This window comes from Myxine glutinosa, chromosome 5 (assembly GCF_964187855.1).
Source record: "Myxine glutinosa chromosome 5, kmMyxGlut1.1, whole genome shotgun sequence".
Taxonomy (NCBI): domain Eukaryota; kingdom Metazoa; phylum Chordata; class Myxini; order Myxiniformes; family Myxinidae; genus Myxine; species Myxine glutinosa.
The window spans coordinates 187226203-187759549 of NC_136265.1; the positions used below are offsets into that span (position 1 = coordinate 187226203).

General features: G+C 44.0%; 4 protein-coding genes across 9 annotated transcripts in view; 1 reads left to right on the forward strand and 3 right to left on the reverse strand.

Annotated features, from left to right (window-relative positions):
• Positions 1-88627: 88627 nt before the first annotated feature.
• Positions 88628-365238, reverse strand: LOC137426593 (uncharacterized). 6 transcript variants are annotated; one of them, XM_068115254.2, is made up of 27 exons: positions 365033-365238; positions 312722-312855; positions 300738-300824; positions 290548-290797; positions 283714-289395; positions 283306-283409; positions 275687-275809; positions 275540-275561; positions 270317-270405; positions 269907-269984; positions 267899-268009; positions 253253-253324; positions 252869-252973; positions 252616-252738; positions 251482-251542; positions 251233-251288; positions 250998-251088; positions 250689-250827; positions 249632-249733; positions 249294-249354; positions 249164-249199; positions 248715-248782; positions 247143-247231; positions 176118-176240; positions 165468-165511; positions 161086-161419; positions 88628-89267 (listed from the first exon to the last, which is right to left on the reverse strand). In XM_068115254.2, the coding sequence occupies exons 1-26, from the start codon at positions 365145-365147 to the stop codon at positions 161090-161092; spliced, it is 8295 nt and encodes a 2764-aa protein (XP_067971355.2). In that variant the 5' UTR covers positions 365148-365238; the 3' UTR covers positions 88628-89267; positions 161086-161089. The 6 variants fall into 6 exon arrangements, with proteins under 6 accessions (XP_067971355.2, XP_078635394.1, XP_078635392.1 ...); XM_078779268.1 differs by lacking the exons at positions 290548-290797; positions 300738-300824; positions 312722-312855; positions 365033-365238 and having other exon boundaries at positions 176118-176237; positions 275687-275806; positions 283714-290524; XM_078779266.1 differs by lacking the exons at positions 290548-290797; positions 300738-300824; positions 312722-312855; positions 365033-365238 and having other exon boundaries at positions 275687-275806; positions 283714-290524.
• Positions 156655-159033, forward strand: LOC137428312 (uncharacterized). The gene is made up of 3 exons (XM_078777432.1): positions 156655-156837; positions 157117-157459; positions 158930-159033. Exons 1-3 carry the CDS (start codon positions 156655-156657, stop codon positions 159031-159033), a joined length of 630 nt encoding a protein of 209 aa, XP_078633558.1.
• Positions 365239-365488: 250 nt separating the features above from the next.
• Positions 365489-423560, reverse strand: LOC137428189 (protein YIF1B-A). The gene is made up of 9 exons (XM_078779269.1): positions 423534-423560; positions 417523-417704; positions 414029-414133; positions 413768-413846; positions 397253-397310; positions 388424-388579; positions 378567-378660; positions 367369-367555; positions 365489-367183 (listed from the first exon to the last, which is right to left on the reverse strand). The coding sequence occupies exons 2-8, from the start codon at positions 417667-417669 to the stop codon at positions 367403-367405; spliced, it is 792 nt and encodes a 263-aa protein (XP_078635395.1). The 5' UTR covers positions 417670-417704; positions 423534-423560; the 3' UTR covers positions 365489-367183; positions 367369-367402.
• A 103542-nt stretch (positions 423561-527102) lies between these two features.
• The window catches only part of LOC137426594 (synaptosomal-associated protein 25), a 121460-nt gene continuing 115215 nt past the window's right edge, over positions 527103-533347 (reverse strand). The window contains exons 7-8 of the mRNA XM_068115260.2: positions 531835-531979; positions 527103-529533 (exon numbers count right to left, since the gene is read on the reverse strand). Of these exons, the coding sequence (XP_067971361.1) occupies positions 529474-529533; positions 531835-531979 (205 nt within the window). The 3' untranslated portion in view covers positions 527103-529473. The remainder of the gene's footprint in view (positions 529534-531834; positions 531980-533347) is intronic.

Below are 533347 nucleotides of genomic sequence, written 5' to 3' on the forward strand. Positions count from 1 at the left end.
TAACTGAATTCAACCACGACGTATTTTTGAGATCAGCTTAGGCCAAAAGGTCAGCATAGGCCAAAGGTCGACCACTTTTTTCAAATTTCTAAAATCCTCAATTTTCATCCGATTGAATAGGATATACATATCGGCTAACTGAATTCAACCACCAACTATTTTTGAGATCAGCGTAGGGCAAAAGGTCATCATCGGTCAAAGGTCAACAACAATTTCAAATTTCTAAAATCCTAAATTTTCATCCGATTCACTTTGAAATTTGAATGAGATTTACATATCGGGTAGCTGAATTCAACCAACAACTATTTTTGAGATCAGCTTCGGCCAAAAGGTCAACAATAATTTCAAATTTCTTAAATCCTCAATTTCATCCGATTGACTTGAAATTTGAAAAGGATTTACATATCGGCTAACTGAATTCAACCAACAACTATTTTTGAGATCAGCATAGGCCAAAAGGTCAAAATAGGCTAAAGGTCAACAACAATTTCAAATTTCGAAAATCCTCAATTTTCATCCGATTGACTGGAAATTTGAAGAGCATTTGCACATCTGGTCACTGAATTCAACCACAAATTATATTTTAGGTGAACATAGGCCAAAAGGTCAACATAGGCCAAATTTCTAAAATCATCAATTTTCATCTGATTGACTTGAACTTCTAAGAGGATTTGCAGATATGGTCACTGAATTCAACCACCAACTATTTTGAGGTCAAGATAGGCCAAAAGGTCAACATAGGCAAAGTTTCAAAAAGTCAATTTTCATCCAATTGACTTGAAAATTGAACAGCATTTGCACATTGAGTCACTAAATAGGGAAACTAACTATTTCAGGTCAAAAGGTCAATGGTCAACTCAAGGTCAACCTTCCAAAATCATCCTTTTTCATCTGAAAAATCGTCACTTTTCTTTCCATTGACCTGAGCTTTGATCAAGATTATCAATTTTAATTTTGATGAAATGGACAATTTTCTGTATCAATGGAATTTTTTTCCTTGGGTGGGGGGGGGGGGGGGGGGGGGTGGGGGGGAGGGGGCGGATTTTCCAAGTATCGTGCTCCGCATGACGCCTTCTTGTTTGTCTGTTTGCTTGTTTGTCACCGGGCTACAGGTCACAATTCTAAACCGATCGTCACGAAACTTCACCAAGTTGTATAGGTCTTCCCAATTGAGAAGCCTATTGATTTTGAGATCAAAGGGCAAAGGTCATCTGGAGATCAAATTTCTAAAATCGCCATTTTAAATCCGATTGAATTGAAAATTGAATAGCATTTGTACATTGAGTCACTAAATTGGGAAATGAACTATTTTTGAGGTGAAAAGTTCAAAGGTCAACTCAAGGTCAAATTTTCAAAATTATCAATTTTCATCTGAAAAGCTGTCAATTTTCAACCGATTGACTTGAAAATTTAACAGCATTTGCATATCGAGTCACTAAATTGGGAAACATTATCTGAAATCGAAATAGTCACTAAATCATTATCCTGCTGAAAGGTGAACGTCCATCCCAATTACAACTTTCTTGCAGAGGGCAGCAGGTTTTCCTCTGGGATTTTTATCTTGCCAAAACGAAGTTTTTGCAAGATGTATTAGTCAGCTTGTATGTTTGTTTGTTTTTTTGTTTGTGGTTAATCATTTTTTTTTCACGTTTAGATCACTCTGTAGACCACAGTTATTATTGGAAACTCCTGTAACTTCGCATATCAGAGTCCTATAGAGATACCCTTCAGCACACAAAATTTTGAAGGTCAAGGTCAAAGGTCAAGGTCACTTTGTGGTCAATCATGGAGGTCGACGAAACACTAATTTTTTGAGTAACTTTGATCGGATCGTCTCCAAACTTCATGGGAATCTAGTATATGGTCCGGCGCTCAGCTGATTAGTTTTTGGTGGCGATCGGCCTTGACCTTCATGGTTAGCGCTGGAGGTCGAAAATTATTGACCCCAAGGTCAAATTTTGAAATCGTAGGTACCATATCGAGTAATACCTCATATGAATGCCCTTGATGAGTGCTTCCCAGATCTGTAAACAGTTTGACGCTATGACGTCATTTGATGACGTCATGACGAAAAAACGGAATTTTCACATTTTGGCAAGATACGGTTCACCCTGTGGGTGACATATGTTCATTCTTTATTTTGCTCCATCCAGTTCCCCAGTTTCTGCTGATGAGAAACATCTCCATAACATGATGCTACAACCACCATGCTTCACAGTAGGGATGGTGTTCTTTGGGTGATGTAATGTGCTGGGTTTGTGTCAAACTTAACGTTTTGCATTTAGGCCAAAAGGTTCCATCTTGGTTTCATCAGACCACAAAACATTTTGACACATGGCTTCATAATTTCCTGAATGTTTTTTTTATATACCTCAAACGGGACTCAATGTGGGCTTTTTTGAGTAATGGCTTCCTTCTCGCCATCCTACCGACTTGTGGAGTTATTGGGATATTGTTGTCACATGCACATCGTGACTAGTCTTTCCCATAAAGGCCTGTAGCTCTTTCAAAGTTGCCATTGGCCTCTTGGTGGTACCATACGCCTTCCACTTCTTGATGATTGTCTTGACTGTACTCCAAGGGATATTCAAGCCTTTTAAATATTTTTAAACCATCCCCTTTGCAATGTGCAAATAAAGGTGGAAAAAGTCCCATTTAATGCAATTTAATTCCAGGCTATAAGGAAACAAAAGGTGAAAATTCCGAAAGGGGGTGTAGACTTTCTATAGACATTGTAACTCATCGTCCTAACATGGAAAACTAGAACGCCACTCAGTAGAGCGCATCCTCCCACCGTGGGTTTAGTTGGTATAATACGTTTTGTTTAACATCCCCTCTCCCCAAAACAATAAATGAAAAAGAAAGTAAGCCCTAACTGTCAGAGAATTTATTTTGATATATCTCGGAATTAGAGGAGAAAAACATCATTTAAGAATAAGAATAAAAGCTTTAATGGTAAAACAGAAAAAATCTTTCCCCAAAAAAATTTCCAAAAAAAATTCCTGCATCCGGAATAATATCCTGAGCTTCACCAAAAACTAATAAATTCTTCCTTATCCCAAGGGCAATCATCCCACCAACTTTCACCCAAATCCGTTCAGAACTTTTCCAGATATCTTGTTCACAAACACACGAACATACACACACACGGGCGGACCTCTCGGGTCGGGCGGGCGGACACGATCGAATGCGTTACTCCCTGGCGGGAGTAATAAACCTGAAAATCGCAGAGCCAGAACCAGAATTATTTATTTGGTCTGGGAAGCCCATGCGAGGTTTCTTCTTCTTCAGCCTCTCACAACCCTGGGTGAATATGCGATCTTTTTTTTAAAAGTTGGAATTTTGCCAAATCTGTTTTATTCGTTTGTTAATATACCTCAGCCATTCACAAATCTGGAACTAAGTCTTTATAAGTTCATCAAATACTGACACCGCGAATGACATTCGCTGAGCTAAATGTTGATATCTCTTCTAAGGTAAAAAAAACAAAAAAAAAAAAAAAAAACAGTTTTAAAGCATTATACGTATCAAACGAGTATTTTATGAAACGGGGAAACCTAATACACACTTTGGTGGTTTTAAACTGACAGAATATGTCTTTATTCGAAGAAAAAAAATGAACATTGAAGACGACGCTGCTAAAAAAAATACACTGCTCTAACGCATAACCATGAGTTTAAACGACATTTACAACAAATATGAAAACTATTTTCATATCACAATGTTAAATATAGAGTATATAGAAGATAATGTTAAAAAAAAAATGAGCCCCATCTTCCAATGGTAAAAAAATCCTTCAAAAAATTCCTGGATCGGGAATAATATTCTGAGCTTCACCAAAAACTAATCAATTATTCCTTATCCCAAGGGTAATCATCCCACCAACTTTCATCCAAATCCGTTCAGAACTTTTCCAGATATCTTGTTCACAAACACACGAACACACACACACACGGACACGAGTGAATGCATTACTCCCTGGCGGGAGTACAAATGCTGAGACCAACTGTACAGACATTAACACCTAGTCCCAAACCTCTTGATTTTTCCCAAATGCAACCAAATACTGTAGGTTATACTGGATTTGAATACATAATAATACCGTAATAATAATAATTTGTCAATTATAAACAATTATCATAATAAAGTGACAATGTTATGGTACAGTTAGTTGAAGGGATCTTCACATGGATGTGTGGTCAGGGAATATAGATTTCTGACATGTACAGATTATCCACACAATGATAAATCATACAGACCCGGTGTGTACCCCGGTTTAGAATAGGTACACCGTATCCCTGTGTGTTGCAAGAGGCGACTAAAAGGGTTGGCGTCAGGAAGGGCATCCGGCCATAAAAACATTGCCTCAAAAAGAGAAACATGACAATTACAACTGCATATGGGCAGGGTACAGCCCGAAGTACCCCGTGGGGGACCCCACTCCCTCTCGTCAAAACTCAAGGTGGGGAACCCGATCGAAGCAATGGTGGAAATCACTCCATTTATGACGACAAAACGTCTGATGCCCGACGTGGAGATCGGTTTCTGAGGTTTGGGACATGGAATGTAGGGACAATGACAGGGAGATCAGGAGAAGTGGTGGAAGTATTGGCCAGAAGAAGAGTGGTCATATGTTGTGTGCAGGAGATGAGATGGAAGGGAAGTGGTGTGAGAGTGGTGAAGGGTAGGCAGGGACAGAAATACAAGTTTGTGTGGCAAGGGTGCCCGGAGGGCGTGAATGGTGTTGGTGTCCTGTTTTCTGAGGAGTTTGTAGACAGTGTGGTGAGTGTGACTAGAGTGAGTGATAGGTTGATGATGGTGAAAATGATGATTGGAAAGCTCTTGGTGAACGTCATCTCGGGATATGCTCCACAGGTTGGTCGGAGTGATGAAGAGGACAAGTTCTGGTGTGCGATAGAGAAGCTGATGGAAAACGTGAAAGATGAGGAAGTTGTTGTGGTAGGAGGAGACATAAATGGACATGTGGGTAGGAGTATGGACGGTTTTGAGGGAGTTCATGGGGGTTACGGATATGGTGTGAGAAATGGAGAAGGTGAAAAGATTTTGGAGTTTGCTGATGGAGCTGATTTGTAATACTCAGTTCGAGAAAGAGGATAATAAGCTTGTTACATACACGTCAGGTGGGTCGACGACAACCGTTGACTACCTGCTGGTGCGTAGGCGAGAAAGGGGGCACCTCCGGGACACAAAGGTGATCCCGGGGGAGGAGGCTGTTTCACAGCATGACTTGGTTGTCTGTGCCATAAGGGTGAAAGGTGCGAGGAGAGCTCGGCGGGTGAAGTACCAACTGAGAATGAAGGTGTGGAGGTTGAAAGAGGTAACAGTGAGGGAGGCATCAAAAGAGAGGCTGAGTATGGTGGAGGATGATGTGGTTGATCTTGAAAGTGGTTGGATGTCAATGAAAAATAATCTGTTGGGAGCCGTTGGTGAGGTATGTGGATGGACAAAAGGACCACCGAGGCACTCGGAAATATGGTGGTGGGATGATGAAGTTGGAAAGAGGATTGACGAGCAGAGTAAGAAGTTCAAGGAGTGGCAGAAGGCGAAGGGTACGGGAGCAGAAAAAGCAGAGCATGAAAGTTATAAGGCAGCCAAGAATGCTGCAAAGAAAGAGGTAGCAACGGTGCAGGAGGCATGTAGGAAAATGTTCGGAGAACGCTTGGATTCGGAAGAGGGTCAGAGAGCGGTATTCAGGATTGCAAAGCAGATAGCGAAAGAGAGGTGTGATGTGATGGGGGTGAGTTGCTTGAAGGATGAAGTGGGACAAATCGTTGTGGACCCAGATGGAATTAAAGGAAGATGGAAGAGATATATGGAAATGCTGTTGAATGCAGAGAATGAATGGGATGGCAACATGGAGAGTAACCCAGTTTTAGGACCGGCAGAGAAGATAACTGAGAAGGAAGTTGAGGAAGTGATAAAAGCAATCAAGAGTAAAAAAGCGGGAGGGCCGACGGGAGTTGTGGGAGATATGTTGAAGGCAGCAGTAAGTTGGGGTGTGAAGAGAATGACAGAGATCTGTAATCTGGTGGTGAAAGAAGGCCGCATTCCAGTGGATTGGGAACTGAGTACCCTCGTCCCTCTATACAAGGGGAAAGGTGACCCTCTGGAGTGTGGCTCGTACCGAGCGATAAACTATTGGAGCATGGATAGAAGGTATTGGAAAGGGTGTTGGAGAGGAGGATAAGGAAGAAAGTGAAGATCGACGAAATGCAGTTTGGATTGATGCCAGGAAGAGGAACGACAGACGCGCTTTTTATTGCGAGGCAGTTGCAGGAGAAGTACATGGAGAAGAGGAAGAAGTTGTTTCTTGGGTTTGTTGATCTGGAGAAAGCATTTGATAGGGTTCCATGCGAAGTAGTGACATGGGCATTGAGGAAGTTAGGAGTGGAGGAATGGTTGATCAGAGTAGTGATAGCAATGTACGAGAGAGCACGCACAGCTGTAAGGACGAAGGACGGGAACAGTGGTGAGGTTGAGGTGAAGGTGGGAGTGCATCAGGGGTCGGTACTAAGTCCACACCTACTTGTAGCTGTGATGGAGGTGCTGGCTCGGAATGTAAAGGAGGGTTTACCGTGGGAGTTGTTGTATGCAGATGATCTGGTGTTGATTGCAGAAAGTATGGATGGACTGAAGGAGAAGATGAACAAGTGGAAGGAATGTATGGAGACAAAAGGTCTGAAGGTGAATATCGGAAAGACGAAGGTGATGGCAAGTGGTAAAGCATGTGGTGAGGTGGAAAGAACTGGGAAGTGGCCATGTGCTGTGTGCATGAAGGGTGTCGGAGTGAACTCCATTCAATGTACAATGTGCGCTGAGTGGGTTCATCAAAAATGTAGTGGTTTGAGAGGGTCATTAACCAGTGTGGCAGCTACATTCAAGTGTAAGGTGTGCAAAGAGGGAGCTGCAGATGGAGGAAATGCTGAGTTGGATCTTGGAGACAGAGTGAAGCTGGAAGGTGTGAAAACATTTTGCTACCTCGAAGACATGCTGAATGGAGAAGGTGGATCAGACTCGGCAACGGTTGCTAGAGTGAGATGTGCATGGAAGAAGTTTCGGGAACTGAGTGGCATGCTGACGAGGAGGGGAGTGTCGTTGAAGCTGAAGGGAAAGGTGTGTGCTGCATGTGTGAGAAGTGTTATGATTTATGGGAGCGAGACATGGGTAATGAACATAGAGCAGCAACGTAGGCTGGAAAGGGTGGAAATGCGAATGGTTCGGTGGATGTGTGGAGTATCGTTGAGAGAGAGCAAGACAAATGATGAATTGCGAAAGATGATGGGAATAGAGCCTTTGATTGATGCTGTGAAGAGGAACAGGTTGAGATGGTTTGGTCATGTGTTGAGGAAGGATGAACGTGACTGGTTGAGAAGAGTGATGGAAATGAATGTAGAGGAAGTAGAGGACGGGGAAGACCGAGAAAGACTTGGCTAAAGATGGTGGAAGAAGAAATGCAGGCAAGGGGGTTAACAAGGAGAGATGCAGAAAATAGTGCAAAATGGAGAAGATTGTCATGAGGACTGCAAGGCTAACCCCCGGTCTAGCAGGGAAAATGGCCTTAAAATGCATGTTGTTGTTTGTGTTGTTAATAAATCATTCAGATTATCCACACAATGCTGGACTAACACCGATTATGAGGCCTCGTTTATGTCGATGCGACAGGGAAGCTGATAGACAAAAGGAAACAGACAGACGTGTTACGATCCACTTTTATGTTATCTCCTTTGTAAAGTTTGTACTTGTCCGAAAAGTTTGTGCTTGTCTGATCTAAAGTGTGTACAATGTACATGTGCCATGGAAAGTTTGTACATGTCCGTAAAGTTTGTGCTTCTCCGATGTAAAGTTTGCGCTTGTCCGATGTAAGGTTTGCGCTTGTCCGATGTAAGGTTTGTGCTTGTCCGATGTAAGGTTTGCGCTTGTCCGATGTAAGGTTTGCGCTTGTCCGATGTAAGGTTTGCGCTTGTCCGATGTAAGGTTTGCGCTTGTCCAATGTAAGGTTTGCGCTTGTCCGATGTAAGGTTTGCGCTTGTCCGATGTAAGGTTTGCGCTTGTCCGATGTAAGGTTTGCGCTTGTCCGATGTAAGGTTTGCGCTTGTCCGATGTAAGGTTTGTGCTTGTCCGATGTAAGGTTTGCGCTTGTCCGATGTAAGGTTTGTGCTTGTCCGATGTAAGGTTTGCGCTTGTCCGATGTAAGGTTTGCGCTTGTCCGATGTAAGGTTTGCGCTTGTCCGATGTAAGGTTTGCGCTTGTCCGATGTAAGGTTTGCGCTTGTCCGATGTAAGGTTTGCGCTTGTCCGATGTAAAGTTTGCACTTGTCTGATGTAAAGTTTGCACTTGTCCGATGTAAAGTTTGTACTTGTCCCGTGTAAAGTTTGTACTTGTCCCGTGTAAAGTTTGTGTTTTCCCGATGTAAATTTTGTGCTTGTCCAATGTAAAGTTTGTACTTGTCTAATGTAAAGTATTGTCGTGTGATTCCCCAGGTGAACACCACAGGGATCACGAATAGCCAAAGCAAGCTTTTAACTCTGAGGCGACTGATCAAATGCGGATTTTACTATATATATGCGCCTGAGGAAGAAAGGGGAGGGGAAGATGAAGGGTCTTACCTGTTGTTTGTACATGTCCACCGATGAAGGGTCCCAAAGATGAAGGGTCCCAAAGCCTGCAAAGAAAATAACTCAAACGAAAAACAGGTTTAAAATGTACAAGGAAAAGAACAGATTTATTAAAACGGAATGCCAGTAACAAAACAACGCGACGAAAAAAGTTTCTATATGGAGCACTCCCAGAACAGACATCGTACACAGACAGAGGGGAATTCAAGAACTGGAAAATAATCGTGTAATTATGTCACTTAGCTCAACTCGCTCGGTGCGTCATCAGCAATCGTCAGGCCCCGATCGCACAGTCCGGACGCGGCTTCTGCCTTGGCGAGAACAAGGCCTCGCGGTCCGTCTCGAATGGCAGGCGCGCAACCTGCTTTCCAACTGCGTCGGCAAAACACCAGCTCTTCCGCCTCGTCCAGACCACCACTGGAAAGATCTCTGAACACGACCATCGCGATGAAGCCTAATGAGAGGAATGTCCGCGCACAGCCGTCTTCAACCAAAGTCCGTAACCAAGAGGACAGAGACGAGGCAAGAGAGAGAAAATGTCGGTCCGAGAGTTATTTTATTGACCGTCTCGTGACGTCATCTGTGCCTCTCCTCCAATGCCCGCAGGCCACCACTGCATGTCAGCTCTCCATCAATCAGCACGCCGCTTCCTCCTCGGCCTTCTTCACCAATCAGTGAGTGCCTTCTTACTCTTACTCCGCCCTGGCCAATCACAGCTCCTCGGGGCGTGTCTTCGGCCTGCTCGACCATGATGTGTGCTGTAGCTGGTTGCCGTGCCATCAGCAGTGCTCAGAACTGGCTTCCGGTTGGTTTTATTATTATTATTATTTAATGCAGTTAATGGGCATTTCCTCACTAGTGTCTATTGCGGTGCCATAAGGTACAAGGGATGTAAATTACTGAGGTTTGACAAACAAGGTAGTAGTTAACATAATTCCTATAACTAGTTAAAATGCCACATTCCTCATAATGGAGATGAAGATACACCAGATTCCGATATCCGGGCTAAACAAGTGCTTATTACATGGTGGTTCCTACACGGAGCATCTACCTATACAAATCTACCTGCCTCTACATATCACTACCCCACCGACATAGCAGTATGTTTCTGTCCTTTAAATAATATTTTTCACTTGCCTGTCTTCCCATAAGATTTCATACTTGATTGTCCACTAAACTTGTACTTGTTTCGTATGCTTGTCCGTACAGTATAGTATGCACGTCTGCCTGTCATTTTGTTACTTTCGTCTGGAGTACGTGTCTGTCTATAAACCGTACAGTTTGTACTTACCGGACAACCTCGACGACTTGTACGTTTTTATTCGTACATTCTTATTGACAATACGATATTCACAATGTCGCAAAACCTGTCTAACTGTGAGTTTTGGACAAACAGCTCAAGCTTGAGAAAGTCAAGGGAGACATGCATGTCACAGCAAAGCATGAAGGACACACACAGGCAGACACACACAGGTGGGCACGACGGATACACACGGGCGCACACACAAACACACACACACAAACACACACATACAAACACACACACACAGGTGGGCACGACGGATACACGCGGACGCACACACACATACACACGCACAAACACCCAAACTCCCTCCCACACATCTCCCGACGTCCCTGCTCTCAAATGTTATGTTTGTGTGCTTCCCCTTCTCTCCCCATCTTGTCTACCGCTCCCTCTTTTTACATATTTTGTTTGTCTGTTTGATTTGTTTGTGTGATAAATGTTAGCTCTTTCACGAGCCTCGATTCTGTATACAGAAAAAAACAAAAAAACACCTACAAACACCCACACACAAACACCCAAACAAACACAAACACCCACACATACACGCACACACAAACACACATACAAATACACACATACAAATACACACACACACACACACACACACACACACACATCTCGTTTTTTCATTTCTGTTCCTCACAATTCTATCTCTCTTTTATTCACAGACACACACAAACACACAAACACACACACATACAAACACACACACAAACACATATTCAAACACACATACAAACACACACACACAAACACACACATACAAACACACATACAAACACACATACAAACACACATACAAACACACACACACGAACACACACACACACACAAACATACACACAAACACACATACACGAACACACACATACACGAACACACACACACAAACACACATGCAAACACACACACACACAAACACAAACGCACACACACACAAACAGAAACACACATGGACCGACGACGACGTTCACTCCAAGTCCAACCCCAATATTAAAGAATCAACATTTTCCCGTTTTGGTTACAATGCAGATCGGTATATGTTCCGGTTGTTATTACCTACCTGTAGGTTCCTCCATTAAATACTTCAGGTTTACTTCATTACACATATTACTAGTCCGGCAGCTAAGCTAAATATAGCATAACAATTGTGCATTTTGTGAGGAAAGCACCAAATTTGGCACACTAGTAGACTATCATATTATGAAAAGATCTGGGTATTGGGCCATCTCAGATTCAGAGATTTGATTTTTGCAAGATTTGCAGATTTTGCAGATTTGCAAGCTGAGATTGCAACGCCAGGGACGGCCGACTCCTTCCTGCGAGCTGCCCACGTCACCCGCACAAGAAGAGCTCATCAAATCACTGCAGCGGCACTGCACATCCTGCAACACCATGCGTATGAACGCCACTGTATGACATATGCTGATGATGCAGAAGACCTGCCTGAGTTCGAAGACCGGTGTCACCAGAGAGGAGAAGACATTCCCAACTTTCAGTACTGGGCAACTGTGCTGGAACTAGAGATGTTGGTACTGGTCTACGTGCGTTCTCTGCGGCAGGCTTCATTCACGATGTACCTTGATGCCCTGACGGAACTGGTCCCATGGTTCCATGCCTTAGACCACACACACTATGCCAGGTGGGTCCCTGTTCACCTGAGGGACATGGTTGCACTCCCAATGAAGCACCCAGATGTAGCCAGAGAATTCAGGGCTGGCAACCTCACTGTACACAAGACGAAGAAGGTGTTCTCTTCGATCCCAATCGACCAGGCGCATGAACAGAATAACGCCTGCATCAAAGGAGATGGTGGAGCAGTCGGCCTCACTGACAACCCAAGTGCCCTGCGGCGTTGGATGATTGCCGGGCCAGAAGTTGCCAGGGCCATAGAAGAGTTCCAAGATGGCCATCAACACTGGGGGAGTGGGGGAGGCGAGAGGACACACGTCATCACGACCAGACACCAAGTGTGCAGACCTCTTTCGCCAAGGATGTCCGCGCCCTTGTCAGCGTCATAGAAGAGCTTGGCACCCCCTTTGAGGAAGAGAGCATGGATCTGGTTGTCCTTGACACAAAGGAAATTGCAGGTCCTGCTGCAGTTGAGACTGTCAGGAATGTGAAGAAGATTGGCCAAGAGCAGTTCCAGGCTTTCACCAGAGAATGCCTGGTGGAAAGGACCAAGCCAATTGATGATGCAATTCGTCGGAACAAGCTGAAGGTGTCATTTTGGAACATGGCTGCCACAGCCATCAGGGGCTGAATTTGAGATGGCCCAATATCCAAATCTGTTCATAATAGGATAGTCTACTAGTGTGCCAAATTTGGTGCTTTCCTCACAAAATGCACAATTGTTATGCTAAGTTGCCCCACTATACGCGCCTAAATAGTAAATGTTCTTCTCTGACAATTACCTCAGGGTTACCTCACGTCGCGAACCCAAATGTTCCTCAGATCACACAAGTTCAGCACAAGATAATGTCAAGAACCTGCGCCACATTTGCAGGTTTATAAGTAATGAAAGTTTAAGTTTAAATCGACGATGTTATTATGCCACGAACCCTCACCGAGCTTGTGCGGAGGCCACGGATGTTTGCGTCACTTCCACCCAACAGTGACTGTTCCTGCAATGCGCTCCTCCTCTTCCTCCTCCCTCAGCGCGCTTCGGCCAGCACCTCCTCCTCTCAACACACATTTTGTCAGCACCTCGTGTTCCTCCTCATGTCGGTCCTCCTCCTCCTCCCCCGTCCTCCTTTTTTTTTAGAACAAAATAATTAAAAATGAAAAGCTGAAATGTCTTGAGTCAATAAGTATTCAACCCCTTTGCTATGACACTCCAAATTTAGCTCAGGTGCATCCAATTTCCTTTGATCATCCTTGAGATGTCTCTACAACTAGACTGGAGTCCACCTGTGGCCAATTCAATTGATTGGCCATGATTTAGAAAGAGACATCTTTCTATATAAGGTCCCACAGTTGACAGTGCACGTCAGAGCAGAAACTCTACCATGAAGTTCACGGAACTGTCCGTAGAACTCCGAGATAGAATTGTGAGGAGGCATAGATCTGAGAAATGGTATAAAACTATTTCTAGTGTTGAAAGTTCCCAAGAGCACAGTGAGCTCCATCATTAGGAAATGGAAAGGATATGGAACTACCCAGAGCTGTCCTTGAGCTGGCTGTCCAACCAAACTGAGCAAGCGGGCAAGAAAGACCTTGGGCATGGAGGTGACCAAGAACCCAATGACCATTCTGACAGAACTACAGATCCTTGGATGAGATGGGAGAACCTGCTGGAAGGATAACAGTCTCTGCAGCCCTTCACAAATCTAGGCTTTATGGGAGAGTGGCCAGACGGAAGCCACAAAAAAAGGCAAATGACAGCATGTGTGGAGTTTGCAAAAAAAGCATGTGAACTCTGAGATCATGAGGCAAAATATTCTGTTGTCTGATGTGACGAAAATTTTACTCTTTGGCCTGAATGCAAAGCACTGTGTCTGGCGGAAACTGAGCACAGCTCATCACCCATCTAACACCATACGTACCATGAAGCATGGTGATGGCAGCATTATGCTATGGGGATGCTTTTCAACGGCAGTGACTGGGAGACTTGTAACGTTAGAGGGAACAATGAATGAAGCCAAATACAGACATAGTCTTGAGGAGAACCTGCTTCAGAGTGCAAAACACCTTAGATTGTGGCGCAGTTTTACATTCCAACAGGACAATGACACCAAGCATACAGTGAAAGCAAAACTGGATTGGCTTCAGAAAAAGAACATGAAAGACCTTGAGTGGCCCAGCCAAAGTCCAGACTTGAATCCCATTGATAATCTGTGGAAAGACTTCATGATTGCTGTTCACCGACACTCCCCATCCAACTTGACAGAGCTTGAGCAAATATGCGAGGAAGAATGGGAGAAACTCCCCAAATCCAGATGTGTAAAGTTGATACAGACATACCCAAGAAGACTCTAAGCTGTAATTGCTGCCAAAGGAGCTTCTATGAAGTATTGACTCAGAGGGCTGAATACTTGCGTAAATTAGATATTTCTGTGTTTCATTTTTAATTATTTTGTAAAAAAAATTCTGAAAATAAAATTCCACTTTGACATTATCGGATATTTTGTGTAGATCAATGACAAAAAAATTCTCAATTTAATCCATTTTAACTTCAGGCTGTAACACAACAAAATGTGAAAAAAGTCAAGGGGTGTGAATACTTTCTGAAGGCACTATATAAACTGTCATCCCAGTGTTTCACAGGCAGGGCGAGGCATCAATGTGTCTTACATTAAGGTATAAATAAGGGTCCATCGGAATTACATTAAGCCATGGTTTGTGGTGGGCGTTAAAGACCCCTAGGTGTTCTTTCGGCAGGTGCAGGTGTGTTATCACCGGAACCCCAAAAATATTCCAAAATCCTGCCCCGACTGACTGCTGGAATGCTAACACCAAACCAGCCTTCAAAACCATGATGACATAGTCCTGTGGTACCACAGATGCTCTATCAAGAGTAAGCTGGTGTTTATTGATGATGATGATGATGATGATGATGATAGCTAACGGAGAAGCTTAGCTAAAATCACTTGCAAGAGAATGACGTCAATAGATAATGGCCAAATACATTATGGAATTTGAATCTGGGTTCTCTGCATCATGAGCCAAAGCTTTATTTGGGAACACGAACACACCAACCTAATGATTGTTTTATTGATGGATTATGTACGTTAAACGTTATTGGTGTTATAGAAATTATATCACTGGGGTGTGGATGGAGGTGCTGACAGAGTACTGTGTCTTTTGGCTCATGCACGATATTGCTGGTTCATGGAACTAACCAACAGAGATATAAGTGCACGTGCCTCATCCCACCTTACATTGATTCCAGGTGTATAAAAGTAAACGCTAGCAGGTACCTGCAGAAATTCTACGTAATGTAAAATGTGACTTCAAATTCTCAAACACCCCTCCACCCCCCATCGACAAGTTCTCAACTCCCCTCCCACCCCCCACCTTTCCCCAAAGCCTCAACCTCCCTCTCCCAACTCTGTCCCCTCTCTGCCCCCTCACCACCAACTCTGTGCTCCCATCTTTCTTTCTTCCCGTTCTTCAAAGCAATTTAGGGCATTCTTACATCACACATTATTTCTTCATTACCTCATTGAAATAGTGTAATATTTGACTATTTCCCTTTCTCTATCCACCTTATTATTGTGTAAATTCAAATTCCGTGGAATTGTTGCTTTCAAATGATTTAGTTGCCTAATTGTATTAAAATATGATCCTAAATTAATTATCTTATTCGTGTTGCATATACAGCATATATACAACGTTAAAATTCAATAACAACGAAACAACGTTTAATTCACCATCTCACGAGATTTCTTCATCCCGCGATTATTCAGTAGAAATCGCAGTTAATTAAGATAGATGATATTAAAAAAAAATAAAGCCATTCGTAATAGAAAAAGATAACATGCAACTGGAACTCCTCAGACAAGACCTCTATAATGATATGGATTTTATGGTCTCTGGTCAAGTAGGGCAAATCTTTAAGAGAAAATCGTCCGATTGACAGAGACAAACAAACAGAATGAAAAATCACTCATAGAGCGACACTTGGCAAAAGAGAACAAAGTAGAATGGCACTCAGTAGAGCATCCTTTTAACCACAAAATAATTAGTGGTTGAATTCAGTGGCCTGATATGCAAATCGTCTTCAAATTTTAAGTGAATCGGATGAAAATTGACAATTTTAGAAATTTGGCTTGGTTGACCTTTTGACCTTTTAACCTCAAAAATAATGTCGCGCGAATGTCCTCGGTTAATACCGTGGGATTGCGGATGGCCAAACGGGCGTTAACAGAGGTGACGATCAATGACGGATTTGACTATGCTAGCACAGGAGGAAGAAGGCAGAGGAAGAAGCAGCGAGCCCTTAGCTGACACCCCGACGGCAGCACTAGATTCTGTAGGAAATGAAATGAAGCGAACGAAAAGGGAATTTATGGTACAAAAAGCAACACGTTTATTGAACGGAACCCGATAACAATGGACGCGCCGGTAAATAAATGTCCTAAATCGGGATCCCACACACCTCACTCCAACAACAGCACAAGGGAAAGAATTAAATGAAATAAAATGTCGTGTTTGTGGATGTGAGCTTATCTGTCTGGCAGTGTAGTGTTACGCAACCGTGATTAACACCACAGTTACGGATGGCCGATTTGCAAGACTTTAACTCCCGAGGCGAACACTCAATGGCGGACTCAAGTTCAACACAAACGCGCGGAATGGCGGGACACAGCGAAGGCTCCGCAACCTTATCTATTAAAATGAAACACCCAGGAAAACTGCGTTCAGATATATATACAGAAAATAATATAAGGATTTATTATCGAATAGTAATACAGTGAAAAAGCCGCGCCGGTAAATCTAATAACTCTAAATCGGGACGTCCCCACACGACTGACAGCAAACACGATACGAGGGAGATTATGAATACAAAAATAACACGTCACGTCGTTCAAATGTACGCGGATGCGGCTTATCTGTCTTTCGTCGTCTTGGTGGCGGCCGTCCAACACCGCTCCTTTTGGCCCGATCGCACACCACCAGGTCCTTCGCTCCAAGCTCCACGAGGCCCCGCTCCAAGCACCACGCGTCCGACGCGTGGCCAGCAGCTTCACACGAGGACGATCTCCACAAGGCCCATGCACCAATGGTTCAACGGAGGGCTCGACTTGCAACGAACTGCTGCGAACTGCCGCGTGCTCTGTGGGCTTGGTGTGTGAACGAACTCTCCACCAACTGCCTTCGGGGAGCTTTTCCACCAACTGTGTCTCTGCGTCGACTGTGTGCTCCAACCAACTCCTACGAACTCTCTGGTGTCTGCCTGCGTCTGCCTGCGTCTGCCTCGAAATGGCGTCCGACCGTCGCATATATTGGTGGCCGATGACGTCACATTGGCGCACTCCTCAGCCAATCACAGCCTCCAAACTCGCCCAGGTCACGCCCTCTGCGGCATGCGACTCCTGACATCTCCCGTCCGCGACCCCCCCGCGGTCGTTTTGTAACACGTAACACGCGAGGTTGGTGGGCCTTTGAGGTGCGAACGGCGGCAGCCAACCGTGGCGGTGTTTTTGGCCTGGTTTCCTGTCTATTTATTACGAAGTCAATGTCAGGGAAAGGGAATTATTTAATGTTGCGCTAAGGACCTAACTAATGTTTATGTGGTTTGCAGTGCCATAATGGACAAAGGTTTGACTACCAGGTGAGACTCACAGGGGCGTTACCTTTAATCCCTCACTATTTAACACTCGGACCTCCAGGTAGATCCACAATCATACATCTTACCCCGACAAACGCCTAAACATCAAGAACTTATTACATGTAGAGTCCCTGTCACGACAGCCGAATACCTACCTATTCAGATCTACCTAGCTCTAGATATTGCTCTACCAAATTCATAACACAGCCCCCCCCCTGGAACCGTAGCTCCTGCAAGGTTCACCGCAGGCGCTACCATTCCAGCCTTAACACTTACTGTCACACACTTAATTAACCTATTAAATAAATCAGGAAGGGCTGTGGGAAGTGAGTCGGACTACCTACCTACACTTCCTTAACATGCTGAACCCCTTAACCATCATGCAAGTATGTACATTTTCTTCGTTGTTCCTGTGGAGGGAGGAAACAACAACACACAACACTAACTTAACCACAAAACTTAACCATCTTTCCAAACTCAAAACTCTAACCTTTGTACATACCCCGGTCTACAGACCGCGTCCCCCGGTGGATGCCACAAGACACAACCTTACCTGCGGGGCCATCCCCAATGCATCCCCCTAAATTTTCCACGGCCCTGTCCAGATGTTACAGGTGAGTGACACGGCTCGGTGGATTTCGCCCACATTCATGCAACACAGACCCCTTAACCACTCATTCTCATTCCATAGGTCATCAAGGCATTTCAAAAATCAACAAAGCACTTATTTCAATACACCCCCCTGCAGGACCATGGCATTGATGTCATTCACGTGTGTGTGCATTCCTCAACTAGGCAGCGGGGAGGTACCGCACAAAAAGATGGTGGGGGCGCATCAGGCTGTGGTGCCCGCAGTCCCAAAAACAAGTCAACCGACTTACAAGTTCATTGCCCCCCCCCCCTTTACCTCTTGGCCCCGTGACAGCCCAACAGCCCCTTTCCGCCGTTACCTCGCCGGTGAGGGTGTCCACACACACCAGGCTCCTTTGCCTCCTGCTTTCGCGCAGCAACACGGGTCACCGGGGGACTTCCTCACCCCGCGGCGCCCAACCAGACCCTCCACCGACGAGCTCCAATTTCCCAGTTACCACCGGCTGCCAGGGGTAATTGCCGCAGAGGGGGGCCCGCAGGCATCGCTCCTCAGAGCTTGCTCTGTACCTGCGGACACACACACCTTCCCCACCCACAAGACCCCAAAACACACTTCCTCCCCCGCTGCCATTCAATTCTCCACACAACTCAGCACAATTCAGTACAATTCATAGATGGTGTAAAAGGTGTTACAAGGCTTGCCATGGCCTGCCACATGTGAAATCCCCCAGTTCACATTTAAACCATCACACATTTCCAAAAGCACATTTCCAAAAGCACAAGTATCACCCCTCATTATCTCCAATAATCATCACTCACTCTCCAGGTTCCACTCTCACGACCACATCAAAACACCTAACCACAATACAAAAACATACGCCACCCACAAGACACTGTGGCTCCCATTCCATCCCCTCACCGGCCATGTCATCACTCGCTCTCACCTCCCAACTCCAAATTACATGTCCCCAATTTCCCAAAGCAAATCCTGAAGCCTGGGACAGTACTCCTCAAAACACTCACCTCAAGTGCAGGTAGTTGCAGGTTGGTCAGGTTCAAGAGTGTCATCCACCCTTCACAATCCCAAAATTTCACATTGGGCCTACCAAATACTTCCAAATTTCTCTTTTGTCCCCACTACACTGGCAGGTATGTGGATCCGCATCCAACGGTGATCATCGCTACACAACTACCTACAGCCACGTCAGCTCTGCACCTCTACCGTGCAAGGGTCACCGGGACAAGGTGAGCAGTCAAAACGCCAACATGGCCCATGAGTGTCCATAAGGGTGCGACCCACCATCCATCCTTCGGCCCCCCTGCGAGGAACACAGCTGCAGCAGCCCCAGCTGGCCAATGTGGTGAGCACTTGCTGCCACAACACACACTACCGCACACACAACCTCGGCCCTGGGGGGCACGGTCGCAGTGCGTGGCATCCCTACAGCCACGTCCCCTGCACCTCCCCATCATCCCCCAGCCCGACTACAGAACTGCAGCCCCCCCAGTGCTCACCCACACTTGACCACACCAAGGTCCAGTCAACAGCCATGCTCCACCAGGAGACTCACCCAGAAGACATGGTCCACACACCTCGGACATGCACAGCACCACGTTGACCCTCAGGCTACACAACTGCATCCCCAGGATCCCGCATCCCAAATATCAGCACAGTTGCCCCCGCAACCAGTTGAAAGCTGTGTCTTGCTACCCTATTAATTTCATCACAGCCTCCAACACTTTGGTCTACACACCTGGATCAATAATGGCGTCACTGTACAGTGTCCACCATGGCATTTCAAAATCCACCCTTAAATTTCCATCTAACCCACAGATTACCCATGCTAAACATTTATCACATTTCACTAACCTCACCAAAGAAGGATGCTTTGCCATACACATGCCAGCCGAGCATGGCCCATATGCTCGGCTCGTTACACATCTCCCGATTCACATCCCCATGGCTCTCTTCCCAACCCGAGAGTCCATAAATCATAACGGAGCATCTGTGGAAGGTCACTCACACCATCACGTTCCACAGATGCCCCAATGGTTGTCCGGCAGGCTATCTCCATCCCTGTCCATTCGGTTTGACCCGCGTCCATAGACCAACCACCATGCCAGGTCACCACATGCTGGTTGTCCCAGAGTCTCAGGGAGAGGGTGTCAGGTCGCATGCCCGGGTGATCACTACATCAGGCCCAAGCTGGCCATCTGCGGTGCCACCACCAAAGCGCGACCCACAACACCTCCCCCTAGTGGTCCTCAATATTTGCCATCCCAGGCTTGAGAAACCACCTCGGACCTCCCTGGAGGTCTTAACCCCCACCAGGGTCCGGTGACCCTGCCGGCCCGAGCCACCAGCTCGGACGGCGCCCCGATGGACAAGGGACGCCACACTCCACCAGACCCCCCGTGGGACCCAGGTCGTACCTCGACACCCAAGGCTGGACCCCACGTCCAAATCTCGCCATCACAGCCCCCCAGCTGGCTGGCATACCCAAATTTTGAAAGGGGCAACTTTTGCCCGAGGCCATGACCCATGACCCCCCCCATGTCCAAATCCCGCAGCCCGGGGACCAATCCCCACCATGGCTGCTCCAAATCAATTTCCCATTGTAATTTTATTTTAAATTTTCTTTTCCAAATTTTCATTCCCACTGCCAAACCGCAGCTGCAGGGAACAACCTCTACCACCGGTTGTTCTGCCCCTCCCTGCAGTTGATCCAAATTCCCTACAGGGACCAAATCTCCAGAAGCTCTATCTCCCGATCCTCCAAGATCCAAATCCAGCCCGGAGCCAACACACTCCCCCAACTGGTTGTCCAATTTTGGAGCCTCTGTTTCCAAATAGCAGTGTACAGTGAGCGTCCCCTCGGTCATTCCAACCACCTCCTCGGACCAACTCACCTCATCACCCAGGCTCCTTTGGGCCTGAACAAGCTCTACCTCCATGGGACTGTCACAGGTCTCCAGCCGCTGGATCAAATCATCCTCAATAAATACCCGGTCCGGCTCTATCGCATGGACCCCCAAAAACTCTACCCCCTCTTGCTCCGCACCACCGCCCTGGTGCTGCACAATTCCAAATTCATCCCCCGGTTGGGGTGTTGTGACATCCACACGGTCCCGATAAACAACCAGGCCAGAATGTGGGAAACATTCCCCATTACAACTCTCACATTCCAAATTTCCTTCCCCGCTCACCTGTGGACACTCCACGTTTACCTGCAGGCATTCCCCATCTACCTGTACACATTCCCCATCCACCTGTGGACATTCCCCATCCACCTGTGCAATTCCAAATTTTGCCATTTTGTTTGCCAGCCCATCAATTTTAATACTCAATCGATCACTCATTTCCTTCATTCCTTCCCTACATTCCTTCTCCTGTGACTTCATTTGTTCATTCAATTCCCGACTGGCTCGCTCACTCTGTGCGTTCATGTCTCCCCGAATTTCTGCAAGGTTTCGCTCACCCTCGGCCCTCTGAGCATTTATTAAATTTACTATGGTCTGGAGATCTATCGGGGCCGTCCCACTTGTTCCCGACTCCCCGGTAGGGGAGGGGGATAAGTTGGTGCTCGGGACGAGGGAGGTTCCAAGGCTCACCTCTGCATCAAATTCCCCTATTTCCGGCTCACTCCCAACGCTGACGGAGGCCTCGCTGCGTACTTCCATTTCGTCGACCTCCGACATCCGCTTTTCGGAAGGTCGTTCCCCGCGCGCGTATTTATTTTAATAATTCCTGAAACACAATTTAAATTTGACGAAGACGCGATATCGCGCTCCGTTTGCCCAATTGATTATCAAATTTCTCCGCCTCAACTATAAAAATTTTGCGTTCGAACGTCGAGCGCAATGTACGCCCGACCGTGTCGATGTCGCCCCGCGGACAAAAAAATTTGTCCGACCGTGTCGATGTCTCGCCGCGGACAAAAAAATTTGTCCGACGGGTTCAAATCCTACACTCCTGACACCACTTGTTACGCAACCGTGATTAACACCACAGTTACGGATGGCCGATTTGCGAGACTTTAACTCCCGAGGCGAACACTCAATGGCGGACTCAAGTTCAACACAAACGCGCGGAATGGCGGGACACAGCGAAGGCTCCGCAACCTTATCTATTAAAATGAAACACCCAGGAAAACTGCGTTCAGATATATATACAGAAAATAATATAAGGATTTATTATCGAATAGTAATACAGTGAAAAAGCCGCGCCGGTAAATCTAATAACTCTAAATCGGGACGTCCCCACACGACTGACAGCAAACACGATACGAGGGAGATTATGAATACAAAAATAACACGTCACGTCGTTCAAATGTACGCGGATGCGGCTTATCTGTCTTTCGTCGTCTTGGTGGCGGCCGTCCAACACCGCTCCTTTTGGCCCGATCGCACACCACCAGGTCCTTCGCTCCAAGCTCCACGAGGCCCCGCTCCAAGCACCACGCGTCCGACGCGTGGCCAGCAGCTTCACACGAGGACGATCTCCACAAGGCCCGTGCACCAATGGTTCAACGGAGGGCTCGACTTGCAACGAACTGCTGCGAACTGCCGCGTGCTCTGTGGGCTTGGTGTGTGAACGAACTCTCCACCAACTGCCTTCGGGGAGCTTTTCCACCAACTGTGTCTCTGCGTCGACTGTGTGCTCCAACCAACTCCTACGAACTCTCTGGTGTCTGCCTGCGTCTGCCTCGAAATGGCGTCCGACCGTCGCATATATTGGTGGCCGATTACGTCACATTGGCGCACTCCTCAGCCAATCACAGCCTCCCAACTCGCCCAGGTCACGCCCTCTGCGGCATGCGACTCCTGACATCTCCCGTCCGCGACCCCCCCGCGGTCGTTTTGTAACACGTAACACGCGAGGTTGGTGGGCCTTTGAGGTGCGAACGGCGGCGGCCAACCGTGGCGGTGTTTTTGGCCTGGTTTCCTGTCTATTTATTACGAAGTCAATGTCAGGGAAAGGGAATTATTTAATGTTGCGCTAAGGACCTAACTAATGTTTATGTGGTTTGCAGTGCCATAATGGACAAAGGTTTGACTACCAGGTGAGACTCACAGGGGCGTTACCTTTAATCCCTCACTATTTAACACTCGGACCTCCAGGTAGATCCACAATCATACATCTTACCCCGACAAACGCCTAAACATCAAGAACTTATTACATGTAGAGTCCCTGTCACGACAGCCGAATACCTACCTATTCAGATCTACCTAGCTCTAGATATTGCTCTACCAAATTCATAACACCACACACCTCACTCCAACAACAGCACAAGGGAAAGAATTAAATGAAATAAAATGTCGTGTTTATGGATGTGAGCTTATCTGTCTGGCAGTGTAGTGTCATCAGGAATCGTACAGGCTCCGATATTGGCGCGAAGCAGGCCTCCGTCCGCCTTGTGCACGCTCCACTAGGCCCCGAGCCCCCCGCTCAGCAGCACGCCTCGCTCGTCCGCTCGCCCGCGAAGTCCCGCTCGATTGCAGCACCAAGCCTTGCTCCAAGCACCAAGCCTTGCTCCAAGCACAAGCCTCCCTCCAAGCACAAGCCACGCTCCAAGCACCAAGAACACCAAGACCAAGAGTACCAAGACCAAGAGCACCAAGAGCACCAAGAAGAACCCAGGGAAGATGCCGACGACCAAGCCCAAGCACCATGAGCACCAAGAGCACCAAGACCAACCCAGGGAAGCCGACGACAACGACGACGAACGAACCAAGAAAGCCTGCGAGCGAGTCGTTTTGTCACCCGCGGTGTGACGTCAGCTCTCTCGCTTACCAATCAGTCGCTCGCTTCTTTGTGGTCTTTCTTGCCTTCTGACGTCACCGGCCCTTCCCCTCCAATCAGCGACCTGCTTCGAAGTAGTGGCTTCGCGCCTTCCGCACTGATTGGCCGAGGTGTTCGCGCCTTCCGCACTGATTGGCCGAGGTGTCCACGGTCGGTGGTCAATCAGTGTGCCCCTTCCTTCCACCTACCTTTCACCAAACAGTGGCCAGCTGGTGATGTGGCTGGCTGCGGACCCATCGGCGGTGCCCCGATCTGGCTTCCTGCCTGTTCTTCCTGTAAGTCTTATTGTGGTGGAGGGGAATTATTTAATGGGTGCACTAATGGACCTATCTAAGTGTCTATAGGATGTACTGCCATAAGGGACACTGGGTTGCTCACAGAGGGAACGACACACGAGGGAATTTTACCCATAATCCCTGCATTAATTAGCATGCCCCGCCCCCTCGTGGCGGGGACACAGATACAACTTATTCCGACATACAGCTAAACATAGAACTTATTACAGGTGAGGTTCCCTATCACGACAATCGAGCACCTACCTAGGCAGATCCACCTGGCTCTAGATATTCCACTACCCCTAATTCATAACAATAAATAGGATTTTGTCGGTCCACTAACTCTACAGTTTGGTGAAGTTTTGTGAAGATCAGTTTAAAATTGTGACCTGTAGGCAAGTATAAGTGAGCGGACAGACAGTGACAAAAACACACACAAAAACACAAACCGGAGTGATCAACATACTTGTCCAAATTTTTTTTTTGCCAAGTAACAAGAGTGAGAATTGCTTTGCAATACATGTCTCAGTTCAATATTAGTGAACACATCCCTCTATTTGGGTGGTGTATAATGCCAAATTCTGTGCGAAAAACAATAATAAAACAAGAAAGAGCAATCAGAGATTGCAGACCCTGCCCAGGATGTGTTTTGGTGGTTTTTTAAGGCTTTTGTGAAAAACAAATATGGCGACCGAACCACATGACAGATGACGTCTTTTTTTTTTTTTTTTTCTCCACCAATTTATCCATAGATGACGCTCAAGTAATTTCATCTTGATCGGATGAAGTTTTGTACTTGTCGAATTATGACTTCATATACACAAAATAGAGGAACCGATGACATCATCATTAACATATGTTATACTACATGGAGAGTTATTTACAATGAGCCATGTCTCAATTTTTTCTATCCAGCGCTTTCGGAGATATAGAGTGAAAAGTTTTTCGGTTTTTCCAAGATGGCGCCCTACCACGTGACCTATAACGTCATAATTATCATTAAAATATTATACAAGTGGAGGTGTACCCATGGTGAAAATTTCTGCTCAATCGGACCAACGGTTGCAGAGAAAATCATATTTATTCTGTGCGGACAGACAGACAAACAGACAAACGGACCCAAATTAAATACCCTCTCCTCTGGTGAGGGTAAAAATAACCTGATGTACATACAGGGGTTGCCTTTTTTGACCAGAAGCAATGTTTTATGGCCGGATGCCCTTCCTGCCACCAACCTTGTTGGTCACCTTTTGCGACACACAGGGAATTATCAGTGAGCTGGTACTCAATTTGCCGACCTCGGAAGGATGACAGGCTGAGTCAACCCTCCTGGTGTTAATTCAGCGATTGACCGGGATTCGAACCCAGGATCCTAGGATCCCAAGCCGGCACCCTAACCGCTCAGCCAACACCAGGCCAGGCCAACACCATACATACATGAAGCAAAAATATGCATACGGCTTATGGGCATATGTAATACATTGTGGTTATATACCTGGGATCACTGCGATTGCACTGGGCAATGGACTAACACCCAAGCCTAAGGTCTGCCGATCTGTGCTGCTTCATTTGGGGTGGAGTCAGGCCAGCTGTCCAGCCAATGGGTGTAAAGCAGTGAGGTGGAGTCAGAGCAGCTGAAAACTGACCTTTGTACATGATATTTTCTAAGTTCAAAAACGGCATAACTCAGTGAAAAATTTGCGAAACGCCCCAAAACTCAAACTTGTTCAGTAACTTATTATAATAAAGACATTTACCAAGTTTCAGTTGAATATGTTATAGGGCAAGAAGGAAAACTGCAGAAAACCACAGGTGGGATGGACGGATGGACAGACTGAGAGCAAGCAAAACTTATAGTCCCCTCCGGGTAGGGGACTCATAGGTGTGTTTTGATATCGGATTACATTATGAGGTATCATAATCATATGAAATAGGGTGTGATAAAACATAAAATCTAAATTACATGTAAATACAATCGAATGTCCAATATGACAACGTGTTATAAATATCACATGATAAAATCAGGCAAAACAAAAAGTATCAGCTTGTTAAACATAAAATATGGTTGGTGATGAATGGAGGTCATGTATGAGATGTCAGATTGGCATTTCTCTTGGCAATTAGACCTGGAACAATATGGCGGTAAACATTGTCTCACCAGGGCATGTTTTTTGAGCACCCACGGGAATCAAACCAACAACACCATGCAGTTAGAGGGAGGTAATGCAACCAAGGTTTTAACTACTCCACCACCAAACCACTTAGAAACAGAGCCAGGGTGCAAAAATAGGTGATGATGAGATCCCAACTTAAAAAGATTGCAAAAGGCACATTACGCAAGTGACAATGGAACGTGATGCCATAGTAACGAGTTAAATGGAAAATTTACTGGTGAGACTTGAGCAAGAGAAACGAGAATAGAGTTAGAAGATGGATGTGTCTTGCACAAAGCAGCCGATGGTGGATGGGCGGCATTGAGAGGAGACATAGAGAAGAACATAAAACATTTTATAATACACAAACCTGGAAAGAATCCACGGAAAGAACAAACTTCTTTTGTTCAATCCTCTCCGGCATAATGACAGATGATGCATGTCCAATGCCATGAATGAACGGACTGTGAAGGTAACAGAAGAGCAGCAGAAGGTCCAATTCAAAGAGGAGAACCAATTTCTTGAATACGTTCACTCGGTTTTAACACAATGTAAAGTAACAAGAAGATCTGTAAAAAATAAACGTCCACAAACATCAGTGAATTTGATTGACAGAGATTTAAAAAAAAATTTTTTGTATACAAGATCGAGGCTCGAGTAAGAGCTAACATCAATCACAAAAAAAAACGGACCCCCAAAACATACGATAAAGGGAGCGGGAGACAAGATGGGGAGAGAGAGGGAAGCGCACAAGTACAACAGCAGAGAACAGGGACAAAGGAAGATCTGTGGGAGGGAGAGGGCTTGGGGGGAGGAGTTCCAGGAGGGTTCCAGGAAAGAAAGAAGTCGGTATTTCAAAAAAAAAGTGGATCTGGGGTGAATTAACGGGGGTAGAAGAGATCAAGGTTTTGGATGGCGGAAGACAGCAGATGGTGGTGAACAGCTGTTTTAAAGACATGGAGGGAGGAGTGGGATTGAAGAGAGTGAGGGAGTTTGTTCCAGAGGTGGGAGTAAAGTGGCATGAAGGAGTGAAGGTGAGCAGAGAGTCTTGATTTTGGCAGTTTAACCATAAGAGGGTTGTAGGCAGATCTTGTGCGACCTGTAGGAATATTTGGGGGACAGAGCCCAGAGAGAGCTGGGGGAACAAGGCAGGATAGGAGTCGGTAGAAGACAGAAAGACCACCAACCTGCCTGCGGTGAGTAAGTGAAAGGCCCTCAGAGATAGCTTCATCGCGGGAGATTCCAATGATTCTGAAAGCGTTGGTTTCAACAGCGTGAAGCCGAGCTAGGTGTGAGGCAGGAGCACTGGCCCAGAGGGGAGAACAGTATTCCATTGAGCTGCGGATGAAAGCCTTGTATGTGGTGAGGAGCTCAGGTGTGCCGAGGAAGGACTTCGCACGACGGAGGATGCCCAGTCGGCGACTGGCTTTGGGGGCCAGATTGGAAATGTGGTTTTCCCAGGAAAGATCATGGCAGATAGTGAGACCCAAAACCTTGAGTGACAGAACTTCTTGGAGAGGATTATTCAGAAAGTGGATGGGAGGGTTGTCCAGTCGGTCTTTTTGGAGAGACATAGTGAGAGTGTGAGATTTGTCAGGATTGAAAGACATGTTCCACTTGTTTGACCAGTCTGTGATTTTGTCCAGGTCTGCAGAGATTGAGGAGGCTGCAGACTGCCGATCTGAGGGAAGAGGATTGGAGCGGCAAATAGTGGAGTCATCAGCAAAGAGATGGAGAGGATTTTCCAGAGAGTCGGAGAAATCATTTATGAAGACCAGAAATAGCACAGGGCCCAGAACACTACTTTGGGGAACTCCAGCCTGAACGGGAAGGGGAGATGAGAGAAACCCATTCAGGGCCACACGTTGACTACGACTAGAGAGGAAGTCCACAAGCCATGCGTGGAGATTTCCATGGATAGCATAGGAGGAGAGTTTGGTGAGCAGAGCGGGGTGCCAGACCGTATCGAAGAAGATACGACTACAAAAGGTCTTGGTCTGGTCGAGTACCATAAAGGGGGTGCATATGATTACACTAGTGGGGCATGCTTTCACACTGCAAGCAACTACTCAGGTGCATCCCACGCGCATACATAATAAATATAAGCTTTATATATTTGATGAAGTGTATTGTGGTTGCATTCTGTAAGTAGCTAAATAACTCAAGTAAATAAAGAATTAATAATTAGAATGAGCTCTTTATTTAAAAGTGTACAGCTGTCGTCATTTTTAATGTATATACGCATTGCCTAGCAACCAGTTCAACTGAGGATGCACTGGCTGACTTTTGCTCTCAGACATTTTTGCTTATGGAAATTTTCCGACTGTTTTGCGATTTTTCCTGGGATATTGGCTTCGAGTTGCATCAGTATGCAAAATTTCAGCTTTCTACGCCACCAGTCAGTGAGTAAGTGAGCCCGTGCTTATACAGACCTTTATATATTTAGATATGTGCTGCACAACCTTCCACGGCCGCTGCTTACAGCGAAATGAAAAGCTTGGCATGCACAGCTGAATATATAAATTGTTACAATGAAAATATTCTGCAAAGCATTCCATTTCTTTGTCCATTATCTTGGGTCACGTGACCTGCAGTGAGCAGACCAAGGCTGCACAGGCGAACTTTTATTTTCCGATATTTTCGTTTACGGATATTCTTCCACCGTTTTGTGATTTTCCTGGGATGTTGACTTCGAGTTGTAGCAGTGTGCAAAATTTTAGCTTTCTACCCCACCATTTAAACACTAAATACTAAACATTTATGGCAAAGAGTGAGTGAGTGGATAGAAAGAGCTTTATATATTAGATTAACAATGAAACTGTTGGAACCCATCTGTGGATCGGTCCCATCGGCCGATGGGTCTGACCCGTTTGCGGATCCGCAGATGGGCGACCCATCTGTGGATCCGCAAACGGGTCAGACCCATCGCTGAGGGCCTCATAGAATCACACTGAGGGCCTCATAGAATCACATAATGCGTTATTGTGTTTATATAATTGACAATGCCCCGATTACGAAGCCACACCTTCATCTTTAGCTTTGGGGTGATTAAGGCATGCCAGGAATTGCTATATAAACAATGGAGAGCTGAGTCTGCCAGTGCCACCAGCGAAGTAGACCAGCGTTTTTAAATGGAGCGACATTATCTTATTTTTATCTTATCGACAAACGGTTATCGACAAACCACATGTCACGGACTGCTTTATAAACATTTATGACATCAATTGCTTATTTTTAGGTTCAAATAAACATACTCATCCACCATTGATGCATACACATTCCTTCAAGGTGAACAACACATCCGCAGATGGCGCAGACCCATCGGCCGATGGGTCTGCATTGTCATTTCTCGTGCATCCACAGATGGGTCGCCCATCTGCGGATCCGCAAACGGGTCAGACCCATCGGCCGATGGGACCGATCCACAGATGGGTTCCAACAAAACAACTGCACATCAGGGTATCATGCAACAAGATATTTTGTTCAATAAATTTCATATAAATTATTAAAACTTTCCCATCCAAATTAATATTTTCTGCACCGAGTCACCTCCTGCATCACCCAAGCATCACTGTATTAATTATTTATTGTCTTATTCTTTTGTTCGCAGCACAAGGCTGTGGTGTTGCATCATTGACTGAGGATGCAGCTGTGTCGCTCATGTAATGTCAGCTGTAAGTTAGGGCAGGAATTTGGAATCTGTTCTTTCTGTTCTGGGTGGAATCTGTTCTGGGAATTTGGAATTTCTGGGAATTGTTTGGTTCTGGGAATTGTTCGGTTCTGGGAATTTGGAATCTGTTCTGGGTGGAATCTGTTCTGGGAATTTGGAAATTCTGGGAATTGTTCGGTTCTGGGAATTGGAAGTTCTGGGAATTTGGAATCTGTTCTGGGTGGAATCTGTTCTGGGTGGAATCTGTTCTGGGAATTTGGAATTTCTGGGAATTGTTCGGTTCTGGGAATTGGAAAGTTCTGGGAATTTGGAATCTGTTCTGGGTGGAATCTGTTCTGGGAATTTGGAATTTCTGGGAATTGTTTGGTTCTGGGAATTGTTCGGTTCTGGGAATTTGGAATCTGTTCTGGGTGGAATCTGTTCTGGGAATTTGGAAATTCTGGGAATTGTTCGGTTCTGGGAATTGGAAGTTCTGGGAATTTGGAATCTGTTCTGGGTGGAATCTGTTCTGGGTGGAATCTGTTCTGGGAATTTGGAATTTCTGGGAATTGTTCGGTTCTGGGAATTGGAAAGTTCTGGGAATTTGGAATCTGTTCTGGGTGGAATCTGTTCTGGGAATTTGGAATTTCTGGGAATTGTTCGGTTCTGGGACTTGGAAGTTCTGGGAATTTGGAATCTGTTCTGGGTGGAATCTGTTCTGGGAATTTGGAATTTCTGGGAATTGTTCGGTTCTGGGAATTGTTCGGTTCTGGGAATTTGGAATCTGTTCTGGGTAGAATCTGTTCTGGGAATTTGGAATTTCTGGGAATTGTTCGGTTCTGGGACTTGGAAGTTCTGGGAATTTGGAATCTGTTCTGGTGGAATCTGTTCTGGGAATTCGGAATTTCTGGGAATTGTTTGGTTCTGGGAATTGGAAGTTCTGGGAATTTGGAATCTGTTCTGGTGGAATCTGTTCTGGGAATTTGGAATTTCTGGGAATTGTTCGGTTCTGGGAATTGGAAGTTCTGGGAATTTGGAATCTGTTCTGGGTGGAATCTGTTCTGGGAATTTGGAATTTCTGGGAATTGTTCGGTTCTGGGACTTGGAAGTTCTGGGAATTTGGAATCTGTTCTGGTGGAATCTGTTCTGGGAATTCGGAATTTCTGGGAATTGTTTGGTTCTGGGAATTGGAAGTTCTGGGAATTTGGAATCTGTTCTGGTGGAATATGTTCTGGGAATTTGGAATTTCTGGGAATTGTTCGGTTCTGGGAATTGGAAGTTCTGGGAATTTGGAATCTGTTCTGCGTGGAATCTGTTCTGGGAATTTGGAATTTCTGGGAATTGTTCGGTTCTGGGAATTTGGAATCTGTTCTGGTGGAATCTGTTCTGGGAATCTGGAATTTCTGGGAATTGTTCGGTTCTGGGAATTGGAAGCTCTGGGAATTTGGAATCTGTTCTGGGTGCCTGCAGTAGCTCGTCAAGGACACGGTAGGATCTATAACATTTCCCAACTAACGCCAACAGCCTGAGCATCCAGTTTAACGTGGATGACAGAGAAACACGGGGATGACAGTTTATAACTGGTTCAGGATTCAAACTCAGGTTAGACAGCTTAGAGGAGAGTGTGAGTACCTCTAGGCTATCCTGCCAGCCCATTTATTGTTAAATAACGAGTTGAGTTAAAGCACAAAAGGTGTGAGTCACACTTGTGAGATGCTACCAGAGGGAGCAATGAATGCAAGTGCAAACGCTAACTAGAATGGAGAAGCAAACTGTATGAGAACTCAGCACTGACATGTACGAGTTTAGGAGCATGCATGTGTACCACTCGTCCGTGCACACGTGGCACCACGTGAAGTTGAAGGTCTGTCACGTGGCGCTGCACGTTGCGGTACGGGTGTCCATGTTGTTTCAAACGCCTTGTTATCCGTGATAATCCGTGCTACCACCTTTCCACGACCCCAACACTTCCACCTCCACCCCACAACCGTACAAGACGTTAAAGGTGAAGAGTGTAATTTAATCTGACCCGTGCAATTGTCAAACCATTAGGCTCCTTGCCCATGATGTACGTATGCTTGATCCCCAAGCTCTCCCCCTTGCATACGTAATAAATAGGTAGAGGATGTGTTTGTGCTTTGAGACTTTAGAAGCATATGATGAAGCTGCTATTTTATTTATTTACTGCCTGCTGAGTTCAAAAGCATTGCAGTATTAAAATTTGAATGTATCCCCTCCATCTCAAATTGATTGTCCCCTCTTCCACCCCCCCCCCTCCCCTTTTGAACGAGAATGTATAAACTATCTTGATTCCTTGGATGTTATTGGCTAGGGGGTTGGAATTTTGAAATTATCTGTGATAGCATCAAATTGGCCTCAATAACATTGGCCTACTGCCTGCTGGGAACGTGTGGGTTATAATGAGGACTCTCATAAAGGTTAATTCCTCAAAATAAGAATTATCCTTTAAAAAAAGGTACAAGTGGGTTTAAATATTTTAGTGTTACCTGCCAAGGCGCTCACATTGTTAGTGCTCCCATCTAAAAAGCTGGTTCCTGACATAGGTAAGCCAGGTTCACATCCCCATACATCATTTGTGCTTCTTCGTTGTCCACTGATGTCCCTGTAATTCAAAGAAGTACATGTATTACAGGCACATTAGACGTTGAGTTAGGTGTTTGTCTTGCATGTGATTTGAGCAACTCCATGATCAGGCTTTAGTTCACTGTAAAAAAATAATTAATTTTAAAAAGCAGTCTACAAGGCCTTTGTTCATAGCTGGATGGGGTACTGCTGTCCCGTATGGGCTGGCACTCCAGCATCTGTCTCTCCTGCTTTGTGGAACCTAAAGTTCCCAATATTATTGGAATCTCTCCTGATGAGGCCGAAACATTAGGTCTGTTGCTTTCACACCACAGCCACGTCTGTGGTCTCTCTGTTTTCTATAGTCTATTTTCAACATTTCTTTTTTTTTTTTTCTCTCTCTCTTCTCTTCTCTTCTCTTCTCTTCTCTTCTCTTCTCTCTCTCTCTCTCTCACCCCCTGCCTGCTGTTGCGAATTGTGTGTGGCGGCTGTGAGCAACTGCTCTGTATTGTGGTGAGTCCTTTGTGTGATTTTTCTCCTCTCCTGCCCTCCCCTCCCCTCCCTCTCCTTTTTCTTTTCCATCCTGTGTGCTTTAGCGTTTTGTTGTCATCCATTTTACACCTTTGTCTTCGAGAGAGAGAGGATTGAGAGCGGACCCATTTTGGGTGCGGCCTACAGGCTTTGACGGCGCTTTGTAAGCCTTGTTTGTGCTTATAATGCACGTTTGTTATTTATTTTAGTTCGATTTCTTTCGGATTGGTACCTTCTTGTCCGGTTCGGACAAGTGGGGGGTGTTAATTCGCTGGTATGGCGAATACACGCTCTCGGTTAGAGGAGTTCGACAATTTAACGAGGAAGCATGCATTTGTGTGTGTTTCGCCAGAAGGAGTCATCACTGAGGATGTGGTACTCGCAGTGGGGAAAATAATCGGGTGCGAACATGTCCGAGCTGCCTCACGAATGAATCAAAAAGTTGTTATTTTCGTGTCCGAAGAAAATTTTGTTCACGACGTCATGAGTGCAGGTTTAACCACAGAAGGTGGGTGGTGTTTTTATGTTAGCGTCTCCCATGGGCATGGATACTCCAGCGATGAAAATCATCATATCAAATGTCCCACCATTTATATCAAACGACAAACTGATGTCAGTCCTTTCTCGTTATGGAACAGTTGTGTCGAGAATGTCCATGATCCCCCTGAAGAGCCGAGACGAGAGGATAAAACACGTTATGAGTTTCCGTCGCCAAGTTTGCATGGTACTTCCCGATCGTGGTGATGACACAGGGTTAAATATTTCATTTAAAGTAAAATCCGACGACCGGGAGTATCAAATGTACGCCTCGTCAGCCTCACTAACGTGCTTTCACTGTGGAGCCTTTGGTCACGTTAAACGTTTCTGTCCCAAGGTTTCGTGTTCAAAGTGTGGGGGAAATGGTCATGTAGACACCAATTGCAAAAAGGATAAGAATACTCGTGTTCCTATTAAACCGACTGAAGTTAATCCTGAGAGTTTACCTGTTCCTGCTGTTCCCTCCTGCAGTGAGTGAGAGTGAGTGCAGCGAGTCTTGAAAACCTTCGTACTTCACAGTTCACTTCCTGTTCCTGTTACAGAAACCGAAGCGACCCCAACTCGCACAACCTTTGCTGCGATTCCCTCATGTAGTGAAGGAATGGAAGAGGATCCTATTATTGGTTCTAAAAAACGAAGGGCGTCGGTTGCTAATTTTAATACTAGTAATCCAAAAAAGGTGGTATCGGAGAAGGCCAGTGTAGCTGAACATGCACCTCAATGTGTTCCTCATGCTTCCCTTGGGTTTGGAAAAAAGGATAGTGAATCGGGTGCTGCAATTGAGGATAATATGTCTGAAAGTTTGTGTACCAACTCTGTGGATACAGATTGCTATATGGGTGAAATAGGTGGCAATGCTGAAGGCGTTGCTAAACCCTCGAACGAACCGTTACGATCATTACATTAGTCACTGTGAACGAGCAGACAGTGACTGACTCATCCCTCCACAGTGCTGCTCTACCGATGCAGATTCAAAACTGTGTTGCTGAGTCGCTCATTGATTCGGTAGATTGTGCTCCACAAGAGTGTGAAACCGAGGTTTCAACTTCTGTTGAGTACAAATATCACCATGGCAACGTGGATCGCACAGTGCAGCTCTCCAGCGAATCCCCAGGGATAGTGACAATTCCCATAGTGAGAAAATACCAAGAAACGACGCACTGATTGGGAGAGATAGAGAGTGACGTCAGAAGAGGATCAGAAAAACCACTCGCTGACGGATATTTTCGCTCTTCGCCTCTGCCCGTCTTCGCCTCCGCTTCTCTCTTCCCTTTGCCTCTTGCCCTGGACTGTCCCTTCGTGCAGGACCTGTTCTTGCCTTTGGACTTTGGTGGGGAGACCAGCGCCGACGATTTTCTTCCCCTGCGTTCGCATACAAATGACGAGCGAGGCTTGCGGTTGGAGCACTGACGAGCGATCGTGCGGGCGCACCGAAGGCCGCTCCTCGCCAACAACCAGGCAGTTCACACCAACCAGAGCCGCATTGGACGATGGAGCTGCACAACCAGACGAGACCGGGGCGAGCGGGTGGCTCGGGGCCGAGCAAAGCGCGAACGAGGCGGACGGAGGCCTGCTTCGCGCCAACATCGGAGCAGGACGGAGCCTGACTGACATCACACATCCAAACAGATAAGACGCACCACAGAACACAACACGACGATTCTTTTATTTGAATATTCCTTCGTCCGTGTATTTGAAGTGAGGTATGGGGACGTCCCGATTTAGAACATTTATATTTCGTCGCGTTTCATTGTTCTCGGTTCCGTTTAATAAATATTTATTTTTGTACCATAAATTCCATGTTCGTTCGTGAGTTAATTTCCACAGTGAGAAGACATCGGCCCGCGAAGGTAAGTGGCATTCTTCATTCCGTCCCGTGTATGATCTGCCATTGAATTGGGAAACGCCTCAAAGTAAGCTCGATTCCATCCATGGACGCTCTGTCTTAACTGAGAGCGTCCGCACGACAATACCTCCGCCAGGTGAACAGTTTACGTTTTGTATCCCAGAGTAGACCAGAAAATCAGAATACAGAATGACATTTAATAAAAATCATCCGTCCACAACTTTTTGAGATATCCTGCTATGTCTCGTTTTTGGCGCTATCTCCCAATTGTGAAGAATCACTTAAAAAATTAAATAATTATCATATCCGAATCCATATTCAGATCTTCACCAAAATCGAATCGAATCGTCCTTGTGAAACACCCAACCTGTCCACCAAGTTTCGTCCAAATCCGTCCACAACGTTTTGAGCTATCCTGCTATTTATCGTTTTTGGCCCAATCTCCCAATGGTGAAGAATCACTTAAAAAATTAAATAATTATCATATCCGAATCCATATTCAGATCTTCACCAAAATCGAATCGAATCGTCCTTGTGAAACACCCAACCTGTCCACCAAGTTTCGTCCAAATCCGTCCACAACGTTTTGAGCTATCCTGCTATTTATCGTTTTTGGCCCAATCTCCCAATGGTGAAGAATCACTTAAAAAATTAAAGAATTGTCATATCCGAATCCATATTCAGATCTTCACCAAAATCGAATCAAATTGTCCTTGTCAGACATCCAACCGGTCCACTAAGTTTCGTCCAAATCTGTCCACAACTTTTTGAGATATCCTGCTAGGTATCATTTTTGGCCCTATCTCCCAATGGTGAAGAATCACTTTAAAAATTCTAGTAGCCGGATCCGAATCCGGATCTTCACCAAAATCTAATCATTTCGTCGTTGTCACATACGCTACCTCTCTGACAAATTTCGCCCGAATCCATCCACAACTTTCTGAGACATCTTGATCACAAACAGACAGACAGGGGTGAAAACATAACCGCCATCCACCTTTGGTGGCGGAGGTAAACATCCTGTATAAATAAATAAATAATTGGAGAGCTCACAAAACACCTGAACCCATGCAGTCTTGAGAAGAAGGACAGGGGAAGGGTCTTTTCAACTCTCGTTTTGCCGAACACTATATATTGTTACGCTCCGCGGATTAGATGTTATTTACCGAGCGGAGGCACCGCGGCCGAACAGTTTTTCCCCGACTCACCCGATTCACCCAGACGTTGGCCGTATCGCGCCACAGCTATTCAATATGGAAAAGACTAAGACGACGAATGCAAAGAGGAAGAAGAAGACGTACAGAAGAGTAACGGGGTTTATTATTTACACACACACAAGCAAAAAGAGCAGTCACGGTTATTTACAGGGGACATGAAAAAGCAGGTGACACAGTGCAAATTACTAGCTTATACAGACTTAATTACCTACCCAGGACAGAACAAACAAAGACGACTCACACGGGGAATGATGATAGGAATTGGCTGGAAGGAGAGGAAAGTCCAATGGGTCCGGCAGCACGAATCGGCGCGTTGGGCAGCCGCCGTTCCTTCGCGGCCCTGCTCAAAACCGCCGTCCAGGCCCCAAACGGCTGTCGAATGTTGTTGCTGCTGTGGACGCTGCCGCTGGCGAGCAAGGTGACGAATAGCAGGCTTTTGCGCTTCCCTGGATGATCTCTGCTTTTGGACCTCACAACTCAGCTCTTGTCATAGCTCATCTCTCTTCTCAGCTCGTCTCTCTTCTCAGCTCGTCTCCAGCGCATCTCCTGGACCCATCTCTGTAAAAGCTCATCTCTCTTCTCAGCTCGTCTCCTTGGGGAACGTCCCGCGCTCGGGTTATATAGGCCCCGCCCCTCAACCTTCGCGAACCTCCTTGATGTTTCTCTCCACACCCTCTCCAAGTCCAACCCCTTGTTCGTGGTTGGTTGAGTGGGGCTGACTCACTCCTCCCCTCTATGACGAGGTGGGGACCCGCCTTTCTTCCCCAACCCTGCCTCGTGGTCAATGGCGGCTTTGGAGGGGATGTAATTGCCAAATTGAGGCTTGGCCATTACGAAAGGGGAAATGGAGGTTTTTGGGAATGGGAATGAAGGGAATCTATCTCTTTCACTTGGTGCAATGGAGTGTCATTCTAATGGAAGACAAGGCCTTACTCTAAAACACATAATAAGGATATAAACTACTGAACAAGGGTTTTATCGTGTCCTTCAATGTGGTGTTTCATGGAATTAACTACCGGGACGCCCTTTTTACCTTTACACAACTCTGGAGGCAGGAGGGGCCATAATCAACAATGTTACACAGCAATTTCCAATACAATACACACAATCAAAAACATACAATCCTCATATCCGCAACAATATATTTCCGAGCACGAGCATGTTTCCGACCAGGTTTCCGATAACACTCCATAATTTTGTCTGAATCCTGATATTGCATTGTCCTGAGAGCGCAAGGGGAAAATTCGATTGGTCGAGATGGTGTAAAATGGCCACATATTTTACCCAAATACTACTAAACTGCGGGTTAGTGTGCCGATTCATGTTCCGATTCGTGTTCTGGAGTGTTCGAAATATAAAATTCCACTGAAATCAACTACTTCATTCATCACAGACTGACATCTGTACTCTGTAGACAGGACAGACAGACAGAACCAATTTCTTAACTCCGGTTGCGCTACACTCGTGGAGTAAAAAGACACGAGTGAAGAGGTTGTGGACGACGCGGTTTATATTGAACGAGTTATACCAAACAGATGAATTGCGTGCAACAGTTGCTTCCATAAATTACCTTTGTATCATTTTCAAACAGGTGACACTCAGCCCCATTGAACAAAGCAAATTTGTTTCACGCTCATTATTTTCTGTACTCGTAGATGCGATGTAGATCTATCATAACGGACGATTCACCCAAGAGCAAGAGTGTGGGTGTTAAAGCTTAAAAGACGGGTGGTATTCTTTGTTTTAACCAGCGATGATAACTTCATGAGTTGAGGGTAAAGAAGATGAGAGTCGGATAGTTTCAGGGCAGGCCTGCTTCAGTCGGAGAGTGGTGGTTAATGCATGGAACGGTCTCCCCGGAAAGGTAGTGCCAGTGGGAGGAGTGCAGAGGTTTGAATTGAAACTGGAACGAAGTTGATGGCACGCCATCGCAAATGCCCACGCTTCCCACCTCAAGAAAAGTTGAAAGATGGCAAAAAGTTCCATCAAGAATGACCAAATATCCGATTTTTGAGTTGAAAGTTTTCGCGCTTTGACCCCTGTGACCCCAAATCCACACTCCCTGGCACATGAATTTTTTTTTGTTGTTTACAAGATCGAGGCTCGTGTAAGAGCTAACATTAATGACGTACACATAAAAAAAACGTACACCTCAAACATATCATAAAGGGAGCGGGAGAAAAGATGGGGGGGAGAGAGAGGGAAGCAGACAAGTACAACATTTGGGAGCAGGGACATTGGGAGATCTGTGGTAGAGGGCTTGGGGCGAGGAGGCATGGGGAAGGGTGGGTGTGGGTTTGGATTATTAAACTTTTGAAAAGTGAGCTTGTCTGGAGTGAATTACCAATTCGCTGTTGAACTCGCCGTAAATATCCAGGTGGCTCATTGATGACACCCACAGAGGATGACATCTGCTGCTTCGTCAGCACTGATTTACATGCAACTACCAGTCGAAACTTCATGGTCGACTTCGCATGATCTCAGGGCAAATTTAGCACGCTAAAGCAACTTGATGGTGCAGTGGGGCAAGCCTCGTGCGATTCCCCCCTTTCTGGTGTGGGGAGAAAAGACGTCTGTGTGGAGGGAAAGATTTGGATGTGAGAGAGGTGGACAGATTTGTGGAGGGTAAACAGGTGGACGTTAAAGATCCCACCGCGGTGTCCTTCTAGAAGAGGAGGCAAGGTATCGCTGGTATCCTGAACAAATCAAAATTCCTGCTTTAATCTACAGAGGGCACTGCATTAGCGGCACAGCCAAACCAACCAGCCAATGATTCAGCCGGATGCTACATTCGAAAATTGAGGAAGAAGAGGAGGCAGAAGAGGAGGAATTCAAGGAAAATAATACCTGGGACTAAATGTTCGTACGAAGGTTCATCAAGTTGGTGGACTCGCGTAGAAGTGGGAAGATAAAATTATGCCGATAGTTCATCTGAAAAGTTACGTAGTTGTTGTTACCTCCGCCACCGAAGGTTATGCTTTCACCCCGTCTATCTGTTTGTCTGCTTGTTACTGGCAAAATCGAAGATTTTTCAAGTATATTGGTCGGTTGCGTTGTTAAAAAAACAGACAGACAGACTGTCTGACTGTCTGTCTGTTTGTTACTTGGCAAAAAAAAAAAAAAAATTCATTAAAAAAAAATAAAATTTTTTGCAAGTTTATCACTCCTTTGTTGATCACTTTGCAAGTTTGTGTGTGTGTTTGTTTGCGTGTGTGTGTGTGTGTTTGTGTGTTTGTCCGCTCACTTATACTTGCCTACAGGTCACAATTTTAAACCGAGCTTCACAAAACTTCACCAAACGGTAGAGTTCGTGGTCCGACAAAATCCTATATATTTTTGAGGTCAAAAGGTCAATTTAGCATAATGTCAAAAGGTCAACATAGGCCAAAGGTCAACCACTTTTTTCAAATTTCTAAAATCCTCAATTTTAATCCGATTGACTTGAAATCTGAATAGGATTTGCATATCGGCGAACTGAAACCAACATCTAACTATATTTGAGATCAACATAGGCCAAAATGTCAACCACGTTTCATCAAATTTCTAAAATCCTCAATTTTAATCCGATTGACTTGAAATCTGAATAGGATTTGCATATCGGCGAACTGAAACCAACATCTAACTATATTTGAGATCAACATAGGCCAAAATGTCAACCACGTTTTATCAAATTTCGAAAATCCTCAATTTTCATCCGATTGACTTGAAATTTGAATAGGATTTTCATATCAGGCAACTCAATTCAACCACCAACTATTTTTGAGATCAGCATTGGAGAAAAGTTCAACAAAAGCCAAAAGGTCAACATAAGCCAAATTTCTAAAATTGTCAATTTTCATCCGATTAACTTAAACTTTGAAGACGTTTGCATATCAGGTCACTGAATTCAACCACTAATTATTTGTGAGGTCAAAAGGATTCTCTTTTGAGTGCCATTCTACTTTGTTCTGTTTTGCCAAGTGTCGCTCTATGAGTGATTTTTCATTTGTTTGTTTGTTACCGGCCTACAGGTCACACATCTTCTTCAAACCGATCGTCATGAAACTTCACCAAGTTGTGGAGGTCGTCACAATTGAGAATGATTTTAGGTCAAAGGTCACCTGGAGGTCGCATTTCTAAAATCACCATTTTAAATCCGATTGATTTGAGAATTGAACAGCATTTGCATATCGAGTCACTAAATAGGGAAACCAACTATTTTTGCGAGGTCACAAGGTCAAAGGTCAACTCAAGGTCAAAATTCCAAAATCATCAATTTTCATTTGAAAAATCATTAATTTTCATCCGATTGACTTGACGATGGAACAGCATTTGTACATTGAGTCACGAAATAGGGAAACCAACTATTTTTGTGAAGTCAAAAGGTCAAATGTCAACTCAAGGTGAAATTTCTAAAATCATCAATTTTCATCTCAAAAATCGTCACTTTTCATCCTATAACCCGAGCTTTCATCAAGATTGTCAATTTTAATGTTGATGAAATGAACAATTTTATGGATTAATGGCATCCTTTTTTATGGAGGGGGGGGGGGGGTGTGGATTTTGCAAGTATCGCGCTCTGCATGACATCTTGTTTATTTGTTTGTTTGTCTGTCTGTGAACAAGATATCTCAAAAAGTTGTGGACGGATTCGGACGAAACTTGGTGGACAGGTTGGGTGTGTGACAAAGACGAATCGATTCGATTTTGGTGAAGATCTAAATATGGATTCGGATACGAGAATTATTTAATATTTAAGTGATTCTTCACCATTGAGAGATCGGGCGAAAAGCGATACATAACATGATATTTTTAATAGTTTTGGACGAGTTATGACTAAACTTGGGAGATGAGTTGTGATAGGTGACAACAATAACAAGCCGATTCGATTTTGATTCAGATCCAGATGTAGATCCGGCCTATCAGTGGGATGCACATCGTAAACTGTTCAGCCTGGCGGAGGCTTCCTCTCTACCGAGTGCCCTTCTAGTTGTTGTTGTTGTGTAGCCCCGAACAGTTCTATCAAACAAGCCCGAGGCATGGAGACAGCCGATCCATCTCGCAGGAGCGACCCAGAGAGCCCCCACATCCAGGATTGTTTCCCCCCGCCTTCACAAAGTCAGGGCCACGACAGAGAAAAGAGACAGACCCAAGAGGGAAAGGACCTGTCCATGGAGACAGATCTGCACTGCCCCGACGAATCAGGTCAGCAGGGAAGAATGGGGAACATTTGGCCCCCGACTAGCACTGGGGGGATACAATCAGTGCGAAGAGGCGACCCCAATAGTTGTAGTTAAATAGGTGTATAAGGACCAATACAAACAAAAAACAACTTCAGGTTTAAATTGTTTAAAAAAGCATAAGAAATAAATAACATGTTCATTAACTAAAGACATAACTGATCTTTATGTCAGACCAAGGACCTGCACTGAGCAAGTCTCCTAATTAAATGTCGAGGCTTGCACACACAGCACATGTTATTTGTCCCTGTCCTTGGTCGCTTGATACCTCTCTAATTTAATTAGCATCTTTTTTATCCATGAGGATCCATGTTAAACGTATACCGGAAGATGAATTAATTTCATTCGAACAGCTCCTCTTTTATTCCTGCAGTGTCTGAGACTCACAGAAGGACTTGCACAGGGTTATATATACACAGCATTGAAGGACAACGACATAAAGAACACATTGTTGTAATTTGATAGGAACGACAACGAAATTAGAGACAGTACTCGACAATGTAGGCCTACATGAAATTTGATGCTGGAATCACCATCACGAGCCAAGGGTCAAATGGAGGAATCCGTGCACAACGCACATCAGTGTTTAAACGGCATCGGTTAAAATATGCTTGGCTCACGATGAAGCTGCGAATATCTCCGTGTTGTCTCGTGTCTTCCAACTCTGGAGTAATCTGCATCATCATACTGAAATACCGTACGCAATTTGGCGTACCGGTATTTCTGTCTGTCTGTCTGATGATTTTTTGACCGCGATACATTCCGTCGTTACTTATCCAATCTCAACCAAACTTGACAGGAGAACTGAGGGTAACATAATGAAGGTTGTAGCGCATTCATTTGCCCGCCTTCCCCAGGGGTTTCCCCCCCCCCCTTCCCGAGCGGGGTTTCCCCACCATTGTCGTCAATGCGGTTGCATGTTGAGGTGTATATCCATGTTAAATTAGCTTTATCGTGGCATTTTTCCAAGCCCCCTTCCTAATAACAAAACTAACGATAAATATTAACAGCATAATAGCCGGCGAAGCCGGTGTTGTCAATGAACGCGTACGTATTATGTTGAAAACCTGATTATGCCTTGGCTCGAGAATCCGAAGCGCAGTGGAGGCCGCCATCTTGCGGATGCGGAAGTATGCATAACAAATTTAAAACGTTCATTAGGAGTTTCTTTCACCCGTCATTGTTTGATTCACAATCTTATGCACCTCCAATGTATTATTAAAATACTTTAAGACCAACATCGGCCCGCACGGGCCTGGTTATCTTCAACGAAACGCGTCACCAAACACCGGACCCAATGAGAGTCGAGCATTTGCAAAAATATTTCTAAAATGAAATCACTCAATGGTGGCCGCCATCGACCGGATGCGGAGGTTTGCATAAAACAATTGCGAAAGAGTTCAATAGGAGTTTGTTTCACCCGTCGTTCTTTGATTCACAATCTAATGAACCTCTAATTAGTAATTAAAATACGTTAAGACCAACCTCGTTATCTTCAAGGAAAATCGTCATCAAACACCAGAACCAATGAGATTCGAGCATTTGAAAAAATATATTTTTAAAGGTTATTACGCGTTTCGGAGGGTGAAAACGGCGTCAAATATTCTAACATTGACGAAGAATTATTTTTTAGAAATCTCGTGGCCGTCGGGGATAGTTTTTCACGGCCAGAAATACGGTATAAGCGGTTTACATATTTAGTTTAGAAATACGGATCGTTTTTCACGGCCGGAAATATCCGAAGTTGAGACGGAATTCACCGAATTAATCACTGCAAGCTAACTTCTCCTGGTGGAGGAAGCCGCAGTGCCCGGAGAGAACCAGCCCTGACAGCGACTGAAGTTAGAAGACTACACACATACTGTGAAAACGTATGTTAAGCCCAGTTAAAATTTCTTAAAATAGGCCTTAAGCTAGCACATCGTATAGTTACTTCCTTAAGCTTCTTGTGACATTTATTGTATGCAGGTATTGGGGAGGACTGTCTGCTCTTCTCTTTTACCAAGTCTTACCAGGTACGGTACCTACTACACCTACCTACTACCAACTACCTAACCTACTGATGCCATCGTGATGGGTAAAATAGTGGCAAGAGGCTTTGGCTTCGCCGGCTCATTGCGGCTTTGCAGTCGGTACTAGTAGCCGGCGAAGCCGGTGTTGTCAATAAACACGTACGTATTATGTCGAAAACCTGATTATGACTTGGCTTGAGAATTCCGAAGTGCAATGGAGGCCGCCATCTTGCGGATGCGGAAGTATGCATAACAAATTGAAACGTTCAAGAGGAGTTTCTTTCACCCGTCATTGCTTGATTCACTATCTTATGCACCTCCAATTTATTATTAAAATAATTTAAGACCAACCTCGGCCCGCACGGGCCTGGTTATCTTCAACGAAACACGTCACCAAACACCGGACCCAATGAGAGTCGAGCATTTGAAAAAATATTTCTAAAACCAAATCACGCAATGGAGGCCGCCATCGACCGGATGCGGAAGTTTGCATTAAACAATTGCGAAAAAGTTCAATAGGAGTTTGTTTCACCCGTCGTTCTTTGATTCACAATCTAATGCACCTCTAATTTGAAATTAAAATACATTAAGACCAACCTCGTTATCTTCAACGAAAATCGTCACCAAACACCAGATCCAATGAGATTCGAGCATTTGAAAAAATATTTTTTAAAAGCTTATTACGCGTTTCGGAGGGTGAAAACGGCGTCAAATATTCTAAAATTGACGAAGAATTATTTTTTAGAAATCTCATGGCCGTCGGGGATAGTTTTTCATGGCCAGAAATACGGTATAAGCGGTTTACATATTTAGGTTAGAAATACGGATAGTTTTTCACGGCCGGAAATATCCGAAGTTGAGACGGAATTCACCGAATTAATCAAGAAGTAAATTTTATCAATTTTAATCTCATCCAGAATGCAAATTGTGTCATTTTAGGTCTGAATTTTCGAAATTTTGTGAGCTGACCAATCAGCCATCAGCTTAGGTCAGCCAATCAGCACCCTCGGCACAGGACATCTTATCAGGGCGTCGTCTGCGACGCCGGGAACGAGGTTGGTGCAAAACAACCGAATCACGCGAAAGCATATGCTGCTCGAAATAGTTCTCATCATATGCTCAAATTTCCTAAGCTAAATCGTCATTGCTTTGGGCACTGTTGTCTGTTACAACAACAACAACAACAACAACATACATTTTAAGGCCATTTTGCCTGCTAGAGCGGGGGTTAGCCTTGCAGTCCTCATGACAATCTTCTCCATTTTGCCCTATTTTCTGCATCTCTCCTTGTTAACCCCCTTGCCCGCATTTCTTCTTCCACCATCTTTAGCCAAGTCTTTCTCGGTCTTCCCCGTCCTCTACTTTCTTCTACATTAACTTCCATCACTCTTCTCAACCAGTCACTTTCATCCTTCCTCAACACATCACCAAACCATCTCAACCTGTTCCTCTTCACAGCATCAACCACAGGCAATATTCCCATCATCTTTCGCAATTCATCATTTGTCTTCCTCTCTCTCAACGACATTCCGCACATCCATCGAACCATTCGCATTTCCACCCTTTCCAGCCTTCGTTGCTGCTCTACGTTCATTACCCATGTCTCGCTCCCATAAATCATAACACTGCTCACACATGCAGCATGCACCTTTCCCTTCAGCTTCAGCGACACTCTCCTCCTCATCAGCACGCCACTCAGTTCCCGAAACTTCTTCCATGCACATCTCACTCGAGCAACCGTTGCCGAGTCTGATCCACCTTCTCCATTCAGCATGTCTCTGAGGTAGCAAAATGTTTTCACACCTTCCAGCTTCACGCCGTCTCCAAGATCCAACTCAACATTTCCTCCATCTGCAGCTCCCTCTGTGCACACCTTACATTTGAATGTAGCTGCCACACTGGTAAATGACCCTCTCAGACCACTACATTTTTGATGACCCCACTCAGCGCACATTGTACATTGAATGGAGTTCACTCCGACACCCTTCCTGCACACAGCACACGGCTACTTCCCAGTTCTTTCCACCTCACCACATGCTTTACCACTTGCCATCACCTTCATCTTTCCGATATTCACCTTCAGACCTTTTGTCTCCATACATTCCTTCCACTTGTTCATCTTTTCCTTCAGTCCATCCATACTTTCCGCAATCAACACCAGATCATCTGCATACAACAACTCCCACGGTAAACCCTCCTTTACATTCTGAGCCAGCACCTCCATCACAGCTACAAATAGTAGTGGACTTAGTACCGACCCCTGATGCACTCCCACCTTCACCTCAAACTCACCACTGTTCCCGTCCTTCGTCCTTACAGCTGTGCGCGCTCTTTTGTACATTGCCATCACTACTCTGATCAACCATTCCTCCACTCCTAACTTCCTCAATGCCCATGTCAATACTTTGCATGGAACCCTATCGAATGCTTTCTCCAGATCAACAAACCCAAAAAACAACCTCTTCCTCTTATCCATGTACTTCTCCTGCAACTGCCTCACAATGAAAAGTGCATCTGTCATTCCTCTTCCTGGCATAAATCCAAACTGCATTTCCTCGATCTTCACTTTCTTCCTTATTCTCCTCTCCAACAACCTTTCCAATACCTTCATTCCATGCTCCAATAACTTTATTGCTCGGTACGAGCCACACTCCAGAGGGTCACCTTTCCCCTTGTATAGAGGGACGAGGGTACTCAGTTCCCAATGCACTGGAATGCGGCCTTCTTTCACCACCAGATTACAGATCTCTGTCATTCTCTTCACACCCCAACTTCCTGCTGCCTTCAACATATCTCCCACAACTCCTGTCGGCCCTCCCGCTTTTCCACTCTTCATTGCTTTTATCGCTTCCTCAACTTCCTTCTCAGTTATCTTCTCTGCCGGTCCTAAAACTGGGTTACTCTCTATGTTGCCATCCCATTCATTCTCTGTATTCAACAGCATTTCCATATATCTTTTCCAGCTTCCTTTAATTCCATCTGAGTCGACAACGATTTGTCCCACTTCATCCTTCAAGCAACTCACCCCCATCACATCACAGCTCTCTTTCGCTATGTGCTTTGCAATCCTGAATACTGCTTTCTGACCCTCTTCCGAATCCAAGCGTTCTCCGAACATTTTCCTACATGCCTCCTGCGCCTTTGCTACCTCTTTCTTTGCAGCCTTCCTGGCTGCCTTATAACTTTCATGCTCTGCTGTTTCTGCTCCCGTACCCTTTGCCTTCTGCCACTCCTTGAACTTCTTCCTCTTCTCGTCAATCCTCTTTCCAACTTCAACATCCCACCACCATGTTTCCGAGTGCCTCGGTGGTCCTTTTGTCCATCCACATACCTCACCAACGGCTCCCAACAGACTAGCTTTCATTGACATCCAACCACTTTCAAGCTCAACCACAACATCCTCGACCCTACTCAGCCTCTCTTTTAATGCCTCCCTTACTGTCACCTCTTTCAACCTCCACACCTTCATTCTCGGTTGGTACTTCACCCGCCGAGCTCTCCTCGCACCTTTCACCCTTATGTCGCAGACAACCAAGTGGTGCTGTGAAACAGCCTCCTCCCCTGGGATCACCTTTGTGTCCCGGAGGTGCCCCCTATCTCGCCTACGCGCCATCAGGTAGTCAACGGTTGTCGTCGACCCACCTGACATGTATGTAACAAGCTTATTATCCTCTTTCTGGAACTGAGTATTACAAATCAACAAATCAGCCTCATCAGCAAACTCCAAAATCCTTTCACCTTCTCCATTTCTCACACCATATCCGTAACCCCCATGAACTCCCTCAAAACCATCCATACTCCTTCCCAGATGTCCATTCAGGTCTCCTCCCACCACAACAACTTCCTCATCTTTCACGTTTTCCATCAGCTTCTCTATCGCACACCAGAACTTGTCCTTCTCTTCATCGCTTCGACCAACCTGCGGAGCATATCCCGAGATGATGTTCACCAAGAGCTTTCCAATCATCATTTTCACCATCATCATCCTATCACTCACTCTAGTCACACTCACCACACTGTCTACAAACTCCTCAGAAAACAGGACACCAACACCATTCACGCCCTCTGGGCACCCTTGCCACACAAACTTGTATTTCTGTCCCTGCCTACCCTTCACCATTCTCACACCACTTCCCTTCCATCTCGTCTCTTGCACACAACATATGTCCACTCTTCTTCTGACCAATACTTCCACCACTTCTCCTGATCTCCCTGTCATTGTCCCTACATTCCATGTCCCAAACCTCAGAAACCGATCTCCACTTCGGGCTGCACCCTGCCCATATGTACTTGTAATTGTCATGGTTCTCTTTTTGAGGCAATGTTTTTTATGTGCAGAGAAAGAATGTCTGTCTGTTACGGAGAAAGAAAAAGAACCGAAATGAAAGGACTGCATCAACGTGGGCTGGAGCTGATGAACTGAAACGTATCAAGTCACTCGCTTACTGCACAGCGAAAAAGTATGAGCACTTCAACAACGTGTTTTTCGACTCGATTCTGCAAAACGCCATGTCACTCGGTCAAAGCCAAAACGAGGAACAATGTTTCTCCTCCATTCTTCATCGCCACACCGACCTATCAGATGTGGCATGAAGGACAACGTTTATGCTTAACCACGACATCAATGTACCCAAGTCTTGGGTACCCAAGCTAATTCGTGAGAAAGTGTCATGTGACTCCTGCTCATTCACCAGGTTACAATCTACACTGTTTCAATTACCAGTTTAAGTCTACACTTTAACTGTACACTGCTAAATTTCTCTACTCTGGGCATTTTCGAAATTTTTCTCTTCTTTAGTGGTAGACCTGAAAAGCCGAATTAGGCTTCAATCCCATGCTCCCATGCTCAGTAGGTTTGTCTGATTTATGATGTTGTCCTGCACCTACCGGTATAAGCGGTTTACATAAAGAAAGAAAGCTCGGTTTGATTAACGACAGTCACACATTGCCGTTGAAACGGCGCTATCGTCTGATCTGTCGGCACTGATCTTACTGCAAGCTAACTTCTTCTGGTGGAGGAAGCCGCAGTGCCCGGAGAGAACCAGTCCTGACAGCGACTGAAGTTAGAAGACTACACACATACTGTGAAAACGTATATTAAACCCAGTTAAAATTTCTTAAAATAGGCCCGAAGCTAGCACATCGTATAGTTACTTCCTTAAGCTTCTTGTGACATTTATTGTATGCAGGTATTGGGGAGGACTGTCTGCTCTTCTCTTTGCCCAAGTCTCTCTGCCCAAGTCTTACCAGGTACGGTACCTACTACACCTACCTACTACCAACTACCGAACTTACTGATGCCATAGTGATGGGTAAAATAGTGGCAAGAGGCTTTGGCTTCGCCGGCTCATTGCGGCTTTGCAGTCGGTACTAGTAGCCGGTGAAGCCGGTGTTGTCAATAAACGCGTACGTATTATGTCGAAAACCAGATTATGCCTTGGCTTGAGAATTCCGAAGCTCAATGGAGGCCGCCATCTTGCGGATGCGGAAGTATGCATAACAAATTGAAAAACGTTCAATAGGAGTTTCTTTCACCCGTCTTTGTTTGAGTCACAATCTTATGCACCTCCAATTTATTATTAAAAATTTTTTTTTTTTTTTTTTGGATACTGAATCGAGGCTCGTGAAAGAGCTAACATTTATTTCACAAACAAATCAACCAGACAAACAAAATATATAAAAAGAGGGAGCGGAAGACAAGATGGGGAGAGAAGGGGAAGCACACAAACACAACATTTGAGAGCAGGGAGAAGTGTGGGAGGGAGAGGGCTTGGGGGGAGGAGGCGTGGGAAGGGGGGGGGGGGGGAGGTATAAAACACAAGGGGACCGAAATTAGCGGGGGTAGAAAAGATCAAGGTTTTGGATGTGGGAGGATAAGAGATGGTGGTGAACAGCTGTTTTAAAGACCTGGAGGGTGGAGTGGGATTGAAGAGAGTGAGGGAGTTTGTTCCAGAGGCGGGAGAAAAGAGGAATGAAGGAGTGAAGGTGAGCAGAAAGTCTTGATTTTGGCAGTTTAACCATAAGAGGGTTGCAGGCAGATCTTGTGCGACCTGTAGGAATATTTGGGGGACAGAGCCCAGAGAGAGCTGGGGGGGGGGGGGGGCAAGGCCAGAGAGGAGTCAGTAGTCGGTATTTAAGATCAACCTCGGCCCGCACGGGCCTGGTAATCTTCAACGAAAAGCATCACCAAACACCGGAACCAATGAGATTCGAACATTTGAAAAAATATTTCTAAAACCAAATCACGCAATGGAGGCCGCCATCGACCGGATGCGGAAGTTTGCATAAAACAATTGCGAAAAAGTTCAATAGGAGTTTGGTTCACCCGTCTTTCTTTGATTCACAATCTAATGCACCTCTAATTTGTAATTAAAATACGTTAAGACCATCCTCGTTATCTTCAATGAAAATCGTCACCAAACACCGGAACCAATGAGATTCGAGCATTTGAAAAGTATTTTTTAAAAGCTTATTTCGCGTTTCGGACGCTGAAAACGGCGTCAAATATTCTAAAATTGAGGAAGAATTATTTTTTAGAAATCTCGCGGCCATAGGGGATAGTTTTTCACGGCCAGAAATACGGTATAAGCGGTTTACATAAAGAAAGAAAGCTCGGTTTGATTAACGAGAGTCACACATTGCCGTTGAAACGGCGCTATCGTCTGATCTGTCGGCACTGATCTTACTGCAAGCTAACTTCTTCTGGTGGAGGAAGCCGCAGTGCCCGGAGAGAACCAGCCCTGACAGCGACTGAAGTTAGAAGACTACACACATACTGTGAAAACGTATGTTAAGCCCAGTTAAAATTTCTTAAAATAGGCCCTAAGCTAGCACATCGTATAGTTACTTCCTTAAGCTTCTTGTGACATTTATTGTATGTAGGTATTGGGGAGGACTGTCTGCTCTTCTCTTTTACCAATTCTTACCAGGTACGGTACCTACACCGACCTACTATCAACTACCTAACCTACTGATGCCATCGTGATGGGTAAAATAGTGGCAAGAGGCTTTGGCTTCGCCGGCTCATTGCGGCTTTGCAGTCGGGTACTAGTAGCCGGCGAAGCCGGTGTTGTCAATAAACGCGTACGTATTATGTCGAAAACCAGAATATGCCTTGGCTTGAGAATTCCGAAGCTCAATGGAGGCCGCCATCTTGCGGATGCGGAAGTATGCATAACAAAATGAAAAACGTTCAATAGGAGTTTCTTTCACCCGTCTTTGTTTGATTCACAATCTTATGCACCTCCAATTTATTATTAAAATACTTTAAGACCAACCTCGGCCCGCACGGGCCTGGCTATCTTCAACGAAAAGCGTCACCAAACACCGCAACCAATGAGATTCGAGCATTTGAAAAAATATTTCTACAACCAAATCACGCAATGGAGGCCGCCATCGACCGGATGCGGAAGTTTGCATAAAACAATTGCGAAAAAGTTCAATAGGAGTTTGTTTCACCCGTCTTTCTTTGATTCACAATCTAATGCACCTCTAACTTGTAATTAAAATACGTTAAGACCAACCTCGTTATCTTCAACGAAAATCGTCACCAAACACCGGAACCAATGAGATTCGAGCATTTGAAAAATATTTTTAAAAAGCTTATTACGCGTTGCGGACGCTGAAAACGGCGTCAAATATTCTAAAATTGACGAAGAATTATTTTTTAGAAATCTCGCGGCCGTAGGGGATAGTTTTTCACGGCCAGAAATACGGTATAAGCGGTTTACATAAAGAAAGAAAGCTCGGTTTGATTAACGACAGTCACACATTGCCGTTGAAACGGCGCTATCGTCTGATCTGTCGGCACTGATCTTACTGCAAGCTAACTTCTTCTGGTGGAGGAAGCCACAGTGCCCGGAGAGAACCAGCCCTGACAGCGACTGAAGTTAGAAGACTACACACATACTGTGAAAACGTATGTTAAGCCCAGTTAAAAGTTCTTAAAATTGGCCCTAAGCTAGCACATCGTATAGTTACTTCCTTAAGCTGCTTGTGACATTTATTGTATGTAGGTATTGGGGAGGACTGTCTGCTCTTCTCTTTTACCAAGTCTTACCAGGTACGGTACCTACACCGACCTACTATCAACTACCTAACCTACTGATGCCATCGTGATGGGTAAAATAGTGGCAAGAGGCTTTGGCTTCGCCGGCTCATTGCGGCTTTGCAGTCGGGTACTAGTAGCTGGCGAAGCCGGTGTTGTCAATAAACGCGTACGTATTATGTCGAAAACCAGATTATGCCTTGGCTTGAGAATTCCGAAGCTCAATGGAGGCCGCCATCTTGCGGATGCGGAAGTATGCATAACAAAATGAAAAACGTTCAATAGGAGTTTCTTTCACCCGTCTTTGTTTGATTCACATTCTTATGCACCTCCAATTTATTATTAAAATACTTTAAGACCAACCTCGGCCCGCACGGGCCTGGCTATCTTCAACGAAAAGCGTCACCAAACACCGGAACCAATGAGATTCGAGCATTTGAAAAAATATTTCTAAAACCAAATCACGCAATGGAGGCCGCCATCGACCGGATGCGGAAGTTTGCATAAAACAATTGCGAAAAAGTTCAATAGGAGTTTGTTTCACCCGTCTTTCTTTGATTCACAATCTAATGCACCTCTAACTTGTAATTAAAATACGTTAAGATCAACCTCGTTATCTTCAACGAAAATCGTCACCAAACACTGGAACCAATGAGATTCGAGCATTTGAAAAATATTTTTAAAAAGCTTATTACGCATTTCGGACGCTGAAAACGGCGTCAAATATTCTAAAATTGACGAAGAATTATTTTTTAGAAATCTCGCGGCCAGAGGGGATAGTTTTTCACGGCCGGAAATATCCGAAGTTGAGACGGAATTCACCGAATTAATCAAGAAGTAAATTTTATCAATTTTAATCTCATCCAGAATGCAAATGATGTCATTTTGAACTAGGTGCGGTACCTACTACACCTACCTACTACCAACTACCTAACCTACTGATGCCATAGTGATGGGTAAAATCGTGGCAAGAAGCTTTGGCTTTGCCGGCTCATTGCGGCTTTGCAGTTGGGTACTAGTATTAATGTTATTACATCATACCAACAATATCCCACCTCCCCAAGGTGTTTTTCCTCCTTGAACAAACATCAAGTCAACATTTATAAATAGCTTATCATGGCGGTTTCGTGAAAGAAACGTCCCAAAGGCCTCTACCAGAAGCAAAAAAATATTATAAACCACAAACCCGCATGCTTAGCTTTTTAAACAATCGCTAATGCTGTTTATAACACAAAATAAATAAATTTGGAGGAATCCCGACATCCGTGAGGTAAATTTTACTTACAGAACTGAGTGAAGATCTACGGTACTCTATATACCCCACAAGGGTTGGGTTAATAAGATGGCCCTTCCTGCCGCTACCGTGGCGTTTTTCGTAGCAAACTTTTGAAATTCACTCCTGCTGTTCAACATGAAACTGAAAGGGATGAAGCCTGGGGTGTGCTCATTTGCCAAGCAGGCAGCTAGCGCTTGCCAAGCCAGTCATTCCTTAACGGTTTTGAATGGAGTGCTTGCTCAAATGCTTAAACCACTTGGCGATCTCTCCACAAGAAAATTGTTAAATGAACACACACCCAATGTTCTTGAGACCCGAGCATAGATCGTCTGTAATCTATATACCCAAAAGAGGAATGACCCTTCCTGCTGCTCCTGTAGTGATCGAGTGGACTCATATTACAAATCCAAAATGGCGGAATTGGTGATTGCTCCCATCCATCCTGCCCCAGATGTCTGATACATGTGTCTTCCCTCCACTTTGTCATTACTCTTATGCACCCTGGCCCTGCCACACGTCCCTACTTTCCCCCTGCTTTCTTATCCTCCTTCCTCTGCCATTTACAATATCTAAACAGCTCTTCTATTTTATTTTATGGTTCTGCTGAAATCTGCTTCCTATCTCTGTGCCGTCTTGTCCCTCACTGATGGTATTTTGAAGAATGTGCATCGGTGATTGTCAAGAGCTTAACTGGAGAACTTAACGAGGTAATGAGAGCGACACTCAGTAGAGCGCATACCTCCGCCAGGCTGAACAGTTTACGTTTTGTATCCCACTGATGGGCCGGACCTGGATTCGGACCTGAACCAAAATCGAATCGGCTTGTTCTTGTCACCTATCCAACTCGTCCACCAAGTTATGTCTGGATCCATCCACAACTATTTTGAGATATCGTGCTTCATATAGTTTTTGGCCCGATCTCTCTCTCTCAGTGGTGAAAAATCATTTTGAAAATTCTCTAATTTTGATTCGGATCTTCACCAAAGTCTTATCATTTTGTTCGTGTCGCATATCCAAGTAAACCTCCCAGCTGGTCTTAAGCCCGCTTGGAGACGAATAACCGTTTCCACTTCCGGTTTCTAGTCAATGGATGTAATTGGCTCTGCATTCCAATCAATCTTCCTCAAAAGATAAGAACAGCTTCTGGAATGGTCCTGTATTTTTGTTTTGTTCTTGCTTGTAGGCTACCTGTTGGGAGGCATATTTTCAGTGCTTCGTGTTCACATTTATTGTTAAGTACATGTAAGTTCCTCTTTATTCTCGTCCGACAAAGCCACACTCCGCCAGATGTTCTGCTCTACCTCCTTCTTCACTTCACTTCACTTTCTCCTTTAGCTGTTCTATTACTTCCCTCCATCTCAAGTGCATCCACAGGTCCCTATCTAATTACCATTTGAATCTATCCACACCCTGCACTGCCACGACATTTCTGGGAAGACCATTCCATGTATTAACCACACTCCGACTGAAAGGCCCCTGCTTTAAAACTGTCCTAACTCTCATCTTTTTTTTAACCTTCAAGCTATGGCACCTGGTTCTAGCATTGTCCGCTCTGCTGAAAAACTGCATTGCATCCATCTTGTCCACACTCTTCATTATCTTAAACATCTCTCTCAGATGGGCTTGAACTCCATCAAGTCTATCGGTAATCAGTGTCTGCAACGCCTTCTAATGTATAAAGTCCTGTCTACTTCAGCCACTTATCATAGTTTTAGTGTAGCTCGCCCTGAAATTGATGTAGTTCTAGTCGCTCGAAGCTGCACCTGTGCTACGACAGGCATGTCCTTCCCCAGACGTGGTAACCAAAACCATAGACTATTGTAACTGAGGCCTCACTAAATTCCTATACTGTGTTAACACTACCTCTTGATTTATAATTTATTCCCAGATGAATACAACCTAAAACCCTGTAATCTTTAGGCTTACTGCTTGGCACTGCTGTCCTGTCTGGTTACCCTGAATTATTAGGATCCCCACACCCTTCTCCCATGTGACATGCTCCAAGATTGCTCCTTGTATCATGTAATCCCTATTTTCATTATTCCTACCCATCCCTAGCACCTTACATTTCTTTATGTTCAAGTGCATCTGCCAATCTTTTGTCGAATCCATTAAAGTATCTAGTCTTTCCTGAATCTGATCATTTCCCTCTCTGATATCTACCTTTTTTCCAGGATTTGTGTCATCTGCAAATTATGAAAGCTGACTCTCAACACCATACTCCAAATCATTGAGATTAAAAAAATAAACAAATAAATGTTTGCTGTGAATTAACCCCAAACATACATAAAGAATATTAACGTTTCTGTTTCACCTTTTATCATATTTTTAATGCCACATTGTCACTATAACCAATCCTAACAACTAACCCTAACCCAAACCCTAACAACCCCAATTCTAACCCGAACCCGAACCCTAACAACCCTAACCCTAACCCGAACAACCCCAATCCTAACACTAAACCTAACCCTAACAACCCTAATCCTAACCCTAACAACCCTAACCCTAACCCTAACAAGTACAGATACATTCAAAGTACACCGCCCCCACGCCAAATAATTAAATATCCTACAGCGCGGCATTGCCGGGGCGCCTCCGGCGCACGGCAATACCGCAGTGCAGCTCATAGAGGCATGCTTTGGGAGGGAGAGGTGTACGCTAATTGATTGATTAATTGTATAATTAAAATCAATAAAAGATTATCACAAAATATTTTCCTAATCAATTGGCTAATAGCATAATTAAACCACTCGTGCTTCATAGGAAGATGTATCTTTTAGAAATTTAATTAAATAAGTCCTTAATAAAAAATTAAATAATTAATTGATTCATCAATAAATAATTAATCGATTAATCAATAAATAAATTAATCGATTAAATGATTCATCAATAAATCAAAAATATCCTTGATAGCCACATCACTTGGTCACTCATGTCCAAATATTAGCTTCCCAGGTCAAAAGGTGCCTGAGATATTGGCCAAATGAGAAAGAAAATAGATAAATGATTAATAATGAAAAAATAATAATAATAATCATTAAAAAATTAAATTATTAATCAATTCGGTCAGAGAACACATAAACCACCACCATTTCATCAGAATCTGTGACTGAAAATTTTTTTTTAAAGTTATTAATCGAATAATTAAATAATTAATCGATTAATTGATTAATTAATAAATCAACAAGTACACATACATTCAAAGTACACCGCCCCCACGCCAAATAATTAAATATCCTACAGCGCGGCATTGCCGGGGCGCCTCCGGCGCACGGCAATACCGTAGTGCAGCTCATTGAGGCTGCATTGGGAGGGAGAGGTGTACACTAATTGATTGATTAATTGTATAATTAAAATCAATAAAAGATGATCACAAAATATTTTCTTAATCAATTGGCTAATAGCATAACTAAACCACTAGTGCTTCATCCGAAGATGTATCTTTTAGAAATTTAATTAAATCAGTCATTAATAAAAAATTTAATAATTAATTGAATAATCAATAATTAATCAATTAATCAATAAATAATTAATCGATTAAATGATTAATCAATAAATCAAAAATATCCTTGATAGCCACATCACTTGGTCACTGTCATGTCCAAATATTAGCTTCCCAGCTCAAAAGATGCCTGAGATATTGGCCAAATGAGAAAGAAAAAAAAAAATTATTAATAATGAAAATAAATAAATAATAATCATTAAAAAATTAAACTATTAATAAATTCAGTCACAGAACACATAAACCACCATCAGAATCTGTAACTGAATTTTTTTTTTTAAAGTAATTATTCGAATAATTAAATAATTAATCGATTAATTGATTAATTGACAAATCAATAACTCAAAAATATCTTTGATAGCCACATCACTTTGTCACTCATGTCCAAATATTAGCTTCCGAGCTCAAAAGGTGCCTGAGATATTGGCCAAAGGAGAAAGAAAACAAATAAATGATTAATAATGAAAATAAATAAATAATAATCATTAAAAAATTAAATTATTAATCAATTCGGTCATAGAACACATAAACCACGACCATTTCATCAGAATCTGCAACTTTAAAAAAAACATTTTTTTAGTCATTAATCGAATAATTAAATAATTAATTGATTAATTGATTAATTAATAAATCAAAAATAGCCTTTGCAGCCAAATCACCTGGTCATTGACATGTCCAAATATCAGCTTCCTAACTCAAAAGGTGCCTGAGTTAATGGTCAGAAGAGAAAGGAAATTTGATTAATTAAACATGTACTTAATTAATCGCTAATAATTAAATAACTCCTCAATTTATTGATTAATAAAAAAACAAAAAATAACCGTTTTTGACAAAGGACTTGCTCACTATTGTGCCGAAATTTCAGCTTCCCAGCTCAAAGGATGGCTGAGATATCGCCCGGAAAAACAAACAAACAAGAAAACAAGAAAGCAAGAAAACAACCAGAGTGAAAACTGAGTACTCCCTTTCAGCGTGCGTCACTGCCGAGCCCCCTTCGGTGCCCAGCAATGACGATTTGCAATGCCTGGAGATGGCATAGGAAAGGTGCTGTGTACAACAATCCTAACCCTAACCATAACAACCCTAACCCTAACCCTCAGCCTAACCATAATACACCCTCCCTCACATCGCCTCGGGATGACGCGGTTTGGCACCACCACTTTAGAACACCAAACATGCATTTAATATGGTTTTGAAGGATAACATTTTGGCTCTTACACGAGCCTCGATCTTGTATTAATAAATAATAAATAAAAAAACCTTTATAATGCAGCCACCTGTATTGTGCAACCACTGGACATTGGTGGTCTTTCCGTCTTCTACCGACTCCTCTCCGGCCTTGCCCCCCCAGCTCTCTCTGGGCTCTGTCCCGCAAATATTCCTACAGGTCGCACAAGATCTGCCTGCAACCCTCTTATGGTTAAACTGCCAAAATCAAGACTCTCTGCTCACCTTCACTCCTCTTTTCTCCCGCCTCTGGAACAAACTCCCTCACTCTCTGCAATCCCACTCCACCCTCCAGGTCTTTAAAACAGCTGTTCACCACCATCTCCTATCTTCCCCCATCCAAAACCTTGATCTTTTCTACCCCCGCTAATTTCACCCCAATTCCACTTTTTTGAAATACCAACTTCTGTCCTGGAAGTCCTTGGTGTCCTTGTGTTTTATACTTCTCCCACCCCCCCCCCCCTTCCCACGCCTCCCCCCCCCCCCAAGCCCTCTCCCTCCCACACATCTCCCTGCTCTTAAATGTTGTGTGCTCTCAAGTGTTTGTGTGCTTTCCCTTCTCTTGTGTTCCGCTCCCTCTTTTTATATATTTTGTTTGTCTGGTTGATTTGTTTGTGAAGTAAATGTCAGCTCTTTCACGAGCCTCGATTCAGTATACAAAAAAAAAATAAAAAAAATAGCCTGTTGAGACTTTCTGCTTGTTTGAACGTGATTGCTCGTTTGCATCTCGAACCTGAACGGTCGCTTCCTCCATTTTGTTCACCCGATGGTGTCGGCATTACGACGGCTCTGCACACTAATGAACCATCGTTAGCCCACGCTGAGCTCGCAGGCCATAAACAAGTGATTTTCGCTCTTGCGCAGAACGGAGCCACCCGAACACCTCCCTCTCGGCAGCATTCCTTGTGCTCGTTTACAAAGCTTCGGAACAAACACCAATTAAAGTGTTATGTGGTCATGGCTACGAATATATGCCCTCCCATTTGATGGTACTTGGTCAGTGACCAACAGGTCATTGCCAATCAATTTGCAAACATCTTGGATGTGTATGTGTGACATTCATACAAACAGACGTACATAATAATGTCTATGTAATTGTGATATATAAGCATATGTATATATATGATTTCAAAACACACCTGGTCACAAGTGTGTCTCGCTGACCGGGTCCTCAGTCGAGGTCCTCAGTATCATCCCGTTTCGGCCCTTCAACCTCGATACGGTCAGTTAAGTTGGGCCAGCTAGGCTCGTATACAGAGCTAACACGCTAAACACAAAAACGTAATCGGACACATAAAACATATAATAAAGGGAGTGGGAGACACGAGGGGGAGAGAGAGGGAAGCACATCAACAGTAGAGAACAGGGACATCGATAGATCTTTGGAAGGGAGAGGGTTGGGGCAGGGGGGGGGGGGGGGGAGGGGGTTTCCGTTTCACGGTATACAACTATAAAACAAATTGACACTACTAGGAATTTCAGGAATGGAGTCGGAGATTGAAAGAGGTGGAGCTGGGGTGAATTAACGGGGGTAGAAAAGATCAAGGTTTTGGATGGGGGAAGATAAGAGATGGTGGTGAACAGCTGTTTTAAAGACCTGGAGGGAGGAGTGGGATTGAAGAGAGTGAGGGAGTTTGTTCCAGAGGCGGGAGAAAAGAGGAATGAAGGAGTGAAGGTGAGCAGAGAGCCTTGATTTTGGCAGTTTAACCATAAGAGGGTTGCTGGCAGATCTTGTGCGACCTGTAGGAATAATTGGGGGACAGAGCCCAGAGAGAGCTGGGGGAACAAGGCCGGAGAGGAGTCGGTAGAAGACGGAAAGACCACCAACCTGCCTGCGGTGAGTGAGTGAAAGGCCCTCGGAGTTAGCTTCATCTATAGTAGTCCAGCGGATAGGTGCAATATAGAGACGAATCGTGCACTTTTTGATAAAAGCATCAAACTTGGTACACATATTCAGTAGGCCATGAGAAACAAAATTAGATATCGTGCCATCCCGCCATTGCTATGGCGGCCATCTTTCAAAATGGCCACCACATGACTAAAATACCACATAACTCAGCAACCATGAGGCCTAGGATCTTAATTCTGGTGTCTATATATAGGTTTTGGGGGTCATAGAAATCAAAGAAGGCAATATCGAGTATGTGTGGTCACTTACGGTACCACCTTTTAAACGTAAGTACCATTTTACAGTTTATGAAGACACATTCATGGTCTTTTAGCACGAATGTATTGATTAATTACCAAGAAATATATGGAATCATAATACACAAAAAACCACTGTACTGACAGACTACATATTTCATAACATGCTTACTCGTATAATACTAGTATTATCTTTGCTTTTCTAATAAGTGGGGTCACTTCAGCAATTTTCATCTCAACAGGAAATTTAACAGATTGCATTTAAACTTGCAGTTCGTGTTTGGTTTGACTAAGGTGGCCATCTTTTTCCATGAAACACCTGTTTGACTCATTTGTAAAAATGAACGAACTCAAGTGTAACTTATTTGCAGATAATAATATGGCAATGGAGTCAATGGCATTCATGTTAATTGTTAAGTTAAAGTTAATTAGTTAACTTCATTAACAATGGAGTTAATGAAGCTGATGGAACAACCACAAATGTCAGATGTTGATGCTGCTATGGATGTTCTGGAGAGATTCGTCGTACTTCTTTATGACCGAACAAGTTCTAAACACCATGTTGATGAGCTCAGGATCGACCTATGCACACGGAAAGGCAGAGACGTGAGCAACATTCCACCGACCAAGGGTGCTCTACTTCAGCACACTAGACGAGCAGTATACCAGGCCGGTCACATCTGGAGTCAGGTGCTTGAAGCAAGGGCTACGCCTCCACAACCGGACGGATGGGGATGGACTCGTAGTAGTGATGGAAACTGGGATGTTCTTTGGAGCTGTCTTCCTGAAGCCAACAGAGTTTGCAGAGAACTTATTCGATGCGGTTGTGCCAAAGGCTGTCGAACAAACTGCAAATGTACAAAAGCAGCGCTGCCGTGTACAGCTTTGTGCGAATGTGGGGGTTCTTGCCATGATTGGTTCATGTGATATCTGGCATTTCACATTTGATGGTAAACCTAACTGACTCATGGCACATTGGTATCTACAACAATAAGTAACTCGGGTTAGTATTCGTTGTGACTGTTATTTTTTATAGCACTATAAGTTTAATTTACGGTACAGGTATCTTATATTTCATCAATACAAAATAAAGCAACACAAAGACCATCAAATGTTGTGTCTGTAAACTGGAAAAGGGTCCTAGTCCAAACATTACAAAAGGGAAAGCCTTGTATGTGGTGAAGAGCTCAGGTGTACCAAGGAAGGACTTCACACTCAGTCGGCGACTGGCTTTGGAGGCCAGCTTGGAAATGTGGTTTTCCCAGGAAAAATCATGGCAGATAGTGAGACCCAAAAGCTTGAGTGACAGAACTTCTTGGAGAGGATTGTTGAGAAAGTGGATGGGAGGGTTGTCCAGACGGACTTTTCGGAGGGACACACTTGAAGGGCATAACGTCCTTCTTCTTATGCGTTGATGATTTCTGTAAGGAAGCTCCTCAGTTGGCTCACTCCAAACTCCTCAGTTGGGAAACTCCTCAGTCTTCCAGCAGTCATAGTCTTCTTCTTTGTGTGTATGCTGCACAAGGCTAAGGGGCTGACTGAGGGTGCAGCTTTGCTACTGATGCAGTGACCTCTGCTGGTCGGGCGGGAATTTGTAATTTATTCAGGGTGCTGGGGATAGCTCGCCTACTCTTCACGAAGGACACCGTGAGATCTTTCAACATTCACCAATTATTGCTGGCAGACGGAACGCCTGTTTGGCTGTTTGGGTTGCATCCGAGGTGCAGCACCCACATTGACGAACCACCCTGACTTTGAATCACCGGGATGACCGTTGAAAGTCGCGTCTGGTTTCAAACCCAGGCTAAACGGCTTGGAGTCTTGTTCCGTCATAGCATTGCCCCTTAACGACCGTGAAGCACAATACGTTGTGTTTAACCTACGTTATCAACTTTCCACAATGTCAGCCATCTCCTTTGGGTGTGCCTGCAAGCCTGCAACAATTGCAATGCTCAGTAGCATGTCGCGTTTTTTTAGGGACAAAGCTGTGTTTTGCAAACACATTATCGCATTCTTGGAGGCAAAGGTCTTGCACTGCGGAGACATATTCCGGGACACATTGCCATGTAATGGAATTCATTTTGAAAACGAAGTGCTGCACATGTCTTCCAGAAAGAACAGACGCCATCATTTGATGCCATGATTGTTACTGTTCCCCACAGCAGACAATATAACACTCCGATCGCATCAAAGTGTTATTCCCCCCGCCCCCCTCAATGTTTCTTGTCGTCCTTGTGTTGTTTTGGGGGTTTTTTTTCTCCAGAGTAATGTTGACTGAAGAGCTTGAAACTGGGTCATCGCTTTGGCTGATACCGGAAGTACGATAAATACCAGAATGAAGCGATTTTTTAAAACGTTGCCATAATTTCATCCCACCGATAAATCGTGAGTAACGGTGTAGTGTGTACATTGTCCTGTGACAGAAAGGGTGGACATATAATGGGAGTGAATAGCAGAAAAAACGAGCTATGGTAAGTGCACACAATTTGTGGATAACAGTCGGTAATCATTGTATTCCATAGTCCCAAGAGGCTGCGATACTTAGCCAGGTGAATGGAACGAGAGGCCCTTTAGCCACGGCCATTAAGGTTCCCGAGGACCCGACTTCACCTAGCGCTTGTTAGGCCAGCTTTAGGACCATGCAGTGTGCCCGCGGGACCCCCAGCCGGTCGGCCCCGCGTCCCCGATCTCCGGGCGATGCCCTGGGCCTGGTCCACACCATTCTGAAGCCACATATTAATGAGAGGAAATTGTAGTTTTAAAGGCGCAGTATGCTTGCCATGCGATATTATAAAATGGCACATGGCAGGAAGAGCTCGCTGCGTCTTGGTCTCTTTCGCAGTTATTTTAGTTCCTCCAAATTACTGACATTTTGGTGAGACGCGGAACTTTAAAATCACCTCCGGGTGGTACAAAGAAAGGCCTTCTGTTGGTGCCGTTTATAAAGAGAGGCCAGCGACCTAAGTGTCAGGCAGCTGACACATGAGTCAAGCTCTGTGTGAACAACATTCATTTCACCTGCATATATATACATATATATTATACATATAATATACACACAAATATATATATATATATAGGATTAATGATGAGGATTAAATAATTAAGTTGATATATATGGGAAAATTCCATGCCCAGACCAGGAATCGAACCCAGCTCCTCTGGAAAACCGTACCAGTGCTCTGCCATCTGAGCTATCTGGGCGACCCTGACCAAACATGAGACGGTAGACGGAAGTCTCTCCTCAGTGAAAGACACATGAAAGCCCGCTTGGAGTTTCCAAAAAAGCACCTCAAGGACTCTCAGACTGTGAGAAACAAGATTCTGTGGTCTGATGAAACCAAGATTGAACTGTTTGGCTTCCGTCTGGCCACTCTGCCATAAAGCCCAGATCGGTGGAGTGTTGCAGTGATGGTTGTCCTTCTGAAAGTTTCTCCCATCTCCACACAGGATCTCTGAGGCTCAGCCAGAGTGACCATCGGGTTCTTGGTCACCTCTATCACCAAGGCCCTTCTCCCCCGATTGCTCAGTTTGGCCGGGCGGCCAGCTCTAGGAAGAGTCCTGGTTGTTCCAAACTTCTTCCATTTAAGAATTATGGAGGCCACTGTGCTCTTGGGAACCTTCAATGCAGCAGAATGTTTTTTGTAGGCTTCACCAGATCTGTGCCTCAACACAATCCTGTCTCTGAGCTCTGCATGCAGTTCCTTCGACCGCATGGCTTGGTTTTTGCTCTGATATGCATTGTCAGCTGTGAGACCTTATATAGGCAGGTGTGTGTGCCTTTCCAAATCACGTCCAATCAATTGAATTTACCACAGGTGGACTCCAATCAAGGTGTAGAAACATCTCAAATAGATCAAGAGAAATGGGAGGCACTTAAGCTAAATTTCAAGTGTCATAGCAAAGGGTATGAATACTTTTGTCGATGTGATATTTCAGTTTTTTCTTTTTAATAAATTTTCAAAACTTTCTAAAATCCTGTTTTCTCTTTGTCATTTTGGGGTATTGAGTGTAGATTGATGAGGGAAAAAATGAATTTAAACGATTTCAGCATAAGGCTGCAACATAACAAAATGTGAAAAAGTGAAGGCGTCTGAATACTTTCTGAATGCACTGTAGTTAAAGGCCGCCAGTCAGCCATCTTTGGTTGGATTAAAAAACAAAATCTTCTGCTTTTGTATACCGTCGTGTATAACCATCATAACATCCAATATAACCAATATACCATCATAACAATATAACAATATATACATAACAGTCTAACCAATATACCATCATAAGAGAGGAAATAGCAACTTTCAGTCTCTCAAAATCCATACTGAGTCCCAATTTATCGTATGTTAACATATAATTTCTCAAACAGTACATTTCAAAGTTTCAAAAAAATATAGTTTCGTTGATTGGGGGGGGGGGGGGGGGGGGGTGCTAGGTGGGCCCATCTAGGTCATGGACTAGTGAGATACCCATGCTACACACGAGTGGGAGGCCACAGGCCAGAAGCAAACAGGCAATGCAGATACGGCGGATGCTAAAGCATGAAATGAATAAATTCCACATTCCTGTAGCACCCTCAGTCGCACGTCAGACATGGACAGCAAGTTCGCGAAGGACTTCCATGAAAAACGTACCCGTTCGCAAACAAACGGGTACATTCACGTATAGAAACATCGATCGTGGGACCGTGGCGAATCTGCATATGGCGATCCGCGAAGTTCACATTCAGAAAGTAGAAACCATCACGGCATGTTGTCATTCAGTTGAACTCGATATCTCTTTTTTCATTCCAAACAACATAACTCCAATCACAAATTAATCACAAAATAAACTTTTAACAACATTGTTAATGTTTCCTTCATTGTAAAAACTACCAAGTCAACAGTTAAAAGGATTTTGAGCCAATAGGTGTTACAACCTTGACAAGATCGATGGAGACAGTGATCTGTTAGCTTATACACCGCCCAAATAGCTATGTGGAATTCTCTCATGTAGAGATTAAACTAACGTCGTTTGAACGTTGGCCAAGGTCATTATTGACTTTTAATGATGTTTATATACGAATCAAAAAGAAGATAATTGGTTTTGGGTCGTCCTTTCCGCATATCTCGTGGGATTGTGAGTTGGAGAGATGACCGTGATGGCGGGGAGGGGGTTGGCATTCTCTCAAGCAGGGATTCAACCCATGTCCTTATAAAACGTCTTTGTCCGAGGTCACCGAGTCCGATAGGTGCAGCCGTGCAGTGCAGCCATGCAGCGATCGGTGCAGCAGTGCTGCGCAGCCGTGCAGCGATCGGTGCAGCTATTTGTGCAACACCCGGGAAAATAACGTTATGCGGGAGTCCAAACCTGAGAATGCTGGAGGCCAAAGCTGAAATTGGAAAAACAATATACCCTATTTTACTCCAGGAGATCCCAGGATTACCCACCCAAAATATCGTTGCGATCGGTTCAGCCGTTTTTGCGGTACCTTCGAACATACAGACAGACGGACACAACATTTGGTGAATTATAGTAAGATGTACATTGTACATGTACACACACATGCTTAGACACTCGAATAGGATAACAGTTCTTTCACCGTCTTAAAGGCCTGAATTTGGCTTTGATCCCTAATCCACGAAGCATCGTCTCCAAGGTGATGATTGAGTGGTTTGATCAAAGACGACAGGTTTCTGACATAATGGCCCAGATGATTAATCGTACCCAGGACTCTGCGTAGCTCTGTTTTGCTTTCAGGTTTAAAGTCTTTATATATTTTGCTATATACAGCATGTCTATGATCACCTCCACTTTAGCTCGTGAAGCTCTGAAACCGTGGTGGTCGATCACGGGAACCAGAAATTCGGTCCTTCTGAAAACCAGAAATTCGGTCCTTCTGAAATCTACACTTTTTCTGGTTCAGTTTGAGACCAGATTTTTTGAGAATTTCAAGCACTCGATTAAGACTTTATCATGGTCTTTGTGAGTCATTCCAAAGACAAGTGTGTCATCAACATTGGACACGAATCCATTGTGACCCTCCAGCAATTGCATCATCTTTTTTTGAAAAAATTTCCGGTGCCGTTGTGATGTGAAAAAGTAAACTATCAAAGGCATACCTGCCAAAGGGAGTGATGAACGTCGTGAAGTTGCACGAATTAGGATGGAGCTGGATCAACCGAAACTCACTTGAAGCGTCTAATTTTGAAGAAACAGTAACGCCAGCCAGTTTGGGAAGTACCTCATGCATTGTAGGCATTTGAAAAGGCATTGTAGGCATTGTAGGATTTGTAGCAACTAATTTGCCAATAGTTGGAGAGTGATAAACAGTCCCTGGAAATCAGCCTCCAGTTTTGGGATTCCAATGGTGCAAAAGTCTTCGTTTTTTCACCTCCTCAAGAAGAACAATATGAACATCAGGACCACCAGCCCAGAGTGGTGAGATATACTCAATTGAGTTCTATGTGAAAGCGTCAATCACGGCTAGGAACTCATTGGGGCTCAGGAATGCCTGACCTCTAGGAGAGTCCCCAGACGACGATGAGCCATTGTTGCCAGTTTGGTGATATGACCCTCACATGAAAATATGACAGATAGTGAGGCCAAAGAGTTCCAGAAACTGCACCTCTTCCAATGACTGCCCAGGGAGGTGAAAATGTATTGGATATTTGTCGATCCTTGTGCAGAATGTGTGAGAGTGCGTGACTTGCTGTTGGTAAATGTTATGTTCCGAGTATCTGACCAGCGGCTTTCACAAAATGTGGGTTGCTGGTAAAATGTGTGTGCCACCAATCGTATTTTTTGATTTTGATGTGCCATACTCTTTATAGAGCGTTAATGCTACCGAATCAGTTTCTCGGCATGGGTTATACTGGATGGTTTGTCAATGCCTTCCCAGCGTTGTTTGTCCCTGCTCTATCCTTTCAGATGCTGCAGAGATTCAAGCAAGGAAGCGGCTCGCTCCATATTTTTTTCAAGTCTTTGGAATAACTCGATCATGGTTTCAACCACCGACACCCAGACTCAGAGTGGACGCTCTATCCATCCATCAGATATAATCGATATACAGGGTGAATCAGAATAATGTAGAAACACATTAAAGTGCTGTATTTCGTAGATGCCATAATTAATTTGTACTAGGGCATGCCCGTACTATATCTATATCTAAAATTATATCCCCCCCCCTCTATTTACATGAAATGGTTTGGTCCAAAGCGAACGGCTTGCGAGTGGTGACAATCCCCCCCCTCTATTTACATGCAATGGTTTGGTCCAAAGCGAACGGCTTCCGGAGTTTGGTAAAGAAATCGCCATCGCGTGCACAAACGCGCAGGAAAGCGAATGAATCGCAAATTCGTTTTTATTAGTTGTAAAACATAGTTTAACGCCAACATAGTTTGCAAACGTGAAATAAATGAATACGCTCTCAAATGTGCCATCCGAGGCAGAGTGTGCCCGCCACGTTCGGCACACGCGATCGTTCGCTGCTCTCTGATTGGTTGAATCGTTTTTTGGACATAGCTCGGTAAGTAATTGTCCGATTAATATGAAACCTTGAAAAGGCACATCCTCGGGTCCCCAGCAATATACCTGGCAAGTTAAAAGTATATCGGACCCGTGGTTGTCGAGAAACAGCGGTCACAGACAAACGTACAGACAGAGATTAGTGGAATTATAGATAGATGGAGATTTCTGCTTAATATAATTGAAGCAAGCACTTAACATTCCTATTTTTTCTCCTGACTAATTATGGAAAATAATCTACGAACATTTAAACAGAGAAAAAACTTTTTTGTACACTAAGTCGAGGCTCATATAAGAGCTAACACATAGAATACAGACTTGGCATTTAATATGGAATATTTTTTTTGTGGGGGTGAACTTACTTTTCAAGATGTCTTAGAACCAAAAGTTCATTGGAATTATGTTGAAATTATTCTAGATTTTGTTAATGTGACCTTTAAAAGAAACAAAAACCACATTTGACATTTCGAAACAAATAAATTGATCCTTGAAAGTGATGTAAACTGATATCGAACTCAATTCATGGACAGTACTGTGTTAAACTTCGGTACGTTTTCCAGAAGTATCTCTTTATTTTGCACATTAGCAAAAAATTTTTTTAACAATAACAAAAGTTAAATTACGACTGGGATTACGGACAGTAAAATTACAGTTCAGTACTTCGTGTAACCCCCAAGAGCATTCGGGAGAGCACGTACACGTTGAGGCATGCTGTTCACGAGATTTGCCAAGGTTTGGACAGGAATCGCTTGCCATGCAGTGACAATAGCCTGCTGCAATTCATGCACAGAGGTCGGCTGCTGGTCCAAGTGGTCGATTTGACGTGTTAATTCTGCCCACAAGTTCTCTATCGGATTCATATCCGGGGACATGGCAGGCCACTCCATATGCTCTACACCACGGTCAGCAAGAAAGTGTTGGATCATGCGAGCACGATAAGGCCATGCATTGTCATCTTGGAAGACAAAGTTTCCTCGAAAGGCTGCACGAGCAAATGGAAGCAATGTTTCTTCCAGAATGGCCCTGTACTTGAACTGATTCAGGTTTCCATTCAGAACAACCAGGTCAGTTTTGCCCCCTGCATGAAAAGCAGCCCAAACGGTCACCCCACCACCTCCAGCTTGGACTCTTGGCACTATACAATCTTTGTTGTAGGCTTCATGCACTTGTCTGCGCACTCGGACGCGGCCATCTTGACGATAGACCAGAAATCTAGACGCGTCACTGAAGATCATGTGATTCCAGTGTCCTGGCTGCCATTGACGGTGCTCTCTGGACCACTGCAATCGGCGCTGGCGGTGTTGTCTGGTCAGGCGTGGCTTTCTCAGGGGACGCCTGGCACGATAGCCTGCTTGAACCAGTCGTTGGTTGAATAGCCTTCTGGATACAGGAACATTTGTCAGTTGCTGCCACTCAGCCCCAAGCCGATTAGCTGACTTGGTACGGCCATTGCGGACTAACCGGTGCAGCTGGTGATCATCCCTCCTTGTGGTTCTGCGGGGACGTCCTGGCCTCGGTATTGGAGTAGGGACACCCCTCTGAGCATTTCGGTTCAGGATCTTTGACACCTGACCTTGAGTGATGCCATACTGCCGAGCAATAGCGCGCTGTTTCATGCCGTAATTTCGTAAAGCCACCACTCCATGACAAACAGCATTGTCGAGTTGACGGACCATCTCCAGAGGAAGCGGCAATAACTTTTGGAGACGTGCAGCAGTTGTTTTCCACTAATACAGAACGCAACAACCCTTGTGTACCCGACTGTGAAGCCAATCATCAAATGCACCTGTCCGTACATTTTGCCACGCCACCTGTGATATTATCCTGTTGTTGACTTCTTGCTGCGACAGACAATCAGTGACATGGTTCTTTTAACAAATAAATCACCAAAGTGTAAAAGAAACTCACCAGATTGCTATACTGAGTTAAGAAAGTAAACCCAATTCAAGAAAAAAAAAAATTCCATATTAAATGCCAAGTCTGTATATAACAAGAAGAAAAAGACATAAAATGCCATATTTCCCACTGTGGTTTTAGTAATTTTGCTAAATGGAGTTAAAGGCATCCAGTCAGCCATCTTTGGTCAGATGACAAAACAAAATCTACTGCATATGTATATTCATGCATTGTCTTTGAGCCAAATTTGAAGAAAATTGGTCCATGCATGTCCGAGAAATGGATGGGGACACGTTTAGGTAACAAAATGGCCGCCAGTCGGCCATATTGGATCTGTTCTCAAAAATAAATGAGGTGCATATTATGTACGTCATCATTCATTATCTGTGTGCAAAGCTTTAACAAGATCCGTAAATGCACGTCCAAGAAATGATTGAGGACGTGTTTAATATGTTTTTTTTTTTACAACTAAAATGGCTGCCAGTCTACCATCTTTGATCAGATCGCAAAATAAAGTGAGGTGCCACGTGTATGCCATCAGGTGCTGTGCATGTGCCAAGTTTGAACAAAATCGGACCATGCATGTCCAATAAATTGTTGTAGGCACGTTTAAGTAACAAAATGACCACCAGTCAGCCATCTTGGATCTGATCTGGAAAAAACATAACGTGCATATGTAACCCATCATTCATTTTCTGTGTGCCAAGTTTGAACAAGATCGGCAAATGCATGTCCGAGAAATGGTTGCGGACGCACGGACACACATAAGCACGGATCTACGAGACCAAATCCATAAGCCCCTGTTCCGGAGTAAGTACAATGAGGCTAATAAAAGCAGTGGGAGACAAGAGAGAGGGGGAGAGAGAGGGGGAGAGAGAGGGGGAGAAAGAGGGGAAGAGGGAGGGGAAGAGGGAGGGGGAGAGAGAGGGGGAGAGAAAGGGGGAGAGGGAGGGGGAGAGAGATGGGGAGGGGGAGAGGGGGAGGGAAAGGGGGAGAGAGAGGGGGAGAGAGAGGGGGAGGGAGAGGGGGAGGGAGAGGGGGAGAGAGAAGGGGAGAGAGAGGGGGAGAGAGAGGGGGAGAGAGAGAGGGGGAGGGAGAGGGAGAGGGAGAGGAGAGAGAGAGAGAGAGAGAGAGAGAGAGAGAGAGAGAGAGAGAGAGAGAGAGAGAGAGAGAGAGAGAGAGAGAGAGAGACAGAAGCACAACAACAGTAGGGAACAGGGACATCAGGATATCTGTGGAAGAGAGATGGCTGGGGCAGGGTACATGGGATAAACAACATGGACACTGCAGGGACTTTCAGGAAAGAAAAAAAATGGAATTTAAAGGAGGTAGGTTTTGGGTGGCTGAACGGGGGTAGAAAAGATCATGGTATTGGATGGGGGAAGATATGAGATGGTGGTGAACAGCTATTTTAAAGACAAGGAGGAAAGAGTGGGATTGAGGAGAGTGTGGGAGTTTGTTCCAGAGGTGGAGAAAAAGACGAAGGAAGGAGTGAAGGAGAGCACTGAATCTTAATTTTTTGAGTCGGTAGAAGACAGAAAGACCACTGACCTGCCTGCGGTGAGAGAGTGAAAGACCCATTGACTCAGCTTCATTGTGTGAGATACCAGTGATCTTAAAAGCTTTGGTTTCCACAGTGTGACGCCGAGCTAGGTGCAACGTGGGAGTACCATCCCAGAGGGAGAGCAGTACTCCATCATGCTGTGGATGAAAGCTAATGTGGTTAAGAGCTCAGGTGTGCCCAGAAAGGACTTCACATGACGGAGGATGCCCAGTCGGTGACTGGCTTTGGAGGCCAGCTTGGAAATGTGGCTTTACCAGGAAAGATCATGGCTGATAGTGAGTCCCAAAAGCTTGAGTGACAGAAATTCTTCGAGAGGATTGTTCAGAAAGTAGATGGGAGGGTTGTCCAGATGGTCCTTTCAGAAAGATGGTCAGTGTGAGATTTGTGAGGATTGAAATACATATTCCACGTGTTTGACCAGCTTGTGATTTTTTTTTTTTTTGCTGGTCTTCAGAGAGTGAAGAGGCTGCTGTCTGCCGATCTGAGGGATGAGAGAAGGAGTGGCAGAGGGGGGAGTCATCAGCAAAAAGATAGAGGATTTCCAGAGAGTCGGATAAATCACTGATAAAGATTATAAAAAGCACAGGGCCCAGAACACTGCCTTGAGGAACTCCTGCCTGGACACTGGACAGGAAGAGGAGATGAGAGAATTCCATTTCTAGCCACAGGTTGACTACGACAGGAGAGGAAGTCCACAAGCCATGAGTCAAGGTTTCCATGGATACCATAAGAGGAGAGTTTGGTGAGCAGAGCTGGGTGCCAGACCGTATCGAAGGCACGTGATATGTCAAGGGAGACACCTCTGATTTTCTGTTTGGCATTGAGGACCTCCATCCATTGTTGAGACAGCAGAAGCAGCATGTCCAGAGTCGAATGACCTGGTCTGATTCCAAATTGATGATCCGAGATCAAGCCATTGGAGAAGAGGAAAGATTAAATATCATAAGCAATGATCGATTCCATGACCTAGCTGATTATTGGGAGCAGGCTGATTGGTCTGTTGGTTCAAGGATCTGTTTTTATACCTTTTTGTGGAAAGCGGTAATGTTGGCTGATTTCCAAGCTGATGGCAGATGACCTTGAGCAAAATAAAGGGTGAAGAGATGAGAACAGAGAGAGGGTGTGAAAGAGCGGCAGAGCAGGATATCAGGACCCGTGTTCTGATGCCGTCTGGGCCAGTTGCAGAATTGGAGTCGAGGTTTGAGAAGAAACTCACCACCTTGTCGCTGTCGGAAGAGAAGGACACAGAGTCCATTGTTAAGTTGTTCATTTTAAAGTGTTTATATATTCTGTTTCACCATCATACTGACATGCAATTTGGTGCCTGTCTGACTGTTTTTTACCGTAATACATTCGGTCGTTATTTATCCAATTGCAACCAAACTTAACAGGAGGACTAAGGGTCACACAATGGAGGTTGTAGCGACGTAATTCCCCCCCCCCCCTTCCCCAAAGGGTTTTCTGTCTTGAGAGAAATCCGTGCTGAGGTGTATATCCGTGTTAATATAGTTTATCGTGGCGTTTTTCCAAGGCTGCTTTTAATAGCAAAAGTATGAACAACACTAATGATAACAGCATAATATTACCAATATACCAATAATATCCCCTCTCCCCAAGGGGTTTTTCTTCCTTGGACAAATGCCGTTTTAACCCATAGAAATAGCTTGTTGCGGCATTTCGTGGGGCACCCCTACCATAATAATAGGCCATATTGAAAATCGCAGCGCGCCCATTTTCGAAAGAAACCTTCCTCTACTCAACCCCAACACACACTGCAAAAATGGATTTAATCGGACAAGCCGTTCTGCTCAAAATTGACGGAAACCAATTTCAAGATGGCTGCCGTGGCGGCCATATTGAAAATCGCAGCGCGCCCATTTTCGAAAAGCACCTTCCTCCACTCAACCCCAACACACACTGCAAAAATGGATTTAATCGGACAAGGCGTTCTGCTCGAAATTGAAGGAAACCAATTTCAAGATGGCTGCCGTGGCGGCCATATTGAAAATCGCAGCGCGCCCATTTTCGAAAGGAACCTTCCTCTACCCAACCCCAACACACACTGCAAAAATGGATTTAATCGGACAAGCCGTTCTCCTTGAAATTGACGGAAACCAAAAGTTGACGAACGGCCCGCCCGCCCGGACGACATCCGTGACGACAATACCCCTTTGCCCATTGGGCTGAGGGGTGAAAAGTAAAGATGCTTTGTGTTTCTTCTTCTTCACAAGGGTGCAGGGTAGCATCATTGACTGAGCACACAGCTATTAGTCAGGTTCACTATGTTAACAAATATAATTTCGTTCAAAATTTTGGTAGATTAGCAAAACTATACATTTTTGGAATATTCAGAGCATGAGGAATCCGAAAATTAATGTTTACATTTGCACAGACACATGCATGGCCGCCATTTTGGATTTTGAAAATGGCCGCCATAAAATACATATTTTGCGCGATCTCGGCTTCTAGTCAACCTAGAGACTTAATTAAATATGCTAATCCTATGTTTTCTGGGTCAAGGAATCCAGATAAAGGCCTCAAAATAGTGCTCAGGATTATAGAAAAGCAACAAACAAAGGTAATTGAAAACCATTGTCTTTATATTTGTGATATAACTGTATTACATAATACATGATATTGCAAGTCCTTTGAAGTTATAGGTTGTTATAAGAAGTTATAGGTAGTATCAGATTGAACTATAAGTCCTATACACAGGATCTACGAGGTCTATACCGTTCAGGAATATGCTTTTACAGATCTTCATCACTATCCTGAGTGTCATTTTCGCAAAGGTGTCTACGCAAATGTAAACATTAATGCTCTGAATATTCCAAAAATGTATAGTTTTGCTAATCTACCAAAATTTTGAACGAAAAAACATAGTGAACCTGACTTTCTGCCGCTGATGCAATGCCCTCTGTTGGACTAGACGGATTTCTGAGAAATGTGAATGTACGATGCATTTTTGGGTAAAAGTTGGGAACCTCACTTTTTAACATAATTATGGTATGCTGAATTCGATTAACCCGGTTCCCAAACCGAACTTTGAGTTTTTGACCTTTTAATTAACATAAACAAAACGGCCGCCAAATTGCCATTTTTGGACAATTTATTTGAACAAGCATTTATATATCATGTATATACATGCAGCTCTTTTACTTTAACTTTACAACTTTTACCCCAAAATGCACCTAGAAGCTTATACATGGCCTTTTTCCATAAATCCGTCTAGTCTATGTGCGTTGGAGCAGGAATTTTCTAATTTTTCCAGGTCTCTCACCTTTTCCAGGTGAGCAATAACTCATCTACTCTTCGCGAATGACACAGTGGGGTCTTTAACGTCCACCAACTAATTCTGGCAGATGAGACACCCATTTAAGGTCCATCCGAGGGACGGCACCCACAATGATGAATCACCTTGCCTGTGAAACACCGGGATGACAGTTAGAATTGAGTTAGAATTGAATAGCTGGGTTAGAATGGAAACCCAGGCTAGACAGCTCAGAGGTGTGTGTACCTCTAGGTCATTCTGTCATCCCGACATTTGAACTGCCCGTATTGATCCACCGCACAGATCACAAATGAAAGCTCTCCGGGCTTATGAAGTCTGCCCGTCAGTCAAATCAGGATTCGGTTTGTAAGTGGGGGATGAGGACCTCGGGCCTGCTACGCAACTGAGGATTACATGGCTTGTCCTGCAGGATGATGCCAACCCGGATCCACCCAGAAACGGGCCTCGTCACCCTCAAACGTACGTCGCCACCTGCAGGACCCAAACAATACCCGAGAGATCTAAAAAAACATCTCTCCACGAGCTTTTTCATGTAGCTTTAACACATGGCACCAGGGGAAGAGGGGTTGGGGAGAAGTCTCCCACTGACTTAACCACAAAACTCCTGGATCAAGTGCACGCAGGATCTTAAAGCACCTGCACAGCAACAAGTTATAATAAACAGGTGGACATTTTTAATATGGCCGTGTCCGGGACCATTTCATTCTATTGTCGCTTTCAATACAAAATGAAGAAGCAAAGAAATCCTGATGTTGTGCTTCGGCTCGATTTCTCTTTCTCTCCATCGTATCCGTCCAGACCGAAGCTTTGAAAGGAGAAAAGTCTGGTTGTTGAAGGTCCATGTCAGCACTGAGTGCTCTTTGGCCTCAACAACCAATATGATCGATCGATCACGTGCGCTCCACACCGCTATTCTTACACACACACCTGGTTTCGGTTGCGGTGCACCTGTCTCGACTACTGGAGCTTCTCTTGCACGAATCGGTTCCTGCCGACAACAGTGCCAAATATCAGCACCGAAAAGCAAAACAGAAAGGTCTAATGGAGGGGACGGTTAGCAATTGGGTGAGCAATTTCAGACAGACCAGGCAGCATCTTGGGCCCTGTGCAGATTGGACGTTTACCCATAAGGAATGGGACAGAACAAAATGTTTCGTTGTTCACTTTAATCAAACGAGCCGCACCGATCATTATTACCAAAATGATAATGATGGTCAAAGAAACACATTTTGTGCTTTTATTTATGTTATTTATTATTTGGCTGGAGCATTATTATTTGTTTCTCAATGAGCAGGACATTTTATAGACAGTATGTTGTAGCAAAGGAATGAAAATCCAATTTGGCGGTAAAATGGAGGAATTCATTCACTGTAATGTTTTCATTTGATCGAAAATAACATTATAGTCCAGACAAATCATAACAGTCATCGAACAAGCCCATGGCGAGAGATATACAATCAAGTCTAACGTTGTCTCCATCACCCAACTCGAGCCTGCCTTGGACGTAAGCAATTTCTATCATAAAGGGAAAGGTTTGGCCCTTTCATTACTATCTGCTGTTGGAAATTCTTTAGCATTCCTGCTCCATAAAGCAGCAACCGTTCGCTTTCATCAGCACACCACGACTTGGAAAATTGCAGGAGTACAGAGAAAGAAATGGGAGTCAGAGGCCTTGCGTTAATGCGGCCGAGTTTAAAAGGCCCAGTTCAACGGAAAACGAACCACTGTCTGTGAAATGCCCAGGGAACATTTGTCGACGCGCAGGAGCGTGTAAGCAGACACAGGGTGCAACAAATAAAAACGACCATTTTCGATCATCAACCACGTACAGGCAAGAAAGAAAAGCTTAAATTAATCTTGAGCCGGGGACGCGGACCTTGCTGAATGTTATTCCTCAGACATCTCCAGACACTTTGTAACACAAAATCACAATAAACGCATAACAGTGAGGGTGGAATGAAAGAAAAAAAAGTTTCCGAGTGCCTGGAAATCCCAAGAGGCATACGAGAAACGCAGTATTGATAAATAGGTCATTTTCATGCATTGGGTGTCCAAATGGGTCGAGATGCTCGATTCGTACATACAAGGACCGACATGTAGAGATCAAAACATTATTTCTGGTTTGGATCTGGGATAAAGCTCTATCTATTAAAATGGTGGAGAAGCACTTGGCATCTGAACAAAAATGGAGCTTGCAGTTTTTTTTGCACCTGAGTATAGCATCCATCGGAGGAATTCCCACTAATGCACACAACAGGAATTTAGGTCGCATTCATGGCCAGAAATTCTGGAGCTAAAATTGGCGCGATTATAATTGTAGAGAGAAAACTGGCACCAATGTCGTGTGAGAGACGAACGTCCACGCCGGGTGGTACTACTCCTGTGAATGGCGAGGTTAATGCCAATTTCGGAGTTACACATTTGGAGAAAACGCGGCCTCGAGTGTATGGTCCAATTCTGTAATTTTGTAACATCTAGTACACCATTGCTCATCCAAACAAGGTATATTCTTAATTTACTCATAACACATTTAAAGATTTCCTCCAGGGATAACCAATTTATCTCAATCAAGCAATGCAGGGGTAGGTAGAGGATGGAGCAGGCAAACGCAACTTACGAAATGTGAATTTATTAATTTAATAGGGTATGAGCACGAAACATAAATGGAGAGATCCAGTGGGCTGAAGACAGACAATGAACGATAATAATAATAATAATAATCTTACTATAATTCACCAAATGTCCGTCTGTCCGTTCGATGGCACCGCAAAAACGGCTCAACCGATCGCAACGATATTTTGGGTGGGTATTCCTGGGACCCCTGGGAGTAAAATAGGCTATATTGTTTTTCCAATTTTTCCAAACACGATGGAATAATATTTACCACTATGAACAGTGATGTGGCTTTTATTGAAATTCTACAAATACTGTTTAGATTTTGATTGTTTGACTGTTTAGAGAATCATGAACCTGCAGCGAATCCGGAAGTGGACAGATGACGGCAATGAGCGGGTTTGATAATATCCAAATACAACCGTCATTCAATCGTAATGTTAAATCGTTCAACATTAATCGTGTTAATCGTTTTGTTAAAGTATCAATTCATGATTGGAATTGAGTGAATACAATTACGATTTTGAATTCGTAATTGTGTTCACCCAACTGTATGGAACTTCACATCAGGATTTAAATATTTGTTTATGTCACGAATGTTGTTAAAAGTTTATTTTTTATATTAATGTTATTTCATTTGTGATTGGAGTTATACTGTTTGGAATGAAAAAAGAGATATCGAGTTCAAGTGAATGATGGAATGTCGCGACGGTTTCTACTTTCTAAACGTGAATTCGCGGATCGCCATATGCAGATTCGCCATTGACTGGGTATGGAACAAGCGTACCCGTTTGTTTGCCAACGGGTACGTTTTTCATGGAAGTCCTTCACAAACTTGCTGTCCATGTCTGACATGTGACTGAAGGTGCTACAGGAATGTGGAATTTATTGGTTTCATGCTTTAGCATTCGCCATATCTGCCTGCATTGTCTGTTTGCTCTGGCCTCCCACCCGTGCGTAGCACGGGTACCTCACTAGTAATAATAATGCGACGTGGTGCGGAAACTGAGATGGTCTCTTCCCGCTGTCAGCCCAATTGCAGGACACCAGTGGGTCCAGCCAATAGCAAGCCGCGTTGCTGCTGCACAAGTTATTTTTGCTACATATGCTCATATACACTTCTCCTTTTAACAATAGATGCAAAAATCGAGTACAATTTCTCATGTGGCGCCAGAAACAAGCAAACAATACATTTGTAACAGCTCACACAGATCCACCCTCCCATCCCCCTTCCCTCCCCCCTCTCATCCTCTCTCACATTCTCACATGATTAATAGGAAAGATCCTCATCTTAAAAGTGTTACGGATTCGGCCCTAATTATTGTTGGTATTATTATTATTGTTGGTTTTCAGTAAGGGTTATTGTGGTTAAAAGGTTTAAAAGCGCTCATGACAAAAATGATGCCGGAAATCGGATAGGGCACCGGAAGAGGTGGAGTGAAGCGGAGGAGCGCGTGAGGCAGAGGTGACACGAGGCGTTTGGTAACAGCTCCGCACCCAGCGTGGTCGAGCGTCTATGGAGACTGGAGAGGGAACTTTGAGTCTTGGAAAGGAATCTCGTGTGATCGTTGATATCGCTGGTGTCGGGGAAAAGCCTGCGAAGCCAGGTACAGGTGGGAGATTCCGGAGAATCTTCGCCTAGCGGCTGCGGCCCGAGGAAGAACCGACCGCCATTCCGGGGACCTCGCGCGTCGTTCGCGGACCCTTGGTTAGTCGCGTCCGCTAGTCCCGCCCTCCGGTGGTTTGCCGAGGATGTGTGTGCGCGACAGCGGCCTTTGAAGAATACGGTGCGGTTCGCGACTGCACGGTGTATGTGCCCGTTTGGATAGCGTCTTTGGGATTCCTCTTTCCACCGCCAATTGGGGTTGGCTGGGACCACGTGACGGTCCCCGCCTGACCTACATCTCCTTACCTGCCTCATCGCCATCGCCTCTTCGCCAGGAGCACCCTTGTGTTCTAGTGACATTGAGAAGGGCTCTGCTTCAGTCCCTGGGGGTGCCGTGAGTCAGAGCTAGGGTATCATCTTAAGATTGGATTGCAGGGTTGATTGCCCCCATTGTTGTATGGCTTTTTGTGTGCTTTTAATATATTGTTTGTTCATAACCCTTGGTGTGGTTTCATTATTGGTTAATTTCAACCAAGGATAACATATCTTTCTGCCGGGGACCCTCTCGGGGTTCGGAGGTTTACCGAGACCAGGGGATAGGGGAGGACCCCATAACAGAAATTGGGGGCTCGTCCAATTGACTCGTGGGCTCGAAATTGAATCTGCGTCCGGGATATAAAATTCCCTAGATTTAGTCCGGGAAAGATTTCCCTAACATTCCCAAATTTGGAACTTGTTCCAACATTCCTAAATTTTTCCAAAAAACAACAAAAAAGTTTTTAAATTTTTTTTACATTTCTTGTGTGAAGGTTAACAGGTGTTAACAATAGTCACCATGGAGTTTGACACAGAGAAGTTTGCAGTGACTCCTAGTGAAGCACAGTTCAGAGCGTTAGTAAAATCGGACCTCTGGAAATTGGCCAAACATTTTAGCTTGGAGGTCCGAACTAATATGAAGAAGGCAGAGATGCAGACAGTGGTGATACAATCTATGGTGGGATTAGGAACATGGGGAGAGGTAGCCTGGGATTGGTTACCAGAAGAACAAGAAAATGTGGAGCTCCGGAAACTGGAGATGCAATTACAGAGCCAGGAAAGGGAAAAAGCAGAGGAAAGGAAAGCAGAAGAGAGAAGGGAAGAGAAACAAGCAGAGGAAAGGAGAGTGGAACGAGAACTCCAGGAAAGGTTAGAAGACAAAACAGCAGAGGAAAGGAGAGTGGAACGAGAACTCCAGGAAAGATTAAAATCAGAGGAACGAGAACTCCAGGAAAGATTAAAAGCAGAGGAACGAGAACTCCAGGAAAGGTTAGAAGACCAAAAAGCAGAGGAAAGGAGAGTTGAAAGAGAACTCCAGGAAAGGTTAGAGGAAAAAAAAAAACAGAGGAGAGAAAAGCCGAAACGGAGTTAAGGGATCGTGAAATGGCCCTTCAGCAGGAAATTAAACTCAAGGAGCTGGATGTAATGAAAGAACGGGGAGAGGTACCATCCCTGCTGGCTGGTTCGACACTTTGTCAGAACACCTGGGATGTTGGCAGACATGTGAGGCTGGTTCCACCCTTCAATGAAAAGGAGGTAGCCAAGATTTTTCCACACTTTGAGAAAGTGGCTCGACTGTTAAACTGGCCTGAGGAGTACTGGTCCATACTAGTGCAAAGTGTTCTGGTGGGTAAAGCTCAAGAGATTTATTCGGCTTTACCGATTGACCAATGTGCAGATTACGAGGTATTGAAGAAACACATTCTCAAAGCCTATGAATTGGTCCCGGAAGCTTACCGGCAAAAATTCCGGAATGCCAGGAGGAGGGAGAGTGAGACCCATGTGGAGTTTGCCAGATTGAAAGAAACCATGTTTGATAGGTGGTGTGATTCAAAAGGAGTTGGAAAAGACTTCGAACTATTGCGACAATTGATCCTGGTGGAGGAGTTCCAACAGTGTGTCCATGAGGACATTAAATTTCATCTGGAGGAAAGGAAAGTACCAAAGCTGTATGAGGCAGCAACCATGGCAGATGACTATGCCTTAACACACAGGATGGGGTTCCACAAACCGAACTTCTCGCCCAGACCTAGCCAGGGGCGCTATGGTACATCAGGGGCGGAGAATGAAAATCCATGGGGGCGGCCTCGAGATGAAAATGAGGACCACTCTGACACCACGACTTCTAGAAATCAGAAGACTGCGGTTCCAAGACAGACCTATCGTCCGGGGGGCTCGAGGCAGACAGCCGCCCCCATGCCTTCGCAGACCACGAGGTTCTCCTCCGGGCCTACTTGCACTTTTTGCCATAAACCTGGACACTTGAGGTCCAACTGTTATGCTCTGGGAAAGGAAAATCAGGAGCGGAGTTCGACTAGTACGACTCCAAATGCAATGGCCATTGTGAGAAATCATCCTCAAAAGGGTTACCAACCATTTATTTCAGAGGGGTCTGTGTCACTGGACGGAGCCTCGACTAACCGGAGACCTGTTAGGATATTGAGGGACACAGGAGCACATCAATCTTTAATGCTTGAAGGCATCTGGCCATTGTCCGAGGAGACGGCAACTGGGGATAGTGTTCGTTTACAGGGGATTGGTGGCTGTGTTAGTGCTCCACTTCATGTCATCCATTTAGAGTCCGATTTGGTGTCAGGACCGGTCACCGTCGGTTTACAAGCCACTCTTCCTGGAGAAGGAGTATCTTTTGTTATCGGGAATGATTTGGCCGGTGGCCAAGTTTCTGGTAACCCGATGTTTGCTGAGAAGCCTAGTAGGAAGCGCCCTGAAGAGAAGAGGAAATACCCTGAAACTAAGTGTCGGCACACGCACGTCAGGGATGGAGGCAATATTGGTAAGCTCTTTGTAGGGGGACTGAACTTCAAAACAAAGGAAGAGGTTCTGGAGTCTGCCTTCAGCAAATATGGACGGCTTTTGGAAGTGCTGCTGATAAAAGACAGGGAGACACGAAAGTCAAGAGGGTTTGGCTTTGTCACGTTTGAAAACTCAAAGGATGCCAGAGTTGCAGAAAAGGATCTGAATAGCAAGGAGTTGGATGGTCAGACCATCACAGTAGGGAAGGCATTTCCTAGGGGTCGAGGGGGCTACAGAGGGGGACCACGGAGTAGTAGTGGTGGTGGCCGCAATCGATATTATTATGGAGGCTTCCAGAGTTATGGCAGCTCCCGAAGGAAGGATTATCAGAGCAGTGGCCGAGAAGGAGACCGCCATTCATGGGACTACAGTGACAAGTGGTGCAACCGTGATAGTTAGGAAAGTTAGAAAGAGTGGAAGCACTGAATGCTGCGGAGCAGCCGAGCCAAGATTCCGACATGGATTAACCGTGAACACCACGTTCCGAAAGGCGTCCATGCAGTGAACTTTCCGACATGGATTAACCGTGAACTCCACGTTCCTAAAGGCGTCCATGTAGTGAACTTTCCTACACGGACTAACCGTGAACTCCACGTTCCTAAAGGCATCCAGGTAGTGAATATGTCCAGGCCTCACCACCCAACCACCATGGAACCTGGCCCTCAGCTCGGCCTCCCAGAAAAAGTGCTATCGATTTGCTTGACTTGGGATTTTTGATCAACCCCTTAACCTTCATTCAAAAGAAACTAAAAGTAAAAATCAGAGGTTGATGAGATGGAGTTTGGCTTTGCAGGGGTAACTTGGAAATTGAACATGTAAAGGGCAGGACAAGATCGTTGCTGATGCTTTGTCCAGATTGAATTAACTTTGGAAATCTCTGTAAGTTGTTCGAAGTTGTGTTGCTTTATTTTTGGGGAAACATTGATTACTTGTGTTGGTTTCAAGAATTTGCCTACAAAGAAAGTTTTCACTGTGTTCAAACTTTCTTTCTTGAGGGGGGGAAGTGTTATGGATTCGGCCCTAATTATTGTTGGTATTATTATTATTGTTGGTTCTCAGCAAGGGTTATTGTGGTTAAAAGGTTTAAAAGCGGTCATGACAAAAATGATGCTGGAAATTGGATAGGGCACCGGAAGAGGTGGAGCGAAGAGGAAGAGCGCGTGAGGCAGAGGTGACACGAGGCGTTTGGTAACAGCTCCGCACCCATTGTGGTCGAGCGTCCATGGAGAGGGAATTTTGAGTCTTGGAAAGGAATCTCGTGCGATCGTTGATATCGCTGGTGTCGGGGAAAAGCCTGCGAAGCCAGGTACAGGTGGGAGATTCCGGAGAATCTTCGCCTAGCGGCTGTGGCCCGAGGAAGAACCGACCGCCATTTCGGGGACCTCGCGCGTCTTTCGCGGATCCTTGGTTAGTCGCATCCGCTGGTCCCGCCCTCCAGTGGTTTGCCGAGGATGTGAGTGCGTGACAGCGGCCTTTGAAGAATACGGTGCGGTTCGCGACTGCACGGTGTATGTGTCCGTTTGGATAGCGACTTTGGGATACCTCTTTCCACCGCCAATTGGGGTTGGCTGGGACCACGTGACGATCCCCGCCTGACCTACATCTCCTTACCCGCCTCATCACCATCGCCTCTTCACCGGGAGCACCGTTGTGTTCTAGAGACATTGAGAAGGGCTCTGCTTCAGTCCCTGGGGGTGCCGTGAGTCAGAGCTAGGGTACCATCTTAAGATTGGATTGCAGGGTTGATTGCCCCCATTGTTGTATGGCTTTTTGTGTGCTTTTAATATATTGTTTGTTCATAACCCTTGGTGTGGTTTCATTATTGGTTAATTTCAACCAAAGATAACATAACTTTCTGCCAGGGACCCTCTCAGGGTTCGGAGGTTTACCGAGACCAGGGGATAGGGGAGGACCCCGGAACAAAAGTTTATTTTAAACTCCCCCTGTACATTCACAAGCCCTAGATATGGCCCATCCCTTCCGTGTTCAGATGCACCCAAACCAGATGCGGTGTATCCCTCCAACTCTTTTGTTGTGCAGAGGTACACCCCAGCTTCTTCTCAGGTATTTTCTCAAATATTTTGGCTTCCTTTAGAAGCTTTGTTCGGCATTTTAGGAAACAATCCTTATCGCCCACACATGATAGCAGGCCAGCCGTCCGAAGATTGCTACTTCTAGTGGTTTCTGCACATGTCCGCTGAGCTTTCTGGGGCAGATTACGTCATTTTGGATTACATCATCCCGTATTGAAGGTATCCTCTTTAATTCATATGATAATCATATTCGATTACCATTATTATGATGATGATTGCCATTATTAGGGTACCATTTCTTACAGGCTGTGGAACCCTATTGTTTTTGTGAAGCTTATTCTTATTGTTAGCTTATTTGGCATTTAAATTCCAGATAAGGTATTGTCATCATGCACCGTCCATCCGTCTGGCACCTTTTTCAACTTTTCCTGCCAAACTGCTGGGCCGATCCGGCTGAAATTTGGCAGCAAGGTTCAGCTCCTGACTGGTAACGGGATTGCAAAGCTCGTTCGAATCACGTGACCGGAAGTATGTCAAAATGGCCAACTTAGTAAATTCCTTCAAAAATCTTTTTTCCCAGATCCCCCAGTCGGAATGCTACCAAATTTGGGTTTCAACAATAGGCCAGGGTAGGGATGTTAAATTTGGGAAGTCATGTCGATCACGTGAGCGATCGTGTGGCTAATATGGCTGAATTAGTCAAATTATGGGGAAATTGCATACATTCCTTCAAAATTCTTGCTCTCCAGACCCACCAGTCAGAATGTTAACAAATTTGGGTTACAATAGGCCAGGGCCCAGATAAGCTACAGGTCCAATGGTCCTATTCTTATTAGTCCCCTACCGGTGTACACCGGAGGGGACTATAGGTTTGCACGCCGCCCCTCCGTCTGTCAGTCCGTCAGTCCGTCAGTCCGTCAGTCCGTCAAGCAAAGAACAGTTTTCCGGACTTTTTTTTTCTAAACTCTTAATGCTAATGATTTCAAACTTGGTACATGGTTTCCTCATGATAAGTTACAGATCAAGTTCGAACTTCACGACGTTTTGATCATTTTTGACAAAGTGATGGCACTTTGAACTTTGGGAATTCTGATAATCATTAACTCAGTGCCATTTTAAGTTTTAATTTCCTTTAAAAAAGATTTTCTCTGCAATAATAGGACCGATTGAGATAAAATTTTCACCGTAGGGGGGACTCGGTCTGTAGAATATTCTAATGGTAATTATTACGTCACAGGTCACGTGGTTCGGCCGCCATATTGTTTTTCGTGAAAACACGAAAACCCCTTTTTCTCTGCAACGGCTCAACAGATCGAGGCCAAACTTTGCAGGCAGAATCGCATACCCATGACGAACAAAAAAGTCAGCGAGCATGACGTCATGTGTCACATGGTTTCAGAGTTATGACGTTTTAAAGCATGAACCTTTAAAACCGAGCTCCTCCCTCATTTTTGATCCAATCGAGGGGAAACTTCACAGATCTGTTCAGCATGTCAGTCTACTAAAATGTCCTTTTGGAATTTGCGATAGGGCACGTGGTTTGGCAGATATCGTTAATTAAACGAAAATATATATTTTTTTAATGGATATAGTCAGGTTCACTATGTTTTTTCGTTCAAAATTTTGGTAGATTAGCAAAACTATACATTTCTGGAATATTCAGAGCATGAGGAATCCAAAAATTAATGTTTACATTTGCGTAGACACCTTTGTGAAAATGACACTCAGGATAGTGATGAAGATCTGTAAAAGCATATTCCTGAACGGTATAGACCTCGTAGATCCTGTGTATCGGACTTATAGTTCAATCTGATACTACCTATAACTTCCTATAACAACCTATAACTTCAAAGGACTTGCAATATCATGTATTATGTAATACAGTTATATCACAAATATAAAGACAATGGTTTTCAATTACCTTTGTTTGTTGCTTTTCTATAATCCTGAGCACTATTTTGAGGCCTTTATTGGATTCCTTGACCCAGAAAACATAGGATTAGCATATTTAATTAAGTCTCTAGGTTGACTAGAAGCCGAGATCACCCAAAATATGTATTTTATGGCGGCCATTTTCAAAATCCAAAATGGCGGCCATGCAGGTGTCTGTGCAAATGCCAACATAGATTTTCAGATTCTCCATGCTCTGAAGATTCCAAAAATGTACAGGTTTGCTAATCCCAAAATTTTGAAAGAAATTAGATTTGTTAACAGTGAACCTGACTATCTTCATCACTGTCCTGAGTGTCATTTTCGCAAAGGTGTCTACGCAAATGTAAACATTAATTTTTGGATTCCTCATGCTCTGAATATTCCAAAAATGTATAGTTTTGCTAATCTACCAAAATTTTGAACGAAATTATATTTGTTAACATAGTGAACCTGACTAATATCTCTTGAATCGCTAGTGCCACAGACAGTGAGTTGGTAATTATATAATTCACACAGTGCAATACGTGCAGGCTGCTCCACGGAGCGACCTTGTGGGCTTATCAATGAGGCGAGGCGTGACATACATGTGTCTCAGCATACCTCAGATCAAGTTTGAAAACCAGCATCAACCATGCATAAATTTGCACATTCGATCATTTCTGACAAAGTTATGACACTTTGAACTTTGGTAGCGGACATGTATTGCAGCGCATTACTCAGAATGCTTGTTATTATGGAGGTGTTATCACGAGTGTTTATTTTTGTACTTGTTTTTAACAAATTTGTAGGTTTTCTTTCCCTGTACAGTTTTTTTTTTTTTTTTTTTTTTGTATACAAGATCGAGGCTCGTGAAAGAGCTAACATTTATCACACAAAAAAATCGAACAGACACACAAAGTATATAATAAGGGGAGCAGTAGACAAGATGGGGAGAGAAGGGGAAGCACACAAACACAACATTTGAGAGCAGAGACATCGGGAGATCTGTGGGAGAGAGGGGGCTTTGGGGAGGAGGCATGGGAAAGGTAGAAGTATAAAACATATGGACACTGCAAGGACTTCCAGGAAAGAAGTTGGTATTTCAAAAAAGTGGATTCGGGGTGAAATTAGTGGGGGTAGAAAAGATCAAGGTTTTGGATGGGGGAACATAAGAGATGGTGGTGAACAGCTGTTTTAAAGACCTGGAGGGAGGAGTGGGATTGAAGAGAGTGAGGGAGATTGTTCCAGAGGTGGGAGAAAAGGGGAATGAAAGAGTGAAGGTGAGCAGAGAGCCTAGATTTTGGCAGCTTAACCATAAGAGGGTTGCTGGCAGATCTTGTGCGACCTGTAGGAATATTTGGGGGACAGAGCCCAGAGAGATCTGGGGGAACAAGGCCGGAGAGGAGTCGGTAGAAGACAGAAAGACCACCAACCTGCCTGCGGTGAGTAAGTGAAAGGCCCTCGGGGTTAGCCTCATCACGGGAGATTCCAATGGTTCTGAAAGCTTTGGTTTCAACAGCGTGAAGCCGAGCTCGGTGTGAGGCAGGAGCACCGGCCCAGAGGGGAGAACAGTATTCCATTGAGCTGCGGATGAAAGCCTTGTATGTGGTGAGGAGCTCAGGTGTGCCAAGGAAGGACTTTGCACGACGGAGGATGCCCAGTCGGTGACTGGCTTTGAAGTCCAGCTTGGGAATGTGGTTTTCCCAGGAAAGATCATGGCAGATAGTGAGACCCAAAAGCTTGAGTGACAGAACTTCTTGGAGAGGATTATTGAGAAAGTAGATGGGAGGGTTCTCCAGTCGGTCTTTTCGGAGAGACATCGTAAGAGTGTGAGATTTGTCAGGATTGAAAGACATGTTCCACTTGTTTGACCAGTTTGTGATTTTGTCCAGGTCTACAGAGAGTGAGGAGGCTACAGACTGCCGATCTGAGATATGAGGAATGTAGCGGCAGAGAGTAGAGTCATCAGCAAAGAGATAGAGAGGATTTTCAAGAGAGTCAGAGAGATCATTGATGAAAAGCAGAAAAAGCACAGGGCCCAGAACACTGCCTTGGGGAACTCCAGCCTGAACAGGAAGGGGAGATGAGAGAAACCCATTCAGGGCCACACGTTGACTACGACGAGAGAGGAAGCCTGCAAGCCATCCGTGGAGATTTCATGGATACCATAGGAGGAGAGTTTGTTGAGCAGAGCGGGGTGCCAGACCGTGTCGAAGGCACGTGATATGTCAAGGGAGACAGCTCTAATTTCCTGTTTGGCATTGAGGACCTCCATCCCTTGTTGAGAGAGCAGAAGCAGCATGTCCAGAGTAGAGTGACCTTGTCTGAAATCAAATTGATGATCAGAGGTTAAGCAAGTTGTGTGTGCCAACATGGTCATCCTCAATGAATAAACTCCCAAAACATCTCCATATTTCAACATGAGGTCAGAGCATTGTGAAAAGAAAATTTGTCAACACCAGAAAAATCAAACGTGTTTTATCATCTTATGAAGAAATTCTGTCATCAATATCATATTCCATTTCAAAGGCAGCTGTCTGGAAATGTGCATAATGGCACATTTTCAACTTGTGTTTTTATCACAAAATGGGGCCGTAACTCACCTGGGTATTTGAGCAGCTGTGGGTAAATGTTATCAGAAGGCAAGGCAAGGCAAAGCATAGTCTCCAACAGAGAGCACACAGACCATTCGAGCAAAGAGATGAAGAACAAAGCTCTGAAATATCAGAATATTTCACACGGAATAGAATAGCTTGGCCAAACTTGTTTCGATTCAAAAAATAAGTTTTAATAACCATTTGAATAAAAATTAATGATGAAAAAATGTTTTTTTTAAACCTTCATCCAAAAAGTAAAAGACTTCATATGTATATTATAATGACGGTATTGCTCTCGTTTCATGCATCCCTTATTGGGGTTTGCATAAGTCAGACTCTGAAAGTTCTGTAAAAGAAAAAACATTCCAAATCAGTTTAAATTCTCATTTTTTGAAGCACGGGCATGCACCAGCAGTTACTTCCAATATGTTTCAGAGAGATCTGAGATATCCGTTTCTTTTTCAAGCCTTACTGACACCCCTCCTTCGAGAACAAGAACTCAAACTTCTTGCTTTCCGGGGGTTTGTAAGGTAAACGTCTCATCGGATAACATACAATTAGACAATTGAAACACGAGGAGCTGCTGCATTGTATACGGCGCAGTCAAATTCTTTGAGTTGCTTCTTTCTCTTTTTCTTTTGCCAAGTCTCTATCGCTCTTCTATCCCCAAGGTCTTGACCTCCAACTTGCAATGAAACTTTATCTGTGATTTTCGTTTTGGCGAGCAGGAGGGGTGTGGGTAGGAAGACCTTCATGCCGAGGATGGAACCTGCTGTTGTAATCCAGGAGGCGGACCGAAGGTGATGCTCTTTTCGGCGATAGCTTTCCGTGGCTGGAATTTCAAGACGACCACCGTTATATATGTAGACGCTAAACTAGGCGGACATAATTACAAGACAGGGTGTTTTCTAAGTAGACAGCCAACATATAGCACCGATTGATGTCTATAAAGCTTTATTTCCACTTAAGAATACTTGTTTCTTTGCAGATCGTACAACGCACAGTGGCGCAAACGGCATGGGAGATGCACGGCCGGTCCAATGTATGACATTTTCCACCTCAAACTTGAAATTAAAACAAAACTGTATCATAGTTATTATTATTACTTTTATTATTATTATAAAACAGCATGGTTTGAAGACTATTGGGCCAAGGAGAGCTTATTTAGAAACTACTGCATTATAAATAATGTTTGTGTAACCGTTGGCGTTAAAGAAAAACAAATATCAAGAGGAGCTGTGTGCACAAAACAATGAGTGCACACTACTTGTGTGCCTAACCCTAACCCTAACAACCCTAACCCTAACCCTAACAACCCTAACCCTAACCCTAACCCTAACCCTAACAACCCTAACCCTAACCCTAACCCTAACCCTAACCCTAACAACCCTAACCCTAACCCTAACCCTAACCCTAACCCTAACAGTGCACACATTGTGACGCGCTCGTAGTGTTTGTAACAGAAGGAACAGCACCAGTTATTTTTGGGGTCTTTTCCAGGCTGAGATTGCAGCTGTAAAACGATATGCCGGATGGCGCAGGCTCCACGGGTCCGTTTCCTTGTGGAATGGAATCTTCTGCAAAATGAGATAAGAATGCAAGTTGATGATGTGAACGCACTATTGTAACACAACGATGCACAATGGCGTTCAAAAATATTGCCGTTTAAAGTGTTTCCTTAGCAAATCGTGTACTTATCTCCAGGGAGCACAGTGCAACGAAGTAAATAAACCGATTCATTAATTAATGGATAAAGCACAAGAATGATGGCCACCTGGCCTCCACCTGGTTCCTTGTAATCTCGCAGTAGAATATGTGCAAGTGTGTCGGTTTATGAGACTTTGCAAGGAGTGAGTGCACAACAATTGATCGAATGGAGCAATTAGATAAGGAAACTAGAAAGAGCAATTATAGATTGCAGGTCCTCACCAAGTCTTGTTTTTTGTGGTCTTTCTTGGATGGAAAATAATGGGAAGGATTCACTAAATTAAAGGTTGTTGATTGAAAAAGAAAGCTCAAAATGGTCTAAACCTAAAGGGCTAAAGTCTGAAAAGGTGTAAAGGGGTCTAATGAGTGGAAAGGGTCTAAAGTGTATAAAGGGTCTAAAAAGGTCTAACGGGTCTAAAGGGTGGTGTAATTATAGATGGTCTAAAAACGGCTAAAAAGGGTCGAAACATCAAACGAGTCTAAAGCGTCTGAAGGGTAATTATTAAAAGGTCTGAAAAGTGTGAAGGTCTGAACAGACAAACAGATGAACAAACAGACAAACGGATAAACATACGGACAAATGGACAAACAGACAGATGGACAAACAGATAGATGGATAAACAGACAGACAGACAAAGCGACAGAGAGTGAGACAGACAGACAGACAAAGCGACAGAGAGTGAGACAGACAGACAGACAAAGACAGTCAAACAAACGGACAAATGGACAAACAAATGGACAAGCAGACGGACAAGCATACAGACAAACAGACAAAAAACAGACAAACAGACAGACATATGGAAACACTGATGGACAAACAGACGGACAAAGAGACAGCCAAGCAGATGGACAAACAGACAAATAGAAGAACAAAGACACAGCCAAACAGATCACAGACGGACAAACAGACCGACAAACAGAAGGACAGATGGACAGACGGCCAAATGGATAAACAGACAGACTAACAGATGGACAAACACAGATGGATGGACAAGCAGATAGACAAACGTACAAACAGATGGACAAACAGACAGACCAATGGATAAACAGATGGACAAATGGATAAACAGATGGACAAACAGACAGATAAACATACAGACAAACAAACAAAGAGTCAAAGAGACAGACAGACAAACAGACGGCCAAATGGATAAACAGACAGACAAACAGATGGGCAAAGGGACGGACAAAGAGACGGACAGATGGACAAAGAGACGGAGAAATGGATAAACAGACAGACAGACAAACAAACGGACAAACAGCCAACAGACAGACAAAGCGACAAAGAGTGAGACAGACAGACAGACAAACGGATAAAGAGATGGACAAACGGATAAACAGACAGACAGATGGGGAAATTGATAAACAGATGGACAAACAGACAGACCCAAATGTGACCCACTCTCCTATGGCGAGGGGAAAAAAAAGAAATGTTTTGTTGAGACTGTACCAGAAGCCCAGGATGGAAATGAAATTGCACTCGATAATACGACGCACAGCTTTGCACACCTGAATATTATGTGGACGGACAGGCAGGTGGAGAAGTAAACAAATCATAAAATGTCAGACAAAATAGAACTCGTATCCGTTGCTGATGCCATTTGTTTTGAGAAAAGCAGCTGCTTTGAGCACCTTGAAGGAATACATAGCGAGAAACTGGACAACTTAATTTGAAGCAGGTGGCATGGACAGAGTAATGGTGGAATAAATGAATGGATATGTTGTATAAAGCTGGGGATTAAGGAAGCAGTTGAGAAACAGATTGATTTAATATGTGACCCTGTTCAATTGGAGAAGGACAGGGGTTAAAATCCATCAGGACTGGTACAGAGAGCAACAGCAAAAAAAAAAAAAAAAAATTCAGAAGCACCCAAAACCTGTGTGTTTGTGCGTGAGAGAAACGTCCACGGTCTAGGCCCTCAAGAGAAGTGTGACAATAATGGACACGGATTGGGACTTGATAGCCTTCAGGTGGACTATTGCGGGACCACTTCGACAAAATAGACTCAAATACGTTAAACTGCAAAAATGTTCAGTGGCTGGGCTATTATCATTAGAATTTCATTTAACTACTATCCTCTCATTTTCCCTTTATAATGGGTCAGGTCCGATGGTACCAAGCTCCTGCCCGGCCTTGACCACAATACTCCTCCACTCCCCTCCGTCCTCAGCCCTCTCCACTCTCCAACCACCCAGACCTTACTGATATCCCTCTTCACACAATTCTCCCATCTCAACCGTGGTCTTCCTCTTTTCCTCCTACGATGTTCCCTCAATGTCTTTTCATCCGACCTTGTTTTCCTCCTTTCCTCCTACCAACCACCCACACCTTGTTGACTGGAACCAGTTTATATAATAAAATGGCAACAACTTTAAGCTCATTCGACACATTCAAAGATAAATTGAAGATTTCCAACTGTTGAACTCGTCAAGTGCCTTTTATAAAGTTGGCAGAGTACAGAGAGACGACGTATGCGGACTCAATAAACCAAGTCGGTGGAGTCGGCAAGATCGATAAAACTTTAGGGATGCGATGTCAATCCCAAAACATGAGCGCAGGATTATACAGTTTCATGTCTTCGCAGTGAGATCTGCAGCTGCCATTAACAATTGATGGCCACCTATAAGAATGAGTGATAGTGATTGGGATTTGGAGACAAACTGCTACAGGGGACGAGGACTAATCCACAAGGGACCATCCACATTGCTTTGCAATGTTTAAGGCTTCCATATTTGTGATTGCAAATTCATCGTAGGGGGATAAAAATGCCTCTTTGCAATTAGTGAATGAGATATCTCGGATTATATTTGCCGAAGGGAAAGCAGGAAAGCACAGTGGAAGCAAGCGTCATAACACCTCGTAAGCTATACAGTGCTTAGAGGAAAGAGACGGTAGAGAAGACACCCTCTATTTCTAATTCTATCAGATATGTTGAAAGCTCTGTAGAAAAATTATAATTGCCATTGGTGAGATATCCCCTCCAGGTTGCTAAAGCAAGCTGCTCTCAACCGATTGCTTCATTATGAGCCTCGGCGTATCAGGGAGTGAAGAAACGTGATGGAACGATGTCCTGCAGACTCGACGAGTTAAAAACTCAGTCGGACATTAGGCAGCCAACCACATCGGCAAAATGGCCGATTACGTTGCAAATTAACGAGGGGCCCAAAGAGCGCATGAGCATCCCAGTGGGAATGCGGAATTTCATCACCCAATTTGTCTCCATAGCCATGAGGCTGCTGCAGGAAGAAAACGGGCATGCGCATCGGGACAGCGCATCAGTAGGGTGCATCAGTGCAGCGCATCAGTAGGGCGCATCGGTGCAGCGCATCAGTAGGGCGCATCGGTGCAGCGCATCAGTAGGGCGCATCGGTGCAGCGCATCAGTAGGGCGCATCGGTGCAGCGCATCAGTACGGTGCATCGGTAGGGCGCATCGGTGCAGCGCATCAGTAGGGCGCATCGGTAGGGCACATCGGTGCAGCGCATCAGTAGGGCGCATCGGTAGGGCGCATCGGTGCAGCGCATCAGTAGGGCACATCGGTAGGGCACATCGGTAGGGCGCATCGGTGCAGCGCATCAGTAGGGCACATCGGTAGGACACATCGGTAGGGCACATCGGTAGGGCGCATCGGTAGGGCACATCGGGACAGCGCATCAGTAGGGCGCATCGGTGCAGCGCATCAGTAGGGCGCATCGGTGCAGCGCATCAGTAGGGCGCATCGGTGCAGCGCATCAGTAGGGCGCATCGGTGCAGCGCATCAGTACGGTGCATCGGTAGGGCGCATTGGTGCAGCGCATCGGTAGGGCGCATCGGTGCAGCGCATCAGTAGGGCGCATCGGTGCAGCGCATCAGTAGGGCGCATCGGTAGGGCGCATCGGTGCAGCGCATCAGTAGGGCACATCGGTAGGGCGCATCGGTGCAGCGCATCAGTAGGGCACATCGGTAGGGCACATCGGTAGGGCACATCGGTAGGGTGCATCGGTACGGCGCATCGGTATGGCTGATTGTGAACACTCCAAAAAAAAAGGAAAAGGAAAAGCAGAGTAAACAGACTTCGGATCTTCTTGTCGTGCAAAATGGAGTTATCATGCTGGTGATAACGAGTGCTTTTTAAAAAAATCGTGAACATAATTCTCAACGATTTCACAATTATTTCCATTTTGTGCTTTGGAGTGTCGCATGTGATGCATTCTCGGGGAAACATTAAGCATGTAAGTATTGAATGTGTGAAAGCATTTGATAAAAGGTTATTTGGAGCTACACTCTGCCGTGACTATTAATCTGAAAATTAATGTCGTTGGATGTATCGGAATTTGAACAAAAAAACAAAAACGTTTTTCATGCCATTCAGTCACGTCTTCCGGAAAAAAAATTACAATCAGTAAAGCACCTGAAAAGTTCATACTGTAACCAATTCATACTAATATACAATCGGTGAACTTTCACACAAGGTATATAAGACTGATTACCAACTAAATAGTTATTGCAAAATGCACAACATACCACGTTCATCATTTTTAAGGGAACCTATATATTTTAAGGGTCTTTGGGGTATTTTGAGTCTTCAGGATCTTTAAGTGTCTTTGAAATATTTTCGGTATTTAGGATCTTTAAGGGTCTTCTGGGTCTTCCATGTCTTTTCAGTCTTCAGGGTCTTTTGGGTCTTCAGGGTATTTAATAGTCTTTGGTGTATTTTGGGTCTTCAAGGGTCTTTTGGGGGTATTTTGGGTCTTCATGGTGTTTTGGGTCTTTAAGGGTATTGGGGTCTTTCCAGTCTTTTGGGTATCAGGGGTATTTATGGGTCTTTGGTAAATTTTGAGTCTTCAGGGTCTTTTGGGTTTTTGTTATTATTTTTGGTCTTTGGGGTATTTTGGGTCTTTGGGATCTTTAACGGTATTCAGTGTCTTTTTGGGTCTTCAAGGTCTTTTGGGTCTTTAGAGTCCTTGGGATCATCAGTCTTTTGGGTCGTCTGGGTCCTTGGGGTCTTTTAGGTCCTCTGGGTCTTTTGGATCCTTGGGGTCTTTTGGGTGTTTGAGGTCTTTCAGAGTATTTTGGGTCTTCAGAGTCCTTGGTCTCTTCTTGGTCCTTGGGGTCTTTTGGATCCTTGGGTTAATTTGGGTCTTTGGGGTTCTTGGGGTCTTCTGGGTGCTTGGGGTATATTGGGTCCTTGGGGTCTTTTAGGTCTTTTAACCGGTGGACACATAGTCGTGTTCAAAGATTGCCCCTCTCAAATCCCTCCTAAAGCGCTACTCAAAGCCTTTAAAACCGACACTTATAAAGGGGGACAGACATCACACAAATACACAAACACACATTGTGATTTATATATACTAGGGCATGCCCGTACTATATATAAGCTAGGACGTGCCCGTACGTGGGTGCCCGTTCCTTGCCAAAAAAAAAAAAAAAAAAAATTTGTGTAGGGGTGTGTGTGTGTAAACATCCTAGGGCGTGCCCGTACGTGGGTGCAAAAAAACATGCGTGCAAACAACAACAACAAAAAAAAACTTTGAAACCACGTGGCAGTAACGACCACAGAACCCCCCCCCCTCTATTTACATGAATGGTTTGGTCCATTCGCAACGACCACAGAACCCCCCCCTCTATTTACATGAAATGGTTTGGTCCAAAGCGAACGGCTTGCGGTGTTTGGTAAAGAAATCGCCATAGCTCGGTAACTACTTGTCCGATTAATTTCAAACCTTGAAAAGGCACATCCTCGGGTCCCCAGCAATATACCTGGCAAGTTTCAAGTATATCGGACCGGTAGTTGTCGAGAAACAGCGGTCACAGACAAACATACACACATACAAACACACATACAAACACACATACACACATACACACAGAGATTAATGGAATTATAGATAGATAATATACAATATACAGTGCATTCAGAAAGTATTCAGACCCCTTCACTTTTTTCACATTTTGTTATGTTGCAGCCTTGTGCTGAAATCGTTTAAATTCATTTTTTCCCTCATCAATCTACACTCAATACCCCATAATGACAAAGAGAAAACAGGATTTTAGAAAGGTTTGCAAATTTATTAAAAAGAAAAAACTGAAATATCACATCGAAAAAAGTATTCATACCCTTTGCTATGAAACTTGAAATTTAGCTCAGGTGCCTCCCATTTCTCTTGATCATCTTTGAGATGTTTCTACACCTTGATTTGAGTCCACCTGTGGTAAATTCAATTAATTGGACATGATTTGGAAAGGCACACACCTGTCTATATAAGGTCTCACAACTGACAATGCATATCAGAGCAAAAACCAAGCCATGAGGTCGAAAGAACTGCCTGCAGAGCTCAGAGACAGGATTGTGTCGAGGCACAGATATGGTGAAGCCTACAAAAAAATTTCTGCTGCATTGAAGGTTCCCAAGAGCACAGTGGCCTCCATTAATTCTTAAATGGAAGAAGTTTGGAACAACCAGGACTCTTCCTAGAGCTGGCCGCCCGGCCAAACTTAGCAATCGGGGGACAAGGGCCTTGGTAAGAGTGGTGACCAAGAACCCGATGGTCACTCTGGCTGAGCTCCAGAGATCCTGTGTGGAGATGGGAGAAACTTCCAGAAGGACAACCATCACTGCAACACTCCACCGATCTGGGCTTTATGGCAGAGTGGCCAGACGGAAGCCAAACAGTTCAATATTGGTTTCATCAGACCACAGAATCTTATTTCTCACAGTCTGAGAATCCTTTAGGTGTTTTTTTTGCAAACTCCAAGTGGGCTTTCATGAGTCTTTCACTGAGGAGGCTTCCGTCTGGCCACTCTGCCATAAAGCCCAGATCGGTGGAGTGTTGCAGTGATGTTGCGTAAAAATCATCTGGCCACGGTTGCAACACTCACTACGGAGTTCCAAACTGCCTCTGGAAGCAACATCAGCACAACAACTGTTCGTCGGGAGCTTCATGAAATGGGTTTCCATGGCTGAGCAGCCGCACACAAGCTTAAGACCACCATGCGCAATGCCAAGCGTCGGCTGGAGTGGTGTAAAGCTCGCCGCCATTAGACTCTCTGCAGCAATGTTCTAACATCTAGCGGAAAGCTTTACCAGAAGAGTGGAGGTTGTTATAGCAGGAAAGGAGGGGGGGGGGGGGGGGGACCAACTCAATATTTATGCCCATGAATTTGGAATATGTGTGATGTTTGGGTGTCCACATACTTTTGGTCATGTAGTGTATGTATATGTAGTGTATGTATATATATATGTGTATATATATATATATATATATGTGTATATATATATATATATATATATATATATATATATATATATATGTATATATATAGTTTATCGAATGCATATGATCCACCACGCGGTAACCCGGGTTGCCCCGTGATTTTTAATCATTTTACATAATTAATTAATCTATTTTAGGGGGAGTGTAACCGGGTTCATGTGATTGGAAAATCCTTTGTGTCACAATGGACTAAAAAATGTAAATGTTTCATGATATTTGTTATATTATATCACCTTTATCTATCAATATTGTTGAAATGAAGATCAAATAGCTGTATGTTGAAATATGTTGAAAAAGTCAAAACTTTACATGGGGTGTACTTACTTTTTCACGTGACTGTATATATATTTATATATATATTTATATATATATATATATATATATATATATATATATATACATATATATACATATATATATATATATATATATATATATATATATATATATATATACATATATATATATATATATATATATATATATATATATATATATATATATATATATATATATATATATATAAAAGAGAAAATATACATATATAAAAAATAAATATATATATATATATATATACAGTGGGTTTCATGTACAGCTTAATGCTTATGCTATTTTATTTCAACATTTACGTAGAAATGCAAGTTAACTTAGCAGGTTATTCGGTAAATTTTGCTTGTGCCATATCCACATCCAATCGAATGTCATTTATAATCTATCAAATTTAACCTATCTTATGGAAACCTGCAGCTTGTAATAATTTGGGGTGGTTTTGGGGAGGGCAGAGAAAGGAGAAGGTAGGAAGAATAAGGCCAGATGTAAGCTTGTATAAAATAGAGAGCCGACCAAATTGGTGCCGGTGGAAAAGTGATAGTCCCTGGGTATCCAACTCCTGCCTCGAGACTCCAGAGGTGCAGAATGGCTTGTTTTCGATTATCTCAAAAAGAGCACATGTCCACAAACAGACAGTCTTACTCCATTGGAGATGGTACAAAAGCTTTGTACACCGTGATGAGCTCGATGCGGCTTAGGGATGCCTTAGGGCTTAGCGGCTGGAGCCACCAAGTATACCCAGTCGGCGTCTAGCCTTTGATGCTAGTTTGGAGACATGATCCTTCCACAAAATGTTATGACACATAGGGAGGCTATGGAGTTATAGGATGGAATGAACTGCACTTCTTCCAGTGGGTGTCCAGAGAAATGGATTGGATAGTTTGATGGCTGATCCCTCTGGAGAAACAGTGTGAGAGCATGTGACTTACCAGCATTCCAAAGCATGACCCAAGTAGTTGAGCATTGGCTTATCATGTCCAGGTCGAATGAAAGGGACTCAGCACCAGCCAGTCAGTCACAAGAGTAATGGACCATTCTGCACAGGGTGGAGTCATTGACAAAATAGTGGAGGTGGTTTTGAATATAAACATAGACCATTAATAAGGATCACGAATAACGTAGTTGCTATGATGCTGTTGTGGAACCGCAACCTGATGGAAAAGATCATGGGAATGGACACCATCAAGGGCCACCCACTGTTTCCAATCATGGAGGAAATAAGACCACCAGCTGAGCAGGTGGCCCTGAATACAAAAGGATGAAAATTTAGAAATCAAGGCTGGATGCCAGAGATGTCAAAGGCTCGAGAGACATCCAAAGAGATCTTGCTCGTGCTTCAGGGTATTTGTCTCTTGGTAGGAAATGAAACATGGTACTCAAATAAGCATGCTTCTTTCTCTGGCGGTAGTGAGATAAAAAAAAAAAAAGAAGAAGCACAAAACCAGGAAGAGTTTATCGACACAAGTAGACTATATACCACATGAGTTTCATCAACCTAGCTCAGTCTTTATAGGAGATGAGGACTGGAAATGAAAAACCTAGCGCACAGACAGAACGGACGGAGAGAAACAGCGACAACCCAAATGGGCTGAGGGGCAAAAGAAAAAGTGCAAAACCTAAATGCAATCCTACATCATCCCAAAGGTGGGGTGAAACAACTTATTGCAGAAGAGAGAGCTGGCTTTACGTTGCTCCTGCATAACGATGTCCTTCATCCATGTTGAAACGCCGACAAAACGGAATTTCAAATTTTACTACATGGAATAATCAATCAATCGATTACTTCTATGGCGCTTTATATTTATAAGTAAAATCGCAAAGTGCTTTACAAAGAGAGAAAGTCAAGAAAAATTAAAATTAAGGAAAAGCAGATGTTAAAAGACGAGGTTTTAAGAATGAATGAATGAATGAATGATCGTTTTAAGGCCATTTTCCCCGCTAGAGCGGGGGTTAGCCTTGCGGGCCCCATGACAATCATGGTTCCCTGTTTGAGGCAATGTTTTTATGGCCGGATGCCCTTCCTGACGCCAACCCTTGGTCACGCTCTTGCGATGCGCAGGGATACGCTGTACCTATTCTAAACCGGGATACACACCGGGATCATTCATCCCAGCAAGCTGGTACTCAATTTGCCGACCTCGGAAGGATGACAGGCTGTCAACCCCCTTGGCGTTAAATCAGCGATCGACCGGGATTCGAACACAGGATCCTAGGATCCCAAGCCGGCACCCTAACCGCTAAGCCAACACCAGGCTAAATTTATTTTTAAGAGAGATATTTTAAAACTGTCATTGATAAAAATTTAAAAAACCACCTTTAGAGGCCATTTTTCCCCGCAAGCGGGGGTTGGCCTTTTTCGGGAACCGTGGTTGTTGTTGTTTTTTCGGTCCCCTTTTTGAAGCAATGTTTTACGGCCGGATGCCCTTCCTGACGCCGACCCTTTTTGCCGCCTTTAACGACAAACAGGGAATTACCAGTGAACTGGTCCTCAATTAGCCAACCTCGGAAGGATGACAGGCTGAGTCAACCCCCCTGGCGTTAATTCAGCGATCGACCGGGATTCGAACCCAGGATCCTAGGACCCTAAGCTGACACCCTAGCCACCAGCCCAACACCAGGGTTGTCATTGACTTGACTTTCTTTTTCTTGACTTTCTCTCTTTGTAAAAACTGTCATTGATAGGTGGATGGAAATCTCAATAGGCCTGAATGTGGAGGTCACCGCGTGAAATTCCGTAACACAAATAAAGACAAAACAAATGTGAACTAGGAACATATCCTTGGGGAACATCGATAGACAGATGAAGTAGTTCTAATGAAGATCAAGCCAGCAATGTTTGCAGTAGAATAAATCCGTGAGCAGACACCTCAGGTGTGAGGATGCTACCAACTGAGATATCCTGCTGTCTTTCAGCCTAATGAGAGTGCTATGTCAGCCTCTTTTGATGGTCATGTTCCTACATGACTGAGGTTCAGTGTGGGGCCATTACATAGTAATGAGTAGGGGCTCGGATCTCATCAATGAACCTGGCTTAGCTCTTTTTGACTGCTGAATCGGGTTTATGGAGTATTGATAAAGTGTTGCGTTTCAAAATGTATACTCGACAGCATTACTTTTTCAAGGTGTATCGGAAAGGCAGGTTAAAAATTGGAGTTGGTGAGTGAAGTGGCTGAACAAAAAATTTCATGAAGGCAACAAGTTCCTGTGTTTTACGTTTACAGTGAGAAATGACCTTTGTATGATGATAACTAGTGTCTGATAGTCTGCATCATAGGCTTCAAAATACGGAGATCAGGTTATGGTGCAAAGGCAACTCAATGGAGATTCTGCAGATGTGTATGTATGTATGTATGTATGTATGTATGTATATATATGTATATATATGTGTATATATATATATATATATATATATATATATATATATATATATATATATATATACACTGCATATATATACACTGCATATATATACACTGCATATATATACAGGGTGAATCAAAAGTAGCGCCCGCGCCCGATTTCTGTTTTTTCGGCTGTCAGATTCTTTCTGGGATGTCATGTTGTTAATAATTGTGTTGCAGATTATTAATTTTCTTAATTTATTTATTTTTGTTTTTGTTTTGCAGGTTATTGCTGAGAGTTTGGAAAGTTACTGAATTTGCACCAAATTGAACCATGAATTACCTTTCAATGAATCAACGCATTGCGGCCGTGAAACATTACTACAAATGTAATGAACAACCAATAATTGAAGGCTCAAATCACTGCAAAGTTTGAGGAAATTGATATCGAACTCTGCAAGCGTCTGTGCCACTCTGTGCCTGCTCGGCTGCAATTGTGCATCGATCATGAGGGAGGGCACTTTGAAAATTGCAAGTAAAACAGCTTGGTACACTTCCGTAATAATTTTCCCCCCAATAAATGGTTAGATAAACATGTCATTCATTTATTTATACCTTCTTGTACACTGTAATACAAATGTCAAACAAACAATCAACTGACAGAAATATATATATAAACAGAAATCGGGCGCTACTTTTGACTCACCCTGTATATATATTGTTGCGGATTCGGGGGTCGGCGCTCCCCTTACCAAGGGGAGGTTAATCCCCTTGTCTTTTAAGCTGGCCGTCTCCCCGATCCTGGAAACTATAACGCTCCTTTGCGGTCGAGATTGGCCAGGGTGATTGGTCAACAGAGGTCCCAAATACCTGAGTGCCAATCGCTCTGCAAAGCAGGGAGATCATTTCCGCTTGGGCCACGGATATGATGGAAATTGCCGAGCGGTTTAGCAATCCGAAGCCCGAGCCATTAGCAAAAAGACTAACCCGATTCTGAGCGGTTCTGATATCGTGCCACGGGTACTCAATTAGGGGAATCATTAAAGTGATCGGATGGAGAGGAAACCAAAAGGTAGGAAGAACAAAGATTTATTAAGTACGTACCAAAACCCGAAGAGGAAACGAAAGGGGAGAATGTACAAGGCGAAGAAGAAGAAGACACAGAGCAAGCTTAACCATACATTCTTAGTTTATACCCCAGGCCAAACAAACAGACTTACACGGAAGGGTGATGGGTAGGGGAGGAAGGTCCAGGCAGGTTGTCCAAGCGAGGGGATCCGCTCCGGTCCAAGCTCCAGGTCCGCGGTGAAGAATGGTCGGCGCCTTTGTGGCGTTTGCGCGTGACCAGACCTTACGAATATAATGGGGGAAACTGGGACGTGTACGTACTACGTCGACCACACTCTCTCTCTCTTTCTCTTTCTCTCTCTCTCTGTCTGTCTGTCTGTCTGTCTGTCTGTCTGTCTGTCTCTCTCTCTCTCTCTCTCTCTCTCTCTCTCTCTCTCTCTCACAGGTCGTGCAGTTCATGCAAAAAGGAGTTCCCCAGCGCAGTCTTCTCACTCGTACCTTGCGCCTTCCCCCGAGTCTCTGTCTCCTCGCCTCCGTGGCTCTCTCCCTAAAAAGGCTTGCGCTCGCGCTTATATTACACGCTCGCGATCAAGCCGTGGTTCATGGAGACACGCCCATCGGCGAGCTCACCTCAGCCATGTTGGTTGGCGAGGGCTCCTTGGCTCCACCTTTGACGGCCAGTTGCCAGGGGGCCACGCCTTCTCCCGGCGCTCCGCCCTCCTTCTCCAGCTTGACCGCGTGCTTAATGGCGTTTGGAGCAAGGCAGCGAACAACCAAAAGTGAGGAACACCAATTTGAGAGAGAGTGGTAAAATGTACAGAATAGGGCCTATGTTATTTGATTAATGCAATGCAGATTCAACTAATCGGAACATGGGCTTACCTAAACACATATTAAGGAAATAACTAAAGGTTTTATGGTGAGCTACGTGTTGTAATATGGCCTAACTATGGGTGCGACCTTTGACTTTTACCAAAGATAATTATTTACAACGAATTTACAAGTGAGGGTTCTAAACACCGCAACAATATATTTATATATATCTATATATATCTATATATATCTATATATATAGATATATACACTCAACCCTCGGCTATCGCGAACTCAGCTATCGCGTTTATCTGCTATCGCGGCTACCTAAAAAACTGCACAAACACGACTATCGCGCCCCAAATACGCGCTATAGCGCACCAGAAATGGTGGGGGAAAAAAAATAAAAATCAAACAGTCCGGGTGCTACGTCATCACCGAGCGTTGGGTGATTCACGTGCTGATTGGTTGTGACGTCAGGACGTCAGGAGCACTGTGATTGTCCGCCCGGCGCCATTCAAGTGCGCGTCGCCTCAGAGTGAATACTGTATGTACTGTAATAGCAGTGTCTAAACCTTTTTTTTGTGATATAACAATGGCCGATATACCCCGACCCCGACCCCCCACCATTGCCCAGCGTAATGCAGCGGCACCTGCAAGGGAAATCAAGAAGAGGAAGAACTTAACTTACGCTCAGAAATGCGAAATTGTGCAGTTGATCGACAATGGTGAAACAAAGCGAAGTGTTGGAAAGAAATTTGGGATAAATGAGTCAACAGTGCGAGGTATTTACCAAAACCGTGACCATATCAACAGCGAAGCAAGGTGCTCCTTTATTAATAAGGCACTGGCAGGTTACGAGGAGCAGCATCACGCCCACATCAACTCCCTCCGCCAATGCCAGATCACCGAATTCTTACGGCGTCGCAACGAGGCACAGCCCTCTGTCTTTGACGAGCCCTCTGACGTTGAGGGCTTCTCTGGTGCTACAGCTGACGCAATCCTGGATGAGTTAGAGGCACGTAGGGGTGGTCAATAAGACTCCACCCAAGCCTGGGAACCTACCCAACCATCTAAGCCCCTCATCGTCCCCAAAAAGTAAATAAAATGGTTAAAGAAAGTACTTTTTTAATCATTTTATTTTTATTTACATATTGTGATTCTTGTTTTAATGTTTCTTTATATGTAAATGTTTCTTTATATGGTAGAAACACTTGGTAAAAAAAATGGCAAAAATAGGTTAAATATGTGGTCAACTTGGGGGTCCTGGCACCAATTAGAATTATTATCATACGTTCTTCAGTTCGGCTATCGCGATTTCGGCTAACGCGCACCGATGGCGGCACCAATTAGGCGCGATAGCCGAGGGTTGCGTGTATATGTATAAGTTCAAAACACACCTGGTCACAAGTGTGCCGCACTGACCGGGTCCGCAGTCGAGGTCCTCAGCACCATCCCGTTTCGGCCCTTCAACTTCGATACGGTCAGCTAAGGTGGGCCAGCAGGGGCACATACACATCCACATGCAGCAACTGCACCTGGATGCGTACATACCCCCACCCCCAGCCAGAGCGAACGCAGACTACAACAGCAACACCTCCACATCCAGAATCCACAGCACCAAACAAACATGGTGGAACACTCAAACACCCACCTTTACCCTTCACCACTCACCAACAAAACACACCAGATCATTCATCCACACACATCCACACACAACGCCAACCAACCACCTACCCTTACAACATACACCACTTAACATACAAAAACACACTCATGCAAAAATTCATTCATGCAAAAACACACACCCTCACCCACTCATACTACATATATATACATACATATTAATATATATATATATTTATATATACAGTATATATAAAATAAAATAATATATATATATATATATATATATATATATATATACATGCATAGATACACACAACATTGGGGATCATGGAAGAGCCCTATGTTTCGTCCGAATCCGTCCACAACTTTTTGAAATATGGTGCTATATATAGTTTTTGGTCCTATCTCTCAATGGTGAAGACTCACTTTAAAAAATGATAAAATTCTCATATCCGGATTTGGATCTTCACCAAAATGTAACCAATTTGTACTCGTCACGCACCGAACCTGTCCACCAAGGTTTTGTCGGAATCTGTCCATACCTTTTGGAAATATCCTGCTCAAACAAACGGACAGACAGAAGTGAAAGCATAACGTCCATCGTCCCCCACATCCCAAACACCAAATTAAAAGATGATACAACATACGATTCGGATACGGTCACCACCTTGTGGACGCAAACCTGGAAACAAGTTCAAGCCCCATGTGGAATCTGTCCAAAGGTTCTTGAACTTTGCCAGGTATCAAAACCGCGATGCTCGAGGACACTGCACATCTCGAATAAACGCTGATAATCTCGAGCCTTTGGGATGTATTTGCGTATCGCATCTGTACATTTTGTCATTCTGATAAAGGCATTACAGCAGAAATAGCATTGTCCAGGACTAGTGTTAAAATGAACTTGTGAAAATCCATGTGACCGTTTGCGCATTGCCCTCCTTTATGGGGGTGGTGATCATTGGTAACGGTGGACCCTTTGTGTGGGGGGTCCATGATTCTGCACTGTGGAGATCACTTCCCGGATTGATGACTCGTTTTGGTTGAGGTTTGTTTCCGTCAAAATGTGAAAGTGCAAAAACAGAGGATTTTGAAGAATATTCTCCTTTTATGATTCTCTGTTGACGGATGAATGTTCCTTAAACAAGTTTTTTGTTTTTTTTCAATTTCGCTAGAATAGTCGTTTTTTCCAGCTTTGTACAAGGTTCACGGAAGAGCCTGAATTACATAGGACAAGCTCATCCGATCTTTCGACGCAATCTGCTCATTAGGTTTTGCTACACTGTGTGTACTCGGAATGTTTGTTTGTGTCCTTCGGTGTTCATATTTATACATTATGTGTGTGTCTGCCTTGTTTGCAAGTTGTCTGAATGGTTGTCAAGTGTGCTATTGTTTTCATTTTTATTAGGTCATCTTGTCTTGTGTGAACACAGCGTCACACACTTTCTGAAAACTTGCACCTACAGGATAAATTGCGTAATTTAATTGTTCTCTTTATATTTTTCTTCGGCTCTTCTTTGTTATCCACAAAAGTTAAAGTGAAATCCAACAAGACAGCAGAGACCAATATTCTAAGTTATTACCTCCGCCACCGAAGGTGCATGCAGGTTATGTTTTCACCCCTGTCTGTCTGTCTGTCTGTGAACAGGCTATCTCAAAAAGTTGTCGACGGATTCGGACGAAATTTGGCAGAGAGGTAGTGTATGAGACAAGGACGAAATGATTAGATTTTGGTGAAGATTCGGATCCGGCTAGTAGAATTTTAAAGTGAATTTTCACCATTGCTATGACTAAACTTGGTGGACGAGTTGGTTAGGTGACAAGAACAAGGCCATTCGATTTTGGTTCAGGTCCGAATCCAGATCCGGCCTATCATTGCGATACAAAACGTAAACTGTTCACCAGGTGGAGGTGTGCTCTCTTCCGAGTGCTGTTCTAGTTTCTAAAGGTTTCGTGTGGTAGAGTAGACTCAGGATCAGCTAGAAATCAAAACTGAAGCAAGTCTTATGGGAAAGAGAAAGGAGCCAAGAATAGTCCGCAGTAATGACACACTGATCCCAGATCCTGGAATGGTGCCAGCAAAAGCTGGTGGCTAGACACGAGTAGTTTCGGTTATGCAGAATCATCTAAGTATAATTGTCACTCCACAACTGAGAACTACGAAAGAAAGATGACCAATGAAAAAGGAGTGTTACTCGTGGCTGTTTTATTCGATGAGAAAGGATTTTTTTTATTAGCCCCAAATTTTTGGGGAAAATAAAAACCGGGGGATATTGTAATCGCCTCCGTCCATCTGTCTTCCACGCTATCTCCTCCTCATAGACCAGGAGCCAAATTCTGCGGGAGCCATAAAAGTGGAATTTGTTCAACATCCACTACATCTGTGGTTTGACTTGACAGCGCTAGAATAATTCTCCTGGAACAACAACAGGTAGTATACAAGATCGAATTGACGTTTCAGTTTTTATCTGGAAGCCATTTTGTTGGCTAATGGGTCTGATAGCTTAACTCTGAAAATATTGGGGTATGGGACACATAATTTCATGCAGAGGAAAAGCCTGGCGGAGGTACGCTCTCGACATGAAATGCAGAGGAATACCTAATGCTTTTCCGAGAGTCTATTATTATTACGAGCAACGGTACCCGCCCTATGGGCGGGGCTTCAATTGGGAGGCCCAAATGAAAAGGCAAAATATCAGAAATTGAAGGCTTTTTTTATTTTAAACGATTCATATAAACATCCGTTGAATCATATCACACGCAAATCATCAAAATATAAACAGTACATGGCGCCCATTTTGAAAAAAGATTGAATTTCTTTGCCGCTACACCTGTTTCTCAGTCGCTTTGCACACGCTGCCGTGTTACTTCGGAGCCGCACGCTTATATAGGAAGAGTTCGTCAGGAGTCGATCTACTCTCTCCTCTTACGTAGAATAAACAGTATTTGTAGAATTTCAACAAAAGCCACATCACTGTTCATATCGGTAAATATTATTCCATCGTGTTTGGAAAAACTGGAGAATTGGAAAACTTGGAAAAATTGGTAAAACAATATAGCCTATTTTACTCCCAGGAGTCCCAGGAATACCCACCCAAAATATCGTTGCGATCGGTTGAGCCGTTTCTGCGGTACCTTCGAACGGACGGACGGACATTTGGTGAATTATAGTAAGATTATTCCACCAGTCGTTCACTTTCGAAAACTTTAAAATTAATGTTCCCCGCAACCGTTGGTCCGATTGACACTAAATTTTCACCAAGGAATTGGCTAGACATGGATACATTTTTAATGCTAATTATGACGTCATAGGTCACGTGGTATGGGCGCCATCTTGGAGAATACCTTCAACTTTGCCCGTTTACATCTCCGAAACGGTTCAATGAAAAAAATTGAGTCATGGCTCATTTTAAAGAACTGCAATGGGACCAAAAAACATGTTTATTTAGAATATTAAAAGTGCGAACGTTACGAAGTCAGAATTCGACAAATAGACCCCTTGATGCCATGAATTTGATATTTTTTTACATGACCTCAGTGAACCGTTGTGCAACCACTGATAACTTTTAATTGGTCAAAAACGGTACTGGAACCATGCATGCATGCTATGTGCTGTGAATAAAGATGTGTGCAGGAAATGTCCACCAATGTGTGTGTGTATGTGTGTGTGTGTGTGCGTGGATGTGTGTGTGTGTATGTGTGTGTGTGTATGTGCTGTGAATAAAGATGTGTGCAGGAAATGTCCACCAATGTGTGTGTGGATGTGTGTGTGTGTGTGTGTGTGTGTGTGTGTGTGTGTGTGTGTATGTGTGTGTGTATGTGTGTGTGTGTATGTGTGTGTGTATATATATGTGTGTGTGTGTGTATCTATGTGTGTGTGTGTGTGTGTGTGTGTATGTATGTGTGTGTGTGTGTGTGTGGGGGGGGTATGTGGATGTATGTATGTGTGTGTGTGTGTGTGTGTGTGTGGATGTGTGTCGGTGTGTGTGTGTGTGTGTGTCAGGATGTGTGTGTGTGTGTGTGTATGTGTGTGTTTGTGTGTGCGCACGGATGTGTGTGTGGGTGTGTGTGGATGTGTGTCGGTGTGTTTGTGTGTGTGTGGATGTGTGTCGGTGTGTGTGTGTGTATGTGTGTCGTTGTGTGTGTGTGTGGATGTGTTTCGGTGTGTGTGTGGGGGGGGGGGGATGTGTGTGTGTGTGTGTGTGTGTGTGTGTGGGGGGGGGGGGGGTTGTGTGTGTGCGTGTGTGTGGATGTGTGTGTGTGTGTGTGTATGTGTGTGTGTGTCAGGATGTGTGTGTGTGTGTGTGTGTGTGTGTGTGTGTATGCTGATGTGTGTGTGTATGTGTGAGAAAAAACAATAATACTGTGAAAGCGGGGTTGTATGAAAGTGGGAAGGCGGAGGAAACCGGTCATCACTGCCAGCAGTTATAGAGTGGCAGTTCTAGTTTCCTATATCTTTGCTGTTCTTCAACCGATTGTGGTGATTTGGGTAGTGTTGAATTTGCCTTTTAATGCACAGGGACAGTTATTGACATAGATATAACGTTGACCCTGGTATAGTGGTATAAGGTCGCTAGAGGTCAAAAGGTCACGTGACTACAATTTTACACACTTTTGTCGGTGGTTTGAAAAACTGATAATATACTACAGTAGGGGCTTGATTATGACTAATGGTAAGAATGAGGAAGCTTTATTTGGAGCCCCTCACACAAGGCAATAAGAATAATAATCAGAGAGCAGTGAAAATGACTAATAATTATGTGAGAAATCTCAGCTGTGGAATTAAAGTGTGTATTTCACTAGAAAACACGATGGTACATGTGCAGTATTGTATAAAATAATCTACCGGTCAGACGTCCAGTTATAGACAATTTAAAGTCAGCAGCATCATTACAGAATAATACGCGTGTTCAATTTGTTGGCGCAAAGTGCAGAAGAGGCTGTGTTACGTCATACCAGAGTAGATTCTGACCAACCAACACCTGCATATTTAGTGTGCAAGTCATTCACATTTGATTCTACATACTAGTTTAAACAATCCTGTATTTCAAGTGCATATACTTGCTATATCAATTCCTTAAGTATCTTCCTCATTGTCGGAATCACCAAACCCATTCGCAGAATTCCATAGACTGGTACTTGGGTTTTGGCAGTCTTTATTTCCCATGCAAGCACGTGCTCCTGTGCAGACGGGGTCACTGTTCCTGCAAGAACAATCTATTTCTTCAACAGGACGACTTATTTCAGTGAGACACTGTAATCTCTACCAGATCTCGGGATGCTGGGTCCTTAAAAACATATGCACACAGCTAGGACTTCCAGGAAAGACGTCGGTGTAGTGAAATCGTATCCGTACTGAACCCGGGTGGGGATGCTCGCTGCTCGCTGTCATTGTTGTCACCGCTAGGGGCGTGACTATAAGACCCGTTGCTGTGTCAGTGCTCCGAGACTTCTCCCTTGTGACATGTTACATCGGTAGCCTCGTTTATGGTACGCCTTTATAGAATAACTAGCTTGCTTGCATTGACTGATATGAATGGCTTTATGAGATGTCGCATCGTATGCTTATTGTGTATTTCTACTTACAGGAATGATGTGATGATCTAAATGCAATTAAACCAAACCGTTGGACTAAAGTTGTGTGGACCTGAATGGTTTTCCACAACACTTAATTGCATTTAAGATCTGCTGACATGGCTGGCAACAAGACGTTGACGGTGTCCATTTTCAGCGCCGACCCACAAGCCACGGACGGAGGCTTGCAACTCAAGCACTGGCTCCGACAACTGGAGCATCTCTTTGACGAGCCTGAGACCGCTCCGACGCCTGCCGCGAAGCTGGCGATATTACACTCAAAAATCGACTACCGGGTCTACCACGCGGTCGCTCAATGCACGACGTATGATCTTACCATCGCGGAGCTCAAGCGGCTTTACATAAAAGAAAAAAGCCCTGTGTATGCGCGTTATTTGCTGCAGACGCGACGGCAGCAGCCCAACGAGCCTATGGATCATTACGCCCAGGAGCTCCGGCAGCTCATGCTGGACAGCGTCAAGGAGCCACGGACTCCCGAGCAAGCTAAAGATGATCGACTTTTAGATGCCTTCATAGCAGGGGTCTCCTCCCAGGAACTACGTCTCAAACTCTTGGAGAAGACCGACCTGACCTTCGCTACGGCGGTTGAGCAAGCGACGGTGTATACCGAAGCGCGGATGCAATCGAACGCCTATGATCGCACGCGCCTTTTGGCGGGCACCTCACTACACGCCCGGCCGGAGAGTACCACTGACGAGGACGTGGATCCGCCTGCTGAACTCCGGGATGCTCCGGAGGATGACCCTACCCTGACAGCTGCCGTTACGACCAGCAGACCCAAGGCCTTGCGCGGGGCCGCATGTTTTTTTTGTGGAGGGCCTCGTCATGCCCGAGTCGTGTGTCCGGCACGTGACGCTATTTGCCATTTGTGCTTGCTAAAGGGACATTACGCGAAAGTGTGCAAGAAATCGGCACGCGGCTCGCGGCCCTTCGACTCGCGCAGCCGCGGCCGCGCGGGCGCAGCAACCTTGAACGGGCTCGTAGCAGAACCCACGAGCCCAGCACCTTACCCGACTTCGAAGGGGAGGGCCGCTCTCTGCGGCCCGCTGGGCGCTCAGACGACCTTGATTGGCGCCACCGGACAGCCACCACCGTCTCATTCTCCATCGGGGACAAAGGCCGCATCCTTGGCCAAACCACGGGCCACACTTCACCAAGCCCCTCGTACTCCTCGAGTCGCCCACGAGCTAACGGCGGCCCCCGCCCCGTCAAAAGAGTTAAGGCAACTTTCGAATACTACGGAAGCCTTTGTAAAATGTAAAAAGGCAATTTCGAATACTACGGAAGCCTCTTGTCAAAGCGACCAAAAATGTAAAAAGGCGATTTCGGATACTACGGAAGCCTTTATCTGCCAGGAGTGTCAAAAGGCAATGTCAAATACTACGGAGGCCTTTTCTCGTCGGATTTTGAATCGCGAAACACCGGAATGCTGGGGAAAGCCCTCTGATGACGATAATGGGATCCCCATGGCCAACACAGCCTCCGGCCACGCTCGCAAAACTGCTGCTGGTGTAGGATCCACCCGCGAGGCTGGACCGACCCATTCGGGGGGCTCAGTCCCGCTCCCAGCTGCCTCGTCTGGCCTGGCTCAAGCCCTTATTCCCCTTATGGTTGAGGGCCATTGTGTTCAGGCCTTGGTGGATACCGGATCTACGGATAGTTTTATCGACCAACGACTTGTGCTCAGGCATGGATGGCGGATCGGGCGGTCTACGAGACGGATCTTCATGGCTTCCCAGGGACTGCGGCTCAGCACGAAAGGGGAATGCCGATTGAAACTCGTGCTAAAGGGACGGGTTTTCCCTGATGTACACCTTATGGTTTTACCCGCATTATGTGCTGATATTCTGCTAGGACACGATTTTCTTAAGCTGCATGGACGTCTGGTAATGGAGTTCGGTGGGCCTGACACTCTTGTTGTGGGGCCGGACGACGCGCTAACGGTGTGCGCCCTAGCGCAAATGGACGTCCGGCCGCTTTCGCTGTTCCCCAATCTAACCTCCGACTGTACCCCCGTCGCGGTAAAATCGCGACGCTACTCTCGCGCGGACATGCAATTCATTGCGGACGAAACGGCTCAGCTCTTGAAGGACGGCATCATAGAACCTAGCAGGTCGCCGTGGCGCGCTCAGGTCTTAGTGGTGCGCAGCGAGGCCCATCGCAAACGCATGGTAATCGACTATTCCCAAACGATTAACCGCTTTACACAGCTGGATGCCTACCCCCTTCCGGGGATGGACGCGCTAGTGCAACAGGTATCCCAGTATTCGGTCTATAGTACTCTCGATCTCCGTAGTGCGTACCACCAGATCCCTATCTCTAGGGCGGATCGTATCTATACCGCTTTCGAGTCGGGGCAGCGGTTGTACCAATTTACACGATTGCCCTTTGGGGTGACGAACGGGGTCGCTTGTTTCCAGAGGGCCATGGATGACCTCGTTGCGCGGGAGCACTTAACCGATGTTTTCGTCTACCTCGATAACCTTACGGTTTGTGGATATGACCAAGGGCACCATGACGCTAATCTGAAGCGCTTCCTTGAGGTCGCGCAATGGTATCACTTAACTATGAACGAGGATAAGTGCCGATACTCCCTACGCACCATAGATCTTCTGGGGTACACCGTGACCCATGGCTCTGTCTCTCCGGATAAGGAACGTCTGCGACCTTTGCTCGACATGGCCCCTCCCTGCGATCGGGCATCCCTGAAACGCGCCCTTGGGCTGTTCGCCCATTACTCCAAATGGGTGCAAAATTTCTCCGCGAAACTTCGCCCCCTTGTGGCCTGCGACACTTTTCCCCTGAGTTCGGCCGCATTGACGGCCTTTGAAGGTCTTAAGACCGACATCGCCCGAGCCGCCGTAGCGACCATCGACGAGAGCGGCTCGTTCGTCCTCGAAAGTGACGCCTCGGATCAGGCCATCGCGGCGACCCTCTCCCAAGGGGGACGTCCCGTGGCTTTCTTTTCACGGACTCTTACCTCCGCTGAGCGGAGGCACTCGTCCGTTGAAAAGGAAGCGTATGCGATCGTCGAGTCTATTCGGCGATGGCGCCCGTACCTACTCGGGCGGAGCTTCCAAATCATCACGGACCAGCAAAGCGTTGCGTTCATGTACGACACCTTACACGCCCAGCGCATTAAGAACGAGAAAATCACTCGCTGGCGTATCGAACTCGCCGACTTCTGTTACACCATCAAATATCGCCCAGGGAAGGATAACCAGGCCGCCGATGCCTTATCACGCCCGTCTACATGTGCTGGTATCACCTCGTTGGAGGGCCTACGGGTGCTGCATGCTACTGCGGGCCATCCCGGCGTAACGCGTTTCGCTCATTTCGTGCGGAGTGGGAATCTCCCTTACTCGATTGACGATATCCGCCGTATCTGTCGCGACTGCGCTATCTGCGCGGAAATCAAACCGCGTTTCTATAACCCTCCTATGGGGACTCTGGTGAAGGCTACACGCCCGTGGGAACGCTTGGCGATGGATTTCAAGGGCCCTTTGCCGGTGTCGAGCGGCTCTCGCTATCTGCTCACTATCGTTGATGAGTACTCACGATTCCCCTTTGCTTATATGTGCGCGGACATGACTGCTGCCACGGTGATGCGATGCTTACAGAACTTGTTCTCAATGTTCGGTTACCCGGCCTATGTCCATACCGACCGGGGTGCAGTCTTCTTGTCTCAGGAGGTGCGCGGCTATCTGCTCCAAAACAACATTGCGTCTAGTTACACCACGCCGTACAGACCCCAGGCTAATGGGCAGATCGAACGCTTCAACGGGATTATCTGGAGGGCCGTCATGCTCCATCTCCGGACCCACGGCCGGGGCCTCGATAAATGGGCTTGGTCGCTACCTGCGGCGTTGAACTCAATCCGGGCACTCCTGAGTACGGCAACTAACCAAACTCCCCACGAGCGACTTTTCCACCACCCCAGGAGCTCGGGGTGTATACGGTCTTTGCCCAGTTGGCTCGCTGGGCCCGGGCCGGCCTACCTTAAACGGGCGGTTCGCGCGAGCAAGTACGACCCCCTTGTGGACAAAGTGCAGATTCTCCAGGCTAATCCTGAGCATGCTCGTGTGATGACGTCTGATGGTCGTGAGACTACTGTCTCCGTTCGTCATCTTGCCCCTTGCGGGGTCGACGACCTTAGTAGGGAATCGGACGAACCGGTCGAACCCATCTATGAGACTATGGCCTCTCCCGACGCTCCCATCGCCGACAGTCCACCGACCCTCCCCCCGTCGAGACTGCCCGGGTCCGACGACTTGGCGTTACCCCCTTCATCACCCGACCCTGTTGACGCCTCTGACACCGGGGATACAGGGTTACGAGACGCCGTACCCGGGGAGTTTCGAACGCGTGCTGGCAGAGAAATTCGCCGCCCGGCCCGCTACGGTTGGGCCGACTGATACTCCGCGCCCTATTCATGCTGACGCTCACTCGCTTTTAGCCACGCGGCCGTATAATTCTGACGGGGGGGGGGGGGGGGGTGAATGTAGTGAAATCGTATCCGTACTGAACCCGGGTGGGGATGCTCGCTGCTCGCTGTCATTGTTGTCACCGCTAGGGGCGTGACTATAAGACCCGTTGCTGTGTCAGTGCTCCGAGACTTCTCCCTTGTGACATGTTACATCGGTAGCCTCGTTTATGGTACGCCTTTATAGAATAACTAGCTTGCTTGCATTGACTGATATGAATGGCTTTATGAGATGTCGCATCGTATGCTTATTGTGTATTTCTACTTACAGGAATGATGTGATGATCTAAATGCAATTAAACCAAACCGTTGGACTAAAGTTGTGTGGACCTGAATGGTTTTCCACAACAGTCGGTATTTCAGAAAAGTGTATTTGGGGTGAAATTAGCGGGGGTAGAAAAGATCAAGGTTTTGGATGGGGGAAGATAAGAGATGGTGGTGAACAGCTGTTTTAAAGACCTGGAGGGAGGCGTGGGATTGAAGGGAGTTTGTTCCAGAGGTGGGAGAAACGGGGAATGAAAGAGTGAAGCGGAGCAGAGAGTCTTGATTTTGGCAATTTCACCAGAAGAGGGTTGCTGGCAGATCTTGTGCGACCTGTAGGAATATTTGGGGGACAGAGCACAGACAGAGCTGGGGGAGCAAGGCCGGAGAGGAGTCGGTAGAAGACAGAAAGACCACCAACCTCTGATTCCTTAGTATCTCTCCCGGGTTATTCCCTCCTCCGGTATGATAGACCTGAGCCTCGTCCTGGAGGGGGGGTTGCTATCTTTATAAAAAACTCTCTTCCTCACTCGCCCTGCACCGCCCTCTCTCCACCTCACCCCCAGGAATACCTCTGGCTATGGCTTCCCCTTCGCTCCCACCTCTTGTTCATATGTGTGTTGTACCGTCCACCAAACAGTGATGACTCCATCTACATCTCGCTGTCTGATAATATGGACCAACTTCTATCTACTCATCCCAACTCTCTCTTCCTCATATGTGGTGATTTCAATTGTCACCATGCCAGTTGGTTGGGTGTGGGTACCTCTCTCACCAGCCATGGCTCCTCAGCAAAGGACTTCTGCGACTCACTGGCACTGACACAATCTGTCAATTTCCCGACCCAGATCTCAGTCAACGGAGCATCTTCTCTTCTGGACTTGGTTATGACTAACTTCCCTGAAAATGTCTGCTGCTCTTCTTCTGCTCCAATCGGCTCTTCTGATCATGCGCTTGTTAAAGTGGACATCTCTCTGACCATTCTCAAGGAGCCTCATCTGCGTCGACGAGTCTGGCATTTCACTCAGGCCAACTGGCTTGGTCTTCAAGCAGCCATCAATCATCTGGACAGGTCTCCCATCTCTACCGCCTCTGATATCAACTCATCCTGGGAATTCTTCCAAAGTGAATTGCTCTCTCTCATGCACAGATTTATCCCATCTCGTCTTCAGTTCTCATACCCTTCCTCCCATCCATGGTACACGGAATCTTGTGGTGAGGCTGTTGCCCAGAAACAACTTGCCTTCGTCTCCTGGAAAGCAAATCAAACAGAAGGAAATCTCATTTCCTTTCACAAAGCTCATTTCCTTTCTCCCTCGACATATCACGTGCCTTCGATACGGTCTGGCACCCCGCTCTGCTCACCAAACTCTCCTCCTTTGGTATCCATGGAAATCTCCAGCCATGGCTGGTGGACTTCCTCTCTAGTCGTAGTCAACGTGTGGCCCTGAATAGGTTTCTCTCATCTCCTCTGCCTGTTCAGGCTGGAATTCCCCAAGGCAGTGTTCTGGGCCCTGTGCTTTTTCTGGTCTTCATCAATGATCTCTCCGACTCTCTTGAAAATCCTCTCTATCTCTTTGCTGATGACTCCACTCTCTGCCGCTCCATTCCTCATCCCTCAGATCGGCAGTCTGCAGCCTTCTCACTCTCTGCAGACCTGGACAAAATCACAGACTGGGCAAACAAGTGGAACATCTCTTTCAATCCTGACAAATCTCACACTCTTACGATGTCTCTCCGGAAAGACTGACTGGACAACCCTCCCATCCACTTTCTGAATAATCCTCTCCAAGAAGTTCTGTCACTCAAGCTTTTGGGTCTCACTATCTGCCATGATCTTTCCTGGGAAAACAACATTTCAAATCTGGCCTCCAAAGCCAGTCGCCGACTGGGCATCCTCCGCCGTGCGATGTTCTTCCTTGGCACACCTGAGCTCCTCACCACATACAAGGCTTTCATCCACAGCTCAATGGAATACTGCTCTCCCCTCTGGGCTGGTGCTCCTGCCTCACACCTAGCTCTTCTTCACGCTGTTGAAACCAAAGCGTTCAGAATCATTGGAATCTCCCGTGATGAAGCTACCTCCGAGGGCCTTTCAATTACTCACCGCAGGCAGGTTGGTGGTCTTTCTGTCTTCTACCGACTCCTCTCCGGCCTTGCTCCTCCAGCTCTCTCTGGGCTCTGTCCCCCAAATATTCCTAAAGGTCGCACAAGATCTGCCTGCAACCCTCTTATGGTTAAACTGCCCAAATCAAGACTCTCTCCTCACCGTCACTCCTTCATTCCTCTTTTCTCCCGCCTCTGGAACAAACTCCCTTACTCTCTTCAATCCCACTCCTCCCTCCAGGTCTTTAAAACAGCTGTTCAACACCATCTCTTATCTTCCCCCATCCAAAACCTTGATATTTTCTACCCCCGCTAATTTCACCCCAAATCCACTTTTTTGAAATACCAACTTCTTTCCTGGAAGTCCTTGGTGTCCTTGTGTTTTACACTTCTACCTTTCCTTAATCACTAAAAAATTTCTCCGATTCAGATCCGAATCCAGATCTTCACCAAAATCTAATCATTTCGTCCTTGTCACACACCCAACCTCTCCACCAAATTTTCCAAAATATCCGACCGAATCCATCCACAAATTTTTGAGATATTTTGTTCACAGACAGACAGGGGTGAAAACATAACCTCCATCCACCTTTGCTTGCAGAGGTAATGAAACTTTGTACATATGCAATTGACATTTGGGGGCACATGAAATATGTAACGACTTTTTGGATTTGACCCATGGTTCATGCCCCACGGGGTGGGGACTTAGGTTCACCTGCGTCAAATTGAAAAAAAAAAAAAAAAAATCAAAATTTGTTATCGGGTCAATACTGATTGAACCTTTTGTCATCTTTAACTTTGCTTTAGATGGGAAGCATAAGGATTTGTGATGGCATGCCATCAACTTCACTCCAGTTGTTTATTTTGGAGGTTAGTCATTTAGGTAGACTGGATGGATAGCCTAGAGTCCTAGACATATGCACATTCTCCTTGCACCTGTCTAGTCTGGGTTTGGATATCAGCCCTGCTATAAACTGTCATCCTAGTGTTTCACAGGCAGGTCGAGACATCAATGTGTGTGCTTACCTTCAGATGGATGCTAAGCTGGGCGTCCCACCTGCTGTCGTTAACTGGTCGATGCTCAAGATCCCATGCTGTCCTTCGTGAATAGTAAACTGGTTACCTCTAGCACTCTGGCCAAATTGCTAATTCCTTCCATGCCTGATTTATTCCTGGGAAGGTAACAATGAACCACCCAGCATGACCCTTACCCAGGAACCTCTCCGGCAACTGTGGCCTTCACTAGTTCTTCATTTTACAGAAGTCAAGTCGAACCGCACTGTCAAGCTACCTTGGATGGAATGTTCAAAATCAGTTGATATGGCTGATGACTTTGTAATGATGATGAAGCATTCAGAACATCTTTTGCCTTGTAAACGGCTTCAAACATGGTGCAAGTTGACAAAACATTTAAAATCCCATCGGACATCCCGGGAGCACGTGACAAGATCATCGACCAAGAGGAACAAACCCTATTTCAGAGTGAACGACACAAATGGCAGAAATTATATATTTTTCCAGCAAGTGCTCGCTGTTGTTCAGCTCTTGGCTCAGCTTTGCATGGGCATTCATGGGACACTAGAATGGCTGTATGGATATGACAATGGAAAGGTTCTGGTTCGGGGTGAGCTTCAAAGGTTTGAGGCTTTGATGAAGGAACAATTATGCCAGGCCAGAAGTAGAGGAAATGGATGAAATCAACAGAACGTTGATTAGGGTGTGCTAACCACTGAGGAAGCCAAGGTGAAGCTGACGTTAACCATTCGTCCAAGTTAGCGTACCTCAATTGATGTTCTGTGTATTTCATCCATTGCTCGACCTGTCCGCCAATGCAGGTCCACATGAGCCTTCACCATTTCTTCATTCTACGGAAGTCATGGGTCAAACTGCACTGTCGCTACCTTGGATGGAACATTCAAAAGCAGTTGATTCGGCTGATGAGCAGCAAGGTGGTTGAGAGGAAATTCCAAAACACGTTCCAGATGGTGAAGTGAGATGTGAAAATCAGAGACACACATATGACACGTTGAGGTCATGACGACCATTTTCTACCATACAGTCACGTGAAAAAGTAAGTACACCCCATGTAAAGTTTTGACTTTTTCAACATATTTCAACATACAGCTATTTGATCTTCATTTCAACAATATTGATAGATAAAGGTGATATAATATAACAAATATCATGAAACATTTACATTTTGTAGTCCATTGTATAATTTAAATAAACATAAACATAAAGCTGAGGTCTGCGCATGCGCAAGATTGGAGGTCTCGTCTCTTCAAAGCTGTCCATGCGCGCTCGCTTTCGAAGTTAAGTAACTTTTCACAATTGTGTTTTTGTCGAAACTGAATCTTTCTCTCGGTGTATGTTCCTATTGGGGTGTCTTTAATAGTATTCTTGGCGTTGGTTTTTCATACCTGTGTCCAGAATCGGTGGTCTTTCGTATCGCGTATTCTGAGGCCTAAGTGTAGTACGAGGCTACCGTGTCCAACCTTGGCTTGAGGCTTTGTTTTTGTCTCAGCGGTTCTCCGATCGCGCTGCAATTACTTTCCGGTCTCTGTTTTTCACGGTCTTTTCATCCCATAGTTCCTTGTTTTAAAATCTCAAAAAAAACAAACAAAAAAAAAAACATTTCCTTCTGTTCTTATTCGTTTATTCGTTCTTATTTGTTCGTTCGTTCTTCGACCACGTTGTTTGTGATCACGTGATCACGTTGTTAAAAAATGTCTCATCTGACCCCTGAAGACCTGTATTCTGTCATATTCTATAACACCTTTTTCTTCCTCTTCTATAAAAGGATGCTTTCGACTTGCTCACCAAATCTATTCATTCCCAAAAAAAATTCCATCTCTTATAGTGCATCTTTCATTCATTCCCTAAACTCTCCAGCACTCCATCCTCCCTCCAGCGTCCTCAAACGTATTTTTGACTCGAATGTCTCAAGAAACTCATTTTGCAATAAATGTTCGTTTCCCATTAATCGTACTCTTTTCAAAATCCCATCACCCCAAAATCCCATTTCCCATCACCCCTCCCCTCTAAATCTACCCCCTTGCCCCTCCCCTCCAAATCATCCCCATCACCCATCTCTTTCAAATCTTCCCCCTTGCCCCTCCCCTCCAAATCTTCCCAATCACCCATTCCTTTCAAATCTCCCCCCACACCCCTCCCTTCAGAGACTCTCCCTCGCTCCTCCCCTCCTAGACTCCCCTCTCACCCCTCCTCCTCAAAGCGTCCTCCCCGCTTCTTCCCCCTTCCAACTTTCACCTTCATCTCCCTCAACCTTCTGCCTCGCTCTTCCCCCTCGTCAAATAACACCTCACTGCGCCTCTCCCAATCACCATCAAACCTTTTGTCTGCCCCATTCTTCCCTTTCTCCAAGCTATTCTGTAATCTCCGACACACCTTCAACAGCTCTCCCTACCTCTTCCTCCTCTTCCACATCTTACCCTACCGCTCCCCCCCCCCCCCCTGTTCTGTATCTGATGCTCCCCTTCCTCTTCCTTAACAGTATGGACCTCAAACATCCGGGGCCTTCGCTCAAACTTGTCTGATCTCTCAATACAGGTTGCTTCTGACAAACCAGACGTGATCTGCTTAACAGAAACTTTCCTCCTTCATGATGTCTCTGATTCCTTGGTATCTCTCCCAGGTTAGTCCCTCCTCCGGTATGATAGACCTGAGCCTCATCCTAGAGGTGGGGTTGCTATCTTTATAAAAAAACTCTCTTCCTCACTCGCCCTGCACTGCCCTCTCTCCACCTCACCCCCAAGAATACCTTTGGCTACGGCTTCCCCTTCGCTCCCACCTTTTGTTCATATGTGTGCTGTACCGTCCACCAAACAGTGATGACTCCATCTACATCTCGCTGTCTGAGAATATGGACCAACTTCTATCTACCCATCCCAACTCTCTCTTCCTCATATGTGGTGATTTCAACTGTCACCATGCCAGTTGGCTGGGTGTGGGTACCTCTCTCACCAGCCATGGCTCTTCTGCAAAGGACTTCTGTGACTCAATGGGACTGACACAATCTGTCAATTTCAAGACCCGGATTTCAGTCAACGGAGCATCTTCTCTTCTGGACTTGGTTATGACTAACTTCCCTGAAAATGTCTGGTGCTCTTCTTCTGCTCCAATCGGCTGTTCTGATCATGTGCTTGTTAAAGTGGACATCTCTCTGACCATTCTCAGAGAGCCTCCTCAGCGTCGACGAGTCTGGCATTTCACTCAGGCCAACTGGCACGGTCTTCAAGCAGCCATCAATCATCTGGACTGGTCTCCCATCTCTACTGCCTCTGACATAAATTCTTCCTGCGAATTCTTCCAAAGCAAACTGCTCTCTCTCATGCACAGATTTATCCCATCTCGTCTTCTGTTGTCATACCCTTCCTCCCGTCCATGGTACACGGAATCTTGTGGTGAGGCTATTGCCCAGAAACAACTTGCTTTCGTCTCCTGGAAAGCAAATCCAACGGAAGGAAATCTCATTTCCTTTCACAAAGCCCGAAACAAGTGTGTGTCCACCCTCAGGAGAGCCAGGAAACAATATCTCTCCGTTCTCAGGACCGAACTCTCTTATCTGTGTTGGGGATTAAATATTCATATTGACAATATTGCTAGAATATATATCAATGTAATCTTGTTTAAAGTGGAATTATGTTTTACTTTACGAATGAGCAAAAGAGCATAGAGCTAGCATTAACATGTGGTCAGGAGAGTTAATTTCAGACAAGAATGTGTAACGCTCTTGGACCGCCACCTGTCGATCATTAATCGCCTCTGTTCAGGGCACTGCGCACACGCTGCAAATTCTTCTTCCAACAGGTCAGAGTATTTGACCTCTTGAACAGAAATAAGTATTTGCTGGCCAAGAAAGCCATATAAGGTTTTTTGGATAAGGAACACCCTGCATGCTCTGCAACATCAAAGGAGTTTGGGGCTTTAAAACCAGGAGAAAGTTGCGAGGAGAGAAAAGAGTGGACTGGGACAGTGAACTGAAGAGGAGTGAAAACTGAAGACCAGTTGAAACTGATCAACCAACTGGAGATTGTCAACCTACTGAACGAGCTTCAAAAGACCGACCAAACAAGCGTCAACAAACTCTGGAACAGACTCATTAAAGATCTCGGCTTAGTATACAACAAATTCTCTAAAGTGAATAAACCATTGATTTTGCTAAACCGAGTCTCTTGAAGTTTTACTAACATAACACCAGTAATTGTTAATAATTCTCCAACAAGTGGTGGCCCGTAGGGACTCAACTGCCCAGGTAAGCTTTTGTTTGTTATCTGTGTAGTCTGATGTTAATCTGTGAAAATAGTTCAGTGTTTGAGTTTTGTGTACGTTTGTTGATGTGTGGAAGGAAAAAACACGAGGCCTTTAACAGGTTTCAGAAATCATGCCAATTTTTTTTCTTCCAAAATTTATGTATACGCATTTTTGAGGGATGGTGCCATGAACTGTCACAAATATCCACTAAAGCTTGGTGTCTTTAGAAAAGGTGCTGTGCTTTCATGAAGGATTTGTTTTAAAATTTCAGAAGTCATGACGATAAAAAATTTTTTAAAAAATTAATAATCAATTATTTTTTTGTTTTTTCTGTAATTTGAATTTTTTTTTCGGTACATTTTACGAGTTTAATGAGACGATTGCAAAGAGCCACTAACGAACCCCGGGCGTTAGCCAACAGGTGCTGCATTCGTCTTGTCATGTACAACTGAAATATGGATTTTGTATATTTCTTGCTCATTTCATGAATGTCATGAATTCATGAAATAGAACGTCAATTTTGTAAATATCTTTAAAATGATTTTCAGCAATGGTCTGCATTCTAATCTCTGCTCGTTTTCGTGATCAAACGACTTATAAGTGTGTCGATTTTCCCGTTAAAATAATGGTTGAGATCCTGCTTGGTTGTGACCACAGGCACGAGCAGATTGCAGAATGGACACTATTTGATTTATAATCATATTCGCGGTTTTTGTAAAAAGCGATTTTTCAAGCGATTTTTTAAAAAGCGATTAAAGCGATGATAACAGCGTCTGTACAGTAAGCCAAATAATGGTAAAATCGACTGGCTCGATTTTAAGTCATAAAAAAAAAAAAAATTCCATTGTGGCACAAATATGGGTTTTTGTACCTTCATAAGAGTTAATTCGAAGCGGTTTGGACGCACGTCTGCATTTTATGCACATTTATGTGTGTGATTGGCCAAATGTGCTCTTACGAACACAAGAAATTGTAATCTTATGAATTATGATGTTCTGACAGGGATGACTTGATGAAGTGCACCATCAATTCATTTTTCCCATGTAGGACAGTAATATAATTTTTAATTTCTACTGTAATGTAATGTAATGTAATGTTTGCAATGCAATGTAATTTAAAAGAAAAAAAGTTTTCCGTGTCATCTCCAAGTAAGATTGGCACACACTGATGCCGGTAATTGTATCCTGCCAGTGGAATGCGTGCAGGCAGGTTGCCCATGGCAACCGTTTGGTGTTGTTGGCCCTAGCCCAAACTTCTACATATAGGATGAGAAGCGATTTTTTAAATGTAACCTTTTTCACTTTTCTTGCCCTACACCCCCCAACCTTCCCTCGCCCTTTCCCCCTCCCTCCTTCCGTCCCCCCCTATCCAAACCCCCCATTTTTTCTTCCCTTCTGCATCCCTTCCCCCTTCCTGTTTTCTCTCCAAACTTACTTTTATCTGTATATTTACATCCTGATTAGAGAAAAAAAAAAATATATTTTTAGGATTTTTTATGGCGGCGGCCATCTTGGACCACAGCTAAAAATCCTTCAATCAAGATGAAATTTAATGTGAGCCAATCCCATGCTACTGTGATCCGTAATCTCTACAAAATAGAACCATCCAATGTACCTTTGATCACTTTATATTTCATCTGTCTTTTAAGATTTTAAAAAGGGAATTTATTGATATAAGATCCTATGACATTTGCCAAGGCAATTAAATGGAGGGAAACCAATGATGAAATATATTGTGATCTGTTTATACATGAATGAATTTACATGTACATGAATTTGTTGACCCCAACCCAATCTTAACCCTAACTTCATTCTATAGGATTGTTGATCCCATATCCCATTGGATCCCATGTTGATTTTAGCATATCACCTCATTATGTGGCTTGCTGTGTTTTTGTGTGTATGGGTGTGGGTATGTATGTGTGGGTATGCATGTGTTTTTGCACCCCTCTCCCCCCCCCTCCTCCAACCATGGCCCCAATACTGCTACAATAAATGGTACGACACAGTTTAAATGGTTAAATAATACACAGATGAGTGTAATGGCTCGCACAGAAGTTCGAGAGGGAGACAGTATTTACCATATAATCTCACAGCCTTGTAAGGGAGCCATGAGTGCGGCCAATGATACACAGCTATCTTTAGGTTAAAATACAATGAGTGTCGTATTTCGCATAGTATTAATTCCTCATTCCTCCCTTGGCATTCTGCCACTTCTCCTCCTCCCTTCCCCACCCTTTTCCTCCCCCCTTTCCTTCTCCTTTCCTCCTCTTTTGCTTCTTCTTTTACCTGTTTTCACCTTTCATAGTTCTCATTGTTTTCTCATTTCTCTCATTGTTTCTCATTCTCATTGTTTTCTCTCATTATTGATGAGATTCATCATTGTCATCATGATTGTCATATGCTGATTATTATTGATGTTCATTCTCAAATTTTGTACAATTATGGTAAATTTACATTTACAATTTATAATTACAATGATTTACAATGGTCATGATTTTACAATCATGAAAATTGCTATGATTATCAGGCATGTCATCATTGGGTTTTGATGTAAATCGATTGCATGGACTTTAAGGATAGCTTTATAGCCCTGCAGGATTAATGATGTATTACAAGTTACAAAGTTTATTGGAGTGTCGAAATTTCGGTATGATTGGATTCCCTTGATAAATATTATAAATTGATTGCCATTCATTGGTACACATTTCAGGAATATTACACCATTTTAATTGTCAAGAACTTTGAGTCTCTTTCAAAGTGCGACATGGTGGGTGACACATCACATGATGTGTGACATGTGACACGTGTGACATGTGGCACGTGACATGTGCGACATTGCCCAATGGACTGGCTCATATCTGTTGGATCAATTTTCGCTGATTGTCTCACAAATGAAGGGTTGAGTTGCCTTCAGTGGTTGTTCAGCTTTAATTTGTGATATAATGACCACACAGGATTGAACAAATATGTCAGATATGATCCAGAGGCAGAACGGTGATTTGTCAACTGATGGCAGATATGGGTCAAACGGTGACGACCGATGCTCATATTCCCCGTCAGTAGATGGAACTGTTTTGGCAACATTGGGAAAAGGTTTAGGTATAGAGTAATGTTGATCCCATATCATAGTTCAGTATCAGACATTGGTTTCAATTCGGTATCAGACTGATAAATGTGAATTTGGATATTATCATTTATATTATTTTATTATATATTATTATTAGAATTTTATTGATGAATATTGATAAATTGATTAAAATTGCATAATTGAATTGATTCTGATTCTGATCCGATTGATCTGATTGATTTTGTTCTGATTAATTTAATCTGATCTGATTTTATTTAAATTTAATTTAAACAAGTCAATTGATGGATGAATAAAAAGTGCGGTCTCAAGAAAGAAGCTTTGAGACATTTGCAAAACATCAATGTGCAGACAACCTGGGATGATGAGCGAGGTGGTGAGTCTAGTGGTTATTTGTTATATTATGTGGTTATTTTGTTTGACCCCCCCCTTAACAGGACTTACTGATCCAGACTCATCTGCAACACTGATCAGTGAGATTGGGGTGTGGGAAAAGCCACAGGGCAGGGGGACTCTCTGGAAATCACCTGCAGTCATCAAGTGGACAGGTGGAGAGATACTTCCTGGAAGACCACAGAGTAGAGCTTATCGGAATAAGCTAGACAACAACGCATTCAACGCTACTTTGTATAAAGTGGAACAAACTTCTGCGATTTTTGCAGTACACACATTTGATAGTGGATACAGGTGTAGTCCGATGTGTAGTCCTTGTAGTTATTTGATATATTGAGTGAGTATAAAGAGGTACTCACACACAGGCAAAATGGGACATTGGATAAGGCGATGCCCATATCAAAGACAATTTCGGAAGAACAACCAAGAACAGGGATACTACCAGTTACCACCGCCTCCATCAACAAATAGGGTTCTATTGAGGAATGCCCCAAATTCAGGGAGGACCTCAGCAGACTAAATGGTCTGCCACACCCTGTTGACTAGACCAAAATGACCAAGTGGCAGCGCTTCCTTTAATCTCAGGGTCGGCTGCACAGGAACCAAGTGTTAATTTGACAGTAGGTGGACGCAAGGCACCCTTTCTCGTCGATACGGGAGCTACGCGTTCCACGTTACGACAAGCAGATTTTCCCGATATACCATTGTCAAAATACTATACAAAGGTGGTCGGAGTGTCAGGAGTTCCCATACACACGCCAGTCACGGAAGAATTGCGTGTCCAATTTGGTCCACTGACTGCACAACATGCCTTTCTTGTGGCATCTGGCGTTCCAGTAAATTTGATGGGAAGAGATTTATTGTGTAAATTGAATTGCACTGTCATCTGTAATGAAAACGGAGTGTATCTAGAAATGCCAGAACACTCCCACGACTTTATTTCTAAGGTACTAGATGGCCTGACAAGACCAACAACACATCGATGGGATATCGATGATACAATCATGGCGGAACTTTTGTGTGTTAGTTTTATGACACTGAAGGATGAAATGCCCGAAGTACAGGAATGGTTAGATAATTTTTTGATGGACTTTCTGACACGGCAGACTGATCTTCACTGTACAACATGTTATGATGCTACAGGAGAAGAGGGGTCCTATGCAGAGTGGGGTTTTAAATACCTGCACACCAAGTATGATATACATCTGACGTCATTGTGGGTGGGACGACAGGGAGTTGGGATGTCAGTGTCTTTGACGCCAGACCAACAACTCCTGTGGAATCAACCCGAAACAACAACCCCACACGTCACCTTAGCGGTGGCACAAGGGTACGAAGCAAAAGATGTTGGAATAATGATTGCAACTCTGAAAGAGTGTAACAACAGGGGATACATGGGAGAAATTCAAAGCGCCCCACTCTATGACTTAGATGGAGATGGATTTTGTTGGCAGCTCGGACAGCAGGTGCTTTCTACAACCTTCAACATGATTGTTGAATCGAATGATACTGACGATATTGGGGTATACCTACTCAGCTCTGACGCTGACGGTGACCAGGACCCACTCGATCAAATACCAATATGCTTGTGGACAACGCATCCAAATGATGTGGGACGAATCAAGAGTATTGCACCTGTAAGGATCACAGTAGATGATTCTAAGCCATTGCCTAGAAAGCGCCAATATCCATTGAGACCAGAGGCAAAAGCTGGTATTGCACCAGTGATTCGATCATTGGTGGAACAGGGAGTTATAGTTCGCACTGTGAGCATGTGCAACACTCCTATTTTACCTGTGAAGAAGCCAGGCAAGACTACTTGGAGATTTATTCAAGATCTTCGAGCAATTAATGATTGTGTCATCCCAGCCTATCCAGTGGTCCCTAACCCGATCACTGTACTGTCAAGTATTCCATGCAACACGAAGTTTTATTCTGTGGTGGACTTATGTTCAGCGTTCTTCAGTGTACCCATTCATGTGGATTCGCGTTAACTTTTCGCATTCACGTACGAAAATTTACAGTTTACCTGGACTGTGTTACCACAAGGGTACACGGAGAGCCCAACTTTGTTTTCACGTGCTCTACATGAAGACCTCAGCGATGTTGAATTTCCTGGGGGTTCAGTGATGGTACAATATGTTGATGACCTTCTCATATGCTCAACTTCAAAGGAAGCATGTGAGCAGGACACTGTTGTGCTACTGACAGCGTTGGCAGACAAAGGCCACAAGGCCTCGAGAGATAAGTTGCAGTTCTGTAAGGAAGAGGTGAAATATTTAGGACATATTTCGAAAGGCGACACGAGACGATTGTGCCCTGAACGTGTAAAAGTGATCAGGACACTTCCAAAACCTAAAACTGTCAAGCAGATGAAATCTTTTCTAGGGACGGGGAGACCAAAGCAAAGATGGGGGGCTTGAAGAAAGAGGTGATACAGATACAGCATAGGTTGTGTAAGGTAGCAAATCAGATGCCTCTTCAAGTCAGTAATGGAGAGCAATCCCAACCCAAATTGTATCCAGAAGCCAGATCATACGAGACAAATGAACTGGAAGATGAAACTCCTCCACCTTATCGGAGACATATTGTATATCAGCCACAGGTAGTGCCTGTACCTGTACCTGCCGAAAGACCAGAACAGAGTGCAGCGATTGGTTCTAGTCAACAGAGGACAGGTGAAAGACGTGACCCATTTGAGGTAACTACCCAAGAGGGTGCAATTGGGGCACAGGAACCGACTCAAAGTGGGCAAACGATGCAACCAGCTGTTATACCCTTATCATGCTCTCCATTTCACCATACAAGGAGTAAGGGTCGTGTGATAAATGCCAATCAATCTAACGATCAATGTGATTGGCTAATGAATGATCAAAAGTTGACTCTCTCACAAGGAGGGTTTGAGCAAGTGGTGTTATGAATTTTCCTCAGCGGCAATTTCCAGGGGCAAATCAGCAACATCCAGATCTGATGTATAGACCATGGCAGGTACATCAATTGAAGGCATTGCAGAGTAGTATGCCATCAATCAAAACAGATCCACTTCAATTTGCGGAGGAACTGCGGTTAATTGTGGAAACTCAGTTGCCCACTGCAAGAGACATGGAAATACTTTTAAAATGGTTAATTCCTAATACCACCACTTTGAGGAACTTAATGCGTGAGGCCAACTGGGTAAATACGGAAGATGGACAGGTGGACATGCCCACGGAGGCTAGAACGGCACAGATCAATAACTTGATAGAGGCCATAAAAAAAAATTGCCACCAGTGACGGATTGGAACAAAGTGGTTACATGCAAGCAGAAAACAGGCGAAGATGCTAGCGATTATTTGGACAGATTGCGAGATGTTTTCCGACTATATTCAGGCATAGACCGGGCACAAATTGACAATGCCTTAAAACCCCTTTTTATTAATGGTCTATTGCCCAAATTGATGAGTGAAGTGGAAAGACAATGTATTGCTTGGGAAGGCAAGCCAATGCAAGAAATATTGAATTACGCCTTGCATCATCAGCGGATTCAAGCCAGGAATAGTGCTGTAAATGCCGAGAAATTGATGCAACTACAGACTCAAGCCCTGATGACTACGAATCAACGCAATAGGTTTTCTGGGCAACAACGCAACAATGCAGTAGGATATAACCAGAGAGTGGAGTGGCAACCCAGAAACCAAGAGATGCAGCCCAGAAATACAAGTGAACAGGTGGACAAACCAGCCAATGACAGACATCGATGTTTTAATTGTGGAAATATTGGACACTGGAAACGATGTTGTCCATATTCAAATAGGAAGACGAGTTCATAGGACGAACCAAGATCAAGGGTACCAGTGCTTACCGGTACCTCAGATAACGATTAGGCCTTCATTGCTGCAGATCCCAAATGTCAAAAGACCAACATGAATAATTGTTCATGCTTCTTGTCTCAAACATTTTTGGAGCAAGAATGAATTTTACTTTTGCTTATTAGCAAATTAATAATTAGTTGATTAAATGCCAAAATTGGATTTTTTTTGGAACATGAATTAAAAGATCCAGAATTAGAGTTCATTCTGGAAGCCTCATATTTGCCAATTATAAATGTGGTTTTAGGGAGTATTTTGGGCGAAACAATTTTTTACAACAAAACAATTACCAAAGTGTGGAACATTGCTTTGCAAAATTTTTTGGAAACCAAGTGACGAGCATCACATGATCAGCAGGTGGGCATTTTGGACTATTTTTTGCATGCTCATAGGTCAGTGGTCGACTGACATGTAAATAGAGGTGTTGTAAAATTTGTACAATTTGTAAATTTGTAAAATTTGGATAAATTATTGTAGGACCAAAAAGGGTAATTTCAAGGTGACATTAGGGGTTTTCTAAAAAATAAACTTTTTGTCTATTTGTGTATTAGCGTTTCTAACATTAAAGGATAAATTTTACGAAATTGAAATGAAATTGACACCCATCTTGATCTGTTAATGATGGTTCAAATGCAAACAAATATACATAATGCTTGGGTTTGTGTATGTTTGTGTGTCAATGTTTTTGTTTTGTGTGTCAACCTTACAAGAATATCCAGAAAATTCGTAAAATAAAATAGGAATATAATTTGATTATGAACATTATCTCTTTTGTCAAGGGCGATGGAATATACGGATTTGATGTGCTAGGTTATGAGCAGCCATTAATTAATAGTAAAATTGTGAGTAATCTTGGGATTCCATTTTTGATAGAATTCATATGAGAATAACAGCTATTTATGATATGAGTTTCATAAAAAAAAAATGAGAGAGTACAAAATTAGTCAAATTTGGAAAAGGTCTTACACTGACTTCCCAGAGTACTCTGCTCACAGATTTTTTACATATATAAACTTGACCTTTATCAGCATATAAATTGTGCTGTATGTATGGATGTGTCTTAAGCATAGACGATATGGGCAGATATGGGCAGATAGTAAAGACAATTTTGTTGAATTGAACTATTGTGAGTTTTACAACGAAATGCATTGTGAATCTTAAAACCAAGGGGCAGACGTGAACGCGCTGTTATGTTTTTACACTCAGATGTTTTTTTGGGTTTTTATGGGTTTTTACACTCAGAACACGATGTTACGTGTACCTGCAACATATTTTGTTAATCTGCCACACCTATATTGGCATACTGGTGTCAGTAGTCTTCACTAAGTTGCATAGAAAAATGGAGGAACAACTTTTAAGGGAGTATACAACCACGTATTTGGATATTTTCTACAAAAGTAGGGGTTTCAATAAGTGGGAGCTGTACACATGGGATTTATCAAATTAAGTTATGGAGTTTAAACAAAGTTACTGGTAAACAGAAGGGAAATGGATAGTAAATAAATTCTTCAATGCTGGGTAAATTTAATGAGATATTACAAAGACTTATAAGAGCTATTGTTCTTCCTTATAGCAGTGGGAAAAGAGTGAATTAGAACCAAATGAATCTATAAATGAATGTGATAGGGATAATATCCTCAATTTGTGTTACTTATTTGATTGTGGGTAAAGAAATTATTTTATCGTAATGGATTGATAACAGCAGCCTGCAATGTCCTGAGAGTGTGCATCCATGTAATTAGAAATCCCAGATTTGTTTTTACAAACAACATTTGGTAGACGTCTTATGTCGATGAGCACTTACTTGGTAGATAAAAAAAGGTACTGCATGTTGGCAGCCACTTTTGCGGCCATTTAGGCCAAACACATTGAGAGAAAATTGTCGTTCAATACGTAATTTACACATGGCTATTTGTAAAAGGGAAGTTGTTGCGATGGGCAACATTTCTAAAGGTTTATTAAAATGTTATAATATGACATGTGTCAAGGCAAACTATTGGATGGGAATATTAGATCTGGTTATAGAATGAATTTGCTGACCCTTTGAGTTTAATTTTTTGAAATTGATTGTTTTATTAGTATTTTGAGTTCACATTGGAAATAGTTGGGTAGAGCTTTGTTAAAACCTATAGTTGTGGTATCTTGGAACGAATTCACAGATCATAGGAAGTTGATAACAATAGAAATGAATATGGACCCCGGGAAATAGGGGCATCAGAATAAGGCAAATAATCAGATTTATGTTACATATTAAGGGATTTTTCTTTAGTCACATTTTAAGAAGTTTGTTAGTTTGGTATATAATGTTGAATGTCATTGACATAAATGAGGGCATAACAACTTGTTGTGCACTATGTCTGTTTTACACGATCGATGAACTCATATCACCACAAGTAACACTGTTAAAGAAAAAAAAAGCGGGGAGGACTATGCTAATAACATATTAGGCATAGTTTGCTTGTTTGCAAGAATTGTTGGGAATTAGATATTCCTGTTTGTGATTTAAATCATATATAATCATTATTAATACATTTATTTTCTTTGAGTTGAGTTACAACACCTGCATGTGTTTAATTTTTGAATTATATGAACCTGAAAGCAATTGTGGATGCTATTCTTAGTTTTAGTAGTGTAAAACACATGTCTGATTTGAATATTATTCGTGTGAAGTTGTTATAAAATATAGTGATTTCATGTTACAATGTACCCCATCTGATTCAATCTGTGTGGAGAGCAGATATAAATGTGGCTAAGTAAAGGAAAGACAAGACCACATCCCAAATGGAGTGATAACGACATCTGGGAAGAAGTTTGAAAAAAGGAAAATTTGTGAAAATGAAGTTAATCTTGGCATACACCCTCTTTCTCAAAGAATGATGAAGAAATGCTCCTTTGGAAGATGGATGTTTACCTTCACCAAGGGAAAATTATGTGACCATTTGTCTGGGTCACACTGCAACATATGGAAAAGGGCGATCACTTACTTGTGTTCAAATACCTCGAACAGTCATCACATCAGCAATTGCAGGACGACGAGATTTTACCTGCAACGTTTACGGGATACGGTGACGTGTGTCATTACTTCACCAACTTCCGGGGAGCCAGCATGGAGCTGCAAGCGAACGACTGCCTTTTCCTTCACAACAGCTGTGCACGATTCTGCTGTGTGCTCCTGGTATGGACCATGGACAACTGAGTACCATGGTCCCAACATCATCATTGCGGATGCATCCGGCATCCCTGCTCCACATCTTGTTGACAAATCAACATCACATCAATACTTGCTCCATGCTCACAATTAGTGAGGAGGCAAGTCGACTACAACTGGATGGAGGCCTTGTTCAAATCTACTATGGCTCACAGCAAGAGTGGCAAGGATGCTGCATGGAGAGCAGGGTCAGTCTTTGACTCTGCCCAGCTATCACAACAGCAGAAAATCCTATGCAAATAGTGAAGGGGTGATGAAGACAACAGGAGAAAATGTTTTATGCTGAAATTCCAAACACAAGTGATCCGCCCCTTTTTCAAACAAAGAAAGTCAATATTTGATTAAAGGCAAATATTTTGCCAAATGTTGCAGATGCTTTATTATTTTGATGAACTGAAATTATTGCGTTTTGGTAAAGGTGAAATGTTTTGTGATCTTTATGCAAATGAGTTGAATTGAATTATCAACATAGAAAGAGTCAATGAACAAGGAAATGTATTGTGATCAAAATTCTTCCAGAATGACGGTGTATGCCTTAGGAAATTGAATTACAAGATTAGTGGTTTGAATATTTAATGTGGTAATGTTTAGATTAATGGTTAATATAAACATAAAAGAAAAACTGGGGATTGTTGGGGATTAAATATTCATATTGACAATATTGCTAGAATATATATCAATGTAATCTTGTTTAAAGTGGAATTATGTTTTACTTTACGAATGAGCAAAAGAGCATAGAGCTAGCATTAACATGTGGTCAGGAGAGTTAATTTCAGACAAGAATGTGTAACGCTCTTGGACCGCCACCTGTCGATCATTAATCGCCTCTGTTCAGGGCACTGCGCACACGCTGCAAATTCTTCTTCCAACAGGTCAGAGTATTTGACCTCTTGAACAGAAATAAGTATTTGCTGGCCAAGAAAGCCATATAAGGTTTTTTGGATAAGGAACACCCTGCATGCTCTGCAACATCAAAGGAGTTTGGGGCTTTAAAACCAGGAGAAAGTTGCGAGGAGAGAAAAGAGTGGACTGGGACAGTGAACTGAAGAGGAGTGAAAACTGAAGACCAGTTGAAACTGATCAACCAACTGGAGATTGTCAACCTACTGAACGAGCTTCAAAAGACCGACCAAACAAGCGTCAACAAACTCTGGAACAGACTCATTAAAGATCTCGGCTTAGTATACAACAAATTCTCTAAAGTGAATAAACCATTGATTTTGCTAAACCGAGTCTCTTGAAGTTTTACTAACATAACACCAGTAATTGTTAATAATTCTCCAACATCTGTCTCCCTCTTCCAAATCCTGGTGGCGTCTGGTCAAATCTGTTTCTGGTGTTTGTTCCCCCTCCATCCCCTCCCTCACCTCAAATGGCCACACGGCTGACTCCGCACGTGAAAAAGCTGAATGCCTCAACTCTGTGTTTGCCTCTAAATCTTGTGTCCCAAACCCATCCCTCTCTGTACCCACCGTACCCAGTCATACCCAGCTGCTCCTGGACTCTGTGTCCTTTCCTCCTGACAAGGTGGAAAAGTTTCTGTCAACCCTCGACTCGGATTCTGCAACTGGACCTGACGGCATCAGCCCACGGGTCCTAAAATCCTGTTCTTCCGCTCTTTCACTCCCTCTCTCTGTTCTCTTCACCCTCTCTTTTGCTCAAGGTCATCTTCCATCTGCTTGGAAATCTGCCAACATCACCGCTTTGCACAAAAAAGGTGCAAAAACAGATCCCAGCAACTACAGACCAATCAGCCTTCTCCCAATTATCAGCAAAGTCATGGAATCCATCATTGCTTCAGATATGAAATCTTTCCTCTTCTCCAATGGCTTGATCTCTGATTATCAATTTGGATTCAGACCTGGACACTCTACACTGGACATGCTGCTTCTGCTTTCTCAACAATGGATGGAGGTCCTCAATGCCAAACAGGAAATTAGAGCAGTCTCCCTTGACATATCACGTGCCTTCGATACGGTCTGGCACCCCGCTCTGCTCACCAAACTCTCCTCTTTTGGTATCCATGGAAATCTCCACGCATGGCTGGCGGACTTCCTCTCTAGTCGTAGTCAACGTGTGGCCCTGAATGGGTTTCTCTCATCTCCTCTTCCTGTTCAGGCTGGAGTTCCACAAGGCAGTGTTCTGGGCCCTGTGCTTTTTCTGGTCTTCATCAATTATCTCTCTGACTCTCTTGAAAATCCTCTATCTCTTTGCTGACGACTCTACTCTCTGTCGCTCCATTCTTCATCCCTCAGATCGGCAGTCTGCAGCCTCCTCACTCTCTGCACACCTGGCCAAAATCACAGACTGGGCAAACAAGTGGAACATGTCTTTCAATCCTGACAAATCTCACACTCTTACGATGTCTCTCCGAAAAGACTGACTGGACAACCCTCCCATCCACTTTCTGCATAATCCTCTCCAAGAGTTCTGTCACTCAAGCTTTTGGGTCTCACTATCTGCCATGATCTTTCCTGGGAAAACCACATTTCAAATCTGGCCTCCAAAGCCAGTCGCCGACTGGGCATCCTACGTCGTGCGAAGTCCTTCCTTGGCACACCTGAGCTCCTCACCACATACAAGGCTTTCATCCACAGCTCAATGGAATACTGCTCTCCCCTCTGGGCTGGTGCTCCTGCCTCACACCTAGCTCGTCTTCACGCTGTTGAAACCAAAGCATTCAGAATCATTGGAATCTCCCGTGATGAAGCTAACTCCAAGGGCCTCTCACTCACTCACCGCAGGCAGGTTGGTGGTCTTTCCGTCTTCGACCGACTGCTCTCTGGCCTTGCCCCCCCCAGCTCTCTCTGGTCTATGTCCCGCAAATATTCCTACAGGTCGCACAAGATCTGCCTGCAACCCTCTTATGGTCAAACTGCCAAAATCAAGACTCTCTGCTCACCTTCACTCCTTCATTCCTCTTTTCTCCCACCTCTGGAACAAACTCCCTCACTCTCTTCAATCCCACTCCACCCTCCAGGTCTTTAAAACAGCTGTTCACCACCATCTCTTATCTTCCCCCATCCAAAACCTTGATCTTTTCTACCCCCGCTAATTTCACCCCAATTCAACTTTTTTGAAATACCAACTTCTGTCCTGGAAGTCCTTGGTGTCCTTGTGTTTTATACTTCTCCCTCCCCCCCCCCCCTTCCCACGCCTCCGCCCCCCAAGCCATCTCCCTTCCACACATCTACCTGCTCTCAAATGTTGTGTTTGTGTGCTTCCCCTTCTCTCCCCATCTTGTTTTTCCACTCCCTCTTTTTATATATTTTGTTTGTCTGGTTGATTTGTTTGTGAAGTAAATGTTAGCTCTTTCACGAGCCTCGATTCAGTATACAAAAAAAAAAAAAAAAATGCAAATTTCGCATGTGGGAAAAGTAAGTACACCCCTACATTCATCACAACTTCAAATACCTAAAATTAGAATCAGGTGCACCAGCTCAGGTGCAAATGATTAGAACATCGTGAGAGAGGATCTTGGAGGAACCTGTCTTATTTAAACCTCAGACATTTTGTTTGGTTGGCTCTTTGTTGTTGAAGTGTGCGGCGTCACCATGCCTAGATCAAAAGAGCTCTCTGAGGCCTTCAGAAAGATCGTTATAGATGCCGACGAGTCTGGGAAGGGATTTATAAAGATCTCCAAACAATTTGAAATCAATCCTTCGCCTGTCCGGAAGATCATCTACAAGTGGAGAAGATTCTAAACAACTGCCAACTTGTTCAGGCCAGGCCGCCCCAGCAAGTACAGCCCGAGAGCAGACTGCAAGATGCAGAAAGAAGTCTCTAAGAACCCCAGAATGTCATAACGGGATTTACAGGTAGCTCTTGCCACTGTTGATGTCAAAGTGCATGAGTCTACCATTAGAAAGAGGCTGCACAAATTTAATCTACATGGGGGGATGTGCCAGGAGGAAACCTTTGCTGTCCAGAAAGAGCATGATGGCAAGACTAACATTTTCCAATGAACACCTAGGCAAAGACCAGCACTTCTGGAACAATGTGCTCTGGACAGATGAGTCAAAGGTAGAGTATTTCGCCACAGTACCAGAAGACATGTTTGGCGAAAACCAAAGACAGCATTTGACCACAAGAACCTGATACCAACTGTAAAGCATGGTGGTGGAAATATTATGGTTTGGGGCAGCTTTGCTGCATCAGGGCCTGGGCAGCTCACCATCATGGAATCCATTATGAATTCTTCATTGTACCAGATGGTGCTTGAGGATAATGTGAGGCCATCTGTCGGAAAGTTGAAGCTCAACCGAAGGTGGACCTTGCAACATGACAATGACCCTAAACATGCCAGTAAATCCACCAAGGAATGACTGAAAAGAAAGAAATGGAGGGTTCTGGAATGGCCAAGTCAAAGCCCGGATCTAAATCCCATCGAGATGTTGTGGGGGGATTTGAAACGAGCTGTGCATGCAAGAAACCCCTCAAACATCGCACAGCTGAAAGAATTCTGCATGGAGGAGTGGGCAAAAATTTCTCCCAGTCGATGTCAGAGACTGGTCGGTAGTTATAAGAAACGCCTACTTGAGGTTGTTTCTGCCAAATGGGGAAATACCACCTATTAGAGCCAAGGGTGTACTTACTTTTTCCACATGCGAAATTTGCATTTATGTTTATTTAAATTATACAATGGACGACAAAATGTAAATGTTTCATGATATTTGTTATATTATATCACCTTTATCTATAAATATTGTTGAAATGAAGATCAAATAGCTGTATGTTGAAATATGTTGAAAAAGTCAAAACTTTACATGGGGTGTACTTACTTTTTCACGTGACTGTACATATTGAGGATACAAGTGTGACAATCAGTGAGCATTGCCTCAGTTTTCCAACTGCAGAAGTCACGACTAGTGAAGGTCTGAGACCGAGTTGCTTCTCTGTTTCCTGAGGCAATAGGCCCCCCACCGTTGCTGACGTTGGGGGTCAGGGGTACAATAATGGCAGAAACATGAAAGGGAAGGACAGTGGTCTCCAAGCATACTTGCTTGAATTTAATCCCAGAGCTTCTTTTTTTAATCCCCTGCAGCTGCTAAAATCTAAACCTGGTTATATTATTGATGCTGCACATTGCTCGGTAGCAGCAAAATTATTCTTAGGCTCCAGCAACACATGGAATATTTTCAGCCTCAACTCGAAGATGAGGATTCACTATCGCATATATCCAAATCACAGTCAACCCACTTTCCGATATCAGATGGAATGCAAGAATTGACGATGTTAAAGCCGTTCAATCCCAGACTTCGCCGTGTGCGTGCTGCTTCGCGAAGAGTCGTAACGACAGCTGAAGATACAATGACCTGTTTCAGAGCTGAATCACTTGCAAAATAACTGGGACCCTTCGACCTCCTTGAGTGCTTAGTTGTGTGGCGCAACGCGTTGTCCGAGGCAAGGTGATGCAAGATCCAGGCATGCACCTTGATGCTGCTGTTGTGCCAGTAATTGCAGTGAAAACGTTGCTAATTAATTAGGTTAAGCGTGGCTTTGAATGTGAAATATCAGATGCATGCATCAGCAGAAAAAAAAAAATCAAAGGAGGTAATAAGCTTCCCCAGGCCTGAGCCAAGAGAGCTGGGTGCCACTTTGATTATTCGATCTCTAAGATGAGTCAACCTCAGATCCCATTTAAAAAAAAACATTTTAAACTCATTAGATGTGACACAATCTCGACTTGGTGAATGATTCAATTAACCGAGAGACCATAGCAATACATTTGAATTGAATTGCCATACAACAACATTGTCTAACAATGATGAACAAAGGCATCCATTATAGCAACAAGTATTTGCAGCTGGCCTTGGAAGACAATATAAATACAGTACTACTGCTCCTTGTGCTTTCTTAAAATCAAATAATCAACTGTACTAAATTGATTATGTTGTATAATGAATATGTTTGAGGTCATGTGTGCAATAGTATAAAAATAGATTCAGCACTTGATTTCAAAAGAAGAACCTTCTCACAACTATGGTACAAGTGGGGATTATATATATATACACAGTGAAACCTTGACTTACGAGTTTAATTCGTTCTGTGACCGAGCTCGTAACTCAATTTGCTCGTTTCTCAAATTAAATTTCCCCATTAAAATGAATTGAAATGCTATTAATCCGTTCCAGCCCCCCAAAAACCACACCAATTTTTTTTGAAATATATATATATAAATATCTCGCGCTTTATATTTCACCTGTATGCAGCATACAAGTTGGCAGGATGGCCTGGACTGGAGGTACGCACACTTGACTCTAAACTGTCCAGCCTGGGTTTGAATCCCGACCCAGCTATAACCTGTCATGTCGGTGTTTCACAGGCAGGGTGATTCATCAATGTGTGTACCGCTAAACTGGGCGCCCCGTTTGCGTCCCATTAGTTGTTGGATGTTAAGGATCTCACCGTGTCTTCCACAAAGAGAAGGCGAGCTATCGCCGGCACTCTGAACAAGTTGTGGCCTGGCATGCTCTTCTCCTCTGCCGTTATATACGTCCTCCTCGGCATCTTTTTCCAGAAGAGCCCTGTCTCGTCACAGTTGAAGATTTGCTGGGGGATGTATCCTTCGGCTTCTATCAGTTCGGCAAAAGTTATAATAAAATCTTCAGCTGCCTTCACATCCGAGCTTGCTGCCTCACCATGCCTGACGACGGAGTGAATGCCGGTCCTCTTCTTAAAATTATCAAACCATCCCCGACTGGCTTTGAATGACTCTTCCGATGCCTCGTCCGTTGATGTTCCCGCCGTCTGCTGCACCAAATCCCCGTAAATGTCTCGTGCCTTCTCACAGATGATGCTCTCGGTCACGGTATCTCCTGCGAGCTGCTTCTCCGTCAACCACACAAACAACAACTTCTCCATCTCTTCATGGACAGAGGTCCGGAGCTTTGAAATAATCTTAACGCCCTTGGCTGGCGTTATAGCCTTTATCGACTCCTTCTGCTTCAAAATCGTACATATCGTAGAAGTACTACGATCGTACTGCCTCGCCAAGTCGACAACACGCACACCTCGCTCATGTTTTTCGACGATTACGTGTTTTATATCCAAGCTCGCTCGCTCATAACTCAGATCTCGGCTCGCATCACAAAGCAAAAAACCGACCGAGCGACGGCTCGTATCTCGGAAAACTCGTAAGTTGGTGCACTCGTAAGTCAAGGTTTCACTGTATATATATATATATATATATTGTCGCGATCCCGTCTGTGGAATGTATCCCAGCACGGAATACGGACGTAAATGTCCGGGCTTCAAGTAATCCACGGAGTGGACAAAAGAGACGTAATCAACACAATTGTGTTTTAATCGGCCTTCTAGGGGTAAGGCACGATGCTTTATTGGCTCGATCACAAAACCCATGAAAGGTAACAAATGGAATAGGCTGCACAAGCCTGCAGGAACGGTCGGCCACAGACGCTCCAACCAGACGCAGGTAAGATCCTCGCGGCTCCAATCGACGAGCTCCGGGACTCGAAGGATACCAGGATGGAATACCACACAAGGCCGCCAGGAACGGTCGGCCAGGAGCTCCAACACGAAGCAGGCAATATAGGACTCACAGTTCCAATCTACGATCTCCGGGAATCACTCGTTCTCTTCCGGAATCACTCACTCGTACAATCCATAACTATAAACGATCAGCACAACTCGCTGTCGTGAGGCGTAACGAAAGTTCCCTCGCCTCGAGGCCTCGAACCTCCGAGCTGCGTCCGTATCATGAGATGGCGGCCGCGCTCTCTGACCCTCCACCAATCACGTCCCGACTCGCCTCCCAATCGCGTGAGGCTCCAAGGAGGTTACGTCAGTGGTGGGCGGGGCACTCATTTGGGTGAGAACAAAGGGGGTTTCACCGGGGGGTTTCTCACAATATATATATACATATATATATATATATATATACATACATACATACATACATACATATATATATATATATATATATATATATATGTATATATCTATATATATCTATATATATATATACATACATACATACATACATACATACATATATATATATATATATATATATATATACATATATATATATATATATATATATATATATATATATATATATATATATATATTGTTATGTCGGTGGGGTAGGGACATATATAGATTCAGGTAGATCTGCATAGGTAGGTGCTCCGATGATCGTGGGTAGCAAGAACCATCTCAATGTAAATAAGTAGAGGACCTGTCCAGCCCGTATGTCAGATTAAGTGTATCTTCGTCCCCATTACGAGGAATGGGGCATGTTAAGTAGTTGTGGGGATTATGTTAATTCCCCTGTATGTCAAACCTGTGATCATTCCTTTGTCCTGTATGGCAACGCACCATATCCATTAGTTAGGCCCAAGTTACACCATACAAACACGACTTAAATCCCCCTTCCGTCACAATAACAATAAGACTCACCGGAAGCCAGTTCGGGGCACTGCCGATGCAGCCACAGCCAGCCACATCACTAGCTTGCATAGTAACACTCAGTGCTCAGCCAGGCAATAGACACGCCCACAAGGACTTGTGATTGGCCAGGGGCGGGGCAAGAAGAAGGCCGCTGATTGGAAGAGTAGGGAGGACTCGTGATTGGTCGAGGGAGGGGCAAGAGGAACGCCGCCGATTGGTAGAGTAGGAAGGACTTGTGATTGGCCGGGGGAGGGGCAAGAAGCTTCCCAGGGATTGGTGGAAGGAAGGGAGCAAGAAGCGATGAACTGATTGGCCACGGACCGATGGCATGAGGGAAGGAGCATGAAGCGTTCAGACAATGAGAAGGGACGGACGCAATAAGAACAGTCGAGAGGTCGAGAAGCGAGGCAGGGATTGGAGAGAAAGAGGGCTGACGTCACGAGACGGCTGGTAAAATGACTCGCTCGCCGGCATTTTGCTCTCTCCCTCTGCCCTCTAGTTTGGACTGTCTCTTGCGCTTGGATCTCCTGCTTGCCCTGGATGCACTCTTCCTCTTCCCTTCTTTCCTTGTGTTGGACCTCTTCCCGTTTGGACCCTTGCTTGTTGGGCGACGACAGACGGTGGAGCACTGATGATCCTCCTTACCTGCATTCGCGAACGGGACCGAGCGTGCAAACAAGGCTTGCCGCGCAGCGGCGTACGTTGGCCTAGCTGCGCGCGAACAAGGGCGCAGAGGCCTACTTCCCGCCATCATCGGAGCTGCGGCGGACTTGTGTGCTTGGAGCCGACGATCCCTGACACGGCAAACAGAGATAAGTCGCACCACACAGAACACAACGGTTCCTTTAATTTATACTCCCCATTTGTCTGTTGTTGAAGTCTGTGTGTTGGAGCGCTCACTAGGGGATTAGTAACCATCGCGTTCTTGTTATTGGGGTCCGGCAATAAAGCCGGCCTCCGCTCGGCAAACCAACATCCTTAACCGCGGACCGTAACAATTGGTGTCAGAAGTGTCGGATTCGGACCTGAAGCGCTTAACGCGCTCAAAATTACAAACTACCGAAATTGCTTTTGTTTTACAAAACCCGAATTTTGAAATCGCGCCATGGCTGGTCAAGGCGACGGGATGCCGGTGGGAGAGATAGACGGGGTAGAATCGACCCAGGACCTCGGGGAAATGTATATGGAGGAGGTGGTTGAGGAGGTATCAGGCGCACAAAATGGCGCTCTCGCGCACGTGGTTGAGGGGGCCACGGCCGCGGAACCAATGGGCGTGGTCCAAATGCAAGCCTTCATGGCTCAATTCATGGTGGAAATGCAGGAAAAAAACGACAGTATGGACCGAATAATAAACGGAATGAGGGCCGATAGGGAGGAAAGGGAGCAGAGGGACAGAGACCGCAAGTTGGGCGAAAGGGTCCCAGGGGTGCACGACGAGGTAACGCGGGTCGAGAAGCGCTGGTTGAGCGAAGCGGAGGAAAGCATGGGTACAATGACGGGGGTAGAAATCGCGACACGGGGTTTGGAAAAGCCGGCGACCGATGAGGTAGAGGGAATTTTATTAAAGCCAACGGTCGTCGAGGGGAACAAAGACAAAGCAGTAGTGGGTACAATTAAAATTGAAGAGACGACGGAGGTAGCCCGGGAATTGCAGGGAAAGATGGAATATGTACAAAGTCCCTGCTCAAATCATGATTATGTGCTCACTAACCAAATAAAGAGTTTGCAGGTGCGCGTGGAGAAGGGAATCCCCCAGGTGAGTCGTGCTGTATATTGTGCATGTAGATTTTGTAGAAGGATGTTCGGTGACAAAAGAATTTTCGCGCGCTTGGGATCGAGGAAGCATCCGGGCGTTGGTGAAGGGTCCCGTGTGAGTGGAAATGGCACGCGTGCGAAAAAAAAGTGTGCGTCGGCGAGTGGGTGTGTTATAAAGTGTGGGAGTGAAACCGAGTGCGAGCGAGAATGCACGTCGGGGTGTACGGAGTGTGACACGAGGAGTGAGTTGGTGGTGGAGCGGGTGCGAGGATGCACGTATGGGATGAACGGCGAGGGTGTGCGAGAAAGCACACCTGAGTTGGTAGTAGCGCGAGTGCGAGGGAGCACATCGGAGCGCAGTAGTGGGTGGATGCAAGAGAGCACGCCCATGGTGAGTGTTACGGAGGACGTAACGGAGGAGAGGTGTGGACCGAGGTGTGCGAACGGCGAGTGTGCGTGAGAGTGTGCGCGAGAGGTGTGGTGTGTAACAGGGAGTACGTTGGTGGAATGTACAGACGGCGTTGGAGCACCGAGCTCGGTGAGGGTGAAAGGGGTAGCGTATGCGTGTGAGCATGCAGGTGAAGCATCGACGGTAACCAGGTTAGCGGTTAGAGCGACGGATAGCCGATGTGAGCACTCGGGGCGCGGTGTGCTTTGTTGGATGCGAGGCCCGGCGCGGATCGATGCGGCGTCGCTTCTCTTCGAAGCGTCGTTGCCGATTCGGGCTTGGCCCCGCCCTGCACGGTCGAGTCCGGGCCTTGTCGGGCGAGGCGACCGGTCCGGTTCAAGGGCGAGTGGGAGGAAGCGGCACGGTGCCCCCTCGTGGGGACGGGGTTCCGACCGGGGGAGATTGAGCCATCGGGCCCGGGACCGCAAGGTACCGTGCCGAGATGGTGCGTGGAATCTCGGCCCGACCAAACCACCTCCCTTGAACCGAAAGCCGAACGGATTCAACCTGCAGGCGACCAAACCACCCGCGTTCATTGCTCGGCTTTGCGAAGCCGAGTTTAATGATGTCATGACGCACCGAGGCTAGGATATAGCGGACTGTGATGATGATAATAGTGAAAGTGGTTTTGATCCGAAATTTAGAAAAGTGAATAGAATTGGCAGTAATTGGCACATTTTTGATTGGTTGGAAATTGGACGAGCAAAATTTATAGTAAGAGATGCCCCACGTGATGGGATGGCCAATCCACCATCCCTCACAACGGGGGGCAAAGGAGCACTAGTTATGGGGTTTATGGCAGTGAAAACTAGCCCGGGAGGGTTAGGATATAATGTAGGGATCTAGAGAGATGACCTTAGGTAACGGTAAGGTTAGTTAGTGACAAGGATACCGGTAGTGGGGACGCAGGTAGATTAGTGTGGATTATAATGACGTGGGAGCGCAGTAGTTTAAAGGGGCGACTGGGAAGCGCAAGTTTCAGAGGGGAGTAGTTAGATGAGATGATGCCGTGTGTTTGAGGATTGGAAGTGTATTGTGAAAAGTGTGTGAGGAACAGGTGTGATTGCACAGGTGTGCAACTGGACAGGTGTATGGAGCAGTGTATGAGTGAGAAGAATAGTGAGATGAGTATTGTGTTGACCAAATGGTCCAGGAAGGAAGGAAGGAGGGTGCAGGTGGCACCAGGTATGATTGCACAGGTGTGCAACAACAGGTGTATGGGGAATGGTTGTGTGGAATAAATGGTATGGAGTATATGGAGTATTGGAATGGATGGTCGTGGAGTGAGTATGGTGGAAACTATGGAGTGGAGTGGATGGTGCGAAGGTGTGAATGGGGGAAGAGTGGACCCCCATCATGAATACCTGGGGCTGGTAGTGTAAGTGTTAGGTAGAGGGTACAGGTAAATTGTGGTTGGATATTGGCATCTGTGGTGCGGGTGAAAGAATGGTATTTGGATGGGTGCATTAGTGTTGTGGAAATGGCTGGGCGTGTAGCCTGTTAGTGTGTGTAGTTGGTTTGGGCACTCCACCACTGTGAGGATGTCGGCCAGGTGAGGCCGCAGGTGGGCTCTGGGAGCCGGTAGTTGTGGATGGGGCCCGAGGATCCGGAGGACGGACCCGGGTAGCCCAGTGTCAGAGGGCATCGAGTGGGGTGACAGAGCCAGGAGGGGCCTTCCCCAGTTAGATAGGTTAGGTAAGGAGCAGGTAAGCTCGGGTGGCAACTACAGTGGTGGAGGTGTGCAGGTGGGTAGACCTGCTGGGAGAGCTACACGTCACAGCCCAGAAATTGTGCAAGGGCACCGGGAGATGAATCGGGGGAGTGAGACCCCAAATTGAGAAGCACCACAGTTTGGTCAATGGGAATTGGTTTTTAGAACCCATAGTGTAAGTTGGCCAATGGATTGGCAGGGAAAGACCCCGGGTAGTGTAAAGTGTGTTAATGTCATTTAGAGGATAGTTAGGATGAAGATCTCCTCGCACCATCTATATGCACTCACCTGAGGTAACGATGGTACTCCACACCATGCCAGGTTGTTTTGATTATTTTTTATGTTGTCCTTGGTGTCCTTGTGTTTTATACTTCTCCCTCCCCTCCCCCCAAGCCCTCTCCCTCCCACACTTCTCCCTGCTCTCAAATGTTGTGTTTGTGTGCTTCCCCGTCTCTCCCCATCTTGTCTTCCGCTCCCTCTTTTTATATATTCTGTTTGTCTGTTTGATTTGTTTGTGAAATAAATGTTAGCTCTTTCACGAGCCTCGATTCTGTATACAAAAAAAAAAAAAAAAAAAAAGGCCTTAGGCTTCATGCCTCACCTTCAGGCCGCTTCAGACAAATTAGTCCAGGTTTCTTAATACAGTATTATCGTTTTCGTAATAATAATAATATCGTTATTTATAACAATATACTAAATATAATCAAAACACTGCAATTCCTTTGTCGTGACTGCGAAGTTACTGGATTGAAGCGGTGTATGGTTGGTTCATTGTTAACTCAAAACATATTGAACTAGAACAGCACTCAGTGGAGAGCATACCTCTGCCTGGTTGGCCATATCACCCAATGGTGAAGAATCACTTAAAAAAATTCTACTAGCTGTATCTGGGTCCGGATCTTCACCAAGATTGAATAGATTCTTCCTTGCCACACACACAACCTGTCCAACAAGTTTCGTTTAAAAAAAAAATCTATCCGTAACTTTTTGAGATATGCTGCTATGTATAGTTTTTCGCCCTATCTCCCAATGGTGAAGAATCACTTTTAAAATTCTAGTAGCCAGATCCGAATCCGAATCTTCACCAAAATCTAACCATTTCGTCCTTGTCACATACGCTACATCTCTGTAAAATTTCGTCCGAATCCGTCCACAACTTTTTGAGATATTTTGTTCACAAACAAACAAACGGACAGACAAGCAGACAGGGTGAAAACATAACCTCCATCCATCTTTGGTGGCGGAGGTAATAAACCAGGTGTCTCAATGCAATATCTTCACTTCCATGGTGACAGACAGCAAGGGCCGGTCCATGGGGACCAATCAGCACTCTGACTGTGGCCGCGCTGCCCTGAGGAATCTGGGCAGCAGGGAAGAATGGCTTTGTATTTGACCCCCCTGCAAATATTTGGCGCCCGAATTGCATTGGGGGGAGGGGGGGTACAACCACCGCGAAGAGGCATCCCCAATAGTTGGGGTTTATGAGAGTTTAACCAAGAGGTGCTTACTCGAGAACACGTGCATCCTGGAGAAACTGGTGAGGGTTGGAGGGTTGAGAGAGCAGAAAGAGCAAGACCAGAGAAGACGAGGATAAAATACAAACAAACAGACAGCTACCGACATGCCTGTGATGCGAGAACAACAGGCCTTATGCTTTGGTCTTGTCATGGGAGATGCCTATAATGTCAGGAGCTTTAGAGTCTATGGAATCCAAGAGAGACCGTTGTGATGCTGGGGCTCCAGCCCAAAGGAGAGAGCACGACTGCATTGACTTAACGAGAAAAGCCTTGTTGGTTTTTTGTTTTCTCTTGTGACACACTGCACCTTAAAAAAGAAGAAGCACCGCTTCCCAAGGGAAACACTACACAGGCACATAGCAACAGATAAACAGCTTGTTTTTGCACGAATAATGCATGTATAAATGGATCCCCAATTTGAGCCGGCCAAATTCATACGGTGTGGCTGTAATGTATCAGGCAAAAGGTTATCTGACCCACCATTATGTGCACGCGGATGTGCGCGCGCCTGCGGTTATTCTGCAAGGGTCATAAAAAGGCCATGGCAGAAACATTGGGTTTCCGTTAAGAAAAAACGAAAACATTTACGCCTTTGCAAAAATAAATCCCATGGGAAATTTCTACATCTCAATCCTAACTTTTGTCCACACATGAGAAACACCAGCCATGGGTTTATTCTTATCTGTTTGATGAGCACTGGTGCATCGATTGATTATCAGTTAACACCTGCTGCAGGATCGATTAATTATACAGACAAAAATTGGAGACAGTGTTAAAAAGCACTGAAGTCAGAGGTGTATTTCACGGAGGGTTTCAGGAATCAGAAAGGTGATCGCTAGCATTGAATGCCACACATCCTCAGAGCCATTAAGCAACTCAGCTTTTGGGAGCAGATCAAAAAAAGAAAACTCTGGTCGTAATTACACGCGTCGGGTAAAAGCACTCAACTGATTGGAAGAGGCCACGGTTTTCGCGTCTGACAAAGGTTAAACGGCAAAAAGAGATTGCTCATGGAGTTCCACATGGTTTTGCATGAGAATGTTGGAATTTTGCAGGAATTGCTAAATGGTATAACGCCTGAAACTGCGTGTGCATTGGGCGACCAGTTGCGTCGAAAGGAAGACTCTCCTTCTTCAAGACAATGCAGCGACTTGCGTGGCAAGGCAATATCGGCAATGCGTTGGCATCCTGAAAGTGCGAGGCTTTGTATGCACCGTACGTATCAGATTGACATTCATGTGACTTCTACTTGTTCCCACAACTAAATAAAGAATCTCACAGGAAGAGGTTTATCAGATGTGCCGACACCATCGGGTACGTTATGCGGGGAATGCTGCGGAAGGCGAGCACCTTTGATCGCATCATCAAGTCGGTTGACCAATGGAACCGAAGTGCAATCTCGATGACAAGTCTGTTTTGTAAATTTTAAAAGGCTATTTTGATGTCGTATGTGGAAGTGCGAAATCTCAATATAATCGCTCTTTCTTTTTCGAAATACGTCACTCAACCTACACGACTCATTTATTATCCAAATCACTGCATTCTCACCATTACAAATATGCTGTTGTCGTCCCCAGAATCTGTCTTAGACTGGAATTTCCAAGGTCAGTGGTCTGCTGGACTTCAATCCATCCTTGCATATTTGTCATCTTGATAGACACCGAACTTTCTGCATTCAAAAGTCAAATCATTGGGGAATCAAAATGATTTTCCCTTTTCCACAAAGTTTCAGAGCCACAAAAACATAATCTGTATTCTCATGGCATCACAACTCTCTTTCATCACTGGGATCAATGTGTTGCACTGGCTGGAAAAGGACCAAAACCTGTGTGCCCTATGTTGTTGGTGCGCAATTATTATTTCAAAGCTGGGGAAAAAAAACTTTTTCACTCGCGTATTATCCTCCTCCACCATTGAAACAACTGTTCAACAGTCCAGGCTCATCATTGCCATACAAAATATTATCTCCATATTTTAAATTAATAAGGATATTTCCAACTTTAACTCTCCAATCATCACAAAGAAAGTTCTGCCTGTAAAATGAGCATTTTAAGTGTCGTATCTTGTCATGTGACCTCCTGCTGAGTACCGCCTAGTACTTATAACTTACAGTAATCTAGATTAGAATTCCAGTTTTAGAGTTATTACAAACGAAATTTTGTTGGCAATAGTGACAATTTGGGGGTGACCCTCATTTTATAGTCACCTGTACCTTGGTAATATCATTTGCCCACGACCTGCCTGTTCAGGTGGCTCACTTAGTACTTTGTTAGGTTTATTAAAATTTAAACTTAACGTTTGTTATAAACTTCACAGGCGAGGAAAGTATTCTCGTGTCATATTGCACAACTACCAGCCTTATTTCTAGGTTCAAGACTATGCAAATCCTAAGCTTCTGCATCCCTAAAAGACAGACAGTAAAACCTAATATTATTCTGCCAAATTAGTCATTCCACCAACTGAAGGTAACCACATGACATAACAGGTACCAGGATGACAAACGGTATATTAATTATGAACATACCAAAATATTCAGGAATAATTATATCTTTTTATTAATCTACTGTTTGTTTTTATCTTTATTATTTGACCAGGAATTCAGATAGAAACAGCTTTAAAAAAAAAACAATTAATATACAAAAAAAAATTAAACAAACAAAAAAAACTGGAGAGTTTATAGAAGTTTGCAGGTGTAAGTGTAGTCTTATACACCACCTTATTTAACATGTTACATTAGTTATTCGTGCATGTTGTTTGTGTCCTTCATGATGTCCTTAAAATATATATATATATATACATAATGATATATAAATATATACATATATAAATATATAAATATATACATTTATAAATATATTACTGTACATATGTAAATATATAAATATATACATATATACACATATAAATACATACATATGTAAATATATAAATATATAAATATATCAATATATACACTTGTAAATATATACTGTACACATGTAAATATATAAATATATACATGTATACACATATAAATATATACATATATAAATACATACATATATAAATATATAAATATATACATGTACACACATATAAATATATACATATATAAATATATAAATTTGCCAATATATACATCTATAAATATGTAAATATTGCATGTGTGAGATGTTGTATGTGTGAGATGTTGTATTGCTTGTATGCTGCATGTGTGAGAAGTATTATGATTTATGGGAGCGAGACATGGGCAATGAATGTAGAGCAGCAACGAAGGCTGGAAAGGGTGGCAATGCGAATGGTTCGGTGGATGTGTGGAGTATCGTTGAGAGAGAGGAAGACAAATGATGAATTGCGAAAGATGATGGGAACAGAGCCTGTGATTGATGCTGTGAAGAGAAACCGTTTGAGATGGTTTGGTCATGTGTTGAGGAAGGATGAAAGTGACTGGTTGAGAAGAGTGATGGAAATGAATGTAGAAGGAAGTAGAAGACGGGGAAGACCGAGAAAGACTTGGCCAAAGATGGTGGAAGAAGAAATGCGGGCAAAGGGGTTAACAAGGAGAGATGCAGAAAATAGGGCAAAATGGAGAAGATTGTCATGGGGACCGCAAGGCTAACCCCCGCTCTAGTAGGGAAAATGGCCTTAAAATGCATGTTGTTGTTGTTGTTGTTGTATAAATATGTAAATATATACATATGTAAATATATACATATGTAAATATATACATAAATAAATATATATTTATTACTTTTACTCCTTACTCCTTAATCCCTACACTACCTACCACTCGAACCTCCCACCCCCCGTAAATTTATTGGTGGTGCAGCCTCCTCACTCTCTGCAGACCTGGACAAAATCACAGACTGGGCAAACAAATGGAACATGTCAATCCTGATAAATCTCACACTCTTACGATGTCTCTCCGAAAAGACCGACTGGAAAACCCTCCCATCCACGTTCTGAATAATCCTCTCCAAGAAGTTCTGTCACTCAAGCTTTTGGGTCTCAATATCTGCCATGATCTTTCCTGGGAAAACCACATTTCAAATCTGGCCTCCAAAGCCAGTTGCCGACTGGGCATCCTCCGTCGTGCGAAGTCCTTCCTTGGCACACCTGAGCTCCTCACCACATACAAGGCTTCTTCCACAGCTCTATGGAATACTGCTCTCCCCTCTGGTCTGGTGCTCCTGCCTCACACCTAGCCCGTCTTCACGCTGTTGAAACCAAAGCGTTCAGAATCATTGGAATCTCCCGCGATGAAGCTAACTCCAAGGGCCTTTCACTCACTCACCGCAGGCAGGTTGGTGGTCTTTCCGTCTTCTACCGACTCCTCTTTGGCCTTGCCCCCCCAGCCCTCTCTGGGCTCTGTCCCCCAAATATTCCTACAGGTCGCACAAGATCTGCCTGCAACCCTCTTATGGTTAAACTGCCAAAATCAAGACTTTCTGCTCACCTTCACTCCTTCATTCCTCTTTTCTCCCACCTCTGGAACAAACTCCCTCACTCTCTTCAATCCCACTCCACCCTCCAGGTCTTTAAAACAGCTGTTCACACACTATCTCTTATCCTCCCCCATCCAAAACCTTGATCTTTTCTACCCCCGCTAATTTCGGTCCCTTGTGTTTTATACCTCTCCTCCCCCCCCCCCTCCCCTTCCCTCGCCTCCTGCCCCCAAGCCCTCTCCCTCCCACACTTCTCCCTGCTCTCAAATGTTGTGGTTGTGTGCTTCCCCTTCTCTCCCATCTTGTCTTCCGCTCCCTCTTTTTGTATATTTTGTTTGTCTGGTTGATTTGTTTGTGAAATAAATGTTAGCTCTTTCACGAGCCTCGATTCAGTATACAACAACAAAAAAAAAAAAAAAAATACAAATATGAATACATAAATATGTAAATATATACACATGTAAATATATAAATATACATATGTAAATATATAAATATGTAAATATAATACCTATGTAAATATATAAATATATACAAATGTAAATATATACATATTTAAATATATAAATATATGAATAAATATGTAAATATATACATATATATATATATATATATATATATATATATATATATATATATATATATATATATATATATATATATATATATATATATATGTGCAGTGTCTGTCTTGTGTTGTCACTGAACTACTTTCTCAAACTTTTGTGAAATCGTACCAAACTTCTGGTATGCACATATCTCTCCCGCCGGTATGTCCTAAGGGTATTTTCTTGGAAAAATTTTCGATTTTTTTTTTGTTTGGAATTTTTTGGGGGGAATTTTTTTTTTCAACTTCAATTGTTTATAAAATGTGATGTCACGCGTATATTACAAATACATTTGAATATTGAATATTTTGAATTATTATTGAATTATGATTGGTTTAAACCATGACAAAACGACAGCTCGGTCATTTATCTATATAGCTACACATCTGGGCAGTGTCTGTGTTGTCACTTAACGACTCCCTCAAACTTTTGTTTCCGTTGTTATGAAGTGTTTTAATAACGTTGTGGTGGTTTTGAATCACGTGGTGGTGAGGTATTTTGAATTATGTGGTGGTGCGGTGTTTTAAATGACGTGGTGGTGAGGTGTTTTAATATCACATGGTGGTGAGTGTTTTAATCACATGGTGGTGAGGTGTTTTAAATCACATGGTGGTGAGGTGTTTTAAATCACATGGTGGTGAGGTGTTTTAAATCACATGGTGGTGAGGTGTTTTAAATCACATGGTGGTGAGGTGTTTTAAATCACATGGTGGTGAGGTGTTTTAAATCACATGGTGGTGAGGTGTTTTGAATTACGTGGTGGTGAAGTATTTATAAACACGTGTTGCTGAGGTGTTTTTAATTATGTGATGATGAGGTGTTTTGAATTACTTGGTGGTGCGATGTTTTTAAATGGCTTGGTGGTGAGGTGTTTTTAATTTCGTGGCTGTGAGGTGTTTTTAATTTCGTGGCTGTGAGGTGTTTTTAATTTCGTGGTGGTGAGATGTTTTTATTACGTGTTTTATGGCTGTGAGGTGTTTTAATTTCGTGGTGGTGAGATGTTTTTATTACGTGTTTTATGGCTGTGAGGTGTTTTTAATTTCGTGGCTGTGAGGTGTTTTTAATTTCTTGGTGGTGAGATGTTTTTATTACGTGTTTTATGGCTGTGAGGTGTTTTTATTTCGTGGTGGTGAGATGTTTTTATTACGTGTTTTATGGCTGTGAGGTGTTTTTTATTCATGGTGGTGAGATGTTTTTATTACGTGTTTTATGGCTGTGAGGTGTTTTTAATTTCGTGGTGGTGAGATGTTTTTTATTACGTGTTTTATGGCTGTGAGGTGTTTTTAATTTCGTGGTGGTGAGATGTTTTTATTACGTGTTTTATGGCTGTGAGGTGTTTTTTATTACGTGTTTTATGGCTGTGAGGTGTTTTTTATTTCGTGGTGGTGAGGTGTTTTTATTACGTGTTTTATGGCTGTGAGGTGTTTTTAATTTCTTGGTGGTGAGGTGTTTTTATTACGTGTTTTATGGCTGTGAGGTGTTTTTTATTTCGTGGTGGTGAGATGTTTTTATTACGTGTTTTATGGCTGTGAGGTGTTTTTAATTTCGTGGAGGTGAGGTGTTTTTATTACGTGTTTTATGGCTGTGAGGTGTTTTTATTTCGTGGTGGTGAGATGTTTTTATTACGTGTGTTATGGCTGTGAGGTGTTTTTTATTACGTGGTGGTGAGATGTTTTTATTACGTGTTTTATGGCTGTGAGGTGTTTTTGATTTCTTGGTGGTGAGATGTTTTTATTACGTGTTTTATGGCTGTGAGGTGTTTTTAATTTCGTGGTGGTGAGGTGTTTTTATTACGTGTTTTATGGCTGTGAGGTGTTTTTAATTTCTTGGTGGTGAGATGTTTTTATTACGTGTTTTATGGCTGTGAGGTGTTTTTGATTTCTTGGTGGTGAGATGTTTTTATCACGTGTTTTATGGCTGTGAGGTGTTTTGAATTACGTGGTGGTGAGGTGTTTTTATTACGTGTTTTATGGCTGTGAGGTGTTTTTAATTTCTTGGTGGTGAGATGTTTTTATGACGTGTTTTATGGCTGTGAGGTGTTTTTATTACGTGTTTTATGGCTGTGAGGTGTTTTTAATTTCTTGGTGGTGAGGTGTTTTTATTACGTGTTTTATGGCTGTGAGGTGTTTTTAATTTCGTGGTGGTGAGATGTTTTTATTACGTGTTTTATGGCTGTGAGGTGTTTTTAATTTCGTGGTGGTGAGGTGTTTTTATTACGTGTTTTATGGCTGTGAGGTGTTTTTAATTTCTCGGTGGTGAGATGTTTTTATTACGTGTTTTATGCTGTGAGGTGTTTTTAATTTCGTGGTGGTGAGATGTTTTTATTACGTGTTTTATGGCTGTGAGGTGTTTTTAATTTCTTGGTGGTGAGGTGTTTTTATTACGTGTTTTATGGCTGTGAGGTGTTTTTTATTTCGTGGTGGTGAGATGTTTTTATTACGTGTTTTATGGCTGTGAGGTGTTTTTAATTTCGTGGTGGTGAGATGTTTTTATTACGTGTTTTATGGCTGTGAGGTGATTTTTATTACGTGTTTTATGGCTGTGAGGTGTTTTTTATTTCGTGGTGGTGAGGTGTTTTTATTACGTGTTTTATGGCTGTGAGGTGTTTTTAATTTCGTGGTGGTGAGGTGTTTTTATTACGTGTTTTATGGCTGTGAGGTGTTTTTAATTTCTTAGTGGTGAGATGTTTTTATTACGTGTTTTATGGCTGTGAGGTGTTTTTAATTTCGTGGTGGTGAGATGTTTTTATTACGTGTTTTATGGCTGTGAGGTGTTTTTGATTTCTTGGTGGTGAGATGTTTTTATTACGTGTTTTATGGCTGTGAGGTGTTTGAATTACGTGGTGGTGAGGTGTTTTTATTACGTGTTTTATGGCTGTGAGGTGTTTTTAATTTCTTGGTGGTGAGATGTTTTTATTACGTGTTTTATGGCTGTGAGGTGTTTTTAATTTCGTGGTGGTGAGATGTTTTTATTACGTGTTTTATGGCTGTGAGGTGTTTTTAATTTCTTGGTGGTGAGGTGTTTTTATTACGTGTTTTATGGCTGTGAGGTGTTTTTTATTTCGTGGTGGTGAGATGTTTTTATTACGTGTTTTATGGCTGTGAGGTGTTTTTAATTTAGTGGTGGTGAGGTGTTTTTATTACGTGTTTTATGGCTGTGAGGTGTTTTTTATTACGTGGTGGTGAGATGTTTTTATTATGTGTTTTATGGCTGTGAGGTGTTTTGATTTCTTGGTGGTGAGATGTTTTTATTACGTGTTTTATGGCTGTGAGGTGTTTTTAATTTCGCGGTGGTGAGATGTTTTTCTTACGTGTTTTATGGCTGTGAGGTGTTTTTAATTTCTTGGTGGTGAGATGTTTTTATTACGTGTTTTATGGCTGTGAGGTGTTTTTAATTTCGTGGTGGTGAGGTGTTTTTATTACGTGTTTTATGGCTGTGAGGTGTTTTTGATTTCTTGGTGGTGAGGTGTTTTTATACGTGTTTTATGGCTGTGAGGTGTTTTTAATTTCGTGGTGGTGAGATGTTTTTATTACGTGTTTTATGGCTGTGAGGTGTTTTTAATTTCTTGGTGGTGAGATGTTTTTATTACGTGTTTTATGGCTGTGAGGTGTTTTTAATTTCGTGGTGGTGAGATGTTTTTATTATGTGTTTTATGGCTGTGAGGTGTTTTTAATTTCGTGGTGGTGAGGTGTTTTTATTACGTGTTTTATGGCTGTGAGGTGTTTTTAATTTCGTGGTGGTGAGATGTTTTTATTACGTGTTTTATGGCTGTGAGGTGTTTTTAATTTCGTGGTGGTGAGGTGTTTTTATTACGTGTTTTATGGCTGTGAGGTGTTTTTAATTTCGTGGTGGTGAGGTATAATCGTCCCAAACTTCCAGTCTGCCCCTACCCCTCCCCTATGTATGTGCTGAGGGGTTCTTTCTTGAAAAAAAAAAAAACATTCAACCTGAATCTTCAACCTAAATTGCCTATAAAAATGTAATATCACAAACACAACAAATACATTTGTGCAAAGTAATTGTTTGTATTATGATTGGTGTAAATCATGACAACACAGCAACTCGGGTACAGTCATTAGCCTCAGCTAAAATAAGCCCGTTCCTCAGTAACGACGCTAGGTGAGGCGAGCGTAGCGAGCCGAGCCAGGCTAGTATATATATATATATATATATATATATATATATATATATATATATATATATATATATATATATGTATATATATATATATATATATATATATATATATATATATATATATATATATATATATATATATATATATATATATATAGCAACCTCCAAGATCACAGTATCCAAGATCACGTCGTAAGATGCTTTGGATAACTTCAAAGGTTTGGCATGCAGGTTAGTCAAGTCCCAGAGGAATATTTCATATCGAGTGATGAATCTCATTTGCAGGCAGATGAAAAGGGAAAGTGCACACACAGTCACAATGACCACAGTGCTTGCACCTTCACGGTTGTTCCTGCTGTCACCAAATTGAACTAATTGCATTTAAATGTATATATTTTGTTTGCACAATATAGATAATATACAAAGAGTCCAGTCTTTGTAGAACAACACAATCCTGTGCAATCATAAATAAAGAAATGAGGAGGCCATTTGGCCCATCAAGGCTGTGTTGTACTCCAGAGTTAATTTTTAATACGACTGTAAATAAGCTTATTGATGTTACTCTCAAGTCTAAATAACCTCGTCTTGCTTGGGTTATGCAACTTTGTTGTTATTAAAAGTAGGACAATGAAACAATCCGCATTACAGTTACCATGCCATGTGCATGCTTTCTGGTGATATTGGATGCAGGGACCATAAATATGCTAATACTCCATGTGAATGAAATGAAGAGAATTTACACCTGGCTTCTAACCATGATAAGCAGGTGGGCTGCCTGATCAAGGTGTTTTCTTGAAAAACATCCATACACAAATACTGCTTTTACTCAACTTAAAAAGCCTGACTATTGCTTATTAAAATAATCCTTGCGACGTTTCCCTCAAAGTTCTCGTCTACATCGAGATGATGAGACTCATAGCAAATGCTAAAATAACAGGCGGTGAAAGATCAATCTGAGAATGGAGTTGTAGGAAGCAGACAACCTTGGGGCACATTGACAGAGAAGATAAAGATCGTATGAAAGATCTTGGGTGGTTTCAGGATTGACATGACATAAGATCCTGATGGACTCGAGGCATGAGTGGGATTGGAGAGAGACATGGAGCATGTTTAACTGGCAAGACAAAGAAGGAAGAAAGAAGTGAATGAAAGCAAAAAGCTCAGAATTGGTGAAGTTGACAAGGGAAGTTTACTTTTTCCTTGTGAAACTATCTTCTTCAGTAACTTCTTTCTGTCTTTAATAATCATCCCTGTCGTATTTTCATGGTTTCCTTGAAAGTGCACCGAATGCAAACTTCCCTTTGCTTGTCAGCAATAATTGTGCTCATCCTCTGGCTCCAACAAGCTGGCCGTTTCATTCTTCCCTCCTCTTATTCTTCTCGTTAGAGAGATGAATTTTAAAAAATTGTCACCTTACCTGCACTTCCAATATACAATTAACTTGTTTCCTTGTTACTTTCTATCTTTTCCATTAAAAACAAGACCGAAAGTCTAACAGCGGCATAGCCGTAGTACTCTACTCACTGCAACGTACAGCTGTCCGTGTGTAAAAGCACATGACAGGTTCGACCGCTTCGACGACGGGTTCGACCGCTTCGACGACGGGTTCGACCGCTTCGACGACGGGTTCGACCGCTTCGACGACGGGTTCGACCGCTTCGACGACGGGTTCGACCGCTTCGACGACGGGTTCGACCGCTTCGACGACGGGTTCGACCGCTTCGACGACGGGTTCGACCGCTTCGACGATGGGTTCGACCGCTTCGACGACGGGTTCGACCGCTTCGACGACGGGTTCGACCGCTTCGACGACGGGTTCGACCGCTTCGACGACGGGTTCGACCCCTTCGACGACGGGTTCGACCGCTTCGACGACGGGTTCGACCGCTTCGACGACGGGTTCGACCTCTTTGACGACAGGTTCGACCTCTTCGACGACAGGTTCGACCTCTTCGACGACAGGTTCGACCTCTTCGACGACAGGTTCGACCTCTTCGACGACAGGTTCGACCTCTTCGACGACAGGTTCGACCTCTTCGACGACAGGTTCGACCTCTTCGACGACAGGTTCGACCTCTTCGACGACAGGTTCGACCTCTTCGACGACAGGCTCGACCTCTTCGACGACAGGTTCGACCTCTTCGACGACAGGTTCGACCTCTTCGACGACAGGTTCGACCTCTTCGATGACAGGTTCGACCTCTTCGACGACAGGTTCGACCTCTTCGACGACAGGTTCGACCTCTTCGTCGACAGGTTCGACCGCTTCGACGACAGGTTCGACCTCTTCGACGACAGGTTCGACCTCTTCGACGACAGATTCGACCTCTTCGACGACAGGTTCGACTGCTTCGACGACAGGTTCGATCGCTTTGACGACAGGTTTGACTGCTTCGACGACAGGTTCGATCGCTTTGACGACAGGTTCGACCGCTTCGACGACAGGTTCGACTGCTTCGACGACAGGTTCGACCACTTCGACGACAGGTTCGACCGCTTCGATGACAGGTTCGACCGCTTCGATGACAGGTTCGGCCTGTACAGCATATAAATTAAAATATCGGTCGGTGGAGTCAGCCGTAATGACATCATTGACGTAATGGCTTAGAGTGATGGATGTACTCAAACCTGCCACTACTTTAATATATGGAAGACTAGCTGAATGCACCTGGCGTTGCCCGGGATCTTTTTGAATGAATTTAATCTTCTGTACATAGGTCTTACTACTATAATTCAGCTTTTACTCGTGGCCGTAGAAGATTGACTACCATAATTCAGCTCAGCTTTTAATTGCGAAATGGGCCCAGCCCGGCCGAAGCCGGGCCTAGCCTATAACGTTCCCGGGGCCCGTCCCGACATTTTTTGTTTCAGAGGTTTCCTCCGATCTTTCACCGTTCAGGAGATTAGAGTGTGCAGACAAACAAACAAACAAACAAAAAATTTCTTTTATATATATAGATAGATAGAAGAGAGATGATAGATTTTAACCTCCAGTAACTTTCCAGTCACTATGAAGGGATTGGTGTTACGATTAGATTTACTATAATATTAACGTTACGTTAGCATTATTATGAAAATGGCTAATTGGCCATGGCTAATTCCTTACTTCCATGGTTATTAGTACCATACACCGCTTATCATTGATCCATGAACCATACACCACTTCAATCTAGAAAATTTGCCATAACGACAAAGGGATTGCAGTGTTATGATTATATTTACTATATTGTTGTGGTTTTGAGAACCCTCACTTGTGTAAATAAATTCAACATCATTAAAGGTTAAAGGTAGCACCCCTAGTTAGTCCACAAGCAAGACGTAGGCCACCATAGGATTCCAGTTATTTCATTAGTATGTGTTTTAGATAAGGCCGTGTTTCCAATAGTTGAATCTGCGTTGTGTCAATCAAATAAGAAGTAGGCCCCATTCCGTTCAGTTTGCAACCTCCCTCTCCAAGCAACGCCATTACGCGCCCTCCAGTCTGCCATATGGCTCTCCCAATTTGTTACGCGCCTTTGTTAGCAGCGTTCGCTGCCTTGAGCTGGAGCTCGCTCAAACGTCGCCATAAGCCACGCGGTGAGGCCCGGAAAAAGGGGGCGGAACGCCAAGAAGAAGGTGTGGCCACGTCATCCAGCCGTCAAAGGCGGAGCCGGTAAGCCCTCACCAGCCAACCAGGGCTGAAGTGACATCGCCGACAGGCGTTGTTTTGGGCTCGCGGAGCGTTTTGCTGGTGGAGATATATAAGCGAGCGCAAAGCCCTTTCACAGGACTTGTTGGAGGCGCGCGCGTTGTAAGAGGACTTGCGCGGAGAAGGATTGGTGCGCATTACAGAGAACTGCGCAGGGGACTTTCCAGTGAGCACATTTACCAAGAGACTCATGCGCCGGCGTTTGTTAAAGAGGACGTGTTGGAAGGGTGGCTTGGAGAAGGACTGAGACGAAGAAGGGGGCGCTTGTTAAAGAGGACATTGGGGAGAGAGAGGGCATTTGGCACAAGTGTGCACATATTACATACGCAGGACACCAGCTTCCCCCCGCTATATAACTGTCCGGCCGCGTTCAACTATACGCGGAGCTGCCTGCCGGGTTTCGCCCGCTGGACCGGAGCCTGGACCCCATCGCCGGACCCTCTACCTGTTCCATCAACCATCTACAATCCCCGTGTGAGTGTGTGTGTGTCCTGGGTATTAAGGATAAGACTGCCCTGTGTGCTGCTTCTTCCTCTTCCTATCCTGTACATTCTTGCGTTTCCTCTCCTTTCTGTATATTTGTAATAAATTGCCTTGTTCTTTCTTGGTTTCCTCTTATCCGATCGCATCCGTCCTTTCTCTCATTGGGTAAACGTGGCACGATCGCAACCGCTTAGAATCGGGTGTAGTCATTTGTTAATAGCTCGGATCGCGGATTGCTATCCGCTCGGCATTTTCCATCATATCCGTGGTTCGAGCGGGAGTTATTCCCTCGTTTCCGGCCGGCGTTAGTAATTAGGTAGTAGTGAACCCCTAGGCCTAACAAACCCTACCTAACGCCGCGCCAGGAAGGACGTTATAATCCCCAGGACTCGGGTCGGCCAGATAAAAAGACAAGGGGATTAACCCCCCCCCCCCCCCCTCCTTGATAAGGGGAGAGCCGACGTCCGAGATCCGCAACAATATTATTAGTATTAACGCGACTATCATCTATCTATCTATCTATAATTCCAGTAATCTCTGTATGTCTGTGTGTGTGTCTGTGTGTTTGTCTGTGTGTTTGTCTGTGACCGCTGTTTCTCGACAACCACGGGTCCGATATACTTGAAACTTGCCAGGTATATTGCTGGGGAGCTGAGGATGTGCCTTTTCAAGGTTTCATATTAATCGGAGAAGTAGTTACCGAGCTATTAGTAAAAGTAACGCAAGCCGTTCGCTTTGCCTTTGCGAATGGACCAAACCATTTCATGTAAATAGAGGGGGGGGGGGGGGTTCTACCGTACTCGCAAGCCGTTCGCTTTGGCTTTGCGAATGGACCAAACCATTTCATGTAAATAGAGGGGGGTGGTTCTGTGGTCGTTACTGCCACGTGGTTTAAAAGTTTTTTTTTGTTGTTGTTGTTTGCACGCATGTTTTTTTGCACCCACGTACGGGCACGCCCTTGTTATTACAAAAACAATACTACTGTATTAAGAAACCTGGGCTAAATCGTCTGAAGCGGCCTGAGGGTGAGGCATGAAGCAGCAGAAGGCATATACGTACTTTGCCGTTGGAAGATCCGTAATGTCTATCCTTTCAATATTTGATGGTCATTTTGACAATCGGTTTTTTTTGTGTTTCACACTGAATGAAAAACATAAAAGTAGAGTATGGCGATTGTGATATACGACAGGTTCGACGATATGTTCGGCCTGAACGGCATAGGAAGCAAAATGGTGGAGTTTGGAGTCAGCTGTTGTACGCCGTAATGACATCAGACGTAATCACATCACCCTGTCATGTGACCATATCCTCAGCTCTGATTGGTATACGTTTGAGGGGACATACATATTTACATACATACATATATACATACATACATATGGATGGACAAACACTGTTCTCTAGACGGCTTTGCCCTACAGGCTACGCCGTTAAAAAAAAAATGTTCCAGATGGTCAAACGATAATAAATTTGAGATTTATTTTTTTTGTTTGTTTTAAAACTTGTATGTATGTTTCAGTTCAAAAACATAAAAAAGAAATTCAAAATTATAACTTGTTATTGTTATTTTGTTGTGAATTGCCTTCAATTTGTTCATACATTTCTTGCTGTTGATTCATGCAATTTCTAAACAAACTGACCTCAGCAACCTCCAAGATCACAGTACCCTTAACAAGATGCTCTGGATAACTTCAAAGGGATGGCATAGAAGTTAGTCAAGGCAAAGAAGAATATTTCATATCGAGTGATGAATCTCATTTACAAGACAGATGAAAAGGGAAGTGTGCACATGATCACATTGAGACAACAAACCAACCTGCTCACATCCTCGGCCTCGGTTCCAGCATCTTTCTCGCTCGAGCCTCAATCTCCCCGGGTAACGCAACAGGAGGCAACAGGGGCCGAGGAGCTTGCGGTCCACTCTGGTTATTCCAGCTTGGTGATGCTCGTGGCCGGTATGGACTTTGGGGTAATCTGGATGTCTGATAGGTCACATGGAGAGGTACTGCAGATTGTGAAACATAATCCTTCCTGGCATTCCCCTGAATGGGCCGGAGAAGGTCTGCAGCTTGGAGCCTTTCTTCGGGAGCGTAGCGCGAGGTCATGACTCGTGGGTCCAGCATTCGGCCAGGAGGACTACTTGCAGAAGCCTAAAATAAATAAAAAACATCTGTTAGGCCAAAAGGGGAATGTTTTAACACCAGAACATTTGTTGAGAGATACTGTCGTATATGATCAGCGCCGGACACTGCGAACAGCGTGGCGTGTGGGACGAGACGCGAGGCAGTAAACTGAGGTGTTAATATGTTGTAGATATTTAAGCAGCCGGATGGGAGTGCTTGAAACGTGTTAATTAGGTTACTTGGAGAGTGAAAGGTTCTACATTGGCCTGGCGGTGTTGTCAGCTCAGCTTTGTAGGCGATGAAAGCATAACTTGGGAGAAGCATCCGATGTGTAGCACACACCTGTCCTCACTAATTATAATCAAACTGCACCAGAAGTTCATATCTAAACGATAGGTGACACAAAAACATCTAAAGGAGTTCAGGGACGTTATTTTATACATATCTAATGCATTTCATTACTGATGAAGTACTAAACATGCACATAAAAGAAAGAGGGAAAAATTCCATCAGAGACATCTGGCTATTGCGCTTCTCCTCAGGATGGCATCCCTTTGAAGTAACAATTCCATTCCAATTCCCATCCCTTTATGGTTACTGGGAGCTATCCACCAAAATGTATAAACAATGACGTGAGGCCTCAACATCTACTTTCCATCAAGCTGGATTGCATCAATCACCAGGTCCGCAAAATCAAAATGTCAACATGCGAGGTATAAAACTTCTGCACAGTTGCTAGGAATGGTGGCAAGATTGATCCCGTGACTATACACAAGTCAGCCTTCCCTTTGCTAGAACCAAAACTAATAGATTCCATGATTACCTCCGTCACCGAAGGTGGACAGAGGTTATGTTTTCAATTTCACACCTGTCTGTCTGTCTGTCTGTTTGTCTGTGAGCAGGATATCTCAAAAAGTTGTGGACGGATTTGCACAAAATTTGTTGAACAGTTTGGGTATGTGACAAGGACGAATTGATTCGATTTTGGTGAATATCTGGATTCGGATAAGGCTAGTATAATTTTTTAAGTGATTCTTCACCATTGGGAGATCGGGCCAAAAACGATACATAGCAGGATATCTCAAAAAGTTTTGGACGGGTTTGGACGAAACTTGGTGGACAGATTGGGTGTCTGACAAGGAAGAATTGTTTAAATTTTGGTGAAGATCTGAATATGGATTCGGATACGAGAATTATTTAATTTTAAAAGTGATTCTTCACCATTGAGAGATATGGCTAAAACCGATACATAGCAGGATATTTTATAAAGTTATGGACGAGTTATGACAAAACTTGGGGAACGAGTTGGTTAGGTGGCAAGAACAAGCCGATTAGATTTGGGTTCAGGTCCGAATCCAGATCAGGCCCATCAGTGGGATACAACACATAAACTGTTCAGCCTGGCGGAGGTATGCGCTCGACCTAGTCCTGTTCTAGTTGCAGATGAAATTACGCCATTCTTCAATTCTCTGATCAAGTGTAACATTCCGCAATGGTCTGTCAATATGAAAGCTGAACAATCACTTCATCTCAAACTCCGATATTTATCTGCCATCTTTTCCTCTTTTATTTATTTACTGAAATCTTGTTTGTTTGATGAAAAGCCACACGATTGAGCCTTTTTCTGCTCCTGCTATGCTCGGCAGAACAACTGATGGACGACTTGAACCTCACGCCACAATTCAACAATTTCAGCAGCTATTATATTATTCCACCAAAAGTCATGGGACACCATTTCAAATTTATTGCCAGAACGACCCACGTGTAGCTCTGATTTGCGGAACCACAAAAACCACCAATGCACACAACATGATATCGTCAAGGAACAGTGTTGCTCACTTACACAGTATTATATGTGCCAGATGAATGAGTTAAACAAGGTCTAACGATGCCTGATAATAGGCAGTCAGATAATGGGCACTTGCATCAGGACAACTTCATCCATCATAGTCATCCTCAGATCAACCATGGGGAAGGTAACCATGAAGTGCAGGACTACAGAGAACAACAGCTTTGTCCATCAATCTGGCAAAACATTTTAAATTGCCTCAAACGGGAAGAGACCGATTGTGAGAACAGGGGAGGGGAGGAAGACTACCCTGTGACTGATCGTTAGAGGGATCTGACATGACTATTGTGACATCAAACCTCCACGACGTGGAAATTAAAATAATTTGGGGGTTATTGAGGCGTTGGGCAAGCAAGACCAGAGTTCTGTTTAACCATGCAGACCACAGGATGTCACACTCAGCACTGCAGGCAATTTCATTACAAGCACAGAATAATGAAGGAAAGTCAGATAAATAAACAACGGAGCGAAGTTTCATGTATGGCTTTGGTTAGAGATAGCAGATTATCGAAATTGAGGTTTTGCCAAAATTACTTTCGCGAAACAATAGTGACATTTGACTGGAATGACAATACAATAGCAAATCGTACTTGAGTGACAGAACCTTTGTGAACCTCCGTCAGGAGATTATCAATGCATTTTCACAGATCGAACATGGACAATAAGAGCCAATTGACATCAGATTAACTAGAATGACAATCTGCAACGTTGAACAATATTCCCACATTATTACATCATTATACATACTTGGGATTTAAATCAATTCAGCTGTTCTCAAATATCACATTTTTATCTGACATGCTGAATGGAGAAGGTGGATCAGACTCGGCAACGGTTGCTGGAGTGAGATGTGCATGGAAGAAGTTTCGGGAACTGAGTGGCATGCTGACGAGGAGGGGAGTGTCGTTGAAGCTGAAGGGAAAGGTGTGTGCTGCATGTGTGAGAAGTGTTATGATTTATGGGAGCGAGACATGGGTAATGAACGTAGAGCAGCAACGAAGGCTGGAAAGGGTGGAAATGCGAATGGTTCGGTGGATGTGCGGAGTGTCGTTGAGAGAGAGGAAGACAAATGTTGAATTGTGAAAGATGATGGGAATAGAGCCTGTGATTGATGCTGTGAAGAGGAACAGGTTGAGATGGTTTGGTCATGTGTTGAGGAAGGATGAAAGTGACTGGTTGAGAAGAATGATGGAAATGAATGCAGAAGGAAGTAGAGGACGGGGAAGACCGAGAAAGACTTGGCTAAAGATGGTGGAAGAAGAAATGCGGGCAAGGGGGTTAACAAGGGGAGATGCAGAAAATAGGGCAAAATGGAGAAGATTGTCATGGGGACCGCAAGGCTAACCCCCGCTCTAGCAGGGAAAATGGCCTTAAAATGCATGTTGTTGTTGTTGTTGTTGTTGTTGTATCTGACATGACCTCTGACCTTTGACAATGATATCTAATCAGTTCATCTTTGCATCATAATATATACTTATGCCAAGTTTGTTCAAAATGCCATCACTGTTTCACAAGTTAGCACAAAACAACACAACAAAGGCATTTGCATTATGCCAATGCAAGTTAGCACAACAACAGGAAATTTACCTAATGGGACCTGTGACCTTTGACCCCATAATCGAATCCGTTTATCCTTGCATCATCATCACGTGCTTGTACCAAGTTTGACTTAGTTCCCTTCAGCCGTTCTTAAGTTATTGCGGTAACGAAAACCTATCACGGACAGACAGACGCACAGCTGGATTGACAACACGGAAACATAATGCCTCTGGGGACTTCTCGGGTGAGGCATAAAAAAACTTTGCAGATCAGAGCATCATGAGATAAGTGGTGAAACTTCAATGTCACCCAAGCAGTCCAAGCCTCATGCACCTTCATATAAGGCCTGCCCAATCACCCCCTAAGACTATTGGTAGAAAACACACTTTGATCATTCAGTATATGTTTGTGTGCAGAAATTCAACATAATTGTCCTTTCTACGGATGTATTTCTGTCAGTGATGACCCCATGCCTTCGGCCTGGAAACTATCTGTTCGTGCCTGCAGGCACAATGAGAGGCAAGAGGGTTCAACGCTACAAAGCTCCTTTGGTACAGTTGCTTGCAGTTCAACATGGGAGGAAAATATGGAATCAGTGGGTCCAACGGTATAACTTACAGGACCTGCTTAAACGATGCAAAGATTAAAATACTAATTACGATGGATGTTGGAAGAAATAAAACTTACAAAATGATGACCAGGAGGATGCAATTGGGATGGACCACCAGGTTCTGCAGAGAAAGTAAAGTTAAGCTTGAGTTCCCTGAAAGGGCCTTCGACATAAGAGCAGATCATTAGGCCCAACGAGCCTGTGCAATGGTTTCTTGTTCGAGCATCAAGCAATGAAGCAACAAGTACCGTTTAAAAAAACTTTAGCACGACTCGGCCAGGATCAGATTTGAACCATTGACCTCCCAGACAGACTCCGAACGGACGCACTAGCCATTACACCACCAAGAAAGTTGATCACTATCTGCCAATATAACATTCATACTTCTAACAAAAGAAAAACAAAGGGGCAATACCCCTGGTGCTCACCTGGTAGAATAAACAGTATACTGCACCGACGAAGGGAATTTTAAACCAATTTCAATGGTTGCTAGAAGACAGGGCAGCATGTAGAATCATACGAACATAATCATAAGACTTTAAACAAACAAAGAAAAACATACCTATTTTGGGGGGCAACACCCCTTCCCCTTCCCCAAATACCTCCTAAGACCCCAATTTTTCTAATACCTTGAACAAACTTTGGTACATCATGGGTGATTAAGGTTGTGGTGAAGTTTCATCGAAATTGCGTGTGCAGTTTCTGAGAAGAAAGCAAATACCTATTTTCGGGGGCAACCCTCATAGACTCCAAAGGGGCAGATTTTTTTTTAATGCCATCAACAAACTTTGGTAGATCACGGGTGGTGAAGGTTGTGGTGAAGTTTCATCGAAATTGTGTGTGTAGTTTCAGAGAAGAAAGCAAATACCTATTTGGGAGGGGCAACCCTCCCCCCCCCCCCCCCAGACCTCCAAAGGGGCAGATTTTTTTTAACAACGTTTAGTTGGGACAACGACAATTCGACAATCAGTTGGGACAACGACAATTCGATCATTCGACAACAACGAAAGGGAAAACAACGTTGTTAAGGTTGTGGTGAAGTTTTAACGTCGTTAAGGTTGTGGTGAAGTTTAACGTCAACAACCTTAACCTTAACGTCAACGTTTCATCGAAATTGACTGAAGTTCGATTGTGAAGAATTTGTCCGCAACTCCCTCTCGTTAAGACCCCCAAAGTTTTAAGACCAAAAAGTTTGGGGGTTAAGAACCCCAAAGTTTTTTTAAAACTTTGACCAAAAAAACTTTACTTTGGGTTAAGAACCAAAAAGTTTGGGGGTTAAGACCCCCAAAGTTTTTGTTTAAAGTCTTATTCACAATTGTAGTTGTCCGCAACTCCCCCTCGTTAAGGTCAACAACCTTAACGAGAGGGAGTTGAGGACAACGAGAGGGGAAAAAAACTTCTTGACTTGTTCAAGGCTCCTTTATTTCCACAGAACTAAAAACCCGACCAGAACTCATCTCTTTTTATAACCCTCATGACTTCCACCCGATCCTCTTAAATGGGGGTGGCTCCAACACCCGAGTGCACGCCACGCCCATACCGTAAATAGACACACTGTCCCGCACCAGTGAATTATGCCTCTATGGGGTATCCCCCACATGCGCCCCCCCAGAATTCACTCACATGGGCAATGTCAGTTTTCGGGGGGTCTTAACCACCCGGCCGAAATGACCCGAGCAGGGACTGTTAGCGGCTTGGCGGTAGGTGGGCCAACCGGGGGCTTACCCGACGGGGGATGGCCCCACCGTGGGGGTTGGGCCAACCGAGGGGGCTGGTCCAGGTCCAAGTGAGCCGGCTTGAGGCAGTCCACCGAAGGGTGGTCCGGTTTGCCGCCGATGTCGACCACGAAGGACTTGTCCCCGGCCTGCAGAATGCGGAAAGGCCCATCATAAGGTGGCCGAAGCGGCCCCCGGTGTGCGTCATGGCGAACAAAGACGTACTCCGCTGTACGTAGATCCGGCGAGACGTGGGCCTGAGGCAAACTATGTTGAGATGTGGGCACCGGTGCAAACATCTTGGCATTCTCCCAGAGAACCGACTGCTGACGGGTAGCGGACCAGGGGCTTGTGGCGTCAGGAATGAACTCCCCGGGAACCCGCAGCAGCTGGGCATTGACGAGCTCAGCGGATGAGGACTGGAGGTCTTCCTTAGGGGCTGTCCTGAGGCCCAACATCACCCACGGGAGTCTGTCGGCCCAACTGTCATCCCGGAGGCTGGCCCTGAGAGCAGCTTTCACAGAGCGATGGAACCTCTCACACAATCCATTAGCCTGGGGATGATATGCAGTCGTGCGATGGAGCTTTACCCCCAACCCCTGGGCAACAGCACCCCAGAGCTCTGAAGTGAACTGGGGCCCCCTGTCTGAAGAGATATCCGAGAGGGCGTCAAAAAGGGCAACCCAAGTGCCGATGATCGCCCGGGCCACATCGGCGGACGTCGTAGATGTAAGCGGGATGGCCTCTGGCCATCTGGTGGTCCTATCAACCATCGTGAGGAGGTGGGTGAATCCCCGCGAGGGGGGAAGGGGCCCCACCAGGTCCACATTAACATGGTCAAACCATTGCTCGGGAACTGTGAATGGCGCCAATGGGGCCTGGGTATGGCGATGCACCTTCGAGCGTTGGCACTCGACGCAGGTGTTGGCCCAGTCGCGCACATCCTTCCTGAGCCCATGTCAAACGTACTTCGCCGCCACCAACTTTTGCGACGCCTTCCTGCCCGGGTGAGAAAGACCGTGGACGGCATCGAACACCAGCCGTCTCCAGCTGGTGGGTATGACGGGGCGAGGCTGTCCCCAAGAAACGTCGCACAGTAGCGTGGTGCCCGTGTCCCACATCAGACAGTCGAAGCCCCGCGACCGCCACCCTGCAGGCCTGGACATCCGGGTCGGAGATCTGATCGGCCGCCATGCGGGCGTAGTCGATGCGAAGGTGAACCGCGCCAGCTATGGACCGGGAGAGACAATCGGCGACCGTGTTATCCTTCCCAGCAACATGTTGGATGTCCGTCGTGAACTCGGAAACGAAGGAGAGCTGGCGTTGTTGAGGGGCAGACCACGGCTCTGAGACCTTGGCCATGCCAAAAACCAGGGGCTTCTGGTCCACAAACGCCGTGAATGGGTGGGCTTCCAACAGGTAATGGAAGTGTCGGACAGCTAGGTGGAGGCCTAGGAGCTCACGATCGAAGGTACTGTACTTTCGTTCGTTAGGGCGGAGCTGCCGGCTAAAAAAGCAAGCGGCTGCCAGGCCCCATTGACCCACTGCTCGTGCACGATGCCAACCACATAGTCCGAAGCGTCTGTGGTAAGAGCAATCGGTGCATCGGGCGACGGATGCGCCAGCATGGTTGCGCTGGTGAGCGCCAGTTTAGCATCCGTGAAAGCCTTGGCCATCTCCTCAGTCCAGGCGATGGCGCGTTTGGTAGGCTTGCCCTTGAGGGCCTCATAACGGGGCCGCATCAGCTGGGCCGCACGGGGCACGAAACGATGGTAAAAGTTCACCATGCCCAAAAACTCCTGCAAGGCCTTGACGGTGAGGGGACGCGGAAAACCCTTCACAGCCTCTACTTTAGATGGCAGTGGGACGGCCCCCTCCCTCGTGATGCAGTGGCCAATAAAGTCAATTGAGGCCACCCCGAACAAGCACTTGGCTGGGTTAATGATAAGGCCGTGCTGACTGAGGCGTTCAAAGAGCGCTCGGAGGTGAAGCATGTGCTCCGTCCTGGAAGTGCTGGCGATGAAAATATCATCCAGGTAGACAAACAGAAACGGCAAATCCCGCAACACGCTGTCCATCAGGCGCTGGAAAGCCTGGGCTGCATTCTTGAGCCCAAAAAGCATAGGAAGGAATTTGAAAAGCCTGAACGGTGTAATCACCACGGTCTTAGGAACATCCTGAGGCCGGACGGGGACCTGGTGGTAACCACGAACGAGGTCCACCTCGGGAAAAAAAAACTTTACTGGCTAAGCGGGCAGAAAAACCCTGGATGTGTGGGATTGGGTAGCGGTCAGGGGTAGTGGCGTCGTTAAGGCGGTGGTAATCCCCACACGGGCGCCAACCGCCACCCGGCTTCGGCGCAATGTGGAGAGGCGAGGCCCATGGGCTGTCGGACCGTCGCACGATGCCAAGACGCTCCAATGTGTCGAACTCCGCCTTTGCGACAGCGAGTTTCCCTGGGTCGAGGCGTCGAGCCCGGGCGTAGACAGATGGGCCGGTGGTCGGAATGTGATGCTCCACCCCGTGTCTGACGACAACGGCCGAAAAGGTGGGCCGTGTAAGGGTCGGGAACTCGGTGAGGAGGCGGGCGAACTCATCAGAGGTCGAGAGCGTGCAAGCAAGCCTCGTCGAGGCGGACCCGCTCAGCGAGCATGGAAGAGAACTGAAGGTCTCTGCATTATTGAGCCGCCGATTTTTAACATCCACCAATAGGCCGTTGGCGAAGAGGAAATCAGCGCCCAGCAAGGGGTGGACACCCTCGCCGTGACAAAATCCCATGTGAACCGCTGCCCGCAAAAACACAGTGGCACGTTCTGTTTACCAAAAGTCTGAATGGCACTGCTGTTGGCGGCTTCCAGGGCGGGGCCATGACTCCCGGCCTCCCGGTCCAATGCCGACGCAGGCAGAACGCTCACCTGGGCACCTGTGTCGCAGAGGAAACGACGTCCGGAGTCGGTGTCCAAAATGAACAACAAACTGCCGGAACGGCCGACGCTCATGGCAGTTAACGAGCGCCGGCCACCCCGTTTCCCGAATCGCTGAAGCTGTAGGGTGGCCGGCATGCCTTGGCCTTCGGACCAAACCTTGCATGGTAAAAACACAAGCCTAGGGGCTTCCGCCGCTGCGCCGTAATGGCGGCCACAACAGTGCCCGCCATCGGCGTAGGCTCGACGGGGCCGGGGTCCCATGCCACACTGCATTGCTGTCTGGCGGAGAAAAACTTGTCTGCTTCCCTTGCCAGGGCGCGGAAATCCTTAACGGGCAAGTTGGCCAAGGCTGACCGTACCTGTCCTGGCAGCTGCTGCAGGAACAGCTCCTTGAAGAGAAAACATGGCCAATGGCTGCCCAGGAGAGACAACATGTGGTCCATCAGCTCTGACGGCTTGGTGTCACCTAGCCTGGGTCGAGAAAGGAGCTGACTGGCGCGCTCGGCCTCAGTGAGCTCGAAGGTATCAAGCAGCAGGGCCTTTAGCGTCTCGTACTTGCCGCCCTCCGGAGTATCCTGGAGAAGGCTCACCACCCTGGTCGCTGTGGAGCCGCTGAGCGCAGACACGACATAATAATACTTCGTGTCGTCGGCAGAGATGCTCCGAATGGCGAATTGGGCCTCAGCTTGTGCGAACCAAACGGTAGCCTGTCGTTCCCAAAATGCTGGCAGTTTGATCGAAACTGCGCTTGTCGCCATGTTCGTTCAAAGCTCCGAAAAAGTTCAAGAGCAAGACGGGGTCATCAATGTAGGAGTTGCGGACAACGAGAGGGTAAAACACTTCTTGACTTGTTCAAGGCTCCTTTATTTCCACAGAACTAAAAACCCGACCGGAACTCATCTCCTTTTATAACCCCCATGACTTCCGCCTGATCCTCTTGAAGGGGTGTGGCTCCAACACCCGAGCGCACGCCACGCCCATACCGTCAATAGACCCACTGTCCTGCGCCAGTGAATTATGCGCCTATCGGGTATCCCCCACAGGGACAACGTTTAGTCTGATCAGTTTGAAATTTATTGATCGTGATCTATGCAACAATTGTATTAGAAAATATAAATTTATGATGTCATTGCTAACTTGGTCTGGCAGCCATATTGGATCAAAGAAAAAAAAAACCTTCAAAACAGAAGCGTTGGCTCGCACCAAGTTGACTGCACAGGGTAAGTATTCTATGAATACAATCTAGTTTTGTTTCAGTAATCTTTAGACAATGGAGATATGTTGTATGTTTCATCTACTCTTCCAAGAGGATTTAACTGAGGAAGCTGAAACTTTCAGGGATTCATGAGGGCACCTGAAGTTGGGCCTGTACAAGTTTCGTTTAATTCCATCAAGTTTTGAAAAAAAAAAATTCACCAATCTTGACATTTTCCTTCTTTGAGAGGAGGTGGGTGGGAAGGGGGCCGGGCGAATTGTGATGCGAATAATCTGAGCTATATAACCACGATGTATTATGTGTGCACATAAGCAGTGCACAGGATTTTGCTTCATTAAAGTAACTTGAGCTTTTTTTAATTTTCGGGAGCAATTGAGGCAGTGATCTATCGTCTATACACTGCACAAATAAAGGGATGCCTCAGGAGAACATGTTTCTCGCTTGAAACAAGATCACCTTTAGGGCGGGTACCCTGCAATGGTATTACTAATCATAAATCGTAAAGATAACGACATGACCCCATTGGTAGTTCCTTTCGGGAGCAGGTGCTTCCAGTTAAAAATAAATAAATCTTGCAACAAGGCTGTGGCCGAGAGCTTATGGACAGAAGATAACTAAACCCTTGTTAAATTAATGGTGATTCAGAAGAAAAATGCACATGAAATCTACCAATAATATTTTACAATTGTTCCTTCAAAACAAAAAACTTTAAAAATAGATTATATGGGGAATACATTTTGCATCACTGATGTGGTTAACGCAACAACATCCTCTACATTAAAGAACACTTCAGAGGGAAGACTTTTGTCCTGAGATCAAAAAAATTGGTTGACCGTTGGGCAAATGAATGAATGAATGATTTTAAGGTCATTTTAACCCGCTAGAGCGGGGGTTAGCCTTGCGGGCCCCATGACAATCATGGTTCCCTTTTTGAGGCAATGTTTTTATGGCCAGATTCCTTTCCTGATGCCAACCCTTAGTCACCTCTTACGATGCGGTGTACATATTCTAAATCATTCATCCCAGCAAGCTGGTACTCAATTTGCCTACCTCGGAAGGATGACAGGCTGAGTCAACCCCCCGGCGTTAATTCAGCAATCGACCGGGATTTGAAATCAGGATCTTGGGATCCCAAGCCTGCACCCTAACCGCTAAGCCAACACCAAGCCAAATTTGAATAATAGAATGTAAATAAAGTTTGTTGATTGTACCATGTTATGTAGAGGTGGTGACAGAACATTTTGGATGATACTCAGAAGAGCCATTTGCTTTTGCATAAACATAAAGGTGCAAGCCAACTTTAGTGTGGCAGTCCGGTGACATTAAACGCTGGACCAATGGAAGTGTGTCACGTGTTCAAATTAGGCATGATTTTTACTCGTTTCACAGAAAGAAGAAAAGATATGGTGAAATTACAACGACACTTGGCAGAGCACATACCTCCGCCAGGCTGAACAGTTTACATTTTCTATCACACTGATAGGCCGGATCTGCATCCAGACTTTAACAAAAATACAATCGCTTGTTCTTGTTACCGACCCAACTCAACCATCAGGTTTGTCATAATCCGTCAATAACTTATTGAAATATTGTGCTGTATATTGTTTTTTGGCCCCATCTGTCAATTATGAAGAATCACTTAAAATTAAATAATTATAGGATCCCGATCCGGATCTTCATCAAAATCTAATCAATTCACCCTCGTCACACACCCAACCTGTCCATCAAATTTCATCTGAATCCATCCCCAAATTTTCAGAATTTCTTTCCTGCTCACAGGCAAATAGACTGACAGACAAACACACAAACAGACAAGAGTGAACACATAACTTCCATTCACCTTTGGTGGTGGAGGTAACAAATTGGTTAAAATATTTTTCTTGTACAGTAATCATCAATGAGCTTGTACACACATCAGATGTAAGACAAAGACAGATCAGGAGACGTGTCTAGTTTTACATATGGATTAGCAGGACCTGACAGGATGGTGAAGAGGTAGCACACTTGCGTTTAAGCTGTCTCATCAGAGTTCAACTCTTAGCCTGACTACAAACTGTCGATGCAGGAGTTTGAACTCATGATCCTAGCATCATGAGCTTTGTGCTCAGATCGAGATACCAGAGGCCAACCCAACTGTTGTAATTTACTAGCTGGGCCAGCTGCAAGAGTTGATATAATTGGCAAAGGAAAGCATCTTTGACATAGCCTTGGCCCTGTATCTCTCTGCTGGACCAAATTACAACCAAACTGTAATAAAACACCCCACCACAAACAACTCAAAAGTTTAGAACCATTATTATGAGGGTATAGTTCAAATTTGACCTCGACTTTTGTTTTTGCTCGTTATGAAGCTTGTACGTATATAGTAAATGGGGCAGTTGCATTAATTGTAAGGTGTTCTCCAGCTTTGGACACATACTGGTCTCATCAGAGTGGAAGCTTTCATTGCCTTTCAATGGAGGATGCTATTCTCAATAGCTTCAATTGTAAAAATATGAAATAAACTAGAATGGCACTCGGAGAGCGCATCGGCTTGCCCTGCGTGTTCATTCTGACAAAAAATACCATCGTTAACTGAACACTATTATTATGGCCCATATACCCACATCATCCATCCATCAAATTATGTTACATCGTTTTTTGGCATGGGATATGTACATCATATTTTTAATTATTCACTCACATCAGGTCATAAATCAGATATACTAGAAGCTGTTCAGCGGAAAACCCTCCATTTTTGGGCAGTGTATATGCAACAAAGCGTTGCCTCACATGGTCCTGGAAGATTATGTTTTAGCAATGTAAAGGCAGGGCGTGGCGATTGTGAATATGGCAGGTTCAAGACGTGTTTGGCCTGAACTGCATGAAAATGAAAATGCCAGTAGGTGGACTCGGCCTTCCTACTAATGATATTGTTGTGGGTGGAGTCTGACGAGGTGTTGAACCAATGGGCGGAAATAGAGAAACAAGCGGACAGAAAACTGCCGCTACTTTTATAAATAGATGAAGTTTCAGATTTTTGGATAAGGATTTGAATTCAACCAATTATGGCTGGAATAACACTTCACCGATGAAATCATCATTATCACCCTATATACCCCATGGGAAGTTGATGACATGACAAGTTTCTATTGTTTTGTTGAGTGGTTTTGGCAAAAATGATGTCCAATTTTTTTCCATTCAATCCAATATGGCTGCTATACCATGTGATATATAACATCAGAGTTAGCAATAAAATATTGTCCATGGGCATCCCTCCTATGTTTAAAGTTTCGCATTGATCGGACAGGCAGTTGCAGAGAAGAACATTTTTAAAGAGAAAATATATGGATGTGGACACACACAGACAGACAGACAGACAGACAGACATACATACAGACAGGGGCATTGCAATAGTCTCACATACACTTCAAGGTGAGACTAAAAAACTTCTTCATTGCTAAATAACTCTTCCTTTCTGTTTTTAAATAAAGATGTCCCCGACATGTAATCATCATCATACTGTGCAGGTCATCATCTGGAAATTTTGAGAGGCTAAGTTGAATAAATTACCAAAAATTTAATAATTGTTTGCCATTTCAACCTCTTTGTCATCTCACTTGCCACCATCTTGATTTTCAACTCATGCATTAAAACAAGAAACAGAGGCAATATTATAAAATAAATATCCTCCCTATTGTATAAAATACAAAATCCAGGTTAAATTTTAGCAGCTTTCAAATTTGACAAACAAGGAAATATAAAAATACATTCTGTATATAAACTTATGGAGTGAACATAAACCAAACAAGTACAGATACATTCAAAGTACACCGCCCCCATGCCAAATAAATAAATATCCTGCAGCGCAGCATTGCCGGGGCGCCTTTGGCACCCGGCGATACCGCCATGCAGCACTAGAGACAGTATAGGGAGGGAGAGGTGTACAATAATTGATTGATTAATTGCATAATTAAAATCAATAAATGGCAATCGTAAAATAATTTCTTAATAAATTGGCTAATAGCATACCTCAACCACCAGTGTTTCATCTGAAGCTGTAACGTTTTTTAAATACATGAAAATAAGTCAATAATCAAAAAAAAAAAAAGAATTGATCAATCAATAAAAAATAAATCGTTGAATAGATTAATCAACACATCAAAAATATTATTTATAGCCATGTCACTTGGTCACCGACGTGTCCAAATATCAGCTTCCTAGCTCAAAAGGTGCCTGAGATATTGTCAAGATGAGAAAGAAAATAAATAAGCGATTATTAATGAAAATAAAGAAATAATAATGGTAAAATAATTAAATTATTAATCAATTGGCTAATGGTATACCTAAACCACCACCGTTTCATCCGAATCTGAAACTTTAAAAAAATTAATTAAAAAAGTAATTTATCGAATAATTAAATAATTAATCGATTAATTGATAATCAACAAATCAAAAATGCCCTTTACAGCCAAATAACTTGGTCATTGTCATGTCCAAATATCAGCTTCCTAACTCAAAAGTGCCTGAGATAATGCCCAGATGAGAAAGGAAATAAATAAGTACTTAATTAATCGATAATAATGAAGTAATTAATCAATTAATTGATGAATCCAAAAAATTTACCGTTTTTGACAAAGTACTTACTCACTATTGTGCCCAAATTTCAGCTTCCTAGCTCAAATGATGGCTGAGATATCGCCTGGACAAACAAACAAACAAGAAAGCAAGAAAACAAACAAACAACCGGAGTGAAAACTGAGTACTCCCTTTCAGCGTGCATCATAGCCGGGCCCCCTTCAGTGCCTGGCAATGACGTTATGCAGCGCCTGGAGATGGCATAGGAAAGGAGCGGTGTACAATATGCGCAGAGCCCAAAAAATCACCAACCGTCAGGTCCTGAGAGACACTCCAGGGAAATGGCCTTCCTCGGCTCATCGGTAAGCGTTGGCGGTGAGGGTGGTCCACTTGTGGGAGATGGCGTGAAGGATGTGTTTGCACACACAGGTTCTGCTAGTAAAACACACAAGAGCAATCAGGCCCTCAAAATCATTTATATAATAATATACATGACAAGTACAGATACATTCAAAGTACACCGCCCCCATGCCAAATAAATTAATATCCTCCAGCTCAGCATTGGTTGATCAGTGACCAAATGATGTGGCAATGCCACCGTGTAGCTCATAGAGACTGTATTGGGTGGGAGATGTGTACAATAATTGATTTATTAATTGCATAATTAAAATCAATAAATAATAATCATAAAATATTTTCTTAATCAATTGGCTAATAGCATACGTAAACCACCACTGCTTCATTCGAAGCTGTAACTTTTTCAAAATTAATTAAATAAGCCATTAATCGAAAAAATAAAAATAATTAATTGATTAATTAATAAATTAATTAATCGATTAATTGATTAATCAATAAATCAAAAATATCCTTTTGAGCCACATCACTTGATCACTGTCGTGTCCAAATATCAGCTTCCTAGCTCAAAAGGTGCCTGAGATATTAACCAGATGAGAAAGAAAATAAATAAATGATTAATAATTAAAATAAATAAATAATAACCCTAAGATAATTAAATTAATCATTTCGCTAATAAAATACCTAAATCACCACCGTTTGATCCGAATATGTAACTTTAAAAAAAAAAAAAAATAAATAAAAAAAAAAACCACCTTTAGAGGCCATTTTTCCCGGCAAAGCGGGGGTTGGTCTTTTTCGGGAACCGTGGTTGTTGTTGTTTTTCGGTCCCCTTTTTGAAGCAATGTTTTATGGCCGGATGCCCTTCCTGACGCCAACCCTTTTTGCAGCCTTTAACGACAAACAGGGAATTACCAGTGAACTGGTACTCAATTAGCCGACCTCGGAAGGATGACAGGCTGAGTCAACCCCCCTGGCATTAATTCAGCAATCGACCGGGATTCGAACCCAGGATCCATTGGATCCTAAGCCGGCACCCTAGCCGCTAGCCCAACACCAGGGTCTTTATTAATGTTAATGATAATAATGTTAATAATAATTAATGATTAATGATAATTAATGATTGATTAATGAAGATAATGATGAATGAAGATAATAATTAATGATAATAAATAAAAAAAAATTAATGAAGTAATTAATCGAATAATTAAATAAATAATCGATGAGTTAATAAATCAAAATTAGCCTTTACAGCCAAATCACTTGGTAATTGTCATGTCCAAATATCAGCTTCCGAGCTCAAAAGGTGCTTGAGATAATGCCCAGAGGAGAAAGGAAATAAATAAGTACTTAATTAATCGATAATAATGTAGCGGTTACCGCTGGATGTACATAATCGCCTTGCACCGGCCAGAACACGGCCAGACGCGCCTCTCCCGGGCATGCCCGGACTCACTGTTCCCGGGCACGCCCGAACCTCCTGGGCACGCCCGGTCTCGTCTTTCCCGGGCATGCCCGCTCTCGCCTTTCCAGGGCTCGCCCAGAGCGTCCGGGCATGCCCACTATCGCCTTTCCAGGGCTCGCCCAGAGCGTCCGGGCATGCCCGCTATCGCCTTTCCAGGGCACGCCCAGAGCCTCCGGGCATGCCCGCTATCGCCTTTCCAGGGCTCGCCCAGAGCGTCCGGGCATGCCCGCTATCGCCTTTCCAGTGCTCGCCCAGAGCGCCCGGGCACGCCCAGCCTCGACTTGCCAGGCCGCAGCCAAACACGCCCGGGCAGGTCCAGACTCGCCTTTCCAAGGCTCGCCCTTGATACCCGGGCATGCCCGGTATAGCTTTTTGCCGGGCAAACTTCCCGACATAAATGTGTATATATATTGTTGCCCGAAAAACGGGCTTGTCAGAATACCTGAGCTGTTTTGTTTCAATAAAGCAACTCGGACGAATTTCCATCTTTGGTCGCGTCAATTCTTTCGACTCGCGTTGGAGCGCAGTTCCTTCATTGGTGACCTACCGACATGGATACGGCAGTGACGCTTAAACTGCCTACCTTCTGGGAGACTCACGCGGCTGTTTGGTTCGCCCAGGCGGACTCCCAGTTCGCCCTGCGAGGCATCACCGCGGACGACACCCGCTTCCACCATGTTGTGGCGGCGCTCGGTTCCACCACCGCGGCCCGCGCCTTGAGCCTCCTCCAGCACCCGCCGGCTGCTGACAAATACGACGCGCTGAAGACGCTCCTCCTCGGCGCTTTCGCCCTCTCACCGGCAGCACGCGCACGGCGCCTGCTTGACCTGCCCGAGCTCGGCGACACGCGCCCGTCCGAGCGCATGGACTATATGCTCTCGTTGCTCGGCGAGCACTCTCCGGCATTCCTGTTCCGGGAGCTGTTCCTCCGTCAGCTGCCTAACCCGGTACGCCTCGCTCTGGCTGGCACGTTGATCACGGATTCCCGCGCCCTCGCCAGGGAAGCCGATAAGATCTCCTCGACGGGCCAGCACATCGGCGCGGTTACCTGGAGCCCGCCGCCGTCGAAGGCGACGTCCACGACGCCCGAGCGCCCTGCGCGGTTGGAGGCCGAACTGCCGGTGCAACTGGCGGCCGCCACGCCGCACCGCCCGCTTCCGACACGACGGCCGGGGCCTCCACCTGACCGGGCGTGGTGTTATTACCACGCCAGGTTCGGACACAAGGCTCGGACGTGCCGGCCCCCGTGCACTTTCGGCAGGTCGGGAAACGGCCGGGCCGGCGTTCATTCCCAGCCATGAGCGCCGGCCACTCGGGCAACTTGCTGTTTATTCGGGACAAAGCGTCTGGACGGCGTTTCCTGTGCGACACCGGCGCCCAACTGAGCGTCATACCTGCCTCCGAGCAGGACAGGCTGGACGCAGTTTGCGGCCCCTCTTTGGTCGCTGCTAATGGCTCGGCCATACGCACTTTCGGCCCACGCGTCGTCACCCTCTGCTTCGGCAGCCAGCGCTTTCAATGGACTTTTGTTACCGCCAGCGTCCCCGTGGCTTTGCTGGGCGCCGACTTCCTCTGCGCGCACGGGCTGCTGGTCGACGTCAAACGACGTCGCCTTGTCCACGCCGAGACCTTCAGCTCCCTGGCGTGCACAATGAGCAGCTCCGCGCCGACCGAACTGGCGTGCGCCCTCCCGGCAACGAACGAGTTCGCTCGCCTGCTCGTGGAATTCCCGGCCCTCACGCGGCCGACGTTTTCGGCCGTCGCGGTGCGGCACGGGATCGAGCACCACATACCCACTATGGGCCCGCCGGTCTACGCCAGGGCCCGCCGCCTCGACCCAGCCAAGCTCGCTGTGGCAAAGGCCGAATTCGACGCGTTGGAGCACCTCGGCATCGTGCGGCGCTCTGATAGCGCGTGGGCCTCGCCACTGCACATCGTGCCAAAGCCGGGGGGTGGATGGCGCCCGTGTGGCGACTACCGCCGTCTCAATGACGCTACCACCCCCGACAGGTACCCGATCCCGCATATTCAGGACTTTTCCGCCCGTTTGGCGGGACGGGTCATCTTTTCGAAAATTGACCTGATACGGGGCTACCACCAGGTACCTGTACGGGCGGCCGACGTCCCGAAGACGGCCGTCATCATGCCGTTCGGCCTGTTCGAATTTTTGCGGACGCCGTTTGGCCTCAAGAACGCGGCCCAGGCGTTCCAGCGCTTGATGGACGGCGTGCTGCGCGACCTGCCGTTTCTTTTCGTCTATCTGGACGACATCCTCGTCGCCAGCACGTCCCGCGCCGAGCACCTCCTCCACCTCCGAACACTGTTCGGTCGCCTCAGCGAGCACGGCTTAATTGTCAACCCGGTCAAATACCACTTCGGCGCGACGACCGTTGACTTTTTGGGCCACCGCATCACCAAGACCGGGGCCGTGCCGCTGCCGACCAAGGTCGAGGCCATCACCACGTTCCCGCGTCCCCGTTCCATCAAGGCCCTCCAAGAGTTCCTCGGCATGGTGAATTTTTATCACCGATTCGTGCCCCGCGCTGCTCAGCTCATGCGGCCCCTTTACGAGACCCTCCGGGGCAAGCCGGCCAAGCATGACATTGTTTGGTCTGCGGCCATGGACGCGGCCTTCGCCAGTGCCAAACGGGCCCTCGCCGACGCAACGCTGCTGGCTCACCCGGTGCTCAACGCGCCCATCGCCCTCACTACGGACGCCTCCAACTACGCGGTGGGCGCCGTCCATGAGCAATGGGTGGACGGGGTTTGGCAGCCACTCGCTTTTTTCAGCCGGCAACTCCGGCCGAACGAGTTAAACTACAGCACGTTCGACCGCGAGCTGCTCGGGCTATTCCTGGCCGTTCGCCATTTCCGACACCTCCTGGAGGGCCGCCCGTTCACGGCTTTCGTCGACCACAAGCCGTTGGTCTACGCAATGGCTAAGGTCACGGAGCCGTGGTCGGCCCGCCAGCAGCGCCACCTCTCCGCCGTGTCGGAGTTCACCACGGACATCCAGCACGTCGCCGGCAAAGACAACGCCGTGGCCGACTGCCTTTCGCGGGCCAGCGCGAACGCGGTCCACCTCGGCGTGGACTTCACGCTCATGGCGGCCGACCAGACCACCGACGCCTCGGTGCAGGCACTCCGCGTGGCGGACACGGGCCTCCGCCTGGCCGACATCCCCTTCGCGGGCAACGTCCTGCTCTGCGACGTCTCCCAGGGCCAGCCTCGCCCGATCGTGCCCGTTTCCTGGCAGCGCCGCATCTTCGCCTCCATCCACGGCCTTTCTCACCCGGGCCGGAAAGCTTCTCAGAAGCTGGTGTCGGCGCGTTTCGTCTGGCACGGCCTTCGACGAAACATCCGCGACTAGGCCAACGCCTGCACGGCCTGCCAGCGAGCCAAGGTCCACCGCCACACCCAGGCCCCGCTGGCACCTTTCGCCGTGCCTGAACGGCGTTTTGACCATGTCCACGTGGACCTGGTGGGTCCCCTGCCCCCCTCGCGGGGGTTCACCCACCTGCTCACCATGGTGGACAGGACCACCAGGTGGCCGGAGGCCGTGCCCCTCACCTCCACCACCACCGCCGACGTGGCGCAGGCGTTCATCGCCACCTGGGTCGCGCGCTTCGGCGCACCAGCGGACATCTCGTCCGACCGCGGCCCACAGTTCACGTCTGAGCTTTGGGGCGCGGTCGCCCGTTCGTTGGGGGTCACGCTGCACCGCACCACGGCCTACCACCCCCAAGCCAATGGGTTGTGCGAGTGGTTTCACCGCTCCATGAAGGCCGCACTCATGGCCGGCCTTCAGGACGACGGTTGGGCCGACCGGCTGCCGTGGGTCCTTTTGGGCCTTCGCACGGCCCCCAAGGAAGACCTCCAGGCGTCCGCCGCCGAGCTCGTCTACGGCCAGCCACTCCGCGTCCCGGGCGAATTCGTGCCTGACGCTACCAGTCCCTGGTCCGCCGCTCGCCAGCGCTCGGACCTCCAGGAGGCCGCCCGACGATTTGCCCCCGTGCCGACGTCCCGCCACGGTGGCCCCCAGTCCTACGTCCCCCCGGCGCTTCGCACAGCGGAGTACGTCTTTGTGCGTCATGACGCGCACTGGGGGCCACTCCGGCCGCCGTACGACGGGTCCTTCCGGGTCCTGCGACGGGGCGACAAGTCTTTCATCGTCGACTTCGGCGGCCGGCCGGACCGGATTTCTGTGGACCGCCTCAAACCGGCGCACATGGACGTCGACCGACCACCACGGTTGGCCCTTCCTCCGCGGCGAGGCCGCCCCCCGTCCACAGTTCCCCCCGCTCGACCACCCACCACCACGTCAGACCCCTCCCCACGACCCTCCAGGGGTCGCTTCGGCCGGGTTATCCGGACCCCCCTTAAATTGACCCTGCCGGTGCAGGTCGATTCTGGAGGGGCGTGTGTAGCGGTTACCGCTGGATGTACATAATCGCCTTGCACCGGCCAGAACACGGCCAGACGCGCCTCTCCCGGGCATGCCCGGACTCACTGTTCCCGGGCACGCCCGAACCTCCCGGGCACGCCCGGTCTCGTCTTTCCCGGGCATGCCCGCTCTCGCCTTTCCAGGGCTCGCCCAGAGCGTCCGGGCATGCCCGCTATCGCCTTTCCAGGGCTCGCCCAGAGCGTCCGGGCATGCCCGCTATCGCCTTTCCAGGGCACGCCCAGAGCGTCCGGGCATGCCCGCTATCGCCTTTCCAGGGCTCGCCCAGAGCGTCCGGGCATGCCCGCTATCGCCTTTCCAGTGCTCGCCCAGAGCGCCCGGGCACGCCCAGCCTCGACTTGCCAGGCCGCAGCCAAACACGCCCGGGCAGGTCCAGACTCGCCTTTCCAAGGCTCGCCCTTGATACCCGGGCATGCCCGGTATAGCTTTTGCCGGGCAAACTTCCCGACATAAATGTGTATATATATTGTTGCCCGAAAAACGGGCTTGTCAGAATACCTGAGCTGTTTTGTTTCAATAAAGCAACTCGGACGAATTTCCATCTTTGGTCGCGTCAATTCTTTCGACTCGCGTTGGAGCGCAGTTCCTTCAATAACTAAAAAACTAATCGATTAATTAATTAATCAAAAAACAAAAAATATAGTTTGGCCAAAGCACCTGCTCACTATTGTGCCGAAATTTCAGCTTCCTAGCTCAAAGTATGGCTGAGATATCGCCTGGACAAACAAACAAGAAAACAAGAAAACAACAAAACAAACAAACAAACAACCAGAGTGAAAACTGAGTACTCCCTTTCAGCGTGCGTCATTGCCAGACCCCCTTCGGTGCCAGGCAATGACGATTTGCAATGCCTGGAGATGGCATAGGAAAGGAGCGGTGTACAATAATGCATAAAGCGTGGAATATACCATGTCTATAACAAAGGCGAGTAGGAATATAATTTAATCAATAAACTAGAACATCACTCGGTGGAGCACATACCTCCACGAAGCTGAGCAGTTTATGTTTTGTAACCCACTGATAGGCCGGATCTGGATCCAGACCTGAACCAAAATATAAATCAGGCTTGTTCTTGCTACGTAACCAACCAATCCATCTAGTTTTGCTATAATTCGTCCACAACTTTTTGAATATCATGTTATATATCATTTTTGGCTCTGTCACTCAATGGTGAATAATCACATAAAATAATTTTTTCAAAAATCTCTGATCCGGATCCGTATTCAGATCTTCACCAACATTGAATCTATTCGTCCTTATCACACACCCAACCTGTCCACCAAGTTTTGGCCGAATCTGTCCATGAGATTTTCAGATATCTTGCTATCGGCCAATATCGTTTTTGGCCCTAACTCTTAATGGTGAAGAATCACTGAAAAAAATTCTAGTATCTGGATCCGAATCTTCACAAAATCCCAATCGTTTGTCCTCGTCACATAACCAACCTCACCCCCAAATTTCGTCCAAATCCGTCCACAACTTTTTGGAATATCCTGTTCACAGACAGACAAACAGATATGGGTGAAAACAAAACCACCGTTTTGTATTCAAAACCTTTGGTGGCTGTTTATATTATATTAAAATCCAAGTTGTATTAAAATGTTAAAAGTTTCTGTTAAAAAAAAGAACATGATTGATTAATTGACAATACGAGTAGAATTCGGCTGAATTCATATTTCTTTCATGAATGTTGGGATTAGGTATTCAAAAATGAAGGAAATAGTGGAGCTGCCCAGCATGCATTGCACAGATGCGATGCTTCTACCATCGAGTGGTCTTCATTCGGGTCTGCGCATACATCCATCCTATTCAAATGTTAACTACAAAATTATAATTCTACAAAAAAAAACACTAAAAATTTTTTTTTTTTAATAACTAAAAAATTAATTCCTACAAAAAAAAAACTCGTAGGCCAGGGAGGAGGCATCACGTGACTTCAATAAGTCGGTGGTGCCTTAATTTATGAACGTGGATCCGATTGACAACCAGCTGTTTGTTTTGCAAACCTCATAATATTCATTCATTTAAAAATCATTAATAACGTACGAACGAGGACACCTTTCACCACGCTTACATGTGCAAAATTACGTGCACTGTGCTAATTCACAACAAAGAAAGATGTTTACGCGTTGAAGACACAGCAGAAAGGAATATAACCTTTGGAGTCGAGAAACATTGTTAAATGGATTAAATGCTCCAGAAAATAATAATAAACAAATTAGCACTTATTTTCCAACAACACTCGCACTACCTTTACCTGCCAACTGCAAAGGTGGTCTATCTCAGCCACAATCCAAAGGTGGAGCACTGAAGTGGCATTTAGGTCACGTCGACATAAAAAATAACTATCCCTGGATAGTCGATCTTTCACCCTCCAGAGGTCATTAAAGCGATTGAAGATTCCCAAATGTAGAGGCGAACATCTTTCATGTCCGCCGAAGTGATGCTGTCATTTATTGTACGAGTGAAATATTTTCATCACACTGAAGGCCATTGTGCCATATTTCACCGATATTTCTGATCGATCTCCATTGTCTGCTGGTAAATGGGGTGTTTTGATCCACATACTTCATGCACAGGATTTTAATGACTTCCATACTTTACCCACCATGACAAATAGCTTGAGTAAGAGGGTTCAAATCATAAGGGATGACACTTAAGAAGTAACGTCTTGGTGCTTTATCTGTGATATCTGTTCGATTGCTCTTCCTTTCTACTATGTTGAGAGCAACGAGTCACCCTCTTTCTTCCTGCCCACATGTACAGTCACGTGAAAAAGTAAGTACATCCCATGTAAAGTTTTGACTTTTTCAACATATAGCTATTTGATCTTCATTTCAACAATATTGATAGATAAAGGTGATATAATATAACAAATATCATGAAACATTTACATTTTGTAGTCCATTGTATAATTTAAATAAACATATATGCAAATTTCGCATGTGGAAAAAGTAAGTACACCCTTGGCTCTTATAGGTGGTATTGCCCCCTTTGGCAGAAACAACCTCAAGTAGGCGTTTCTTATAACTGTCTACCAGTCTCTGACATCGACTGGGAGAAATTTTTGCCCACTCCTCCATGCAGAATTCTTTCAGCTGTGCGATGTTTGAGGGGTTTCTTGCATGCACAACAACAACAACAACAACATGCATTTTAAAGGCCATTTTCCCTGCTAGAGTGGGGGTTAGCCTTGCGGTCCCCATGACAATCTTCTCCATTTGGCCCTATTTTCTGCATCTCTCCTTGTTAAGCCCCTTGCCCGCATTTATTCTTCCACCATCTTTAGCCAAGTCTTTCTCGGTCTTCCCCGTCCTCTACTTCCTTCTACATTCATTTCCATCACTCTTCTCAACCAGTCACTTTCATCCTTCCTCAACACATGACCAAACCATCTCAACCTGTTCCTCTTCACAGCATCAATCACAGGCTCCATTCCCATCATCTTTCGCAATTCATCATTTGTCTTCCTCTCTCTCAACGATACTCCGCACATCCATCGAACCATTCGCATTTCCACCCTTCGTTGCTGCTCTACGTTAATTACCCATGTCTCGCTCCCATAAATCATAACACTTCTCACACATGCAGCATACACCTTTCCCTTCAGCTTCAACGACACTCCCCTCATCATCAGCACGCCACTCAGTTCCCGAAACTTCTTCCGTGCACATCTCACTCCAGCAACCGTTGCCGAGTCTGATCCACCTTCTCCATTCAGCATGTCTCCGAGGTAGCAAAATGTTTTCACACTTTCCAGCTTCACGCCGTCTCCAAGATACAACTCAACATTTCCTCCATCTGCAGCTCCCTCTGTGCACACCTTACATTTGAATGTAGCTGCCACACTGGTTAATGACCCTCTCAGACCACTACATTTTTGATGAACCCACTCAGTGCACATTGTACATTGAATGGAGTTCACTCCGCCACCCTTCCTGCACACAGCACAGCCACTTCCCAGTTCCTTCCACCTCACCACATGCTGTACCACTTGCCATCACCTTCGTCTTTCCCCCCCTATCTCACCTACGCACCATCAGGTCGTCAACGGTTGTCGTCGACCCACCTGACGTGTATGTAACAAGCTTATTATCCTCTTTCTGGAACTGAGTATTACAAATCAACAAATCAGCTCCATCAGCAAACTCCAAAATCCTTTCACCTTCTCCATTTCTCACACCATATCCGTAACCCCCATGAACTCCCTCAAAACCATCCATACTCCTTCCCACATGTCCATTTAGGTCTCCTCCTACCACAATAACTTCCTCATCTTTCACGTTTTCCATCAGCTTCTCTATCGCACACCAGAACTTGTCCTTCTCTTCATCGCTCCGACCAACCTGCGGAGCATATCCCGAGATGACGTTCACCAAGAGCTTTCCAATCATCATTTTCACCATCATCAACCTATCACTCACTCTAGTCACACTCACCACACTGTCTAGAAACTCCTCAGAAAACAGGACACCAACACCATTCACGCCCTCCAGGCACCCTTGCCACACAAACTTGTATCTCTGTCCCTGCCTACCCTTCACCATTCTCACACCACTTCCCTTCCATCTCGTCTCTTGCACACAACATATGTCCACTCTTCTTCTGACCAATACTTCCACCACTTCTCCTGATCTCCCTGTCATTGTCCCTACATTCCATGTCCCAAACCTCAGAAACTGATCTCCACTTCGGGCTGTACCCTGCCCATATGTAGTTGTAATTGTCATGGTTCTCTTTTTGAGGCAATGTTTTTATGGCCGGATGCCCTTCCTGACGCCAACCCTCTTAGTCGCCTCTTATGACACGCATGCACGCTCGTTTCAAATCCCCCCACAACATCTCGATGGGATTTAGATCCGGGCTTTGACTTGGCCATTCCAGAACCCTCCATTTCTTGCTTTTCAGTCATTCCTTGGTGGATTTACTGGTATGTTTAGGGTCATTGTCATGTTGCCAGGTCCACCTTCGGTTGAGCTTCAGCTCTCTGACAGATGGCCTCACATTATCCTCAAGCACCCTCTGGTACAATGAAGAATTCATAGTGGATTCTATGATGGTGAGCTGTCCAGGCCCTGATGCAGCAAAGCTGCCCCAAACCATATTTCCACCACCATGCTTTACAGTTGGTATCAGGTTCTTGTGGTCAAATGCTGTCTTTGGTTTTCGCCAAACATGTCTTCTGGTACTGTGGCCAAATAGCTCTACCTTTGACTCATCTGTCCAGAGCACATTGTTCCAGAAGTGCTGGTCTTTGCCGAGGTGTTCATTGGCAAACTTTAGTCTTGCCCTGATGTTCTTTCTGGACAGCAAAGGTTTCCTCCTGGCACACCTCCCATGTAGATCAAATTTGTGCAGCCTCTTTCTAATGGTAGACTCGTGCACTTTGACATCAACAGTGGCAAGAGCAACCTGTAGGTCCCGTGATGACATTCTGGGGTTCTTAGAGACTTCTTTCAGCATATTGCGGTCTGCTCTTGGGCTGAACTTGCTGGGGCGGCCTGGCCTGAACAAGTTGGCAGTTGTTTGGAATCTTCTCCACCTGCAGATGATCTTCCGGACAGTCGAATGATTGATTTCAAATTGTTTGGAGATCTTTTTAAATCCCTTCCCAGACTCGTAGGCATCTATAACCTTCTTTCTGAAGGCCTCAGAGAGCTCTTTTGATCTAGGCATGGTGACACTACACCGCACACTTCAAGAACAAAGAGTAAACCAAACTAAATGTCTGAGGTTTAAATAAGACAGTTTCCTCCAAGATCCTCTCTGACAATGTTCTAATCATTTACACCTGAGCTGGTGCACCTGATTCTAATTTTAGGTATTTGAAGTAGTGATAAATGTAGGGGTGTACTTACTTTTTCCACATGTGAAATTTGCATTTATGTTTATTTAAATTATACAATGGACTACAAAATGTAAATGTTTCATGATATTTGTTATATTATATCACCGTTATCTATCAATATTGTTGAAATGAAGATCAAATAGCTGTATGTTGAAATATGTTGAAAAAGTGAAAACTTTACATGGGGTGTACTTACTTTTTCACGTGACTGTATGCGATTGGCCACCCATATGTGTTCCTCCCACCCTGTTCTTCGGTCCATTCATTTTTGTTGTGTTATTTCGATCCTCCCACCCTAATTGGCTTTACCAGTCAGGCTATTCTTGTCTTCCCCCAACCCCTATTTCCTGTCAAGGTGTGTGTGGTTGAGAAATCCACGTGCTCCCCTCCTACCAGGTTCTTTCGCATCCTACTTGGTTTATAAGCTCGGCTACGACTTGAGGTGTCTCACTCTTACTCCATGCACCCCCAAAGTTTTCAGGCATCCATGATGCTCCCTTCCTCTCTGAGTTAGATGTCACTGTAGTTGTTCATTCCTGCAGAATACATGCAGCCTGGCCTATGGTGAGGCTTTATTGTTAAATAATGCATCACAGTAGTTGATCTTACCCAGTTTGCACTTCTCCCTCCTATCACATCCACTTCCCATCCACTTCCCATCACTTCTCGGCCTCACAATCAGTCATGGTCTCTTCTGGCCTTTCCATATTTAGCTACCTGGCCTCAAAGTTAGCTGCAGACTGGGCATCCTCTGTTGTTCTTGTTGTTGTCATTCTTTAAAATCAGAACTAATCACAGCATACAAGGCCTTTGTCTGTGATTCAATGGACTACTCCTTTTCCAAATGGGCTGGAGTACCTGAAGCACATTTGGCTCTCCTAGATTCTGTGGCAACTAATGTTCTCGACCTTATTTGAATTTCCTCGTGAAAAGGTCAAAGCACAAGGCCTGGTGTTCTCAAACAGCAGACAGGTCGGTGGGCTCTCTGTTTTTACAGCCTCTCCTCCAGTCTAGCTCCTTCTGTCCTCCGAGCCCTCGACCTCTCCGCAGCTACTACAAGATGCATGTATTTTCCCAGTAAAAACTTCCTGTTTAAACTCCGAAAATCTATACTTCATACCTACCTACCTCCACTCTTTCCTTCCCCTCCGAAACTACCACCTCACCCATCCCTTTCAAATCTCCCCCCTTGCCCCTCCCCTCCTAAACTCCCCCCTCCCCTCTCCCCTCACCCCCCAAAATCCCCCTCACCCCTCCCCTCCTAAATTCCCTCCTCACCCCTCCATTTCAAAACTCCTCCTTCCCCCTTCCCCTCTCGCCCCTCCCCTTCAAATCTACCCATCCTCCTTTTTTCTCCAATTCTCTCCTCTCACCCCTCCTCCTCAAAGCATCCTCCGTGCTTCCTCTCCCTTACAACTCTTACCTCCATCTCCTCCAACCTTCTTCCTCGCTATGCTCCCCCTCAAACAACACCTCACTGTGCCTCATCCAATCACCATCAAACCTTTTGTCCTCCTCATTCCCTAAATCCTAGATCTTCTGAAATCTCTGACACACTATCAACAGCTCTCCCTACCTCCGCCTCCTCATCATCTTACCTTACCCCTTCCCTCCCCTGCATCCGACGCTCCCCCTTCCTCTTCCTTAATGGTATGGACCTCAAACATCCGGGGCCTTCGCTCAAACCTGATTGATCTCTCCACACATGTTGCTTCTGACAAACCAGACGTGATCTGCTTAACAGAAACTTTCCTCCTTCATGATGTCTCTGATGCCTTGGTATCTCTCCCAGGTCACTCCCTCCTCCGGTATGATAGACCTGAGCCTCGTCCTGGAGGTGGGGTTGCTATCTTTATAAAAAAAACTCTCTTCCTCACTCGCCCTCCATTGCCCTCTCTCCACCTCTCCCCCAGGAATACCTTTGGCTACGGCTTCCCCTTCGCTCCCAACTTTTGTTCATATGTGTGTTGTACCGTCCACCAAACAGTGATGACTCCATCTACATCTCGCTGTCTGATAACATGGACCAACTTCCATCTACTCATCCCAACTCCCTCTTCCTCATATGTGGTGATTTCAACTGTCATCATGCCAGTTGGCTGGGTGTGGGTACCTCTCTCACTAGCCATGGCATCTCAGCAAAGGACTTCTGTGACTCATTGGGACTGACACAATCTGTCAATTTCCTGACCCAGATCTCAGTCAACAGAGCATCTTCTCTTCTAGACTTGGTTATGACAAACTTCCCTGCAAATGTCTGCTGCTCTTCTTCTGCTCCAATCGGTTCATCTGACCATATACTTGTTAAAGTGGACATCTCTCTGGCCATTCTCAGAGAGCCTCCTCAGCATCGACGAGTCTGGCATTTCACTCAGGCCAACTGGCACGGTCTTCAAGCATTCATAAATCATCTGGATTGGTCTCCAATCTCTACCGCCTCTGACATCAACTCATCCTGGAAATTCTTCCAAAGTAAACTGCTCTCTCTCTCATGCATAGATTTATCCCATCCCGTCTTCAGTTGTCATACCCTTCCTCCCGTCCATGGTACACAGAATCTTGTGGAGAGGCAGCTTGAAATGAAACAATGAAAAACAAATGCCCTGAAACAACTTGCCTTCGCCTCCTGGAAGGCAAATCCAATGGAAGGCAATCTCATTTCCTTTCATAAAGCCCGGAACAAGTGTGTGTCTACCCTCAGGAGAGGCGGGAAGCAATATCTCTCTTCTCTCAAGAGTGAACTCTCAAACCTGTCTACCTTTTCCAAATCCTGGTGGCGTCTGGTCAAATCTGTTTCTGGTGTTTGCTCCCCTTCCATCCCCTCCCTTACCTCAAACGGCTACACAGCTGACTCCGCACGTGAAAAAGCTGAATGCCTCAACTCTGTGTATGCCTCAAAATCTTGTGTCCCAACCCATTTTTCTCTGTACCCACCGTACCCAGCTGCTCCTGGACTCTGTGTCCTTCTCTCCTGACAAGGTGGAGAAGTTTCTGTCAATCCTCGACTCCGATTCTGCAACTGGACCAGACGGCATCTGCCCACGGATCCTAAAATCCCTGCTCTTCCGCTCTATCTCACCCTCTCTCTGTTCTCTTCACCATCTCTTTTGCTCAAGGTCATCTGCCATCAGCTTGGAAATCAGCCAACATCACCGCTGCACACAAAAAGGTGCAAAAACAGATCCTTGCAACTACAGACCAATCAGCCTGCTCCCAATTATCAGCAAAGTCATGGATTCCATCATTGCTTCGGATATCAAATCCTTCCTCTTCTCCAATGGCTTGATCTCGGATCTCGGATCATCAATTTGGATTCAGACCTGGTCATTCTACTCTGGACATGCTGCTTCTGCTGTCTCAACAATGGATGGAGGGCCTCAATGTCAAACAGGAAATTAGAGCCGTCTCCCTTGACATATCACATGCCTTCGATACGGTCTGGCACCCCACTCTGCTCAGCAAACTCTCCTCCATGGCATCCATGGAAATCTCCACGCATGGCTTGCGTCTCTCTCCACCCTCCAACTCTCCAATCTCTCCACTTCCTCGCTGGTCGTAGTCAACGTGTGGCCCTGAATGGAATTCTCTCATCTCCCCTTCCTGTTCAGGCTGGATTTCCCCAAGGCAATGTTCTGGGCCCTGTGCTTTTTCTGGTCTTCATCAATGATCTCTCCGACTCTCTGGAAATCCTCTCTATATCTTTGCTGATGACTCCACTCTCTGCCCCTCCATTCTTCATCCCTCAGATCCGCAGTCTGCAGCCTTCTCACTCTCTGCAGACCTGGACAAAATCACAGACTGGTCAAAAAAGTGGAACATGTCTTTCAATCCTGACAAATCTCACACTCTCACTTTGTCTCTCCGAAAAGACCGTCTGGACAACCCTCCCATCTACTTTCTCAACAATCCTCTCCAAGAAGATCTGTCACTCAAGCTCTTGGGTCTCACAATCTGCAATGATATTTCCTGGGAAAACCACATTTCCAAGCTGGCCTCCAATGCCAGTCGTCCACTGGGCATCCTCCGTCATGCTCGTCCTTCCTTGGCACACCTGAGCTCCTCACCACACACAAGGCTTTCATCCGCAGCTCAATGGAATACCCCTCTGAGCTGGTGCTCCTGCCTCACACCTAGCTCGTCTTCATGCTGTTGAAACCTTTCTGTCTTCTACCGACTCCTCTCTGGCCAATCCCCCCCCCACCCCCCCGCAACCCCGCCCCCACCCAGCTCTGTCTGTGCTTTGTCCCCCAAATACTCCTACAGGTCACACAAGATCTGCCAGCAACCCTCTTATGGTTAAACTGCCAAGATCAAGACTCTCTGCTCACCTTCACTCTTTCATTCCTCTTTTCTCCCACCTCTGGAACAAACTCCCTCACTCTCTTCAATCCCACTCCTCCCTCCAGGTCTTTAAAACAGCTGTTCACCACCGTCTCTTATCTTCCCCCATCCAAAACCTTGATCTTTTCTAACCCCGTTAATTCACCCCAGATCCACTTTTCTGAAATACCAACTTCTTTCCTGGAAGTCCTAGCTGTGTCCATGTGTTTTATTTACCTCTCCCCCAGCCCTTCCCACGCCTCCTCCCCCCAAGCCCTCTCCCTCCCACACATCTCCGGATGTCCCTGCTCTCAAATGTTGTACTTGTGTGCTTCTCCCTCTCTCCCCATCTTGTCTCCCGCTGCCTTTATTTTGTCTTATGTGTCCTTTTGTTTTTTTGTCATTAATTTTAGCTCTTCCACGAGCCTCGATCTTGTATACAAAAAAAAAAAAAAATTCTGGAGTACAACAACAACAACAACATGCATTTTAAGGCCATTTTCCCTGTCAGAGCGGGGGTTAGCCTTGCGGTCCCCATGACAATCTTCTCCATTTTGCCTATTTTCTGCATCTCCCCTTGTTAACCCCCTTGCCCGCATTTCTTCTTCCACCATCTTTAGCCAAGTCTTTCTCGGTCTTCCCCATCCTCTACTTCCTTCTACATTCATTTCCATCACTCTTCTCAACCAGTCACTTTCATCCTTCCTCAACACATGACCAAACCATCTCAACCCGTTCCTCTTCACAGCATCCATCACAGGCTATATTCCCATCATCTTTCGCAATTCATCATTTGTCATTTCGCAATAAATTCTGGAGTCTTTGGCAATAATAACAAATTTGACTTCACTGTTCCTGTACTTATGGAGGGCTATGCACTGCATATCTGGTGAATTGGATCATTTTGAAGAGAAGAGGTATTATGGTAGAAGTGTTTTTTTGGGTAGGGGTGATGGTTGAGGGGGGTGGGGGGGGGGGGGGGAGAGGAGAAGGGTGACAGTGTGTAAGAAGAAGAGATTAAATCAGAGGGATGAGGCTCTTAGGGTTAGGGGAAGAAGGAAAACCAGGAAGAATGGTCCAAGGGTAATAATATGATTGAAATCTGGGAATGTTAGGCAGAGCACCCACAGCCTTAGGATATTCTATACCAATACAAGGAGATTGAAAAGAGATGGTGGAATTAGAAACATACGAGTTAGATTGTGATAATAGTGGTAACGACAGAAACTTGGTTCAAGGAGTTTAATTTTGAGCCTGCTGGTTTCAAGATGAACAGAACGTGTCCGGTGAGCTGTATAGTTTGCGTTATGGCTACTTGGACCAGGAAGAATATTATTTTGTGGAAAGGGAGGACAAGAAAAACAAAACATATGGGATAGTGTATTGAATGATGTGAAAGATATAAGAGGAGGAGCAGGGCGATACTGTTACTGTGCTCCGAGGCAGAAGGAATAACAAGACAAGAACTTGTACAACTGAAGGGAACAAATTAGGAATGGCAGAGTGTTAATCATGGGGGGATTTCAAACTAATAGGTATTGACTGGAAGAAAGGCCAGTGGACAGGCAGAGTAGGGGATACATTTCTGGAGTTATTTCAGGATGAACAGTGTGCATGGGAGAGCCTATGATGTCTTGGGGATTGGTTATGTGGGGGGGGGGGGGGGGGGGGGGGGGGGGGAGCTGGGTGAGACCCTTGTGCTCATAGCATCGTTAGCGCATTGCATCGGTTCAATGGGAGTGAAGAGGGAGCAATGCAAGACAACTGAATTTTATGGATTCAGATGTTGAGAAAATTCATATTTTGAGCAAGGTATTGGGGAATGTCAAGAAGCGCATTGGCGTATTATAAGTGTTACCTGCAGCCGATCCCCTGGTTTATGATGCAGGGAACTCAGGTTCAAATCCCACATGTCATGCGCCTGTCTATTGTCCACTCGTTTCCTTATAATTCAAGTAAAAGTACACTGATGTTTACTAATGTCTTTGTCAAGTGACTGCGATACAAGCTCCTCCGTAAGCCTTAATCAAGGTAAAAAAAAATACATAAATTAAGAAGAATTTGGGAGAAATACACTGTGAACACAGATTGGCTGGGTAGAGCAAAATGGCAAACATGAAAAAGACACTTGGGCAGAGTCAGGTCAGTCTCTTTCTTGACTGCCACTGGTAATATGTAACCCAGTGCTACCTGCGCATGGTCGGGTCGTCGGCGACCAAACCGACTACCCTCACTGAGCGGATGAGCTCCCTTTGGGAGCCGATGGCCATACAGTAAGGAGATGGTGTCTCCTAAAAAGCACCCATCCGGTTGGACTGCTTTTTTAGGTAGGCGGATGTAGACAGCAAGCACCCAGGGGAGTAGTACTACCGTTCCTAAGTCAGAACGTTAAAGTGGTGCCCGGAACCATCTTACACTCTCCGTGTCAGGATTGCTGGTCTTACTTTCTTTCTGTCTCACTCAAACTATATCTCCCGGCCTAGCTTTAATCGCTCTTTCTTGCAAACAAGCATCACACACTTTTCGTACTCGTTTTCACTCCTCACCTTTACATTCTCTCTCTTTTATTTCTCTTTTCTCACGTTTATCAATGCAGTTATTTTATATTAAGGCCTGGCCTCGATGAGGACTATATTGTCTGTGACTGGAGCCATAAGAAAAAGGGGAGGAAGTAAATGTATTCAAATTGAAGGCAAAAGTATCTGTTCGGTCATGGCTTTGCTTTTTGTGTCCAACTGTGGCCCCAGTGTCAGTTTGTTGCCTCTTTACCTTCTGTCACCTCGCTCTTCCATGAGCCTCGATCTTGAAAAAAAACAAAAACGAAATGCACAAAGAGCAACATGGATGAGTAATGACCACCTTTGGAGGCCATTTTTCCCCGCAGAGCAAGGGTTGGCCTTTTCCAGGCACCATGGTCCCCTTTTTGAAACAATGTTTTACGGCCGGATGCTCTTCCTGCCGCCAACCCTGTTAGTCACCTCTTGCGACACACAGGGAATTACCAGTGATCTGGTACTCAATTTGCCAACCTCGGAAGGATGACAGGCTGAGTCAACCCTCCTGGTGTTAATTCAGCGATGACCAGGATTTGAACCGAAGATCCTAGGATCCCAAGCCGGCATCCTAACCGCTAAGCCAACACCAGGCTAACGAGTAATGAGGTTAGGAATTGTATAAGAGACAAACAAATGGCAGGTGTTTGCATCTTTTAAGGGAAGCGGAATTTATGTAAATTGTGATGGGTACAAGAAGCAGCAAAAGGCAGTGAAGAGTTTGGCTAGACAGGCTAAGAACACAAGAAGTATCTGTCAATGGGCGAGTGACAAAATGAAGAGAATAAACCAACATTTATTGCTTTGCCTCTTGTCAGCATTTATTATTTATCAATTCCAAATAAAGAACATTGTAGAGAGGTTTTTTTGATTTGGTGAGCAAGAACAACAGGTGAAAGGATTTTGGAGTTTGCTGATGGAGCTGATTTGTTGATTTGTAATACTCAGTTCCAGAAAGAGGATAATAAGCTTGTTACATACACGTCAGGTGGGTCGACGACAACCGTTGACTACCTGATGGTGCGTAGGCGAAATAGGGGGCACCTCCGGGACACAAAGGTGATCCCGGGGGAGGAGGCTGTTTCACAGCACCACTTGGTTGTCTGCGACGTAAGGGTGAAAGGTGCGAGGAGAGCTCGGCGGGTGAAGTACCAACCGAGAATGAAGGTGTGGAGGTTGAAAGAGGTGACAGTAAGGGAGGCATTAAAAGAGAGGGTGAGTAGGGTCGAGGATGATGTGGTTGAGCTTGAAAGTGGTTGGATGTCAATGAAAGCTAGTCTGTTGGGAGCCATTGGTGAGGTATGTGGATGGACAAAAGGACCACCAAGGCACTCGGAAACATGGCGGTGGGATGATGAAGTTGGAAAGAGGATTGACGAGAAGAGGAAGAAGTTCAAGGAGTGGCAGAAGGCGAAGGGTACGGGAGCAGAAACAGCAGAGCATGAAAGTTATAAGGCAGCCAGGAAGGCTGCAAAGAAAGAGGTAGCAAAGGCGCAGGAGGCATGTAGGAAAATGCTCGGAGAACGCTTGGATTCGGAAGAGGGTCAGAAAGCAGTATTCAGGATTGCAAAGCAGATAGCGAAAGAGAGGTGTGATGTGATGGGGGTGAGTTGCTTGAAGGATGAAGTGGGACAAATCGTTGTCAACCCAGATGGAATTAAAGGAAGATGGAAAAGATATATGGAAATGCTGTTGAATACAGAGAATGAATGGGATGGCAACATAGAGAGTAACCCAGTTTTAGGGCCGGCAGAGAAGATAACTGAGAAGGAAGTTGAGGAAGCGATAAAAGCAATAACCACCGTTTAGAGGCCATTTTTACGATAAAAGCAATGAAGGGTAGAAAAGCGGGAGGAACGACGGGAGTTGTGGGAGATATGTTGAAGGCAGCAGGAAGTTGGGGTGTGAAGATAATGACAGAGATCTGTAATCTGGTGGTGAAAGAAGGCCGCATTCCAGTGGCTTGGGAACTGAGTACCCTCGTCCCTCTATACAAGGGGAAAGGTGACCCTCTGGAGTGTGGCTCGTACCGAGCGATAAAGTTATTGGAGCATGGAATGAAGGTATTGGAAAGGGTGTTGGAGAGGAGGATAAGGAAGAAAGTGAAGATCGACGAAATGCAGTTTGGATTCATGCCAGGAAGAGGAACGACAGATGCGCTTTTCATTGTGAGGCAGTTGCAGGAGAAGTACATGGAGAAGAGGAAGAAGTTGTTTCTTGGGTTTGTTGATCTGGAGAAAGCATTCGATCGGGTTCCACGCAAAGTATTGACATGGGCATTGAGGAAGTTAGGAGTGGAGGAATGGTTGATCAGAGTAGTGATGGCAATGTACAAAAGAGCGCGCACAGCTGTAAGGACGAAGGACGGGAACAATGGTGAGTTTGAGGTGAAGGTGGGAGTGCATCAGGGGTCGGTACTAATTCCACTACTATTTGTAGCTGTGATGGAGGTGCTGGCTCAGAGCGTAAAGGAGGGTTTCCTGTGGGAGTTGTTGTATGCAGATGATCTGGTGTTGATTGCGGAAAGTATGGATGGACTGAAGGAAAAGATGAACACGTGGAAGGAATGTATGGAGACAAAAGGTCTGAAGGTGAATATCGGAAAGACGAAGTTGATGGCAAGTGGTAAAGCATGTGGTGAGGTGGAAAGAACTGGGAAGTGGCCCTGTGCTGTGTGTAGGAAGGGTGTCGGAGTGAACTCCATTCAGTGTACAATGTGCGCTGAGTGGGTTCATCAAAAATGTAGTGGTCTGAGAGGGTCATTAACCAGTGTGGCAGCTACATTCAAATGTAAGGTGTGCACAGAGGGAGCTGCAGATGGAGGAAATGTTGAGTTGGATCTTGGAGATGGCATGAAGCTGGAAGGTGTGAAAACATTTTGCTACCTCGGAGACATGCTGAATGGAGAAGGTGGATCAGACTTGGCAACGGTTGCTCGAGTGAGATGTGCATGGAAGAAGTTTCGGGAATTGAGTGGCGTGCTGATGATGAGGGGAGTGTCGTTGAAGCTGAAGGGAAAGGTGTATGCTGCATGTGTGAGAAGTGTTATGATTTATGGGAGCGAGACATGGGTAATGAACGTAGAGCAGCAACGAAGGTTGGAAAGGGTGGAAATGCGATTGGTTCGATGGATGTGCGGAGTATCGTTGAGAGAGAGGAAGACAAATGATGAATTGCGAAAGATGATGGGAATAGAGCCTGTGATTGATGCTGTGAAGAGGAACAGGTTGAGATGGTTTGGTCATGTGTTGAGGAAGGATGAAAGTGACTGGTTGAGAAGAGTGATGGAAATGAATGTAGAAGGAAGTAGAAGACGGGGAAGACCGAGAAAGACTTGGCTAAAGATGGTGGAAGAAGAAATGCGGGCAAGGGGGTTAACAAGGAGAGATGCAGAAAATAGGGCAAAATGGAGAAGATTGTCATGGGGACCGCAAGGCTAACCCCCGCTCTAGCAGGGAAAATGGCCTTTTAAAATGCATGTTGTTGTTGTTGTTGTTGTAGAGAGGTTAGGCTGCATATCAGGAGTGGAGTGAGATAGCAATGGCCAACCGGGATAGTACCAGGATTGAAGAGGCTAATTTATGAGAAGAAGCAAACGAAGTATGAAAAGAAGGATGAGGGCAAGGTGACCTCATTCAGTTGTTTAAGGTGAGGAGAGGGGATCGGGTGGAGAGAGGCATGGAGGATGTTCACTTTGACAAGCAGCAACATGACCAGGGGTCACAGCTGGAGGAAGAGTCAGCGGGGACAGTCACGAGACATGGAGGAATTGTACACCAATAGTAGTCGCATGCGGACATATCTTCCGGGTCGGTTACAAACGCACACAGACAACTTCACTCCTACGGAACGCAGTGGAGACAATCCGTACAACCTCAGGTGTGCTCAACTGTGTCGCACTCCCTTTCATTCATCAAATGCACCATCTCAGCCACTAATCAAATTGAACTTCTACTCATAGACCGCCTGGTGTTGGCTTAGCGGTTAGGGTGCCGGCTTGGGATCCGAGGATCCGGGGTTTGAATCCCGGTCGATTCCTGAATTAACACCAGGGGGGTTGACTCAGCCTGTCATCCTTCTGAGGTCGGCAAATTGAGTACCAGTTCACTGGTAATTCCCTGTGTGTCGCAAGAGGTGACTAACAGGGTTGGGGGCAGGAAGGGCATCCGGCCATAAAACATTGCTTCAAAAAGGGGACCACGGTGCCCGAAAAAGGCCAACCCCTGCTCTGCGGGGAAAAATGGCCTCCAAAGGTGGTTCTTCTTTTTATACTCATAGACCATAATACTTAAGCATGAATCCGAAAATTCCATGTATCTCACATCATTGTGGTTTTATGAATCAAAATTGAGAGGTCACAAAGAATCACGTCCGGAAGTGAAATATTAAAATATAAAAAGAACCATTGGATGTCTGTGTGTACAAGTCCGACACACATTTGGAAGATTTTTCCTTGTACACCGTGTCACCTGCTACTGCCTGGAAGTGCGAGGCGGAAGTTCAAATCTCCGTGAGCCGCTGTCACCGCAGATAAAATAGCACACATTAACGAATGTGGCTTCGCTCACCTTGGAAGCTTGTACTTTGGCGTGAGTGAAAGGAAAGGCAGAATGCTATTTTGTCTTGTCATTTTACAGCAATTTGTGGCCGTGGGAGGGGGGAACGAGAGAATCATTTGGATAACAAGTGTATGCCAGCATACATGTCAAAGAATGCCCTTCCTTGACAGCACACCATTACCAAAAGGGCGATTAATTATATTTTATTAAAAAGCTCCTCTTGGCAGCGCAACACGTTGGACGTTTTGTTTGGTAAATTTCATTTAAAAGACACGTGGGCAGAGGGAAAAGTGAAATGATTGCAGTGGAAGTGAAACTTAAGGGTGTAGTACTGGTGAAAAATTGAGAAAACTACATAGGTACCTTGGAGAGGCCTTTACACAAAAACAAAGTCAAGTTAATATCTAATTTTCAGTTTTTCTTGAAAGATATAATCTTGGCTTTAACTCAGACCAGTTTCAACGCTTGTTTGTCATATTACATGCATATAATTTGCATAAATTAGAACGTCAATAAAAAACAAGGAAAAACAAAGAACACATTTCTACTTCTATCTTCTATGTCACCTATCATTCTTTTCACACAAAACTTGGTACATGTATTATACATGTGTTACTCTACTACCTGATGAGAGGATTTTGTGAAATTATGTCAAATGTTCACTAATTAGCTAATTATGCCAATCACCAGATAAAACTTGGTTGTCCTTCAATAAATCCACAATGGCTACTCCTATAAACAAAAGCCTTCAGCATTTTAAAGGAAGTGATATTCTGAATATCCTGTCCAAATTTCAGCCCAAAAGAATGATGCAAATTAAAGTTATAACAAATTTCATGCAAAATATTATATTGAATTGAATTGAAATTTGAATTTTTCAATATTTAGGGGTACTTCTATGACCTCTAATAGCATGATTCTTGTTTATAAGACCATAAGGAAACTGTTCAGCTTAAAAAAAAAAAAAAAAAATCACCTGTTCACCAGTACTACACCCTTAAAGACAAAAAAAAATCACCTGTTCACCAGTACTACACCCTTAAAGACAAAAAAAAATCACCTGTTCACCAGTACTACACCCTTAAAGACAAAAAAAAATCACCTGTTCACCAGTACTACACCCTTAAAGACAAAAAAAAATCACCTGTTCACCAGTACTACACCCTTAAAGACAGAAAAAAATCACCTGTTCACCAGTACTACACCCTTAAAGACAGAAAAAAATCACCTGTTCACCAGTACTACACCCTTAAAGACAAAAAAAAATCACCTGTTCACCAGTACTACACCCTTAAAGACAGGAAAAAAATCACCTGTTCACCAGTACTACACCCTTAAAGACAAAAAAAATCACCTGTTCACCAGTACTACACCCTTAAAGACAAAAAAAATCACCTGTTCACCAGTACTACACCCTTAAAGACAAAAAAAATCACCTGTTCACCAGTACTACACCCTTAAAGACAAAAAAAAATCACCTGTTCACCAGTACTACACCCTTAATTAAAGACAAAAAAAAATCACCTGTTCACCAGTACTACACCCTTAAAGACAAAAAAAATCACCTGTTCACCAGTACTACACCCTTAACTGTCCCGTCCATGCTCTTTCTTTTTTTGGATCCAGCTGTCAGTTTGTTCCCTCTTTGTCCGATGCCACCTGGCTCTTCCATGAGCCTCGATCTCGGAAAGATAAAGACGTTTAGCAATTTATTTTTTCCCTACTTTACCTTCGCGTTAAACACCCAGGAGCATATGTGAATAAGTCACATGTACGAGGGAAGTTAGGAAACCAAAAGATGACTGTTTCATTTCCGAAGTATGATTACAGTAGCACCTAGTGCTGACTTTTCTTATAACATATGATTATTACCTCCGCTACCGAAGGTGAATGGAGGCAATCTTTTTACCTGTCTGTGTGTCTGTCTGTCTGTTTGTTTGTGAACGGGATATCTCAAAAAGTTATGGACGGATTCGGACGAAACTTTGTGGACAGGTTGCGTATGTGACAAGGATGAATTGATTCGATTTTGGTGAAGATCCAAATCTGGATCCAGACACGAGATTTTATAAAAATTTTAGGTGATTCTTCACCGTTGAGTGATAGGGCCAAACACTATATGCAGTATAGTATTGATATTTCAAAAAGTTATGGATGGATTATGACAAAACTAGGTGGATGAGTTTTCCAGGAAACACGAACAAGCTGATTAGATTTTGCTTCAGGTCCGAATCCAGATCCCCCATGCACACCTCGAGTACAACCACGAGTTTTTCAATTCATTCTGTGCAGCCATTCTGGAGCGCGTAGAACTCAAACAAACAAACGAGAGAGTTCATAGAACACCTTACCCCATGCAGTCTTGAGATAAAAAAACAAAAAAATTGGAAGGTCGCTTGCTTTGCATTTCCAACCACGATCTATACACAAAGAATTAAGTTAAGCACCCCCCCCCCCCGTTTTTTTACAACCTCGCACATTACAAGTTTGTTGTCGTCAAAACAGTGTAAGATACCCATGATATTGCTATATTTTCTGGAGAAGTGATATTATGGTCACATAAAAACATAACAATCATGCCGTTTTCAATATTTTATTCTGAATAATTTAAGGTGAAATTTTTTGGGAATTTTAGGCATATTTTCACCTCAATTTAAGTATGGAGCTATAGGTCCATCACGGACAGTGTGGATGACGTTTATGTTTTCTAACGTACAGTCATTGTTCTGAGAAGACCTCTAGCGATCTTTGCGTCAATAACGTGTGTAGGACCCACGTGATCGGATCACTGACTCAACCCTACGTCTCATAGACCCTGTTAGCCGTCGTATGCGTTGCTGTGGCAGGTTGAACCCCCTCGAGCACGTTTGGGACATGTTGGGACGACAAATTGCGAAGATGGTCCCTCCAATAGCCAATCTGGATGAATTGGAACGTGCATTACATCGGGAATGGAACAACCTGCCACAGCAACGCATACGACGGCTTACAGGGTCTATGAGACGTAGGGTTGAGTCAGTGATCCGATCACGTGGGTCCTACACACGTTATTGACGCAAAGATCGCTAGAGGTCTTCTCAGAACAATGACTGTACGTTAGAAAACATAAACGTCATCCACACTGTCCGTGATGGACCTATAGCTCCATACTTAAATTGAGGTGAAAATATGCCTAAAATTCCCAAAAAATTTCACCTTAAATTATTCAGAATAAAATATTGAAAACGGCATGATTGTTATGTTTTTATGTGACCATAATATCACTTCTCCAGAAAATATAGCAATATCATGGGTATATTACACTGTTTTGACGACAACAAACTTGTAATGTGCGAGGTTGTACAAAAACGGGGGGGGTGCTTAACTTAATTCTTTGTGTATATATTTCCTATGAGCTGTGATTTTGTCTGAATGTTAATATTCCTCAATGCTGAGAGCCTCAGCATCAAATTTGATTGGTCAACATGAAGTAAAATGCTGGAATATTTTGTCCAAATTCACACTAAAATACATAATTTGGTGTCTGTCTGTCGGTCTGTCTGCTTTTTGACCGCGATACATTCGGTCGTTACTTATCCAATCTCAACCAAACGTGACAGAAGGATTAAGGGTTACATAATGAAGGTTGTAGCGACTTAATTTGCCCCTTTCCCCAAGGAGGTTTTCTGCCTTGGGCAAGATCCATGTTATGGTGTCCATGTTAAGATATGCAACATATCCTTTTGGATCATTCAAGATTTTGGGTCTCACTATCAGCCATGATCTTTCCTGGGAAAACCACATTTCCAAGCTGGCCTCCAAAGCCAGTTGCCGACTGGATATCCTCCGTCGTGTGAAGTCCTTCCTCGGCACTACGAAGCTCCTCACCACATACAAAGGTTTCATCCGCAGCTCGATGGAGTACTGCTCTCCCCTCTGGGCTGGTGCTCCTGTGACGCATCTAGCTCGACTTAGCGCTATAGAAACCAAAGCTTTCAGAATCAATGGAATCTCCCGTGATGAAGATGATTCTGAGGGCCTTTCATTCCCTCACCACAGCCAGTTTGGTGGTCTTTCTGTCTTCTACCGACTTTGCACTGCCCTATCCCCCCCCCCCCCCCCTTGGTTTGTCTGTGCTTTGTCCCCCTTACATGAGCCTTGACTTAGTATCCAAAAAAAAGGACAGAATTCAATTTAAATAAAATAAAGATTTCATAGGCTGTAGAAAAAAAAACATTTTTGGAAGTTTTTGATGCAGCGTCTTTTACACCACCTTATTTAGCATGTGAAATTAGTTATCCATGCCTGGTGTCTGTGTGCTTTATGACATCCCTAAAAAGAACAAGTTTTCTGTTTGGAATGATTTTCCATTTTGTTTGACTGCCAGACAGGCAGACAGACGAGAAAAAATATCTCACTCCTCTCTGCGTGATCGGGACGAGATTCCGTACAATTTGGCAAATTCAGAGGCCAAATACTACTAAACTGCAGGTTCGTGCAACGATTCATGTTCCAAATGGATTTCAAAATCCAACATTCAATTGGAATGAAGTTGTTCCTCGATCATAAACTGACGGTTGCTTAACCCCGCTTTTTGCTTCACATGCGCAGAATAAAAACACACAAACAAATAAATAAACAAACACACAAACAAACAAGTAGCAAACAAACAAATAAATAAACAAGAAAACAAACACACAAACAGACAATTCTAGAATTATATTATTACGACTTATACAATCATTAGTATAGTACCCAGGCATGCCAAATTGCCCACAACTTTTCAAATATCATTCACTGCCAAAAATAATCTTCCTACTAAGAAAACATTTTCTTATTATAAGAATTGTTCTTGAAAGAGGAAATCCATAATAATTTTTTTTCTTACGACTAAAAATGTTGTCATTGTTGTGTGGTTTCAAGGAAACTTCATATTTTAAGAAAAGATTTTCTCACTAAAAATATTTTTGGTAGTTATTATGCCAAATAGTAATCGCATCCTTCCTCATTAGTTGGCAGTAATGTACGGGTGTTGCTGCCTCTTACAGCTGAGCAACGGAGCTAGGCACACGGCAAACGAGGTGTTTGAGGATGGATTTCGGTGTAATTGTAAAAAATCATGTTCTTCTGTGACAACCTCCAAGGAATCAAGTCCGAAAATTATAAATGATGGCGGCTTTGTGGGCCCATTTCACTCGACATAAGACCACATGGAGGTTGGTGAGCACAATTCATGCTCGTCATGAAGACACATACGCTGCACATGAAGGTAACATGTCCACAACTGTGACTGAAGGGATGACAAGGAGCAGGCAAATCCCCTGCAATCAAGTTATCCTTACTGGCACAGAGTTTGGGAAAGAGGAAGATGTGAATAAAATGGTTTCCTCCATGTGCTTAGGGCATATTATGCACAGGTAATGCGGGGAGAAAATGCAACCAGTACTGCATTGGAAGCAACCTCATTTGTTGTGGAATGGAAAGATTTTATTCCAAGATAACAGTGCCTCATCAGCCTTGCAATGTGGAGGCAGCCTTAGCAGCAGAAGTAGAATGTCTGCCATAACCATCCTTATTCTCCTGACGTATCACCAAATGATTACTTTATGCTATCTGAAATGAGGAACTATTTAAACAAGGTTGTGCAGACAAATCTGTGGAATCTTGGGCAACATCAATGAAAGAGGAACATAAATTGGATACAAATGAGATGCAAATGCTGAGATGGATGCGTGGAGTGATAAGAAAGGACAAGGTTAGGAACCAGTATATTAGGGCGTGAAGCCTGGTGTTGGCTTAACGGTTAAGGTGGCTGGCATAAGATCTCAAAGTCCCGAGTTCAAGGCCCTGTCAGCCATTGAATTAACACCGGGTGGGTTGACTCAGCCTGTCATCCTTCTGAGGCAGGCAAAATGAGTACCAGCTTACTGGGATGAATGAGCCAATCGAGTATCCTGTGGAGTGGCGACCCATCTAGGATTGTGCCCAATAGCCAAGAAACTGTTTCGGCAGCCCGATGCATCTGAAGATGCAAAAAGGAGTGGTCATATTAGGGGGTGAGTGAAGGTTGTGGAACCATCAAATAAATATATGTATTGGGGTTCTATTGATGGTAGGGGCATGGCGTGCGCTCGGTTGTTGGAGCCACGCCCCTTTAAGAGGCTGGGGCGGAAGTGATTTGATATATAAAGATGCATGAGCGCCGGTCGGGTTTTAGTGCTGTTGAAATAAAGGAGCTTTGAACAAGCCAAGAAATGTCTCGCCCTCTCGTTGTCCGCAACTCCTACATTGGTGACCCCGTCTTGCTCTTGAACGTTTTTGGAGCTTCAAACGAACATGGCGACAAGCGCAGTTTCAATTAAACTGCCGGAGTTTTGGGAACGACAAGCTGCCATTTGGTTTGCACAAGCTGAGGCCCAATTCGCCATTCGGAGCATTTCTGCTGACGACACGAAGTATTATTATGTCGTGTCTGCGCTCAGCGGCTCCACTGCGACCAGGGTGGTGAGCCTGCTCCAGGATCCTCCGAAGGGCCACAAGTACAAGACGCGAAAGGCGCTGCTGCTCGAAACCTTAGAGCTCACTGAGGCAGAGCGCGCATGCCAGCTCCTTTCTCTACCCGGGCTGGGCGACTCCAAGCCGTCGGAGCTGATGGACCACATGATGTCTCTCCTCGGCAGCCACCGACCATGTTGCCTCTTCAAAGAACTGTTCCTGCAACAGCTGCCAGGTCAGGTACGGTCAGCCCGAGCCAAGTCGTCTGTTAAGGATTTCCACGCCCTGGCCAGGGAAGCAGACAAGTTTTTCTCCGCCAGACAGCAATGTTGTGCGGCTGCATGGGACCCCGGCCCCGTCGAGCCTACGCCGCTGGCGGACACCGTTGCGGCCGCCATTACGGCCCAGGGCGGAAGGCCCCAGGCTTGTGCTTTTACCACACAAGGTTTGGGCCCAAGGCCAAGGCATGCCGGCCACCCTGCAGCTTCAGCGAGTCGGGAAACGGGGTGGCAGGCGCTCGTTAACTGCCACGAGCGTCTGCTATTCGGGCAGTTTGTTGTTCATTTCGGACACCGACTCCGGACGTCATTTCCTCTGTGACACAGGGGCCCAGGTGAGTGTTCTAACTGTGTCGGCATTGGACCGGGAGGCCGGGAGTCATGGCCCCGCCCTGGAAGCCACCAACGACAGTGCTATTCAGACTTTTGGCAAACGGACCGTGGCACTGTGCTTTGGCGGGCAGCGGTTTACATGGGCTTTTGTGACGGCGAGGGTGTCCACCCCCTTGCTGGGCGCTGATTTCTTCTGCGCCAACGGCCTATTGGTGGATGTTAAAAATCGGCAGCTCATTAATGCGGAGACATTCAGTTCTCTTCCATGCTCGCTGAGCGGGTCCACCTCGACGAGGCTTGCTTGCATGCTCTCGACCTCTGATGAGTTCGCCCGCCTCCTCACCGAGTTCCCGGCCTTTACACGGCCCACCTTTTCGGCCGTTGTCATCAATCACGGAGTGGAGCATCACATTCCGACCACCGGCCCGCCTGTCTACACCCGGGATCGACGCCTCGGCCCAGGGAAACTCGCTGTCGCAAAGGCGGAGTTCGACACGTTGGAGCGTCTTGGCATCGTGCGATGGTCCGACAGCCCATGGGCCTCGCCTCTCCACATTGCGCCGAAGCCGAGAGGCGGTTCGCGCCCGTGCAGGGATTACCGCCGCCTTAACAACGCAACTACCCCTGACCGCTACCCAATCCCGCACATCCAGGATTTTTCTGCCAGCTTGGCCGGTAAAGTTTTTTTTTTTCTAAGGTGGACCTCGTTCATGGTTACCACCAGGTCCCCGTTCGGCCGCAGAACGTTCCTAAGACCGCGGTGATTACACCGTTTGGGATTTTCGAATTCCTCCGTATGCCTTTTGGGCTCAAGAACGCGGCCCAGGCTTTCCAGCGCCTGATGGACAGCGTGTTGCGGGATTTGCCGTTTCTGTTCGTCGACCTGGACGATATCCTCATCGCCAGCGCTTCCAGGACAGAGCACATGCTTCACCTCCGAGCGCTCTTTGAACGCCTAAGTCAGCACGGCCTGATCATTAACCCGGCCAAGTGCTTGTTTGGGGTGGCCTCAATTGACTTTCTCGGCCATCGCATCATGAGGGAGGGGGCCATCCCACTGCCGTCAAACTAAAGTGGAGGCTGTGAAGGGTTTTCCGCGCCCCCTCACCATCAGGGCCCTGCAGGAGTTTTGGGGCATGGTGAACTTTTACCATCGTTTCGTGCCCCGGTCGGCCCAGCTGATGCGGCCCCTTTGTGAGGCCCTCAAGGGCAAGCCCACCAAAAGCGCCATTGACTGGACCGAGGAGATGGCCAAGGCTTTCACGGATGCTAAACGGTCCCTCGCCAGCGCAACCATGCTGGCGCATCCGTCGCCCGACGCACCAATTGCTCTCACCACGGACGCTTCGGACTATGCTGTTGGCGCCGTGCACGAGCAGTGGGTCAACGGGGCCTGGCAGCCGATTGCTTTTTTTAGCCGGCAGCTCCACCCTAACGAACGAAAGTACAGTACCTTCGATCGTGAGCTCCCAGGCCTCTACCTAGCTGTCCGACACTTCCGTTACCTGGTGGAAGCCCGCCCGTTCAAGGCGTTTGTAGACCACAAGCCCCTGGGTTTTGCCATGGCCAAGGTCTCGGAGCCGTGGTCTGCCCATCAACAACGCCAGCTCTCCTTCGTTTCCGAGTTCACGACGGACATCCAACATGTTGCTGGGAAGGATAATACGGTCTCCGATTGTCTCTCCCGGTCCATAGCTGGCGCGGTTCACCTTGGCATCGACTACGCCCGCATGGCAGCCGATCAGATCTCTGACCCGGATGTCCAGGCCTGCAGGGCGGCGGTCACGGGGCTTCAACTGTCTGATGTGCCGTTCAAGGACACGGGCACCACGCTACTGTGCGACGTTTCTTTGGGACAGCCTCACCCCGTCGTACCCACCAGCTGGAGACGGCTGGTGTTCAATGCCATCCACGGTCTTTTTCACCCAGACAGGAAGGCGTCGCAAAAGTTGGTGGCGGCGAAGTTCGTTTGGCACGGGCTAAGGAAAGATGTGCGTGACTGGGCCAACACCTGCGTCGAATGCCAACGCTCGAAGGTGCATCGCCATACCCAGGCCCCATTGGCGCCATTCAAAGTACCCGAGCTACGGTTTGACCATGTTAACGTGGACCTGGTAGGGCTCCTCCCCCCCTCGCGGGGATTCACCCACCTCCTCACGATGGTTCGATAGGACCATCAGGTGGCCAGAGGCCGTCCCGCTCACATCTACAATGTCCGCCGATGTGGCCCAGGCGTTCATCGGCACTTGGGTTGCCCGTTTTGGCGCCCCCTCGGACATCCCTTCAGACAGGGGGCCCCAGTTCACTTCAGAGCTCTGGGGTGCTGTTGCCCAGGGGTTGGGGGTAAAGCTCCATCGCACCACTGCATATCATCCCCAGGCTCATGGATTATGTGAGAGGTTCCATCGCTCTATGAAATCTGCTCTCCGGGATGACAGTTGGGCCGACAGACTCCCGTGGGTCATGGTGGGCCTCAGGACAGCCCCTAAGGAAGACCTCCAGTCCTCATCCGCTGAGCTCGTCTATGGCCAGCCGCTGCGGGTTCCCGGGGAGTTCATGCCTGACGCCACAAGCCCCTGGTCCGCTGCCCATCAGCGGTCGGTTCTCCGGGAGAATGCCAAGATGTTTGCACCAGTGCCCACATCTCAACATGGTTTGCCTCAGGCCCACGTCCCGCCGGATCTACGTACAGCGAAGTACGTCTTTGTTCGCCATGACGCACACCGGGGGCCGCTTCGGCCGCCTTACGATGGGCCTTTCCACATTCTGGAGGCCGGGGACAAGTCCTTCGTGGTCGACATCAGTGGCAAACCGGACCACCTTTTGGTGGACCGCCTCACTTGGACCAAGACCCGTCCCCTCGGTTGGATCAACCCCCACGGCGGGGCCGTCCCCCGTCGGGTAAGTCCCTGGTTGGCCCGCCTACCGCCAAGCCACTAACAGTACCTGCTCGGGTCATCAGGGGTCATTTCGGCCGGGTGGTTAAGGCCCCCCGAAAACTGACATTGCCCGTGCGAGTGAATTATGGGGGACGCATGTGGGGGTTACCCCATTGAGGCATAATCCACAGGCACGGGACCAGGGGGTCTATTGATGGTATGGTCGTGGCGTGCGCTCGGTTGTTGGAGCCACGCCCCTTTAAGAGGCTGGGGCGGAAGTGATTTGACATATAAAGATGCATGAGTTCCGGTTGGGTTTTAGTGCTGTTGAAATAAAGGAGCTTTGAACAAGCCAAGAAGTGTCTCGCCCTCTCGTTGTCCGCAACTCTTACAATATAACATATATATATATATATATATATATCAAAATATATATACACACACAGTATATACACACATACACACACACACACAGTATATATACACACACACAGTATATATACACACACACACACAGTATATACACACACACACACAGTATATACACACACACACACACAGTATATACACACACACACACACACAGTATATATACACACACACACACACATAGTATATACACACACACACACACACACACACACACACACACACATAGTATATACACACACACACACACACACACACACACACACACACACACACACACACACACACACACACACACACACACACACACACACACACACACACACACAGTATATATATATACATTCACAGTATATACATATACACAGTATTGTTGCGGATTCGGGGTTCGGCACTCCCGTTACCAATGGGGATTAATCCCCTTGTCTTTTAAGCTGGCTGTCCTCCGATCCTGGAAACTATAACGCTCCTCTGCAGTCGAGATTGGCCAGGGTGATTGGTCAATGGAGGTCCCAAATACCTGAGTGCCAATCTCTCCACAAAGCATGGAGATAATTCCCGCTCGGACCGCGGACAAGATGGAATTTGCCGAGCGGTTAGCAATCCGAAGCCTGAGCCATTAACAAAAGGACTAACCCGATCCTGAGCGATTGGCCAAATCGTGCCGCAGGTACCCAATGGACAAAAAGGACTAAGACGATCGAATGAAAGAAGAAACAAAAAGGTAAGGAAGAACACAGGAATTTATTACAACAATAATTGAAGAGGAAACGAAAGGGTAAGAATGTACAAGGGAAGAAGAAGAAGCAGAACACAGTGCAAGCTTAATTATACAGTCTTACTTAACCCCAGGACAAATCAGACAGACTTACACGGGAGGGTAGTGGTAGGAGGAGAAGGGTCCAGGCAGATGGTAGGTGTCGAGGTCCGGCTCCAGGTTCACTCGAGTCCACCTCCGGGTGTTGACTCGTACCGCGGAAAAGAACGGCCGGCAGCTTCACGTGGCATTGGCGCACGACCGGACCTTTTAGATATAGCGGGGGACTGGGATGCTGCGTACGTAATATGTGCGCCTGCTGCCTCTCTCTCTCTCTCTCTCTCTCTCAATGTTCATACGCGCCTTTCAAACTAGATCATTAATCACCAGGTGCGCTACGCGCATTCCGTACCAGTTGAGCTCTCCCCTCGCAGTCCTCTTGGCAGTCTTTTCACAATGGCCCCCCCTCGCGCAGTCCTTCAAGCAGCAGTTCTTCAGAGGGCTTTGTGTGCACGCTTATATAGGCAAGCCCAGCGAAACCTCTGGAAGCTCCAGCCACGCCCTTACCAGACCATCCCACCTCAGCCCTGATTGGCTGGTGGCCTTTACCGTACCCCAATGCTGTGACCCTTCACCTCAATGCCTCTCCACCCCCCCCCCCCTTTTCGGGCCTACCTCGTGTTCCTTGACTAGTGGCAGCCGAAATGCTAGGCCAAGATGGATTGCGCCTGTTGGGGTAGGGTAGCTTTTGGGGGGTGGAGGCTGGAAAATTAAAGGAACCTATTCTTATTTAATTAATGCAACCCAGATTCAACTATTGGGAACACAGCCTTATCTGAAACACATACTATGGAAATAACTGAAAGTCCTATGGTGACCTACGTGTTGCATATGGTCTAACTATGGGTGCGACCTTTGACCTTTTAACCAATAGAATATTTACAAGAATTATTTACAAGTGAGGGTTCTAAAACCGCAATAGTATATACGTATACACATACATTGCCTTCAGAAAGTATTCACATCCCTTGACATTTTTCACATTTTGTTGTGTTGCAATCTGAATTTAAAAATCGGTTAAATTGAGATTTTGTTTGACCTCGATCTTCACGTAGTACCCCATAATATCAAAGTGGATTTTTTTTTTTTTTTAGAAAGTTTTACAAAATAATGAAAAATGAAAATTTCAATGTCTTGAGTCAATAAGTATTCAACCCCCTTTGCTTTGACACTCCAATTTGAGCTCAGGTGCATCCAATTTCCTTTGATCAATTTCCTCTCTACAACTTGATTGCAGTCCACCTGTGGCCAATTAAATTGATTGGACGTGATTTAGAAAGAAACACACCTTTCTATATAAGGTCCCACAGTTGATCACAGTGCATGTCAGAGCAGAAACTTTATACTCACTCACTATATATATATATATATATATATATATATTTTTTTTTTTTTTGACTTTGGCTCGATTGACGATTTTGTTTTTGTCCAAATGATTCTTCACTTATCACTCAACGAATTGTGTCACTGGGGTCTGAACCAGTCTCTTTGCTTATTATTGTGGTGGCACAGTTGAGAATAAAGTTGAATTAAGAGCGAGTCTTTCTGGAAAATGCATCACTCTGCATCGGCAGACAGATAGAACAGTGGAAGAAATCAACAGGATATTGATCGTGCTGTGCTAACTACCTTGGCCAACAAGGAAAAGCTAACGTTTCAGGCATTACGCTGTTAAAGTTACGATTTTGAGATAATGGCGGAAGTTTGTGTATTTACCCATTGGCTGCTTGTTGGCTGGCCTTCCCCTAACACTCGTCCACTCAATCATGAGAAATATGACTGTCCTGTCATATTCTTTCTCCACTACTTCACTGTCAATATAAGAAAAATCTCAATCACTCATTGATCACTCTCGGTGGTGTAATGGTTCGGGTGTCCGCTCAGTGCTGAGAGGTCGGCGGTTCAAACCTTGCCCTGGTCATACCAAAGACTTTCAAAATGATACTAACTGCTTCCTTGCTTGACGTGCTCAGCATTTTAACAATAGGATAGAATACGGACAAACAACCATATGTTGGCATCCATTGCGCAGGCTTGGTGGGACCAAAGGCCTTTTCCTGCGTTGAAGTTCCTCGTAAAGGAACTCGTATTATTACGACTTTCCATCTTCTTCCGAGACAATTCCACTGCTGTAAACCTGACAAACCCAATGACGGCTTCCAAGGTTTCACGCATTTTCCTTGCTCTCATGAGAACCAGTCAGACGAGCTGTTTCCTTCGTTTCCGAATATGGAGAAGTCGGCTTTTCATCTGCGGGGCTTCGCGTGTCATCTTTTTGTCAAGTCCATTTTTGGCAAGAAGGTGGAAGAAGGGGAATTGTGGGAATGAAGAACCATGTATCTTGTATAAATGAAGTGACTCCTTCCGTTTATCCAATTCAAAGACGTGTGCTGGCTTCACAACATTCTTCTTCTCCCTTTATATCATCTTTGGTCTTGTTTCTCCTCTTTCTAGAAAGATGATATATTCACCTCTTTTTGCCTCATTACTATTTCTGCACATTCAATTTTCTGCGGTAAATGTTGTTTTTGTGTTACGCTTCCCATTTGATTTGAAGTTTTCCCTTTCATTGTTCCTGTTCTATTGGTTTTTATTTGGTGTTATTTATTTTCCATAAAAGCATTACTTTTGAGTGATTTCTTTCCTGTAAATGAATGCCTGAAATGCTGCCTGCTTGGATGTGCATGTGACTGTCTGTAATAACCACTGTTATTTGAGAAAACACATTCGAATTCTGGTGTTTTGCCTGAAGGCTGCTGAAGCAATTTCTTGGCAAGAGTTATACTCGGTGGTTTGAGAAATACACATAAGGAGTTTTAAAAAAGGATAAGGAAATCTTTCTGGCAAGATAACTCAGTTTGTAACGTGTTTGCCATCAAGGTATCTGTAACTGGGTTCAATCCTGATGATGAAATGGAATCAACCAAAACCGCTCCTCTGGTGTGGTCCCATTGCTGTGTCCCAATGCGTAGTCCCATCTGGTTGGAGATGTAAACCCGGTTGCGTTGTCTACTTTTCAGTTATGAAGGACTAACAGAAGTACCCGGCATTGCCGGGCGGAGGAGGGGGGGGGGGGGGGAGGGGAGGAAGGGGAGGCGAGGGGAGGGGGGGAAGGGGGGAAGGGGTAAAGGGAGGGGAAGGGGGTTCATATATGCAGGTGGGTGAATGTAGCGTTCATCACGTTTCTGAGTTGTGTAATGCCAATCAGCAAGAAGAAGAAGAAGCCTTACACCCAACTTCGTACACTTCCGGAATTGTTTGATTTACTTGTATTCAAATATCTGGTGATTGTTTTTGTATTTATTTATGCGAATGTGTACTTGTATATAATTGTCATTAATTTTAAAAGGCTTAGGCACTATCGAGCGATTTAAAAAAAAAAAAACTAGAGGTTCCAGGGAACCTGAACTCAACTGGTCTATATCAATATGGTTAGAATATGCATAATAGAACCACAAACTATATAGTTTATATGTGCTAAAGAGGTACAGTAACGTTGAAGGTATCTCATGTTTAAACAGGAAACTCGAAAAAATTGAGTTTTAAGTGAGGCATGAAAAGTAAAACTACAATTACTTTTCTCAGATTTCAGACTTGAATTTATTATGTGTTGAGGTTTGTTACATACTGTCTACACACCAAGTTTCAGCCTTCGAGCTACATTAGGAAGTACCAGATCGCCAAAAATTGATTTTTCAATATGGCCGCCCTGCCGCGACCATTTTTGGGCATGCAACACACAAATGCAATCCAAAACTAGTTTATGTCTTAAAGATGCTGCATAACAAGTTTCATCAAATATAATCAATATTTGTGACTTTTAGAGCGTAGACGTCGAATTGTTTACAGACGACAGACAGACAGACAGACGACAGATGGATGACGGACACTGGGTGTCGACAAAAACTCAGCTGGACATAGCTGAGTTCCCTCAACCCTGACCAGTCCCACAGTCCCTACTGCTGAGAAACACCCCCACAGCATGATGCTGCCACCACCAGTCCACCATGCTTCACCGTTGGGATGGTATTGGGCAGGTGATGAGCGGTGCCTGGTTTCTCTCAGACATGACGCTTAGAATTGAGGCCAAACAGTTCAATCTTGGTTTCATCAGACAACAGAATCTTGTTTCTCACAGACTGAGAGTCCTTTGGGTGCTCTTTTGCAAACTCCAAGCGGGCTTTCATGTGTTTCAAGCAGTTTTTAAAAAACTCCAAAAAAAACTAACTTTAAAAAAAAAAAGTTTTTTGTTTTTTTGGGAGCCTAAAACCCTCCCAGGCACACACTGATGAACCTCTGAAAGTTTGACAAAGATCCGTTCAGCCAACTCTGAGAAAAATGGCGACACACAGACAGACACACACACAGACATCTCTCTTATATATAGTAGATACCAGGATGTCTTGAAAAAAAGAGGGTAGGCCATTGCATGTACCCTCGTCAAAATTCAACGCTCGGGATAAATTTCCCAATTAGTGTGACCATAAGCAATAGGTGGGAGTGCCGAGATGTGAATCCGGTACAGGAATGTTGGGTCGAGTGATCTTTACATGCGGCAAATTACCTGGTGGTAATTATAAACCCATATTACGAGCCTGGCATACACATATGCATGGATGAAAGGGTAGACAGGAAGTTCCTACAAAGTTCTTAAACGTTTAAAAAATAGACTACAAAGGACAAGTTAGACTGCTGGCCCATCACCATCACCTTTATCTATCTATAATTGCAGTAATCTCTGTCTGTACGTTTGTACGTTTGTCTGTTTGTCTGTGACCGCTGTTTCTCGACAACTACCGGTCCGATATACTTGAAACTTGCCAGGTATATTGCTGGGGACCCGAGGATGTGCCTTTTCAAGGTTTGAAATTAATCGGACAAGTACTTACCGAGCTATGGCGATTTAGCCGTTCGCCGTTCGCTTTGCCGTTGCGAATGGACCAAACCATTCATGTAAATAGAGGGGGGGGGGGGGGGGGGGGTTCTGTGGTCGTTCGCTTTGGCTTTGCGAATGGACCAAACCATTCATGTAAATAGAGGGGGGGGTTCTGTGGTCGTTCGCTTTGGCTTTGCGAATGGACCAAACCATTCATGTAAATAGAGGGGGGGGGGTTCTGTGGTCGTTGCGAATGGACCAAACCATTCACATCGAATCATCGAATCACATCGAATGGACCAAACCGTTCGCTTTGGACCAAACCATTGCATGTAAATAGAGGGGGGGGTTCTGTGGTCGTTGCGAATGGACCAAACCATTCATGTTTTTTTTTTTGTTTTTTTTGGCAAGGAACGGGCACCCACGTACGGGCACGTCCTAGCTTATATATAGTACGGGCATGCCCTAGTTTTGTCAATTCCAAGGACAAATTGATTAGATTTTGGAAAAGAACCCGATCCGGATACGATAATTTTTTAAGTGATTCTTTACAATTGAGAGATGGGGCTAAAAACATGGTATATGATATATAGTGACATGATATATAGCATGGTATTTCAAAAACATGATATATAGCATGGTATTTCAAAAACATGATATATAGCATGGTATTTAAAAAACATGATATATAGCATGGTATTTCAAAAACATGATATATAGCAGGGTATTTCAAAAACATGATATATCGCATGGTATTTCAAAAACATGATATATAGCAGGGTATTTCAAAAACATGATATATAGCAGGGTATTTCAAAAACATGATATATAGCATGGTATTTCAAAAACATGATATATAGCATGGTATTTCAAAAACATGATATATAGCATGGTATTTCAAAAACATGGTATATAGCATGGTATTTCACAAACATGATATATAGCATGGTATTTCAAAAACATGATATATAGCATGGTATTTCAAAAACATGATATATAGCATGGTATTTCAAAAACATGATATATAGCAGGGTATTTCAAAAACATGATATATAGCATGGTATTTCAAAAACATGATATATAGCATGGTATTTCCAAAACATGATATATAGCATGGTATTTCAAAAACATGGTATATAGCATGGTATTTCAAAAACATGATATATAGCATGGTATTTCAAAAACATGATATATAGCAGGGTATTTCAAAAACATGATATATAGCATGGTATTTCAAAAACATGATATATAGCATGGTATTTCAAAAACATGATATATAGCATGGTATTTCAAAAACATGATATATAGCAGGGTATTTCAAAAACATGGTATATAGCATGGTATTTCAAAAACATGATATATAGCATGGTATTTCAAAAACATGGTATATAGCATGGTATTTCAAAAACATGATATATAGCATGGTATTTCAAAAACATGATATATAGCATGGTATTTCAAAAACATGATATATAGCATGGTATTTCAAAAACATGATATATAGCAGGGTATTTCAAAAACATGATATATAGCATGGTATTTCAAAAACATGATATATAGCATGGTATTTCAAAAACATGATATATCGCATGGTATTTCAAAAACATGGTATATAGATAGCATGGTATTTCAAAAACATGATATATAGCATGGTATTTCAAAAACATGATATATAGCAGGGTATTTCAAAAACATGATATATAGCATGGTATTTCAAAAACATGATATATAGCATGGTATTTCAAAAACATGATATATAGCAGGGTATTTCAAAAACATGGTATATAGCATGGTATTTCAAAAACATGATATATAGCATGGTATTTCAAAAACATGATATATAGCATGGTATTTCAAAAACATGATATATCGCGTGGTATTTCAAAAACATGATATATAGCATGGTATTTCAAAAACATGATATATAGCATGGTATTTCAAAAACATGATATATAGCATGGTATTTCAAAAACATGATATATAGCAGGGTATTTCAAAAACATGATATATAGCAGGGTATTTCAAAAACATGATATATAGCAGGGTATTTCAAAAACATGATATATAGCATGGTATTTCAAAAACATGATATATAGCATGGTATTTCAAAAACATGATATATAGCATGGTATTTCAAAAACATGATATATAGCATGGTATTTCAAAAACATGATATATAGCAGGGTATTTCAAAAACATGATATATCGCATGGTATTTCAAAAACATGATATATCGCATGGTATTTCAAAAACATGATATATAGCATGGTATTTCAAAAATTTGTGGATGAGTTATGACAAAACTAGGTGGATGAGTTCGGTAGGTGATAAGAACAAGCCAATTAGACTTTGTTTCTGGACTGGCCAATCAGTGGGATACCAAACATAAACTGTTTAGCCTGGTGGAGGTATGCTCTCTACTGAGTGCCGTTCTCGTTTCACCTGTGAGGGTACTGACATTGGTCTAATGAAATCGCTGAGGTAAAGATAAAAGGATTTCATACCCACCTGGCATACTATCGAATCAAAAGTCATGGAGCACAGGTGATATTTGCAGTGTGTAACAGACCTCAAGGTGAGACCGTTTGATACAATTAAATAAAACCAACCATATGACTTACATAATTTACTTGCATTTAACCTGCCCCATGCTGTACAAGTGAGTTTGTAAATTTTTGTATTAATATTCTGTTTTATAACCTCTTCATATACTTAATGGAAAATTAAGAGACACCGCCAACTCATATATTTTCCAAGCAGACAAGGCTCATGTCCAGCATTTCATCCACCGAGTGGTCTTCATTCTGAATCAAACCAAAGGTGTGGGAGATCACGTAATTGCAACATGCAGACGGTGCGACCTAATACCACTGGATGGGTCAAGTATATGTCGAAGAATTTACTTCACATTCTTATTGTTATCCTCGCCAGAGGAGAGGGTATTGCATTTGGGTCCCTTTGTTTTTTTTTGTCTGTCTGTCTGTCTGTCTGTCTGTCTGTCTGTTTGTTTGTCCACACAGAACGTGAGCATGCTTTTCTCTGCAACCGTTGGTCCAATTGACATGAATCTTTCACTGAAGGAGCACCTACTGTAGAATTTTTAATGATAATTATGACGTCATAGGTCAAGTGGTATGGGCGCCATCTTGGAAAAACCGAAAGACTTTGCACCTCCATATCTCCAAAACCGCTCCATGGGAAAATTGAAACGTGGCTCATTGTCAAGTACTTCCCTTGGGGAACAAAATATATTGAAGATGATGTCATCGGTGCCTTCATTATGACGTCATAATTAGACAAGTAGAACGCCTGATCCGACCAGTTAGAAATTTATTGAACATGATATACACAAACATTGTATGGGTGGGATTAAATTGATGACACCATCGGTCACGTGGTTCGCCAGCCATATTGGATTGAACATAAATCTACATCGTCAATAAAACGCACACATACAGCAGCTAATAAACACCAAACAAAATACACCACACAAACACATCCTGCCGAGGGTGTGCAATCTCGGATTGCTCTTTCTTGTTATTAATTTATATTAAGAAGAGGTCACTTAGTAAAAAAGATAAACTTAGTCCCAACACATAAAAAAATGTAAACAAGTAATCAGCATAAACATATACTATGTTGTACTACAATGTGAGTTACACCATATTACACGACCCTGCCCCAGTGCCCCATGCTGTACGATGTTATATCATTTAGCATTGCACTCTAGTGTACCAAATGCTGCAGCGACTGATGTTGAGCGATGTTGTGCTACAAGAGCTGTACTATGCGCACTATGCTGCATTATATTACCCTACATTACACTGCACTGACCTGCATTGACTTGTGCTAAATTGTTTATCATAAAGATTTTATTTTTATGGAAATGAATATTTTTTTGGAAAATGTAGAAGGAATATTTTTGAAGAATAATGCACACTATATTTGAAATCTTTCGATTTTGAAGATTTTGATATTTTGATTTTGATATTTGAAGGAATATCAAAGAATGCACACTATATTTTGATGGAAATGAATGTAGAAGGAAATAGAGGATGGAGAAGACCGAGAAAGACTTGGCTAAAGGTGGTGGAAGAAGAAATGCGGGTAAGGGGGTTAACAAGGAGAGATGCAGAAAATAGGGCAAAATGGAGAAGATTGTCATGGGGCCCGCAAGGCTAATCCCCGCTCCAGCAGGGAAAATGGCCTTAAAATGCATGTTGTTGTTGTTGTTGTTGTATATACGATAGTGTGCATTATTCTATACTCTCACACACGCCTTCACATTAATGTGCACACGCATGAACCGGATGGCCAGGCCTGACATGAGACAGAAAGAATTTGTAATTTTTCAGAGTACTGTCGAAAGCTAACAGACTCTCTGCAAATGACATCATGGGATCTTTAACATTCATGAACTAATACCGGCAGGTGGGATGCCCAGACTAACATCTATCCGAGGAACGGCGCACAGATTATAGCTCAGTCTGGGATTCGAACCTAGCCCATAGAGCTCAGAAGTGAAAGTGCATACCTCTTGGATATCCTGCCAGGCCTGACTCTTGTGCACAATATAAAACCAAAATAAATCTTCACAACTCAGGAGGCGACGATGGTTCACGAGCGAGCGGTATTCAATGACAAAGGACGGACTTTAACCGAAATAGGCCCGGACTGGGGGATCGGGGGTTCACGTAGCAGGTGTCGGCCCCCGACATGCCTATTTACAAAAGGCCCCAATGCACTATGTGCGCAGGCCTTTAAGAGCCAGCTGTACGTAATTGTGTGTGGTACTGGCCTGGAAATGTAAAAACGAAGGTTACTGACCTTGAAATAAGATAGAAAATAATGTACAATCAGTTATGAGGTTAGTTAGCTACACAATACCGAAAATTCGGTTCGATTCCGACAACTTTGAAAATTTGACCTTTGTGACCTTCAAATGTCAAAACGAAGGTTACTGACCTTGAGATGAGATAGAAAATAATGTATAATCAGTTATGAGGTTAGTTATCTGCACAATACTGAAAATTCGGTTCGATTCCGACAACTTTGAAAATTTGACCTTTGTGACCTTCAAATGTCAAAACGAAGGTTACTGACCTTGAAATGAGATAGAAAATAATGTATAATCAGTTATGAGGTTAGTTAGCTACACAATACCGAAAATTCGGTTCGATTCCGACAACTTTGAAAATTTGACCTTTGTGACCTTCAAATGTCAAAACGAAGGTTACTGACCTTGAAAGGAGATAGAAAATAATGTATAATCAGTTATGAGGTTAGTTATCTGCACAATACTGAAAATTCGGTTCGATTCCGACAACTTTGAAAATTTGACCTTTGTGACCTTCAAATGTCAAAACGAAGGTTACTGACCTTGAAATGAGATAGAAAATAATGTATAATCAGTTATGAGGTTAGTTAGCTACACAATACCGAAAATTCGGTTCGATTCCGACAACTTTTGCCCTGTTCAAGTGACTCGTGGTCGTCGCACATTGGTATTTTTGTGAATATACGATTGTTCTTCACAGTTCTGTTTAAATATGTTTTAACTATCCCCTTCATTGTTTTATTCAGTGGTTTATTCCAACACGCTGTTTTTCTTCTTATTTAAAAGGCTCCTTTCAATTTCCTCTTCATCTCATTCCATTTCAAAAAAATATTCAATCTCTTATGATTCCAAATCACTCCATGCTCTAAATTCTCATTCATTCCATCCCTCCTCCATCGTTCTTAAACGAATCGCTAACTTGAAAATCACAACAAACCCAATTTGTTATATATGTGCATCTTTCATTAATCATCCACTTTCTAAACTCCCACCTTGCCCCTCCCCTTCAAATCTCCCCCCCAACCATCCCTCCCAAATTCTCCCTCCTCCCACCTCCTTCTCAAAGCTGCCTCCTCCCCACTTCCTCTCCCTCCTATGTCATACCCCCACCTCCCCCAACCTTCTACTTTCCTCTGCCCCCCCTCAAACAAACTCTCACTGTGCCTCATTCCATCACCATCAAACCTTTCGTCCTCCTCATCCTTCCCTTTCTTGTAACTCCTCTGTAATCTCTGACACACTATCAACTGCTCTTCCTACATCCCCCTCTCACCCTTCATCTGACCCTACCCCTCCCCTCCCCTGTCCTGCACCCGATGCTCCCCATCTCTCCTCACTAACGGTATGGACCTCAAACATCCGGGGCCTTCGCTCAAACCTGATTGATCTCTCCATTCAGGTTGCTTCTGAAAATCCAGACTTGATCTGCTTAACAGAAACTTTCCTCCTTCAAGATGTCTCTGATTCCTTAATATCTCTTCCTGGTTACTCCCTCCTCCGGTACGATAGACCTGATCCTCGTCCTGGTGGTGGGGTGGCTATCTTTATCAAAAACTCTCTTCCTCACTCTCCCTGCACTGCCCTCTCTCCAGCCCACCCACAGGAGTACCTCTGGCTACGGCTTCCTCTCCGCTCCCACCTTTTGTTCATATGTGTTCTGTACCGTCCTCCAAACAGTGATGACTCCATTTACATTTCTCTGTCGGACAACATGGACCAACTTCTATCAACTCATCCAAACTCTCTCTTCCTCATATGTGGTGACTTCAACTGTCATCATGCCAGCTGGCTGGGTGTGGGTTCATCTCTCACCAGCCATGGCACCTCAGCAAAGGACTTCTGCGACTCATTGGGACTGACACAATCTGTCAATTTCCCAACCCGGATCTCAGTCAATGGAGTATCTTCTCTTCTGGACTTGGTTATGACTAACTTCCCTGCAAATGTCTGCTGCTCTTCTTCTGCTCCAATCGGTTCTTCTGATCATGTGCTTGTTAAAGTGGACATCTCACTGGCCATTCTCAGAGAGCCTCCTCAGCGCCGACGAGTCTGGCATTTCACTCAGGCCGCTCTAATGCCTCTGACATCAATTCTTCCTGGGAATTCTTCCAAAGCAAACTGCTCTCTCTCATGCACAGATTTATCCCATCTCGTCTTCAGTTGTCTTACCCTTCCTCCCGTCCATGGTACACTGAATCTTGTGGTGAGGCAGTTGCCCTGAAACAACTTGCCTTTGCCTCTTGGAAGGCAAATCCAACTGAAGGCAATCTCAGTTCCTTCCACCAAGCTCGAAACAAGTGTGTTTCTACCCTCAGGAGTGCCAGGAAGCACTATCTCTCCACACTCAAGTTTGAACTCTCAAACCTGTCTCCTTCCTCCAAATCCTGGTGGCGTCTGGTCAAATCCGTTTCTGGTGTTTGTTCCCCCTCCATCCCCTCCCTTACCTCAAATGGCTACACAGTTGACACCGCACGTGACAAAGCCGAATGCCTCAACTCTGTGTTTGCCTCAAAATCTTGTGTCCCAAACCCATCTCTCTCTGTTCCCACCTTTCCCAGTCGAACCCAACTGCTCCTGGACTCTGTGTCCTTCTCTCCTGACAAGGTGGAGAAGTTTTTATCAAACCTCGACTCTGATTCTGCAACTGGCCCAGATGGCATCAGCCCTCGGGTCCTAAAATCCTGCTCTGCCGCTCTATCTCACCCTCTCTCTGTTCTTTTCACCCTCTCTTTTGCTCAAGGTCATCTGCCAGCATCTTGGAAATCAGCAAACATTACCGCTTTACACAAAAAAGGTGCAAAAACAGATCCTTGCAACTACAGACCAATCAGCCTGCTCCCAATTATCAGCAAAGTCATGGAATCCATCATTGCTTCAGATATCAAATCCTTCCTCTTCTCCAATGGCTTGATCTCTGATCATCAATTTGGATTCAGACCAGGTCATTCTACTCTGGACATGTTGCTTCTGCTGTCTCAACAATGGATGGAGGTCCTCAATGCCAAACAGGAAATCAGAGCTGTCTCACTTGACATATCACGTGCCTTCGATACAGTCTGGCACCCAGCTCTGCTCACCAAACTCACCTCCTATGGTATTCAGGGAAATCTCCACTCATGGCTTGCGGATTTCCTCTCTGGTCGTAGGCAACGTGTGGCCCTGAATGGATTTCTCTCATCTTCCCTTCCTGTTCTGGCTGGAGTTCCCCAAGGCAGTGTTCTGGGCCCTGTGCTATTTCTGGTCTTCATCAATGACCTCTCCGACTCTCTGGAAAATCCTCTCTATCTCTTTGCTGATGACTCCACTATCTGCCGCTCCATTCCTCATCCCTCAGATCGGCAGTCTGCAGCCTCCTCACTCTCTGCAGACCTGGACAAAATCACAGACTGGTCAAACAAGTGGAACATGTCTTTCAATCCTGACAAATCTCACACTCTTACAATGTCTCTCCGAAAGGACCGACTGGACAACCCTCCCATCTACTTTCTCAACAATCCTCTCCAAGAAGTTCTGTCGCTCAAGCTTTTGGGTCTCACTATCTGCCATGATCTTTCTTGGGAAAACCACATTTCCAAGCTGGCCTCCAAAGCCAGTCGCCGACTGGGCATCCTCCGTCGTGCGAAGTCCTTCCTTGGCACACCTGAGCTCCTCACCACATACAAGGCTTTCATCCGCAGCTCAATGGAATACTGTTCCCCCCTCTGGGCTGGTGCTCCTGCCTCACACCTTGCTCGGCTTCACGCTGTTGAGGCCAAAGCTTTCAGAATCATTGGAATCTCCTGCGATGTAGTCAACTCCGAGGGCCTTTCACTCACTCACCGCAGGCAGGTTGGTGGTCTTTCTGTCTTCTACCGACTCCTCTCTGGCCTTGCTCCCCCAGCTCTCTCTGTGCTCTGTCCCCCAAATATTCCTTCAGGTCGCACAAGATCTGCCTGCAACCCTCTTATGGTTAAACTGCCAAAGTCTAGGCTCTCTGCTCACCTTCACTCTTTCATTCCCCTTTTCTCCCGCCTCTGGAACAAACTCCCCCACTCCATTCAATCCCACTCCTCCCTCCAGGTCTTTAAAACAGCTGTTCACCACCATCTCTTATCTTCCCCCATCGAAAACCTTGATCTTTTCTACCCCCGGTAATTCACCCCAGAGTCCTTGCAGCGTTCATATGTTTTATTCCTCTCCCACTTCCCCCCAAGTCCTCCCGATGTCCCTGCTCTCAAATGTTGTGTTTGTGTCCTTCCCCCTCTCTCCCCATCTTGTCTGCCGCTCCCCTTGTTTTTTTGTGTTTTGTGTGTCGGTTTGTCTTTTTTGTGATTATTGTTAGCTCTTTCACGAGCCTCGATCTTGTATACAAAAAAAAAAAAAAAAAAAAAAAAAAAAACTTTGAAAATTTGACCTTTGTGACCTTCAAATGTCAAAACGAAGGTTACTGACCTTGAAAGGAGATAGAAAATAATGTATAATCAGTTATGAGGTTAGTTAGCTACACAATACCGAAAATTCGGTTCGATTCCGACAACTTTGAAAATTTGACCTTTGTGACCTTCAAATGTCAAAACAAAGGTTACTGACCTTGAAAGGAGATATAAAATAATGTATAATCAGTTATGAGGTTAGTTAACTACACAATACCGAAAATTCGGTTCGATTCCGACAACTTTGAAAATTTGACCTTTGTGACCTTCAAATGTCAAAACAAAGGTTACTGACCTTGAAAGGAGATAAAAAATAATGTATAATCAGTTATGAGGTTAGTTAGCTCCACAATACCGAAAATTCGGTTCAATTCCAACAACTTTGAAAATTTGACCTTTGTGACCGTCAAAGGTCGAAGATTCAGAAATTTGTTGGAAAACTTGTATTTCATGATGTATGTGATAATATAAGATCATGTACGACATTTCACCATACCAGGAAGCGAACAATGTAATAAAACCATAAAAAATCGACTTTTCCAAATTTCGTGACCTTGTGACCTTGACCTTGGGGCGAAAATGAAAATTCGAGCTCCGTGGGGCTAGACACATGACATTGGCCTAGCCAAATACCGAAACCGCTGTCAGATTCCACCAACTCCCTCGGAGAAGATGTACCTTGAACTCGATTACTCCCTAAAAAGACATCTTTTTTCGGGCGTGGCTCCGCCCACAATGGCCACAATACGCCCACTCTAGGCAGGACACAACTAGATCATGATATCAACCTCCCACCCAAGTTTCATCAAGATCGGATGATATCATCGGGTAGTTATGCTGCGGACAGACAGACAGACACACACCCATGACGAATATAGTGGTCACTCTGTTTGATAACTCGTGAAACAATAAGGCATATGTAAGGTTAAATAAGATGCATGGCAGTCAATCACAGTGGATTACGTCAATAAAGTTGAACTTGATCCAAGTTCAAATTTCACAGTTGTAAATTCAAGTGTGTGTGTGTGTGTGTGTGTTGTGGGGGAATGGAGTAGAGGTGGAAAGAAAGGAAACCAGGTGGGTGCACCGAGCATGCCCAATGCAAATGCATACGTGTACCTTCACTGGCTAATCACCAGGAACAATGTGACTCACTTTGCGTTATCCATTAAACCCCCTTCATTGGGAGTGGGAAAGACTTTTGGGGTGCAGGCTTGTCTGTGTTGCCCTTCCCTCATTCTCCAAATGAGCGGGATGCTCGGTGTTGGAATCTCGACTCTGTGCAGTGCAAAGTTTGCTTGCCAAAGCTCCAAAAGCAAGTCTCCTCTTGCTTCTTTGGATCAATGTCAATAAGTTCAGCTGTCTGCAAATTAAAATTCTGTTCATTACCACCACATGCCGTGTGACCGCAGAATGCCCTGCGCGTTCCAGCCTTACGGCCCCGGCGTGAGAATTTATTCTGTCAATTATGCTTACTTAATATGACCCGTAAAACCATCCGGCCGTCCGTCCGGCCATCCGGCCACCCATCCGGCCGTAAGACATTGCTTCAAAAAGGGGACCAAAAATCAACAACAACCACGGTTCCCGAAAAAGGCCAACCCCCGCCTTGCGGGGTGAAAATGGCCTCTAAAGGTGGTTAATATGACCCATATCAAGCAAGCACAGGTGGTACAGTAAAGTAAACAACCCCGGATCTGTCGCCCATTAATCAAAGGATGTTTGAGACTCATGACGTTTCAAATCAGTTTGAATGTCGTTCTAATATTAACATGGAACAAAATGCAGGCATTGCGTTCAGAAAACCCATAGTGTGGGAGAAGTCCTTGGTTTCCTTCTGTCTCCACTCTTTCTTCTGTGTGTGTCGCCTATCTCTGAAAGTCGGGAATAAACTTTGTGCATAGTCAATGTTTGCCAATATCGCCTGGCAACATGGCCAATAGTGCGTGGCGATCTCATGGCGAGCGGAGCTGTTGCAGGAGCGTATGGACCATGACAGGACAGCAATCGCTGCGGCGACCCCATGTCTAACAACATGCAATGTCACGTGCAAGGCAACGACAAAAACGATGTTAGGTCTCACCACCTGCATATTGCAGTCATATCATGACTGCTCCCACTTGGGAGAATACTTAACACTTGGCAAATGAAGCCTGCAGAGTACCGATGATGAATACTTTGGTCGAAATGTCTGACCCTTGCTTGCTTGCTGGGCAGCGATACAAATTTGTAATGCTTAATTATTAAATATGGATCTTCACAACTTCAACCAGTTTTTTTAAGTTATTTATCCTTAAGTGTTGGTATCTTGAAGTGATCATTGATACAGGGTTTTCTCTGGTTTCTATACTCTCTGCAACCATAGGTGAAGCTAATATGGCTTGGGTTTGCATACATACAGAGATAAATTAATAAATCAAAGGAGGTAGTATTAACACTCTACAGGTATTTAGTGATGCCTAATCTGGAATATTGTGTCCAGGTTTGGTCACCACATCTGAGGAAGGACATACATGCTATATCGAGACACCGGCCTTGAGTAAATATATCGAATCTCGACCTGGCTGGGATAAGCTATGAGGAGCGGCTACAATAGACAGGACATTTTATATTATAAATAAGGTGATTATGAGGGGATCTGAAAGAGAAAATAATAGTAATAGTAATAATAATAACTAGAACTGCAAGCAGTGATGATAGGCTTCCAGGCAAAATGGCTGCCATACCAAATGACTGACGACATCATTTTCAATAAATTTTACTCATGGGGATTTGATCATACATATTGTTACAGACGCGGTTGTGGATGTTGGTTTACCGAGCGGTTTGGTATGACCACGTCTGCACAGTTTACCCGATTCCACTCGAACGTTGCCGAGTCGCGCTACGCTAAATCAATGAAGGAAAAGGACACAACGGCTGGGATTAAAATCACACGACACCAGGGATACGGTTCTCAAGACCTCCGGAGGAGGTTATATTAGGGCGGAAGGTCAGATTACAACTACAAGAGGGACAGCATAGAAAGACAGGCACTTAGACACACTTATCTTATTCCCTGACAGACGACAGATAAACAGGACAAAAACTGACTCACACGGGGATTGATGGCAAGGAAAGCGGGCAGTCGATGGCTCAAGGTGCACCGTTCTCGGAGGGGGTGCACCGTTCTCGGAGGTACTGCAATACCGGGTCGATGCGTGGAGCTCGCTCAGCGCTTGGAGGTGGTGACTGGCTCTTCTTCAAGCTGGGGGCGCATCTCACGTCACGTCCGGTAAGTGGCCGCGTATATCCGGCGGGGAGTGACACGCCCTCGGCTCGTTAGCTCCGCCCCAGATGGAATCGGCCCGTTGCTTCTCATTGGGTGCGTGCGGGGTGGGTTACCTGCTCCGCCCTTGACGAGGGGCTGACAGGGAGCCCCTTCGTGGTAACCCCGTCGGAGCGCATGGTCAATGGCGGCTAACCGAGCCGGTGTGAGGACGCACACTCCCCCGCGCCGCGCCGTTGTTGTAGTTGTTGTAGTTGTTGTTGTAGTTGTTGTTGTAGTTGTTGTTTGGGGAAGAAGATGGGAGGAGGTATGGGAAGGTCCTAAACTCACTACTGGTGCCATATAATCACATTCTGGTGCAACGAAGAGTCAGAATTAATGGAAACGAGTCCTTAACTGACATAGACTAAGAATAACTAGCAAGATGTCCGAAAGTTGTCTACGTGAGATGCGGTGGACCTGGGCACGACATTTAATGGGGGAAAAAGGGGAAGGACGGTTCTACAGAGTGTTATTTACAGGCAATGGGACTAGGGAATGGGGGATTGGGGATAGTTGGGGAGTATTGGGGAAATAGGGGAGTATTTACAAGCGGATATTGAGGCCAAGTCCCATATCCGCAACATTGCACCCTTCTCTACCCTCGGGGCGTCCCGACCCGATAAATTTTTACCTACTTTAGTGTGGCACTCAGATGTAGTTCCCTCTACTATTAACTCTACCCTGAGTGCGACAGTTTTACAGATGTTCACAAATGAGTAAATATGTCCCCCTGCGACGTTGCACCCTTCTCCTCACAGAAACACACCCACAGGATAACCGAATCCGGAAAGAATTCTCAAACTAAACATACAGCCGGTAGGGAGCATTATTTACACAAGACTACGCTGATATTTACACTACGATCCAGGACCTGTTTTTGGAGGAACACATGCAGATGTTATGCATAGAGAGAGCACGCATGCCAGCATCGATACACCAACCCACGAGTGCTCTGTGGCCTTACGGCCTTTAATAATGTGCAGAGCACCCCATCCAAGCACCAAAAGCACCACCCCAGCACCAATCGGTGCAGTCACCATTGTTCAATGAATAAAAATAAATTCAACAACCCCTAACCCTGCAGGTGTCTCTTGCTCTTCGTGTGGTGCACTTGGCCTTCTGGCTTCTTCCAAAAATAAAGAAAGGCGCCAACCGCGTCCATTTCTGTATTGTGGCCTTCAGTGGTGTCAACTAAAAGTGGTTCACCTTGTATGGCATAGGTGCCACGTTGACCCATAGGTCCATCCATGGGTGGTGCTTGGCCGCATAAGAACTGCGGTCCATGGTGGGTGGCCACAAACATTGCGGTCCATATGGTGTATCGATCCAGGCAGCAAGCAGCGAAAGTGCAGGCCCACAACTGCGAAGCCAGCACCTCTCTCTCCTCTCTCTCTCTGCCCCAAAGCCAGATCCTCGGAGGTGGGAGACAAAAGAAGCAGACAAGTGAGTAAGGTGGTAAGGGCGCAAAAGTGCACGCAACACAAGGTAATGCACACTAGGGGCACATGGGAACCAGGTGAGACACGTACGTTCCTACCGTACGCTCCCCCCCCCCACCAGGTAACCTACATGGCCCCTCCCTTACCCCTTACTGTATCCACAAAACACAACACTACCCATAAACATCTATTTTACAAATCAACAAACGTCCCTACTGTCTTCCCCGTTCCTCCCATAAACCAAATTCGTCTTCTCTCCCCCCTAACCAATCAAATTTGCCATTTTCAACTCTCATCAAAATTTGCCATCTCCAACTCAACATCAAAATTTGCCATCACCAATTCATCATCAGTCCCTCCTAAGGAGGGAGAGATGGAATCACCCCAATGTCTCATCCACGTCGTGATGCGTCTCACCAATCCACACAGCAATCTCATTTCCTGCAACAAAACAAAGAAAACACAGGTGTGGAGTCATCATCATCACCACAGGTAAGTGGCTGCGTATGGTGCGACAGGTTCATCAATCCTAACTATTTCCTAAATGACTTTAACAACTTTACATTACCCGGGGTCTTTCCCTGCCAAACCATTGGCCAACTTACACTATGGGTTCTAAAAACCAATTCCCATTGGCCAAACTGTGGTGCTTTTCAATTTGGGGTCTCACTCCCCCGATTCATCTCTCGGTGCCCTCGCACAATTTCGGGGCTGCGACGTGTACCTCTCCCAGCGGGTCTACCCACCTGCACACCTCCACCACTGCAGTTGCCTCCGAGCTTACCTGCTCCTCACCCTAACCTAACTACCTGGGGAAGGCCCTCTGGCGCTCTCCCCACTCGGTGCCCTCTCTGGCACTGGGCTGCCCGATCCACACCCGGGATCCTCAGGCACCCACTCACAACTACCGGCTCCCAGAGCCCACCTGCGGCCTCACCTGGCCGACATCCTCACAGTGGTGGAGTGCCCAACCAACTACACACACTAACAGGCTACACGCCCAGCCATTTCCACGACACTAATGCACCCATCCACAACACCATTCTGCAACCGCACCACAAATGCCAATATCCAACCACAATTTACCTATACTCTCTACCTAACACTTACACTACCCGCCCCGGGTACTCGTGAAAGGGGTCCACTCTTCCCCCATCCACACCTTCGCACCATGCACACCACTCCGTACCACTTACTCCAACTCTCTCCACACACCTGTACCTGCACACCTGTGCTCTCACTCTTGGTGCCACCTGCACCCTTCTCTCCCCAAGCGCATTCGCGCTGATCCACACACTCACTACTCACACACTGCTCCACACACCTGTCCAGTTGCACACCTGTGCAATCACACCTGTTCCATTCTCACCTGTTCAATCCTCACACACACGGCATCATCTCAGCTAACTACTCCCCTCTGAAACTTGCGCTTCCCAGTCGTCCCTTTAAACTATTGCGCTCCCACGTCATTATAATCCACACTAATCTACCTGCGTCCCCACTACAGGTATCAGTCACTAACTAAACTTAACGTTACCTAATGTCAATCTCTTCGCTAGAGCCCTATCAATATAACCTAACCCACCCGGGCTAGTTTTCACTGCCATACACCCCATAAGCTATTGCTCCTTTGCCCCCACCTGTGAGGGATGGTGGATTTGCCATCCCACCACATCGGGGGTCTCTCTATCAATTTTGTTCGTCCAGATTCCAACCAATTCAATAATTTTTCATTTACTGCCAATTCTACCCACTATTATAAATTTCGTATCAGATCACTACCACTATTACCATCACCCGTCTACTTATTACATCCTCTCGGTGCGCCAATTCACGTCTACAGCCCGGCTTCGTACAGCCGAGCCATGAACGCGGGTTCTTTTGTGCTGGCGGCTGGATGCGTCCCGCATTCGGGGCAGGGGCGGGGGCTTAGCCGGGCCGAGATCCCACGCACCATCTCGGCGTGGAGCCATCCAATGTCCCGATCTCGACCTGCCGGCACCTCTTAACAAAACGTGGTCGCCATGACGACCCTTCCTATCCAGCTGCCCGCTCCGCCTAGTGGAGCACGGACGCGGCCGTTCAAAGCGAGGCCCGGCACGCACCGAGGGCCCGCTTCGGCTAAAAGTCGACCTAACCTCTAACCTGGTTACCGTCGATGCTTCACCTGGATTCTTACACCCCGCAGCCCGTTCCTTGCTCACACATCCAGCCGTGCCCATGCTCCTCGTACCTTTCCTTGCACACCTCGGTACCCTCATTCCACTCACAGCCTTGGTCACACACCTGACCACCGAACACTTTGGCACACATTCGTTGGTCGCACACCTCACCAACACACCTCTTCGCGCCCCCTCCTCTGTCACCTCCTCTGTGACAATCACAGGTGTGCTCTCATTCGCACACCCAACCACGTGCCTCACTACCAATTCCAGCGTGCATTCCCACTCACGCTCTACCATTCCAGGTGTGCTTCCTTCCTCACCTGTCGCAACCAACTCACGCTCCTTGTCACTCTCACTACTCTCACCTCCACTCTTGACAACGCACTCACCCTTACTCATGCACCCGTCCGTTACACACCTCTCTCGCGCACACTCTCCCGTCACACCCTCTGTAACACTCACCACACCGCGCTTCCATGTGCCCCCTCGCACACGCGCTACGACCAACTCACTCTCGCCAGCACCCTCACTCCTTGGCACGCACTTTTTCCTCACACACCCCAGAGTCGGACTTTCTTGCACACCTCCTTTTTCGCACACCAGACCTGTCGCACACTTCACCAACGGCCTCTCACGAACACCCGGGTCTATCTCGACCCCCAAGCTTCTTAAATCCCCTGGCGCATCATACGCACGACCATATTGGTCACCACTTACACCGGGTCCTCTTCCTCTTCGCTTCTCCTCCATCACCTGCGAATCCCTCATCCGGTTAATGAGCACATCATCACGATCCAAACACAGACTTTGGACCAATTCTTTTATCTCCTCTTTTATCTCTTTCTTATCCCCTCTCCGTCGCTTCTTAATTTCGCTCACCCCTTCTTCCACTTCTTCTAATTTCTGCTTCACCTCCTTTATTTCCCGGTACGTCTCCTCAAGCTCATCCTCTAAGGCTACCTTGACCGTTTCCATGTGCGTCCTCACCTGCCGGTCCTTCGTCTCCATTACCTCTATCACCTCGTCCAACCTCGTTGTCAGTCCCTCACGTACCATCTGACATTCCCTCTTCGTCGCTACCAAGTCATTTTTTAGGTCATTTTGTGTCGCTTTTAACCCTCCTATTACCGCAGTGTTCCTTTGTACCTGCTCCACTAACTCCGTCTGTCCCACCGTCAGCTGCTCCACCTCCTGCGTCAGGTCCTCTATGCCCCCTTGTAACTTTACAGTCCCCTTTCTCACCTCCTTCTCCATGTGCTCCTTACAGTGCCTCACCTCCTCGCGCACTCCTCCGACCTCCTCACTCACACCTCTTCTGATCTCCTCTCCCATCACTTGCATGTCCTGCCCAGATGCCACCCTCATCTGCTCCATTTCCTCCCTGTGAGCATCCAGTTTGGTCTCTACCCCCATTCTGACCCCCTCTATCCGCTGCTCCATTTGTTTAACTTCCCTTTCCGCTTGGTCCCTCATGTCCCTCAATTTGCCTTCCATACTGTTTTCTAACCCCTCTAACCCCTTTTGCATCCCTTCCATTTGATTCTCTTGAGCGGCCATTCTGTTTTCTACCCCCATTAACCCATGTTTCACCCCTTCTATCCCATTGTCTAACCCCTCTAATTTCTTGTCTAATCCCTCACCGGTACCCCTCGCTTCGTCCCTCATTACCCCCAATTGCTCACTCTGAGCCCTCATTTGCTCACTCTGAGCATCCATCCGATTCCCCATTACCCCCATCATTCTGCTTTCCATTTCTTCGCTATTCTTGTCCATAAGGGCCTTCATTTGTAGAAAAAAAAGGTTCAAATCCACCAGGGGCGCTGCCACGGTCGCGGGCGCGGTGACCAGCGAGGCGCCATTTTGCGCACCCGCAATGTCGGGCGCAACGACGCTAATTTGTGCGTCTGCTACCCTCGCTGCTTCGCTCTCCTTGCGTCCCTCAATTTGGTCCTGGACCGACCCTGCCTCACTCTCCTCTACCGGACCCCAGCTGTCTTGATCCGCCATAGCGCGACTTTCAAAATTCGGGTTTTTATTTCCGTAAAACAAAACAAATTTCGGCCGCTCCAAATTTTGACCAAATTTTTTTTTCCTCTATTCGTTTTTTTTTTTTAAAAATTTGGTCGGGCCTCGAATCCCACTCCCAGACACCAATTGTTACAGACGCGGTTGTGGATGTTGGTTTACCGAGCGGTTTGGTATGACCACGTCTGCACAGTTTACCCGATTCCACTCGAACGTTGCCGAGTCGCGCTACGCTAAATCAATGAAGGAAAAGGACACAACGGCTGGGATTAAAATCACACGACACCAGGGATACGGTTCTCAAGACCTCCGGAGGAGGTTATATTAGGGCGGAAGGTCAGATTACAACTACAAGAGGGACAGCATAGAAAGACAGGCACTTAGACACACTTATCTTATTCCCTGACAGACGACAGATAAACAGGACAAAAACTGACTCACACGGGGATTGATGGCAAGGAAAGCGGGCAGTCGATGGCTCAAGGTGCACCGTTCTCGGAGGGGGTGCACCGTTCTCGGAGGTACTGCAATACCGGGTCGATGCGTGGAGCTCGCTCAGCGCTTGGAGGTGGTGACTGGCTCTTCTTCAAGCTGGGGGCGCATCTCACGTCACGTCCGGTAAGTGGCCGCGTATATCCGGCGGGGAGTGACACGCCCTCGGCTCGTTAGCTCCGCCCCAGATGGAATCGGCCCGTTGCTTCTCATTGGGTGCGTGCGGGGGGGGTTACCTGCTCCGCCCTTGACGAGGGGCTGACAGGGAGCCCCTTCGTGGTAACCCCGTCGGAGCGCATGGTCAATGGCGGCTAACCGAGCCGGTGTGAGGACGCACACTCCCCCGCGCCGCGCCGTTGTTGTAGTTGTTGTAGTTGTTGTTGTAGTTGTTGTTGTAGTTGTTGTTTGGGGAAGAAGATGGGAGGAGGTATGGGAAGGTCCTAAACTCACTACTGGTGCCATATAATCACATTCTGGTGCAACGAAGAGTCAGAATTAATGGAAACGAGTCCTTAACTGACATAGACTAAGAATAACTAGCAAGATGTCCGAAAGTTGTCTACGTGAGATGCGGTGGACCTGGGCACGACATTTAATGGGGGAAAAAGGGGAAGGTCGGTTCTACAGAGTGTTATTTACAGGCAATGGGACTAGGGAATGGGGGATTGGGGATAGTTGGGGAGTATTGGGGAAATAGGGGAGTATTTACAAGCGGATATTGAGGCCAAGTCCCATATCCGCAACAATATGAAATTTAGTATTGATCCATTTGGCTGTACTGGAGAAATAGATGTTTAAAGTTTTTCCTTACATCCAAGATGGCGACCATATCACATGACTGATGACATCATAGTTTACAAATATTTTTCCCACATCAGCAGTTGATTGCCATACCATGATTGCCATGAGGCATTCTTGTGTGACATTTTGCATTGATCCGTTAAGAGGTACTCTCGACTAACAGGGTTGGTGGCAGGAAGGGCATCCGGCCATAAACATTGCTTCAAAAAAGGGACCACGGTGCCCGAAAAAGGCCAACCCCTGCTCTGCGGGGAAAAATGGCCTCTAAAGGTGGTTTCATTAAGAGGTACTCTGGAAAAGATTATTTCATGTTTTGCTTAAATTCAAGATGGCGGCCAAACCACATGACTGATGATGTCATCGTTTGCAAATATTTTCCCCCATCAGAATGTAAACATGTGTTTCAAGTTTCGTATCGATTGGATAAGCGTATCGTATCAAGTTCATCAAAGAAGTAGTTTTTTAAAGTTTTATTTTAAAATCCAATATGGCTGCCAAACCAAGTGGCTGATGACTTTTTCCACAAACTTTTATTCCCATGGTTAGGCGATCATATTTGTAAAATTTTGCATTGATCCGTTCAGTGGTTCTGGAGAAGAAGATGTTAAAAGTTTATGATGTCATAGGCAATGGCAGCCAATGTAATGTAATAATAATAACTAGAGTGAATCCCATGCTTCCCACCTAAAGAAAAGTTGAAAGACGGCAAAACGTTCCACCAGGAATGATCCAATATGAAATTTTTGAGTTTAAAATGTTTTCACGTTTTGACCCCTGTGGCCCTAAGACAATGTGGCCCCCTTGGACAATGAACCGGACCTTGGACAAATATCCAAAGTTTCATTACAAATGTTTAAAATGTGCCAGTAATTGCATTTTCTGGTATTTGACCCCACACCAGCGCCCTGGGGGACAGGTCCAAAAATGATGCTGCTCTCGCACCTTATTGTTATGTGGTAATAATAACTACCAGGTTTCGTGAATTTCTGCACAACCGTTTAGGAGGAGATAGTGTGATGGATGGACAGGCAGACAAATGGACAGACGGACAGATGGAGCTGATTACCCTCCCACTTTTTTTTAAGAAGCATGGGGATAATAATAAACGGTATACACAAAATAAGTGCGGAAAAGTTTTTCAGAAGAATATACAGCGATAAGACTTGGGATCATAGTTTGTGAGTGGAGAAGAGGAGAGTTATGACGACATTAACGCAAGGGTCTTCCACTCAGAGAGTTGTTAATGCATGGAATGGTCTCCCTTGGAAAGAGGCCACAGACAAAATACGTGACGCTTTGGGAAGTTGGTTCCCAGAGTGTCAGAGAGTGTCATGGGGGAGGTGGGGGAAGGAGGGGCTGGGGGAGAGGAGGGTGTCAGAGCCATAATCATGTGACACCATCTTCATGGGCGCAGCCATCTTGGATTTCCCTTCAACCACATCTGGACATGTCAATTTAGAACGACTTTGCTTTCAGTTGAATTAATCCAAAATTGCAAAGTTGATGTTTAAATCATTGATTTGAAGCTACGATAGGGCAATTCAAAAAAGAAGAAAACAGGAAGTTCAATTTGGAAGTTGTGTAAAATTTGGAGGAGGCTGAAATGCAACACAGACTCATTGACTGAGTTGTCGAATGCCACGAATTAAAAAAAACCTGCAGAGTGGAGGATGATTGACAGGCGGTATTGTTCTCATTCACAGCATCACATGGTTTTTCTCGAGCGGGGGTCAGGTAAAGTTTCACCTCAAGTCACAGGGGGCTGGGGAACCATTGGTGGAAGACCATCTCGTGTTCAGGCCGTTGGTGCTCCTATGGTGGCAATTAGTGCCTCTGAAGCATTGACGGAAAGAGAGTGTATATATATATATATATATATATATATATATATATATATATATATATATATATATATCTATATCTATATATATCTATATCTATATATATATATATATATATATATATATATATATATATATATATATATATATATATATATATACACACACACACACAGACTTGGCATTTAATTTGAAAAAATTTTTTTTTCTTGACTTGGGTTTACTTTCTTAACTCAGTATATCAATCTGGTGAGTTTCTTTTACGCTTTGGTGATTTATTTGTTAAAAGAACCATGTCACCGATTGTCTGTCGCAGCAAGAAGTCATTAACAGGATTATATCACAGGTGGCGTGGCAAACTGTACGGACAGGTACATTCGACTATTGACTTCACAATTCGGTATATAAGGGTTGTTGCGTTCCGTATTAGTGGAAAACAACTGCTGCACGTCTACAAAAGTTATTGCCGCTTCCCCTGGAGATGGTCCGTCAACTCGACAATGCTATTTGTCATGGAGTGGTGGCTTTACGAAATTCCGGCATGAAATAGCGTGCTATTGCTCGGCAGTATGGCATCACTCAAGGTCAGGTGTAAAAGATCTTGAAACGAAATGCTCAGAGGGGTGTCCCTACTCCAATACCGAGGCCAGGACGTCCCCGCAGAACCACAAGGAGGGATGATTGCCAGCTGCACCGGTTAGTCCGCAATGGCCGTTCCAAGTCAGCTAATCGGCTTAGGGCTGAGTGGCAGCAACTGACAAATGTGCCTGTATCCAGAAGGCTAGTCAACCAACGGCTGGTTCAAGCAGGCTATCGTGCCAGGCGTCCCCTGAGAAAGCCACGCCTGACAAGACAGCACCACCAGCGCCGATTGCAGTGGGCCAGAGAGCACCGTCAATGCCAGCCAAGACACTGGAATCACGTGATCTTCAGTGACGAGTCTAGATTTCTGGTCTATCGTCAAGATGGCCGCGTCCGAGTGCGCAGACAAGTGCATGGAGCCTACACCGAAGATTGAATAGTGCCAAGAGTCCAAGCTGGAGGTGGTGGGGTGACCGTTTGGGCTGCTTTTCATGCAGGGGGCAAAACTGACCTGGTTGTTCTGAATGGAAACCTGAACCAGTTCAAGTACAGGGCCATTCTGGAAGAAACATTGCTTCTATTTGCTCGTGCAGCCTTTCGAGGAAACTTTGTCTTCCAAGATGACAATGCATGGCATCATCGTGCTCGCATGATCCAACACTTTCTTGCTGACCGTGGTGTAGAGCATATGGAGTGGCCTGCCATATCCCCGGATATGAATCCGATAGAGAACCTGTGGGCAGAATTAACGTGTCAAATCGACAACTTGGACCAGCAGCCTAGCTCTGTGCGTGAATTGCAGCAGGCTATTGCCACTGCATGGCAAGCGATTCCTGTCCAAACCTTGGCAAATCTCGTGAAGAGCATGCCTCAACATGGATGTGCTCTCCTGAATGCTCGTGGGGGTTACACGAAGTACTGAACTGTAATTTTACTGTCTGTAATCCCAGTCGTAATTTAAGTTTTGTTTTTGGTAAAAAATTTTTTGGCTAATGTGCAAAATAAAGAGATACTTCTGGAAAACATACAGAAGTTTAACACAGTACTGTCCGTGAATTGAGTTCGATATCAGTTTACATCACTTTCAAGGATCAATTTATTTGTTTTGAAATGTCAAATGTGGTTTTTGTTTCTTTTAAAGGTCACATTAACAAAATCTAGAATAATTTCAACATAATTCCAATGAACTTTTGGTTCTAAGACATCTTCAAATGTAAGTTCACCCCCACAAAAAAAATATTCCATATTAAATGCCAAGTCTATATATATATATATATATATATATATATATATATATATATATATATATTAGGGTGGGCTTCAAAAAATCAAAATGCAGCCTTTCTCCGGGACATGGTCTATCTTTGTTCCTTTTGGTGTCAAAGGAAACCACACCAAATTTGAATGGAATCCAATATTATTTAGGGGTGCCACATCAGTGATGAATTTTCCCCCATGCAAAAATAGGAATTCCCATTTTTTGGGCTGTCTATAAAAAAAACCACCTTTAGAGGCCATTTTTCCCCACAAAGCGGGGGTTGGCCTTTTTCGGGAACCGTGGTTGTTGTTGTTTTTCGGTCCCCTTTTTGAAGCAATGTTTTACGGCCGGATGCCCTTCCTGACGCCAACCCTTTTTGCCGCCTTTAACGACAAACAGGGAATTACCAGTGAACTGGTACTCAATTAGCCGACCTCGGAAGGTATGACAGGCTGAGTCAACCCCCCTGGTGTTAATTCAGCGATTGACCGGGATTCGAACCCAGGATCCTAGGATCCTAAGCCGGCACCCTAGCCGCTAGCCCAACACCAGGGTTCGAGCTGTATATACACAAGTTGTACATACACAGCTGTATATACACAAAATAAATACATAATTATATATATACATTAAATATAATATTAAAAATAAATATATAGTAAATATACATTAAATAATAAATATACATAAATACACATTATACATTATATGTATACAATATATTATACATACAGTTTTGAGAATTCCTATGATCACTATCTGGGAAATTTTCATGCATGTTTTGTACAGGTTCCCGGGGTCAGGGGTACGCTTTTTTAGTGTGTCATATGTAGGCCTAACTTATTGACTGTGGCTCTTTTGTAGAGAGTGACCCTGTGGAGTAAGAATTAACAGGATTTTACCCACATTCTTGCTTATTTTGCAGATATGGCATGTGCTAGTACCAGTGTTTCATTGAAAACTCGGGCTCAGGATAATGTGTATCTCTTTGGGTCCACTTCTGGAGATGCCATCAAAGGTGCCAAGCTCCCGACTGTGCATCAATCTCTTGTCCTGTTTTTTCATCACCTGAAGAAGGAGAATCGCACTGCCCGGGAGAGTGCAACCCTCACCATTGAAGAGGTTGTGAAGTTCTGGGAAAAAGCTCACCTACCTACAACGACGAAGCAGCACTGCATCCATCGTTTGGAGAGGCTATATGAAGAATGGAGGAGCCTCCAAAAAGGTGCAAAGCGGGGTGGTGCGACCCAAGAGAAAAAGGAAGCATCCTTCAAGGCCTCCTTGGAGAAGACGTTTGATCTTAGGCATGCAGATTCGGAGGCCATAATCACCAACCCCGAGGACAGGAAGTTTCTTCACGATCAATTCTCAGAGAGGAAGGCTTCAATGGGATCTGTAGACACTGTGTTGGAAGCAAAAACGTTCTTGTGTGTTTGAAAGATCAGCAGCCACGAGATGATTATCGTGAACTCCTAGAACTGACTGTCATCTACATGGGAGGAATCCCACCTCGTGGAATCCAGATCATGGCTCCAGGAGCAATGCACAGAGCCAGATGGATGGCAAAAGCATTATATTCACTACAGGTGTTCATGTTTCGGTCAGAGTTCCACTTGACACTTCGAGAGGCGAGAGAACTCCGATCCTTCAACATTTTTGTTTGCCTTGTGTATGTACAGGCTTGGTTTCTGGCTCCACAAGCTATTGAGGCTCCCCTGAATGACATTAACCTCTTCAAGAAGTTGGAAAAGTTTGAACAAATCAATCAGAAGATGGCTCAGGCAGCCTTGAAGGCACTTGGCCGCCACACGTGGTACATGAGCCCAGTACTAGTGGCATTTGCATTCTTTGACACCAGAATTGACAAAGAAAGCAAGATCAATATGATTGAAGCATTGAAAAATGACGGTGAAAACCCCTCTCCAAAGAGACCAGCTATCAAACGAGGAACCGCCCTGTCAATCGCTGGCCTCATAACAAAACACACCAAGCATTTCTTCAGCATCCTAGGGACCCCAACTGATTGGATGGATAAGGATCCTGGTTCATGGGAGCAAGAAACCAGCTTTCAGGAAGCAAAGAAAGCCGCCAGTGGCTTAGTCGTGGTGAACGACAGGGCAGAAAGGGGTGTCGCATTGATACAAGACTACAATAAGCTCCTTACAAAGGATGAAGAGCAAAAGCAAGCTCTGCTCCAAGTTGTTGCTGCTCACAGGAAGATGTACCCCGATGCCAAGAAGGCAACAGTGGTGAAACAGGCCCAGAAATAGGAGTTACATTTCTCATTATATTTGGGTTTTTTAATATTATGTGATATGGTGTCTCTTCATTTTATGAACTGAACATTTGGATTATCATTGAATTTGAGTTTTCATAGCAATATAGTGCTATTTGTGCAGCTATTGTAACTTGTGTTTGCTAGAATACAAAGAAAGTGAGTGGAGGGTGGATTTTCATAAAACAAACTTCTGGTTTTGCTTTCGATCCATATATAGAAAAGTTTTGTAGACACCTTTAGTTTGAAGGCTGATGTGGCACCCCTAAATAAAATCAGATTGCTTTCATATTTGGTGTCTTTTCATTCTGGAACAAAAGGAACAAAATAAAGCCATGTCCCAGTAAATATTTTTTTAAAATTATTTTGAGCACCACCCTAATATATATATATATATATATATATATATATATATATATATATATATATATATATATATATATATATGGCGGAGAAAGAGGAAAGAGAGCGGAAAGAAAGTGTATATATATATATATATACATGTTAGATTGATGAACAGGGTTGAATAATAAAATTGATACTGTATATGTGGGAAAATTTCATACTCAGTCGGAGTACTGTTTTCTGGAGGACCTGGTTCGATTCCTAGTCTGGGCATGTAATTTTCCCACATATATAAATTTAATTATTTAACCCTGTTCATCAATCTAATATGTGTGTATATACAGTCACATAAAAAAGTAAGTACACCCCATGTACAGTTTTGACTTTTTCAACATATTTCAACATGCAGCTATTTGATCTTCATTTTAACAATATTGATAGATAAAGGTGATATAATACAACCAATATCATGAAACATTTACATTTTGTAGTCCATTGTATAATGTAAATAAACATAAATGCAAATTTCGCATGTGGAAAAAGTAAGTACACCCCTACATTTAACACCACATCAAATACCTAAAATTAGAATCAGGTGCACCAGCTCAGGTGCAAATGATTAGAACATCGTTCGAGAGGATCTTGGAGGAACCTGTCTTATTTAAACCTCAGACATTTCGTTTGGTTTGCTCTTTGTTGTTGAAATGTGCAGCGTCACCATGCCTAGATCAAAAGAGCTCTCTGATGCCTTCAGAAAGAACGTTATAGATGCCTACGAGTCTGGGAAGGGATTTAAAAAGATCTCCAAACAATTTGAAATCAATCATTCGACTGTCCGGAAGATCATCGACAAGTGGCGAAGATTCCAAGCAACTGCCAACTTGTTCAGGCCAGGCCGCCCCAGCATGTTCAGCCCGAGAGCAGACCGCAAGATGCTGAAAGAAGTCTCTAAGAACCCCAGAATGTCATCACGGGACCTACACGTAGCTCTTGCCACTGTTGATGTCAAAGTGCACGAGTCTGCCATTAGAAAGAGGCTGCACAAATTTGATCTACATGGGAGGTGTGCCAGGGGGAAACCTTTGCTGTCCAGAAAGAATCTCAAGGCAAGACTAAAGTTTGCCAATGAACACCTAGGCAAAGACCAGCACTTCTGGAACAATGTGCTCTGGACAGATGAGTCAAAGGTTGAGCTATTTGGCCACAGTACCAGAAGACATGTTTGGCGAAAACCAAAGACAGCATTTGACCACAAGAACCTGATACCAACTGCAAAGCATGGTGGTGGAAATATTATGGTTTGGGGCAGCTTTGCTGCATCAGGGCCTGGGCAGCTCACCATCATAGAATCTACTATGAATTCTTCATTGTACCAGAGGGTGCTTGAGGATAATGTGAGGCCATCTGTCGGAACGTTGAAGCTCAACCGAAGGTGGACCTTGCAACATGACAATGACCCGAAACATACCAGTAAATCCACCAAGCAATGGCTGAAAAGAAAGAAATGGAGGGTTCTGGAATGGCCAAGTCAAAGCCTGGATCTAAATCTCATCGAGATGTTGTGGGGGGATTTCAAACGAGCTGTGCATGCAAGAAACCCCTCAAACATCGCACAGCTGAAAGAATTCTGCATGGAGGAGTGGGCAAAAATTTCTCCCAGTCGATGTCAGAGACTGGTAGACAGTTATAAGAAACGCCTACTTGAGGTTGTTTCTGCCAAAGGGGGCAATGCCACCTATTAGAGCCAAGGGTGTACTTACTTTTTCCACATGCGAAATTTGCATTTATGTTTATTTAAATTATACAATGGACTACAAAATGTAAATGTTTCATGATATTTGTTATATTATATCACCTTTATCTATCAATATTGTTGAAATGAAGATCAAATAGCTGTATGTTGAAATATGTTGAAAAAGTCAAAACTTTACATGGGGTGTCCTTACTTTTTCACGTGACTGTATATACATACATACCTATCTCTCACTCATAATTGGAGGGAAAAACAAATCAGTTCTCCCCTGATTGATTATTGCAGGTAGCTAAGATTACATATCAATTAACTGGTATGCACTTCCAGCCAAGGAAGGCTACATGAAGAAACCAGGAAAAGCTCCACAAAGTAAGCCCTGTACTTTACGGCATTCACAAGCAGCACAATCATGAGAACTCCAACGCCACAAGCCCTTTCAGTCACTGGACCGGTTTCGTTGCATATTTCTGAATCAGTAGCGACAGCCCAGACTAAAACGTGCACCTCTGACACTCCGAAGGATTGGCTATTCCTTCCAATTACTGGTAAGAGACGTAATTGGGTCTTGAAATCAGCATAAACAAATATATATATATATATATATGTGTATATATATATATATATATATATATATATATAGATATATATATATATATATATATATATATATAGATATATATATGTATATATATAGATAGATATATATATATATATATATATAGATATATATATGTATATATATAGATATATATATATATATATATATATATATATATATATATATATATATATATATATATATATATATATACACACATCTGCATAAACATAGTATTTGCAGATTTTCACAGTCTATCAATACTGACAAATGTGAAGCAAACTGTAATTAACACAGTAAAAGCATTAAAGACAAAAAAAATCCAGATGATATGAACTTGACCAGAGAGGGCTCATGTCTGGCCTTGCACATCTGCATAGAATGAGACGCGAGGTTTGTCCCTTATTATCGAAATATCTTTTCCACAGGATGAAGGTTTTCACAAGGCAGATGTAACAAGCCTTCACTGCAAATCAGTGGAACCTTAAAGTTCCAACATCAAGGTATGTTTCCCACAGCAAAATGCTTCTTCCAACAAAGGTTTCTGTTTAGAATAACATTCATAATAGCTTGTTCCCATTGCAGCCCCTCACTCACAGGTTCAAGGTTTTGCAGGTTCATAAACATTGAGCCATTCTTGTTTGACAGTTTACATTTAACATGTGAAGCCATGTATTCACCTTGGTCCCTAATGGGATATACCGAGCTTCAAAGCATAATGGGGAAAAAGAAAAGGTTGGCTTAAACTAAGGGTATGGTTTAGCGGGTACTGGTAACATTTATCTTAACGCTAATTTACTGTTAAAGTGATTCCATTGCTTCATGCAGAGCGGCGTCACTTGCGGTAAATGGTGGCAATGAGTGGTGGTCGTTCCGCTATTTTTCCGTGGTCGTTCCGGTCGTTCCGTAAAGGCTAGGGATTTGCGTGAAGTTTAGAGGTTAGAAGTTAGACTGCTGTGCCATAGATGCTGCACAGACACATGCAAACAAAAACAAAACTAAAGTATTTGAAACTGAAAGGTGTGAATATATTGAAGGCAGCAGAATATATTCAAATGTTGCCTGTTAGGGAAATTACTGAAGACATTTGGCCTGCCTGGCATTCCTATCTTTGCACAAAGCTCATAATGCTCTGACTCCAGTTGCAAATCCCCTATGCCATGTTGATTTGCTCATGCCTTCCTGATGTCAGTGTAATTTGTGCTAAAGCATTAAATGTCTCCTAAATGTTCTCGGCCTGCAAGCGATACGTGGACAAACTCCATCATAAGCCGAAGATCACCGCAGCAAAAAAAACATTATTGCCTTTATTTTTTGCACATTGGTGTGTTTAAAAGGAATGCCTCCGATTCTTTTTCTCCAAAACAGGTAACTCCAAAACAGGATATTGGAATGTGCCGTCCGCACACGAGTTCTTCCTAACAGTGGGTGCGAAGTTTTGCGATTCTGATTAAAAAAAGATGTCTCAGTGCTACGTTAGTCAAGATGGCGGAGGGCAGCAGGATGTTCAGTGCTGTGAAGGGTGCAGCGCTGGAGCTGAGAGTTGGCATGACTGACTGGAGATGAAAGTTGGGTGCACCATTAGGATCCGGAGAGTACGAGACATTCAATGGAGTATTGTCACAGTGGATCATTCAATGGAGTATTGTCACAGTAGATCATTCAATGGAGTATTGTCACAGTGGATCATTCAATGGAGTATTGTCACAGTGGATCATTCAATGGAGTATTGTCACAGTGGATCATTCAATGGAGTATTGTCACAGTGGATCATTCAATGGAGTATTGTCACAGTGGATCATTCAATGGAGTATTGTCACAGTGGATCATTCAATGGAGTATTGTCACAGTGGATCATTCAATGGAGTATTGTCACAGTGGATCATTCAATGGAGTAATGTCACAGTGGATCATTCAATGGAATACATCACAATGGACTTTGCTCCGTCAGATTTTCATCTCATCCCCAAACCTGAGGAATATCTTCGTGGAGAACATATTTCTCCAGACGCTGATATCAAGGCCACTGTGAAGCGATGCTTAAGTCGGCAGGTGGCACAGATTTATCCTGACAGCATCACAAAACTACTTGAATGTTGGCAGGAATGTCTGCACCGCAGTGGTGATTATGTTGAGAAATAAATTTTCACCGTGGGAGAATAAAGATTGATGTTTGTACCTTTTTTTTGTTTCGTTCGAATATCTTTACCTGTTTTGGAGAAAAAGACTAGGAGGCACTACTTTTCAACAGGCCCTCGTAAGAAATATGGTAGTCACGAATTCCTGATACAACGATTCGCTCACAGTTCCCATTAAAAGCGCAGCCGTACTTTTCATCATTTGAAAATAACAGAACATTGGCAATCTTCACGTGAACCTAACAATGCAATATTATTGTTTTGGTCTCTGTCTTTATCCTCAAATTTAATATCTCAAAAAAAACCAACACCGCCACCTCCTAACCTCCCACTGGTTGCCAATTTCCTCAATTTGGAAGAATTTCTTCCAGTTTTGCAGGCAAATAAAGCCAAATAAATTGGTGGGAATGGTTCATTTCACGGCCACTGGTGCGAGATCCATTGTTTACGTGACAAAAAAGAAGAAAAAGAAGCAAATAATTTTGCTTCCCAATTTACCATTTCGAAAATCCGTATAATTATGACCCCAACATGCCAAATTGGTCTTCATTTTACACTCGACTACATCAGTTACAAATTAGGAACTAAAATTGCCTATAACAGTCCACCTATGGCACAGCAAGCATGGGTCAGGGTCAGCAGAAAGTCTAATCTTGTTCTGGCCATGTTTTGACTTGAACAGCGTTAAAGTGTACTAAAGAATGTGGAACAAGTTCAATAGGTGATCATTAATGAGAAAAATGCGAGATGGGGCGAGCATAGGTGTAGTATCCAGAATAGTCCTAAATGTAATGTTTTGAGTTGTGCTGCAATGTTACTTTTCTGTTTCTGCCAGTTATTGTGGGTTTTTATACTTCCAGGCCGCACTTGTCGTGCTATTATGCAATTATGCTGTAGAGTTACGAAGTTAGGCAGAGTTTGAAAAGAGAAGTGATTCATATTTTAGAGTCTTTTGTTATTTAGTTCTTTTTAAATGGCAAATAAGTTTGTCGGAATATCAGCTTCACCATAGCTGAGGACGAGTTTAAAGGTTTACAAAAGTATCCTTTAAAATGAGAACTAGGCCCACAACAAAACGACAACCCGATGGTGTTCTGCCAATCTTGGAAATCAGCGTTTCACACCTGACGAACGACTTCACTCACGAGGTGCCCCCTGGTACCAATCAACATTCAGATGTGGGTTTTCATCATTAACCCCTTCCTCGTCAACATTTTAACAGTTATTTGGTGTCTGTTGATTATTGTTGCCATTATCCAAATGAGAGTGAAATTGTTTAAAACATATTGGTACCATCATTTAGGTAATATAACAGAGATTAATCAACGTTCTACTTATCAGCATTGCTCCAGCATGTTGTGTTTTGGAATGGAACAAACAGGCCTGCCAGTAGATAAGGGTAAGTGAATTGTTTGAGTACCTCTGGGAGAGCCATAGGGGGCTGAAGCACTTCCTTTTGGAGTGGGAGTCTGATAACAGTGTGACAGCTTTGCCTCCATCTCCAACACTCTGGGAAAGGAAACAATAAAATCAAAGGACAATGTCATCCGGATACAACAAAAATAGTTGAAAAATACTGTGAGTGCTGTTATCATGCTGTCCTTAATTAATATTATCACTTTTTCAAAATAAGTGACTCACACTATAACAAATCACACAATGCTGTCCGATACCTAAGGAAGCATCCGCTGCGATGAAGATCAAAATATTTCTGCACATCGGTATGATACATGTATTCTGTCTAATAATGAGATTTCAGATGTACCGCGATCAGGAACTTCCACGAAGTAAGAGGGCTCATCAAGCCTATGCAAAGGCTGCCAACCTATGGTTGTTTGTCCGTGCTCCATTATTTTTTAAATGCTGCAAATCAAGCGAGGAAGCAGAACGTACCATTTTAAGTGTTTCGTGTGACTCGGGCGGGGTTGGAATCAAAGCGTTCAGAATCATTGGAATCTCCCGCGATGACGCTATCTCCGAGGACCTTTCACGTACTCACCGCAGACAGGTTGGTGGTCTTTCCGTCTTCTACCGACTCCTCTCGGGCCTTTCCCCCCCCCCAGCTCTCTCTGGGCTCTGTCCCCCAAATATTCCTACAGGTCGCACAAGATCTGCCTGCAACCCTCTTATGGTTAAACTGCCAAAATCAAAACTCTCTGCTCACCTTCACTCCTTCATTCCTCTTTTCTCCCGCCTCTGGAACAAACTCCCTCACTCTCTTCAATCCCACTCCTCCCTCCAGGTCTTTAAAACGGCTGTTCACCACCATCTCTTATCTTCCCCAATCCAAAACCTTGATCTTTTCTACCCCCGTTAATTTCACCCCAAATCCACTTTTTGAGGTGCCGACCTCTTTCCTGGAAGTCCTTGGTGTCCTTGCGTTTTATACCTATCCTGCCTCCCCCCAGGCCCTCTCCCTCCAAAAACATCTCCCGATGTCCCTGCTCTCAAATGTTGTGTTTGTGTGCTCCTCCCCTTCTCTCCCCATCTTGTCGACCGCTCCCCTTTTTATATACTTTGTTTGTTTGATTTGTTTGTTTGATAAATGTTAGCTCTTTCACGAGCCTCGACTCTGTATACAAAAAAGAAAGAAAAAAAAAAAGAGTCGACCTCCCAGACTCGGAGTGGAAACTCGAAACATCACAAGAAAAAATTCCAATGATGGTTGTTACGATTTGAGTAAGCTTCCTATAAAGAGTACACTGGCTAGGTATGACAACCTGGTGTTGGCCTAATGGCTAGGGCGGCGGGCTTGGGATCCCGTTGAATTAACGCCGGGTGGGGTCGACTCAGCCTGTCATCCTTCCGAGGTCGGCAAAATGAGTAGGATACCACACACTCACCCGTGCGTACCAGCCATAGAAAGGCAACGCCACCATTGCCCGAGGAGACTCAACATCACATCGTCACCATCAAAACAAGCCATTTTGAAAGCACCGTTGCTGGTACAATGCAAGTTTTTTTTTGTCCTATAGATGTTCCGGTCACCCACCGTTCCCTGAGCCGACGCAGCTCCCTCTTCGCCGTCACCGCCTCCCTTTCGGCTTCGCGGGCTTTCAACTGCAAAAAAACGGCGGCACTCGCAATTAAAAAGCGTGGCGAAGGGAAGGGCCGCCGCGTCGTGAGGCGAGCTGCGTGCGCCCGCGACGTGTAATTAACGCGGACATGTTGGAAGACTTGCCAAAACAGTCAGCTCGGTAAATGTGAGCTCGAGATGGGAAAGCTAAAAGGTGCAAGTGAGCTGTGTCACTCGGTCGGCGCGACGAGCGAAAGGCTGCCACCCACTTAAGGGTGAAACAAGGACGCCGGGTAAACAATACACCGCGTAATTTGTTAATTTCTTTCACATTTTTCTGGCTAATGGCAAAACGGATGGCGGTGGGCAAATGAGCCCGATGTTTGTCTGTAGCAGGCGCTGGATATGTAGGATGTTGGGCTCACCCAGTTTTCATGCACCATTTTCTCGTTCTCAGCCACCTGGGAGTTTTTCACGAACAAACCGCAGGTCACGTGAGACGCCATAATCTGTTTACGTGAATCGTTTGTCATTCACAGGTGCAGACAAACCTACCTGGTCCTTATACGATCTTTCTGTTTTCACAAATTCTTCTTTGAGAGAGTCGACTTTGCTCCTGCAAAACAAAGGAAGGATGACATGAAGCATTGAACTGAAAATGGCTCAAGGAAAACAGAAGGGATGGCAAAAGGCCAACGGCGTTCGCACAAAACTTGATTACAGGCCTCACGGGCACTGGCATGCCCTGACACCGGCCGAGTCCGTCTCCAGACAGCTGGTCGTTTTCATCAGGAAAGGGCCGTACAGGGCAGGTTGTGGTCACTGCTCAGCGGGAGCAACCTGTATACTGCGTGAACCAATGGCGAGGCCAATGTTAGTGTGTCAGCTCTTACTTGTAGTTATTCACTTCCACCAGGGCATTCAGAACTTTCTTGTCAGTTTCTGAAAGCTTCAGTTCTTTCTCCTGCCTGACATACTCCTCCTGGGTCACCTTCCTGTGACACACACCGCACAAACGTTATTCTTTCTCAAAATTGGTTTTTATAATCTGCCAAAATGTATGTCATTCCTACTAACAACGGAAGTGCAAACAGACTGAAAAACAGACTGGTGCTTTATTAAATAATGAGAGCTTCCTCACAAGGACCTTCATGGCAGGAGGAGGCCATTCGGCCCATCAAGCCTGAACATGATTGCCAACCTATGAGGATTGTCCATGCTCTCTCATTTTTTAGATGCATCAAGCAACGAAGCAGCACATACCATTTTCTAAGTCTTTTGTATGACATAACCGGTGTTCGAACAACCGACCACCCAGATTCAGAGTGGACGCTCTAACCATCAAGTCACTAAGTCTGGGGAAATATATTTGTATTGGCCCACTGGTAGCATCATCACTGAGCTAGTTCTGTGCCCCTGATGCAGCGTCCATGCGCATGAGAACGGGGATTTAGAATTCGCCAAGGTGTTAGTGGCGATCGCTATTCTTTATGAAAGATACGGTGTGGGGTCTCTAGTTCTCACCAGCATCCAATGCTGACAGACGGGTCATGAAATTAATGTCACCGATGCAACGCTCCGCCTGTGAAATGCCAGTATGGCAGTCAGGAATATAGCGCAGACTAAACAGCTCAAAGGTGAATATGCTACTCCTGAGCTCTCCCATCAACCACTGTGAAACGAGAGCGAGGAATAAAACGAGGGTGCTACCTTTGAGCTATCCTGTGAACCCAAAGGGAGCATGACAGCCAGCCAGAGCATAAGTGCTTCCATTTGTCACTTACCAACGAACCCATAAAACTTACTTTCACAGCTACAATATGAATTGTAAAATTTATGATATAAATAAATAAAGCCACCGAGCCTTATGATTGAACTGTAAATCATTATACCATCAGGGTAAAGTACATACAATGTGGACAATGGAATATTGCCATAAGTAGGCCGTACTTCTGCAAGGCCATCTCCTTTTCCTGGTACATCTCGCTCATAATGTTGAGTTTCTGCTGGCAGATGCGGACGCCGTTTGTCAGTTTGTCGTGATCACACATCAGGACCGCGCGCTTGCTTTCGTAGTTTTCAAGCACAGCTGTGGAGACATAAGCAAGGCTAGATGTTCCTTAACGAGCACAACATGCATGTAAAGTACATGCAACGAGAGTGCAGAAAAAAAATAATAAAGATTTTCTTTTGTTCTCAGTTTATTGCCATCCGATGCGAGCTGGAATTTAAATTTTCGACTCTTGAGAAGACGCCCACCTTCGAGCCTCCTGATGGCCGAAACTTCTTTGGAATAATTGGTCTTCGCATCTTCCGCTTCCTGCTCTATGATTTTCAGCACCACGTTCAACTGTAAAAATGCTGCCATCAATATCATATCACAAAAATAAAACATCAACAACTGTTTCGTTTTACATCCTATCCAAACAATGTCAACCAAAAAGGCTGTTAAACATTCCATCAAAATATTGGCTTCAAATAAATAAATAAATACCTTCGTAACATCCATCATCTCCTGAAATTTACGTCTTTGCTTCTTTTGTCCGAGCTCTGCGAAGACAAGGCATTGCATTAACTTCAGGCTCAATAAAACAGCGACCCCTAGTGGCAGTGAAAAATAGAGTCCGGTGTGCGACATGCCAGGTGCTTTGGATGATCGTTCGACGCACACGTGATGCAAATGGCCGTCACTTGAGCGGACGATTAGACCGATGGCGGAATAGCGTTTCCGCATGACACTTACCTTCATTACTTTCAAAATGCGTTCTCAGCTGCTTCAACTGGTCCAGGCAGTTCGACATGCCCTTCAAGAAAAGCACAAGTGATACTTTGTTTCAGATATTTATCCAAAGAACTACAAAGAGTTTCAATGCAGGACATTATTAGACCCATCGAACCCTGGCAATGATACTCTCTCATACGCATTAATTAATGCGCATTAATGTGCATTAATCGCATCTCATACGCATTACTTTCAGATACCTAGCCACCTAAATTCTAAAACAATCAACTGCCAAGAACTGTCACTGCCCTTGCAAGGACAAAATTCCAACATTCACCAATCTGAGTGAAGCCATACTACCATCCTAACTCTCCTCTTCTTGACTCTTAAACTGGGCCCCTTGTCATGTCAGTGTCCTTTATGAAGAAAAATTATTCAACACATATTTTACCGATACCCTTCAAATTATCGAAAACATCTCGATCAGATCCCCTTGCAATTGCATCCTTTCTAATGTACTCCTAAAAAAAGCCATATGTCTTCCAGCCACTCCTAGCTTATAGCTTAGCTAGGCCTGGGATCAATCTAGTTACTCTACAATACACCCTCTTGGTGGCACTTATGTCCTTCCTCAGATGTGGTGACAAAAACTGTGCACAATATTCCAGATGAGGCCTCAATAAATCCCTATACAATGTCAACATGACCTCTTTTGATTTATAATTTATCCCCCTGTGATGGTACAACCTAAAACCCTGTTACCTTCACCTATATGTTCCTGGCAATGTGCTGTTTGCTTACCCCACGTATCTCTAACATACATCCCAACAAGGAAAATATATTAAGTGACGCCACAAGTACTATTGCACCGCAATAATATGTCATTGTGCCTTTGGGATTTTACCCAAGGATATTTGAAAACTATGGGATTTGACCCGCTCCTGTGAAAGCACTTGGAGGTGAGCTGTTGCTGCCTTTGCGATGATGATCAAATGCTACTGGATGAAAATCATAAACAAAGTGTTTCTATAATTGATCAAAACAAATTTAAAAATGCAAAGGGATGCAAACTACCTTTAAAAATAAAATAGTATTCATCACAAGAGGAACATTTCTGCCTCGTAACAAAGAAAGAGAACCATTCGCATTTCCCACCTCGACCTCGGAATCCTTTATATTCACTGCCTCCTGAAGCTCGGCCTGCTGCTTCTGCACAAAGCGCAACTGGCTCTGCAGCTCAGTGCAGCGTCTCTGGCACTGGTCCAGTTCCTCCTGCACCTGTTTGGTTTTAATGACATTTGCGGCTTTGAGTTATAGGTCATGGGGTGTCAGGTACACATTTTTAGCCTTTCATTTCATAGAGAAACAGTTCATCAGGATGAGCATCGAAGAACATCACGATAATTACCTCGGCTTTTCTGCGCTGGAAATTTGCTTTTGCCTTCTTCATCCTTTTGCAATCTTTGGCAAAATTTGTATTCTCTTGTTCCACGTTCTGGGCAACTTCTTCTGCCTGAAAGGTAGTCAGGTGACCATAAGCCGCCCCCCATAATTAAATCTGCATTTTCATAATTCCATAACCACATCCGTCTTCAGTCTTCCTAATGATCACTCGTCTCCCAAGTCGACTGTAACTATTTCAACTTCTCAACATTTGCATGGCAGCTCTTATTGGTAGTTATTAAATCAGTTTAGAAGCATTTCCAGCTTTTGGTGGTTTCTCTCCGAGTCGTCATTCTATGGATTCAAAGTTTTATTATTATTTATTTTTGAGAGGAGAAACTTCACTCACCCCTGTAACATGTGCCATTAGAGAGTCCGTTTCCTGTTTTAGGCAGCCCGTGCACTTTTCCACCTGTTCTTTCTTCAAAAAAACAAATACATTTATATGAGATAATATTTAAGTGTAAAATGGTGTTTCTTGCAATAATTCTTGAGATTATGCAATCACTAACACATTTACATGAATGCAAACACAAACACGAATGTAAAATGGCGACCGTGCGCCGATCTCACTCAAGTGAATTTCAAGCAAGTTTTCATTGGTATTTCAAAATATCGATTGTGATTGGTTACCATTATATTGATTTCAAACCCACATGCAATTGTTTCATTCTTCATCTCTTTTCTGCTGTAGGAGCTCAGAAATTTGCAAGATGTTATGTTTTTAGGGGCCATGTTTTTTTAATTGTTATTCTTCTTCTTTTTTGTATGCAGCAGGTGGCTGGGGGTGCAGCTGTGCCACTGAAGCAGTGCACTCATAGGTTAGTGCAGGAATCTGTAATTTGAGGTCAGACTGGTGTCTACATGGTACATATGTGGAAGAGGTGGTGGTGGGTCAGGCTGGTGTCTACATGGTACGTTTAGCGTAGGTCAGACTGGTGTCTACATGGTACATATGTGGAAGAGGTGGTGGTGGGTCAGGCTGGTGTCTACATGGTACGGTTAGCGCAGGTCAGGCTGGTGTCTACATGGTACGTATGTGGAAGAGGTGGTGGTGGGATTAGAGATTTAGGAGCAGCATGTGCATCAATTATGATCATGATCAGAATGGTGTAGGTGGAGGTAATCGGTGGTGGACGTAACAACAAGAGCGAGAATTGCTTTGCAATACATGTCCCCACTGATGTGATATTTTCCAAGTCCCAAAAGGGCATAACTCCATGAAAAATTGACACAACACCCTGAAACTCAAACTTGGTCTCTAACTTATCACAATAAAGCCATGTACGTACTAAGTTTCAGTTGAATATGTTAAAGGATATGGAAGAAAAAAAGTCTGAAAAACCACAAGTGGTATGGACGGGACAGACGCAGAGCAAACCTATAGTCCCCTCCAGTGAAACTGATAGGGGACTAATAAGGTCGATATACTAGAAAGACAAGCAATCGAGGCAGGGGATGGTCACCTCTTACTAATGCCATTTACAACGGAGGATTTCATTTACGACAATGACTGGAAGCTGGGTCAGTCTGGTTTTAACGTTAATCAGCCATCGTCTGTATTACGGGAGAATGTGAATGATTTCCCATACATCATGATCAAACATTAAGAAAGTGGTGGAGAACATGAAAATCCTGATGGTATATTAACTAGTGCAGACAAGGAACAAGCAGACCGAGGGTGGACAGAAGTTATGTATTTTATCCCTGTTTATTTGTTTATCTCCAGCAAATCCATTTAAGTGTGAATGGTCTCTCTGTATACCGGGCAGAACGGCGGCCAATGGTGAGTGAAGAGGGCATGATGCATCATGGGTGATGCATGGGGGGAAGAAGAGGGAGGTTATAAAGGCGGGTGGAGCAGACGGAAGCAGGATTGGGGGACCTGTAAGAGACTGTGTGAGGACTTGTGGAATCGGTCAAAAATGAGCTGTGGACTTTGCCTGTGCTGCCACACACCAGCCATGCCTCTCCGGGCCCGAGCCACAACCTCTCCTCACAAATCAAGCCATGGGACGTGGCGGCCCCGTTCCAAGCCAGACCTGGTGTCGGCCTCCACCAACTCTGCATCGGGTTTACCCACCAATTCTTTCAGTTCTCTTCTTACCCCTCTGCCCCTATCATGTGTGCATGAGGCCTTAAGATAAATAATTAAGGAATTTCATTCATCATTGATTTAATTGGTGCGTATGATCAGGTTAAGGGTTAAGGGGTTTATTTATTACATATGTATTTGACTACATTACTTCATTCCATTTCCTCTCCCCATGTCATTTGCCATTTGCCATTTGTAATAATAAACCTGACTTGATCTCGGATAAATTCTGGTTGTGGTGGTGACTTCATTTTGTAGTTTATAAAGACCCGTTAAGGGGACCATTGATCGCGGCTTAAATATCACACCATGTGACTTAGGTTATAGGCCTAAAATTAGATGAGTCACATGATGTCTATCAGAGCAGCCCTGGGCCGCTTTATGATTTCCCATCGACACAGTGACACGGTCGGCAGACGGAGATCCGGCAGGGAGGTCTTGAAGCGGTCCACTTTTGCGGTCCCAAAGCAAGACCTAATCACATCTTTCAACTGTAATTGGAGGGAATAACCAATCAGCTCTCACCTAATCCATTACCCCAGATGGCTTAAGCTTCCATAAACTAATCCCTATGCTTCACCATTTTGGAAAATAAAAATATAGCTGTGATTGCAAGTTGTGCAAAGAAGGGTGTTGCAGAAACAGAACATTGTTGCAGAAGTTAAGGAATTGGGATTTGTGGAATGGCTGAGAACATTGGGCCTACTAACATTGTTATACTGACGTGAAGGTGGCAATATGGTGCAGTCACGTGGTTTTGATCAACTAAACATGCAGACTATACAGCTATCCAAGATTCAAAGCAGCAGGGGTCACAATTTCCAATTGAGGAAAACACATTATTGGTTAAATCTTAGAGCAAGTTGTTTTTGTGCTGGAGTAGTTAATGCTTGGAACTAATTTCCGGTATGAACTGTGAATGGCCACGCTAAATAGTTTTATGGGTGAAGTTCAAACTGCTTGGAAACTGAAATTAACAGTTTAGTACAACAACAACAACAACAACAACAACAACAGCAACAGGCATTTTAAGGCCATTTTCCCTGCTAGAGCGGGGGTTAGCCTTGCGGTCCCGATGACAATCTTCTTCATTTTGCCCTATTTTCTGCATCTCTCCTTGTTAACCCCCTTGCTCGCATTTCTTCTTCCACCACCTTCAGCCAAGTCTTTCTCAGTCTTCCGCGTCCTCTACTTCCTTCTACATTCATTTCCATCACTCTTCTCAACCAGTCACTTTCATCCTTCCTCAACACATGACCACACCATCTCAACAGTTTAGTGTAAAATAAATTATACATGCAGATTGCTCAGAATGTTTGTATCAAAAACTGGTCTTAACAAGCATTTTGCTGATGATGACCATACATTCGAGATAAAATATACTGTAATAACATTATACAGGGTGTTTCAAAAAGATGGACCCAATTTCAAAGCAGTATATTTCATGATGGCAACATGTTACAATTACACAAAAAGTTACAAACGGTTTAATGAGTTATCAAGTTTTACTAACCATTTTATAAATGCTCTATGTGCCCTCCACCTGCTGCAAGGACAACATCGAGATGATAGTTGAATTCGTCCCAAACGTCTCTCAGAGTGTCTTCTTTCACTGAAGTCACCGCTGCCGTGATTCTGCTTTTGAAGTCATCCAGATTAGTCGCCAATGGTGGCACAAAAACACGGTCTTTGACGTGTCCCCAAAAGAAAAAGTCGCAGGGTGTAATGTCTGGGGATCTTGGGGGCCAAGAGTGTAGCGCCAAGTCTTGGGGTCCCGTGCGACCTATCCAACGTTGAGGCAGTGTGTCATTTAGAAAACGTCGAACCTGCAGGTGCCAATGTGGCGTTGCTCCGTCTTGCTGAAAAACGAAGTCATCGGAATCTTCATTAAGTTGTGGAAAGAGCCAGTTCTGCAGCATTTCGAGATATGTTTGCCCCGTAACTGTTTTTCCCTCGAAAAAGAAAGGGCCATAAACCTTTATTTGAGAAACGGCACAAAACACGTTCACTTTCGGGGAATCACGCTCATGCTCTACAGTTTCGTGTGGACTCTCTAGTCCCCATATGCGCACATTGTGACGGTTAACTTTACCGCTTAGATGAAACGTTGCTTCATCACTAAAAATCAAACGCGGTAAGAAGCTGTCGTCTTCCATGTTCTGTAACATCGCATCGCTAAATTCTACACGCTTTCCTTTGTCACCTGTACGAAGAGCCTGTACCAGTTGCAACCGGTATGGCCTCAGGATTCAACGTCGCCTTAACACACGCCAGACAGTCGTATGAGGGATCGCAAGTTCTCGGCTGGCACGACGAGTGGACTTGCGCGGGCTACGCAGAAAACTCTCTTGAATTCTTCTCACGTTTTCCTCTGAGGTGCGTGGTCGCCCTGGGCTCTTCCCCTTAAATAAACAGCCTGTTTCCTCAAATTGTCAGTACCAACGACGAATGCTCTTTGGCATTGGCGGATCAATGCCAAAACACCGTTGAAACGCATGCTGCACCGCAATTACGGATTCAGTCTTGCTGAAATGCAGAACGCAAAACGCCTTTTGTTGCGGGGTCGCCATCTTGTGAACGACTGAGGCTAGAGGCTGTTGTTGCGCTGGGAGAGCCATCTAGCGGTGGTCATTTGAAACTCTATGCCCCGCCCTTTCAAGTTGTTAGGCTCATTTATGGATGGTTCGTGGTTGCAGAGATCACGTCTTTTCTTCGCGCGAGATCACGGCGAGGTCACGTCTTTTCGAAGCTGTTCCATGCGCTCACGCTTTCGAAGCTAAGTGATCTTTCACATTTGTGTTTTTGGCGTATCTTTATCTTTCTTTCGGTGTATGTACCTATTGGGGTGACTTTAATAGGTTTCTTGGTGTTGGTTTTTCATACCTGTGTACAGAATCGTCGGTTTTTTTCGTATCGTGTATTCTGAGGCCTAGTGTAGTGCTAGTAGTAGTAGGCTACCGTGTCCTCAGACCTTGGCTTGAGGCTTTTGTTTTTTGTCTCAGCGGTTCTTCGATCGCCCTGCAACTACTGTCGGTCTCTGTTTTTCACGGTCTTTTCACCCATACTCCCTTGTTTTAAAATCTCAAAAAAAATAAAATAATTTTTTTCCCTTCCCTGTTCTTATCCGCTTGCACGTTCTTATTTGTTCTTTCGTTCTTCGTTCTTTTGCTCTTTCGTTCTTCGTTATTTGTTCTTTCATTCTTCGACCACGTTGTTCGAGATCACGTGATCAAGTTGTTAATACATGTTTCATCTGTCCCCTGAAGAACTTTATTATTATGTCATATTCTATAACACTTTTTTCTACTTCTTCTATAAAAGGATGCTTTCGACTTGCTCACCAATTCTATTCATTCAAAAAAAAAATTCCATCTCTTACAGTGCATCTTTCATTCATTCCCTAAACTCTCCAGAACTCCACCCATCCTTCAGCATCCTCAAACGTATTTTTGACTCGAATGTCTCAAGAAACTCATTTTGCAAAAAATGTTCGTTTCCCATAAATCGTACACTTTTCAAAATCCAATCTCACCCCTCCCCTCCAAATCTTCCCCATCACCCATCTCTGTCAAATCTTCCCCCTTGCCCCTCCCCCCCAAATCTTCCCAAACACCCATCCCTTTCAAATCTCCCCCCCTGCCCCTTCCCTCCTAAACTCCCCCCACACCCCTCCCCTCCGAGACTCTCCCTCACTCCTCCCCTCCTAGACTCCCCTCTCACCCCTCCTCCTCAAAGCGTCCTCCCCGCTTCTTCCCCCTTCCAACTTTCACCTTCATCTTCCTCAACCTTCTGCCTCACTCTTCCCCCTCCTCAAATAACACCTCACTGCGCCTCACCCAAACACCATCAAACCTTTTGTCCACCCCATTCTTCCCTTTCTCCAAGCTATTCTGTAATCTCTGACACACCTGCAACAGCTCTCCCTACCTCTTCCTCCTCTTCCACATCCTGCCCTACCGCTCCCCCCCCCCTGTTCTGTATCCGATGCTCCCCCTTCCTCTTCCTTAACAGTATGGACCTCAAACATCCAGGACCTTCGCTCAAACTTAACTGATCTCTCCATACAGGTTGCTTCTGACAAACCAGACGTGATCTGCTTAACAGAAACCTTCCTCCTTCATGATGTCTCTGATTCCTTGGTATCTCTCCCAGGTTACTCCCTCCTCCGGTATGATAGACCTGAGCCTCGTTCTGGAGGTGGGGTTGCTATCTTTATAAAAAACTCTCTTCCTCACTCGCCCTGCACTGCCCTCTCTCCACCTCACCCCCAGGAATACCTTTGGCTACGGCTTCCCCTTCGCTCCCACCTTTTGTTCATATGCGTGTTTTACCGTCCACCAAACAGTGATGACTCCATCTACATATCGCTGTCTGATAATATGGACCAACTTCTATCTACCCATCCCAACTCTCTCTTCCTCATATGTGGTGATTTCAACTGTCACCATGCCAGTTGGCTGGGGGTGGGTACCTCTCTCACCAGCCATGGCTCTTCAGCAAAGGATTTCTGTGACTCACTGGGACTGACACAATCTGTCAATTTCCTAACCCGGATCTCATTCAACGGAGAATCTTCTCTTCTGGACGTGGTTATGACTAACTTCCCTGAAAATGTGTGCTGCTCTTCTTCTGCTCCAATCGGCTCTTCTGATCATGTGCTTGTTAAAGTGGACATCTCTCTGACCATTTTCAGAGAGCCTCCTCAGCGTCGACGAGTCTGGCATTTCACTCAGGCCAACTGGCACGGTCTTCAAGCATTCATAAATCATCTGGATTGGTCTCCAATCTCTACCGCCTCTGACATCAACTCATCCTGGAAATTCTTCCAAAGTAAACTGCTCTCTCTCATGCACAGATTTATCCCATCCCGTCTTCAGTTGTCATACCCTTCCTCCCGTCCATAGTACACGGAATCGTGTGGTGAGGCTATTGCCCAGAAACAACTTGCTTTCGTCTCCTGGAAAGCAAATCCAACGGAAGGAAATCTCATTTCCTTTCACAAAGCCCGAAACAAGTGTGTGTCCACCCTCAGGAGAGCCAGGAAACAATATCTCTCCATTCTCAGGACCGAACTCTCTTATCTGTCTCCCTCTTTCCAAATCCTGGTGGTGTCTGGTAAAATCTGTTTCTGGTGTTTGTTCCCCCTCCATCCCCTCCCTCACCTTAAATGGCCACACGGCTGACTCCCCACGTGAAAAAGCCGAATGCCTCAACTCTGTGTTTGCCTCTAAATCTTGTGTCCCAAACCCATCCCTCTCTGTACCCACCGTACCCAGTCGTACCCAGCTGCTCCTGGACTCTGTGTCCTTTCCTCCTGACAAGGTGGAAAAGTGTCTGTCAACCCTCGACTCTGATTCTGCAACTGGACCTGACGGCATCAGCCCACGGGTCCTAAAATCATGTTCTTCCGCTCTTTCACTCCCTCTCTCTGTTCTCTTCACCCTCTCTTTTGCTCAAGGTCATCTTCCATCTGCTTGGAAATCTGCCAACATCACCGCTTTGCACAAAAAAGGTGCAAAAACAGATCCCAGCAACTACAGACCAATCAGCCTTCTCCCAATTATCAGCAAGGTCATGGAATCCATCATTGCTTCAGATATGAAATCTTTCCTCTTCTCCAATGGCTTGATCTCTGATCATCAATTTGGTTTCAGACGTGGACACTCCACTCTGGACATGCTGCTTCTGCTTTCTCAACAATGGATGGAGGTCCTCAATGCCAAACAGGAAATTAGAGCAGTCTCCCTTGACATATCACGTGCCTTCGATACAGTCTGGCACCCCGCTCTGTTCACCAAACTCTCCTCTTTTGGTATCCATGGAAATCTCCACGCATGGCTGGCGGACTTCCTCTCTAGTCATAGTCAACGTGTGGCCCTGAATGGGTTTCTCTCATCTCCTCTTCCTGTTCAGGCTGGAGTTCCCCAAGGCAGTATTCTGGGCCCTGTGCTTTTTCTGGTCTTCATCAATGATCTCTCTGACTCTCTTGAAAATCCTCTCTATCTCTTTGCTGACGACTCTACTCTCTGTCGCTCCATTCTTCATCCCTCAGATCGGCAGTCTGCAGCCTCCTCACTCTCTGCAGACCTTGACAAAATCACAGACTGGGCAAACAAGTGGAACATGTCTTTCAATCCTGACAAATGTCACACTCTTACGATGCCTCTCCGAAAAGACCGACTGGACAACCCTCCCATCCACTTTGTGAATAATCCTCTCCAAGAAGTTCTGTCACTGAAGCTTTTGGGTCTCACTATCTGCCATGATCTTTCCTGGAAAAACCACATTTCAAATCTGGCCTCCAAAGCCAGTCGCCGACTGGGCATCCTCCGTCGTGCGAAGTCCTTCCTTGGCACACCTGAGCTCCTCACCACATACAAGGCTTTCATCCGCAGCTCAATGGAATACTGCTCTCCCCTCTGGGCTGGTGCTCCTGCCTCACACCTAGCTCGCCTTCGCGCTGTTGAAACCAAAGCATTCAGAATCATTGGAATCTCCCGCGATGAAGCTAACTCCAAGGGCCTCTCACTCACTCACCGCAGGCAGGTTGGTGGTCTTTCCGTCTTCTACCGACTCCTCTCTGGCCTTGCCCCCCCAGCTCTCTCTGGGCTCTGTCCCGCAAATATTCCTACAGGTCGCACAAGATCTGCCTGCAACCCTCTTTTGGTTAAACTGCCAAAATCAAGACTCTCTGCTCACCTTCACTCCTTCATTCCTCTTTTCTCCCGCCTCTGGAACAAACTCCCTCACTCTCTTCAATCCCACTCCACCCTCCAAGTCTTTAAAACAGCTGTTCACCACCATCTCTTATCTTCCCCCATCCAAAACCTTGATCTTTTCTACCAACGCTATTTTCACCCCAATTCCCCTTTTTGAAATACCAACTTCTGTCCTGGAAGTCCTTGGTGTCCTTGTGCTTTATACTTCTCCCTCCCCCCCCCCCCCCTTCCCATGCCTCCTCCCCCCGGGCCCTCTCCCTTCCACACATCTCCCTGCTCTCGGATGTTGTGTTTGTGTGCTTCCCCTTTTCTCCCCATCTTGTCTTCCGCTCCCTCTTTTTGTGTATTTTGTTTGTCTGGTCGATTTGTTTGTGAAGTAAATGTTCGCTCTTTCACGAGCCTCGATTCAGTATACAAAAAAAAAAGAAGAAAAAAAAAAGAAGAGATATAGCGATTTCAAATCGGGTCCATCTTTTTGAAACACCCTGTACAGTATTTGTAATTCCCCCCCCCCCCCCCCCCCCCCAATAATTGTTTTTTCTGCTTTCAGCTGTTTCCTTGCAATAATCGTCACATTTGTAGCTTGTCTGTACGATGGAGTCGAGATGAGCTGTTAAAGCCATAACAATGTCCGTCCGTCCATCTGTCTGTCCATCCTTCAGTCAGTCAGTCTGCTAGTGGGTCCATTAACATTTTTCGTTTTTTCCCTACTCCTCCAAGGTAACTCAATAGATCATTTGGAAACTCGGCATGAAGATTCACTACATGGATACACAAAAACTAATGGAGCCCTTTTATTTAATTTACATCCAGGTGGTGAGATAATTATCTAATTAACTCAAAATGTAATCTTATGTTTTTATGTCCATCACATATCGGGAGATTTCATTATCTCACGAGATTGTGAATTAAATAAAAAACGGTTTCGTCGTCTTAACCTCTTAATTAAGCCTCCTCCTATAGGATATGAGTTAGCTCATACCTGTTGTAGGGTATATTTCTTCAATCTGTGCCCCAAATTTTTCATGGTACCACAGAATTTCTTCAACCACAAGAAGTACTAAACCACCATTTTAGGGGGTTATTTCTTCCGTTTTTTTTTCTGCCAATTTCCAAGCTGTATCTCGGAGCCCGGTGGGACTTTCGGGTTGACATTTTGTATCAATAATGGGAATACAATGTATGTGGGATTGACATAGTTTCTTTTTTGACCTTTTCCTAATTTTTAAGGTTATGACTTAAGTATCGATATTTTAACATTTTTAACCATAACTCGACTAAGGTTTGTCTGATCAGAACGAAACTGCCATCTCTAGATAACCGAGAGCAAAGTGCATTTACGGTTAATTTACATCGTACCCATCTGAGTTGAAGTTCAAGGTCAAATGGCGATCTGAAAAAAATTAAGTTTTTGTGCCATCGCTTAATTTTGCTAATGCGGAATCTCAGAGACTGCTTGGCCTTCCAAGATGTTATTGCATCATAATAGTGTATTTAACTGGAGTTGTGCACCTGATATTTGTTTTGTGTCCTTGACCGACCTTTTCGGATTGTGACCTAATCAACAAAAAACACCTTTTTGATCATAACTTGAATAGTATTCCTCTAATATTCATAATGTTGAGTTTAATGGATACATTAGAGATGTGGACACATCTTCTTCATTTACACTCTATCCCTAAATGTTGAAGGTAAACATAATAAATAGCATCACAGCATCCTTGCATCGAGGCTTTCGTAAACAGATGTATAACATCACCTCACAATGAGCTAGTAACAACCATGTTAAAAGTACAATTACAATATACAGGTCACTTCAAACCATTATAAATATATAAAATAACCACATTTAGAGGCCATTTTTCCCCGCAAAGCGGGGGTTGGCCTTTTTCGGGGACCGTGGTTGTTGCTGTTTTTTTGGTCCCCTTTTTGAAGCAATGTTTTACGGCCGGATGCCCTTCCTGCCGCCAACCCTTTTTGTCGCCTTTTACGACGAGCAGGGAATTACCAGTGAACTGGTACTCAATTAGCTGACCTCGGAAGGATGATAGGCTGAGTCATCCCCCCTGGCGTTAATTCAGCGATCGACCGGGATTCGAACCCAGGATCCTGGGATCCTAAGCTGGCACCCTAGCCGCTAGCCCAACACCAGGGTTTCACTTCAAACCATTACCCTTCAAAAATCATATACATATCTACATGTATATCCATATGTGTATGTATATTCCTCTAATATTCATAATGTTGAGTTCAATGGATACATTAGAGATGTGGACACATCTTCTTCATTTACACTCTATCCCTAAATGTTGAAGGTAAACATAATAAATAGCATCACAGCATCCTCGCATCGAGGCTTTCGTAAACAGATGTATAACATCACCTCACAAGAGCGAGTCTGGCATTTCACTCAGGCCAACTGGCACGGTCTTCAAGCAGCCATCAATCATCTGGACTGGTCTCCCATCTCTACTGCCTCTGACATAAATTCTTCCTGGGAATCCTTCCAAAGCAAACTGCTCTCTCTCATGCACAGATTTATCCCATCTCGTCTTCTGTTGTCATACCCTTCCTCCCGTCCATGGTACACGGAATCTTGTGGTGAGGCTATTGCCCAGAAACAACTTGCTTTCGTCTCCTGGAAAGCAAATCCAACGGAAGGAAATCTCATTTCCTTTCACAAAGCCCGAAACAAGTGTGTGTCCACCCTCAGGAGAGCCAGGAAACAATATCTCTCCGTTCTCAGGACCGAACTCTCTTATCTGTCTCCCTCTTCCAAATCCTGGTGGCGTCTGGTCAAATCTGTTTCTGGTGTTTGTTCCCCCTCCATCCCCTCCCTCACCTCAAATGGCCACACGGCTGACTCCGCACGTGAAAAAGCTGAATGCCTCAACTCTGTGTTTGCCTCTAAATCTTGTGTCCCAAACCCATCCCTCTCTGTACCCACCGTACCCAGTCGTACCCAGCTGCTCCTGGACTCTGTGTCCTTTCCTCCTGACAAGGTGGAAAAGTTTCTGTCAACCCTCGACTCGGATTCTGCAACTGGACCTGACGGCATCAGCCCACGGGTCCTAAAATCCTGTTCTTCCGCTCTTTCACTCCCTCTCTCTGTTCTCTTCACCCTCTCTTTTGCTCAAGGTCATCTTCCATCTGCTTGGAAATCTGCCAACATCACCGCTTTGCACAAAAAAGGTGCAAAAACAGATCCCAGCAACTACAGACCAATCAGCCTTCTCCCAATTATCAGCAAAGTCATGGAATCCATCATTGCTTCAGATATGAAATCTTTCCTCTTCTCCAATGGCTTGATCTCTGATCATCAATTTGGTTTCAGACCTGGACACTCTACTCTGGACATGCTGCTTCTGCTTTCTCAACAATGGATGGAGGTCCTCAATGCCAAACAGGAAATTAGAGCAGTCTCCCTTGACATATCACGTGCCTTCGATACGGTCTGGCACCCCGCTCTGCTCACCAAACTCTCCTCTTTTGGTATCCATGGAAATCTCCACGCATGGCTGGCGGACTTCCTCTCTAGTCGTAGTCAACGTGTGGCCCTGAATGGGTTTCTCTCATCTCCTCTTCCTGTTCAGGCTGGAGTTCCACAAGGCAGTGTTCTAGGCCCTGTGCTTTTTCTGGTCTTCATCAATGATCTCTCTGACTCTCTTGAAAATCCTCTGTATCTCTTTGCTGATGACTCTACTCTCTGTCACTCCATTCTTCATCCCTCAGATCGGCAGTCTGCTGCCTCCTCACTCTCTGCAGACCTGGACAAAATCACAGACTGGGCAAACAAGTGGAACATGTCTTTCAATCCTGACAAATCTCACACTCTTACGATGTCTCTCCGAAAAGACCGACTGGACAACCCTCCCATCCACTTTCTGAATAATCCTCTCCAAGAAGTTCTGTCACTCAAGCTTTTGGGTCTCTCTATCTGCCATGATCTTTCCTGGGAAAACCACATTTCAAATCTGGCCTCCAAAGCCAGTCGCCGACTGGGCATCCTCCGTCGTGCGAAGTCCTTCCTTGGCACACCTGAGCTCCTCACCACATACAAGGCTTTCATCCGCAGCTCAATGGAATACTGCTCTCCCCTCTGGGCTGGTGCTCCTGCCTCACACCTAGCTCGTCTTCACGCTGTTGAAACCAAAGCATTCAGAATCATTGGAATCTCCCGCGATGAAGCTAACTCCAAGGGCCTCTCACTCACTCACCGCAGGCAGGTTGGTGGTCTTTCCATCTTCTACCGACTCCTCTCTGGCCTTGCCCCCCCAGCTCTCTCTGGGCTCTGTCCCGCAAATATTCCTACAGGTCGCACAAGATCTGCCTGCAACCCTCTTATGGTCAAACTGCCAAAATCAAGACTCTCTGCTCACCTTCACTCCTTCATTCCTCTTTTCTCCCGCCTCTGGAACAAACTCCCACACTCTCTTCAATCCCACTCCACCCTCCAGGTCTTTAAAACAGCTGTTCACCACCATCTCTTATCTTCCCCCATCCAAAACCTTGATCTTTTCTACCCCCGCTAATTTCACCCCAACTCCACTTTTTTGAAATACCAACTTCTGTCCTGGAAGTCATTGGTGTCCTTGTGTTTTATACTTCTCCCTCCACCCCCCCCCCCCCTCCCATGCCTCCTCCCCCAAGCCCTCTCCCTTCCACACATCTCCCTGCTCTCAAATGTTGGCTTTGTGTGCTTCACCATCTCTCCCCATCTTGTTTTCCGTTCCCGCTTTTTGTGTGTTTTGTTTGTGAAGTAAATGTTAGCTCTTTCACGAGCCTCGATTCAGTATACAAAAAAAAAAAAAAAAAAAAAAAAAAAATGTACATATATATGTATATATATAATATATATATATATATATAATATATATATATATATATATATATATATATATATATATATGTATATATATATATATATATATATATAATTTCAAAACACACCTGGTCACAAGTGTGCCTCACTGCCTCACTAACCGTGTCCTCAGTCGAGGTCCCCAGCATCACCCCGTTTCGGCCCTACAACCTCAATATGGTCAGCTAAGGTGGGCCAGCAGGGGCACATATGCCTCCACATACAGCAGCTACACCTGGATGCGTACATAGCCTCACCCCCAGCCAGTGAGAACACATAATACAACAACAAAACCGCCTCCACTCCCAGAATCCACAGCCCCTCCCCTCCCCTCACCCACTCACTCACACACACACAAAAAAAACCATACCTAACGAACCGACCACCTACCCTCCCTTCCAACAGACACCACTCAAACAAAAACACATTCATGCAAAACCACACCCACTCCTGCAACACACACACAACCCCCCCCCCCCCCCCCCACACACACACACACACACACACACACACACACACACACCATTCACAGATCTCCATTTCTCTTCCACACTCAGTCACTACCCCTTGAGGCTGAAATGAACCAGCACCCACAAGCTCAACCTACACCGTTCGACGTGCCTCTATAAACTTCCTCCAAATCCAAAGTGAGCCTTTCAAGGCAACCTGGGCCACTCTGTTACACATCCTCCTTCTTTCTGTCCCACACACTCCAAGCCGAGCAAGAGATGCAGAAAAGGAATTGCCAATATATCCTCTACATCACACCTCAAATGGTTGAGATGAAACTCGCCAACCCTTCTCCTGACACTCTGACTCCAACTCACTGTACTTTCCTCTCTTACTCTCATGTTATGTATTTGGTGAGCCAAGACATGCAGCCTGATAAAATATTTAATAATTAGTAGCAGGCAGGCCAGGAGTCACAAGTTGCCCATCACTAATTCATTCATTAATCTCATGTCATCACACAACTGTGTGCCATTGGTGGATGCAATTAAGTGCTCTGTCATTGGCCTCTAGCAGATCCTTTGATGGACATGCCTCATCTGATGTTCCATAGTCTGGGGTCCAAATTGCACTCACAGTTAGGGGTCATCATCTTCACTGTATCCCCATGTCAAGCACATTTGCTTTACACCTTCCAATTCCGGCACGTAGTCTATTCAGGCTACGCCAGGTTGTACATGGTTGATGCACACACAACAAATGATGCTATCCTCAACTCATATAAACACTAAGCATGTGTACGCACCATGCCTGCCTCATATCAGACAATTAAAGTTAACCTGAAAGATGGACTGGTTCATTCTGCATTACCAGCACTTCTTGCTGCTTGTGTTGCTCTTGATTTGATAAGGTGGCGCTTCTCAATTCCTCCACCTCTTGTTGTTGCTGTGCCGCTTGCATTTTCAAGTTCTGCTGCGCAGCCTGCACAAGCACACCAACCCACTTTGCTTGTCAATGGCAAGGGCAATGCATTTAGCATCACACCAACATCCTATCTGCATTTACTGTGAAATTGTACTACGATAAGTGTTCAAAATGTTCGAGGAACGAAATACTCACAAGAGTGCAAGATGGCACTCATTCATTCATTAATTAATATCCCATGTTCTCTACAGAGCATCTGTTCTGTCAGAATCGTTTCTCGACCAGGGTTACAATCCTGGATGGGTTGCCACTCCAGCATAAGAAGTCAGGGAAGGAATTTGGAATTTGGCCAGGGGCCGGCGATAGCTCACCTCCTCTTCATGAAGGGCACCGTGGGATCTTTAACGTCCACCAGCTGGCAGACGGGACACCTATTTTAACGTCCATCTGAGGGACGGCACACACAATGATGATTCGCCCTGCCTGCGAAACCCCAGTATGACAGTTTATAGCTAGGTCAGGATTCAAACCCAAGCTATACAGATTAGAGGCGAGTGTGCGTGCGTACCTTTAGGCCACCCTGACAGCACAAGACATGTCAAATATATATATATATATATATATTCAAAGAGAACATACCTTCACTTCAATGCACTTGCTCCATTTGTCCTTCAAACCTTCTATGCCAGTCAAACATATTGCTGGATTGCTTCAGTTAAGTTGTCATTTGTGAATCAGTGGCCATGCAGGTGGGACTTTAAATGTTGGGGCAGATACTAGTCCCTGGTGTCCAGGTCCAGGCTGTATATAAGGGGATGACTGGCTAGCTGTCGCGAGGTCACAGTCATGAACTGCACAACTGCACTACAAGGCCTTCTGCATCGGCACGTTGTTGTGATTGTGAAGGAGCACACCTTTGGTCAACATCTTTTGGCATTTGCACTCGACGGTTTCTTTTCTTGAGGCCGGTGTAATATTCCCTATTTATCCTATTTTTGTGAAACATATCGTCAATCAGTATGACTCTAAGGTATCCCTGAAATTTGAGGCATCGTGCTAGCTGACTGAGGGATGGGTGGGAAGTTTACCTGGTAATAGGGATCCCTTGTGCGTCCATTGCATGTATTCCAATTTAACTTCAAGGTCCTAATGGCGAAGCCACATTTTATCAACAGTTGGCTAAATGCACGGGATTGAATCAATGTCACCAGTTACCTTTATTTGGGTGAACATCTTGAGAAGCTCTCAACATAATGCTAACTGTTGTTGTAGATCATAAGTGCTGAGTTTTCAGTGCACTCATCTTTCCATGACCTTGTACAAGCCCAAGTGTTCCTGAAAACGCCAACTTCAGAATTCAAGTTGAAAGATATTTCGGCGACCTTAACACGGCGATCCTCCAGAATTAGCTCCTCAATCTGTGGGACAGTTTGCGCAATCACATTTGCTGGTCATCCTGAGCTGAGATCATCTTTAGAGGACACTTAAGGTCATTGTGGCTTCGTATCGCCCATTTGGCGAGATTGGAATAAGAGGGTCCATCTTTGATCTCCACGTCCCCCATGCTTTTGAGAAATATTTTGAAGCTGGAACCTACTCTGCTTAAATATTTAATGATACCTCAACCCTCAATTCTATTAACATCCACAATGTAGCAAAATTATGGATCGTACTCTGAAACAACAAACAGCGACAAAGTAATGAAACCAATGGCATATAATATGCATGTTCGCAAATTTATAATGAGAATAATACACAGGCTTTAGCGTACCTAAGATTACATTTTGATGACTTGATGAACATCCCTCGTGGGTTCGTACGATAACTTTTAACATTATACAGTGAAATGATTTGAAAGAGAGAACCTTTTAAAAAATTAAATTAATTCTGGAAAACTTTGCCAGTCGATATTTCCATCATAATGGAGGAAAGTCTTTGGAAAATATTATATTACCTTCAACTTTGCTCGTCCATTGCTGCTCTGTTGCCATTTCTGCAAAACTTTCCCCAAGGTCTCTTCACTTTCTATCAGCTGAGAGAAGATAATCCAGAGAAACCATCAGGCCTTTGTACCAGCATGTGGTACTCATGGCAGGAGGGAATGAGTGAAGCTCGGATAAGGATGCAGGTGGAGATATTTGCACATGAATATGAAGCCATAAAATGGTGTGGTGGAAATATGATTTTACATAAATGAACTACAGCAGACAGAGAGACCTTCGGAACATCAATAACAACACCTCTAATGATATGAAACGGCTGTAGTTTTGATGAGGGTTAAGAAAAAAGCTTAATGTCAAAGTGAAACAACCCATGAACAAATAAATGTTACAAACTGTTCTCTTATATGTCAAGCACGTTCACCTGCTTTTTCCTGTTATCCAACTCTTCAGTCAATTCGCTCTTCTTCTTCACAATACTTTTGATATACTCTGAGTTCTTCTTCTCCTTGCCTGCTCCGCAAACAATCAAGTTACAATCTATTTCATGCGGAACCCAAAGAAAATTCTGAATAAATAAAATAAAATAAATATAACGAAATAAATACATGCAATCGACTAATTCATTCATTAATTATACCAATAAATAAGTGAACTGGCTAGCGACATTGAAAAAGTTAGGCATGGGTGAAAACATTCATGGTAACGAATTATAAAGTGTGAGGCAATCCCTGCAATGTTGTAGAGATGGTAGATCATCTCAACAATCTCAACACATTTTTACAGAAACAAAGATTCAGAATGCAGGTGGTTTTCCATATATATTGTTATGTCGGGGGGTAAAGGAATATCTAGAGCCAGGTAGATCTGTGTAGGTAGGTATCCGACTGTCGTGATAGGGAATCTACCTGTAATAAGTTCTGTGTTTAGTCCGGTTTGTCGGTATAAGCTGTATTGATGTCCCCGCTACGAGGGAGCAGGGCGTGCTAAATAGTGCAGGGATTATGGATAAGATCCCTTTATTCGTCGTCCCCTCTGTTATCATTCCTTTGTCCCTTATGGCAACGCACTCATATAAACACTTAGATAGGTCCTTAGTGCGCAACAGTAATTAAATTCCCTTCCCTTACAAAGACTGTGGAAGACAAGCAGGCAAGGGCCACGTACAACACCAGTGTGGGCGTCAGACATCGAGCAAGGCTGGGAGCCACGCCCAGGAGGACTGTTGATTGGCCAGGGAGAGGGGCGAGCAACACCACAGTGCGGGAGGCACTCGGCCACTGGCAGGGCACCAGCGAAAGAGAACATTGGAGAAGATCCGAGAGGTCGAGAGGCGAGGCCCTGGTTGGTAGCGCGCGAGGACTGACATCAGAGGCATGGTTATAAAAGGGTGCGCTGCATGACATTTTGTCTCTTTGGCCCTCTCTCTTTCTCTTGGCTCTTGGCGCTGCAGAATCTCTCTGTGCTCTTTGCCTTTTTGCCTCTCTTCGCACTGGACCTCGTGTTTGAGATCGGCCCCTTTGGGTTGGAGATTGGCTTCGTGTGGGGATCGCTGGCCCAGCGTTGGTTCCTTGTGGTGCATCGGTGCTAGGAGTGAGGGACCTCGTGGCGTGCCGCGGAGCGAGTCGCAGCGGGGCCTGGCGAAGCGTGCGAGCGAGCGGACGAAGGGTTTCTTCGCGCCGGAGCTTGGAGCCGCGTGTGGACGGTGGACAAAACTACAGACAGATAAGGCCGCACCCCACATTTCACAAATACATAACGAACGTTTTATTTTCCTTAATTCATGTTCCCTTGTGTCGTATCCGAAATCTGTGTATGGAACGTCCCGATTAGGACATTTATTACCGGCGCGTATTTTCCTGTCCCGCTATCCTTGTGAATAAATCCTTGTTTTATTTTCTGTATATACCTGAACGCAGTTTTCCGTGTGGTTTATTTAATTTGCAGTGGCAATGGAGATGCCCCGAGAACAGGTAAGACTGCAGGGGTCTTGCACCGCCCCTCCATCCCGCGCAATTTTGTATAGCTTTCTGTCTTTGAGTCCGCCATTGAGTTTTCGCCTCAAGAGCTAAGGCCTTCGCGATCGGCTTCCGTGACCGTCTGATTTTCATCAAAGGCGGCCACATGACAATATATATATATATATATATATATATATATATATATATATATATATATATATATATATATATATATATATATATACATATATATATACATATACATATATATATATATATATATATATATATATATATTAGTATCTGCAATTTGGCGCTCCATCTTAATGAGCAAATGTCATGACGGCATCGCCACGCATGTCTGCATTGCCTGCTAAGCTCCGGAGGAACCATCTAGCAGTGTGTCATTATGGATGTTAAATTCAGATACTGTCAAGTCTATGCGAAATTCACAGTTACCGACCTGGTTTAGCCCTTGTTGGGGCTTCATCAGGGCAACGCAGTGAGCCTTCCATACACTTGTGACTCATATGTATATCCGTTGAGTGCCAAATGTTGGCTACGAGAGTAGAACAAGTCAGTAAGCCATGTGCGGAATTGGCCTTTGATGCCATAGTCAGAGAGTTTGGAGAGCAAGGCGGGATGCCAGACTGCATCAAAAGCATGAGATATGTCTAGCGAGACGGGCCTGATCTCTTCTGACATTGAGGACCCCCATCCATTGCTGCATGAGTAGAAGCAGCATGTCCAAGGTGGGGTGACCTGGCCTGAAACCAAGTTGGTGATCTGAGTTGAGGTTGTTGGAGAAAAGGAAGATTTCATTTCAACTGTGATAATGGATTCCATAACCTTGCTGATGATTGGAAGTAAGCTGATAGGTATGTACTTAAGGGGATCAGCTTTTGTACCTTTTCTCGAATGCAGTGATTTTGGTCAACGCAAATGAAAGGGTGAAAAGAGCAGAGACAGAATTAAAGGAGGAGCAGAGCAGGTTTTTAGGACACGTGAGCTGAGGCCGTCCGATCCAATTGCAGAGTCAGAGTCGAGGGTTGAAAGAACCTTTTCCACCTTCTCAGGAGCAAAAGACAGAGTCCATGAGCAGTTAGGTATGACAGGAAAGAATGGGTGAGAGGTTGGTTACAAAAGATTTGGAAGCAAACACAGAATTTAAGCAGGTGGCCTTCCCTTGAGCGGAGTCAGCTGTGGTGCCATTTGAATAGAGGGAAAGGATGGAAGGGGAGCATACACCAGAGACAGGCTCAACAAGGCACCACCAGGTTTTAGAAGGAGACAAATTTGAAAGTTCATTTTTGACGTTGGACAGATGTTGTTTTCTGGCTCTCTTGAGAGTGGAAATATCCATGGTGGTTTAATTTATTCAAGCACTGATTTGTATGTTATTCTTCCAGTCAATGGAATTTTTAACATTCATCTTCATCACCACATTTCACGACTGTCAATCTTCTTCCTTATTTTATTCTTCACTGTCCTCGACTCGCATCCATACATTGCAACTGGAAATACCACATCATTCCCCAGCCTCCTGTTGGTTTGTTTTGTCACATCTTTGTTTTTTTCCAGATCTTTGTAAACCCTCACATTGTTGTTCTCCCCAACTCTAGCAGTCTATTAATTTCTCCTCCACATCCTCCACTCAATTCAATCTTAGAACCCAGAAAGATGAACCTTTCCAATATTTCCACATGATCGTCTCCCAAATCTGTGCGCTTCCCATACTCATTTCTTCCTGTAGCTTGTTGTTTAATGTGCAGAATTCCTATCAGACATATCAGGTGCCCCGATATCTCCATTTATTTCAGCATAATCCACATCAATTGATATACACAACCAAAGGCTCTGGAAGTAATCTACAGTATAAAACAGAGATACACTTTCCTTCGATATTCCTTTGCTTTTTCCATGATCCACTTCAGATTTGCGATTTCATCTCGAGTACCTCTTCCTTTTCTCAAACCTGCGTGCTCAATGGGAATTTATCGCTTAATGAAGTCTTCTATTCTGCCTTGAAAGATCTTTAGTAATAATGCGAGCATGTGAAATCAAGGCAATGGCTCGGATGTTTGAATATTCTCTTGCATCCCCTGTCTCTGGCAATGGTACTGTATGTGGAGAGCAATCCTTGATCCTCAAATCCTTGATCCTCAAATCCTTGATCAAAACCTTAATTTCACCCCAGAGGACTGCTTCTACATTTTAGGCCATACTATCCTGGTCCCAATATCTGTACAGATAGCTGTTAAAATTTGGATTCCCTTCTCCACAACTAGTTATATTGGAAATTTGTCTGCACCTGGTGTATGTGTGTCTGTGTCGGTTGTTATCTAAATATGTGGGTTCCAGAAGGTGGAACGGAGTCCTCCCAGGTTTCAAAGTATCCATCTCGTGTGTGTGTGTGTGTGTGTGTGTGTGTGTGTGTGTGTGTGTGTGTGTGTGTGTCTGTAAGAGAGATTAGAGTGAGGGGAGCTAAGTGCTCACTTGAAGGTGAAGACAGATGGCAGGAATTTGGCAGAGATGGCATGAGAGGAAGTTTTGGCTGTGCGACGAGACGGGGGACCAAACCCCGACATAGAGCCGGTCCAAAGGCGACAAAGAAAGAGTGCGAGTGTGAGTGAGTGAGTGTGTGTGTGTGTGTGTGTAAGTTGCTGTTGTTGACCCCTATCTCCACACATGGGTGAATTGCAGGAGATGGGACGGAGACTCAGCAGGTTTAAAGAATGCACCTCAAAGTATAAATACACACACAAATGCATATGTATATACGTTATAAAATCACAACAGCATGTTTATTTGTGTGCAACCCCATCCTGTTTTGGCTTATCTTGTCTAAATTTGTAATGTGTACTCAGTTCCCGCTGAAGAACTTCCTAAGTTAGTCGGTGTCATAATCCAGAGATATTCATGGCGAATGTTCAAGCTGTCACAGAAATTAATGAGGGTGTAATAAGTAGCTGTAGAAACGACATTTTAATGGACGGAAGATATCAGTGGAGGGTTGAAAGATGAAAGACTCATAATTTGGGCAAGGCACGAAGTCAGAGAAAAGGCAACGCATGACAACAAATGTGCATGGCACTCAATTGAGTGGACATTTGATAATAGCTACAGCATAATAGAATGCTTTAACGTACTAGATGCATCCCCTTGTGACCTACCAACACCTAATTCATCTCCCTAGAGCTCCTATACAGTGTACAGGTATATTTGCGAGTTTAGATGGAGAAGTTCTGCGATTTTCTTTCAGCAAGCAGGCAATACCTGCTGGTCTTTAAAACAGCTGTTCACCACCATCTCTTATCTTCCCCCATCCAAAACCTTGATCCTTTCTACCCCCGCTAATTTCACCCCAATTCCACTTTTTTGAAATACCAACTTCTGTCCTGGAAGTCCTTGGTGTCCTTGTGTTTTATACTTCTCCCTCCCCCCCCCCCCCCTTCCCACGTCCCCTCCCCCCAAGCCCTCTCCCTTCTACACATATCCCTGCTCTCAAATGTTGTGTTTGTTGTGTGCTTCCCCCTCTCTCCCCATCTTGTTTTCCGCTCCCTCTTTTTATATACTTTGTTTGTCTGGTTGATTTGTTTGTGAAGTAAATGTTAGCTCTTTCATGAGCCTCGATTCAGTATACAAAAAGAAAAAGAAAAAAAAGAGAGCCAATGAATGCAGCTTACCTCTGTACATTTTACTTTTCATCTGCAAAAAAATAAGATAATAACAATTAGGTATTCTTGACGATCAAAGAACCAGAATTGGATGGAGCAAAGCGAACATGCGTGAACATGCATAGCGCAAACATGTGGAAAGCCGTGGATTCATACCAGCATGATACTGCGCCACAGGAAGACAACGCAGATCATGGATGCGGGCACGATGGCAGCCCACCTCATAATGTGATTGTTGTTAAGAACACAATCAGAGCCCCATGCTGCTGGCAATACCTGCTGACAAACAGACTCAGTTAGCAGAGCCATCGATTCCACAATGCATCCATGGAATTGCTTCCTGTCTTATTGGCACATACTGCATTAAGGGATTGCACCTTACAGGCTCATGGGTTTTGAGTGACATTAATCTGCCAGGTGTTGTCATCGGTTTTCAGCGTATTACTGTGGCAAATTCTTTGCATTGCTTCTCCACGAAACATAAAAAAACACAACCGAAGGAGAAAATAAAACCTCCTCCCCTGTCCACCCACCTCTGCCATTCTTTCCAAAAAAAGAGAACAAACCACACAATGGAGACCACTTGGAAAAAAAAGAAAAAAAGAAGAAGAAAATAATGGAAACAGGAAGAGTATATCAATTCAAGAGGAGGAAATGGATGCCCTGAGCGAAGAAATAAATTTAAATTTTCCATGCTTTGTTTGCACCCTCTGCTCTCTTGGTCTTGTACCCTCCACTCTTTCCGTGCTGTTCTGTACATATATATGTATGTATATATACATATATACATATATATATATATATATATATATACACATATATATATACATATATAGATATATACATATATATATACACATATATATATACATATATAGATATATACATATACATATACATATATATATACATATATAGATATATACATATATATATACACATATATATATACATATATAGATATATACATATATATATACACATATATATACACATACAGTCACGTGAAAAAGTAAGTACACCCCATGTAAAGTTTTGACCTTTTCAACATATTTCAACATACAGCTATTTGATCTTCATTTCAACAATATTGACAGATAAAGGTGATATAATATAACAAATATCATGAAACATTTACATTTTGTAGTCCATTGTATAATTTAAATAAACATAAATGCAAATTTCGCACGTGGAAAACGTAAGTACACCCTTGGCTCTAATAGGTGGTATTGCCCCCTTTGGTAGAAAACCTCAAGTAGGTGTTTCTTATAACTGTCTACCAGTCTCTGACATCGACTGGGAGAAATTTTTGCCCACTCCTCCAAGCAGAATTCTTTCAACTGTGCGATGTTTGAGGGGTTTCTTGCATGCACAGCTCGTTTCAAATCCCCCCACAACATCTCAATGGGATTTAGATCCGGGCTTTGACTTGGCCATTCCAGAACCCTCCATTTCTTTCTTTTCAGCCATTCCTTGGTGGATTTACTGGTATGTTTAGGGTCATTGTCATGTTGCAAGGTGCACCTTCGGTTGAGCTTCAACTTTCCGACAGATGGCCTCACATTATCCTCAAGCACCCTCTGGAACAATGAAGAATTCATAGTGGATTCTATGATGGTGAGCTGCCCAGGCCCTGATGCAGCAAAGCTGCCCCAACCATAATATTTCCACCACCATGCTTTACAGTTGGTATCAGGTTCTTGTGGTCAAATGCTGACTTTGGTTTTCACCAAACATGTCTTCTGGTACTGTGGCCAAATAGCTCTACCTTTGACCCATCTGTCCAGAGCACATTGTTCCAGAAGTGCTGGTCTTTGCCTCGGTGTTCATTGGCAAACTTTACTCTTGCCCTGATGTTCTTTCTGGACAGCAAAGGTTCCCTCCTGGCACACCTCCCATGTAGATCAAATTTGTGCAGCCTCTTTCTAATGGTAGACTCGTGCACTTTGACATCAACAGTGGCAAGAGCTACCTGTAGGTCCCATGTTGACATTCTGGGGTTCTTGGAGACTTCTTTCAGCATATTGCGGTCTGCTCTCGGGCTGAACTTGCTGGGGCAGCCTGGCCTGAACAAGTTGGCAGTTGTTTGGAATCTCCTCCACTTGTAGATGATCTTCCGGACAGTCGAATGATTGATTTCAAATTGTTTGGGGATCTTTTTAAATCCCTTCCCAGACTCGTAGGCATCTATAAACTTCTTTCTGAAGGCCTCAGAGAGCTCTTTTGATCTAGGCATGGTGACGTCGCACACTTCAACAAAAAAGAGCAAACCAAACTAAATGTCTTTTTGTTTTGTTTTTGTATACAAGATCGAGGCTCGTGAAAGAGCGAACATTAATCACACAGAAAGACAAACCGACACATAAAACAAATAACATTGGGAGCGGAGACAAGATGGGGAGAGAGGGGGAAGGACACACACAACATTTGAGAGCAGGGACCGAGAGACATGGAGACATCGAGAGATCTGTGGGAGGGAGAGGGCTTTGGAGGGGGAGGCATGGGAAGGGGGGGTGGGAGAGATATAAAACATATGGACACTGCCAGGACTTCCAGGAAAGAAGTTGGAATTTCAAACAAGGTGGATCTGGGGTGAATTGGTGGGGGTAGAAAAGTTCAAGGTTTTGGATGGGGGAAGATAAGAGATGGTGGTGAACAGCTGTTTTAAAGACCTGGAGGGAGGAGTGGGATTGAAGGGAGTGTGGGAGTTTGTTCCAGAGGCGGGAGAAAAGAGGAATGAAAGAGTGAAGGTGAGCAGAGAGCCGAGATTTCGGCAGTTTAACCATCAGAGGGTTGCTGGCAGATCTTGTGCGACCTGTAGGAATATTTGGGGGACAGAGCACAGAGAGAGCTGGGGGAGCAAGGCCGATGAGGAGTCGGTAGAAGACAGAAAGACCACCTACCTGCCTGCGGTGAGTGAGTGAAAGGCCCTCAGAGATAGCTTCATCGCGGGAGATTCCAATGATTCTGAAAGCTTTGGTTTCAACAGCGTGAAGCCAAGCTAGGTGTGAGGCAGGAGCACCAGCCCATAGGGGAGAACAGTATTCCATTGAGCTGCGGATGAAAGCCTTGTATGTGGTGAGGAGCTCAGGTGTGCCTAGGAAGGACTTCGCACGACGGAGGATGCCCAGTCGGCGACTGGCTTTGGAGGCCAGCTTGGAAGTGTGGTTTTCCCAAGAAAGATCATGGCAGATAGTGAGACCCAAAAGCTTGAGCGACAGAACTTCTTGGAGAGGATTGTTGAGAAAGTAGATGGGAGGGTTGTCCAGTCGATCTTTTCGGAGAGACAGAGTAAGAGTGTGAGATTTGTCAGGATTGAAAGACATGTTCCACTTGTTTGACCAGTCTGTGATTTTGTCCAGGTCTTCAGAGAGTGAGGAGGCTGCAGACTGCTGATCTGAGGGAAGAGAAATGGAGCGGCAGAGAGTGGAGTCATCAGCAAAGAGATAGAGAGGATTTTCCAGAGAGTCGGAGAGATCATTGATAAAGACCAGAAAAAGCACAGGGCCCAGCACACTGCCTTGGGGAACTCCAGCCTGAACAGGAAGGGGAGATGAGAGAAATCCATTCAGGGCCACACGTTGACTACGACCAGAGAGGAAGTCCGCAAGCCATGCATGGAGATTTCCATGGATACCATAGGAGGAGAGTTTGGTGAGCAGAGCTGGGTGCCAGACCGTATCGAAGGCACGTGATATGTCAAGGGAGACAGCTCTGATTTCCTGTTTGGCATTGAGGACCTCCATCCATTGTTGAGAAAGCAGAAGCAGCATGTCCAGAGTAGAGTGACCTGGTCTGAAACCAAATTGATGATCAGAGATCAAGCCATTGGAGAAGAGGAAAGATTTCATATCCGAAGCAATGATGGATTCCATGACTTTGCTGATAATTGGGAGCAGGCTGATTGGTCTGTAGTTGCAAGGATCTGTTTTTGCACCTTTTTGTGTAAAGCGGTAATGTTTGCTGATTTCCAGGATGCTGGCAGATGACCTTGAGCAAAAGACAGGGTGAAAAGAACAGAGAGAGGGTGAGATAGAGCGGCAGAGCAGGATTTTAGGACCCGTGGGCTGATGCCCACGATGTCTGATGGTTTCTGTCTGTTTGGTTTTTTTCTGTCTGATGATGATGTCTGAGGTTTAAAATAAGACAGGTTCCTCCAAGATCCTCTCTAACGATGTTCTAATCATTTGCACCTGAGCTGGTGCACCTGAGTCTAATTTTAGGTATTTGAAGTAGTGATAAATGTAGGGGTGTACTTACTTTTTCCACATGCGAAATTTGCATTTATGTTTATTTAAATTATACAATGGACTACAAAATGTAAATGTTTCATGATATTTGTTATATTAATATCACCTTTATCTATCAATATTGTTGAAATGAAGATCAAATTGCTGTATGTTGAAATATTTCGAAAAAGTCAAAACTTTACATGGGGTGTACTTACTTTTTCACGTGACTGTATATGTGGGTGTGTGTATATATATATATATATATATATATATATATATATAATATATATATATATATGTTTTGTAAAGCTCCCTGCTTTTGTAACCACTGTCACAAAGGCGATGAAGTTCAGTCTGGTACAAATTAAAATTGTCCTCCGTCTGACAGTTATACTTTGCCACATAAACAGTGCTCGAGTGGGAAGCAGGCTGATATATGGCAAAAACGTCTGGACTCCTGCTGAGAGTTTCTAATGGTAAGAAATGTAGCAATGTAATAATCTTAGCACAGGCTTTAACATTCATTAAAAATTCAACAGCATGAGAAATGTCACAAAGCAAATTAAGCACGCATGGTATGATTGCAGGAATGCAAGGTTGGGGGGAGGGGGCGGGGGGGAGAGGGGGCAGTATTTGAAGGAGGGGATATGAGAGGATAATGTGGTTATATACATCGTGTGTGCCATTTAATGGTAGTGCATAAGAAGGTTCTATACATAGCGGATAAATAAGGGAGGAGAAGGAGGTTATATTCCTGGTGACCACAGAGAATGTCACCGACCTTACCTCTAATAACTTCCTCCATACAGAATATATCCTCTTAATTTCTGCAGGTGCACAAAGTGGAGTTTGTGGATCATCAGCAGTGGGGGGTAGGGTTGTTAGGGTTAGGGTTAGAGTTGTTAGGGTTAGGGTTGTTAGGGTTAGGGTTAGGGTTAGGGTTAGGGTTAGGGTTAGGGTTAGGGTTAGTTGTTAGGGTTAGGGTTAGGGTTAGGGTTAGGGTTAGGGATGAATTAGCCAAGACAGCCCCAGTTTTTTTCAACATGCCGTGGACAACTCAAGAACGATATCTTTCAAGAAGACTCAAAGCTAGTTCATGGTTAGATGCTTAAAGGGGAACCCAAACACTCAGATGATCTCCATGCTATTCTATCCCTAGATATCCTACAAAATAGATATGATGTGTCTTTTTCCAATTTTCCATTTATAAAGTCGGTAATATTGCAAGTAAAAGTGAAAATCTTCTTCTTCACGATTATCCATGACGTCACCTAGTGAAAGCGACTGCCACTTCCATATTTTCCATGGGTAATATCAAGGTACAATTTAACTCAAACGGGGAATAATTTTCAAATTTCTCCAAATATGCCACGTCGATGCATCCTTTGTGGTTGTAGTAATACAGACGGTTTTATGCTACACCTTTGTCCAAAAGATCCGAGGGTTGCCAAAAATTGGACGAGGTTTGTCCGAAATACCCAAGTGTGGATCGGGCCTTCAAAATATTTCGTTTTGTGTTTGGAACATCTTACAGAGAACCGTTATGAAACAACAGAGATAGCAATAGAGACAACCTATCCCAAGCTACACATTCAAATTCAACGAGGATGTGATCCCTCCTCCACTGGGCATCAACATTAATGAAATCAGCATGTCAGAGGTCACAAGAGCAGTCTAGAATCTCAAGAACAACAAGGACCCTGGACTCAATGAGATTCCAGCAGAACTGCTGAAGTATAGTAAGACCGTCAGTGCACCAAATGCTCACTGACCTCTTCAACAAGATCTGGACAGCTGAGGTGTCTGGACATCTGGACAGCTGAGATGAAAAGGTCATGCAGAACCTCCTGACCACGTGGCCCATCAAAGTCTTAATAGATTGAAGGTGGAAGTTGACAGTGCCCTTCAAGAGGAGCAGGATGGCTTCAGGAGAAAAAGGTCATGCAGTGAGCAGATCTTCATGCTCAGGAATATCATCGAGCAGAACATCATCATCTGGAATGCCATAAGCCCCTTATCATCAACGTTGTCAATTTCCAGAAGGCTTTTGACAGCATCCACTGGTAGTCTCTCTGGAACATCAATCTCGAGTATGGCATCCCCAAATGGTACATTAACATCTTTAGTGCCCTCTACCACAACTCCAGCTGCTGTGTCAGGATGAGCAAAGGCACTACTGTCTCCTTCAGCATCATCACATGAGTTCACCAAGGCTGCACTCTGTCTCTCTTCCTGTTTCTCCTGGTCGTTGACTTAATCATGAAGAAGGCGATGGTTGGACCAAAGTTCAGAATACTGTGGCAACAATATCGTCTGATGAACCTGAACCTTGCAGACGACCTTGCGCTAATGACCTTAGAGACGGTTCAGCTCCAGGAGATGACAACCAACCTGGAGGCATGTGGTGCAAAGGTTGGGCTATGCATCAGCTCTAAGAAGACCAAATTGATCCCCATCAACCAACATCAAGGGCCTTTCATCATCATCGGGCAACAGACTGTTGAAGATGTCATACATTTCACCTACATGGGAAGCAACATCTCCCAGGATGGTGATGCTGAGTTTGATTATCTGCCCAATAACTGGAAAAGCAGCCTCAGTCTTCCAGCGCCTATATACAGTATGGGCATTCCCCACCATCACACACCCAGGAAGCTTCGTCTCTACGTTAGCATCATGGTACCAATGGCAATCTCTGCTAGTGAGATATGGAAAAGGCCAGTAAATGTAGTAAAGAGGCCGGACATCTTTCATCAGCGATGTCTTTGCAAGATCATTAGCATCAGCTGAAGAGACCACGTCACCAATGATGATATGCTGGCACAGAGTGAACACCAGTGCCTGAGTGATATTGTGATGGAGAGATGTCTGAAGTTGGCAGGTCATGCCCCACAACTACCCGAGAGGTGACCTTTTGTTCTCTTTGCTTTTCCCCCCCGTTTGTCTTTTCTTCTTCACATTTGTCAGTTGATCGATCTTCCTACCCTCCATTGCTTAACTCTTCCATGAGCCACGGTGTCATTTTGTTTTTTTACACACTCCTATCCTCTGAATATGCACACTTAACTCAGAGTTGGCGGACCTGGGTTTGAATCTCGACCTTGCTATAAACTGTCACCCTGGAGTCGTGCATGCAGGGTGATTGATCAATGTGTGTACCATCCCTCTGGTGAATGTAAAAATGGTGTCCCATCTGCTGGCATTAGTTGGTGGATGTTAAATATCCCATGGTGTATTTCCTGAAGAGTGGGTGGGCTATCACCCGCACTCTGGCCAAATTATATTCCTGCATTCTTAGTTGATTACCCTGTGATGGAGTGGCGACCCATCCAGGATTGTAACCCTCACCAAGAAACTGCTTCGGCAAAACAGATGCTCTGTATAGAGCACCAGCTGGGGAACCCGACATTGACCGTTGCTGTTCTAATCCTGTCAGTATTTAGATTTTTAAATTATTTTTTTATATTTAATCGACTCCGCACAAAGAGCAGTGTGAAAAAAGACCTCAATTACATTTAAAGTGTAAAACGCGTACAGACATACCGACACCAATGGCTTCATGCTTGTCGTGAGGAAGGAATCCAACCAGATGATTGCTTGAGGAATTGGCAGATTGGTAGTTGGAAGCACATTATATCCAGTGGAACCTGAGAAGTGCAGATGAAGATACACAACAAACAAAGAAAAAGGGGTAAAGGGCGTCTGGTGGAAGAGGGGTATATGCTCAGATAATAAAGCAGGTAGATGGGACAAATTATAGAGGTGATTGGAGGAAGGAAGAGTTGGTGCCTGGAAAGTATATGGTGAAGAAAAGTGAATAGCTTTGAAGAGAAAGCTACAGAACAGGTACACCAGGTAGCTGGTTTAAAAATCACCTCGTAATGAAACAATTACATGAGAAAATATCACATCATGTAAGAATGCAAACTTCAAACTAAAATAAAATATTACTTTTCAGACTTGCTCCTGGTGCAAGTGGAGTACTTTCCATCCTTAGAGAATATTTCTCTCTCAGCATTAAAACCACTTCATTGATGTCTCCAATCATGTCCATTTCTTCATCAGATGTGTCTTCGCTCTCGTGCTGCCGCTCATTCGCCAGGAGGTCCAGCAGATCCTGTAGCCACGCCAGCAGTTGGGTCACACGTTTGGACAGCACCGCATCAAGTACCTCTTCTACGTTATGACCTGAAGATACCGCTGAATCTTTGGCTTTTGCAAATTCTCGATCCATTTCGTGTAGTTTCTGATCCAGCAACAGCACGTTTGTTTTCCCTAACTGCTCCTGCAAACGAGAAACCTTGCTTTCTGTTAGATATACCCCGAGCAAAGAAATCATAAAATGTGGTTCTGATTCCGTGGCTTCGGAATTTATAGGATTTGGTTCCGATAAATTGACACGCGGTCCCTCGTCATTGTCTGCATCAATCGATTTCATTTCGGGTGCGATACCACGATCATTTGAATCTGTATAATCAAGAGCGGCCCTCTGAGATACATTTTGCAATATATTTTCCAATGAAGTTTCTTCTTCACTTGATACACTTATATTGTTTTCCCCAGAAGAATGGTCATTCTGCTTCTGGGGTGTGTCCTCATGAGTGTAATGGGAAGCAAATTCCTCTGCTACTTCGGCTTCAATGGCATTTTCATCCTCCAACAGTTCAAAAGTATTTTCTTCCATTGTAAAAAATTCTTCATCGTCGTCATTTTCATCGTTTCCATCCAACTCTTCCGTGGTAATCAGAGACTCTTTGCTTTGGGCAAAATCGTTATTTTCTTCAGGAAGATTATTAGCCAACTCAACATGTTCTCTGCCTTCAGAAGGCTCTACTTTACCGACTGTCGTTTCCTCAGCATTCCAATAATTGTTCATTTTGAAAAGATCGGCATTTCCTATGGCATCTAATTTTTTGGGCACCATTTCATCTTCTCTTTCTTTTTTCACTGTGTCTTCTGCAAATCTTTTACCTAACTGTTTATCTTCTTCCAATACTTCAAAATCGTTGAAAGACTCTTCACGCAAAGACTTCATTTTTTCTTCAACATCCTTCTGAAGATTTATTTCCACATTTTCCATCATATTCCGAAACACTTCTTTTCCTTCACCGAATTCCACGTTACCTTCCTCGGCAACATTCACTTCTTCATTTATTTGTTCATTTACAAGTATTTCCTCATTTTCTCCTACATCACTAATTTGTAGGTTTTCTTCTTCTTTTAAATTTATGTCATTTTGTTCATTTACCTGGTAAACTTCTTCCACATCACCTCTTATGCTCTGTTGTTGCCCTACGCGACGACTTTCCAATTGTTCCTGCATCGCTTCAGCTGAGCCATCTTTCCCTTGTACGTGCTGTTCACTTTTCTCTCCAAGGTGCACTTCTTCATTATAAAACTCCAATTTCTTTCCAAAGGATTCACTCGCAACGCCATGCTCATCTATATATTTGTCTTTTTCTGGCACCTCATTGTCATTGACCTCCAGGCTTTTATCAATCTTAAATTCCTCCTTTGCATATTCTTCCCCAATCAATGTGTTTTCTTGAACCTCCTCCCCAACTTGTATTTTCTTTTCTTTCAAGTCAGTTTCTTCCACAAAATCTGAATCCGTTTGCTCAAGTTCTTTGGAATGGCCAACTAGCAAATTTTCCGTGACTTTGGGTTGACGAGGCATTTCATCATTATTTTCATATTTCTCAAGGCTGACATTTAGGATACCAGCAGTTGTATTATTACTTATCGAATCAACTTCTGCTTCATCATCATCTTCATCTTCTTCATCATCTGTGAAAATGTCAAACTCCTCATAGCCCATCGAGAGTGTATCTTTAAGTGTTTTCACAGAAACTATACTTGGTATTATTGAATCATATGAAATGGCTATTTTCTTTGTAAGCTCTTCATCCATCATCCAGAGTGAAGATCCATCCTCACCATCATCCTCATCCTCATCCTCATCCTCCTGCAGCAAATCATCAATCTCCATCAAGTGTGAACCAACAGCATTTGAGTCGGCATATACGAGGGGCTTTAAATTCACAGATTCTTCCTCATACACATCCCTGACGGTGACATTTAATAAATCTTCTGCTATTCCAGGCTGTTGAACACTTCCAGTAAAAATCTCCTTTTCTTTCGTTCCAGTTGGAACATCTTCCGAAAGCTTTCTAGGTTTAGCTTCATCTGTCGTCACTTTTTCAGAATATATTTCATCCTTGCTTTCAAGTCTCGGAGGAAAATATTTGTCTGGTGATGCACTTTCCAGACTTTCAATTCTTGCCATTGTTTTTTCGCCAGTTTCTTCCAACAAATCATCTTTGGCTGTTTTGTGTGGATATTTTCTTGGTATCATTGGATCATGTGAAATGGCAATTTTCTTTGTATGCTCCTCATCCTCCTTCTGGAGTGAAGATCCATCCTCACCGTCATCGTCGACCTCTTGCAGCAAATCATCAATCTCCGTCAAGTGTAAACCAACAGCATTTGTGTTAGTAGATATGAGGGGCTTTAAATTCACAGATTCTTCCTCATACACATCACTAACAGTGACCTTTAATAAATCCTCTGCTATTTCAGGCTGTTGAACACTTGCAGTAAAAATCTCCTTTTCTTTCGTTCCAGTTGGAACATCTTCCGAAAGCTTTCTATGTTTAGCTTCATCCGTAGTTACTTTTTCAGAATATATTTCATCCCTGCTTTCAAGCTTCGGAGGAAAATCCTTGTCTGGTGATGCACTTTCCACATTATCACTTCTTTCCATTGTTTTTTGGTAAGTTTCTTCCACCAAATTATCTTTGGGGGTTTTCTCAGAAACTTTACTTGGAATCATTGAATCATGTGAAATGGCTATTTTCTTTCTATGCTCCTTATCCTTCATCTGGAGTGAAGATCCATCCTCACTGACATCCTCGACCCCCTGCAGCAAATCATCAATCTCCATTAAATGTGAATCAACAGCATTTGAGTCGGCAGATATGAGGGGCTTTAAATTCATGGATTCTTCCTCATACACATCCCTAACGTTCTGTAAGTCTTCTGCAATCCCAGGCTGCTGAGAACTTCCAGTAAAAATCTCCTTTTCTTTCGTTCCAGTTGGAACATCTTCCGAAAGCTTTCTAGGTTTAGCTTCATCCGTAGTTACTTTTTCAGAATCTCGTTGATCTTTGCTTTCAAGTTTTGAAGGAAAATCCTTGTCTGGTGATGCACTTTCCAGAGTTTCACTTCTTTCCGTTGTTTTTTGGTAAGTTTCTTCCACCAAATTATCTTTGGATGTTTTCTCAGAAACTTTACTTGGTATCACTGAATCATGTGAAATGGCTGTTTTCTTTCTATGCTCCTCATCCTCCTTCCGGAGTGAAGATCCACCGTCTCCACCATCCTCATCCTCCTGCAGCAAATCATCAATCCCCATCAAGTGTGAACCAACAGCATTTGAGTCGGCAGATATGAAGGGCTTTAAATTCACGGATTCTTCCTCGTACACATCCCTGATAGTGACATTTAATAAATCGTCTGCTATCCCATGTTCCTGCGCACTTCCAGTAACAATATCATTTTCTTCCGTTCTCGTCAGAACATCTTCTGAAAGCTTTCTAGGCTTAGCTTCATCCGTAGTTACTTTTTCAGAATATATCTCATCGTTGCTTTCAAGTGTCGAAGGAAAATCCTTGACTGCTGATGCACTCTCCAGACTTTCACTTCTTTCCATTGTTTTTTGGTAAGTTTCTTCCACCAAATTATCTTTGTATGTTTTCTCAGAAACTTTACTTGGTATCCTCGAATTATGTGAAATGGCAATTTTCTTTGTATGCTCCTCATCCTCATTCCGGAGTGAAGATCCATCGTCACCATCATCCTCATCCTCCTGCAGCAAATCATCAATCTCCATCAAGTGTGAACCAACAGCATTTGAGTCGGCAGATATGAGGGGCTTTAAATTCACGGAATGTTCCTCATGCACATCCCTGACAGTGACATTTAATAAGTCTTCTGCTATTCCAGGCTGCTGAGCACTTCCAGTAAAAATCTCCTTTTCTTCCGTTCCAGTTGGAACATCTTCCGAAAACTTGCTTGGTTTAACTTCATCTGTCATCACTTTTTCAGAATATATTTCATCCTTGCTTTCAAGTTTTGGAGGAAAATCTTTGTCTGGTGATGCACTTTCCAGACTTTCACTTCTTTCCATTGTTTTTTGGCCAGATTCTTCCATCAAATTATCTTTGGCTGTTTCGTGGGGAACTTTACTTGGTATCATTGAATCATGTGAAATGGCAATTTGCTTTGTATGTTCAATGTTATTGCCTCGTTCTTTTTCATCTACTTTAACAGTGTTTTCAAGTCTATTCTCATAAGCTACATGATCAACTCTACTCTGAATTGACACACTTTTGTTTATGTGCACTATGTCTTCAGGTTTATTTGTATCATCTTCCAAATCTCGTTTATTGATGATGGTCTTGTCCATTTTGTCATTTAGCGTAACAATTTGTCCGTCTGCTGTGTTACCACTGCCTTTGGTTTCTGCTTCAAATGATTTTTTTGAATGCAAATGTTTTGCTATATCAGATCTAACTTGTTCTTTATCATCGCTATGATAATTATTTGAGTCGGTCACCAAATCTTCTGGGGCTTCTGGCGTTTCAATTGGCAAAACTTTACTTTGTTCTGATGATTTGTCAATTTGTTCATCTTCTACCCTTATTTTCATCTCAACGCTACCAGACTGGCCTTCACTGCGCACCATTTCATCCATATCAATCTTCGGATTGATCTGCACTGTCTGCATTCTGCCTCCTTCTGAGACCTCTTGTTTGCTCCATTCTTGAGTTGTGATTCCACCTTCAGCCGCATCAGGTAATTTATGATGTTCTGGAAGTGTCTTGAGCTTACCATTCTTTCCTTTTCTTTCTTCTTCAAGAAGTGCATTTCTTTCTAACAGTCCAAGCTGATTGCTATCAATTGTTCCAGGGGTATCAATGACCTTTTCATCCTTCTCACTAGTAATTGTATGAGTAGCAAACGAAGAATGAGAACCATCTAAAATTTCTCCGGTGGAATGAATATTTTCTTGTTTGTCATACAAGGCATCACTTTCTGGGACTTTCAGCATTATATCGGAAGCATCAATGTTCTGATTGTCAGGAGTACGAATAGTTGCCTTGGCAACACGAGTCGCACTCTTATCAGCAATTACATGTTTCTCATCAGTGTTTTCCTGGCTTAATGTAGCACCAGATGTTTTATCAATGCCGTCGGTATCAATCCCTTCTGCATCATTCTGCTGAATGCTACGTGTGGATTGATGAACATCAGCATCGTCCTGTGTTCCAGTGAGCCCCTGCATAGTGGTTTCTATATTATAAGTGACATCATGAACATCTGTCACTTCCTTAGTATCTTCATAATCAGAAACAATGCCATCAAAATCATCCACCAAATACGTTGACAGCTTTCCAGGAGAAAGCAATCCGGCTTCCCCTGTTGTAGTAGGACGACTATCTGATATCTGAGGTGTTTCCAAAGGACTCGCAGTGTAATCGATTATTTTCAATTTAACCGGTGATTTAATCAACTCTGAAGATGCCTCATTCTTGGGAGACGTTCTCTCGCTCCGCTCCAATTCTGCTGAATCTGTCAGGTTAAAAAAATTAGATTTAGCATTGTCAGAATCAGATACATCAAGTTGAGATAAATTATCAATGAATTCATTCTCCAAATGCTCTCCCTCATCCAGAGAAGAAATTTCAACATTTGAAACACTTGTATCTGGTTTAAGTGCATGCGTGAGCTCCGGATGATCATTAGAGAGCATCCCTTCAATCTGAGGGATCCCCTTCCCATTAGACATCAGAAGTGCATCACCATCACTCGGATCCATAACTGCAGAGGGATCTCTGAAGTCGTGTTGCTTGAACTTCAACATATTGTTTTCATTTCCCCCTGGCTTTATTTCTGATTCAATTGGCAGACTATCAGAGTTTTGAACTGTGTTGTGAATTTCTCCAAGTTGAATGAGTGTTTGGCCTGCATTTCCATCCTCTACTGCCTTCTCATTGCTTCGAATTACAGACTCATGCACCCCATCCATGGTGGCAATGGATTCTACCTCCTGAGCAGTATCTCGTTCAAAGTCTATGAATTTATTATCAGAAATAACATGCTTTACCACATCTTTCGTCTCTAACCCATCATTCATATCTCCATTAGGAAGAAATTCAGTTTCTGCACTAGCTTCATCGAAAGTTTTAATACTGTGCGTTGCGGATTTTGAAAGTTTGGTCTCTTCATTTTCAGTTGCTCCATAATGTCCAGTATCAGTTAATTTGTTATGCTTGGTAGTTGAAGGTAGTGCAGAATCATTACTAGCAGATGGTTTCAATACTATTTCCTTATTTGGCAGCAGTTTGCCCTCACTTTTCAAATCATTGTCCTCTTTCACACCCAAGTCATTGCTTTCTTTTTCTTTTGAATTGTCACCATTATGAATTATTTCTTTGTGCTCATGTATGACCTCAAATAAATTGTTCAGAGGATTTAGTTCCTCTGAGTCCTCCTGTAACATTTTCTTCTCATTCTGGTCAACTGGAAAATAATGCGGTATCAAAACTTCCCCAGCAACATCTAATGGATCCTGATTGGCCGTATGCACCATCTTATTGTCAGTAACCAATAGAGACTCATCAGAATGTGTTTCTGGCACCAAATAATGAAATGGCTGCCCACCAACATCAGATTTTGTTTCATCATCATTTACTGTACTAATTTCACTTCCCACCAACTTACTTTGTGTATCTTGAGCAACAACTCCAAGCGTTTTGAGACTCAAATCCTCTGTTTCAACACTTTCAACCTGTACAGTAAGTTGGGTTGAAGTTGCTTGATCAAGAGAAGGTAAACTCTCCAGAACATTCTTTCCTTCGACGATTGGATGCTCATTCACCTCATCATTCTCAAGTAAGTAGTTTTCACTCAAGTTTTCAAACTCTTCTTTTGAATCTTCGTTTGACTTAGGAACGCACATAAAATCGGTGATCTGCCAAAAAAAAGCAAAAAAAATGTCAGATTTCAAATTGTTTTTATAATTTGTTTGTTGAAGCAAAGACACCCGAACAACATCAGGAAAACAAACACATGCATGTTGATTGTATTAGATGGCGGTGTGCGAAAGGGAACCGTATTCCTGCAGGGTGAGTTTACAGCGAAAGACCTCAATAAAAACTGGTGAGATAAAATTTAATTTTAGAGCAAGTCAACTACCTGCTCTAGTCCGACAGGATGGTAACACACTTACTTTTGAGCTGTCAAGTCTGTTTGATTCCCCTCCAAACTATAAACTGTCCGGTTGGTATGCTTTATCACAAAGTGCATCATCCCTTGGATGGATATTCTGTCTGCTGGTGGTTTACAGATGTTGGTGGACCATGAAGATCCCATGGTGTCTTTTGCAAAGGGTAAACAAATTATTGCTGGTGCTCTAAAAAAAATATACAAATTCCTGTTACCTTCATTCGGTCAGTTCAGGCCTGGCCACTGGTTTGGGAAAGATTTAGGCAACACTTTTTGACACCAACTCTATACAAGAAAGTCGAAATAATTGGGGTCATTAAAAAGTGGTAGTCTCAACTACCTCCTCTAATTGGGAAAGAAATGCAAAAAATGTGAAAATCAGGTTTAAGTGAACACATAAATCTAATTGACGCAATCCAATACCCAGGAGCACTGAAACGCCTTTTCTGCAATAGACTGAATTTGCAGTTAGTAAAAACACTGCAATGGCAGAAAATAATACATGCAAACATTTCAGATTTAAGCAACGGAAAACAATAATATTTGCATTATGTACAATAATTAAAAATGGAGCAGTTTGGTGGTGGAATGGGCAAAGCCTTGTTGCACCATCCTTACTGGTGTGGGTTTGAGTCTTCTGGTGTGGGTTTGCTCAATAAATAATAAAAATTAAATTTAAAAAACTTTCCGCACTACTTTGGCTGAGCTACAACGTGTCCATGATTGACTTTAGCCTTAGATTAATGGAGTACCCTCGGCTCTGCCATATCTGCCGTAGGCCTTATGGGACAACACCACCATTCGATATGTCCCGTACTTCCAGTTGATAATAGCGTATTGAATCCTCAACATACCCGACTTGTACAAAAGCAGAACAAACAAATACAAAATGTTCAAAACTACCAAAGAAGATTTCAAAATGCAATTTAATCCAACTATATTAAATAAGGCCATCCGATGTATGGATGTCTGTATATACAGTCGTGGCCAAAAATATTGGCACCCTTGCACTTTTTTCAAATAATGCACCATTTCTTCCAGAAAATTGGTGAAATTAAAAAATATTTTGGTATCCACAAATGTATTTCTTTGGTTTGTAGTAGAACAAAACAAAAAAGCTGAAAACGTTTACTAAATCTTACCTTATTCCATGCAGAAATCCTAAAATGGCCCAGACAGTTATTGGCACCTTTTAGAAGTTGTAAGAAATAATTTGATTTGAAGCAGGTGATTCTCCTTTACTTTGATATTGAACTCACCTGTGGTGAGTTGCAGGTGCCTGCAATATAAAAATCACTCATTCAACCAGTTTGAATAGAGAAAAGGAGTCATTCTGCTGTTTTGTGTCACTGTGTGTACCGCAATGAGCATGGAGAAAATAAAGAAAACCAGAGAATTGTCTGAGGAGGTCAGACACATCATTGGAGCCAAGCATGGACAATCTCAAGGCTACAAGTCAATCTCCAGAGACTTTGATGTTCCTGTGTCCACCGTACGCAATGTTATCAGGAAGTTTAAGGCCCATGGCACTGTAGCCAACATCCCTGGACGTGGCCACAAGAAAAAACTTAATCGAAGTTTGCAGCCAATAATTGTTCGAATGGTGGAAAAAGCACCTCAATCAACTGCAAACAGATTCAAGCTGACCTTCAGACACGAGGTACGACAGTTTCAACTCGCACCATCCGTGGCCAACTCAATGAAAGGGGGTTATATGGTAGGAGACTCAGAAGGACCCCACTGCTGAGAAATCCCGACTGGAGTTTACCAAAACACACCTGAACAATCCAAAATCCTTCTGCGAGAATATCCTGTGGACAGATGAGACCAAATTCGAGCTTTTTGGTAAAGCACATCATCTCTATGTTTGCATAAAACAACATGAAGCCTTCAAAGAAGAGAACACCTTCCCTACAGTCAAACATGTAAGAGGTTCAGTGATGTTTTGGGGTTGCTGTGCTGCATCTGGCATTGGGTGCCTTGAATGTGTGCATGGCATCATAAAATCAGGAGATTATCAAGGCATTTTGGAGCGCAATGTTCAACCCAGTGTCAGAAAGCTGGTTCTCGTCGAAGGTCATGGGTCTTGCAGAAGGACAATGACCCCAAACACACTTCAAAAAGAACCCAGGAATGGTTCAAGACAAACGCTGGAACATTCTGAAGTGGCCAGCAGCGAGTCCAGATCTAAATCCCATTGAACAACTGTGGGGAGATCTGAAAACAGCAGTTGGGAGAAGGCATCTTTCAAATCTGGGAGAACTGGAGCAGTTTGCACAAGAAGAGTGGGTCATATTGCCAGTAGAGAGGTGTAGGAAGCTCATTCATGGCTATAGGAAAGGCTTCACTGCAGTTATGTTGTCCAAAGTCTGTGCTTCCAAATATTAAGTCGAGGGTGTCAATAATTTTGTCAATGCCATTTCTTTTTATTTTCTGATTTAAAAGGATATATTAAGTTCTGAATCAAAGCAAAGGTTCTGTAATATTAACAGTGAAATAAGGAATTGTTGAGAACAAATACCTTTGTCAATTTCCACTTTTTTTTTTAGAGAAAATTGTGAGTTATTTGAGAAAAGTGCAAGGGTGCCAATATTTTTGGCCACGACTGTATGTACAGTCACGTGAAAAAGTAAGTACACCGCATGTAAAGTTTTGACTTTTTCAACATATTTCAACATACAGCTATTTGATCCTCATTTCAACAATATTGAGAGATAAAGGTGATATAATATAACAAATATCATGAAACATTTACATTTTGTAGTCCATTGTATAATTTAAATAAACATAAATGTAAATTTCACATGTGGGAAAAGTAAGTACACCCCTACATTTATCACTACTTCAAATACCTAAAATTTGAATCAGGTACACCAACTCAGGTGCAAAGGATTAGAACATCGTTAGAGAGGATCTTGGAGGAACCTGTCTTATTTAAACCTCAGATATTTAGTTTGGTTTGCTCTTTGTTGTTGAAGTGTGCGGCGTCACCATGCCTCGATCAAAAGAGCTCTCTGAAGCCTTCAGAAAGAAGGTTATAGATGCCTACGAGTCTGGGAAGGGATTTAAAAAGATCTCCAAACAATTTGAAATCAATCATTCGACTGTCCGGAGGATCATCTACAAGTGGAGAAGATTCCAAACGACTGCCAACTTGTTCAGGCCAGGCCGCCCCAGCAAGTTCAGCCCGAGAGCGGACCGCAAGATGCTGAAAGAAGTCTCTAAGAACCCCAGAATATCATCACGGGATTTACAGGTCGCTCTTGCCACTGTTGATGTCAAAGTGCACGAGTCTACCATTAGAAAGAAGCTGCACAAATTTGATCTACATGGGAGGTGTGCCAGGAGGAAACCTTTGCTGTCCAGAAAGAACATCAGGGCAAGACTAAAGTTTGCCAATGAACAACTAGGCAAAGACCAGCACTTCTGGAACAATGTGCTCTGGACAGATGAGTCAAAGGGAGAGCTATTTGGCCACAGTACCAGAAGACATGTTTGGCGAAAACCAAAGACAGCATTTGACCACAAGAACCTGATACCAACTGCAAAGCATGGTGGTGGAAATATGATGGTTTGGGGCAGCTTTGCTGCATCAGGGCCTGGGCAGCTCACCATCATAGAATCCACTATGAATTCTTCATTGTACTAGAGGGTGCTTGAGGATAATGTGAGGCCATCTGTCGGAAAGTTGAAGCTCAACCGAAGGTGGACCTTGCAACATGACAATGACCCTAAACATCTATCTATAATTCCAGTAATCTCTGTGTGTATGTTTGTATGTTTGTATGTTTGTATGTTTGTATGTTTGTCTGTGACCGCTGTTTCTCGACAACCACGGGTCCGATATACTTGAAACTTGCCAGGTATATTGCTGGGGACCTGAGGATGTGCCTTTTCAAGGTTTCATATTAATCGGACAAGTAGTTACCGAGCTATGGCGATTTCTTTACCAAACTCCGCAAGCCGTTCGCTTTGGACCAAACCATTTCATGTAAATAGAGGGGGGGGATTGTCACCGTACTCGCAAGCCGTTCGCTTTGGACCAAACCATTTCATGTAAATAGAGGGGGGGGATTGTCACCGTACTCGCAAGCCGTTCGCTTTGGACCAAACCATTTCATGTAAATAGAGGGGGGGGGATTGTCACCGTACTCGCAAGCCGTTCGCTTTGGACCAAACCATTTCATGTAAATAGAGGGGTGGGATATAATTTTAGATATATATATATAGTACGGGCATGCCCTAGTACCACTAAATCCACCAAGGAATGGCTGAAAAGAAAGAAATGGAGGGTTCTGGAATGGCCAAGTCAAAGCCCAGATCTAAATCCCATCGAGATGTTGTGGGGGGATTTTAAACGAGCTGTGCCTGCAAGAAACCCCTCAAACATCGCACAGCTGAAAGAATTCTGCATGGAGGAGTGGGCAAAAATTTCTCCCAGTCGATGTCAGAGACTGGTAGACAGTAGAATGTTATAAGAAACGCCTACTTGAGGTTGTTTCTGCCAAAGGGGGCAATACCACCTATTAGAGCCAAGGGTGTACTTACTTTTTCCACATGCGAAATTTGCATTTATGTTTCTTTAAATTTTACAATGGACTACAAAATGTAAATGTTTCATGATATTTGTTATATTATATCACCTTTATCTATCAATATTGTTGAAATGAGGATCAAATAGCTGTATGTTGAAATATGTTGAAAAAGTCAAAACTTTACATGGGGTGTACTTACTTTTTCACGTGACTGTATGTTTGTATGCACATCTGAAAATCATAGAAAAACAGGGCTATCATGATCTCCACCAAATTTTGCATGCCAGATAATATGCATCTCAGAGTATTGAGGGAAGTGGCAGAGCAAATTAGTGTGACGTTAATCAATATCTTTACCTGTCCATTGAAGTCAGAACAGGTGTGGATGGATTGGAGAGTAGAAATTGTAACACAATTATTTAAGAAAGAATCCAGAGAGGAATTGAGGATATCTAGACCTGTTATTGCAGTTGTGGGAAAGATGTTGGAGGCGTTAATTAAGGAATGGATGGGAAACCATTTCATTCAGTTAAAATTAATTAAAGATAGTCAGCACGGATTTACTAAAGGGAGGTCATGTTTAATTAATTTGAGTTCCATGAAGGACTTTCTGATTGGATGGATAGGGGAAGTGCAGTGAATGTAGTGTATCTAGACTTTCAGATGGTATTTGATAAGGTAACACATACGAGGTTGTTAGGCAAGGTGAGGGCCTGTGGAGTGATTGGTAGCGTAGCCAGCTATTTATTGGTGATAGTTATTTCCACCTTCTTGTGGGTTCAGCCAGGAAACGTTTTTGGCCCAATTATTTCATGAACTGACCGCACAGGCCTGACATTCGACTGGAGCTGATTAGGGCAGGAATTTGAAAATTATTCAGGATGCTGGTGATAATTTGCCTACTCTTCACGGAGGACAGTGTGGGATCGTTACCGCCCATCAACTGATGCTAGTACATGGGGCAGGCAGTTTAACATTCATGCAATCGGATGGCACAAACATCACTCTGCATGTGAAACATAAGGATGACAGTTTTTAGCTGGGTCAAGATTCAAACCCAAGCTGGACAACTCAGAGGCAAATGCATATGCTTGAAGACTGTCCTGCCAGAGAAAGAGAGTATGTGAATGAGTCCAAATGAAGAGGGTGAGTGAGTGAGTCCAAATGGTAGACCTCTGCCTTCTCTGCTTATGTCTACAGATTAATCTCTGCAGTATCAGTTATTCGGTTTGGGTTATTTCCTCCGCTGCATTGCTTGTTTCTTTTATTTTGTTTTCTCCCCCTCATCTCACCTCCTGAGACAAAGAATTATATGTTGATTCTTTCTCTCCTCCCGGACACGTGCTTGTTCGCTCTCCTCCTCGTCTCGGCTTGTGCCCCGCCCCCTGTATCTCGTTTTCTTCCGCCTCTGCTCCTTCTTTCTCAAATCCACGTTCTCGCTTGGAGACTTTTCCCGGATTGTTTTTACATGGTTTTCATGGTTCTGTTTGGATATTGTTGGAATATGTTTAAACCGCAGCCGTGATGCTGATGCCCCCCCCCCCCCCCCCCCCCCAGAATTTACATGTTTTAAACGTTTCCCAGTGTTTACCCTGGTCAGAATAGGTACACCGTATCCCTGCGTGTCGTAAGAGACGACTAAGAGGGTTGGCGTCAGGAAGGGCATCCGGCCATAAAAACATTGCTTCAAAAAGAGAACCATGACAATCACAAGTACATATGGGCAGGGTGCAGCTCGAAGTGGAGATCGGTTTCTGAGGTTTGGGACATGGAATGTGGGGACAATGACAGGGAGATCAGGAGAAGTGGTTGCAGTATTGGTCAGAAGAAGAGTGGACATATGTTGTGTGCAAGAGACGAGATGGAAGGGAAGTGGTGTGAGAATGGTGAAGGGTAGGCAGGGACAGAAATACAAGTTTGTGTGGCAAGGGTGCCCGGAGGGCGTGAATGGTGTTGGTGTCCTGTTTTCTGAGGAGTTTGTAGACAGTGTGGTGAGTGTGACTAGAGTGAGTGATAGGTTGATGATGGTGAAAATGATGATTGGAAAGCTCTTGGTGAACGTCATTTCAGGATATGCTCCGCAGGTTGGTCGAAGCGATGAAGAGAAGGACAAGTTCTGGTGTGCGATAGAGAAGCTGATGGAAAACGTGAAAGATGAGGAAGTTGTTGTGGTGGGAGGAGACCTGAATGGACATGTGGGAAGGAGTATGGATGGTTTTGAGGGAGTTCATGGGGGTTACGGATATGGTGTGAGAAATGGAGAAGGTGAAAGGATTTTGGAGTTTGCTGATGGAGCTGATTTGTTGATTTGTAATACTCAGTTCCAGAAAGAGGACAATAAGCTTGTTACATACACGTCAGGTGGGTCGACGACAACCGTTGACTACATGATGGTGCGTCGGCGAGATAGGGGGCACCTCCGGGACACAAAGGTGATCCCGGGGGAGGAAGCTGTTTCACAGCACCACTTGGTTGTCTGCGACATAAGGGTGCAAAGTGCGAGGAGAGCTCGGCGGGTGAAGTACCAACCGAGAATGAAGGTGTGGAGGTTGAAAGAGGTGACAGTAAGGGAGGCATTAAAAGAGAGGCTGTGTGGGGTAGAGGATGATGTGGTTGAGCTTGAAAGTGGTTGGATGTCAATGAAAGCTAGTCTGTTGGGAACCGTTGGTGAGGTATGTGGATGGACAAAAGGACCACCGAGGCACTCGGAAACATGGTGGTGGGATGTTGAGGTTGGAAAGAGGATTGACGAGAAGAGGAAGAAGTTCAAAGAGTGGCAGAAGGCGAAGGGTACGGGAGCAGAAACAGCAGAGCATGAAAGTTATAAGGCAGCCAGGAAGGCTGCAAAGAAAGAGGTAGCAAAGGCGCAGGATGCATGTAGGAAAATGTTCGGAGAACGCTTGGATTCGGAAGAGGGTCAGAAAGCAGTATTCAGGATTGCAAAGCACATAGCGAAAGAGAGGTGTGATGTGATGGGGGTGAGTTGCTTGAAGGATGAAGTGGGACAAATCGTTGTCGACCCAGATGGAATTAAAGGAAGATGGAAAAGATATATGGAAATGCTGTTGAATACAGAGAATGAATGGGATGGCAACATAGAGAGTAACCCAGTTTTAGGACCGGCAGAGAAGATAACTGAGAAGGAAGTTGAGGAAGCGATAAAAGCAATGAAGAGTGGAAAAGCGGGAGGGCCGACGGGAGTTGTGGGAGATATGTTGAAGGCAGCAGGAAGTTGGGGTGTGAAGAGAATGACAGAGATCTGTAATCTGGTGGTGAAAGAAGGCCGCATTCCAGTGGCTTGGGAACTGAGTACCCTCGTCCCTCTATACAAGGGGAAAGGTGACCCTCTGGAGTGTGGCTCGTACCGAGCGATAAAGTTATTGGAGCATGGAATGAAGGTATTGGAGAGGAGGATAAGGAAGAAAGTGAAGATCGACGAAATGCAGTTTGGATTTATGCCAGGAAGAGGAACGACAGATGCGCTTTTCATTGTGAGGCAGTTGCAGGAGAAGTATATGGATAAGAGGAAGAAGTTGTTTTTTGGGTTTGTTGATCTGGAGAAAGCATTCGATAGGGTTCCATGCAAAGTATTGACATGGGCATTGAGGAAGTTAGGAGTGGAGGAATGGTTGATCAGAGTAGTGATGGCAATGTACAAAAGAGCACGCACAGCTGTAAGGACGAAGGACGGGAACAGTGGTGAGTTTGAGGTGAAGGTGGGAGTGCATCAGGGGTCGGTACTAAGTCCACTACTATTTGTAGCTGTGATGGAGGTGCTGGCTCAGACCGTAAAGGAGGGTTTACCGTGGGAGTTGTTGTATGCAGATGATCTGGTGTTGATTGCGGAAAGTATGGATGGACTGAAGGAAAAGATGAACAAGTGGAAGGAATGTATGGAGACAAAAGGTCTGAAGGTGAATATCGGAAGGACAAAGGTGATGGCAAGTGGTAAAGCATGTGGTGAGGTGGAAAGAACTGGGAAGTGGCCGTGTGCTGTGTGTAGGAAGGGTGTCGGAGTGAACTCCATTCAATGTACAATGTGTGCTGAGTGGGTTCATCAAAAATGTAGTGGTCTGAGAGGGTCATTAACCAGTGTGGCAGCTACATTCAAATGTAAGGTGTGCACAGAGGGAGCTGCAGATGGAGGAAATGTTGAGTTGGATCTTGGAGACGGCGTGAAGCTGGAAGGTGTGAAAACATTTTGCTACCTCGGAGACATGCTGAATGGAGAAGGTGGATCAGACTCGGCAACGGTTGCTCGAGTGAGATGTGCATGGAAGAAGTTTCGGGAACTGAGTGGCGTGCTGATGAGGAGGAGAGTGTCGCTGAAGCTGAAGGGAAAGGTGTATGCTGCATGTGTGAGAAGTGTTATGATTTATGGGAGCGAGACATGGGTAATGAATGTAGAGCAGCAACGAAGGCTGGAAAGGGTGGAAATGCGAATGGTTCGATGGATGTGCGGAGTATTGTTGAGAGAGAGGAAGACAAATGATGAATTGCGAAAGATGATGGGAATATTGCCTGTGATTGATGCTGTGAAGAGGACCAGGTTGAGATGGTTTGGTCATGTATTGAGGAAGGATGAAAGTGACTGGTTGAGAAGAGTGATGGAAGTTAATGTAGAAGGAAGTAGAGGATGGGGAAGACCGAGAAAGACTTGGCTAAAGATGGTGGAAGAAGAAATGCGGGCAAGGGGGTTAACAAGGAGAGATGCAGAAAATAGGGCAAAATGGAGAAGATTGTCATGGGGACCGCAAGGCTAACCCCCGCTCTAGCAGGGAACATGGCCTTAAAATGCATGTTGTATCAGTGATTGGGTTTTCAATATTCCATGCCACATCAGCACCAACACCAGAGAGGAGGAACGTATTTCTACCTACTGGTCGTCATCAGTACCTTACAACCATTACAACCATTGCAACAACTCCAACAACCCTGCACAGCCTCCCATTGACCCCCTCTAACCACATTGGCCTGAAAAGGCCTCTCGTCTGAGTCAAATGCTGTGCGTTCCCTTGTTGTACAAATCCTGACACTGGCCTAAGTTTAGAATTCTTCTTTAAAGCTCCATTTGAATTACTGTCGACATAAAAAGCCACAAGATCCATGGGAGGTGGGGTGGGAGGGGAGGGGGATGGAAGAGTCAAATACCTGAGCAGGAAACTTGTATCGCTCTTTTGAATTCTCTTCAATTACCTCCAAGTGGTCTTTGGGAAAATACCCGAAGTCATTCCCCTCCTATGAAATAAAACAAAAATATAGCATTTCAAGTTTGTTCAATGTTCTCTTTAGGGTTTAGAGGACACAAATCAAGGAAATGCCTAAATTCAATCTTTACGTCAAAAGTTTGTACGGTAGTTCCCTAATTCCCAATTTATATTCCCCCACAAATTTCAATAGGAAAGACAAGAATCCATGCAACTAATTATTTTATTTACAGGATCATTTTGGACCACAATACTGTTAAAAAATAAATAATAATAAAAACCTATAGTAATAGCAAATGAGATAAAAAAATAAAAAATAAAAAATAAAAATGAGAATAAAAACAAGCATTACAAGAAAGTTTTATTATAGCAGCTTTCTTTCACACTTCCACATGATCATTAAAATCCAGATTAGGAATCAAATCCCAAATAAATACTAACAATGCCAAATATGAGCAGGATAGGAGGGGCCTGGTGTTGACTTCGCGGTTAGGGTGCCGGCTTGGGATCCTAGGATGCTGAGTTTGAATCCCGGTCGATCGCTGAATGAACACCAGGGGGGTTCACTCAGCCTGTCATCCTTCTGAGGTCGGCAAATTGAGTACCAGCTTGCTGGGATGAATGATCCGGTGTGTACCCCGATTTAGAATAGGTACACTGTATCCCTGCGCATCGTAAGAGGCGACTAAGGGTTGGCGTCAGGAAGGGCATCCGGCCATAAAAAAACAAACATTGCCTCAAACAGGGAACCATGATTGTCATGGGCCCCGCAAGGCTAACCCCTGCTCTAACGGTGAAAAATGGCCTTAAAACGATCATTCATTCATTCATTCATTCATAGGAGGGGGGAGATCCCCTAACCATCCCCGCTCTTTGCTTGCCAAGAAAGATGGCATAAACAAGGCAAACACATGATAAAATGCACCAAGTCATGCAAACGTGTTTATCAACTTTTATTATTTAATAATTACCCCGCTCACACGAAGTAAATCTTCAAATGTCAAGGATGGAGGTTATGTTTTCACCCCTGTCTGTCCGTCTGTCTGTCTGTTTGTCCGTTTGTTTGTGAACAAAATATCTCAGAACATTGTGGACGGATTTGGACGAAATTTGGCAGAGATGTAGCGTATTAATTCGGATCCGGCTAGTGGAATTTTTAAAGTGATTCTTCACCATTGCGAGATAGGGCCAAAACAATACATAGCAGGATATCTCAAAAGGTTATGGATGTATTTAGACGAAACTTGTTGGACAGGTTGTGTGTGTGACAAGAAAGAATCGATTCAATTTTGGTGACGATCCCGATCCAGCTCGTATAATTTTTTAAGTGATTCTTCACCATTGACTGATATAGCCAACCAGGCGGATGTATGCTCTCCACTGAGTGCCATTCTAGTTTGGCTCTGAATTCGTCCCAATCACACATGCGCAGAGAAGAGTGCGATAAATCATTTTACTGTCTGCCTACCTGGCAGTCAAACAAAATATAAAAAGCATTCCAAACAGGAAACTTACTGTTTTTAGGGATGTCATAAAGGACACAAACAACTGGCACGAATAACTAATGTAACGTGTTAAAGAAGGTGGTCTATAAGACAATGTGTCAATGGCAGTAAACTTCCGGAATTAATACTTTTATACGACCCTTAAAATCATTTTTTTTAAATTGAATTATATACATAAACACTGTGTGGGGTAAGGTGTTCTATGACCTCTCTAGTTATGTTCAGAAATCAGCGATGACATGCATTACAAACATAATGCATAAAACGATTTTCAAAACCAATATGCAAGTTACAAAAACGGATAAGTATGCCTCCCGAGCTGCCACCTTTCTGGCTTTCTTTCTCGATTCAATTTCATTTTCAAAATGCAATTCCAGGACTTCAGATTCAGAACTTCTGCTAATTTGCTCGAATAAGGACATCCTTCCAAATTAATATGAGTCGGTCGTTTCCCCAGCTTGCACAAACAAAGATTACCCTTTGTGTAAAACTACATCAGTTTAACTCTCTGTTGACAGTATAATTTACCTGCTTCATTATTGTGCTACACATTTACGCTATTTTATTAGCATTCATATTTTTTCAATTCACCAGGAGGTTTTTATGCCTCTGCCGACGAAGTCGCCGGAAGCATTATGTTTTCAGGTTGTCCATCCAGCTGTCCGTCCGTCCGTTCGTGATAGGTTTTCGTTCCCGCAATAACTTGAGAACAGTTAGTCAACCTTGGTGCAGGTATATATGAGGGCCAGTCAGTAAGTAACCTTAAAATATTTTCCACAACTTGTTTATGTACGTGTGTAACAACTGTGTTATTTTTAACGCAATCTCCATTGCATTCAATGCATTTTTTTCCAGCGCTTTACCAAGGCCTGGATTCCTCTAGAAAAAAATATCTTGGCTGCTTGTGTGGCCATCCGTGCATCGCCCCTTGGACCTCTTCGTCGGATCGGAAAGTGGTTCCACCAAGCGCCTCTTTAAGTGGCCCAAATATGTGGTAAGCTGAAGGGGTGAGGTCTGGCGAGTAGGGTGGATGAGGAAGACACTCAAAATGCAGGTCCTCGATTGTTGCAGCTGTAGAGCAGGCAGTTTGGGGCCGAGCGTTGTCATGCTGCAGCAAAACACCAGTAGTGATGAGTCCATGACATTTTGATCTGATTGCTGGTTTCAGGTGATTTTTTTAAGGAGGTCGCAGTATGATGCACTGGTGACTGTGGTCCCTCTGGGCATGTAATGCTCTACAAGTGGGCCCCGGCTATCCCAGAAGAGCGTCCGCATCACTTTTCCAGCGGAGGGATGTATGCGGATTTTTTTGGGCTTCGGTGAAGTTGAATGGCGCCACTCTTTGCTTGCCCTCTTCGTTTCTGGCTGAAAGTAGTGGACCCAGCTTTCATCCCCAGTCACTACGCACTGTAAGAAAACGTCGCCTTCTGTTTCGTAACATCGCAGAAGTTCTTCACATGCGTCCACTCGCCGTTTGTTCAGTTTGGGTGCGAGTTGTCTTGGCACCAGTTGTCTAGGCAGACACTTTGTGGAACCCCAGCACGTTGTGAATGATATGGTGTGCTGAACCATGGCTAATGTTCAATTCGGAGACAACTTCATCCAGTGTAATGCGACGGTTTTCCCTTAGCACGCGCTCAACTCCTGCAACCATTTCTGGTGTGTCGGCTGTGTGAGGCCGGCCCGAGCGAGCAACGTCTGCCACACTGGACACTGCACTTTTAAACTTCCTGTCCCAGTCGTACACCTGCTGCAGCGATAAACATGCGTCACCTGATTTCATCTTCATTCTGTGATGGATTTTACTGGGATTCACACCCACACTTCCCAAGAAACAGATAACAGAAAGTTGCTCCTCCCTGGTGCATGCGTCTAGGGGAGCCGCTATCTTGGAACTGCTCTTCTGACATCATACGCTCAATGTTGCCAGATCTAAAACAGGCAAAACATGGCTCTTGCCCATAGATATAACAAATGTCATCTACAACTACACACATTACATACTAAAATTTATACTGCCATTTTAAGGTTACTTATTGACTTGCCCTCGTATAATGAGGTAAAGATGAACTGCTTAGATTTTAGGATCACGAGATCAAAGGCCAAAGTTCAGAGGTCATGTGAGGTAAAAATGCTGCTGTTACCAAGATAACTTGTGAACCAGTGAAGTGATTCTGATCAAATTTGCTGCAAGTACCGTAAAACTTCGACGATAACGCGCACTTTTTTTTAACCTAAAAATCGTTTTTAAGTTAGAGGTGCGTATTATACATAGGTCTAAGTTTTTTGTAAGTTTTTTTTCAGATTGAAACGATCGTCAAGGACGTCTTCGAAAACGGAAGTGGCAATACTCAAAGAAGAACAACAAAGAATAGCTAAATGTTAAATATAGAATATATAATCTGTAAGTTCATAATCATGAAGTAAGTAAGTAAACTAGTGTTCTATTAAGTGTTGCTTTTAATGTCTGGCAAGTTCGAAAGTTTTTCTAATAATGCAAAAAATTATACCGGTAATTGAATGGACGTTGGAATGGACTTCTGCGCGATGGTCGTTCGACGACGGACGGAGAGACCCTGCCGCTTCATAAAACGATCTCCCCATCCACGTCACGCCTTGAAGGTGACCATGTTTGGCAACGTCTTCGCAAGCATGACAGCTTTCACACGCACCCCCGAAATGCTGACATCACCGCCTTGGTGCCGACGATCTGTGACCCAATCGAGCAGTTTGGCAACAAGCTCGGGATGGGCGGCCGCATGACCCTGTTCGGCCATTTTGCTTTATGGGAGCGACTGCAAAGGCTCCTTCTGTGGTCTCCATAGTCAGAGGTTCAGTGGTTCACCTCAGGTATTCCGTCGAATTCCCTCGTGTCCATAGTCTGATGTTCACCTCAGGTATTCCGTCGAATTCCCTCGTGTCCATAGTCTGATGTTCACCTCAGGTATTCCGTCGAATTTCCTTTTGTCCATAGTCTGATGTTCACCTCAGATATTCCGTCGAATTCCCTCATGTCCATAGTCTGATGTTCACCTCAGATATTCCGTCGAATTCCCTTTTGTCCATAGTCTGATGTTCACCTCAGATATTCCGTCGAATTCCCTCATGTCGATAGTCTGATGTTCACCTCAGGTATTCCGTCGAATTCCCTCATGTCCATAGTCTGATGTTCACCTCAGGTATTCCGTCGAATTCCCTCATGTCCATAGTCTGATGTCCACCTCAGGTATTCCGTCGAATTCCCTCGTGTCCATAGTCTGATGTTCACCTCAGGTATTCCGTCGAATTCCCTCGTGTCCATAGTCTGATGTTCACCTCAGGTATTCCGTCGAATTCCCTTTTGTCCATAGTCTGATGTTCACCTCAGGTATTCCGTCAAATTCCCTCATGTCCATAGTCTGATGTTCACCTCAGGTATTCCGTCGAATTCCCTCATGTCGATAGTCTGATGTTCACCTCAGGTATTCCGTCGAATTCCCTCATGTCCAGAGTCTGATGTTCACCTCAGGTATTCCGTCGAATTCCCTCCTGTCCATAGTCTGATGTTCACCTCAGGTATTCCGTCGAATTCCCTCATGTCCATAGTCTGATGTTCACCTCAGGTATTCCGTCGAATTCCCTCATGTCCATAGTCTGATGTCCACCTCAGGTATTCTGTCGAATTCCCTCGTGTCCATAGTCTGATGTTCACCTCAGGTATTCCGTCGAATTCCCTCGTGTCCATAGTCTGATGTTCACCTCAGGTATTCCGTCGAATTCCCTCATCTCCATAGTCTGATGTTCACCTCAGGTATTCCGTCGAATTCCCTCATCTCCATAGTCTGATGTTCACCTCAGGTATTCCGTCGAATTCCCTCTTGTCCATAGTCTGATGTTCACCTCAGGTATTCCGTCGAATTCCCTCTTGTCCATAGTCTGATGTTCACCTCAGGTATTCCGTCGAATTCCCGCCCAGCACCTCTGTTGCCGTGATCTTCAGCGTATCGAACAATGTTTAGTTTTTCAATGTTTAGTTTTGGAGCTGCGGTGTATGATCGTCGGCGAGAACTCATGGTTAATTAAGGTAAGAAAACTAGTAGAAATAGAAGTCGCTGGTAAATCTTATGAACAACTGAATGAAGCTGTTAAACAACACTTGGATTTCATAATAAAATATATCCAATTATCAGCAACTTGATTACCACGTGATTGTCGTTCGACAATAGGCTACACGGTTTGTTTCATTGGATTTTGCTGTCCGACTTCCGCCGTTTATTTAATACGTGGAACATCCACGGTAGGGAGGATGTGGTGTGTGGATAGAGTGTACCATTATGGATGGCATAGGGGATTTGCTTGTCCGAGTAAGAGTTAGGAAGAAAGATGAGAATGAAGAGTGCGTATATGAACAACGTATTTATTGCAATCTACTTACATGACAACGCTACGATATACTTTTGAAAAATGAATGGATTCGTGATAGGAATCGGCATAGCACCACTCTGGCCACACTGGCGCAGTGGTATGTGTCAATGGAAAGGAGCAGCAGTAGAACCATAGACTTTTAAAAAATGAACGGATTAGTAAATCGACTGGAATTAGCCCCATACTGGCGTATTGGTAAGCGTCAATGTCAAGGCAGAGCAGTAGGAAGCGTGCACCGCGATCGACGACACCGGCACAAATGCATGCTCAGGATTGTCCACTCAGTGGACGGCTTGCTGTCGCCTTCGACTGTCCAATCAGCGGACGGCTTGCTTCGCCTTCGCCCAGCAGACGCCAATAAGATGGCGTCGTATCGGCAGTTAATCGGATGCTTTTAGGCCCCAACGTCGGCTAATTCAGATTTTTTTGAGTATGGCTGTACATGATAAACAAAGAGCGCGGTTCGTAGATCGTAAATCCATTAGTGCCGTGGTCATCGGGTCACTCGGTGCGGTGTAAAAGGGATAACAAAGTCGAGTCCTTACGCTATTATTATATAGATGTGCTGCTATGTATAAACTTTGCGCAATCACAACTGAACATCGTGATTGACACGATTTACGACTGTCGTAAATTTAGTTCCTTGACTTGCCGGGATATTCATTCATTAGCGCCGCTCTGTTCAACTATTATGAAATCATGGCCAACAGTCGTTGTTGAGATGGACTTCATCATTTTTGACAGATGTAATAACATGTTTTCCGTTGATGTTTTTTTCATTTGAGTAATTGAGTGCTGAAATGGGCGTGCGTATTATATATAGGTCTATAGATTTTTACACTGCGACAAAAGTACAAGTTGGGGGTGCGTGTATGCACGGGGCGCGTTATACTCGAAGTTTTACGGTATGTAGAGTGGTGTAAGATGAACTGCTTAGATTTTGGGGTCACGAGGTCAAAGGCCAAAAGTCAGAAGTCATGTTAGGTAAAAAAAATCCTATTACCGCGATAACTTGTGAACCAGTGAAGTGATTCTGACCAAATTTGCTACAATTATGTGGAATGATGTAAAGATGAACTCATTCGATTTTGGGGTCAAGAGGTCAAAGTCTGTTATGGGTTTATAACTGGACAATGGCTTAAGTGATCTAATTCAAATTTGGTACAGGTATGTATGATGATGTAAAGATTAACTGATTAGATTTTTGGGTCAAGAGGTCAAGAGGTCAAAGTCTCTTATAGGTCTATAATGTGACAACCGCTAAAGGGATCTAATTTAAAGTTGGTACAGATATGTATAATGATGTAAAGATTAACTGATGAGATTTTAGGGTCAAGAAGTCAAAGGCCAAAGGTCAGAGGTCATGACAGGTAAAAATGTGATAACTTGTGAACAGCTGAAGGGATTAAAATTAAAACTTGGTACAGGTATATATAATGATGTAAACATGAACTGATTAAATTTTGGGGTCAATAGGTCACAGGTCAGAGGTCATGTCAGGTAAAAATGTGATAACTTGTGAACAGCTGAAGGGATTTAAATTAAAACTTGGTACAGGTATATATTATGATGTAAAGATGAAATGATTAGATTTTGGGGTCAAGAGGTCAAAGGTCAGAGGTCATGTCAGGTAACATGTGATAACTTGAGAACAGCTGAAGGGATTTAAATTAAAACTTGGTACAGGTATATATAATGATGTAAACATGAACTGATTAAATTTGTGGGTCAAGAGGTCACAGGTCAGAGGTCATGTCAGGTAAAAATGTGATAACTTGTGAACAGCTGAAGGGATTTAAATTAAAAGTTGGTACAGGTATATATTATGATGTAAAGATGAAATGATTAGATTTTGGGGGCAAGAGGTCAAAGGTCAGAGGTCATGTCAGGTAAAATGTGATAACTTGAGAACAACTGAATGGATTTAAGTCAAACTTGGTAAAAGTATTATAATGATGTTATAACGTGGGAGGAGGCATATCGGTCGACGTTGTGACGTCGAAGAGTGTTGTTCTCGTTGTGAGAAAATAAAATTAAAATTATTATGCTTTAATGTGGTTCTATGTATGAGAGTATCATCACAAACGAGTTGCATCATCCATGGATGCTGCAAGAGTGATTATTGAACTTTTGAGTACTAGAGATTATAACTTAGTGGACTTCACCTTTGTGGACTTCACCTTGTTGACCACAATCAAATCAATTCGGCCTTGTCACATACCCAACATGCCCAACAAGATTCATCTGAATCTGCCCACAACATTTTGACATATCATGCTATATATCGTTTTTCCCCCATCTCTCAATGGAGAAGAATAATTTTAAAACATTATTGGATCCAGATTCGGATCCAGTTCTGGATCTTCCCCAAAATCTAATCATTTAGTCCTCGTCACATCCCCAAACTCTCCACCAAATTTCGTCCGAATCCGTCCATAACTTTTTGAGACATCTTGTTCACAGACAAACAGACAGGTTTGAAAACATAACCTCCATCCACCTTTGGTGGCAGAGGTAAAAAGATTATAAAGCTTTATTTAACTTTATTTATAAACCAAACTGTTGCTCGATAGTGAAATTGGTTATTCCTGATGTGGAGGTGTGCATTCTTTATGATAAATAAATGTGATGTATTTTTTTATTGAAAATGGCATTTAAACACTTGCCCCTCTCACATTCCCATTACCTACCACTAAACCCCTCCCCACCGATTTCCTAATTTCATCACATTCATTTGTTCTCTCCAACTTTCCAATTCCCCATTGTTAAGAAGAACAATAACAATAAGATTTTGGATATTATAATAGAAAAACAAATGGTTGTTTTTTGGGGATTTTTTTGAATAGCGAAGTATGTGCATCACAATTTATTACTCCCGCTAGGGAGTAATGCATTCGATCGTGTCCGTGTGTGTGTGTGTGCGTGTGCGTGTGAGTGTGCGTGTGTGTTCGTGAACAAGATATCTGGAAAAGTTCTGAACGGATTTGGATGAAAGTTGGTGGGATGATTGCACTTGGGATAAGGAAGAATTGATTAGTTTTTGGTGAAGCTCAGGAAATTATTCCGGATCCAGGAAGTATTTTTGGGATTTTTTTCAAGAATTTTTTTTCTGTTTTCCTTTAAAAACCATTTTCTCTGCAATAATTGGACCGATTGAGAGCAGATTTTTACCACAGGAGGGACTCGGTTTGCAGAATATTTTAATGGTAATTATGACGTCACAGGTCACGTAGTTCGGCTGCCATATTGTTTTGAGTGAAAACACTAAAATCCAATTTTCTCCAAAACGGCTGAACAGATCGAGGCCAAACTTTGCAGGCAGAATCGCATACCCATGACGAACAAAAAAAGTCAGCGAGCATGACGTCATGCATCACATGGTTTCAGAGTTATGACGTTTTTAAGCACAAATATTTAAAACCTAGTTCCTCCCTCATTTGTGATCCAATCGAGGGGAAACTTCACAAATCTGTTCAGCATATCAGTCTACTAAAATGCCCTTTTGGAATTTGTGATAGGTCACGTGGTTTGGCAGATATCGTTAATTAAACACAAATAATAAAAACACATCTCTTGAACCACTTCAGAACCACTTCCTTGATCGACGTGAAACTTCATATTGTAGTAGAAGTCATGAAGAGTAACAAGTGTGCAAAATTTGAAGACGATTGCATGTACGGTCTGGAAGCTGGAAGTTGTTATTGCGTGAAGAAGAAGAGTCTTCGACTGTGGACGATTAATTATTTATCACATGTACAGACTTGCAGGCATCGTTTGACACAATGTCCCGGGTTAATTTGAACCTCAAATAAAATTATAATTCCAGATTTGTCAATGGCTGAGGTATATTAACAAACGAATAAAACAGATTTGGCAAAATTCGAACTTTTTTTTTAAAAGATCGCATATTCACCCAGGGTTGTGAGAGGCTGAAGAAGAAGAAACCTCGCATGGGCTTCCCAAACCAAATAAATAATTCTGGTTCTGGGTCTGCGATTTTCAGGTTTATTACTCCAGCCAGGGAGTTTTTTTTTGGTTTGGTGAAGTTAGTTTTTGGTGAAGCTCAGGATATTAATCCAGATCATGTACAGGGATCATCCAGATCATGTGCTCTGTCCCCCAAATATTCCTACAGGTCGCACAAGATCTGCCAGCAACCCTCTGATGGTTAAACTGCCGAAATCTCGGCTCTCTGCTCACCTTCACTCTTTCATTCCTCTTTTCTCCCGCCTCTGGAACAAACTCCCTCACTCCCTTCAATCCCACTCCTCCCTCCAGGTCTTTAAAACAGCTGTTCACCACCATCTCTTATCTTCCCCCATCCAAAACCTTGATCTTTTCTACCCCCGCTAATTCACCCCAGATCCACCTTGTTTGAAATTCCAACTTCTTTCCTGGAAGTCCTGGCAGTGTCCATATGTTTTATACCTCTCCCACCGCCCCCTTCCCATGCCCCCCCCCCAAAGCCCTCGCCCTCTCTCAGATCTCTCGATGTCTCCATGTCTCTCGGTCCCTGCTCTCAAATGTTGTGTTTGTGTCCTTCCCCCTCTCTCCCCATCTTGTCTACCGCTCCCGATGTTATATGTTTTATGTGTCGGTTTGTCTTTCTGTGTGATTAATGTTCGCTCTTTCACGAGCCTCGATCTTGTATACAAAAAAAAAAAAAAAAAAAAAAAATCCAGGAATTTTTGGGGGGAATTTTTTTGGGAAAGATTTTTTTCCTGTTTCACTGCATTTAAGCTTTTATTCTTATTCATAAATGATGTTTTTCTCCTCCAATTCCGAGATATATCAAAATTAATTCTCTGATGGAAAGGGCCTACTTTCTTTTTCATTTATTGTTTTGGGGAGAGGGGACGTTAAACAAAACGTATTATTCCAACTAAACCCACGGCGGGAGTATGCGCTCCACTGAGTGGCGTTCTAGTTCTTTATTTTGAGAAATAATATTTGTCGAACTGTCTACCTACATATGCTATTTTATCCCTAGCACAATGGGCCCACAACACTCATCATTATGGTTTACAAATCTGCCAACCTTTAGCAATGACAATGAGAAATTAAAAATTTAATAACCTGGAAGTTGAAACAAATCCAAAACAATCAAGATTATTTCAGGTAACTCCATGCGGTGGTGCTATTGCACTGCACTGGTGTTAACACATGCATTCCCCCAATTTACATCATCAAAGTCGGTTTCTTTTGTTTCTGGATAGGTTTTAACTGTCTGTGAAGTGGGTTCATGTTTTACAGACACAGAATTTATTTATTTATATATCTACTGTGATAGATGACTCAGGGAGGAGCTGGTACATGTATGTCACTTGTGACACAATGACGTTAGGGGACGTCAGTTTACGGCCTCTAGATGAGTCTGAAAGGTATTAGTACATAATAAACAAATCAACACAGTTTAGTAGATATAAACCTGGAATTCCAGAATCGCGAAGCAAGTGCTCAGATGGGAACGTCAAACAGGGAAACAGACAATCGACCTCTATTTAACAAATGAAAATGGACTACTTGTGCAAGCATTGGTGAGTGCTATGCTTTCGTGGAATGTTAACCCTCTACTGTGGAATTTCTGAACACAATAATAAAATAAAACTTTTCCAGGGAATCCAACATATCGTGTGGGTATTCATTCATTTAACATTCCCCACTGATTCTGAAACTTCGTGTCAAATGAGGACCGATTTTAAAAAAACAAAAAAAACTTTGAAGCAGCTGGAACTTGAGCCAAAATACACATTTTTATGAATTTGGCAACACAGTTAACTGTCTGTGAAAAGAAACTTCATTTGGCGTTCAAAATTAGCTGTTTTCTAATCTTCACAATTCCTTTGATGCGCTGTTCAATATCTATTAATGTACGGAAAAATGTGTTCCAACTTGAATATACCAACCAGACTACAATATTTAGAAGACGATTGTGCACAAAAAAGGAAGCATGTCAGAGCGAGATAACTACTCCAAAGGTTGATCCGTATCCAACAAAAGGTATCACGTATGTACACACCGTCCCTGCCCAGAGATCCTCACGGATACCACTTAGTAAGTGGAACACGTAGAGCACAGTGCCCTTCTTGAAGGACAGGTATCGGCAGTCTGGAGCAATGAAATCCTGACGAGCCTTTGCCTTGTACACCCACACTGAAGACAGGCACACCGAAACAAAGGGTTAGTGCTGTAACTACGACTAGTAGTTCAACATCGACTACAAAGCAATGCTCTTACTCACAAGACTTCAGCGTACTTATGTCCTGCTTGTGTTCCAAAGCACATTAATGGCTACCTTCGGAACTTTCCTTGGACAGTCGATGAAGGACGTTTTTGTCAAGCTCCAAAGTAAGGGGATCAGATCGAGCTCCCTTATTGAGGGATATGTTAAAGAAAAGAAGCAAAGTAACAGCCAATAACTTTGTGATGAGATTATTGAGATTCCATGTAGGTCGTCACTCCTCTATTGGAGAAAGGATGGAAATTTTGGGGCTAGGTAGGTTAGTGGGGTAGGTTTTGGGGCTAAAAAATGAATGAATAAATAGCTGACTTGCTGAAGAGACATTCCCAAAAATGTCTTGTTTTCATGACTTGAATTGTAATATATATATATATATATATATATATATATATATATATATATATATATATATATGGAGCTTGTTATACATATATGGAGTTAGATATAAAATGTCTTATTCATATATACAGACTTGGCATTTAATATGGAATTTTTTTTTTTTTCTTGACGGGTTTACTTTCTTAACTCAGTATATCAATCTGGTGAGTTTCTTTTACACTTTGGTGATTCATTTGTTAAAAGAACCATGTCACTGATTGTCTGTCGCAGCAAGAAGTCAACAACAGGATTATATCACAGGTGGCGTGGCAAAATGTACGGACAGGTGCATTTGATGATTGGCTTCACAGTCGGGTATACAAGGGTTGTTGCGTTCTGTATTAGTGGAAAACAACGGCTGCACGTCTCCAAAAGTTATTGCCGATTCCTCTGGAGATGGTCCGTCAACTCGACAATGCTGTTTGTCATGGAGTGGTGGCTTTACGAAATTACGGCATGAAACAGCATGCTATTGCTTGGCAGTATGGCATCACTCAAGGTCAGGTGTCAAAGATCCTGAAACGAAATGCTCAGAGAGGTGTCCCTACTCCAATACCGAGGCCAGGACATCACCGCAGAACCACAAGGAGGGATGATCGCCAGCTGCACCGGTTGGTCCGCAATGGCCGTACCAAGTCAGCTAATCGGCTTAGGGCTGAGTGGCAGCAACTGACAAATGTGCCTGTATCCAGAAGGCTAGTCAACCAACGACTGGTTCAAGCAGGCTATCTTGCCAGGCGTCCCCTGAGAAAGCCACGCCTGACCAGACAACACCGCCAGCGCCGATTGCAGTAGGCCAGAGAGCACCGTCAATTGCAGCCAGGACACTGGAATCACGTGATCTTCAGTGACGAGTCTAGATTTCTGGTCTATCGTCAAGATGGCCGCGTCCGAGTGCGCAGACAAGTGCATGAAGCCTACAACAAAGATTTTATAGTGCCAAGAGTCCAAGCTGGAGGTGGTGGGGTGACCGTTTGGGCTGCTTTTCATGCAGGGGGCAAAACTGACCTGGTTGTTCTGAATGGAAACCAAAACCAGTTCAAGTACAGGGCCATTCTGGAAGAAAAATTGCTTCCATTTGCTCGTGCAGCCTTTCGAGGAAACTTTGTCTTCCAAGATGACAATGCACGGCCTCATCGTCGCATGATCCAACACTTTCTTGCTGACCGTGGTGTTGAGCATATGGAGTGGCCTGCCATGTCCCCGGATATGAATCCGATAGAGAGCTTGTGGGCAGAATTAACGCGTCAAATCGACCACTTGGACCAGCAGCCGACCTCTGTGCGTGAATTGCAGCAGGCTATTGCCACTGCATGGCAAGCGATTCCTGTCCAAACCTTGGCAAATCTTGTGAACAGCATGCCTCAACATGTCCGTGCTCTCCTGAATGCTCGTGGGGGTTACACGAAGTACTGAACTGTAATTTTACTGTCCGTAATCCCAGTCGTAATTTAACTTTCGTTTTTGTTAAAAAAAATTTTGGCTAATGTGCAAAATAAAGAGATACTTCTGGAAAACGTACAGAAGTTTAACACAGTACTGTCCATGAATTGAGTTCGATATCAGTTTACATCACTTTCAAGGATCAATTTATTTGTTTCGAAATGTCAAATGTGGTTTTTGTTTCTTTTAAAGGTCACATTAACAAAATCTAGAATAATTTCAACATAATTCCAATGAACTTTAGGTTCTAAGACATCTTGAAAAGTAAGTTCACCCCCACCAAAAAAATATTCCATATTAAATGCCAAGTCTGTATATATATATTGTTGCGGATCTCACCGTCGGCCCCTTTTCCCCTTACCAAGGGGGGATTAGTCCCCTTGTCTGCGACTGACCGACGTGAGTCCTGAAGCTGCCCAGTTCCCTCCAGAAAGGCAGGTGAGCAACCTCGTTCGAGACCGCAGACAAGATGTTATTTGCCGAGCGGATTAGCAGCCGCGGCTCGAACCATAAACGAAAACTAGACCCGATTCTTATTCGTTGGCCAAATCGTGCCACAGGTATTCAATGGGGAAATCACAAGGACGAACGGATGTGAAGGAAAGAAGGCAGGGTAAGGAAGAACAGGATTTATTAATTATTTACACACAACCAAAGCAGAGAAGAAAAGAAATGTAATTTACAGGGAAATGGAAGGAGCAGGAGGACACAGAGCAATTTCTAGCTTACCTATACAGTCTTACTTAAACCCCAGGACAACACAGACAAACAGACGACAATCAGACTTACACGAGTGGGGAATGAAGGCAGGAACGAATGGCTGGAAGGGGAGGAAGGTTCAGGTGGTCCACAGAGCTGGAAGGATGCGGGTCCGGTTCGTGTGACGGCGCGGCTCGAGGTGAGCAGCCGCCCTCCTCGATCGTGTTAGCTCGGCGGCGTTGCTTCGCGGCCGTGGTCGAAACTGCCGTCAAGGCTCAAAGCTGCGGTGGTCAAAGCTGCGGTGGATTCAAAGCTGCGGTGGTCTCTCTCTTATCTGTGGTTCATCTCCCGCATCTCACTCCGCAGTCCTTCCCCACCCCCTTTTATGAGGCGCGTCGCGATCAAGCCGCCGGCCTGTTGGAAAACGCCCATCGGTGAGCTCGCCTCGGCCTTGATTGGTCGCGAGGGCTCACCGATCCCGCCCCTTGAGGAGGCGTTGGCAAAGCCACGCCTTGTTCCTGGCGCTTTTCTGACTCCTCCCACCTTCTGCTCCGAGATGACCTCGAGTGCAATGGAGTCTTGGGGTGAAGGTGATGCCAATAACCCCACCCAAAGTTACTGGCACTTTGAAGAGGCCATGGGGGTGTCGGAGGGATCCTATCTTATTTCAATTCGGTGCAATGCAGTGTCAATTAATGGGAGACAGAGCCTTAACTGATACACATAATAAGGAAATAACTATTTAGAAGGGTATATGGTGGCCTACGTGCTTGTACATGGACCAGCTACGGTGCACTCATTTCAATTAACAGCCAATTAAAGGGGAAATGTACATAGGAAATTTTAATACTAAATTTACAAAGTGAAGGTTCTAAAAACCGTAACAATATATATATAAATATATATATATATATATATATATATATATATATATATATATATATATATATATATATATATATATATATATATATATATATTGTTGCGGATATGGGATTTGCATCCATCCATATCCGCTTGTAAATATTCCCCTATTTCCTCAATACTTCCCAACTATCCCCAATCCCCCATTCCCTAGTCCCATTTTCTGTAAACAACACTCTGTAGACCCGACCTCCCCCTATTTCCCCCCATTAAATGTCGCATCCAGGTCCACCGCATCTCACGTAGACAACTATAGGACATCTTGCTAGTTATTCTTAGTCTATGTCAGTTAAGGATTCGTTTCCATTAATTCTGACCCTTCGTTGCACCAGAATGTGATTGTATGGCACCGTTAGGAAGTTTAGAACCTCCCAATACCTCCCCGCAGCTCTTCCTCACGGTTCAGAAACAGCAACAACAACAACAGCAGCGGCGGGCGCGGGGAGTGCGCGTCCTCACTCCGGCTTGGTTGGTAGGGGGTGTTGGGAGGGCACCAGGCCTTTCCAACGAGCCGCCATCGAACATGTGCTCGACAGGGTTACCAAATAGGGGCTCCCTGTCAGCTCCTCGTCAAGGGCGGAGCCCGGTAACCCCCGCACCCAATAGAAGCGGCGGACCGGTCCCATCTGGGGCGGAGCCAACCAGCCGAGGGCGTGTCACTCCCCGCTGAGCATGCGCAGGAAGAGGGAGGTGACGTCAGATGCGCGCTGAGCTTGGAGAAAGAAAGACGCCACCTCCGAGCGCTGTGAGGCCTCCCTGCATCTTTTGGACCGTGCTTGATCCTGTCCCCGAGCCAAGGTGCACCTTGTGCTATCGAACTACCTGTCCTTCCTGCCATCAATCCCTGTGTAAGTCAGCCTTGTCCCGTTTGTCTGTGGTCTGTCTGGGATAAAATAAGATTGTATTTAAGTGCCTATCTCTTCTGTGTCTTTTACCTCACTCTACCTTGTAATCTACCCCTTTTCTCCACCACTAATTATACCCTCCTCCGGAGGTCTTGAGAACTGTACCCCTTGCGTCGTTTCATTTATCCCAGTCGTTGTGTCCTTTCCAATCATTGATTTAGCGTAGCGCGATTTGGCCAACGTTCGGGTGGAATCGGGTGAGTTGGGGAAGAATCGGGGGAACTGTTAGGTCGCGGTGGACCATCCGCTCGGCCCATCATAACATCTAACCGCGTCCGTAACAATTGGTGTCGAGGAGTGAGATACGAGGCCCGAAGCGCGCTTAACGTGCTCAAAATTACAAGCAGTTGGAAATTGTTTTGTTTTACAAAAAACCCGAATTTTGAAAGTCGCGCTATGGCAGATCAAGACGGCTGGGTTCCGGTAGAGGAGAGTGAGGCAGGGTCGATCCAGGACCAAATTGAGGGACAAGAGGAGAGCGAAGCAGTGAGGGCGGCAGGTTCGCAAGATGGCGCTCTCGCGCACGAGGTTGCGGGCGCGCAAAATGGCGCCTCGCACATGGCTACGGCGGCCGCACCCGCTGCACAAGTGGGAGGGATGGCCCAAATGCAGGCCCTCATGGAGCAATTTATGGTACAAATGCAGGCGTCCCTCAACCTGCAGAAGGACGAGATGAGGGCTGATAGTGAGCGGTTGGGGGGCAGAATGGGGGGCAAAATGGGAGAAATGGGGGAACGGTTAGAACAAAGGATGGGGTCCAACAGCGAGAAATTGAGGGATGACATGGGAAACCAGATCGGGGGTTTAAGGGATGACATGGGAAACCAGATCGGGGGTTTAAGGGATGACATGGGGGCCCAGATCGGAGGGTTAGGGAGTAGAATAGAGGGATTAGACAATAGATTAGGGGAAATACAGGAGGGGTTAACGGGGGTAGAAAACAGAATGGCCGCTCAAGAGAATCAAATGGAAGGGATGAAAAGGGGGTTAGAGGGGTTAGAAAACAGTATGGAAGGCAAATTGAGGGACATGAGGGACCAAGCGGAAAGGGAAGTTAAACAAATGGGGCAGCAGATAGAGGGGGTCAGAATGGGGGTAGAAACTAAATTGGATGCTCACAGGGAGGAAATGGAGCAGATGAGGGTGGCATCTGGGCAGGAGATGCAAGTGATGGGAGAGGAGATCAGAAGAGGTGTGAGTGAGGAGGTCGGAGGAGTGCGCGAGGAGGTGAGGCACTGTAAGGAGCGCATGGAGAAGGAGGTGAGAAAGGGGACTGTAAAATTGCAAGGTGGTATAGAGGAGTTGACGCTGGGAGTAGAACAACTGACAGTGGGACAAAAGGAGTTGGGGGACCAGGTAAAGAAGAACACAGCGGTAATAGAGGGTTTAAAATCGACACAGAAGGAGATGAAAAAGGACGTAGGGGTAATTAAAAAAGAGTGTCAGACGGTACATGAGGACCTGACGAGGAAAATGAACAAGGTGGTAGAGGTGATGGAGGTTAAAGAGCGGGAGGTGCGGGAGCATATAGAAAAAAATAAGGTGGAGTTAGAGGAAGAACTTAAGGGGGCGCACGAGGAGATGAAGGAGGTGAAGCAGAAATTAGAAGAAGTGGAAGAAGGGGTGAGCGAAATTAAGAAGCGACGGAGAGAGGATAAGAAAGAGATAAAAGAGGAAGTAAAAGAATTGGTCCAAAGTCTGTGTTCGGATCGTGATGATGTGCTCATTAACCGGATGAGGGATTCGCAGGTGATGGAGGAGAAGCGAAGAGAAAGAGGACCCGGTGTAAGTGGTGACCAATATGGTCGTGCGTATGATGCGCCAGGTGATTTAATAATCTTGGGGGTCGAGATAGACCTGGATGTTCGTGAGAGGCCAAGAGTGAGGTGTATGGCTGGTCCGGAGGATATGGAACGAGGGTGCGAGCGAGAGGGTCCGGTGATGGGAGAGGTGCAAGGTGTGAGTGAGCAAGGTTGTGGCGGTATGGAATGGGTAGCGGGTTGCGGAAGTGTGACCCATGCATCGACACCAACAGGGGTAGTTTTTAGAGGGACAGGGGAGGCATGGGAGCCCCTTGGGGGTAATGTACTGTGGGGGCCCGGCCGGTTCGGCCCCGCGCTGACCCCGCAAGGGGCGACGCACGGGGTCCGGCAGGCGGGCAACGACTCACATACGAGGTGGTCCCACAAGGTCCCACTCGCGCCGTATGACGGTGGGTAAGGGTGGCATCCCTGCCACCCTTCCCATGTGGGGGCAGATGCGCTATAGATTATGGGGTTTATGGCAGTGAAAACTAGCCCGGGTGGGTTAGGATATTGTGTGTAGGGACCTAGAAGATGACATTAGGTAACGTTAAGGTTAGTTAGTGACAATGACACCTGTAGAGGGGACGCAGGTAGATTAGAGTGGATGATAATGACGAGGGAGCGCAATAGTTTAAAGGGACGACTGGGAAGCGCAAGTTTCAGAGGGGAGTAGTTAGATGAGATGATGCTGTGTGAGAACTGGACAGGTGTGTGGAGCAGTGTATGAGTAGTGAGTGTTGTGGATCAGCGCAAATGCGCTTGGGGGAGAGAAGGGTGCAGGCGGCACCAAGTATGAGAGCACAGGTGTGCAAGTACAGGTGTGTGGAATATATGGAGCAGAGAATGAGTGGTGTGGAGAGAGTTGGAGTAAGTGGTACAGAGTGGTGTGCATGGTGCGAAGGTGTGGATGGGGGAAGAGTGGACCCCTTTTCACGAGTACCCGGGGAGGGTAGTTTAAAGAATAGTTAGAAGGTATAGGTAAATTGTGGTTGGATATTGGCATTTGTGGTGCGGTTGCAGAATGGTATTGTGGATGGGTGCATTGGTGTGGTGAAATTGGCTGGTCATGTGGCCTGTTAGTATGAGTGTGAATGGTTGGGCACTCCGCCACTGTTAGATGTCGGCCAGGTGAGGCCGCAGGTGGGCTCTGGGAGCCGTTAGTGTCAGTGGGTGCCTGAGGATCCCGGGTGTGGATCGGGCAGCCCGTGCCAGAGAGGGCACTGAGGGGGTGAGAGTGCGAGAGGGCCTTCCCCAGTTAGTTAGGTTAGGGTGAGGAGCAGGTGAGCTCGGTAGGCAACAACAGTGGTGGAGGTGTGCAGGTGGGCGGACCAGCTGGGAGCGTCACACGACCCAGCCACCGAAATTGTGCGGGGGCACCGAGTGATGAATCGGGGGAGTGAGACCCCAACTTGAGAAGCACCACAGTTTGGTCAATGGGAATTGGTTTTTAGAACCCATAGTGTAAGTTGGCCAATGGATTGGCAGGGAAAGACCCCGGGTAATGTAAAGTTGTTAAAGTCATTTAGGAAATAGTTAGGATTGATGAACCTGTCGCACCATACGCAGCCACTTACCTGAGGTGATGATGATGACTCCACACCTGTGTTCCTTTGTTCTGTGTTGCAGGAAAGGAGAATTGCTGTGTGGATTTGTGAGACGCATCACGACGTGGATAAGACATTGGGGTGATTCCATCTCTCCCTCCTTAGGAGGGACTGATGATGAATTGGTGATGGCAGATGTTGATGTTGAGTTGGAGATGGCAAATTTTGATGAGAGTTGGAAATGGCAAATTTGATTGGTTAGGAGGGAGAGAAGACGAATTTGGTTTATGGGAGGAACGGGGAAGACAGTAGGGACGTTTGTTGATGTGTAAAGTAGATGTTTATGGGTAGTGTTGTGTTTTGTGGATAGAGTAAGGGGTAATGGAGGGGCAATGTAGGTTACCTGGTGGGGGGGGGGGGGCGTATGGTAGGAACGTACCTGTCTCACCTGGTTCCCATGTGCCCCCAGTGTGCATTACCTTGAATTGCGTGCACTTTTGCGCCCTTACCACCTTACTCACTTGTCTTCTTTTGTCTCCCACCTCGGAGGATCTGGCTTTGGGGCAGAGAGAGAGGAGAGAGAGGTGCTGGCTCCGCAGCTGTCGGCCTGTACTTCCGCTGCTTGCTGCCTGAGTCGATACACCATATGGACCGCAATTTTTGTGGCCGCCTACAATGGACCGCAGTTCTTTTGCGGTCAAGCACCACCCGTGGATGGACCTCTGGGTCAACGTGGCACCTATGCCATACAGGTGAACCACTTTTAGTTGGCCCCCCTGACGGCCACAATTTAGAAATGGACGCGGTTGGCGCCTTTCTTTATTTCTAAAGAAGCCAGAAGGCCAAGTGCACTCCATGAAGGCAAGACCAGCGGCAGAACATCGGCCGGCTGCGACACCACCGGTGACCATGGACACTTAATTGTGCATTGTTACTGAACACTTTCTTGGTGCACCGGATGGTGCTGACTGTGCATAATGGGGTGGTGCTTTTGGTGCTTGGACGGGGTGCTCTGCACATTATTAAAGGCCATAGGGCCACAGGGCACTCGTGGGTTGGTGTATCGATGCTGGCATGCGTGCTCTCTCTCTCTATGCATAACATCTGCATGTGTTCCTCAAAGAACAGGTCCTGGATCGTAGTGTAAATATCAGTCTTGTATAAATGATGCTCCCTACCAGCTGTATGTTTAGTTTGAGGATGCTTTCCGCGATTCGGTTATCCTGTGGGTGTGTTTCTGTTAGGAGAAGGGTGCAACGTCGCAGGGGGACATATTTACTCATTTGTGAACATCTGTAAAACTGTCGCACTCAGGGTTGAGTTAATAGTAGAGGGAACTACATCTGAGTGCCACACTAAAGTAGGTAAAAATTTATCGGGTCGGGACGCCCCGAGGTAGAGAAGGGTGCAATGTTGCGGATATGGGATTTGCATCCATCCATATCCGCTTGTAAATATTCCCCTATTTCCTCAATACTTCCCAACTATCCCCAATCCCCCACTCCCTAGTCCCATTTTCTGTAAACAACACTCTGTAGACCCGACCTCCCCCTATTTCCCCCATTAAATGTCGTGCCCAGGTTCACCGCATCTCATGTAAGACAACTATAGGACATCTTGCTAGTTATTCTTAGTCTATGTCAGTTAAGGACTCGTTTCCATTAATTCTGACCCTTCGTTGCACCAGAATGTGATTGTATGGCACCGTTAGGAAGTTTAGGACCTCCCAATACCTCCCCGCAGCTCTTCCTCACGGTTCAGCAACAACAACAACAACAACAACAGCAGCGGCGGGCGCGGGAGTGCGCGTCCTCACTCCGGCTTGGTTGGTAGGGGGTGTTGGGAGGGCACCAGGCCTTTCCAACGAGCCGCCATCGAACATGTGCTCGACGGGGTTACCAAATAGGGGCTCCCTGTCAGCTCCTCGTCAAGGGCGGAGCCCGGTAACCCCCGCACCCAATAGAAGCGGCGGACCGGTCCCATCTGGGGCGGAGCCAATCAGCCGAGGGCGTGTCACTCCCCGCTGAGCATGCGCAGGAAGAGGGAGGTGACGTCAGATGCTCGCTGAGCTTGGAGAAAGAAAGACGCCACCTCCGAGCGCTGTGAGGCCTCCCTGCATCTTTTGGACCGTGCTTGATCCTGTCCCCGAGCCAAGGTGCACCTTGTGCTATCGAACTACCTGTCCCTTCCTGCCATCAATCCCTGTGTAAGTCAGCCTTGTCCCGTTTGTCTGTGGTCTGTCTGGGATAAAATAAGATTGTATTTAAGTGCCCATCTCTTCTGTGTCTTTTACCTCACTCTACCTTGTAATCTACCCCTTTTCTCCACCACTAATTATATCCTCCTCCGGAGGTCTTGAGAACTGTACCCCTTGCGTCGTTTCATCTATCCCAGTCGTTGTGTCCTTTCCATCATTGATTTAGCGTAGCGCGATTTGGTCAACGTTCGAGTGGAATCGGGTGAGTTGGGGAAGAATCGGGGGAACTGTTAGGTCGCGGTGGACCATCCGCTCGGCCCATAATAACATCTAATCCGCGATCCGTAACAATATATATATATATATATAAAATATATATATATTGTTACGGTCTGTGACCTTTTTTTTTTTTTCCTCCTCACCTCCCTCCCCCTCCCCCCCCCCCCCCCCTTTGAGTTAGACCAAGTGGTTTGGTCCACGGGTATAAAGCCTATGATTGGCTGTGGGGCAGGGGAGGGGCTAGGAAAGAAAGAAAGAAAGAAAGAAAGAAAGAAAGAAAGAGGCCTCATGGCGGAGTGCCTTTTCGTGTGCTTGTAGAGTTGTCAGCGGAAATCTCTCCACCTGAAGGTTGTGCTGGATCAACCCCTGCAGCCACGTCGGTACCTGAAGGTTGACTTGTGCTGGATCAAACCATGCGGCCACCTCAGTACCTGAAGGTTGACTTGTGCCGGATCAACCCCTGCGGCCACCTCAGTACCTGACGGTTTACTTGTGCCGGATCAACCCCTGCGGCCAGTCCTCCCAGGTCTCATAGTATCCACCTCCGTTTCAGTATTTGCTACCGCTGATCATGATTCATGGACCAAGTTGTGAAGTTTTCTTATTCTCAAAGTTTTGTTCCGAGGATTCCACTGAGGATGATCACCGAGCCTCAGACAACTTCTAACTGCAATTAGTTTGTCGTAATATTCCCAGGGATGGTTTTTAAGATCACTGTAAGGTTATTTTTTTTATCATTCCCGTTGCTCCAATTATCACTGGTACAATGTCGGGGCTCCTCAGCTTTCAGGGTATTTTCATTCCATTTTTGAATGCTTGGTATTTGGTCATTTTCTTGATTTCTGCATTGTTTGGACAAAAATCGCTGAGGACTGACATTTCAATTAGCAATGCCTTCTTTTCTTTTTTGTACAAGTTGCAAGGATACTATATCTGGTCGCAATGCTTTGTTTTCTATGTTCATGCTTGATGGGATCATTAGGTCAAACGTGAGCATTACTTCCTTGTTTTCAGTGATTGCATTTGGTTCATGTTTGCACGTGTTTCCTGGAACTGGGATATTGAGACCTTTGCAGGTGTGCCAGTGGATTACTCGACATACTTTGTTGTGCATTTAGGTGTACAGCTGCTCTGACATGAGTTTTTTTACATCCTGGTAGGAGGTGGCTCATACTTTGTTTCCACCTTGCAGAACCTACTCTTGTCCGATTGACCCATTCCTGCCATTTTGTTAAAGCCATTGGTGTAATGTCTTTGGTCTTTGGCATTTATAATGATTCATTCTCCATCCCATTTGAGTTGACCTGTTCTCAGCCATTGCAAAGATCCTTCTTTGTCTACTCTCAATTTGTACAACTCTTTTTTTTATACCTTACTGCTCCATTATCATTTCCCCTGTTGTTGGTGTATATTGTTGATATTTCGTCTTGTATTTTTCTTTCTTCTTTTTTGCAGTTGTTGGGGCTGTACTCGTTGTTTCAGTTTCTTCAGTTACATCTTCCATTCACACCTTTTTTTTGAATTTTTTTGCTGGGTAGGTTAGGGATACCTTCTCTGGTTTGTTGTCTTCATGTACAAATTGGATTCGGTAGTCTGTTGCACTTTTTACATATTCCACCAATCCTGCAGTTGTCATTTTGTGAATTTGGTTGCCCTCCATCAGGACGGTACCGCCTTCTCGTCTCGGCAGGTACATCCTCGGGATGCATTGATGTTTGTAAAACATTTTGTGGATGGTGAGGTTTTGAAATCTAGTTTATTGATTTCCGATTGTGGCCAGTTTATTATTCCACAGCTATACTGGAATACTGGTATTGCAAGTTGGTTTATGGCTTTGGTTTTGTTCCTTAGAGATCAGCATGTTTTCAGGTATCTACGCAGGTATTCTTTGTGAATTGTTTTGCGCATTTGTATGTGACATATTTGGTGGACTTCTTCTACTCCAAGGTATTTGTATGATTCTTCAGTCTAGATCCTTTATATTTGTATATGTGTCCATTTTTATGTTGTCCGTTTTTGTTGGTCTACCTAGTATGAATGTGCACTTGGCACACTTATCCATGCCAAATTCCATAAGAATGTCATCGGAGTACTGTTTTTTTTGTGTGTGTTTGTTTGTTTGTCTATGCATTCTGTCCGTGCAGGAACCAGTGCAATCAAACCTCTGCATGGCCTCCTCTTTCATCCAGAGGAAGGTTGAGGGCTATGCTTGGATTTGTATATTTTATTGAAAAAAATAAAAATAATTATAATCAGATAAATTGGCCTTCAAGCCTTGATAAAGTATTGTGCTAATACACTGCCTGCATTTTTTTCCCCAGGAGTGATCAAGTAATATATTTTGTGAAGATCATATGTTGAGGTTGTATGTATGTTTGATTTGTTGTCAAAAACACCAACAAAACATTTTTGGATACAAGATTGAGGCTCGTGTAAGAGCTAACATGAATCACAAAAAAAAAAACGGACACACAAAACATACAACAAAGGGAGCGGGAGATGATGGGGAGAGAGGGGGAAGCACACACATGCAACAGCAGAGAACAGGGACTCGGGAGATCTGTGAGAGGGAGAGGGCTTGGGGAGAGGATGCATGGGAAGGGGTGGGGGGTGGGAGGGAGAGGTATAAAACACATGGACTACTACTAGGACTTACAGGAAAGAAGTTGGTATTTCAAAAAAAGTGGATCTGGGGTGAATTAACAGGGGTAGAAAAGATCAAGGTTTAGGATGAGGGAAGATAATATATGGTGGTGAACAGCTGTTTTAAAGACCTGGAGGGAGGAGTGGGATTGAGGAGAGTGAGGGTTCGTTCCAGATGTGGGAGAAAAGAGGAATAAAAGAGTAAAGGAGAGCAGAGTCTTGATTTTGGCAGTTTAACCAGAAGAGGTTTGCTGGCAGATCTTGTGCGACCTGAAGGAATATTTGGGGGACAGAGCACAGACAGAGCTGGGAGTAGGGGGAAAAGGGGGGTTCTGAGGCACATTAAATTTAACATTGAAGTCAATGGGGAAAATTAAGGAAACTTATTGACTCACACCCCCTCTCTTGAAAAATTACACCCCTTTTTTTCCTCAAAAAATTGCGTCCACTTTTTACGAAGCTAATTTACCAACTACTAAAACACATAGAATTTAAAATTAGTCAATGGGGAAAGAGCTAAAAAAACTTAATAACTCACTGGATTTTCAACCAGATTTCACCCTCTTTTGGGACAACCTATTTCCAAATATTAAATCCTCAATTGACCTAATGACTACTCATAGGTTCTAGCTTACCTCAAATTTAACATTGAAGCCAATGGTGAAAAGTATGGAAACTTATTGGCTCAAACCACCTATCTTGAAAAATTACACTCCTTTTCTCCCTCCCAAGCCCCGCCCACTTTTAACTAAGCCCCGCCCACTTCCCCTAAACCTTGCCCATGGCTTGAAATGCCAGGCATGCCAGGCTTGAAAAATTACACCCTTTTTCTCCCTGCATTGAACTTATTAACTTCCCCCCCATTTTTCATTATACTCATGCACAGACCCAACAAATATTTGTGTTTCATTTTTAGATAATAACTTAATTCTCTGAGAAGAACAATCACCATCTAGAATATTTACAAATGTTATATTAGAATTTAACTCTCGGTTCAGGTATCGCCGTTGAGCTGATATGAAATGATAAACTTCTCTTAATGTTCTTGTCTGACCCCCTCCCGAACCACATACTATTTTGAGATTATAGTAAATTATTTTCCCCTCAATCTCTTGGCAATCACTTTTTTGTCTAATAAATACAATGTTTCCAAACACAAAGACAAATTTCAATCAATCTCCTCATTTAAAAAGGATACTGAAATATATTGCACTGATGTGAAATTGAACAAAGATGATTTCAATAACTTTTGGATTAAACCTATTATGAAGGATAATATGAGCTACTCAATACCTTTTAAAGGAAGAGCATTCTCTGTCTTTGGGAAGTCGTCAATTAAAGTAATTATAACAAAAGTTTCACCACTATTTATGGAGATTTATAATAAACTAGAGGAGGTAATGAAACATGTAAAAGTATCAAAAAAGAAAACTCTTTTACTGAAGCTACCGAAAAGGAAGATAAAACTATTAGCTCTAAACACGGTGAAATTTCTATATTCTTTAATAACCCCAAAGTTGTCAATCTTGATGAAATGAAAGATGTTAATATATCAGGAGAAATGTCATTTCGCTAAATAGTAGTTAGGAACCATTTTAAAATTACCTTTAATATTAGGGATATAGTAGTTGAATCTGTTAATGAAAAAAAGTATATGGATATAGACGGTAATGTTTTTTCTTCTAATTAAATATGAGTCATTATTCAAGTGAAGATTTTGTTGATTTTAAAAGTGATGATAGTGGTAGTGAGACTTTGTCTTCACAAGACAGTTATGATACTGAGAGTTTGTGTTCTAATGATAGCTATGAAAGTAGTTTTATAGATTCAACCCACAGCATTTAACCCCTGACTATCACTTCTCCTTCTCCCTCCTTTTGCTTTAAATATTTCCCTATTGATTCTTGTCTTTTTGCAATTGTTGTTTTCATGTTTTGTTATGCATTATGTTTTGCACTCTGTCAAAGCGCCTTTGGGCTTCATGAAAAGCGCTATACAAAATAAATGAATTATTATTATTATTATAGATGATGACGATTATGAAAGCACCGATTATAGTGAAGATGATTTTTAGTTTAAGGAATCTTTTATTATATAAATATGATAAATCCAAACGACATACCAGATATTGAGCCTCTTGAATTCCCTGATTCTCCATATGATAAATTGGAGAATTGTCCGGCTTGTGATAGAGTGGGATTAAATACAGAGTCAAAAGCCCATAAACAATGTTTATTCTGTGATTATCTTTTAATTAATGATGATAAAAAATATATAAATATTTAACTCTTTTAAATTAGAACCAAAAATGAAATACTTTACAAGATTAATAAGAGAGATGAATGTGAAGTATTATGATGATAATATACCATTTCTTACAAGGGAAGAGGCTATTTGTATTGAGGAAATGTATAGGGGTTTAATGATATTTATTATTTAAAATAATTTTAATGGAAATGTTAATACAAGATACTATATAAATAAAATAATGGCTTACCTTGAAATTAAACCTGAACTCGGGATAAAATATAGAGTTTCTAAAAAAGCTCATAAAAAGTTAGATAACTTGTTTTTCAAATATATAAATGAATGATTTTTTTACCTGTTTGGGAAAACAAGATAAAATTTAACAACCATAAAAATCTCCCAAATTCATTAAGATGTCCAATAGTTGGTTCAAGCTGATGTGGAAAAACCTGTTTGCTTTTAAAGATGCTCCTTACCCCCAACTTTTTAGATTATAATAATTTAATAATTTTCACAAAGTCAAGTTTTCAACCCGAGTATCAACTACTATCACAAGGTTTTAATGCAGGCCTTCAAAAAGAAGATATAATCGGTTTATTTAAACTTTAAAAAAAACGAAACGATTATAACATTGAAGATATAATACAACTATTTTATGATACACAGAAATCAAAACCGAAACCAAAGCCATGACTTGTATTCTCAGTGATAATATGGATGATATACCTTCACCCCAAGATTTAGATAAATCAAAAAAGAACCTCGTTATCTTTGATGATTGTGTTAATGAGAGAAACCAAACAGTTATGGATAGCTACTACACAAGAGGGAGACATTCTTCTTGTAATTGTATTTATCTCAGTCAATCATACTTTCAACTCTCTCGTCGCTCAATAAGAAACAATGCCAATACTTTTATTTTATTCAAGTTAAATTCAATAGATGTAAATAATTTTTGGAGAGCCAATTGCTCTACGTTATGTAGTAAAAAAGAATTTGAGGCTCACACGAAACACACAATTGGAAAATACAAATATATTGTTGTGAAACAAGATGAGATACGAAATGATATTTTAAAATAAATAAATACAGAAAATGAATGCACAAGAAAGAGCAAGAAGATTTAAGGACCATCAGGAGTTAGTTACAAAAGTTGTAAAGCAACAGGAAGGCATAAAGAAGAAATGCAGACAGAAACTAACGGGTGAAGAAGCGTTTGAAAGAAAACAAGAGAAATGTTTTAAACTGCTTTTAAAAACTTCCCAACAAAAAATGATTTCGTCTACAGTTCCTGCGATAGAATATAATAATAATAATAATACATTTATTTTATATAGCGCTTTTCAAGAAGCCCAAAGACGCTTGATATACTCCAAAAAAACTTCAAATGCTCAAAGATTTTAGTCAAATGACGAAGCAAGAACTTGGAGATATAGGAGAATTAGAATATGATGATGAAGGATTATTTCGGCAACTTGGAGGTAAATCAACCTCCCAATTATATTGTGGAAGCTCTTCAAAACATTGAATATTCGGCGGATTCAAAAACCAGAGCAGGTCTCATTCCAGCAGAAGAACCAGCACAGTTCTATCTTGTTAAAGAAAAGGTATTGATATTTAATGATAAATTGATGTTCTTGAGTTCTGCTCAACCAAATGTTAAATTAACCCCCAGATTAATGTTTCTTCGAACAAAAGATGGAAAACAAGAAACAAGTATGAGGGGTGATTCAACATATTTCAATGAACCATTGAATATGAAAAATGCAGATGATAGGGCATATATTGATTTACTAAACTTACTTGATTATGGAGTTTCTGTTGCTGGTAAAAGTAAGAAGAATGAGAAGGAAAAACATATTATTGATGCTTTACGCAAGCTTGGTTTAGCCTCGGGTTTGGGTGTTAGCTTTCTTCCAAATGACCCATCACAATTAGTTAATAGGCTATTATTGCTGTTAGGTAGTAAGAAGGCTGGGAACAACAATTGTTTTAATGAAGCCTCAGCCATTTTAGATCAGTTGATGAATATGAAAATAATTAATAAATGTCAATACAAAGATATTTTATTACATATTAAATAAGATGTGAAGCACAATTCTTAGTTTTAATTTCACGACGAGTGATTACACAGCTTCATTCCCCTACCCACTACAACTTAACCCCACAAAAGAATATGAGGCATCTTTATTGTCAATGGAAACTTATAATACCTTGTTTAATATCACAGAGAAAAACAACAAATTCAGTTATGATTCAGGAAGTGGATATAAAACTATAACAGTTTCACGTGGAGCTTACGAGATTTCTCAAATATCTTCTGAAATTGCCCGTCTTATGAAAGAACAAGGTGATGAATCAAAAAATATTGCAATAGATATTCAAAAACATACTTCAAAATCAACTATTAAACTTAAAAATAATTATAAAGTTGATTTCACATTGAAAATTCATTCAGAGAGCTATTGGGTTTCTCTTCAAAAAAGATTGAAACTAACAGGCGTTTGACAGTGATAATGTCATTCAAATATCCTCCGGTATAAATTCGGTATTAATTCATTGTGATTTGATTGATGGTGCTAATAATGATGGAATAAGAACAAATACAATATTTTCATTCAACGCATACTCAACCCCGATTGGTTATAAATTCAATATGGAACCAAAAAATCTTGTCTATTTACCTGTGTCAGGAAAAACCATATACAGAGTAAATTTTAGGATAACCGATCAAGCTAATCATATGGTTTCCTTTCATGAAGAAATTATATCCATCAGAATTCACCTACGTGAAGATTTCCAATAAATAAATAATGGTGATTGTGAGGAAACACAAGTTGGGAAAATGTAAAATAATTACGAAAGATGGGATTGGAGAGGGCATGTACCTTTCGCCATACTATAAGGGTGAAGGTATGTTTCTTGGTAGAGGATACTATAAACCGAAGAGACAACGGGGTGTAGGTCATCAATTTAGAAATAAAGGAGATGGGATAATTGATACTCTAATGGGTATTGGTTCAACCATTCTTAAACATAAAGACCTAATTGGTTCAACCGCTTCTGATGTGGGCTCAGTTGCCAGTGCTATGAAGAGTATAAAAGATGCTCAAAAGGAGTCTCATAAATTACAAGCAATCAAAGAAATTTAAAAAGGAAAAACTCAACTATCTTCACAAGAACGACAAAAAATCATTCAAATACTTGGGTCAGGGTTTCAAAAGTTTTAGCAACTTTTTTTAGTAAATAAATACAAGTATGGAACAATTGATAGTATCGATGATTTGGATGATACGATTATCATTTCAAACTCTATGAAAAAGGAAGACTATTATAAGGTAAATGCTATAACAGGAACAGACTGGAATTCAAACGGAACAAAAAGTTTTGAAATACATAATCAACAAACTTACTTGAATCTAGCTGTTGTTTCTTGTTGTGTAAATTTAAATTCACTAAGGCTGCGAATAACACTAATGCTACACTCGTAAATGATTTCTTCTGGAAAATGGTTGAAAGTGTCCTTTTGTATATTGGATCACAAGAGGTTGAAGCGGTTGATTATGTCTCTGCTACATCTGAAATGATGAAATTCACACGATATTCGTTTCGTAATAGAATGGGTAAGGGAGCTGTTGAAGGTTTTATTCCTGATATGTCAACGGGAACAAACACAGACCCTGGTTATAGTCAAAGAAAGTTAATGTATAACGATGATACAAAAGCAGTCAATAGTTTTACCGCAGCAGTTCCCCATAAGGGTATATTTGGATTTTGTGATCATGATAAAGTTTTGTATGGACTTAAAATTAGATTTCAACTACAAAGAAATGACAATGTAAATAGATTGCTTTTGGTGATAATAATAAATTTGTTATTAATGATTTGTGTTGGTATATTAGTGAATATACTCCTAATCTTAAAACGGAAGAGATGTTAAATAAAAGACTTAACTCAAAGAAACCGCTAAATGTATCATACCTTAAAAGAAGATGTCAACACGTTCAACTGGAACACACTACCTACACTTGGAATTTAGGTGTTCTGGAAGGAAAGCCACGATACCTATGGCTCATTTTTAAGAAACCAGATGGAGATGAAGGTACTGATAAGAATAATGCGCTGAGTGATAATGCTAAGGTGAAACAACTTCGGGTTTCTCTGGATGGTACATTTTACCCGCGAGATAGATTGGAAATTGATTGGGAAAAAAATGATTACGCGGAAGCCTACAAGTCTTACCAAAAGATGTGTGAAAGCAACAGTAATCAAGAGTCCATTTTGGATATGACTGCATTTCAAAAACTTTATACAATCTATGCAATTGACCTGAGTTCTCAAAAGGAAACTATAAAGTCTAATAGAGTGGATACTTCTCTATACATTGAAAGGGCAGAGAGTGAAGAAGTTGATACATATTGTTTGCTTTTGGAAGAAACAGAATTGCAGATTAATACAGATAATGGTGTTATGATTCATATCACACAGATTTTTCTAATAAATAAATGAGTGCGAAAGCATCAACTGATGTATATGTTAATAAAATCAATCTTGATAAACTATCGTCTTGTATTCAAAATCAAAAGCCTTGTATTATTAATGTTAATACAATTCAAAGAAAAGGAGCAGTAAGAATTCATGTTTTGCTCACAAGAGAGCAGGTGAAAACACTAAATGATACTGGCTCACTTAAATTTAAAATATCAAAACCTATGTTGAAGAAATATTCAATAATAGAGACGAGAGGAGGATTTCTCCCATTTCTAATTCCTTTATTTGCTGGTTTAAGTGCGGCGGGAGCATTGACGGGTGGTATTTCAGCAGCGGTAAAAAACTGCTAACGAAAGGAAGGCACAACTAAAAGCACAAAAAGAATTGGAAAGACATAACAAGGAGTTGGAGAAACAAATTAGTGGAAGTGGTGTAATTGTAGATTTTGCTGAAAAGCTTGAAAGCCTACCTGATAAAGCGAGATTGTTAGTTGGAGATATGCTTTGTTCTATCGCACAGGCGGGTGTTAAACAAACTAAAAGGGGTAATGGATTTTATCTTTCTCATAAATGAATGGATAAATGGTTTAAACAATTTGGAAAGAATACAACGTCAAATATAGAACTTGCTAAATATTGTAAAAAACTAAAAATTGATATAATGTGGTTATTTGTATGAGAGATGAATTAACAAAGTTGTCCAAGAATACAAAGAATGTTATTATGAATTTAGACACACAGAATGGTTCTCATTGGGTTTGTATTCAAAATAGTCAGGATAAATATTATTTTGATAGTTACAGTCACGTGAAAAAGTAAGTACACCCCATGTAAAGTTTTGACTTTTTCAACATATTTCAACATACAGCTAGCTATTTGATCTTCATTTCAACAATATTGATAGATAAAGGTGATAAAATACAACAAATATCATGAAACATTTACATTTTGTAGTCCATTGTATAATTTAAATAAACATAAATGCAAATTTCGCATGTGGAAAAAGTAAGTACACCCTTGGCTCTAATAGGTGGTATTGCCCCCTTTGGCAGAAACAACCTCAAGTAGGCGTTTCTTATAACTGTCTACCAGTCTCTGACATCGACTGGGAGAAATTTTTGCCCACTCCTCCATGCAGAATTATTTCAGCTGTGCGATGTTTGAGGGGTTTCTTGCATGCACAGCTCGTTTCAAATCCCCCCACAACATCTCGATGGGATTTAGATCCGGGCTTTGACTTGGCCATTCCAGAATCCTCCATTTCTTTCTTTTCAGCCATTCCTTGGTGGATTTACTGGTATGTTTACGGTCATTGTCATGTTGCAAGGTCCACCTTCAGTTGAGCTTCAACTTTCCGACAGATGGCCTCACATTATCCTCAAGCACCCTCTGGTACAATGAAGAATTCATAGTGGATTCTATGATGGTAAGCTGCCCAGGCCCTGATGCAGCAAAGCTGCCCCCAAATCTCGCGAGATAGATCTTGGAGACGGTGGCAGGGGTTTTCGACGGTCCACACGGTCTCCACGTTTTTCAAAGTTAAGTCTGTTCACAATTGTATTTTGTCGAAACTGTATTTATCGTTCGGTGTGTGAACTTATAGTGTCCCCCTTGGAAGTTTCTCGGTGTTTATCTTTCATAAATTAATTGTTTGTTTGCCGCGTCGCGAGCAAGGCCTTGCAGCCTCAGGCTTCCCCCGTCGAAGGTTGTTCCTTCCTTCGCTGTTTTGATTTCCCCTTCTCCACCAAGCTTCACCAAACATCTACTATTTGTCTAACGTTGTAACCCCCACACCCCCCCCCCCCCAAACAAACAAGAAAAACTTTTATTTCCCTTTCTCCTCGTGTGCTTTTGCCTCTGCCCATGTGCGCTGTCTCGCCCCGCCCCCATTTTCCCCTTGCCTTCCACCTTTTGCCCTGTTCAAGTGACTCGTGGTCGTCACTCTAGGCTTCCTCTCCCCATTGGTATTTTTGTGAATATAAGATTGTTCTTCACAGTTCTGTTTAAATATGTTTCAACTATCCCCTTCGGTGTTTTATTCAGTGGTTTATTACAACACGTTGTTTTTCTTCTTATTTAAAAGGCTCCTTTCAATTTCCTCTTCAACTCATTCCATTTCAAAAAAATATTCAATCTCTTATGATTCCAAATCACTCCATGCTCTAAATTCTCATTCATTCCATCCCTCCTCCATCGTTCTTAAATGAATCGCTAACTTGAAAATCACAACAAACCCAATTTGTTATATATGTTCATCTTTCATTAATCATCCACTTTCTAAACTCCCCCCTTGCCCCTCCCCTTCAAATCTCCCCCCCAACCATCCCTCCCAAATTCTCCCTCCTCCCACCTCCTTCTCAAAGCTGCCTCCTCCCCACTTCCTCTCCCTCCTATGTCATACCTCCACCTCCCCCAACCTTCTACTTTCCTCTGCCCCCCCCTCAAACAAACTCTCACTGTGCCTCATTCCATCACCATCAAACCTTTCGTCCTCCTCATCCTTCCCTTTCTTGTAACTTTTCTGTAATCTCTGACACACTATCAACTGCTCTTCCTACATCCCCCTCTCACCCTTCATCTGACCCTACCCCTCCCCTCCCCTGTCCTGCACCCGATGCTCCCCCTCTCTCCTCACTAACGGTATGGACCTCAAACATCCGGGGCCTTCGCTCAAACCTGATTGATCTCTCCATTCAGGTTGCTTCTGAAAATCCAGACTTGATCTGCTTAACAGAAACTTTCCTCCTTCAAGATGTCTCCGATTCCTTAATATCTCTTCCTGGTTACTCCCTCCTCCGGTACGATAGACCTGATCCTCGTCTTGGTGGTGGGGTGGCTATCTTTATCAAAAACTCTCTTCCACACTCTCCCTGCACTGCCCTCTCTCCACCCCACCCACAGGAGTACCTCTGGCTACGGCTTCCTCTCCACTCCCACCTTTTGTTCATATGTGTTCTGTACCGTCCTCCAAACAGTGATGACTCCATTTACATTTCTCTGTCGGACAACATGGACCAACTTCTATCAACTCATCCAAACTCTCTCTTCCTCATATGTGGCGACTTCAACTGTCATCATGCCAGCTGGCTGGGTGTGGGTTCATCTCTCACCAGCCATGGCACCTCAGCAAAGGACTTCTGTGACTCATTGGGACTGACACAATCTGTCAATTTCCCGACCCGGATCTCAGTCAATGGAGTATCTTCTCTTCTGGACTTGGTTATGACTAACTTCCCTGCAAATGTCTGCTGCTCTTCTTCTGCTCCAATCGGTTCTTCTGATCATGTGCTTGTTAAAGTGGACATCTCACTGGCCATTCTCAGAGAGCCTCCTCAGCGCAGCCATCAATCTGCAAGCAGCCATCAATCAACTGGACTGGTCTACCATCTCTAATGCCTCTGACATCAATTCTTCCTGGGAATTCTTCCAAAGCAAACTGCTCTCTCTCATGCACAGATTTATCCCATCTCGTCTTCAGTTGTCTTACCCTTCCTCCCGTCCATGGTACACTGAATCTTGTGGTGAGGCAGTTGCCCTGAAACAACTTGCCTTTGCGTCTTGGAAGGCAAATCCAACTGAAGGCAATCTCAGTTCCTTCCACCAAGCTCGAAACAAGTATGTTTCTACCCTCAGGAGTGCCAGGAAGCACTATCTCTCCACACTCAAGATTGAACTCTCAAACCTGTCTCCTTCCTCCAAATCCTGGTGGCATCTGGTCAAATCCGTTTCTTGTGTTTGTTCCCCCTCCATCCCCTCCCTTACCTCAAATGGCTACACAGTTGACACCGCACGTGACAAAGCCGAATGCCTCAACTCTGTGTTTGCCTCAAAATCTTGTGTCCCAAACCCATCTCTCTCTGTTCCCACCTTTCCCAGTCGAACCCAACTGCTCCTGGACTCTGTGTCCTTCTCTCCTGACAAGGTGGAGAAGTTTTTATCAAACCTCGACTCCGATTCTGCAACTGGACCAGATGGCATCAGCCCTCGGGTCCTAAAATCCTGCTCTGCCACTCTATCTCACCCTCTCTCTGTTCTTTTCACCCTCTCTTTTGCTCAAGGTCATCTGCCAGCATCTTGGAAATCAGCAAACATTACCGCTTTACACAAAAAAGGTGCAAAAACAGATCCTTGCAACTACAGACCAATCAGCCTGCTCCCAATTATCAGCAAAGTCATGGAATCCATCATTGCTTCAGATATCAAATCCTTCCTCTTCTCCAATGGCTTGATCTCTGATCATTAATTTGGATTCAGACCAGGTCATTCTACTCTGGACATGTTGCTTCTGCTGTCTCAACAATGGATGGAGGTCCTCAATGCCAAACAGGAATTCAGAGCTGTCTCACTTGACATATCACGTGCCTTCGATACGGTCTGGCACCCAGCTCTGCTCACCAAACTCACCTCCTATGGTATTCAGGGAAATCTCCACTCATGGCTTGCGGATTTCCTCTCTGGTCGTAGGCAACGTGTGGCCCTGAATGGATTTCTCTCATCTTCCCTTCCTGTTCTGGGTGGAGTTCCCCAAGGTAGTGTTCTGGGCCCTGTGCTATTTCTGGTCTTCATCAATGACCTCTCTGACTCTCTGGAAAATCCTCTCTATCTCTTTGCTGATGACTCCACTATCTGCCGCTCCATTCCTCATCCCTCAGATCGGCAGTCTGCAGCCTCCTCACTCTCTGCAGACCTGGACAAAATCACAGACTGGTCAAACAAGTGGAACATGTCTTTCAATCCTGAAAAATCTCACACTCTTACAATGTTTCTCCGAAAGGACCGACTGGACAACCCTCCCATCTACTTTCTCAACAATCATCTCCAAGAAGTTCAGTCGCTCAAGCTTTTGGGTCTCACTATCTGCCATGATCTTTCTTGGGAAAACCACATTTCCAAGCTGGCCTCCAAAGCCAGTCGCCGACTGGGCATCCTCCGTCGTGCGAAGTCCTTCCTTGGCACACCTGAGCTCCTCACCACATACAAGGCTTTCATCCGCAGCTCAATGGAATACTGTTCCCCCCTCCGGGCTGGTGCTCCTGCCTCACACCTTGCTCAGCTTCATGCTGTTGAGGCCAAAGCTTTCAGAATCATTGGAATCTCCTGCAATGTAGTCAACTCCGAGGGCCTTTCACTCACTCACCGCAGGCAGGTTGGTGGTCTTTCTGTCTTCTACCGACTCCTCTCCGGCCTTGCTCCCCCAGCTCTCTCTGTGCTCTGTCCCCCCAATATTCCTTCAGGTCGCACAAGATCTGCCTGCAACCCTCTTATGGTTAAACAGCCAAAGTCTAGGCTCTCTGCTCACCTTCACTCTTTCATTCCCCTTTTCTCCCGCCTCTGGAACAAACTCCCCCACTCCCTTCAATCCCACTCCTCCCTCCAGGTCTTTAAAACAGCTGTTCACCACCATCTATTATCTTCCCCCATCGAAAACCTTGATCTTTTCTACCCCCGGTAATTCACCCCAGAGTCCTTGCAGTGTTCATATGTTTTATTCCTCTCCCACCTCCCCCCAAGTCCTCCCGATGTCCCTGCTCTCAAATGTTGTGTTTGTGTCCTTCCCCCTCTCTCCCCATCTTGTCTGCCGCTCCCCTTGTTTTTTGTGTTTTGTGTGTCGGTTTGTCTTTTTGTGTGATTAATGTTAGCTCTTTCACGAGCCTCGATCTTGTATACAAAAAAAACAAAAAACAAAAAACAAAAAAGAAAACATAATATTTCCACCACCATGCTTTACAGTTGGTATCAGGTTCTTGTGGTCAAATGCTGTCTTTGGTTTTCGCCAAACATGTCTTCTGGTACTGTGGCCAAATAGCTCTACCTGTGACTCATCTGTCCAGAGCACATTGTTCCAGAAGTGCTGGTCTTTGCCGAGGTGTTCATTGGCAAACTTTAGTCTTGTCCTGATGTTCTTTCTGGACAGCAAAGGTTTCCTTCTGGCACACCTCCCATGTAGATCAAATTTGTGCAGCCTCTTTCTAATGGTAGACTCGTGCAGTTTGACATCAACCGTGGCAAGAGCTACCTGCAGGTCCCGTGATGACATTCTAGGGTTCTTAGAGACTTCTTTCAGCATCTTGCGGTCTGCTCTCGGGCTGAACATGCTGGGGCGGCCTGGCCTGAACAAGTTGGCAGTTGTTTGGAATCTTCTCCACTTGTGGATGATCTTCCGGACAGTCGAATGATTGATTTCAAATTGTTTGGAGATCTTTTTAAATCCCTTCCCAGACTCGTAGGCATCTATAACCTTCTTTCTGAAGGCCTCAGAGAGCTCTTTTGATCTCGGCATGGTGACGCCGCACACTTCAACAACAAAGAGCAAACCAAACTAAATGTCTGATGTTTAAATAAGACAGGTTCCTCCAAGATCCTCTCTAATGATGTTCTAATCATTTGCACCTGAGCTGGTGCACCTGATTCTAATTTTAGGTATTTCAAGTGGTGATAAATGTAGGGGTGTACTTACTTTTTCCACATGCGAAATTTGCATTTATGTTTATTTAAATTATACAATAGACTACAAAATGTAAATGTTTCATGATATTTGTTATATTATATCACCTTTATCTGTCAATATTGTTGAAATGAAGATCAAATAGCTGTATGTTGAAATATGTTGAAAAAGTCAAAACTTTACATGGGGTGTACTTACTTTTTCACATGACTGTATGGTATACCACCACCTGTTGAAGTAATACAATTCTTACAGAATGGTGTTTATCATACATTTCAAGTTCAAGAAATTAATTCTAAATGTTGTGGTCAATTATGTTTATATGTATTATTTCAACTCAACAATAATGAAAATTTTTATGATGTCATTTTTAATCTAATATAAATGACATGTTGGAAAAGATGGTTCTATCTTTGGAGAATCCCCTCAGGATATTGATTTATCAAATTATTATACAAAGGCACAGGCTGAACGACAAAAATAGAATATAACAAAAAATATTAATATGAAAAATACTTATAAATTAATTAATTATCCAAGCCCCAACGATGCTAATGACTTAATTAGATTTCATGATTTATCGCAATATATATCTTTAAATAAAACAGCACGTTTTGTTAAACAAGTAAAATTTACAACCACAACACCTGGTTATACAGACCATACACCTTTCCTCATTAAATTTAACTATCTGCTTACAATTGAATTTTATAAAGAAGGACATATAGTTAATATGCGAATCAATAAATGGGGGTATGATTTGCCTGATTTAGGGTATAATTGGTCTTTTTCAATAAACTTAGAAGACCTACATGATTTTAATCAGTCTCGTAAAGAAGAATATTATCCGCTTGGTGAGGATAAGGAGTTATGTGGAAGTACAATTAGCAAACAACAAATACATGATTTCAAGAATAGAAAATTATATGACGGCAAAACAATAGTTTATATGACAAAGAAGGAAGGTAATGAGATAAAGATAGAAAGCCGAGGAATACAAACCGATTTGGTAGTGGGAAGATGGGGACTGGGGAGGTATTACCTGTCATCATATTAATCTCCCCTATATTTCTGATACATAAATGGCAGGAAGAAGACTACAAGAGAATTATAATTTTTGTATTCAGGGATACCTACAAGAAAAGGGTGCTCAGTTTTACATACCTGATGAATTGGAACATATACATGGCAATTTTGTAATTAAGAACTGGCCTTATACTGATATTGCTAAACCCACAAATGGAGACTTGATTAAAATATTAAATAAAAATGAACTTCTCAAAGTTATGAAATATGAAACTCTTTTAGAAATCATCAACAAATCTTATTGGTATCCTATTATGAGAAAAATAATTATAGATACAAGAATATCTCAAAATCCAGATAAATATATGTACGATATTCTTTGGGGCTCAAACTCAAGGGTAGCAAGGGATGAGGAAGGAGTTGAAGAAGAGAGGGAGAAAAGATAGAAGGAGGAAAGAGAGAAAAGTGAGAAGGAAGAGAGTGAGAAAAAGGAGAGGGAAAAAAGAGAGAAGGAGAGGAGGGAGGAAAGACAGAGGGAGGAAAAATATAAAAAGATGGAAATCAGTGAGATTAATAAAAGATTGAAGGTATTCCAGCAAATAAATCAAACTCAACGCACTGAGAAGGAAAATAAAGAAATGAAAAGTCTAATGGAAATATTATTTTCAAGAATAACTGTTATCACTTTCAGGGGAGGAGATTTAAATGAGAAAGTGGGGATAAAGAAGAAGAAGGAAAAGATTATGTGGTTGATGATGTTGGTGTTATTGACTTTAGTTAGTTTTATTTGTAAATAAATGGAGGAGAGTGAAGGCATTCCTAAGGATTCTTTATGTTTTAAAAATCAAAATAGAAATGTATATGTTGAAAACCAAAAAGGTTTTCGTACTCTGTATGAATTTTTCTCATAAATAAATGAGTTATTGTGTTAAGTGTAAAAAGAAAACTAATACTAAAAATATACCATATGTTAAAGGTAAAAATAATAGAGTTTATGAAAAGGGGATATGTTTAGTGTGTGGCTCTAAAAACTGTCAATTCATTTCTAAGCATAAAAGTGGGGGAGATATTCAAAAGTTTTTGTCGAGGAGTAAATTTACAACAACTGGAATTCCAGGGGAATTACACCTTCCGGGGTATTCTTTCTGTGGTCCAGGAACAAACTTGGATAAAAGATTAGATGAGGCTGACAATCCTAAACCTTGGTCTAAACCTCTAAATAGGGTTGATGAAGTGTGTATGAAGCATGATATTGCTTATGGGAATACCACTACGTTGACTGAAAAACATAAAGCCGACAGAGAAATGTTGTATAATTTGTCTTTGATACAAAATCCAACGCTGAGAGAGAAAGTTGATGGGTTTATCGTGAAAAAATTGATAAGTGCTAAATTGAGGTTGGGACTTGGGGTTGGCATTCCAGGTGTATCACCCGCAAAAAAATATTAAGCTCTGATAATGACATCAAGACTGAGGAGCTTTTGGGTAATGAATTACATAGACCAGTAATCACAAAGTTTAAAAGAAGGAAGGTTTATTCTAAAGGCACCGACCACATCTGGTCCGCCGATTTAATTGAACTAAATAATGATAAGGGATACAAGTATGCTTTACCTGTTATTGGTTTGAGGAGTAGATATGCTTGGGTTGCTCCTTTGAAAAACAAAAGGGGTAATACTTATGTTATGTTAGCTATCAGTGGAATATTTAGTAAAAGTAAAAGAAAACCAAAGAAGTTATGGACTGATGAGGGAACAGAGTTCTATAACAAAATATTTATAAAACTTCTTAAGGGGGAGGGTATTAAATTATAAAGCACCTTTAATGAAGGAAAGGCAGTTGTTATTGAGCGTTTTAATCGCACTTTGAAAGAGACACTATACAAAAAATTAATACAACTCGGTTCTCAACAAGGGTTACCTATAATTCAGGACATTGTAGATAATTACAATAATACAGTTCATTCATCAACAAAATCAAAACCATGGGAAACATTTACAAAATCAGAATATGAAAAGGAGATTAACTTGAGAAAACCCAAGTTCAAAGTTGGTGATATTGTAAGAATATACAGATGGAAAAGCCATTTTGAGAAAGGTTATACAAAGAGATGGACTAATGCTCCAATCTGCTCTGTGTTCTGTCCTCCTGAAACGGTCTGGCACCCCACTCTGCTCACCAAACTCTCCTCCTTTGGTATCCATGGAAATCTCCACGCATGGCTGGCGGACTTCCTCTCTAGTCGTAGTCAACGTGTGGCCCTGAATGGGTTTCTCTCATCTCCTCTTCCTGTTCAGGCTGGAGTTCCCCAAGGCAGTGTTCTGGGCCCTGTGCTTTTTCTGGTCTTCATCAATGATCTCTCCGACTCTCTTGAAAATCCTCTCTATCTCTTTGCTGATGACTCCACTCTCTGCCGCTCCATTCCTCATCCCTCAGATGGGCAATCTGCAGCCTCCTCACTCTCTGCAGACCTGGACAAAATCACTGACTGGGCAAACAAGTGGAACATGTCTTTCAATCCTGACAAATCTCACACTCTTATGATGTCTCTCCGAAAAGACCGACTGGACAACCCTCCCATCCACTTTCTGAATAATCCTCTCCAAGAAGTTCTGTCACTCAAGATTTTGGGTCTCACTATCTGCCATGATCTTTCCTGGGAAAACCACATTTCAAATCTGGCCTCCAAACCCAGTCGCCAACTGGGCATCCTCCGTCGTGCGAAGTCTTTCCTTGGCACACCTGAGCTCCTCACCACATACAAGGCTTTCATCCGCAGCTCAATGGAATACTGCTCTCCCCTCTGGGCTGGTGCTCCTGCCTCACACCTAGCTCGTCGTCACGCTGTTGAAACCAAAGCGTTCAGAATCATTGGAATCTCCCGTGATGAAGCTACCTCCGAGGGCCTTTCACTTACTCACCGCAGGCAGGTTGGTGGTCTTTCTGTCTTCTACCGACTCCTGTCGAGCCTTGCTCCTCCAGCTCTCTCTGGGCTCTGTCCCCCAAATATTCCTAAAGGTCGCACAAGATCTGCCTGCAACCCTCTTATGGTTAAACTGCCAAAATCAAGACTCTCTGCTCACCTTCACTCTTTCATTCCTCTTTTCTCCCACCTCTGGAACAAACTCCCTCACTCTCTTCAGTCCCACTCCTCCCTCCAGGTCTTTAAAACAGCTGTTCACCACCATCTCTTATCTTCCCCATCCAAAACCTTCATCTTTTCTACCCCCGCTAATTTCACCCCAAATCCTCTTTTTTGAAATACCAACTTCTTTCCTGGAAGTCCTTGGTGTCCTTGTGTTTATACTTCTCCCACCTCCCCTCCCCCCCCCTTCCCACGCCCCCTCCCCCCAAGCCCTCTCCCTCCCACACATTCCCGATGTCCCTCACAAATGTTGTGTTTATGTGCTTCCCCTTCTCGCCCCATCTTGTCTACCACTCCCCTTTTTATATGCTTTGTTTGTTTGTCTGTTTGATTTGTTTGTGTGATAAATGTTAGCTCTTTCACGAGCCTCGATTATGTACACAAAAAAAAGAGAAAAAAAAAGAAGGAATTATTTAAAATCGTTGATGTAATGGACACAGTCCCTTGGACTTACAAATTATATGATTTAAATGGAGAAGAAATCTTGGGATTATTTTATTCACAGGAATTACAAAAGACAAAGATAATAAAAAATAAGGTCTAAAATCTGTCTCCCCAAAAAATTGAAAAAAAGTGAAAAAACTAGAAAAAAAAGTTTGAAAAATGTTTTTTTGAAGTTCAAAAAAATTGAAATCATTTTGAATTTTTTTTCTGAAAATAAAAAAAAAAAATTGAAAAAAAAACGGGGAAAAAATGCCAAAATTTTTTTTTTTAAATGTGGAAAAAATGTGGGGAAAAATTTGAAAACATTTAGAAAAATTTTTTGGAAATAAAATTTTTGAAAATAAAAATTGAAAAAAAAGGTTCAAATACTTAAGCACTATCCCCAAGGATCCATACTAATTTGGATCTGTGCCAAGAACTGAGTTTTAATTTAAGCGAAAAAGTATCTATAAATTACGAGATTTTCATCAAGAAAATTTTATTTTAAGCGAAAAAGTATCTATAAATTACCACGAGATTTTTAGTTTAAGTAAAGTTTTACTATATAAACATGGTGAATAAAACGCATTGCGACGTTTGTAGTCGTGAATATCATAAGCGTGCTTTGACACATCATCTAAAAAAAAAAGGCATAGACGAAATGCGGGAGAACAACCTCCTGTGTCTAATGTTAAACACTGTGATGTCTGCTCGAAGGATGTCTCAAAGGGTTGTTATAACAAACACCTTACAACAAAAAGGCATCGACGAAATGTGGGAGAAATACCTCCTGTGTCTAATGTTGTACACTGTGATGTCTGCAATAAGGACATTAAAAAGGAAGGCTTTAAGTCTCACCTTAAATCACACAAACACAAGAATATGTTTGGATACTCCATTAAAAACTCTGATGGAGCATTTAAGGGACATCTCTATTATAATAGCCGTAGATGATTCTGTCTGTCTGTCTGTCTATCTGTTGGGTGTCTGTCCGGGGTGTGGCTTACTCGGTTTGCAGAGTAGCTCCACCCATAGCTCCACCCATTCTGGGAGTGGCTATAAACAAATATCCACCATTTTATTAACTCGCATAGCTTTGAGTCCTGTTTTGTAGGCCCGTGGTGTCTTGCTCTCCCCCAGTTTTATTTCAAATCAAATTCGATAAATCATTTCATTTTTCACAGTCGCTAACATAGTTTTAGACTCGGTTGAAAAAAAACGGGAAGAAAATCCGATGAAAGTTGCCGTTTATAGAACGAAATGAATTCTCAAAGGCCTGTAACTTCAAGGCCATTGAGTCTCTCTCACGCCTTTATCTCCAATCTAACTCACCATATGATTTCATTTTTATCGATGGTTTTACTTTTAGACTCGGTGTCAGCAATAATTGAGAACAATCCACACACGCGGGAAAATGCAGAGATATATTTTTTAAAATCGCGTCATGGTGTATCATACACCGCCCAACATGACACCGCCGGCAATGTGTCGATATATATTAAAAATTCGCTTTTGCTTTTCCGTTATGATATATTACTATTTCGTTTGATGATAGTCGTCACAAAAACGTCAACAATGATGCCGACATATATTTCTTCGTTTTTATTTCATTCAACATATTAGCCGGAAGTAAAATATGTTTCAGGAAATTACCGAGAGATATTTCTTCGTTTTTTTTATTAGTTATGTGCGCATACACTTTAAATAGGTTTATTTGAAATCTTTAATTTTCCACAAACATTCCACACACGCGGGAAAATGCAGAGATATATTTTTTAAAATCGCGTCATGGTGTATCATACACCGCCCAACATGACACCGACGGCAATGTGTCGATATCTATTTTAAATTCGATATATCATTTCATTTTTCACAGTCGCTAACATAGTTTTAGACTCGGTTGAAAAAAAACGAGAAGAAAATCCGATGAAAGTTGCCGTTTATAGAACGAAATGAATTCTCAAATGCCTGTAACTTCAAGGCCATTGAGTCTCTCTCACGCCTTTATCTCCAATCTAACTCACCATATGATTTCATTTTTATCGATGGTTTTAGAGTCGGTGTCAGCAATAATTGAGAACATTCCACACACGCGGGAAAATGCAGATATATTTTTTAAAATCGCGTCATGGTGTATCATACACCGCCTAACATGACACCGACGGCAACGTGTCGATACATATTAAAAATTCGATATATCATTTCATTTTTCACAGTCGCTAACATAGTTTTCGACTCGGTTGAAAAAAAACGGGAAGGAAATCCAATGAAAGTTGCCGTTTATAGAACGAAATGAATTCTCAAACGCCTGTAACTTCAACTTCAAGGCCATTGAGTCTCTCTCACGCCTTTATCTCCAATCTAACTCACCATATGATTTCATTTTTATCGATGGTTTTGGACTCGGTGTCAGCAATAATTGAGAACATTCCACACACGCGGGAAAATGCAGAGATATATTTTTAAAAATCGCGTCATGGTGTATCATACACCGCCCAACATGACACCGACGGCAACGTGTCGATATATATTAAAAATTCGCTTTTGCTTTTCCGTTAAGATATATTACTTTTTCGTTTGATGACAGTCGTCACAAAAACGTCAACAATGATGCCGACATATATTTCTTCGTTTTTATTTAATTCAACATTATTAGCCGGAAGTAAAATATGTTTCAGGAAATTACCGAGAGATATTTCTTCGTTTTTTAAAATTAGTTATGTGCGAATACACTTTAAATAGGTTTATTTGAAATCTTTAATTTTCCACAATATAATTTACTTGCCATTTATCATTTGATGATTACGAGACAAATTCCTCTTGAGGATCGTGACAATTCATGCGCTGCGTGGAAACTTCTATTTCCAAAATGAATGAGACGATCGATGAAGAACGCAGACTTGAACAGGATGCAGCAAGAAAACGAATGAGACGGGCGAACGAGTCCATCGACGAACGTCAATGCAAACTTGCGGGGTCACCCGTGGGAATCCCACGGGCATGGATGTGTGTGACATTTCGACATATTGAGTTAGATGCTGCACATTCATTTTTACAAAATGGTTACTGGCAAGTCATCAGATCCAGAAATGGTGTAAAAACCACCGTTTAGAGGCCATTTTTCCCCGCAAAGCGGGGGTTGGCCTTTTCGGGGACCGTGGTAGTTGTTGTTTTTTTGTCCCCTTTTTGAAGCAATGTTTTACGGCCGGCTGCCCTTCCTGACGCCAACCCTTTTTGCCGCCTTCAACGACAAACAGGGAATTACCAGTGAACTGGTACTCAATTAGCCGACCTCGGAAGGATGACAGGCTGAGTCAACCCCCCTGGCATTAATTCGGCGATCGACCGAGATTCGAACCCAGGATCCTAAGCCGGCACCCTAGCCGCTAGCCCAACACCAGAAATGGTGTCATGAACACAATTTATTTACGCACAAGCACAAAAGCAAGACGGGCCGATTTCCGATTCCGACGGGCCGACGGGCGAGACGGGCCGATTTCCGATTCCGACGGGCCGATTTGGAGCAAGAAAAAGAACGAGACGGGAGAAAAAGGAGAGAAACGAGACGGGGAAAGCCGATTGGAGAGGCGAGTGAGGCGCGATTGGAGAGGAGTGTGAGGCGCGATTGGAGAGGAGTGTGAGGCACGATTGGAGAGGAGTGTGAGGCGTGATTGGAGAGGAGTGTGAGGCACGATTGGAGAGGAGTGATTGGAGGGGAGTGTGAGGCACGATTGGAGAGGAGTGTGAGGCACGATTGGAGAGGAGTGTGAGGCGCGATTGGAGAGGAGTGTGAGGCGCGATTGGAGAGGAGTGTGAGGCGCGATTGGAGAGGCGTGTGAAGGATTGGAGAGGAGTGTGAGGGATTGGAGAGGTGAGGGATTGGAAAGGAGAGGGATGTGAGGGTTTGGAGAGGAGAGGAGTGCTAGGTGGAGAGAGGAGAGTGTCAGGTGGAGACAGGAGAGTGTCAGGTGGAGACAGGAGAGTGTCAGGTGGAGAGGAGTGAGGGGTCACATATTATGTGAAATAAATAAATTGTGTTCATCACACCATTTCTGGATCTGATGACTTGCCAGTAACCATTTTGTAAAAATGAATGTGCAGCATATAACTCAATATGTCGAAATGTCACACACATCCATGCCCGTGGGATTCCCACGGGTGACCCCGCTAGTATTAAGATAAGGTTTTTTGAGTTTGGAACTCCTGGACCAAAATCAATAGCTGAAGCGGTTGAGATGGTTAAACCTGCTGTTGAAACCCTTGTAAAAGATACGTTGACTGAGATGAATACTTTAAAGTTTTATATGGGAGTAAAAATGGGCATGGTAAAAGATGGTGTTGAAGAAACTCCCTATATGAGAACAGACCCTCACTTTATCACATCATTCCAAGATTTATCATCAGGTGTTTGTGGTGAACTTGTAAAACAGGAGCAGGATGTAGCTATTGGATGAGCGTGGTAGTGGATAGTGGTAGTGGATTGTAGGTAGTGTAGGTAGTGTAGTATGAGTAGTGGATGTAGGTATTGTAGGTAGTGGATATAGTATGAGTCAAATCATTTTCTGAGATATACACATTCTGAAATCAGACCCTCTTAAAGCTTCTTCTTACACTGATTTACCGAGGGTTAGAAAACTTTAAAAAGCGGTTGTTAATATTCAAAACAAAGATAATAAATGTTTCCTATGGTCTGTACTCGCTCACCTTCATCCCCCACATTGGAACCCTGAGAGAGTATCACATTATAATAAATATGAGAATATGTTAAATGTTAAAGGTTTAAAGTTTCCTATGTCATTGATGAATATTCTAAAATTTGAGAAAATGAATAATCTATCTATTAATGTATGTGGATTAACGGATACAAACAAAGTTCAGATATTACAAATTTCTGATAATATAAATAATGAAACATATTGACCTTCTCTACTTTGCTTCGAAAGAAAAATCACATTATGCTTACATCAAAAATTTATCAAGATTAATCACTTCACAAGTAATCAATAACAAGCGTTACGCCTAGGTCCCCCGTCGGTGAAGTGATGTGAGTTGACAAAGTGGAAGAAGCAAGGCGGCCATCTTGGATTTTGACATGGCGACCCAATTTTCAATAGCGTTCTTCCTTATGCCTAGATACACCCACACACCAGATTAGAAGTTGGCACTTCGCTTATTTTTCAAGATATTTCGCTCACAAGGTTCAGACATATATATGGTGGCGGCCATCTTGGATTTTGACGTGGCGACCCAATTTTCAATAGCGTTCTTCTTTATGCCTAGATACACCCACACACTTGATTAGAAGTTGGTACTTCGCTTATTTTTCAAGATATTCCGCTCACAAGGTTCAGACATACATGGTGGCAGCCATCTTGGATTTTGACGTGGCGACCCAATTTTCAATAGCGTTCTTCCTTATGCCTAGATACACCCACACACCAGATTAGAAGTTGGTACTTCGCTTATTTTTCAAGATATTCCACTCACAAGGTTCAGACATACATGGTGTCAGACATACATGGCGGCGGCCATCTTGGATTTTGACGTGGCGACCTAATTTTCAATAGGGTTCTTCCATATGCCCAGTTGCACCCACACCCCAAATTAGAATTCGGTCCTTCGCTTACGCACGCACGCACGCACGGACCGAGGGGAAAAGCATAGTCCCCCTTTCGCTCCGCGGTGCGACGGGGGACAAAAAATGTAAAACATATACATGTAAGCGACGTCTCAACTTCTTTCAAACAAAAAAACGATTCGATCAACATTCAAAATACTGTAGTGATCACAAGTCCACCGTAATTAATATGCCAAAAGTAGGTTCAAACATATCATTTAAAGATTTCATCAAGACTACAAAACATCCATTCATGATATATGCTGACTTTGAAAGTCTCCTTGAAAAAATAGATACTGCTTCTCCAGACCCTAAAGGGTCTTACATGAGTAAATATCAAAAACATACTCCTTGTGGTTTCTGTTATTATATCAAATCATCCGTTGTGATGAATACAACAAGTTAGAGGAGTATAGAGGAGAAGATGCCCCAGAGGAGTTTGTGAAACGACTAGAAAGAGACTGTGTTCGAATAACCAAGATAATGAGAGAAACCAACAAACCAATGTCCTTAACAAAAGAAGAAGAAACAGAATTTGGGCAGCCAAAGGCTGTCTGTCATATTTGTGAGGAGAAAATTGGTGAAGGTCTAAAGGTTAGAGATCATTGTCATCTCACTGGTAAATATAGAGGTCCGGCTCATCAAAGTTGTAATATTAATTATAAACTCCCCTCTTTCATTCCAGTCTTTCTTCACAAGAACGCACATCATGATACACATCTATTTATAAATGAACTTTCAAAGACTTCTGGAGACATTTCTGCAATTCCTAACACAGATCAGAAATACATTTCATTCACAAAAAAAATTCAAACATCTCCTATAACTAATATAAGATTTGTTGACTCATTCAAGTTTATGACGAGTTCATTATCTAACTTGGTATTAAATATTAAAAACTTTCCGAGTCTTTCAGAGTATTTCACAAATCAAGAAGAGATTGAACTCTTCTCACAAAAGGGGATATATCCGTATGATTATATGGATTCATATGAGAGATTTAAAGAAACACAACTTCCCTCAAAATAAAATTTCTATAATGAATTAAATAAAAGTCATATAACTGATAAAGATTATACTCAAGCAAACAATGTTTGGAAAAAGTTTAACATAAAGAACCTTGGAGAGTATCATGATTTGTATCTTAAAACTGATGTCCTACTATTGGCTGATGTATTTGAGACTTTTAGAACCGTCTGCCATAAAAAAAATTCCTATGGATTAGACCCCGCTCACTATTACACTGCTCCTGGTTTAGCTTGGAGTGCTATGTTAAAAATGACAAAACAGGATTTGGATTTGATCAGTGCTGTAGATATGCTTTTGATGATAGAAAAGGCTAAACGAGGAGGAATATCTCAGGTCTGTTCGAGTAGATATGCTAAAGCCAACAACAAATATCTTTCTAATTATGATGCTACAAAAGATAGTTCTTATTTGATGTATTATGATGCTAACAATTTGTATGGATGGGCTATGTCTCAAGCCCTACCTTATGGAGAACTTAGGTGGGTTAAAGAGAAAGATTATGAAAAGATTTTACAGGATATCGTTATCTCCACACAAAAATAATTGGATAAAGCTAAAATTGGATATTATTTTGAGGTTGATTTGAAATATCCTGAAGAACTTCACATTAACATAAAGATCTGCCTTATGCTCCTGATAAAGAAAGCCCAAGAAAAGAATGGTTAAGCGATGATCAACAATCATTTAATACAAAAGGTAAATCAACAGAAAAATTACTTACTACATTATATAATAAAGGAAATTATGTTTTACACCAAAGGAACTTGAGACAATGTTTATCAGCAGGGTTAAGAGTGAAGAAGATTCATAGAGTTTTAAAGTTTAATCAAAGTCATTGGTTGAAAGCATATATTGATTTTAATACAGAGAGAAGAACAGAGGCAAAGACAGATTTTGAGAAGGACTTTTATAAATTGATGAATAATGCTGCATTTGGAAAGAATGGAAAATGTTAGGAATAGACAAAACATAAGACTTGCTACATCTTGGAAACAAGCAACAAAATTAATTAATAGACCCAGTTTTCAAAGAGTAGAGGTGTTTTCAGAGAACTTTTGTGCTATCCATTTGGTTAAAGAAAGTATTGAAATGGATAAACCTATTTATATTGGAACATCAATTCTTGATTTATCAAAGTCATTAATGTATGATTACTTTTACAATAACTTAAGGAAGAAATATCAAAATGGTGTTAATCTCCTTTATATGGATACAGAATGTTTTAATTTTGAAAATTGATGCGGAAGATGTTTATTCAGATATGATTGATGATATTGATGTATACGATACAAGTAATTACAAGCCCGGTGATAAGTTGTTTTCTTCAAAAAATAAAAAGGTTATTGGAAAGTTTAAGGATGAATTGGGGGGTAAGGTAATGAGTGAATTTATAGGATTGAGGTCTAAGGCTTATGCTTATAAATATATTGATAATAATCTTGAAAAGAGTGATAAAAAGTTGAAAGGAATAAAGAAAAATGTTAATAAAGAAACAATAAACTTTGAAAATTATTATAATTGTTTAACTTTAAAGAAAGAAGAGTTCAGAAAAATGAATACGATAAGAAGTTATAAACATCAATTATATACAGAGGAGGTGAATAAGACGGCATTAGGAGCTTTTGATGATGAGAGGTTTATTTTGGAAAATGGAATTGATAGTGTCCCTTATGGGTATAAGTATTAAGATAAATATAAAAGTATAAGTGATAAGAGAAATATATAAGTATAAGTGATAAGCTAAATATATAAGTATAAGTGATAAGATAAATATATAAGTATAAGTGATAAGAGAAATATATAAGTATAAGTGATAAGATAAATATATAAGTATAAGTGATAAGAGAAATATATAAGTATAAGTGATAAGATAAATATATAAGTATAAGTGATAAGAGAAATATATAAGTATAAGTGATAAGATAAATATATAAGTATAAGTGATAAGAGAAATATATAAGTATAAGTGATAAGATAAATATATAAGTATAAGTGATAAGATAAATATATAAGTATAAGTGATAAGAGAAATATATAAGTATAAGTGATAAGATAAATATATAAGTATAAGTGATAAGATAAATATATAAGTATAAGTGATGACAAATATATAAGTATAAGTGATAAGATAAATATATAAGTATAAGTGATAAGACAAATATATAAGTGATAAGATAAATATATAAGTATATGTGATAAGATAAAAAGGGGGGTTAGGGATTTTAACAGGCTACCGTCGCCTTTTTTTTCGAATATATAAATGATAGAACCAAGCATTAACCAGACTAAAGAGTGGAGGTATATACAGCTTTGGTATATAAATGGAAAACATCATGAATGTGAGAAATATCAAATAAGTATTATTGAAGAAATAACAGGAGTAAGAGTAGATAAAACAAATAAGCGAATAAATTCAAATACGAATAAGTTAAAGTCTCTAAGAGGCAACATCCTTGAGTGGACTGAAAACTTTAATGGTTGCCAGGAGATTGAGGGGAAAATAATTTACTACAATCTCAAAATGATATGTGGCTCGGGAGGTGCTCAAACAAGAACATTAAGAGAAGTTTATCATTTCATATCAGCTCAACGGCGAAACCTGAACCGAGAGTTAAATTCTAATATAACATTTGTAAATATTCTAGATGGTGATTGTTCTTCGAAGATAATTAAGTTATTACCTAAAAATGAAACACAAATATTCGTTGAGCCTCTGCATGAGTAGAAATGAAAAATGGGGGGGGAGTTAATAAGTTCAATGCAGGGAGACAAAGGGTGTAATTTTTCAAGCCTGGCATGCCTGGCATTTCAAGCCATGGGCAAGGTTTAGGGAAAGTGGGCGGGGCTTAGTAAAAGTGGGTGGGGCTTAGTAAAAAGTGGGTGGGGCTTAGGAGGGAGAAAAGGGGTGTAATTTTTCAAGATAGGTGGTTTGAGCCAATAGGTTTCCATACTTTTCCCCATTGGCTTCAATGTTAAATTTGGGGTGAGCTAGAACCTATGAGTAGTAGTTAAGTCGATTGAGGATTTAATATTTGGAAATAGGTTTTCCCAAAAGAGGGTGAAATCTGGTTGAAAATCCAGTGAGTTATTAAGTTTTTTTTTAGCTCTTTCCCCATTGACTTCAATTTTAAATTCTATGTGTTTTAGTAGTTGGTAAATTAGCTTTGTAAAAAGTGGACGCAATTTTTTGAGAGAAAAAGGGGTGTAATTTTTCAAGAGAGGGGGTGTGAGTCAACAAGTTTCCTTAATTTTCCCCATTGACTTCAATGTTAAATTTAATGTGCCTCAGAACCCCCCTTTTCCCCCTACTGCTGGGGGAGCTTGGCCGGAGAGGAGTCGGTAGAAGACAGAAAGACCACCAACCTGCCTGTAGTGAGTGAGTGAAAGGCCCTCAGAAAGGGCTTCATCACGGGAGATTCCAATGATTCTGAAAGCTTTGGTTTCTACAGCGTGAAGCCGAGCTAGGTGTGAGGCAGGAGCACCAGCCCACAGGGGAGAGCAGTACTCCATCAACCTGTGGATGAAAGCTTTGTTTGTGGTGAGGAGCTCATGTGTGCCAAGGAAGGACGTCGCACGATGGAGGATGCCCAGTCGGTGACTGGCTTTGGAGGAGAGCTTGGAACTGTGGTTTTCCCAGGAAAGATCATGGCAGATAGAGAGACCCAAAAGCAAGAGTGACATAATTTATTGGAGAGGATTGTTTAGAAAGTAGATGGGAGGGTTATCCAGACGGTCTTTTCGGAGAGACATAGACAGAGTGAGAATGTGAGATTTGTTCGGATTGGAAGACATGTTCCACTTGTTTGACCAGTTTGTGATTTTTCCAGGTCTGTGGAGAGTGAGGAGGCTGCAGACTGCCGATCTGAGGGATGAGGTATGGAGCGGCAGAGAGTGGAGTCATCAGCAAAGAGACAGAGAGAATTTTCCAGAGAGTCAGAGAGATCGTTGAAGAAGACCACATAAAGCACAGGGTCCAGAACACTGCCTTGGGAGCTCAAGCCTGAACAGGAAGGGGAGATGAGAGAATTACATTCAGGGCCACACATTGACTGCGACCGATGAGGAAGTCTGCAAGCCATGCGTGGAGGTTTCCATGGATACCATAGGAGGAGAGTTTGGTGAGCAGGGCGAGGTGCCAGACCGTATCGAAGGCACGGGATATGTCAAGGGAGACAGCTCTGATTTCCTGTTTGGAATTGAGGACCTCCATCCATTGTTGAGACAGCAGAAGCAGCATGCCCAGAGTAGAGTGACCTGTTCTGAATCCAAATTGATGATCAGAGATCAAGCCATTGGAGAAGAGGAAGGATTTGATATCCAAAGCAATGATGAATTCCATGACTTTGCTGATAATTGGGAGCAGGCTGATTGGTCTGTAGTTGCAAGGATGTGTTTTTGCACCTTTTTTGTGTAAAGCGGTAATGTTTGCTGATTTCCAAGCAGATGGCAGATGACCTTGAGCAAAAGGAAGGGTGAAGAGAACAGAGAGAGGGTGAGATAGAGCGGCAGAGCAGGATTTTGGGACCCGTGGACTGATGCCGTCTGGTCCAGTTGCAGAATCAGTCGAGGTTTGACAGAAACTTCTCCACCTTGTTGGGAGAGAAGGACACAGAGTCCAGGAGCAGCTGTGTTCGACTGGGTAAGGTGGGTACAGAGAGAGACGGTTTTGGCACACGATATTTTCAGGCAAACACAGAGTTTAGGCATTCAGCTTTCATTAAAGTTGCTATTATAGTGTTGTAAAAATTTAATCATTATAGTGTTTACATGTGCACCTGTTATTAAAAAGATTGCTTTACACCGGTTTATTATAACACCCGTTTTCAGGACTTGAGTGAGTATGTTGCTTACACAATGCCGCGATTGAGTAATATGTTTTGTGAAGATAGAATGTTGAGGTCATATGTATGCATGATATTGGAAAATGTGTATTCCCTTTGTATGTTTCTCCCTTACCTCTTACCCTCCCATCTCAGTATGACCATCTGTTCCTCTTTTTTTTTCTTTTTTTTTTAACTTTAATCTACTACGTCCTTCAGAAAGAAAGCTACCACGTCCTTACAGTGCCTTGAGAAAGTATTCACAACCCTTGGCTTTATCACATTTTGTTGTGTTACAGCCTGAATTTAAAATGGATTAAATTGGGATTTTTTGTCACTGATCTACAGTGCATTCAGAAAGTATTCAGACCTCTTCACTTTTATTCAGACGTGGCCTCCATAATTCTTAAATGGAAGAGGTTTGGAACAACCAGGACTCTTCCCAGAGCTGGCCGTCCGGCCAAACTGAGCAATCGGGGGAGAAGGGCCTTGGTAAGAGAGGTGACCAAGAACCTGATGGTCACTCTGGCTGAGCTCCAGAGATCCTGTGTGGAGATGGGAGAAACTTCCAGAAGGACAACCATCATTGCAACACTCCACCGATCTGGGCTTTATGGCAGAGTGGCCAGACGGAAGCCTCTCCTCAGTGAAAGTCATATTCTGTCATATTCTGTATTCTGTCATTTTCTATAACACCTTTTTCTTCTTCTTCTATAAAAGGATGCTTTCGACTTGCTCACCAAATCCATTCATTCCAAAAAAAAATTCCATCTCTTATAGTGCATCTTTCATACATTCCCTAAACTCTCCAGCACTCCATCCTCCCTCCAGCGTCCTCAAACGTATTTTTGACTCGAATGTCTCAAGAAACTCATTTTGCAATAAATGTTCGTTTCCCATTAATCGTACATTTTTCAAAATCCCATTTGCCATCACCCCTCCCCTCTAAATCTACCCCCTTGCCCATCCCCTCCAAATCATCCCCATCACCCATCTCTTTCAAATCTTCCCCCTTGCCCCTCCCCTCCAAATCTTCCCAATCACCCATTCCTTTCAAATCTCCCCCCACACCCCTCCGCTCCGAGACTCTCCCTCGCTCCTCCCCTCCTAGACTCCCCTCTCACCCCTCCCCCTCAAAGCGTCTTCCCCGCTTCTTCCCCCTTCCAACTTTCACCTTCATCTCCCTCAACCTTCTGCCTCGCTCTTCCCCCTCGTCAAATAACACCTCACTGCGCCTCTCCCAATCACCATCAAACCTTTTGTCTGCCCCATTCTTCCCTTTCTCCAAGCTATTCTGTAATCTCCGACACACCTTCAACAGCTCTCCCTACCTCTTCCACATCTTACCCTTCCGCTCCCCCCCCCCCCCCTGTTCTGTATCCGATGCTCCCCCTTCCTCTTCCTTAACAGTATGGACCTCAAACATCCGGGGCCTTTGCTCAAACTTGTCTGATCTCTCCATACAGGTTGCTTCTGACAAACCAGACGTGATCTGCTTAACAGAAACTTTCCTCCTTCATGATGTCTCTGATTCCTTGGTATCTCTCCCAGGTTACTTCCTCCTCCGGTATGATAGACCTGAGCCTCGTCCTGGAGGTGGGGTTGCTATCTTTATAAAAAACTCTCTTCCTCACTCGCCCTGCACTGCCCTCTCTCCACCTCACCCCCAGGAATACCTTTGGCTACGGCTTCCCCTTCGCTCCCACCTTTTGTTCATATATGTGTTGTACCGTCCACCAAACAGTGATGACTCCATCTACATCTCGCTGTCTGAGAATATGGACCAACTTCTATCTACCCATCCCAACTCTCTCTTCCTCATATGTGGTGATTTCAACTGTCACCATGCCAGTTGGCTGGGTGTGGGTACCGCTCTCACCAGCCATGGCTCTTCAGCAAAGAACTTCTGTGACTCACTGGGACTGACACAATCTGTCAATTTCCCGACCCGGATTTCAGTCAACGGAGCATCTTCTCTTCTGGACTTGGTTATGACTAACTTCCCTGAAAATGTCTGCTGCTCTTCTTCTGCTCCAATCGGCTCTTCTGATCATGTGCTTGTTAAAGTGGACATCTCTCTGACCATTCTCAGAGAGCCTCCTCAGCGTCGACGAGTCTGGCATTTCACTCAGGCCAACTGGCATGGTCTTCAAGCAGCCATCAATCATCTGGACTGGTCTCCCATCTCTACTGCCTCTGACATAAATTCTCCCTGGGAATTCTTCCAAAGCAAACTGCTCTCTCTCATGCACAGATTTATCCCCATCTCGTCTTCTGTTGTCTTACCCTTCCTCCCGTCCATGGTACACGGAATCTTGTGGTGAGGCTATTGCCCAGAAACAACTTGCTTTCGTCTCCTGGAAAGCAAATCCAACGGAAGGAAATCTCATTTCCTTTCACAAAGCCCGAAACAAGTGTGTGTCCAGTCCACCCTCAGGAGAGCCAGGAAACAATATCTCTCCGTTCTCAGGACCGAACTCTCTTATCTGTCTCCCTCTTCCAAATCCTGGTGGCGTCTGGTCAAATCTGTTTCTGGTGTTTGTTCCCCCTCCATCCCCTCCCTCACCTCAAATGGCCACACGGCTGACTCCGCGCGTGAAAAAGCTGAATGCCTCAACTCTGTGTTTGCCTCTAAATCTTCTGTCCCACACCCATCCCTCTCTGTACCCACCGTACCCAGCTGCTCCTAGACTCTGTGTCCTTTCCTCCTGACAAGGTGGAAAAGTTTCTGTCAACCCTCGACTCGGATCCTGCAACTGGACCTGACGGCATCAGCCCACGGGTCCTAAAATCCTGTTCTTCCGCTCTTTCACTCCCTCTCTCTGTTCTCTTCACCCTCTCTTTTGCTCAAGGTCATCTTCCATCTGCTTGGAAATCTGCCAACATCACCGCTTTGCACAAAAAAGGTGCAAAAACAGATCCCAGCAACTACAGACCAATCAGCCTTCTCCCAATTATCAGCAAAGTCATGGAATCCATCATTGCTTCAGATATGAAATCTTTCCTCTTCTCCAATGGCTTGATCTCTGATCATCAATTTGGTTTCAGACCTGGACACTCTACTCTGGACACGCTGCTTCTGCTTTCTCAACAATGGATGGAGGTCCTCAATGCCAAACAGGAAACTAGAGCAGTCTCCCTTGACATATCACATGCCTTCGATACGGTCTGGCACCCCGCTCTGCTCACCAAACTCTCCTCTTTTGGTATCAATGGAAATCTCCACGCATGGCTGGCGGACTGCCTCTCTAGTCGTAGTCAACGTGTGGCCCTGAATGGGTTTCTCTCATCTCCTCTTCCTGTTCAGGCTGGAGTTCCACAAGGCAGTGTTCTGGGCCCTGTGCTTTTTCTGGTCTTCATCAATGATCTCTCTGACTCTCTTGAAAATCCTCTGTATCTCTTTGCTGATGACTCTACTCTCTGTCGCTCCATTCTTCATCCCTCAGATCGGCAGTCTGCTGCCTCCTCACTCTCTGCAGAGCTGGACAAAATCACAGACTGGGCAAACAAGTGGAACATGTCTTTCAATCCTGACAAATCTCACACTCTTACGATGTCTCTCCGAAAAGACCGACTGGACAACCCTCCCATCCACTTTCTGAATAATCCTCTCCAAGAAGTTCTGTCACTCAAGCTTTTGGGTCTCACTATCTGCCATGATCTTTCCTGGGAAAACCACATTTCAAATCTGGCCTCCAAAGCCAGTCGCCGACTGGGCATCCTCCGTCGTGCAAAGTCCTTCCTTGGCACACCTGAGCTCCTCACCACATACAAGGCTTTCATCCGCAGCTCAATGGAATACTGCTCTCCCCTCTGGGCTGGTGCTCCTGCCTCACACCTAGCTCGTCTTCACGCTGTTGAAACCAAAGCATTCAGAATCATTGGAATCTCCCGCGATGAAGCTAACTCCAAGGGCCTCTCACTCACTCACCGCAGGCAGGTTGGTGGTCTTTCCATCTTCTACCGACTCCTCTCTGGCCTTGCCCCCCCAGCTCTCTCTGGGCTCTGTCCCGCAAATATTCCTACAGGTCGCACAAGATCTGCCTGCAACCCTCTTATGGTCAAACTGCCAAAATCAAGACTCTCTGCTCACCTTCACTCCTTCATTCCTCTCTTCTCCCACCTCTGGAACAAACTCCCTCACTCTCTTCAATCCCACTCCACCCTCCAGGTCTTTAAAACTGCTGTTCACCACCATCTCTTATCTTCCCCCATCCAAAACCTTGATCTTTTCTACCCCCGCTAATTTCACCCCAATTCCACTTTTTTTAAATACCAACTTTTGTCCTGGAAGTCCTTGGTGTCCTTGTGTTTTATACTTCTCCCTCCACCCCCCCTCCCCCTTCCCACGCCTCCTCCCCCCAAGCCCTCTCCCTTCCACACATCTCCCTGCTCTCAAATGTGTTTGTGTGCTTCCCCTTCTCTCCCCATCTTGTTTTCCGCTCCCTCTTTTTGTGTGTTTTGTTTGTCTGGTTGATTTGTTTGTGAAGTAAATGTTAGCTCTTTCACGAGCCTCGATTCAGTATACAAAAAAAAAAAAAAAAAAAAAAAAGACATGAAAGCCCACAGAATCTTGTTTCTCACAGTCTGAGAGTCCTTTAGGTGCTTTTTTGCAAACTCCAAGCGGGTTTTCAACCAGGTTGTGCCTGCTCTTGTTCTCAGCTGTTTGCCCCTTTGTTACTCGGGTGACTCCAGTAATTTGGTGCCATTGGTTGGGGGTTAGCTTTTATAGCTTTCTTGTATAGTTTGAGGGTACTTCCAATTTATTCACTGTTCGGTTCTATCGCCCGCTTGATTGTTCCATTTATTTATTGGTGTCTTTTCTCTTCATTCCTCCCGCCATATTTATTGATTAAAAGAAACCTCTCGTTGCCACTCACCTTCACACGTGCTCAGACCAACTGCCAAATTAGGTTTGCTTATTGAACAATCCTTGGGGGATCATAACTTGTTAATGGAATGCACTTTCATATTTATTAAAATGGTCATTGTCAAGTACTCCCCATGGGGAATAAGATATGTTGATGCTGATGTCATCGGTGCCTTAATTATGACGTAATAATTCGACAAGTACAACGCTTGATCTGATCAATATGAGAAAAAAAAAATTCCTCTGCAACTTTTAGTCCGATTGGCATGGCATTTTCAGAATATGAGCGGCTCCTCCTGTGGGATTTAAAAAATGATAATGATGATGTCATAGGTCACGTGGTACAGGCGGCATCTTGGAAAATCGAAAAAAAGTTGCACCTGTATATCTCCGAAATCACTCCATGGGAAAAAATTGAAACATGGCTCATTGTCAAATACTCCGTTTGGGGAATAAGATATGTTAATGATGATGTCATCAGTACCGTAATTATGACGTCATAATTCGACAAGTACAACGCTTGATTCGATCAGTATGAATTTTTTTTCTCTGCAATTGTTGGTCCAATTGACATGAAATTTTCACCATAGGAACGCCTCCTCTTGTAGAATATTTTAATGATTATTATGACGTCATAGGTCATGTGGTACAGGCGCCATCTTGGAAAAACCGAAAAATGTTGCACCTCTATATCTCCAAAACTGCTGCATGGAAAAAATTGAGACCTGGCTCATTGTCAACTACTCCCCATGGGGAATAAGATATGTTAATGATGATGTCATTGGTGCCTTCATTATGATGTCATAATTCAACAAATACAACACATCCATCTGATCATTTTTTTTTTTTTTAATTGGCAACTGTTGGTCTGATGGACATAAAATTTTAACCAGAGGAGCGCCTCCTCCTTTAGAATAATTTAATGATAATCATGACATCATAGGTCATGTGGTACAGGCGCCATCTTGAAAAAACCGAAAAATGTTGCACCTCTATATCTCCAAAACTGCTGCATGGAAAAAATTGAAACATGGCTCATTGTAAAGAACTCCATATGGGGAATAGCTGTTAACGATGAAGTCATTGGTGCCCTAAGTATGACGTCATAATTCGACAGGAACAACACTTAGTCTGATCAGTTTGAAATTTAGTGAGCATGATCTATGCAACAATTATATTAGAGAATATAAATTTATGATGTCATCGCTCACGTGGTCCGGCAGCCATATTGGAACCAAAAAAAAAAAACGCTACAAAACAGAAGAGTTGGCTCACACCAAGTTGACTGTGCAGGGTAAGTATTTTATGAATAACCATTGAGTTTTTTTTAAAGTGACCTAGCAGATTTTTGTCAGACGGCCAGATTCAGATCCCTGAGACATTCTTACCCGAGAAGCAACCCTCAAAATCATTCAGGAGATAAAAGTCAAATAAAAGCGTGTCAGCTCTTGGGCCTATATTATACATGTGTCAGACTAATAATTGTTGTAAATTTGGAGCAGTTCCATGCATGGTGAAAGGAGTTATGTAAATTGTCAAATGCTGTAGGCTTTCTTGAACGTGAATTTTTTATGTGAAATGATAAAATGAAATGGTCGGGTGAAATGCAACTTTGGCTTCCCTTCCTTGTATGTTATGTCAGCATGTTTGTTCGGTGATGCATTGTCGCTGCAAGGTTGGATTTCTTGGCAGCTAGCGGTTTCCCCTTACAGTATTACAAAGATCTGCTTATTTAACCATAGAACAGGTGTGTGAGGTTGATGTAGAAATGCAAATTCAAAAGAGCAACATCCATTTTGATTCACGGCAGAATTTTGAACAGTCTGAAGTCCTCCTTACCCCCAAACAGCTCTCTTCGTTTCCGTGCATTCATGCCACTCTTCCTGAAGCATACTTTGCAATTACTTTTTTTTTTTAATTTAACTTAGTTTTTTAAATGCTAGTTATCTTGGGAATTGCATTTAACCCAAAACCCCCCAAAAATGCATTATGAAAACAAAACATTTTTTTGGAATGTTTGTAAATTCTCACTTCAATATAATCTCGAAACGATATTAAAAATATAAAACATGGTCCCTTATCCTACGGCAGGCAGGATGGCCTTGATACACACACTCGCTTCTCAGCTGCCTAACCTGGGTTTGAATCCTGACCCTGCTATAAAGGGTCATCCCAGTGTTTCACAGGCAGGGTGATTCGTCAATCTGTGCGATGTCCCTTGGATGGACGTTAAACTGGACACGAGCTATCGCAAGCGAGTAGGCGAGCTATCGCCAGCACCTTGGCCAAATTCCAAATTCCTGTTCTTACTGCCTGTGCCAGAGTGCACCATCAATCTATGCACCGACACTGTATAGATCATGATTCATGATCTGATCTCCTTCTCCTGCATTATGGGCATTGCACCATTCTTTGGAAGGCCATCAAGTCCCATGTTTCATCTGCTGACTCTCGCTGGTGGATGGTGCAGATCCCAAAGTAACATTCGTAAACGAATAGGCCATTATGTCTGTACCCTGATAAATTACAAATTCCTGCCCAGACTATTACTAGGAAGAGCTATGATAAAGCATTCAGTGCATTCACTGTTGAGTGAATTTTTCCGCACTGCCGCGGAGTCCGATTACTCAATACCGCTGTGGAGAGCTACCACAGTTCCACATACTCCAGTTATCCACTCAGGACTGCAATCTGCCCTCTCACTAAATAATTTGTCTTCAATCTACCCTGCATCCAATATTTCCTCCACCTGGGTGAGCTTTCACAAATGCCTGCTCGGTCTCACTCTCACACAGGATTATGTCAGCTCATCTGTAGCTACGAGTTTATGGCTAGCAGTGAAGTAAAAGATAGAAGGAAAGTGGTAAATGGCCACAGAGTCTGTGTGGCAAAGGTGTTGGGGGCAACTTCAATTCAGTGCTCTGTTGTGTGAAAGATGTTGTCACTACATGAGAGTGAAACTTGGCCCATGGGCATTGAAGATGAAAGAAGAATAGGAAGAACAGACATCAAGAGGTTAAGATGGATGTGTGGTGCTTCATTGAAAGATAACAGCAGAGTGAAGATATTGGAAAATTTGCAGTATAGAGATCAAATTGAGAAAGAAGGCTCAGATGGTTCGATCACGAAACTAGATGTGTGGAGGATGAAACTATAAAGGAAGACTAAGTTTTGAGGCAAATGGAAAAAAGACCAAGAAAAAGGCCAAATAAAACATGGCAGGAATGTGTAAACAACGACATTAAAAGATTACGTCTGAAGAAAGATGATGCAAATCTAAATGAAAGAACCAAATGGTGGCATGCTGTCAATGGACCAACCCGAATCGACCAAAAAGTCATTAAATGAAGATTATGATGCTATGATCTGCAGCTATGATATTCATCATCTAGGCTCTGGTACACCAAATCCTCTGGTAGCTGAAACATAGCAAGACGAGGAAGGGAAAGTGGGGATGAACCAGAAAGGGAACAGATCAACCGACAACCAACACACAAAAGGAGGTGAGGGGAAAAAATATCACAATAACCTGGAAAAAGAGAGTGCTTGGGAATGGGGTCATTTCGGGGAGGTCGAAGATGTCATGAGTATGGATGGTGGTGACCCGAAGTAGTGGTGAAGCACTGGAGGGAAGAATGGGACTGAACAGACTGGGGAAGTTGGTTCCATAAGTAAGAGAAAAGAGGAACAAATGAGTTGAGGTGAGCATTGAGCTTGGAATTTGGGAGTTTAATAAGACGAGGGTACTGGCAGACCGTGTGTGCCCCATCAAAACCTGGGAAGGACAGAGCCAATACATGGCAGAGTGTGCAAGACCTAAAAGGAAGTGGCAGAATACAGAAAGGCCACCTCCGCCAGACGGTGCTTTTCGCCAGCCGATCCTTTCGGAGAGACAGGGTGAATGTATGGGAATTGTCGTGCTTGAAAGGCATTCAAAGTGTTGGACCGGCTCCCGATTCTATCAAGGTCTGCGGAGAGGGAAGAGGCTGCTGCTTGGCTGTCTGAAGTTTGAGAAATTATACAGCAGAGAGTGTAATCATCAGCAAAGAGATGGGCAGAAATTTCCAGGGAATCAGCAAGATCATTGATATAGATGAGGAACAACGGTGTGCCCAAGACCGTTGGGGTACTCCAGTTTTGATGGGGAAAGGAGATGACAGGATCCTGATAAGAGCTATATGCTGAATACCGGAGTGGAGGAAGTCAGTGATCCATGAAAGGAGGTGGACTTGGATGTCATAAGCAGGTTAGAGATTAAGGAGGGGGGGATGCTAGACGGTATCAAAAAGTCCAGAAAGATGGCCCTGATCTCACATCCGAGATTCAGGTCCTCCATCCGTTGTTAGGCGAGTAGAAGCAGCATGTCCAGGGTGGAATGACCGGGTCTTAAACCGAACTGATCTGAGATCAGTCCATTGGAGAAAAGGCAACATTTGATGTCGACGGCAGTGACAGATTCCATGACCTTGTTTAAAATTAATTAATTGAGCTAATAGGCCTGTAGTTAAGTTTTTGGTTTTTTTTGCACCATTTTTGTGTATTGCAATGATGCTGGCCAACTTCCAGGCAGATGGAAAGTGACCCAGAGAGAATGATGGAGTGAACAAACAGCGAGAGCAGCAGAGCAGGTTTTAAGGACACGTATACTTGCGCCGTCCGGGCCTGTCGAGGTTTGCCTCGATTTCAAAGTTTCCTTACAAAGCACAACGTGTACAGAGCTGTATTGGAGTGAGGAGCCCATTCCACACCAGGATGAAGGGTGAAGACCCACACTAATGTGTAACGTCACCGCAGGTTTTCATTCGCCTTCGCTTGGGTACCTGTTCATTCATTAATTTGTCACAGCGTGCAAAACCATCATGGTACGAAGTAGAGATTATAATGAGAACAGCATTTTGCAAAAAAACCCATAGATATAAAGTGTGTGCACTGGAGTGGCGGGGAAACCTCAGCACGCGCACAACGCAACTTTCAAAAAAAAACTACGATTTATCCGTTCACCTGGAAACGGCCTAAACAACAGGTAAACAAAGGCACACGCACTCCTAAGTTGCAGCTGCCGAGTTACAGGTGGGAAGAGTAAAGGTAACGACAATGAACCCCAAAGGCACGGAAGGAAGTTTGGGGAGAGGGGTTGTTGGAGGGGGTTCAAGGGCTTACTGCTGCACTCCTCGTCTGCGCACACTTTGAAGTCCGAGAGGACTCTCGTATCCGCGGGGAAGGGCCGCAGGCTCGAGAGCGCAGCGAAGGCGATGGAGAGGCGCGGAAACGCCATGGCGAGCGAGCGCCGGGGACCCAGGCCACGTCACCGGAGGGGGAACGTGATCGCGAGAAAGGGTAGACGGACGTGGGACATGGAGGGGTGTGGCCAAGGAGGAGTTCGTGAGGGGAAAGGAGGAGCATTAGGCTCGGAAGGAACGATGAGCGTGGGGATGGAGTACAAGCAATCAGTAAGAAACCACCGAAGGACGAATGGTAAGTTCAAAGGAAGAAGAGGAAGAGTGAACGGGAGGAATGAGCGTTTGAACTTTGAAGCAACTCAAGTCAAGATGAAAGCATTACGAGTTCGACGTGAACAAACACCCGATAAAACTAAAAGTGACGATAATAACAATACAAGCACCGCTGTAGTTATACTGTAGTGTACAACTTAACTTTTATTATATAATCATAACAAGCATGCAACAAAGTTCAGTTAAAAAAAAAAAAAACATCACTCAAAATATCCCATAAGATTATTCATAAACCTTAAAACTTTGCCGACACAACGAGGGCATTGTCACACCATCTACATAGTACGTATGCAAAGCGGGGATAAACTGAAGACGAGGACATGGAAAGTGGGAATAAAGATGTGTAAAAAGCGATATGAGCAAATGGTGGATGAATGTCAGCAAAGAGTGGTCAACGTCCAGCTGCAGTTTTGCATACGTTATATGTAGATGACCTTTTCATTACCACTTCAAATTCGATTAATCAAAACCATATTATAGCAGAGGTAGGATCGTTACTCATGCTACACTGTTGGTGGACGTCATCACTCATCGGGTACCAACAGTTTACCACAATGTGAACATGTGCAGCAAACCATTTACATATTTACAGACATTTAAGAAGAATTATGACTCGTGTGGCGATCTGATATTATGGACAAGACGGGTAACAAGTAGGGTGTTCAACACGAAGCCCAGGTCAGACTAGCGATGGGTATTTGAGGGATTCATGACAACATTTCTCTCCTTTTGGCAAAGCATCATGCTTTTCACTCGACAGGTAGTACGACCGTAGTCTTCACCTCGCAGGTGCAACAACGAAGCATTCGCTTAAATGTGTAGGTGAAGGCAAACCATACCAACAGGCCAAAGTTGAAATTAATATTCAAATGCTTGCACATACAAATGGCCAACTTAAGTATTGCTTTGAGAAGATACAAACTGAATTGATGTCATATATCCAATAAAATGAATAAAGTACACCATTTTGAAAACCCAAAATAGCTTGGACCACATTATCCCGGCAGTCACTTCCAGGGTCCCGGCAGTCACTTCCAGGGTCCCGGCAGTCACTTCCAGGGTCCCGGCAGTCACTTCCAGGGTCCCGGCAGTCACTTCCAGGGTCCCGGCAGTCACTTCCAGGGTCCCGGCAGTCACTTCCAGGGTCCCGGCAGTCACTTCCAGGGTCCCGGCAGTCACTTCCAGGGTCCCGGCAGTCACTTCCAGGGTCCCGGCAGTCACTTCCAGGGTCCCGGCAGTCACTTCCAGGGTCCCGGCAGTCACTTCCAGGGTCCCGGCAGTCACTTCCAGGGTCCCGGCAGTCACTTCCAGGGCCCCGGCAGTCACTTCCAGGGTCCCGGCAGTCACTTCCAGGGTCCCGGCAGTCACTTCCAGGGTCCCGGCAGACACTTCCAGGGTCCCGGCAGACACTTCCAGGGTCCCGGCAGACACTTCCAGGGTCCCGGCAGACACTTCCAGGGTCCCGGCAGACACTTCCAGGGTCCCGGCAGACACTTCCAGGGTCCCGGCAGACACTTCCAGGGTCCCGGCAGACACTTCCAGGGTCCCGGCAGACACTTCCAGGGTCCCGGCAGACACTTCCAGGGTCCCGGCAGACACTTCCAGGGTCCCGGCAGACACTTCCAGGGTCCCGGCAGACACTTCCAGGGTCCCGGCAGACACTTCCAGGGTCCCGGCAGACACTTCCAGGGTCCCGGCAGACACTTCCAGGGTCCCGGCAGACATTTCCAGGGTCCCGGCAGACACTTCCAATGTCCCTGCGGTCACTTACAGGATCCCAGAGGTTTTCCTGCATGCTCTGAGGAAATGATTGTCCTGCTATTACAAGTCAACGGATAACAGCTGACAAATCTTAGGGACTGTACTTCCCTTTGAAGTCAAATTGACTTCACATTGAATTGTTTCCTGAGAGTTAAATCTCAAATATACAAAGAAGCTGTGAGTTGTTGAGCAGAACGTGCAAAACGTGCTCAAAGCAGCAACCTTTGAACAGTCAATGATCTCAAATGGTTGCAGGTTAAACGCTGGGGAGAGATTCTAGTGCAATCATGAAGACAGGCTGGGACATGGCTACTGCCACCACCAGATATATCCGTAGACGCCAATGCTTTCCTGCAGCTTCAGCATCACCAGGCACATCGACGAGGATGCGAAGCCTAAGAGTGCGAACCTGCACATCCGGCACAATGCACATCATAACCACAGATCAGATTTCATATATGACAGCACTTTAGATTGAAGAGAAAAACTTCAAAGAACCTTGCAACGACAAAGAGGTAAGAGAATAAGGCAAAGGCTAAGACAAAGCACCTGTGAAATACAAGGAAATAAGACAGAAAAATAAACCTATACCCAGTACACCTGTGTCATGCGTCTGCGTCAACAATGACCTTTCCCTGCTTCACAATGCCAATACTTTTTATGACGCAACTGGGATTAAAAGGATATACTTCACGGTAATATTACCAGCCTACTCACCCTAGGCAATTCTATCCATCAATATTTTAATAACTCCAAGTATTTGCCCAATCAGAGTATTCCAAATCTTGCTCAATCCATCTAATGTAGTTTTGAGAAAAAGGCATTTATTCACGGCAATGAAAACAAATGAATTTTGAAAACAGACTTCACTCGATGCAAAATTTAGGAGTGTAGGTTGAATTTCAAGGCATAAAACAGTCACTGCTTCGAAGATGTAAAGTCCGAATCAATTTTACAGAATTCCTGTCTCAAACTTTCAAAATCTTTCTTCCTTAAAAATAACATCCTTGCCTTACCAATTCCAGCATCTACTCTCATGTTCATTGTACCCATATGTCAATGGTCGTGGCAAAACACTCAACCAGTTTGTTCAATATCAGGCAGCAATAAATCAAGGTCCGTGCAATATCAGGCAGCAATAAAGCAAGGCGTGTGCAATGTCAGGCAGCAATAAAAGCAAGGCGTGTGCAATATCAGGCAGCAATAAAGCAAGGCGTGTGCAATATCAGGCAGCAATAAAGCGAGGTCTGTGCAATGTCAGGCAGCAATAAAGCGAGGTGTGTGCAATGTCAGGCAGCAATAAAAGCAAGGTCAGTGCAATGTCAGGCAGCAATAAAGCGAGGTGTGTGCAATGTCAGGCAGCAATAAAGCGAGGTCTGTGCAATGTCAGGCAGCAATAAAGCGAGGTGTGTGCAATGTCAGGCAGCAATAAAGCGAGGTCTGTGCAATGTCAGGCAGCAATAAAGCGAGGTGTGTGCAATGTCAGGCAGCAATAAAAGCAAGGTCAGTGCATTGTCAGGCAGCAATAAAAGCAAAGTCAGTGCAATGTGAGGCAGCAATAAAGCGAGGTCTGTGCAATGTCAGGCAGCAATAAAGCAAGGTCAGTGCAATGTCAGGCAGAAATAAAGCAAGGTCAGTGCAATGTGAGGCAGCAATAAAGTGAGGGCTGTGCAATGTCAGGCAGCAATAAAGCAAAGTCAGTGCAATGTCAGGCAGAAATAAAAGCAAGGTCAGTGCAATGTCAGGCAGAAATAAAAGCAAGCTCCGTGCAATGTCAGGCAGCAATAAAAGCAAGGTCAGTGCAGTGTCAGGAAGCAATAAAGCAAGGTCAGTGCATGTCAGGTAGCAATAAGGCAAGGTCTGTGCAATGTCAGGCAGCAATAAAGCAAGGTCAGTGCATGTCAGACAGCAACAAAGCAAGGTCTGTGCAATGTCAGGCACCAATAAGGCAAGGTCTGTGCAATGTCAGGCAGCAATAAAGCAAGGTCAGTGCATGTCAGGCAGCAATAAAGCAAGGTCTGTGCAATGTCAGGCAGCAATAAAGCGAGGTCAGTGCATGTCAGGCAGCAATAAAGCAAGGTCTGTGCAATGTCAGGCAGCAATAAAGCAAGGTCAGTGCAATGTCAGGCAGCAATAAAAGCAAGGTCAGTGCATGTCAGGCAGCAATAAAGCAAGGTCTGTGCAATGTCAGGCACCAATAAGGCAAGGTCTGTGCAATGTCAGGCAGCAATAAAGCAAGGTCAGTGCATGTCAGGCAGCAATAAAGCAAGGTCTGTGCAATGTCAGGCAGCAATAAAGCGAGGTCAGTGCATGTCAGGCAGCAATAAAGCAAGGTCTGTGCAATGTCAGGCAGCAATAAAGCGAGGTCTGTGCAATGTCAGGCAGCAATAAAGCAAGGTCCGTGCAATGTCAGGCAGAAATAAAGCAAGGTCAGTGCAATGTGAGGCAGCAATAAAGCGAGGGCTGTGCAATGTCAGGCAGCAATAAAGCAAAGTCAGTGCAATGTCAGGCAGAAATAAAAGCAAAGTCGGTGCAATGTCAGGCAGAAATAAAAGGAAGCTCCATGCAATGTCAGGCAGCAATAAAAGCAAGGTCAGTGCAGTGTCAGGAAGCAATAAAGCAAGGTCAGTGCATGTCAGGTAGCAATAAGGCAAGGTCTGTGCAATGTCAGGCAGCAATAAAGCAAGGTCAGTGCATGTCAGACAGCAACAAAGCAAGGTCTGTGCAATGTCAGGCACCAATAAGGCAAGGTCTGTGCAATGTCAGGCAGCAATAAAGCAAGGTCAGTGCATGTCAGGCAGCAATAAAGCAAGGTCTGTGCAATGTCAGTGCATGTCAGGCAGCAATAAAGCAAGGTCTGTGCAATGTCAGGCAGCAATAAAGCAAGGTCTGTGCAATGTCAGGCAGCAATAAAGCAAGGTCAGTGCATGTCAGGCTGCAATAAAGCAAGGTCAGTGCATGTCAGGCACCAATAAAGAAAGGTCTGTGCAATGTCAGGCAGCAATAAAGCAAGGTCAGTGCATGTCAGGCAGCAATAAAGCAAGGTCAGCGCCTGTCAGGCAGCAATAAAGGAAGCTCACTGCAATGTCAGGCAGCAATAAATCAATGATGATATATGTCTGTTTACGAGTTATAACCAACCGTCAACTACAATATGATTGCAGCACCACAAAGAAATGTACACACATGGGACTACAACTTGGCTTCTGGCATCTGCAGAGAATCTATACATTTTGAAACCCTTCTCTGATAGCCTGGTGTTGGTGTAGCGGCTAGGGTGCCAGCTTAGGATCCGAGGATCCTGGGTTCGAATCCCGGTCGATCGCTGAATTAACACCAGGGGGGTTGACTCAGCCTGTCATCCTTCCGAGGTCGGCTAACTGAGTACCAGTTCACTGGTAATTCCCTGTGTGTCGTAAAAAGTCGACAAACAGGGTTGGCAGCAGGAAGGGCATCCGGCTGTAAAACATTGCTTCAAAAAGGAGACAAACAAAAACAACAACAACCACGGTGCCCGAAAAAGGCCAACCCCCGCTTCGCGGGGAAAAATGGCCGTTAAAGGTGTTTTTTTTTCTTTTTTCTCTGATTGATTGGTGCATCCAATGGCACAACATGCTAGTCATTTGAAAAAGACCCACTCACTGGCATGGGCCCGGCCTTGCGCCCATACTGAGCAGGCTCACCCGCCGCCCCAAGTCGCAGCCTCGGAGCCCTGGCTCACCGGCTCAGGCTCGGCCACCTGTGCCTACTCCAGAGTTGGTGGTGTGTCGCACCCTTTTGAACCCAGGCATGCCAGGACCTCTCCTGGGTCGAAATGCGCACCCATGAAGCTGCACCTCAAATCACAGAGGTTGCTTCACACACCACATGGACTAATCCCCCACTCTAAAAACTTGATGTCGTCCGTGACCTGGACGGTATCCTCCCACCAGAGCAGGGTGATATCCATACTGCCGCAATGTCCTTCCAGGCCATTATTCCAAAAGCATGTCCATGTGGAATTTTCCTTTACCATTCTAAATCAACCCACCATTCCACTTTTTACGTATACATCTGTGCCCACATCTGTGTCCCTAAAATTTCATTTTCCATTTAAGTTTGTTTCCAGGTTATTAATTTCCCCCTTCATTTGTTCGCCCAAATCACTTTCTTTTTTTTGTTTTGTGTACAAGATTGAGGCTCGTGTAAGAGCTTGCACATTAAACACAAAAAACAAACGGACACATAAATCAAATAATAAAGGGAGTGGGAGACAAGATAGGGAGAGAGGGAAGCACACAAGCACAACAGTAGAGAACAAGGAGATCTGTGGAAGGGAGGTAGCTGTGAGGGAGAAGGGGTGGCTGGGAGTGGGGGGGACACGGTTGTAAACGGTATAAAACAAACTGACACTACCAGGAGTTTCATGAATGAAGTCGGGGAATGAAAGAGGTGGATTTGGGGTGTGTATTAACAGGGGTAGAAAATGTCAAGGTTTTGGATGGGGGAAGGTAAGAGATTGTGGTGAACAGCTGTATTAAATACCTGGAGGAAGGAGTGGGATTGAAGAGAATGTGGGAGTTTGTTCCAAAGGTGGGAGAAAAGAGGAATGAAAGCCTTGATTGCTTGATTGAAGGTGAGCAGAGAGCCTTGATTTTGGCAGTTTCACCAGATGAGGGTTGCTGGCAGTTCTTTTGCGACCTGAAGGAATATTTGCGGGACAAGCACAGACAGAGCTGGGGAAGCTAGGCCAGAGCGGAGTCGGTAGAAGACAGAAAGACAACCAACCTGCCTGCAGTGAGAGAGAGAAAGGTCCTCAGAATCCGCTTCATCACGAGAGATTCCAATGATTCTGAAAGCTTTGGTTTCTACAGCGTAAAGCCGAGCTAGGTGTGAGGCAGGAGCACCAGCCCAGAGGGGAGAGCAGTATTCCATCAAGCTGCGGATGAAAGCTTTGTATGTGGTGAGGAGCTCAGAGGTGCCAATGAAGGACTTCGCACGATGGAGGATGCCCAGTCAGCGACTGGCTTTGGAGGCCAGCTTGGAAATGTGGTTTTCCCAGGAAAGATCATGGCTGATAGTGAGACCCAAAAGCTTGAGTGACAGAACTTCTTGGAGAGGATTGTTCAGAAAGTAGATGGGAGGGTTTTCCAGATGGTCTTTTCGGAGAGACATAGTGAGTGTGAGATTTTGTTAGGATTGAAAGACATGTTCCACTTGTTTGACTAGTTTGTGATTTTGTCCAGTTCCGCAGAGAGTGAGGAGGCTGCAGACTGCCAATCTGAGGGATGAGGAATGGAGCGGCAGAGAGTGGAGTCATCAGCAAAGAGATAGAGGATTTTCCAGAGATTCGAAGAGATCATTGATGAAGACCAGAAATAGCACAGGGCCCAGAACTCTGCCTTAAGGAACACCAGCCTGAACAGGGAGGGGAGATGAGAGAATTCCATTCAGGGCCACACGTTGACTGCGACCGGAGAGAAAGTCCGCAAGCCATGCACGGAGATTTGCATGAATACCATAAGACAAGAGCTTGGTGAGCAGAGTGGGGTGCCAGGCCGTATCGCGAGAGGCACCCACACCCAGCCAGCTAGCATGATGTCAATTGAAGTCGCCACATATGAGGAAGAGAGAGTTGGGATGAGTGTATAGAAGTTGGTCCATGTTGTCAGACAGGGAGATGTAAATGGAGTAATTTGTTCATTTGTTCTCTGAATTTATTAATCCCCCCCTTCATTTGTGCATATTTTCATTTATTTCCTGTCCCATGTTTTTTATCAGTTCAATTAAGGCCTGCAAGTCCGCCATGCCAGCTTCATGATCAGACCGACCACTCAGGAGTGAATGAGGTTCCTACCCTAGGATCCTCCCCACTAGGCCCACCCCCGGCTCACCTCCAAGCACATGTTGCACACGATCCGATCCACCATTTCATGGACATCCACCATATTGTCCATTATTCCCAGACAGGCTAAAATTTGAAAATACAATCTCTCAAATTTTGGATGCCCAAATCATGCTATTGGCACACAATCCTGATTTCAAAATTTCCTTGGGGAAATTAAATGGGTTAATTTCCCAATCCTGAGCATCAAATGTTGACAGGATGGGATTCGTACCCAGGTCCAATATCTCATGACATTACTTCCAAATGTCGCATTAGACAGCCTACGTTAACACGGGCTGTCTGCTTCGGGATCCTTGATTCTGCGAGCAGCCGAAAGGTAGTAAGCTAAACCCTGGTCAAACACGAATTACCCTGCACTCAGATTCACCATATCACTCCCCAAGATTATTCCAAATGAAGCCAATCTTGGCAGCAGACCGCACACACGAGGCAAAAGATGGGGGAAATGTCTCTTACCTTCATAAGGGTTTAATTACAACGAAATAAATTAAATACAGGGATAAGGGTACCTTGGGCAATCAATAAGTACAGAACAAACCAAGCAACATGACAGACACGTATGGCAGGAGGGGAATATGCAAACTTGCTACAATGATATGGAAATAAACAATCCTAACCCACTATGGCACCTCGCACCACAGTCTTAAGGACAAAGGTAGCCGGATCCGAATTCTAGTAGCCGGAGCCGAATCCGGATCTTCACCAAAATCTTGTCATTTCGTCTTTGTGACATACGCTACATCTCTGCCAAATTTCGACCGAATCCGTCCACAACATTTTGAGATATTTTGTTCACAAACAAACAAACAGACAGGGGTGAAAACATAACCTCCATCCACCTTTGGTGGCGGAGGTAATAAAGCCAGCAATTTTCCTTGCAGACTACACTCACATACAAATGGGACTCCCATAAACAGCTTTGCATATATATTTTTTCTATTTAGGCTAAGGCTCGTAATAGAGCTAACACACACACACACACACACACACACACACACACACACACACACACACACACACACACACACACACACACACACACACACACACACACACACACACACACACACACTCGCAAGAGCGCGAGATATTGGAGACAACGGCAGGGATTTTTGAAGCTGCACACGTTCTCCACTTTTTCAAAGTTGTCATGGTTCACAATTGTATTTTGTCGAAACTGTATTTATCTTTCGGTGTGTGAACCTATAGTGTGTGTCCCTTGGAAGTTTCTCGGTGTTAAGCTTTCATAAATTAATCATTTCTGTTTGCTGCGTGTGTTGCGGCCTTGCCTCAGGCTTCCCCTGTCCCCGGTCGAAGTTTGTTTCTTCCTTCGCTGTTTTTTCTAGGTTTTTAGATTTCCCTTTCTCCCCCATACATCTACTCTTTGTCTAACGTTTTAACCGCCCCCCCCGCCCCCCCCAATATTTTTTTTTTTTTAAACAACAACATTTATTTCCCATTCTCCACGTGTGAAGTTGGCCCATCGTGTGATTCTGCCCACGTGCGCTGTCTCGCCCCGCCCCCATTATCTCCTTGCCTTCCACCTTTTCCCCTGTTCACGTGACTCGTGGTTGTACCTCTCGGCTCCCTCTCCCTGTTGGTATTTTTGTGAATATAAGATTGTTCTTCACGGTTCTGTTTAAATATGTTTAAACTTTCCCCTGCAGTGTTTTATTCAGTGGTATATTACAAAATGCTGTTTTTCTTCCTATTTAAAAGGCTTTTTTCAATTTCCTCTCCAACTCAATCCATTTCAAAAAAAAATTCAATCTCTTATAATTCTAAATCACGACATGCTCTAAATTCACATTCATTCCACCCCTCCTCCATCGTTCTTAAACGGATCGCGAACTTGAAAATCACAATAAACCCAAATTGTTATAAATGTTCGTCTTTCATTAATCATCCACTTTCTAAACTCCCCCCTTGTCCATCCCCTCCAAATCTCCACCCTTGCCTCTCCCCTCCTAAACTCCCCCCTTGTCCCTCCCATTCAAAACTCCCCCCCCCAACCCCTCCCCTTCAAATCTCCCCCCCAACCATCCCTCCCAAATTCTCCCCCCTTCCACCTCCTACTCAAAGCTGCCTCCTCCCCACTTCATCTCCCTTCTATCTCATACCTCCACCTCCCCCAACCTTCTACTTTCCTCTGCCCCCCCCCCCCCCCCTCAAACAACTCCTCACTGTGCCTCATCCCATCACCATCAAACCTTTCGTCCTCCTCATCCTTCCCTCTCTTGTAACTCTTCAGTAATCTCTGACACACTATCAACTGCTCTCCCTACATCCCCCTCTCATCCTTCATCTGACCCTACCCCCCCCTCCCCTTCCCCTGTCCTGCACCCGATGCTCCTCCTCTCTCCTCATTAACGGTATGGACCTCAAACATCCAGGGCCTTCGCTCAAACCTGATTGATCTCTCCATTCAGGGTTGCTTCTGACAATCCAGACTTGATCTGCTTAACAGAAACTTTCCTTCTTCAAGATGTCTCCGATTCCTTAATATCTCTTCCTGGTTACTCCCTCCTCCGGTATGATAGACCTGAGCCTCACCCTGGTGGTGGGGCGGTATGATAGACCTGAGCCTCGTCCTGGTGGTGGGGTTGCTATCTTTATCAAAAACTCTCTTCCTCACTCTCCCTGCACTGCCCTCTCTCCCCCTCACCCCCAGGAGTACCTCTGGCTATGGCTTCCTCTCCACTCCCACCTTTTGTTCATATGTGTTCTGTACTGTCCTCCAAACAGTGATGACTCCATTTACATTTCGCCGTCTGACAACATGGACCAACTTCATTCAACTCATCCAAACTCTCTCTTCCTCATATGTGGCGACTTCAACTGTCATCATGCCAGCTGGCTGGGTGTGGGTTCCTCTCTCACCAGCCATGGCACCTCAGCAAAGGACTTCTGCGACTCATTGGGACTGACACAATCTGTCAATTTCCCGACCCGGATCTCAGTCAATGGAGTATCTTCTCTTCTCGACTTGGTTATGACAAACTTCCCTGCAAATGTCTGCTGCTCTTCTTCTGCTCCAATCGGTTCTTCTGATCATGTGCTTGTTAAAGTGGACATCTCTCTGGCCATTCGCAGAGCCTCCTCAGTGTCGACGAGTCTAGCATTTCACTCAGGCCGACTGGCATGGGCTGCAAGCAGCCAACAATCATCTGGACTGGTCTCCCATCTCTACTGCCTCTGACATAAATTCTTGCTGGGAATTCTTCCAAAGCAAACTGCTCTCTCTCATGCACAGATTTATCCCATCTCGTCTTCAGTTGTCTTACCCTTCCTCCCATCCATGGTACACTGAATCTTGTGGCGAGGCAGTTGCCCTAAAACAACTTGCCTTTGCCTCTTGGAAGGCAAATCCAACTGAAGGCAATCTCAGTTCCTTCCACTAAGCTCGAAACAAGTGTGTGTCTACCCCCAGGAGTGCCAGGAAGCACTTTCTCTCCACACTCAAGATTGAACTCTCAAACCTGTCTCCTTCCTCCAAATCCTGGTGGCGTCTGGTCAAATCCGTTTCTGGTGTTTGTTCCCCCTCCATCCCCTCCCTTACCCCAAATGGCTACACAGTTGACACCGCACGTGACAAAGCCGAATGCCTCAACTCTGTGTTTGCCTCAAAATCTTGTGTCCAAACACATCTCTCTCTGTTCCCACCTTTCCCAGTCAAACCCAACTGCTCCTGGACTCTGTGTCCTAGATCCTGACAAGGTGGAGAAGTTTTTGTCAAACCTCGACTCTGATTCTGCAACTGGACCAGACGGCATCAGCCCACAGGTCCTAAAATCCTGCTCTGCCACTCTATCTCACACTCTACTCTGTTCTTCTCACCCTCTCTTTTGCTCAAAGTCATCTGCCAGCATCTTGGAAATCAGCAAACATTACCGCTTTACACAAAAAAGGTGCAAAAACAGATCCTTGCAACTACAGACCAATCAGCCTGCTCCCAATTATCAGCAAAGTCATGGGATCCATCATTGCTTCGGATATCAAATCCTTCCTCTTCTCCAATGGCTTGATCTCTGATCATCAATTTGGATTCAGACCAGGCCATTCAACTCTGGACGTGCTGCTTCTGCTGTCTCAACAATGGAAGGAGGTCCTCAATGCGAAACAGGAAATCAGAGCTGTCTCCCTTGACATATCGCGTGCTTTCGATACGGTCTGGCACCCTGCTCTGCTCACCAAACTCTCCTCTTATGGTATCCATGGAAATCTCCACCCATGGCTTGCAGACTTCCTCTCTGGTCGTAGGCAACGTGTAGCCCTGAATGAATTTCTCTCATCTCCCCTTCCTGTTCTGGCTGGAGCTCCCCAAGGTCGTGTTCTGGGCCCTGTGCTATTTCTGGTCTTCATCAATGATCTCTCCGACTCTCTGGAAAATCCTCTCTATCTCTTTGCTGATGACTCCACTATCTGCCGCTCCATTCCTCATCCCTCAGATCGGCAGTCTGCAGCCTCCTCACTCTCTGCAGACCTGGACAAAATCACAGACTTGTCAAACAAGTGGAACATGTCTTTCAATCCTGACAAATCCCACACTCTTACTGTGTCTCTCCGAAAAGCCCGACAGGAAAACCCTCCCATCTAGTTTCTCAACAATCCTCTCCAAGAAGTTCTGTCGCTCAAGCTTTTGGGTCTCACTGTCTGTCATGATCTTTCTTGGAATAACCACATTTCCAAGCTGGCCTCCAAAGCCAGTCGCTGACTGGGCATCCTCCGTCGTGCGAAGTGCTTCCTTGGCACACCTGAGCTCCTCACCGCATGCAAGGCTTTCATCCGCAGCTCAATGGAATACTGATAGTCGAACTCTATCTTGTCCTTCAATTCTGCGATTGGTGTTCCCTGCCCCCTCTCTACAGTTGCTTTTGTTCTATCGCATCCTGATCCGTGCAATGTTCTTCCTCTTCCATGAGCCTCGACTCTGTATCCAAAAAAAACGAATCTATCTCTCTCATTGCAACTCAGCAATACAAACAGACCCTACAAAAGGCCTCGAAAGTAAATAAACAACATTTGCATTGTTTGCTTAACTTAAATCGTTACCAATCTGTAGAAGGAAGTTTGTGATTTTACATGCGCTGGGGCAGAGAGCATTCCCTCCACAATAGGCAGAACGGAAGTAGACATCCGTTTTAATTATTCACAGGGCTGCTGATAACACAGCAAGTCAAACTAACACCAGTGAGACTTGATAACAATGTTGTGATAACATTTTGTTTGCTACCTGGTATTGCTGTAGATAAGAAAAGCAAACACATTACAGTATTGGTTCATCATTTAAAGGCATTTGTCCATTGTCGGAAAACCCAATTAAAAATTGTACCTATTTGGGACATTGGGCAGTATAGATGATGCGCACATTTTATGAAGCCCGTTGAAAAGCGTTACAACTATTTCCATACACTGCACATAATAGCCGACTGTACTCATGGTGTTCCTGCAAGACCAACAGGTATTGCGAAAAGCACTAAAATAAATTCAAGTAAGAAAATTATGAATCAATGTGCGAGTAGAGGATACACACCATGAACGTAATTATAGCGCAAATATTCCATGTTGCCATCAGACGGTATCCATGCTTTCCAAGCAGCAGCAAAGCCAGAACATTGAAGGACATTCTGGAAGACACAAAGTACCAAGCCCTGTTTAGTCTACTTCAAAAAAGTAGTAATGCAGACACAGGAAAACGGAAATCAAGCTATGCGGCACTCGGCAGGGCGCATGCCACCGGTAGAGCGCATACCTCCGCCAGGCTCAACAGTTTACGTTTTGTATCCCACTGATAGGCCGGATCTGGATTCGGACCTGAACCAAAATCTAATCGGCTTGTTCTTGCCACCTACTCAACACATCCACCTAGTTTCATCATAATACATCCACAACTTCTTGAAATATCATGCTATATATCGTTTTTGGCCACATCGCTCAATGGTGAAGAATCACTTGGGGTAGAAAAAAGAAAATGCTCAGACAAAAATCACTCAAAATAATGCTCGTACTCGTATTCACCAAAATCAAATCGATTCATCGTCACACACGCAACCTGTCCACCAAATTTGTCTGAATCCGACCTGAGCTTTTTGCTATATCCTACAAACAGGCAGAGTTGAAAACATAACCTGATACTTTCGGTGGTGGAGGTAATGGAAAACTCTTCTGTGCCACACAAAAGTACTGGTAGCATTTGAGGTGGCAGGCAACTTGGTACTAGTATACTGAACGGACGAGGATGCAACAGGACAAAAGGGACAGCAAAGAGAGAGAGAGAGTGTGAAAACACCAACAGCAGAGCCGAAGGCTAAGACAGGGGGAGGTGGACAAACAATGGATGTGGGGAGGAATGGGGACCAGAATAAGATGCATGGATGAAGGAAAACTCTCAAGACCAGAAAGGAGGCGGTAGAAGACAGAGAACACTGACCTGTCTGCAATGGTGAAGTGATTGGCCCATGGAGTCACCTTCGTCGTGGGAGATCCCCATAATCTTGAAAGCCTTGGTTTCCACGGCATCTAGCTGAGCAAGAGGTGAGGCAGGGGAGCCAGCTCATAGGGAAGAACAGTACTCCATCAATGTGCAGATAAATGCCTTGTAGGTGGATAGGAGTTCAGTTATGAAGGACTTTGTACGACGGAGGATGCCCAGGCAGCAGCTGGCTTTGGAGGCCAACTTTGAAATGTGGTTTGCCCAAGAAAAATCATGGCTGATTGTGGGACCCAGCACTTTGAATGACAACTTCCTCAAGAGGATTGTTAAGAAAGTAGATGAGGTTTTGCCAGATTGTCCTTTCGGAGAGAAATTGTGAGAATGGGAGGTAGCCATGCTTCAGTTAAACAAAACAAATCTATATCCATATCTGACATTTCCTCATAAAAAGGCCTGAGACTTGCTGGTGGTAAGTGAATGTGTTTTAAAATAATAGTAAGAAACCATTTAAGTGTGAGAAGCCAATGGTAATGATTGCAAGATAAACGGTCAATAAGCTTTGTCGTACAATCAATTCTGATGAGAGTTGGAATTATTTGACCAAAGCAGTGGAAAGTGGAGCGTACGGATAACAGACCAAGGCTGTGGTTTGCCAAGAAGGTAAATGCATAAAATACTGAGCATCTTACACCTGGTATAAGCAGGTTTTTGTGAAAGTTCCTTGTTTTACTTTATTTAGCATGTCTTGGACTGTTGTGAATAAAGAGGGAGGGAGGGAAAGAGGGGGAGGGAGAGTAAGAGGAAGAGGGCGAGGGCAAGGAAGAGGGAGAAGAGGGAGAGGGAGAAGAGAGAGGGAGAAGAGAGAGAGGGAGAAGAGAGAGAGGGAGAAGAGAGAGAGGGAGAAGAGAGAGAGAGGGAGAAGAGAGAGGAGGAGAAGAGAGAGAGAGAGAGAGAGAGAGAGAGAGAGAGAGAGAGAGAGAGAGAGAGAGATATACAGCCACGTGAAAAAGTAAGTACACCCCATGTAAAGTTTTGACTTTTTCAACATATTTCAACATACAGCTATTTGATCTTCATTTCAACAATATTGATAGATAAAGGTGATATAATACAACAAATATCATGAAACATTTACATTTTGTAGTCCATTGTATAATTTAAATAAACATTCATGCAAATTTCGCATGTGGAAAAAGTAAGTACACCCTTGGCTCTAATAGGTGGCATTGCCCCCTTTGGCAGAAACAACCTCAAGTAGATGTTTCTTAGAACTGTCTACCAGTCTCTGACATCGACCGGGAGAAATTTTTACCCACTGCTCCATGCAGAATTCTTTCAGCTGTGCGATGTTTGAGGGGTTTCTTGCATGCACAGCTCGTTTCAAATCCCCCCAAAACATCTCGATGGGATTTAGATCCGGGCTTTGACTTGGCCATTCCAGAACCCTCCATTTCTTTCTTTTCAGCCATTCCTTGGTGGATTTACTGGTATGTTTAGGGTCATTGTCATGTTGCAAGGTCCACCTTCGGTTGAGCTTCAACTTTCCGACCGATGGCCTCACATTATCCTCAAGCACCCTCTGGTACAATGAAGAATTCATCGTGGATTCTATGATGGTGAGCAGCCCAGGCCCTGATGCAGCAAAGCTGCCCCAAACCATAATATTTCCACCACCATGCTTTGCAGTTGGTATCACGTTCTTGTGGCCAAATGCTGTCGTAGGTTTTCGCCAAACATGTCTTCTGGCACTGTGGCCAAATAGCTCTACCTTTGACTCATCTGTCCAGAGCACATTGTTCCAGAAGTGCTGGTCTTTGCCTCGGTGTTCATTGACAAACTTTAGTCTTGCCCTGATGTTCTTTCTGGACAGCAAAGGTTCCCTCCTGGCACACCTCCCATGTAGATCAAATTTGTGCAGCCTCTTTCTAATGGTAGACTCGTGCACTTTGACATCAACAGTGGCAAGAGCTACCTGTAGGTCCCGTGATGACATTCTGGGGTTCTTAGAGACTTCTTTCTGCATCTTGCGGTCTGCTCTTGGGCTGAACTTGCCGGGGTGGCCTGGCCTGAACAAGTTGGCAGTTGTTTGGAATCTTCTCCACCTGTAAAAGATCTTCCGGACAGTCGAATGATCGATTTCAAATGGTTTAGAGATCTTTTTCAATCCCTTCCCAGACTCGTCGGCATTTATAACCTTCTTTCTGAAGGCCTCAGAGAGCTCTTTTGATCTCGGCATGGTGACGCCGCACACTTCAACAACAAAGAGCAAACCAAACTATATGTCTGAGGTTTAAATAGGACAGGTTCCTCCAAGATCCTCTCTCATGATGTTCTAATCATTTGCACCTGAGCTGGTGCACCTGATTCTAATTTTAGGTATTTGAAGTAGTGATAAAGGTAGGGGTGTACTTACTTTTTCCACATGCGAAATTTGCATTTATGTTTATTTAAATTATACAATGGAGTACAAAATGTCAATGTTTCATGATATTTGTTATATTATATCACCTTTATCTATCAATATGATGATATCTATCTATCAATATGATGTTAAATATGGACTAACCAAATAATACTTTTTAAAAAGGCTATCAATTAAGACCAATAAATTAATCCCTACCTCAAACAATTGTTGTGTTTAAATGCATGTACAATGTACATGTATAACACACATAATCCTGTCATCTAAGAAACTCGGTTTGTGCTTGGATGGGAGATGTGTGCATGGAAGGCTGAGTGTTGTTCGCTTGGCGCGGCAGAGACAGACACACACGTGTCAAGAGACAGACACAGACTGGCACGGATCGACAGACACATACACAGACTCGCACGGCAGACACAGACACAGACCGGCGCAACAGAGACAGACCGGTGCAACAGAGTCAGAAGACACAGACAGACCGGCCGGCTTGGCAGACAGACACCCACAGGCACGGCAGAGACAGTGTATGTATGCATGTGTGTGTGTATGCCTGTGTTTGTGTGTGTGTGTGTGTGTGTGTGTGTGTGTGTTTATGTGTGTATGTGTGTGCTTATGTGTGTGTCTGTGTGTGTGTGTGTGTGTGTGTGTGTGTGTGTGTGTGTGTGTGTGCATGTCTGTGTGCGTTTATGTGTGTGTATATGTGTGCCTGTGTGTATGTGTGTGTGTGTATATGGCTGTGTTTATGCATGTGTGTGTGTGTGTTCATGTGTGTGTGTGTGTATGTGTGTGTGTGTATGTGTCTGTGTTTTTGTGGGGTAAAATGAGCGTATCTTTCATTAAAACAGCTGTTCACTACCATCTCTTATCTTCCCCCATCCAAAACCGTGATCTTTTCTACCCCCGTTAATACATCCCAAATCCACCTCTTTGAATCTCCGACTTCATTCCGGAAATTCCTAGCAATGTCCATTTGTTATATTCTGTGTACCACTCGCCCCCCCCCCCCCCCCTCCAACAACCTCCAGCTCTCTCCCTTCCATAGATCTCCCGATGTCCCTGCTCTCTACTGTTGTGTTTGTGTGTTTCCCTATCTCTGCCCCTCTTGTCTCCCGCTCCCTTCATTTTATGTTTTATGTGTCCGTTTGTCTTTTTTTGTGTTTAATGCGTTAGGTCTTACACGAGCCTCGACTTTGCATACAAAAAAAAAACAAAAAAAAAAAACGCTGTGTGTGTGTGTGTGTTTTTTTTTGTTTGTTTGTTTTTTTTTTGTTTTGTTTTTTTTGTTTTTGTTTTTGTATACAAAATTGAGGCTCGTGAAAGAGCGAACATTTATCACACAGAAAGACAAACAGACACACAAAACAAATAACATCGGGAGCGGTAGACAAGATGGGGAGAGAGGGGGAAGGACACAAACACAACATTTGAGAGCAGGGACCGAGAGACATGGAGACATCGAGAGAACTGTGGGAGGGAGAGGGCTTTGGGGGGGAGGCATGGGAAGGGGGGGGGGGGGTGGGAGAGGTATAAAACATATGGACACTTCCAAGACTTCCAGGAAAGAAGTTGGAATTTCAAACAAGGTGGATCTGGGGTGAATTGGTGGGGGTAGAAAAGTTCAACGTTTTGGATGGGGGAAGATAAGAGATGGTGGTGAACAGCTGTTTTAAAGACCTGGAGGGAGGAGTGGGATTGAAGGGAGTGTGGGAGTTTGTTCCAGAGGCGGGAGAAAAGAGGAATGAAAGAGTGAAGGTGAGCAGAGAGCCGAGATTTCGGCAGTTTAACCATCAGAGGGTGGCTGGCAGATCTTGTGCGACCTGTAGGAATATTTGGGGGACAGAGCATAGAGAGAGCTGGGGAGCACGGCCGGAGAGGAGTCGGTAGAAGACAGAAAGACCACCTACCTGCCTGCGGTGAGTGAGTGAAAGGCCCTCAGAGATAGCTTCATCGCGGGAGATTCCAATGATTCTGAAAGCTTTGGATTCAACAGCGTGAAGCCGAGCCAGGTGTGAGGCAGGAGCACCAGCCCATAGGGGAGAACAGTATTCCATTGAGCTGTGGATGAAAGCCTTGTATGTGGTGAGGAGCTCAGGTGTGCCTAGGAAGGACTTCGCACGACGGAGGATGCCCAGTCGGCGACTGGCTTTGGAGGCCAGCTTGGAAATGTGGTTTTCCCAAGAAAGATCATGGCAGATGGTGAGACCCAAAAGCTTGAGCGACAGAACTTCTTGGAGAGGATTGTTGAGAAAGTAGATGGGAGGGTTGTCCAGTCGATCTTTTCGGAGAGACATAGTAAGAGTGTGAGATTTGTCAGGATTGAAAGACATGTTTGACCAGTCTGTGATTTTGTCCAGGTCTTCAGAGAGTGAGGAGGCTGCAGACTGCCGATCTGAGGGAAGAGTAATGGAGCGGCAGAGAGTGGAGTCATCAGCAAAGAGATACAGAGGATTTTCCAGAGAGTCGGAGAGATCATTGATAAAGACCAGAAAAAGCACAGGGCCCAGCACACTGCCTTGGGGAACTCCAGCCTGAACGGGAAGGGGAGATGAGAGAAATCCATTCAGGGCCACACGTTGACTACGACCAGAGAGGAAGTCCGCAAGCCATGCATGGAGATTTCCATGGATACCATAGGAGGACAGTTTGGTGAGCAGAGCTGGGTGCCAGACCGTATCGAAGGCACGTGATATGTCAAGGGAGACAGCTCTGATTTCCTGTTTGGCATTGAGGACCTCCATCCATTGTTGAGACAGCAAAAGCAGCATGTCCAGAGTAGAGTGACCTGGTCTGAAACCAAATTGATGATCAGAGATCAAGCCATTGGAGAAGAGGAAAGATTTCATATCCGAAGCAATGATGGATTGCATGACTTTGCTGATAATTGGGAGCAGGCTGATTGGTCTGTAGTTGCAAGGATCTGTTTTTGCACCTTTTTTGTGTAAAGCGGTAATGTTTGCTGATTTCCAGGATGCTGGCAGATGACCTTGAGCAAAAGATAGGGTGAAAAGAACAGAGAGAGGGTGAGATAGAGCGGCAGAGCAGGATTTTAGGACCCGTGGGCTGAGGCCATCTGGTCCAGTTGCAGAATCAGAGTCGAGGTTTGATAAAAACTCCTCCACCTTGTCAGGAGAGAAGGTCACAGAGTCCAGGAGCAGTTTGGTTCGACTGGGAAAGGTGGGAACAGAGAGAGATGGGTTTGGGACTAAGGATTTTGAGGCAAACACAGAGTTGAGGCATTCGGCTTTGTCACGTGCGATGTCAACTGTGTGGCCATTTGAGGTAAGGGAGGGGATGGAGGGGGAACAAACACCAGAAACGGATTTGACCAGACGCCACCATGATTTGGAGGAAGGAGACAGGTTTGAGAGTTCATTCTTGAGTGAGGAGAGATAGTGCTTCCTGGCACTCCTGAGGGTAGACACACACTTGTTCCGAGCTTGGTGGAAGGAACTGAGATTTCCTTCAGTTGGATTAGCCTTCCAAGAGGCAAAGGCAAGTTGTTTCAGGGCAACTGCCTCACCACAAGATTCAGTGTACCATGGACAGGAGGAAGGGTAAGACAACTGAAGGCGAGATGGGATAAATCTGTGCATGAGAGAGATCAGTTTGCTTTGGAAGAATTCCCAGGAAGAATTGATGTCAGAGGCAGTGGAGATGGGAGACCAATCCAGACGATTGATGGCTGCTTGAAGACCGTCCCAGTCGGCCTGAGTGAAATGCCAGACTCGTCGATGCTGAGGAGGCTCTCTGAGAATGGCCAGAGAGATGTCCACTTTGACAAGCACATGATCAGAAGAACCGATTGGAGCAGAAGAAGAGCAGCAGACATTAGCAGGGAAGTTAGTCATAACCAAGTCTAGAAGAGAAGATACTCCATTGGCTGAGATCCGGGTCGGGAAATTGACAGACTGTGTCAATCCCAGTGAGTCACAGAAGTCCTTTGCTGAGGTGCCATGACTGGTGAGAGAGGAACCCACACCCAACCAGGTGGCATGATGACAATTGAAGTCACCACATATGAGGAAGAGAGAGTTGGGATGAGTGGATAGTAGTTGGTCCATGTTGTCAGACAGTGAAATGTAGATGGAGTCATCACTGTTTGGGGGACGGTACAGAACACATATGAACAAAAGGTGGGAGCGGAGAGGAAGCCGTAGCCAGAGGTACTCCTGGGGGTGAGGAGGAGAGAGGGCAGTGCAAGGAGAGTGAGGAAGAGAGTTTTTGATAAAGATAGCCACCCCACCACCAGGCCGAGGCTCAGGTCTATCATACCGGAGGAGGGAGTAACCAGGAAGAGATATTAAGGAATCAGCGACATCTTGAAGGAGGAAAGTCTCTGTTAAGCAGATGAAGTCTGGATTGTCAGAAGGAACCTGTATGGAGAGATCAGTCAGGTTTGAGCGAAGGCCCCGGATGTTTGAGGTCCATACCGTTAATGAAGAGAGAGGGGGAGCATCGGGTACAGGACAGGGGAGGAGAGGAGTAGGGTAAGATGAAGGATGAGAGGGGGAGGTAGGGAGAGCAGTTGTTAGTGTGTCAGCGATTGCAGAAGAGTTCCAAGAAAGGGAAGGATGAGGAGGATGAAAGGTTTGAAGGTGAAGGGATGAGGCACAGAGAGGGGTTGTTTGAGGGGGGGCAGAGGAAAGAAGAAGGTTGGGGGGGGGGGTGGAGGTATGAGATAGAAGGGAGACGAAGTGGGGAGGAGGCAGCTTTGAGGAGGAGGGGGGAGGAGGGAGAATTGGAGAGGAATGGTATGGGGGGAGATTTGAATGGGAGGGGTTGGGGGGGAGTTTTGAAGGGGAGGAGTGAGGGGGGAGTTTAGGAGGGGAAGGGCAAGGGGGGAGTTCAGGAGTGGAAGGGCAAGGGGGGAGTTCAGGAGTGAAGGGGTAGGGGGGGAGTTTAGGAGTGTAGGTGCAAGGGGAGGGATTTGGATGGGAGGGGCAAGAGGGGAGTTTAGAAAGTGGATGATTAATGAAAGACGAACATTGAAAACAAATTGGGTTTGTTGTGATTTTCAAGTTAGCAATCCGGTTCAGAATGATGGAGGAGGGATGGAATGAATGTGAATTTAGACCATGTAGTGAGGGAGACGTATAAGATATTGAATTTCTTTTTTTTGAGGTGGAATGAGTTGGAGAGGAAATTGAGAAAAGCCTTTTAAATAGGAAGAAAAACAGCGTGTTGTAAAATACCACTGAGTAAAACACTGAAGGGGAAAGGTTATACATATTTAAATAATATTTAAACAGAACCGTGAACAATCTTATGTGCACAAAAATACCAACGGGGGGAGAGCCGAGAGGGACCACCACGAGTCACGTGAAGGGCAAACGGTGGATGGCAAGGAGTTAATGGGGGCGGGGCGAACAGCACACCTGGACAGAAAATACAGGATGAGTCAACAGTACACGTGGAGAAAGGAAAATAAATGTTTTTGGTTTTTTTTTTGTTTGTTTGGTTTTTGGGGGTGGGGGGGGGGGGGGAGGTGGGGATTTAGAACGTTAGACAGAGTATTATGTTCGGGGTAGAAGGGAAAAAAACTAAGAGCCAAGCAAAACACGATTAAGATAACAAACACCGACGGGGGTACAACTACAAGGCCGCACACGAGGAGCAGAACACGATTAAATAATTACAAGTTACAGGAAATTCAAACCAAAAGTAACTATAATCAAAACAATAACGCATGGACGATAAAATAACGAGTTGAAATTTGACAATCTATCTGGGGAAATGGGGGAGAAACACGTGGTCGAAGAACGAACGAACGAACGAATAAGCAACAAAATTATATGTTGAAATGAAGATCAAATAGCTGTTTGTTGAAATATGTTGAAAAAGTCAAAACTTTACATGGGGTGTACCTACTTTTTCACGTGACTGTATATATATATATATATAAAATCGTGGAGTCTATAAATTCCTTGTAATTAAAATAAAGACGCAATACTTTCAGACAGACAATCATACAGCACATGCAACGATACCAATGTCCAATATGCATCATTGAAACTAATAAACTGAGCAAGCGACCTATTTAATGACTTTCTGGAGACTATTTAATGACCTGATCTTCATTCCTTGATCAAGTTTTGCTCTCTCAGCTCAGTGTTTCTGAATGGTGTGTCTACAACCTCAGTTGTGTGCAAGTGTCACTCAATCAAAAAAAGCTGCATTTATTGAAGCTTTTTATTAGTCCCCTACCCGGAGGGTACTATAGGTCTATATTAACTATAGACATCAAGACGCTACCACATCAAACAGACAAGTATATGAATAGCAGGGGAATACCTTGATAATCAAATTGGTTGTTTACAGAACTTCCCTGTACTTTTGATGTTATATTAGGTCCATATCAACCTTGAACTGCCCTCAGTTTGCCCATCTCAATTTTTCTGAGACCCCTTGTCAACAGCCTATAGTGCTGCCATGGTTACAAAATGAAGCAAAAAAACTTCAGTGGTGCAAGAGGAACAATACCAAAAAAAATAATAATAATAATAAAATAAAAAATAAAAAATAAAATTAAACTTACCCGACATACTTGTAGCCAGTGTAAGCGATCAGTTCAGGAATATCCAACCTCGTCTTGGGTGCTGTTATGTAGAGTGCAACATAGATGGTGAGCATCTCCAATGCCTGCCAGCCAAGACACACGACAGCTTGACTGCCCAATGCCTCTGGACGAAACCTGAGGGCCAGGGAATTCCAAAGTAGGAATCAGTACATCCTGGGCTGTAAGTTCTAGGATCAAAGGTCAAGTCATTTGAAGACCTTCCATTCAACAAACATTTCTAATATCTTCAAACGCATAAAGCAGTGGTCATGCGATCAACAGGCATGCCAGCGGTGAATGAAAAAAAATAATTCAAAAACCCTCTTCAGAGTCATATTTGAAACATGGATCCATGCCGAAAAAAATTGCTTACATGAGTTCTTCACAAGCCAAAATATTGATTTCTACATGTTCGTCATGAAATATCGGGCTGACGGGATAGCCGAGAGGTATGCACATTCTCCTTTCAAGTCGACAGCTTGAGTTTGAATCTTAGCCCAGCTATCCCCTACCATCCTTCTGGCGTATCACATGCAGGGCAATTTGTTGATAAAATGGGTGTTTCCACCTACTGGCATTAATTTGTGGAGGTTGAAGATCCCCAAGGTCTCTTTAGTGAAGAGGAGGAGAGTTATCACCAACACTCTGGCTACACTGAAAACAATTGAGTATTTTACATCTGAGCGGTGACCCATCCTCACCGTCAATCATGGTTCCCTGTTTGAGGCAATGTTTTTATGGCCGGATGCCTTTCCTGACGCCAACCCTTGGTCGCCTCTTACGATGTGCAGGGATACGGTGTACCAATTCTAAATCGGGGTACACACCGTGATCATTCATCCCAGCAAGCTTGTACTCAATTTGCCGACCACGGAAGGATGACAGGCTGAGTCAACCCCCCTGGCGTTAATTCAGCGATCGACCGGGATTCGAACCCAGGATCCTAGGATCCCAAGCCTGCACCCTAACCGCTAAGCCAACACCAGGTGTGTTGTTGACCAATAAATCAGATCATGTCTGTCAATGACTTTACACATCTTAGATATGTAATTACAGCTTAAGGCAAACTAGAACCCAAATATTGGCAGGCAGGTTGTGCAGGCCTCTGAAGCTTTAGGAGCCCTGCACAAGGCAGTATGTATTGATAAAAAGCTGGTTTGTAAATAACAAATGCAACGTACTGGGCCTGCGTGCAGTCAGTGCTCTTATATGGTTCTGAATACTGGACACCACTCAGGAAACATCAAAAGAAAGTGAACACTTTTCACTACAGGTACATCCACAGCATTCTGGACAACTGCAACATAACCCAATGGTCAGAGAGCATAACGTCGCAATAACCGAGGCAATGTTGGGGATACAAAAAAAAAATCACAGCGATGAAGAGAACCAAAAAATGCCTGGAGTGGCTCGGCCATCTTGTCCAAACGCCCAACCATCGCACCCCAAATGCGAGTCTGTTTATCTGGATGCATGAGTCTCGTCCATGCGGCCGGCCAGTGGAGGGATGTGAGGACTTAAATTATGGCAGAAGACAAGTGGTACAACATGGCAACCACTTCTAAAGGAGGATGGCGCACCAATTGCCACACAGCTGAGAGGAATATGCAGCAAAGTCAATTAGCTGATCAGCTACCAAACAAGGTATCATGTTGGTGGTGTAGGCTTACCTTCAAGAGGGAGAGTGACTTGAAGATGCACAAGTGTATCACAGAAAGACAAAGATGTATCGGTGATCAGCGAGGAGCTGCCCTATGTCCAGAATGCCAAATATGGCTTGCTAACATTTGTGGGCTTGAGGTGTGGGCCAATCCAACAATGACCAAATAGACACTCTGCAGATCTCATTTCAATCTTTGTTCCCCCAAATGGGGATAGCACGACTGTGTGAACCACCTTTAGAGGCCATTTTTCCCCGCAGAGCAAGGGTTGGCCTTTTTTGGGCACAGTGGTCCCCTTTTTGAAGCAAAGTTTTACGGCTGGATGCCCTTCCTCCCACCAACCCTGTTAGTCACCTCTTGCGACACACAGGGAATTACCAGTGAACTGGTACTCAATTTGCCGACCTCAGAAGGATGACAGGCTGAGTCAACCACCCTGGCGTTAATTCAGGGATCGACCGGGATTCGAACCCAAGAGCCTAGGATCCCAAGCTGGCACCCTAACCACTAAGCCAACACCAGATAGCACGACTGTGTAACAGCAGCAACTCAAGACGAAAGGACACGGGGATGGGAGTGTGTGCGTGTGCATGTGCGTATATATATATATATTTCAGTCCTGGATGTCAAAGTCTTCTACAACTGGGTAAAGTATGACTGGACAAGCATACAGATTATTGAGGCTTTAGACTGGTGTTACACTTTTTTTCATTGTAATTCTTTGTTGCCCAACCAATCAGTGAAAACAAGACAGGGCATTTCATAATGCAAAACCTCGCTGAAGTATTTAATTATGTGATGCGAGCTTTTACACAAGAAGCCTATAAAAACACATTTATATTGTCTTCTTTAGGGGCAGGTTAACACTGCCCCGTGAATGGATGGACCGAAACAGGCTTTACCTCCAAAGCTCTGTTCAATTTGTTCGTGGTACATTCTCACGTGCATGAGCTGAGGAGAATCACGAGGACCTTATAGCTTCTTTACAACCAAACAGGTTTATTTCCAAAAACACAATCAGAGAAAATTAATTTAATAACAACTATTAGGTGCACCGGAAAGTAATGTGGTTTTTCAAAGAGGAATACACAGCTTAAAAAAACGATATTACTTTCCGGTACACCTAATATATACAATGAGGTCAAATAAATCCTATAAAATGTAAGGCGCCTCTCTCCAGTCACAAGTACAGATGGGGTGAGGGACACAACCGGACGACTTATCTCTGGTGGCAGCAGGGGTTGGGGGGAAGGGCACGGAGCAGGTGATGAGCAAGGTGATGAGAAGACAGCGGGACAATGAAGAGGTGATGAGACAAACAGGACCATCAACAGGATATGGGGGGAGGATGAGAAAAGCACCAGGGCCAAAGCAGGCAGGCAGGACGACCTCCTTAAAGCTCTCCTCAGTCATAGCAAGACCAATCTCCTCAGAACACCACAATTCTCCTCACCAAAAACACAAGCTCCTCAGGACACTGTTACTTCTCCTCACTGAACCGAGAGCTCGTCAGCACACTGTTCCCACTCCTCCTGGCTCCTCCCCCTTCTCCTCAGATCTCTCACAATCCCTACCCACCTTTATCAGTTCCTCGATCTTCTCCTCAAATCTACCGCAAATCCTCTTGCGCCTTTTGGTCAACTCCTCCCTCGTCTCCTGGCTACCCACTGCCCTCCGGGCGTTGGGCTAGACCTCCTTCCAGGGGAAGATCATAGCTCCACCCATACTCCCTCCTCCTTGCCTGGCAGAGGTGTCACCCAGCACACCCAGTGGATGTTTACATGAGGTTTAACACGTTTCCTTAACCTTAATCCCTCTCTATCATTATCACAAGCATGACCCTCGTATCGTGCACATTCAAATACAATCCTTATGCGAACAGGTCCCTACATCCTTACATCGAGATTTGCTTCCTACTCCAGGCATTTTTACTCATCAGTTTTATTAATTCAATCAGAAGATGGCCTGTTGTACATCACAAATTTATTGCATATCTATCTGTCTCAATGAGAATGTAAAATGAAGTGAAACACGAGAAAAAAAGGATCTTTCATAACACGTAGTTATTTTTACCTTCGCAAAAGCGGAAGGTTATGTTTTGATCGCTGTGTATTTATTTGTATGTCTGTGTGTGTGTGTATGTTATTCGCATAACTCAAAAAGTATTCAACCGAATTGCATGAAATTTGGTGGGATGATTGGTTATTATACGGGACACATTTGATTAGATTTTGGGAGCAATCGGGTCAAAGGTCAAGGTCACGAAAAGGTCAAAATCGTATTTTTGTTGTTCTGTTCCCTACACTCCCATGCCAAGTACAGAACAGTAGCTGCGGCGAAGGTATGCGCTCTACCGAGTGCCCGTTCTAGTTGTTGTTGTTGTGGTATAGCCCGTGAACGTTCCCTCAAACAGACCCATGGCATGGAGATCGCCAATCAATCTCCCAGGAGCAACCTAGAGATCCCCACAACCAAGATGGTGTACCCCGCCTTTACATGTTGTGGTTGTTGTTGTTGCTGCTGTCGTGGTGGCTGTGGTTGCTATTGCCTCCGCCACTGAAGGTGGACAGAGGTTATATTTTCACCCATGTCTGTCTGTGAGCAAGATATCTCAAAAAGTTGTGTACAGGTTTGGCTGAAACTTGGTTGATAGGTTGGCTGTGTGACAAGGACAAATTGATTAGATTTTGGTGAAGATCTTTTCTGGATATTAGATATTCTGGATCCGGCCCATCAGTGGGATACAAAATGCAAACTGTTCAGCCTGGCGGAGGAATGCGCTCTACCAAGTGCCGTTGTAGTTGTTTGTGTTCCTTCGGCGTACTTTTATATATTTTTTCTATTGCATCGAGAAGTGTTACTATACAGTCACGTGAAAAAGTAAGTACACCCCATGTAAAGTTTTGACTTTTTCAACATATTTCAACATACAGCTATTTGATCTTCATTTCAACAATATTGATAGATAAAGGTGATATAATATAACAAATATCATGAAACATTTACATTTTGTAGTCCATTGTATAATTTAAATAAACATAAATGCAAATTTCGCATGTGGAAAAAGTAAGTACACCCTTGACTCTAATAGGTGGTATTTCTCCCTTTGGCAGAAACAACCTCAAGTAGGCGTTTCTCATAACTGTCTATCAGTCTCTGACATCGACTGGGAGAATTTTTTTTGCCACTCCTCCATGCAGAATTCTTTCAGCTATGCGATGCTTGAGGGGTTTATTGCATGCACAGCTTGTTTCAAATCCCCCCACAACATCTCGATAGGATTTAGATCCGGGCTTTGACTTGGCCATTCCAGAACCCTCCATTTCTTTCTTTTCAGCCATTCCTTGGTGGATTTACTGGTATGTTTAGGGTCATTGTCATGTTGCAAGGTCCACCTTCGGCTGAGCTTCAACTTTCTGACAGATGGCCTCACATTATCCTCAAGCACCCTCTAGTACAATGAAGAATTCATAGTGGATTCTATGATGGTGAGCTGCCCAGGCCCTGATGCAGCAAAGCTGCCCCAAACCATAATATTTCCACCACCATGCTTTACAGTTGGTGTCAGGTTCTTGTGGTCAAATGCTGTCTTTGGTTTTCGCCAAACATGTCTCTGGTACTGTGGCCAAATATCTCTACCTTTGACTCATCTGTCCAGAGCACATTGTTCCAGAAGTGCTGGTCTTTGCCTAAGTGTTCATTGGCAAACTTTAGTCTTGCCCTGATGTTCTTTCTGGACAGCAAAGGTTTCCTCCTGGCACACCTCCCATGTAGATCAAATTTGTGCAGCCTCTTTCTAATGGTAGACCCGTGCACTTTGACATCAACAGTGGCAAGAGCTACCTGTAGGTCCCGTGATGACATTCTGGGGTTCTTAGAGACTTCTTTCAGCATCTTGCGGTCTGCTCTCGGGCTGAACTTGCTGGGGCGGCCTGGCCTGAATAAGTTGGCAGTTGTTTGGAATCTTCTCCACCTGTAGATGATCTTCCAGACAGTCGAATGATTGATTTCAAATTGTTTGGAGATCTTTTTAAACCCCTTCCCAGACTCGTAGGCATCTATAACCTTCTTTCTGAAGGCCTCAGAGAGCTCTTTTGATCTAGGCATAGTGATGCCGCACACTTCAACAACAAAGAGCAAACCAAACGAAATGTCTGAGGTTTAAATAAGACAGGTTCCTCCAAGATCCTTTCTAACAATGTTCTAATCATTTGCACCTGAGCTGGTGCACCCGATTCTAATTTTAGGTATTTGAAGTAGTGATAAATGTAGGGGTGTACTTACTTTTTACACATGCGAAATTTGCATTTATGTTTATTTAAATTTTACAATGGACTACAAAATGTAAATGTTTCATGATATTTGTTATATTATATCACCTTTATCTATCAATATTGTTGAAATGAAGATCAAATAGCTGTACGTTGAAATATGTTGAAAAAGTCAAAACTTTACATGGGGTGTACTTACTTTTTCACGTGACTGTATGTCATCCTGTGTGTTCCTTCCGTGTCGTCACACTATTTTCTAAAGGGTTCCTCCTGTCGTATCATTAGAACCGCTGCATGAAAGCTCCAATTCCAGATATTATTTTTCCCTCCCACAAAGACGGGCTTTTAAAACAGGCATTCCTTATAATTAAACAGACATTAATGTTTGTTTGAAGCAAGTCTATTATGAGCTTTCCAACAGCATCATTTTTATTATTCTACAACAGCAGGAACCCTTTAGAATAAAACGTTAAGGGCACACAGAGGCTTCTCCTTTTAATAATAAATTAATATTAGAAACTGAACAAAAGTGAAGTGGTTTGACATTTACCATAAAGACAAGAATGTCGGTTGGAACTTACTTGAAAGTCCCTCCCCCCTCTCCAGCTAGCTCCCACATTTTTTTTATTTCACTCAAATAAATTCACAGTTTTTTGTAAGAGGGTGGAAATCTTCCTGTTCCATGAGGCTCAATATTGTACATGTATGCAAAAAATTTGAATCCCAACAAATTTTAAAAGTGTGGAGTATTCGTTTTATGAATATTGTGAAAAAACTGTTATGCAAGCAATCGGAGTTATAAAAGGAGATATAGCTTCGGAATACTGCGACATTTAAATCGATATAACTGAATACTCGATTATGATACTCGACGGAAGATGGGAGGAATTGGAAATTGGCCAAGATGCCGGGATAGCTCCCCTACTCTTCGTGATCGATACCGTGAGATCTTTAACATCCACCACCCAATGTCGGCAGACGGAACATGCAGTTTAATGTCCATCTGAGGGACAGTGCACACACACCCGACCTGTGAGGAAAAACAGGGTGGCAGTTTGTAGCAGTCAAGATTCAAACCCAGACTAGACAACTGGGAGACAAGTGCACATACTACTACACTATCCTGCAAGCTCACTCTCTTCAATCCCACTCCTCCCTCCAGGTCTTTAAAACGGCTGTTCACCACCATCTCTTATCTTCCCCAATCCAAAACCTTGATCTTTTCTACCCCCGCTAATTTCACCCCAAATCCACTTTTTGAGGTGCCGACTTCTTTCCTGGAAGTCCTTGGTGTCCTTGCGTTTTATACCTATCCTGCCTCCCCCCAGGCCCTCTCCCTCCCACACATCTCCCGATGTCCCTGCTCTCAAATGTTGTGTTTGTGTGCTACCTCCTCTTCTCTCCCCATCTTGTCGACCGCTCCCCTTTTTATATACGTACTTTGTTTGCTTGTTTGATTTGTTTGTTTGATAAATGTTAGCTCTTTCACGAGCCTCGACTCTGTATACAAATAAATAAATAAATAAAATAAAAAAAGATTGTATATAATGAAAGCAAGCCATAATAATAGTTATTGTGTGAAAGCTCTTTGGAAGATGTTGATGCCTATTTTGAATATAAATTGTATGCTAAATTTTTGGTTCGAATGCCAAGTGGCTTGTTTGTTCCACAAACTAAAGTAATCACAAATAAGTGATAAAGTATCAAGTCCTCACACATATTATATGCCAATGTAAATGTGAAGAAAGGAAGAATACAAACATCCGGGGCCTTCGCTCAAACCTGATTGATCTCTCCATACAGGTTGATTCTGACAAACCAGACAAACCAGACAAATTCTGCTTAACATAAACTTTCCTCCTTCAAGATGTCTCTGATTCCTTAATATCTTTTCCTGGTTACTCCCTGTCAGAAGCAACCGGTATGATAGACCTGAGCCTCGTCCTGGTGGTGGGGTTGCTATCTTTATCAAAAACTCTCTTCCTCACTCTCCTTGCACTGCCCTCTCTCTCTCTCCAGCTCACCTTCACTCTTTCATTTCTCTTTACTCCCACCTCTGGAACAAACTCCCTTACAAACTCCCTCTCTTCAATCCCACTCCTCCCTCCAGGTCTTTGAAACAGCTGTTTTTAACCACCATCTCTTATCTTCCCCCATCCAAATCCTTGATCTTTTCTACCTCCGTCAATTTCACCCCAGATACACTTTTTTGAAATACCAACTTCTTTCCTGGAAGTCCGAGCAGTGTCCATGTGTTTTATCCTAGCAGTGTCCCTCCTCCCCCCCCCCCCCCCCCACTCCCAAGCCCCCCTCCCCAAGCCCTCTCCATCTCCCGATGTCCCTGTTCTCTGCTGTTGTACTTGTGTGCTTCCCTCTCTCTCCCCATGTTGTTTCCCGCTCCCTTTATTAGTCCCCTACCGGTGTACACCGGAGGGGACTATAGGTTTGCACTCCGTCTGTCCGTCCATCATGCAAAGAACAGTTTTCCGGACTTTTTTTCTAAACTCTTAATGCTAATGATTTCAAACTTAGCACATGGTTTCCTCATGATAAGTTACAAATCAAGTTCGAACTTCACGACGTTTCGATCATTTTTGACAAAGTTATGGCACTTTGAACTTTGGTAATTTTCCCAACAGTTTTCCGGACGACAAACTGCCGGTAGGCGACATGTATTGCAGCGCAATACTCAGAATGCTTGTTGTGTTGTGTGTCCGTTTGTTTTTCTGTGATTAATGTTAGCTCTTGCACGAGCCTCCATCTTGTGTACAAAAAAAAAAAAAAATACACCACGAAAGATGCAACACAAGGAAGGAAAAGATGGATGTATAAAAAAATTAATTGGTAATGGTGCAGAAGTGTTCTACTGTTTCCACCTGCTATGGACACCCAGAGACCATCCTTCCACCAAGATGAATGTGAGCAGGGCCATTGCTGCAAAAGTGAAGGATGGGTGAACAGTCATAACATTAATTTCAGACATTGTATTGTTCATAAGAAAAGTCTCAATAAAATAAATATGTGATACAACAGATTCAAAATTATAGATATCAAGTGTCAGTGAACTCGTGTTAACTTGGCCAAACTTGGTGGACAAGTTGGGTGCGTGACAAGGACAAATCGATGAGATTTGGGTAACAACCCGGACTTAGTGGATGAGTTGGGTAGGTGACAATAACAAGCCGATTAGATTTTGGTTAAAATCCAGATGTGGGTGTGATACAAAACAAACTGTTCAGCCTAGCGAAGGTATGAGCTCTACTGCGAGCCATTCTAGTTTGTCATGAGACTCTCATCATATATCGAAAAAGGTAAGAAGTGAAATCATGATACTTTCTCTCTGTATTGCTGAAGGGAAGCAGACGATGCTAGCTAGTATGGTGTGGTTGTAGCACGTTTAAGTATACAATTATCAATCTTTTTCATTTTGTGAAACGTTCAATGTTTCTGTCAAATGCCTGGGATTACAAGAAAACATCACAAGAAAAAAAAAAAAGTTTGGATTACACTGGACAACAAAGATTTTGCTACGGGGGTAGAAAGTTTCAATAAAGTATGCTGATTCTGAATCTGAAGTCAGAATTATCTGAGCAAGTCAGGATTTTGAGTTACACATATTGGTCCAATTACAGTAGCATGCCCTGGTGGACAATTCTGAGTGATCATAAATTATTATTTTCAGTATTTTTGTTTCAATTATAGCAATACAACTGTTGTAGAATATTATTTCTCATAAAAAGAGCTTTAGAATGCACTTTAAATTATTAAAAACGGATGAAAACTGACCAAGCTATGAATTTTTAAGTACAATTTTCCACGCGGCATTACAATTTTGCGTGCCGCTTCCGTGCTGAGAGGAGTTAATAACTTGATACTAAAATGTTTAAATGCAATGTATATATTTTAAGAATGTATCAAGTTTGGAATTCATATCATGCTAATATTATCGATATATTTTCAGGTTATAACCTAATATATTTTTACCTCTGCCACCAAAGGTGGATGGAGGTTATGTTTTCACCCCTGTCTGTTTGTCTGTTTATCTGTCTGTTTACCAAATATCTCAAAAAGTTGTGGACGGATTCGGACGAAATTTAGCAGAGATGCAGTGTATGTCACAAGGACGAAATGATAAGATATTGGTGAAGATCCGGATTCGGATCCGGCTACTTGAATTTTTAAGTGATTCTTCACCTTTGGGAGATAGGGCCAAAAACTATACAAAGCAGGATATCTCAAAAAGTTGAGGATGAATTTGGATGAAACTTGGTGGACCAGTTGTGTGGCTGACGAGGACAAATAGATTCGATGTTGGTGAAGATCTGAATATGGATTCGGATATAAGAATTATTTAATTTTTTAAGTGATTCTTCACCATTGAGTGATATGGCCAACCAGGCGGAGATATGCTCTCTACTGAGTGCCGTTCTAGCTCTGTATATTTTCAAGTTAGGCATATGTTATGACAGGCATCACATACCATACTGTGTGAATCACCCTGATAACTTTTGTGATATCTGTGGGAAATACACTCCACGTAGCCAGCGCAAGAACCTTACCAAGAGGGTAAAAGCTGCTTACAAGTATTATTTTGAATGTAAAATTGGAGACCAAGACAAGAGCTGGGAACCTCATGCTTGCTGCACCGTGTGTAACTCAGGGCTTACGCAGTGGTTGAGTGACAAAAGGAAGGGAATGCCATTTGCTGTGCCAATGATATGCTGCGAGCCAACGAATCATCACTCTGACTGCTACTTTTGTATGACAAATATTGCATGTTTCTCAACGAAAAACAAGTCAAAAATTGTATATCCAGATTGTGAGTCTGCTATAAAGCCGGTCTCCCATGACTTTGATTCTCCTGTGCCAGTTCCACCAGAAGCTGCTGCCGATTAAAGTGATGAAAACTCTGACGATGCTATGGGTGATATGGATGAACTGTACGAACCTGAGTCTGAAGAAAAGAAGCCACACTTGCTAAATCAAGAAGAATTAAACGATCTGGTGAGAGATCTGTCATTGTCAAAGGAGAAGGCTGAAGTGGTGGGCTCCAGACTACAGCAATGGAATGTCCTAGAGGAAGGAACCAAAATTTCCCACTTCCGTGATCATCACACAAACTTACCTGCCTTTTTAAGATAGAAAATGATGTTTGTTTCTGTGCTGATGTTAATGGCCTAATGCATGAGCTAGGAAACAAACATGTGACTGATGAATGGAGACTCTTCATAGACTCCAGCAAAGTGAGCCTCAAAGCTGTTTTGTTGCACAATGGTAACAAAAAACCTTCTGTTCCTGTAGCTCATGCTGTCGGCATGAAGGAGACGTGCGAGTACATGAAAATCGTTCTAAAAGTGATTAATTACTCATATCACAAGTGGAACATTTGCGGTGATCTAAAAGTGATTTCTCTCCTCCTAGGACTGCAGCTGGGGTACACAAAATCCATGTGCTTCTTGTGCCTATGGAACAGCCACAATCACAGCAATCATTATGTTGTAAAAGACTGACCTGCAAGGCATGAACACATAGTTGGCAGGTACAATATGCATCATAAGCCATTGATAGACCCACAAAACGTCTACCTTCCACCGCTACACATCAAACTTGGCCTTATGAAAAACTTTGTAAAGGCATTGGATCACGACGGTAATGGCTTCCAATATCTCAGAAAGAAGTTTGGCGCAGAGAAAACTGATGCTAAACTCAAAGCAGGCATCTTCGTTGGGCCCCAGATCCGAGAACTGATGAGTGATCCCGAGTTCAAAAATAAACTGAACCCACTTGAGTTTGCAGCAAGGCAAGCATTTGTGTTGGTTGTGCAGAACTTTCTTGGGAACCATAGAGCTGAATTAGTGGACAACATGCTGAAGGCCTAACAGCGAATGGGCTGTAGGATGTCTCTTAAAATGCACTTCTTGCATTCTCATCTTGATTTCTTCCCACCTAATCTGGGTGAGGTAAGTGATGAGCATGGTGAAAGGTTCCACCAAGACATTCCGGTCATGGAAACTAGGTATCAAGGCCGGTTCAACCCAAACATGATGGGTGATTACTGCTGGTTCCTACAACGGGAGACCAATTCCACACACAAGCGCAAGAGCAAGTGTCTCACACTTCTGAACACGTCTGAACAGTGCCTACGCTGACTATATTGCAAGGAAGAGTGTAAACTTGGAGTGTTGTTTCTGAATCACTCACAATGGAGCAGATTTCCCTATGAAGAGGGTGAAAGCCTTCCGAAGATTACCATGTTTTAATTTTTTATTAACTTCTTTTTCTGCAACCTGTTTATGTTCTTGGTTTGTATACTACACATTATACACGGAGACCAATAATCGTTATCTAAATATGACGTGAAAGTAATTACGAAGCACTGATATTAGATTAGAATGTGGCGATCTGCAATAATAAAGTATCTAATATAGCATGCCGTGGATCATTAATACATATACATATTTTGAAAACCTGACATGCTTCGTGCTAAATTCTGCCTACAGATTTGAAATCAGCGGCCCAGATTTAACCAAGAACACCTGCATTTCCCTGAGTAGCAGACGAAAAGTTTTTTTTGTTGCCGAGTGTTATCAGTGATCGATACCGCAGGCATTAGAGAACACTCTTGGTGTTCAATTCAGGCCGTGCCATTCCTATTTTTATTTGGTGACCAAAAATAATGAATAAATGATAACCCATCTGGCACATCATATTGCAGACTATCAAGATACTTTCTGTAATCCTCACCTATTTTGAAGATGTTGAACATAATTATTCCTACATGTGCAGAATAAGGAAACCGTCAGAAAGGTTCCAACCAATCATCTTTGATAAAATGCCATTGTTAGCAGTGGTACATTTTTCTTTGACAACGTGGACAATAAGGAACCAACTATTAATCTTGGCGTCTATATATTTACATTTATGTATGAGTCGTGGTATCACAATTTATTAATACGAGTCTGTGGAGTGTATCTTTTTCTTACAATGGGATTCCATGCTATTAAAAATACTGGGAAAACACAAAAGCAAACTAGAAAGGCACTCAGTAGAACTCATACCTCCACCAGGCTGAATGTTTTACGTTTTGTATCCCACCGATAGGCCAGATCTGCATTCGGACATGAACCAAAATCAAACTAGTTCTTGTCACATACACCAAGTGTTGTCCGAATCCGTCCTTAACTTTTTGAGATAATGTGCTGTATGATGTCCTCGGGAATTGTCCTGATAATTCTGGGGAGTTTCGGTTTCAGTTCTGGGGAGAATCTCATTAACCTAACAATTTTGAAACAGAACGATAATCACCACCACTCATGTCTACCTTCAATGTTATTATGTAACCCATGGTCTCTCAACATCAAGGATGATGAATTAAGCCTCATCATGAACCTGATTCATAGTAATGATCTTGTGGCTATCACAGAAACTTGGATTTCCCCTGATCAGCCTGTGGACTTATTAACTATCCCTGGCTTCAAATTGTTTTTGTGCCCAAGGACAGAGCGAAGAGGAGGAGGCGTTGCTATCTACACAAAGCTTCACCTCCAAACTAAACCTCTTAACGTTTCAGTCCCTGAAAATCTCAGTGATTTGGGTGAGGGTCCGACCTCGTAGTCTGCCACGATCAATCGCAAGCATAGTCATTGCCGCTGTCTATTACCCCCCAGAGTCCATTAGCAGACAAGCTGTTAGAACATATTAGCTCGACGATAGATCAGATCCCCACCCTTCGGCCAGATACTGGAATCACCATTCTTGGTGCTTTTAATCGACTTGAACTTTTCACTTTACTTTCATACTCAATGGTGCAGATAGTGAACGAGCCCACTCACAACGATATTACTCTGGACAAGATTGTAACGAATCTTGCCTAACATAATCACCCGGTTGAGATCATTTCACCCCTGGGACTCAGTGACCATCAGTGAGTTATTGCAAGACCAAGGATCCCCTCTTCCATGCAGGAACATTGTTCGCAAACGAGTTGTAAGTTGTAAGGCCAATTTCACCATGCCAGTTGGCTGGGTGTGGGTACCTCTCTCACCAGCCATGGCTCTTCAGCAAAGGACTTCTGTGACTCACTGGGACTGACACAATCTGTCAATTTCCCGACCCGGATCTCAATCAATGGAGCATCTTCTCTTCTGGACTTGGTTATGACTAACTTCCCTGAAAATGTCTGCTGCTCTTCTTCTGCTCCAATCGGCTCATCTGATCATGTGCTTGTTAAAGTGGACATCTCTCTGACCATTCTCAGAGAGCCTCCTCAGCGTCGACGAGTCTGGCATTTCACTCAGGCAAACTGGCATGGTCTTCAAGCAGCCATCAATCATCTGGACTGGTCTCCCATCTCTACCGCCTCTGACATCAACTCATCCTGTGAATTCTTCCAAAGTAAACTGCTCTCTCTCATGCACAGATTTATCCCATCTCGTCTTCAGTTGTCATACCCTTCCTCCCGTCCATGGTACACGGAATCTTGTGGTGAGGCTATTGCCCAGAAACAACTTGCTTTCGTCTCCTGGAAAGCAAATCCAACGGAAGGAAATCTCATTTCCTTTCACAAAGCCCGAAACAAGTGTGTGTCCACCCTCAGGAGAGCCAGGAAACAATATCTATCCGTTCTCAGGACAGAACTCTCTTATCTGTCTCCCTCTTCCAAATCCTGGTGGCGTCTGGTCAAATCTGTTTCTGGTGTTTGTTCCCCCTCCATCCCCTCCCTCACCTCAAACGGCCACACGGCTGACTCCGCGCGTGAAAAAGCTGAATGCCTCAACTCTGTGTTTGCCTCTAAATCTTGTGTCCCAACCCCATCCCTCTCTGTACCCACCGTACCCAGTCGTACCCAGCTGCTCCTGGACTCTGTGTCCTTTCCTCCTGACAAGGTGGAAAAGTTTCTGTCAACCCTCGACTCTGATTCTGCAACTGGACCTGACGGCATCAGCCCACGGGTCCTAAAATCTTGTTCTTCCGCTCTTTCACTCCCTCTCTCTGTTTTCTTCACACTCTCTTTTGCTCAAGGTCATCTGCCATCTGCTTGGAAATCTGCCATCATCACCGCTTTGCACAAAAAAGGTGCAAAAACAGATACTAGCAACTACAGACCAATCAGCCTTCTCTCAATTATCAGTAAAGTCATGGAATCCATCATTGCTTCAGATATGAAATCTTTCCTCTTCTCCAATGGCTTGATCTCTGATCATCAATTTGGTTTCAGACCTGGTCACTCTACTCTGGACATGCTGCTTCTGCTTTCTCAGCAATGGATGGAGGTCCTCAATGCCAAACAGGAAATTCGAGCTGTCTCCCTTGACATATCACGTGCCTTCGATACGGTCTGGCACCCCGCCCTGCTCACCAAACTCTCCTCTGTTGGTATCCATGGAAATCTCCACGCATGGCTGGCGGACTTCCTCTCTAGTCGTAGTCAACGTGTGGCGCTGAATGGGTTTCTCTCATCTCCTCTTCCTGTTCAGGCTGGAGTTCCCCAAGGCAGTGTTCTGGGCCCTGTGCTTTTTCTGGTCTTCATCAATGATCTCCCCGACTCTCTTGAAAATCCTCTCTATCTCTTTGCTGATGACTCTACTCTCTGTCGCTCCATTCTTCATCCCTCAGATCGACAGTCTGCAGCCTCCTCACTCTCTGCAGACCTGGACAAAATCACAGACTGGGCAAACAAGTGGAACATGTCTTTCAATCCTGACAAATCTCACACTCTTACAATGTCTCTCCGAAAAGACCGACTGGACAACCCTCCCATCTACTTTCTGAATAATCCTCTCCAAGAAGTTCTGTCACTCAAACTTTTGGGTCTCACTATCTGCCATGATCTTTCCTGGGAAAACCACATTTCAAATCTGGCCTCCAAAGCCAGTCGCCGACTGGGCATCCTCCGTCGTGCGAAGTCCTTCCTTGGCACACCTGAGCTCCTCACCACGTACAAGGCTTTCATCCGCAGCTCAATGGAATACTGCTCTCCCCTCTGGGCTGGTGCTCCTGCCTCACACCTAGCTTGTCTTCACGCTGTTGAAAGCAAAGCATTCAGAATCATTGGAATCTCCCGCGATGAAGCTAACTCCAAGGGCCTTTCACTCACTCACCGCAGGCAGGTTGGTGGTCTTTCCGTCTTCTACCGACTCCTCTCTGGCCTTGCCCCCCCAGCTCTCTCTGGGCTGTGTCCCGCAAATATTCCTACAGGTCGCACAAGATCTGCCTGCAACCCTCTTATGGTTAAACTGCCAAAATCAAGACTCTCTGCTCACCTTCGCTCCTTCATTCCTCTTTTCTCCCGCCTCTGGAACAAACTCCCTCACTCTCTTCAATCCCACTCCACCCTCCAGGTCTTTAAAACAGCTGTTCACCACCATCTCTTATCTTCCCCCATCCAAAACCTTGATCTTTTCTATCCCCGATAATTTCACCCCAATTCCACTTTTTGAAATACCAACTTCTGACCTGGAAGTCCTTGGTGTCCTTGTGTTTTATACTTCTCCCACCCCCCACCCCCCCCCCCCCCCCACGCCTCCTCCCCCCGAGCCCTCTCCCTCCCACACATCTCCCTGCTCTCAAATGTTGTGTGCTCTCAAGTGTTTGTGTGCTTCCCATTCTCTTGTCTTCCGCTCCCTCTTTTTATATATTTTGTTTGTCTGGTTGTTTTGTTTGTGAAGTAAATGTCAGCTCTTTCACGAGCCTCGATTCAGTATACAAAAAAAAAAAAAAAAAAAAAAAAAAATGAAAGAGCGATGCACAGGAATTTGGAGCATGGTTGGGCAGCTACGGTTGGTCTGAGGTTATGTCTACCGAGAACGTGAACAATAAGTGCAATGTGTTTTACCACATGCTTCATCAGGCAATCGACACCGACTTTCCACAATGATGTGTTCACCAACATGAGCAGGATAAAGCATGGATAACGCCGTTCATAAAGACCCTTGAACAAACACGTCAGCAAGCTTTCCACCTCAGCGGAAAATGTCCACGATGGAGATATTATCGCAATAAGGTCATATGTGAAATGAAGGCAGCAAAGCGGAATTGCTCCACCTTCAAGATAAAACGTTTAAAATGTTCCAACCCAGCAGCATGGTATCGTGAGATTCGTGTAATGACAGCTGGCAGCAGCAACTCTCATAGCAATATCGCAGTTGAGAATATCGAGCAATCAGATCAATATACTCTTACTTTACATAAGTTGGAGGAGATTTACAACTGCTGAACCCTTCTTTGCTCCCAGCACATTTGCCATCTCTCCCAATCTGTCAAATCCAGGCATGGGAGGTGTGTTGAGAACTTGGGAAAATCGAAACTCGCAAAGCAAGCGGTCCTGACAATACAATATCGATGTCAGACTTATCCGTCGGTTCTCTTAGGAACTAGCTGAACCTCTGACGGACATAATTAATGCGTCATACAAGCAACAGACAGTTCCAGCACAGTGGAAAAGGGCACAAGTTGTTCCCATTCAAAAATCGGAACTTGCCACCATCGACAACTTGCGTCCAGTTGCTCTAACTGCCCATTTCTCAAAAATTGCAGAACACTTTAGCCCAGCAACAGATGGAAGCATTGAAGAAGAACCTTGACCCTAAACAGTTGGGAAACATTAAAGGTGCATCAACTACACAATGCCTGATTGACATTCTGCACACACTTCATGAACATGCAGAAACTCCAGGCTCAATCTCGTCAATGATGCTCACAGACTTCTCCAAAGCTTTCGATCACATTGCTCACATAATTGCTATTTCAAAACTACTACAAATAGGAGTCGATTCATCTCGTGGTTTCCTGGATGAGCGACTTTATTTAAAATCGTGAACAGTGCGTTAAGTACGCTGACAAGGTTTCTGAGTGGTCACGCATTCATGCCGGAGTTTCCCAGGGAACAAAGCTGCGACCTGTTGTATTTCTTGCTTTGATCAATGATGCTGGCCACAACAAAATTGCCAAAATTGCATTGTCAGTATTCATTGTTTCAAATATGTTGATGATCTTGCATTTATTGAAAAGCGCAACACTCAAACTGAATCTGGAATGCCTGCTGTTCTTGAACAACTTCATAACTGGTCTGTCGAGAATGGAATATGTCGTACCCCCAAAGAGTGTGCGAGTGTTGACATCTGTTTCGCTCGAAACAAACCACCCCCTTTCAACCTGTCAGTGAATGACGTTGTGATTCAAAATTGTAATATCATTATATTGCTGGGTATCTTCATTCAGGAAAATTTGAAATGGGAGGCACATGTCAGTTCCATTGTTAAAAGAGCTAAGTCGCTTACACATGATTCGGAAGTTGAAATACCATTCCCTCCCAAGCAATGATCTTGTAACTATTTTTACATCTTTTGTTTGTCCCATCTATATAAATAAAACACAGTTTGTGTGTGTGTGTGTTACCTATAGACTCCTAAACAGAGAGGCTCACGTACTTGATATTTGGCATAGACATGGCCATTGGGCCTGGGAAGGACATGGCCTACCTAAAAATGACCTCTGATGACGAGATCCATATTTTTCATTGATATTTAACTTAGCGCATTTCAGCGAGGAACATTATACACTGAATCTCAGCCTGTGCCAGAGCAGCTCGCTGATTCGCTCAGAGCGATCACGTGATGTTCCATCCTCGCAGCCAGACTCGCTCACGTACTTGATTTTTGGCATAGACATGGCCATTGGGCCTGGGAAGGACATGGCCTACCTAAAAATGACCTCCGATGACGAGATCCATATTTTTTATTGATATTTAACTTAGCGCATTTCAGCGAGGAACATTATACGCTGAATCTCAGCCTGTGCCAGAGCAGCTCGCTGATTCGCTCAGAGTGATCACGTGATGTTCCATCCTCACCGCCAGACCCCCCTTCTTCCCCCCCTCCTTAACCCCTCCACCCCCCCCCCATTCCCGCTGCCCCCCTCCATCTCCTCCTCCCCCTCTCTCCCCTTCCCCTTCCCCTCTCCCCTCCCTCCCCCCTCCCCTTCCCCTTCCCCTCTCCCCTCCCTCCTCCCCCCCTTTCCCCCCCCCCCATTCCCCACCACCCCCCCTTCCCCCCCCCTCTTCCTCTTCCCCTCTCCCCCTCCACCCCTCCACCCCTCCCCTACCCAGCAATGCCGGGTACTTCTGCTCGTATTGAAATACTAGCTGAAACCCATGGAACATCCACGGAAGGGAGGATGTGGTGTATGGATAGAGTGTACCATTATGGATGGCATAGGGGATTTGCTTGTCCGAGTAAGAGTTAGGAAGAAAGATGAGAATGAAGAGTGCGTATATGAACAACGATTGCCGACACCGGCACAAATGCATGCTCTGGATTGTCCACTCAGTGGACGGCTTGCTGTCGCCTTCGACTGTCCAATCAGATGAGACAGCTGGCTTAACGTCCTCTGATGCGACGTCACACCTGCGAGGTATCAGGAGGCGGGAACCGAATCCAAAACAGAAGCTAAAGTAAAGACCATCGGAGATCTCCTGCGGCAGCGTTTCTAACCGATGTGGTAAAGTACAGTATGTACAGTAAAGGACATTCTCATTGATCCGTTGATTAACTATAACTGACCTGCGCCGCCCTGCTGTAGCTTGACATGTTAGCAGGTACTCTGACCTTTTTCACAACTTCAAATGGCGTTTCATAAAATCCTGCTGTGACTCGACATGCGCCGCACCATAATCATTGGCTCATAAAACCCTACACTGCTACAGAGGATTATACTACCACCGGACGTCGGCACTTGGTTGTCCACAGAGGGAGGGAAGAAACACACCATGTGGAATGAAAAACAAAATGCTTTAAAATATTCAAGAAAGAAACATTTTTTTTCATTTAATATTCCGTAAGTATTTATTGTATGACTAACGATTGTCAAAATAAGAACATGCTTTGGGCAATCGCACACTATACCGTCGAGGCCGCTTTTACAGAATAAGAAGGAAATAATTAAATTAATGCTTTCCTATTTTTATCGTTGAGTCAATACGTCAAAAAATCATTTTTTAAACCTGTAATCACTGGTTGTAGGGAATGCAGATTTGACGATCAGCTGATTTATGTGTGTGTGTGGGTGTGTATTTTAGACTTGGACAATATAAGGAAAATTGCTTTGCAATACATGCCCATTTGCAAGTTTCAGATCAATATCAGTAAGCACGGCCCATTATTTAATGACACCACTCGACTGTCCAATCAGCGGACGGCTCGCATCGCCTTCGCCCAGCAGAAGCCAATACGATGGTGTCGTAAGATGGCGTCGTATCGGCCGATAATCGGATGCTTTTGGGTCCCAAAGTCGGCGAATTCAGATTTTTTGAGTATGGCTGTACGTGATAAACAAAGAGCGCGGTTCGTAGATGGAAAATGCATTAGTGCCGTGGGAATCGGGTCACTGGGTGCGGTGTAAAAGGGATAACAAAGTCGAGTCCTTACGGTATTATTATTGAAATATGGGACTCCTGTGTGGTCGAGCAGAATCACAAAACAGCAGTGTAAAGTGGTTGGATTTGTGCAGAAAAGGGCTTGTCGAATTATTATTGGCCTAAGCTACCACAGTTATTTGGATGCTTTACGTGATTGTGGTCTGGAGTCACTTGAGAAGAGACTTGAGCAAATCTGCTGTTCTTTCACAAGATTGCTTCCACATTCCAGAATTCACCACTCGTTACCTGCAGACAGATCTCACAGTAGCTATTTGCTACGAAACTCAAAACAACTAACAGAGTTGAAATGCAGAACTACAAGATTCAAGAATAGCCCAATGGCATCCCTCATCCGTACAATGAACAAATTGCAGTGTTTGCTAAACTTTGAACTTTGATGCAATGTGAATAGTCAAATTACTGCAAAATTGTTTTTTCTTGATGGTGTTCTTTTTTTTCTTTTTCTGTATACAAGATCGAGGCTCGTGTAAGAGCTAACATTAATCACAAAAAAAAAACCGGACACACAAAACATACAACAAAGGGAGTGGGAGATGATGGGGAGAGAGGGGGAAGCACACACGTGCAATAGCAGAGAACAGGGACTCGGGAGGTCTGTGAGAGGGAGAGGGCTTGGGGAGAGGATGCATGGGAAGGGGGGGGGGGGGTGGGAGGGAGAGGTATAAAACACATGGACTGCTCGGACTTCCAGGAAAGAAGTTGGTATTTCAAAAAAGTGGATCTGGGGTGAATTCACAGGGGTAGAAAAGATCAAGGTTTTGGATGGGGGGGGGGGGGGGCGAAGATAAGATATGGTGGTGAACAGCTGTTTTAAAGACCTGGAGGGAGGAGTGGGATTAGAGGGAGGAGTGGGATTGAGGAGTGAGGGAGTTTATTCCAGAGGCAGGAGTAAAGAGGAATGAAAGAGTGAAGGTGAGTAGAGAGTCTTGATTTTGGCAATTTCACCAGAAGAGGGTTGCTGGCAGATCTTGCTTCAAGACCTGGAGGGAGGCGACCTGTAGGAATATTTGGGGGACAGAGCACAGATAGAGCTGGGGGAGCTTGGCCAGATAGGAGTCGGTAGAAGACAGAAAGACCACCTACTGCCAGCGGTGAGTGAGTGAAAGGCCCTCACAATCAGCTTCATCATGGGAGATTCCAATGATTCTGAAAGCTTTGGTTTCCACAGCGTGAAGCCGAACTAGGTGTGAGGCAGGAGCAGCAGCCCAGAGGGGAGAGCAGTATTCCATTGAGCTGCGGATGAAAGCCTCATATGGGGTGAGGAGCTCAGGTGTGCCAAGGAAGGACTTCGCACGACGATGGTTGCCCAGTCGGCGACTGGCTTTGGAGGCCAGCTTGGAAATGTGGTTTTCCCAGGAAAGATCATGGCAGATAGTGAGACCCAAAAGCTTGAGTGACAGAACTTATTGGAGAGGATTGTTGAGAAAGTAGATGGGAGGGTTGTCCAGTTGGTCTTTTCGGAGAGACATTGTAAGAGTGTGAGATTTGTCAGGATTGAAAGACATGTTCCACTTGTTTGACTACTCTGTGATTTTGTCCAGGTCTGCAGAGAGTGAGGAGGCTGCAGACTGCCGATCTGAGGGAAGAGGAATGGAGCGGCAGAGAGTGGAATCATCAGCAAAGAGATAGAGAGGATTTTCCAAAGAGTCGGAGAGATCATTGATGAAGACCAGAAAAAGCACAGGGCTCAGAACACTGCCATGGGGAACTCCAGCCTGAACAGGAAGGGGAGATGAGAGAAACCCATTCAGGGCCACACGTTGACTTCGACCAGAGATGAAGTCCGCAAGCTATGCGTGGAGATTTCTATGGATACCATAGGAGGAGAGTTTGGTGAGCAGAGCGAGGTGCCAAGCCATATCGAAGGCACGTGATATGTCAAATGTCAAGGGAAACAGCTCTGATTTCCTGTTTGGCATTGAGGACCTCCTGTTTGACATTTCCTGTTTGGCATTTTGGCATTGAGAGTTCAGTCTTGATAGTAGAGAGAAATCGTTTCCTGGCTCTCCTGAGGGTAGACACACACTTGTTCCGAGCTTGGTGGAAGGAACTGAGATTGCCTCCAGTTGGATTAGCCTTCCAAGAGGCAAAGGCATGTTGTTTCAGGGCAAATGCCTCACCACAAGATTCAGTGTACTATGGATGGGAGGAAGGGTATGACAATATGAAGACGAGATGGGATCAATCTGTGCATGAGAGAGAGCAATTTACTTTGGAAGAATTCCAAGGAAGAGTTGATGTCCGAGGCAGTAGGGATGGGAGACCAGTCCAGATGATTGATGGCTGCTAGAAGACCATGTCAGTCGGCCTGAGTGAAATGCCAGACTCGTCGACGCTGAGGAGAATGGCCAGAGAGATGTCCACTTTAACAAGCACATGATCAGAAGAACCGATTGGAGCAGAAGAAGAGCAGCAGACATTTGCAGGGAAGTTTGTCATAACCAAGTCTAGAAGAGAAGATGCTCCGTTGACTGAGATACGGGTTGGAAAATTGACTGTGTCAGTCCCAATGAGTCGCAGAAGTCCTTTACTGAGATGCCATAGCTGGTGAGAGAGGTACCCACACCTAGCCAACTGGCATGATGACAGTTGAAGTCGCCACATATGAGGACGAGAGAGTTGGGATGAGTGGATAGAAGTTGGTCATGTTGTCAGACAGCGAAATGTAAATTGAATCATCACTGTTTGGAGGACGGTACAAAACACATATGAACAATAGTTGGGAGCGGAGAGGGAGCCATAGCCAAAGGTACTCCTGGGGCTGGGGTGGAGAGAGGGCAGTGCAAGGAGAGTGAGGAAGAGAGTTTTTGATAAAGATAGCAACCCCACCATCAGGACGAGGCTCAGGTCTATCATACCGGAGGACGGAGTAACCAGGACGAGATATTAAGGAATCAGAGACATCTTGAAGGAGGAAAGTTTCTGTTAAGCAGATCACGTCTGGTTGGTCAGAAGCAACCTGTATGGAGAGATCAATCAGGTTTGAGCGAAGTCCCAGGATGTTTGAGGTCCATACCGTTAAGGAAAAGGGAGGAGAGCATCAGGTGCAGGACAGGGGAGGAGAGGGGTTGGGTAAAATGAAGGGTGAGAGGGGGAGGTAGGGAGAGCTGTTGATAGTGTGTCAGAGATTGCAGAAGAGTTCGGAGAAAGGGAAGGATGAGGAGGACAAAAGCATTGATGGTGATGGGATGAGGAACAGTGAGGAGTTGTTTGAGGAGGGGGGGGGGGCAGAGCAAATTAGAAGGTTGGAGGAGGTGGAGGTATGAGATAAAAGGGAGACAAAGTGGGGAGGAGGCAGCTTTGAGGAGTGGGGGAGTGGGGAGAATTGAAGATTGTAGGGGGAGGGAGATTTGAAAGGGAGGGGCTGGGGGGAGTTTTGAAGGGGAGGGGTAAGGGGGGAGTTTTTAAACGGAGAGGGGAGGATGGAGAATTGAAGGAGGGGAGAGGTGAGGGGAGTTTTGAAGGGGAGGGGAGAGGTGAGGGGGAGTTTTGAAGGGTAGGGTGAGGGGTGAGGGGAGTTCAGGAGGGGAGGGGTGAGGGGGGAGAATTGTAGGGAGGAGTGAGGGGGGAGATTTGGAGGGGAGGGGTGAGGGGGGAGTTTAGGAGGGGAGGGGTGAGGAAGGAGTTTAGGAGGAGAAGGGTGAGGGGAGAATTGAAAGGGAGGTGTGAGGGGGGAGTTTAGGAGGGGATGTGTGAGGAGGGAGTTTAGAAAGTGGATGTTTAATTATTACAAACTTATGCTTTTTATTACAAAATTATTGCAAACCAACATTTATTACAAACTAACATTTATTACGAATTAACATTTATTACGAACGAACATATATTACGAACTAGGTTTATTGTGATTTAGAGTCAGAGATCTGTTTAAAAATGATAGAGGAGGGGTGGAATGCAGGTGAGTTCAGGGAATGTGGAGGAAGAATTGTAAGAGATTGCATTTTTTTTTTTTTTTTTTTTAAGTGTAATGAATGGAAGTGGAAATTGAAAAAAGCCTTTTAAATTGGAAGAAAAACAGCGTGTTGTAATAAACCACTGAATAAAACACTGCATGGGGAAAGTGTATAAACATATTTAAATAAGATTTAAACAAAACCGTGAAAAACAATCTGGGAAAAGTCCCTAAGTGAGGACGTGGATTTGAGAAGGAAGGAGAAAGGGTTGAATGAGTGTGGAGGAAACTAGAGTTGGAAAGGCTGGAGAGGTGGAAGGAAAAGGATATAAAGGGGGCAGGGCACAAGGCGAGACAAGGGGGCGAGAGAAAAAGCACGTGTCCACGAGGAGAGAAATAATCAATAAAGATTTATTTATTTTTGGTATTTAAAACGTTAGACAAAGGGTAAGATGTTCGTGGGAGGTCGGGGGAGAAAAGAAAATCAAAGAAACAAACAGATACAGCAAAGGAAAGAACTTATATTCACAAAATACCGATGGGACGAGGAAGCCTAGAGAGACCTAGGCTCCCTCCCCCCGTCCTTTATTTTTATTCTACATTGGTGCTCCTTTTACTGTCATTTTTGTATTAGTTTTCGTTTTATTGTATTTTATATTTTATAATTGGTTGCCATTTTATTGCATCATTGTATTTTACTTGTTGAATTCATCAATTGTGAAACCTGCCTCAATTTGGCCTCTGGCCACAATGGAAGTGGAATTGAAATAAACCTTTATTATTCTTATTATATGTTGTTTTTGGCCCTCTCAATGGTGAATAATTACTTTAAAATTTATTGTAGCCAGATACGGATTCGGATCTTCACCAAAATAGAATCAGTGCGTCCTTGTCACAACACCCAACCTGTCCACAAAGTTTCTTGAGTCTGTCCATACACTTTTTTGAGAAATCATGCTCACAGACAAACTGACAGACAGACAAACAGGGGTGAAAACGTAACATCCGTTCAACTTTCGGTGACGGAGGAAAAAATAGAAATGATCAAAATGGTCTTCAACCTACTTGGGATGTAGAGATCAGGAATATTTATGTTGGTCCTTGGTGTCGTCCCTCTTCCGTTTTGATGATCAATTTCCCAGCTCTGTGGATACACAATGGTCCAAAACACGAGAGGTCAGGGAATTGAGCTTTTCACTATTTCTCCCATAAATATATTTTAGAAGCGTGAAGTTCAAGTTTTACTTCAATGGGCATATCAAGCTCACTCGTGCTTGTAACCAATAAATGATTGGAAACAAATCAGTCAAGTGAATTGTGCAATACCTTGTGGAAATAAGGAAATAACAGCAATGCCAACTTTCTTTGGACATAGTCTGTGTCCACTGCAAAACAACAGCGAAGCTTCCTCAGGGGAAAGTACTTTGCAATCTGAAAACACAATTGTTCATCTCAGTTGTAGTTCAGAATGACAATGCCATAATCTTACTGTAATTCACCAAATGTCCATCCGTCTGTCTGTCTGTCTGTCTGCCCGTTTGAAGGTACCGCAAAAACAGATGAACCGATCGCAACGATATTTTGGGTGGGTAATCCTGGGATCTCCAGGAGTAAAATAGGCTATTTAGTTTTTCCAATTTCAGCTTTGGTCTCCAGCATTCTCAGGTTTGGACTCACGCATAACATTCGCGTTCGCATAACGTTCATTGTGACGATGTTTTCATTGTGACGATGTTTTCATTGTGACAATGTTGATTTCCCGGGTGCCACACAAACGGCTGCACCGATCGCTGCACAGCTGCACCGATCGGACTCGGTGGCCTCGGACAAAGACCTTTTATAAGGACACGGGTTGAATCCCTGCTTGAGAGAATTCCAACCCCCTCCCCGCCATCACGGCTGTCTCTCCAACTCACAATCCCATGAGATATGCGGAAAGGATGACCCAAAACCAATTATCTTCTTTTCGATTCGTATATAAACGTCATTAAAAGTAAATAATGACCTCGGCCAAAGTTCAAATGACGTTTAATCTCCACATGAGAGAATTCCACATAGCTATTTGGGCGGTGTATACGCTAACAGAACGCTGTCTTCATCGATCTTGCCAAGGCCGTAACAGCTATCGGCTCAAAATCCTTTTAACCGTTGATTTGGTAGTTTTCACAATGAAGGAAACACGTATCGGGAGTACATACGACATCGCGATTGTGAATGTGACAGCTCTGAGGCATCTTTCGCTTCGCATCGCAGTGACGGTGAGCACCAATATGGTGGTAAGATTAAAATCTGGCTTCAAACCCCCTCACAGCCCAAAGCCTTCAACCAGACATATTAACACGCTTCTCCCCCTTCATTCCCGTTCTTCAAAGCAAAGCGGTAAAAATTGTTGTATCGCCATTATGCACGACGAGCAATGGTACCCGCCCTCAGGGCGGGGCTTTAATTTGGAGGCGCGACTTATATAAACATCCGTTAAATATCACACGCAAATCATCAAAATCTAAACAGTATTTTTAGAATTTCAATTTTAAAAAACCACATCACTGTTCATATCGGTAAATATTATTCCATCGTGTTTCAAATCGTGATATCAACTGTTGATATCACGATTTGAAACATGATGGAATAATATTTGCCGATATGAACAGTGATGTGGCTTTTATTGAAATTCTAAAGATATTGTTTAGATTTTGATGATTTGCGTGTGATATTATTTAACGGATGTTTATATAAATCGTTTAAAAAAAATTTTTAAACCTTAAATTTCTGATATTTAACCTTTACATTTGGGCCTCCCAATTGAAGCCCCGCCCGTAGAGCTAGTAACCTGTAAAAAGATTTTAAAAAGTGGTACTGATCAAATTAGCCAATGATGATCTTGAAGGCATTAAGACCCTGTTGGTACCAATCTCCTCTCTGAGTCGGAGAGATTTTGGCCACTGTAGCCAACAAAAAGAAAATAATAAATAAATGAAAACTTTTGTCAAACATTCCATGGGTTTTTTTTTTTTACTTTTTTCATCGACAATGAAACCAAGACAGCCGGCATGTCTCTTCCGAAAAACAGCGTGCTCGAAATTTTATATTTGCTGCTGGTATTGCACTAGGTGGCAGTATTCGACAGATACACTTCTGGTACCTTCGAGGTGAGAAAGATATATGGCCATCAAGTTGTTTGTGAGTCCACAAAGTTTTTTTTTTTCTCTATCGTTTTTGGCCCCATCTCTCAATAGTGCTTGAAATTTTATATTTGGCGCTGGTATAGCTCCAGGTGGCAGTAGTCGACGGATACACTTCTGACACCTTCGAGGTGCGAAAGTTATATGGCTATTTAATTTGCTTGTGAAGTACAAGATGTGGCCATGGGTAAGGATGGAAGTAGCTGCATTTGACTGTTGTATATGCAAGGCCTATGGGTGGGAAGGGTAGGATTTGTATAGATCCCCGATCCGAAATCGAAAAACCTCAGATCGAGCAATCCTGCAGACCATCAAGAAGAAGGGCTGTATTGGGTTTCAGAGCAATCGGTTGGTAACCTCTCCCCTTCCCTTCCGTTCCCCCTCCCCTCCCCTCCTATCTCCCTCCTTGGTCCGAAATCGAAAAGTCAAAGCCTGAGCGATTGAGCGGGCTACTGTCTTGTATTCATAATGTCAGGTTACAGAACAATCAGCCGGGTGACAAGGGAGGAGTCGCAAAAATAGCAAAAAAGTTAACGGACGGATGAATATCATGATTCATTTTATAAGTTCATGCCTTTGAGAACTAAGATGAGATGACCTATCCAGAGAAGTTCATGGTGCGCCATCACAAATCCCCACACTTCCCATCTAAAGCAAAGTTGAAATATGGCGAAAAGTTCCACCAGGAATGACCCAAAATCAAATTTTCAGTTAAAATGTATTTTCCCATTTTGACCACAGTAAAAACCCTAAGTCCCAAACCACCGGGACATGCACCGGGAGTCAAAGCCAAAAACTCATTACATATTGTATGCATCCCAATGTCGATTGCATATACACAGTTTAATTCAAAAATGTTTTAAAATGTGCCCGTAAATGCATTTTTAGTATTTGATCTTTTGACTCTCCCCCAGGAAGCACGGCCAAAAATGACACTGCTCTTGCACCTCCGTGCCATGTGGTGATCATTCCTACCAGGTTTGGTGAATTTCTGCCCAATCGTTTAAAACGTGACAGACGGATGAAGCAGATTACAATATCCCCCCTTATTTTTTTTTTCAAAACGTGCGGGGATAATTACGGGCATAGGAAGGGGCTAAAATGTAGGGTGTGGAAGGGGTAAATGTGAATGTTTACAATTGAAAAGTAATCATATCTAAGAATGAGCGCTTTAAGGCCATTTTCCCTGCTATAGCGAGGGTTAGCCTTGCTAGCCCCATGACAATCACGGTTCCCTGTTTGAGGCAATGTTTTTATGGCCGGATGCCCTTCCTGACGCCAACCCTTAGTCGCCTCTTACGGTGCGCAGGGATACGGTGTACCTATTCTAAGCCGGGGTACACACCGGGATCATTCATCCCAGCAAGCTGGTACTCAATTTGCCGACCTCGGAAGGATGACAGGCTGAGTCAACCCCCCTGGTGTTAAATTAGCGATCGACCGGGATTCGAACCCAGGATCCTAGGATCCCAAGCCGGCACCCTAACCGCTAAGCCAACACCAGGCTAAACACCAAGCTTATCTAAGGACATCACAATTTTATGAAACATTGTTACCTGAAAGGAACAAAAAATAAAAGTCAAAATTAGTTTTCACGTCATCGAAGGCTAACATTTATTGCAAAAAGTAGATTCGAACCCCTTGATCGAGGAGAGCAAAGCCCTGCATGGCCAGGGGCTGCCCGTATGTCATGGCCACATCAGCAATTGGTTGGTCCCAGACAGCCTGGGTGCTTTGCATGGATGGGTGATCACCGTTCTTGTTCTGCAAAGACTGAACCTTCATCTGAACTGCTGCTCGAACCTGATGTGCTTGAACCCCTGCAAGACATATTGGCTTTTGTTAAACTGTTTGTCAGCAATATACCGTGCCACCACAAGAAAGCAAAATCGACCAATTAAAGCAGACCAAGAAATCTTCTTAAAGAGCTGCAAAAATAGTGACAAATGGATGTTGTTAATGATCAGTGATCACTTACTCAATATTAAATTGAAACACTATTGGTCAGAAAACAAATTAAGTAAGCAATAATAATCAGAATCAATACCAGACTCTGTGGGGTAATGGTTAGTGTCCATTCTGAGGTAGGCGGTTCGAAGCAGATTCCATCCGAATCATACCAAAGACTACATGATACGTGCTTGTTCCTTGCTTGATGCTCAGCATTTAAATCACAGACCATCAACCATAGGTTGGCAACCATTGTACAGGCTTAATGGGCCTAATGGCCTCTTCTTGCCTTGTAAAGAAACGCAAATAAAATAGAGTTAATTCTGTATATCATTCGCTCTCCTAAAGAAGAATCGTCAACAAGACAAATTTTCACTTACAATCAATCTCCTACTTTGAAACAAAAACAAATTTAACCAGATAAACCTCCGGAGGCAAAGGAGCTTATACACATATAAAAGTAGGGCAAGGACATACCGCCACCGAGACCACTAAAAGTTACATCCTAACCAAGACCGGATATTTCTCAGCAGTTATAAATGAGGAGGGTTACCATTAAGCGCCAATGTTATCTTTGGAACTTGTGATCATGCTTTAACTGGGATTGATACTTTTTACAGCGTAGCCTACAGGGCAAAGCCGTCTAGAACAGTGTTTGGCTGTCTGTATGTCACCTCAAACGTATACCAATCAGAGCTGAGGATATGGTCACATGACAGGGCTATGCGATTACGTCTGATGTCATAACGGCGGTACGGCGGCTGACTCTCCAGTCTCCACACTGACATTTTAATTCCGATTTCGTTCAGTCCGAACCAGGCCTGCGGATTTCACGGAAACGATCGTTACCGGTAGCGTGTCGGTAGCATGATAGCAAAAACACGGAACCGAAAGTACGTTTCCCATCGCAGAAAGGCAGTGTAAGGCAAAAAGATGTAGTATTTACCTTCACGTGTGATTTTCAGCTAACTATTTTAGAAGTTGTTTTATTTCCAACAAAATTAGGCCGGCAAAGCAGATAGGATGTAGTTTCCCACATTCAGGTTCAAGATATGACTGACATGTGCATCGGTCTAAATCACAGACTTCCTTTTCAAAATGGCATCCGCTGCTAAGCGAAAAAGCCCCGAAAATGTCGCCTTAAAAACATTACGAAAATACGAAGACTACATTTTTAATTTTGTATTACAAATGTTTTCCTTTACAAATTCTAAAGGAAAAAAAATCGTTTCCCATTAGGTTTGGGCACGGAACCGTAATTTTGTTTCCCATCGGTTCCCATAAACGAAAATCACGGAACCGATAAACGGTTACCGATGAGATCTGAAATCCCCAGGCCTGCCGAACACATCGTCGAACGGGTAATATATCACAATCGCCATGCTCTACCTTTACGTTTTTCATTTAGTGTGAAACACAAACAAACTGATTGTTAAAATGACCATAAAATACCGAAAGCATAAGCGTTACGGCTCTTGCAATACGGTACGTATAGGCCTTAGCTTTCATTCCTCACCTTCGGACAAATTAAGCCCAGGTTTCTTAATACAGTAGTGTATCGTTTCAGTAGTATCGTTTTTGTAACAGTAATAATAATTATAATAATAATACAGTAAATATGACCATAACACTTTAATCCCAATGGCATGAATGCAAAGTTAATGGATTGAAGTGGTGTATGGTTCATGAATCAATGATAAGCGGTGTACGGTACTAACAACCACGGAAGTAAGGAATTCGCCTCGGTTTTTTGAGAGCATGTTATTCACCCAACCCATGTGGGGTATATAGAGTACCGTAGATCTTCACTCAGTTCTGTTAGTAAAACCTACCTCACGGATGTCGGTATTCCTCCAAATTTCTTTGTTTAATGTTATAAACAGCATCAGCGACTGTTTAAAAAGCTAATCATATGTTCGTGGTTTATAATATTTTACAAGCCCGACTATGCCACTGTTAGACTTTCGGTCTTGTTACTAGTCATGTGGTCCTGACTCAATAGTTGGCTTTTGGTTAAACAACACACTGAGAGTGGTCACTGTCACGGTAAAACCTGAATATTTTTATTTGATGAATTTTCAGCTTAAAAAAATATTGGGTCAAAATTTGATGTAAAGAACAGTTAATTTAACACAGTGTGAATTTACATGACTAGCATGCGGCCAACGGTGTGACGAGTGCATATTGCAAGCTCACGGCCTTGATTCTATATCCTGAGGCAGCGTTAGGGGCATGCAAGCCAAGCTCGGTCTCACACACGTGCTGGGGTGTGTTCACCAAGCTGTATATACAACTGGAGTGCAGCTGTAGCACATGCTCGCAGAGCAAGCAGCCGCCATGTTGGAATACCCTTTCCGGTCAAGTTGAGTTGGTCTGCGAGAATAACTGAGTCTCAGTGCCCCAATAAAATCGAATGGAAGTGTGGTGGGGGACAAACCACAAATTGACAATCGTCTAGAAACAATTTCCGCTGTGATTAGACCCTTGGCAAGATTAGTTGGTTGAGATTTCATTGTTGAGATTTCATGATGACAAGTAACGACCGAATACATCGACTATTTTGACAAGTGGCCTGGGCCACCTTGCACCAGGTTTTGGTGGCCAAACGGAGTTTTTGGTGGCATTTGGCACCCGGGCCAGCGCTTATTTCAAACCCTGCAAGGTAACAAAAACCTAACACTGATGGATGCACGGACAGGCGGACAACCGGAAAACATAATGCGTCCGGCGACTTCATTGGCAGAGGCATAAAAATTATATTAACTACAAATGGAAAAGAAAACTATCATCGCATTGTAATCTCTCCTTGTAATGCTGCCCTCAGAGTTTACAACTATTCAAGGCCCTCTTTCACCATCAAGAGCACAAACTGTGAAACCAATACGAAAATGAAATATCAAATGATGGAAAACAAAGCAGCCAATGATGGACATCAGACAGTATGTTAAGCAATTGCATATCATGTCACAGATAACCAAACATCTCGACGTCTTCATCTTACTATAATTCACCAAATGTCCGTCCGTCCGTTCGAAGTTACCGCAAAAACGGCTCAACCAATCGCAATGATATTTTGGGTGGGTATTTCTGGGACCCCTGGGAGTAAAATTGGCTATATTGTTTTTCCAATTTTTCCAAGTTTTCCAATTTTCCAGTTTTTCCAAACACGATGGAATAGTTTTTACCGATATGAACAGTGATGTAGCTTTTGTTGAAATTCTACAAATATTGTTTATTCTACGTAAGAGGAGAGTAGATCGACTCCTGACGAACTCTTCCTATATAAATGTGCGGCTCCGAAGTAACACGGCAGCGTGTGCAAAGCGACTGAGAAACAGGTGTAGCGGCCGCTTCCGTGTTACAGATTCGGCGCGCACTCTTCACACATAAACGTGCGACTGAGAAAGACGTGTAGCGGCCGCTTCCGTTTTGCAGAATTCAATCTTTTTTCAAAATGGGCGCCATGTACTGTTTAGATTTTGATGATTTGCATGTGATATGATTCAACGGATGTTTATATGAATCGTTTAAAATAAAAAAGCCTTCAATTTCTGATCTTTTGCCTTTTCATTTGGGCCTCCCAATTGAAGCCCCGCCCATAGGACGGGTACCGTTGCTAGTTTGTAATAATACAACAGCTTTCTACCTGGAAAGACAGTATCTAAGACAAGATTGGATTAATTATTGAAGAGCATTTAAATCTCCAAAGAATAACTTCAAGGCAAACTGGGCTGGATCGAGCCATATTGCACACAGGACACGTTTGCCAGGTTCAACTACAAACCAAAATGTCCACAAGACTTCTTTTTTTTTTTCCGCAATTTCATCCACATGTGCGAACGTACACATTAAGATGACGTAGCAACACTGGCCTGAGGTGTAAAACTAAGCCTGGGAGGCTTGGGAGGCCTGGCAGGATGGCCTAGAGGGGACACACTCTCCTCTAAGCTGTTTAGCCAAGGTTTGAATCCCAACCCAGCTATAAACTGCCATCCTGGTGTTTCACATGTAAGGTGGTTCATTAATGTGTGCGCAGTCTCCTGGATGGACGTTAAACAGACATTCCGTCAGCCAGCATTCGTTGGTAGACATTAAAGATCCCACGGTGTCCTTCGTGAAGTGTTGGTGAGCTATCATGGGCGCACTGGCCAAATTACAAAAATCTTGCTATAACTGACTGCTGGGAAGGCAATCATCAATGGCAAACTACCCAGGATAACCCTCACCCTAACATTTGGAAAAGAACTGCTTTGGCAGCCCAGACGCTCTGCAAGGATAAATTGATGTTGATGATTATGATGATGATGATGATCACGATGACCTAATTGCATGAAGTTGTGGCCAAGACTAGAATACAGGTGGCTGATGATTGATGATAATGATGACAATAATTGTTGTGTAAACAATTGTTTGATGGCTGGTGTAAACCCAGAATGTTAAATTAGAACGGTACTCAGTAGAGGGTATACCTCTGCCTGGTTGGCAACATCACTCAATGGTGAAGAATCACTTTTAAAATCCTACTAGCTGGTCCGGATCGTTACCAAAATTGAATCGATTCTTCCTTGTCACACATCCAACCTGTCCAAAAAGTTTCGTCCAAATCCGTCCATAACTTTTTGGGATACCCTGCTATGTATCGTTTTTGGTCCAATCTACCAATGGTGAAGAATCACTTTAAAAATTAAATAATTCTCATATCCGAATCCATATTCAGATCTTCACCAAAATCGAATCTATTTGTCCTTGTCAGACACCCAACCGGTCCACCAAGTTTCGTCCAAATCCGTCCATAACTTTTTGAGATATCCTGCTATATATCGTTTTTGGCCCTTTCTCCCAATGGTGAAGAATCACTTTAAAAATTATAGTAACCGAATCCGGATGTTCACCAAAATCTAATCATTTCGTCCTTGTCACATACGCTACATATCTGACAAATTTCGTCCGAATCCGTCCACAACTTTTTGAGATATTTTGTTCACAAAAAAAACGGACAAACAGGTGAAAACATAACCTCCATCCACCTTTGGTGGTGGAGGTAATGAATGAAAGATCACCTGTAATAGCAGATTCCATCTGAGCAACTCAGGCATTTGTTAATAGGCTGGAAACCTACATACTCTATACCTGATTCATCTGTATACCTGATGCACACCTGTTGTCCGTCTCCACTATTGTGCGTGGACAGGTGCAGACATTTTTTTAATGAACCAGTCTCGCAAGTCGGCTTCAGGTAGCGCTTGGTCTTAGCTTCACGTAGTCATTTTTAAACAGGACATTGTGGCGGACACGATGGCTCGCTGGCGCAGCGACATAATTCCGCCCACCAGTGGGTGTCAGCCACGCCCCAGGTGAGGCGTGGCCTCCGGATATACACGCGGGCTCGCACTCGCAGCCCGGAGCGGGAGCACGGGAGTGCTGACGAGTGAGCAACCAATAAAGAGCTCGACTTAACCCAAAGCGTTGTGGCCTACCTTTGTTTACGTGTGTGCCCAGCACCCACAACATATTTAAAATGTGTTTTATTTTATAAACTGCGTGGTGTTCAGAGGAACTGACTGCAGACGAGGGTCACGTGAGTTATAGAGCCCCGCGGATAAGCAATGTGTGAAAACAGCGACCAAACATACAATGGCACAGGGAAGGGAACAGGGAGGACAAAACATGTGATGCACGACAAGAACGTTGGTACTCACGCTGTCGCAGAGCGCCGTTGCCGTCAATAACGGCTTAACGGGGGTGAGGAGGAGCGAAGTGCCGGAGAGGCGGGAATAATGAGTCGGGTTACGTTAATCAGCGTGGTATTCAGGAATGAGAGTAACAGGAAACCGAAACCGTTAAATGTCAATAAAATTGAACTGAAATGAAATTTTGAAATAATTGAAATGAAAGTGAACCTGTGGCCACAAAACTGACGAAATTGTAACGGCTCAGGAAATAACACCAATGTAGCAACATTTTACAAAGCCACAAATAATCAATAAAGCACCAAGATTCAAAATGTTAGCTATCACTCACTGAGGAAGATTAACAATCATGACCCACGTCCGGCGGTGTAGCAGGCGATAAATGGTTCGGCGACGAACACTAACGATTGCTGTGTTTTCAAAACATCTGATAGTTGTTGCAGCTCTTGTTTCGTTAGTATCAACTTTAATCTGTACCTGAGTTGTTTTTTATTGATTTAACTCTGAGCACTTTTTGAACGATTGATACAAATGACAGTTCACATCAAGTGGTGTATTGGTACATTGTAGCTGTGTGGGCTCTTCCTCTCCCTTGTTTTTTTTGCTATACCTTTTCCTGTACATAGTACTTTGTAGAAACAATAACGACCGCACTGTGTTCACAACCACCGACACAAATATATATTTTTGTTTGCCTCCATCCATTCAACTTTCTCATCCTTGCTGTAAAATATATTATGCAATTCATCTCCAAGGGTCTTCATGGTTTGGTTTAATATCAATTACGAATCTGACGGACAGCTGGGTCTGATTTCAGAAAATTCGTACACCGACTCCGCACAGGACTGGCAGGAAGGGTTGTTGTTATCATCTGTGGGGTATATAGATTACAGTAGATCTAGGCTCAGGCCTCAAATGTTGAGGTGTGTTCAGTTGCTAAGTTTCTTATAGAGCGCTCGCCAAGTGGCTTAAGCATTCAAGCAAGCACCGACACGGAAGGAAGGCAGACAAGATTCATAATATGATTCCGAACAGGGAATCAAACATCAAAGGGAGGTGCAAAGCGCCCTCTACATCTATCTATAATTCCAGTAATCTCTGTGTGTATGTTTGTATGTTTGTATGTTTGTATGTTTGTATGTTTGTATGTCTGTATGTCTGTGACCGCTGTTTCTCGACAACCACGGGTCCGATATACTTGAAACTTGCCAGGTATATTGCTGGGGACCCGAGGATGTGCCTTTTCAAGGTTTCATATTAATCGGAGAAGTAGTTACCGAGCTATGTCCAAAAAACGATTCAACCAATCAGAGAGCAGCGAGCTATCACGTGTGCCGAACATGGCGAACAGACTCTGCCTCGGACGGCACATTTGAGAGCGTATTCATTTATTTCACGTTGGAAAACTATGTTGCCGTTAAACTATGTTTTAAAACTAATTAAAACTAATTTGCGATTCATCGTAACTGCGATTTGCGACCTTCCGGACAGTGAAGACTGCACTTCCGGCAGCCAATCACAGAACGCGTTATTGCGTAGGCGTGGCCGATGTGAGAGCGAGCCGAGCGCGTGCGCCATTACGGTTCGTAATTCGATTTCTTCCGGAGAAAATAATAATTTCTCGATTTCTTATGCGCATTATTTCTCCCAATTCAGTCAGAGCGAAGGGCGGAAGCGAAGAGCGTTGTTTTTTTTGTTTACGGGCGTACGGGCGTACGGGCGGGGTAGAGCGTACGGGTAGCGTTATTTATTTTTTTTGGCAAGGAACGGGCACCCACGTACGGGCATGCCCTAGTTCTCTAAAATGCCAGGAGCAGAGAAAAGGGCTCTTTATATGGTTGGCCTATGTGTCATGCGGAAAAGTATAGAAGAGAAGGGACATTCAAAAAAATATTTCGTGTGCATGTGAAGAAGCGGCTCTTCGTTTGCAAAAGAAGTCCACAAACAGTTTGAAAATGACGCAGCTTTATTAAAAACCAACTTATACAGATCCGGAGGAGACAGACATCTACAGCAAGAACCAGCTTCATGCCACGTCTAGCCTTCCTGAAGCACATTGATTCGCAGTCCGTATAAATAGGGACAAGTTTATCAGAAAATCTCCGAGAGAACAAAGCGACTGGCGAGAGTCCCTCACCGTCATCCCTAGCCCCCACCGTCATCCGTCCCTTATCTGGACCAGATGTTTCTCTGGGCTCCGAGGAGACAGAAAATATAACTCATTAAAGGGAGGGTGCATTCTTTGGCTTCGATAAGGCCATAAAATATATGGGTTTGTTCAAATGAGTAATTCAAAGCATGTTTATACAGAGTCAAGCGTCGCTGTGATTAATACAAAATATATATGGTTTTAACGATAGGTTTATGTCTGCAATCTAATCATTCTACTAGCGTTACACAAAATCACGCGCATGTGAGCGTGATTTTACGACCGGCCTTATCTAGCCTCGAAAAAGCACACGTATACAATTGTCCAGCACGACCCAAGCGAGCCTTTCCTCATTTTAAACTAAAACGAAGCAAAAACCTTTTATTAACTTTATGAAAATAGCATATAAGCAACATTAAAATCATAACATATTATTCAAGACGTCTTATACAGAATTCTTAGCAATAACGAATCTACGACTTGACATTCCTTCCTCTTGTCTCGTCGAGACAAAGTATCTTAAGAGACAACGTGCCACATCGGGCTTTATTGAAAGACAATCGTGTAATGCGGGTATCTCCCGAGGGCATACCGTGCGCCCATAGCGCCTCGCCCGTGCATTTGGGGAACGTGTCGTGTGGTGCGTGCTTTGAACCTGAGGGCTCAGAACATGAAAGTCCATTAACGTTTCGGATCCACAACGAAGACGTCTGGTCCAGATGAGGTTCTGCCCCGCCAGAGGGCCCACAACCTCCCCTGTGGAACTTGCTCCCCCCACCCTTTGCAGACGCAGTCCTTGCAGATCTTCGAAGTTAATCAACGGTCATGCCCATGAGGTCCCTCACGTGCTGCTGTTCTGGGGAATACAAAATGTCGTCAGTATCTTGTGTCTCAATTTCCTGATCAGGGTACAGAGTGTAAAAATCCGATTCACTTGAAGCATTTGAACTTAAAACATTTGGAGAAAAGAGGGGGACTTCCTTTATGTCAAAGTCTCCCATGGGCGCCTGGTCGGCTTGCGGGTCTAGGACATCCGCGTCGGGTCCCTCGACCGCCAGACCCAGTGTCGCAATCAGATCCATAGTTGGGTCGGAGGGGGGCGTGCAGCTGTCAGCTTGTAATACATAAGAGGCGTTAGCCAGTACACGCAAGGGGTTTTCAGCACAAGTATCACAGTCATCACAAACACCGTTACAGGCAGCAGCCAGTTCCCACATGGGATCCACACAAGTATCACAGTCATTACAAAATTCAATGCAATTTTCTGGAGCGCCGGTCACGTCTGCCTTGTTGAAGGACCCGTTCAGGTCGACGGCCTCTGTGGTCAGAACCATTGTCGTTGTCGGCGGTTTCTTCACTTTCCATCCTGTAAAATACTTTCTCATACAGAGGAGGACTAGAGATTTCATTAGTGCCCCCCAAATTACTACCCCGATTATCACAGCCAGTGCGGTCAATAACCACTTCACTATGGTGCCCGTCCATCCCCGGAACCAGTCAGTGAGCCAGCTAAATGTATAAGAATTTTCGCGCGCGATCCGATCGATCGTCAGGGCGTGGCTAGTTTCCCTTAGTCTCACTATTGCGGCTGACACTCCTTCAGATGGATCGGGTATGTAAGTGCAACATTTTCCCTCTATAATTCCGCATACCCCTCCTTTCTCTGCCAAGAGCATGTCCAAAGCCACCCGATTCTGCATCACCATTGTACGCATGTGAATCACCGTATCCAATAGTATGTCATGAGCCGTAGCGGTGTCGTTTGCCACCTTTTCTAGGGCCAAAGCCAATTTGTCTATCCGGAAACTATCCATGACTGTGCCCGCTCCTGGGAAGAAGAAACCGAACACCTTTTCCCATAGGCTCCCGTGTAGTTTAGTGGTTCCATCTTCGTTCATGACTGACCTCTTATAACGCCTGTCCAAGGACTTTGGGTCTAGCTCATCCAGTATCTCAACGTCAGGAAGGACTGAACCCAGATAACATGTGCCCCCCCAATTATTTGGTAAATAGGGGTAAGCCTTGTCGCCGCATATAAACATTGTCCCATGGGGTGGGACCAGGTGGGTGGATAAGCACCGGAGTCCCTTTACCACCCCATTAATCCTACTAACCCCCCTAGAGAATGTTATAGCCGTTATGTTGTGGTTGTGTTTATCTTGCAGTACTATTCGTAATGTAATCCCTGAGCTCCCTTGTCCCAGCTTCCCGGGGAGAGTGTAGGCGCATTCTGATTCTCCCATACGCAAGTGGCCGGAACCCTGGAGGCAGACCCTCCCTTTCTGTGGTTTGACCCAGACGGGGGCAGGCCTCTCGGCCACATGGGCAATCATTGACGGGCGATAATTAAATTGTCGATTGCAACTCTTGCCGTTGTCAACCCCTTCTCTTTCCAGCGTGGTGACTAAACATGGGGAATCGATAGGTTGTGAGCAGAGGTCATTGAGGGACAGAGGTAGCACTATCATGTGTATTCCTGTGGTGCCTGCTTGGGGAAAGTGCATGCACGACCAGCAGTGTGTCCTATTTTGAATTGTTGCCACCTCCCTGGCCACTTTCCAATATGTGTTTTCCCCCCTCTTTGGGGCCTTATCCTGGGGGTGTGGCGTGAGTATGTATTCGATGCATGGTGTGTATTTCGTTTCGCCACTGGCCGCTCCTGGGGTCCAGATGCTGCACCGGACCTGCATAGTCATGCCTTTCTCTAGGCGCGTGCGTGTTTGTAGCTTAAAATCAGGGGTTCCCCATTTGTATCCTGGTTGGGCCAAGGTCTCAATGCTAGCTTGCCCGTTTTCCCGGAACTCTCGTTGCTTTTGTAGTACCATGCCAACGCGTCCAGGCCCTGCCGACAGTGCTAGCCAATTTATGTTCACCCAATTTGTGTGCAGGGCTTTCTGTTCGAAACATGGTAGTGATACTCTTTGTCCCCATGTTACGGTGAGGTGTCGGGTTTCGTTTTCGCATCTATTGGAATCGGAGTTTCCCCTAGCTGCTGTCGCTATCAATAGTATTGTACCTATGATTAGGCCCATCCTTACTGTGGTTGCTGTGGTGTAGTGTCTGGTGCTTGTATGGCCAACTTACAGTGCGTGGCGTGGATCCACGAGGTCTTGCCCTCGCAAAAGACTGCCGTTGGTGTAGTCAGCAACACCTGGACTGGTCCCTTCCACCTTGGTTCCAAGGCGTTCTTGCAGGTGAAGTGCTCCACGAACACCTGGTCTTTTTCCTCTGGTGGAACACCTGGTCCACAAGTCTCCTGGGAACGCCTGGTCTACAGGTCTCCAATTCATCTATCTAGATTCAATTCATTCAATTCATAGTTTCATAGAACACCTTTTCTCCAATTTCCTAATCCACTTTTTTCAAGTGGATCCAATTTTATCCAATATTCAATTTTTAAATTCAATCCCATTTAATCCAGTCCAATTCAAATTAAATTCAATCCTTCTCTCAGCATCCCATTACCTGTTTCCAACATCAATAAAAATAAAATTATAAAATTAATAAAAATCAATCATCTCAAATCTCAAATCAAATCAAAAAAATCAATCAAAATCATAAAAATCAATAAAATAATAAAAATAAACGAAAATTACTTCAGCTAGAGTTTCAACTAGAATTAACACAAACAAACCACCATTAACCTCCATTAACACAAACAAACCACCATTAACCTCCATTAACACAAACAAACCACCATTAACCTCCATTAACCTCCCCCTATTATTTATTTATTTTCACGAATAAACAAATAATAGAAATAACCTGGTCTACTTCCAATTTCAATTCTGGTCAGTTCTGGTGTCTGGTCACACACAATGTTTTCCTCACCCACTGTGATTCGCTCAAAATAGATTCTCACTGTTATGTCTGAAATTCGTCTCATGAAAACCCATTCAAGAGTCCGGTGTAACAGACAGCCAAACACATAGACACGCCGAAGACCCCAGGGTACCCATCAAACTAGCTTGTCCCCAGATCCACAACACAGCGAAACATGTAACTTTACTAAAACTAGAACGGGCACTCGGTAGAGCGCATACCTTCGCCGCAGCTACTTTTGTTGCCAAAATAAAAGACTACAAGATCTGTGTAGCAAAGCCACACCTACGTTGTCATGCGGGAAGATTTGTTTCAAATTAAACCATTCTATCCCGCCAAAAGTTTGATATTGTAATCACATCCATGACCTTTTCATGACCTTGACCTTTGACCCGATCGATTCCAAAATCTAATCAAATGGTTCCCGGATAATAACCTATCATCCCACCAAATTTCATGCGAATCGGTTGAATACCTTTTGAGTTATGCGAATAACATACACATACACACACACACATACAAATAAATACACAGCGATCAAAACATAACCTTCCGCTTTTGCGAAGGTAATAATCACTTACTCATAACTAATACTCATAATAACTCATAATTACTTATGTAATTACTCATGCCAATACTTACTTAAAATAATGTAATATCCCAATCTTCACCCCCTATGCAAATCGAAGCACCCCGGACAATCCACAACCAATATCAACCACTGTAGCCGCCTTCCCGACTCCAGGCAGCCACACGCAGCCACATACATCTCCATCCACGTCACACAAGACAACAGCCAACGAGTGTGTCCACCACACAGAAACCTTTGGCAATGCAACAACCGAACTCCCAGACAACCAACAACAAAACCCAATCCATCTCCATGGCTCATCAAGCAGTTCCAACTTAATCCAGCTTCACATACCGATTTCCCCAAAAACTCGTGAAACTTCACCCCCATTCTGGAAAAACCCTGGACTAAACCCTGACACCCTAAATAACTTCAGACCCATCTCCAACCTACCCTTTCTGTCAAAAGTTTTGGAACGTGCTGTGGCCACTCAACTCAAACATCACCACTCTGCCAATAACCTGTATGAAACATCCCAATCCGGATTCTGCTCCAGCCACAGTACTGAAACTGCTCTCCTCAAAATCACCAGCGACCTTCTCTCTCCTCTGACGCCGGCAACCTCAACATTTTCATCCTCCTCACCTCAACGCCTCCTTTGACATCATCAATCACACCATCCTCCTCACCCTGTTTAGACCAGCTTGTGCCTATTAAACCCAAATCAGTTCACTCCCAAGCCTACAAGGACCACCTACAGCACTGCAAAGATGTCCTCTACTCCACCTACTACTCTCAAATTATCCACTCTGGCTCCGGAATCCCAAAAGCACTCTTCTCTACAATAAACAAACTAAATAAACAAATAAATAAACAAACTTTACAACGTGAACAAACTCCTCAGCGCCCTGGATACCACCACCTGTCATTCAGAGTAGACAACAGCATCTCCTTTCTGGCTTTCAGCATCTCCTTTCTCCTTTCTGGCATCCAAATAAAATTCTGGCTTCAAATCAACTTCCTCGAACTTAACTATGATAAATCTAAATTAATCTTCGTTTGCCCAAAACCACTCACCAAATCCACCCATAACTTTGCCCCCAACATCGATGGTTTCCCAGTATCCACCTTTTATGAATTTTATGAATCTTCTCATTATTCGAAAGTTTACAAAATGTCCCAAATCTGTATATTATTTTCTACTGTGGTTATATTAAACCATTATTTTACAAAATCCAACTTTCAATAAACTGAAAAATGCTTCGCCATGGAATAGTCCACCACTCATATAAATAATCATAAGAGTTCTGCGAAACATCTCCATCTTTAAAACTTAGCCAACCATTTTTAAACCACATGTTTTCCCCCCAAAAAACAAGTCACATTCTTTGTATATTACCAACATTGTTCATCGTTTAAGTATCATCCAGAACTAAATTTTTTATAAACCATCAACTTGTAGATGCATTTATTTATATCCCATTAACCCAAGAACTCTCAATTGCTTGGTTATATTTTAGTAATGTCATATATCCATATTTCTTTTCCAAAATGTTCCTGATATACACATTAATCCCATCTGTCTTTGTTTCCAGATCAACTCAAATCAAGAAATCGACACAAATCCTTATTACCTCCAATCAACTCAAAATTAAATCAAACAATTCAAAACCAGATCGGATCAGCGATCAGAAATCACTTTTCCCTGATCCATTGACCTTATATCCCATCCCAGGTCCAAATTTTGTGACTCACAGTACCTGCCTCCATGGAACAATGACGCCTGAGCACTCAATTAGCCCTCCCAGTACCAAAGACTTACAATCAGACCGACAGACAGACAAATAACAGAGGCATGTCGCCAGCCCCAGCACAGGACATCACCTTTCTGGGCAGGCACAATATAATCCACAGTATCGAAATGCCAATTTCTATCCGGAGCCTCGCAAAGCCAAAATCGGGCATGTTCACTGCATTTCAACCTCCAACCACACGGGGTGTTCCACCCTGCGCCTGCTCCACCATGCAACCCTGATCTGTACTTGGTGCGCCCGGCGCCCCCTATAATCAGCGAGTTATAATAACCACAATATACTTACTTGGTGTACCAATATACCAATATACAGCACCCACCTCTTGATACCACAACTTAATTCATGTTACTTGCATCTCTTTGCATCTTCCCAATTGTCCTCCATTTACCATGACTATCCCCATTGCTCGGTCACACACGTCACTGTGCTCGGCCCGGTTAAATTAAACTCAAGCGTACTGTACCTGACGCTTCCGGTCGGCACCGGAAGTCTGTTTATTTCTTGAGACCCCTGAATCGGGACATCAACGACAATTACAACGACAAACAGAACTCGATATTCTCTGTTCACTAATTACGTACATGGTTTCAGTTTTACCCACAATATAATGTCCCGATATTCTCCAGATTTAAGTCCTATATATCCTGCCGTTAAATCAACCTCCAGTAGACTGACAGCCTGTCGTTCTTCCAAGGTTAGTGAATTATCTCCGACCTCTTTCCCTTACAAATCTCGAACAAAGGTCAAATGAACTTTAAAAGGTCAAACTTCAAACGGAGAAAGGTGGTACCAGTTCTCATTCCACAACTAATACAAGTCCGGCGACATTCCCGTTCCTTGCAAGAACTCCACATCCGGACAGACAAATGACCACTATCGTGGCTCCACATCGCAAAATGCTAGCTTCTACGAATCCAACAACCGTATAACTCCACAGACAGACAAACACAACCACATCCTCCTCGCGCCCACACCTTGGCACAAGCCACACCACATACCGACAGTTGAAACTGAACGTCCGACATCCAGCAAAGTCGAAATGACCCACAATGCATTTGGGCACACATCCTCCGAGCAACCTCATACAGCACACCCGTGACTCGCGGCTCGCTCGGCTCCTGCCCGAACGCACAATAACTCTACCCGAACTTCCACGGAGCCGCACGGCGGAAACATAGGTTTGTACCACACTTTAATTAAACGAACATCGCCAGGATTCTCGGATAGACGTTAATTTCACAACACACATGACAAAAATCCGATTTAAATTCAGAGATCGCCGATCGACCTGGCACAACCATCTCAACGCGACGACGCCACGCCGCCCTCCGTCCTGGCGCGCACCCTCGTGCCTCCACACGAATCCCAACACTCCCAAACAGATGAAAATCCGGACTCAGTTCAGGACCTCACCTGTTCCCTCGGATAGTCGCTAGGGAATGTCAAGTAGACCACTTACAAAGCTTCACACCGAAACCCTCTGCTTTGCATATGTCATACAGACAAATACATTGGCCAGATACACACGTCAATTAACATCCCAATATACATTCATTCCTCATTCATGTTACGTCTCTCATTCAAGGAAAAGGATTTTTGGGACGGGTTGGACGGGGTGGGTTGAGGTGAAAAAGGGAAGGCAGGGTGGGGTGTTGGGGTGTTGCCTAGAGCCCCGGGACTGAGCTCAGGTCTTGGGGGGGGGGTGGGGGGTCCTTTTGCACGGCCCAATTCTGCGGCTGTGGAGGGGGCCCTTGTATGTTCCAGTTTTGGGGAGGGGGCCCTTGTGGGTTCCAAATTTTGGGGAGGGGGCCCTTGTGGATTCCTGGGCAAGCATTTGCAACATGTCGTCCTTTACATCGGCCTTCTTATCGTCGCCCATGTCCCACTGCTCGGCCGCTTCATCTAATTGGTCGGTTAGCCTTAGTGCGATGTGTACCCCGGCCAACAACAGGTCGACCAGGGCCCCCCAATCGTCGAGGGTCTGGGCCGGGGTTGGTGCTACATTTGGCCAGCGTGCGTGTACTTTGGCCTGGTCCCACACCCGCGCTGGCAATACAGCCTTCCCCATGTGGCAGACGTCCCGCCAATCTGCGCCTGTATTTTGTATCCACAACCGCATAAATTCCGGTATCTGACCGGGCTGTTCAGCCAGCAAGGTTCTCACCCGCTCCTGCATAGCCGCCAAATCTGGTTCTTTCAAATGGTTTTTTAAAGGGACACATCTCGATTGTAGGCTGTGGGTTCTCCGATTCCGTGAGCCCTTCCACTGAGGGGTACAATACAATACTCCTAGCCCTTCTGGGGCCGCGAACCCGCTGTCCGCCCCACTAATTTCTTGTCCTCTAAAAGGGTTGCCCGGGCTAAGGTGAACCTGGGGGGCGGCTGGTCTAGTTTTCTGGGGGTCTAACCCCTGGGGGAACAGGGGCGGGGGTGGGAGAGGTGGCGCCTGTGGCCCGGGGACAGGGCTCAGGGCTTGGGGGGGTAGAGGCATGGTGGCTACCTCCCCTGTCGCGGGGTCTTGGTCCGGATTATGGACGAGCGGCATTAGCCGCTGATTTGCTTGCTTAACTACCTCCTTAATTGTTTTGTCCTGAACCTTGTCTGCTTGTTTCTTTTGGCCCTGAAGCTTCAGTACTTCCCCTGCCAAGCTAGCCTGTCTTGAGGCTGCCAGTCGCTTCATTCCTTCCTTTTCCCACCAGCCATACACTTTCCAGTAATCGGGTGGGAAGTGTTTCCTTTCCCTTTCTAGCTTATCCAAAGCTCCGTACAACACTTCCAACTTGTCAAGTGCAAACGATCCCTCCTCTGGCCAGGGATTATTTAAATCTTTAGTTAACACAGCCCAGTCCTTTACTGGTCTTACCGCGGCAAAATGATGCCTCTTAAACATGAAAGATGCCGGGGTTCCCTTAAGGGGTTCCCCTTCTTTCATTAGCTTACTTCCTTCTTGTCAAGCCTACCTACTGCGCGTTTTCCTTTTCCTGGCCATGTTCCTATGGCCCTCTAAGTTAGCCACAGCCCTTCGTTCCCTGGCATGCAATGGCATACCCCATCTTGTCTCTGGGCTGTTCCTTCCTGGAAAAATCTTGGCCACCTGGCTTCAACCTATATGGCTGTCCGACCTCATTTTCCCCTCCTGGTGCTAACTGTAACTTTAAGCTTACTGTTAAGTCCTTACTGGTATCCTGCGCAAAATCTATTCTTAGCTTTACCCTTAATGTTTATCCTGGCTTTAACAAAGCCACGTCATTCTGAGGCCTAAAATGAGCCTTTACTTACAATTTCTGTTCGAGTGCAGGCAGCGCGGAGACAGGGAGACTGGAACCGCTCGAGGGAGGAAGGTACGAATTTGGAATAATAGCCCTCTGATATAAAACAACTCTCACCTTTAATCAAATCAACGTGCCGGCGCCGGCCTCAGGCAGCCTTCCTCCTGTCCCTCGGGCTCCGTTTCCCGTCGTCCGGTGCTGCACCCCACTCCTGGTACCATCTGTGAAGAAGCGGCTCTTCGTTTGCAAAAGAAGTCCACAAACAGTTTGAAAATGACGCAGCTTTATTAAAAACCAACTTATACAGATCCGGAGGAGACAGACATCTACAGCAAGAACCAGCTTCATGCCACGTCTAGCCTTCCTGAAGCACATTGATTCGCAGTCCGTATAAATAGGGACAAGTTTATCAGAAAATCTCCGAGAGAACAAAGCGACTGGCGAGAGTCCCTCACCGTCATCCCTAGCCCCCACCGTCATCCGTCCCTTATCTGGACCAGATGTTTCTCTGGGCTCCGAGGAGACAGAAAATATAACTCATTAAAGGGAGGGTGCATTCTTTGGCTTCGATAAGGCCATAAAATATATGGGTTTGTTCAAATGAGTAATTCAAAGCATGTTTATACAGAGTCAAGCGTCGCTGTGATTAATACAAAATATATATGGTTTTAACGATAGGTTTATGTCTGCAATCTAATCATTCTACTAGCGTTACACAAAATCACGCGCATGTGAGCGTGATTTTACGACCGGCCTTATCTAGCCTCGAAAAAGCACACGTATACAATTGTCCAGCACGACCCAAGCGAGCCTTTCCTCATTTTAAACTAAAACGAAGCAAAAACCTTTTATTAACTTTATGAAAATAGCATATAAGCAACATTAAAATCATAACATATTATTCAAGACGTCTTATACAGAATTCTTAGCAATAACGAATCTACGACTTGACATGCATACTGGACTACCCTTGTGTTTGTTCTTAGGAGGAACCAACCAAGTAATGCTCGAGAAAAGTTCATATAACAACAACACACAACAACAACATGCATTTTAAGGCCATTTTCCCTGCTAGAGCGGGGGGGGGGGGGGGTGAGCCTTGCGGTCCCCATGACAATCTTTTCCATTTTGCCGTATTTTCTGCATCTCCCCTTGTTAACCCCCTTGCCCGCATTTCTTCTTCCACCATCTTTAGCCAAGTCTTTCTCGGTCTTCCCCGTCCTCTACTTCCTTCTACATTCATTTTCATAACTCTTCTCAACCAGTCACTTTCATATTTCCTCAACACATGACCAAACCATCTCAACCGGCGAGGTTTCGTTTATTCACAGCTGTTCACGCTCTCCATCGAAATCGAAGTTAAGTAATTGTTCCCATTTGTATTTTCGTTATAACTGTATTTATTTTATGGTGTGTGTACGTATATTGTGTCCCGAGGAAGATTTTCGGTGCAAATCTTCCATACCTATATCGAAAATCGTGTTAATTCGTGTCTTGAGGCCTTGTACAGTGTACAACCTTGAGGCTTTGTTTTTATCTCAGCGGTCCGTCGTTTGTGCTCCAATAACTTTCGTTCTCTGTTTTTCCCAGTCTTTTCACCCCATAGCCTACTTCCTTGTGAAAATCTCAACTCAAAAAAAACAAAAAAAATCATTTCCTTCTCTGTTCTTATTCTTTGTTCTCATTCGTTTATTCGTTCTTATTCGTTCGTTCGTTCTTCGACCACGTGTTTCTCCCCCATTTCCCCAGATAGTTTTCACTGTTAAACTTTATAATGTTTACACTTTCCCCTCAAGTTCTGTATTCTGTCATATATTATAACACCTTTTTCTTCTTCTTCTTTAAAAGGCTGCTTTCAACTTGCTCACCAAATCTATTCATCCCAAAAAAAAATTCCATCTCTTATAGTGCCTCTTTTCTACATTCCCTAAACTCTCCTGCACTCCATCCTCCATCCAGCGTCCTTAAACGTATTTTTGACTCAAAGGTCACAAGAAACTCATTTTACAATAAATGTTCGTTTCCCATTAATCGTACACTTTCTAAAATCCAATCTCACCCCTCCCCTCCAAATCTTCCCCATAACCCCTCCCCTCCAAATCTTCCCCATCACCCATCCCTTTCAAATCTTCCCCCTTTCCCCTCCCCTCCTAATCCTCCCCATCACCCATCCCTTTCAAATCTCCCCCCTTGCCCCCTCCCTCCTAATCTACCCCCTCACCCCTCCCCTCCAAGACTCCCCTCACCCCTCCCCTCCTAGACTCCTCCCTCACCCCTCCCCTCCAAATCTCCCCCATATCCCATCCCTTTCAAATCCCTCCCCTTGTCCCTTCCCTCCGAAACTCCCCCCTCGCCCCTCCCCTTCAAATCTCCCCACTCTCATTTCTTCTCAATTTCCCCCCTCTCACTCCCCCTCCTCAAAGCGTCCTCCCCGCTTCTTCCCCCTTCCAACTCTCACCTCCATCTCCCCCAACCTTCCGGCTCTGCTCTTCCCCCTCCTCAAATAACACCTCATTGTGCCTCACCCAATCAACATCAAACCTTTTGTCCGGCCCATTCTTCCCTTTCTCCGAGCTATTCTGAAATCTCTGACACACCTTCAACAGCTCTCCCTACCTCTTCCACCTCTTCCACATCTTACCCTACCCCTCCTCCCCCCTGTTCTGTATCTGATGCTCCCCCTTCCTCTTCATTAACGGTATGGACCTCAAACATCCGGGGCCTTCGTTCAAACTTAACTGATCTCTCCATACAGGTTGCTTCTCTCAAACCAGACGTGATCTGCTGAACAGAAACTTTCCTCCTTCATGATGTCTCTGATTCCTTAGTATCTCTCCCGGGTTACTCCCTCCTCCGGTATGATAGACCTGAGCCTCGTCCTGGAGATGGGGTTGCTATCTTTATCAAAAACTCTCTTCCTCACTCGCCCTGCACTGCACTCTCTCCACCTCACCCCCAGGAATACCTCTGGCTACGGCTTACCCTTCGCTCCCACCTCTTGTTCATATGTGTGTTGTAGCGTCCACCAAACAGTGATGACTCCATCTACATCTCGCTGCCTGATAATATGGACCAACTTCTATCGACTCATCCCAACTCTCTCTTCCTCATATGTGGTGATTTCAATTGTCACCATGCCAGTTGGCTGGGTGTGGGTACCTCTCTCACCAGCCATGGCTCCTCAGCAAAGGACTTCTGCGACTCACTGGGACTGACACAATCTGTCAATTTCCCGACCCGGATCTCAGTCAACGGAGCATCTTCTCTTCTGGACTTGGTTATGACTAACTTCCCTGAAAATGTCTGCTGCTCTTCTTCTGCTCCAATCGGATCATCTGATCATGTGCTTGTTAAAGTGGACATCTCTCTGACCATTCTCAGGGAGCCTGCTCAGCGTCGACGAGTCTGGCATTTCACTCAGGCCAACTGGCACGGTCTTCAAGCAGCCATCAATCATCTGGACTGGTCTCCCATCTCTACCACCTCTGACATCAACTCATCCTGGGAATTCTTCCAAAGTAAATTGCTCTCTCTCATGCACAGATTTATCCCATCTCATCTTCAGTTGTCATACCCTTCCTCCCTTCCATGGTACACGGCATCTTGTCGTGAGGCTGTTGCCCAGAAACAACTTGCCTTCGTCTCCTGGAAAGCAAATCCAATGGAAGGAAATCTCATTTCCTTTCACAAAGCCCGAAACAAGTGTGTGTCCACCCTCAGGAGAGCCAGGAAACAATATCTCTCCGTTCTCAAGACCGAACTCTCTTATCTGTCTCCCTCTTCCAAATCCTGGTGGCGTCTGGTCAAATCTGTTTCTGGTGTTTGTTCCCCCTCCATCTCCTCCCTTACCTCAAATGGCTACGCAGCTGACTCCGCACGTGAAAAAGCTGAGTGCCTCAACTCTGTGTTTGCCTCTAAATCTTGTGTCCCAAACCCATCCCTCTCTGTACCCACCATACCCAGTCGTACCCAGCTGCTCCTGGACTCCGTGTCCTTTCCTCCTGACAAGGTGGAAAAGTTTCTGTCAACCCTCGACTCTGATTCTGCAACTGGACCTGACGGCATCAGCCCACGGGAGTAGTGTATATATGTTGCTTCTGGGACACTCTCATTTTCCCATTGACTTACATGTTAATTTTTCCCCTCCCTCATTGCCCCTAAACACCTCTATTTCTCTCACCCTGTTCTTTACGAACCTTCTAACCTTTTGACATGTTATCCTTATTCATTAGACCACTTAAACAATGGTCCTTCTGTGTGAACCTGTGATCCTTCTGACCTTATGGACCTTTTAACCTTTTACTCTTAATATCATCTGGTGAATCATCTTTGACCCATTCAAACATCGATCCTACAAATATTTGTTTATGCGTGGGAAATAATTTAATTCTCTTGCCACTCTCTTCACCATCTAATATATTAACAAAAAAGATGTTTGAGTTTGGTTCTTTATTAAGATATTTTAACTGAGCTAAGATAAAATGGTAAACCTCCCTCAATGTTCTTGTTTGAGTGCCTCTAGTGCCACACACTTTTTGGTAGGCTCTGTCCAACTTTTGTTAAGCTCCGTCCACTTTTTGGTAAGCCCCGCGCCCCTTTTGTTAAGCCCGCCCACTTTTTTGTGAAGCCCCGCCCACTTTTTGTGAAGCCCATCCGCTTTTGATAAGCCCCGCCCACTTTTTGCTAAGCCCCGCCCACTTTTGCTAAGCCCCACCCACTTTTTCTAAGCCCCACCCACTTTATAAACTCTTTAGCATTGTATCATTTCCAGGTAATACATTACATCATTTTCAGGGAATTCCCATCACATCATTTCCAGTTAAGACACGCCCAGGGAATTTCCACAGGAAATGACACACCCAGTCCTTATAAAAGGCACCGACCACACAGGCTTTTTCAAACACGCTTTCTGCTTCACTTGAGAATGGACTACTATGCCGAAATGGAATGGGATAACTTTGCTATTCCTTGGAGTCCTACTACCTGTGTAGAACTCAACCTTCAGATTGATGAACTGGACTCGAACCTCTTATCAATGGAGGTAAGTTTGTTTATTTATTTATTTATTTATTTAATTAATTAATTATTAATTTAATTATTTATTTTAATTTTTTTTTTTTTTAGATGAGACTCGTGTAAGAGTTAACAAAGTTTATTTTAATATTCATAGAGCTTGATTTATACAAATAAAAATATTGTATTAAATTAATACATTGTTATTTTCTTTCACAGGAAATTGTATCTGAGATACGAAATGAAAATTCTGCTTTTAACACAACTTGGGATGAAGTTATTTTTTTGTTTGAAGACATTTTGAACAACCAAGACCCCCAGAACGAGTTCTACCTTGATGACCCAGCCAAAGAGTTATACCTTGGAGATCCACAAAATCCTGAAAAAGAGTTTTACCATAATGATACTTGTTGTGAGTTATCAAAACAAAACCCACTGAACAAGTTCTACCTTGATGAGCCAGAATACAAGTCATACATTGGAGACCCACAAATTTCTGAAAATTGGGAAAGGGGAGTTCTCCCTGATGGTCCGCAGTTATACTATGTGAGACACATCATAGAAACCCTAAAAAATTGTGAAATGGGAATTCTCCCTGATGGTCCGCAGTTATACTATGTGAGACACATCATAGAAACCCTAAAAAATTGGGCAAGGAGAGTTCTCCCTGATGGTCCGCAGTTATACTATGTGAGACACATCATAGAAACCCTAAAAAATTGGGCAAGGAGAGTTCTCCCTGATGGTCCGCAGTTATACTATGTGAGACACATCATAGAAACCCTAAAAAATTGGGAAAGGGAAGTTTTCCCTGATGGTCCGCAGTTATACTATGTGAGACTTATCACGGAAACCCCCAATATTTCTGAAAATTGTGGTTCTACCTTGGGGACTTGGAAAGATGGTTATATTTTTGGAGACTCGGAATGGGGGTTTTGTTTTGATGACTCGGAATGTGATACCTATCTTGGAGGCTCAACAGGAATGTGGTTATACCTTGGGAACTTGGAAAGTTGGTTTTATTTTGGAGACTCTACCTGTGGGGTTCCGCTTGGAGACTCTTTGGATTCTAAAGCAATGAACAATGTTCTTTATTTAATGACGCTTGATTTAAGCAATATCAAGAAAGTTCGAGGAAGAAAATGCTGGAAAATTCTTTCTTCCCATTTCTACTTCTTCAAACTTGAAAGCCTTGAAAGACAGAATTGGATGAAGAGAAAAAAAAGAAAAAAGAAATACGTATTTAAAAAAAGAAGAAAAGAAAGATTCTGTTAGGGTTTGGGTGGGATTTTGAATGTGAGGGTTAGGGATGGGGTTGGGTTAGGGACGGGGTTGGGTTAGGGTTGGGATTTTGAATGTGAGGGTTAGGGTTGGGGTTGGGTTAGGGATGGGATTGGGTTAGGGTTGGGATTTTGAATGTGAGGGTTAGGGATGGGTTGGGTTAGGGATGGGGTTGGGTTAGGGTTGGGTTAGGGATGGGGTTGGGTTAGGGATGGGATTGGGTATGGGATTGGGTTGGGTTAGGGATGGGGTTGGGTTAGGGATGGGGTTGGGTTAGGGATGGGTTGGGTTAGGGATGGGGTTGGGTTAGGGATGGGTTTGGGTTAGGGATGGGTTTGGGTTAGGGATGGGGTTGGGTTAGGGATGGGGTTGGGTTAGGGTTTCTATATTATTATGACTCACTCACACATACACACACACACAAAAGTTAAGCCCCAACTGGAAAGTTGAGGGATTCTGTGTTTGGGGTTCACAGATTTAAAAACGTATCCCCATTATACACACACAAAAGTTAAGCCGCAACTGGAAAGTTGAGGGATTCTGTGTTTGGGGTTCACAGATTTAAAAACGTATCCCCATTATACACACACAAAAGTTAAGCCCCAACTGAAACGTTATGGGATTCTGTGTTTGGGGTTCACAGATTTAAAAACGTATCCCCATTATACACACACAAAAGTTAAGCCCCAACTGAAACGTTGTGGGATTCTGTGTTTGGGGTTCACAGATTTAAAAACGTATCCCCATTATACACACACAAAAGTTAAGCCCCAACTAAAAAGTTGTGGGATTCTGTGTTTGGGGTTCACAGATTTAAAAACGTATCCCCATTATACACACACAAAAGTTAAGCCCCAACTAAAAAGTTGTGGGATTCTGTGTTTGGGGTTCACAGATTTAAAAACGTATCCCCATTACATTTTATTTATTTATTTATTATTTTCAAGGGTATTATCTGCTTACTTGTGTTTTTTGTAATTCGTGTGAGTAAAATGAACCCAAGATTTCTTCTCCATTTAAATCATATAATTTGTAGGTCCAAGGGTTTGTAGCCATTACATCAACGATTTTAAATAATTCATTAGTCCATCTCTTTGTATAACCTTTCTCAAAATGGCTTTTCCATTTGTATATTCTTACAATATCACCAACTTTGAACTTGGGCTTTCTCAAATTAATCTCCTTTTCATATTCTAATTTTGTAAATGTTTCTGATGGTTTTGATTTTGTTGATGAATGAACTGTATTATTGTAATTATCTACAATATCCTGAATTAAATACACCCATTTTTGAGAACCGAGTTGTGTGAATTTTTTATATAATTTCTCTTTTAAAGTACGATTAAAACGCTCAATAACAACTGCCTTTCCTTCATTAAAGGTGCTGTATAATTTAATACCCTTCCCCTTAAGAAATTTCATGAATATTTTGTTATAGAACTCTGTTCCCTCATCAGTCCATAACTTCTTTGGTTTCCTTTTATCCCGATCAAATATTAGCTTAAAGGCTAACATTAAAGTATCACCCCTTTTATTTTTTAAAGGGACAACCCAGGCAAATCTACTCCTCAAATCAATAACGGTTAAAGCATACCTGTATCCCCTGTCATTATTCAATTCAATTAAATCAGCGGACCATATGTGGTCGGTGTATTTAGAATAAACCTTCCTTCTTTTAAACTTTGTGATTATAGGTTTGTGTAATTCTTCAGCCAAAAGCTCCTCAGTCTTGATGACATCATTAGAGCCTAATAGTTTTTTGAGGAATAACCAAGACCAAGTTTCAATTTAGCATTTATCAAATTTCTCACAATAAACCTATCAACTTTCTCTCTCAACGTTGGATTTTGTATCAAAGACAAATTATACAACATTTCGCTGTCGGCTTTATGTTTTTCAGTCAACGTAGTGGTTTTCCCATAAGCAATATCATGCTTCATACACACTTCGTCAACCCTATTTGTAGGTTTAGACCAAGGTTTAGGATTGTCAGCCTCATCTAATCTTTTATCCAAGTTTGTTCCTGGACCACAGAAAGAATACCCTGGAAGGTGTAATTCCCCTGGAATTCCAGTTGTTGTAAATTTACTTCCTGACAGAAACTTTTGTATGTCTCCTCCTCTTTTAGGAGAGATGAATTGGCACTTTTTAGAGCCACATACTTGACATATTCCTTTTTGATAAACTCTATTATTTTTAGCTTTAACATAAGAGATATTTTTAGATTTAGTTTTCTTTTTACATTTGAGACAATAACTCATATTTATTTATCAGAAAAATTCCGACAGAGTATCAAAACCTTTTTGGTTTTCAACATATACATTTCAATCTTTATTTTTAAAACATAAAGAATCCTAAGGAATGCCTTCACTCTCTCCTCCATTTATTTACAAATAAAAACTAACTAAAGTCAATGACACCAACATCATCAATCACATAATCTTTTCCTTCTTCTTCTTCTTCTTCACCACTTTCTCGTTTAATTCTCCTCCCTGAAATTGAAGACATTGACGTTGTTATTTTTGAAACCATTATCTTCATAAGAGTTGTTAATTCTTTAATTTCCTCTTCGGTGCATTGAGATTGATTTATTTGCTGTAATACACTCAATCTTTTACGAATCTCACTGATTTCCATCTTTTTATATTTTTCCTCCCTCTCTCTTTGCTCCCTTTCCTCCCTCTCCTCCTACTCCTTTTTCTCCCTCTCCTCCTCCTTTTTCTCCCTTTCCTCCTTCTCCTTTTTCTCTCTTTCCTCCTTCTCTTCTTTAACTCCTTCCTCATTTATCTTAGCAATTTTTGATATCAATATTTTCACAGCATTCATTCTTTGTTTATTTTCCTCTTCGGTGAGTTGAGATTGATCTTCTTGCTGTAATACATCCACTCTTTTTTGAATCGCTCTGATTTCCATCTCCCTCTCCTCCCTCTCTCTTTGTTCCCTCTCCTCCTTCTCTCTTTTCTCTCTTTTCTCCTTCTCTTCTTCAACTCCTTCCTCATCCCTTGCTACCCTTGAGTTTAAACCCCAAAGAATATTATACATATACTCATCTGGATTTTGAGATATTCTTGTATCTATAATTATTTTTCTCATAATAGGATACCAATAAGATTTGTTGACGATTTCTAAAAGAGTTTTATATTTCATAACTTTGAGAAGTTCATTTTTATTTAATACTTTAAACAAGTCTCTATTTGTGGGTTTAACAATATCAGTATAAGGCCAGTTTTTTATGACAAAATTCCCATGTATATGCTCCAAATCATAAGGTATGTAATACCGAGCACCCTTTTCTTGTAGGTATCCTTGAATACAAAAATTATAATTCTCTTTTAGTCTTCTTCCTGCCATTTATGTATCAGAAATATATGTGAGATTAATATTATGACAGGTAATACCACCCCATCTTCCCACTACCAAATCGGTTTGTATTCCTCGGCTTTCTATCCTTATCTCATTACCTTCCTTCTTTGTCATGCTAACCATCGCTATACTATCATATATTTTTCTTTTCTTAAAACCATGTATTTGTTGTTTATTAATTGTACTTCCACATAAATCCATATCCTCACCAAGTGGATAATATTCTTCTTTACGAGACTGATTCAAATCATGTAGGTCTTCTATGTTTATTGAAAAAGACCAATTATACCCTAAATCAGGCATATCGTACCCCCATTTATTAATTCGCATATTAACTATATGTCCTTCTTTATAAAATTCAATTGTAAGCAGGTAGTTAAATTCAATGAGGAAAGGTGTATGGGCAGTATAACCAGGTGTTGTGGTTGTAAATTTTACTTGTTTAACAAAACGTGCTGTTTTCTTTAAAAATATATATTGTGATAAATCACTAAATCTAATTAAGTCATTCGCATCTGTAGGGTTTGGATAATTGATTAATTTATAAGTATTCTTCATATTAATATTTTTACTTACACTATATTTTTGTCGTTCAGCCTGTGCCTTTGTATAATAATTTGATAAATCAATATCCTGAGAGGATTTTCCAAAGATAGAACCATCTTTTCCAACATAAGTCATTTATATTAGATTAAAAATGATATCATAAAAATTTTCATTATTGTTGAGTTGAAATAATACATATAAACATAATTGACCACAACATTTAGAATTAATTTCTTGAACTTGAAATGTTTGATAAACACCATTCTGTAAGAATTGTATTACTTCAACAGGTGGTGGCATACCATAACTATCAAAATAATATTTATCCTGACTATTATGAATACAAACCCAATGAGAACCATTCTGTGTGTCTAAATTCATAATAATATTCTTTGTATTCTTATTTATATGTATTAATTCATCTCTCATACAAATAACCACATTATCAATTTTTAGTGTTTTACAATACTTAGTAAGTTCTATATTTGACGTTGTATTCTTTCCAAATTGTTTAAACCATTTATCCATTTATTTATGAGAAAGATACAATCCATTACCCCGTTTAGTTAGTTTAACACCCGCTTGAGCGATAGAGGAAAGCATATCTCTAACCAACAATCTAGCTTTATCAGGTAGACTTTCAAGTTTTTGAGCAAAATCTATAATTACACCACTTCCACTAATTTGTTTCTCCAACTCCTTGTTATGTCTTTCCAATTCTTTTTGAGCTTTTAGTTGTGCCTTCCTTTCGTTAGCAGTTTTTACCGCTGCTGAAATACCACCAGTCAATGCTCTCGCCGCACTTAAACCAGCAAATAAAGGAATTAGAAACGGGAGAAATCCTCCTCTTGACTCGTCTATTGAATATTTCTTTAACATAGGTTTCGTCATTTTAATTTTAAGAGATCCAACATCATTTAGTGTTTTTACTTGTGTGTGTGTGAGTAAAACATCAATTCTTACAGCTCCTTTTCTTTGAATTGTATTAACATTAATAATACAAGGCTTTTGATTTTGAATACAAGATGTTAATTTATCAAGATTGATTTGATTAACATATACCCCAACCATTTATTTATGAGAAAAAACCTATGTGATATTAATCATAACACCATTATCTGTATTAATCTGTAATTCTGTTTCCTCCAAAAGCAAACAATATGCATTAACCTCTTCACTCTCCCCTCTTTCAATGTATAGAGAAGTATCCACTCGATTAGACTTTATAGTTTCCTTTTGAGAACTCAGGTCAATTGCGTAGATTGTATAAAGTTTTTGAAACGCAACCATATCCAAAATAGGATCATTATTACCGTTGCTTTCACACACCTTTTGGTAAGACTTGTAGGCTTCCGCATAATCATTTTTTTCCCAATCAATTTCCAATCTATCTCGCGGATAAAATGTGCCATCAAGAGAAACCCGAAGTTGTTTCACCTTAGCATTATCACTCAGCGCATTATTCTTATTAGTACTGTCCTCTCCATCTGGTTTTTTAAAAATGAGCCAGAGGTATCATGGCTTTCCTTGAAGAACACCCAAATTCCAAGTGTAGGTAGTGTGTTCCAGTTTAACGTGTTGACATCTTCTTTTAAGGTATGATACATTTAGCGGTTTCTTTGAGTTAAGTCTTCTATTTAACATCTCTTCCGTTTTAAGATTAGGAGTATATTCACTGATATACCAACACAAATCATTAATAACAAATTTATTATTTTCTCCAAAAGCATTTTCAACCCCAAAAAGCAATCTATTTACATTATCATTCCTTTGTAGTTGAAATCTAATTTTAAGCCCATACAAAACTTTATCATAATCACAAAATCCAAATATACCTTTCAGAGGTACTGCTACGGTAAAACTATTCTCAGCTTTTGCGTCATCATTATACATTGACTTCCTTTGACTATAACCAGGGTCTGCGTTTGTACCCGTTGACATATCAGGAATAAAACCTCCAACAGCTCCCTTACCCATTCTATCACTAAACGAATATAGTGTAAATTTCCATCATTTCAGATGTAGCAGAGACATAATCAACCGCTTCAACCTCTTGTGTTCCAATATACAGGCGGACACTGTCAAACATTTTCGAGAAGAAATCATTTACGAGTGTAGCATTAGTATTATTCGCAGCCTTAGTGAATTTAAATTTACACAGCAAGAAACTATCAGCTATATTCAAGTAAGTTTGTTGATTATTTATTTCAAAACTTTTTGTTCCGTTTGAATTCCAGTCTGTTCCTGTTATAGCATTTACCTTAAAATAGTCTTCCTTTTTAGTGGAGTTTGAAATGATAATCGTATCATCCAAATCATAGATACTATCAATCGCTTCCATACTTGTATTTATATAGCATTAAAATTGTTGAAACCCTGACCCAAGTATTTTAATGATTTTTTGTCGTTCTTGTGAAGATAGTTGAGTTTTACCTTTTTTTATTTCTTTGATTGCTTGTAATTCATGAGACTCCTTTTGAGCATCTTTTATACTCTTTATAGCACCCGCAACTGAACCCACGGCAGAAGCAGTTGAACCAATTAGGTCTTTATGTTTAAGGATGGTTGAACCAATACCCATTAGAGTATCAATTATCCCATCTCCTTTATTTCGAAATTGATGACCTACACCTCATTGTCTCTTAGGTTTATAGTATCCTCTACCCACATACCTTGTATAGTATGGTGAAAGGTACATGCCCTCCCCTGTAATTATTTTATATTTTCCCAACTCGTGTTTTCTCACAATAACCATTATTTATTTATTGAAAAACTTCACGTAGGTGAATTCTGATGGATATAATTTCATCATTAAAGGATATCATACGATTATCTTGGTCGGTTATCCTAAAATTTACTCTGTATATGGTTTTTCCTGACACAGGTAAATAGACAAGATTTTTTGGTTCCATATTAAATTTATAACCAATCGGGGTTGAGTATGCACTGAATGAAAATATTGTATTTGTTCTTATTCCATCGTTATAAGCACCATCAATCAAATCACAATGAATTAATACTGAATTTATACCGGAGGATATTTGGATAACATTATCACTGTAAAACGTCCCGTTATTTTCAATCTTTTTTGAAGAGAAACCCAATAGCTCTCTAAACGAATTTTCAATCGTGAAATCAACTTTATAATTATTTTTAAGTTTAATAGTTGATTTTGAAGTGTGTTTTTGAATATCTATTACAATATTTTTTGGTTCATCACCTTTTTCTTTCATAAGGCGAGAGACTTCTGAAGATATTTGAGAAATCTCATAAGCTCCAGGTGAAACGGTTATAGTTTTATATCCACTTCCTGGATTATAACTAAACTTGTTGTTTTTCTCTGTGATATTAAACAAGGTATTATAAGTTTCCATCGACAATAAAGATGCCTCATATGAGGTAAGGGGGTCAAGTTGTAGTGGGTAAGGGAATGAAGCTGTGTAATCGCTCGTTGTGAAATTAAAACTAAGAATTGTGCTTCTCATCTTATTTAATATCTCATAAAATATCTTTGAATTGACATTTATTAATTATTTTCATATTCATCAACTGATCTAAAATGGCTGAGGATTCATTAAAACAATTGTTGTTTCCAGCCTTCTTACTACCTAACAACAATAATAGCCTATTAACTAATTGTGATGGGTCATTTGGAAGAAAACTAACACCCAAACCAAGCTTACTTAAAGCATCAATAATATGTTTCTCCTTCTCATTCTTCTTACTTTTACCAGCAACAGAAACTCCATAATCAAGTGCATTTAGCAACTCAATATATACCCTATCTTCCTCTCTTTCCATATCAAGTGGTTCCTCAAAATATTTTGAACCGCTGAATCCGGGGTTTGTTAGAAGAAACATTAATCTTGGAGTTAATTTAACATTTGGTTGAGTAGAACTCAAGAACATCAATTCATCATTAAATATCAATACCTTTTCTTTCACAAGATGGAACACTGCTGGTTCTTCTGTTGGAATGAGACCTGCTCTGGTTTTTGAATCTGCCAAATATTCATTGTTTTGAAGAGCTTCCAATACATAATTATGGGGTTGATTTACCTCCTCAAGTTTCTGAAATAATTCTTCATCATTATATTCTAATTTTCCAAGTTCTTGTTTTGTTATCTGACTAAAATCTTTGAGCATTTGAAGTTTTTTCGGAGTAAATTCTACCATGGGAACTGTAGGGTGTTGAGTTTTTAAAAGCGGTTTAAAAAATTTCTCTTGTTTTCTTTCAAAGGCTTCTTCACCAGTTAGTTTCTGTCTCCGTTTCTTCTTTATCTCTTCCTGTTGCTTTACAACTTTTGAAACCAACTCTTGATGTTCTTTAAACTTTCTTGCTCTTTCTTCGGTATTCATTTTCTGTATTTATTTATTGAAAAATATCATTTAATGAATTGTAAAGGTCAATGGGAAAATTTTCCTTTTCTTTGTCATTATAGTAAATGTGTTGAAATAAATCCTTTTCTTTAAATATTTCATCAAATTCTTTATTGGTATTAATACGAGTTGTTATTTCTTCTTCACTAATACTTGTATCTCTGCTTTTCATACGTTTGCGTTGAGTCTCCTCATCGATATCAAAACCGAATGATAAAATCTTAACTCCATCACCACACAATTGTTTAATAATTTGTCTCATTCCTTCAGGATTAGTTTCTAAAATCCCAAGACCATTAGATTTTACTTTATTTAACTCACTCTTACAATGTGAATATTTTGTAGAACCAAGAGAGACCTCCTCAAATATTTGACCTTCGTTCCTCAATCGCATATGTTCCTCCATTGAAATGTAGTAATAATCTTTCCCTTCTACTTCTCCTGGTCGCTTTGCTCTGGTTGTAGTACTCACAAAACGAATCATAGGGTGTTTTTTAAAAAAACTTACAATCTTTTCATTTTTTACTATTCAAGAGTTTAGATTTATGAAAGTTCTTTCCTGAAGCAGATTTACCCACAAGATTAATAATAATAGTTATCATTTATATATGTAATTATGTTTAAAATAAAAATACATCCTTTAATATCTCATCTTGTTTCACAACAATATATTTATATTTTTCAATCGTGTGTTTCATATAATTTTCAAATTCTTTTTTACTACATAACGTAGAGCAATTATCTCTCTAAAAATTATTTACATCTATTGAATTTAACTTAAATAAAATAAAAGTATTGGCATTGTTTCTTATTGAGCATCGAGGGAGTTGAAAATATGATTGACTAAGATATATACAATTACAAGAAGAATGTCTCCCTCTTGTATAGTAGCTATCCATTACTGTTTGGTTTCTCTCATTAACACAATCATCAAAGATGACGAGGTTCTTTTTTGATTTATCTAAATCTTGAGGTGAAGGTATATCATCCGTATTATCACTGAGAATACAAGTTATAGGTTTTGGTTTCGATTTTGATTTCTGTGTATCACAAAATAATTGTATTATATCTTCAATATTATAATCATTTAGTTTGTTTTGAAGTTTAAATAAACCGATAATGTCTTCCTTTTTAAGACCTGCATTAAAACCCTGTGAGAGTAGTTGATACTCGGGTTGAAAACTAGACTTTGTAAAAATTATTAAATTATCATAATCTAAAAAATTAGGACCAAGGAGCATCTTTAAAAGTAAACAGGTTTTTCCACATCCGCTTGAACCAACTATTAGACATCTCAATGAATTTGGAATGTTTTTATGGTTATTAAATTTTATCTTATTTTCCCAAACGGGTAAAAAATCATTCATTTATATATTTGGAAAACAAGTCATCTAACTTTTTTTGAGCTATTTTAGAAACTCTATATTTTATCCTGAGTTCGGGTTTAATTTCAAAATAATTCATTATTTTATTTATATAGTATCTTGTATTAACATTTCCATTAAAATTATTTTGAATAATAAATATCATTAAACCCTTATACATTTCCTCAATACAAATAGTCTCTTCCCTTGAAAGAAATGGTGTATTATCATCACAATACTTAACATTCATCTCTCTTATTAATCTTGTAAAGTAATTCATTTTTGGTTCTAATTTAAAAGAGTTATATATTTTTTTATTTTTTTTATTATCATTAATTAAAATTAAATCACAGAAAATACATTGTTTATATGAACCCTCATTATTAAGCCCTATTCTATCACAAGCCGGACAATTCTCTAATTTATCATATGGAGAGTCTGGAAATTCTAAATATCCTTCAGAACTTATCATATTTATATGGTAAATTTTTACTTAAACTAAACGCAAGTTTATTCATTAATAAATACAATGTTTCAAAGCACAAAAGATAAATTTCAATCAATCTCTACTTCGGTGAAAGATATAGAAAAATATGTCAAAGATGTTAAATTGAACAAAGATAAATATGGAAATTTTTGGGTAAAACCAGTTATGGAAAATAACATGAGCCCCTCTATTTCATTTAAAGGAAGAGCTCTAACTCTACCTGGAAAGACATCCATTAAAGTAAATCTAACAAAAGTTTCTCCTCTACTCCTGGCAATTTATTCAAAGCTTGAAAAAGTGATTGACCACGATACTTTGAAAAAGAATGATAAGACCATCAACAATACTCGTGGAGAAATTTGTATTTACTTTAATAATCCAAAGGGTGTAGATCTAAGTAAAATGAATGATGTTAATATTTCTGGTGAAATGTCATTTCGTTCTATGATAGTTAGAGATTATTTAAAGATAACTTTTGATATTAAAAATGTAGAGATTGAATCCGTTAATGAAAGAAAGTATATTGGTATAGATGGAAAGGTTTTTTCTGCTATTAAATATGAGTCATTACAGCAGTGAAGATTTTACTATTTCATTGAACTCGGACGATAGTGATGATAGTATTTCATTGAACTCGGACGATGGTGATGATAGTATTTCATTGAACACAGATGATAGTTAGGATACTAATAGTTTGTGCTCAAATGATAGTTATGAGAGTAGCTTTATTGATGACTCTGAGTATGATTCTGAGTATTCATGTGATAGTTATGACTTAGATGATTCTGAGTGAAAAAGTGTTTTAGTTTAAGCACTGCGATATATATAAAACGGAGCTGTAAAGCTCAAAAGTGTTTTATTTTAAGCACAGCGATATATATAAAACGGAGCTGTAAAGCTCAAAAGTGTTTTATTTTAAGCACAGTGATATATATAAAACACCACGTTTTCTCACGCTATAAATATGGTTTATTGTGATACTTGCGAGAAGGAAGTAAAATATTATAAACAACATATTCTCACCGCAAAACATACATACAACATTCTTAACAAACTTTCCCCTCTTCCACCTAAAACAAAACATTGTAAGGTCTGTAAAACAACCATCCTCAAGAAGGGGTTTAAAGCCCATCTTAAAACTAACAAACACTTGTCAAAATTGTTTACTATTAAAAACTCTGATGGTGCATTCAAAGGACATATTAAAATAAGAGTCTTTAACTTCAAACCTCCTGAACCAGAGTCTATAGTTGATGCTGTAGAAATAGTTAAACCTGCTGTTCAAACGTTGATTGAAAAAACACTAAAAGAAATGAAACCACTTAAATTTTATATGGGAGTAAAATTAGAAATGACAAAGGACGAAGGAGTTATAGATACACCATACATGAGAACTGAGCCACACTTTATATCTTCATATCAAGATTTTAAAACATTAGGAGTCTATGATGAACTTATTAAACAAGAGCAAGATGTGGATAATTCAATCGTAGGAAGTGGATTCAATATAGGAAAAATTATTTACATAGACATTCATATTCTTAAATCAGATCCTCTAAAAGCTTCTTCTTACATTGATTTACCCAGTGTTATCAAAAATAGAAAAGCAGTTATCAATATCAAAAATAAAGACAATAAATGTTTTCTCTGGTCTATTCTAGCACACTTACATCCTCCACATTTTCATGATGAAAGAGTATCTCATTATAAAAAATATGAGAATACATTAAATACGAAAGATCTAAAGTTTCCGATGACTTTAAATGATATTCCTAAATTTGAAAAGTTGAATAATTTATCAGTTAATGTTTATGGTCTAACAGAAACAAACAACATTCAGGTTTTAAAGCTTTCTGACAATTGTAAACAAACTCATATTAATCTTCTATATTTTAATTCAGACGAAAATTCACATTATACATACATCAAAGATATTACAAAATTAATAAAACCACAAGTATGTAAAAGAACAAATAAAATATATATTTGTATGCGTTGTCTTAACTTCTTCCATACACAAGAAAGATTAGATAAACATTCAAATTATTGTGGTGAACATAAATCAACGGTAATCAACATGCCTAAAAAAGACTCAAAGATCACATTCAAAGATGAAAAGAAAACAATAAAACATCCATTTGTTATATATGCTGATTTTGAAAGTATTTTAGAAAAAATTGATACTGCTTCTCCAGATCCAAAAGAATCATACACAAATAAATATCAAAAACATACTCCTTGTGGTTTTTGTTATTATATCAAATCATGCGTTGGTGATAAATATAACAAGTTAGAGATGTATAGAGGCTCAAATACCCCAGAGGAGTTTGTGAAACGACTAGAAAAAGACTGTGTTCGATTAACCAAGATAATGAGAGAAACCAATAAACCAATGTCCTCAACAAGTAAAGAAAAAAGGGAATTTATAAAAAACAATGTCTGTCATATTTGTGAGGAGAAAATTGGTAAAGGTCTAAAGGTTAGAGACCATTGTCATCTCACTGGTAAATATAGAGGTCCGGCTCATCAAAGTTGTAATATTAATTATCAACTCCCCTCTTTCATTCCTGTCTTTCTTCATAACAACGCTCATTATGATACACATCTATTTATCAAGGAACTCTCAAAGACTTCTGGAAGTATCTCAGCAATTCCAAACACGGATCAGAAATACATTTCATTCACAAAAACAATTCACACATCTCCTATTACTCATATCAGATTTCTTGATACATTTAAATTCATGGCAAGTCCATTGGCTAACTTGGTTCAAAATCTAAAAGAGTTTCCATGTCTTTCAGAGTATTTTTTAGATAAAGATTTTCTAACACAAAAGGGAATTTACCCCTATGACTATATGGACTCATTTGAGAGATTCAATGAAACACAACTTCCTTTAAAAGAAAATTTCTATAACAAATTAAATAATAGTCATATATCTGATAAAGATTATGTACACGCACAAAATGTTTGGAAAAAATATAACATTAAGAATCTTGGTGAGTATCACGATTTGTACCTCAAAACTGATGTGCTTTTGTTGGCTGATGTGTTTGAGGCTTTCAGAACAATCTGTCATTCTGGATATGGATTGGATCCTGCTCACTATTACACTGCTCCTGGATTGGCTTGGAGCGCGATGTTAAAAATGACAAAACAAGCTTTGGATTTGATAACCGATGTTGATATGCTTTTGATGATTGAAAAGGCAAAGAGAGGAGGAATTTCACAAGTCTGTTCAAAGAGATATGCTAAAGCAAATAACAAGTACATTCCAAATTATGATCCATCGGTAGAGAGCTCCTACTTGATGTATTATGATGCGAACAACCTGTATGGCTGGGCAATGTCTCAGGCTCTTCCTTATGGAAAACTTAGATGGGTAAAGGAAAAAGATTACAAAAAGGTTTTACAAGATGTATGTATCTCTACACAAAAAGAATTGGATGATTCAAAGGTTGGTTATTATTTTGAGGTCGATTTGAAATATCCAGAGGAACTTCATAACCTACACAAAGATCTCCCATTTGCTTGTGAAAAGGAAAGTCCAAAGAAGGAGTGGTTAAGTGATTATCAACAATCATTTAATATAGGTGAATCAACAGAAAAATTACTTACTACATTATATAACAAGAAAAATTATGTTCTACACCAAAGAAATTTGCGACAATATTTATCAAAAGGTCTAAGAGTAGAGAAGATCCATAGGGTTCTAAAGTTCAATCAAAGTCATTGGTTGAAGGGGTACATTGATTTTAATACACAAAGAAGAACAGAGTCAAAAACAGATTTTGAGAAAGACTTTTATAAATTGATGAATAATGCGGTCTTTGGTAAGACTATGGAAAATGTGAGAAAAAGACAAAATATCAGACTATCAACATCTTGGAAACAAGCATCAAAATTAATTAATAGACCGAGTTTTACTAGAGCTGAGGTCTTTACTGAGAACTTTTGTGCGATCCATTTGATTAAAGAGAGTATTGAAATGGACAAACCTATTTATATTGGAACATCAATTCTTGATTTATCAAAGTCATTAATGTATGATTACTTTTATAATAACTTGAGGAAGAAATATCAAAATGATGTTCATCTACTTTATATGGATACAGATAGTTTTATTTTGCAAATTAATACTGATGATGTTTATTCAGACATGAAAAAGGACATTAATATCTATGACACTAGTAATTACAGTCCAGAGAGTGAGTTGTTCTCTTCTAAAAATAAAAAGGTGATTGGAAAGTTTAAGGATGAATTAGGAGGAAATGTCATGAGTGAATTTGTGGGATTGAGGTCTAAGGCTTATGCTTATAAATACATTGTGAATAACGTTGAAAAAACTGATAAGAAGTTAAAAGGCATAAAGAAAAATGTCATTAAAGAAACAATAAACTTTAAGGATTATTATAACTGTTTAACAACAAAGAAAGAAGAGTTTAGAAAGATTAATGGAATAAGAAGTTATAAACATAAATTATATTCAGAAGAGGTGAATAAGAAAGCATTGGGGACTTTTGATGATAAGAGGTTTATTTTAGAAAATGGAATTGATAGTCTCCCTTATGGTTATATAAGTATATAAGTGATAAGTTAAAAAGGGGGTTAGGGATTTTAACGGGCTACCGCCGCCTTTTTACTATTATATAAATGATAGAACCAAGTACCAACCAGACTAAAGAGTGGAGGTGTAATCAACCTTGGTATATAAATGGTAAACATAACGAATGTGAAAAATATCAAATAGGTATAATTGAAAAGACAACTGGTAAAAAAATTTACAAAACAAATAGGAGAATTAATTTAAATACCGGTGAATTGGGTAAAAAAGATGGAAATATTTTTGAGTGGACGGAAAACTTTGATGGTTGCCAGGAAAATATATACTTTAATTAAAAAATGGTATGTGGCACTGGAGGCGCTCAAACAAGAACATTGAGGGAGGTTTACCATTTTATCTTAGCTCAGTTAAAATATCTTAATAAAGAACCAAACTCAAACATCTTTTTTGTTAATATATTAGATGGTGAAGGGAGTGGCAAGAGAGTTAAATTATTTCCCACGCATAAACAAATATTTGTAGGGTCGTTGTTTGAGTGGGCCAAAGATGATTCACCAGATGATATTAAGAGTAAAAGGTTAAAAGGTCCATAAGGTCAGAAGGATCACAGGTTCACACAGAAGGACCATTGTTTAAGTGGTCTAATGAATAAGGATAACATGTCAAAAGGTTAGAAGGTTCGTAAAGAACAGGGTGAGAGAAATAGAGGTGTTTAGGGGCAATGAGGGAGGGGAAAAATTAACATGTAAGTCAATGGGAAAATGAGAGTGTCCCAGAAGCAACATATATACACTACTCACGGGTCCTAAAATCCTGTTCTTCTGCTCTTTCGCTCCCTCTCTCTGTTCTCTTCACCCTCTCTTTTGCTCAAGGTCAACTGCCATCTGCTTGGAAATCAGCCAACATCACCGCTTTGCACAAAAAAGGTGCAAAAACAGATCCTAGCAACTACAGACCAATCAGCCTTCTCCCAATTATCAGCAAAGTCATGGAATCCATCATTGCTTCGGATATGAAATCTTTCCTCTTCTCCAACGGCTTGATCTCTGATCATCAATTTGGTTTCAGAACAGGTCACTCTACTCTGGACATGCTGCTTCTGCTGTCTCAACAATGGATGGAGGTCCTCAATGCCAAACAGGAAATTAGAGCTGTCTCCCTTGACATATCACGTGCCTTCGATATGGTCTGGCACCCCGCTCTGCTCACCAAACTCTCCTCCTTTGGTATCCATGGAAATCTCCACGCATGGCTGGCGGACTTCCTCTCTAGTCGTAGTCAACGTGTGGCCCTGAATGGTTTTCTCTCATCTCCTCTTCCTGTTCAGGCTGGAGTTCCCCAAGGCAGTGTTCTGGGCCCTGTGCTTTTTCTGGTCTTCATCAATGATCTCTCTGACTCTCTTGAAAATCCTCTCTATCTCTTTGCTGATGACTCCACTCTCTGGCGCTCCATTCCTCATCCCTCAGATCGGCAGTCCGCAGCCTCCTCACTCTCTGCAGACCTGGACAAAATCACAGACTGGGCAAACAAGTGGAACATGTCTTTCAATCCTGACAAATCTCACACTCTTACGATGTCTCTCCGAAAAGACCGACTGGACAACCCTCCCATCTACTTTCTGAAAAATCCTCTCCAAGAAGTTCTGTCACTCAAGCTTTTGGGTCTCACTATCTGCCATGATCTTTCCTGGGAAAACCACATTTCCAAGCTGGCCTACAAAGCCAGTCGCCGACTGGGCATCCTCCGTCGTGCGAAGTCCTTCCTTGGCACACCTGAGCCCCTCACCACATACAAAGCTTTCATCCGCAGCTCAATGGAGTACTGCTCTCCCCTCTGGGCTGGTGCTCCTGCCTCACACCTAGCTCGTCTTCACGCTGTTGAAACCAAAGCGTTCAGAATCATTGGAATCTCCCGCGATGACGCTATCTCCGAGGGCCTTTCACTTAATCACTGCAGGCAGGTTGGTGGTCTTTCCGTCTTCTACCGACTCCTCTCCGGCCTTGCTCCCCCAGCTCTCTCTGGGCTCTGTCCCCCAAATATTCCTGCAGGTCGCACAAGATTTGCCTGCAACCCTCTTATGGTTAAACTGCCAAAATCAAGACTCTTTGTTCACCTTCACTCCTTCATTCCTCTTTTCTCCCGCCTCTGGAACAAACTCCCTCACTCTCTTCAATCCCACTCCTCTCTCCAGGTCTTCAAAACGGCTGTTCACCACCATCTCTTATCTTCCCCAATCCAAAACCTTGATCTTTTCTACCCCTGCTAATTTCACCCCAAATCCACTTTTTTGAGGTGACTTTTGACTTCTTTCCTGGAAGTCCTTTGTGTCCTTGCGGTTTATACCTATCCTGCCTCCCCCCAGGCCCTCTCCCTCCAAAAACATCTCCCGATGTCCCTGCTCTCAAATGTTGTGTTTGTGTGCTTCCTCCCCTTCTCTTCCCATCTTGTCGACCGCTCCCCTTTTTATATACTTTGTTTGCTTGTTTGTTTGATTTGTTTGTTTGATAAATGTTAGCTCTTTCACGAGCCTCGACTCTGTATACAAAACAAAACAAACAAAAAAACAAAAAAAAAACTGTTCCTCTTCACAGCATCAATCACAGGCTCCATTCCCATCATCTTTCGCAATTCATCATTTGTTTTCCTCTCTCTCAACGACACTCCACACATCCACCGAACCATTCGCATTTCCACCCTTTCCAGCCTTCGTTGCTGCTCTATGTTCATTACCCATGGCTCGCTCCCATAAATCATAACACTTCTCACACATGCAGCATACACCTTTCCCTTCAGCTTCAACGACACTGCCCTCCTCGTCAGCATGCCACTCAGTTCCCGAAACTTCTTCCATGCACATCTCACTCTAGCAACCGTTGCCGAGTCTGTTCCGAGTTGTCGAGCTGATAAAAGTTCATATAAAGGGGCGCCAATCCGATTCATGCAGCTGCATGAAGAAGCCTAAATGTAAATTTATTTTCAATGCAGTTACAGTCTCTTGGTTTCGAAGGGACCTCTTCGCAGTCCTTCATTTTTCTGAATTTTTTTTAAATGCCACGCATAATATTCGGTTTTTGGTTCACGAGTTATCAAGTGACCACTATATTCGTCGTGTGTGCGTCTGTATGTGTGTGTGTCTGTGTGTCTGTATGTCTGTGTGTCTGTCTGTCCGCAGCATAACTACCCGATGTATCCAATCTTGATGAAACTTGGGTGGGAGGTATGTGCCAAAAGATGTCTTTTTAAGGGGTAATCGAGTTCAAGCTACATCTTCTCCGAGGGGTTTGGTGGAATCTGACAGGGGTTTCGATATTTGGTTAAGCCAATGTTATGTGTCTAGCCACACGGAGCTCGAATTTTTTTTTTTCATTTCATTTTTCACCGAATTTTCGGTATTGTGTAGCTAACTAACCTCATAACTGATTATACATTATTTTCTATCATTTCAAGGTCAGTAACCTTCGTTTTGATATTTCCGGGCCTGGCCTGTCTGGGCCTGTTTCGGTTACAGTTGCTCGTGAATTGAATACCGCGTGAATTGAATACCGCTCGCTCGTGAACCATCGTCGTCTCCTGACTTGTTTATTCTATTGCAGAAGTACGTGTACATATACAATTCATACATCATCTCTAATTATCATCAGCGTTCATCATGTACATGCGCCAAACCAACACATGTGCCAAACCAACACATGCGCCAAGCCAACACATGCGCCAAACCAACACATCCTTCAAACCAACACATCTACCAAACCAACAAATCCATCAAACCAACACATCCGTCAAACCAACACATCCGCCAAACCAAAACATCCGTCAAACCAACACATCCGCCAAACCAACACATCCGCCAAACCAACACATCTGCCAAACCAACACATCCGCCAAACCAACACATCCGTCAAACCAACACATCCACCAAACCAACACATCCGTCAAACCAACACATCCGTCAAACCAACACATCTGCCAAACAACACATCCGTCATAACAACACATCCACCTAAACCAACACATCCGTCAAACCAATTAATCTGCCAAACCAACACATCCGCCAAACCAACACATCCGCCAAACCAAAACATGCGCCAAACCAACACATCCGCCAAACCAAAACATCCGTCAAACCAACACATCCGCCAAACCAACAAATCCGCCAAACCAACACATCCGTCAAACCAACACATCCGCCCAACCAACACATCCGTCAAACCAACACATCCGTCAAACCAACACATCCGCCAAACCAACACATCCGCCAAACCAACACATCCGCCAAACCAACACATCCGTCAAACCAACACATCCGTCAAACCAACACATCCGCCAAACCAACACATCCGTCAAACCAACACATTCATCAAACCAACACATCCGCCAAACCACCACATCCGCCAAACCAACACAGCCGCGAAACCAACACATCCGCCAAATTAACAAATTCGCCAAAGCGTTGACAGCTTGGTACTGTTAATTGACAACAGCTGTCTGCTTTGGTGCAGCACATTAAGTTTTACGGCGTAGCCTCTCGGTCTAGGGTAAAGCCGCCGAGAACAGTGTTTGGCAATCCGTCTGTATGTATACGGACGGACAAATAGTGTACAGAGAACGTTTGTATGTTTGTCACTTCAAACGTATACCAATTAGAGCTGAGGATCTGGTCACATGACAGTGTGATGTGATTACGTCTGATGTCATTACAGCGGAACGGCGTTACGGCTGCTGACTCTCCTCACACCGCCATTTTGATTCCAATTTCGTTCAGGCCGAACATATCGTCGAGCCTGTCGTATGTCACAATCTCCATGCTCTACCTCTAAGCTTTTCATTCAGTGTGAAACACAAAACAAACCGATTGTTAAAATGACCATGAAATATCGAAAACATCAGCGTTACGTCTCTTGCAACAATATGGTACGTATAGGCCTTAGGCTTCATGCCTCACCTTCGGGCCGCTTCAGACAAATTAAGCCCAGGTTTCTTAAGACAGTAGTGTATCATTTCAGTAGTATCCTTTTCATAATCATAATAATTATAATATAGTAAATATAACCATAACACTTTTATCACAATGTCGTGAATACAAAGTTAATTAATAATATGTTTCAGTTTTGTGTTACATTTTAGTTTCATGTGAAACAGCATACAAAACGAGTTTTCATTGGTGGTTTTCAAAACAAAACCTTAAAAGGCAGCGACGAAAAATGCCACTTTTGCGGCAGGAAGGGTCATGTTATTTATCCAACCCTTGTGGGGTATATAGATTACAGTAGATCTTCGCTCAGTTTTGGAAGTAAAATCTTACCTCACGGATGCCAGGATTCCTTCAAATTTCTTTTTAATGTTATAAACAGCATTAGCGACTGTTTAAAAAGCTAATCATGTGTGTGTGTGGTTTATAACATTGCTGCGGTTTTGAGATTGGCACATTGAAGTCATTAAAGGTTAAATGGTTGCCCCCCATAGTTAGTCACACAAGCAACATAAAGGCCCTTTTGTAGTATAGTTATGTCTTAGTATGTGTAAGAATAGGCCATTTCCCCTCTTAGTGCCTGCGTTGTGTAAAGACAGGAAAATAGGCTTTACTTGCCACCGATTTCCCAGCCACCCTAGCCTCGATACAGTTTGCTAAGCATTGGCTGCCCACTAGTCGAGTAACACGAGGTGGGCCTAAAAAGGGGTGGGGTGAGCGGCGTTGAGATCGGGAGCGGCAGAAGGCGATGACGGTAAGAGCCACCAGCCAATCAGGGCTCTAGCGGCATGGCGTGAGAGGGCGTGTTGAGGCGCGTCTGGTGAGTGCAAGAAGGTTCGCGGGGTGTGCCTATATAAGTCGCAGCGCAAAGCCCTTGAAGAGGACTTGTTGAGAGGCACTTGTTGGGAGAAGACACGCATGCCAGGACTCGCAGAGGAGAGAGAAAGGATTCGGACTCACAAGATAAGCGCGTTGTTTGGAGAACTTGCGGAGGATACGCGCGTTGTTTAAGGACTTGCGCAGAGAGACAGAAGAAGCGGCGTTGAACTGCCAAGTACGTGGGCGCAGACAGACGCGCCGGTAACGCTTATTGCGCTTTCCAGCCACTCGAGTAAGCGTGGCCATAGCCGCAAGTGAATAACCGCAAGCCGCGTCAAAGTCCGCTCCCTACCAATTCGCCCCGTGATAACTCGCTCCATTCAGACGACACGCGGAGAGCTCCTGCCTTCACCGACTCCAAAGGACGTGCCTGGGACCAGAGAGAACTGCACGAGAGCCATCCCTGGGCGAGCTGGTGAACATCGTCCTGCAATCTGCAATCCCCGTGTGAGTGTGTGTGTGAGACGGGCCCGTGTCCTTGGGATTAAGTATAAGACTGTTTTAAGGATTGCTCTGTGTCTCTGCTCTTGAACCATTGTACATTGTAAATAATAATAATTAAACCTGTTATTCCTTTGCTTCCCAATTCGATCGCCTTTGTGATTTCTCCATTGACTAAGCGTGGTACGAATAAGAACCGCTTGATTCGTGGTCTAGTAAGTGATAGCGGCACGGATCGCGTGTATGCAACTGCTCAGCGTATCAACACACGTGGTTCGTGCGGGGCTTATCTCCTCGCTTCAGGGCAGCACGAATATTTAGGTAATAGCGAATTTGGTCCTAATACCCTATTTCGCGCTGTCCGGAAGGGACGTCATAGGTCCCGGGTCGCGCTGGTCAGTCAAAGACAAGGGGACTAATCCCCCCTTGGTAAGGGGAGAAGGCCGGCGATAGACCCACAACAATTGGTGTCAGGAGTGGGATAGGACCCGAAGTGTGCTTAATGCACTCGAAAATTACGAGCGACCGAAATTGAATTATTAAAAATCAAAATTAAATTCATGCCATGGCTAGCCAAGACGGTCGAATGCCGGTGGGGTAAATGATGAGGTAGAGGAGATAGAATTAATAACCCAGGACCCCCGGGAAGAATGGGAAGAAGAGGAGGACATTGATGAGGGGCAAGCAGTAGGGGAAGAAAATGGCGGCACCTTGCACGTGGCGGCGAGAGCCGAGCCCGCGGTGCAAGGGAATTGGGATCTATTTATGACACAAATGAGGGCCGACATGGTCAAGTCACATGGTCTCCTCTCCGGCCTTGCTCCCCCAGCTCTCTCTGTGCTCTGTCCCCCAAATATTCCTACAGGTCGCACCAGATCTGCCAGCCACCCTCTGATGGTTAAACTGCCGAAATCTCGGCTCTCTGCTCACCTTCACTCTTTCATTCCTCTTTTCTCCCGCCTCTGGAACAAACTCCCACACTCACTTCAATCACACTCCTCCCTCCAGGTCTTTAAAACAGCTGTTCACCACCATCTCTTATCTTCCCCCATCCAAAACCTTGATCTTTTCTACCCCCACTAATTCACCCCAGATCCACCTTGTTTGAAATTCCAACTTCTTTCCTGGAAGTCCTGGCAGTGTCCATATGTTTTATACCTCTCCCACCCCCCCCCCCCTCCTTCCCATGCCTCCCCCCCAAAGCCCTCTCCCTCCCACAGTTCTCTCGATGTCTCCATGTCTCTCGGTCCCTGCTCTCAAATGTTGTGTTTGTGTCCTTCCCCCTCTCTGCCCATCTTGTCTACCGCTCCCGATGTTGTTTGTTTTATGTGTCTGTTTGTCTTTCTGTGTGATTACTGATTAATGTTCGCTCTTTCACGAGCCTCGATCTTGTATCGCAAAAAAAAAAAAAAAAAAAAAAAGTCGGGTGAGGACCTGAAAGAAATAAAGGACGAACTAAAGAATGACATAAATAAATTTGAGAGCAAAATGGGTGGCCAATTAAAAAAATTAGGGGACAAATCCACCCGGGACGGAGAAAAAATGGGTGGCCAATTGGAAGAAATGGGTGGCCAATTGAAAGAAATGGGGGACAAATCCACCCGGGAATTGGAAGAGGTGAAAAAGGGGCTGGAAAGCAAAATGGACGCCCAAAAGAACGAATTCGAAAAAATGAGGGTGGCGTCTAAGAGGGAAATAGAAGAGATGGGGGAGGACATAAGGCGCGGGTTGAGCGAAGAGGTCGCATTGGTACGCGACGAGGTAAAACAGTGCGAGGAGCGCATGGAGAAGGAGTTGAGGAAGAGTATGGCTAGGTTACATGGGTTACGTGACGAGGTAAAGCAGTGCGAGGAGCGCGTGGAGAAGGAGTTGAGGAAGCGTACGGCTAGGTTGTAGCTTCCGTTGACGAGGAAGAGTACTTCCGTTGACGCGGGAAGTAGAGAAGCTGATGGTGGGACAGCAGGAGTTACGGGAGCAAGTGGGTAAGAACACGGACGTGATAGGGGGGCTGAAAGCAGCACAAAAGGAAATAAGAAGGGAGGTAATAGCGATGAAGAAGGAGTGTCAAGTGGTACACGAAGGGCTGACAAAGAAGTTATATGACGTGGTAGAGATGTTGGGGACAAGGGAACGAGAGGTTAGCACCCATATAGAGACGACCAGGGTGGCTTTAGAAGAAGAAATCGTGGGGGCGCACCGGGAAATAGAAGAGGTGAAACAAAAGTTAGAGGAAGTAGAAGAAGGGGTGAGTGAAATTAAAAAGAGACGGAAGGAAACTAAAAAATAAATAAAGGAGGGGGTGATGGAATTTGTGCAAGGTCTGTGTTCACATCGTGATGACGTGCTTGCTAACCAAATAAAGAGTTTGCAGGTGGCGGAGGAGAAGCGAAGAGGAGGAAGTGCCGAGGTGAATGGTGATATTGTCGGAAATGTGTATGGTGTGAGGGGAGGTTCGACGAGCTTGGGAGTTGGCATAGACCCGGGTGTTCGTGAGAGGCCGATGGTAAGGTGTGCGACTGTTTCAGAGTGCGTGGAGAAAGAGTGTGTGCAGGGATGTCCGACCAAGGGGAGTGCAAGAGGTGTTTGTGAGCCGGGGTGTGCGAGTATGGAATGGGTAGCGGGTTGCGAAGAGGCGACCCAATCATCGACACTGACCATGGTAGTTTTTAGAGGGATGGGGGATGCACGTGAGCCCCCAGGAAGTAGTGTACTGTGGGGGCCCAAACGGTTCGGCCCTGCGTTAATTCCGCAGGGAGCGGCGCATGGGGTCCGGCCTTCGGGCGGCCATAAGGTTCCACTCGCGCCGTATGACGGCAAGAGTGATTTGAGGGCGTACCTGGCGCAATTTGACCACGTGTGTAGGGGCAACGGTTGCAACCCGGACGAAGGTGGGGTACACCTTGTGGCAGCACTGCGCGGCGCGGCGGCGGAGGTTCTGACGGCCTTACCACCGGGTGCTCTCACCCTGCCAGAACTCTGTGCGGCCTTAATTAATCGTTTTGGTGTTGAACAGCAGAGCGAGCTTGTTAAAGCTGAGCTCGCGGTGCGAAAAAGAAAGCCCCAGGAGGCCATCGGGGAGCTAGTTTATGACATTCGCTGTGCAGTGGGGATAGCGCATGCGGACATGGCCGCGACCTCCCAGGAAAGCTTGGCGCTGGACCATTTCATCCAGGCCTTCCTGGACCCCGAGCTTCGGCAACAGCTTGCCATGTGTCGCCCGCGGACCTTGAGCCAGGCGGCCGACGCTGCGGCCCATTGGGAGGCAGCTAGGTCCCCAGCCCGGGGGGAGTGAGCGCCACGCAGTGGCGGTGAGACAGGTAGGGCCTGTGGCTGATGGTGGGCCCCTGAGAGGGTCCGCCCCCAAAAGGGGTCCTGACCTGGAAGACATGGTCCGAAGGCTGGTGGACCAGCGCCTGGCGGGATCTGGACCATGGCAGGCGGCTCCGGAGGTGGCGCACGGTAGGCCACAGACAAATGCCCCAATTAGGACCTACAGGTGGGGCAATTTGGAATTCCGGAGGCAGGCACCTTACCAGGTGAGGTGTTTCAATTGTAGCCGGGTGGGTCACCGTGCGTGGGAGTGCCGAGCCCCGCGCCGGGATGGACCCCGGCAACCAGGACCATCAACTCCGCCTCGTACGGGTCAGACTAGCCGACCCCAGACACCCCCCCCCCCCCGCCAAGGCCCGGGAAACTAATATGTGCCGAGCATGCAGGGCCGCGTTCGGCAGTAGGGGATCGAGAAGAGCCCTCATTGACGCGACAGGTTATCTATTGTGGCCAAATTAGTACTGGTAGTTTGACAATTCAGTGCAAAATTGCCGGCGTGGGGGAAGACGCCGTAGTGGACACAGGAGCTAGCGCCACGATCATCAGCCCTGTGATCCTTGATTCGAGTGCAGACGGATGGGATAAAATCCAGCATCTGGAAAACCATAGTTTGCAGTTGGCTACTGGGGTAACGGCCCCCATCATCGGGCGTGGTTTTGTAACCCTCAAGTTGGGGTCGGTAAAGAGGGAGATAGAAGTTTGGGTGGCGGAGGTGTGCGACCCATGCCTAATCGGGCTGGATCTGTTGAATGCCAGCAGTTGTAAAATCGATTTGTGCCGGGAGACCCTGCAAGTGGGAATAGATGAGCTGCCATTGGGCGGGGTGAGCACGGCCGAAAGGACGGAGCTGGAGGCTTCTGAGGCCGTGACCATTCCCCCAAGGGCCGAGGCAATAGTGCCGGCCCGATGGCTAGCTCGCCCAACATGGCAGGAGTCCTGCGGCCGAGTCGAACCGATGGCAGAGCAGTCCGTCCCAGGCATAGTCGTGGGCCGCACCCTCGTAAAAACGGATGGGTCGGTGGTGGCCATCCGAGTAATTAATATTAGTACAGAACCACGCACTATAGGATTGGGCACGAAAATAGCCGCCTGCACCCCAGTTAATGAAGTCACGCCTGTAAGGTATCTCGACAAACTACGATCAATTGTCGTACACGTTTATTCACTCTGCCGATACAGGCCCGATTCACCTCAGCGCCATCCGAGCTGGGGCATAGGGATACAATGCGGTCCCGGTGTAGGGATACAATGGTGAATATTTGCAGCTTCATACATGACATCCTCCCCTTTAAGCCCAAAATTACCAAGAGCAATACGTGCTAGATTTCAAGAATTGACATTTCAAAAGCAACATTTCCAAAACATGTGAAAATATGTGTGCAAACGATTATGAGAATAATGAAAATATGTGAAAATAGAACATGTGTCACCGTGAAAATAGAACATGTGTCACCGTGAAAAAAAACATCTTCAAAGATTCAACTGGTTGGGTGCTTTTCTCTCACGCATTGAGCGTCGCGGTGTACCAGTGGATACAGAGTCCAAGGTGATTCCTTTGGGTCGCGGTGTACCAGTGGATACAGAGTCCGAGGTGATCCCTTTGGGTCGCGGTGTACCAGTAGGGATACAGAGTCCGAGGTGATTCCTTTGGTCTCCACGAAGGGTGTAGCGTTCGCAGAGGTTTTCGGGGCATCCGAGCTGGCTGGAGCGGCCACGACGATCTCCGGCAGTGGCGGGTCGAACTGTTGTCCTGACTGTGACGATGCTGCAGGCTCTATCGACTCACAGTGACGGTAGGTTATGTGGTCCTGATGTCGACGAATTTCGCGGCCGTCCTGCAGGCGAATCACGCAGGACAGTGGACCTGGCTTCTCGATGATGTCCCCCGGTAGCCACGTCGCACCTGCACCAAAATTTCGGGCAAACACTGGATCTCCAATGTTGATACATCGACTGTTGGACGTCTTATCGTGCACCAACTTTTGATTAAGCTGGCTCTGATAAACATTTGATGATATGTCTGGTTTGAGATTGTCAAGTGTCGATCTCACGTGTCGTTTCATCAATAACTCAGACGGAGCTGCACCGGTTGTTGATTGTGGCGTGATGCGGTATTTGAACAGGAGACGAGACAGCTTTGTTTCCAGGGTTCCCTCCTGAAGTTTCTGCAATCCGGATTTGATGATTCCCACGGATCGTTCGGCCAAGCCATTTGAAGCCTGGTGATGTGGGCTGACAAACTTATGTTTGATGCCGTTCCGACGTGTGAACTCAGCAAACTCGGAACTGGAAAAACACGAACCATTATCACTCATGATCATCCTGGGCAGACCATGAGTGGCGAAACAGCGTCTGGGTCTTTCGATGACAATGGCTGACGTAGTACCACGCGTCACATAGGCATCAATCCATTTTGTGTGCGCATCCGTAATTATTAGAATTATGCTGCCATTAATAGGCCCAGCATAATCGATATGTCGGCGATGCCACGGTTCGCTGGGCCATTCCCAGGGATGCAGTGGTGCTTTCGCAGGTGTATTTCTGGTGCTCTGGCAGGGGTAACAATGTCGAACATGATGTTCGATATCAGCATCAAGATTCGGCCAACACACATAGTTTCTGGCGAGTGACTTCATCTTCACAATCCCGGGGTGACAGTCATGGATTTCATCCATGACCCTGGAACGCAGATTTCCCGGGATCACGACACGACATCCCCAGAGTAGGCAACCATTTTCCACGCTGAGTTCGTTTTTACGTGCTTTAAAAGCCGCAAAATCTGGGTCACCCTCAGGTAGCAAATGCCATCCAAGCTGTACAGCCTGGACAGTTCTGGACAGAACGGGGTCTCGTCGAGTATGAGTGTGGATCTGGCCGGAATCGACAGCACAATCCTCCAGATGATCCATCAGTGCGATAATTGATCCTGGTGTAGGCGAATCATCAACGGATTCTGGAAAGGGTAACCGACTCATGGCATCTGCATTTGTGATAGACGAACCGGGCTTATAAAATATGGTGTAGTCATAAGCAGCGAGAAACAGGGACCAGCGGATGATCCTGGGCGGTAGTGTGTCAGATGTCGCCTTAGTTGGACCAAACAGACTGATCAGCGGCTTGTGATCAGTGTGAATCGTGAAATGATGTCCAAGAAGGTACTGGCGAAATTTGCTGATGCCGAAAAGGATTCCCAATCCTTCCTTGTCAAGTTGGGAATAGTTCTTCTCTGCCGGGGACAACGTTCTGGATGCAAATGCAACCGGTCTTTCCATACCATCAGGCATCACGTGTGATAATACACTCCCCACTCCATACCGACAGGCATCGCATGTCAGCACAAGATCCTTCTCTGGATCAAAATGAACGAGAACATTGGACGATTTGAGCAGATCCTTAGAGGTCTGGAATGCTGATTGTTCAGTAGACCCCCAGCTCCAGGAGACTCCTTTCCTCAAAAGCCGATAAAGGGGGCCCAAAACGTCGGTCACATTCGGAATGTAACGACCATAGAACTGAAGCAAACCGAGGTATGACTTCAATTCGGTCACGTCTCGTGGAGCAGGAGCATCCTTGATAGCTCGGACTTTCTCATCTGTCGGGTGTAGACCCTCGGCATCAATCGTATGACCCAGGTACGTGACTGATGGCACCATAAACTTGCACTTGTCTCGACGCAAACGTAGGCCGGAGTCCGAAATCTTCTTCAGAACTCGATCCAGGTTTTGTAGATGTTCCGCGTCTGTACGACCAGTAACCAGAATATCATCCTGGTAACAAACGACGTTGCGTTCGGCGGCAAACAAACTGTCCATGACACGCTGATAAATTCCAGGTGCAGATTTCACTCCAAAACTGAGTCAGTGGTACCTGTACAACCGACGATGCGTGTTGATGGTAAGATACTGTTTCAAATTCTCGTCCAAGCGGAGCTGTAGATAGGCAGATTTGAGATCGAGTTTCGTAAAAGTCTTGCCTCCCGTGAGACGAGCATAGAGGTCTTCGATCCTCGGGATTGGATATTTATCCAATGAAGAACACTTGTTCACGGTCATTTTATAATCTCCACATATGCGGATGGACTGGTCCAATTTTATGACCGGAACGATGGGCGCCACCCATTCGGCATACTGGATTTGCTCAATGATGCCCAGATTTTCAAGATGATCCAGTTCCTTATCAATCTGCTCCCGCAGGGCGAAAGGGACTGGGCGAGCTCTACAAAATATAGGATTGGCATCCCGGTCAACCCTGAGTTTAGCCGTATGTCCTTTCAAAGTTCCAAGCTCATCCTTGAAGACATCCGGGTACGTATCCAGCACATTTTTGAGTGTGTATGCTGCGGTAGGAGAAACGTTGGCTGCCCGGAGTTGATGAATGCTTTTCCACTTCAGTCGAATTATGCTCAACCAGTTCCTGCCGAGTAAGGAAGGGCCCTTTCCAGGACTGACGATCAGGGGTAGGTGAAACTCACGGTTATCGTAGCCCACCGTGACGTCACATGTACCGCAGGGAACAATCTTCTCACCTGTATAGGTGGAGAGTCCATAGGTAGTAGGTTTCAGATGGGGTCGGTCAGCATCACTCCACAGGTTTGTGAAAACAGCATGGCTGATGAGCGAGACGGCCGCACCAGTGTCGACCTCCATTTGCAATGGTCGATTGTTGACGACAACAGTGGCAAGAAGAGGGTCCCGCCTATGGTGAGAATCAATATGAAGCAGGTCATACGATTCTGAGTTGTCGGAAACAGAGCTCACCTGGTCAAGCTCAGGTTCCTCCGAACCAATAAACTGATGAATCTTGTCAGCAGCTTTTCCTTTTCCCGATTTGCGAGTGATGCAAGCTGGAGCAATATGGCCAGCAGAAATGGCAGGTGGCATTTTTGAACCGACACGTCTCCGGAGGGTGCTTTCCGTTGCACCGAAAACATTTGTTGTGGGTTTTAGACTGCACTGGCTTCTGACGATGAGCCTTGTTCCAACGTTTTGGCTGAACATGATCCAACCGATTCACAGCAGGGCTGGTACCAGATGAGCGAGTGGCACCGATGCTTGTAGCGTTGCGTTCAGCACTTTCCATGGAAATGGCGGTGTCTCTGGCATTTTGGAACGTCAGTCTTCTCTCAGCAAGCAGGCGTCTACGAGTGCGGTCATCGGACATGCCAACCACCAGCAAATCACGGAGCATGTCATCAATCGTGTCCCCAAACTCACACAGATGTGACAGTTTTTTGAGGTGTGCAATGAAGTCTGCGATCGACTGACCTTGCTGCTGTCTGTACATGTAAAAATTTAACCGACACAGGAAGACTGAAGGAGATGGATTACAATGTTCCTTCAAAGCGGCCTTGAGCTCTGCAGACGTGAGCTCCTGGATTGTCCGAGGCCGAATCAGGTTTTTAACGAGTGTGAACGTCTCACATCCGCAAACGGACAGGAAGACGGCCTTCATCCGGGCTTCGGTCGCGATGCCGTTCGCCTCGAAGTAAAAAGACAACCGCTCAGAATACGTGTCAAAATCCCCCTCATGAGGGTCGAATTCATCGATATGGCCGAAAGAAGTCATGGTCTAGATCCCATCCTCGTCGCCATGGAAGGTATCTCGACAAACTATGATCAATTGTCGTACACGTTTATTCACTCTGCCGATACAGGCCCGATTCACCTCAGCGCCATCCGAGCTGGGGCGTAGGGATACAATGCGGTCCCAGTGTAGGGATACAATGGTGAATATTTGCAGCTTCAGACATGACCACGCCAGTGAGGGACGAGAACATCCAGCCGAGCCGGTCCCGGAGGGAGTCCCTAGGAAGTAGTAGGAATTGGCCCGATCCCATTTGTGAGATGGTAAACAGGAGTAGTGTAGAGTTGGCGGAGACCCAGAGGGAGGCCTTACACAAATGAATTGAGACCCATTTGGATATCTTCTCCTTGTCCTCCGAGGATATTGGACGTACGGGCCTGGTGAAACATCAGATCCACACCGGTGAGGCCCGGCCTATTCCTCAGCCCGCCCGACGGCTCCCTTGGAGCAAGAAGGAGGAAGCTGATGAGCAGGTAGAAAAGATGCTCAATGCAGGTATCATTGAGCCCTCGGGAAGTCCTTGGATGTCACCTGTTGTGTTGGTCAAAAAGAAAGATGGGACTACGCGTTTCTGCGTGGACTATCGCCAGCTAAACAACGTGACACTCAAAGACTCGTATCCCCTGCCAAGAATTGACGATACCCTCGATGCCGTTGCGGGCTCAAATTGGTTCTCAACCTTGGACCTCAAGAGTGGGTATTGGCAGGTGGAGATGGATAGGGCAGGGAAGGAGAAAACGGCATTTTCCACAGATAAGGGGCTGTATCAGTTCACTGTGATGCTGTTTGGTTTGTGTAACGCCCCCACCACCTTTGAACGATTGATGGAGCATGTACTGGGCGGCATGCCATGGCAGTCATGCCTGGTGTACCTGGATGACGTCCTGGTGCATGCTAAAACATTTCCCCAAGCCATAGCTAATTTGGACCAGGTGTTTGGGTGCCTCAGACAGGCAGGGTTGAAGCTGAGCCCGAGTAAATGCACTTTGTTTGCGAGAGAGGTGGCCTATTTAGGTCACGACATTGGTCGCGAGGGGGTAAAAACAGACCCAGGCAAAATTACAGCAGTAGAGGAGTGGCCCGGCCCGCACCACGTACCATCAAGGAGGTGCGGGGATTTTTGGGACTCTGCTCCTACTACCGGCGTTTTGTGGCAAAATTTGCAGAGTTGGCCCGGCCCCTTCACCAGCTTACGAAGAAGGGGACGAGATTTAATTGGACAAGGGAGTGCCAAGAGGCCTTCCTAGCATTGAAGGGTTGTTTGACATCCGCACCCATTCTAGCATACCCCACTATTGACGGGACATTTACCCTGGACACGGATGCAAGCCAGGAAGGATTGGGCGCGGTTTTGTCCCAGACACAGGGGGGCGTGGAGAGAGTGATCGCGTATTATAGTCGGGCCATGAGTAGGCCCGAGCGAAATTATTGCGTCACTCATAAAGAGTTATTGGCTATGCTGGCTGCCATGAGCTATTTCCACTCATACTTGTATGGGCGGAAATTTCTGGTATTAACTGACCATTCCTCCCTGCAATGGCTCCTCCGGTTCAAGGAGCCTGAGGGCCAAATTGCAAGGTGGTTGGAAAAGTTGCAGCAGTCCGATTTCAGTGTGACCCATAGGGCCGGGAAGGCCCATGGGAATGCCGATGCACTCTCTCGACGTCCTTGTTTGGGGGAAAACTGTAAATTTTGTGTGAGACACGAGGAGAGGGAACAATTGGCAGACTCCACCCCTACCCTCATAGTCCATGCAACCCGGGTGAGAGGGCCAATCTTGCCACTAACCGCCGATGAAGAATTTGGAACTTTGGCTTGGAGCACGGCCCAGCGGGAGGATCCCGTACTGGGACCGGTGTACGAATGGGTTCGATTAGGGAAAAGACCTAATGGGGAAGAGGTCACCCCCTCGGGGCGCCAACAAAGGCATATTGGGCTCAGTGGCAAACCCTGGAATTGAAAGGTAACATCTTGTATCGCAAATGGGTAGAGATTCCCCCTGAGAGAACTTCCTGGCTGGTGATAGTCACAGAGAAATTCAAAAACACCATATTACAGCAGGTGCATGGTACCCGCTCCGGCGGCCATTTGGGCAGGACAAAGACCACATCTCGGGTCCGCCGGAGGTTCTATTGGGTAAATATGGGGCGCGATATACAGGACTGGTGTCGGAGATTCGACGCCTGTACTGCGAAAAAGGGACCAGCACGGAGGATGAGGGCCCCCCTTCAATTACACCAGGTGGGGGCCCCCCTTGAGCGGGTGGCTATGGATATTCTAGGACCACTACCCCGCACCCGCCAAGGTAACAAGTACATCCTAGTTGTAATGGACAATTTCACCAAGTGGCCGGAGGCCTATGCTCTCCCCAACAAAGAAGCCGGGGTGGTCGCCCAGGCCTTCGTGGAAGGATTTGTTTGTAGGCATGGGATTCCGGAGGAGCTGCACACCGACCAGGGTCGAAATTTTGAGAGTCAATCGCTAAAAGATATGTGCAGGCTCCTGTCAATTAGAAAGACAAGGACAATGCCCTTAAGACCACAATCTGACGGGATGGTGGAAAGGTTCCACCGAACCCTGGTACAACAATTGGCGTTATTTACCACCACCCGTCAGGACGACTGGGACGAACATCTCCCGTATTTGTTAATGGCCTACCGAACTAGCCAGCATGGGGCCACCGCATGCAGTCCAGCGTTGCTTATGTTTGGGCGGGAGTTGCGGGCTCCCGCCGACCTGCTATGCGGTCACGTGCCAGAGACCTAAAAATAGACCGCCGGGGGAGGGCTATGCACGTCACCTGGAGGAAGGCATGGAGAGAGTCCATGCCTTTAGCTGGCGGGTGCCAAGATGAAGCGCAGGTACGACCACCGGAGCCAGGGGAGTCAGTATTCTCCGGGGATGAAGATTTGATTCTTCAATCCCCGGAGGCGGAAGGGCAGGTGTCCCAAACTCACCTCACCCTGGCAAGGCCCGGGGGTCGTCCTGGCGCAAATTTGTGACGTGGTCATTAAGATCAAAATGGGGCCACGAGCCCTCCCTCGGATCGTCCACGCCGACCAGGTAAGACCCTACACCGGCTAGCAGGCGCCCTCATGGATCGCCTCGGCTTTAGAGGCCGAGGCATGACCCAGTACCTCCAATGATGGGGGCTCATAGTGCAGAGGACCGGGGGGTGATAGTGTTGGGGAATGGTGCCCGGTGTGGGGGGATGGTGGTTTCGCCATCCCTCATGTTGGAGCACATGAGCAGTAGATTATGGGGTGGCAGTGAAAACTAGCTGAGGGCGGGCAAGGATATTGTTAGGGATTTAGAGATGACAATAGGAGACATGAGATTTAAGCAGTGACTTTTGTACAGGTAGAGGGGACGTAGAGAGATTAGAAGGATGATAATGATGAGGGAGTGCTTCGTGTAAGGGAAGACGGAAAAGCACGAGTATTAGAGGGAAGTAGCTAGTTAGATGATGCTGTGTGTGTGTAGTAGTGTGGAGAAATTGTGTGTGAGTGTGAGCTTGAGAATGAGGCGCAAATGAGGAATTGAATGAGAATCGCTGTGTGTTTGAGCTTGAGATTGAGGCGCAAATGAGGCATTGGTCGGGGATGACCAGAGGTGGTGTATGAGTGGTGTATTGAGGACATATGGAGTTGTGTTGGTATTAATTGACTTGCATGGGGTGCAAGTGGAGAAAAGGTGTAAGAGCACAAGAGGTGTGCAAGAGAGCTTGGTGTGTGGAATAAATGGTGAGAATATTTGGTGTGGAATGATTGGTGTGTGGAATGAGTGGTGTGGAATGCATGGTGCGAAGGAGTGAATGGGGGAAGATGGACCCCTTCACGAATACCCGGGGAGGGTAGTTTAAAGTCAGGTAGAGGGTTTAGGTAAATTGTTGGATATTGACACCTGTGGTGCAGGTAGTGGCAATGAAGTGCTTGGATGGGTGCATGAGTCTGTGGAAATGGCTGGGCATTTGGGCTTTGTTGGTGCGTATGGTTATTGGGGCACTCCGCCACTGGTAGTTTGTCGGCCAGGTGAGGCCGCAGGTAGGCTCTGGGAGCCAGTCAGAGTAGTGTTCAGTGGGGCCCGAGGATCCAGGAGAAGGACCCGGGTAGCCCAATGCCAGAGAGGGCATCAGAGGGGTGAGAGAGCTAGGAGGGGCCTTCCCCGATTTAGGGTAGTCGCAAGGAGCAAGGTGAGCTCGGGTGGCGACTTCAATGGCAGAGGTGCGCAGGTAGTTAGACCTGCTAGTGCAGCCACACGACCCAGTCCCAAAATTGTGCAAAGGCACAGTAGTGAAAAATTGGGGAGTGACACCCAAATTTGGAAGGCACCACAGGGTGGGTCAATGGGAATTGGTTTTTAGAACCACATAGTGTAACGATGGCCAATTGAATTGGCAGGGCAAGACCCCGGGTAGTATAACTGAGTTAATGTTATTAGAGGATAGGTAGGATGAGAAATCTCTTCGCACCATCCACATCCACTCACCAAGGAGACGGAACTCCACACCGGGTTTTGTAAACGATTTGAGTGGGTGAGACGCATCTCGACGTGATTTGACAATGTGTTTATTCCATCTCTTCCTTCTTGGGAGGGATTGGAAGACGAATTTGGTTTAGAGGGGGATATGGGAGACAAGACGTAGTGACGAATTTGTAAATTGTAAATACAGGGAAGGGCAAGGGTAGTGTCGCTGACAAGAGGGGTTACGAACGGTTAGGGACGAGTCTGCTCTGCTTTCTCCTCCGTGCCCCTCGCGTTGCATTACCTTGTATGATGTGTACCTTTGCGTCCTTTCCTTTGCTAACTGTGCTTTGTCTGTCCTCCCCACCCATGGACCCATTTTGGAGTGGAAGTGTGCAGGAACACTGAACTGTGCAGCTGCAACTGGCTACACCTGTGCGGCACCCCTGCTGCATTTTGCTGTACCACAATACACATTATGGACCACACGTTCTGTGGCCTTGGCTTTTTGCTGAGCAGTCATTTTCTGCAAACTTACCTTGCACCTGTGGACCACTGGTTTTAAGTGGTGTCGATGTCACGCAGTCGGACCACATGGGATTGGCCCTGCTGGCCATAAAAACGGACACGGTTTGTACATTGTATTCTGGTGTGCCAGGAAAGAAGACCTTTAAGTTTTTTTTATTATTGCACACCGAAGATGAAGCAGGAAGCAAGAAGATGCAGCCAAGCAGCAAATATGACATTTGAAATGTGACCTTTTTGTGAAATGTGTATTGGTGTATTGGTGCATTGTTTTTTTCTCCCCTCCAAACTTCCACAAAAAGAACAGGTCCTGGGTTATAGAAATGTAAATAATTAGGTTGTAGTTGTAAATAAGATGCTACCCACCGGCTTTATGTTTAGTTTCAAAACAATTCTGCAATTCGGTTAGCTGTGGGTGTGAGTCTGTTAGTTAGTTACACAACGCAGTAGGTGGGACATATCTAGTGTTGTAAAACTGTCACATACAGGGAGTTAGATTAAATGTTAGAGGGGAACCACATCTAAGTGTCACACGTAATTTAAAAACTAGTCCAAAACCTTTCTCAAAACCGGTCGTTCTCACTTGTGTGGGTTCGACTCGGGGACGAGTCTGGCAAGGGAGGTTTGAGATTGGCACATTGAAGTCATTAAAGGTTAAAGGGTTGCCCCCTATAGTTAGTCACACAAGCAACATAAAGGCCTATTTGTAGTATAGATATGTCTTAGTATGTGTAAGAATAGGCCATTTCCCCTCTTAGTGCCTGCGTTGTGTAAAGACAGGAAAATAGGCTTTACTTGCCACCGATTTCCCAGCCACCCTAGCCTCGATCCAGTTTGTTAAGCATTGGCTGCCCACTAGTCGAGTAACACGAGGTAGGCCTAAAAAGGGGCGGGGTGAGCGGCGTTGAGATCGGGAGCGGCAGAAGGCGATGACGGTAAGAGCCACCAGCCAATCAGGGCTCTAGCGGCATGGCGTGAGAGGGCATGGTGAGGCGCGTCTGGTGAGTGCGAGAAGGTTCGCGGGGCGTGCCTATATAAGTCGCAGTGCAAAGCCCTTGAAGAGGACTTTTTGAGAGGGACTTGTTGGGAGAGGACTCGCACGCCAGGACTCGCAGAGGAGAGAGAGCATTCGGACTCGCAAGATAAGTGCGTTGTTTGGAGAACTTGCGGAGGATACGCGCATTGTTTAAGGACTTGCGCAGAGAGAGAGAAGAAGAGGCGTTGAACTGCCAAGTACGTGGGCGCAGCCAGACGCGCCGGTAACGCTTATTGCGCTTTCCAGCCACGTGAGTAAGCGCGGGCATAGCCGCAAGTGAATAACCGCCAGCCGCGTCAAAGTCCGCTCCCTACCAATTCACCCCGTGATAACTCGCTCCATTCAGACGACACGCGGAGAGCTCCTGCCTTCACCTACTCCAAAGGACGTGTCGGGGACCGGAGAGAACTGCATGAGAGCCATCCCTGGGCGAGCTGGTGAACATCGTCCTGCCATCTGCAATCCCCGTGTGAGTGTGTGTGTGAGACGGGCCCGTGTCCCTGGGATTAAGTATAAGACTGTTTTAAGGATTGCTCTGTGACTCTGCTCTTGAACCATTGTACATTGTAAATAATAATAATTAAACCTGTCATTCCTTTGCTTCCCAATTCGATCGCCTTTGTGATTTCTCCATTGACTAAGCGTGGTACGAATAAGAACCGCTTGAATCGGGGTCTAGTAAGTGATAGCGGCGCGGATCGCGTGTGCGCAACCACTCAGCGTATCAACACACGTGGTTCGTGCGGGGCTTATCTCCTCGCTTCAGGGCAGTGCTAGTATTTAGGTAATGGCGAATTTGGTCCTAATACCCTATTTCGCGCTGTCCGGAAGGGACGTCATAGGTCCCAGGTCGCGCTGGTCAGTCAAAGACAAGGGGACTAATCCCCCCTTGGTAAGGGGAGAAGGCCGGCGATAGACCTGCAACAATATTTTACAAGCCCAGCTTCGCCGTTGTTAGACTTTTGGTCTTGTTTTGTTTAAACTGTAGACACATATACCAGATGCGAGCTTGGAGTGTAAACGAGTTGTAAGAACAGTGTAAACGGTTGCCTTTTGCAAGCACAGATAATGCTTCAAAGTCTTGCGCTTCGCCAAGCGATGGAATTTTAATGGCTCACTAGCCGTCGGTAATTACACGCACAAAACCCTTTCGCAATTGCCATTTGAACTCACATATAGAACTTTTACCTACCTCTATAACCACTATATAATCGATATAAGGATCAATATAGATTTACTATAGTGTTTAATAAATAAACTAAAATACTAAAGATTTACTGAAGATTTACAATATATATATATATATACATATATATCTATATATATATATATATATATATATATATATATATATATATATATATATATATATAATATATATATATATATATATATATATATATATATATATATATATATATATCTACAGTCACATGAAAAAGTAAGTACACCCCATGTAAAGTTTTGACTTTTTCAACATATTTCAACATACAGCTATTTGATCTTCATTTCAACAATATTTATAGATAAAGGTGATATAATATAACAAATATCATGAAACATTTACATTTTGTAGTCCATTGTATAATTTAAATAAACATAAATGCAAATTTCGCATGTGGAAAAAGTAAGTACACCCCTACATTCATCACAACTTCAAATACCTAAAACTTGAATCAGGTGCACCAGCTCAGGTGCAAATGATTAGAACATCGTTAGAGAGGATCTTGGAGGAACCTGTCTTATTTAAACCTCAGACATTTAGTTTGGTTTGCTCTTTGTTGTTGAGTATGTGGCATCACCATGCCTAGATCAAAAGAGCTCTCTGAGGCCTTCAGAAAGAAGGTTATAGATGCCTACGAGTCTGGGAAGGGATTTAAAAAGATCTCCAAACAATTTGAAATCAATCATTCGACTGTCCGGAAGATCATCTAAAAGTGGAGAAGATTCCAAACAACTGCCAACTTGTTCAGGCCAGGCCGCCCCAGCAAGTTCAGCCCGAAAGCAGACCGCAAGATGCTGAAAGAAGTCTCTAAGAACTCCAGAATGTCATCACGGGACCTACAGGTAGCTCTTGCCACTGTTGATGTCAAAGTGCACGAGTCTACCATTAGAAAGAGGCTGCACAAATTTGATCTACATGGGAGGTGTGCCAGGAGGAAACCGTTGTTGTCCAGAAAGAACATCCGGGCATGACTAAAGTTTGCTAATGAACACCTCGGCAAAGATCAGCACTTCTGGAGCAATGTGCTATGGACAGATGAGTCAAAGGTAGAGCTATTTGGCCACAGTACCAGAAGACATGTTTGGCAAAAACCAAAGACAGCATTTGACCACAAGAACCTGATACCAACTGTAAAGCATGGTGGTGGAAATATTATGGTTTGGGGCAGCTTTGCTGCATCAGGGCCTGGGCAGCTCACCATCATAGAATCCACTATGAATTCTTCATTGTACCAGAGGGTGCTTGAGGATAATGTGAGGCCATCTGTCGGAAAGTTGAAGCTCAACCGAAGGTGGACATTGCAACATGACCATGACCCTAAACATCTATCTATAATTCCAGTAATCTCTGTCTGTACGTTTGTACGTTTGTACGTTTGTCTGTTTGTCTGTGACCGCTGTTTCTCGACAACTACCGGTCCGATATACTTGAAACTTGCCAGGTATATTGCTGGGGACCCGAGGATGTGCCTTTTCAAGGTTTTAAATTAATCGGACAAGTACTTACCGAGCTATGGCGATTTAGCCGTTCGCCGTTCGCTTTGGCGTTGCGAATGGACCAAACCATTCATGTAAATAGAGGGGGGGGGGGGGGGGTTCTGTGGTCGTTCGCTTTGGCTTTGCGAATGGACCAAACCATTCATGTAAATAGAGGGGGGGGGGTTCTGTGGTCGTTCGCTTTGGCTTTGCGAATGGACCAAACCATTCATGTAAATAGAGGGGGGGGGGGTTCTGTGGTCGTTGCGAATGGACCAAACCATTCACATCGAATCATCGAATCACATCGAATGGACCAAACCGTTCGCTTTGGACCAAACCATTGCATGTAAATAGAGGGGGGGGGGGGTTCTGTGGTCGTTGCGAATGGACCAAACCATTCATGTAAATAGAGGGGGGGGGGGGGTTCTGTGGTCGTTACTGCCACGTGGTTTCAAAGTTTTTTTTTGTTGTTGTTGTTTGCACGCATGTTTTTTTGCACCCACGTACGGGCACGCCCTAGGATGTTTACACACACACACCCCTACACAAATTTTTTTTTTTTTTTTTTTTTGGCAAGGAACGGGCACCCACGTACGGACACGTCATAGCTTATATATAGTACGGGCATGCCCTAGTACAAGTAAATCCACCAAGGAATGGCTGAAAAGAAAGAAATGGAGGGTTCTGGAATGGCCAAGTCAAAGCCTGGATCTAAATCCCATCGAGATGTTGTGGGGGATTTGAAACGAGCTGTGCATGCAAGAATCCCCTCAAACATCGCACAGCTGAAAGAATTCTGCATGGAGGAGTGGGCAAAAATTTCTCCCAGTTGATGTCAGAGACAGGTAGACAGTTATAAGAAACACCTACTTGAGGTTGTTTCTGCCAAAGGGGGCAATACCATCTATTAGAGCCAAGGGTGTACTTACTTTTTCCAGATGCGAAATTTGCATTCATGTTTATTTAAATTATACAATGGACTACAAAATGTAAATGTTTCATGATATCTATTATATTATATCACCTTTATCTATCAATATTGTTGAAATGAAGATCAAATAGCTGTATGTTGAAATATGTTGAAAAAGTCAAAACTTTACATGGGGTGTACTTACTTTTTCACGTGACTGTATATATTGTTATGTCTGGCGGGGTAGAGCAATTTATAGAGCAGATAGATCTGAGTAGGTAACATGCTTTGTGTGTCGCGGTATGGACAACTCCCTGTAATAAGTTCATGTGTAGGCGTTTTGTCGGTAAGGAGTATACTTGTGAATCTACCAGGAGGTTCGTGTGTTAAGTCGAGTTATTGATTAAAGAGTAGCTTTTTGGAAATTTTTTGGGAAATTAAAGAAATTTTGGGAAATTAAAGATTAAAGAGTAACACCTGGTCACAAGTGCAAAGAAAGAGTTGTGAGAAGTGCAAAGAAAGAGTTGCAAAAAGTGCAAAGAAAGAGTTGCGAGAAGTGCAAAGAAAGAGTTGCACCAAGGATCGCTGAAAGGAGAGTCAGAGATATGGCAGAAGAACAAGTGCGAAGTGTGAAGTGCCTAGAAAGAGTTGCGCCCCACCAGTAGTTTGGCTCCACCAGCAGTTTGGCTCCACCAGCAGTTTTGGCTCCACCAGCAGGTTGGCTCCACCAGTAGTTTGGCTCCACCAGTAGTTTGGCTCCACCAACAGTTTGGCTCCACCAGCAGTTTGGCTCCACCAGCAGTTTTGGCTCCACCAGCAGCTTTGACTCCACCAGGGTGCACGTATCGCGGCAGCCCGCACGACCGCAGCTAGGGCGTTGACGGCGGCTGCTGGACGTGCCGATCGAGGAAGGGCGGCGGCTGCTGACTCCCGGGCCGACCGTGCTCCGGTTCGAGCGGAGCGTTCCTCTCCTTCCAGTCCTTCCATTCCTACCTGCAATTTCCCCATTCGTGTGAGTTTGCTCGTAGTCTGTTTTGTGTGTCTTGTCCTGGGGTATTAATTAAGACTGTAGGTAAGCTAGCATTGCACTGTCTCTCCTTGATTTCTTCTATAAATTATTTTATTATCTTTCCTTCTTCCTTGGTTATTTTGGTCCTGTAATAGCAAATAAATCATATTAGTATTTCCAACCTTTTGCCTTCGTCTTCCTCTTCTTCACATCCGTGTCGCCTTTGTCTTTTCCCCATTGAAAACCTGTGGCACGATTTGGCCCACGTTTAAGGAATCGGGTCTTAGTATTTGTTAATCGTTCGGGCCGCGGCCGCCATCCGCTCGGCAAATCAACACCTTATCCGTGGTCCGTAACAATTGTCTTCTGTGACCTGTGTGTGTTCACCTGGTTAGCCAAACCTTTGTCACTTTTGGTACCGCAACCACATAGACATTCCGACAGGTCCTTATTGCAACACTAAGTACGCCCTTCCCTGACATGCTTGTGAAAGAGAACCGGCAAAAGGAAACCAGGCCAGGACACCACTGCATGGCCGCCAGCATTTACACCTCTGACAGGCCTGTACACCTCGATTGCCACGTGCTATGATCACACCACAGGCCTGTGATTCGGTGGAGGCCACTGATTGGGTGGCCCGCCAAGGCTGACGCCACCGCCGCGGAGTGATACGGGGGGCGGCAGGACTTTGGGAGAGTGAGTGAGTGAGTTGCCCAGGAGAGATTAGCGAGCGCCGAACACCATTGTTTAGTCTGGCAGTGGAGAGCAGTTGCCAGTCTGAGTTGGTTCAGAGCAGTTACGCGGTAGTTGGTTCAGAGCAGTTGCTTCTGGCAGTGGACTTGCACTCTCGTCCCCCCCTTTGCCATTCTTCGTCGTTCTGTGTTCGTGCTCGAGTTGAGGGTCGACCTTGTGTGGAGCTCGCTGGCCTGCGTGGTGCCTGGTGCACGGACCTCGTGGGTGGCGAGAGGATCGGAGTTTGGAACAGGGCCTACCTCGTGTGCGGGCGATCGGCGCTTGTGGAGCTTGGAGCGAGGCCTCGTGGGTGCATCGTGGCTGAACGGAGCCGTGTTGGATGGCAGCCAAAGACAAGACGACAAGAGACAGATAAGCTCGCACACCACAGACACACATAACGAACGTGTTTCTTTTGTTAATCCATTCCTTTGTTCTTGTTTCTGAAGTTGGTGTGTGGGATCCCAATTTAGTTACCTTATTTTATTATCGGCGTGTATTTTCCTGTCCTTGCTTTTATTTGTAATAAACCCTTATATTATTTTCTATACATATACCTGAACGCAGTTTCCATGTGGTTGATTTTAACAGGTAAGGCAGCAGGGGTCTCGCCGCTCCCCTCCATCCCGTGCACATTGGTGTAGCTTTTGTTTTTTGGAATCCGCCATTGAGTTTTTGCCTCAGGGGCTAAGGCCTTCGCGATCGGCATCTGTGACCGCCTGATATTAATCAAAGACGGTCACGTGACATTTGGTAGTCAGTAGTGGGATTGAACCCCGAGTCAAATTGGTGTCAAGGAGTGGAGAATTTGAACGAAAATTTTTCATAGTCGAGGCGGATAAAATTTGTATAGTCGATTGGACATACGAAGCGCGATATCGCGTCTTCGACAAATTCGAATTCTGTTTTCAGAATTAAAATAAATACGCACGCGGGAAACGACCTTCCTCAAAGCGGATGTCGGAGGTCGATGAAATGGAGGTGCGTAGCGAGGCTTCTGGCAGTTTAGGGAGTGAGCCGGAAATAGTGGAATTGGAGGATAGCGTTGGAACTTCCCCCGCCGGAGGGGCGGCCCCCATAGACGGCCAGGCCTTAATGCAAATTATGGCGCGATTGGAAAATAACATGAGGGAGTTAGTCGGGAATTGAATCCTTTTGCGAGCCAGTCGGGAATTGAATGACAAAATTGGGGGGTTGGAAAATAAAATGGGAGAAATGAACAATAAAATGGAGGGAATGAGTAATGAGATGGGAGAAATGAAAAACAAAATGGAGTCCCAGGGGAATTAATGTAGGGAAGGAATAAAGGGAATGAGTGATCGATTGGGACAAATTGAAGGAATGGGAAATATAATTGATGAATGTACGAATAAATTGAGGGAAGGACGAACGAATGGTGCCGATGGGGCACAGGAGAAGCCAAAGGTGGCAGAAATTCAATCTGAAAAGGGGGAAGGCAAATTGAGAATGGAGGAGAGTACGGCCCATGCAGATGTGCACGAGGCTCAGGCACTGGGAATGGCAAATGAAGAGGTGAAAGGGGAATGCCAACAGGTGAGCGTGGAGTGCCAGGAGGTGATGGGAGAATTAAAAGGTAATGGGGACTGTTTCCCACCTGCTGGCCTGGTTGTTTATCGGGATCGGCTGGATGCCACAACACCTCAACAGGGGGACGAATTTGAATCCTTGCTGTGCCAGGGCGGTGGTGCAGAGCGAGAGGGGGTAACATTATTGGGGGTCCGTGTGGTGGAGCCGGACCGGGTATTTATTGATGAAAACCTGACGGGGCCAGAAATGGTTTGGTGTGATGATGATGATGAGCATGATGTGATTCAGCGGCTGGGGACCTGGGACAGTCCCATGGAGGACGAGTTTGACCGGGCCCAAAGGAGTTTGGGGGAGGAGGTGAGTCGGTCCGAGGTGGTTGTGGTGACCGTGGGGACCCTCACCATGCATAACAATTGGGTGCAAGAGGCTCCAAAATTAAAGGACCAGTTGGGGGAGTGTGTTGGCTCCGGGCTGGATTCAGACATTGAGGGATCGGGAGATCGAGCCTCTTAAGATTTGGTCCCCATAGGGAATGTGGAACAGCTGCAGGGAGGGGCAGAACAACCTGTGATAGAGGTTGTTACCTGCAGCTGCGGTGATTGGACACCTGGAGCCAAAATTGTAAAAAGGGAATTTAAAATAAAATTAAAATGGGAGTTTGATTTGGCGCAGTCTTGGTTGGAGTTGGTCCCCGGGCTGCGGAATTTGGACCAGTGGAGGTCATGGGAGATGGCCTCGGGCAAAATTTTCCCCTTTGTAAATTTGGGAATGCCAGCCAGCTGGGGGGCTGTGCTGGCGAGATTTGGACGTGGGGTCCAGCCTTGGGTGTCAATGTACGACCTGGGCCCACGGGGGTCTGGTGGAGTGTTGCGTCCCTTGTCCGTCGGGGCGCCGTCCGGGCATGTGGCTCGGGCCGGCAGGGTCACTGGACCCTGGTGGGGGTTAAGACCTCCTGGGGGGTCCGAGGTGGTTTCTCAAGCCTGGGATGGCAAATATTGAGGACCACTAGGGGGAGGTGTTGTAGGTCGCACTTTGGTGGTGGCACTGCGGACGGCCAACTTGGGCCTGATGTAGTGACCACCCGGGCATGCGGCCTGATACCCTCTCCCTGAGACTCTGGGACAGCCAGCATATGGTGACCTGACATGCTGTGCTGGGCTATGGATGCGGGTCAAACCGAATGGACAGGGATGGAGATAGCCTGCCCGACAACCATTGGGGCATCTGTGGAACGTGATGGTGTGAGAGTGACCTTCCACAGATGTCTCGTTATGATTTATGGACTCTCAGTTTGGGAAGAGAGCCATGGGGATGTGAATCGGGAATGTGTAACGAGCCGAGCATATGGGCCATGCTCGGCTGGCATGTGTATGGCAAAGCATCTTTCTTTGGTGAGGTTAGTGAATTGTGACAAATGTTTGGCATGGGTAGTCTGTGGGTTAGATGCAAATTTAAGGGTGAATTTTGTGAAGAGAAATGGTGGACACTGTACAGTGACGCCATTATTGATCCAGGTGTGTTAGACCAAAGGGTTGGAGGCTGTGATAAAATTGACAGGGTAGCATGACACAGCTTTCCACTGGTTGCGGGGGCGACTGTGCTGATGCTTGGGACGTGGAGTCATGGGGATGTAGTAGTGTGGTCTGAGGGTCAACGTGGTGCTATGGGTGTCCGAGGTGTGTGGACCATGTCTTCTGGGTGGGTCTCCTGGTGGAGCATGGCTGTTGACTGGACCTTGGTGTGGTCAAGTGTGGGTGAGCATTGGGGGGGCTGCAGTTCTGTAGTCGGACTGGGCGATGATGTGGAGGTGCAGGGGACGTGGCTGTAGGGATGCCATGCACTGCGACCGTGCCTCCCAGGGCCGAGGTTGTGCATGCGGTAGTGTGTGCGGTCGTGTGTTTTTGGCAGCAGGTGCTCACTACATTGGCCAGCTGGGGCTGGTGCAGCCGTGTTCCTCGCAGGGGGGGGGGGGGTCGAAGGATGGATGGTGGGTCGCACCCTTGTGGACACTCATGGGCCATGTTGGCGTTTTGACTGCTCACCTTGTCCCGATGACCCTTGCACGGTAGAGGTGCAGAGCTGTCGTAGCCACAGGTACTTGTGTAGTGATGACCACCGTTGGATGCGTATCCACATACCTGCCAGTATAGTGGGGACAAAAGAGAAATTTGGAAGAATTTGATAGGCCCAATGATAAATTTTGGGATTTTGTGAGTGGATGGCACTTTGGATCTGAGCAACCTGCAACTACCTGCACTTCAGGTGAGTGTTTTGAGGTGTTCTGTCCCAGGCTCCAGGACTTGCTATTTAAATTGGGGACATGTAACTTGGAGTTGGGAGGCGGGTGAGAGTGATGACATGGCCGGTGAGGGGGATGGAATGGGGGCCACACAGTGTCTTGTGGGTGGCGTATGTTTTTGTGTAGTGGTCATGTGTTTCTATGTGGTTGTGAGGTTGGAGGAAATGGATGAGTGATTATTGGAGACAATGAGGGGTGATTATTGTACTTTTGGAAATGTGTAATGGCAAATGTGAATAGGAGATTTCAAATGTGGCAGGCCATGGCAACTTTTGTAACATCTTTTGTACCATCTTCTGCTTGGAATTGTGCTGAGCTGTGTTGAGAATTGAATGGCAGCGGGGGAGGAAGTGTGTTTTGGGAATCTTGTGGGTGGGGAAGGTGTGTGTGTCCGCAGGTACGGATCAAGCTCTGAGGAGCGATGTCTGTGGCCCCCTCTGCGGCAATTACCCCTGGCAGCCAGTGGTATCTGGAAATTGGAGCTCGTCGGTGGAGGGTCTGGTTGGGTGACGTGGGGTAAAGGAGACCCCCGGTAACCCATGTTGCTGCGCTGAAGCAGGAGGCCACGGAGGGGAGACCCTCACCGGTGAGGTAACGGCGGAAAGGGGCTGTTGGGCTGTCACGTGCCAAGAGGTAAGGGGGGGGGGGGCAATGAACCTGTAAGTCGGTTGACTTGTTTTTGGGACTGTGGGCACCACAGCCTGAAGCACCCCCACCATCTGTTTGTGTGTTACTTACTTTTTCCACATGCGAAATTTGCATTTATGTTCATTTAAATTATACAATGGACTACAAAATGTAAATGTTTCATGATATTTGTTATATTATATCACCTTTATCTTTAAATATTGTTGAAATGAAGGTCAAATAGCTGTATGTTGAAATATGTTTAAAAAGTCAAAACTTTACATGGGGTGTACTTACTTTTTCACGTGACTGTATATATATATATATATATATATATATATATATATATATATATATATATATATATATATATATATATATATATATATTGTTACGGACACGGCTAGGATGTTAATTGGCCGAGCGGATGGCCGCCGCACCCGAACAGTTACCCCGACTAACCCGATTCCTGAACGTTGGCCAAAATCGCGCCACAGATATTCAATGGGGAAAAGACAAAGGCGACGCGGATGTGAAGAAGAGGAAGGAGACAAAAGTAGGGAATACGAATATAATTTATTTGTATTTACAACCAAAAGTAACCAAGGAGAAGGAAGGATAATAAAATAAAGACAGACAGAGGGACGGACCAGAAGGACACAGTGAAACAGCTTACCTATACAGTCTTACTTAACCCAGGACAGAACAAACGAAGACGGACTCACACGAATGGGGAATGGAGGCAGGAACGATTGGCTGGACCGGGAGGAAGGTTCAGCTCGGACCACAAGCTGGAAGGCTTGGCAGGGCGCACAGCAAGCCGGGCCTTGTCAGGCTGGGAGCGAGCAGGGCGACGTCGGCACACGTATCTCGCTGCACGCAGCCGGGGCTGGTTGTCGCTCCACGCCTCGGGCTCTTTTGGTCCTCCCCTTCTTTCTCCAAATCGTCTGACGCGTCTTTCTCTCCTTGCGCACTTGTCTCAGAGGCTTCCTTCTCGCTTCTGTCGCACTTGTCTCAGGAGCTTCCTTCTCGCTTCTGTCGCACTTGTCTCAGAGGCTTCCTACTCACTTCTCTTCCCTCCTCGCGCACTTCTCTCAGACGGCTTCCGCGCGCGCTCTTTATAACGCCGCGGGCAAATCAAGCCGCTGGCCTCTAGAACACGCCCATCGGTGAGCTCGCCTCGGCCCTGATTGGTCGGCACGGCCCTCTGGCTCCACCCTTGATGACGATGGGCGGGCACGCCCAGGATTCGGCAGCTCCTCCCCCTTCTTCTCCGAGCCTACCTCGTGGCGAATGGAGTCGCGGAGCGAACAGTTGGCAATTGTGGCTTTGGGAATGGGAATGAAAGGGGATCTATCTATTTGAATTCGGTGCAATGGAGTGTCAATTAATGGAAGACAAGGCCTTACCCTACTACACAGAATAAGGAAATAACTCTCAACAAGGGGGAAATCTATGATTGGCTAACGTGAGTGCTTATGAACTAATTACCGGACGCACTTTGACCTTTATACATAACTGGAGCAAGGAGGGCGATATTTTTACAACAATTTACACAACAAAAAAAAAAACACCATTCTCGTATCCACAACAATATATATATATATATATATATATATATATATATATATATATATATATATATAAAACTGTGAGAAATAGTAGAAACTCCACAGTACGAGCAGGGCGTCTCATTTGCATTGAATAAATAATCGGGAGATTAAATCAGACGCAGACGTAGCTTCAGGACTTCGATCTTTAATTTGACAAGCTTTTGACCAACAAAGGTCTTCTCCTAAGACTACAAAAACAGCAGGCATGTCTATCAGTCAAGTATGTAAAGTTATATGTGTGTAAGATGTGCGATATGTGTAGAAAATGCATACAAAAGGAAGAGCCACACCAAAGCTCACTCACCGGCCCCAAGTTCAACGGAAGTGAAGCGCACCTTACAGTTACCGTTTGCGTTACAGTTCCGGTGCACGTGCATATACCAATATAGAGATACATACATACATAAACACACAAGCATATATTCATATACCATTTATATTCATATAATATATTTATATATTTATATTAATGACATATAAAGGTAGAATGAATGAATGGGAGAATGAATGAATGAATGAATGAATGGGTTACGGTTAACAATTTGATTGGGTTGATGTAGGAACATGCTTTAATCATCAAAATTTATGCCATGAGGGATTTTTGTCCAAAGTTTATGTATGCAAAAGGACTCACGTTTCAGAATCGTGGTGTGTGATCGATTTGTGATTGATTCAATGGCAGAGATTTGAATGTCATTTATAGAGTGATCCGGTTGATTAAAGTGTTTCGTGGAAGGTAGAGATTTGCCCTGACTGGTGTGGAAGTTATTGATTTCTGACCGGGTGTTATTAATTAATAATATAATATATATATAACCACATTTAGAGGCCATTTTTCCCCGCAAAGCAGGGGTTGGCCTTTTTCGGGGACCGTGGTTGTTGTTGTTTTTTCGGTCCCCTTTTTGAAGCAATGTTTTACGGCCGGATGCCCTTCCTGACGCCAACCCTTTTTGTCGCCTTTTTGCGACAAGCAGGGAACTACCAGTGAACTGGTACTCAATTAGCCGACCTCGGAAGGATGACAGGCTGAGTCAACCACCTGGCGTTAATTCAGCGATCGACCGGGATTCGAACCCAGGATCCTGGTATCCTAAGCTGGCACCCTAGCCGCGAGCCCAACACCAGGCTTAATTAAATATTATTAATTATTATTTTTTAATTATTAATTAATTATTATTAATTATTATTAATTATTAATTATTAATTATTATTATTAATTATTATTATTAATAATAATAACATTAATTAAAATTAATAACACCCGGTCAGAAATCAATAACTTCCACACCAGTCAGGGCAAATCTCTACCTTACACGACACCCTTACACGACCAAGTCTGTATATATATACATTGTAGGGGAATTTGTAGCTGAGAGACTCAGGACTCCAATGACCGGACACAGGTTTACAAAAGGTCTGGTTTATTAACTGGTTATTCACTTCATTCCATTTACCAAATAATACCGCATAATATAATGGATCAGGTTAACTCTTTTCGCATGGTCCTTCTCGTTCGGCTGATGTTCCTCTGCCACTCCCTTTGGTCAGAGCTTCTGGTAGCAAGTTCTGTCGACTCCACGTTTGCTCTCGTTTATATGGACCAACTGGACTTAATCCTCTGTCCGCTAATGCCCCGAGGTCATGCGTGCACCGAGTCCTGGCATCAGCTCGCTCCCCTCCTGCTGTGAGTTCCGTTTACCAAACGATAGGGGGGTGCTTCAGCCAGGGGCTGTGACCAGGTGGACAAGAGATTATCATGTTCGGGCGCATTCCTGACACTCATTTACAAACTCGTCTTTCACAGAGTTTGCATGTAAAATGTATCTGCTTCGTTACCAGGTTAATTAATAAGTTACCAGTGCCAATTAATAAGTTACACTGAGTTACACTTCCACAATTCCCTCATCTTTTTGTTTTTGTTTATATTAACCATTAATCTAAACATCAATATAAGTAAACAATCAATCACTACAAGTAAACATCATTACAAGTATAAGTAAATAATCAATCACTTTGGTAATCAAATTCCCTTGGGCATACACCGTCATCCTGCAAGAATCACAAAACATTTCGTTGGTCATTGACTCCTTCCATATCGTTCAATGTATTGCATTTGCATCACAAATATATTTTCAAAACAACACTTCACCATCACCAAGATACAACAATTTCACTTCATTTTCAAGTTTTGTAAAGCATCTGCACCATCTGGCAAAAAACGTTTGCCTCCACACAAATGTTGACTTTGTTTGAAAGGAAGGGCTGATCACTTGTGTTTGAATCCTGGTATGAAACATTTTCTCCTAATGTCTTCATAGCTCCTGCACTACTTCGTGTAGGATTTCGCTGTTGTGGTAACATTGCGGAGTCATAGACTGACCCTGCTCTCCTTGTAGCATTCTTGCCACTTTTTGCTGTAAACCATAGTAATTCCTGAACAAGGCCTTCACCCAGTTGTAGTCGACTTGCCTCCTCCCTCATTGTGAGTGGGCAGCAAGTATTGGTGTGACGTTGATTGGCCAGCAAGATGTGGAACAGGGATGCCGGATGCATCCACACTGATGTTGGGACCATGGTGTTCAGGTCATTCATGGTCCTTACCAGGAGCAACCAGCAGAATCGTGCACAGCTGTTGTGACAAGGGCACAGCCGTTTTTTGCAGCTCCATGCTGGTTCCCCGGACGTTGGTGAAGTAATAACATATGTCCCCGCATTTCACAGAGGTTGCAGGTAAAATGTCGTTGTCCTGCAACTTCTGATGTGGTAAATGTTCGAAGCCTTCGAACAAGAGTAAGTGATCGCCTTTCTTTCATATGTTGCAGTGTGATCCAGGCAAATGGTCACATAAATTTCCTTGGTGAAGGTAAGCATTCATCTCCAAGTTACACGGGAGAATGTCTTCATCATTCTTTGAGAAAGAGGGTGTATGCCACGATTAACTTCATTTTTTTAGCCACAAATTTTCTTTCTCGAACTTCTTCCCAATTCCGTTAGCAATCCCTCCAAAATGTGATCTCGTCTTATCCTTATGCTCAGTCACATCTGAATCTGCTTTCCGCACACACTGGATCAGATAGGGTACATCTTACCATGAAATCAGCATAATCATGTATATCTTCCGACAGTTTCACATTCAACAATTTGTTGTTTTTCCTTAACACAAAAGTTATATTCATTTATATGCGTCACACAAATAATATTCAATCAGGTATGTATTTTATTACTAAACTAAGAATAGCATTGTATATGATTACAATCACAAACGGGAATACCTAATTCCCAACAACAATTTTTCCAAACCAACAAATTAAACATAATGTATTATTACCATAATTCCTCTCCACTTTTTCTTTTCCCTCTTTTTCCTAACAGTGTGTCACTCGTGGTGATATGAGTTCACTGATATTGTAATTGACACAACTCATAACATTGTCGTTATGCCATTATCTTAATTCTACTGTTTCATTTGCAACATCACTTGATTTAATCTTTTAATCTCAGTATTTATTCATATCATCATAACAATCTTTCTATTTTAGGTCCATATTTGTTTATATTCTTATCAACCTCCTACGGTTTATCAATTTGTTCCAAAACACTGCAACCAAAGGTTTTAACCAAAGCTCTACCAAACTATTTCCAATTTGAACTCAAAATGCTAATTAAACAACAATTCAAAGAATTAACTTCAATGGGTCAACAAACTCATTTTATAAACAGATCTAATTTTCCCATCCAATAATTTTCCTTGCCAAATGTCGTATTGCAACACTTTAATAAACCTTCGAAAAATGTCTCCCAAATCAATAAATTCCCTTTTTACTTCCCAAATACTCATCTGTAAATTACATATTCAATTACAGTTTTTTCCTATTTGTTCGGCCTAAATGGCCACTGAAGTGGCTGCCAACATGCAGTACCGTTTTTATCTACCAAGCAAGTATTCGTCCACATAAGATCTCTACCAAAATGTTGTTTGTAAAAAACAAATCTGGGATTTCTGATTACATGGATGCACACTCTCAGGACATTTCAGGCTGCTTGTTAACAATCCACTACGATTAATTAATTCCTTTACCCACAATCAAATAATTAGTACAAATTGAGGATATTATCCCTATCACATTCATTTATAGATTCATTATGTTGGATCTAAATTTTCTCCCACTGCTGCAAGGAAGAACAATAGCTCTAATAAGTCTTTGTAATATCTCACTTCATTTACCCAGCATCGAAGAATTTATTTACTATCCATTCCCATCTGTTAACCAGTGACTTTGTTTGAACTCCAAAACTTAATTTGATGAATCCCATGTGTATGGTACCACTTATTGAAACCCCTACTTTTGTAGAAAATATCCAAGTAAGTGTTTTACACCCCCTTAACTGTTGCTCATCCATTTCTATGCACCCAGTGAGTACTACTGACACCAGTATGCCAATATAGGTGTGCGAGATTAACAAATATGTTGCAGGTACACGTAACAGCGCGTTCTGAGTATAAATAACGTAACAGCGCGTTCATGGCTGCCCCTTGGTTTAAGATGCACAATGCATTCCGTTTTAAAACTCACAATAGTTCAAATCAGCAAGATTTTCTTTATTATTTTCCCATATCATCTATGCCTAATACACATCCATACATGCAGCACAATTTATATGCTGATAAAATTCAAGTTTATATATATATATATAAATCCATGAGCAGAGTATTCTGGGAAGTCAGTGTAAGACCTCTCCCAAATTTGGATAATTTTGTACTCCCTCATTTCTTTTTATGAAGCTCATATCCATAAATAGCTGTTATTCTCATATAAATTCTATCAAAAATGGAATCCCCAAGTTACTCACAATTTTACTATTTAATTAATGGCTGCTCATAACCCAGCACATCAAATCTTTATATTCCATCTCCCTTGACAAAAGAGATAATGTTCATAATCAAATTTTATTTCTCTTTTATTTTACGGATTCTCTGCATATTCAATCCCATCCACATAAAACTATCCATTTCCAGACAGGCACACTGTCGGTGTCAACAATCTTGTAAGATTGATACACAAAACAATAAAAAACACTAACATTGACACACAAAAATACACACACACATGCATTATGCGTATTTGTTTGCGTTGGAACTATTATTTACAGATCAAGATGGGTGTCAATTTTATTTCAATTTCATAAAATTTGTCCTTCAATTTTTTAGAAATGCTAATACACAAATGGACCAAAAAGTTTATTCTTAGAAAACCCCTATGATGTCACATTGAAATTACCCTTTCAGTTCCCACAATAATTTATCCAAATTTGACTACACACCCATTTACATGTCAGTCGACCACTGACTTATCAATCATGCGGAACACTAGTCCGAAATTCTCACCTGATCATCATGTGACCCTTGTCACTTAGTTTCAAAAATTTGCAAAGCAATTGTTCCAACTTTGTAAATTTAAAATTGTGTGCCCAACATAAAAGATCCAATTTCGGCATGTGATCAATTAATTACTAATTTGCTTACAAGCAAAAGAAAAAATGAATAATTCTTGCTCCGAAAACTTTTCAGACCCAAGAATCATCGACAGTTATTCATGTTTGTCCAGTAATCTAATTTGTTGAGGCCAATCGTCATTTGGGATTTGTCGCAATGAAGGCCTAATCATTGTCTGAGGTATCGGTCAGCACTGGTACCCTTGATCTTAGTTTACCCTATGAACTTGTCTTCCTTTTGGTATACGGACATCCTCTTTTCCAATGTCCCATCCGTCCACACTTGAAACACCGGTTTCTGTCGTTGCCTGGTCTGTGCACCTGTGCACTTGTATTGCTGGGCTGCATCTCTACATCCCTGAGTTGCCACTGCAATCTCTCGTTATCTCCCGAAACACGAAAAAATTCTCTGTACCGTCCTTTTTGGGGAGACAACTGGAAATCAGATGGGACAACTGTCCCTTTCATTCCTAATTTCGAGGGCAGTTGTGCATTTGTCTCCTCCACTGTATCCTGTATCCTTTTTATTTTAAGTTCTAGATCCGTTATCCGTTCTTGCTGTTCCCGTTGTCTGGATTCACCATCCCAAAGATGGAATGCAAGCCAGTCTACCGTTAGATTCTGTCTCTTCCTGGCTTTCAATCTTTGTTCCAATCTTTCCAATCGACTTCGCTCAAATGTACCATTTCTTGGAAACTCCTCTTCATGTCCCTTTGTCCACAAATACCAATTCTCGACCTGCCTTATAGCTTCGGCACCATAACGGTCGTACATATGATGTGTACAAGTACCTTTTTGTGGAATTTCTGGTTGTCCTTGTGTATTCTTGCAGGCTCCATTTCCCATTCTGCCTTTTATCAAAGTAGCGTTGGATGTGTTGTAGCTTGTTCCAGGTTCCTCTAAAGCTTCACTCGTACCTCCAGGAAGGATCTCTCCACCTGTTCACACGGTGATTTCCAGAGAATCTCCCTCAGCTGTGGCTTTTGCACAATCCAATCTCACAGATCAGTATTTGCAGATGAGCCGGAGGGTCAGTATGAAATGGGTGAATCCTCAGGTGTCCGCTCTGTTGACGGGGAAATCACACAATGGTAACCGCACATATATATCTGTATATAAACTCACCACCTTGCTCAATTTTCCCAGGTTGTCTCCACATTGATAATATCTCGCAAAGATATCAAAGCTTCTTTCTTGAGACCGCATTTTCATCAATCAAACAATCAATATATTCAATTCAATTTATTCAGTTCAATTTATTCAGTTAAATTTATTCAATTAAATTCAATCAATTAGATTCAATCAATCAACAATTCAATCAATTATTCAATTTCAATTAATTCATCAATATTCATCAATAAATCAAATTAATCATTTTGGATGTCTCCTTGCATAAGCCCTTTCCCCAATGATGTCAGGACAGGTCCATCCATTGACTGAGATCGAATTTCATCGGTCGTCACCTCGGATTCGTACCTCATGTCAATTGATGAATCACCGTCCTGTCCTAGGGTCATATCTGACATATTTCCCCATTTTGCCTGGTCTCCACAAATTTTCTTTGCAACCACTAAAGGCAACTCATCCTTCATTCGTGAGACAGCCAAAATGGATGGCAGATATTAAAGTTCATTGGGAAAAATATCTCATCATTTTTTCTTTTAATAGTACCCAAAATCTCTTGGCAATATAAATTTCGTAAAACTCCTGAAATAAGACTGTAAAATTCCTTCAATCATGCTAAATTTTGAAACTCCATCGCTTGTACCACCCAATTTATCCCATAGAGCTCGAAAGTTCTTTCCCAAGTTCATGCAATCATTCTGCATTTGAACCCTATGATATCATTCATAATAATCATCATGATTTTATAGTCATGGTCCAATCATAATCATCTATTTAAAACGAACATTTCCTTTATCACCACAGCTATGTGGTATAATCAACAATAGAATAAAACTGTACATAGCAACAGGCTACCTCATGGCCACTTAGTATACCTATTGACAATAAGTCATAACAATATCGAATAATCATTGAACAATTCAAAAATCGCTTTCACTGCTCCAGCCGCAGCATTCGTCATTTTGTCTGCTCGTCCGCATGACCAAAACGAAATAAAGGGAGCTCAACCATTACACAGCGCTTTTAATGGCGCATGCCATAGGACCTCAACGCAATTTCGACTCGGCCAGAAAACGAGCAAATTTGCAGGATGTTAACTGGAATTAGTCGTGAAAATATATCAAAAATACACAAAAATACACACCCACAAAAATAAACAACAAAACCCAAACAAACCCAAGGTCGACCCTCTTACACAGTAAATTACATCATTTCAGCATCGTATTGATTGCTGACATATTCCAGGGTTTATACACACCTTAAAAGAGGTATGCGTGGTGTTGCCCCCTCCCACGTTTATTCCTCATTAAATTCCTCATTAAATTCCTTATTAAATTACTCATTAAATTACTCATTAAATTACTTATTAAATTACTCATTAAATTACTCATTAAATTACTCATTAAATTGCTCATTAAATTACTTATTAAATTACTCATTAAATTACTCATTAAATTACTCATTAAATTGCTCATTAAATTACTTATTAAATTACTCATTAAGTTACTCATTAAATTACTCATTAACTTAACTTACATAGTTTCAGCATTGTATTGATTGCTGAAATATTCCAGGGTTTATACACACCTTAAAAGAGGTATGCGTGGTGTTGCCCCCTCCCACGTTTATTCCAGGGTTTATACACACCTTAAAAGAGGTATGCGTGGTGTTGCCCCCTCCCACTTTTAATTACTCATTACATCGTTTCCATTTTAAAAAAACATCGCTTCTACTGCTCCAGCCGCAGCATTTGTCACTTTGTTTGCTCATCCGCATGACCAAAACGAAATAAAGAGCTCAACCATTACACAGCGCTTTTAATGGCGCATGCCATAGAAACTCAATGCAATTTCGACTCGGCCAGCAAACGAGCAAATTTTGCAGGATGTTAACTGGAATTAGTCGTGAAAAATATATCCAAAATACACAAAAATACACACCCACACAAATAAACAACATTTATTCCGTTCAACAGAACAAACATTTCCTCTATCATGACATGCATGTCTTCAAAATTATATGACCAAGAGAAAAAGTAAAATTAATTAAAAACTGCGGGCAGTGATGATCCGGGGACCATACCGCTCCATTCTGATTGGACGAGTGCGTGCTAGAGTCGTTAACAATGACAGTCCAGATCCGATTGTTCAAAATTTCAACTCAATCGATCGAAAAATGAACGCAGGGATGCATTTTAAAGGTGCAGTGGCACTAACTGAGTTGCCACGAATATGGCCACGAAATTGCCAATATGGCCATCACAAAATATTTTCCTTAATCAATTGGCTCATAGCATAACCAATCTGTAAGTATTTCATCCGAAGATGTATTTCTGAGGACTTTTAATTAAATAAGTCATTTATAAATCAACGAGTTAATTTATTAAATGATTAATCAATAAATCAATATTTTCCTTGACAGCCACATCACTTGGTCAGTGTCATGTCCAAATATCAGCTTCCTTACTCAAAAGGTGCCTGAGTAATGATTACTGTAATTACTGTAATTACCGGAACTGTAATTACTGTAATTTAATAAGAAATGTAATTAATTAAATAAGTACTTCATTAATCGCTCATAATTAAATAACTCGTGAATTCTTATCCGATTTATTTAATATTTGAGTGTCCCCAAAACGTTGGAGCAAAACGTTGCAACAACGAAAGTGAAACGTTGTAGTGACGTTGTGGAAACGTTAGCACAACCCAACATTTGAATGTTCCCAAAACGTTGGAGCAAAACGTTGCAACAACGAAAGTAAAACGTTGTAGCGACGTTGTGGAAACGTTAGCAAAACCCAACATTTAAATGTTCACAAAACGTTGGAGCAAAACGTTGCAACAACGATAGTGAAACGTTGTGGCGACGTTGTGGAAACGTCAGCAAAACCCAACATTTAAATGTTCACAAAACGTTGGAGCAAAACGTTGCAACAACGAAAGTGAAACGTTGTAGCGACGTTGTGGAAACGTTAGCAAAACCCAACATTTAAATGTTTACAAAACGTTGGAGCAAAACGTTGCAACAACGATAGTGAAACGTTGTGGCGACGTTGTGGAAACGTCAGCAAAACCCAACATTTAAATGTTCACAAAACGTTGGAGCAAAACGTTGCAACAACGAAAGTGAAACGTTGTAGTGACGTTGTGGAAACGTCAGCAAAACCCAACATTTAAATGTTCACAAAACGTTGGAGCAAAACGTTGCAACAACGAAAGTGAAACGTTGTAGCGACGTTGTGGAAACGTTAGCAAAACCCAACATTTAAATGTTCACAAAACGTTGGAGCAAAACGTTGCAACAACGAAAGTGAAACGTTGTGGATTATCCCAATGGATAATCCCAATGAATCACAATGCAATCCCATTAAAATCCCATTAAAATCCCATATCTTGTCACCCTTTGCATTGTTGAAAGCAATTAATTCCATAACTTAATATTACCTCAATTTATATATACTAGGGCGTGCCCGCACGTACGTGCTTGCCCGTACGTGCTTGCAAAAAAAAAAAAAAAAAAAAAAAAAAAAAAACATGCGTGCAAACAACAACAACAAAAAACTTTGAAACCACGTGGCAGTAACGACCACAGAACCCCCCTTCTATTTACATGCAATGGTTTGGTCCATTCGCAAAGCCAAAGCGAACGACCACAGAACCCCCCCTTCTATTTACATGAAATGGTTTGGTCCATTCGCAAAGCCAAAACGAACGACCACAGAACCCCCCCTCTATTTACATGAAATGGTTTGGTCCATTCGCAGAGCCAAAGCGAACGGCTTGCGAGTACGGTGACCATACCTTGGGACCCACTTGTCCGATTAATTTCAAACCTTGACAAATTTTCCATTCCTTCCCTTCCTGATCTTTCGATGTAGGGCTGGGTTCTTTTTTTAGGATCATGTTGCATCGAGCATTATTTTCCAAAACAGTGTGAACATTAAACCACACCAAAACCTCTGACATCCCACCATTAACACCTATTGTAAGCGTGCCGAATCAGTAAGCATCACCCCTTCTATGAGCCTCGACCAGAGGGTGGTTGTTACTCACAAACACTCGTCACTAGCTGTTCCATTGTCTGCCGATTCCCACTCTGCTGTTTTTGTCTCATAATCACCAAACAAGAACAGTACACATTTCCTGTAATTATCTCTCATAATCAGGATAAATTTGGAAAAGCCCTTAAACTAACACCAAGCAGATCAATTTTTATATTTAGGTTGAGGTTTCACACAAACTGGTTAACCAAATAATACAGAATTATTATTATTATTATATCTCCGCCTTGGTGAACAGTTTATGTTTTGTATCCCACTGATAGGCCGGATCTGGATTCGGACCTGAACCAAAAATGGAATCGGCGTGTTTTTGTCACTTTTTTTAAAATAAATGAATAATATTAAAATAATAACATTAATAAGTATATTATGTTAAATATCATGTATATCGCTTTTCACCCGATCTCTTTATGGTGAAGAATCACTTTAAACAATTCTCGTAGCCGGATTCGCACCTGGGTCTTCACCAAAATCCAATCATTTCGTCGTGTCACCCATGCTATTTATCTGGCAAATTTCGTTAAAAAAAACAACAGCACTGGTTCCGTGTCACCCATGCTATTTATCTGGCAAATTTCGTCAAAAAAAACAACAGCACTGGTTCCGTGTCACCCATGCTATTTATCTGGCAAATTTCGTCAAAAAAAACAACAGCACTGGTTTTGTTTCCTGGAAGCGTCCTGCAAAACGCTTTGCTTCTCGCAAAACGTCCGCCAATGGGAAGTAAAGGGAGGGAAAAAGAGCGGGAGCAAGAGACAGGGTGCCGGAATGGACATGAGGGACAATGAGGGACAGTGAGGGAGTGTTGGTATGCAATTTTTATCCAATCGCCATCTTTCACAGTAATTCTGGACCGGCATGAGGTGGGAATGTCTGTCATGAATTTATTTGTTGATCGAACGAGTTTTAATTTGTCTAAATCCGACCAGTCGTTCCAAAGATATAAGCCTTTTTGTCGCAATACCATAAATTGGAATGAGGTAAAAATATATATATATAAATATAATTCCCTTTCCCGGTTCCCTGTCGCTCGCCGAGCGCCGAGCAAGTCGCTCGCTCGCCGAGCAAGTCGAGTGCTTTGAACAAGTGCAAAAAAAAAAGAAGTACTTTATACGTGTACGGGTGGGTAAACGAGTGTACCGGCCTTACCCGTCCTGGAAGCAAATGGTCGCAAGGTGCACGCTTGCTCCGTTTGCTCCCAGGTCACAGTAAGACCCTTAATGACCAGCGCAAAAATACGTATTTACAGAAATCATTTAGAAAAAAAAAACACGAATAAATTGCTACAGTCGTTTATCGAAGTACCATTCGTGATGGCTCACGCCACCTATCGCGGCATCGGTGCGCACGGAACCCCCAGAACCACCTCCTTCCCCATGTATGTACAAAACTATTTCCAAGTTCGTAATCATATTGGACAAAACAAGACACACTCACCTTTTTTTAAAGACTTGTTCGTACAATTGATGTCAGCGGTGCCTCCAAATTGTAGGGGAATTTGTAGCTGAGAGACTCAGGACTCCAATGACCGGACACAGGTTTACAAAAGGTCTGGTTTATTAACTGGTTATTCACTTCATTCCATTTACCAAATAATACCGCATAATATAATGGATCAGGTTAACTCTTTTCACATGGTCCTTCTCGTTCGGCTGATGTTCCTCTGCCACTCCCGTTGGTCAGAGCTTCTGGTAGCAAGTTCTGTCGACTCCACGTTTGCTCTCGTTTATATGGACCAACTGGACTTAATCCTCTGTCCGCTAATGCCCCGAGGTCATGCGTGCACCGAGTCCTGGCATCAGCTCGCTCCCCTCCTGCTGTGAGTTCCGTTTACCAAACGATAGGGGGGTGCTTCAGCCAGGGGCTGTGACCAGGTGGACAAGAGATTATCATGTTCGGGCGCATTCCTGACACTCATTTACAAACTCGTCTTTCACAGAGTTTGCATGTAAAATGTATCTGCTTCGTTACCAGGTTAATTAATAAGTTACCAGTGCCAATTAATAAGTTACACTGAGTTACACTTCCACAACATATATACAGACTTGGCATTTAATATGGAATATATTTTTTGTGGGGGTGAACTTACTTTTCAAGATGACTTAGAACCAAAAGTTCATTAGAATTATGTTGAAATTATTTTAGATTTTGTTAATGTGACCTTTAAAAGAAACAAAAACCACATTTGACATTTTGAAGGAAATAAATTGATCCTTGAAAGTGATGTAAACTGATATCGAACTCAATTCACGGACAGTACTGTATTAAACTTCTGTACGTTTTCCAGAAGTATCTCTTTATTTTGCACATTAGCCAAAAAAAAATTTAAACAAAAAAAAAGTTAAATTACGACTGGGATTACGGACAGTAAAATTACAGTTCAGTACTTCGTGTAACCCCCACGAGCATTCAGGAGAGCACGTATACGTCGAGGCATGCTGTTCACGAGATTTGCCAAGGTTTGGGCAGGAATCGCTTGCCATGCAGTGAAAATAGCCTGCTGCAATTCACGCACAGAGGTCGGCTGCTGGTCCAAGTTGTTGATTTGACGCGTTAATTCTGCCCACAAGTTCTCTATCGGATTCATTTCCGGGGACATGGCAGGCCACTCCATATGCTCGACACCACGGTCAGCAAGAAAGTGTTGGATCATGCGAGCACGATGAGGCTGTGCATTGTCATGTTGGAAGACAAAGTTTCCTCGAAAGGCTGCACGAGCAAATGGAAGCAATGTTTCTTTCAGAATGGCCCTGTACTTGAACTGGTTCAGGTTTACATTCAGAACAACCAGGTCAGTTTTGCCCCCTGCATGAAAAGCAGCCCAAACGGTCACCCCACCACCTCCAGCTTGGACTCTTGGCACAATACAATCTTCGTTGTAGGCTTCATGCACTTGTCTGCGCACTCGGTTGCGGCCATCTTGACGATAGACCAGAAATCTAGACTCGTCACTGAAGGTCACATGATTCCAGTGTCCTGACTGCCATTGACGGTGCTCTCTGGCCCACTGCAATCGGCGCTGGCGGTGTTGTCTGGTCAGGCGTGGCTTTCTCAGGGGACGCCTGGCACGATAGCCTGCTTGAACCAGTCGTTGGTTGACTAGCCTTCTGGATACAGGCACATTTGTCAGTTGCTGCCACTCAGCCCGAAGCCGATTAGCTGACTTGGTACGGCCATTGCAGACTAACCGGTGCAGCTGGCGATCATCTCTCCTTGTGGTTCTGCGGGGACATCCTGGCCTCAGTATTGGAGTAGGGACACCCCTCTGAGCATTTCGTTTCAGGATCTTTGACACCTGACCTTGAGTGATGCCATACTGCCGAGCAATAGCATGCTGTTTCATGCCAGAATTTCGTAAAGCCACCACTCCATGACAAACAGCATTGTCGAGTTGACGGACCATCTCCAGAGGAAGCGGCAATAACTTTTGTAGACGTGCAGCAGTTGTTTTCCACTAATACAGAACGCAACAACCCTTATATACACGATTGTGAAGCCAATCGTCAAATGTACCTGTCCTTTCATTTTGTCACACCACCTGTGATATTATCCTGTTATTGACTTCTTGCTGCGAAAGACAATCAGTGACATGGTTCTTTTAACAAAGAAATCACCAAAGCGTAAAAGAAACTCACCAGATTGATATACTGAGTTCAGAAAGTAAACCCAAGTCAAGAAAAAAAAAAATTCCATATTAAATGCCAAGTCTGTATATATATATATATATATATATATATATATATATATATATATATATATATATATATATATATATATATATATATATATATATACACATACATATATATATATATATATATATATATATATATATATATATATATATCATATATGCCACGCCTCATGTGAAGTTTAAATAATTAAGTTACAAGGACATTGTGAAAAGCCTTTGCCTGCACGCATTCCACAGCCTGGCCGAGTAGTTAATGAACAGGTTTGCAGTGTAAATCTCTCTTGCTCGGACAAGCCTGCAACATGTGAGTTTATACAAGAGAGACAGCTTCAAGAGAAAGTACGAACATCAAGGTCTTTTTGCAAGGACAAACATATGAATCAGGTTTTGGTGCCATAGAACCTGGGTAAGAGATTGCAAAACGGAGATTAAACATCATATCCTTCAAATTCGCCTGTGTTAAACCACATGCTTTACAAAGGAGCAGTCATTAGATGGCGTTCCAACACCACTAATGAATCCATAGATTTGCAAACTTTCTAAAAACTTTCTCAAACTTCTTGCACCTTTGCACAAACACTGACCGGACATATTTCTTCAACCTTATCTCTCTTTCAAGGACTTTTTGCCCCCCATTTTCTCCCCCTCCCCACTCCATACACACACATGCAACCCCACCTTGATTCTTTGTCCAGAAGACGACTATATAAGAGCTGAATCGACCAAGACAACTTAGCGATTTGCTGGATGGTGTGCTGTGGTTTTTGCTGATGTATTCTGGTGTTTTCCTGCGTATTTCTTTGCCGTATCTCTTTACTGTAACCAAGTGAATTCTCTCCGGCTAGTAAACCATCGATTAAATGAGGTGTGTGTGGATATTGGATCCTTCAACACCCACGACAATTTTGGTGGCCCGTACGAGGATGCTGACGCCTTGGATGCTGGAGAGGAGCGTGACGCTGTGGAGGTAAACTCAAGGGTCTTACCCGTAAACACCACCGGCTCAAAGGTCCATTGAATGGCTTTGTTAAAACATTTATATACAGAGCAAAACTACTATCTATGTGCACATATGATAGGAGAGACGAACATGATGTCTGCCTAACATCATAGCTCACTCTACCCTTCGGTCTTCAAACACAGCTTTTAGACACTCATGATTTGAAAAGGTGGGAGGGGAAAAAAGACACATGTAAACCCATCCCCCACAGGCCACGTAGGCAAGACCATTCATTCCTAGGGAACACATCCATCCCCCTTGGATGGCAATTAAAGAGACAGTCCTTTGAAGTTACATCTGTGATATTCCAAAGAGATATGTGGACTACATCCGGAGAACTTAACAATGCCTTACTCAATCTCAGTTTGACCCTCGGATCGCAATTTACAAAAAAAAAGTTTTCTCCATATCGCCCACCGAGTTCATTTGACCTCCACTGTAAAGGAAAGATGTGCAGATTTGCAAAGCAACAGCCAGGATGAAGTTGCATTCAAAGCTGATTAACTTTCAGAGTTTACAATGGACAATTTGACCTCTAGGAGTCACAGAGGGCATACAAGCCTTTACAACTAGTTTCAAGAATGCAGAGCATCGTTCATGCAGATTAGACAGGCAGAATAGGCATTTATGGCCAACATCTCGACGCCACATCTCGAGTCAAAAGAGTTTTTTTTCATCAATGTCTATCAAACTAGCCTGGTGTTGGCTTAGCTGTTAGGGTGCCGGCTTGGGATCCTGGGTTTGAATCCCGGTCGATCGCTGAATTAACACCAGGTGGGTTGACTCAGCCCGTCATCCTTCCGAGGTCGGCAAATTGAGTACCAGTTCACTGGAGCACGTGTATATATTCCCTGTGTGTCGCAAGAGGTGACTAACAGGGTTGGCGACAGGAAGGGCATCCGGCCATAAAAAAAATTGTTTTGAAAAGGGGACCACGGTGCCCAAAAAAGGCCAACTCCTGCTCTGCAGGGGAAATGGCCTCTAAAGGTGGTTCCTTTAATGTCCCCAAACTAATTCATTTATGTTTACAAGATTCCCCAAATCATAATTCGTTATGTTTGTAACATCATATAGATGAACTCAACAGTGTAAATACATAATCCCAACACTATATTTCAAAGCACAAAATATCTAACTATATCACCCTTATCCATGAAGAAATAATTACAGTACCTTTAATAAAAACGACACCAAATTAATTTACCATTGGATAAAACATAGCGTTTCTAAAAAAAAGCATGTAAAAAAAATAGATGGCTTGTTTTCTAAATATATAAATGAATGATTTTTTTACCCATTTGGGAAAATAAAATAAAATTGAACAACCATAAAAATCTTCCAAATTCATTATGATGTCTCATAGTTGGTTCAAGCAGATGTGGGAAAAACTGTTTGCTTTTAAAGATGCTCCCTACTCCCAACTTTTTAGACTATGATAATTTTTATAATTTTCACAAAGTCAAGTTTTCAACCCGAGTATCAACTACTCTCACAAGATTTTAATGAGGGTCTTCAAAAAGAAGATATAATCGGTTTATTTAAACTTCATAAAACAAACTAAATGATTGCAACATTGAAGATATAATACAACTATTTTGTGATATACTGAAATGTAAAAAGAAATCAAAACCCATAACTTGTATTCTCAGCGATAATACAGATGATATACCTTTAGATACCTCGTTAAATACAGATTCCTCTTTAGATACCAAGATTTAGATAAATCAAAAAGGAACCTCGTTATCTTTGATGATTGCATTAATGAGAGAAACCAAACGGTTATGGATAGCTACTACACAAGAGGGAGACATTCTTCTTGTAATTGTATTATCTCAGTCAATCATACTGTTACATTTATGGGGGGTAGGCAATGGATTACCTTAGGGCCAGGTAGATTGTATAGGTAGTGTGCTCCGACTGTCATGAAGAAAAGGTAGAGATCCATTAGACCGGATGTCGTGTAAGGTCATATATTTGTCCCCATGGCGAGTGGTGGGGTTATGTTAATTAGGTAGGGGTTAAGGGTAAATTCCCTGTATGTAAATTACCTCTGCTATTTCTCCTTTGTTCCTTATAACACACACCACACACGCCATGCACTCCACACCTAAAATAAACACCAAATAAAAGTACCTGGAAACAGGACATTGAGCACCACCAATGATACCACCGACCGGGTGATCACAAAGGCCGGCAAGTGGCCATGAGGCCACACCCCGAAGAACGATTGTTCAGGACAGCAATAGAGCGATGAGATGGACTCTTGGATTGGAGCATGCGCGTATGTCATCGGATGACGTAAGAGCCCGGGGAACAAAAGAATGGTGTCCTGGAATTTTCTCGCTCTTGGTTCGGGGTTTGAAAGCGAACAGTCACGGTTTTATTCTCTTGGTGTCCCTAGTTTACTGCAGACCATCGCGGCTCATGTTCTCTTTCTTTTGGTCCGGGCGATCGGTGCGAGCGGACGCATTTTCTTTCCCTGGCTCGTTGGTGCTGTGTGGAGTGGACAATGAGGGCAGAGCCGGCCTGCTCACTTCGCGCTCATCGGCTGGCAGTGAACGAACTTCGAGCCAAGGCATGTGTTTTCCCACGCACAGGCCTCTGGGATCCATTCGAGGACCAACGGGGTTCAAGAGCCGCTCAAAGTTGAGTACACAAACATGCATTATTTTCCAGTTATTTTCTCCTTGTGTTGTTTTACGAGTCCGTGTGGAGGGCCCCTCGATTAGGAATTGTAGTTTTACTGTGCATTTTTTGGTTACCGGCATTTCTTTCATTAAACCCGGTGTTGTTACATTTTTATTCCGTGTCGGTTTGAGTTGATTGTCGTGGTTCGAAGACGTCCAGTGGAAACCATGCAGATAAGAGCTTCGCTACCCTCACTACACCCCCGCGCGTATTAACACCGCCATAGTTGGATTGAACGCCTCGGAGTGTAAAGCTCGATGGACCAACCGTCACCTTGGAGGATCTTAATCCCCCAGTGAACGCGACAATACTTTCAACTTCCTCGTCGCTCAATAAAAAACAATGCCAATACTTTTATTTTATTCAAGTGAAATTCAATAGATGTAAATAATTTTTGGAGAGACAATTGTTCTACATTATATAGCAAAAAGGAATTTGAGGAGTATATGAAACATACGCCTGGAAAAAACAAATATATTGTTGTGAAATAAGATGAGATGCTAAATGATATTTTTTTAATTTTATGAATAATTACATACATAAATGACAACTATTATTATTAATCTTGTGGGTAAATCTGCTTCAGGAAAAAACTTTCATAAATCGAGGCTCTTGAATAGTATAAATGAAAAGATTGAAAGTTTTTTTTAAAAACACCCTATGATTCGTATTGTATCTGCAATAACCAGAGCAACGTGACCAGGAGAAGTAGAAGGTGAAGATTATTACATTTCAATGGAGGAACATATGCGATTGAGGAATGAAGGTCAAATATTTGAGGAGGTCTCTCTTGGCACAACAAAATATTCACATTGTAAGAGTGAGTTAAAGAAACTAAAATCTGGTGGTCTTGGGATTTTAGAAACTAATCCAGAGACTAATCCATTAATGCTAAAAAATAATTTGACAAAATATTTAAAGAAAAGGATTTATTTGAACACATCTACTTCAATGATTAAGAAAAGGAAAATTTTTCGATTGACCTTTAAAATTCAGTAAATTATATTTGTTCAATAAATAATACACAAAATGAATGTACAAGAAAGAGCAAGAAGGTTTAAGGAACATCAGGAGTTAGTTTCAAAAGATGTAAAGCAACAGGAAGACATGAAGAAGAAACGAGACAAAAAATAACGGGTGAGGAAGCGTTTGAAAGAAAACAAGAGAAATGTTTTAAACTGCTTTTAAAAACTACCCAACAAAGAGAACAACCATCTACAATTTCCACGATGGAATGAATATACTCCTGGAAAACTTCAAATGCTCAAAGATTTTACTCAAATGACAGAGCAATAATTAGAGGATATAAGAGAATTCGAATATGATGATGAAGGATTATTTCAACAACTGGAAAAGGTAAATCAACCCCCTGATTATGTTGTGGAGGCTCTTCAGAACAATGAATATTCAGTGGTTTCAAAAACTATAGCAGGTCTCATTCCAACAGAAGAACCAGCACAGTTCTATCTTGTTAAAGAAAAGGTTTTTCCAAAAGGAAAAAGGTCCAGGAGCCAGTTTTCAAGAGAGGCCTAGAAAATGAGTTTCGTGCAACACCCACGACACAGTTGGTTTGTCATTTCAGAGTGCTTGGGATACATCTGTAGAACAAATCCAGCCCTGATGTACAGTTAAATTGTGGCAGCAACAATAAATGGCAGCCACTTTTCTATTAAGGGTGGCGTAAAGCTCGAAATTGACGATTTTTGGGGGGGATTTTTGTTTTTTCAGCTCTTCCAATAGGGATTGATTCTTCAACATTATAATTAAAAGGATAGTGGGAAGTATGAGGGGATTTTCGTTATGCTTTTCAAGTATGATTTAAAAATTGTTTTATTATTATACCTTGTATTATACCCAAAACACACAAAATCGCTGAAATATGTAGTTTTTGCTTTTCGACTGTAATTATGCAATGTCATCTTTATGTTGTTCAAATGCGGTTATGGTTGCAATATGATATATCTTTATGATCTTTTCAAGAAACAAAATTGGACAATCCTTAAGTAAAGTCAGAAAAATATAGATTTCATTTCCCCTTAAATCATCAACCCCACTCCTGTTATGACCAAAAGTCCATAAGTAATCTCAGCAAAAATATCTCACCAGGTCAAATCTGGCTGTGTATCATAACCATAGTCATTCACTGAACATTACAATGTTAACATATAACTGTTATTTGTTGTATTATGGTGTATAATGTATATAATGTTGTATAATGGTAAATGGTGCTCATCGGCCCAGCATCTGCATCGTCATGGGTAACGTATGCTGTATCAGTAGTTGCAGTCTGTCTCTCTTTCAAATGAGCGGCGTTGATAACTTCACATAGTGCGATCTTGCTGGAGTATACCAATTGGGATTTGCTTCGATCCTGCTGTTGATGAAAAACCACACTGTCCTTGAAGTGATTCTGGAGCCTTAGCTTGAGTCTCTGGCTGGTATAGCTATCTGCTGTTTTAACATCCATACCTGTCAGAATAGTCTTGTACTTTGCAAGATGGCTGGTGAGTTCATAAGCCTTTCCTCGCTGGATGCCTACTTCAACCGAGGACATGAGCTTAGTAAAGGCATCTGAATAGACATCTTCTGTGCGCTTCTCTTCCTTGTATGCATGGTACTTGAGGTTCGCTTTGCTTGTAAACTGAGCTTTACATGAGTTGTGGTATTTAGCCTCAGCAGCTATCAGGTCAATGCCACCTATCTTGGTAAGCATGTCGTCGTCTCCCTTTACATATGCTGATTGCTGTATTGCAGTACACGCATCAAACGTTGTAATATTGTACAGTACCCTGCTCTTTCCATGGTACTTGTGTTGACAGAGACACAACGTGTGCCAAGTCAAATAATTGAGCCAAGTCAACTTGTGCCAAGTCAGCTTCAGATGTAAGGAAAACAGGTGATGAAGGAATTGCAAAGTTTGTATCAGCTGCAAAATACAGACGTGATGAAACCTACCAACGTCTCGTTGCACACTATGGAAACTATTGAAACGCTGCACACTATGGAAACTGTTTGGCATCGTGCATGTTACCAGTCGTACACAAGCTCACACAATCTTAAGTATGTCCATGGAAAGCCAGCAGAGGATTGCTGTTTGAAGGACGTTGACGAAAGTACAACCCGGCTGAGAAGTTCAGCACCTGCTGTGGACTGGTCGTTGTGTCTCTTTTATTGTGCCAGGTTCTGGAATGGCCAAGTCAAAGCCCGGATCTAAATCCCATCGAGATAATGTGGGGGGATTTGAAACGAGCTGTGCATGCAAGAAACCCCTCAAACATCGCACAGCTGAAAGAATTCTGCATGGAGAAGTGGGCAAAAATTTCTCCCAGTCGATGTCAGAGACTGGTAGACAGTTATAAGAAATGCCTACTTGAGGTTGTTTCTGCCAAAGGGGCCAATACCACCTATTAGAGCCAAGGGTGTACTTACTTTTTCCACATGCGAAATTTGCATTTGTGTTTCTTTAAATTATATAATGGACTACAAAATGTAAATGTTTCATGATATTTGTTATATTATATCACCTTTATCTATCAATATTGTTGAAATGAAGATCAAATAGCTGTATGTTGAAATATGTTGAAAAAGTCAAAACTTTACATGGGGTGTACTTACTTTCTCACATGACTGTACCTGTGTCAGGAAAAACCATACATAGAGTGAATTTTAGGATAACCGACCAAGATAATCGTATGATTTCCTTCAATGGAGAAATGATATCCATCAGAATTCACCTACGTGAAGTTTTTAAATAAATAAATACGATGGTTATTGTGAGGAACGAGTTGGGAAAATATAAAATAATTACAAAAGATGGGGATTGGATGTTCTTTTAACCATACTATAAGGGTGAAGGTATGTTTCTTGGCAGAGGATACTATAAACTTAAGAGACAACAGGGTGTAGGACATTAATTTAGAAATAATGGAGATGGGATAATTGATACTCTAATGGGTATTGGTTCAACTATTCTTAAACTTAAAGACCTAATTGGTTCAACCGCTTCTGCCATGGGAAATGTAGCGGGTGCTAGAAAGAGTATAAAAGATGCTCAAAAGGAGTCTCATAAATTACAAGCAATCAAATAAATTAAGAAAGGCAAAACTAAACTATCTCCACAAGAATGGCAAAAAATAATTCAAATACTTGGGTCAGGTTTTAAAAGTTTTAATAACTTTTTTACGAAATAAATAAAAGTATGGAAGCAATTGATAGTACCTAGGATTTGGATGATACGATTATCGTTTCAACCTCTACTAAAAAGGAAGACTATTTGAAGGTAAATGCTGTAACAGGAACAGACTGGAATTCAAACAGAACAAAAAGTTTTGAAATAAATAATTATAATCTTTTTCTAAATTATTATAATTATAATCTATCTATAATTCCAGTAATCTCTGTGTGTATGTTTGTATGTTTGTATGTTTGTATGTTTGTATGTCTGTGACCGCTGTTTCTCGACAACCACGGGTCCGATATACTTTAAACTTGCCAGGTATATTGCTGGGGACCCGAGGATGTGCCTTTTCAAGGTTTCATATTAATCGGACAAGTAGTTACCGAGCTATGTCCAAAAAACGATTCAACCAATCAGAGAGCAGCGAGCTATCACGTGTGCCGAACGTGGCGAACAGACTCTGCCTCGGACGGCACATTTGAGAGCGTATTCATTTATTTCATGTTGGAAAACTATGTTGCCGTTAAACTATGTTTTAAAACTAATTAAAACTACTATCTATAATTCCACGGGTCCGATAAAAAACACCGTACTCGCAAGCCGTTCGCTTTGGACCAAACCATTTCATGTAAATAGAGGGGGGGGATTGTCACCGTACTCGCAAGCCGTTCGCTTTGGACCAAACCATTTCATGTAAATAGAGGGGGGGGATATAATTTTAGATATATATATAGTACGGGCATGCCCTAGTATAATAAATTATTATAATAAATAATTATAATTATAATCAAAAAGATTAATATAATCTTTTTGAATATAATCAACAAACTTACTTGAATCTAGCTGAGAGTTTCTTGTTGTGTAAATTTAAATTCACTAAGGCTGCGAATAACAGAAACGCCACACTCGTAAATAATTTCTTCTGGAAAATGTTTCATAGTGTTCGTTTGTATATTGGAACACAATAAGTTGAAGCGGATGATTATGTCTGTTACATCTGAAATGATGAAATTTGCACTATATTCGTTTAGTGATAGAATGGTAAAGGGTTCTACCGAAGGTTTTATTCCTGATATGGCAACAGGAAGAAACGCAGACCCCGGTTATAATCAAAGAATGGGAATGTATAATCTATCTATAATTCCAGTAATCTCTGTGTGTATGTTTGTATGTTTGTATGTTTGTATGTATGTATGTATGTATGTTTGTCTGTGACCGCTGTTTCTCGACAACCACGGGTCCGATATACTTGCAACTTGCCAGGTATATTGCTGGGGACCCGAGGATGTGCCTTTTCAAGGTTTGAAATTAATCGGACAAGTAGTTACCGAGCTATGGCGATTTCTTTACCAAACACCGCAAGCCGTTCGCTTTGGACCAAACCATTGCATGTAAATAGAGGGGGGGGGGGGGTTCTGTGGTCGTTGCGAATGGACCAAACCATTCATGTAAATAGAGGGGGGGGGGGTTCTGTGGTCGTTACTGCCACGTGGTTTCAAAGTTTTTTTTTGTTGTTGTTGTTTGCACGCATGTTTTTTTGCACCCACGTACGGGCACGCCCTAGGATGTTTACACACACACACCCCTACACAATTTTTTTTTTTTTTTTTTTTTTGGCAAGGAACGGGCACCCACGTACGGGCACGTCCTAGCTTATATATAGTACGGGCATGCCCTAGTTGTATAATAATGATAATAAAGCAGAAAATAGTTTTACCGTAGCAGTTCCCCTTAAGGGTATATTTGGATTTTGTGATTATGATAAAGTTCTGCATGGACTTAACATTAAATTTCAACTGCAAAGGAATGATTAATGAAAATAGATTGTTTTTTGGTGTTGCCAATACTTTCGCTGCACAGAATAAATTTGTTATTAATGAAATGTGTTGGTATATCAGCAAATATACTCCTAATCTTAAAAGCCTGGTGTTGGCTTAGTGGTTAGAGTGCCGTGGGTCACACACACACATGGGGGAGTGGGTCAAACAAAGACATGGGGGAGTGGGTCACACAAACACACAGGGGGAGTGGGTCACACAAACACACAGGGGGAGTGGGTCACACAAACACACGGGGGAGTGGGTCACACAATCACATGGGGGAGTGGGTCACACAAACACACGGGGGAGTGGGTCACACAGACACACGGGGGAGTGGGTCATACACACACATGGGGGAGTGGTTCACACACACACATGGGGGAGTGGGTCACACACACACACACACGGGGGAATGGGTCACAAACACACACACACACATGGGTGAGTGGGTCACATACACACGGGGGAGTGGCTCATACACACACACACACACAGGGGGTGGGGGGGGTGTGGCTCACACACACACACACACACACACACACACACACGAGTGTGGCTCATGCACATACACATGGGGGAGTGGGTCACACACACACACACACACACGGCAGAGTGGGTCACACACACACACTGGGGAGTGGATCACACACACATGGGGGAGTGGGTCACACACACACACACATGGGGGAGTGGGTCACACACACAGACACACACACACATGGGGGAGTGGGTCACACACACACACACACACAGGGAGTGGGTCACACACACACACATGAGGGAGTGGGTCACACACATACACACACACACACACACACACAGGAGTGGGTCACACACACACACACGGGGGAGTGGGTCACACACACGGGGGGGGGGGGGATGGGTCAGACACACACACACAGGGGGGAATGGGTCAGACACACACACACACATGGGTGAAGTGGGTCAAACACACATGGGGAGTGGGTCTGACACATGGGGGGGGGGGGGGTGACACATGGGGGTTGGGTGACACACGAGGGGTGGGCCACACATGGGAGAGTGGGTGACACATAGGGGGGGGGGTCACACACATGGGGGGCGGTGGGTTACACACACTGGGTGGTGGGTCACACACACTGGGATATTTTACTATTTATTTTGGCTCTCCTCCCCACTGGGATCTACAGTAAAATGATTGCCAGATGAACACTTTGCCCAAGGGAATACCCCAAGCGGTAACTTTTCCAGACCACATCTTTCAGTTTGACATCTCAAAGCATACCTACTGGTCCGCATGGCTTGCATGATGAGAGACAGATGTTGTGGTGCCAAACTGGCTGACCTTAGGAACCCATTAATTCCCCTTGCCTCTCCTTTTTTACCACTTCAAAGAGAAATCCAGCTATAAAAGGACTAAACTCTCCAGAATAGACAGATGACCTACTTGATTCATGGTATTGTGCTGTGTATCCTGTGCTGTAACTTTTTACAAACAAGTGAGCTTTTCCATGGAACGTGGCTCAACCGTTGTATGCTTATGTATTGTGTGAGGTAAATCAGTGCTTTTTCAAGCCCAGTTTCTTCTCCAATAAGTAATAAATCTCTCCAACCTAAAGGAAGATGTCTGTGGACTTTGCTTAGACAAGCACACCTCAATGCATCTTCAACAAGGTCATTGAAAGGAGCAGAACATGCATGACATTATAACATGTCAGATCAGGCAATTGAAAGGATCAGACAGACCATGCATGACATTATAACATGTTTGATCAGGTCATTGAAAGGATCAGAATGTACATGATATTATAACATGTCAGATCAGGTCATTGAAAGGATCGATCGTACACGATATTATAATATATGTTAGATCAGGTGAATGAAAGGATCAGACCATGCATGATAATATAACATGTTAGATCAGGTCATTGAAAGGATCGATCGTACACGATATTATAATATTGCTACGGTTTTGAGGTTTGTAAAGTGAGCCTAATAAAGGTTAAAGTTTGCCCCCCATAGATAGTCACACGAGCAACATGTAGCCTCATTTATAGTTATTTCTTAGTATGTGTGAGAGTAGGCCCTTTCCAGTGTTAATTCTGCGTGTGTAAAGCCAGGAAAATAGGCCCTACTTGCCACCGATTTCCCAGCCACCCTAGCCTCGATCCAGTTTGTTAAGCATTGGGTGATCATTGGCCGAGTTAACACGAGGTAGGCCTAGGAAGGATCGGGGCGGAGTTGAGGCAGAGCGGCAGAGGCGATGACGGTAAGCATGAGCCACCAATCAGGGCTCAGAGGTGGTGGCGTCAGAGGGCGTGGTGAGAAGAGTCTGGTGAGTTCCAGAAGGTTCGCGGGGCATGCCTATATAACCCGCTGCGCAAAGCCCTCGACAGGACTGCAGCGTTGAAGGGGACTTGCGTCACAGGACTGCAGCATTGTAAAGGACTTGCGGCAAACAGGACTGAAGCGGAGGACTTGCATCGGGGAGCTTGTGATAAAAGGACTTGCAGAGGAGGGCTAAGAGAACTTGATCATTGCACGAGAACGCGCACGCTAACCAACACCCAGTGAATTGAGGAAGAAGAGTTGGTCGCTAGATATACGCAGGCGCGTTTATAACGAACTTGCGCATTTCAGCCAAGCGAGTGAACGAGGCTGAGTAACCGCCCTTTGCCGTAAAAGCCGTCCCGCCCTTTGCCGTAAAAGTCCTCTCTACCGTTCGCCCCGATATTATCTCCGTGGTTCGAGAGACACGCTACAAGTCCCTGCCTTCACCTACCTCCATCTTCGCGGACGTGCCGGGGACCATGGAGAGCTGGACAAGGACCATCCTTGGACACGCTGGGGAACACCTGCCCATCTGCAATACCCCATGTGAGTGTGAGACGGGCCCGTGTCCCTGGGATAATTAAGACTGTCTCAGCTTGCTCTGTGTCTCTTCGTCCTTGAGCTGTATATACGTGTAATAATAATTAAACCAATCTGTTCTTTCTTCTTGATTCGATCGTCTTTGTGGTTTCATCATTGCCTAAGCGTGGCACGAATAAGATCGCTTAAACCGGGGTCCATTAATTATAACTGCGTGGATCACGTGTACGCAAACCGCTCGGCATACTCCAACCTCATGTGGTTCATACGAGGCTTGTTTCCTCGCTTCCAGGGCAGCGCAAGTACTTAGGTACGAGCGAGAATTTGGTCCCGAAACCCTATTTGGCACTGTCCGGAAGGGACGTTGCAAGCCCCGGTTCTGCCAGGCCTAGTAAAGACAAGGGGATCAATCCCCCCTTGATAAGGGGAAGAAGGCCGGTGAGAGAACCGCAACAATATGTTAGATCAGGTGAATGAAAGGATCAGACCATGCATGACAATATAACATGTTACATAAGGTCATTGAAAGGATAAGACCGTACATGATATTATAATATGTTCGATCAGGTCATTGAAAGGATCAAACCATACACGATATTATAATGTTAGATCAGGTGAATGAAAGGATCAGACCATGCATGACAGTATAACATGTTAGATCAGGTCATTGAAAGGAGCATAACATGCATGACATTATAACATGTTAGATCAGATCAATGAAAGGATCAGATTATGCATGATATTGTTATGATATGATAAGCTGGCCGGCTCCGGTCCTGGAAACTATAACGCTCCTTTGCGGTCGAGATTGGCCAGGGTGATTGGTCAAGATGGATTCCCAAATACCTGCGTGCCAATCTCTCCGCAAAGCAGGGAGATAATTTCCGCTCGAACCACGGACAGGTGGTAATTGCTGAGCGGTTTAGCAATCCGCAGCCTGAGCCATTAACAAAAGGACTAAACCCGATTAAAGCGGTTCCGAATCGTGCCACAGGTACTCAATGGGGAGAAAAGACGAAAGCGATCGAATAGAGGAAACCAAAAGGTAAGGAAGAACAAATATGATTTATTAATTACACTAATAAAAGAGGAAACGAAAAAAGGGCATGTACAAGAAGAAGAGCAAAAGGACACAGGGCAAGCTTATACAGTCTTAATTAACACGCCCAGGACAATACAGACAGACTTACATGGGAGGGTAGTGGTAGGAGGAGAAGGTCCAGGCAGATGGCAGGGGAGGAAGGTCCGGGCAGATGGTTCAGGCGTTGAGGTCGGCTCCAGGTTCACGCTCCACTCCGGTCCACGCTTCACCCCGGTCCACGCTCCACTCCGGTTCACGCTCCGGTTCCGCGGCGAAACCCGGCAGGCAGCGCGGTTGGTATTGTTGCGGCATTGTCGGCGCGAGCGGACCGACTCTCTCACTCAACTTCATGTCTGCAGGACGGCTCTCTCACTCTCTCACTGTAAGTAGTCCCACGCGAGTGCTTATATCGCATATCAAGCCGCGGGCTTTTAGGACACACCCACCGGTTAGCTCGCCTCGGGCCCTGGTTGGTCGCGAGGGCTCACCGACCCCGCTCTTAACACGGCTACGCCTCGCTCCGATAACTCCTCCCCCTTTTTCTCCGCTCTGACCGCATGGTTAATGGCGTTTGAGCCAGGCAGCGAACGCTGCTGGCAAGCAAGGGAACACAATTTGGAGGGAGGCAAGCCGCAAAATGAACAGGATTGAACAAGGGGCCTAGGTTATTTGATTAATACAATGCAGAGTCAAACTATTGGAAACAGAGCCTTGACTAAAACACATACTAATGAAATAACTGAAGAAGGTCCTATGGTGTCCTACGTGTTGCAATCTGGACAAACTAGGGTGTGACCTTTGACCTTTACCAAATGGGAATATTTACAGGGAGTTATTTACAAGGGATTATTATTTACAAAGTGAAGGTTCTAAAAACCATAGCACAGCACCTTCCCTTTCTCCAGGCCCGGCCCGGGCCGTTTCACAAGGGATATATTTTACCATTATATGTGACACTTAGGTGTGGTTACCCTCTACTTTTAACCTCACCCTGAGTGCGACATGTTTAAAACTAGATATGTCCCGCCGACTGCGTTGCATTCTACCTAACTGACTCACGCCCACAGAATAACCGAATTCGGAATTAATTTTCAAACTAAACATTTACGGTGGGGAGCATTATTTACAAAGACTAGTACTACTACTTGGATTATTTACAAAACTAAAACCCAGGACCTGTCTTTTGGGATACAAAAAGCAGATGGTTTAAAAAGAGGAAAGGTCATGCACTGCACTGTACCGATACACCATACCCACATGCTCAGAGATGCACAATTGATATTGCAGTGCACCACAAAGCACAAAAGCACCACTATGCACAAAAAACACCATCAAGTGCACAGTCATACATTTCAATAAGTAAATGAACTGGCGTCTTCTCAGGTGGGCCGATGGCTGCTGAGCCGATGTTTCTGGGCGTTTTCCTTGCTTGCTGCCTATTTAAAAATAAAAAAGGGCACAAACTGCGTCCACTTCTTTTTAATTAGGTGGTCCACCTGCTTGGCATAGGTGCCACCTTGACCGTGGTCCACGAGCAAGATTTCCAGCAGAGATGCCATGCCACAGACGTGTGGTCCATAGAGTGGTGCTCGGCCACAAAAACGCGTGGTCCATAAAGTGGGCTTGGCCACAAACGTGTGGTCTGTAGGTGATGTACCGGTCCAGGCAGGCAGGCAGCGAGGGTGCGGGCGCACAACTATGACGCCTGCACACTTTCCCCTCGGTACCCAAAGACCACGGTCCATGGGTGGGATAGGAAGACACAGCAGAGTTAGCGATGGGTAAGGGCGCAAGGGTACACACAATAATAAGGCAATGTGGCATGAAGGGCGCGGGAGAGCGAGTTAAGAAAGCTCGTGCCTAACGTTCGTCACCCCCCCCCCCCCATGTCACCTACACTACCCCCTTGCCCCTCCCCGTATCTACACCATTTACAAATCCGTCGCTACGTCCTGTCTTCCCCACGTCACCCCTAATTCCAAATTCGTCATCAATCCCTCTAAACCAAATTTGCCACCAATCCCAATTCCTCATCAATCCCTCCTAAGGGGAGAGAGATGGAATAACAAACAATGTCACCCCCACATCATGATGCGTCTCACCATTCCAAACATTTGCACAATCAGTGTGGAGTCTGTGACCTCGGGTGAGTGGATGCGAATGGTGCGAAGAGATTCTCAATCCTAAACTACCTTCTAAATGACATTAACACACTTTACACTACCCGGGGTCTTTTCCTGCCAAACCATTGGCCATCTTTACTCTATGTGGTTCTAAGAACCGAACTCCCATTGAACATACTGTGGCGCTCACCAATTTGGGGTCTCACTCCCCCGATTCTACTCCCTGTGCCCTCGCACAATTTCAGGGCTGGGTCGTGTGGCTCTCCCAGCAGGTCCGCTCACCTGCACACCTCCGCCACTGTAGTTGCCTCCCGAGCTTACCTGCTCCTCACCCTAACCTACCTGGGGAAGGCCCTCCCTGGCACTTACCCCCTCGGTGCCCTCTCTGGCACTGGGCTACCCGGGTCCGTCCTCCCGATCCTCGGGCCCCATTGAACACTAACACAACTCTACCTGGCTCCCAGAGCCTACCTGCGGCCTTACCTGGCCGACAGACTAACAGTGGCAGAGTGCCCATTTAATCTTTCTTACTAACAGGCCACATGCCCAGCCATTATATTTCACTTACGCACCAATCCAAGCAGTACTCTGCTACTCTCGCACCACAGATGTCAATATCCACCAAATTTACCTACTCCCTCTACCTAACTTTAAACTACCCTCCCCGGGTGTTCGTGAAGGGGGTCCATCCTTCCCCCATCCACTTCCTTCGCACCATACACTCCACTCCACGTATTCCACACTCCTCACTCCACACCATTCATTCCATACTCCATTTACTCCAGACCACCTATTCCATCCAACCATTCTCCCTTGCCACCATGCAAGTCAATCACCCAATGCACAATCACACCTTTCACAATACTCTGCTCGTGCAGTTTCTACACACACACAGCATTCACGAGCATTGCCTCTCAATTCCTCATTTCATCCAAAACTTAAAGCTCTTACACACACATACAGCATCATCTAAACTAACTACTGCCCTTCTAAGACTTGTGCTTCCCAGTCTTCCCTTATACTAAGCGCTCCCTCATCGTTATCAACGATCTAACCTATTCTACATCCCCACTACAGGTATAATGTTGCTACTTAAATCTACAGTTACCTGTGGTCATTTTCGAGATTCCTATTCATTAACCTAACCCTCCCGGTCTAGTTTGTATTGCCAATCCCCATAAACTAAAGCTCATGTGCCCCCAAGGATGAGTAATGTGAATGGTAAAACTACCATTCATCACTACATCATATACCATTTGCCATCATCACTATCACTATCCAGTCACTACTCTGAGCCTCTCGGTGCGTCGTTACATCATTAAAGCTCGGCTTCGTAAAGCCGAGCAATGAATACGGGTGGTTTGTCGCCTGCAGGTTGGGTCCGTCCGGCATTCGGATTCAGGGGAGGAGGTTTTGTCCAAGGCTCCAAGCACCATCCCTACACAGGGCCTTGCGCTCCCAATCGCGATGGCCCAGCCTTGCCCGGCCGTAGCGCCGCCACCACAAGGGGGCACTGCTCCGACCCCTCCTACCTCCCCTCGAACCGGGCCGGTCGCCTGAACGACGCGGCCCCGACCATACAGAGCAGAGCCCGGCCCGAATCGTGCATGGCGCTCCGAGCAGGAGCGACGCGACTACGATCCCGGCCGGCTCCCGCAGCACACAAAGAACATCATGCCCCGAGCGCTCGCGTCGGCTATACGTCGGCCTAAACGCTGCCCCGGTCAACGTCGATGCTCCCCTTGCATGCTCATATCCACACGCGTTCCACTCTTTGCTCATACATCCCTTACACTCCGTCAATTCCACCACCGCACTCTCTGTTACACACCACTCACTGTTCACACACTCCATAACACACCTCTCTCACGCACACTCTCCCGGTACGTACTCTGTACCACTCATGGGGGTGCACTCTTGCATCCACCCATTCAGCGCACACCTACCCACAGGTGTGCAATCCCCTATCGCACACCCAATCACACGCTCCAGAACCAACTCAGGTGTGCATTCTCGCACACTCGCCACAACCAACTCACACTCCGTGTCACTCTCACTCAACCCACTTTCACACTCTGTAACACACTCACTCTTCGACACACACTTTTTTCTTACACGCGCGTCATTTCCACTCACACAGCGCACAAAGGACCTCCCACAAACGCCCGGGTTACGCTGGAATCCCAAGCGCGCGAAAATTCTATTGGCGCTAAACACTTTCCCGCCAAATCTCTTAGCACCATATATCACCCGGCTCACCTTGGCGCTTCTTCTTCCGCGCTCCAACACCTGCAAACTTTCATTGGGGTTAAGCACGGCATCATGATGTGAGCACGGACTTTGTACATTTTCCATCCTTTCCTCCCACTGTTGCTCTTCTAAGTCCGGCGTCTCTTCCAACCCAATTTCCACTATTGCTTCGATTTTAATTTATTTTTCCTTTCCCTCGACGACCGCTGGCTCTATTAAAATTTTATTTTCTACTTCGGCGGTCGCCGGCTTCCCCATACCCCGGGTCGCGATTTCTATACCCGTCCACGTGACTTCGCTTTGCTCACCTTCGCTCACCCCGCGCTTCACAAGCCGCGTTACCTCGTCGCGTACAAATGCGACCTCCTCGCTCAACCTGCGGTCAACCTCCCTCTCAACTTACCTCGTCTCATACCAGGCTTGCCCCCTCGCTAGCCCCTCATTAATTTCTTGGGCTTGACCATTTATGTCCTCCAATTGGTCCCCTACTTTGCCCTCTAATCCTACCAATTTGACCTCTAGGCCACCAAATTTACTGTCTAATCCCTCAATTTGGTTCTCTAATCCATCAAATTTGTTTTCTAACCCCCCAATTTGGCTTCCCAATTGCTCCCCAAGCTTATTACTCCGAGCATCCATTTTATTTTCCATTTGCTCACTATTCTTTGCCACCTCCATTTGTATGACCGCCTGTAACTGCACCATGAGGTCCTGCAAATCTATCCCTCCCACTTGCGCAGCGGGCGCAACCCTCGTCGCCACGTGTGAGGCGCCGCCATTTTGTGAGCATGCAACCCCCGCTACTGCATCCTCATTGCTCTCCTCTTCCATTTCTCCCACTTCTTCCCTGGGGTCCTGGGTTGACGCTAACTCCTCCTCTACCTCCTCATTTTCCCCCACCAGCATACGATCGCCTTGGGTATCCATGGCACGACTCAATTTGGATGTTCAATAAAAATTTTGGCCGCTCGTAATTTTGACCAATTTTTTAAAGATAGTATAAAAATTTGGTTCGGGTCCAATCCCACTCCCCGACACCAATTGTTGTGGATCTGGAGTACGGCACTCCCCTTACCAAGGGGGGGGAGAGGGGGTTAGTCCCCTTGTCTTTTAAGCTGGCCGTCTCCGATCCTGGAAACTATAACGCTCCTTTGCGGTCGAGATTGGCCAGGGTGATTGGTCAAGATGGATTCCCAAATACCTGCGTGCCAATCTCTCCGCAAAGCAGGGAGATAACTTCCGCTCGAACCACGGACAGATGGTAATTGCCGAGCGGTTTAGCAATCCACAGCCCGAGCCATTAACAAAAGGACTAAACCCGATTAAAGCGGTTCCGGATCGTGCCACAGGTACTCAATGGGGAGAAAAGACGAAAGCGATCGAATAGAGGAAACCAAAAGGTAAGGAAGAACAAATATGATTTATTAATTACACTAATAAAAGAGGAAACGAAAGAAGGGCATGCACAAGAAGAAGAGCAAAAGGACACAGGGCAAGCTTATACAGTCTTAATTAACACGCCCAGGACAATACAGACAGACTTACACGGGAGGGTAGTGGTAGGAGGAGAAGGTCCAGGCAGATGGCAGGGGAGGAAGGTCCGGGGAGATGGTTCAGGCGTTGAGGTCCGGCTCCAGGTTCACGCTCCACTCCGGTCCACGCTTCACCTCGGTCCACGCTCCACTCCGGTTCACGCTCCGGTTCCGAGGCGAAACCCGGCAGGCAGCGCGGTTGGTATTGTCGTGGTATTGTCGGCGCGAGCAGACCGACTCTCTCACTCAACTTCGTGTCTGCAGACCGGCTCTCTCACTCTCTCTGTAAGTAGTCCCACGCGAGCGCTTATATCACGCGCTCGCGTATTAAGCCGCGGGCTTTTAGGACACACCCACCGGTAAGCTCGCCTCGGCCTTGGTTGGTCGCGAGGGCTCACTGACCCCACCCTTAACAGGGCTACGCCTCACTCTGATAACTCCTCCCCCTTTTTCTCCACTCTGACCGCATGGTTAATGGCGTTTGAGCCAGGCAGCGAACGCTGCTGGCAAGCAAGGAAACACAATTTGGAGGGAGGCAAGCCGCAAAATGAACAGGATTGAACAAGGGGCCTAGGTTATTTGATTAATACAACGCAGAGTCAAACTATTGGAAACAGAGCCTTGACTAAAACACATACTAATGAAATAACTGAAGAAGGTCCTATGGTGTCCTACGTGTTGCAATCTGGACTAACTAGGGTGCGACCTTTGACCTTTACCAAATGGGAATATTTACAGGGAGTTATTTACAAGGGATTATTATTTACAAAGTGAAGGTTCTAAAAACCGTAACAATATTATAACATTTTCGATCAGGTCATTGAAAGGATCAGACCGTGCATGACATTATAACATGTTAGATCAGGTCTTTTAAAGGATCAGACCATACATGATATTATAACATGTTAGATAAGGTCAATGAAAGGATCAGATTATGCATCATATTATAACAATATAACATGTTAGATCAGGTGAATGAAACGATCAGACCGTGTATGACATTATAACATGCTAGATCAGGTGAATGAAAGGATCAGAACATGCCACACCATTTTAAATTCCTGATAGTAGTAATTCCTGATTCCTGATATGTTACTATCATATCATGATAGTAACATTGACTTTAGTGAGGATGTCACGGTGGAGGAGGGGGCAATATCGCAATCCACAAAACCCTTGAGAGGAGTGGAGATATTGTTTCGTAATATAATTAATATTATGCTATTAATATAATTGTTGGCCTGGTGCCTAGCCTGGTGTTGGCTTAGCGGCTAGGGTACCGGCTTGGGATACCTAGGATCCTGGGTTCGAATCCCGGTCGATCGCTGAATTAACGCCAGGGGGGTTGACTCAACCTGTCATCCTTCCGAGGTCGGCAAATTGAGTACCAGCTTGCTGGGATGAATGATCACGGTGTGTACCCCGGTTTAGAATAGGTACACCGTATCCCTGCGCATCGTAAGAGCGTGACCAAGGGTTGGCGTCAGGAAGGGCATCCGGCCATAAAAACATTGCCTCAAACAGGGAACCATGATTGTCATGGGGCCCGCAAGGCTAACCCGCTCTAGCGGGGAAAATGGCCTTAAAACGATCATTCATTCATATTATAATTGTTTTTATTACGTTTGTAATGAGAAGCAGCTTTGGAAAACCCAAAATGCAGAAAACATGCTCAGAACATGTGCATGTGCAAACATGTGTAAACATGTGCAGAAAGTGCGCAGAACAATATTTTGTGTCAAAAACGCATGTATGTAAGAAAATAGCACTGTTTTTGCATGAATAATGTACCTTGTGTAATACATTCTGTTTTGCTTAGTCCAAGATAAGGTGCGCATTATTTGATGAAACACTCTCGTTTGTGCATTAGAATAGTGATTTGGAAGAAAACACGGTGATTCTTTGGTTCCGTAGTGGTGCAATAGTGGTGCAGGGTGATTCATCAATGTGTGTTCCATCCATCGGATAGATATGTGTTCTGTCTTTCAGCATTGGTCGATGGATGGTAAATATGACTGTTGGGAAGTCAATGGCAAATCACCCAGCATAACCCTTGCCACGGAACTGCTCTGGCATAACCTTCGCTCTTTAAAGAGTACAGTATAGCTCATCTTACGATTATGCAAATCTGCACTTCATAGGCTATGAGCCAAGGGGGTTGGTCGGTACCATACAGATGGAGTAAGGCTCATTGTGATTTTTAGCAAGATATATGTCCCTAGGTATGAAAAAAAAGTGATAGCAGTGTATAACTCTCGGCCATCTCTGTGTTATCACCCGAAATATTATTATACGCCCGCTTCGCTTCGCCAAAAAATGTGATATTTGCTAAAATTGGAATAAATATGTTTTTAAGGACCACAGAGTGCCAATAATTTGCATACTGGATGCCAACTAATATAGTAATAGAAATATAGAACATTTGTGGGGGTTATTTATCAAATTTTTGATATAATGACAAAGAATATGTTAAATTTAGTGAAAAAGTGGTCGAAATCGCTTCGAGTTCAGAATTCACATTGTACATTTTTGTCAATATTTCAAAAATGAAAACTCCCAGAGTAACATTTGACCCCTCAAAATCTTCGCAAGGAACCACTGCATTGGAATATATCATTACTTTGTAATATGGTGGTTGTTTGGGGCACATATTTTGGCAAAGTTCAAAATATGTTCAACCATACCCCCTAACCGTTCAACCAACCGTTCAACCATCTTGACTGAAGGTTCCTTGCGAAGATTTTGAGGGGTCAAATGTTACTCTGGGAGTTTTCATTTTTGAAATATTGACAAAAATGTACAATGTGAATTCTGAACTCGAAGCGATTTCGACCACTTTTTCACTAAATTTAACATATTTTTTGTCATTATATCAAAAATTTGATAAATAACCCCCACAAATGTTCTATATTTCTATTACTATATTAGTTGGCATCCAGTATGCAAATTATTGGCACTCTGTGGTCCTTAAAAACATATTTATTCCAATTTTAGCAAATATCACATTTTTTGGCGAAGCGAAGCGGGCGTATAATAATATTTCGGGTGATAACACAGAGATGGCCGAGAGTTATACACTGCTATCACTTTTTTTTCATATCTAGGGACATATATCTTGCTAAAAATCACAATGAGCCTTACTCCATCTGTATGGTACCGACCGGTCAATTTGGGGGGTCTGGCTCATAGCCTATCATGGTTTAAAACTTGTAATTGGTGTATAAATAAACCAGAGTCAATTTATTTTCCAATAGACTTTATTTTATTGCAACATTGGTCATTCTTGACATGAAATACATTCAGGAAAAAAAAGTGAAATGCCTCGGAGCCACCTTGGGCATTTCATACATTTAAAGTTTCATGCATAGTGCTGTGGGTTATTAGGTTTAAGCAGTCCCAAAGAATGAAAGCTTATTCAGCATGCGAGTTTTTAAAATTTCCTTTCGAGGACGGGGGCAGTCGGGGAGCAGTGAGAGGAGAAATGGGTCGAGAAATCTAGATTTGCGACAAAAACGTGCGTCTGGCAGAGCGCTCAAGCCTTTTGATTTAGACATTTACAGGGTTGAAGAAAGAAAATGCAATCAAACATCATTTAATCTGATACAATAAATTATTTGTTACACCATACGTATGCTTGTTATTCACAAAACCTTCATTTCTACACCTTTTTCTGTTGGTAGTTTTAACTGGCATTCCCATGTTGTTGGCATGATGAGATGCACGTGTTGATGGCCACCATTTTGAAAATTGTGCACCAGCCCTCAGGTCACGTTCAAAGCTCGTTTTATAAGGATAAATTGTGAACCGTCTCCACACTCTATCTATTCTACTAGATATTCTTATTCTTCCCTCCAGGGCTTCAAACAAGCTGTGCACCATCTCGCGTCATCCCCCATCCCTATCTCTCATATTTTCTCCCTCATTAACCATTTCTAACCCAACCCTATTACTTGCAGGTTACTGCGTTTCTTCCTCCTCCTTTCTCTCCTATTTTCAAGTTCATTCATACTCTTGCTTATTGTATCCAACTGTTGCCCCAATACCCTACTGTGAGTTCAAATATTTCAACTCCTCGCTGTTCCATGAGCCTCGATCTTGGAAAAAATGTTTTTCCCATCAACTAGTGTAAACACTTCTACTTCCAATGGCACGTTACTCTCGGAAAAGGTTATGGGGACGTAGGTTATGCAGACGTATGTTATGCAGACGTAGGTTAAGCAGACGTGGGTTGTGCGGACGTAGGTTATGCGGACGTATTGTTCCGAGAGTAATGGCCAGGTCATTTGATGACCAATCTGTGTTATTATTGCGTTTTGCTTAGAATCCAGTTTATCACGAGGCTGCTTCATTAATGCCACTACTTTTTATTTCGATTCACACTACTTTTTTTTTTTGAGCTTGTGCTTTTTATGTTATTTATACGATTACTGTTTACTGGTTGGTGTAACACTTTGGAAGGTGTCATGAACAGCTGCTCATTCCAACTAAGGAATTGAACCCAACCTCAAAACACCACCTGCAAATAAAATACTTGAGGAATGCTCTGATACGACAGTGTTCATTGTTAGCTGATAATCCTAATGCTGTTTTGTTATTTTACTAGATTGATGCAATTATTACTTTATACCAAAAAAAACAAAATAACTCCCACAATGGCAGCCATTACGTAAAAGAGATTTCATGTTTTTATGTTAGTTCAAGAACTCTGGGACATTTCAGCACTATAACTTTCTGTTTGATCCCAGTGGTTCTAAATTCATGTATTTCTGCAACTTTTGTGTAAAACATAAAATCCCTCGGTTGCCTTTGATTCGAGTAATCTGCAAGTACGCATGGAAGAGCTTGAGAAGTTATAACTTGCATATGCTGAATGTAACTTGCTTCTCTATGACCATTTGTTGACATCACAAGTTTCCAAAGTAGCAAACTTTTCATACTTTACACAAAGGCCATGGCTAACAGAACAATTGGTGGCTTTATTGGAGAATTATAAATTTTGCGGTTCATAAGAAGGACTTTGCATACAATATGTCTGTTTAAAACTAGTCTCCTAGGTAAAGAAAATAAGCAAATCATGCATTTTAGATTTTGATTAAGGTTTAGATGTAAAAGTTGCACACTTACACTATTGCCCCAAAAAGGTAAAAGGTAGAAGTTTATGTTTATTTTGGTCCCATTTGTAGAATTCTTGCTTTTACTTAATTATTTTGGTCATTACAACTCGATCATGGTATAGCATTGACCTGTCTGTCATCCTGACTTATTTGCAAAGGCCTGGCACTGACATTTGTCTGGTGAAAGAAATATGCATGTGAAGTAGTCTTGTAGAGTTGCAAAAATACCTCCATATGCAATAACTATGCAGCTTTTGAGCAATATTAGTGGTTAAACAGCCATATTGACAACTTGCCTTGACAACTATCGGGGACGCCTCTTCGTGGTGGTTGCACCCGACGCAAGTCGTGGGACAAATCTTCCCCATTCTTCCCTGCTACCCAATTTCGTCAGGGCAGCGCGGTCACCGTGACGATCGGTCCACATGGACCGGCCCTTTTCCTCGTCTCTCTCTCTCTCTCTCTCTCTCTCAAACTCTGTCGTGGCCCTGACTTTATGATGGTGGGGGTACACCATCCTGGGTGTGGGGGATCTTTGAGTCGCTCCTACGAGATCGATCGGCTGTCTCCGTGCTTGTTTGAGAGAAATGTCCGGGGCTATAAAACAACAACAACAACTTGCCTTGACCAGCCTATTTATTGCACTGCAGGATGAAGGCCTCCCTCAACACTCAGTTCAGATATTTTTGGGGCTTTGTTTTTCTTTCAAATTCCCACTGGACAGACATCATCAGTGCTATAGCATTTTGTGAATGTTTGTAGAGTTCAGAAGGTCTATAGGGAAGACCGCACTGGTTTGGGCAAAAAGACATTGATTGCACCAAACATTTGGTTGTTTAATCTGGCTTACATTTCGCTTTCAAGAACAAACCGGAATTTTGCAAACTTTACCAAGTACTTATTAAATCAGATGTGTGCAATACCTGCCTCGGGTCCATCGTGTTGCTTATGCGGTCTCAATTAATGGCGCTCTGTGTGGGATTATCCAAACCAGAGTAATTATTACGAACATATTGTAAGTTTGCCTTCACTTTCATTATTCCAGTGGGTCCTCTTTACTATCACTTGTGTGTGTCAACACCAATTTATGGTTGCTTTATGCACTGAATAAGAAAAGCTTTGCAAACTCTCAAGTTCAAGTTGTTTTGCAAGCCAACGACCACAATGTGGCAGCGGTATAATGCAACACGCTGACACTTTACTGCATGCGAGGACAACAGACAGGTGGCATGATGTCAATATTTACCATTAGGACACTTGCACCACTCAACAGCTTCGAGATTAGAAATAATAAGAGCCAACTTTCTGTCTGCAACACCACCTGGTGGGTGTTCTGATTTCAATTGTCACGTGACATGCTGAGGCACTGAAGTTGACCCGGCGCTTTCCTTCCTTTAAAACCGAGAAAGGTGCTGCCATGCGCTGCAACAAAGACGAGACAAAGACAGAAACTTTGAGGCAAAAACGTCCGCTAGCGATAAAAGCTCTATTGAGACATGGGGAGCCTTGAGAGAGGGGAATCCAGCCTTGTGATGACTGACATGAGCTGTTGCCTACTCTACAGACTGCGCTGAAGCTGGGAGCTGCATATTGAGGGCAAGGTGGTGAAATGCCTCCGGCTTACACCTCCCGAGCATCTGCGCGGCCACATTCAGAGCAGTTTGTTGGCACGGTCATTTGCCTCCTTAATCCGGGCCTCGTTCATGGTTGCCTGAGAAGGGTTGAGCACGTCAGTGACAGGTTCAAAAACAAAAAAAGGTAATTGGTAATCTGTACAAACATATACACAACAAATTCTTCAATTTGACATTATGGGTATTATATGTTGGTCAGTGACAAAAAATCTCAATTTAATCCATTTTAAATTCAGGCTGTAACACAACAAATTGTGAAAAAGTCAAGGGATGTGAATACTTTCTGCAGGCACTGTACACGTGAAACAGTTTGTAATGTAAAGCATGTGTAATTCCATGTGATATGACTTCAAGTCATCAACTCACCCCTTCTATCCCCACCCTCTATCCTCTCACACCTTTCTCCCTTCCCCACATTGCCCCAACCAGATACATTCAAAACGGCTATTTAAATGCTCTCCACCTCTCCTTCTCACTTTCTCCAACCACCCCCCCCCCCCCCTCCCCCCCCTTCCCACATCCAGCCCATGCTCCTAGTATCGTGCCGAACCAGTCACATTCCAAACAGCTATTTAAATGTTCTCCCCCTCTCCTCCCCTCCCCTCTTCCTTCTGCCCCCTCACATTACTACATACATACATAAATACATGCAAACACATACAGTACATACATACATACACATACACATAGACATACATACAGTGCATTCTGAATGTATTCAGACCCCTTCACTTTTTTCCCATTTTGTTATGTTGCAGCCTTCTGCTGAAATCGTTTAAATTCATTTTTTCCCTCACCAATCTACACTCAATACCCCATAATGACAAAGAGAAAACAGGATTTTAGGAAGTTTTGCAAATTTTTTTTTTTTTTAAACTCAAATATCACATTTACATAAGTATTCAGACCCTTTACTATGACACTTGAAATTTATCTCAGGTGCCTCCGATTTCTCTTGATCATCTTTGAGATGTTTCTACACCTTGATTGGAGTCCACCTGTGGTAAATTCAATTGATTGGACATGATTTGGAAAGGCACACACCTGTCTATATAAGGTCTCACAGCTGACAATGCATATCAGAGCAAAAACCAAGCCATGAGGTCGAAGGAACTGCCTGCAGAGCTCAGAGACAGGATTGTGTCGAGGCACAGACTTGGGGAAGCCTACAAAAAAAATTCTGCTGCATTGAAGGTTCCCAAGAGCGCAGTGGCCTCCATGATTCTTAAATGGAAGAAGTTTGGAACAACCAGGACTCTTCCTAGAGCTGGCCGCCTGGCCAAACTGAGCAATCGGGGGAGAAGGGCCTTGGTAAGAGAGGTGACCAAGAACCCGATGGTCACTCTGGCTGAGCTCCAGAGATCCTGTGTGGAGATGGGAGAAACTTCCAGAAGGACAACCATTACTGCAACACTCCACCGATCTGGGCTTTATGGCAGAGTGGCCAGACGGAAGCCTCTCCTCAGTGAAAGACACATGAAAGCCCACTTGGAGTTTGCAAAAAAGCACCTAAAGGACTCTCAGACTGTGAGAAACAAGATTCTGTGGGCTTTCGTGCCAGAGGGTGCTTGAGGATAATGTGAGGCCATCTGTCGGAAAGTTGAAGCTCAACCGAAGGTGGACCTTGCAACATGACAATGACCCTAAACATGCCAGTAAATCCACCAAGGAATGGCTGAAAAGAAAGAAATGGAGGGTTCTGGAATGGCCAAGTCAAAGCCCGGATCTAAATCCTATCGTTGTGGGGGGATTTGAAACGAGCTGTGCATGCAAGAAACCCCTCAAACGTCGCACAGCTAAAAGAATTCTGTATGGAGGAGTGGGCAAAAATTTCTCCCGGTCGATGTCAGAGACTGGTAGACAGTCATAAGAAACGCCTACTTGAGGTTGTTTCTGCCAAAGGGGGCAATACCACCTATTAGAGCCAAGGGTGTACTTACTTTTTCCACAGAAGGAAATGGCATCTTTGTTAATTTTTTGTTGAATAAATTATTGCAAAGTCAATTTTCATTGTTTTTTGTTCAATTAGATCACCTTTATCTATAGATACTATTTAAATGAAGATCAAATATATGTCCACATATGTTAAAAAGTTTTAAAAAACATTTCATGGGGTGTACTTACTTTTTCCACATGCGAAATTTGCATTTATGTTTATTTAAATTATACAATGGACTACAAAATGTAAATGTTTCATGATATTTGTTATATTATATCACCTTTATCTATCAATATTGTTGAAATGAAGATCAAATAGCTGTATGTTGAAATATGTTGAAAAAGTCAAGACTTTACATGGGGTGTACTTACTTTTTCACGTGACTGTATCTACACACATGCATACCACCAGAATGGAATAATTTAAGTCGGAATCTCACCATGTCTGTAATGCGGTTGATCTGTTGGTTTTGTGTGTCGATCTCATTGCCCATGTCTACAGCCATGTGCCGCAGGTTTCCAATGAGACCACTCACTTGCTCCAAGTTGTCATCCATCTCATTCTCTCTCGCATCGTCGGTCACTCTACAAGTACAGAAACACGACATAATGAGCACTTTACTTTCAATTAGACAATTCTCTTTTCAGTTATACACAAATTCCAACTAAGACGTTTTGCTAAGTCGATAAGAAATTATTTTGATAGGAAGATACAATTCTTAAAATAATTCTGCAGATGATGGGGCCATGTCTGAAAGATTTAATAAGATGCAACTTCAAAGCTTTTTCTTCCTTCGGTGGATTCTGCCACAAGAAGTAATGTTTCGCGCAGATAACAAGTGCCTTGAGAAGGGAAACAAAAGGCTTGAAGTCTTTGAAGATAGAACCTGAAATAAACCCCTGGCCTTTATTCATTTAAACGTATGCACTATTGAATAAACATACAGTTGACGCATAAACAATCTTATTCTGTTCATCAGTATTCCAAGTAGGATAATTTCAAGATAACGGTGAAATTTACGTTGGCATTTACTGGAGCCCTCTCCCCCCCGCCCCCCCCCCCCCATCTTTCTCCCTCTTCTCTTTCCTGTATTTCTTCTTCTTCTTTCACTCTAAATCTGTGTTGTTCAAATAAGTCCAAGTGTGTGTAATACATGTATATACTCATGTTAGACATATATGTATGAAATGGGGGTCGATATAATACAAGCCTGGCATTTAACATAGACACCTCAACATCACTTCATATTCATATTGTCTTAATTACTCATTTTGTATTTTATTAATGATTGTGGAAATAAGCTTGAATTTCAACTTGAACTTGAAGTCTGAATAATTTGGCCGAACCATCTTTATAATGTTGTAGACTCCAAAGTAGGCAGTGATGATTACAATAATGGCAAAGTTATTTTTTTCTATCTTCCTTCGATTGTGAAATTTTCAAAAAAGAATGGTTCATGGATATATATATATCTATCTATCTATATATCTATCTATCTATCTATCTATCTATCTATATATCTATATATATATCTATCTATATATCTATATATCTATATATATATCTATCTATATGTCTATATATATATATATATATCTATATATATATATATATATATATATATATATATATATATATATATATATATATATATATATATATATATATTATATATATATATATATATATATATATATTGTGGATATGAGGATTGTGTTTTTTGTTTTTTGATTGCTTTATTCTGGACCCTCCTGCCTCCAGTTGTGTATAAAGGTCAAAGGTCGTTCCGTAGTTATTTCATAAGCACTCACGTTAGCCAATCATAGATTTCCCCCTTGTTGACAGTTATTTCCTTATTCTGTGTAGTAGGGTAAGGCCTTGTCTTCCATTAATTGACACTTCCATTGCACCGAATTCAAATAGATAGATCCCCTTTCATTCCCATTCCCAAA

Bases quoted from the DNA above. Each gene is read 5' to 3' on its own strand.
- LOC137428312 (XM_078777432.1), top strand. From the start codon at position 156,655: ATGACAGGTTCGACCGCTTCGACGACGGGTTCGACCGCTTCGACGACG. The intron at 156,838-157,116 runs GCTTCGACGATG...TCGACCTCTTCG, and splicing joins CTTCGACGACGGGTTCGACC to ACGACAGGTTCGACCTCTTC. The intron at 157,460-158,929 runs GTTCGATCGCTT...TGCGCATTACAG, and splicing joins TTCGACTGCTTCGACGACAG to AGAACTGCGCAGGGGACTTT.
- LOC137426593 (XM_078779264.1), bottom strand. From the start codon at position 290,416: ATGGTGCATACGGCCAATCAGGATCCATTAGATGTTGCTGGGGAAGTT. The intron at 249,734-250,688 runs GTACGGCCTACT...TGTGTGTCACAG, and splicing joins AAGGAGATGGCCTTGCAGAA to GAAGGTGACCCAGGAGGAGT. The intron at 247,232-248,714 runs GTGGGTGACCGG...TTCCTTTCCCAG, and splicing joins CTGCGTCGGCTCAGGGAACG to AGTGTTGGAGATGGAGGCAA.
- LOC137428189 (XM_078779269.1), bottom strand. From the start codon at position 417,669: ATGAAGGTTCAGTCTTTGCAGAACAAGAACGGTGATCACCCATCCATG. The intron at 413,847-414,028 runs GTATTGCACAAT...GTGTATCCACAG, and splicing joins TATTTCCTTATTTCCACAAG to AGCTGGGAAATTGATCATCA. The intron at 378,661-388,423 runs GTAAGTTTAATT...TGTGTCTTCCAG, and splicing joins ACTGGCTACAAGTATGTCGG to AATGTCCTTCAATGTTCTGG.